This window comes from Elephas maximus, chromosome 27, assembly GCF_024166365.1.
Source record: "Elephas maximus indicus isolate mEleMax1 chromosome 27, mEleMax1 primary haplotype, whole genome shotgun sequence".
In the NCBI taxonomy this organism is placed as follows: Eukaryota; Metazoa; Chordata; class Mammalia; order Proboscidea; family Elephantidae; genus Elephas; species Elephas maximus.
Window position 1 is genome coordinate 32,343,606 of NC_064845.1, and position 480,126 is coordinate 32,823,731.

Sequence of the window (480,126 nt, forward strand, 5' to 3'; positions counted from 1 at the left end):
GGGTGTGCAACCATTAATCTAGCCAATGCTTTTTTCTCTATCCATGTTTTAAAAGACCACCAGAAGCAGTCTTCCTTCAGCTGGTAAGGCCAGCAATACTCCTTCACTATTTTATCTCAGGGATACATCAACTCTCAAGTTCCACAGGGAACCTGATCGCTTTTCCCTTCCAAAAGACGTCACACTGGTCCATTACATTAATGGCATTATGCTGACTGAACCTAGTTAAGAAAGAAGTATCAATACTCTAGACTTGTTGGTAAGATCTTTGCGGGTGGAAAATCATTCTGACAAAAATCTAGGTGCTTACATCTCAGTGAAGTTTTCTAGAGCTTCAGTGGTGTGGGGCTTGTTGAGATATTCCTTCTAAAGTTAAGGATAAGTTGATGTATCTGGCCCTTCCTACAACTAAAAAGGAGCCACAACACTTGTTGGACCCCTTTGGATTTTGGAGGTATCATATCCCTCATTTGGGTATGCTACTCCAGCCTATTTATTAAATGACTTGAAAAGCTACTAGTATTGAGCAGTGCCCACAAGAGAAAGCTTTGCAACAGGTTCAGGCTCGTATCCAAGCTGCTCTGCCAATTGGGCCATATGATCTGGCAGAGCCAATGGTTCTGGAAGTGTCCGTGGCAGATAGAGATGCTGTTTGGAGTCTTTGGCAGGCTGCTATTGGTGAATCACAGGGCAGATCATTAGGATTTTAGAGCAAAGCCCTGCCATCCTCTGCATTTAACTACTCTTAGACAAACAGCTTTTGGCTTGTTACGGGGCCTTAGTTGAGACTGAACACTTAACCATGGGACATCAAGTCACCATGTGCCTGAGCTGCCCATCATGAACTCGGTGTTGTCTTATTACAAAATCATAAAGCCGGATGTGCTCAGCAGCACTCCGTCATTAAACGGAAGTAGTATACAGGATATCGGGCCTGAGCAGGACCTGAAGGCCCAAGTAAGTCGCATGAGGAAATGGCCCAAATGCCCACGGTCTCCACTCCTGTTACATTACCTGCCCTTTCCTAGTCTTCATCTATGGCCTCATGATCAGTTGACTGAGGAGGAGAAAATTGGTGTCTGGTTTGCAGATGTTTCTCTGCATGATATACAGGCACCATTTGAAAGAGATGACGTCCTGTCTGTCTGCCACACCACCCTGCCCAGTAAAAGCATTAGCCCCTCCACTTCCATCTCATGAGATTAGCCCTAGCCCAGCTGTCTCTAAAGAGCCCTTGCCTGAGTCATTGTCCGGGGCATCATCTGAGGCAGATGCTTTACAACACAATGCTGAATGTTCTCAAAACAATTCCACACTACTGATTCTGGCTTCTAGACCTATAACTAGATTTAAGTCCCAGTGAGCCCCAAAAGGTGAAGTACAAAGTGTGACCCAGGAGGAGGTACGCTACACTCCAACAGAACTGCTTGACTTTCTAATATGTACAAACACGAACCTGGGGAATAGGTGTGGGAATGGTTATTAAGGGTGTAGGATAATGCTGCAAGGAACATAAAGATGGATCAGTCTGAGTTTATTGGTATGGGTCCACTAAGCACACATTCTTCATTCAATGTTTTAGCTCGAGAAGTTAGGGAAAGATCTAATAGTTCCTTTGGTTGGGTTGCCAAAGCAAGCATTACCCAGTGGCCTACACTAAATCAAGTTGAAGTCCCAGACCTGCCTTGGTATACTGTAGAAGAAGGTATTCAAAGACTTAGGAAAACTGGCATGCTAAGGTGGATTTATCAGGTTAAACCCACAGACCCACACATGGAATGCCCAGAGAACACACTTTTACCACAACTGTGAAGAACAAGTTTATGAAGGGAAATCCAGCATCCTTGAAGACTGCTGTGATTCCTATTTTATGGAAATCAGATTTGACAGTGGGAACTGCCCTAACTGAATTAAGACAGCTAAATTCAATGGGGCTGATCGGACCCTGTGATAGCACAGGCCAAGTGGTGGCACTCAATCGAGAAGGACAAGGTGGGCATGGTAACAGTAATGGACAGCAGAGTCACAGCAGTAATCAGAATAGTCTGACTCATATGGACTTATGACTCCTTAGTCATGGTGTTCCTAGGAGTGAAATAGATAGGAAATCTACTATTTACTTGATCTGTACAAGCAGATGAATTCTAGGTCAGGTGAAGAGCAGTCTAACTCGAATCGCCCTCAGTCAACTCCCATACCTGAGAGAATTTAAAGACCCACAACCCCTTGAATGAAGGGAAGGCCAGGTCCCCATGACGAAGGGCTCAAATACACTGCCAAAAATTTATATTGTTATTCTCTCTCCTAGCCTTCCTCAAAGGGATGTATGACCTTTTATGAGAGTGACTTTTCATTGGAGAAAAGAAAATAATCAGACTTTTTGGGGATTACTGGATACTAGCTCTGAACTGACACTAATTCCAGGAGACCCAAAATGGAACTGTAGCCCACCACTCAGGGTGGGGACATATATAGGTTGAGTTATGAATAGAGTCTTGGCTCATGTTTGTTTCACAGTAGGTCCAGTGGGTCCCGGAATCCCCCTGTAGTGATTTTCCCAGTTCCAGAATGCATTATTGGAATAGACATACTCAACAACCTGCAGAAGCCCCACACTGAATCCCCAACAAATGGAGAAAGGGCTATTTTGGTAAGAAAAGCCAAGCGGAAGCCATTACATCTCCCCTCAACAAGGAAAATAGTAAACCAAAAGCAATAATGCATTCCCCGAGGAATTGTAGACATTACTGCCACCATCAAGGACTTGAAGGATGGAGGGGTGGTGATTCTCACCACATCCCCCGTTCAACTTGCCTATTTGGCCCGTGCAAAAAACGGATCTTGGAGGATGACAGTAGATTATCAAAAACCTAACCAGGTTGTGACTCCAATTGCAGATGCTGTTCCAGATGTGCTTTCACAGCTTGAGCAAATTAATACATGTCCTGGTAACTCGTGTGCAGCTATTGAGTGGGCTAATGCCTTTTTCTCCATGCCTGTTTGGAAAGACCATCAGAAGTTTGCCTTCAGCTGGCAAGGCCAGCAATACCCCTTCACTTGCCTGCCTTAGGGCTCCATGAGCTCTCCAGCCCTATGTCACAATTTGGTCAGCAGGGGCCCTTGATTGCCTTTCCCTTCGATAAGATGTCACACTGGTCCATTACCTTGATAACATTACTCTGGTTGGACGTAGTAAGGAAGAAGTATCAGTGACTCTGGACTTACTGGTAAAACATTTGCCTGCTAGAGTGTGGTAAATTAATCCCACAAAAATTCAAGCTTCTACCACCTCAGTGAAAATTTTAGGGATTCAGTGGTAAGGGGCATGTGGAGATATTCCTTCTAAAGTGAAGGATAAGTTATTGCATCTGGCTGTTCACACAACTAAAAAGAAGGCACAATGGCTAAGGGCCTCTTTGGATTTGGGAGGCAACATATTTCTCATACTCCAGCTGATTTACCAAGTGACTGGAAAAGCTGCTACTTTTGAACGCGGCCCAGAAAAAGAGAAGGCTCTGCAACAGGTTCAGGCTGCTGTGCAAGCTGCTCTGCCACTTGGACCGTATGATCCAGCTGATTCAATGGTGCTTGAAGTGTCGGTGGCAGATGGAGATTCTGTATGGAGTCTCTGGCAGGCCCCTATTGGTGAACCACCCCACAGACCCTTAGGATTTTGGAGCAAAGCCCTGGCATCCTCTGAAGATAACTACTCTCCTTTTGAGAAATAGCTTGGCTTGTTACTGGACCTTAGTAGAGACTGAACGCTACAAAGACAGCTCATTTTTTTCATTACACATTCTGCTTCTGCAGTTTTTCTGCTCCTTTAACATCCTTTTCCTTCCTGTCCTCCTATTTAATGTCAGCTGCTTGTGCCCAGGCACTGCCACCTCAATCTGCACCATTTTGTCATAGAAATATCAACAAGCTACTCCAGTGTCAGCTTCCAAGAGACCTTGAGGAAGTCCCTCTGCCCATATGTACCTCAGCCTCCTCTATGTGTCAGAAGGATGGTGATCACAACCCTGATTGCTCAAACGTGAAAAGAACTCAGAACTGCAAAACAACAGACACATTTACGTAAGGGATTGTTATTACTATTAGCACCTTCTCCTGCCTTTACAGGAAAGTTCTATTTCCTTTTAACCCTTATGGCTCTATGAATGCCTCGATTGAGCCGTCTTCTGCCACCTAGCCACAGGAATTATTTTCATCCTTTCACTGATTTATTATCTGTTCTCCATCTTAACCTTTCACTCTGGCCTCTTAGTTTAGCTGTTAAATGACTACCTGAGTTTTCTAGACTCAAGGACCAGGAACCCCAGGGAGGAAAGGTGCAGAGTAAGGGAAACTCAGGGATGCTAGCCAAGACCAGAGCTGCAGGCTTTCAGGGCCTTACACCCTGTTCCTCAACAGCATTTCCCCTCGGCTCCTCAGGTCTGCCATGGCTGAGCTCAAAGACCATGTGGGGGCAGTTCAGTAAGCAACTGTCTGCAGAGGGCCCTGCCTGCAAGATAAAATGGACCAGGCCTCTTTAAAATGTGCTTATTGTAGTGAGGGCAAAATAAGTGAGGGATAGGCACTGATATGACAATGGCAATGTCTGAAATGGCAAGTGGACAACCACTGCTCTGAGCTGTTTCTCTCTTCAATTGCTTTCTTATTAATCATCTTTTACCTATTCACCCATTCTTCTGGAGAAGCGGGTAGAATAAAAGTTGAAAGCTATGGAATTAGTCACACAACTCTAGCACATGTTTTAAAAGTGTTGTCATTAGCCTCTTCCAACTCACATCTTCCAAAGAAAGTAAGAGCCCTGCTTTGTTGTTGCTGTTGTTAGGTGCCGTTGAGTTGGTTCCGACTCATAGCAACCCAACACACAATAGAATGAAACACTGCCTGGTCCTGAGCCATCCTCACAATCGCCACTATGCTTGAGCTCATTGTTGCAGCCACAGTGTCAATCCACCTCGTTAAGTGAGGGTCTTCCTCTTTTCCGCTGACCCTGTACTCTGCCAAGCATGATGTCCTTCTCCAGGGACTCATCCCTCCTGACAACATGTCCAAAAAGCCCTGCTAATAGACTGTAAATCCTCTGGGAATCGACACTATGACTTTCAGCTTAATTTTGTAGAATACATTTTTTAGAACACATGTATTTTTCACCCACTGGGATCACAATAGAGGGTCCAGGACACAGTGGGAGAAAAATGGAGAACAAAATTCAAATTCACAAAAAAGACCAGACTTACTGGTCTGACAGGGACTAGAAAAACCCCTGAGACAAGGGTCCCAGAACACTCAGAACTGAAGCTACTCCTGAAGGTCACCTTTCAGCCAGATTAGACAAGCCTATAAAACAAACAGTAACACACGTGAAAAATGTGCTCCTTACATCAATCAAGTATATGAGAGCAAATGGACAACACCTGCCCAAAAGCAAAGACGAGAAGACAGGAAGGGACAGAAAAACTGGATGAAAAGGGAATGGGAAACCCAGGGTGGAAAGGCAGAGAGAGCTGACACATTGCAGGAATTGCAACCAGTGTCACAAAACAATTTATGTAGACATTTTTGAATGAAAAACTAATTTCCTTTGTAAACTTTCACCTTAAGCACAATAAAATAATAAAGTATTTTATTACATGTATTTTATTTTATTAAAAAATACATACATTTAAAAATTTAGAGCCTTAAATTCTCCTCTTGCCTTCCTCCCTCTCCAAATCTCAAGGAGTCTTCCTCTTTCTCTAGACCCCACATCACCCAGAGCTAAATTCCTTTCTGGATCATCTCCTTCCTTGGACCTTGAGGTCTCCAGATATCCCCTGACCCCATTCCTAGCAACCCATCTCACATCTCACACTTTTTTCAGCCTTCTTCACTTGCTTTCCCTTGAATGCTGATTTTCAAAGGGACATCACTTGCATGGGACTTCATGCCTTTGTTCTCACCTTTCAAGCCATCTGTTACTTCCTCTGGAACTCACTGCTGGTACAAAGCAGTAGAAATCTTATTTCCCACAGGAACTAAATGGTCTCCCCTCTTTCCTATCACCTTACAAAAATGAGGTGCAAGGGAGGGAATATTATGACCAAGGAGGAAGGAAAACCCTTGGGCTGTGCTAGATCTGAGAAGTGATGATGACAGGAGGGATGACATCAGAAACACTCCATGAGGACTAGGATTACTATTCAGTAAAACTCCATCAATTTGCTGGTAATCACAGCAAAATTGCAAAAAATCACTGGTGATGAAAGACATGCAAAAAAATAACAATGAGATTTCACATCACGCATCTTAACCTAGCAAAAATTAGCGAACTGGAGAATGCCAATTGTGAGTGAGGATTTAGGGAAACGGGCCCTCCAAGAACTACTGGTAGAGGGCAGACTTTCTGGAGGGCAATTCAATACCACCTAGTCAGATTAAGTACAGACAGTCCCCAGGGTATGAACATCCAATTTATGGACAACTCACAATTAAGAAAGGACTGCCATAAAGCCTATTATGATAAAAAATTGAGTTAAGTACAACGGTTCATAATAATGAATGTAAGCGCTACCTTGTGATGCTCATGAAAACACTGTGCGGTTTGGGAGTGTTTCTTAATTGTTTTATGCGCATGTTGTTGTTGTTGTGTGCCGTGGAATGGGTTCCGACTCACAGTGACCCTACAGGACACAGCAAAACTGCCCCATAGCAGCTGGGAAGGAAAAATGGGGACACTATGGGCCTTAATATATGGTATAAACAGAATACAAACTATAAAAATGCACAAACACCAGAAGATAAATTAGATAACTGGAGGCTCCTAAAAATTAAACACTTATGCTCATCAACAGACTTCACCAAAAGTGTAAAACAAGAACCTACAGATCAGGAAAAAATTTTGGCCTATGACATATCCCACAAGGGTCTAATCTATAAAATCTATAAAATACTTCAACACCTCAGCAACAAAAAGACAAATAACCCAATAAAAAACCAGCAAAGGATATGAACAGATACTTCACCAAAGAAAACATTCAGGCAGGTAACAGACACATGAGGAAATGCTGGCAGTTATTGGCTATTAGAGAAATGCAAATCAAAACTACAATGAAATACCATCTCCCCCAGCATTACTGGCACCAATCAAAAAAACAGAAAATAACAAATGTTGGAGAGATTGCGAGGAGGTTGGAACTCTTATGCACTACTGGTATAGGAATGTAAAATGGTACAACAACTATAGAAAACGATATGATACCTCCTTAAAAAGCTAGGAATACAAATACCATATGATTCAGCAATCCCACTCTTGGGAATATATCCTAGAGAATAAGAGCCATCACATGGATAGACATAGGCACACCCATGTTCACTGAAGCATTATTCACAATAGCAAAAAGATGGTAACAATCTAAGTGCCACAACAGAAAAATGGATAAACAAGTTATGTGACATATACACAATGGAATTCTATGCAATAAGAAAGAACAATGAGGAATCCACAAAACACCTAATAACATGGATGAATCTGGACAGCATTATGCTGAGTGAAATAAGTCAATCACAAAAGGACAAATAATGTACAAGACTACTATTACAAAAACTCAAGAAAAGGTTTACACACAGAAAAAACAATCTTACAAGAAGGGGAGGGGTGGGGAAGGGATATCATTAACTAGATAGTAGACAAGTGTTAACTTTGGTTAAGGGAAAGACACACAACACAGGGACCTCAGAACACCTCGACAAAGGCAGAGTCATAAAAGTTTCCTAGACACATCCAAACACTTGAGGGACCATGTTACTGGGGCTGAGAGCTGGGTACCATGGTCTCAGGGAATATCATGGTTGATTAGCATAACACAGCTCAAAAAGAAAATGTTCTACGTGATACTTTTGTGAGTAGCATCTGGGATCTTAAAAGCTTATGAATGGCGACCTAAGATGTATCTATTGGTCCCATCCCATTCAGAGCAAAGGAAAAAAAAAAAAAAAGACAAAAGGAAAATATTGGTCCAAAGGGCTAAAAGACCACATGAACCACAGCCTCCACCAGCCTAAGCCCTGAAGAACTAGATAGTGCCTGGCTACCACCACTGACCACTCTGACAGGGATCACAATAGAGGGTACTGGACAGGGTGGGAAAAAAATGTAAAACAGAATACAAATTCACACAAAAAGACTAGATTTACTGGTCTGACAGAGACTGAAGGAACCCCTGAGACTATAGCCCCCAGACACCCTGCTAACTCAGAATTGAAGCCACTCCCAAAGTCTACCTCTCAGCCAAAGATTAGACAGGTGTATAAAACACATAACAACACATGTGAGGAATGTGCTTCTTAGTTCAATCAAGTCTATGACACCAATGGGCAACACATGACTAAACAGCAAAGAGGAGAAGGCAGGATGGGACAGGAAAAATGGACAAATGGATGCAGGGAACCTGGGGTGGAGAAGGGGAGAGTGCTGACACATTGTGGGGATTACAATCACTGTCACAAAAAAATTTGTGTATAAATTTTTGAATGAGGAACTAATTTGTGCTGCAAACTTTCACCTAAAGCAAAATAAATTTTTTTTTAATTAAAATATAAATTATCATGCAACTCTGCAATTCTACTCTTAAGTATCTATCCAAGAGAAATTAAAAGTATATACACATCATCTGGGGTCTTAAATGCTAACGAGCAGCCATCTATGAAGCATCAATTGGTCTCAACCTGACTGGATCAAAGGAGAATGAAAAACACCAAGGTCACACGATAACTAAGAGCCCAAGAGACAGAAAGGGCCACATGAACCAGAGACTTACATCATCCTGAGACCAGAAGAACTAGCTGGTGCCCGGCTACAACCGATGACTGCCCTGATGGGGAGCACAACAGAGAACCCCTGAGGGAGCAGGAGATCAGTGGGATGCAGACCCCAAATTCTCATAAAAAGAGCAGACTTAATGGTCTGACTGTGACTAGAGGAAGCCCGGTGGTCATGGTCCCCAAACCTTCTATTGGTCGAGGACAGGAACCATTCCTGAAGACAACTAATCAGACATGGAAGGGACTGGACAGTGGGTAGGAGAAAGATGCTGATGAAGAGCGAGCTACCTGTATCAGGTGGACACTTGAGACTGTGTTGGCATCTCCTGTCTGGAGGGGGGATGGGAGGATAGAGAGAGTTGGAAGCTGGCAAAACTGTCACGAAAGGAGAGACTGGAAGGGCTGACTCAATACGGGGAGAGCAAGTGGGAGTATGAAGTAAGGTGTATATAAGCTTATATGTGACAGACTGACTTGATTTGTAAACGTTTACTTGAAGCTCAATAAAAGTTAAAAAAAAAAAAGTATATACACACAAGGACTTGTTTATGATAATGTCACATCTCAGCTAACTCACCTGCCTGAGAAGCCTTCCAGGACCCCACAACCTGGAGCAGATCTCCCACATTACTATCCATCTCAGCCCCTGAGCTTTCTTCTTCACACTCAGTTTACTTTAACGTTTATTTCTCTTTTGTCCTTACCCTCACACGACATGTAAGCTCTCTGGAAGCATAACACATATTTTAGCACAGGCTAGATGTATTTTTTTTTTTTTAGATGTAGTATCAAGTAATTCCTTGATTTATGTACTAAACTAGTTAACTGAGAAAACTGTAACTGAAAACATTTGAAAATCTGTTGTAAATTCTTCAGCTAAACAGGTGGTAGCAAACTGTGAGACACGAGCAAGCTTTGGGTGGACAGCATGAAGGAAAATTCAGGACAAGAGAGAAACTGTCAAGAAAGGTCCCGTGGGCCAGACGGGCAGGAAATCCACCCCTGGTGCCAGGCTTCTGGCCTGCTAGTACTCTTATACAGAATGCATCAATCACTCACCAGATGGGCAAATATTAAAAAGTCAGACAATATCAAGTATTATGAGAGCATGGGGCACAAAAGCTCTCATTACACTAATGGGAGCAGAAGGTGTTATAAGCATTTTGGGAAACAACTTGGCATTATCTAGCAAAGGTAAATACACACAATCAACATGGGACAACAATGTGATACTTAACTATATAACTCAGAGAAAGTCTCACAGGCATGTACTTATGTAAGATGTACACACGGAAGACATGTACCAGGAGACATCAATAGAGTACTGATGTTCCCAAGGGAATGGATAAATACTGCACATTCATGCAAGTGAACATGAGGGAACTAGAGGTACACACTTCAACATGGATGAAGCTCCCACACAACAAAGCAGAAGCAAAGGTCACACAAAAAAACACACACTATTCCGGTGTGATTAACTACTTTTGTGTGTGGCCTTTCTAGCCATGATCTTCTAACTCCCACCCAGGTAACTATGTGATAGGGTAATTGTGGCCTACCAAAGGATTGGTCATTTTTGCCTCAAAAGAGAACCAATTCCAGGGCAGAGAGGAGGAGCCCACCACCACCAAGGAAGGAGAGACCAGCAGCTGAGACCTGGCAGCAGAAGACAGTGAGGTGGGCTTCCAACAGCCCATGGACAAAGAAACTTGAGTACCTTTGGGCAGACACTGAGGGCCAAGGAGAGGCGTGCCTGTGAGCACTGCTGGGAAGAGGCTATCCTCAGGGAAGAACTGGATCCTGAGTGTTCCTGAACCTGAATTGTAACTGTTACTTCTGTAACAAACCCCAGAGTCGGGAGTATGGTCTGTGAGTTCTGTGTGGTCCTTGCAATGAATTATCGAACCCAGCAGAGAAGTACAGAGTGCTGTGCGAGGGACAGCTGGTGTCAGAATTACTAAAGACGGCAGGGAGAGGAGGCCTGTCTGACGCCCACCTCAGAGGAATCAGCCTTGGGCTGTTGATCTTCATTCCCCTTTCCCTCATGAAGTGAGAGGAGGTCAGACACCGTCCCCATGCCGTTTTTACAACTGTGGTTTCATTTTTACTTAAGGATATGTAGGTAGATGGTAAAAGTTAAAACTGCAATAAACAGACTTCAAAATTTAGGATACTACTTACATCTAAGGAGCCCTGGTGGTGCAACAGTTATGCACTCGGCTGCTAACTGAAAGGTTGGAGGTTTGAACCCACCCAGAGCTCTGAGGGAGAAAAGACCTGCTCGTCTGCTTCCATAAAGATTACAGCCTAGAAAACCCTATGGGGCCATTCTACTCTGTCAGAGGTGGGGTCACTAGGAGTGGAAATCAACTACAGAGCACCTAACAACAGCAGTTACATCTAATAAGGGGAATGACATAGGATGCAAACAGAGAAGGGTACACTGAGGGCTTCAAAAGAAGTGGCAATGTTCTATGTTTTAGGCTAGGCAGAGGGTACACATTTTATTCTTCATACCTTACATATACATGATTACCATTCTATTATGATAATTAATTTTTTAAAAGAATTTACAAACACTGATCACTTCCTTGGAGTGATCAGTTCTAGTAGTACAGTGGTTAAGAGCTATGGCTGTTAACCAAAAGTTCAGCCGTTCGAATCCACCAGCCGCTCCTTGGTAACTTTATGGGGACAGATCTACTCTGTCCTATATGGTCACTATGAGTCAGCAATGGATTTTGGATCACTTCTTTAGAGGGGGGAAGGTAAATGGCTTGTTTGTATATTAAGAATACTGTGTAATGGAGCAGAGATGCCTTCAAAATGGCAGCTATGATGCCCAAACCCATTTATGCGCCCATAGGAGTACACTATATAAAAAAAAAATTATCAGGTACTAATTCTTAGCCTTTTCCCACGTTCTATTTTTATTAGTCTACCTTTTTTTCTTTCTTCCTTCACTCTTACATTTTAGTTTGTTATATTTTACACATCTTTATTAGAGAGCTGCCATCCAGTCGATTGCTACTCATAGTGACTTTCTGTACAACAGAATGAAACATTGCCTGGTGCTGCATCTTCAGAGTCGCAGGCATGTTCAAGTCCATCGCTGTGGCTACAGTGCTAGTTCCTCTCACCGAGGGTCTCCTTCACCCTCGCTGGCCTTCTGCTTCACCAAACACGATGTCCTCATGTAGTGATTGATCCCTCCTGACGACATGTCCAAAGCAAGTGAGTCAGATGATGTTCTGTTGTGATCCACAAGGTTTTCATTGGGTAATTTTTGCAGGTAGATTGCCAGGCCTTTCTTCCTAGTCTGTCTTAGCTTGGAAGTTCTGCTGAAACTTGTTCACCATGAGTGACCCTGCCAGTATTTGAAATACTGATGGCATAGCTTCCAGCAACATGCAAGCCACCACAGTATGACAAATGGACAGGTGGTGAATGCATCTTTGTAAATCACCCTAAATACTTTCTAGAACAAGATACCAAAAAAAAAAAAAAAAAAAAACCAAACCCATTGCTAGCAAGTTGATTCTGATTCATAGTGGCCCTACAGTGACTGTACAGGACAGAGTACAGCCGCCCCCATAGAGTTTCCAAGGAGCACCTGGTGGATTCGACCTACCGACCTTTTGGTTAGCAGTCATCATTATTAACCACTATGCTGCCAGGGTTTCTGAAAAAGTTACAGTACAAAATAAATAAGATACACATTAGAAATAATAATATGCTGATGCAGACAGGTCGAAGGGATCATTTTATAACCAGGCACTCAAAATACTAAAAGGGCTTGTACCGAATTGTGATGGAAATGAACTTGGTGGTTATCCCAGTATATCACCACTTAAATTTCAAGCTCCGGGAAATTCCTTTCTTCACAGAAAAGACGAGCCTAAGTAAATCAACGGGAATCCAGTAAGAAATGTCACACATGAGCCAACAAACATAGTGAAATAACTGGGGTATAAGTACATGTGAAGAATCGTGATCGCAGTGAAAACTCACAGAAGCCACACTAGAGAAGTAAAGATGAGAAGCGTCACATGGCTAATATGGTGGCTTTGAATCCTTACACTTAGAAAATGTATTTACACATCACGGAAGAATCTACAGAGCAGTCTATTTCCTTGTTTACAGAACCAGAACTGCCACGCATTAATAACCCTACAATCGTATTGAAAACTTCAGATGTACAACGCCACCCACTTTAAGCCTTGAAATCAGCTGAACTATGTAGAAACAGGCACATGCTAGCACTGCAATTTTCATTTTAAAATGATATTTTTATTCTTAGAATGCTGTGTATAAATGAATGCCATATGGGCATAATGCAATCTCCCATTTAAAAAGAATTAGCCCAGTTATGGACAAAACAACTTGTTAGAAATAAAGCCAAGGAATAATCAATTAAATGCATCATAAGAGTTCTTAATTAAGAAATATATACTCTAGGTTGAAGTTGTTTCTTTCTTTCAGAAAAGAAAAAAAAAAAAACCTGTTTCTGGAACATGAAAGAAATTGGGTTTCTTTCATACTAACTAGTAATGCCAATACCAGGCCAGAAGTAGAGAGATTAGGCTTAAATCACCAGAAGACAAGATGCCACATTCTCCCTTCCTGAGCACTGTGATTTTATGATTTCCTAAGACAAATTTGGTTGCCTCCTCTATAAGGCAACAGGTGAAAAGAAAAACCTTGCAAAATACAACTACATTCACAGTAAATCTTATCTACCACAGCTGGGAAATAGAACATTCCGGCTAATTAAAAATTATGTTAGCCAGGAGTCAGGGTGTCCGTCTGTGAGGATCTCTGTGCATCAATGTGTGTGTCTTTATGTATATTCATGTATATTCATACATGTCCTCATAGACATCCCACACATTTCTGTTGCCAGTGTCCACAGAAATAGAGAAGAATATACAGTAGTAAAAATATACGGAACATAATTTAATTCACTCAACAAATATATATTGAATACATCTACATTCAAGGATCACCATATTATGGTTTGGCATCTATAACACTTCAGAGTGAGATCATTTCCCCAAAGTGACCCTGTAAGGCATGTAAGTTCCTGACGTCTAAAATTTGCCGTCTAGCAGGGATCTGATTTCACTCTGATATCTCAGGACCTTCAGGATCTCCCAGGGCAGGCGTGATGATGACACTGCAGACGTGAGGAAGCAGACTGATGATTTTTACATGTTTCTGCTTGCAGTGAAACTCATGCCAGTCTGTGGCTTGTTGTTTCTAGGTGCTGTCCAGTCAGTTCTGACTCAGAGAGACCCTACAGAACAGAGCAGAACTACCCCATAGGGTCTAACCAACCTTTATATTCACATTTGTTCTTTTCATTTGTTTTGAAAATTACCATTCATATCCAAGAAATCTCCTTACACACAAAGGGGACCTTTAAAAGTATAGTGTTAAAACAACACAAGCGTTTCATTAACTGTCATTCCTGTGTCATATTCTTATAAAGGAAGCAGACTCCAGAAAGACGAATTAAAATCAAGTCCTGTCAAATGTATCTCGCATCTGCCCACAGGCAGAGAATAAGGCTTTATCAAGGAATCATTCTTATCAAGGAATCATTTTGAATTGAAAGTCAAGTACTTGCAAAGAGTTAAACACAAATGAGATGTCCCAAAATAGATCACTTAACAGGCACTTCATACTTTGTTTTGGCTTGTACTCTAGAAACACCTCTGGACTGACCCGAAGACAGAACTGAATGCTTCTTGGGTCAGTAGAGGTGATCCCTGGCTTTAGACCAAACACGTTCCTGCAGGCTGCATCTTCACTGAGTAGAGCCCTACCGCGCACATGGCAGACACTCTGCCCTTGGACTGGCACGCACTGCGGCTTTCATCTGCTCAGGTGGGGAAATGGGAAGGAAACTGGCAAGGTGTGAAGGAGGACTCTTCATCAGGCACAAAGTAACTCGCAGAAATACGATGCAAAGGAGACACTATGCTGTGAAATACGTAAAATGATCCACAAAACTGAATAAAGCAGGAGAGCCCTCCATGACCCTCTGCTGTTCTTTAGCCCTCCTGAGGCAGGGACAAGGATGACCTCTGAGTGCATGGAATTAGGACAGCCCCTCCTCTGGCTGGGATTAAATGGAGCCTTTTGTGCTCTGTATAAAACCACCCCTCAAGAAGACTCTGGTGGGAGACCTTAACCAGGTCCCCCAATATCCACACTGCTCTCCCCACATCCCATTCCCTATACTCATAGCCTTGGGATATCACGTTTACAACAGTCACCATGAGAAGCCCAGGACTTCCAGGTTACTGATCATCCCTGCAACTTTTATTGTCATATGGCCTCTTCATCCCTTTCCTGACCCTGTCTCCCATCCTTCCCCAGTGCCTGAAACCCTTCCCCTGTACTTTCTGGAACTCAAAGCAGTCATCAGCAAGATGCTCCATATCCTTGGCCTCATCTCTGAATGCTCCCCTCATCTTCCTGACATCTGGTTCCTCCCTAGCTCTCTTAATTGCTGGCGATTTTCTCCCCATATTCCTTGAACCACACGGTTTAGAGAAAGGATGGGTGTCCATATTGCTTCTCTTTACTACATCCGGACTATTCTCCCTCCAGTCCTCTTCCATAAAAACCCTCAGCTTTGAATAGCACAAAATCAGATGTAGCACCAGGTCCCCCTCACTCTGGGAAGATCTGGGTTCCTGGCTCCTGGACCTTCCCCATCACTGCTGTAACCATGACGCTCGGGAGTATCAATACCCACACAGATGATCCCTCCAATACTCTGGCTCTCGGTCTTGTCCTGCACCCTAGCTTCAAGGACATACACCAGTTCTTAACTGAAATTCCTTCCACGTTACTCTCCAACACCACCATCTCCTCTCTTTCAAGTTCCCACCCTTTGGTACCCCAATTCCTGCAAACCTCTGACTCCACTCAGACCTGCAACCCACTGATCCTACCACTTAACACTGTCTCTCGCCCTCCTAATATCCACTTCAATTTCTTAACCAGTTTAAATTCCAAGATCAATTGTCATAACCACATTCTTTCATATATCCTAAACTCTTTTCCTCACTGTCATGTGGACCTGCTCCTCGGCAAAACCAACATGATTAATTTCAACACTCCACTTACTTGTATCTCGGCCCACAGAGAGAAAAAACACCAATCCCAAAGAATGGCCTCATTCTAAATTCACGACCCGGAACCTAACATGGACACCCTTACCACTGCTGCACAATCGGCAAACTCCTCAAAAGTGTCGTCTCCAACTTTTCTCCTCCCTTTTCTCTTGAATCCACAGGAACTTGATGAAATGAACGGACACTGAATAATGCCACCAGATTTTAGACTAAAACAAATTTAGTTCTGTGAAAGAAAATTTTATATGAGATTGACTGCAAGTTTCTAAGGAGGTATATATGTCCCAAGTTAGAATATGTACCCAAAGATTCCCCTTAGCACACATTCTTAGGATAAAACTAAAAGACAGTGGATGGCAGAGTACACTAAAGATTTAAGCTCACTAACGAACTTCCTTTAAACCTACTCTGATTCTTTAGACCATGGGCTCATACCCTAATAACCCAGAAGAATGCCCATTAACTACAAATGTTTTTATTCTCTGAGCCTAGAGAAAATAAAAACAATTCGAAATAATGGGATGTAAATGGAAAATTAGTAAAATTATCAAAAACTCTAAAAAGCATTGCAGGCTATTGCTTGTGTACCAGGTCAACAGGCTATGATTTTCCAGTGTCAAAAATAATTAGTCTGATGCTGCTAGAGGAAAACATTCACGTCAGGAAAGCAAAAACTGGATTAAGGGATGACTAAAATCGAATTTTATTTGCAAACCTAAACCTCCAGCACTGCCATACAGGAATACCATTTTACATTTTAGACTCACTGGCCATGTTATCAGATTTCAATTGCAAGTTTTTAGAATATCTAATGCATTGCCAATAAATGAAAGTACCAGCTCCTTTTTAAAATAAAGTGCCAAAACTGGTAGCAACACTCAGTTAAATGATGTTGGCGGTCCATAAAATTATGCCAAATCTCTCCTTCAGTGGAAAACATTTGCCATTTTTCCTTTCCTATTTGGGTAAACACTCAAGGTAAGTATTACATTTGAATACATGTGTCAATAAAATCTCCCCTAGGCAGGTACTTAATGTATTCCACACCACACAACTGTATACCTACTTGATAAGAAATTGCCTTGAAATTATTGTAGACTTTAAGCTTCTAGAGAACAAGGATGCTCCTCTGTATGACATCTAGTGCCACAGTGTGTATGTAGCTGAACTTAATAGATGATGTTGCAAACACTCCATCAGAAGGGCCAAGCACATTTTAAATACTGTGAGGACTTTTGAGAATGAGGCACGCTCTCTGTACAAACATTCAGGCTACACGGCAAAATGCCAAAGCAAAAATAAAAATCATCCGGGAAAAAATATTAAGATTTTATAGAATACTCCTTCTGTATCCACATACATACATATGTACATGATTTTTGCATAAATGAATTTATACTTTTCATGTTGTCCTGTGATATGAATTGTTGTTTTAACTTGCTAACATACCATAGATATCTTCCCATAAAAACAAAGAACATATCATTTTAAACGGTTATATAGTATTCTGTGGTACATATGCATCATATTTAATAACAAATCTCCTCCTAATGGATATTTAGGTTATTTCTAGTTTTTTTCTTACCAACAAGGCTATGATGAGTATTTTTGTGCATGTATCTCTTCACAGCTGTGTCTTCTTAGGATAAATTCTAGAAGGCGAATTGCTGGGCCAAAAGGTAGGCAGAGTTTACATCTGTACATATGCTGTCAAACACCCCTCCATAAAAGTTATAACAACGTACACCCAACTAACCACACTGCTCAAGAGCTCCCCTCTCTCGCCAACACTACTATCAAACTTTACCATCACTGCCTATAGAATTCCATATTAGGGCTATTAACATAAATATTTCAGTTAGACATTATCTTCTCAATCTTGTATATAGTGATTTTTATCATATACAAGCTTTTAAATAGTATGTAAACTTAGCAATTTTCCTTTGACATTTTCTAAGTTTCATGGCATTTAGGTAGAAAGATTCCATCACTCTAAAACTTTTTAATCATCAGTATTTTCTGCTAATACCATTTTTCTTAGCCTTTCTGAAACCAGACACTCCTTTGAGAATCTGATGAAACTAAAAAGTATCCAGAAAAATGCCCAAAAATATAAAAATTTTGCAGACCATTTCAGAGGGCTCAACCAGTTATTAACCAGCTATGTCATCTTGGGCAAATCGCATGTTTTCTATTTGTATGTTTCTCTGCCAACTAATGTAGAATAAAATATTTATCATAGGACTATTAGTACACATGTGACACACATAACCACTCTATCCATAGGTTAAGCTGGTTGCCTTCTAGCGGCTTCTCTCGTGTGTACTCCATCCCCACTGCCTTGCTCCTCTGCCCACCCATTATACACGAATAATTTGTGAGTAAACTTGTAAAGAGTTCCCTTTTATTTCTGCCAGTTGGAATCTCTGGCCCAGCCCACACATATAAAGAGATGTGGAAGAATTAGGAAAGAATGGAAGAAGTATCCCTCTCTATTTTCTATCCTCTGGGCTCATCTCAGAGAGCTCTTAAGTTTATTTTTTAATTTTTTAATTTTTTATTAAAGTTCTTACTTGCACCACAAAGACCTGAAAAAACAACGGAAATGAGTATATTTGTGACAAGCTGGGAGCCCTGATCATCAAAGGCAAGCTTAGACAATGAACTGAGGGGCAAGGGGAGGAAGAGACCATTCAGAACTGGAGAGGAGTTGCCGGACCTAAATTGCGGGGAGCTCTCAGGCGCCATTCTCGGAGCAGCAACAACGGCGGCAGCGGGCTGGTACTAGCATTCGGCCACAGTTCCCTCAGGGAGAAGCAGCCAGCCACATAGCCTACTCACCTCCGGAACCTAAGGAGAACGGCACTCTCAGCAAAAGCTAAGTATTTGCGTATATTTTACTGCGTCTCCCCTCCCGACACCCCAAACCAGCATCAGTGGCTGAATCCCTGGTCATGAGATAGACCCTGGTGAGCACCTAGAGCCATCCTCCCAGCCTTGGGGAAGGAAAAAAATTGGAATTGGGGGAAAAGATAATTTGCTAGCTCCATTAACTGGGGGGAGCTCAGGGCAGAAGCAGCTCCGGTCCAGGCATAAACCGTCCATAGACTTTGAGCACCCTTCCCTTCTGCACAGACCTGTGAGGGCCTATTTTGGGAGAATAGGCCCTTGTTGGCAAACTCCAACCATTTCAGCTGTGCGGTGGAGAGGTGGGTGTTTGACATTTAAAATTGCTTTGCCTATTACCCACATAAGGGACCTAAGGACTGGTAGCTCCACTCAGGTCACCCAGCCACCCACGACACAGGTCTAAAGATAACTGGTACCTCCCAGTCCTTACAACCAAAAACTTTAGGTGCTCATGGTCCCTCTGCAGAACCCACACACCAGGACCCTCTAGGGAACAGAGACATGTTTTCCTCAGAGACACTTGGGGGTCAGTTCTCAGACCCCTGCCTTGTTCAGAGCGTGGCCCCCTGCTGCAATCACATACTGGTATATGCGCCAATCACCCCTGCCCCTCTAAGGCTGTAGGACAGAGCCTGTACCACACACTTAATTATCACCTACCTGGAAACCTGAGCTGAATTCATATAAGAAAACTGAATGGACTCCTAGACTGATATACCTGATGACAGCTTTAGCCAGCTGGGGACAGGACACCAGAGCTCCAAAGGTGAAAATAACCAAGCTAGCTCACTCAAGCAACCCATAGGGGTATAACGAAACAAAGCCAGCAGCTACGACACAGTAAGCAACCATAAACTAATACAATAACTCATAGATGGCTCGGAGACAACAGTCAATATCAAGTCACATTAAAAAAAAAAAAAAACCATGATCACCTCAACAGGCTCTCAAAACAAAGAATCCAGGGATCTTCAAGATGAAAGTGCATTCCTGGAATTACCAGATGCAGAATACAAAAGTTTAATATACAAAACCCTTCAAGTTGGGGGGCCAAGATGGCGGACTAGGTGGACGCTACCGCGGATCCCTCTTGCAACAAAGACTCGGAAAAACATGGGAATCGATCACATACATAACAATCTACGAACTCTGAACAACAAGCACAGACTTAGAGACGGAAAACGAACAAATACGGGCAGACAGCGACTGTTTTCAGAACTAGGAGCCAGCGCACCAGCTGACTACTTGGAAAATCTAGTTTCCCAGTGATGGCTCGGAGACAGCAGTCCATATCAAACCACATAAAGAAACAGACCATGACAGCTTCTCCAACCCCCCAAACAAAAGAATCAAAATCTTTCCCAAATGAAGATACAATCCTGGAATTATCAGATACAGAATATAAAAAACTAATTTACAGAATGCTTAAAGATATCACAAATGAAATTAGGATAAATGCAGAAAAAGCCAAGGAACACACTGATAAAACTGTTGAAGAACTCAAAAAGATAATTCAAGAACATAGTGCAAAAATTAACAAGTTGCAAGAATCCATAGACAGACAGCATGTAGAAATCCAAAAGATTAACAATAAAATTACAGAATTTGACAACGCAATAGAAAGTCAGAGGAGCAGACTCGAGCAATTAGAATGTAGACTGGGACTTCTGGAGGACCAGGGAAACAACACCAACATAGCTGAAAAAAAATCAGATAAAAGAATTAAAAAAAATGAAGAAACCCTAAGAATCATGTGGGACTCTATCAAGAAGGATAACTTACGAGTAATTGGAGTCCCAGAACGGGGAGGGGGGACAGAAAACACAGAGAAAATAGTTGAAGAACTCCTGACACAAAACTTCCCTGACATCATGAAAGAAGAAAGGATATCTATCCAAGATGCTCATCGAACCCCATTTAAGATTGATCCAAAAAGAAAAACACCAAGACATATCATCATCAAACTTGCCAAAACCAAAGACAAACAGAAAATTTTAAAAGCAGCCAGGGAGAAAAGAAAGGTTTCCTTCAAGGGAGAATCAATAAGAATAAGTTCAGACTACTCAGCAGAAACCATGCAGGCAAGAAGGGAATGGGACGACATATACAGAGCACTAAACGAGAAAAACTGCCAAACAAGGATCATATATCCAGCAAAACTCTGTCTGAAATATGAAGGAGAAATTAAGATATTTACAGATAAACACAAGTTTAGAGAATTTGCAAAAACTAAACCAAGACTGCAAGAAATGCTAAAGGAGATTGTTTGGCTGGATGACCAATAATATCAGGTACCAGCACAATACAAGGTCACAAAACAGAACGTCCTGATATCAACGCAACTCAAACAGGGAAAGCACAAAAACAAACAAATTAAGACTAATTCTAAAAAATAAATAAATAAACAAAGTAATACACACAACAGGAAATCATGGAAATCAATAGATAAACGATGAAAATAATCAAAAAGAGGGACTAAATATAGGAGGCATTGAACTGCCAGATGGAGAGTGATACAAGGCGAAATAGAAGGATACAAGTTAGGTTTTTACTTAGAAAAATAGGGGTAAATAAAACGGTAACCACAAAAAGGAATATCAATTCCATAACTCAAGAAAAAGCCAAGAAAAACGTAACGACTCAATAAACACAAAGTTAAACATTATGAAAATGAGGATCTCACAAGCTACTAAGAAAAACGTCTCAGCACAAAAAAGCATGTGGAAAAATGAAATGACCAACAACACACATGAAAAGGCATCAAAATGACAGCACTAAAAACTTACTTATCTATAATTACGCTGAATGTAAATGGACTAAATGCACCAATAAAGAGACAGAGAGTCACGGACTGGATAAAAAAACACGATCCATCTATATGCTGCCTACAAGAGACACACCTTAGACTTAGAGACATAAACTAAAACTCAAAGGATGGAAAAAAATATATCAAGCAAACAATAAGCAAAAAAGAAGAGGAGTAGCAATATTAATTTCTGACAAAATAGACTTTAGACTTAAATCCGCCACAAAGGATAAAGAAGGACACTATATAATGATAAAAGGGACAATTGATCAGGAAGACATAACCATATTAAATATTTACGCACCTAATGACAGGGCTGCAAGATACATAAATCAAATTTTAACAGAATTGAAAAGTGAGATAGACAGCTCCACATATATAGTAGGAGACTTCAACACACCACTTTCGGAGAAGGACAGGACATCCAGTAAGAAGCTCAATAGAGACACGGAAGACCTACTTACAACAATCAACCAACTTGACCTCATTGACTTATACAGAACTCTCCACCCAACTGCTGCAAAATATACTTTTTTTTCTAGCGCACATGGAACATTCTCTAGAATAGACCACATATTAGGGCATAAAACAAATCTTTGCAGAATCCAAAACATCGAAATATTACAAAGCATCTTCTCAGACCACAAGGCAATGAAGCTAGAAATCAATAACAGAAAAACTAGGGAAAAGAAATCAAATACTTGGAAAATGAACAATACCCTCCTGAAAAAAGACTGGGTTATAGAAGACATCAAGGAGGGAATAAGGAAATTCTTAGAAAGCAACGAGAATGAAAATACTTCCTATCAAAACCTCTGGGACACAGCAAAAGCAGTGCTCAGAGGCCAATTTATATCGATAAATGCACACATACAAAAAGAAGAAAGAGCCAAAATCAGAGAACTGTCCCGACAACTTGAGCAAACAGAAAGTGAGCAACAAAAGAATCCATCAAGCACCCGAAGAAAACAAATAATAAAAATTAGAGCTGAACTAAATGAATTAGAGAACAGAAAAACAATTGAAAGAATTAACAAAGCCAAAAGCTGGTTCTTTGAAAAAATTAACAAAATTGATAAACCATTGGCTAGACTGACTAAAGAAAAACAGGAAAGGAAACAAATAACCCGAATAAGAAACGAGAAGGACCACATCACAACAGAACCAAATGAAATCAAAAGAATCATATCAGATTACTATATAAAATTGTACTCTAACAAATTTGAAAACCTAGAAGAAATGGATAAATTCTTGGAACAATACTACTTACCTAAACTAACACATTCAGAAGTAGAACAACTAAATAGACCCATAACAAAAAAAGAGATTGAAACGGTAATCAAAAAACTCCCAACAAAAAAAAAGTCCTGGCCCAGATGGCTTCACTGCAGAGTTCTACCAAACCTTCAGAGAAGACTTAACACCATTACTATTGAAGGTATTTCAAAGTATAGAAAAAGACGGAATACCACCCAACTCATTCTATGAAGCTACCATCTCCCTGATACCAAAACCAGGTAAAGACATTACAAAAAAAGAAAATTTTAGACCTATATCCCTCATGAACATAGATGCAAAAATCCTTAATAAAATTCTAGCCAACAGAATCCAACAACACATCAAAAAAATAATTCACCCTGATCAAGTGGGATTTATACCAGGTATGCAAGGCTGGTTTAATATCAGAAAAACCATTAATGTAATCCATCACATAAATAAAACAAAAGACAAAAACCACATGATCTTGTCAATTGATGCAGAAAAGGCATTTGACAAAGTCCAACACCCATTTATGATAAAAACTCTCACCAAAATAGGAATTGAAGGAAAATTCCTCAACATAATAAAGGGCATATATGCAAAGCCAACGGCCAATATCACTGTAAACGGAGAGAACCTGAAAGCATTTCCCTTGAGAATGGGAACCAGACAAGGATGCCCTTTATCACCACTCTTATTCAACATCGTACTTGAAGTCCTAGCCAGGGCAATTAGGCTAGACAAAGAAATAAAGGGTATCCAGATTGGTAAGGAGGAAGTAAAGCTATCACTATTTGCAGATGACATGATCGTATACATGGAAAACCCTAAGAAATCCTCCAGAAAACTACTGAAACTAATAGAAGAGTTTGGAAGAGTCTCAGGATATAAAATAAACATACAAAAATCACTTGGATTCCTCTACATCAACAAAAAGAACACCGAAGAGGAAATCACCAAATCAATACCATTCACAGTAGCCCCCAAGAAGATAAAATACTTAGGAATAAATCTTACCAAGGATGTAAAAGACCTATACAAAGAAAACTATAAAACTCTGCTACAAGAAATTCAAAGGACACACTTAAATGGAAAAACATACCCTGCTCATGGATAGGAAGACTTAACATAGTAAAAATGTCTATTCTACCAAAAGCCATTTATACATACAACGCACTTCCAATCCAAATACCAATATCATACTTTAAGGGAATAGAGAAACAAATCACTAATTTCATATGGAAAGGAAAGAACCCCCGGATAAGCAAAACATTACTGAAAAAGAAGAAGAAAGTGGGAGGCCTCACCCTACCTGATTTCAGAACCTATTATATAGCTACAGTATTCAAAACAGCCTGGTACTGGTACAACAACAGGCACATAGACCAATGGAACAGAATTGAGAACCCAGACATAGATCCATCCACGTATGAGCAGCTGATATTTGACAAAGGACCAGTGTCAGTCAACTGGGGAAATAATAGTCTTTTTAACAAATGGTGCTGGCATACCTGGATATCCATTTGCAAAAGAATGAAACAGGACCCATACCTCACACTATGCACAAAAACTAACTCCAAGTGGATCAAAGACCTAAACATAAAGACTAAAACGATAAAAATCATGGAAGAAAAAATAGGATCTACCCTAGGAGCCCTAATACAGGGCATAAACAGAATACAAAACATTACCAAAAATGATGAAGAGAAACCCGATAACTGGGAGCTCCTAAAAATCAAACACCTATGCTCATCTAAAGACTTCACCAAAAGAGTAAAAAGACCACCTACAGACTGGGAAAGAATATTCAGCTATGACATCTCAGACCAGCGCCTGATCTCTAAAATCTACATGATTCTGTCAAAACTCAACCACAAAAAGACAAACAACCCAATCAAGAAGTGGGCAAAGGATATGAACACACATTTCACTAAGGAAGATATTCAGGCAGCCAACAGATACATGAGAAAATGCTCTCGATCGTTAGTCATTAGAGAAATGCAAATTAAAACTACTATGAGATTCCATCTGACACCAACTAGACTGGCATTAATTCAAAAAACACAAAATAATAAATGTTGGAGAGGCTGCGGAGAGACTGGAACTCTCATACACTGCTGGTGGGATTGTAAAATGGTACAACCACTTTGGAAATCCATCTGGCGTTATCTTAAAGTTAGAAATAGAACTACCATACAACCCAGAAATCCCACTCCTCGGAATATACCCTAAAAATACAAGACCCTTCACACAAACAGATATATGCACACCCATGTTTATTGCAGCTCTGTTTACAATAGCAAAAAGCTGGAAGCAACCAAGATGTCCATCAACGGACGAATGGGTAAATAAATTGTGGTATATTCACACAATGGAATACTACGCATCGATAAAGAACAGTGACGAATCTGTGAAACATTTCATAACATGGAGGAATCTGGAAGGCATTATGCTGAGCGAAATGAGTCAGTTGCAAAAGGACAAATATTGTATAAGACCACTATTATAAGATCTTGAGAAATAGAAAAAACGGAAAAGAACACATACTTTTGTGGTTACAAAGGGGGGAGGGAGGGAGGGAGGGAGGGAGAGGGCTTTTTATTGATCAATCTGTAGATGGGAACTGCTTTGGGTGAAGGGAAAGACAACACTCAAAACAACGAAGGTCAGCCTAATTGGACAGGATTAAAAGTAAAGAGGTTTCCGAGATAAAATGAAAGCTTCAAAGGATAGCGAAGCAGGGGCTGGGGTCTGGGGAACTTGGTTTGAGAGGACTTCTAAATCAATGGGCAAAACAATTCTATTATGAAAACACTCTGCATCCCACTTTGAATTGTGGCACCTGGGGTCCTAAATGCCAACAAGCAGCCATCTAAAATACATTAATTGGTCTCAACCCACCTGGAGCAAAGGCAAAGGAAGAACACCAAGGTCACACAACAACTAAGAACCCAAGAGACAGAAAGGGCCACTTGAACCAGAGACCTACAATATCCTGAGACCAGAAGAACTAGTTGGTGCCCGGCCACAATCGATGTCTGCCCTGTCAGGGAACACAACAGACAACTCCTGAGGGAGCAGGAGACCAATGGAATGCAGACCCCAAATTCTCATTAAAAGACCACACCTAATAGTATGATTGCAACTAGAGGAATCCCAGAGACAATGCTCCCCAGAACTTCTGATGGCACAGGACAGGAACCATCCCTGAAGACAAATCATCAGGCATGAAAAGGACTGGTCAGTGGGGGGGAGAGAGATGCTGATGAAGAGTGAGCTAATTAAATCAGGTGGACACGGGAGAGTGTGTTGGCAACTCTTGACTGGAGGGGGGATGGGAAGATAGAGAGAGAGGGAAGAAGGTAAAATTGGCACGAAACGAGAGACTGTAAGGGCTGACTCAATAGGGGGAGAGCAAGTGGGAGAAGGGAGTAAGATGTATGTAAACCTACATGTGACAGACTGATTGGAATGGTAAATGTTCACTTGAAGCTTAATAAAAATTTAAAAAAAAAACCCTTCAAGACATCAGGAAGGAAATAAGGCAACACGCAGAACAAGCCAAGGAACACACAGATAAAGCAACTGAAGAAATAAGAAAGGTTATTCAGGAACATAATGAGAAGTTTAATAAGCTGCAAAAATCCACAAACAGCAATCAGAAATTCAGAAGATTAACAATAAAATTACAGAATTGGACAACTCAATAAAAAGTCAAAGCAGCAGAAATGAGGAAGTAGAAGTTAGAATTTCTGAACTCGAGGATAAATCACTGGGCACTAATATACGAAGAAAAATCAGATAAAAGAATTAAAAAAAAATGAAGAAACCGTAAGAATCATGTGGGACTCTAACAAGAGAAACAACCGACGAGTGATTGGAGTACCAGAACAGGGAGGCATAACAGAAATACAGAAAGAATTGTTGAACATTTGTTGGCAGAAAACCTCCCTGATATCGTTGAAGAGGAAAAGATATCTATCCAAGATGCTCATCAAACTCCACATAAGGTAGACGTTAAAAGAAAGTCACCAAGACATATTATAATCAAGTTTGCCAAAACCAAACATAAAGAGACAATTATAAGAGCAGCGAGGGATAAACGAAAAGTCACCTACAAAGGAGAGCCAATAACAGTAAGCTCAGACTACTCGGCAGAAACCATGCAGGCAAGAAGGCAATGGGATGACATATTTAAAACACTGAGGGAAAAAAAACTGGCTGCCAAGAATCATATATACAGCAAAACTGTCTCTTAAATATGCAGGTGAAATTAAGGCTTTCCAGATAAACACAAATTTAGGGAATTCGTAAAAATGAACCCGAAACTACAAGAAATGCTAAAGGGAGTTCTTTGGTTAGAAAATCCATAATATCAGTTATCAGCCCAAGACTAGAACACTGGGCAGAGCAACCAGAAGTCAAACCAGACAGGGAAATCCAAAAAAAAAAAAAAAAGCAAGATTATTAAAAAAAAAAAAACAGGGTAACAGCGATGTTATTATATAAAAGAAGACAACATTAAAATAATAAAGAGGGACTAAGAAATGTAATCATACACCTTCCATATGGGGAGGAAGATATGGCGATACAAAGAAATAAAAGTTAGTTTTAAATTTAGAAAAATAGGGGTAGATAATAAGGTAACCACAAAAGAGACAAACTATCCTACTCATCAAAATAATATAAAAGGGAAAAATACAGACTCAGCAGAAACAAAACCAACAACAACAAATATGAGGAAAAGATAATATATAAAGAAAATCTGCTCAGCACATAAAATCAAGTGGGAAAAAGAAACTGTCAACACACAAAAAAAGACATCAAAATGATAGCACTAAATTCAAACCTGTCCATAAGTACCCCGAATGCACATGGACTAAATGCACCAATAAAGAGACAGAGAGTGGCAGAATGGATTGAAAAACAAGATCCGCCTATATGCTGCTTACAAGGGATACACCTTAGACTTAGAGACACAAACAAACAAAAACTCAAAGGAGGGAAAAAAATATATCAAACAAACAATAATCAAAAAAGAGCAGGAGTGGTAATATTATTTCTGACAAAATAGACTTCAAACTAAAATCCATCAGAAGGGATAAGGAAGGACAGTATATAATGATTAAAGGGACAATACACCAAGAAGATATAACCATATTAAATGTTTCTGCACCCAATGACAGGGCTGCAAGATACATAAAACAAACTCTATCAGCATTGAAAAGTGAGATAGACAGTGCCACAATAATAGTAGGAGACTTCAACTCACCACTTTTGGTGAAGGACAGGACATCCAGAAAGAAGCTCAATAAAGACACAGAAGATCTAAATGCCACAATCAACCAACTGGACCTCGTAAACATATACAGAACACTCCACCCAACAGCAACCAAGTATACTTTCTTTTCTAGTGCACATGAAACATTCTCTAGAATAGACCACGTATTAGGTCATAAAGCAGAATCTAAAACACTGAAATATTACAAAGCATCTTCTCTGATCATAAGGCCATAAAAGTGGAAATTAATACCAGGAAAAGCAGGGAAAAGAAATCAAACACTTGGAAACTAAACAATACCCTGCTCAAAAAAGACTGGATTATACAAGACATTAAGGATGGAATAAAGAAATTCAGAGAATCCAGTGAGAATGAAAACACTTCCTATCAGAGCCTTTGGTACACAGCAAAAGTGGTGCTCACAGTCCAATTTATAACAATAAATGCACACATCCAAAAAGAAGAAAGGGCCAAAATCAAAGAATTATTCCTACAACTTGAACAAATAGAAAGAGAGCAACAAAAGAAACTCACAGGCACCAGAAGAAAACAAATAATAAAAATGAGAGCTGAACTAAATGAAAAACAATTGAAAGAATTAACAAGACCAAAAGCTGGTTTTTTGGAAAAAAATCAACAAAATCGATAAATCACTGGCCAAAATGACAAAAGAAAAACAGGAGAGGAAGCAAATAACCCCAATAAGAAATGAGAGGGGTGATATTACAACTGATCCAACTGAAATTAAAAGAATCATATCAGATTACTATGAAAAACTATACTCAAACAAATTTTGACAACCTAGAAGAAATGGATGAATTCCTAGAAACACAATACCTACCTAAACTAACACAAACGGAGGTAGAACACCTAAATAGACCGTAACAAAAGAAGAGATTGAAAAGGTAACCAAAAAACTCCCAACAAAAAAAAGCCCTGGTTCCAGTGGCTTCACTACAGAGTTCTACCAAACTTTCAGAGAAGAGTTAACACCACTACTACTAAAGGTATTTCAGAGCATAGAAAAGGACGGAATACTACCAAACTCATCCTACGAAGCCACCATATCCCTGATACCAAAACCAGGGAAAGAGACCACAAGAAAATTATAGACCTATATCCTCATGAATGTAAATGCAAAAATCCTCAACAAAATTCTAGCCAATAGAATTCAACAACATATCAAAAAAATAATCCACCATGACCAAGTGGGATTCATACCAGGTATGCAGGGATGGTTCAACATTAGAAAAACAATTAATGGAATCCACCACATAAATAAAACAAAAGACAAGAATCACACGATTTTATCAATTGATGCACAAAAGGCATTTGACAAAGCTCAACACTCATTCATGATAAAAACTCTCAGCAAAATAGGAATAGAAGGAAAATTCCTCAGCATAATAAAGTGTATTTTTACAAAGCCAACAGTCAACATCACCCTAAACGGAGAGAGCCTGAAAACATTCCCATTGAGATCAGGAACCAGACAAGGATGCCCTTCATCACCACTCTTATTCAGCATTGTGCTGGAAGTCCTAGCCAGAGCAATTAGGCTAGATAAAGAAATAAAGGGCATCCAGATTGGCAAGGAAGAAGTCAAAGTATCTCTATTTGCAGATAACATGAACTGATACACAGAAAACCCTAAGGAAGCCTCCAGAAAACTACTGAAACTAATAGAAGAGTTCAGCAGAGTATCAGGATACAAGAAAAACATACAAAAATCAGTTGGATTCCTCTACACCAACAAAAAAAAATCCAAGAGGAAATCACCAAATCAATGCCATTTACAGTAGCCCCCAAGAAGATAAAATGCTTAGGAATAAATCTTACCAGAGACATAAAAGGCTTTTACAAAGAAAACTACAGTACACTTCTGCAAGAAACCAAAAAGACTTACATAAGTGGAAGAACATACCTTGCTCATGGATAGGAAGACTTAACATTATAAAAATGTCTATTCTACCAAAAGCAATCTATACATTTAATGCAATTCCAATCCAAATCCCAACGACATTCTTTAAGGAGATGGAGAAATAAATCACCAATTTCATATGGAAGGGAAAGAGCCCCGGATAGATAAGGCATTACTGAAAAAGAAGAACAAAGTGGGAGGCCTTAGTTTACCTGATTTTAGAACCAATTATACCACCACAGTAGTCAAAACAGCCTAGTACTGGTACAACAACAGATACATGGACCAATGGAACAGAATTGAGAATCCAGACATAAATTCAGCCACATATGAGCAGTTGATATTTGACAAAGTCCCCAAAACAGTTAAATGGGGAAAAGACAGTCTTTTTAACAAATGGTGCTGGCATAACTAGATATCCATCTGCAAAAAAAGGAAACAAGACCCATACCTCACTCCATGCACAAAAACTAACTCAAAATGGATCAAAGACCTAAATATAAAACCTAAAACGATAAAGATCACGGAAGAAAAAATAGGGACAACGTTAGGAGCCCTAATACATGGCATAATCAGTATACAAAACAGTATAAAGAATGTAGAAGAAAAACTAGATAACTGGGAGCTCCTAAAAATCAAACACCTATGCTCATCTAAAGACTTCACCAAAAGGGTAAAACGACTACCTATAGACTGGGAAAAAGTTTTTTAGCTATGACATTTCTGATCAGAGCCTGATCTCTAAAATCTACATGATACTGTAAAAACTGAACTGCAAAAGGACAAATAACCCAACTAAAAACTGGGCAAAGATATGAATAGACACTTCACTAAAGAAGACATTCAGGTAACAGATACATGAGGAAATGTTCACAATCATTAGCCATTAAAGAAATGCAGATCAAAACTACAATAAGATTTCATCTCTCTCCAACAAGGCTGGCATTAATCCAAAAAACACAAAATAGTAAGTGTTGGAGAGGCTGTGGAGAGGTTGGAACACTTCCACACTGCTGGTGGGAATGTCAAATGGTACAACCACTTTGGAAATCCATTTGGCGCTTCCTTAAACAGCTACAAACAGAACTACCTTATGATCCAGCAATCCCACTCCTTGGAATATAGCCTAGAGAAATAAGAGCCTTTACACGAACAGATATATGCACACCCAGGTTTATTGCAGCACCGTTTGCAATAGCGAAAAGATGGAAGCAATCAAGGTGCCCATCAACAGATGAATGGATAAATAAACTATGGTATATTTACACAATGGAATACTACACATCGATAAAGAACAGTGAGGAATCTGTGAAACATTTCATGCCATGGAGGAACCTGGGAGGCATTATGCTGAGTGAAATTCATCAGTTGCAAAAGGACAAATATTGTATAAGACCACTATTATAAGAACTTGAGAAATAGTTTAAACTGAGAAGAAAACATTCTTTTGTGGTTACGAGACGGGGGAGGGAGGGAGGGTGGGAGAGGGGTATTCACTAATTAGATAGTAGATAAGAACTACTTTATGGGAAGAGAAAGACAGCACACAGCACAGGGGAGGTCAGCACAATTGGACTAAATCAAAAGCAAAGAAGCTTCCTGAATAAACTGAATGCTTCGAAGGCCAGCGTAGCAAGGGCAGGGCTCTGGGGACCATGGTTTCAGGGGACATCTAAGTCAATTGGCATAATAAAATCTATTAAGAAAACATTCTGCATCCCACTTTGAAGAGTGGTGTCTGGGGTCTTAAACGCTAGCAAGCAGCCATCTAAGATGCGTCAACTGGTCTCAACCAACCTGGATCAAACGAGAATGAAGAACACCAAGGACACAAGGCGATCACGAGCCCAAGAGACAGAAAGGGCCACACGAACCAGAGACTACATCATCCTGAGACCAGAAGAACTAGATGGTGCCCGGCTACAACCGATGACTGGCCTGACAGGGGACGAAACAGACAACCCCTGAGGGAGCAGGAGAGCAGTGGGATGCAGACCCCAAATCCTCATAAGACCAGACCTAATGGTCTGAGACTAAAAGGACCCCGGTGGTCATGGCCCTCAGACCTGTTGGCCCAGGACAGGAACCATTCCTGAAGCCAACTCTTCAGACATGGATTGGACTGGACAATGGGTTGGAGAGGGATGCTGGTGAGGCGTGAGCTTCTTCGATCAGGTGGACAGTTGAGACTATGTTGGCATCTTCTGCCTGGAGGGGAGATAGGAGGGTGGAGGGGGTTAGAAGCTGGTGAGAAAAGAGAGAGTGGAGGGAGAGAGTGGGCTGTCTCATTAGGGGGAGAGTAATTGGGAGTGTATAGCAAGGGGTATATGGGTTTTTGTGTGAGAGACTGACTTGATTTGTAAACTTTCACTTAAAGCACAATAAAAATTATGAAAGAAAAAAAGTTCTTACTTGCTCATCACTTATCTTTTGGCCATTCTCAGTTTCTACAAATCCTGGGTTTTTAATGTTTACCATGCTATAGGACATTATAGGACAAGTTTTAAAATAAAACCCTAAAGGGTTACCGGGAATTGGAAAACCTTAAAACTTATGCAGGACATAAACTACTGCTTTGTTGAAAGATGACAGAAGTGAAACTAATGAGTACACCAGAAGGAGGTAAGGGACGCTGTATATTGCTTCATAAGTAGCAAGGAAGGAAGACTATGACACATGTAAGGAGTAAGGGTTTCATGGAAAAGCTAATTTGTCTGATCCAACGAAAGTCAAGAAAATTACAGTACTTTAATGATGAGTGTTTTTACAGCATCTCCTTGAAATTCAAAGGAATGACCCCAAAATCTGGGTCACAGCCCAAGGTTTGCTACACAAAAGCTACTGACTGGTCGTGGGCAAGTCACTGTCCTCGCCTACATTGCTCATCCTCAGCTGAAACATCACATTTTTACTAAAGTCCTCCTGGACCCTAAGCCAGCTTCCCGCATGGACTTCTGAAGCTATGCCGTTGTAGTGTGCCACTGAGTCAATTCCGACTCATAGCAACCCTATATGACACAGCAGAACCACCCCAAGGATTTCCTAAGCTGTAATCTTCACGGGAACAGATCATCAGGTCTTCTCTCCTGCAAAGTGGGTGGTGGGTTTGAATCTCCAACTTTTCAGTTAGCAGCCCAGCACTTGACCATTGCGCCAACAGGGCTCCTTTCTGTAGCTCTACATACTTCAATTTCTCATCAGACATTTATTTCTTTGGTGTCTGTCCTCTGCATGTCATGGTATGCTCCATGCAGATGTTCACCTCATATCTCCTGCTCCTTGCACAGCACGTAGCACAAAAAGGTGAATGAATGAATGAGCAAATGGATGAAGGGATAACTGAATCAATAAACTGATGGACCAAACAATGAGGTCGTATACCAGATGATCTCCAGAGTCTGTTAAAATGTTAATGTATCAAGGCCATTTTTTTTTTCTTCTTCTTTTTCAACTCTATAAATGCCTGGGTCTAATTAGGTTAAAATGTTTATGGGTCACCTATTTTGAACAGAGTCTTGTACTTGGTCTACAGGGAGAAAAAGGGTGAGTAAGGATACATGAGAATTATGTCTCATCCCTGCCCGTCAAAGAAATGGATCTGGCTGGAAAGGGAAAAATTGCACAGAACAACTAGGATGAAGGAACAGTACAACTTTAATGAAAACAGTGACTTCACGAGTATGACCGAGAACCCAAGGAACAGAGTAACTGATCTGAGTATAAGGAGTTTGGAAGACTCTCCCAATTATTTGGGTGAGAGTACACTACACAGAGAGGTGACCACACAGCCAATTTAAGTGAGACCTGGTGGGAAAAACCTAGACCCCTTCCATCTCCTCACAGTGAAGGAGAAAAGAAGCCCCTGAAGTCAAAACTGGGGCTCCTGAGATTACAAGCTTTTCATGGGGATACAAGACAAGGAAAAGTAAGATTCACCTCAACAGATAAAGTCAGGTATGGCCAAACTGATACTAACACAGAATGCCTTCCTGAAAAAAAAAAACCAAAACCAATTGCCACTGAGTGTTTTCCGACTCACAGCGACCCTAGAGGACAGAGTGGAACTACCGCATAGAGTTTTGAAAGTGTGTCTGGTGGATTTGACCTCCCCACCTTTTTCCTTTTGGTTAACAGCCTCAGCACTTAACCACTACATCACCAGGGTTTCCCAGGCTGCCTTGGAGGCATGAAAATTTGAAACCTTCCAGAAAAATAAATGTCACTCTGGGGACAGCCAGGCAAGCTGAAGAAAAAATGTAAGAATTATAGATAAGTTAGGGGGAAGGGACCAAGATAGACTATAAACAGAAACTACTAATATAACGAAGCTCCCATATTCTGAGCTCCTGCTATGTGCATCACACAGAGCAGGGGACACAAAGAATGCCAGAGAAGGGCATGGCATGGCCCCTGCCTTGTAGAGACCTCATTGCCTTAATGTGGAGACAAACTCTGTAATGGAGAAAAAAACACCCTATTAAGTAACAAAGGCCTCTGCTCCCAACCAAGATGTGACCCCAAAGAAGCAAAAGGAGGTAAACAGAGAGGCCTGGAACAGAACTGTCAATCAGAGCTTTGTCCTTGGCACCTCTTGGTCTCCTCCTTCAGTCTCTCCTCCCTCTGGAGCACTCCTCACCCACTACTCCTGCCCCAGAGAACAGGGCTTGTAGGTGCCAAAGTGGCCTGCCCTCCTAGTCAAACAACAGAAGCCAGGAAGGGAACTCCAGACAGGAAAGTGTGGCAGGGAGAGTGCCAGGCAGCAGTGATTCCTGTGGTTGAGCTGGGGGTGAGCTCCAGCGCTAGACTAAAGGAGAGCTGCAAGCCACTTCTCATCTCCCCTCAGGAGCAAATCCTCAGAGAACCAGGCAGTCCTGCTCTGTCCCGCCAGATCTTCTTCCTAAATTAGGAGAGAACAGGAGAGTCCTCCCAGGAGCGGGAGAGGGATTCTGAGTAGCTCACACTGCGGGAAATAGAGGTTTATTAAAAAATTAAGGCGGATTAGGCTACCTAACCCCTAACACAAGTCAGCGAAGCAGTAACAGTTGAGCTCCTGTACATCTCTCTTTCCATTTACTCTTTTTTTTTTTACTTCTCTTATTCTTTCTTATACTTTGGAAACCCTGATGGCGTAGTGGTTAAGTGCTATGACTGCTAACCAAAAGGTCAGCAGTTCAAACCTGCCAGGCGCTCCTTGGAAACTCCATGGGGCCCCTCTACTCTGTCCTATAGGGTCGCTATGAGTCGGAATCGACTCAACAGCAGTGGTGTTTCTCATACTTTATAGCTTTTTTTTTTTAATTGTATATTAGGTGAAAAGTTAACAGAGCAAATTAGATGCGGATTCAACAGTTTGCACATAAAGTGTTTCATGGCCTTGTGTGTCAGCACTCTCCCCATTTTCACCCTGGGTTCCCCGTTTTCTTTTATTCCGGTTTTCTACCCCTTCCCGCCTTCTCATCTTTGCTTTTGGGCAAATACTGCCCTTTTGATCTCATATAATTGATTGTTCTAAGGAGCACATTCCTTTTAGGTGTTATTGTTTATTTTATGGGCTTGTCTATTGTTTGGATGAAGGTGGTCTCTGGGAATGGTTTCAGCTCCAGGCCAGAAGGGGGTCTTAGGGTCACAATCTCAGAGGTTCTTCCAGTCCCTGTCAGAACAGTTCTGGTCTTTTTTTGTGAACTGTATGTTTTGTTCTATATTTTTCTCCTGATCTGTCTGGGATCCTCCACTGGGACCCCAGTCGGTCACTATATTAATAACTTTTTAAAAATTCAAAATCAATAGTTTAAAAAAATTCATCTTGCTCAAAGGCTGCATTTATTGCTCCCTCTAACTATGAATATTTCTAGTGTGGAAGGATACAGGGGTCAGGCCCTGATGCCTTTTCTTCAGAAAGAATAACAAGTAATTTAGGGCAACTCAGGCCCATAGTTTATTGTTACAACTCTTCCTTTTCTTTAACCCTAAACTCACTCAAACACTGGCAATCTCCCCTCTGTCAGTGCTTATACAGTGAAAAGATCAGGGTTCCTGTTGCCAGCCCATAAGACCTCTCCATTCAAAGAAGTTACACTGGATAATATTTGTCATTATGAGTCTAAAAAATAATCTATCTTAACTCTTCTCCAAAAGAGGGATCTGGGAAGAGTAATGTATTCTGCTGGATCTTTTTACACCACGGTTATTCCTATGGTCTTTTATATATTTCCCTCAGAGCCTGAGGTAAAAACAGAGGAAATTACAATATTTTGACAACTGGTAAGGATCCTATTAGCAATACACATGAATGACCAAGGAAGGGAGAAGAGTCCAAGAAGCTGTGTTCAGTGTCTCTCAGCAATAAACTCAGGAGGAAAACAGAGAGATGAAGTTAATTCAATGAGAACACGCATATATATAAGCTAACCAGGCCAAGCTAATAACTGAAAGCCAACAGATCAAACTAGAGAAGCAATACAAGCAAAACTCCGAAGTTATGGTTACTTGAATGGAAAAGAATTTAAAAGTTTTATTTTGGTACAGAAACAAGGAAAAGAGAAAAAGGAGGAGTAAGAAAGAAGGAAAAGGGGCAGAATAAGGTAGGCTTTGAGAAACCAAAATTTACAGGTGTAACATACAGCTTCAATCATTTGAGCAAGAGGTAGAAAATGATGTTTTAAATAGAAGGATGAAAAGAAACACTGATGTGCTCTCAGCGCCAGCCCGAGGAGGGCAGAGCTGCCAGGAGAGCATCACTGTCTGGTAACACTGGCAGGCTTGTTCAGGCTAAGCGTGTTATCGCTGAGAATCAATATGGGGCAGTCTGCTCAAATGAACTTCCTGGGCTTGTCCAAGCTATCCTGTGAATGTCACGTTGCATTTTGTTAAGTGATGTTTGGAATAAAAAGCTTATTGGTTGGGCCTTAGAAACCTTTTGTTTTAAAGAAGTATTCCTTGTCATGACAGCTATAACCTTAGCATTTTACACTCACGGTAAATCTCACTACACCTGAGAGGAAACAAATGCTGAGCAAACGAATCCGTGCTCGAGGATGCAGAGTGGCTGTGAAATTGCTGTCAGTTGCTGATACGGGTAGATATGCCATGCAGGACACCATGTGTGTACACGAACATAATTCCCATAATCATTGGGGGTGGGGTGGGCAATGACCTTTAGGTGCATACTGATAGGGTAGGGGTGCTAGGATCCTGTCACAGAAAGATGTGGTTAGAGAAGATGTGAAAGTGGCAGGTAGAAGACAACTAATCAAGAACTGAGATGTCGACCAGCCCTGAAATTCCGATCATCAATAAGTTAATCAGCAAGCACGTGTGATGAGTTTATATTCAGAGCTCTGTGCTAGACAGGCAGAAAGAGGACATGGGTCGGAGAGTATCCCCAAGGCCACACTAAGTGCTTCACCTCACTTTATGTTCACAAGCAACCTATCAAGTAGGTATTATGATTCTCATCCTGCAAATAAGAAAATAATATTTACAAAAACAAAAAAGAGTAGCTGCTGAGGCTGCTCATGTGTAGCCAAAAACCTCATGGGATTTGCTTCTCTGCTTTGGAGGTTTAGGGTCATGGATATCCCAATTAATTGGCCAATAACAGTGTCTCTCTTCTGCCCCCTGGTTTGTTGAGCAGTGTCTGGGGTCTTTCAAGTGGCCATCCAAAGCACAACAGATGGTCTCTATTCGCCTGGAGCGACAGACAAAGAAGGACAAACAGGAATAGGAGGAGGATATGGAATGTGTGGCTAATTGGCTCCATGAACAACTGCCTCCTTTGCCATGAGACCAGAAGAACCGGATGGTGCCCAGCTACCATTGCTGAATATTTTGATTAAAGATTTTATAACAGAATCCTGATCAAAAGGGGGAAAATGAAAAGTAGATTTTCAAATTTTCATGGAATCCAGACTTTCTGGAGCCATAGAAGCTGGATGAACCCCTCAAACTATTGCCCTGAGATAATCTTTAAAACTTAAACCAAAGCTATCCCCTGAAGTCTTGTGAAAACCAAACAATAGTTTAGCTTAACTAGTAAAAAAAGGTCTGCCTAAGCATTATGCTCTTTGAAGATCTATCTATACGGAATCACATTGACAAGAGCAACTCAAAAGAACAGATAGGAACCTTAGAGGGTAGTGAGTTTACATCAATGCGGGAGGAACAACTCAGAAAACGAGGGTGACAATGGGTGCACAACTCAAAGAATGTAATCTGTGCCACTGAATTGTACATGTAGTAACGGTTAAATTGGTGTATGTTTTGCTGTGTATATTCTTAACAACTACAACAAAATAAATTTTATAAAAAAGAAAACTAAGGCTGAGTGAAATTAAATACTTCGCTCAAAATCACATTTCTAAAAACTGATAGAGACAGGATGGGAATACAGATTCATGCAGCTACTAAGCCCAAGGTTTATCAAGGCCATCAAATATTCACACACAAAAAGGAGGGGGGCATCTATGCAGGAAGGAGAGAGTGGGGCACAGGCCAGTTTGGATAAATGGACATGTTGTGCATACAAAGAGCAGAAAGAAAGGGAGGCTGCAGTCAGCCTGGGGACAGCCTTTATACCCAGTTAAGAAGCACTTTGGTTTACAGCCCACTGCGAACCACAAAACTCTGGAAATAATGGACTGACATAAGAGAAAATGCAAAAGATTAAAGGACCTAAACAAGGTAACAGCATTCATGGAAGAAGAGAAAAGATAAAGGGGTATTTGGAGATACCCTAGAAGGGAGAAAAAGTTAAAATCCAGGACTGTAAAAATAGGATTTGGGCCTCTTTTCTAAATTGGGGCCTCTAAATATTTCCTGGAAACCCTGATGGTGTAGTGTTTAAGGCTATGGATACTAACCAAAAGTTCAGCAGTTTGAATCTACTAGGTGCTCCTTGGAACCCCTATAGGGCAGTTCTACTCTGTCCTATAGGGTTGCCATGAGTTGGAACTAACTTGGCAACAGGTTTTAAATAATGTCCTGACCTTTAATATTTGGCAAATATTTTATTACTGTCCAAAATTAAAAGTTCAAAAGTGATCAATAATGGTGCACTGCAGCCACCAATGACGGCCCTGACGGAACAAAATGGAGAGTCCCTGAAGGAGGAGAAAAGTGGGGTGTAGATCTGAAATTCTCATAAAAAGGCCATACTTAATGGTCTGACTGAGACTAGAGAAACCCCAGAAGACATGGCCCTCAGATTCTCTGTTAACCTAGAACTAAAACCATTCCCAAAGCCAACTCTTCAGACAAAGAACAGGCTGGACTATAAGACATAAAATGATACTCGTGAAGACTGTGCTTCTTAGTTCAAGCAGATATACGAGACTAAATGGGAAATTCCTTTCTCCAGGTGGGATGAGAAGGCAGAAAGGGACAGAACTGGTAGAATGGACACATGAAATCTGGGGTGGAAAAGAGGAATGTATGATCACATTTTAGGGATAGCACCTAGGGTCACATAACAATATGTGTATAATTTTGGTATGAGAAACTACCGTCAGCTGAAAAATTTCACCTAAACCACAAAAAAAAAAAAATGAGAAGGGAAAAATAAAAGTGATCAATAAATGTTCTTTCTCGTGGAACAGGGAAAGCTATTGATAGCTAGGAGAATCATCCTCCCCCTTGCCTGCTTTCTTCCTTGTTTCTGATGCCCCCTCGAAGGAGGTGGGTGCTAGGAATGGGTCACATTTAAAAACATTAAATCAGCCACAGCTTTACTTGTCTGGAAGTCCAAGGCAACAGCCAATGATGGGCTCAGGAGAGAGAGCACCAAGAGGCACTGGACCTTCCTGGGCCTCATAGGAAGGGTGAGGCGGCTCAACAGGTGGGGGGCTCTCAGTCACAGGTCCTCAATCAAGCATCTGCACCCACAGTCCTTCCCCTGGTGCACATTTATCCCTCAGGGGTCTCACAGGGAGTGGCCTGTGGCAGGACAGGATTCATGGATCCAGGATTTTAGGCTCTCAGCCATCTTGCAGAATCTCTCAGGATCTCTTTATATCCTGCAGGGAGCAGATGTCTTTACCGTTCCTACAGGATCTTCATTGAGGGTTACTGCAGGTTAATTCCTGATCCTATGGGAACAATTATATTTTTGGAAGAAAATAAGTTATGTATGTGCAGATTTGAGTTGCTTTATCTTTATCTAGTTTAGCCTGCAAGACTAATGCTCATTTAAAATTAAAATTGAAGGTTTTAATCTTCTGGCAATATCTGGTTATCTATGTATAAATCTTCTCATTCAAAAGAAATAAAAGTAAAATTAACTACATATAATTCTGTACTTCTTTCTCTTCTCATTTTTTTAATTTCATACAGGGTGTAGGAATCTTCAAGAAGAGAAAGACGAGCAACTGGAGCAAATGATTCCTCTCTGTTCTTTTCACTTTGGTAGTCAGCAGCTGGGTGAGAAAGCTGACCCAGGCCACCCCTGGGTAACAAACCACACTTTCTCCTCACCCACCAGCTGGAGAAGCCCTGCTGCACCCCTTCTCTGCTGACTCCCCATCGACAAAGCTCCATCCCTCTAAGGAAGTGCCGACTGATTCTCTGTATGCAGTGCCACTGGTATCCAGCTACTCGGTGAGAAGAATTCAGTGTTAGAGCCTTAAATGAATTCATCGACATCATGAGCTCTTTGTGCTGCCACAGATCACCCCGCTCACAGCTGCGCCGGTCCCAATGGAACCTGGACCGTCATTCTTACCCTGACACAGAATCAGGAATAAGGACAGAGCCTTCTGTGATATTATAATGCATTCCCTTGTAAAGTCACACTCAATCGTTGGTTCACATGAACAAAACCCACTATAACAACATATTCACTATGCTTTCTAAGACAGTAATCCCTGAAATGACACAATTTACACAGAATTTATTTTTAGACTAATACGCCAAGTTATTTTTTTTGTCCTGGAATCTTACAAACCGAGCTGTTGAACAGCAATTGTCACAGATGTCAAAACGTCTTTCAACATTTAAACAGTCACCTAGCCATTATTCTCGTGGGATACATGAGTGCCTGAGAGAATCACACTTGACGGATGCAAAAAATAGGATAGCCATATGGTAAATACAACTCCCCATGTCCCAATCATCTAATCTAGTAATTTCCCTACTATTCTATACTGAGAGGAAGCCCATCGTCTCAATTAAAAGAACGGGTTCATGCTTTTCCCCAAATGCTCCCGAACATGAGAACATGTAAGTTTTGTGAATGATCTTCCAATTCTCTATGCTACATGTAACCCACAAATGCTATTTATACTGATTCCTGAAGTTAACAACTCAGGGTCCCTATGTCAGAGAGAGAAGTCCCTGAGTGGCGCAAACACTGACGCACTCGATTACTAGCTGAAAGGTTGGAAGTTTGAACCCATCCAGAGGCACCTTGGAAGACAGGCCTGGTGATCTACTTCTAAAAGGTCACAGCGTTGAAAACCCTATGGAGCAGCTCTACTCTGCACGCATGCTCTTGCTATGAGTCAGAATCAACTCGGTGGCAACCAACAACAGCAACATACTGGAGACGGAGTCCCTGGATGGTGCAAACGGTTAAGTACTTGACTACTAACCAAAAGGGTGGTAGTTCGAAGCCACCCTGAGGCTCCCTGGAAGAAAGGCCTGCTGACCTGTTTCTGAAAGCTCACGGCATTGAAAACCCTATGGAACAGGTCTACTCAGCACATATGGGGTCACCTTGAGTCAGAAATGATGCAAGGGCAACTGGTTTTTTTGGTTTACACTGGAGGGGGTCTCATGTTCTATCAGTCTATTCTATCACTGCTCTCTTCTACGGAAACTGCCAGGACCACAGTCCTAACTGAAGCAAGTAGCCCTAGGCCACAAATGTTTGGACCATGTCGTGGATTGAATTATGTCCTGGCAAAAAATGTGTGTATCAATTTGGCTGGGCCATGATTTCCAATTGTGCGGTTTCCTCCATTTTATGATTGTAATTTTATGTTAAAGAGGATAAGGTAGGATCGTAACACCCTTACTGAGGTCACACCACTGATTCATTGTGAAGGGGGTTTTCCTGGGTGTGGCCTGCACCACATTTATCTTACAAGACATAAAAGGAAAAGGAAGCTAGCAGAGAGGGGGACCTCATACCACCAAGAAAGAAGCACTAGGAGCAGAGCACGTCCTTTGGACCCAGGGTCCCTGCACCTGAGAAGCTCCTCGACCAGGGGAAGATTGAGGACAAGGGCCTTCCTCCAAAGCCGACAAAGAGAAAAAGCCTTCCCCTGGAACTGATGCCCTGAATTTGGACTTGTAGCTTACCAGATTGTGAGAAAATAAATTTCTCTTTGTTAAAGCCATCCACTTGTGGTATTTCTGTTATAGCAGCACTAGATGACTAAGACAGACCAGCAGAAGGTATCAGCATCCATCGGATTGCCTGGTATGAGAGCTTACGCCAATAGGGATGATAGCTACTACAGAACCTATCACAGTCCAATCTTTTCCTGGAGTTTGGTGCATACACAGACCATCGGCTAGGTTGTGGGAGCAAGAAGGGAGAGCAGGAGCAGAAAGACACCAGAAGAGAAGCCAAAATGGAAATGCTGAGTCATGTTAATGGCCAAGAAGTAGAATACGAATGAGCAGCCAATGTTAGTGCAGACACACCCTGGAGTGGCATCAGACCAGGAACTATCTTCCTGCTCGTGAGTTAGGTCCCTCCCTGGCAGTAACAGAGGCCTCTGTTGACTTTCAGCCTCCGGGGCCAAGTCTTATAGTAGCAGAATGCAATTCTTCTAGTCTAATAGAATAAAATTAGTTCCCAACATCAGTTCCAGCACTGCAAGAAGTGGCTGTTTGGGGCCAGCTGTGTCAGAAATTAATGAGCCAGCCCCTCGGAGCACCTGCACCTTCACCAACTCTAATCACTTCTCCCTCCCAAGAAAGACACCAAGCTCATCTCTTTAGCTACCAGTGATTCTCAAACACAGGTATGTGGAAATGTGTATTGTGGGTGGGGTGGATATCTTTGCTTGACATGATGACTTGGTTAAGTTGGAGTAACACGGGCATCGAGTGACCAGGGATGCTAAATGTTCCTAAATGGGCAAGGACAGTTCCATACAATGATAAGTCACACCAAAACACCCTCCTTGAGAAACACTGGGCCCCCTGCAACATTCTGGGCAGAGAGAAGAGGGTAAGAAAGGCAAATTAAAGAGAGGACGGCAGTAAGAGAATAAGCAACATCCTCCGTAAGAAGTGAACCAGTCAAGTTAAGACTGTCCAAAGATCAATGTGAGCCCCTATGCACCTCCTTCCCTCAGGTCCAGCAATAATGCTAAAGACAAAAGAAGTTCTTACTCTCATACCCCCTCCCATGGGCCCAGTTAGCTTTCAGTTTTATCTTTTAAAAACTGTGCATTTCCACATCTTTTTTCATTTGTTCTAATTAGAATAATTTCTTAGCAACTAAGAATAATTATTGCTGTTGTTGATAACAGTGACGCCAAAACCAAACTCTACCATCAAGTGAATTCCAACTCAGAACAGCCTGACAGGACAGAGTAGACTGCCCCACAGGGTTTCCAAAGCTGTAATCTTTAGACAAGCAGACTGCCACATCTTTCTCCCACAGAGCAACTGCTGGGTTCGAACCACGACCTTTCGGTTAGCAGCTGAGCACTTAACCACTGCATCATCAGAGCTCTTTGATAATAGCAATAAAGTAACAACTGAAATTTTTTCCACGTTACTAAAGGGACTAATTACTAAATCTGTGCTGTAATATGTCGTTGAAATTTTACCTTAGAGATTAATTCTTCAGAGGATAACTCTTCACAGATTAAGTTTGTGAATTAATATCCTCTTAGGAAACAGTTTTTTGAGCCACGCTGGGGAAACAGAAGGGGTGAAATTCTCTTGCCGTCTCTTCCAGACTCTTTATAAAGCTCTAGGCAGTGTTGATAGAGATCTGCACAAACAAGCTTTACCACCAATGGTCAGGGCATGGGGAGACCAAATGGAAAGAGACAGCTTAGCAGATCAAAGAGCAAATATTTTAGAGGCAGTGTGCTCAATTATGTGGGAGACAGACCCACGGCACTTTCTATACCAGGCAGATGCCACCACAAGGTAGAAAGTTCACCAGGATACAACTACAGTCTGAAAGTCTCCCCAGAGTACAGAAGTCCAAAACTCAATTCTGTTTTCAACGACTTGACGTATTCACTTAACTAGAACACACCATCACTACAACTGGGGGTTTCCAGCCTGTATGAGTCAAACAGGGGTCATTACAGGCTGAAACAGTGCTGGCCAATAGAACTTTCTGTGATGATGAACGTGCTCTACATCTGTGCTCTCCAATAAGGCAGCACTAAGCACATGTGGCTACTAAGCACTTGAAAGGTGGCTAGTTCAACTGAATAACTAAGTTTTTTTTTAGTTGTAATTAATTTAAGTATAAATAGCCACCTGTGGCCTGTGCCTATTGTACTGGACAGCATAGTTAAAGGCTTAGACCATGCCCTGGGAAAATGATCCCAAAGTATATCACAAGACAGTCTTACTCATCCTCCGACTACCTCATAAAGCACTTCCTTAACCCTTGCCCTCCATACACATGTAGACACTACGCATAAAATTTCAGCATATCACGCATGACTAGACCAGCACTCTCAAATTTTAGCACACGTAAGAATCATGGAGGGCTTGTTAAAACACAGATTATTGAGCTCCAACCCCAAGTGTCTGATTCAGGAGGTCTGGGTTGAGCCCCTATCATTTACATCTCTAACAAGTTCCCAGGTAATGCTGATACTGCTAGGACCACACTCTGAGTAGTACTAAAATAAAAACTTCAACCATTCAAACACCAACTGTCATAGATTGAATTGTGTCCCCCCCAAAATGTAAGTCAACATGGCTAGGCCAGGATTCCCAGTATTGTATGACTGTCCACCACTTGGTCATCTGATGTAATTTCCTATGCATTGTAAATCCTACCTCTAGAATGTTAATGAGGTGGGCTTGATGGCAGTTATGTTAAAGCGGCAGGAGTCAATCTACAAAATTAGTTTTTATTTTAAATCAATCTCTTTGAAGATGTAAAAGAGAGAAGTGAGGACAGACACATGGGGACCTCCTAACACCAAGAACACAGACCCAGGAGGGGAGCGCTTCCTTTGGACCCAAGGCCCCTGCACTTAGAAGCTTCTAGGATGGGAAGACTGATGACAAGGACCTCCCCCCAGAGCTCACACAGAGAAAGAGCCTTCCCCTGGAGCTAGCATCATGAATTTGGACTTCTAGCCTCCTAAACTGTGAGAGAACAAATTTCTCTTTGTTAAAGCCATCCATTTGTGGCATTTCTGTTACAGCAGCATTAGACGACTAAGACACCAACCTATCTACAAGAACAGCTTCTCTCACTGTCCCCTTTCTGCTACACAGAAGTGTCCCTTTCTTCTAGTAAACACTTAACACCTCGGGACCAAGATGGCTGACTAGGTAGAAGCTACCTCAGATCCCTCTTGCAACAAAGACTCAGAAAAACAAGTGAATCGATCACATACGTGACAATCTACAAACCCTGACCATCAAACACAAATCTAAAGAGTTGACCTGAGTGACAGAGACTCAGCCAGTGGAAGCAGGCTGCACATGGATGCAGCTAACCAGAGAATGAGCAATCACAGGGAAGCAGCAACTGTTTTCGGAGCCTAGAGCCAGCATCCCAGTCAGAAAACCTTGGCGCCAGGCTTTGGACTAGGCACAGGGAAGCTGGGCATGGCATCCTGAGACGGAACAAACACAGGAAACAGCACTAGCCCCCAGAAGTCACCTCGGGGGAAGCCCAGCTATTGCACGCAGGCAGAGCAGCACTGCGGCTGACAGGATGAGAAGTCACCAGTAGGCAGTGACTGGTTTTGGAGCCTGAAGTGCAGCATCCCAGCTGGGGAAGCTTGGAGCTGGGCTTTGGACTGGGAGCGGAGGAACTGACCATGGCTTCTGAGACGGCACTAGCACGGGACACGGGCCTGACCCTCGGGGGCAATCTCGACCCAGCCAGAGCACACAGGCTATACACTCCTCGGGAATCTCAGAAAAAACAGTCATCTCCAAGCAAGGTAAGTAACGTTGTCTATATTCCTGGGTGCTACTCTCTCCTATCTATCTGATCACCCCCCCCCCCACTTCCCAGGCGTTTCATTAATATTGGAATTTTCTGCGCCAGACAGTGAAGTACTCTGCGGTTTTTCTTTGTTTGTTTGTTTTTTGTCTTTTCCTAACCCATTCTCCTGGCCTGAAAGAAGCAGCTACAAAAAACCCAGGGACCAAAAATCCTTCCCTGACTTCCCGAAATTGGACTGAAAATACAGAACCAGCTCCAGCCAAGCATATGAGATCCACAGTCTTGGGCTTTCATCCCTACAGGCCACAAGGTGGCTATTATAATGCAAAGGCAATTCTGATAGGGATCTGACTGTAATTGTTTTAGCGGATTACTGGAAAGACAGATTGCCCAGGTCTGATATCTCTACCTATTAAACAGAGGCCTCACTGACCCACAACTGAAAACTGAGGGCTGAAGCTTCACCCAAACCACCTAGCCTCCTGCCATAGGAGTCTGAGGATAGTGACACCTACCAATCTGTAGAGGTACATGCATTGGGTGCCTAAGGTACATCTGCAGAGCCCACCCACCAAAGTGCTTTAGGAATAGAGCACACCTACCTCAGTGGCACCTGGGGGAACCCTGTCAGCATCCTGCCCCCACTGGAGTGTGACCCCCTGCTGCTATTAGAATCTGGTGCACACAACTATCACCACTACTCCTCCATTGAATAGGTGACAGTCTACACCACACACTTGGTGACCGAAAATCAGATTCGACCCAAGAATAGTGAATGGACTCTTAGGCTTATATACCTGGTAACAGCCCAAGCCAGCTGGTAATAGGACATAAGTGATTCAAAGGCTACAACAATCAAGACAGCACAATCTAGTAGCCCATCTACGTATATTGAAAGAAAACAAAACAAGATAAGACTCAGTGAGCAAATATAAAATAAATCATTACAATATCTTATAGATGGCTTGGAGACAGCAGTCAATATCAAATCACATGATTACCTCTACAACTCCCCAAATTAAAGAATCAAAATCTTGCCCAAATGAAGATACAATCCTGGAATTGCCAGATACAGAATATAAAAAACTAATTTACACAATGCTTCAAGACATCACAGGTGACCTCAAAAATGAAATAAGGCAATCTACACAAAAAGCCAAGGAACACACTGATAAAGCAGTTGAAGAACTCAAAAAGATTATTCAAGAACATAGTGGAATCATTAATAAGCTGCAAGAATCCATAGAGAGACAGCATTCAGAAATCCAAAAGACTAACAGTAGAATTTCAGAATTAGACAACTCAATAGGAAGTTAGAGGAGCGGAATCGAGCAATTGGAATGCAGAGTGGGGGAGCTGGAGAATAAGGCAATGGACACCAATATAAAGAAAAATCACATAAAAGAATTAAAAAAAAAATGAAGGAACCCTAAGAATCATGTGGGACTCTATCAAGAAGAATAACTTGCGTGTGACTGGAGTCCCAGAACAGGGAGGGATAACAGAAAATACAGAGGGAATAGTTGAAGATCTGTTGGCAGAAAACTTCCCTGACATCATGAAAAACAAAAGGCTATGTATCCAAGATGCTCATCGAACCCCATTTAAGAATGATCCAAAAAGAAAATCACCAAGACATATTATCATCAAACTTGCCAAAACCAAAGATAAAGGGAAAATTTTAAAAGCAGCCAGGGATAAAAGAAAGGTCTCCTACAAAGGAGAATCAATAAGAATAAGTTCAGACTACTCAGCAGAAACCATACAGTCAAGAAGGCATTGGGATGACATATATAGAGCACTGAAGGAGAAAAACTGCCAGCCAAGGATCATATATCCAGCAAAACTCTCTCTCAAATATGAAGGTGAAATTAAAACATTTACAGATAAACACAAGCTTAGAGAATTTGCAAAAACCAAGTATTAAAGGAAATTGGTCACAAAATCAATAATATCAGATACCAACACAACACAAGGTCACAGAACAGAACATCCTGATATCAACTCAAATAGGGAAATCACAAAAACAAATTAAGATTAATTTTAAAAAGAAAAAAATGCTCAAAACAGGGAATCATTGAAGTCATTATGTAAAAGATCACAATAATCAAGAAGAGGGACTAAATACAGGAGGCATAGAACTGCCATATGGAGAGGAAAACAAGGCGATATAGGACGATTCAAGTTAGGTTTTTACTTAGAAAAATATGGGTAAATGTTAAGGTAACCACAAAGAGGTATAACAATTCCATAACTCAAAATATAAACCAAGAAAAACATAACGACTCAAGCAACATAAATTCAACTACTATGATAACGAGGAACACAGACGTTTTACAAAGAAAAACGTCTCAGCCCAAAAAGTAAGTGGAAAAGTGAAATTGTCAACAACACACACAAAGAGGCATCAAAATGACTGCAATAAACACATACTTATCTATAATTATGCTGAATGTAAATGGACTAAACGCACCAATGAAGAGACCGAGAGTCTCAGACTGGATAAAGAAACACGATCCATCCGTATGCTGCCTACAAGAAACATGCCTTAGACTTAGAGACACAAACAAACTAAAACTCAAAGGATGGAAAAAAAATATATCAAGCAAACAACAAGCAAAAAAGAGCAGGAGTAGCAATATTAATTTCTGAAAAAATAGACTTTAAAGTTAAATCTACTACAAAGGATAAAGGACACGACATAATGATTAAAGGGACAATTGACCAGGAAGATAGAACCATATTAAACATTTATGCACCCAATGACAGAGCTGCAAGATACATAAAACAAACTTTAACAGAACTGAAAAGTCAGAGAGACACCTCCACAATTATAGTAGGAGATTTCAACACACCACTTTCTGAGAAGGATAGGACTACCCTTCAGTAAGAAGCTCAATAGACACACGGAAGACCTAATTGCTACAATCAACCAACTTGACCTCATAGACTTATACAGAACACTCCATCCAACAGCTGCAAAGTATACTTTCTTTTCTAGTGCACATGGAACACTCTCTAGAATAGATGACATATTAGGTCATAAAACAAACCTTTGCAGAATCCAAAACATCAAAATATTACAAAGCATCTTCTCAGACTACAAGGTCATAAAAGTGGAAATCAATAACAGAAAAATCAGGGAAAAGAAATCAAATACTTGGAAACTGGACAATACTCTGCTCAAAAAAGACTGGCTTATAGAAAACATTAAGGAGGGAATAAAGAAATTCATAGAATGAAAACACTTCCTATCAAAACCTCTGGGATACAGCAAAAGCAGGGCTCAGAGGTCAATTTATATCGATAAATGCACACATACATAAAGAAAAAAGAGCCAAAATCAGAGAACTGTCCCTACAACTTGAACAAATAGAAAGTGAGCAACAAAAGAATCCATCACGCACAAGAAGAAAACAAATAATAAAAATTAGAGCTGAACTAAATGAAATAGAGAACAGAAGAACAATTGAAAGAATTAACAAAGCCAAAAGCTGGTTCTTTGAAAAAATTAACAAAATTGATAAACCACTGGCCAGACTGACTAAGGAAATACAGGAAAGGACACAAATAATCCAAATAAGAAACGAGATGGGCCACATCACAACACACCCAACTGAAATTAAAAGAATCATATCAGATTATTACGAAAAATTGTACTTTAACAAATTTGCAAACCTAGAAGAAATGGATGAATTCCTGGAAAAACACTACTTACCTAAACTAACACATTCAGAAGTAGAACAACTAAATAGACCTATAATAAAAAAAGAGTTTGAAACGGTAATCAAAAAACTCCCAATAAAAAAAAGCCCTGGCCCGGATGGCTTTACTGCAGAGTTCTACCAAACTTTCAGAGAAGAGTTAACACCACTACTACTAAAGGTATTTCAAAGCATAGAAAATGATGGAATACTACCTAACTCATTCTATGAAGCCACAATATCCCAGATACCAAAACCAAGTAAAGACATCACAAAAAAGGAAAATTACAAACCTATATCCCTAATGAACACAGATGCAAAAATCCTCAACAAAATTCTAGCCAATAGAATCCAACAACATATTAAAAAAATAATCCACCACGACCAAGTGGGATTTATATCAGGTATGCAAGGCTGGTTTAATATTAGAATAACCATTAATGTAATCCACCATATAAATAAAACAAAAGACAAAAACCACATGATCTTATCAATTCATGCAGAAAAGGCATTTCACAAAGTCCAACACCCATTCGTGATAAAAACTCACAGCAAAACAGGAATTGAAGGAAAATTCCTCAACATAATAAAGGGCATCTACACAAAGTCAACAGCCAACAACACTCTAAATGGAGAGAGCCTGAAAGCATTTCCGTTGAGAACGAGAACCAGACAAGGATGCCCTTTATCACCGCTCTTATTCAACACTGTGCTAGATAGAGGTCCTACCCAGAGCTATTAGGCTAGACAAAGAAATAAAGGGCATGCGGATTGGCAAGGAGGAAGTAAAATTACCTCTATTTGCAGATGACATGATCTTATACACAGAAAACCCTAAGGAATCCTCCAGAAAACTACTGAAACTAATACAAAAGTTTGGCAGAGTCTCAGGTTATAACATAAACATACAAAAATCACTTGGATTCCTCTACATCAACAAAAACAACAACGAAGAGGAAATCACCAAATCAATACCATTCACAGTAGCCCACAAGAAGATAAAATACTTAGGAATAAATCTTACCAAAGATGGAAAAGATCTATACAAACAAAACTACAAAGTACTAGTGCAAGAAACAAAAAAGGACCTACGTAAGTGGAAAAACAAACCTTGCTCCTGGATAGGAAGACTTAACATAGTAAAAATGCCTCTTCTACCAAAAGCCATCTATACATACAATGCACTTCCGATCCAAATTCCAATGACATTTTTTAATGTGATGGAGAAACAAATCACCAACTTCATATGGAAGGGAAAGAAGCCTCGGATAAGTAAAGCATTACTGAAAAAGAAGAAGAAAGTGGGAGGCCTCAATCTATCAGATTTTAGAACCTATTATACAGCCACACTAGTCAAAACAGCCTGGTACTGGTACAACAACAGGCACATAGACCAATGGAACAGAATTGAGAACCCAGATATAAATCCGGATATAAATCCATCCACATATGAGCAGCTGATATTTGACAAAGGCCCAGTATCAGTTAATTGGGGAAAAGACAGTCTTTTTAACAAACGGTGCTGGCATAACTGGATATCCATTTGCAAAAAAATGAAACAGGACCCACACCTCACACCATGCACAAAAACTAACTCCAAGTGGATCAAAGACCTAAACATAAAGACTAAAACGATAAAGATCATGGAAGAAAAAATAGGGACAACCTTAGGAGCCCTAATGCAAGGCATAAACAGAATACAAAACATTACCAAAAACGACGAAGAGAAACCAGATAACTGGGAGCTCCTAAAAATCAAACACCTATGTTCATCTAAAGACTTCACCGAAAGAGTAAAAAGACTACCTACAGATTAGGAAAGAATTTAAAGCTGTGACATCTCCGACCAGCGCCTGATCTCTAAAATCTGTATGATTCTGTTAAAACTCAACCACAAAAAGAAAAACAACCCAATGAAAAAGTGGGCAAAGGATATGAACACGCACTTCACTAAAGAAGGTATTCAGGCAGCTAACAGATACATGAGAAAAATGCTCTCGATCATTAGCCATTAGAAAAATGCAAATTAAAACTATAACGAGATTCCATCTTACTCCAACAAGTCTGGCATTAATCCAAAAAACACAAAATGATAAATGTTGGAGGGGCTGCAGGGAGATTGGAACTCTTATACAGTGCTGGTGGGAATGTAAATTGGTACAACCACTTTGGAAATCTATCTGGCATTTTCTTAAAAAGTTAGAAATAGAACTACCATACAACCCAGAAATCCCACTCCTCAGAAGAGGGAAATAAGAGCCTTTACACGAACAGATACATGCACACCCATGTTTATTGCAGCTCCGTTTACAACAGCAAAAAGCTGGAAGCAACCAAGGTGTCCATCAACAGATGAATGGTAAAATAAATTATGGTATATTCACACAATGGAATACTACGCATCGATAAAGAACAGTGACGAATCTGTGAAACATTTCATAACATGGAGGAATCTGGAAGGCATTATGCTGAGTGAAATTAGTCAGATGCAAAAGAACAAATATTGTATAAGACCACTATTATAAGATCTTGAGAAACAGTATAAACTGAGAAGAACACATTCTTTCCTGGTTACAAGAGGGGGGAGGGAGGGAGTGTGGGACAGGGTTATTTACTGATTAGTTAGTAGATAAGAACTACTTTAGGTGAACGGAAGGACAATACTCAATACAGGGAAGGTCAGCTCTACTGGACTGGACCAAAAGCAAAGAAGTTTCCAGGATAAACTGAATGCTTCGAAGGTCACTGGAGCAAAGGCGGGGGTTTGCGGACTATGGCTTAAAGGGACTTCTAAGTCAATTGGCAAAATAAATTCTATTATGAAAACATTCTGCATCCCACTTTGAAGTGTGGCGTCTGGGGTCTTAAACGCTAACAAGCGGTCGTCTAAGATGCATCAATTGGTCTCAACCCACGTGGATCAAAGGAGAACGAAAAACACCAAGGTCACACGATAACTATGAGCCCAAGAGACAGAAAAGGCCACATGAACTAGAGACTTAGATCATCCTGAGACCAGAAGAAATGGATGGTGCCTGGCCAACCAATGACTGCCCTGACAGGGAGCACAACAGGGAACCCATGTGGGAGCAGGAGAACAGTGGGATGCAGACCCCAAATTCTCATAAAAAGACCAGACTTAATGGTCTGACTGAGACTAAAAGAATCTCGGCAGTCATGGTCCCCAAACCTTCTATTGGCTCAGGGCACGAACCATTCCCGAAGACAACTGATCAGACATGGAAGGGACTGGACAATGGATTGGTGAGAGATGCTGATGAAGAGTGAGCTACTTGTATCAGTTGGAAACTTGAGACTGTGTTGGCATGTCCTCTCTGGAGGGGAGATGGGAGGGTAGAGAGGGTTAGAAACTGGCAAAAAAAGTCACGAAAGGCAAGACTGGAGGGAGGGAGCGGGCTGACTCATTAGGGGGAGAGTAAATGGGAGTATGTAGTAAGGTGTATATAGGTTTATGTGTGACAGACTGACTCGATTTGTAAACTTTCACTTAAAGCACAATAAAAATTATTAAAAAAAAAAAAAAAAAACTTAACACCCAGTACTATAAATGCAGGGCAGACAGAAGATGAAAAAACAAGGCTACCTGTCTAAGACGGCTTCTCCACGTATTAGATCCAAGATTTGTCCACGTTTGTCATAAACTTTGCAAGTGTGTCTAACACTACAGAGACCAAAAACACAGCAAGGGTGAATGCCAGCCTTCCAGGATGGTTCACATCTAATTCCTGCACTGCCCGTCTTACACTCAAGTTGGTGCTTTCTATCAAAATAACGTAGATCACTCAGGTCTAGGTTAGGATTACAGCCTTTTTCACCTTTGCAACACACAGTTCTGAAGAGTAATAAAAGAACACATGGATCATAGTAAAGCATTTATGAAAAGCCTATGTGAAGACAACGTTTTTCCATATTCCAAAAGAGAGGAGACAGAAACCTAAAGGCTCTAGAAGAAAGAGACTTTTCCAAAAAGTCTCTGGTCTTCATTAATCACCTGCAACAACTCTTCTGGATCAGCAGTCATTTCAAAAGACACTTTGATTTTGGAGGTTACTTCTCTGTGTCCTCTGGTCCAATTATACATGAGTCACTTTCACATTAGGAGATCGCCCCACCAAGTGCACTTTCCTGACTGGTCTCAACAGCCTTCTTCCTGCCTCCTCCACCCTCACCTTTCTTTCCTCTCCAAAAGAAAGCCTTCATCCAGAATACACTGTCACAATAAACTAGGACAGGATGCCTTCAAATAAACTCAGATGCCACTACTGTTCACCATTTCCCACACCACTAAGCCTTTACCCTTCTCCAAATTCCCACTGCCCCTCACTTACTGCCATCACAAAGATTAAGAGTGATCTTTGGGTCTTGGAAATGTGGGGAGATAGGTATTGTTTCTGAGCACTTACACAACCCCCTAGTTGCCACGCAGTTCTATGCACATTACTTCCTTACACTGTGTCTACAGGTAGTGAAACTGAGGCACGATGAGGTTAAATCATTAAAATACAATCCCAGAGAAACTCAGAGTAAGATTAAATTCCTGTATCTCCCACTGGAGTCACTCTCACCTGGGGCTCTTTGGGTGCCCCTCCCCCCTCAGGCAGACATCTGCCATGTCTGGAGACATTTTTAATTGTCACAATTCGGGAGGGGGGCAGTGCTACTGGCATCCAGTGAGCAGAGGCCAGTGATGCTGCTAAACATCCTACAACAACTCCCCCTTCCCCCCGCCCCCGCAACAAACAACAACTGTCTGGATCAAAATGTCAACTGCATTGACCTAATCTCTAGGACTACGTTCTTTGGCCCCTAATTGATAGTTAAAGAATGGCTTACTCTACAATTTTATCATTGTACAGCATTTACACATGCCCCCCTTTTTTAGTCAAGTGCTATTTCTGACACGTTATACTTAAAAAAAAATACTTTTTAGTTACTCTAAAAAAAAATTTTTTTTTTTTTTTTAAAACAGAGGATATAGGGAGCCATAGAGGAACATGAGTAGAGCTCACAAAGCCCAACTCTCTTCCTTTGTTGAGAAAACCTGGCAAAGAAGACCAGCTCCTTTCTTTAGCAACCTCCATCCCCTGAGCTGTGGTCTGCCTGTGCCTGGCTGCTCACCTGGAGTCTTCAGTTGCTGACATGCTCTCTCAGCTGCCTTTTCTCTGCTTTGCTCATCCCCACACACATGCTTCACTCCACAGCAGTAATGATGCACGTTGATGGGAATCTCCAGAGATCTACAGCGCCTAGTTGTCTGTTTCGCTCAGTAAATTACATTCATTACCAAGCCATGTGAGGCACCTAAGGACATCAACTTTTCTTGCTGCCCTCTGTCTGAGGCTGGGCAAAGGGACATTATCTAGTAAGGGCTCCAAATTACTATCCTAAGCTGAAAACAACACTCCAAACAGTTTTAAAGCTGAATACAATTTTTCGTTCTTAATTTTTCACTCCCTGTCCCTCTTTCCTAACCATCCTTGGCTCTGCCTAGATTTCTATTAGTTGTAATTTTCTCTTCAAGGAGTCTGCTTTGAGTTCAAGCTGGAGAAGCTGGAGAGCTCAACAAGATGTGGTATCTTTTCTACTCCTTCTTCCAAGGCTTCCGCTTGGACTCTCAGAAGGGTACACCAAACAGTGACTTTGTCCTTCTGGCCTCAAACATCGTCAGCACAAATGAGAGCTCAAAGCCAGCCTTGGTCATAATGTTCCCAATGCCAATGCCTGATTCACTGTTGTTAGGTGCCATCAGATTCCCAGGTCTTTCTTCCAGCCACTGGGTGGGTTTGAACTGCCAACCTTATGGTTAGCAGCCAAGTGCTTAATCTTTGCGCCACCAGGGCTCCTTGCCTGATTCACTAGGAACTGTAAATAGTTGAGTAAATGGACATGTGACTGCCAGTGATGAAGGATAAAGTGGAACTGGCAGAACCATGTGCTTTGCTAATGCTATTATCCACCAAACCTGGAATCCTCAACTCTCTGGCAAGCTGTTTCCTTTCTAGAAAAAGTAATTAACAAAAGAACAGCTAAGGAAAGTGATCCACGGAGAAGGAGGATGGTGGTTGAGGGAATGTGAGCTGGCAGAGCTAACAACCTGATATGGTACAGAAAAAGGGCAATCAGACCTGGTTCCATTCTCGACAACACACCTCAGGAAGGCCCAACAACCCTTCCCTGGTTCTAGGAAAATCATGTCTCATGTCAATAAATCCCTAATGATGCCTGAGATATTTCCACCCACATAATGAATTCCATCCTATCACCCAAAACCTAATGGTTTTCTCTTCACAATTATTCACTGGCATGGTGTCTATGAGTTGAATCAACAGAGGCTTTGGGAACCTTTCACAGGCAGGGTATCCCATTGCACTAACTCCAAGAGGCTGGAGAGACAAGAGTCCCTATCACATGGCAAAGTCAGAGTAACAGTGGCAGCCACTGCCTTTGCCTTACCCTGAAGTAGACAGTGTGACAGCCTTCAAACACATCTTCTCAATCCATCAGCTCTGCTGCTTTTCACCACTCACTCACTTCTGCATGCTGGACCACAATCAATCAATCACCAACTGCCAGAGACAAAAAACGGAATGAATGCATTAGGCCAACAAACCCACGACTTCAATTACTAAGTCACTGCTCAAGTGTATTTGTTAAAGTTGGCTAAGTGCTTAAGAAATAGACCCAAACACACATAATGGCTCAAGCTCAAAATAAAAGTTTACTTCTAGCTCCTGTACTGTCTGTCACTGAGGTGGGCCTCCTCCTCTAGGTCTGTCACTGAGGTGGGCCTCCTCAGTGCAGTGATCCAGGAACCCAGGCTGACAAGTCTTGCCATCTCTGAAACAATTTCTAAGGTTGCTCTGGGGTGAGGCGGGGCCAAGATGGTGGAATAGTCAGATGCTTCCAGGATCCCTCTTACAACAAAGACCTGAAAAAAAACTAGTGAAATGGTTATATATATGACAAGGGAGGATCCCTGAACACCAAAGGCAAAGTTCAGAAGTCAGACTGAGTGGCAGGGGGACGGAGAGATGGGTCAGAAGCTGCAAGGAGTTGCTGGACCTGACTCGGCAGGAACCAGTGCCCCTCAGGCACAATCCCCCAGAGCAACTGCAGCAGGGCTGGTGGTGGCATTCAGGACGTGGTTTCCTCAGGGAGAGACAGCCAGCCGCACAGTCTACTCACACCTCCCAAACCACAGAACAACAGCTCTCTTGGCAAAAGCTAAGTACTTGCGTTTATTTTACCGTGCCCCCAAGCCACCAAGCCAGCTTCAGTGGCCATTGATCTCCCTGGGCCTGAGATAGGTCCTGATGCACACCCTGAGCCATTCTCCCGGCCTTGGGGGAAAAGATAATCTGCCAGCTCCACTAAGCTGGGGAGCTCAGGACAGAAGCGGCTCCTGTCCAGGCACAAATGGTCCGTGAACTTTGAATACCTTTAACCCCTGCATGGAGCTGTGTGGGCCCATTTCAGATTACGCCCGTGTTGGTAGACCGCAACGGTGCATCTGCTTGAGATCTGACTTTAACAGTCTCAGCTGTGTGGTGGAGAGGTGGGTTTCTGATGTTTGACAACTCTTTGCCTCTTAAACAGGGTCTTCACCCACCTACATCAGGGGCCTGAGGACTGGTGGCTCCACCCATGTCACCTAGCCACCCACGACAGGGGTCCAAGGGTAAGTCATTCCTACCAGTCCTTACAACCAAAAGCATTGGGTGCCCGTGGTCCAGCTGCAGAACCCACCGAACTCTGCGTTCTAGGGAACAGGGACACACTTTCCTCACAGACACTCGGGGGACGGCTGGCAGCCCCCTACCTTGTTCAGAGTGTGACCCCCTTCTGCAACCAGATACCTGTGCCTACACCAATCTCCCCTTCCCCTCAAAGACCAAGGTTGTTCTGGGGACTTCACTCCTTTCAAGCCAGCTAGGAGTGGAAAACACAATGGAGGAGCTGCATGGGAGTTATCTTGTTGAGTTTGTCTCTTTTCCCTAGAAATGGATCTCAGTACCTCCCACTTCCACTCACATTATGCGGGCTAGAGCTATCCACACGGACTGCTCCGCAGCCAGGAATCTCTGTTGTACAAGGCTGACTCCAGCCCAACCAGGAACACAGCATTACGTTTGTTGTTGTTGTTGTTGTTGTTAGGTGCCGTCAATTCTGATTCACAGAGACCCTGTGTACAACAGAATGAAACACTGCCTGGTCCTGTGCCATCCTCACAATCATTGCTGTGTTTGAGCCCACTGTTTCAGTCACTGTGTCAATCCATCTCATTGAGGGCTTTCCTCTTTTTTGGTGACCTTCTATTTTCCCAAGCATGATGTTCTTCAGGGGCTCGACCCTCCTGATCATATGTCCAAAGCATGCGAGATGAAGTTTTGCTATCCTCACTTCTAATGAGCATTCTGGCTGCGTTAGGTTTAGAGCAAGAAATTTGGGATAAGACACAAGCACAGTAACCTTGCCTTAGTTACTTAACAACTCTGAGTCTTGATTTCCCCATCTGTAAAATACCCTGCCTTCCTCTGAGGGTCATTGCTGTTATTGTTGTTAGGTACTGTTTGCAACCCTGCTTTCAATTCTTTGAGCCATATGCTTAGGATTCGAACTGCTGGCTCATATGATAGCTCTGCACTGAACTTTTTTGAGGAACCACCAAACTGTTTTCCACAGCGACTATGGCATTTTGCATTCCCACCAGTAATGAATGAGGTTCCAAATTCTCCACATCCTTGCAAACACCTGTATTTTCCTTTTTTTTTTTTTTTTTTGTTATAGCCATTCTAGTGAGGGTGAGGTGGTATGTCTTTGTGGTTTTGATTTGCATCTCCCTAAATTTTTTTTTTTTTAATGACTAACAATGTTGAGGTAGCACCAACAGAATTTTAGGATTCGTCATCGGTAGTAAAACAAGCTCATCAGTTCATTTGAAGAGAGACAGAGATAAACCTTCAATAAGCTGAACATAGAATACGAACTGAAAGAGGAAGCAGGTGACTGGCGTACTGGCATCAAAGGAAGTGTACTCTACCTGGGTCAGGGTCAAAGCTGAGGTCCTCATTATACACTGTAACCTCCCCTTCACTGGAAACAGCACCCATCTCCCTCAAACATCATGTCTACAAAATTCACCTCAAAGAACAGCCATCTAGTTATTTCAGAAAAGAGAATGGATGAATGAACCCTGGCTCGTGAGGTCAAAAAAACCAATGTTCAAGTTTTGGGTTGTGAATACAATCTCAAAGGGACAGAATTTAAGAAAATCTATACTTATTAGAAACTTCCAAGTTCTAGAAAAACCTGATTTCAGAATAACTTTGACCTGCCTTCTGTGCCAGCCCTGAAGTATACTGACTAATTAACCAACATTATTTTTACTAGTACTCTCACGCCTACCTTCAAGGTTTATAATTACTGGATATTGATCAGGTTTAAAAGTCACATGTATGTTTCCAGAATCCCACCCATGTGTGTAGGCTAGGTTTACATGCAACGAATTAGAAACTATGAAGTTATGGGGAATTTTAATTGAATCATGATTTCAACTTCAGGTTCAATTACCCAATTTATGCAACCCAAAATTCAAAACCTGTATTATGATGCTTAATTGTTAGGTTACATCCCACCTTCTCCCCCACTACACACGCAAAAACACACACACACACACACCCCTAGCAAAGTAACCGCAACCATCCCTCAGTCTCCACAAAACCCATTATTTCAACCTTACGTAAACAATTTGCCTTTCACAACTATTTTCTTTGAGCATCTCTTTGACTGAGATCTCACAAAGCCTCTCAAGATCCTGTAGACTAGAGGCTACACACTGCTGGTTTGCCAGCTCCATTATTTCACCTCCTCCAGGAACTCCCAGAGACAGCAGTGCCACCTGCTGGTAGGGAGGGCACAATCTGCTTTCTGGAAGCCTATGGGTGACAGGAATGGCAGCCTAGATTTCTGTCTTTGCGAGCCTTTCTTTTCTAGAGCACATCATAAGCATAAGCTACCATCTGAGATGTGTAACCTCCACAGGAGCCTCCACTGTGACTTGCAGGTCGTCTGGAAGCCATGTAAAGCAAAGCCAGGCTGGCCAACGATGAGGCACTTCTGCCTGGAAATGCCTCCTCAATCTTGCAAATGCAAGAGCCTCACTGAATTCAACATTTCCTGGCTCTCCTTTTCCCCCACTGCTTCAGTATCAGATAACAGCACTCCCAGCCCCCACCTGTAGCTATGCTATCTAGCTCTACCTTACATCCTAAGGAAGGTGCTCAGACCCCTCCCAATGTGAAGGCTCTTACATGTACACAATATGACACAGATCCTTCTCAAAGGACACTACTGCTTAGGCATGCAAGTCAGACTCTAATTTTTCATTCACTCTCCATCCTCCCCGTGCCTAACCCAAGGGACAGAAAGGACAGGAAGGAAATGATTTTGTTATTGTTTTGAAAGTAACACTAGTGAGCTTTCATTGATTCAGAGAGTAAACTCTTGTGCTATATAGGTCACTAATACATGCTGCGTCCCTCAAGATGCACTCAGCCTGCCAATCTTCCTGGTTTCCCTTGCTTAACCTGATGAGTGTTTTTCAACCTTTTCACAACCCCTTCCACAGGTGAACCTACGAACTGCACGCCCTTTGTGTAGTTTTCACAGGCAGTCCCCAGTTACAAAGGTCCCACTAACATGCAACCTGTAGTTACAAACCAATCCCCATAAAGCCTATTTATATTAAAAATTTGAGGTATATACAATGGCTCGTAATAATAAACAGGTGCTACTTTGCAAAGAGCATTAAAACACTCTTATTATCACCATATTATGTTAAAGATATTCGAGTGTATCTGGAAATGATTCTATAATGCTTTTTATGTCTACAAAAGGAACACTACATGCTAAGACAAACATCTGGTTAACTAACATTAGATACAAACTGTACCTAACTGTTCCGGCTTATGTACAAATTCAACTTAAAGACAGATTTAGGAACGGAGCTCCTTCTTAATCCGGGGACTCCCTGCATGACAAAAATGACTTTTTTTTTTTTTTAGATCTAAAAGCATATACTTTTTCAAGTTATACCACCTCTCTCAAACTTCAGAATTCCTTCCCTCACCATCACCAACTTAAAAATTTTAGACAAAATTTTAAGTTATTACCAATAATTTGCTTTGTGTTCCAAACTATTAGCCGACAACCTATATTTCACTTTACTAGGGACAGTTGTTCCCAGCGAGCTTGAGCTTCGCAGCAACTTCTTTTACTTCCATTCACCTCAGAGTTCTCATCTCTCTAACAGATCCAAGTGCTCCCTCTTCAATTTTTTTTTTTAACTTGCCAAGCTAATTGATTGCCTATCAAGTATAGACATTTTGCCAGTATGCAAGGGTGGATTAGCCAGGAAGCAAGGTGTACAACAGGGTTAATTGTGTTTACTCACGAATCAGTAGTGAACAATTTCACGGGGGTTTCATCACACCTTTGATGTGGTGAAAAACAGGGAAAATTTTGACTACAGATTAGTAGGTAGGCACAAGTAAACCCGTGTGTACCTTGCTTATTGGATAAACCATCTCTGGAGTATGTCTTACATGTTTGAAAATCACAGTGTTTCCTAAAGAAACAAATTTGTAGGGAGAAGAGGAATAAAACGGCTTTGAAAAGGTATCAGGGTGTCTCCAAGGAATCAGGTAAATATAAATCTTTGTCAATCTCATGCCAGAATAAATTCTAAGTGAATTACATTCAAACGCCAGAATACAGTAAAATTAACACTAGTTAACCACTGGAAAACTGAAGGGACTTTTTATGTTTCACTATAAGGATATACACTATGCCCTTCGTATTGCAGGTCTGCGGAAATGGAGGAGAGAGGTAGGGGATACCCTGCAGTTTTAATCTGCTCTTAAACTCCTGCAGGCACCTCCCCTTTTCAAAGCGTGGTTTACAGGAGATATTCCCTCCCCACACATCCCTCTTCTGCCAGCCAAATGGTCTTCTTCAAACACACACTTTTCAAAGAACTGAGGAAGTCTGAAGAGGCTTAATTTAGACCTTGCCTTCACCCTACAGCCCAGTAACATGCAGAAAATAACTAATTTCCCTCTTGAACAGCCCCAGAAAAGCCTCAGTTCACAGCGACCCCCCCACCCCCCCCCCCCCGCCACACACACACAAAATCCTGTTTTCTTGAACAAGAATCTCAGTGTGCTGACCTAGTCCGCAGTTCACTGCAGGCATTTCCTTCCTTACAATTTACCAGTCACCAGTTAAGTGTCTCATTTAGATCTGCTCCACCAGCGCCCAGCTGCTTAGAACATTTTTACCTTTGTAACGAATCTCTGGGTCCCTTCAGCCCACTCAGAGCGCCCACCTGCGGGGAACCTGGGCCCTTCAGCCCACTCAGAGCGCCCAACTGCGGGGAACCTGGGCCCTTCAGCCCACTCAGAGCGCCCAACTGCGGGGAACCTGGGCCCTTCAGCCCACTCAGAGCGCCCACGTGCGGGGAACCTGGGTCCTGCAGCCCACTCAGAGCGCCCACCTGCGGGGAACCTGGGCCCTTCAGCCCACTGAAAGCGCCCAACTGCGGGGAACATGGGCCCTTCAGCCCACACAGAGCGCCCAACTGCGGGAAACCTGGGCCCTGCAGCCCACTCAGAGCGCCCAACTGAGGGGAACCTGGGCCCTGCAGCCCACTCAGAGCACCCAACTGCGGGGAACCTGGGCCCTTCAGCCCACTCAGAGCGCCCAACTGTGGGGAACCGGGGCCCTTCAGCCCACTCAGAGCACCCAGCTGCGGGGAACGTGGGCCCTGCAGCCCACTCAGAGCACCCAGCTGCGGGGAACGTGGGCCCTTCAGCCCACTCAGAGCGCCCAACTGAGGGGAACCTGGGCCCTGCAGCCCACTCAGAGCGCCCAACTGAGGGGAACCTGGGCCCTGCAGCCCACTCAGAGCGCCCAACTGCGGGGAACCTGGGCCCTTCAGCCCACTCAGAGCGCCCAACTGAGGGGAACCTGGGCCCTGCAGCCCACTCAGAGCGCCCAACTGAGGGGAACCTGGGCCCTTCAGCCCACTCAGAGCGCCCAACTGCGGGGAACCTGGGCCCTGCAGCCCACTCAGAGCGCCCAACTGAGGGGAACCTGGGCCCTTCAGCCCACTCAGAGCGCCCAACTGCGGGGAACCTGGGCCCTTCAGCCCACTCAGAGCGCCCAACTGCGGGGAACCTGGGCCCTTCAGCCCACTCAGAGCGCCCAACTGAGGGGAACCTGGGCCCTGCAGCCCACTCAGAGCGCCCAACTGAGGGGAACCTGGGCCCTGCAGCCCACTCAGAGCGCCCAACTGAGGGGAACCTGGGCCGAGGGCTCGCCTGCAGGTCGAGCGGCCAGAGAAGCTTCTCCGGGCGGCACTCTCCGGGTCACGCCGCCCCCACCCCGCCCGCACCAGGGAAGAGGGTCTGCGTCCACCTCAGAATCGGGGGTCTCGGGGTGGTGGAGGGGCGTGTGAACCCCGGCCCGCCCCGCCAGGCCCATCCCGCTCACCCCGCCCCGCCCCGCCCATCCCGCTCGCCCCCACCTGGCGAACGTGCGATGCGACTGGCAGCCCCGCGGCGTTGCTCACCTCGGAAGAAACGCTCCGGCTTCCTCCGACAGCTCTGGGGAAAAAAAAAAAAAAAAAAAAAAACCTGCCGTTCTCGCAGGCGCACTAGGCTCTCGCGCCTTCGCCCCTCCGGTCCACGCGCCAGACCCTCCGACCAGGCTCTGGCCCGCCCCGGCCCTGTCGGTCAGCTGCCGCGAGAGCAAATCCGCTCGCACGGGAGGCCCAGCGGCAGTCACATGGCCACAGCAGCCAATCACAAAATAGCCCTCGGCCGCCTGCTCCCAAGTCCCTGGGGGCTCAGCTGCTACAGTACAGAGAGGGTGTGAGACGTGCGCAAAAGACTGAGGATCCGTGTTCCGGGACTGATTGATTGATCATTTGCTACATCTTTTAGTTTCTAAAATCCTAATAATAGTCATCACCTGGGTACCTTGTTAAAATGCGGATTCCGATGCAGTAAGTTTGGGGTAGGGACCTGAGAGTCCCCCTTTCTAACTAGCTCCCAGGTCGTGGTGATGATGCGCCTGGTCCGAGGACCACCCTCGAGGAGCAACATTTTAAGGAAATCTGTCAGAAAGCGTCAGTTTTACACCTGCCCCATGTTATTTTCAAGTTTTGAGACCTCTTCCTCCAGTGATGCAGAGCATTCCAGTGACTGACTAAGCAGGGGGTGTCCTGGTGACGCTCATGGTTTGGGCACCTGCTGAGGGAAAAAACCCGCTAACCAAACCAACTGCTGTGGTCTCGATTTGGACTCATAGGACCCTACAGGACAGAGTAGAACTGCCCCATAGGGTTTCCAAGGTTGTAAATCTTGAGGGAAGCAGACTGCTTTGTCCCAGGAGCAGCTGGTGGACTGGAACCCCTGACCTTTCACCGCTGTGCTCTGTTTAATTCCCACACCACCCACCCTTAGACTAAGGGACAACAACCTATGCCAACTTGGGGTTGGGGTATGGAAAGCAGAAATGGAGACTGTATGATCCTTGGAAATAACAGGACTGTGTTCTGAAATATTGGGCATGTGTTTCTGAGTGGCAGCTGGGCCAGACTCTGGCATAAAGTCCCCCCTACTTTATGTAATTTACAGTCTGTCATACAACTACAAGGGCAAGTTCAGGAAGGGCACTTGGAGTATAGGAAAAACATGCGGGGACCTGATGCTTGCAGTGTAAGCTAGAGTGGTTGTACACTAACCTGCCTTAAAACCCACTGCCGTCGAGTCGATTCCGATTCATAGCGACCCTATAGGACAGGGTAGGACTGCCCTGTGGAGTTTCCAAGGAGCACCTGGTGGATTCGAACTGCTGGCCTTTTGGTTAGCAGCCATAGCAAACCTGCCTTAGAAGTCGTAAAAATTTTCCCAGATGCTCTTCTGTAATTCCAGAGTCAGGACGTCAAGAAGCCCATTGCCTCTAACATCTCTCAAACTTGACCTGAACTTAGTGTACAGACTAGCCATCTAGAAGCTTTGTGGTTCAGCATAGCCAAGCTCTTATTACCCAGTGTTGTACTGATGTGGCTCAAGAGTCTAAGTGCTAAATTCTCTAAAGCCTTCAGACCAGGTGGTGTGATATTCAACCACATTGCTTCAAGCAGTTCTCTCTCACTATTCATCAAGGGGACTAAACTGCCACTTAGAGAGAACTTCATCCTTGTCAGTGTGTCTTAGTGCTAGAAGTGAAGCCCAGTGAGTAACCTTGGACATTGTTCATCACATTGCTCACTATCAGGGCATGCATACCACAAAATTCAGAGTTTCTGGGAGCACATTAAATCAAGTATAGCACCGGTTCTGGTTATAGCAGGAATAAACAGATGTCCAAGCAAGAAAAACACATTTGAAGTCTCAAAGAAAATCTTCTTTGCTGTCTTCTAAGGTCGCTATGAGTCGGAATCAACTTGATGGCAATGCGTTTGGTTTGGGTTGGTTTTAGCATTAAACTGGAGGAGTCCTGGTGGCTCAGTGGTAAAGTGGTCAGCTGTTAACCAAAAGGTTAGTGGTTTATATCCACCAGCCGTTTCATGGGAGAAAGATGTGGTGACCTGCTTCTGTGAAGGTTACAACCTTGGGAACCCTATGGGGCAGTTCTACTCTGTCGTATAGGATCGCTATGAGTCACAATCAACTCAATGGCAATCGGTTTGATTTGGGGTTTATCATTACATCAGTGGTTCTCAAGCGTGGCTGTACAGTAAAGGTTTTTAAGGGTATAGATTTTGGGCCCCTGTGCCCAGAGATTCCGATTGGGGTGAGGCGTGGAACCTGTGTACCTATAGGTTTAAAAAGCTCCGCAGGTGATTTGCTATCCAGCATGTGTGAGAACACCTGCATAAGTTCCTAGATCAATGGAGTCATTCTTTCACAAGGAAAAGTCAGCTCTGCAACACAGAACACTAATGACATTAAGACTGTGAAAACAGGGCATTTTGCACACAATATGTGAGAATAGATAAGAAAGGCCAAAAATAACTCATAGGAAATAAATACACCAAGGACAATTCAGCGGTACAAATTGAAAAGCCAGGTCCATAACTCAGTTTCATTCCAGTTGATTAGCTAAATATTTCAAAAAGAACCTGTTATCTTTGTTAACCATGCCAAGCTGACCAGCTCTCTAGTGATATCTTCACTTCTTCTATGCCCCTCTTACCAAAAGCAAATTCCTGGTTGAATATCAGTAACAGTTATTCTCTGAGGCTTTTCCCAAAGTGTGTAACAGAGTCACCAGGGATGCTTGTTAAAATGCAGATGCCCAGGACCCACCCCAGAGCCTCTTATTACCTCTCTCATGTAACGATCCTGAAGTCAGTATTGGTTAAATGGGAGTCCAAACTGGACCTCCTGATAGAAAGCATCCACACATAGGCAAGCCCTCAAGTAAAAGACCTATGCTATTAGTTTGCCATGCTGGCTAAATAAAGGAGGGCCATTCCATTTTATAAAACTCCAGGAGATTCTCAGTTCTCTTTACTGGGATTGTATGAAGTTCTGTCATTATTATTATTATTATTTTTAATCAGGCATCGGGATGCTGTTGTTGCACAGAGTTTTTCTACGGAATGATGTGTAATGCAGTGGAGCTTGACTCGGTATTTAACTCAATTAGTGAGGTCCCCTCAGAACGCTCTGCTAACAACAGCCATCTTTTTCTAAAGTGACTTTATTTGTGACACCAAAAATAAGGAGGCCCGATGCGTGAGCCTTCAAACTAGCTTCTTTCTAGCTCTGACGCTTTAAAAAATATATTTCACACCATCCAAATGGGGGAAGAATGTTTTTTGCCTTGTAAACTTGTAGCTCTATCTACTGGGTAAAATAAGGACAGGTTTCACTGATATTTAACTAGCATGAAGAATGTGAACTTTTAACTAGGAAAAAAAATTTGTTTTTCTCTTTATCAGTGTCAACATTATAAAGAGAGGGAACAGGAAGCAAAGAGATGCTTACCTGAGGATATGAATTTGTAAAAAGACATCCAGGCCCTCATTCATTTTCTGTTTCTCGGTCTACTTGCCTCAGGTACATAACTCGACTATTCTGTCTCAGGAAATGGCTATGTTAGGATGTGATATAAACCCCGAGTGATCGCAAGCACTTTTCTTCCCCCCAGAAATTGCTGAACAAGAGATTGGGGTATATCTGAAAAGAAAAGAAAGAGATAAGATATAAACACCCCACCAATTTGCCAAGCCCCAGAAATCCGCCCATTGGTCTGTTGTGAGCAAAACCTCTGTAGACTCCTTTATAATTGCTAATTACACTTTTATCTCTCTAGCAATAAACAGCTTCTCTAAATGCAATTGATTTCATTCACAAAGACTCACAGGTTATCCCAAAATTTACCCTCTGTAACATTTTATACCTATGTGTCTGTCTTTTGGAAATGCTGGTGGCATAGAGGTTAAGTGCTATGACCGCTGACCAAAAGGTCTGCAGTTCAAATCCACCAGGAGCTCCTTGGAAACTCTATAGGGCAGTTCTGCTCTATCCTGTAGGGTTTCTATGAGTCAGAATCAACTTGACACCAAAGAGTTTTAGTTGTGTTTTAATAACTGTTGCTTTTTTTTCTTTTTTTTGTCATCCAGTGTAATCCTGTACAGATTTAGATTTAACCTAACACACAAGGCACAGCTTAGATAAAATGATTTTCTTCATGGTCTCTATAGGTTGTTACTTTTTTAAAAAATATTTCAGACTTAAGGAATGTGTAGGTAATATACGATATAGCCTTCTATAGCCCCCCCCTTCAACTCATGAAAGAAAACGTTATAAATACAGTCAAAACTCCTTGAACCACTCCCAAGAAGTTTATTTTTTAGAAGGAGAGTTCACAATAAGCAAGCTTAGCCACAAAGGAAAGAGAATGGCTTATGTAAGGAAACATCATGTTGTATACATGTAATAAACAAAATATAAATGGACAAAGTTCTTACTGAACAAAATGTTTGGAAATTCCAAACTGGTATAAGAGCATGATAACAGAGCTGGAGTTTCCACGTGGTCCAACCAACCCTTGCGTTTTACAGTTACAGATTTGGAGCTGGAAAGCAGGTCACCTTTGGAGGGCAGCACAGGTAATTAGGAGCAGACATAAGGTGAGGGATCAGATCTCATTCATTCAATAAACACACTCCATGAGCCCTGTCTTTCAGCTCATTTTGGAAGAGAAGTAAGCCATCACAATTCAAGATTAAAAAGTGTTGTATTGCAAGTGAGGCACACAGCATGGCAAGAAAGCAAATAGGACCACCACTTCTGATTGATGGAATCAGGGAAGAATTTTTACAAGAAGTAATGCCTTAACTGAATTCCAAAGAACTAGTAAGAATTTGCCAGCCAAGGGTATTCCAGGCCTGGGGAACAGGCCATATAAAAAGCACGAAAGCATGGAACACTGCGGAAGAGAAAATAGTTTAAATAGGTATGAGAGGGGAAGAGGGTGAAATGATGATTAAAAGGTGGTGGTGTTTTGGTTAGGTGCTATCAAGTCAATTATGACTCATAGTGACCCTAGGTACAACAGAAAGAACATTGCTCAGTCCTGTGTCACCCTCACAATCGTTGTTATGCTTGAGCCCACTGTTGCAGCCACTGTGTCAATCCATCTCATTGAGGGGCTTCCTCTTTCTCCCTGATATTCTACTTTACCAAGCATGATGTCCTTCAGGGACTGGTCCCTCCTGATAACATGTCCAAAATAAGCGAGACAAAGTCTCGCCATCCTTGCTTCTACGGAGCGTTCTGGCAGATTTATTCCTTCTTCTGGCAGCCTGTGGTATATTCAATATTCCTCGCCAACACCATAATTCAAAGGCATCAATTCTCCTTCGGTCTTTCTTATTCATTGTCCAGCTTTCACATATGAAGCGATTGGAAACACCATGGCTTGGGTCAGGCATACCCTAGTCCTTAAGGACTTTAAAGTGACATCTTTGCTTTTTAACACTTTAAAGAGATCTCTTGCAGCAGATTTTCCCAGTGCAATGCATCTTTTGATTTTTTGACTGCTGCTTCGGTAGACGTTGATTCTGGATCCAAGTAAAATGAAATCCTTGACAACATCAGTCTTCTCTTCCTTTATCGTGATGTTGCTTATTGGTCTACTTGTGAGGATTTTTGTTTTCTTCCTGTTGAGGTATAAATCATACTAAAGGCTGTGGTCTTCATCAGTAAGTGCTTCAAGTCCTCTCACTTTCAGCAAGCAAGGTTGTGTCATCTGTATATGACAGGATGTTAATGAGTCTTCCTCCAGTACTGATTCCCTGTTCTTCTTCGTATAGTCCAGCTTCTCAGATTATTTACTTAGCATACAGATTAAATAAATATGGTGAAAGGATACAACCCTGACACACACCTTTCTTGATTTTTAATCATGCAGTATCCACTTGTACTGTTCTAAAGACTGCCTCTTGCTTTATGTACAGGTTTCTCATGAGCACGATTAAGTGTTCTGGAATGCCCACTCTTGCCAATGTTACCCATAAATTGTTGTGATCCACACAGTCTAATGCCTTTGCATAGTCAATAAAATACAGGTAAATGTTGTTCTAGTATTTTCTGCTTTCAGCCAAGATCCATCTGACATCATTCCACATCCCCTTCTGAATCCAGTTTGAATTTCTGGCAGCTCCCTGGCAATGTAGAGCTGCAACCATTTTTGAGGTATCTTCAGGAAAATTTTACTTATTACACTATTGATGATATTGTTCAATAATTTCTGCATTCTCTTGGATCACCTTTCTTTGGAATGGGCATGAATATGGATCTCTTCCAGTCGGTTGGCCAGGTAGCTGTTGCCAAATTTCTTGGTATAAATGAGTGGGTGCTTCCAGCATTGTATCTGCTTGTTGAAACATTTCTATTGATTTCCCCACAACTCCTGGAGCCTTGTTTTTCACCAGTGCCTTCAGTGCAGCTTGGACATCTTCCTTCTCATATGCTACCTCCTGAAATGGTTGAATTTTGACAGTTATTTTTGGCACAGCGACTCTGTGTATTCCTTTCATCATCTTTCGATGCTACCTGCTTGTTCAGTTTTTTACCTGTAGAATGCTTCAATATTGCACCTTGAGGCTTCAATTTTTTCTTCAATTCTTTCACCTTGAGAAGTGCCGAGCTTATTCTTCCCTTTTGGTTTTCTAACTCCAGGTCTTGCACATTTCATTATAAACTTTATGTCTCCTTGGATGCCATTTGAAATCTTCTGTTCAGCTCTTTTACTCATCATTTCTTCCATTTGCTTTAGCTACACTATGTTCATGAGTAAGTTTCAGAGTCTCTTCTGACATCCATTTTGGTCTTTTTTTTTTTTTTTTTTTTTTGTCTTTTTAAGGACCTTTTGCTGTCTTCATGTATGATGTGCTTTATGCTTGATCCTACAACTTATCGGCTCTTCATTCATTAGTGTTCAGTGCATCAAATCTGTTCTGGAGATGGTCTCTAAATTCAGTTTGGATATACTCAAGGTTGTACTTTGGCTCTTGTGGACTTGTTTTAATTTTCTTCACCTTCAGCTTGAACTTGCATATGAGTAATTGATGGCCTGCTCTGCAGTCAGCCCCAACCTTGTTCTGACTGACGATACTGAATGTCTCAGCTGTCTCCACATATGTAGATTGCAGATATGTCGATTTTATTCCTTTGTATTCTATCTGACAAGGTCTACGTGTGTAGTCATCATTTATGTTGCTGAGAAAAGGTATTTGCAATGAATAGTTTACTGGTCTTGCAAAATTCTACCATGCAATCTCCCACATAGTTTCTATCAGCAAAGCCATATTTTTCAACTACTAATCCAAAATTTTTTTTTTTAATCCTTCATGTGTGTTTCCAACTTTCTCCTTCCAATCACCAGTAATTACCAATGCATCTTGATTGCATATTTGATCAATTTCAGGGTGCAGAATTGGTAAAAATCTTCAATTTCTTCATCTCTGTCATTAGTGGTTGGTGTGTAAATTTGAATAATAGTTCCATTAACTGATCTTCCTTGTTGCAGTTGTTGTACTTAGGCACTGTCGAGTCAGTTCCAACTCATACCAACCCTATGCACAACAGAACGAAACACTGCCTGGTCCTAAGCATCCTTAACAATCATTGTTATGCTTGAGCTCATTGTTGCAGCCACTGTGTCAATCCACCTTGCTGAGGGTCTTCCTCTTTTCTGCTGACACTGTACTCTGCCAAGCATGAGGCCCTTCTCCAGGGACTGATCCCTCCTGACAACATGTCCAAAGTATGTAAGATGCAGTCTCGCCATCCTTGCTTCTAAGGAGCATTCTGGCTGTACGTCTTCCAAGACAGATTTGTTCATTCTTTTGGCAGTCTGCGGTATATTCAATATTCTTCACCAACGCCACAATTCGAAGGCATCAATTCTACTTCGGTCTTCCTTATTCTTTGTCCAGCTTTCACATGCATATGATGCGATTGAAAATACCATGGCTTGGGTCAGGCGCATCTTAGTCTTCAAGGTGACACCTTTGCTTTTGAACAACTGAAAGACATCCCTTGCAGCACATTTACCCAATTCAATGCGTCTTTTGATTTCCTGACCGCTGCTTCCATGGCTTTTGATTGTGGATTCAAGTAAAATGAAATCCTTGACAACTTCAATCTTTTCTCTGTTTATCATGATATTGCTCATTGGACCAGTTCTGAGGATTGTTTTTCTTTATGTTGAGGTGCAATCCATACTGAAGGCTGTGGTCTTTGATCTTTATTAGTAAGTGCTTCAAGTCCTCTTCACTTTCAGCAAACCAGGTTGTGTCATCTGCATTACGCAGGTTGTTAATGAGCCTTCCTCCAATCCTGATGCCCTGTTCATCTTCATATAGTCCACGTTCTAGTATTATTTGCGCAGTGTACAGATTGAATAGGCATGATGAAAGAATACAACCCTGACACACACCTTTCCTGACTTTAAACCAATCAGTATCCACTTGTTCTGTCTGAACAACTGCCTCTTGATCTATGTAAAGATTCCTCATGAGCACAATTAAGTGCTCGGGAATTCCCATTCTTCGCAATGTTATCCATAATTTGTTATGATCCACACAGTCGAATGCCTTTGCATAGTCAATAAAACACAGGTAAACATCCTTCTTGTATTCTCTGCTTTCAGCCAGGATCCATCTGCCATCAGCAATGATATTCCTGGTTCTACGTCCTTTTCTGAAACCGGCCGGAATTTCTGGCAGTTCCCTGTTGATGTACTGCTACAGCTGTTTTTGAATGATCTTCAGCAAAATTATGCTTGTGTGTGATATTAATGATATTGTTCTATAATTTCCACATTCGGTTCGATCACCTTTCTTGGGAATAGGCATAAATATGGATCTCTTCCAATCCGTTGGCCAGGAAGCTGTCTTCCATATTTCTTGGCATAGATGAGTGAGCACCTCCACCGCTACATCTGTTTGTTGAAACATCTCAATTGATATTCCATCAATTCCTGGAGCCTTGTTTTTCGCCAATGACTTCAGAGCAGCTTGGACTTCTTCCTTCAGTACCATCGGTTCCTGATATATGCCACCTCTTGAAATAGTTGAATATCGCCTAATTCTTTTTGGTATAATGACTCTGTGTGTTCCTTCCATCTTCTTTTGATGTTTCCTGCGTCGTTTAATATTTTCCCCATGGAATCCTTCACTGTTGCAACTCGAGGCTTGAATTTTTTCTTCAGTTCTTTCAGCTTGAGAAACACCGAGCGTGTTCTTCCCTTTTGGTTTTCCATCTCCAGCTCTTTGCACATGTTCTTATAATACTTTACTTTGTCTTCTCAAGAGCCCCTTTGAAATCTTCTGTTCAGTTCTTTTACTTCATCAATTCTTCCTTTTGCTTTAGCTGCTCGACGCTCAAGAGTGAGTTTCAGAGTCTCCTCTGACATCCACCTTGGCCTTTTCTTTCTTTTCTGTTTTCTCAGTGACCTCTTGCTTTCTCCATGGTTGATGTCCTTGATGTCATTCCACAACTCGTCTGGTCTTTGGTCACTAGTGTTCAATGCATCAAATCTATTCTTGAGATGGTCTCTCATTTCAGGTGGGATATACTCAAGGTTATATTTTAGCTCTCGTGGACTTGCTCTGATTTTCTTCAGTTTTAGCTTGAACTTACATATCAGCAATCGATGGTCTGTTTCACAGTCGTCCCCCGGCCTTGTTCTGACTGAAGGTATTGAGCTTTTCCATCTTCTCTTTCCGCAGATGTAGTCAATTTGATTTCTGTGTGTTTCATCTGGTGAGGTCCATGTGTATAGTCACCGTTTATGTTGGTGAAAGAAGGTATTTGGAATGAAGAGGCCGTTGGTCTTGCAAAATTCTATCATTTGATCTCTGGCATTGTTTCTATCACCAAGGCCATATTTTCCAAAAACTGATCCTTCTTCCTTGTTTCCAACTTTCGCATTCCAATCGCCAGTAATAATGCATCTTGATTTCATGTTCGATCAATTTCAGACTGCAGCAGCTGATAAAAATCTTCTATTTCTTCATCTTTGGCCCTAGTGGTTGGTGCATAAATTTGAATAATAGTCGTATTAACTGGTCTTCCTTGTAGGCATATGGATATTATCCTATCACTGACAGCATTGTACTTCAGGATAGATCTTGAAATGTTCTTTTTGACGAAGAATGCAACACTATTCCTCTTCGAGTTATCATTCCCAGCATAGACTATATGATTGTCTGATTCAAAATGGCCAATACCAGTCCATTTCAGCTCACTAATGCCTAGTATATTGATGTTTGTGCATTCCATTTCATTTTTGACGATTTCCAATTTTCCTAGATTCGTACTTCATACATTCCAGGTTCCAATTATTAATGGATGTTTTCCCCACATGTGTTTCAATTTGTCGTACTATGGGGGCTTGTGTGTTGCTGTGATGCTGGAAACTATGCTACCAGTATTCAGATACCAGCAAGGTCACCCACGGAGGACAGGTTTCAGCTGAGCTTCCAGACTAAGACAGAGTAGGAAGAAGGATCCGGCAGTCTTCTTCTGAAAAGCATTAGCCAGTGAAAACCTTATGAATAGCAGCAGAACATTGATACAGTGCTGGAAAATGAGCCCCCCCTTATGAATAGCAGCAGAACATTGTCTGATATAGTGCTGGAAAATGAGCCCCCCCACCCCCAGTCAAAAGATGACTGGGGAAGATCTGACTCCTCAAAGTAGATTTGACCTTAGTGATGTGGATGGAGTAAAGCTTTCGCGGCCTTCATTTGCTGATGTGGCACGACTCAAAATGAGAGGAAACAGCTGCAAACATCCATCAATAGGCTGGAGTACCACACCCAAATGAGGGGTACATTGCTTCCAAAATACAAAGACGTACAGCAGGGGTTGTGCCTCCTTTTCAGTTGTAGAAGGGGCCAGATACATCAACTTATCCTTGACTTTACAAGGAACATCTTGACATGACCACACCACTGGAGCCCTAGAAAGTTTACTGAGGTGGAAGACATCTGAATTTTTTTGGAATAATTCCCACCCTGTAGCAATATTCTACCAATAACTGTAGAGTCATTGATATGTCTTTCTTACTAAGTCCATTCAGCAGAATGTCATCAATGTGATGGGCCAGCGTGACATATTGTGGAAGGAAAGGGCGATTAAGGTCACTGTGAATTAAATTATGACACCGGGCTAGAGAGTTGACATACCTCTGAGATAAGACAGTGAAGGTGTACTGCTGACCTTGCCAGCTGAAGGTAAACTGCTTCTGGTGGTCCCTCAAAACAGGGATGGAGAAAAACACATTGGCCAGATTAATGGCTGCATACCCCAGGAAATGTATTAATTTGCAGGCCACATTCCCAAGGAAACGCCTCTTCCAACTGATTGCTCATATCAGATCATAAAATGGAGTATGCTTACATAATGTCTGCCAAAACCCTGAGAATCATGGCCTACCCAAGTTGACACATAACATTAATCAACACAGTGGTGATGAAAATGTTCTGAAGTAGATGCTGGTGACGGTGAATAGGATTGTGAAAGTACATAAAGCCACTGTATTACACACTCACAGGCTATTAAAACAAAACTTTATTTAATGAGAAATCTACCAGTTAAAATACTATAAACTATACAGAATAAATTCAGCTGGAAAAATACTAAAACAAAACTAAATAGTACCTACTGAGGTGAGGAGAAGTAAGGGTCTGCTTCTGGAGTGGATGTTCCCTGGCTGTCAATAAGGAGCTGCTGTGGAGGAGGTGTGGCAACTAGCTCAGCCTCTGGTGCCCCAGACTGAGCTGGAGATGGGGCTCCAGTGTTGGAACAGAAGCTGGATCAATATTAGATGTTCATCTGGGAGGCAGCTGGAAGTGGCCCAGGATGGAAATCCACCCCTCCAGCTGGCCCTTCATCTGCTGTTGGTGATGAAGCTGGAGAAGGAAGACCTGTGGCTCCAACAAGTTCCAGTGTTGGTGCAGGATCAGAATGGACATCAGCCGGTGGTATGGAAGCTGGTTCTGCAGGTGGCCAAGGATACGAATCCAATGCTCCAGCTGGCTCTTTGTCTAGTACCACTGCTGGAGCTCTGAGGAGCTCCAGTGTTGGTGCAGGAACGGGATCAACATCAGCAGGTGATAGAGGAATCATTTCTGGAGGTTGTGCAGGGTTGGAATCCAGCTCATCCAGCCAGCTGTTCTCCTGGTACCCAGGCCAGACCTGAAGATGAAGGGTGGTGGGCTACAGCGAGCTCTGTTGTTGTTGTAGCAGCAGGAGTAGGGATGACATCAGCCGGTGGTCCAGGAGGCAGTTCTGGATGTAGCCCAGGATAAGAATCAGAACTTCCAGCCAGCTGTCCATCTGGTACCAGTGATGCAGCTGGTGATGGTGCTCTATGGAGGTCCAGTGTTAGTCCAGGAGCATGATCAACTCCACCAGGTGGTCCAGGAGCCCATTATGGTGTTGGCCGAGGAAGAGAATCCGATCTTCCAGCAAGCTCTCTGCCTGCTCAACTTGGTGATGGAGGACCTGTTGTTGTACCCGGCTCCAACGTTGCTGCAAGGACAGAATATAACGCAGGAATTGGTCCTGGATTCTGTTCTGGAAGTCGCCCAGCGTAAAAATCCAGCTCTCCATCTCTTGGCAGTGCTGGAGCTGCTGATGCTCTATTGAGCTTCGGTGTCGATTCAGGACCAGGATCTCCATCACCAGGTTGTCCAGTGTCTCACTCTCTAGGTGGTCCAGGTTAAGAATCCGAACGTCCATCGGGCTATTCCTCTGCTGCCACAGCTGAAGCTGGTCATGGAACAGCTGTTGCTCTACAGAGCTCCTGTGTTGGAGGAGGAGCAGAATCGACATGAGTTGGTGGTCCAGGTTCCGGTTCTGGAAGAACCCCAGGATGGGAATCCACCTCTCCATCCAGTTGTCCATCGGATGCTGGTGATGGAGCTGGAGGAGGGCCTGGGCTACATCGAGCTCTGGTATTGGAGCAGGAGCAGGATTGACAGTAGCCAGTGGTCCAGGAGCCAGCTCTGAAGGTGTCCCAGGATAAGACTCTGACCCTCCAGCTGGCCCTCCATCTGGTGCCAGTGCAGGCGCTGGTGATGAAATACCTGGTGTGGTATGGAGCTCCGCTGTTGCATCAGAAGCAGGACTGACATCAGCCAGTGATCCAGGAGCCAGTTCTGGAGGTGACCCTGGCTGGGAATCCACCCCTCCAGCTGGCTCTCTATCTGGTGCCGGTGCTGGAGCTGACGATATAATAGGTGGTGTGCTGTGGAGCTCCGGTGCCAATACAGGAGCAGAATATACCCCAGAACATGGTGCAGGAGCCAGTTCCTGGGGCAAAGATGGATCTTGAGCTACTTTTACAACTGGCCCTGGCCTTGGCTCTGGAGCTGCAAGAAGAGAAATGTTCACCAATATGACTGCTTTTCCTCATGCCTTTCCGATGATGAAAAACATCTCACGGCCATCAAGAGAAGCCCATTCCCAAGATTTCCACCCCAGAAAGACTTCCCAGACCATGGTCCACCAGAGGAGGGTCTGAGGTTACTCTGCGCTATAGGCCAACCCCAGCCTCTGGGGGTCTTCCCGTGTCCCCCTCACAAGCTCACATGCAAGCATGCCCAGTCCTCCTCACCCTCTGGCTGTGGCTTAGTGACCTCCATTTGATCCAGCTGGGCCAAGAGAAGCTGGGCATGGCGCTCCAGATGTGAGCCTGGCATGTTCACCTGCACATACTCCACCACGAGCTTTAGGCAGGGGAAGTATGGGGGCTGATCGAAATCCTCCAAGTATTCCTTCAGCCATGTGTCCAGGATAAAAGAGATGGCGCTGGGGGTGGGTGGTGAAGAGCAGGGTCAGAAGCATTGCTTTCCTGCCACACTTCCCTCCCAGGGCTCCCCTGCAAAGAGCCCTGTGTCTGCCCGTCGTTCCAAAGGTCAGCACCACCCTGCATCACACCCTCTGGCTATCCTGGCAGTAGCAGGCCTGGTCACTGAGCAGAGGGCTAGCACACAGCCTCCATCCCAGGGAGCTCCCCATCAATGGTCTGAACAACTCTCCCTCCTCGGAAAGCCTGAATTACATCCCTTTCTCTCCTCTGGCCCTCTCCCCACTGGACAGTAACCCTCTAAGGGCACAGAGATGTGTGTCTGCATGTTCATCTCACAGCCTGGCACACAGTAGTGCTCTAGGATTATCTGATGCTGGGCAACATATGGAGGCTGTCCCCTGCCCCAGCTGCCCAGGCCATAGGGCCCCTCCTCTGGAGATTGTGCACCAGCATGCTGCCTGATTCTCTGCATGCATGTGATGGTCTTTTCTCCCATGGACGCTATTCTCCCCTGGGACAGGGGCCCCACATGCAGCTGAGCACCCACGACTGGGGAGTGAGATTCAGGAGCAGATTTCTCTCCCTCCCACCCCACACCTCCTATTTTGGGCCCCCAATAGGGGAGGGGGCAAGTGGAAATGTGAGGGGACTGTGGGGGGATGGGTTCTCTCAGAGGCCTCTCTGAGCCCCCAGCCTCCCCTCTGCTCCCCAGGACGCCCAGGTTCCACCCTCAGCTCTGTATGACTGCTTATGTCTTGCAGGGGGCGCTCCTAAACTCATTCCTCTAGTGGAATCTAGATGTATGGGGTGCAGTGTCTGCCCAGCCCCAATCCAGACACAGGCCCCGTACAGCCTCCACCCTTCTGTATAGACAGGAGCCCCTCTTTCTCCACCCAAAGTCCACTCACCCATTCAGCTGCTCCTGGGGTTCACCGTCCTGGGCAGAAGAGGGGTGATTACATCCATACCTAGAGGTGGCGTGAGGGTGTCACATCTAATGCACTGTGGACACTATCTGCTTAAGGTATCTGGTGTTCCTGTCTGACTGCCCGACTAGAATGGAGGCTGAGGAGGGCAGGGCTTTCTATGTGCTTCATCTACTGAACGATGCTAAGTGCCTAGAACAGTGTCTGCAACAGTAGGGGCTTCATGGCTAACTGGTGAAGGAGTGAACCCAATCAGCACCTTCCCAGGTATCTGAGAGTCTTAGTACCCCTCTACTAGCCTCCAGGGATCCTTATTCTGGCTATACCAAGGTCAAGGACCCACTAAAAAGAATCTCAACCCCCCTTTACGAATGGGAAATAGGTTTGCTCAAGGGCACACGGTCACTGAGGGCTGAGCCAGACAGCTTCTTCATGGGTGAGAAGAAAATAATGAATGTGAACATCCCAGCCCTTCCAACACCCTTTACCAAAGAGCTGGCCTCTGATACACACTTCCCATGGCTTGTCCCACAGGGTCCTGATAGTAATTCTAGCTGATTTGTCCTTTACCACCCCATTTGTCAGTGGAGCAAACAGGCTCTGAGTGGTGAAGTGACATTCTCCAGACTCACAGCTGGTAGGGGGCAGAGTCTCCACTGGCCTGTGGAAGGCAGGCGCTCACCTTTGGAGCAGCTGCTCTAGGACTTGCTCGGTGGTGGCATAGGTTCTGTAGGTTCCAAGGAAGATTTCGATGTAGGAGAAGTCACCCTTTAGGAAGGCGGGCACCAAGTTCTCCACCAGCTTCTCCAGTGAGCCTGCCTTGAAAGTTTTCATCACCCAGGCCTCATCCAGGTCCTCTTCAGAACCACAGACACACTGGGGGGGGGGGACAGAGGAGGGACATAGTGTCAGAGGCAGCCCCATGAACCACCAGGAGGGTTGGGGCCTGGAGCTCAGCCCAGGCACTCCCTCTCCTTCAGTGACCTGTGGCAGGAGGTGGGACACGAGTGCCTTCAGCAGCAAACAGGCCTCGGCTTTCCAAGTAGGATTGGAGGTGGGGGATGATTACAGACATTAGGAACCTGAAGGGATTTTGTTAACTAAGTAACAATGGCATCTCCCTGGAGGAAGAGCAGTATCCCAGTGAGTCCTCACAGAACACCCCATTCCACAGATGAGAAAACAGAGGCTTGGTGACGTCTAGTGTCTGCTCGAAGTCACCTAGTCAGTGCCCTGAACCGTCCGATGCTAGGGCTCTGTGATGTTCGCTTTGTGCTACATGAGGCCTGTTCTGCTCCTGACTTAGAGGGGAATGTCTGGTGCAAGATAACCCTTTCCCAGCTGGAGACAGTGCACAGAGCAGACACGCCCATGAGATAAGCAAGACATGGATTTTTCTTTCTGTACATTAAAGGGGGCTTTGAGAACCTGAAGCTGTGGAGCACCCAGATCCAGCCATGGGTGAGAGCTTGGAGATCCTGGGGTGGGAGAAAGACCTCCACAGAACTGAGGGTCTGAACAAATGACTCAGGAAGAGTGAATCCGAATGGCCAGTAAAGGAGTGAGGGGGGCTCCGCTTCCCAGGGCCAACAAACACCTCAAAGCCACCCTGCAGTTCCATTGGCCACCCTGACAGCAGATTGGCAAAATGGAAAAGAACTCTAATACCCAGAACTGGCTCGATGCAGGGACATGGCCACTGCCATAGACTACTGGGCCACAGGACTGGGAACGCTGTCTTGGGAAGGAGCCTGGCTCTAGTGATCCTAACTTGAAATGTGCACATCCTTCCCCTAGCATGCCACTCCTAGGAGTCTGTCCTTGGTGGGTCACTGTGTGAGGACACACATAAGCATTCCTGCAGCCCTGCTGAAAGGGCGGCAGAAGGAAATCAGTCCAGGGCCAGCAGCAGTGAGAGGCTCAGTCACTGTGGGGACAGGCCCCCCTTCTGGAACATTCCGCAGTGAGGACACAGTTCGTGAACTGGAGGGGTCACGTGATGTGTTCCTCGAGCTTGCAGGTGGCAGAAAAAGATGTTTCATAGCCTGAGCCCTGCGCTTCAGGGTAAAAGAAGCCTGCTAAGCGTGACGATGTGTGAGGCTGGGAGAAGGTGTGGAAGGACAGTCCAGCCGACTGCTGCCCAGGGCCCTGGGATTGGAAGGTAAACACTAAAACAGCAGCAACACGCAAAAAGACGCATGGGCTGATGTGAAGCGACAGCACTATGAAAAACCCCTTTCTGATATTCCTACAAATATGGGAAAAGAGGCTTTGTAGCTGGCCAGGGCAGGGAGGGCAGTGGCAGGGGCCTGGGGGGACAGGAAAGGTTGGTGGTCAATTTCATTGAGAGGGGACCGGGGGCCCTCGAGAGGGAAAGTCCTGGGAGGGAACTGGTGGTCTCCAGGACGGTGTCTGGGCCCCGGGCGCCCCCTGGTCATCTAGGGTCCCACCCGGGGACCTACTCCCCTCACCTGCACTTACCCTGAGCCTACACCAGCCCTTCCTGGACCCCGAGTGGATGATGCCATTCTCCTTTTCCTTGGGGATCTTCTTCGCCGGGCTCTGGAGAAACAGTGCTGGCAGTGGCCCGGGAGGCATCAAGGGCCCCTCTGTGCCACCTCCTTCACGTTCTGCCCCTTTGGGTCCTCGTGACCCTGGGCCTCAGAGGAGCTCCCAGTTTCCCATCTGTCACCATGTGATGAGCGGGTCGGCCTGCGGGCTGCACCACCCAGCCCCAGCCAAGCCCACGGATAGAAAAATCAAGCTCTGAGTATTGCAGCAGGATCTGGGAGAAGCTGGGCTGGCGCAGGGTCAGCACTGGCCCAGGCAATGCCAGTAGTTAGGACTGCGATTTGATTGCCCCACTCAAGGCGAGCCGTATCTCAGAGAAGGCCCAGGTGAGAGTGCTGACTCAGACTGTGACCCCGACAGTCCCTCCCTAAAGCCCTGGTCTGAACTGGGACCTCTGGGCAGACTTAGGTTGCAGAGTTCTATGTGATCAGCGGGGTTGGGGCAGGGACGTAAAGGAGGTCTCTGCCTTGGTGCTCCAGCTCCCAGTCTCCAAGGCACCCAACCTGATGGACTAGGCCCGGCCACCACCCCATTCCATGTCAGACCCAGCCCCATGAACCCAGTGACGGTGAGGGGCTGTGGGCCTGGAGCTTGGGGTTGCCCTCAAGCAACAGCACCATTTTCATCATCCTCATCCTCACCTCTCCCCTCCCAAATCTCCCCAGATCACATGGCCCTCCTTCTCTGACTCCCACCCACCTTTCTCCCAAATGGACCCTGCCTCAGCCAACAACTTTCTGTCTCAGCGGTTCTGTCCTCATTTCCTCCCTGCCCCTGTTACCAGGGACCCCATGAGGACAAGGGTCGACATGGCCTGGGGGCTGGTATAACCTGGGGTGGGATGTGAGGCCACCCAGGTGGGATCACAGTGGTGGACTGGCTTGGATTGGCAGCTCTGGCCACCCTGTGTTACCTTCGATTTCCTTTTGGAAAGTGGCCGGAGCTGTCGGGGGTGGGATATGAGACCTTGTCTCAGCCTTTGGGACAGGGTCGAACTCCTGGATTTCTCAAGCTTCGGTACAAAAGAGGATGAGAAACAACAAGAAAACATGTTCTCAGCTCGAGTGTCTCCACTCAAGTGAGCTGGGTAGGGGGCCTTGTTTTGCATGCGGGTGCCTAGTTACCAGGGTTCCAAGTTCTATGTACTCTGTTGACAAGGAAGTGAAGCCATGTCCTGGGTCCCCTTACCTGGGCCCGACCTCAGATGAGACCTCCCAAAAGTCTCCGCTGGGCTGCCTAATGCTCACCTCTCCCCATGCCATCTCCATAACTGTACACAGTGACACCAACACAGCCCTCTCTCCTCAGCCCACGGAACCCGGGGAAGGCTTGGGTGCAGCAAACAGCTGGGTTCAGACACAGCTCATCCCTCTTAACCAGTCTGCAACCCTATACAAGTCTTTGTGCTTCCCAGAGCCTCCCTGGTCCCCCACCCTTACAGTGAGGATCATTCTAGCATCTTCTTCTTAGGGACGTCAGCAAGTGTATGTGAGATAAGAACCTGTTGGCTGACGTTGCATGTAGCTAATTAGGGGCAGATTATCCAGTAGGCAAGGTAAGCACAGGGCTTACCTGCTTACCAGGCCATCTATAGTGAACATTTTCATATTTTGTCACCACATCAAAGTCTCTGCTTCTAGGTATGGCTGGCATCTGTTTCTCTCAACCCCACAGCACCTTCCTACAGAATCAAAGCCTCTTTTCAAATTGACAATCCCTGATGGGGGCAGATAACCCAGTAAGCAAGGTAAGCACAAGTTTACTTGTGCTTAATTACTAATCTGTAGTGAACAATTTCACATGGGTTTCACCACATCAAAATGTGGTGTTGACAATGCTTACCTTGCCTTTTGGAATATCTGCCCCTGTAGCTAATGCACAAACTCAGAGGCTCAAGAATTTCAAGCAGGAGTGGGAAGCAGCACGCATGGTGGACACCTTCAAGCAGGGCTGGGTTCTGGTGGTGTGATCTTGGGAAAGTCAGTTCCCCTCTTGGCCTAACTGCACTAGTACCACTTACATCTTCTATTTTTTAAGTGAAGAAAACAAAAATATTTGATGCACACATACAGGGAAGAAATACTCATAACAATTATAGTCCTCATCTCTTCAGCTGATCACGTGGTCATAACCGGTATTTAAAACTACCTTCTTCTACCACCACTTCTGCATTCCCTTTACTCTCCGCAAGCACCTCAACTGGCATGGTTCTTTGCCTGGTGGGGCGACCCATACCTTCTGGGCCATTAGCAATCATGTCAGAATTGAGTTCCTGTAGTTTTCCATTGCCTTTAATCACAGGGCATGGTAGTACTACGAGACGTCCTCAGGGATCTTCTGTGTCCCAGAAATCCTCTTCTTTACTTTTATCATGCAATATCACTCTGATTTCCCCTTGGTAATCAGGATCAATCACATGAGCCAATATGGTAACCCCTTTCTTTGCCTGTTGATCCAGAGGCACGAGGAGCCCAAAGTGGCTAGTGGCATTCTTTTTTTTTTTTTTAATTAATTTTTATTAAGCTTCAAGTGAACATTTACCATTCCAATCAGTCTGTCCCATGTAGGTTTACATACATCTTACTCCCTTCTCCCACTTGCTCTCCCCCTATTAAGTCAACCCTTTCAGTCTCTCGTTTCGTGCCAATTTTGCCATCTTCCCTCTCTCTCTATCTTCCCATCCCCCCTCCAGTCAAGAGTTGCCAACACACTCTCCAGTGTCCACCTGATTTAATTAGCTCACTCTTCATCAGCATCTCTCTCCCCCCCACTGACCAGTCCTTTTCATGCCTGATGATTTGTCTTCGGGGATGGTTCCTGTCCTGTGCCATCAGAAGTTCTGGCGAGCATTGTCTCTGGGATTCCTCTAGTCGCAGTCATACCATTAGGTATGGTCTTTTCATGAGAATTTGGGGTCTGTATCCCATTGGTCTCCTGCTCCCTCAGGAGTTGTTTGTTGTGCTCCCTGACAGGGCAGACATCGACTGTGGCCGGGCACCAACTAGTTCTTCTGGTCTCAGGATAATGTAGGTCTCTGGTTCATGTGGCCCTTTCTGTCTCTTGGGTTCTTAGTTGTCGTGTGACCTTGGTGTTCTTCCTTTGCCTTTGCTCCAGGTGGGTTGAGACCAATTGATGTATCTTAGATGGCCGCTTGTTGGTATTTAGGACCCCAGGCACCACAATTCAAAGTGGGATGTAGAATGTTTTCATAATAGAATTATTTTGCCAATTGACTTAGAAGTCCCCTCAAACCAAGTTCCCCAGACCCCAGCCCCTGCTCCGCTGACCTTTGAAGCTTTCATTTTATCCTGGAAACCTCTTTGCTTTTAGTCCAGTCCAATTAGGCTGACCTTCCTTATATTGAGTGTTGTCTTTCCCTTCACCCAAAGCAGATTGATCAATAAAAAGCCCTCTCCCTCCCTCCCTCCCTCCTCCCTTTGTAACCACAAAAGTATGTGTTCTTCTCCGTTTTTTCTATTTCTCAAGATCTTATGAGTGGTCTTATACAATATTTGTCCTTTTGCAACTGACTCATTTCGCTCAGCATAATGCCTTCCAGATTCCTCCACGTTATGAAATGTTTCAGAGATTCGTCACTGTTCTTTATCGATGGGTAGTATTTCATTGTGTGAATATACCACAATTTATTTACCCATTCATCCGTTGACGGACATCTTGGTTGCTTCCAGCTTTTTGCTATTGTAAACAGAGCTGCAATAAACATGGGTGTGCATATATCTGTTTGTGTGAAGGCTCTTGTATCTCTAGGGTATATTCCGAGGAGTGGGATTTCTGGGTTGTATGGTAGTTCTATTCTAACTGTTTAAGATAACGCCAGATGGATTTCCAAAGTGGTTGTACCATTTTACAATCCCACCAGCAGTGTATGAGCTTCCAATCTCTCCACAGCCTCTCCAACATTTATTATTTTGTGTTTTTTGGATTAATGCCAGTCTAGTTGGTGTGAGATGGAATCTCATCATAGTTTTAATTTGCATTTCTCTAATGGCTAATGAGCGGGAGCATTTTCTCATGTATCTGTTGGCTGCCTGAATATCTTCTTTAGTGAAATGTGTGTTCATATCCTTTGCCCACTTCTTGATTGGGTTGTTTGTCTTTTTGTGGTTGAGTTTTGACAGAATCATGTAGATTTTAGAGATCAGGCGCTGGTCGGAGATGTCATAGCTGAATATTCTTTCCCAGTCTGTAGGTGGTCTTTTTACTCTTTTGGTGAAGTCTTTAGATGAGCATAGGTGTTTGATTTTTAGGAGCTCCCAGTTATCTCGTTTCTCTTCATCATTTTTGGTAATGTTTTGTATTCTGTTTATGCCCTGTATTAGGGCTCCTAGGGTTGATCCTATTTTTTCTTCCATGATCTTTATCGTTTTAGTCTTTATGTTTAGGTCTTTGATCCACTTGGAGTTAGTTTTTGTGCATGGTGTGAGGTATGGGTCCTGTTTCATTCTTTTGCAAATGGATATCCAGTTATGCCAGCAGCATTTGTTAAAAAGACTATCATTTCCCCAGTTGACTGACACTGGTCCTTTGTCAAATATCAGCTGCTCATACGTGGATGGATTTATATCTGGGTTCTCAATTCTGTTCCATTGGTCTATGTGCCTGTTGTTGTACCAGTACCAGGCTGTTCTGACTACTGTATCTGTATAATAGGTTCTAAAATAAGGTAGAGTGAGGCCTCCCACTTTCTTCTTCTTTTTCAGTACTGCTTTGCTTATCCGGGGGTTCTTTCCCTTCCATATGAAATTAGTGATTTGTTTCTCTATCCCCTTAAAATATGACATTGGTATTTGGATTGGAAGTGCGTTATATGTACAGATGGCTTTTGGTAGAATAGACATTTTTACTATGTTAAGTCTTCCTATCCATGAGCAGGTTATGTTTTTCCACTTAAGTATGTCCTTTTGAATTTCTTGTAGCAGAGTTTTATAGTTTTCTTTGTATAGGTCTTTTACATCCTTGGTAAGATTTATTCCTAAGTATTTTATCTTCTTGGGGGCTACTGTGAATGGTATTGATTTGGTGATTTCCTCTTCGGTGTTCTTTTTGTTGATGTAGAGGAATCCAAGTGATTCTTGTATGTTTATTTTATAACTTGAGACTCTTCCAAACTCTTCTATTAGTTTCAGTAGTTTTCTGGAGGATTCCTTAGGGTTTTCCATGTATACGATCATGTCATCTGCAAATAGTGATAGCTTTACTTTCTCCTTACCAATCTAAATACCCTTTATTTCTTTGTCTAGCCTAATTGCCCTGGCTAGGACTTCAAGTACGATGTTGAATAAGAGCGGTGATAAAGGGCATCCTTGTCTGGTTCCCGTTCTCAAGGGAAATGCTTTCAGGTTCTCTCCGTTTACAGTGATATTGGCTGTTGGCTTTGCATAGATGCCCTTTATTATGTTGAGGAATTTTCCTTCAATTCCTATTTTGGTAAGAGTTTTTATCATAAATGGGTGTTGAACTTTGTCAAATGCCTTTTCTGCATCTATTGATAAGATCATGTGGTTTTTGTCTTTTGTTTTATTTATGTGATGGATTACATTAATGGTTTTTCTGATATTAAACCAGCCTTGCATACCTGGTATAAATCCCACTTGATCAGGGTGAATTATTTTTTTGATGTGTTGTTGGATTCTATTGGCTAGAATTTTGTTGAGGATTTTTGCATCTATGTTCATGAGGGATGTAGGTCTAAAATTTTCTTTTTTTGTAATGTCTTTACCTGGTTTTGGTATCAGGGAGATGGTAGCTTCATAGAATGAGTTGGGTAGTATTCCGTCTCCTTCTATGCTTTGAAATAGCTTCAACAGTAATGGTGTTAAGTCTTCTCTGAAGGTTTGGTAGAACTCTGCAGTGAAGCCGTCTGGGCCAGGACTTTTTTTTGTTGGAAGTTTTTTGATTACCGTTTCAATCTCTTTTTTTGTTATGGGTCTATTTAGTTGTTCTACTTCTGAATGTGTTAGTTTAGGTAGGTAGTATTGTTTCAAGAATTTATCCATTTCTTCTAGGTTTTCAAATTTGTTAGAGTACAATTTTACGTAGTAATCTGAAATGATTCTTTTAATTTCATTTGGCTCTGTTGTGATGTGGTCCTTCTCGTTTCTTATTCGGGTTATTTGTTTCCTTTCCTGTTTTTCTTTAGTCAGTCTAGCCAATGGTTTATCAATTTTGTTAATTTTTTCAAAGAACCAACTTTTGGCTTTGTCAATTCTTTCAATTGTTTTTCTGTTCTCTAATTCATTTAGTTCAGCCCTAATTTTTATTATTTGTTTTCTTTTGGTGCCTGATGGGTTCTTTCGTTGCTCGCTTTCTATTTGTTCAAGTTCTCGGGACAGTTCTCTGATTTTGGCTCTTTCTTCTTTTTGTATGTGTGCATTTATCCATATAAATTGGCCTCTGAGCACTGCTTTTGCTGTGTCCCAGAGGTTTTGATAGGAAGTATTTTCATTCTCGTTGCTTTCTAAGAATTTCCTTATTCCGTCCTTGATGTCTTCTATAACCCAGTCTTTTTTCAGGAGGGTATTATTCATTTTCCAAGTATTTGATTTCTTTTCCCTAGTTTTTCTGTTATTGATTTCCAGCTTCATTGCCTTGTGGTCTGAGAAGATGCTTTGTAATATTTCGATGTTTTGGATTTTGCAAAGATTTGTGTTATGACCTAATATGTGGTCTATTCTAGAGAATGTTCCATGTGCACTAGAAAAAAAAGTATATTTTGCAGCAGTTGGGTGGAGAGTTCTGTATAAGTCAATGAGATCAAGTTGGTTCATTGTTGTAAGTAGGTCTTCCGTGTCTCTATTGAGCTTCTTACTGGAAGTCCTGTCCTTCTCCAAAATTGGTGTGTTGAAGTCTCCTACTGTAAATGTGGAGGTGTCTATCTCACTTTTCAATTCTGTTAAAATTTGATTTATGTATCTTGCAGCCCTGTCGTTGGGTGCGTAAATATTTAATATGGTTATGTCTTCCTGATCAATTGTCCCTTTTATCATTATATAGTGTCCTTCTTTATCCTTTGTGGCGGATTTAAGTCTAAAGTCTATTTTGTCAGAAATTAATATTGCTACTCCTCTTCTTTTTTGCTTATTGTTTGCTTATTTTTTTCCATCCTTTGAGTTTTAGTTTGTTTGTGTCTCTAAGTCTAAAGTGTGTCTCTTGTAGGCAGCATATAGATGGATCGTGTTTCTTTATCCAGTGCGTGACTCTGTCTCTTTATTGGTGCATTTAGTCCATTTACATTCAGCGTAATTATAGATAAGTTTTTAGTGCTGTCATTTTGATGCCTTTTCATGTGTGTTGTTGGCCATTTCATTTTTCCACATGCTTTTTTGTGCTGAGACGTTTTTCTTAGTAGCTTGTGAGATCCTCATTTTCATAATGTTTAACTTTGTGTTTGTTGAGTCGTTACCTTTTTTCTTGGCTTTTTTCTTGAGTTAGGGAATTGATATTCCTTTTCGTGGTTACCTTATTATATACCCCTGTTTTTCTAAGTAAAAACCTAACTTGTATCCTTCTGTATCGCCTTGTATCACCCTCCATCTGGCAGTTCAATGCCTCCTATATTTAGTCCCTCTTTTTGATTATTGTGATTGTTTATCTATTGATTTCCATGATTTCCTGTTATGTGTATTATTTTGTTTATTTATTTATTTTTTAGAATTAGTCTTTACTTCTTTGTTTTTGTGCTTTCCCTATTTGAGTTGCGTTGATATCAGGAGGTTCTGTTTTGTGACCTTGTATTGTGTTGGTACCTGATATTATTGGTCATCAGGCCAAACAATCTCCTTTAGCATTTCTTGCAGTCTTGGTTTAGTTTTTGCAAATTCTCTAAACTTGTGTTTATCTGTAAATATCTTAATTTCTCCTTCATATTTCAGACAGAGTTTTGCTGGATATACGATCCTTGGTTGGCAGTTTTTCTCCTTCAGTGCTCTGTATACGTCATCCCATTCCCTTCTTGCTTGCATGGTTTCTTCCGAGTAGTCTGAACTTATTCTTATTGATTCTCCCTTGAAGGAAACCTTTCTTTTCTCCCTGGCTGCTTTTAAAATTTTCTGTTTGTCTTTGGTTTTGGCAAGTTTGATGATAATATGTCTTGGTGTTTTTCTTTTTGGATCAATCTTAAATGGGGTTCGATGAGCATCTTGGATAGATATCCTTTCGTCTTTCATGATGTCAGGGAAGTTTTCTGTCAGGAGTTCTTCAACTATTTTCTCTGTGTTTTCTGTCCCCCCTCCCTGTTCTGGGACTCCAATCACTCGCAAGTTATCCTTCTTGATAGAGTCCCACATGATTCTTAGGGTTTCTTCATTTTTTTTAATTCTTTAATCTGATTTTTTTTCAGCTATGTTGGTGTTGATTCCCTGGTCCTCCAGAAGTCCCAGTCTACATTCTAATTGCTCGAGTCTGCTCCTCTGACTTTCTATTGCGTTGTCAAATTCTGTAATTTTATTGTTAATCTTTTGGATTTCTACATGCTGTCTCTCTATGGATTCTTGCAACTTATTAATTTTTCCACTATGTTCTTGAATCATCTTTTTGAGTTCTTCAACAGTTTTATCAGTGTGTTCCTTGGCTTTTTCTGCAGTTATCCTAATTTCATTTGTGATATCTTTAAGCATTCTGTAAATTAGTTTTTTATATTCTGTATCTGATAATTCCAGGATTGTATCTTCATTTGGGAAAGATTTTGATTCTTTTGTTTGGGGGGTTGGAGAAGCTGTCCTGGTCTGTTTCTTTATGTGGTTTGATATGGACTGCTGTCTCCGAGCCATCACTGGGAAACTAGATTTTCCAGGTAATCAGCTAAAAGAAAATGCAGTCAGATCCCTATCTGAATTCTCCCTCTGGCTCCGGGTATTCAGATGTTAATGGAACTGCCTGGGGAGGGTGGGGGAGGGATCAGAGAGCTAGGAGTGTAGCACCACAAAATATAGAGCTGAACACCGCGTTCACGCTCCGCCCCCGTCCGCCAAAATCTGGGCGGGACGGGTCCCCGGCTGGGACGCTGCCTTCCCCGCTCCGAGACCAGTCACTTCCTCCCGGGGACTTCTCCCTCCAATGCTCAGCACTGCTAGCGCGAACTGGGTGGGCGTCCCCCCACACAAACGTGCGGGCCCCGCCCCGGGGTTGCTTTAGGGAAATATAGCTGACCCCCCGCCCTGCTCGTGCCCCGCCCGCTTCCCGCCAAACTCCTGGCAGGACGGCTCCCCAGCTAGGACACTGCTCTCCCCGCTCCAAGATTAGTCACTGCCTCCCGGGTGCTTCTCCCTCCACCTGTGCCGCTACGCCGCCCGCGCCAACCAGCTAGACTCCCTCCCGGGATGGGTTCGGGGGGGGTACGGCTGGGCCCTTTGTCTGTGCCGTCTGCGCCCCTGGGCTCTGCCCCAGATCGGGCTCCGAAGGTCACCTGCCTGGTACGCTGGCTCCTAGTTCTGAAAACGGTCGCTGTCTGCCCGTATTTGTTCGTTTTCCATCTCTAAGTCTGTGCTTGTTGTTCAGAGTTCGTACATTGTTATGTATGTGATCGATTCACTTGTTTTTCCGAGTCTTTGTTGCAAGAGGGATCCGCGGTAGCGTCCATCTAGTCCGCCATCTTGGCCCCCGGCTAGTGGCATTCTTAACTTCCAGTTCAATCAGTGTTTTGTCTCCTGCTTAGATCATCCCTCACTTTGAAACTAAGCCTCTAGGCCTGCAGAGCATAAAGTCTTGAGGATAGGAAGCAAAAATTTTGCAAGTGAATCTCTAGGGGTAATAGTGAATGGTGCCACTTCCATTTCCATCCCTTGATTCCTGGACCCATGAATCCTAGCTATGGGATGGCAGGGCTTTCTTCCAAAATCCTAAGGATCTGCACTGTGATTCACTAATAGGAGACTCCACACAGCATCTCTATCTGCCATGGACACTTCCAGAAGCATCGGACCTGCCAGATCACATGACCCAAGCGGCAGAGCAGCCTGCACCATCAGCCTGCACCTACTGCAAGGCCTTCTCTTGTTCTGGGCCCCACTCAAAACTAGCAGCTTTCTGAGTCACTTGATAAATAGGCACAGTAGCACACCAAAATGAGGGATAAGTTACCTCCACAATCCAAAGTGGCCCAACAGGTGTTGTGCCTCCTTTTTAGTTGTGGGAGGGGCCAGATAAATTGACTTTTCCTTCACTTTCCAAGGAATATCTTGACATGCCCCATACCACTGGAGCCCTAGAAATTTCACTGAGGTGTAGGGAAACTGAATTATGGTTGGAATAATTTCCCACCATCTAGCATACAAATGTCTTACCAATAAGTCTAGAGTCATTGATACTTCTTTCTTACTAAGTTCAATCAGCATGATGTCATGAATGTAATGGACCAGTGTGAGGTCTCGTGGAAGGGAAAGAAGATCAAGATCTGTGATGGTTAAGATTGTGTGTTAACTTGGCTGGGCCATGATTCTCAGCGTTTTGGCAGTCCTGTAAAGTTGTGATCACTTCCCTGTTGAGATTTGATACGGGATCACCCCATGATGGGATCTGCTGTGAGTAGCCAAGCAGTTGAAGGGAGCTTCCTTGGGCATGTAGCCTGCATTGAGTGTGGGCAGACATTCGGGCAGGGCTTGGGGGTTTTCACTCATTCGGAGTCCTGCAGGTGGCTTCTGTTTTTCTGACCTCTACTTCTTGGGACTTGAGCTAGCACCTTAGCTGTGGTCTTCCTGCCAATCTTGGGATTTGCCCATTTTCACAGACTGTGAGCAACAGCCCTGGTCTCCGGCCTGCCGATCTTGAGTTTATAGCTCCTGTAGCTATGTGAATCAGAAGCCTCTTTCCTGACCCATGGACTTGGGACATTCCTGTCTCTCCAGCTTCATGAGCAATACACTTTCGGTTGCCTATCTCATGGCTACATCAACTCTCCAGCCATAGGTCGTAACTTACGCTGCTGGGAACTTTATCACCTTCCCCCTCCACAAGACATCACATGGGTCCATAACTGATTGGACCTAGTAAGGAAGAAGTGTCAGTGACTCTGGACTTATTGGTAAAACAGCTGCATGCTAGAGGGTGGGAAATTATCCCACAAAAATTCAGGCACCTTCCACCTCAGTGAAGTTTCTAGGGGTCCTGTGGTGTGGGGCATGTCGAGATATTCCTTCTATTTTCCTTCTTCACTGTCCACCTTTGGCATGCATATGAGGCTACTAAAAATATCATGGCGTGGGTTAGGTACACCTTAGTCCTCAAAGTGATACCTTTACTTTTTAATGCTTTAAAGAGGTCTTTTGCAGAAGATTTTGGGTACAGACGACAATATTTAAAGACTAAAAAACAACAGGCTATCTCCAGCTTGTCAGGGAACACGAAACGTTAGATGCTAGTCATCAGGTCTAACCTAGAGATGAAAAAAGTGGCCAACACAGGAGCCTCCTGGACTCTGCCCTAACCCCTGGCTGGGTTGCTCTAGCTTCCTGATCACCACTGAGTTATTCCTCCGAGGTTCCCTTACACAGTGGCCTTTGGGTGCTGAAAGATCAGCTCTGTTTCATGTTTCAGTTAAGCCAAGAAAGAAAATTCCTTAGTCTCTGTCCCTTCATCTGCCTCCAATACTGCTTTAGTTTTCTTTTCCACATTATCTTTCTCCCCTCCTTCTTCTCTCTTTTAGCTCAGCACACACACAGACACACTTACTCTTTCAGCCCCTCTTCACATAGAATGATCCCAACCAGAGGACTTATGACTACAGCCGAGCCCATGTTCACAGGCGACAAGTGATAACCACTACTACTCCTCTAGGTGGATAGGTGACACTCTGCACCACACACTTGGTGACCCAAAATCAGATTCTACTCAAGAATAGTGAATGGACTCTTAGGCTTCTATATCTGGTAACAGCCCAAACCAGCTGTTAATAGGACATAAGTGATTCAAGGGCTACAATAATCACAACAGCGCAATCTGGTAGCCCATCTACGTATATTGAAAGAAAACAAAACAAGACTCAGTGAGCAAATATAAAATAAATCATTACAATTTCTTCTAGATGGCTCAGAGACAGCAGTCGACATCAAACCACATTAAGAAGCAGACGATGATTGCTTCTACAACTCCCCAAACTAAAGAATCAAAACCTTTCCCAAATGCAGATACAATCCTCGAATTGCCAGATGCACAGTATAAAAAACTAATTTACAAAATGCTTCAAGACATCAGGGGTGACCTCATAAATGAAATAAGGCAATCCACAGAAAAAGCCAAGGAAGACACTGATAAAACAGTTGAAGAAATCAAAAAGGTTATTCAAGAACATAGTGGAAACATTAATAAGCTGCAAGAATCCATAGAGAGACAGCATTCAGAAATCCAAAAGATTAACAATAAAATTACAGATTTAGACAACGCAACAGGAAGTCAAAGGAGCAGACTCGAGCAATTGGAATGCAGAGTGGGAGATCTGGAGGACCAGGGAATTGACACCAATATATCTGAAAAAAAATCAGATAAAAGAATTAAAAAAAATGAAGAATCTCTAAGAATCATGTGGGACTCTACCAGGATGAAAAACTTGCGTGTGCTTGGAGTTCCAGAACAGGGAGGAATAACAGAAAACACAGAGAGAATAGTTGCAGATCTGTTGGCAGAAAACTTCTCTGACATCAAGAAAGATGAAAGAATAGCTATCCAAGATGCTCATTGAACCCCATTTAAGATTGATCCAAAAAGAAAATCACCAAGACATATCATCATCAAACTTGCCAAAACCAAAGATAAAGAGAAAATTTTAAAAGCAGCCAGGGATAAAGGAAAGGTCTCCTACAAAGGAGAATCAATAAGAATAAGTTCAGACTACTCAGCAGAAATCATACAGGCAAGAAGGCAATGGGATGACATATATAGAGCACTGAAGGAGAAAAACTGCCAGCCAAGGATCATATATCCAGCAAAACTCTCTCTCAAATATGAAGGCGAAATTAAGACATTTACAGATAAACACAAGCTTAGAGAATTTGCAAAATCCAAACCACAGCTACAAGAAATATTAAAGGAAATTGGTCACAAAATCAGTAATATCAGATACCAACACACCACAAGGTCACAGAACAGAACATCCTGATATCAACTCAAATAGGGAAATCACAAAAACAAATTAAGATTAATTTTAAAAAGAAAAAAATGCTCAAAACAGGGAATCATTGAAGTCATTATGTAAAAGATCACAATAATCAAAAAGAGGGACTAAATACAGGAGGCATAGAACTGCCATATGGAGAGGAAAACAAGGCGATATAGGACGATACAAGTTAGGTTTTTACTTAGAAAAATAGGAGTGGATATTAAGGTAACCACAAAGAGGTCTAACAATTCCATAACTGAAAATAAAAACCAAGAAAAACATAACAACTCAACCAACATAAATTCAACTACTATGAAAATGAGGAACACACAATTTACAATGAAAAACGTCTCAGCACAAAAAAGTAAGTGGAAGAATGAAATTGTCAACAACACACACAAAAAGGCATCAAAAGGACAGCACTAATCTATAATTACGCTGAATGTAAGTGGACTAAATGCAGCAATAAAGAGACAGAGAGTCTCAGACTGGATAAAGAAACACAATCCGTCTATATGCTGCCTACAAAAGACACACTTTATACTTAGAGACACAAACAAACTAAAACTCAAAGGATGGAAAAAAATAAATCAAACAAACAACAAGCAAAAAAGAGCAGGAGTAGCAATATTAATTTCTGACAAAATAGACTTTAAAGTTAAATCCACCACAAAGGATAAAGAAGGACACTACATAATGATTAAAGGGACAATTGACCAGGAAGATATAACCATGTTAAATATTTATGCACCCAATGACAGGGCTGCAAGATACATAAAACAAACATTAACAGGACTGAAAAGTGAGATGGACACATCCACAATTATAGTAGGAGACTTCAACACACCACTTTCGGAGAAGGACAGGACTTCCAGTAAGAAGCTCAATAGAGACACGGAAAACCTAATCGCTACAATCAACCAACTTGACCTCATAGACTTATACAGAACACGCCACCCAGCTAGCTGCAAAGTATACTTTTTTTTCTAGGGCACATGGAACTTTCTCTAGAATAGATCACATATTAGGTCATAAAACAAACCTTTGCAGAATCCAAAACATTGAAATATTACAAAGCATCTTTTCAGACCACAAGGCCATAAAAGTGGAAATCAATAACAGAAAAATCAGGGAAAAGAAATCAAATACTTGGAAACTGAACAATACCCTGCTCAACAAAGACTGGCTTATAGAAGACATTAAGCAGGGAAGAAAGAAATTCATAGAATGCAACGAGAATGAAAACACTTCCTATCAAAACCTCTGGGACACAGCAAAAGCAGGGCTCAGAGGTCAGTTTATATCGATAAATGCACACATACATAAAGAAGAAAGAGCCAAAATCAGAGAACTGTCCCTACAACTTGAACAAATAGAAAGCGAGCAACAAAAGAATCCATCAGGCACCAGAAGAAAACAAATAATAAAAACTAGGGCTGAACTAAATGAAATAGAGAACAGAAGAACAATTGAAAGGATTAACAAAGTCAAAAGCTCGTTCTTTGAAAAAATTAACAAAATTGATAAACCATTAGCCAGACGGACTAAAGAAATACAGGAAAGGAAACAAATAAGCCAAATAAGAAACAAGATGGGCCATATCACAACAGACCCAACTGAAATTAAAAGAGTCATATGAGATTATTACGAAAAATTGTACTCTAACAAATTTGCAAACCTAGAAGAAATGGATGAATTCCTAGAAAAACACTACCTACCTAAACTAACACAATCAGAAGTAGAACAACTAAATAGACCCATAACAAAAACAGAGATTGAAAAGGTAATCAAAGAACTCCCAACAAAAAAAGCCCTGGCCCGCACGGCTTCACTGAAGAGTTCTACCAAACATTCAGAGAACACTTAACACCACTACTACTAAAGGTATTTCAAAGCATAGAAAATGATGGAATACTACCTAACTCATTCTATGAAGCCACCATATCCCAGATACCAAAACCAGGTAAAGACACCACAAAAAAAGAAAATTACAGACCTCTATCCCTCATGAACATAGATGCAAAAATCCTCAACAAAATTCTAGCCAAGAGAATTCAACAACATATCAAAAAAATAATCCACCATGACCAAGTGGGATTTATACCAGGTATGCAAGGTTGGTTTAATATTTGAAAAACCATTAATGTAATCCACCATATAAATAAAACAAAAACCAAAAACCACACGATCTTATCAAATGATGCAGAAAAGGAATTTGACAAAGTCCAACACCCATTCATGATAAAAACTTTCAGCAAAATAGGAATTGAAGGAAAATTCCTCAACATAACAAAGGGCATCTACACAAAAAAAAAAAAAAAAAATTTTTTTTTTTTTTTATACAAAGCCAACAGCCAATATCACTCTAAATGGAGAGAGCCTGAAAGCATTTCCCTTGAGAAAGGGAACCAGACAAGGATGCCCTTTATCACCGCTCTTATTCAACACTGTGCTAGAGGTCCGAGCTAGAGCAATTAGGCTACACAAAGAAATAATGGGCTTCCAGATGGGCAAGGAAGAAGTAAAATTATCTCTATTTGCAGATGACATGATCTTATACACAGAAAACCCTTAGGAATCCTCCAGAAAACTACTGAAACTAATAGAAGAGTTTGGCAGAGTCTCAGGTTATGAGATAATCATACAAAAATCACTTGGATTCCTCTACATCAACAAAAAGAACAACGAAGAGGAAATCACCAAATCAATACCATTCACAGTAGCCCCCAAGAAGATAAAATACTTAGGAATAAATCTTACCAAAGATGTAAAAGACCTATACAAACAAAACTACAAAGTACTTGTGCAAGAAACGAAAAGGCACCTACATAAGTGGAAAAACATACCTTGCTCCTGGATAGGAAGACTTAACATAGTAAAAATGCCTCTTCTACCAAAAGCCATCTATACATACAATGCACTTCCGATCCAAATTCCAATGACCTTTTTTAACGTGATGGAGAAACAAATCACCAGCTTCATTTGGAAGGGAAAGAAGCCCCGGATAAGTAAAGCATTACTGAAAAAGAAGAAGAAAGTGGGAGGCCTCACTCTACATGATTTCAGAATATATTATAAAGCCACAGTAGTCAAAACAGTCTGGTACTGGTACAAGAACAGGCACATAGACTAATGGAACAGTATTGAGAACCCAGATATAAATCCATCCACATATGAGCAGCTGATATTTGACAAAGGCCCAGTGTCAGTTAATTGGGGAAAAGACAGTCTTTTTAACAAATGCTGCTGGCATAACTGGATATCCATTTGCAAAAAAAATGAAACAGGACCCATACCTCACACCATGCACAAAAACTGAATCCAAGTGGATCAAAGACTTAACATAAAGACTAAAATGATAAAGATCATGGAAGAAAAAATAGGGACAACGTTAGGAGCCCTAATTAAAGGCATAAATGGAATACAAAACATTACTAAAAATGACAAAGAGAAACCAGGTAACTTGGAGCTCCTAAAAATCAAACACCTATGCTCATCTAAAGACTTCATGAAAAGAGTAAAAAGACCACCTACGGATTGGGAAAAAATTTTCAGCTGTGACATCTCCGACCAGCACCTGATCTCTAAAATCTATATGATTCTGTTAAAACTCAACCACAAAAAGACAAACAACCCAATCAAAAACTGGGCAAAGGATATGAACACGCTCTTCACAAAAGAAGATATTTAGGCAGCTAACAGATACATGAGAAAAATGCTCTCGATCATTAGCCATTAGAGAATGCAAAGTAGAACTACGATGAGGTTCCATGTCACTCCAACAAGGCTGGCATTCATCCAAAAAACACAAAATAATAAATGTTGGAGAGGCTGTGGAGAGATTGGAACTCTTATACACTACTGCTGGGAATGTAAAACGGTACAATCACTTTGGAAATCTATCTGGCGTTTTCTTAAAAGGTTAGAAATAGAACTACCATACAACCCAGAAATCCCGCTCCTCAGAATATAACCTAGAGAAATAAGAGCCTTTACACGAACAGATATATGCACACCCATTTTTATTCCAGCACTGTTTACAACAGCCAAAAGCTGGAAGCAACCAAGGTGTCCATCAACGGATGAATGGTTAAATAAATTACGGTATATTCACAAAATGGAATACTACGCATCGATAAAGAACAGCGACGAATCCGTGAAACATTTCATAACATGGAGGAACCTGGAAGGCATTATACTGAGTGAAATTAGTCAGAGGCAAAAGGACAAATATTGTAATAAGACCACTATTGTAAGATCTTGAGAAATAGTACAAACTGAGAAGAACACATACTTTTGTGGTTACGAGAGGGGGGAGGGAGCGAGGGTGGGAGAGGGTTATTTGCTGATTAGTTAGTAGATAAGAACTACTTTAGGTGAAGGGAAGGACAATACTCAATACAGGGAAGGTCAGTTCAACTGGACTGGACCAAAAGCAAAGAAGTTTCCGGGATAAACTGAATGCTTTGAAGGTCAGCGGAGCAAGGGTGAGGGTTTGGGGACTATGGCTTAAGGGGACTTCTAAGTCAACTGGCAAAATAATTCTATTATGAAAACATTCTGCATCCCACTTTGAAGCGTGGCGTCTGGGGTCTTAAATGCTAACAAGCGGCCATCTAAGATGCATCAGTCGTTCTCAACCCATCTCGATGAAAGGTGAATGAAGAACACCAAGGTCACACAATAGCTATGAGCCCAAGAGACAGAAAGGGCCACATGAAGCAGAGACTTACATCATCCTGAGACTAGAAGAACTAGTTGGTGCCCGGCCACAACCCATGACTGCCCTGACAGGGAGCACAACAGAGAACCTCTGAGGGAGCAGGAGATCAGTGGGATGCAGACCCCAAATTCTCATAAAAAGACCAGACTTAATGGTCTGACTGAGACTAGAAGAATCTCGGCGGTCATGGTCCCCAAACCTTCTGTTGGCCCACGGCAGGAACCATTCCCGAAGACAACTCATCAGACATGGAAGGGACTGAACAATGGGTTGGAGAGAGATGCTGATGAAGAGTGAGCTACTTGTATCAGGTGGACACTTGAGACTGTGTTGGCGTCTCCTGTCTGGAGGGGAGATGGGAGGGTAGAGAGGGTTAGAAACTGGCAAAATTGTCACGAAAGGAGAGACTGGAAGGAGGGCGCGGGCTGACTCATTGGGGGAGAGTTAGTGGGAGTATCGAGTAAGGTGTATATAAGCTTATATGTGACAGACTGACTTGATTTGGAAACTTTCACTTAAAGCACCACAAAAATTATTTAAAAAAAAAAAAGGAAAGTAGTTATCTGCAGAGGATGGCAGGGCTTTGCTCCAAAATCCTGCAGATCTGCGCAGTGATTCACCAAGAAGGGCCTGTCCTTCAAAAGAAGGATGAAGAAAAAGGCATTGGCCACGTCAACGGCTGCATACCAGGTACCAGGAGATGTGTTAATTTGCAGTTCACTCCTCCAAGGAAACTCCTCTTCCAACGGATTGGCTGCTCACATCAGATCACAAAATGGAGGCTAATTACATAACGTCTGCCAAACCCTGGGAATCATCACCTAACCAAACTGAAACATAACATTAACCATCACAGTGGTGATGAAAATGTTCTGAAGTAGGTACTGATGATGGTTGAATAAGATTGTAAAAGTACATAAAGCCAGTATACTACACACTTAAAAATTATTAAAACAAATTTTATGAGAAATCTACCAGTTAAAATAGCATAAACTATGAAGTATAAACTGATCTGGAAAAATATTACCACATAACCAAAGAAATTCCCGCTCAGGTGAGTTGAAGAAAGGGTGTGTTTCTGGAGCTGACGTTCCCTAGCTGTGAATGAGGGGTGGCTGTGGAGGACTTGCAGCAAATGGCTCAACCTCTGGTGACTGAGGCAGAGCTGGAGATGGAGGACCTGGTGTTCTATAGAGCTCTTATGTTGAGCAGGAGCCGGATCAACATCAGCAGGTGGTCTGGGAGCCATTCAGGACGTGGCTACGATTGAACTCTACGCCTCCAGCTGACTGTCCATCTGACGCTGGTGATGGAGCTGGTGACGGAAGAGTTGGTGCACTATGGAGCTCCAGTGTTAGTGCAGGAGCAGGATCAACATCAGCAGGTTGTCCAGGAGCTGGTTCTGAAAATGACCCATGTGGTCCCTGTCCGCTGGAACTCACAATCTGTAGGGGAGACATGAAGATGGATAAAAGCATGAAAACAAACACATGCAAAGAAAAAAGCATATTTTATAGAGAAAATAAAGCAGGGTGCTGTGAGATAAAGTTGGGGTGTGGTCCAGGAGGTCTCAGTAAGGTGACATTTATGTCTGACCAGAAAGACAGGAGGCACCAGCCCTGCGCGAGTCTGGGGACAGCGTGCCAGGGAGAACACAGAGCTGTTGTGGAGACTGGGACACAGACGTGAGTTTGTCCAGAGAAGTGGTTGAAATGCAGCCAGTAGAGCTAGAGGAAGCTGAGGAGGAGAGGAGGCAGGGAGGAGGAGAACAGGCCCAGGACCCATGACCTGGTGGGCTGGTGGAGTTCTCTCTTGCTCTGTGATAACAACACCCCCAAAACTAATGACTCACAACACACAACAGCACACAGTCTCTCTGGGCCAGGAACCCAGGCATGGCTTACCTGGTGACTTCTCCAAGTTCTCAGGAGCCTCTGGTTGTGGTCTCAACTGAGTCTTGACTGGGGAGGATCTGTTCCCTACTCACTTCCGTGTTATCAGCAGGACTCCATGAGCTTTTGGACTGGGGGGCCTCACTCCTGTCTGTCTGTTGATCAGGACCCTCCCTCAGGTCTTTGTCACATGAGTCTCTCCATGGGCAGGTCATACATCACAGCTGCTGCCTGGAGGGAGAGAGAAAAATAAATGACAAAAACGGGATGACTGAGAGAGAAACAGAGAGAGAGGATAAAAGAGAGCCACCACGGTGACCCCACTTGGGTGGCCCCACACCCCTCCCCAAGGTCATACCACCCCCCAGGCCATGCCAGCCTTTGTCCTCATGGGGTCCCTGGTAATGGGGGCTGGGAGGAAATGTGGACAGAACTGATGAGGCAGAAAGTTGTTGGATGAGGCAGGGTCCATTTGGGAGAGAGGTGGTGGGGGTCAGGGAAGGAGGAGCCATGTGACCTGGGGAGATCTGGGAGGCGAGGAGTAAGGATAATGAAAATTGGGCTGCTGCTTCAGGAATAGCACACATTGAGGGCAACCCCAAGCTCCATCCCCACAGCCTCTCACCACACTGGGTTCATGGGGCTGAGTCTGACCGTGGCTGGGCCTAGTCCATCAGGTTGGGTGCCTTGGGGAGGCTGGGGGCTGGGGTGGCAAATGGGGAGGCCTCTTTCACTTCCCTGCCCTGACCCCGCTGATCACACAGAACGCAGGGATGTAAGTCTACCCAGGGGTTTCAGTTCATACGAACCCTGGGGGAGGGACTGTCGGGGTCACTGGCTAAGTCAGCACTCTCACCTGGACATTCTCTGAGATCCAGCTCACCCGGAGTGTGGCAGTCAATGTGCAGCTCTGGCTGCTGGCATTGCCTGGGCCACTGCTGACCCTGTGCCAGCCCAGCTTCTGCCAGATCCTGCTGCAGTAATTAGAGGTTGATTCCTCTATCCGTGGACATGGTCAAGGCTAGATGGTACAGCCCACAGGCCAACCCATCCAGCATGGGAGAACTGGGAGCTCCTCGGAGGCACAAGGGCTTCAGGGGCAGAAAGAGAAGGAGGCAGCTCAGAGGGGCTCTTGACGCCTCCCTGGCCGCTGCTGGCACTGTCTCTGCAGAACTCTCCGCAGGAGATCCCCAAGGAAAATGAGAATGGCATTGTCTCCTCGGTTTACCCCAAGAAACGGGCGATGAAGGGCTGCCGCAGGTTCTGGGTGAGTGCAGGGGGAGGGGAGTGACGTCCCTACCCAGGGACCCAAGGTGACCAAGACACCACCCTGTGGACCTCAGGTCACTCCCAGGGCTTTCCCTTTCGAGGGTCCCCAGTCCCCTCACAAGAAAATGATATCCCCACCTCCGCACTGTCCTCCCTGCCCTGGCCAGCTACAAAGTCACTCTTCCCATATTTGTAGGAATATCAGAAATGAGGTTTTTATACTGTCTTCACTTCACATAAGCCCATGCATATTTTGCCTGTTGCTGCTGTTTGTGTTTAACTTTCAACACCAGGGTCTCAGGCAGCAGTCGGCTGGGTCCTCGCACAACTTCTCCCAGCTTCACACATCATCACACTTGGCAGGCTTCTTTTATCCTAAAACGAGGGGCTTAGGCTATGACACATCTTTTTCTACAACCTGTAATCTCAGGGAACACATCACGTGACCCCTTCAGGTCAGGGACTCTAGCCTGACTCGCTGCAGAATGTTCCAGAAGGGAGGCCTGTCCCCACAGTGACTGAGGCTCTCTCTGCTGCTGGCCCTGGACTGATGCCTTCTGCAGGGCTGCAGGAACGCTTACGTGTGTCCTCACACACTCACCCACCCAGGACAGACTCCCAGGAGTGGCATGCTTGGGGGGAGGATGTACACATTTCAAGTTAGGATCACTAGAGCCAGACTCCTTCCCAAAACAGCGGTCACAGTGCTGTGGCCCAGCAGTTTGTGATGCTGGCCACATCTCTGCATTGAGCCTGTTCCAGGTATTATGGTTCCTTTCTGTTTTGCCAGTCTGCTGTCAGGGTGGCCAACAGAACTGCAGGGTGGCTCTGAGGCACCTGTTGGCCCTAAGAAGCTGAACCACCTCTCAGTCTTTTACCGATCATTCACATTTGCACTCCCTGGGCCACCTCTTCAGATCCTCAGTTTTGCGGGGGTCTTTCTCCCACCCCAGGGTCTCTAGGTTTTCAACTTTGTATGCGTCTGGGTGCTCCATAGCTTCATATTCTCAAAACCCCCTTTAATGCACAGAAAGAAAAATCCATGTCTTGCCTATCTCATGGGTGTGTCTGCTGTGTGCACTGTCTTCACCTGGGAGGGAGTGAGCTTGCACCAGACCTTCCCCTCCGAGTCAGGAGCAGAGCAGGCTTCATGTTGCACAGAGGGAACATCATGGAACACTAATGTCAGACAGTTCTGGGCTCTGACCAGGTGAACTCGGGAAGACACTGGATATCACCAAGTCTCTGTTTTCTCAATGGGGTGTTTTGTGAAGACTCACTGGGATACTGCTCTTCCTTCAGGGAGATAACAATGGTTACTTAGTCAACGAAATCCCTTCAGGTTCCTAATGTTTGTAATCAGCCCCCACCTCCAATTCTGCTTGGAAATCCAAGTCCTGTTTGCTGCTGAAGGCACTCATGTCCCACCTCCTGCCACAGGTCACTGAGGGACAGGGAGTGCCTGGTCTAAGCTCTGGGCCCCCAACCCTCCTGGTGGTTTATGGGGTTGCCTCTGACAATATGTTCCTCCTCTGTCCCACCTCAGTGTGTCTGTGGTTCAAACGAGGACCTGGATGAGGCCTGGGTGATGAAAACCTTCAAGGCAGGCTCACTGGAGAAGCTGGTGGAGCTCCTGGTGCCCACTTTCCTAAAGGGTGACTTCTCCTACATCGACATCTTTCTGCGAACCTATAGAACCTACGCCACCACCCAGCAAGTCCTAGACCAGCTGCTCCAAAGGTGACTGCCCTGCCCTCCAAAGCCCAATGGGGACTCTACTCCCTACCAGCTGTGAGTCTGGAGAATGCCACTTCACCACTCAGAGCCTCAGTTTTCTCCCCTGAGAAGTGGGCTGATAAAGGTCCAATCAGCTAGAATTACTGTCAGGACCACATGGGATAAGCCACAGAAAGTGTATACCCGGAGCCCAGCTCTATGGTAAAGGGTGCTGGAGGGGCTGGGATCTTCACATGTTCTCCATCACGAAGAAGCTGTCTGCCTCACTCCTCACTGACTACGAGCCCTTGAGCAAACATACCTCCCATTTGTAAAGGGGATGTTGAGATTCCATTTAGTGTGTCCTTGTCCTTGGTATCAACGGCACTGGATTTGGTTTTTGGTTTTGGCTTGTCCTTGGTATAGCCAGAAAAGAGATCCCTGGAGGCTGGAAGAGAGGCTACAGGACTCTCAGATACCTGGGAAGGTACTGGGTGGGTTCACTCATTCACCAATGATCCGTGAAGCCCCTACTGTCGCAGACACTGTTCTGGGTATTTAGCATTGTTCAGTGAACAAAGCAGATAGGAATCCCTGCCCTCCTGGGCCTCCGTTCCAGTCCGAGAGTCAGACAGGAACACTAGACATCTTAAGCAAGTAGTGTCCACAGTGCATTAGATGTGACACCCTCACACCACCTCTAGGTATGGATGTAATCACCCCTATTCTGCTGAGTACGGTGAACCCCAGGAGCAGCTGAAAGGGTGAGTGGACTTTGTGTGGAGAAGGAGGGGCTCTATCTCTACAGAAGGACAGAGGTTTCAGGGGACTTGTGTCTGGATTGGGGTTGGCAGACCGTGGGCCACATTCATCTAGATTCCACTAGAGGGATGAGTTTAGGGGCGGCCCCTGCAGGACGTAAGCAATCGTAGAGAGATGGGAGTAGAACCTAGGTGTCCTGGGGAGCAGAGGGGAGGCTGGGGGCTCAGAGAGGCTCCTGAGACAATTCATCCTCCCCAAATTCCTTCACATCACAGGTTGCCCCCTTCTGAATTTTGGGCCCAAAACAGGAAGTGGGGGGGGGTGGGGAGTGGAGAAAATTGCTCCCAAATCCCCGTCCCCAGTCATGGGTGCTCAGCTGCAAGTGGGGCCCCTGTCTGAGGGGAGAACAGTGTCCATGGGACAAGGGACCCTCACACACGTGCAGACAACCAGGGAGCATGCTGGTGCACACGCTCCAGAGGAGGGGCATCATGGCCTGGACATCTGAGTCACGGGACGGACCCTGTGTGTCACCCAGCATCAGATAATCCTGAAGCACTACTGTGTGCTGGGTTGCGAGATAAACATGCAGACACATATTTCTGTGCCCTTAGAGGGTTACTGTCCAGTGAGGAGAGGGCCAGGGGACAGAAATGGATGTAATTCAGGCTCCCCAAGGAGGGAGAGTTGGTCAGACCATGGATGGGGAGCTCCCTGGGATAGGGCTCTGTGCTAGCCCCCTGTCAGTAACCAGGCCTGCCACTGCCAGGATAACCAGAGGGTGTGATGCAGGGTGGTCCTGACCTTTGGAAGGGCAGGGGCAGGCAGAGGGACTGGCCCATTGCAAGGGTGCCCTGGGAGGGCAGTGTGGTGGGAAAAGACAGGCCTCTGAGCCTGCTCTTCACCACCCATCCCTAGCGTCATCTCTTTTATCCTGGGCACATGGCTGAAGGAATACTCGGAGGATTTCAATCAGCCCCCAGACTTCCCCTGCCTAAAGCTCGTGCTGGAGTACGTGCAGGTGAACATGCCAGGCTCACATCTGGAGCGCTGTGCCCAACTTCTCTTGGCACAGCTGGATCAAATGGAGGTCACTGAGGCACAGCCAGAGAGTGAGGAAGACTGGGCATGACTGCATGTGAGCTTGGGAGGGGCAAGACGGAAGAACCCCAGGGGTTGGGGTTGAGCCAGAGCTCAGAGTAACTTCACACCCTCCTCTGGTGGACCACAGTCTGGGAAGACTTTCTGGGGTGGAAAATCTTGGGAATGGGCTTCTCTTTGTGGCAGTGGGGGTTTTCCATTATTGGCAAGGCATGAGGAGAGGCAGTCATGTTGGTGAACCTGTCTCCTTTTGCAGCTCCAGAGCCGGGGCCAGCGCCAATGGTAAAAGGAGCTCGAGAGCTATCTTCGCCCCAAGAACCGGCGCCTGGACAATCTCCTGGGGTACATTCGGTTCCTGTAGCAGCACCAAATTGCCATAGTGCACCACCTATTATGTCATTGGCTGCAGCACTGGCACCAGATGGAGAGCTGGCAGGAGGGGCGGACCCGTCTCCTGGGCCACCTCCAGATATGGCTCCCGGACCACAAGCTGATGTTAATCCTGCTCCTTCTGCTGCTCCAACACCAGAGCTGCAGACAGCACCAGCTATTCCATCACCAGCTCCATTGCTGCCACCAGACCCAGAGCTGCCGGAAGGGTGGGATTCTTATCCTGGGCCACCTCCTGAACCGGCCCCTGTACCAGCTGGTGAGGTTGATCCTGCTCCTGCACCAAAACCAGAGCTCCACAGAGCACCACTGCTTCCATCACCAGCTCCTGCAGTGGAACCTGACGAAGACCCAGCTGGAGGCTCAGATTCGTATCCTGGGCCACCTCTAGAACCAGTTCCCGGACCACTGGCTGATGTCAATCCTGCTTCTGCTCCTGTTTCAACACTGGAGCTTGACGTAGCCTAGGTCTTCCCCCAGGTCCATCAGCAGCATCAGATGGAGAGTCTGATGGAGAGGTGGATTCCCATCGTGAGCCACCTCCAGAACCGGATCCTGGACCATGAGCTGACATCGATCCAGCTCCTGCTCCAACACAGGACGTCGACAGAGCAACAGCTATTCTGTCCCAAGCTTCAGCTCTGGCAGCGGATGGGTAGCCCGCTGGAGGTTCACGTTCTTAACCAGGGCCACCGCCTGACCCAGGCCATGGACCGCCAAGTGATGTCGATCCTGATCCTGTACAGACACCGACGCTCAATACAGCACCGCCTATCCCATCACCAGATGGAGAGCCCGCAGAAGAGCTGGATTTTTACCCTGGGCAACTTCCAGAACACACTCAAGGACCGTCTCCTGAGTCAGATCCCGCTCTTGTAGGAACACTGGAGCTGGGTACAACAACAGGTCCTCCATCACCAAGTCGAGCACTGCCACCTGACACACAGCCTGCTGAAAGATCAGATTCTTTCCCTGGGCCAAGACCATAACAAGCTCCTGGACCGCCTGGTGAGGTCCATCATGCGCCTGGACTAACACTGGGACTCCACAGAGCAGCATCACCAGCTCCAGCACTGGCACCAAATGGGGAGAAAGGAGGAAAATGAGATTCTTATTCTGGGCAACATTCAGAGCTGGCTCCTGGGCCACTGGCTGATGTCAACCCTGCTCCTGTACCTCTACCAACACTAGGGCTCAATATAGCCCACAGCCGTCCATCTCCATCTCTGGCCCCGGCACCAGGGGAAGAGCCTGCTGGAGGGCCCGATTCCCATCCTGGGCCACCTACAGAAATGGTTCCTCAACCACCTGCTCCTGCACCAACACCAGAAGTCCTTAGGGCACCAGCTATTTCATCAACAGGTCCGGCAATGGCGCTAGACAAAGAGTCAGCTGGAGGGGCAGATTTCCATCCTGGGCCACCTCCAACTGGCTCCCGACAAACAGCTGATATCAATCCTGCTCCTGCTCCAACACTGGAGCCCCACAGGCTATTAAGTCCTCCATCGCTAGCTCTTCCCCGGGCACCAGAGGCAGAGCCACTTGCAATGCCTCCTCCACAGCAGCTCCTCATTCACAGCCTGGGAACATCAGCCTCAGAACCAGACATTTTCTTCTTCTCACCTCAGTGGGTGTTTTTTCACTTTTGTTGTAGTATTTTTCCAGCTCAATTTATACTTTATACCTTATACTCTATTAACTGGTAAATTTCTTATTAAAGAAAGTTTTGTTTTAATAGCTTTAAAGTGTGTCATATAGTGGCTTTACCTTTCACAATCCTATTCAACCATCACCAGTATCTACGTCAGAACACTTTCGTCACCACTGTGATGGCTCATGTTACATGTTAACTTAGTTAGGCCATGATTCTCAGGGATTTGGCCGAAATTATGTAATCATCTTCCATTTTGTGATCTGATGTGATCAGCCAATCAGTTGGAAGAGAAGCTTCCTTGGGGAGGTGGCCTGAAAATTAATATATCTTCTGGGGTATGCAGCCATTAGTCTCACTGATGCCTTTTTCTCTATCCCTGTTTTAAAGGACCACCAGAAGCAGTTTGCTGTCACTTGGTCAGGCCAGCAATACACCTGCACTAATTTATCTCGGGGGTATATCAATTCTCAAGCTGTATGTCATAATTCAGTCCTCAGGGAGCTTGATTGCTTTTCCTTTCCAGAAGACGTCACATTGGTCCATTATATTAATGGCATTATTCTGACTGAACCTAGTAAGAAAGAACTATCAATACTCTAGACTTATCGGTAAGATACTTGCATGCTAACCCAAAAACCAAACACACTGCCATCGAGTCGATTCCGACTCGTAGTGACCCTATACGACTGATTAGATCTGCCCGATAGAGTTTCAAAGGAGCACCTGGCGGATTCGAACTGCGGACCTCTTGGTTAGCAGCTGAAGCACGTAACCACTGTATGCCACCAGAGTTTCCATTGCATGCTAGAGGGTGGAAAATTATTCTGACAAAAATCCATATGCCTACATTTCAGTGAAATTTCTAGGGCTCCGGTGGTGTGGGGGATGTTGAAATATTCCTTGTAAAGTGAAGAATTAGTTGATGTATCTGGCCCTTCCTACAGTAAAGAGGAGGCACAACACTTGTTGGGCCTCTTTGGGTTTCGGAGGCATCATATCCCTCATTTGGGTGTGCTGCTCCAGCCTATTGATCACGTGGTTTGAAAGCTGCACCTTCTGAGTAGGGCTCACAACGAGAGAAAGCTCTGCAACAGGTTCAGTCTGACGTCCAAGCTGCTCTGCCACTTGGGCCGTATGATCTGGCAGAGCCAGTGGTTTGGGAAGCGACAGTGGCAGACAGAGATGGTCTTTGGAGTCCTGTTTAGAGTCTCTGGCAGGCCCCTATTGGTGAATCACAGTGCAGATCCTTAGGATTTGGGAGCACAGCCCTGCCATCCTCTGCATTTAACTACTCTCTCCTTTTGAGAAACAGCTTTTGGCTTGTTACAGGGCCTTAGTAGAGACTGAATACTTAACCGTAGGACACCAAGTCACAATGCATCCAGAGCTGCCCATCATGAACTGGGTGTTGTCTGACTTACGGAGCCATAAAGCCAGATGTGCACAGCAGCACTCCATCATTACATGCAAGTGGTATACATGATATCACGCCTGAGCAGGACCTGAAGGCTTAAGTAAGTCGCACAAGGAAATGGCCCAAATGCCCATGGCCTCCACCCCTATTACATTACTTTCCCTTTTCTAGTCTTCATCTATGACCTCATCATCAGTTGACTGAGGAAGAGAAAACTGATGTCTGGTTTACAGGTGTTTCTCTGCATGATATGCAGGCACCATCTCAACATGGACAGTGGCAGCAAAGCACTACAGCCCCTTTCTGGGACCTCCCTGAGGGACAGTGCTGAGGGAATAGCCTCTCAATGGGCAGAATTTCAATCAGTGAACATGAGTTTTCACTTTACTTGCAAGGATAAATGGCCAGATATGCAGTGGTACACTGATTCATGGGTTGTGGCCAACAGTTTGACTGGATAGCCAGGGACTTGGAAGGAACATGATTGGAATTTGGAGCCAAGGAAGTATGAAGAAGTGGCATGTGACAGACCTCCCTGAACAGGCCGAAGAAGCAAACATATTTGTATCTCATGTGAATGCTCTGACTTAGGCAGCATTCTCTAAAGAAGCAAAACCACTAAAGTGTATAAATACCTAGAGAGAGAGAGATTTATATCAAGAAAATGGCTCACACGGTTTTAGAGGCCATAACATCCCAAGTCTGTGGGTCAGGATAGAGGCCTCTCCTGATTCATGTACCCTCAGGTGCTGGTGCACCCAACATCGGCAGGCTGGAGAGCAGGGCTTTTGCTCACAGGCTATGAAGATCAACAAATCCACAGAGTGGCAGGCAAGACCGCAGGTAAACTGTTAGCTCATGTCCCAAAAACTGGAGGTGAGACGAACAGAAGCCAGCTGCAGATTCCACGATGACAAAAGCCCCCGAGCCCTGCCAGAATGTCTGCACAAAATAGATGCAGGACACACACCCAAGGAAACTCCCCTTCAACCAATTGCCTACTAACATCATATGGCACCATGGGGGTAATCACATATTAAATCTCAACAGGGAAGTGACCACAACATAACATGACTGCCAAAACTCTGAGAATCACGGCACAGCCAAGTTAACACATACTCTTAACTATCACAGTTCACCCCTTTCCAACTCTACACATCTCCTTAAACCATACATAATCTCTCAATAAAGACAATTATAAAGGCATTCTTGTGCTAACATGATACAATGAACGCACATACAACCAAAAATGCACTAGCCCTGTTTACATCTTATATTTTATAAGTTGAGAAAACAAAAATATTTGATGCACACATAAAAGCAGAAACACTCGTAACAGTGACACTCCTGGTTTCTGCAGTTGGTCACATGGCCATAACTGGTATTTAGAACTACCTTCTTCCACCACCTATTCCATGTTCCCTTTGCTCTAAGCAAGCACCTTAGCTCGTCATGGCTCTTTCCTGGTCGGGTGACCAAACTGTCATTCGTAAAGGGTCTGGGCCATTAGTAGTCCTGTCGTAACTGAATTGCTGTAATTTTACACTGACATTAATCACAAGGCATGTGTGATTGTTAAGATTGTGTGTGTCAACTTGGCTGGGCCACGATTCTCTGTGTCTTGGCTGTTGTACGATGTTATGATCACTTCCCTGTTGAAAGCTGATATGTGGATTTCAGATATGGAACCCCCATAATGGAACCTTCTGAGTGCTATCAGTGCAGGTAGGGCCTGTGGTGGCTCACTCCCCACTCAGCCTTTCTCTCTTCACCCTCTGCCACGTACTTCCTTCCTGCTCATCTTGCCAAGGCTCTTGGCTTGCTCTGGATCCTGCAGCTGTCTCTGTTCATCCGACCTCCAGTTCTTGGGACTTATCTGCCGATCCTGGGATTCATCAACCTTCACAGCCTGTGCGTTTAAGAGCCCTGCTCTCTAGCCTGCCAATCTGGGGTTTGCCAGCCCCTATTGCAAAAAAAAAAAAAATTTTTTTTTTTTATTGCTACATGAATCAGAAGAAGCCTCTATCCTGATGCATGGACTTGCAAATCTACAATCACATGAGCTGCTTCCTTGATGTAAATCTCTCTTTCTATACATATTTATACCCTTGACTAGCTTTGCTTCTCTAGAGAACCCAGCCTAAGACAGTTGGTACCGAGAGTGGTTCTAGACAAACGAAATTTTAAGGATGAGTTTTCTAAATTAATTTTCAAGTCTGGTTAGTTTTGAAGATGTTGATGACTCTGCTCTCAGTAGTAAAGAAGGCACTGCTAATCCATGGCATGAGGCAATTCAAATATGCAAATTATCACCACCAAAAGATCAGATATTGGTGAAAGGCGAGCTCTGGGTGATCGCATATATGATACATTTCAACAATTTTCTCATAATGAGAAGTATACAGAAGCTGGTTGGTTGGTCCTACTTTCACCAGACGAACTGGTGAAAGAAAGAGATGCACTCAGGGCTTCAGTGTCAAAGCTCACATGCCACATAAACGACCTCAAAGTTTCCACTTGTGCTTTGAAAGAAAGCCTTATTTCTTGTAGCAATAACGCTGATATTGCCAAAAACCAAACCAGAGTCTTATTGTAAGAGCGGCTGAATTACAATCCTACTTCAATTGCCAACCTCGAGAGGTGTCTGAAGTTAAAATGAGGGCACTGATTGGGAAGAAATAAGATCCTGAAACTTGGGATGGGGACATATGGGAAGATAATCAGAAAGCTGGAGACACTGAGCCCCTAAATTCCATTTAATCACTCCTGTTGGTTGGGTTGCCAATAGAACCACTTCTATCAGAAGAGATTACTTGACGTTTGTCTGCTACACCACCCTGCCCAGTAAAAGCATTAGCCCCTCCACTTCCATTTAATGAAATTAGCCCTTCCTCAGCTGCCTCTAAAGAGCCCTTGCCTGAGCCATTGCCTGGGGCATCGTCTGCTACACCACCCTGCCCAGTAAAAGCATCAGCCCCTCCACTTCCATTTCATGAAATTAGCCCTTCCTCAGCTGCCTCTAAAGAGCCCTTGCCTGAGCCATTGCCTGGGGCATCATCTGAGGCAGATGCTTTACAAGACAATGCTGAACGTTCTCAAAACAATCCCACACTACAGATTCTGGCTTCTAGACATATAACTAGACTTAAGTTCCAGCGAACCACAAAAGGTAAAGTACAAAGTGTGACCCAGGAGGAAGTATGCTACACTCCAAGAGAAGTGCTTGAGTTTTCTAATATGTACAAACAGGAACCTGGGGAATAGGTGTGGGAATGGTTATTAAGGGTGCAGGGTAATGCTCCAAGGAACGTAAACATGAATCGGACTGAGTTTATTGCTATGGGTCCACTAAGCACAGATTCTTCATTCAGTGTTTCACCTCAAGAAGTTAGGAAAAGATCTAATAGTTCCTTTGGTTAGGTTGCTGAAGCATGGGTCACGCAGTTGCCTACAGTAAATCAAGTTGACGTACCACACATGCCTTGGTATACTGTAGAAGACGGTATTCAAAGGCGTAGAGATACTGGCATGCTAAAATGGATTTCTCAGGTTAAACCCACAGACCCACACATGGAATGCCCAGAGAACACACCTTTTACCACAACTGTGAGGAACAATTTTCTGAAGGGAAATTCAGCATCCTTGAAGACTGCTGTGACTGCTATTTTATGTAAATCAGATTTGACAGTGGAACTGCCCTAACTGAATCAAGACACCTAAATACAATAGGGTTGATTGGACCCTGTGATAGTAGGGGCCAAGTGGCAACACTCAATCAACAAAGACAAGTGGACGTGGTTACAGTAATGGATGGCAGAATCAAAGCAGTAATCAGAATAGTGTGACTCGTACAGACTTAAGACTACTTAGTCATGGTGTCCCTAGGAGTGAATTAGATAGGAAATCTACTAAATATTTACTTGATCTGTACAAACTGAAGAACTCTAGTTCAGGTGAACAGCAGTCTAACGCGAATCGCTCTCAGTCAACTCCCATACTTGAGCAAATTTACGGACCCACAACCCCTTCAATGAAGGGGAGGCCAGGTCCCCATGAGGAAGGACTCCAATACACTGTCAAAAATTTATACGCTCAATTCTCTCCTAGCCTTCCCCAAAGGTGTCTACAACCTTTTATGAGAGTGACTTTTCACTGATGAAAAGAAAATACTCAGACTTTTTGGGGATTACCGGACAGTAGCTCTGAACTGACACTAATTCCAGGAGACACAAAACGGTACTGTAGCCCACCAGTCACAGTGGGGGTATATAGAGGTCAGGTTCTTAATGGAGTCTTGGCTCATGTTTGTTTCACAGCAGGTCCAGTGGGTCCCTGAATCCCCCCATAGTGATTTTCCCAGTGCCAGAATGCATTATTGCAATAGATACGCTCAACAACCGGCAGAAACCCCACGCTGAATCCCTCACAAATGAAGAAAGAGCTATTTTGGTAGGAAAAGCCAAGTGGAAGCCATTAGAACTGCCCCTACCTAGGAAAACAGTAAACCAAAAGCTATACTGCATTCCTGGAGGAATTGCAGACATTACTGCCACCATCAAGGACCTGAAGGATGCAGGGGTGGTGATTCTCACCACATCCCCCATTCAACGCGCCTATTTGGCCTGTGCAAAAAACAGATGGACCTAGGAGAACAACAGTAGATTATCAAAAACTTAACCAGGTTGTGACTCCAACTGCAGATGCTGTTCCAGATGTAGTTTCATTGCTTGAGCAAATTAATACATGTCCTGATACCTGGTGTATAGCTGCTGAACTGGCTAATGCCTTTTTCTCCATAACTGTTTTGAAGGACCATCAGGAGAAGTTCACTTTCAGCTGGCAAGGCAAGCAATACACCTTCATTGGCCTACCTCAGCGCTCCATGAGCTCTCCAGCCCTATGTCATAATTTAGTCAGCAGGAACCATGATTGCCTTTCCCTTCCATAAGATGTCACAGCTGGTCCACTACATTGACGGCATTATGCTGATTGGACCTAGTAAGAAAGAAGTATCAATGACTCTGGACTTATTGGTAAAACATTTCCCTGCCAGAGAGTGGTAAATTATTCCCACAAAAATTCAGGCACCTACCACCTCAGTCAAATTTTTAGGGGTCCAGTGGTACGGGGCATGTTGAGATATTCCCTCTAAACTGAAGGATAAGTTATTGCATCTGGCTGCTCCCACAACTAAAACAGAGGCACAATGCCTACTGAGCCTCTTTGGAATTTGGAGGCAATACGTTTCTCATTTCAGTGTGCTACTCCAGCCTATTTATCAATTGACTTGAAAAGTTGCTAGTTTTGAGTGGGGCCCAGAACAAGAGAAGGTTCTGCAACAGGTTCAGGCTGCTGTGTAAGCCACTCTGCCACTTGGGCCACATGATCCAGCTGATCCAACGGTGCTTGAACTGTCCGTGGCAGATGAAGATTCTGTCTGGAGACTTTGGCAGGCCCCTACTGGTGAACCACTGCACAGACCCTTAGGATTTTGGAGCGAAGTCCTGCCATCCTCTGCATTTAACTACTCTTCTTTTGAGAAACAGCTTTTGGCTTGTTACTGGGCCTTAGTAGAGACTGAACACTTAACCATGGGACACCAAGTCACCATGTGGGCTGAGCTGCCCATCATGAACTGGGTATTGTATGACCCACAGAGAAATAAAGTTGGATGTGCACAGCAGCACTCCATCATTAAATGGAAGCAGTATATACAAGATCGGGCCCAAGCAGGACTTCAAAGCCTGAGTAAGTTGCATGAGGAAACAGCCCAAATGCCCATGGTCTCTATTCCATTACCTTCCTTCTCCCAGTCTGCACCTATGGCCTCATGGGGAGTTCCTTCTGATCAGTTGACTGAAAAAGAGAAACTTGTACCTGGTTTACAGATGATTCTCTGCAATATGCAGGCACCACTCAAAAAGGAACAGTGGCAGCACTTCAGCCCTTTCTGGGACCTCCCTGAAGAAAAGTGCTGACAGGAACTCCTCCCAACAGGCAGAACTTTGAGCAGTGCACCTGGTTGTTCACTTTGCTTGGAAGGAGAAATGGCCAGATGTGAGCTTCTATTCTGATACATGGGCTGTGTCCAAAGGTTTGGCTGGATGGTCAGGGACTTAGAAGGAATATGATTCAAAAATTGGAGACAAGAATTTATGGGGAAGAGGTATGTGGATAGTCCTCTATGAATGGGCCAAAGAAGTGAAGATATGTGTGCCATGTGAATGCTCACCAAAGGGTGACCTCACCAGAGGATTATTTTAACAATTAAGTGGATAGGGTGATGTGTTCTATGGAAACCAGTCATCCTCTTTCCCCAGCTACTCCCGTCATTGTTCAAGTGACTCATGAACAAAGTGGCCCTGGTGGCAGGGATGAAGGTTATGCATGGAACCAACATGGCCTTCCACTCACCAAGGCCGACTTGGCTACAGCCACTGCTGAGCACCCAATCTGCCAGCAGCAGAGACCAATACTGACTCTCCAATATGGCACCATCCCTTGACGTGATCAGTCAAGAACCTGGTGGCAACTTGATTACACTGGACAACTTCCATCACGGAAAAGGCAGCGTTTTGTTCTTAGTGGAATAGACACTTACTCTGGATAAGGATTTGCCTTTCCAGTATGCAACACTTCTGCCAAAACTACCATCCGTGAACTTACAGAATGTCTTATCCCAGTCATGGTATCTCAAACAGCATTGCCTCTGATCAATGGACTCACTTTACAGCAAATGAAGTGCAGCCGTGGGCCCCATGCTCATGGAATTCACTAATCTTACCATGTTCCCCATCATTCTGAAGCAGCTGGTTTGACAGAATGATGGAATGGCCCCCTGAAGTCACAATTATGGTGCTAGGTAGGTGGCAATACCTTGCAGGTTTGGGGCTGTGTTCTCCAAAGGCTCTATATGCTCTAAACCAGCGCCCAGTATATGGTACTGTTTCTCCCATAATCAGGATTCATGGGTCCAGGAATCAAGGGGTAGAAATGGAAGCGGCACCATGCACTATTACTCCTAGTCATCCACTCATAAGATTCTTCTTCCTGTCCCTGCAACCTTACGCTTTGTATGTCTGGAGGTCTTAGTTCCAAAGGGAAGAATGCTACCACCTGGAGACGCATCACTGATTCCACTAAACTGGAAGCTACGAATGCCACTTGGCCACTTTGGGTTCCTTATGTCTCTGGATCAACAAGCAAAGAAGGGAGTTACCATACTGGCTGGTGTGATTGATTCTTATTACCAAGAGGAAATCAGATTGATAGTACATAATGGAAGTAAAAAAGAGTATGTCTGGAATGCAGCAGATCTCTTAAGCCGTCCCCTAGTACTACCATGCCTTGTGATTAAGGTCAACGGAAAACTACAGCAACCCAATTCCGACATGACTACTAATGGTCCAGGCCCTTCAGGAATGAAGGTTTGGGTCATCCCACCAGGCAAAGAACCATGACCTGCTGAGGTGCTTCCTGAGGGCAAAGGGAATACGGAATGGGTGGGGGTAAAGGTAGTTCTAAATACCCGTTGCGGCCACGTGACCACTTGCAGAAACGAGGACTGTAATTGTTACGAGTATTTCTGCTTTGTATGTATGCATCAAGTATTTTTGTTTTCCCCACTTATAAAATGTAAGATGTCAACAGGGCTAGTGTGTTTTCAGCTGGATGTGTGTCAGTTGTATCATGTTAGCTGCAAGTATGACTCTGTAATTGTCTTTCTTCATAGATTTTGTATGGTTTGGGGAGATGTGTACAGGTGCCAGGCTGACAAGGTGTGCACTGTGATGGTTAAGACTGCATGTCAGCTTGGGCTGGGCCATGATTATCAATGTTTTGGCAGTTGTATAGTATTGTGATCACTTCCTGTTGAAATGTGATGTGTAATCACCCCCAAGATGGAATCTGCTGAGTGGCATCAGCAGAGGCAGGGCATGTTCACCACCCCTCAGGTTCATCTCTCCTCCCTCTGCTGCCTACTTCCTCCCTGCTTGCCTCGCCAAGGCGTTTTGCTGATTCTGGACCCTACAGGTTCCTCGAGTTCACCTGACCTCTGGTTCTTGGGACTGGAGCTAACAACCTACCTGCCAATCTTGGGATTCATCAGCCTTCACAGCCTGTGAGCAACAGCCCTCCTCTTTGACCTGCCCATCTTGGGTTCGCCAGCCCCTGGGGCTACATGAATCAGGAGAAACCTCTATTCTGATCCACGGACTTGGGTTGTTCCAGCCTCTACAATCATGTGATTGATACACACACACACACATATATATACATACACGTATGCATATGTATATACGCTTTACTGTTTTGCTTCTGCAAAGAACCTAGCTTAAGACAGCACATATGCCCAGTTACCAGGTGCTCTGTCTCATGTTGCCTTCTCATACTCCCTGTCTGTATTCCTTGGTAGCTATAGTCCAAGATGGCGAATCCATGCCTCATTAGCTGGTAGGGAACCTCCAGTCCATAGCTATTTTCTCTGTTCTCTATCAGTTTCTTATTCCATTTGATGCTTGATCGAGTTCTTTATTCCTCCATTTGATGCTTAACGTTCCAGAACTGACACATTTGTTTTGTTTTTTGGGTCTTTGCTGCAGAGAGATGGCATGCTGCTTCTGTGTATAGTGCCATGTTGGAAATGTCTTGTTTTCATTATGTTCAGTCACAATCCATACTAAAACTTGTCATCTTTGATCTTCATCGGTATGTTTTTTAAGTCGGCAAGCAAGGTTGTGACATCTGCATTTCTCAGGCTGTTAATGAGTCTTCTTCCAATCCTGATGCCCCATCCTTCTTCACGTAGTCGGATTATTTGTTCAGCATACAGATTGAAAAAGTATGGTGAAAGGATACAACCCTGACGCACACCTTCCTTAACTTTAAACCACTCAGTATCCCCTTGTTCTGTTCAAATGACTGCCTCTTGGTCATTGTACAGGTTCCTCATGAGCAAAATTAAGTGTTCTGGAATTCCCATTCTTTAAATGTTACCCATAATTTGTTATGATCTACACAGTTGAATGTCTTTGCAGAGTCAATAAAACAGGTAAACATCTTTCTGGTATTCCCTGCTTTCAGCCAAGGGCCATCTCACATCAGCAATGGTGCACCTTGTTCCACGTCCTTTTCTGAATCTGGCTTGAACTTCTGGCAGTTCCCCATTGATGTATAGCTACAACCACCTTTGAATGATCTTCACCAAAATTTTACCTGTGTGTGATATTGATGATGTCGTTCAATAATTTCTGTTTCATCACCTTCATTTGGAGTGGGCACAAATATGGATCTTGTCCAGTGGCTTGGCCAAGTACACGGCTTCCAAATTTCTTGACACAGATAAGTGGGCACCTCCAGCACTGCATTCATTTGTTGAAACATCTCAATTGGTATTCTGCCAATTCTTACAGCCTTGCTTTTCTCCAATGCCTTCAGTACAGGTTGGAATTCTTTTTTCAGTAGCATTGCTTCTTGATCATATACTACCTCCTGGAAGAGCTGAACATCGACCAATTCTTTTTGCTACAGTGACTTTGTGTATTCCTTCCATCTACTTTTGGTGCTTCCTGGGTTAGTCAATATTTTCCTGTAGAATCCTTCAGTACTGCAACTCATGGCTTGAATTTTTTCTTCAGTTCTTTCAGCTTCAGAAATGCTTAGTGTGTTCTTCCCCTTTGGTTTTCTAATTCCATGTCTTTGCACATTTCATTATACTACTTTACTTTGTCTTCTCGAACAGACCTTTGAAATCTTCTGTTCAGCTCTTTTACTTCATCCTTTCTTCTGTTTGTTTTAGTTTCTCTATGTTCAAGAGCAATATTCAGAGTCTTTTCTGACATTCGTTTTGGTCCTTTCTTTCTTTCTTCTCTTTTTTAATGACCGTTTGCTTTCTTCATGTGTGATGTCCTTGATGGCATCCCACAACATTTCTGGTCTTTGGTCATTAGTATTCAATGCATGAAATCTATTCTTAAGATGGCGTCTAAATTCAGGTGGTATACACTCAAGGTCAAAGCCCTGGTGGTGTAGTGGTTAAGTGCTACAGCTGCTAACCAACAGATCAGCAAATTGAATCCACTAGGCACACCTTGGAAACTCTGTGGGGGCGGTTCTACTCTGTCCTATAGGGTTGCTTTGAGTCAGGATACACTTGATGGCAACAGGGTTGGGTTGCTTGGTTGGTATACTCAACGTTGTATTTTAGCCCTCACGGATGTGCGAACGAAAACCATAAATGCAGAGGCAGTGCTTTGAGGTCCAGCTTTTAACAATGGCTTATTTAATAATAAAAGCACAAAAGGCAAAATAAATAAATAGAACTTCATAAAAAGTAAAAACACTTTATCAAAAAAGTGAAAACACAAGCTACCAAATTGGAGAATATCTTCAGGAAGTCTATGTCGTATAAGAATCTAACAATCCAACTATATACAAAACTTCAACAAAAAACCAAACCAAACACGTTGCCAATGAGTCAATTCTGACTCTTAGTGACAAAAAGACAAAAAAATCATAAAATGGGCAAAGGGCTTGAACAGACATTTCACCAAAGAGGGCATTCAAATGGCCACCAGACACATGAAAAGATGCTCAGTGTCATTAGCCATCAGAGGGATGCAAATCAAAAACACAATGAGATACCATGTCACTTCCACCAGGATGTCTAATAATAAAAATAACAGACATTGGTTGGGATGTGGGGAAATTGGAGCCCTTATCCATTACTGGTGGGAATACAAAACGGTACAGCAGTTGTGGAAAACTGTGGCAGTTCCTCAAAAAACTAAAATAGGACAGGCACTGCCAAGATGGGGGAGTACTCACATGCTTCCGGTGGTCCCTTTTACAAAGAAGACCCCCAAAAAACACTGAACTGACTATATATATGAAAAGTGAGGACCCATGAACATCAAAGCAAAGTTAAGAAACTGGACTGAGCAGCAGCGGGGAGGGACAGATGGTTCAGAATCATGAGGAGTTGCTGGACCTGTCTCAATGGGAACCAGCGCCCCTAAGCCCCAATCCCTGGCTTCACCACAGCAGCCCTGGCTATACCATACTGAATGCGGTTTTCTCAGCCAAAGAGAGTGAGCAGCAGAATCTACTCATGCCTCAGGAATCAGCGAAGAACAGCCTTCTTGGCAAAAGTTAAGTGCTTGCATCTAATTTACTGTGCAGATTTATCTGATCCCTCCTCCCTCTGCCCCAGGTCCTAAGTCAGCTTCAGTAACAGTCAGTTTTCCTGGGCCTGAGCTAGGTCCTGCTGCGCACCTTAAGCCACTCAGGCCTTACAGAAGGAGCAAATTAACAAACAGGGAGAAGAATAATCTGCTGGCTCCCCTAAACTGGGAACTTAGGGAAGAAGTGGCTCCTGTTCAGGCACAAACAGTCCATGACTTTGAATGCCTTTGACCCCTGCATGGACCTGTGTCCCATTTCAGTAGCTAAGCCCTTGCTGTTACACTGCAAGGGTTTATGTGCCTGAAGTCTGACTTTAACTATTTCAGCTGTGGGGTGAAGAGCCAAGTTTTTAATATTTGACACTGCTCTGCCTGTTAAGCAGGGTCCTCACCTACCCACATCAGGGGCTTGAGGACTGGTGTTTCCACCCATACCACCTAGCCACCCACAACACCGGTCCAAGGATAAGTGGTGCCTCCCAGTCCTTACAGTTAAAAGCACTGGGTGGCTATGGCACGGCTTCACAGCCCACCCACCTGTACACTCTAGAGAACAGGGACTCACCTTCCTCACAGACACCTAGGGGGTGTCTTGCAGCCCCGACTTGCTCACAGTATGACCTCCTGCTGCAACAAGAAACTTGTGCATATACCAATCACTACTCTCCTCTCAGACCATAGGTGACAGCATGCACCACACACTTGGTGACCTGTTCACTGGACACCTGCCCTGAATCCACACAAGAAAAGTGAATGGACTCCTATGCTCGTATACTTGGTAACAGTTCTAGCCATCTCGTGAAAAGACATTACAGCTTAAAAGCCTCCAATAATCAAGTTAGCTCATTCCAGCAGCCTATTTGGGTATATCAAAACAAAACAAAGTAAGAAGCTAAGACAGGAAGCAAACAAAATAAATAAATACAAAATAAATTATTACAGTGCAGAATTAAATGAAATAGAGAACAACAAAACAATTGAAACAGTTAACAAGACCAAAAGCTCTTTCTTTGAAAAGATTAACAATCGATAAACCACTTACAAAAGAAAAACAGGAGACGAAGCAAATAACTGAAATAAGAAATGAGATGGGTGATATCACAACGGACCTAACTGAAATTAAAAGAATCATTTCAGATTACTATGAAAAATTGTACTCTAACAAATTTGAAAGCCTAGAAAAAAATGGACAAATTTTAGAAACACACTACCTACGTAAACGAACACAAATAGAGGTAGAACAACTAAAATTCATATCAAAAAAAGAGACTGAAAAGGTAATTAAAGAACTCCCAACAAAAAAAGCTCTGACCCCGATGGCGTCACCGGAGAATTCTACCAAACATTCAGAGACGAGTTAACCCCACTACTACTAAAGGTATTTCACAGCATAGAAAAGGATGGGATACTCCAAAACTCATTCTATGAAGCCAGCATCTCCCTGATACAAAAACCAGCTAAAGACACCACAGAAAAAGAAAATTACAGACGTATATTCCTCATGAACCTAGATGCAAAAACCCTCAATAACCTTCTAGGTGAAAGATTTCAAAAACGTATCAAAAAAAAATAATTCACCATGACCAAGTGGGATTCTTATCAGGTATGCAGGGAGGGCTCAACATTAGAAATACAATCAATGTAATCCACCATATAAATAAAACAAAAGACAAGAACCACATAATCTTATCAACTGATGCAGAAAAGAAATTTGACAAAGTCCAACACCTATTCATGATAAAAACTCTCAGCAAAATAAAAATATAAGGGAAATTCATCAACATAATACAGGGCATTTATACAAAGCCAACAGCCAACATCATCCTAAATGCAGAGAGTCTGAAAGCATTCCCCTTGAGAAAGGGAACCAGAGAAAGATGCCCTCTATCATCACTCTTATTCAACATTGTACTGGATGTCCTAGCCAGAGCGATTAGGCTAGATACAGAAATAAAGGGCACCCAAATTAGTGAAGAAGAAGTAAAAGAATCTCTGCAGATGACATTATCTTATACACAGAAAACCCTAAGCAATCCTCAAGAAAACTACTGAAACTAATAGAACATTTCAGCAGAGTACCAGGATACAAGAAAAATATACAAAAATCATTTGGATCCCTCTACACCAACAAAGAGGAAATCACCAAATCAATACCATTTACAATTACCCCCAAGAAGATAAAATACTTAGGAATAAATCTAACCAGAGATGTAAAAGATCTATACAAAGAAAACAAGACATTAAAGCAAGAAACCAAAAGAGACCAACTTAAGTGGAAAAACATACCTTGCTCATGGATTGGGAGATTCAACATTGGAAAAATGTCTGTTCTACCCAAAGTGATCCATAGATACAATGCAATCCCAATCCAAATACCAATGACGTATTTCAATGAGATGGAGAAACAAATCACCAACGTCATATGGAAAGGAAAGAGGTCTCCGATAAGTTAAGCATTACTGAAGAAAAGAACAAAGCGGGAGGCCTTGCACTACCTGATCTTAGAACATATTACACTGCCAAGTTGTCGAAACAGAATGGTACTGGTACAACAGACACAGAGACCAATGGAACAGAATTGAGAATCCACACATAAATCCATCCACATATGGGCAGCTGATATTTGACAAAGGCCCAAAGTCTGTTAAATAAGGAAAAGACAGTCTCTTTAACAAATGGCACTGGCATAAGAGGATACCCATCTGCAAAAAAAGGAAACGTGACCCATACCTCACACCATGCACAAAAACTAACTCAATATGGATCAAAGACCTAAATAGAAAATCTAAAACAATAAAGATCATGGAAGAAAAAATACGGACAGTGCTAGGAGCCCTAATACATGGCATAAACAGTATGCAAAACGTTAGTAACACTGCACAAACACCAGAAGAGGAACTCGATATCTGGGAGCTCCTAAAAATCAAACACCTATACTCATCCAAAGACTTCACCTACAGACTGGGAAAAAGTTTTGGGCTACCACAATTCTCATCAGCATCTGATCTCTAAAACCTACATGATACTGTAAAAATTCAACTACAAAAAGACAAATAATGGAATTAAAAAATGGGCAAAGGATATGAACAGGCACTTCACCAAAGAAGACGTTAAGGCAGCTAACAGATACATGAGGAAATGCTCACAGTCATTAGCCATTAGAGAAATCCAAATCAAAACTACAATGAGATACCATCTCACCCAAACAATGCTGGCATTAATCCAAAAACTACAAAATGATAAATGTATGAGAGCTTGTGGAGAGACTGGAACACTTATACACTGCTGATGGGAATGTAAAATGGTACCACCACTTTGGAAATTGAGTTGGCGCTTGCTTAAAAAGCTAGAAATAGAACTACCATACAATCCAGCAATCCCACATCTTGGAATCTATCTTAGAGAAATAAAAGCCCTCATATGAACAGATACATGCACACCCATGTTCACTGCAGCACTGTTTATAACAGCAAAAAATGGAAGCAACCAAGGTGCCCATCGATGGATGAATAGATAAATGATGGTATATTCACAAAATGGAATACTACTCAATGGTTAATAACAATGATGAATCCGTGAAACATCTATAGTACGAAGGAATCCGGAAGGCATTATGCTGAGTGAAATTAGTCAGCTGCAAAAGGACGAATATTGTACAAGACCACTATTATAAGAATTCAAGAAAAAATTTAAACACAGAAGAAAATATTCTTTCATGGTTACATACGTGAGGAGGGAGGGAATGGGTATTCACTAATTAGATAGCAGACAAGAACTATTTTAGGTGAAGGGAAAGACAGTACACAATACAGGACAGCTCAGCACAACTGGACTAAACTAAAAGAAAGGAAGTTTCCTGAATACAACCGAACACTTTGAAGGCCAGAGTAGCAGGGGTGGAGGTTTGAGGACCATGGTTTCAGGGGACATCCAGGTCATTTGCATAACAAAATATTCTGCATCCCACATTGGTGAGTGGCATCTGGGGTCTTAGATGCTAGCAGGCAGCCATCTAAGATGCATCAATTGCTCTCAACCCACCTGGAGCAAGGGAAAATGAAGAAGAACAAAGACATAAGGTAAAGAGGAGCCCAAGAGACAGAAAGGGCCACATAAACCAGAGACTACATCAGTCTGAGACCAGAAGAGCTAGACGGTGCCCAGCGACAACCGATGACCACCCTGACAGGGAACACAATAGAGAATCCCTGATGGAGCAGGAGAACAGTGGCATGCAGACCTCAAATTCTTATAAAAAGACTAGGCTTAATGATCTGACTGAGACTAGAGGTAACCTGCAAGTCATGATCCCCCGACCCTTTGTTACCCCAAGACTGGTACCATTCCCAAAGCCAATTCTTCAGACAGGGATTGGACTACACAATAAGACAGAAAATGATACTAGTGAGGACTGAGACTTTTGGCTCAAGCAGACACATGAGACTATATGCGCAACTGCTGTTTAGAGGTGAGATAAGAAAGCAGAGGGGTATAAGAGCTGGTTGAATGGACACCAGGAATGCAGGTTGGAGATGAGGAGTGTGCTCTCATTAGGGGGAGAGCAGCTAGAAGTACAGAGCAAGGTGTTCATAAGTTTTTGTATGAGAAACTGACTTGATTTGTAGCTTTTCACTTACACCACAATAAATAATAAGAAATATTTTTTTACCCAGAAATGGAGCTACCATATGACCGAGCAATTCCACTGCTAGGTATATACCTGAAAGGCTTGAAAGCAAAGACTCAGATAGGGATTTGTACAAGAATGTTCATTGCAGCCTATTCACAACAGTCAAAAGGTGGAAACAACCTAAATGCCCATCTACAAATGAATGCGTAAACAAAATGTGGTACGTACATACAATGGAATACTATCATCCAGTAGGAGAAATAAAGTCTTGATACATGTGATAGTATGCTGAGTGAAATAAACCAATCATAAAAGGAAAAATATTATATGACCTCCATTATATAAAAAGACAAGAAAAGGCAAATGTACAGAGCCCAAAGTTTATTAGTGGTTACCTGAGGCAGGGAAGGAGGAGGAATGGGGTGTTGACGGTGTTGGAAAAATCACATTGATTAAACAAGGGTTGCACAGCTAAGTATTGTAATTGCTGTCAATTATACACCTGTAAAAAGCTGAATTGGCAAAAGTTGTGTGATAGATATATTTATAACTACAAAAAAAAAAAAAAGAGGAGCTGTTGAGGCTGCTTATGTATAACCAAACACCTCATGGGATTTGGTTCCTTGGCTTGGAGGTTTACAGTTATGACTTCATGGACCATCCCAGTTAACTGACCTAATAATGTATTTAGTGCTTAGTTTGTTTTGTAGTGACTGAGGTCTTAAAACGCTTGCAGGCAGCTGTCCAAGGCACAATTGGTCTCTATTCACCTGGAGCAACACGGGAAAAAAGAGGGTCAGGAATAAGAGGAGGATATGGAATGTGTAGCTAATTGCCTCCATGAACAACCGCCTCCTTTGCCATAAGACCAGAAAAACTGGATGGTGTCTGTCTACCATTACTAAACATTTTGATCAAAAAGTCCATAGAAGAATCCTGATTGCAGAACTTCGAATTCTCATGGAATCCATACTTTCTGGACCATACAGACTAGATTAACCACTGAAACTATTGCCCTGAAATGATTTTTAAACATTAAACCAAAAATATTCCCTGAAGTCATCTTAAAATCAGCCAAGAGTGTAGCAATACACTCTTTTAAGAACCGTCTATATACAGTGAGTCTATGTTAATGAGGAAGGAACAACTCAGAAAAGGAGGGTGAGAATGGTTGCACAACATGAAGAATGCAATCAGTGTCACTAAATTGTACATGCAGAAAATGTTGAATTGGTGTATGTTTTGTTCTGTATGTTCTCAATAACAAAAAAACTAATAAAATTCAGAAAAAAAAATCTGTTGACCATAAAAAAAAAAAAAAGACAAATGACCAAGAAGGCTCTCCATGATTGTCCCCTATTACTCCTCTCTTATCATCTTCCCTTGGCTCACTCTGCTCCGGACTCACTGGTTTCCTTGCTGTTTCTAGAAAACCCCACACACCCTGCTGCATTAGTGCTTTTCAACTTGCTGTTCATTCATCTTGGAGCACTACCCTTCTCCCCATATCTGTGTCTCATTTCCCAATTCCTTCACCTTAACAAGGTCATCTCTCATCACCTATCGAAAACAACAAACCTCATGCCCTGAAACTCCAGGTTCCTCTTACTGGTTTTATTTCTCTCCAGAGTACTTATTGTCCCCAAAATTAAATGAATAAGTAAATGAACATGTTTGTTCATTTATCTATTACCATATTCTCCATTGAGAATTTAAGCTCTATTAGAGCACAGACTTTTTTTTTTTTTAATCTATTTTGCTTATTGCTGAATTCTCAGTGGGCAGAATGGTTTCTGAACTATAGTAGTCACATATATGACCAAAATAACACACCTGTTGAGTGAAAGAATGCACAAAGGAACCATTGGGCCATAGTCAATTCATAGCCAAGCACCATTTAAGTAGGGGAAGGGAGACAAGTGGATAGCTTAGGGGACTGAATACACTCATCTTCCCTGCCTACTCCTGGGTCCACAAGTTGTGTCTGGAAACTCTCCTGGGTACAGATTGACTGACAGCAAGACTTGAGAGTCTTGGGTCACCATCTATTTCCATTTCAGGGGATACAATCTTGCCGTATGAAAAGTACAAGTTGTGGTTCCAGAAGGTCTAGTTTTAAAATCCATTAATTATTTGGAAGGTTTGAGAAAGTAACTTAACTACATCGAGTCTCAGTTTCCTCATCTGTAAAACAAGAGAACAAAGGCTATTTTCCATATGGGATGCAATGAAGATTAAATGAGGTAACATGAAAACGACGTTCTGTAAACTGTTAAAAAAAAAAAAAAGGAATAAATACAGATTGTGATGGTAGAAGAGAACAATACTGATTTGGACGTACTTAGCAACTTAGGGTTGGAGGAAGACTCATTAACAACCTAAGACATGCAGATGACACAACCTTGCTTGCTGAAAGAGGACTTGAAGCACTTACTGATAAAGATCAAAGACTGCAGCCTTTAGTACGGATTACACTTCAACATGAAGAAAACAAAAATCCTGACAACTGGACCAATAAACAACATCACGATAAACGGAGAAAAGATTGAAGTTGTCAAGGACGTCATTCTACTTGGATCCACAATCAACATCCATGGAAACGGCAGTCAAGAAATCAGATGACACATTGCATTTGGGCAAATGTGCTGCAGGTATCTCTTTGAAGTGTTAGAAAGCAAAGACGTCACTTTAATAACTAAGGTGCGCCTGACTCAAGCCATGATGTTTTCAATTGTCTCATATGCCCATGAAAGTTGGACAATAATTAAGGAAGACTGAAGAAGAATTGGTACATTTGAATTATACTGTTAGTGAAGAATATTGAAAATACCATGAATTGCGGAAGCACAAACAAATCTGTCTTACAAGGAGTACCGACAGAATGCTCAATAGAAGCAAGGTTGGTGAGACTTTGTCTCACATAATTTGGACATGTTATCAGGAGGGACCTGTCCGTGGAGAAGGGCAACATAAAGTAAAGGGTCAGCGAAAAAGAGGAAAACCCTCGGCAAGATGGATTGACACAGTGGCTGCAACAATGGGCTTAAGCATAACACCGACTGTGAGGATGGCGCAGGACCTGCCAGTGTTTCGTTCTGTTGTACACAGGGTTGCTATGAGTCAGGATCAACTCAGTGGCACCTAAAAACAACAGCAACCAACAAGGTCATTGTAATTACAATTACATTGTAATTCACGGATACCTGATTAGTCATACAAACACACAAAATATTTGTTGGTTGCTGCTTCCTATTAGCCTTGTTGGCCTAAAAGGAGAATGATGATTTTTTAGTACTCACAAGTGGTGAGTACTTTTTATGCATTATTTCATTTTATTCTAATAAAAAACTCTTGTAAGGTACATATTACAACAACTATTTTAAAAGCGATAAGTGGCTTACAGAGGAGGCGGGGGCCAAGACGGCTGACTAGGTAGAAGCTACCTCAGATCCCTCTTGTAACAAAGCCTCGGAAAAACAAGTGAATCGATCACATACATGACAATCTACGAACCCTGACCATCAAACACAGATCTAAAGAGTTGACCTCAGTGACAGAGACTGAGAACGAACAACCACAGGGAAGCAACAACTCCTTTCAGAGCCTGCAGCCAGCGTCCCAGTCAGGAAACCTTGGCACCGGGCTTCGGACTGGGCACAGGGGACCTGAGCACGGCATCCTGAGGCAGCGCAAACACGGGACGCGGCACTAGCCCCCAGAAGTGACCTCGGGGGAAGCCCAGCCAGTGCACACAGGCAGCGCAGCCACGTGGCTGACAGGAGGAGAAGCCACCAGTAGGCATCGACTGGTTTTGGAGCCTGGAGTGCAGCGTCCCAGCCGGGGAACATTGGCGCTGGGCTTTGGACTGGGAGCGGAGGAACTGCCCACTGCTTCTGAGACAGTGCAAGCACAGGACACGGGCCTGACCCTCGGGGGCAATCTCTACCCACCCAGCACACACAGTCAACACGCCCCTTGGGAATTTCAGAGAAAACAGTAATCCCAAGCAAAATAAGTAACTTTGTCTATATTCCGGGGTGCTACTCTCTCCTATTTATCTGAACCCTCCCCTCCCCTCCCCTTCCCAGGCGGCTTCATTAACATTGAAATTTCCTGAGCCAGAGAGTGAAGTGTGCTGCGGTTTTTGTTTCTTTCTTTCTTTTGTTTCTGGTCTTTTCCTAACCCATTCTCCTGGCCTGAGAGAAGCAGCTACAAAAAAACACAGGGACAAAAAATCCTTCCCTAATTGGACTAAAGACACATAACCAGCTCCAGCCAAACATATGTGATCCACAGTCTTGGGCTTTCATCCCTACAGGGAACAAGGTGGCTATTATAATGCAAAGGCAATTCTGATAGGGATCTGACTGTAATTGTTTTAGTCCATTACTGGAAAGACAAGTTTCCCAGGTCTGATATCTTTGCCAATTGAACAGAGCCCTCACTTACCCACAACAGGGAACTGAGGGCTGAAGCTCCCCCCAGACCACCTAGCCTCCTGCCTTAGGGGTCTAAGGAGGGTGATACCTACCAATCTGTAGAGGTGCATGCATTGGGGGCCTAAGGTATAGCTGCAGAGCCCACCCACTAAAGTGCATTAGGAATAGAGACACACCTACCTCACTGGCACTTGGGGGAAGACTGTCAGTATCCTTCCCCCACTGGAGTGTGAAACCCTGCTGCTACTAGAATCTGGTGCACACAAATATCACCACTACTTCTCTAGGTGGATAGGTGACAGTCTGCACCAAACACTTGATGAACCAAAATCAGATTCTACTCAAGCATAGTGAAGGGACTCTTAGGCTTATATATCTGGTAACAGCCCAAACCAGCTGGAACTAGGACATAAGTGATTCAAGGGCGACAAGAATCAAAACAGAACAATCTAGTAGCCCATCTACGTATATTGAAAGAAAACAAAAGAGACTGGAACGAGAGAGCGGGCTGACTCATTAGGGGGACAGTAAGGGGGAGTATGGAGTAAGGTGTATACAAGCTTATATGTGACAGACTGACTAGATTTGTAAACTTTCACTTAAAGCACAATAAAAATTATTAAAAAAAAAAAAGTGATGAGTGATGTTCAGAGAGCTTAACTGCCAAAACTCATATGGTCATGTAACTAGGAAGTACTAAACCCATTTCCAAAATTCCAAGCCATTCTCTGACTTTTAAAGTTAGGCCTCTCTTTACCCATGATATTTAAACATGTTCAAGACAGGTTGCTCCACATGAAATGTACAGGGAAGGGTAGCACCACAGAAAGTGAAAAGTTTAATTTAAATTCATAGAAGGTAGTAAATGCCTGACATAAAAGACGACATGCTGCGTGATTCCATTCCTATGAAATTCTACAGCAGACAAAAATAAGCTATGGTAATTATCTTGTGGGGAGGGGGAGTAGAATTAACTCGAAAGGGGCAAATTGAAATTACTGATGTGACAGAAATAGCCTTATTTGCATAGTGGGTTCCATGCTGTTTACATTTTTCAAAGCTCATCAGACTGTATACTGATGATCTGTGCATTTTACTGTACCTAAGTCATAATTCCATTTGAAAAGTTTAAGCTCATAGAAATAGAGATGAATTGTAGACTTGGGAACAAAATGAAACATAGTAACGCTAGAATGATATCACCACCATGGTAAAGGAAAAAGCTCCAAGCTCCTGACTACCAAGTAAACACAAAAAGCAAGTAGAATTTGTCAGAATTAACCTTGTCAGAACTCTGGTACACAGTCAGAGGCGCATGGCAATCAAACGAACACTGAATCAAGAAGGGGGTAACGTCAAGAAAATGGTAGGAAAATTGTGTGGCTTTCTGTTACTGGCCTATGCCTCTCCCCTGCCCTGGCTCAGTAGCCAGCTTGAAGGGGCAACCCATATTTTCAGCTTGGGACTCTGGTCCTGGATTCTGAAAGGAGTAAACCAAACCTCATGCACAAAGTACTATGTTTGTCTGTTTGAACCTGTCAGTGGCTACCTAAAGGGCTGAAGCAAAACGCATGTCTCTGTATCATCTATCTTAGAGGTAGTACAGGTGGAGGAGTAGCGGGCTCACTGAAAGTCCTGGGCTGAGAGAGGAAGATTCAGACACACATTCGAAAGCTGTGGGGTAAGGTCAGGGGCCAAAAAGAGAGCTTCTTTGGGAAGCTGGGGCATTCAGAAGCACCCAGGTATACTGAGGAATTTAAAAAGACATACGAACGCCTAGGTTAAGATGCTCACCCAGAAAAGACCTGAGAATACCTTTAACGTTCACTTGGGGTTGATCTCTAGGTCAGCGTAAACCTTCCTAAGTATTGAAGGAGTGTTGCAGGACAGACCCAATCTGCAAAGACCACAGAGGACTTTTCCTCTCATTGCTTACCTTTTCTTTGCTTCTTTTTCCTGTTTTCTTTCATTTTTTTTCTTTTTCTTTTCAACTCCTAGTGTTCATGGAAGTCTCAGTCAGAACAATAGCTGAGGATAACCTAAAGAAACAGAGACTTCAGTGAACACACACATCAGGTAATTCAGACTTTGCAAAAATTATTTGTGAAAGTCACTAAACCAATGGACTTCAACAACAAAACAAAGAGAGAGACAGAGAGGAATGGAGGAAGAAAGGAAAGTCTGGTAGAAGGGGGAGAATCTCATTTCAAGAGTTAAAATATTACTCAAATATCTGATTCTCAATTAAAAAAATCACAACGTATACAGAGAAACAAGGGAGAATGGTCCATTCAAAGGAACAAAGTGACAGAAATCATCCCCAAGAAAGCCAAGATACTGGACTTACTAGATAAAGACTTTTAAACAACTGTTTTAAATATGCTCAAAGAGCTAAAAGAAAACACAAAGAACTAAAGGAAATCAGAAAAACAATCTATAAACAAAGCGAGAATATCACTAGAGATATAAATTATATATATACACAAAAAAGAAGCAAACAGAAAAGTACAATAACTGAAATGAAAAATTCACTAGAGGGGCTCAACAGCAGATTTGAGCTGTCAGAAGGAAGAATCAGTGAACCTGAAGATAGGACAACTGAAATAATTCGATCTGAGAAACCAATAGAAAAAAAGAATTTCAAAACAATGTACACAGTCTAACAGACCTGTAGGACACCATCATGCACAAAATATACACATTATGGAAATCCCAGAATGAGGAGAAAGTAAGAAAGGGACAGAAAGAATATTTGAAGAAATAATGGCTGAAAACTTACCAAATTTGATGAAAGTCATGAATCTATGCATGCAAGAAGCTCAATGAACTCCAAGGATAAACCTAAAGAGATCCACAGTGAGACACATTATAATCAAGCTCATGAACACCAAAGATAAAGAGTTTTGAAAGCAGCAAGAGAGAAGCAAATCATCCCATGCAAAGAATCCTCAAAAACATTAAGTATCAATTTCTCCTCAGAAACCATGAAGGCCAGAAAGCAGTGGGGTGACATACTTGTAATGATGAAAGAAAAAAAAAAACTGCCAACTAATGATTCTGTATCTGACAAAACTGTCCTTCAAAACTGAGGGCAAAACATAGAATATTCCCAGAGAAACAAAACCTAAGGAAGTAGGAAATGACCCAAGATGGCAGCTTAGTCACACACACCATGCTGTCCCCCTACAGCAGAGAACCAAGAAACCAAGTGAAACAGATAAAGATGATGTCATGGATAGAACTGTGTCCCCCCAAAATATCTCTGACCTTGGCTAGGCCATGATTTCCAGTATAGTGTGATTGTCTACCATTTTGTCATTTCATGATATTTTTCTATGTGTTGTAAATCCTATCACTATGATGTAATGAGATGGAGTAGTGGCAGTTATACTGATGAGATCTGCAAGATTAGATAGAGTCTTAAGCCAATCTATTTTGAGATATGAGAGAGAGGAGTGAGCAGAGACACATGGGAACCTCACACCACCATGAATGCAGTGCTGGGAACAGGGTGTGTCCTTTGGATCTGACATTTCTGCACTGAGATGCTCCCAGACCAAGGGAAGACTGATGACAAGGACCTTCCTCCAGAGCTGACAAAGACAGAAAGCCTTCCCCTGGACCTGGCGCAATGAATTCAGACTTCTGACCTACTGGACTTGGACAGAATAAACTTCTCTTTGTTAAAGCCATCCACTAGTGGTATTTCTATTATAGTAGCACTAGATGACTAAGACAGATGACAATCTGGGAACCCAGAACAGCAAATGAGTCAAACACCGAAGGGAAGGAGAACTGAATGAAAACAGCAAACAAGACTTACAGACTGTAGACGTCCTGCCAGACAGCCCAGCACCATGTGGCCATCTTAAGATAAAGTGAGTTACATTCCTGGGTGAGGAGCTCAGGAAGGCAACTTCACAGAACCCCCATTAAGAGATAGAGATACTGTGTAGACAAACGTGGAACAAAACGAGGTGAGCAAAACATGAACCATATCTAAGGAAGCAAAGTGCAGGAAGGCAGGCTAGAGCCCTAGGGTTCCAGGCAAACACAGAGTAGAGACTCACCTAGAAAACAGGGCAGAAGTACTCACAAGCAGCAGTTTCTGGTCATTAGGGCAGCTGGCACTGCCAGAGTGGAGGATCCTTGAAGTGGCAACTAGAGATCCCTCACATGACCAGACTCTGAACAGCCCACTCCCCGCGTCTGGTTAGAGCTGGTCCTGATCACTGGTTGCACCCTGTGGGGAGTGCCTCAGCTCCCTCTCTATGCTCCCCGCTTCCCTCCCAGTTCCCAGGAGTGTGCCTCTCTTCCCTTCGCCACTTGGCAATCCACATAACACAACCCCGTGCTCTCAGACTTGCAACCCGAGGCTTTCATCTGCCCCATCCATTCTCATGCCAACTTGCACACCTGGCAATACACAGCGCACAGTCGTACACTGTCGGACCTGCAACCAGAGGCACATGCACGCTCCATTCACCCCTGCGCTACCCAGCCCACCACTCCCACCACCAGACTGGCAATCGGAGGACTAAAATTCCCCTCTCCGGCCCACCATTCCACCCACCTGGCGCAAGTTCCTGTGCTACCTACCCAGTGACACGTGACCCATGCACTCTCAACCCAACCACTGGGAAACCAGCAGTGCACACACATAGTGCCCAACCCAGAGATCAGTAAGAATGCTCCCTACACCCATGCTCCAGTAACCAGCTGGAAAGACACATCACCTCATCAGCAATGGCAATATATCCTGACAGGTGCCAACTAAACCTCTGCCAAATGATGATCAGGAGATCCTAGTGCCCTCAGCCTACATCTCACCATCTGCAATGCCACACATCCCACATCCAAAGAGTTCTTGCAGGCTGTCTACACTTGTGCTGAAACCCCTTGATACCCTAACACCTAATGAGATACCAATTTGTGCATGTACAGTGGGCCTACCCCATCTATTTGGGTAGCACTCTCTCATGGTGGATATGGAAACATCCTGCCCTGACCTCCAGAAAACACACTAACTCTATCACTAACCCAGAAGGATCCCATGGTCCCATAAGTGTTATGGAAGGATCCTGAACACCCAACACTTGTCACCAAATATCAGGAGAAGAACCAGCTCTCCCACCGCCACTCAATCCAGTAAGGGAAGACAAACGAGCCTACCCAAAGAAGATTCACACATGAGTGTGACCCACCATACCCCATAGTGAGAAGAAATCATGCTCAGCCAAAATATACCACCAAAGTAACAATAAGCCAGAACCACAAAATAAATAATACAAAGGAATAAAGGCATTCTAAAGAGAAAGAAAAGAAACAAGGCTCTGGATACATCAAAACAAAACAAATTAGCACGCATCAGGAGCAAGGTAGAATGAAGAAAACTAAAGACACAAAGGGAGAGATTAATCCAAAGGACTAATGGACCAAAACTACCACAGCCTCCACAAGATTGAGTCCAGTGTAACTAGATGGTGCCTGTCTACCACCACTGACTGCTCTGACAGGGATCACAGTAGAGGGCCCTGGACAGAGATGGAGAAAACTGTAGAACAAAATTCTAACTCACAAAAAAAGACCAGACTTATTGGCTTGACAGACTACAGAAACCCCAAGAGTATGGCCCCCGACCACACTTTTAGCTCAGTAATGAAGTCACTCCTGAGGCTCACCCTTCAGCCAAAGATTCAACAAGCCCATAAAACAAAACAAGACTAAAGGGGCACACTAGCCCAGGGGCAAGGATGAGAAGGCAGGTGGGGACAGGAAAGCTGGTAATAGGGAACCCAAGGTCAAGGAAGGAAGAGTGTTGACATGTTTTGGGGTTGATATCCAATGTCACAAAACAGTATGTATACCAACTATTTAGTGAGAAGCTAGTTTGTACTGTAAACCCTCATCTAAAGTATAATAAAAAAATATCAGCACAAAACATACAATCAAGAAAGAAATATATAAATAAATTAACACCTTAATACCTCAGAGACAGTAGACAATAACAAATCATAGGAAGAAACAGGATAAGACAGCTCAAACAAGTGAGCAAAATAAAGGAGCAGAAAACCTTACTGAGGAAGAAACAGTAATAGAACCACCTGATGAGGGATTCAAAAGACATATATAGGACCATCAAAGAGATCAAGGAAAACACAGACAAAACCCTAGAAGAATTCAGGAAAACAATACAAGAACAAAATCACAAGATAGACAATTAGAAACCATACAAAAACAACAACTAGAAATTCAGAAGACTAACAATAAAATATCAGAAGTAAATAATGCAATGGAGCACACAGAAGTAGAATTTAATCAATGAGAGAAGGAACCAGCAAAATAGAGAACAAATTCCTTGTTACTAAGTTGTTTGCGGAACAATCACAAAAAAGAATGACAAAAAATGAAGAAAGCTTAAAAGTTATATGGGACACTATCAAGAATAATAATTTACACATAATAGAAATTCCAGAAGAGGAAGAGAAAAAAAAAAGTATACAGAGAATTTTCAAAGATTTATTGCCAGAAAATTTCCCTAATGTCATCAAAGACAAGAAGGTTTCCATCCAAGAAGCTCAACAAACCCCATAGGGGATAAACCAAACAAACCAAACTCAGCGCCGTTGAGTCAATGCCAGACCCCCAAAAAGTCACTAAGACATATCATAATCAAACTTTCCAAAATCAAAGAAAGAATTCTAAGAGCAGCTCGACAAAAACAAAATATCACCTACAAGGGGGCACCAATAAGACTAAGCACTGATTTCTCAGCAGAAAACATGCAGCAATAAGGTAATGGAATGACATATATAAAGCACTCAAAGAAAAGAACTGCCAACCAAGAATCTTATATTCAGCAAAACTGTCTTTCAAATAGAATGACAAAACTAGAACATTTTCAGATAAAAGAAAAATAAGGGAATTTGTAAAAATCAGACCAACCTTTCAAAAAAACATTAAAGGGAGTCCTTCAGACAGAGAACCAACAATATCAGAGAACAATCTGAAACTAAGACACATAACAACATCACACAGATACCAACACAGATAAAGAATTCTCAAAAGTAAAATAAAGTGCAAAACTGAAAACAGGGTACCAGAGCTGTCAGTCTGTAAACAATCACAACTTCTAAACAAAAAGGGGGAATAAATGGAGAGGAAGTCAAGGTGGTATCAAGCTGTAACAGACTGTTTTAAACTTAGGAAGATACAGGTAAATTTCAGAGTAACCACAGGCAAAATTAATAAATCTACTCACCAAACAAAAAGAAAATCAAAAAGAATCAGTAAGCACAAAGTCAACAACAATTGAGGTTATGGAAAGAAAATCCATAAACAGAAAGAACTTAGCAAAAAAATTTAAGTGGAACAAAGAAATCATTACCAACACCAAAAAAAAAAAAAAAAAGGCATAACAAAATAACAGTAAATTCATACCTATCAATAATCACACAGAAAAGAGACAGAGAGTAGCAGAATGGATTAAAAAAAATCCATGATCCATCAATATGTTGCCTACAACAGACACACTTCAGACGTGAGGACATAAATGGTTAAAAATCAAAGGATGGAAAAAAAATCAAACAAATAGTAACCAAAAGAGAGAAGGAGTGGCAATAATAATCTCTGATAAAACAGACTTAAAGTCAACATCCATTATAAGAGACAGAAGGGCATCATTAACTATTAAAGGGTTCATCCACCAAAAGGACATAATCATAATAAATATTTATGTACCTAATAACAGAGCTCCAAAATACATAAAGCAAACTCCAACAGAATTGGAGTTCTACAATAGTAAAACAGAAAGTTGTACAACAGTAGTAGAAAACTTTAACACATCACTTTCGATGAAGGACAGAACAACTTGAAAGAAACTCAACAAAGATACAGCAGGTCTAACCAACAGACTGGGAAAAAGTTTTTGGCTACGAAAAATCCAATCAGCACCTGATCTCTAAAATCTACACGATACAGCAAAAACTCAACAACGAAAAGACAAATAACCCAATTAAAAAATGGGCAAAGGACATGAACAGGCTCTTCACCAAAGACATTCAGGGGCTAAAAATACATGAGGAAATGCTCACGATCATTAGCTATTAGAGAAATGTAAATCAAAACTACAATGAGGTACCATCTCACCCCAACAAGGCTACTGTTAATCCAAAAAACACAAAATAATAAATGTTCAAGAAAATGTAGAGAGACTGGAACACTTATACACTGCTAGTGGGAACGTAAAATGGTACTACTTTGGAAATCAATTTGGCGCTTCCTTAGAAAGCTAGACATAGAACTACCAAATGATCCAGCAATCCCACTCCTTGGAATATATACTTGAGAAATAAGAGCCTTCACATAAACAGTATATACACATCCATGTTCACTGCGGCACCGTTTACAGCAGCAAAAAAGATGGAAGCAACCCAGGTGCCCATTAACGGATGAATGGATAAATAATGGTATATTCCCATAATGGAGTACCACCTAACAATGAAGAACAATGAAGAATCCATGAAGTATCTCATAACATGGAGGAATCTGGAAGGCATAATGCTGAGTGAAATCAGTCAGTTACCAAAGGACAAACATTATATGAGACCACTATTGTAAGAACTCAGGAAAAAGCTTAAACATGGAAGAAAATATTATTTTTATGGTTATGAGGGTGGGGAGGAACTGAGAGCGGTATTCACTAATTACATAGTAGACAAGAACCATTTTAGGCGAAGGGAAAGATAACACACAATACAGGGGAGCTCAGCACAACTGGACTAAACAAAAAGCTAAGAACTTTCCTGAATACAACCAAACACTTCAAAGGCCAGAGTAGCAGGACTGGGGTCTGGGAACCATGATTTCAGGGAACATCTAGGTCAATTGGCATAACAAAGTATATTAAGAAAAAGTTCTGCATTTCACTTTGGTGGGTGGCATCTGGGGTCATAAATGCTAGCAAGCAGCCACCTAAGAGCATCAGTTGGTCTCAGAAAGGGCCACATAAACCAGACACTACATCAGCCTGAGACCAGAAGAACCAGATGATGCCCAGCTACCACCGACGACTGCCCTGGCAGGGGGCACAAAAGAAAATCCCTGATGGAGCAGGAAGACAGTGGGATGCAGACCTCAAATTCTCCTCAAAAGACGACTTAATGCTCTGACTGAGACTAGAGGGACCCAGGAGGTCATGGTCCCTGGAATCTCTGTCAGCCCAAGACTGGATCTATTCCAAAAGCCAACTCTTCAGACATGGATTGGACTGGACTATAAGACAGAAAGTCATACTGGTGAGAAGTGACCTTCTTGACTCAAGTAGACACATGAGACTATGTGGGCAGCTCCTGTCTAGAGATGAGATGAGAAAGCAGAAGGGGATAGGAGCTGGTTGAATGGACACAGGGAATACAGGGTGGAGAGGAGGAGTGCGCTGTCTCATTAGGGGGAGAGCAGCTAGGAGTACATAGCAAGATATGCAGAGTTTTTGTATGAGAGACTGACTTGATTTGTAAACTTTCATTTCAACCACAATAAACTTTAAAAAAAAAAAGATACAGAAGATCTAAATTAACACAATCAATCAACTCGACCTTCTAGATATACACAGAACACACCACCCAACAGCAGCACAGTACACATTCTTCTCCAACGCGCATGTATCATTCTCCAGAATAGGCCACATTTTAGGCCACAAACCAAGCCTCAATAAATTAAAAAACATCAAAGTACAGGTATGCACCACTTAATGTCCACAATACATTCTGTGAAATATGACATTACGTGATTAGGACGTTGTGTGAACACCACAGTATATACAGGAGAGAGGTACACAAGATGGTCACCAGCCACACCAAGGGACTGTGCAAAAATTTGACTCTGCCATAGTCAGTCCTGCATGGCTACTAGCCCGTCTCCAGGAGCCGCACCTGGCCCCCAACCTGCTGTGGCACGCACTTGCTGTCCAGCCAGCTGCCACCTCCATTCCCTTCATTCCTCCCTGCCTTCCCCATCCCCCATAATGGCTTTAAACTCTTCCAGTCCTGCCCACCCTCCTTTACATCATATCTCCACATGCCTTTCCTATTCTTTCTCCTACCACCCCCTCGAGCCAAATAATTAGGTGACCAACCACAACGGGAGGAGCTGCAGCCTCAGGCCTGAGCTTCAAGTGTAGGGCGCCCAGGCTGACTGCAGCTGTGGCCTCAGCAGGGCATACCCCTCAGCAGCTCTGGCAGCATCACCCTGCCTGAGGTGAATATAGCAGGACAGGCAGCCACAGATGGGCACCGAGACCCTCACCCCTCTGCCCCCGGGGCCAGGGCAGATGTGGGACCCAGACAGCTAGTGAGAGATGGATCAGATTCCCAGCAAAGTACATCTACTACATCCTGTTCTGTGATTGGGATTTCTAAACTCTATTATAACTCTATGGAACCACAGACATGTATGCAGTTGGATATTACCCGAAAGAATGTTAAGTGATGTGTACCTGTAATGCAGAACATCTTCTTTGATCATAACGCTATAAAACTAGAAATCAATAATAGAAAGAACAGTAAAAAAAAAAATACATGGAAACTGAATAACAACTTACTTAAAAACTGTTGGGTAATAGAAGAAATTAAAAATAAAATTGAAAAAGTCTTAAAATCCAATGAGAAAGAGGTGGAGCCAACATGAAGCTATAGACAGAAGCGCCATGCCATCCTTCTGCAGCAAAGACCAGAAAAACTAAGTAAAACAGATACGAATGTCAATCCTGGAAGCCGAAGCATCAAATGAAAGAATAAAGAACTCAATCAAGCACCAAATGGAATAAGAAACTGACAGAGAACAAAGAGAACTACAGAGTGGAGGTCCCCTACCAGCTAATGCAGCACGCATTTGCCATCTTGGACCACAGCCACAAAGGAACACAAATGAGGAGTACAAGAAGGGAACTTCACAGAGCTCCCAACAGGAGACAGAGCACCCAGTAACCAGGGATACATGCTTTCCCACCCTCACCCTTTTCCCCTGTATGTGGCCTCCACTGCTTTCCAATGGGCCATGGTTACTCAGCTGGAGAGACACCAGCTCACTGCTGGCTGATTTGCCATCTTAGAACTTAGCCACCAAGGACTGCAGATAAGGAGGACGGGAAGGCAAACTTCATGGTGCTCCCAACAGGAAACAGAGTACCCAATAACTGGGGGTACACATTTTCCCAACTCCCACCCTTGTTCCCTCAACACAGCCTCCAATAAAAAAAGAATAATATAAAATAAGAAGAGAGAAAAAAAAAAGTGACCAATAAAAGTTCTTTCTAGTGGAACAGGGAAAGCTATTGATAGCTAGGAGAATCATGCTCCCCTTCGCCTGCTTTCTTCTTTCTGATGCTCCCTCTAAGGAGTAAAGAGCAAATATTTTAGAGGCAGTACGCTCAATTATGTGGGAGACAGACCCACGGCACTTTATATACCAGGCAGATGCCAACACAAGGTAGAAAGCTCACCAGGATACAACCACAGACTGAAACTCTCCCCAGAGTACAGAAGTCCAAAACTCAATTCTGTTTTCAATGACTTGACGTATTCACTTAACTAGAACATACCATCACTACAAGTGGGGGTTTCCAGCCTGTATGAGTCAAACAGGGGTCATTACAGGCTGAAACAGTGCTGGCCAATAGAACTTTCTGTGATGATGAACACGCTCTACATCTGTGCTCTCCAATAAGGTAGCACTAAGCACATGTGGCTACTAAGCACTTGAAAGGTGGCTAGTTCAACTGAATAACTAAGTTTTTTTTTAATTGTAATTAATTTAAGTATAAATAGCCACCTGTGGCCTGTGGCTATTGTACTGGACAGCATAGTTAAAGGCTTAGACAATGCCCTGGGAAAATGATACCAAAGTATATCACAAGACAGTCTTACTCATCATCCGACTACCTCATAAAGCACTTCCTTAACCCTTGCCCTCCATACACATGCAGACACTACGCATAAAATTTCAGCATCTCACGCATGACTAGACCAGCACTCTCAAATTTTAGCACACTTAAGAATCATGGAGGGCTTGTTAAAACAAAGATTATTGAGCTCCAACGCCAAGTGTCTGATTCAGGAGGTCTGGGTTCAGCCCCCATCATTTACATCTCTAACAAGTTCCCAGGTAATGCTGATACTGCTAGGATCACACTCTGAGTAGTACTAAAATAAAAACTTCAACCATTCAAACACCAACTGTCATAGATTGAATTGTGTCCCCCTCAAAATGTAAGTCAACATGGCTAGGCCAGGATTCCCAGTATTGTATGAGGGTCCACCACTTGGTCATCTGATGTAATTTCCTATGCATTGTAAATCCTACCTCTAGAATGTTAATGAGGTGGGATTGGTGGCAGTTATGTTAATGAGGCAGGAGTCAATCTACAAAATTAGTTTTTATTTTAAATCAATCTCTTTGAAGATATAAAAGAGAGAAGTGAGGACAGACACATGGGGACCTCCTAACACCAAGAACACAGAACCAGGAGGGGAGCGCTTCCTTTGGACCCAAGGCCCCTGCACGTAGAAGCTTCTAGGATGGGAAGATTGCTGACAAGGACCTCCCCCCAGAGCTCACACAGAGAAAGAACCTTCCCCTGGAGCTAGCATCATGAATTTGGACTTCTAGCCTCCTAAACTGTGAAAGAACAAATTTCTCTTTGTTAAAGCCATCCATTTGTGGCATTTCTGCTACAACAGCATTAGACGACTAAGACACCAACCTATCTACAAGAACAGCTTCTCTCACTGTCCCCTTTCTGCTACACAGAAGTCTCCCTTTCTTCTAGTAAACACTTAACACCTCGGGACCAAGACGGCTGACTAGGTAGAAGCTACCTCGGATCCCTCTTGCAACAAAGACTCAGAAAAACAAGTGAATCGATCACATACGTGACAATCTACGAACCCTGACCATCAAACACAAATCTAAAGAGTTGACCTGAGTGACAGAGACTCAGCCAGTGGAAGCAGGCTGCACACGGATGCAGCTAACCAGAGAACGAGCAATCACAGGGAAGCAGCAACTGTTTTCGGAGCCTGGAGCCACCATCCCAGTCAGAAAACCTTGGCGCCAGGCTTTGGACTGGGCGCAGGGGAGCTGAGCACGCCATCCTGAGACGGAACAAACACAGGAAACAGCACTAGCCCCCAGAAGTGACCTCGGGGGAAGCCCAGCCAGTGCACGCAGGCAGCGCAGCGACACGGCTGACAGGAGGAGAAGTCACCAGTAGGCAGCGACTGGTTTTGGAGCCTGAAGTGCGGCGTCCAGCTGGGGAACCTTGGCGCCGGGCTTTGTACTGGGAGCGGAGGAACTGACCACGGCTTCTCAGATGGCACACATCACGGGACACAGCCCTAGCCCCAGGAAGTGACCTCAGGGGATGCCCAGCTAGTGCACACAGGCAGCGCAGCAGTGCGGCTGACAGGAGGAGAAGTCACCAGTAGGCAGTGACTGGTTTTGGAGCCTGAAGTGCGGCGTCCCAGCTGGGGAACCTTGGAGCTGGGCTTTGGACTGGGAGCGGAGGAACTGACCATGGCTTCTGAGATGGCACTAGCACGGGACACGGGCCTGACCCTCGGGGGCAATCTCGACCCAGCCAGAGCACACAGGCTACACGCCCCTCGGGAATCTCAGAAAAAACAGTCATCACCAAGCAAGGTAAGTAACTTTGTCTATATTCCTGGGTGCTACTCTCTCCTATCTATCTGATCCCTCCCCTCCCCTTCCCAGGCGGCTTCATTAATATGGGAATTTTCTGCGCCAGAGAGTGAAGTACTCTGCGGTTTTTCTTTGTTTGTTTGTTTTTTGTCTTTTCCTAACCCATTCTCCTGGCCTGAAAGAAGCAGCTACAAAAAACCCAGGGACCAAAAATCCTTCCCTGACTTCCCGAAATTGGACTGAAAATACAGAACCAGCTCCAGCCAAGCATATGAGATCCACAGTCTTGGGCTTTCATCCCTACAGGCCACAAGGTGGCTATTATAATGCAAAGGCAATTCTGATAGGGATCTGACTGTAATTGTTTTAGCGGATTACTGGAAAGACAGATTGCCCAGGTCTGATATCTCTACCTATTAAACAGAGGCCTCACTGACCCACAACTGAAAACTGAGGGCTGAAGCTTCACCCAAACCACCTAGCCTCCTGCCATAGGAGTCTGAGGATAGTGACACCTACCAATCTGTAGAGGTACATGCATTGGGTGCCTAAGGTACATCTGCAGAGCCCACCCACCAAAGTGCTTTAGGAATAGAGCACACCTACCTCAGTGGCACCTGGGGGAACCCTGTCAGCATCCTGCCCCCACTGGAGTGTGACCCCCTGCTGCTATTAGAATCTGGTGCACACAACTATCACCACTACTCCTCCATTGAATAGGTGACAGTCTACACCACACACTTGGTGACCGAAAATCAGATTCGACCCAAGAATAGTGAATGGACTCTTAGGCTTATATACCTGGTAACAGCCCAAGCCAGCTGGTAACAGGACATAAGTGATTCAAAGGCTACAACAATCAAGACAGCACAATCTAGTAGCCCATCTACGTATATTGAAAGAAAACGAAACAAGATAAGACCCAGTGAGCGAACACAAAATAAATCATTACAATATCTTATAGATGTCTCAGAGACAGCAGTCAATATCAAATCACATGATTACCTCTACAACTCCCCAAATTAAAGAATCAAAATCTTGCCCAAATGAAGATACAATCCTGGAATTGCCAGATACAGAATATAAAAAACTAATTTACACAATGCTTCAAGACATCAGGGGTGACCTCAAAAATGAAATAAGGCAATCTACACAAAAAGTCAAGGAACACACTGATAAAGCAGTTGAAGAAATCAAAAAGATTATTCAAGAACATAGTGGAAACATTAATAAGCTGCAAGAATCCATAGAGAGAGAGCATTCAGAAATCCAAAAGACTAACAGTAGAATTACAGAATTAGACAACTCAATAGGAAGTTAGAGGAGCGGAATCGAGCAATTGGAATGCAGAGTGGGGGAGCTGGAGAATAAGGCAATGGACACCAATATAAAGAAAAATCACATAAAAGAATTTAAAAAAAATGAAGGAACCCTAAGAATCATGTGGGACTCTATCAAGAAGAATAACTTGCGTGTGATTGGAGTTCCAGAACAGGGAGGGATAACAGAAAATACAGAGAGAATAGTTGAAGATCTGTTGGCAGAAAACTTCCCTGACATCATGAAAAACGAAAGGATATCTATCCAAGATGCTCATCGAACCCCATTTAAGATTGATCCAAAAAGAAAATCACCAAGACGTATTATCATCAAACTTGCCAAAACCAAAGATAAAGGGAAAATTTTAAAAGCAGCCAGGGATAAAAGAAAGGTCTCCTACAAAGGAGAATCAATAAGAATAAGTTCAGACTACTCAGCAGAAACCATACAGGCAAGAAGGCATTGGGATGACATATAGAGAACACTGAAGGAGAAAAACTGCCAGCCAAGGATCATATATTCAGCAAAACTCTCTCTCAAATATGAAGGTGAAATTAAAACATTTACAGATAAACACAAGCTTAGAGAATTTGCAAAACCCAAACCACAGCTACAAGAAATATTAAAGAAAATTGTTTGGTCACAAAATCAATAATATCAGATACCAACACAACACAAGGTCACAGAACAGAACATCCTGATATCAACTCAAATAGGGAAATCACAAAAACAAATTAAGATTAATTTTAAAAGAAAAAAATGCTCAAAACAGGGAATCATTGAAGTCATTATGTAAAAGATCACAATAATCAAGAAGAGGGACTAAATACAGGAGGCATAGAACTGCCATATGGAGAGGAAAACAAGGCGATATAGGATGATACAAGTTAGGTTTTTACTTAGAAAAATACGGGTAAATGTTAAGGTAACCACAAAGAGGTATAACAATTCCATAACTCAAAATAAAAAGCAAGAAAAACATAATGACTCAACCAACATAAATTCAACTACTATGATAACGAGGAACACACATTTTACAAAGAAAAACGTCTCAGCACAAAAAAGTAAGTGGAAAAGTCAAATTGTCAACAACACACACAAAGAGGCATCAAAATGACTGCAATAAACACATACTTATCTATAATTATGCTGAATGTAAATGGACTAAATGCACCAATGAAGAGACAGAGAGTCTCAGACTGGATAAAGAAACACGATCCATCTATATGCTGCCTACAAGAAACACACCTTAGACTTAGAGACAAAAACAAGCTAAAACTCAAAGGATGGAAAAAAATATATCAAGCAAACAACAAGCAAAAAAGAGCAGGAATAGCAACATTAATTTCTGACAAAATACACTTTAAAGTTAAATCCACCACAAAGGATAAAGGACACTACATAATGATTAAAGGGACAACTGACCAGGAAGATAGAACCATATTAAATCTTTATGCACCCAATGACAGAGCTGCAAGATACATAAAACAAACTTTAACAGAACTGAAAAGTGAGATAGACACCTCCACAATTATAGCAGGAGATTTCAACACACCACTTTCCGAGAAGGACAGGACTTCCCTCCAGTAGGAACCTCAATAGAGACACGGAAGACCTAATTGCTACAATCAACCAACTTGACCTCATAGACTTATACAGAACACTCCATCCAACAGCTGCAAAGTATACTTTTTTTCTAGTGCACATGGAACACTCTCTAGAATAGATGACATATTAGGTCATAAAACAAACCTTTGCAGAGTCCAAAACATCGAAATATTACAAAGCATCTTCTCAGACTACAAGGTCATAAAAGTGGAAATCAGTAACAGAAAAATCAGGGAAAAGAAATCAAATACTTGGAAATTGAACAATACCCTACTCAAAAAAGACTGGCTTATAGAAAACATTAAGGAGGGAATAAAGAAATTCATAGAATGCAACGAGAATGAAAACACTTCCTATCAAAACCTCTGGGACACAGCAAAAGCAGGGCTCAGAGGTCAATTTATATCGATAAATGCACACATACATAAAGAAGAAACAGCCAAAATCAGAGAACTGTCCCTACAACTTGAACAAATAGAAAGTGAGCAACAAAAGAATCCATCAGGCACCAGAAGAGAACAAATAATAAAAATTAGAGCTGAACTAAATGAAATAGAGAACAGAAAAACAATTGAAAGAATTAACAAAGCCAAAAGCTGGTTCTTTGAAAAAATTAACAAAATTCATAAACCATTGGCCAGACTGACTAAGGAAATACAGCAAAGGACACAAATAATCCAAATAAGAAACGAGATGGGCCACATCACAACACACCCAACTGAAATTAAAAGAATCATATCAGATTATTACGAAAAATGGTACTTTAACAAATTTGCAAACCTAGAAGAAATGGATGAATTCCTAGAAAAACACTACCTACTTAAACTAAAACAATCAGAAGTAGAACAACTAAATAGACACATAATAAAAAAAGAGTTTGAAACGGTAATCAAAAAACTCCCAATAAAAAAAAGCCCTGGCCCGGAGGGCTTTACTGCAGAGTTCTACCAAACTTTCAGAGAAGAGTTAACACCACTACTACTAAAGGTATTTCAAAGCATAGAAAATGATGGAATACTACCTAACTCATTCTATGAAGCCACCATATCCCTGATACCAAAACCAGGTAAAGACATCACAAAAAAGAAAATTACAAACCTATATCCCTAATGAACATAGATGCAAAAATCCTCAACAAAATTCTAGCCAATGGAATTCAACAGCATATTAAAAAAATAATCAACCACGACCAAGTGGGATTTATACCAGGTATGCAAGGTTCGTTTAATATTAGAAAAACCATTAACGTAATCCACCATATAAAAAAAACAAAAGACAAAAACCACATGATCTTATCAACTGATGCAGAAAAGGCATTTGACAAAGTACAACACCCATTCGTGATAAAAATTCACAGCAAAACAGGAATTGAAGGAAAATTCCTCAACATAATAAAGGGCATCTACACAAAGTCAACAGCCAACATCATTCTAAATGGTGAGAGCCTGAAAGCATTTCCCTCGAGAACAGGAACCAGACAAGGATGCCCTTCATCACCGCTCTCATTCAACATTGTGCTAGAGGTCCTACCCAGAGCTATTAGGCTAGACAAAGAAATAAAGGGCATCAGGATTGGCAAGGAGGAAGTAAAATTACCTCTATTTGCAGACGACATGATCTTATACACAGAAAGCCCTAAGGAATCCTCCAGAAAACTACTGAAACTAATAGAAGAGTTTGGCAGAGTCTCAGGTTATAACATAAACATACAAAAATCACTTGGATTCCTCTACATCAACAAAAAGAACATCGAAGAGGAAATCACCAAATCAATACCATTCACAGTAGCCCCCAAGAAGATAAAAGACTTAGGAATAAATCTTACCAAAGATGTAAAAGACCTATACAAACAAAACTACAAAGTACTAGTGCAAGAAACTAAAAAGGACCTGCTTAAGTGGAAAAACATACCTTGCTCATGGATAGGAAGACTTAACATAGTAAAAATGTCTTTTCTACCAAAAACCATCTATACTTCCGATCCAAATTTCAATGACCTTTTTTAATGTAATGGAGAAACAAATCACCAACTTCATATGGAAGGGAAAGAAGCCTCAGATAAGTAAAGCATTACTGAAGAAGAAGAAGAAAGTGGGAGGCCTCACACGATCTGATTTTAGAACCTATTATACAGCCACAGTAGTCAAAACAGCCTGGTACTGGTACAACAGGCACATAGACCAATGGAACAGAATTGAGAACCCAGATATAAATCCAGATATAAATCCATCCACATATGAGCAGCTGATATTTGACAAAGGCCCAGTGTCAGTTAATTGGGGAAAAGACAGTCTTTTTAACAAACGGTGCTGGCATAACTGGATATCCATTTGCAAAAAAATGAAACAGGACCCATACCTCACACCATGCACAAAAACTAACTCCAAGTGGATCAAAGACCTAAACATAAAGACTAAAACGATAAAGATCATGGAAAAAAAACTAGGGACAACCTTAGGGGCCCTAATTCAAGGCATAAACAGAATACAAAACATTACCAAAAATGACGAAGAGAAACCAGATAACTGGGAGCTCCTAAAAATCAAACACCTATGCTCATCTAAAGACTTCACCAAAAGAGTAAAAAGACCACCTACAGATTAGGAAAGAATTTAAAGCTATGACATCTCCGACCAGTGCCTGATCTCTAAAATCTATATGATTCTGTCAAAACTCAACCCCAAAAAGAAAAACAACCCAATCAAAAAGTGGGCAAAGGATATGAACACGCACTTCACTAAAGAAGGTATTCAGGCAGCTAACAGATACATGAGAAAAATGCTCTTGATCATTAGCCATTAGAAAAATGCAAATTAAAACTATAATGAGATTCCATCTTACTCCAACAAGTCTGGCATTGATCCAAAAAACACAAAATGATAAATGTTGGAGGGGCTGCAGGGAGATTGGAACTCTTATACAGTGCTGGTGGGAATGTAAATTGGTACAACCACTTTGGAAATCTATCTGGCATTTTCTTAAAAAGTTAGAAATAGAACTACCATACAACCCAGAAATCCCACTCCTCAGAAGAGGGAAATAAGAGCCTTTACACGAACAGATATATGCACACCCATGTTTATTGCAGCTCTGTTTACAATAGCAAAAAACTGGAAGCAACCAAGGTGTCCATCAACGGATGAATGGTTAAATAAATTATGGTATATTCACACAATGGAATACTACGCATCGATAAAGAACAGTGACCAATCTGTGAAACATTTCATAACATGGAGGAATCTGGAAGGCATTATGCTGAGTGAAATTAGTCAGATGCAAAAGGACAAATATTGTATAAGACCACTATTCTAAGATCTTGAGAAACAGTATAAACTGAGAAGAACACATTCTTTTCTGGTTACAAGAGGGGGGAGGGAGGGAGTGTGGGACAGGGTTATTTACTGATTAGTTAGTAGATAAAAACTACTTTAGGTGAACGGAAGGACAATACTCAATACAGGGAAGGTCAGCTCAACTGGACTGGACCAAAAGCAAAGAAGCTTCCGGGATAAACTGAATGCTTCGAAGGTTAGTGGAGGAAAGGCGGGGGTTTGGGGACTATGGCTTAAGGGGACTTCTAAGTCAATTGGCAAAATAAATTCTATTATGAAAACATTCTGCATCCCACTTTGAAATGTGGCATCTGGGGTCTTAAATGCTAACAAGCGGCCATCTAAGATGCATCAATTGGTCTCAACCCACGTGGATCAAAGGAGAACGAAAAACGCCAAGGTCACACAATAACTATGAGCCCAAGAGACAGAAAAGGCCACATGAACTAGAGACTTTGATCATCCTGAAACCAGAAGAACTGGATGGTGCCTGGCCAACCAATGACTGCCCTGACAGGGAGCACAACAGAGAACCCATGTGGGAGCAGGAGAACAGTGGGATGCAGACCCCAAATTCTCATAAAAAGACCACACTTAATGGTCTGACCGAGACTAGAAGAATCTCGGCAGTCATGGTCCCCAAACCGTCTATTGGCCCAGGGCAGGAACCATTCCCGAAGACAACTCATCAGACATGGAAGGGACTGGACAATGGATTGGAGAGAGATGCTGATGAGGAGTGAGCTACTTGTATCAGGTAAAAAAACTTGAGACTGTGTTGGCATGTCCTCTCTGGAGGGGAGATGGGAGGGTAGAGAGGGTTAGAAACTGGCAAAAAAGTCACAAAAGGCAAGACTGGAGGGAGGGAGCGGGCTGACTCATTAGGGGGAGAGTAAATGGGAGTATGTAGTAAGGTGTATATATGTTTATGTGTGACAGACTGACTTGATTTGTAAACTTTCGCTTAAAGCACAATAAAAATTATTTTTAAAAAAAAACTTAACAGAATATGAAAAAACAAGGCTACCTGTCTAAGAAGGCTTCTCCACGTATTAGATCCAATACCTGTCCACGTCTGTCATAAACTTTGCAAGTGTGTCTAACACTACAGAGACCAAAAACACAGCAAGGGTGAATGCTAGCCTGCCAGGATGGTTTACATCTAATTCCTGCACTGCCCGTCTTACACTCAAGTTGGTGCTTTCTATCAAAATAACGTAGATCACTCAGGTCTAGATCAGGATTACAGCCTTTTTCACCTTTTCAACACACAGTTCTGAAGAGTAATAAAAGAACACATGGATCATAGTAAAGCATTCATGAAAAGCCTATGTGAAGACAACGTTTTTCCATATTCCAAAAGAGAGGAGACAGAAACCTAAAGGCTCTAGAAGAAAGAGACTTTTCCAAAAAGTCTCTGGTCTTCATTAATCACCTGCAACAACTCTTCTGGATCAGCAGTCATTTCAAAAGACACTTTGATTTTGGAGGTTACTTCTCTGTGTCCTCTGGTCCAATTATACATGAGTCACTTTCACATTAGGAGATCGCCCCACCAAGTGCACTTTCCTGACTGCTCTTCTCAACAGCCTCCTTCCTGCCTCCTCCACCCTCCCCTTTCTTTCCTCTCCAAAAGAAAGCCTTCATCCAGAATACACTGTCACAATAAACTAGGACAGGATGCCTTCAAATAAACTCAGATGCCACTACTGTTCACCATTTCCCACACCACTAAGCCTTTAAAAAAAAAAGCCTTTACCCTTCTCCAAATTCCCACTGCCCCTCACCTACTGCCATCACAAAGATTAAGAGTGATCTTTGGGTCTTGGAAATGTGGGGAGATAGGTATTGTTTCTGAGCACTTACACAACCCCCTAGTTGCCACGCAGTACTATGCACATTACTTCCTTACACTGTGTCTACAGGTAGTGAAACTGAGGCACGATGAGGTTAAATCATTAAAATACAATCCCAGAGAAACTCAAAGCAAGATTAAATTCCTATCTCCCACTGTAGTCACTCTCACCTGGGGCTCTTTGGGTGCCCCTCCCCCCTCATGCAGACATCTGCCATGTCTGGAGACATTTTTGATTGTCACAATTCGGGAGGGGGGCAGTGCTACTGGCATCCAGTGAGCAGAGGCCAGTGATGCTGCTAAACATCCTACAACAACTCCCCCTTCCCCCGCCCCCACAACAAACAAGAACTGTCTGGATCAAAATGTCAACTACATTGACCTAATCTCTAGGACTACGTTCTTTGGCCCCTAATTGATAGTTAAAGAATGGCTTACTGTACAATTTTATCATTCTACAGCATTTACACATGGCAGTCAAGTGCTATATCTGACATGTTATACTTTAAAAAAAAAAAATGCTTTTTAGTTACTCTTAAAAAAAAAAAATTTTTTTTTTTTAAACAGACGATACAGGGAGCCATAGAGGAACATGAGTAGAGCTCACAAAGCCCAACTCTTTTCCTTTATTGAGAAAACCTGGCAAAGACCAGCTCCTTTCCTTAGCAACCTCCATCCCCTGAGCTGTGGTCTGCCTGTGCCTGGCTGCTCACCTGGAGTCTTCAGTTGCTGACATGCTCTCTCAGCTGCCTTTTCTCTGCTTTGCTCATCCCCACACACATGCATCACTCCACAGCAGTAATGATGCACATTGATGGGAATCTCCAGAGATCTACAGCCCCTAGTTGTCTCTTTTGCTCAGTAAATTACATTCATTACCAAGCCATGTGAGGCATCTAAGGACATCAGCCTTTCTGGCTGCCCTCTGTCTGAGGCTGGGCAATGGGACATTATCTAGTAAGGGCTCCAAATTACTATCGTAAGCTGAAAACAACACTCCAACCAGTTTTTAACCTGAATACAATTTTTCTTTTTTAATTTTTCACTCCCAGTCCCTCTTTCCTAACCATCCTTGGCTCTGCCTAGATTTCTATTAGTTGTAATTTTCTCTTCAAGGAGTCTACTTTCAGTTCAAGCTGCAGAAGCTGGAGAGCTCAAAAAGAGATGTGGTATCTTTTCTACTCCTTCTTCCAAGACTTCCACCTGGACTCTCAGAAGGGTACGCCAAACACTGACTTTGTCCTTCTGGCCTCAAAACTCTTCAGCACAAATGAGAGCTCAAAGGCAGCCTTGGTCATAATGCTCCCAATGCCAATGCCTGAATCACTGTTGTTAGGTGCCATCAGATTCCCAGGTCTTTCTCCCAGCTGGTGTGTGGGTTTGAACTGCCAACCTTATGGTTAGCAGCCAAGTGCTTAATCTCTGCGCCACCAGGGCTCCTTGCCTGATTCACATAGATGAGTAAATGGACGTGTGACTGCCACTGATGAAGGATAAAGTGGAACTGGCAGAACCATGTGCTTTGCTGATGCTATTATCCACCAAACCTGGAATCCTCAACTCTCTGGCACGCTGTTTCCTTTACAGAAAAAGTAATCAACAAAAGAACGGCTAAGGAAAGTGATCCACGGAGAAGGAGGATGGTGGTTGAGGGAATGTGAGCTGGCAGAGCTAACAACCTGATATGGTACAAGAAAAGGGCAATCAGACCTGGTTCCATTCTCGACAACACGCCTCAGGAAGGCCCAACAACCCTTCCCTGGTTCTAGGAAAATCATGTCTCATGTCAATAAATCCCTAATGATGCCTGAGATATTTCCACCCACATAACGAATTCCATCCTATCACCCAAAACCTAATGGTTTTCTCTTCACAATTATTCATAAGCATGGTGTCTATGAGTTGAATCAACAGAGGCTTTGGGAACCTTTCACAGGCAGGGTATCCCATTGCACTAACTCCAAGAGGCTGGAAAGACAAGAGTCCCTATGACCTGGCAAAGTCAGAGTAACAGTGACAGCCACTGCCTTTGCCTTACCCTGAAGTAGACAGTGTGACAGCCTTCAAACACATCTTCACAATCCATCAGCTCTGCTGCTTTTCACCACTCACTCGCTTCTGCATGCTGGACCACGATCAATCAATCACCAACTGCCAGAGACAAAAAAAGGAATGAATGCATTAGGCCAACAGACCCACAACTTCAATTACTAAGGCACTCCTCGAGTGTATTTGTTAAAGTTGGCTAAGTGCTTAAGAAATAGACCCAAACACAGATAATGGTTCAAGCTCAAAATAAAAGTTTACTCCTAGCTCCTGTACACATACTGGACAGGTGAAAGGTCTGTCACTGAGGTGGGCCCCCTCAATGCAGTGATCCAGGGACCCAGGCTGACACCTGTCTTGCCATCTCTGAAACAATTTCTAAGGTTGCTCTGGGGTTAGGCGGGGCCAAGATGGTGGACTAGTCTGATGCTTCCGGGATCCCTCTTACAACAAAGACCTGAAAAAAACAAGTGAAACGGTTATATATATCACAAGGTAGGATCCCTGAACACCAAAGGCAAAGTTCAGAAGTTAGACTGAGTGGCAGGGGGACGGAGAGATGGGTCAGAAGCTGCAAGGAGTTGCTGGACCTGACTCGGCAGGAACCAGTGCCCCTCAGGCACAATCCCCCAGAGCAACTGCAGCAGGGCTGGTGGTGGCATTCAGGACGTGGTTTCCTCAGGGAGAGACAGCCAGCCGCACAGTCTACTCACATCTCCCAAACCACAGAACAACAGCTCTCTCAGCAAAAGCTAAGTACTTGCGTTTATTTTACCGTGCCCCCAAGCCACCAAGCCAGCTTCAGTGGCCATTGATCTCCCTGGGCCTGAGATAGGTCCTGATGCACACCCTGAGCCATTCTCCCGGCCTTGGGGGAAAAGATAATCTGCCAGCTCCACTAAGCTGGGGAGCTCAGGACAGAAGCGGCTCCTGTCCAGGCACAAATGGTCCGTGAACTTTGAATACCTTTAACCCCTGCATGGAGCTGTGTGGGCCCATTTCAGATTAGGCCCTTGTTGGTAGACCGCAACGGTGCATCTGCTTGAGATCTGACTTTAACAGTCTCAGCTGTGTGGTGGAGAGGTGGGTTTCTGATGTTTGACAACTCTTTGCCTATTAAACAGGGTCTTCACCTACCTACATCAGGGGCCTGAGGACTGGTGGCTCCACCCTTGTCACCTAGCCACCCACGACAGGGGTCCAAGGGTAAGTGATGCCTACCAGTCCTTACAACCAAAAGCATTGGGTGCCCGTGGTCCAGCTGCAGAACCCACCGAACTCTGCGTTCTAGGGAACAGGGACACACTTTCCTCACAGACACTCGGGGGACGGCTGGCAGCCCCCTGCCTTGTTCAGAGCATGACCCCTTCTGCAACCAGATACCTGTGCCTACACCAATCTCCCCTTCCCCTCAAAGACCAAGGTTGTTCTGGGGACTTCACTCCTTTCAAGCCAGCTAGGAGTGGAAAACACAATGGAGGAGCTGCATGGGAGTTATCTTGTTGAGTTTGTCTCTTTTCCCTAGAAATGGATCTCAGTACCTCCCACTTCCACTCACATTATGCGGGCTAGAGCTATCCACACAGACTGCTGGGCAGCCAGGAATCTCTGTTGTACAAGGCTGACTCCAGCCCAACCAGGAAGACGGCATTACGTTTGTTGTTGTTGTTGTTAGGTGCCGTCAATTCTGACTCACAGAGACCCTGTGTACAACAGAATGAAACACTGCCTGGTCCTGTGCCATCCTCACAATCATTGCTGTGTTTGAGCTCACTGTTTCAGTCACTGTGTCAATCCATCTCATTGAGGGCTTTCCTCTTTTTTGGTGACCTTCTATTTTTCCAAGCATGATGTTCTTCAGGGGCTCAACCCTCCTGATCATATGTCCAAAGCATGTGAGATGAAGTTTTGCTATCCTCACTTCTAATGAGCATTCTGCCTGCATTAGGTTTAGAGCAAGACATTTGGGATAAGACACAAGCACAGTAACCTTGCCTTAGTTACTTAACAACTCTGAGTCTTGATTTCCTCACCTGTAAAATACCCTGCCTTCCTCTGAGGGTCATTGCTGTTATTGTTGTTAGGTGCTGTTTGCATCCCTGCTTTCAATTCTTTGGGCCATATGCTTAGGATTGGAACTGCTGGCTCATATGATAGTTCTGCATTGAACTTTTTTGAGGAACCACCAAACTGTTTTCCACAGCGACTATGGCATTTTGCATTCCCACCAGTAATGAATGAGGGTTCCAATTTCAACACATCCTTGCAAACACCTGTTATTTTCCTCTTTTTTTTTTTTTTATCATAGCCATTCTAGTGGGGGTGAGGTGGTATGTCTTTGTGGTTTTGATTTGCATCTTTTTTTAATGACTAACAATGTTGAGCTAGCACCAGCAGAATTTTAGGATTCGTCATCGGTAGTAAAAACAAGTTCATCAGTTCATTTGAAGAGAGACAGAAATAAACCTCCAATAAGCTGAGCATAGAATACGAACTGAAAGAGGAAGCAGGTGACTGGCATACTGGCACCAAAGGCAGTGTACTCTACCTGGGTCAGGGTCAAAGCTGAGGGCCTCATTATACACTGTAACCTCCCCTTCACTGGAAACAGCACCCATCTCCCTCAAACATCATGTCTACAAAATTCACCTCAAAGAACAGCCATCTAGTTATTTCAGAAAAGAGAATGGATGAATGACCCCTGGCTCGTGAGGTCAATAAAACCAATGTTCAAGTTTTGGGTTGTGAATACAATCTCAAAGGGACAGAATTTAAGAAAATCCATACTTATTAGAAAGTTCCAAGTTTTAGAAGAAACTGATTTCAGAATAACTTTGACATGCCTTCTGTGCCAGCCCTGAAGTATACTGACTAATTAACCAACATTATTTTTACTAATACTCTCATCCCTACCTTCAAGGTTTATAATTACTGGATATTGATCAGGTTTAAAAGTCACATGTATGTTTCCAGAATCCCACCCATGTGTGCAGACTAGGTTTACATGCAACGAATTAGAAACTATGAAGTTATGGGGAATTTTAATTGAATCATGATTTCAACTTCAGGTTCAATTAACCGACTTATGCAACCCAAAATTCAAAACCTGTATTATGATGCTTAATTGTTAGGTTACATCCCACCTTCTCCCCCACTACACACGCAAAAACACACACACACACACCCCTAGCAAAGTAACCACAACCATCCCTCAGTCTCCACAAAACCCATTATTTCAACCTTACGTAAACAATTTGGCTTTCACAATTATTTTCTTTGAGCTTCTCTTTGACTGAGATCTCACAAAGCCTCTCAAGATCCTGTAGACTAGAGGCTACACACTGCTAGTTTGCCAGCTCCATTATTTCATCTCCTCCAGGAATTCCCAGAGACAGCAGTGCCACCTGCTGGTAGGGAGGGCACAATCTGCTTTCTGGAAGCCCATGGGTGACAGGAATGGCAGCCTAGACTTCTGCCTTTAGGAGCCTTTCTTTTCTAGAGCACATCATAAGTATAAGCTACCATCTGAGATGTGTAACCTACACGGGAGCCTCCACTGTGACTTGCAGGTCATCTGGAAGCCATGTAAAGCAAAGCCAGGCTGGCCAACGATGAGGCACTTCTGCCTGGAAATGCCTCCTCAATCTTGCAAATGCAAGAGCCTCACTGAATTCAACATTTCCTGGCTCTCCTTTTCCCCCACTGCTTCAGTATCAGATAACAGCACTCCCAGCCCCCACCTGTAGCTATGCTATCTAGCTCTACCTTACATCCTAAGGAAGGTGCTCAGACCCCTCCCAATGTGAAGGCTCTTACATGTACACAATATGACACAGATCCTTCTCAAAGGACACTACTGCTTAGGCATGCAGGTCGGACTCTAATCTTTCATTCTCTCTCCATCCTCCCCGTACCTAACCCAGGGGACAGAAAGGACAGGAAGGAAATGATTTTGTTATTGTTTTGAAAGTAACACTAGTGAGCTTTCATTGATTCAGAGAGTAAACCCTTGTGCTATAGGTCACTGATACATGCTGCGTCCCTCAAGATGCACTCAGCCTGCCAATCTTCCTGGTTTCCCTTCCTTAACCTGATGAGTGTTTTTCAACCTTTTCACAGCCCCTTCCATAGGTGAACGTAAGAACTGCACGCCTTTTGTGTAGTTTTCACAGGCAATCCCCAGTTACAAACGTCTCACTAACATGCAATCTGTAGTTACAATCTAGTCCCCATAAAGCCTATTTATATTAAAAATTTGAGGTATATACAATGGCTCGTAATAATAAACAGGTGCTACTTTGCAAAGAGCATTAAAACACTCTTATTATCACCATATTATCATGTTAAAGATATTTTAGTGTACCTGGGAATGATTCTTTAATGTTTTTTATGTCTACAAAAGGAACACTACGTGCTAAGACAAACATTTGGTTAACTAACATTAGATACAAACCATACCTAACTGTTCCGGCTTATGTACAAATTCAACTTAAAGACAGATTTAGGAACGGAGCTCCTTCTTCATCCGGGGACTGCCTGCATGACAAAAATGACATTTTTTTTTTTAGATCTCAAAGCATATACTTTTTCAAGTTATACCACCTCTCTCAACCTTCAGAATTCCTTGCCTCACCATCACCAATACCAACTTAAAAATTTTAGACAAAATTTGAAGTTATTACCAATAATTTGCTTTGTGTTCCAAACTATTAGCCGACAACCTATATTTCACTTTACTAGGGACAGTTGTTCCCAGCGAGCTTGAGCTTCGCTGCAACTTCTTTTACTTCCATTCACCTCAGAGTTCTCATCTCTCTAACAGATCCAAATGCTCCCTCTTCAATTTTTTTTTTAACTTGCCAAGCTAACTGATTGCCTATCAAGTATAGACATTTTGCCAGTATGCAAGGGTGGGTTACCCAGTAAGCAAGGTGTACAACAGGGTTAATTGTGTTTACTCACGAATCAGTAGTGAACAATTTCATGGGGGTTTCATCACATCTTTGATGTGGTGAAAAACAGGGAAAATTTTGACTACAGATTAGTAGGTAGGCACAAGTAAACCCGTGTGTACCTTGCTTATTGGATAAACCATCTCTGGAGTATGTCTTACATGTTTGAAAATCACAGTGTTTCCTGAAGAAACAAATTTGTACGGAGAAGAGGAATAAAAGGGCTTGGAAAAGGTATCAGTGTGTCTCCAAGGAATCAGGTAAATATAGATCTTTGTCAATCTCATGCCAGAATAAATTCTAAGTGGATTACATTCAAACTCCAGAATACAGTAAAATTAACACTAGTGAACCACTGGAAAACTGAAGGGACCTTTTATGTTTCACTGTAAGGATGTACAGTATGCCCTTCCTATTGCAGGTCTGCGGAAATGGAGGAGAGAGGTAGGGGATACCCTGCAGTTTTAATCTGCTCTGAAACTCCTGCAGGCACCTCCCCTTTTCAAAGCGTGGTTTACAGGAGATATTCCCTCCCCGCACATCCCTCTTCTGCCAGCCAAATGGTCTTCTTCAAACACACACTTTTCAAAGACCTGAAGAAGTCTGAAGAGGCTTAATTTAGACCCTGCCTTCCTCTCACAACAGCCCAGTAACATGCAGAAAATAACTAATTTCCCTCTTCAACAGCCCCTAAAAAACCTCAGTTTACAGCGACCCCCCACCGCCCCCCCCCCCAATCCTGTCTTCTTGAACAAGAATCTCAGTGTGCTGATCTGGTCTGCAGTTCACTGCAGGCATTTCCTTCCTCACAATTTACCAGTCAGCAGTTAAGCGTCTCATTTAGACCTGCTCCGCCAGCGCCCAGCTGCTTAGAACATTTTTACCCCTGTAACGAATCTCTGGGTTCCTTCAGGCCCCTCAGAGCGCCCAACTGCGGGGAACCTGGGCCCTTCAGCCCACTCAGAGCGCCCAACTGCGGGGAACCTGGGCCCTTCAGCCCACTCAGAGCGCCCAGCTGCGGGGAACCTGGGCCCTTCAGCCCACTCAGAGCGCCCAGCTGCGGGGAACCTGGGCCCTTCAGCCCACTCAGAGCGCCCAGCTGCGGGGAACCTGGGCCCTTCAGCCCACTCAGAGCGCCGAACTGAGGGGAACCTGGGCCCTTCAGCCCACTCAGAGCGCCCAACTGAGGGGAACCTGGGCTCTGCAGCCCACTCAGAGCGCCCAACTGCGGGGAACCTGGGCCCTTCAGCCCACTCAGAGCGCCCACCTGCGGGGAACCTGGGCCCTTCAGGCCCCTCAGAGCGCCCAACTGCGGGGAACCTGGGCCCTTCAGCCCACTCACAGCGCCCAACTGCGGGGAACCTGAGCCCTTCAGCCCACTCAGAGCGCCCAACTGCGGGGAACCTGGGCCCTTCAGCCCACTCAGAGCGCCCAACTGCGGGGAACCTGGGCCCTTCAGCCCACTCAGAGCGCCCAACTGCGGGGAACCTGGGCCCTTCAGCCCACTCAGAGCGCCCAACTGCGGGGAACCTGGGCCCTTCAGCCCACTCAGAGCGCCCAGCTGCGGGGAACCTGGGCCCTTCAGCCCACTCAGAGCGCCCAGCTGCGGGGAACCTGGGCCCTTCAGCCCACTCAGAGCGCCCAGCTGCGGGGAACCTGGGCCCTTCAGCCCACTCAGAGCGCCGAACTGAGGGGAACCTGGGCCCTTCAGCCCACTCAGAGCGCCCAACTGAGGGGAACCTGGGCTCTGCAGCCCACTCAGAGCGCCCAACTGCGGGGAACCTGGGCCCTTCAGCCCACTCAGAGCGCCCACCTGCGGGGAACCTGGGCCCTTCAGGCCCCTCAGAGCGCCCAACTGCGGGGAACCTGGGCCCTTCAGCCCACTCACAGCGCCCAACTGCGGGGAACCTGAGCCCTTCAGCCCACTCAGAGCGCCCAACTGCGGGGAACCTGGGCCCTTCAGCCCACTCAGAGCGCCCAACTGCGGGGAACCTGGGCCCTTCAGCCCACTCAGAGCGCCCAACTGCGGGGAACCTGGGCCCTTCAGCCCACTCAGAGCGCCCAACTGCGGGGAACCTGGGCCCAGGCCTCACCTGCAGGTCCAGCGGGCAAAGAAGCTTCTCCGGGCCGCACTCGGGCTCGGTCCCCGCGTCACGCCGCCCCCACCCCGCCCGCACCAGGGAAGAGGGTCTGCGTCCACCTCAGAATCGGGGATCCCGGGGTGGGGGAGTGGCGTGTGAATCCGCGCCCAGCCCCGCCCATCCCGCTCACCCCGCCACGCCCATCCCGCTCGCCCAACCAGGCGAACGTGCGATGGGACCCGCAGCCCCGCGGCGTCGCTCACCTCGGAAGAAAAGCTCCGGCTTCCGCCGACGGCTGGGGAATAAAAAAAAAGCAAAAAACAACCCTGCCACTCGCGCACGCGCACTAGGCTCTCGCGCCTTCGCCCCTCAGGTCCAGGCGCCAGACCCACCGACCAGGCTCTGGCCCGCCCCGGCCCTGTCCGTCCAGGGCCGCGAGAGCCAATCCGCTCGCACGGGAGGCCCAGCGCCAGTCACGTGGCCACAGCAGCCAATCACCAAATGGCCCTCGGCTGCCCGCTCCGAAGTCCCTTGGGTTCTGCTGCTACAGCGTGGAGAGGGTGCGCCACACGCGCAGAAGACTGAGTCTTCAAGTTTGGGGACTGATTGATCATTTGCTACATCTTTTAGTTTCTAAAATCCTAATATGAATAGTCATCTCCTGAGTATCTTGTTAAACTCCGGATTCCGATGCAGTAAGTTTGGGGTAGGGACCTGAGAGTCCACCTTTCTAACTAGCTCCCAGGTGGTGGTGATGATGCCCCTGGTCCCAGGACGACCCTCGAGGAGAAAGATTTTAAGGAAATCTGTCAGAAAGCGTCGGTTTTACACCTGCCCCATGTTATTTTCAAGTTTTGAGACCTCTTCCTCCAGTGATGCAGAGCATTCCAGTGACTGACTAAGCAGGGGGTGTCCTGGTGACGCTCATGGTTTGGGCACCTGCTGAGGGAAAAAACCCGCTAATCAAACCCACTGCTGTGGTGTCGATTTGGACTCACAGGACCCTACAGGACAGAGAAGAACTGTCCCATAGGGTTTCCAAGGCTGTAAATCTTTAGGGAAGCAGACTGCTTTCTCCCAGGAGCAGCTGGTGGATTGGAACCCCTGACCTTTCACCGCTGTGCTCTGTTTAATTCCCACACCAACCACCCACCCTCAGGCTAGGGGACAACAACCTATGCCAACTTGGGGTTGGGGTATGGAAAGTAGAAATGGAGACTGTATGACCCTTGGAAATAACAGGACTGTGTTCTGAAATATTGGGCATGTGTTTCTGAGTGGCAGCTGGACCAGACTCTGGCATAAAGTCCCCCCTACTTTATGTAATTTACAGTCTGTCATACAACTACAAGGGCAAGTTCAGGAAGGGCACTTGGAGTATAGGAAAAACATGCAGGGACCTGATGCTTGCAGTGTAAGCTAGAGCGGTTGTAGACTAACCCGCCTAAAAACCCACTGCCGTCGAGTCGATTCTGATTCATAGCGACCCTATAGGACAAGGTAGGACTGCCCTGTGGAGTTTCCAAGGAGCACCTGGTGGACTCGAACTGCTGGCCTTTTGGTTAGCAGCCATAGCAAACCTGCCTTAGAAGTCTTAAAAATTTTCCCAGATGCTCTTCTGTAATTCCAGAGTCAGGACGTCAAGAAGTCCATTGCCTCTAACATCTCTCAAACTTGACCTGAACTTAGTGTACAGAGTGGCCGTCTAGAAGCTTTGTGGTTCAGCATAGCCAAGCTCTTATTACCCAGTGTTGTACTGATGTGGCTCAAGAGTCTAAGTGCTAAATTCTCTAAAGCCTTCAGACCAGGTGGTGTGATATTCCACCACATTGCTTCAAGCAGTTCTCTCTCACTATTCATCAAGGGGACTAAACTGCCACTTAGAGAGAACTTCATCCTTGTCAGTGTGTCTCAGTGCTGGAAGTGAAGCCCAGTGAGTAACCTTGGACATTGTTCATCACATTGCTCAGTATCAGGCCAGACATAGCACAAAATTCAGAGTTTCTGGGAGCACATTAAGTAAAGTATAGCACCGGTTCTGGTTACAGCAGGAATAAACAGATGTCCAAGCAAGAAAAACACATTTGAAGTCTCAACGAAAATCTCCTTTGCTGTCTTCTAAGGTCGCTATGAGTCGGAATCAACTTGATGGCAATGAGTTTGGTTTGGGTTGGTTTTAGCATTAAACTGGAGGAGTCCTGGCGGCTCAGTGGTAAAGTGGTCAACTGTTAACCAAAAGGTTAGTGGTTTAAATCCACCAGCCGTTTCATGGGAGAAAGATGTGGTGACCTGCTTCTGTGAAGATTACATCTTGGGAACCCTATGGGGCAGTTCTACTCTGTCGTATAGGGTTGCTATGAGTCACAATCAACTCAGTGGCGATCGGTTTGATTTTGGGTTTATCATTACATCAGTGGTTCTCAAGCGTGGCTGTACAGTAAAGGTTTTTAAGGGTATAGATTTTGGGCCCCTGTGCCCAGAGATTCTGATTGCGGTGAGGCGTGGAACCTGCGTAGCTATAGGTTTAAAAAGCTCCGCAGGTGATTTGCGATCCAGCATGTGTGAGAACACCTGCATAAGTTCCTACATCAATGGAGTCATTCCTTCACAAGGAACAGTCAGCTCTGCAACACAGAACACTAATGACATGAAGACTGTGAAAACAGAGGGCGTTTTGCACACAATATGTGAGAAGAGATAAGAAAGGCCAAAAATAACTCATAGGAAATAAATACACCAAGGACAGTTCAGCGGTACAAACTGAAAAGCCAGGTCCATAACTCAGTTTCATTGCAGTTGATTAGCTAAATATTTCAAAAAGAACCTATTATCTTTGTTAACCATGCCAAGCTGACCAGCTCTCTAGTGATATCTTCACTTGTTCTATGCCCCTCTTTCCAAAAGCAAATTCCTGGTTGAATATCATTAACAGTTATTCTCTGAGGCTCTTCCCAAAGTGTGTAACAGAGTCACTAGGGGTACTTGTTAAAATGCAGATTCCCAGGACCCACCCCAGAGCCTCCTGTTACCTCTCTCATGTAACAATCCTGAAGTCAGTATTGGTTAAATGGGAGTCCAAACTGGACCTCCTGATAGAAAGCATCCACACATAGGCAAGCCCTCAAGTAAAAGACCTATGCTATTAGTTTGCCATGCTGGCTAAATAAAGAAGGGCCATTCCATTTTATAAAACTCCAGGAGATTCTCAGTTCTCTTTACTGGGATTGTATGAAGTTCTGTCATTATTATTATTATTTTTTTCATAAGACATCGGGATGCTGTTGTTGCACAGTTTTTCTACGGAATGATGTGTAATGCAGTGGAGCTTGACTCAGTTTTTAACTCAATTAGTGAGGTCCCCTCAGAACGCTCTGCTAACAACAGCCATCTTTTTCTAAAGTGACTTTATTTGTGACACCAAAAATACGGAAGCCCAATGCATGAGCCTTCAAACTAGCTTCTTTCTAGCTCTGACGCTTTAAAAAATATATTTCACAGCATCTAAATGGGGAAAGAATGTTTTTTGCCTTGTAAACTTGTAGCTCTATCTATTGGGTAAAATAAGGACAGATTTCACTGATATTTAACTAGCATGAATAATGTGAACTTTTAACTAGGAAAAAAACATTTGTTTTTCTCTTTACACGTGTCATCATTATAAAGAGAGGGAACAGGAAGCAAAGAGATGCTTACCTGAGGATATGAATTTGTAAAAAGGACATCCAGGCCCTCATTCATTTTCTGTTTCTCGGTCTACTTGCCTCACGTACATAACTTGACTATTCTGTCTCAGGAAATGGCTATGTTAGGATGTGATATAAACCCCGAGTGATCGCAAGCACTTTTCTTCCCCCCCAGAAATTGCTGAACAAGAGATTTGGGTATATTTGAAAAGAAAAGAGATAAGATAAAACACCCCACCAATTTGCCAAGTCCCCAGAAATCCGCCCATTGGTCTGTTGTGAGCAAAACCTCTGTAGACTCCTTTATAATTGCTAATTACATTTTTATCTCTCTAGCAATAAACAGCTTCTCTAAATGCAATTGATTTCATTCACAAAGACTCACAGGTTATCCAAAAATTTACTCTCTAACATTTTATACCTATGTGTCTGTCTTTTGGAAATGCTGGTGGCGTAGAGGTTAAGTGCTATGACCGCTGACCAAAAGGTCTGCAGTTCGAATCCACCAGAGGCTCTTTGGAAACTCTATAGGGCAGCGTTTCTATGAGTCAGAATCAACTTGACACCAAAGAGTTTTAGTTGTGTTTTAATAACTGTTGCTTTTTTTGTTTTGTTTTGTCATCCAGTGTAATCCTGTACAGATTTAGATTTAACCTAACACACAAGGCATAGCTTAAAGTGATTTTCTTCATGGTCTCTATAGGTTGTTACTTTTTAAAAAAATATTTCAGACTTAAGGAATGTGTAGGTAATATGCGATATAGCCTTCTATAGCGCCCCTTCAACTCATGAGAGAAACGTTATAAATACAGTCAAAACTCCGTAAACCACTCCCAACAAGTTTATTTTTTAGAAGGAGAGTTCACAATAAGCAAGCTTAGCCACAAAGGAAAGAGAATGGCTTATGTAAGGAAACATCATGTTGTATACATGTAATAAACAACATAAATATAAATGGACAAAGTTCTTACTGAACAAAATATTTGGAAATTCCAAACTGGTATAAGAGCATGATAACAGAGCTGGAGATTCCACGTGGTCCACCCAACCCTTGTGTTTTACAGTTACAGATTTGGAGCTGGAAAGCAAGTAACCTTTGGAGGGCAGCACAGGAAATTAGGAGCACGCCTAAGGTGAGGGATCAGATCTCATTCATTCAACAAACACACTCCATGAGCCCTGTCTTTCAGTTCATTTTAGAAGAGAAGTAAGCCATCACAGTTCAAGATTAAAAAGTGTTGTATTGCAAGTGAGGCACACATCATGGCAAGAAAGCAAATAGGACCACCACTTCTGATTGATGGAAACAGGGAAGAATTTTTGCAAGAAGTAATGCCTTAACTGAATTCCAAAGAACTAGTAAGAGCTTCCAGCCAAGGGTATTCCAGGCCTGGGGAACAGGCCATATAAAAAGCACGGAAGCATGAAACACTGGGGAAGAGAAAATAGTTTAACTAGGTCTGAGAGGAGAACACGGTGAAATGATGATTCAAAGGTGGTGGTGTTGTAGTTAGGTGCTGTCAAGTCAATTATGACTCATAGCGACCCTAGGTACAAAAGAAAGAATATTGCCCAGTCCTGTGTCACCCTCACAATCATTGTTGTGCTTGAGCTCACTGTTGCAGCCACTGTGTCAATCCATCTCATTGAGGGGCTTCCTCTTTCTCCCTGATATTCTACTTTACCAAGCGTGATATCCTCCAGGGACTGGTCCCTCCTGATAACATGTCCAAAATAAGTGAGACAAAGTCTCGCCATCCTTGCTTCTACGGAGCATTCTGGCTGTATTTCTTTCAAGGCACATTTATTCCTTCTTCTGGCAGCCTGTGGTATATTCAATATTCCTCGCCAACACCATAATTCAAACGCATCAGTTCTCCTTCGGTCTTTCTTACTCATTGTCCAGCTTTCACATATGAAGCGATTGGAAACACCATGGCTTGGGTCAGGCATACCCTAGTCCTTAAGGACTTTAAAGTGACATCTTTGCTTTTTGACACTTTAAAGAGATCTCTTGCAGCAGATTTTCCCAGTGTCGTGCATCTTTTGATTTTTTGACTGCTGCTTCGGTAGACGTTGATTGTGGATCCAAATAAAATGAAATCTTTGACAACTTCAGTCTTCTCTTCCTTTATCGTGATGTTGCTTATTGGTCCAGTTGTGAGGATTTTTGTTTTCTTCCTGTTGAGGTATAAATCATACTAAAGGCTGTGGTCTTCATCAGTAAGTACTTCAGGTCCTCTCACTTTCAGCAAGCAAGGTTGCGTCATCTGTACATGGCAGGATGTTAATGAGTCTTTCTCCAATACTGATTCCCTGTTCTTCTTCGTATAGTCCAGCTTCTCAGATTATTTACTTAGCATACAGATTAAATATGGTGAAAGGATACAACCCTGACACACACCTTTCTTGATTTTAAATCATGCAGTATCCACTTGTACTGTTCTAAAGACAGCCTCTTGCTTTATGTACAGGTTTCTCATGAGCACGATTAAGTGTTCTGGAATGCCCACTCTTGGCAATGTTACCCATAAATTGTTGTGATCCACACAGTCTAATGCCTTTGCATAGTCAATAAACTACAGGTAAACGTTGTTGTAGTATTTTCTGCTTTCGGCCAAGGTCCATCTGACATCATTCCACATCCCCTTCTGAATCCAGTTTGAATTTCTGGCAGCTCCCTGGCAATGTACTGCTACAACCATTTTTGAGTTATCTTCAGCAAAATTTTACTTATTACAATATTAATGATATTGTTCAATAATTTCTGCATTCTGTTGGATCACCTTTCTTTGGAATGGGCATGAATATGGATCTCTTCCAGTCGGCTGGCCAGGTAGCTGTTGCCAAATTTCTTGGTAGAAATGAGTGGGTGCTTCCAGCATTGTATCTGCTTGTTGAAACATTTCTATTGATTTTCCCTCAACTCCTGGAGTCTTGTTTTTCACCAATGCCTTCAGTGCAGCTTGGACATCTTCCTTCAGTACCATTGGTTCTCGATCATATGCTACCTCCTGAAATAGTTGAATTTTGACCAGTTATTTTTGGCACAGCGACTCTGTGTATTCCTTTCATCATCTTTTGATGCTTCCTGCTTGTTCAGTTTTTTACCTGTAGAATGCTTCAATATTGCACCTTGAGGCTTGAATTTTTTCTTCAATTCTTTCACCTTGAGAAGTGCCGAGCTTATTCTTCCCTTTTGGTTTTCTAACTCCAGGTCTTGCACATTTCATTATAAACTTTACTTTGTCGTCTTGGATGCCATTTGAAATCTTCTGTTCAGCTCTTTTACTCATCACTTCTTCCATTTGCTTTAGCTACAGGATGTTCATGAGTAAGTTTCAGAGTCTCTTCTGACATCCATTTTGGTCTTTTTGTTTTTTGTCTTTTTAAGGATCTTTTGCTGTCTTCATGTATGATGTCCTTTATGCATGATCCTACAACTTATCTGCTCTTCATTCATTAGTGTTCAATGCATCAAATCTGTTCTGGAGATGGTCTCTAAATTCAGGTTGGCTAAAAAAAAAAAAAATTTTTTTTTTTTTTTGTACTCAAGGGTGTACTTTGGCTCTTGTGGACTTATTTTAATTTTCTTCACCTTCAACTTGAACTTGCATATGAGTAATTGATGGCCTGCTCTGCAGTCAGCCCCAGGCTTGTGCTGACTGATGATACTGAATGTCTCAGTTGTCTCCACATACGTAGATTCCACATGTCGATTTTATTCCTTTGTATTCCATCTGGCAAGGTCTACGTGTGTAGTCATCATTTATGTTGCTGAGAAAAGGTATTTGCAATGAATAGTTTACTGGTCTTGCAAAATTCTATCATGCAATCTCCCACATAGTTTCTATCACCAAGGCCATATTTTTCAACTACTAATCCTTCATCTGTGTTTCCAACTTTCTCCTTCCAATCACCAGTAATTACCAATGCATCTTGATTGCATATTTGATCAATTTCAGGCTGCAGAATTGGTAAAAATCTTCAATTTCTTCATCTCTGTCATTAGTGGTTGGTGTGTAAATTTGAATAATAGTTGCATTAATTGATGTTCCTTGTTGTTGTTGTTGTTGTTGTTGTTGTTAGGCGCTGTCGAGTCAGTTCCAACTCATAGCAACCCTATGCACAACAGAATGAAACACTGCCTGGTCCTAAGCATCCTTAACAATCATTCTTATGCTTGAGCTCATTGTTGCAGCCACTCCATCAATCCACCTTGTTGAGGGTCTTCCTCTTTTCCAATGACCCTGTACTCTGCCAAGTATGATGCCCTTCTCCAGGGACTGATCCCTCCTGACAACATGTCCAAAGTATGTAAGATGCAGTCTCGCCATCCTTGCTTCTAAGGAGCATTCTGGCTGTACTTCTTCCAAGACAGATTTCTTCATTCTTTTGGCAGTCCGCGGTATAATCAATATTCTTCGCCAACACCACAATTCGAAGGCATCAATTCTTCTTCAGTCTTCCTTATTCATTGTCCAGCTTTCACATGCATATGATGCGATTGAAAATACCAACCATGGCTTGGGTCAGGCGCACCTTAGTCTTCAAGGTAACACCTTTGCTTTTCAACAATTGAAAGAGGTCCCTTGCAGCAGATTCACCCAATTCAATGCGTCTTTTCATTTCTTGACTGCTGCTTCCACGGCTATTGATGGTGGATACAAGTAAAATGAAATCCTTGGCAACTTCAATCTTTTCTCTATTTATCATGATATTGCTCATTGGACCAGTTCTGAGGATTGTTTTTCTTTATGTTGAGGTGCAATCCATACTGAAGGCTGTGGTCTTTGATTTTCATTAGTAAGTGCTTCAAGTCCTCTTCACTTTCAGCAAGCCAGGTTGTGTCATCTGCATAATGCAGGTTGTTAATGAGCCTTCCTCCAATCCTGATGCCTGTTCATCTTCATATAGTCCACCTTCTCGTATTATTTGCTCAGTGTACAGATTGAATAGGCATGATGAAAGAATACAACCCTGACGCACACCTTTCCTGACTTTAAACCGATCAGTATCCTCTTGTTCTGTCTGAACAACTGCCTCTTGGTCTACGTAAAGATTCCTCATGAGCACAATTAAGTGCTCTGGAATTCTCATTCTTCGCAGTGTTATCCATAATTTGTTATGATCCACACAGTCGAATGCCTTTGCATAGTCAATAAAACACAGGTAAACATCCTTCTGGTATTCTCTGCTTTCAGCCAGGATCCATCTGCCATCAGCAATGATATTCCTGGTTCTACGTCCTCTTCTGAAACCGGTCTGAATTTCTGGCAGTTCCCTGTTGATGTACTGTTGCAGCTGTTTTTGAATGATCTTCAGCAAAATTTTGCTTGTGTGTGATATTAATGATATTGTTCTATAATTTCCACATTCGGTTGGATCACCTTTCTTGGGAATAGGCATAAATATGGATCTCTTCCAGTCAGTTGGCCAGGAAGCTGTCTTCCATATTTCTTGGCATAGATGAGTGAGCACCTCCAGTGCTGCGTCTGTTTGTTGAAACATCTCAATTGATATTCCATCAATTCCTGGAGCCTTGTTTTTCGCCAATGACTTCAGAGCAGCTTGGACTTCTTCCTTCAGTACCGTCGGTTCCTGACATATGCCACCTCTTGAAATAGTTGAATATCGCCTAATTCTTTTTGGTATAATGACTCTGTGTGTTCCTTCCATCTTCTTTTGATGCTTCCTGCGTCGTTTAATATTTTCCCCATGGAATCTTTCACTGTTGCAACTCGAGGCTTGAATTTTTTCTTCAGTTCTTTCAGCTTGAGAAAGGCCGAGCGTGTTCTTCCCTTTTGGTTTTCCATCTCCAGCTCTTTGCACATGTTCTTATAATACTTTACTTTGTCTTCTCGAGAGCCCCTTTGAAATCTTCTGTTCAGTTCTTTTACTTCATCAATTCTTCCTTTTGCTTTAGCTGCTCGACGCTCAAGAGTGAGTTTCAGAGTCTCCTCTGATATCCACCTTGGTCTTTTCTTTCCTTCTTGTTTTCTCAGTGACCTCTTGCTTTCTCCATGGTTGATGTCCTTGATGTCATTCCACAACTCACCTGGTCTTTGGTCACTAGTGTTCAATGCGTCAAATCTATTCTTGAGATGGTCTCTAAATCCAGGTGGGATATACTCAAGGTCATATTTTGGTTCTCGTGGGCTTGCTCTGATTTTCTTCACTTTCAGCTTGAACTTGCATATGAGCAATTGATGGCCTGTTCCACAGTCAGCCCCTGGCCTTGTTCTGACTGATGATATTGACCTTTTCCATCGTCTCTTCCACAAAAAAAAAAAAAAAGTTTTTTTTTTCTTTATGTAGTCAATTTGATTTCTGTGTCTTCCATCTGGAAAGGTCCATGTGTATAGTCACCATTTATGTTGGTGAAGGAAAATGTTTGCAATGAAGAAGTCGCTGGTCTTGCAAAATTCTATCATTTGATCTCCTACATTTTTCACACATTGTTCATCACAAAGGCCATATTTTCCAACTACTGATCCTTCTTCTTTGTTTCCATCTTTCGCATTCCAATCACCAGTAATTATCAAAGCATCTTGATTGCATGTTCAATCAATTTCAGACTGCAGCAGCTGATAAAAATCTTCTATTTCTTCATCTTTGGCCCTAGTGGTTGGTACGTACATTTGAATAATAGTCGCATTAACCAGTCTTCCTTGTAAGCATATGGATATTATCCTATCACTGACAGCGTTGTACTTCAGGATAGATCTTGAAACATTCTTTCTGACAGTGAATGCAATACCATTCCTCTTCAAGTTGTCATTGCCAGCACAGTAGACTATATGATTGTCCAATTCAAAATGGCCAATACCAGTCCATTTCAGTTCACTAATGCCTAGGGTATCGATGTTTATGCATTCCATTTCATTTTTGACAATTTCCGATTTTCCTAGATTCGTACTTCATACATTCCAGGTTCCGATTATTAACGGATGTTTGCAGCTGTTTCTTCTCATTTTGATTCATGCCACATCAGCGAATGAAGGCCCCGAAAGCTTTACTCCATCCACATCATTAAGGTCCACTCTACTTTGAGGAGGCAGCTCTTCCCCAGTCATCTTCTGAGTGCCTTCCAACCTGGGGGGCTCATCTTCCAGCACTATATCAGACAATGTTCCACTGCTATTCATAAGGTTTTCACTGGCTAATTCTTTTCACAAGTAGACTGCAGGGTCCTTCTTCCTAGTCTGTCTTAGTCTGAAGCTCAGCTGAAACCTGTCCTCCATGGGTTACCCTACTGGTGTCTGAATACCAGCGGCTAGCTTCCAGCATCACAGCAACACAGACATGTGGGGGCTACCTCATTTAGTGCCTCTTTATTGATTATTGTCATCTTTCACATAGTGACATCACTGATTCCCTGTTTTCAGCTTTTTTTCTTCTTAATTTTTGTGCTTTCCCTATCTGAGTTGATGTCTGAATGCTCTGTTCTGTGTCCTAGTGCTCTGTTGATATCTAACATTATTGATTTTCTAACTAGAGAATTCCCTTTATTATTTCTTGTACTTTTGGTTTGGTTTTTGCACATTCCCTAAGCTTGTGTTTATCTGGAAATGATTTCATTTCACCTTCATATTTGAGAGACAGTTTTGCTGGATATATGATTCTTGGCTGGCAATTTTTCTCCTTCGATGCTCCACATATGTCCTCCCACTGCATTCTTGCCTACATTGTGTCTGCCGAGTAGTCCGAACTTATTCTTATTCATTCTCCTTTCTAGATGATGATGTTGCTTATCCCTGGCTGCTCTTAAAATTTTCTCATTATCTTTGGTTTTGGCAAGAATGATGATAATATGTCTTGGTGACTTTCTTTTGGGACCTACAGTGTATGGGGTTCTAGGATAGATATCCTTTCATCTTTCACTCTGTCAGGGAAGTTTTCTGCCAACACACCTTCAACAATTCCCTCTGTATTTTCTCTTATCCCTCCCTGTTCTTGTATGCAAATCACTCACAAGTTATTCTTCTTGATAGAGTCTGACGTGATTCTGCATTCCACCTCCTCAATGCTGTTACTCTGACTTCCTATTGTGTTGTCTAATTCTATAATTTTATTGTTAATCTTGTCAATTTCTGAATGCTGTCTCTATGGATTCTTGCAGCTTATTAATTTTTCATAACGTTCTTGAATAATCTTAATTTCTAAACTGCTTTATCTGTGTGTTCCTTGGCTTTTCTGTATATTGCCTGATGTCATCCCTGATGTCTTCATGTGTTCTGTATATTAACCTTTTGTATTCTACATCTGGCAATTCCAGGAATACATCTTCCTCTGGGAGAGTCCTTGATTCTCTGTTTTTGGGATTTTGCTGAAGCCATCACAGTCTGCTTCTTTATGTGATTTGATATCAACTGCTGTCTCCGAGCCATCTGTAAGTTCTTGTAATAATTTATTTTATGTTTTCTCACTGTGTCCTAGCTTCTTGCTTTGTTTTGTTTCAAATGTACCCAAATAGGCTACTAGAGTGTGCTAACTTGATTATTGGAGCCTTTTTATTTTTGAAGCACTAATGTCCTGTTACCAGATGGTTAGAGCTGTTACCGGGTATATAAGCCTAAGAGTCCATTCACTATTCTTGTGTGGATTCAGCTCAGGTGTCCTGACAGTCGGTCACCTAGTGTGTGGTGTAGGCTCTCACCTACTATCTTAGAGGGGTAGTGATAATGGTTGTATGCACTGGTTTCTGGTAGCAGCAGGGGGTCACACTCTGAGGATGGCAGGGTGCTGACAGTCTTCCCCCAAGTGGCAGTGAGGAAGGAGAGTCTCTGTTCTCTAGAGTGCTCTGGTGGGTGGGCTCTTTAGCTGTACCTTAGTCACCCAGTGCTTAACCCTGTAAAGAGTGGTAGGTACCACTATCCTCAGACCCCTTTCATGACTGGCTAGGTGGCATGGGTGGAGCCTCAGCCCTCAGGTCTCTGCTGTGGGTAGGTGAGGGCTCTGTTTAATAGGCAGAGTGGTTTCACACCTCCAAAACCTGCCTCTCCAGCACACAGCTGAAACCATTACAGTCAGATCTCTAACAGATTTGCCCATGCATTATAATAGCCACCTGGATCCACGTAGGGGTGAAAGCCAAAGTCTGTGGATCACTTATGCCTGGACTGGAGCCACTTCTGCTCTGAGCTTTCAGTTTAGGGAAGTTGGGAAAGTATTTTCCCCATGTTTGTTAATTGGCTCCATCTCCCAGGCCTGGAAAGTGGCTCAGAGAGGGAGCGACAGGTTCTATCTCAGGCCCAGGGAATTCACCAGCTAATGAAGCCTGCAAGGGCAGAGGCGGGAGGGATGAGACAGATAGGACAGAGTACTTTCAGAAGAAAGAGCTATTAGATCCATGTGGTAAATTAGACAGAATCATCTATCTTGTACCGAGAGTGCTCTTTTATCACAGATTCCAGGATGCGTGTACCTGTGTGCACTGGCTGGTACCCACCAAGATTGCCCCAGGGGGTTAGGGCTGCATTCCGTGCTTGCCTTCTTCCGCTAAAGCAGCTGTGTCCTAAACTCCACAGCCAGATCAGCAGCTGTCACACCAGGGGATCGGGGTGCTGGCACTTCATTTGCCTTTTTTCACTGAAGCAGCTACTTCTAAAATGCTGTGGCCAGCCCTGCTGTAGACACACCACAGAGTCAGGGGTGTGCCACTTAGCTTGCACTCTTTTGCTGAATCTGCCGTGTCTCAGGAAACCACCATCAGCCCTACGACACTTGCACTGGAGAACGGTGCCGAGGAATCGGAGCTGAGGTGCTGTGTGGGCTCGGCAATTCGTCACTGCTTCTGCACTGTCTCTTGCTCCTCTGTCACTCAGATCGATTCCTTAGTTCTGTGCTTGATCCTCAGGGTTTGTACATTGTCATATATATAATCGATTCACTTGTTTTCTCGGGTCTTTTTTGCAAGAGGGTTCAGGAGAAGCTTCTGACTAGTTAGCCATCCTGGCCCCGCCTCCTGAATCTGAATTTGAGACAGCACAAACAGGGGAAGCAGCCCTAGCCCCCAGAATTGACCTCCAGGGAAGCCCAGCCAGTGCACGCAGGCAGCGCAGCAACGCAGCTGACAGAAGTCACCAGGAGGCAGTGACTGGTTTGGGAGCCTGGAGTGCGGCATCCCAGCCTGGGAACCTTGGCACTGGGCTTTGGACTGGGAGCGGAGGAACTGTCCATGGCTTCTGAGACAGCACAAACACAGGACGCAGGCCTGACCCTCGGGGGCAATCTCGACCCAGCCAATGCACACAGGCTACACACCCCTCGGGAATCTCAGATAAAACAGTCATCCCCAAGCAAGATAAGTAACTTTATCTATATTCCAGGGTGCTACGCTCTCCTATTTTTCTGATCCCTCCCCTCCTCTTCCCAAGCAGCTTCATTAGCATTGGAATTTTCTGAGCCAGAGAGTGAAGTGCTCTGCCGTTTTTTTATCTTTTGGTCTTTTCCTAACCCATCCTCCTGGCCAGACAGAAGCAGCAACAAAAAACCGAGGGACCAAAAGTCCTTCCCTGACTTCCCGAAATTGGACTAAAAATACAGAACCAGCTCCAGCCAAGCATATGAGATCCACAGTCTTGGGCTTTCATCCCTACAGGGAACAAGGTGGCTATTATAATGCAAAGGCAAATCTGATAGTGATCTGACTGTAATTGTTTTAGTGGATTACTGGAAAAACAAGTTTCCCAGGTCTGATATCTCTGCATATTAAACAGAGCCCTCACTGACCCACATCGGGGACCTGAGGGCTGAAGCTCCCCCCAGACCACCTAGCCTCCTGCCTTAGGGGTCTGAGGATGGTGACACCTACCAATCTGTAGAGGTGCATGCATTGGGGGCCTAAGGTACAGCTGCAGAGCCCACCCACCAAAGTGCTTTAGGAAGAGAGACACACCTACCTCACTGGCACTGGGGGGAAGCCTGTCAGCATCCTGCCCCCCATGGAGTGTGACCCCATCCTGCCACTAGAATCTGGTGCACGCAACTATCACCACTACTCCTCTAGGTGGATAGGTGACAATCTGTACCACACACTTGGTGACCCAAAATCAGATTCTACTCAAGAATAGTGAATGGACTCTTAGGCTTCTATATCTGGTAACAGCCCAAACCAGCTGGTAACACGACATAAGTGATTCAAGGGCTACAATAATCAAGACAGTGCAATCTAGTAGCCCATCTACGTATATTGAAAGAAAACAAAACAAGATAAGACTCAGAGAACAGATATAAAATAAATCATTACAATTTCTTATAAATGGCTCGGAGATAGCAGTCGACATCAAACCACATAAAGAAGCAGACCATGATTGTTTCCACAACTCCCCAAACTAAAGAATCAAAATCTTTCCCAAATGCAGATACAATCCTGGAATTGCCAGATGCAGAATATAAAAAACTAATTTACAAAATGCTTCAAGACATCAGGGGTGACCTCATAAATGAAATAACGAAATCTATAGAAAAAGACAAGGAAGACACTGATAAAGCAGTTGAAGAAATCAAAAAGATTATTCAAGAACATAGTGGAAACATTAATAAGCTGCAAGAATCCATAGAGAGACAGCATTCAGAAATCCAAAAGATTAACAATAAAATTACAGAACTAGACAACGCAATAGGAAGTCAGAGGAGCAGACTCGAGCAATTGGAATGCAGAGTGGGAGATCTGGAGGACCAGGGAATTGACACCAATATAGCTGAAAAAAAATCAGGTAAAAGAATATAAAAAAATAAAGAATCCCTAAGAATTATGTGGGACTCTACCAGGAAGAATAACTTGCGTGTGACTGGAGTTCCAGAACAGGGAGGAATAACAGAAAACACAGAGAGAATAGTTGAAGATCTGTTGGCAGAAAACTTCCCTGACATCAAGAAAGACGAAAGAATGCCTATCCAAGATGCTCATCGAACCCCATTTAAGATTGATCCAAAAAGAAAATCACCAAGACGTATTATCATCAAACTTGCCAAAACCAAAGATAAAGAGAAAATTTTAAAAGCAGCCAGGGATAAAAGAAAGGTCTCCTACAAAGGAGAATCAATAAAAATAAGTTCAGACAATTCAGCAGAAACCATACAAGCAAGAAGGCAATGGGATGACTTATATAGAGAACTGAAGGAGAAAAACTGCCAGCCAAGGATCATATATCTAGCAAAACTCTCTCTCAAATATGAAGGTGAAATTAAGACATTTACAGATAAACACAAGCTTAGAGAATTTGCAAAAACCAAACCACAGCTACAAGAAATACTAAAGGAAATTGTTTGGTCACAAAATCAATAATAGCAGATACCAACACAACACAAGGTCACAGAATAGAACATCCTGATATCAACTCAAATAGGGAAATCACAAAAACAAATTAAATTAATTTTAAAAAGAAAAAAATGCTCAAAACAGGGAATCATTGAAGTCATTATGTAAAAGATCACAATAATCAAAAAGAGGGACTAAATACAGGAGGCATAGAACTGCCATATGGAGAGGAAAACAAGGCGATATAGGACGATACAAGTTAGGTTTTTACTTAGAAAAATAGGGGTAGATATTAAGGTAACCACAAAGAGGTCTAACAATTCCATAACTCAAAATAAAAAGCAAGAAAAACATAACAACTCAACCAACATAAATTCAACTACCATGAAAATGAGAAACACACAATTTACAAAGAAAAACGTCTCAGCACAAAGAAGCAAATGGAAAAAGGAAATTGTCAACAACACACAAAAAAAGGGATCAAAATGACAGCACTAAACACATAGAAACACATACTTATCTAAAATTACGCTGAATGTAAATGGACTAAATGCACCAATAAAGAGACAGAGAGTCTCAGACTGGATAAAGAAACACAATCCGTCTATATGCTGCCTACAAAAGACACACTTTACACAGAGACACAAACAAACTAAAACTCAAAGGATGGAAAAAAATATATCAAGCAAACAACAAGCAAAAAAGAGCAGGAATAGCAATATTAATTTCTGACAAAATACACTTTAAAGTTAAATCCACCACAAAGGATAAAGAAGGACTCTACATAATGATTAAAGGGACAATTGACCAGGAAGATATAACCATATTAAATATTTATGCACCCAATGACAGGGCGGCAAGATACATAAAGAAAACTTTAACAGAACTGAAAAGTGAGATAAACACCTCCACAATTACAGCAGGAGACTTCAACACACCACTTTCCAAGAAGGATAGGACTTCCAGTAAGAAGCTAGAGACACGGAAGACCTAATTGATACAATCAACCAAATTGACCTCACAGACTTATACACAACACTCCATTCAACAGCTGCAAAGTATACTTTTTTTTCTAGTGCACATGGTACATTCTCTACAATAGACCACATATGAGGTCATAAAACAAACCTTTGCAGAATCCAAAACATCGAAATATTACAAAGCATCTACTCAGGCTACAAGGCCATAAAAGTGGAAATCAATGACAGAAAAATCAGGGAAAAGAAATCAAATACGTGGAAACTGAACAATACCCTGCTCAAAAACAACTGGCTTATAGAAGACATTAAGGAGGGAATAAAGAAATTCATAGAATGCAATGAGAATGAAAACACTTCCTATCCAAACCTCTGGGACACAGCAAAAGCAGTGCTCAGAGGTCAGTTTATATCGATAAATGCACACATACATAAAGAAGAAAGAGCCAAAATCAGAGAACTGTCCCTACAACTTGAACAAATAGAAAGCGAGCAACAAAAGAATCCATCCGGCACCAGAAGAAAACAAATAATAAAAATTAGAGCTGACCTAACTGAAATAGAGAACAGAAAAACAATTGAAAGGATTAACAAAGTCAAAAGCTCGTTCTTTGAAAAAATTAACAAAATTGATAAACCATTTGGCAGACTGACTAAAGAAATACAGGAAAGGAAACACATAACCCGAATAAGAAATGAGATGGGCCATGTCACAACAGACCCAACTGAAATTAAAAGAATCATGTCAGATTATTACAAAAATTGTACTCTAACAAATTTACAAACCTAGAAGAAATGGATGAATTCCTAGAAAAACACTACCTACCTAAACTAACACAATCAGAAGTAGAACAACTAAATAGACCCATAACAAAAAAAGAGATTGAAAAGGTAATCAAAAAACTCCCTCCAAAAAAAGCCCTGGCCCAGACGGCTTCACTGCAGAGTTCTACCAAACATTCTGAGAATAGCTAACACCACTACTACTAAAGGTATTTCAAAACATAGAAAATGATGGAATACTACCTAACTCATTCTATGAAGCCACCATATCCCAGATACCAAAACCAGGTAAAGACACCACAAAAAAAGAAAATTACAGACCTATGTCCTTCATGAACATAGATGCAAAAATCCTCAACAAAATTCTAGCCAAGAGAATTCAACAACGTATCAAAAAAAATAATCCACCATGGCCAAGTGGGATTTATACCAGGTATGCAAGGTTGGTTTAGTATTAGGAAAAGCATTAATGTAATCCACCATATAAATAAAACAAAAGACAAAAACCACATGATCTTATCAATTGATGCAGAAAAGGCATTTGACAAAGTCCAACACCCATTCATGATAAAAACTCTCAGCAAAATAGGAATTGAAGGAAAATTCCTCAACATAATAAAGGGCATCAATACAAAGCCAACAGCCAATATCACTCTAAATGGAGAGAGCCTGAAAGCATTTCCCTTGAGAACGGGAACCAGACAAGGACGCCCTTTATCACCGCTCTTATTCAACATTGTGCTAGAGGTCCTAGCCAGAGCAATTAGGCCAGACAAAGAAATAAAGGGCATCCGGATTGGCAAGAAAGAAGTAAAATTATCTCTATTTGCAGATGACATGATCTTATATACAGAAAACCCTAAGGAATCCTCCAGAAAACTACTGGAACTAATAGAAGAGTTTAGCAGAGTCTCATGTTATAAGATAATCATACAAAAATCACTTGGATTCCTCTACATCAACAAAAAGAACAACGAAGAGGGAATCACCAAATCAATACCATTCACAGTAGCCCCCAAGAAGATAAAAGACTTAGGAATAAATCTTACCAAAGATGTAAAAGACCTATACAAACAAAACTACAAATACTAGTGCAAGAAACTAAACGGGACCTACATAAGTGGAAAAACATACCTTGCTCCTGGATAGGAAGACTTAACATAGTAAAAATGCCTATTCTACCAAAAGCCATCTATACATACAATGCACTTCCGATCCAAATTCCAATGACATTTTTTAATGTGATGGAGAAACAAATCACCAACTTATATGGAAGGGAAAGAAGTCCCGGATAAGTAAAGCATTACTGAAAAAGAAGAAGAAAGTGGGAGGCCTCACTCTACCTGATTTCAGAACATAATATACACCCACAGTAGTCAAAACAACCTGGTACTGGTACAAGAACAGGCACATAGACCAATAGAACAGAATGGAGAACCCAGATATAAATCCATCCACATATGAGCAGCTGATATTTGACAAAGGCCCAGTGTCAGTTAATTGGGGAAAAGACAGTCTTTTTAACAAATGCTGCTGGCATAACTGGATATCCATTTGCAAAAAAATGAAACAGGACCCATACCTAACACCATGCACAAAAACTGACTCCAAGTGGATCAAAGACCTAAACATAAAGACTAAAACGATAAAGATCATGGAAGAAAAAATAGGGACAACGTTAGGAGCCCTAATACAAGGCATAAATGGAATACAAAACATTACTAAAAATGACAAAGAGAAACCGGATAACTGGGAGCTCCTAAAAATCAAACACCTATGCTCATCTAAAGACTTCACCAAAAGAGTAAAAAGACCACCTACGGATTGGGAAAAAATTTTCAGCTGTGACATCTCCGACCAGCACCTGATCTCTAAAATCTATATGATTCTGTTAAAACTCAACCACAAAAAGACAAACAACCCAATCAAAAAGTGGGCAAGGGATATGAACACGCACTTCACAAAAGAAGATATTCAGGCAGCTAACAGATACATGAGAAAAATGCTCTCGATCATTAGCCATTAGAGAAATGCAAATTAAAACTACGATGAGGTTCCATGTCACTCCAGCAAGGCTGGCATTCATCCAAAAACCACAAAATAATAAATGTTGGAGAGGCTGCGGAGAGATTGGAAGTCTTATACACTACTGCTGGGAATGTAAAATGGTACAATCACTTTGGAAATCTATCTGGTGTTTTCTTCAAAAGTTAGAAATAGAACTACCATACAACCCAGAAATCCCACTCCTCAGAAAATAACCTAGAGAAATAAGAGCCTTTACACGAACAGATATATGCACACCCATGTTTATTGCAGCACTGTTCACAATAGCAAAAAGCTGGAAGCAACCAAGGTGTCCATCAACGGATGACTGGGTAAATAAATTAGGGTATATTCACAAAATGGAATACTACGCATCGATAAAGAACAGTGACTAATCTGTGAAACATTTCATAACATGGAGGAACCTGGAAGGCATTATACTGAGTGAATTTAGTCAGATGCAAAAGGACAAATATTGTATAAGACCACTATTATAAGATCTTGAGAAATAGTACAAACTGAGAAGAACATATACATTTGTGGTTACGAGAGGGGGAGGGAGGGAGGGTGGGAGAGGGTTATTTGCTGATTAGTTAGTAGATAAGAACTGCTTTAGGTGAAGGGAAGGACAATACTCAACACAGGGAAGGTCAGCTCAACTGGACTGGACCAAAAGCAAACAAGTTTCCAGGATAAACCGAATGCTTCGAAGGTCAACGGAGCAAGGGTGGGGGTTTGGGGCCTATGGCTTAAAGAGACTTCTAAGTCAACTGGCAAAAAAATTCTATTATGAAGACATTCTGCATCCCACTTTGAAGCGTGGCATCTGGGTTCTTAAATGCTAACAAGTGGCCGTCTCAGGTGCATCAGTCAGTCTCAACCCATCTCGATGAAAGGAGAATGAAGAACACCAAGGTCACATGATAACTACGAGCCCAAGAGACAGAAAGGGCCACATGAACCAGAGACTTACATCATCCTGAGACCAGAAGAACTAGTTGGTGCCCGGCCACAACCGATGACTGCACTGACAGGGAGCACAACAGAGAACCCCTGAGGGAGCAGGAGGACAGTGGGATGCAGACCCCAAATTCTCATAAAAGGACCAGACTTAATGGTCTGACTGAGACTAGGAGAATCCCGGCAGTCATGGTCCCCAAACCTTCTGTTGGCCCAGGGCAGGAACCATTCCCGAAGACAACTCATCAGACATGGAAGGGACTGAACAAAGGGTTGGAGAGAGATGCTGATGAAGAGTGAGCTACTTGTATCAGGTGGACACTTGAGACTGTGTTGGCGTCTCCTGTCTGGAGGGGAGATGGGAGGGTAGAGAGGGTTAGAAACTGGCAAAATTGTCACGAAAGGAGAGACTGGAAGGAGGGAGCGGGCTGACTCATTGGGGGAGAGCTAGTGGGAGTATGGAGTAAGCTTGTGTGTGTCAGACTGACTTGATTTGTAAACTTTCACTTAAAGCACAATAAAAATTATTAAAAAAGGAAAGTAGTTACCTGCAGAGAATGGTACGGCTTTGCTCCAAAATCCTGCAGATCTGTGCAGTGATTCACCAAAAGGGCCTGTCCTTCAAAAGAAGGATGCAGAAAAAGGCATTGGCCAGATCAACGGCTGCATACCAGGTACCAGGAGATGTGTTAATTTGCAGTTCACTCCTCCAAGGAAACTCCTCTTCCAACAGATTGGTTGCTCACATCAGATCACAAAATGGAGGCTGATTACATAACGTCTGCCAAATCCTGGGAATCATGGCCTAACCAAACTGACACATAACATTAACTATCACAGTGGTGATGAAAATGTTATGAAGTAGGTACTGATGATGGTTGAATAAGACTGTAAAAGTATATAAAGCCAGTATACTACACACTTAAAAATTATTAAAACAAATTTTATGAGAAATCTACCAGTTAAAATAGCATAAACTATGAAGTATAAACTGATCTGGGAAAATATTACCACAAAACCAAAGAAATTCCCGCTCAGGTGAGTTGAAGAAAGGGTGTGTTTCTGGAGCTGACGTCCCCTAGCTGTGAATGAGGGATGGCCGTGGAGGACTTGCAGCAAATGGCTCAAGCTCTGGAGACTGAGGCAGAGCTGGAGATGGAGGACCTGGTGTTCTATAGAGCTCTTATGTTGAGCAGGAGCCGGATCGACATCAGCAGGTGGTCTGGGAGCCATTCAGGAGGTGGCTAAGATTGAACTCTACGCCTCCAGCTGACTGCCATCTGACGCTGGTGATTGAGCTGGTGACGGTATAGTTGGTGCGCTGTGGAGCTCCAGTGTTAGTGCAGGAGCAGGATCAACATCAGCAGGTCATCCAGGAGCTGGTTCTGAAAATGACCCATGTGATCCCTGTCCACTGGAGCTCACAATCTGTAGGGGAGACATGAAGATGGATAAAAGCATGAAAACAAACACATGCAAAGAAAAAAGCATATTTTATAGAGAAAATAAAGCAGGGTGCTGTGAGATAAAGTTGGGGTGTGGTCCAGGAGGCCTCACTAAGGTGACATTTATGTCTGACCAGAATGACAGGAGGCACCAGCCCTGCGCTAGTCTGGGGACAGCGTGCCAGGGAGAAGACAGAGCTGTTGCAGAGACTGGGACACAGAGGTGAGTTTGTCCAGAGAAGTGGTTGAAATGCAGCCAGTAGAGCTAGAGGGAGCTGAGGAGGAGAGGAGGCAGGGAGGAGGAGAACAGGTCCAGGACCCATGACCTGGTGGGCTGGTGGAGTTCTTTCTTGCTCTGTGATAACAGAACCCCCAAAACTAATGACTCACAACACACAACAGCACACAGTCTCTGTGGGCCAGGAATCCAGGCATGGCTTACCTGGTGACTGCTCCAAGTTCTCAGGAGCCTGTGGTTGTGGTCTCAGCTGAGTCTTGACTGCGGACGATCTGCTCCCTACTCACTTCCGTGTTATCAGGAGGACTCCATGAGCTTTTGGACTGGGGGGCCTCACTCCTGTCTGTCTGTTGATCAGGACCCTCCCTCAGGTCTTTGTCACATGAGTCTCTCCATGGGCAGGTCATACATCACAGCTGCTGCCTGGAGGGAGAGAGAAAAATAAATGACAGACAGAGATGACTGAGAGAGAAACAGAGAGAGAGGATAAAAGAGAGCCAAGAAACATTGCCCCAAATGGGGTCATTATGAATTGAAATCGACTCAATGGCACTTAACAACAACAACACTCTTGAGAAGTGAGTCCCTGAGTCCAATCCACACTGAGGGGAGGGGGTCACACAGGATGTGGAGACCAGGAGGTAGGATTGCTGGGAGCCATTGTGCAGGCTGCGTATCCGCTAGTCTGAGATGAGGCACTGGGTCAGATTCTAAATATAATGGAAGTTATCGGAGGGTTTTATGCAGAGGGTGACACCATCTGATGTTCATTTAATTCCAAACCCCTCCTGGTGCAGACTGGGAAATGAGGCCAAGAGGGGAAGTGACTTTCCCAAGCTCACACCACCAGAACCCAGCCCTGTTTGGAGATATACTCCATGCTGCTTCACACACCTGCTTGAAATTCTTCCATGTCTGAGTTTGTGCATTAGCTACAGGGGCAGGTTATCCAATAGGCAAGGTAAGCACGGTGAACACCACATCTTTGATGTGGCAAAACCCATGTGAAATTGTTCACTACAGGTTAGTAAGTAAGCACAAGGAGACCTGTGTTTACCTTGCTTACAGGGTCATCTGCCCGCGTCAGGGATTGTAAATTTGAAAAGAGGCTTTGATTCTGTAGGAAGGTGCTGTGGGGTTGGGAGAAACAGATGCCAGCCATACCCAGAAGCAGAGTATTGTGCTGAAAAAATGTGAAAAGGTGAAACTGTTCATTACACATAATCTGACAAGCAGGTAAGCCCTGTGCTTACCTTGCCTATTAGATAATCCACCCCTGATTAGTCAGCCCACAGGTTCTACAGGTGTTATCTCACATATACCTGACGAGTTCCCTGGGAAGAAGATGACAGAATGATTCCTATTGTGTGGGTAAGGGGACTGAGGAGGCTCTGAGAAACACAAAGACTTGTTCACGGTCACAAACTGGTTGACAGGGATGACCTTTGTCTGAACCCAACTCTGTCAGCTCAAAGCTGGGGCCCTGGCTACACCCAGGCCTTCCTCGGGTTCTGGGGGTGGGGGTGGGGAGGGCTGTGTTGGTGTCACTGTGTACAGTTATAGAGATGGCATGGGGAGAGGTGAGCACTCAGCAGCCCAGAGGAGACTTTGGGGAGGTTTTATCTGCCATCAGTCCTAAGTCAGGAGATCCAGGACATGACCTCACTTCCTTGACGACAGAGTACATAGAACTTGGAACCCTGGTAACCAGGGACCCACATTCAAAACACAGCCCCCTACCCAGCTCACTTGAGTGGAGACATTCAAACTAGAAACATGTTTTCTTCTTGTCTCCCATCTTCCCTTGTATCAAATCTTGAGAGACCCAGGAGTTCGACACTTCCACGAAGGCTGAGACATGGTCTCATCCCCCACCCACGAAAGCTCAGGCCATTTACCAAAAAGAATCCAAAGGTAACACAGGGTGGCCCAGGGCTGCCAATCCAGGCCAGGCCGACACTGTGACCCCACCTGGGAAGCCCCACACCCCTCCCCAAGGTCATACCACCCCCCAGGCCATGCCAGCCCTTGTCCTCATGGGGTCCCTGGTAATAGGGGCTGGGAGGAAATGTGGACAGAACTGATGAGGCAGAAAGTTGTTGGATGAGGCAGGGTACATTTGGGAGAGAGGTGGTGGGGGGTAGGGAAGGAGGAGCCATGTGACCGGGGGAGATCTGGGAGGGGAGGAATAATAATGAGGATGATAAAAATTGGGCTGCTGCTTCAGGACTAGCAGCACACATTGAGGGCAACCCCAAGCTCCATCCCCACGACCTCTCACCACACTGGGTTCATGGGGCTGAGTCTGACCGTGGCTGGGCCTAGTCCATTAGGTTGGGTGCCTTGGGGAGGCTGGGGGCTGGGGTAGCAAATGGGGAGGCCTCTTTCACTTCCCTGCCCTGACCCCGCTGATCGCACAGAACAGTGGGATGTAAGTCTACGCAGGGGTTCCAGTTCAGACGAGGCCGTAGGGAGGGACTGTCGGAGTCACAGGCTAAGTCAGCACTCTCACCTGGACCTTCTCTGAGATCCAGCTCACCCTGAGTGTGGCAGTCAAAGTGCAGCCCTACCTGCTGGCATTGCCTGGGCCACTGCTGACCCTGTGCCAGCCCAGCTTCTGCCAGATCCTGCTGCAGTAATTAGAGGTTGATTCCTCTATCTGGGGACATGGTCACGGCTGGATGGTACAACTCCCAGGCCGACCCATCCAGCATGGGAGAACTGGGAGCTCCTCACAGGCACAAGGGCTTGAGGGGCAGAAAGAGAAGGAGGCGGCTCAGAGGGGCTCTTGACGCCTCCCTGGCCGCTGCCGGCACTGTCTCTGCAGAACTCCCCACAGGAGATCCCCAAGGAAAAGGAGAATGGCATCATCTCGGTTTACCCCAAAAAACGGGCGATGAAGGGCTGCCACAGGTTGTGGGTGAGTGCAGGGGGAGGGGAGTGACGTCCCTACCCAGGGACCCAAGATGCCCAAGACACCACCCTGTGGACCTCAGGTCACTCCCAGGGCTTTCCCTCTTGAAGGTCCCCAGTCCCCTCGCAAGAAAATGATCTTCCCCCCCTCCCCCACTGTCCTCCCTGCCCTGGCCAGCCACAAAGTCACTCTTCCCATATTTGTAGGAATATCAGAAATGAGGTTTTTATACTGTCTTCACTTCACATAAGCACATGCATATTTTGCCTGTTGCTGCTGTTTTAGTGTTTAACTTTCAACCCCAGGGTCTCAGGCAGCAGTCGGCTGGGCTCTCCTTGCACAGCTTCTCCCACCTTCACACATCATCACACTTGGCAGGCTTCTTTTATCCTAAAACGAGGGCTTAGGCTATGACACATCTTTTTCCACAAGCTGCAATCTCAGGGAACACATCACGTGACCCCTTCAGGTCAGGGGCTCTAGCCTGACTCGCTGCAGAATGTTACAGAAGGGAGGCCTGTCCCCACAGTGACTGAGCCTCTCTCTGCTGCTGGCCCTGGACTGATGCCTTCTGCAGGGCTGCAGGAACGCTTATGTGTGTCCTCACACACTCACCCACCCAGGACAGACTCCCAGGAGTGGCATGCTGGAGGGGAGGACGCACACATTTCAAGTTAGGATCACAAGAGCCAGACTCCTTCCCAAAACAGCGGTCGCAGTCCCGTGGCCCAGCAGTTTGTGATGCTGGCCACGTCTCTGCATTGAGCCTATTCAAGGTATTATGGTTCTTTTCTGTTTTGCCAGTCTGCTGTCAGGGTGGCCAACAGAACTGCAGGGTGGCTCCGAGGCACCCGTTGGCCCTAAGAAGCTGAACCGCCTCTCAGTCCTTTACCGATCATTCACATTTGCGCTCCCTGGGCCATCTGTTCAGATCCTCAGTTTTACGGGGGTCTTTCTCCCATCCCAGGGTCTCTAGGTTCTCAACCTTGTATGTGTCTGGGTGCTCCAAAGCTTCATGTTCTTAAAACCCCCTTTAATGCACAGAAAGAAAAATCCATGTCTTGCCTATCTCATGGGTGTGTCCGCTGTGTGCACTGTCTCCAGCTGGGAGGGAGTGAGCTTGCACCAGACCTTCCCCTCTGAGTCAGGAGCAGAGCAGGCTTCATGTAGCACAGAGGGAACATCATGGAACACTAATGTCAGACAGTTCTGGGCTCTGACCAGGTGACCTCGAGAAGACACTGGATATCACCAAGCCTCTGTTTTCTCATCTCTGGAATGGGGTGTTTTGTGAAGACTCACTGGGATACTGCTCTTCCTTCAGGGAGATAACAATGGTTACTTAGTCAACGAAATCCCTTCAGGTACCTAATGTTTCTAATCAGCCCCCATCTCCAATTCTGCTTGGAATTCCGAGTCCTGTTTGCTGCTGAAGGCACTCATGTCCCACCTCCTGCCACAGGTCACTGAGGGACAGGGAGTGCCTGGTCTAAGCTCTGGGCCCCCAACCCTCCTGGTGGTTTATGGGGTTGCCTCTGACAATATGTCCCTCCTCTGTCCCACCTCAGTGTGTCTGTGGTTCAAACGAGGACCTGGATGAGGCCTGGGTGATGAAAACCTTCAAGGCAGTCTCAATGGAGAAGCTGGTGGAGCTCCTGGTGCCCGCTTTCCTAAAGGGTGACTACATCAACATCTTTCTGCGAACCTATAGAACCTACGCCACCACCCAGCAGGTCCTAGACCAGCTGCTCCAAAGGTGAGCACACTGCCCTCCACAGCCCAATGGGGACTCTACTCCCTACCAGCTGTGAGTCTGGAGAATGCCACTTCACCACTCAGAGCCTCAGTTTTCTCCCCTGAGAAGCGGGCTGATAAACGTCCAATCAGGTAGAATTACTGTCAGGACCACATGGGATAATCCACGGAGAGTGTGTACCCGGAGCCCATCTCTATGGTCAAGGGTGCTGGACGGGCTGGGATCTTCACATGTTCTCCATCACGAAGAAGCTGTCTGCTTCACTCCTCACTGACTACGTGCCCTTCAGCAAACCTACCTCCTATTTCTAAAGGGGATGTTGAGATTCCATTTAGTGTGTCCTTGTCCTTGGTATCAACAGAACTGGATTTGATTTTTGGTTTTGGGTTGTCCTTGGTATAGCCAGAAAAGAGATCCCTGCAGGCTGGAAGAGAGGCTACAGGACTCTCAGATAGCTGGGAAGGTGCTGGGTGGGTTCACTCATTCACCAATGATCCGTGAAACCCCTACTGTTGCAGACAATGTTCTGGGTATTTAGCATTGTTCAGTGAACAAAGCAGATAGAAAGCCCTGCCCTCCTGGGCCTCCATTCCAGTCCGAGAGTCAGACAGGAACACTAGACATCTTAAGCAAGTAGTGTCCATAGTGCATTAGATGTGACACCCTCACACCACCTCTAGGTATGGATGTAACCACCCCTATTCTGCTGAGTACGGTGAACCCCAGGAGCAGCTGAAAGGGTGAGTGGACTTTGTGTGGAGAAGGAGGGGCTCTGATCTTTACAAAAGGTCGGAGGCTACAGGGGACCTGTGTCTGGATTGGGGTTGGCAGACCCTGGGCCCCATTCATCTAGATTCCACTAGAGGGATGAGTTTAGGGGTGCCCCCTGCAGGACGTATGCAATCATAGAGAGATGGGAGTGGAACCTGGGTGTCCTGGGGAGCAGAGGGGAGGCTGGGGGCTCAGAGAGGCTCCTGAGACAATTCATCCTCCCAAAATTGCTTCACATCACAGGTTGCCCCCTTCTGTATTTGGGGCCCAAAACAGGAAGTGGGGGGGGGTTGGGGAGTGGAGAAAATTGCTCCCAAATCCCCGTCCCCAGTCATGGGTGCTCAGCCGCATGTGGGGCCCCTGTTCCAGGGGAGAACAGTGTCCACGGGAGAAGAGACCCTCACACATGTGCAGACAACCAGGCAGCATGCTGGTGCACACGCTCCAGAGGAGGGGCATTATGGCTTGGACATCTGGGTCAGGGGATGGACCCTGTGTGTCACCCAGCATCAGATACTCCTGAAGCACTACTGTGTGCCGGGCTGTGAGATAAACATGCAGACACACGTTTCTGTGCCCTTAGCGGGTTACTGTCCAGTGGGGAGAGGGCCAGGGGACAGAAATGGATGTAATTCAGGCTCCCCAAGGAGGGAGAGTTGGTCAAACCATGGATGGGGAGCTCCCTGGGACAGCACTCTGTGCTAGCCCCCTGTCAGTAACCAGGCCTGCCACTGCCAGGATAACCAGAGGGTGTGATGCAGGGTGGTCCTGACCTTTGGAAGGGCAGGGGCAGGCAGAGGGACTGGCCCATTGCAAGGGTGCCCTGGGAGGGCAGTGTGGTGGGAAAAGACAGGCCTCTGACCCTGCTCTTCACCACCCATCCCTAGCGTCATCTCTTTTATCCTGGGCACATGGCTGAAGGAATACTCGGAGGATTTCAATCAGCCCCCAGACTTCCCCTGCCTAAAGCTCGTGGTGGAGTATGTGCAGGTGAACATGCCAGGCTCACATCTGGAGCGCTGTGCCCAACTTCTCTTGGCACAGCTGGATCAAATGGAGGTCACTGAGGCAGAGCCAGAGGGTGAGGAAGACTGGGCATGACTGCATGTGAGCTTGGGAGGGGCACGACGGAAGAACCCCAGGGGTTGGGGTTGAGCCAGAGCTCAGAGTAACTTCACACCCTCCTCTGGTGGACCACAGTCTGGGAAGACTTTCCGGGGTGGAAAATCTTGGGAATGGGCTTCTCTTTGTGGCAGTGGGTGTTTTCCATCATTGGCAAGGCATGAGGAGAGGCAGTCACGTTGGTGAACCTGTCTCCTTTTGCAGCTCCAGAGCCGGGGCCAGCGCCAATGGTAAAAGGAGCTCGAGAGCTATCTTCGCCCCAAGAACCGGCTCCTGGCCAATCTCCTGGGGTACCTTCGGTTCCTATAGCAGCACCAAAGTGCCATAGTGCACCACCTATTATGTCATCGGCTGCAGCACTGGCACCAGATGGAGAGCTGGCAGGAGGGGCGGACCCCTCTCCTGGGCCACCTCCAGATATGGCTCCCGGACCACAAGCTGATGTCAATCCTGCTCCTTCTGCTGCGCCAACACCAGAGCTGCAGAGAGCACCAGCTATTCCATCGCCAGCTCCATTGCTGCCACCAGACCCAGAGCTGCCGGAAGGGTGGGATTCTCATCCTGGGCCACCTCCAGATCCGGCCCCTGTACCACCTGGTGAGGTTGATCCTGCTCCTGCACCAAAACCAGAGCTCCACAGAGCACCACTGCTTCCATCACCAGCTCCTACAGTGGAACCTGATGAAGAGCCAGATGGAGGCTCAGATTTGTATCCTGAGCCACCTCCAGAACCAGTTCCCGGACCACTCCCTGATGTCAATCCTGCTTCTGCTCCTGTTTCAACACTGGACCTTGACGTAGCCCAGGTCTTCCCCCAGGTCCATCAGCAGCATCAGATGGAGAGTCCGATGGAGAGGTGGATTCCCATCGTGAGCCACCTCCAGAACCAGATCCTGGACCACCAGCTGACGTCGATTCAGCTCCTGCTCCAACACAGGACGTCGACAGAGCAACAGCTATTCTGTCACGAGCTTCAGCTCTGGCAGCAGATGGATAGCCCGCTGGAGGTTCACGTTCTTAATCACGGCCACCGCCTGAGCCAGGCCCTGGACCACCTGGTGATGACGATCCTGATCCTGTACAGACACCGATGCTCAATACAGCACCGCCTATCCCATCACCAGATGGAGAGCCCGCAGAAGAGCTGGATTTTTACCCTGGGCAACTTCCAGAACACACTCAAGGACCGTCTCCTGAGTCAGATCCCGCTCTTGCAGGAACATTGGACCTGGGTACAACAACAGGTCCTCCATCAGCAAGTCGAGCACTGCCACCTGACACACAGCCTGCTGAAAGATCAGATTCTCTCCCTGGGCCAAGACCATAACGAGCTCCTGGACCGCCTGGTGAGGTCCATCATGCGCCTGGACTAACACTGGGACTCCACAGAGCAGCATCACCAGCTCCAGCACTGGCACCAAATGGGGAGAAAGCTGGAAAATGAGATTCTTATTCTGGGCTACATTCAGAGCTGGCTCCTGGGCCACCGGCTGATGTCAACCCTGCTCCTGTACCTCTACCAACACCAGGGCTCAATATAGCCCACAGCCATCCATCTCCATCTCTGGCCCCGGCACCAGGGGAAGAGCCTGCTGGAGGGCCCGATTCCCATCCTGGGCCACCTACAGAAATGGTTCCTCAACCACCTGCTCCTGCACCAACACCGGAAGTCCTTAGGGCACCAGCTATTTCATCACCAGGTCCGGCGATGACGCTAGACAAAGAGTCAGCTGGAGGGGCAGATTTCCATCCTGGGCCACCTCCAACTGGCTCCCGACAAACAGCTGATATCGATCCTGCTCCTACTCCAACACTGGAGCCCCACAGGCTATTAAGTCCTCCACCGCTAGCTCTGCCTTGGGCACCAGAGGCAGAGCCACTTGCCATGCCTCCTCCACAGCAGCTCCTCATTCACAGCCTGGGAACATCAGCCTCAGAACCAGACATTTTCTTCTTCTCACCTCAGTGGGTGTTTTTTCGCTTTTGTTTTTTTTCCAGCTCAATTTATACTTTATAGCTTAGACTGTATTAACTGGTAGATTTCTTATTAAATAAAGTTTTGTTTTAATAGCTTTAAAGTGTGTCATGTAGTGGCTTTACCTACTTTCACAATCCTATTCAACCATCACCAGTATCTATGTCAGAACACTTTCGTCACCACTGTGATGGCTCATGTTACGTGTTAACTTAGTTAGGCCATGATTCTCAGGGATTTGGCCGAAATTATGTAATCATCTTCCATTTTGTGATCTGATGTGATCAGCCAATCAGTTGGAAGAGAAGCTTCCTTGGGGAGGTGGCCTGAAAATTAATATATCTTCTGGAGTATGCAGCCATTAGTCTCACTGATGCCTTTTTCTCTATCCCTGTTTTAAAGGACCACCAGAAGCAGTTTGCCGTCACTTGGTCAGGCCAGCAATACACCTGCACTAATTTATCTCGGGGGTATATCAATTCTCAAGCTGTATGTCATAATTCAGTCCTCAGGGAGCTTGATTGCTTTTCCTTTCCAGAAGGCGTCACATTGGTCCATTACATTAATGGCATTATGCTGACTGAACCTAGTAAGAAAGAAGGATCAATACTCTAGACTTATTGGTAGGATGCTTGCATGCTAACCCAAAAACCAAACACACTGCCATCGAGTCCATTCCGCTTCGTAGTGACCCTATAGGACTGATTAGATCTGCCCGATAGAGTTTCAAAGGAGCACCTGGCGGATTCGAACTGCGGACCTCTTGGTTAGCAGCTGAAGCACGTAACCACTGTATGCCACCAGAGTTTCCATTGCATGCTAGAGGGTGGAAAATTATTCTGACAAAAATCCATGTGCCTACATCTCAGTGAAATTTCTAGGGCTCCGGTGGTGTGGGGGATGTTGAAATATTCCTTGAAAAGTGAAGGATAAGTTGATGTATCTGGCCCTTTCTACAGCTAAAGAGGAGGCACAACACTTGTTGGGCCTCTCTGCGTTTCGGAGGCATCATATCCCTCATTTGGGTGTGCTGCTCCAGCCTATTGATCACGTGGTTTGAAAGCTGCACCTTCTGAGTAGGGCTCACAACGAGAGAAAGCTCTGCAACAGGTTCAGTCTGACGTCCAAGCTGCTCTGCCACTTGGGCCGTATGATCTGGCAGAGCCAGTGGTTTTGGAAGCGACAGTGGCAGACAGAGATGGTCTTTGGAGTCCTGTTTAGAGTCTCTGGCAGGCCCCTATTGGTGAATCACAGTGCAGATCCTTAGGATTTGGGAGCACAGCCCTGCCATCCTCTGCATTTAACTACTCTCTCCTTTTGAGAAACAGCTTTTGGCTTGTTACAGGGCCTTAGTAGAGACTGAACACTTAACCGTAGGACACCAAGTCACAATGCATCCAGAACTGCCCATCATGAACTGGGTGTTGTCTGACTTATGGAGCCATAAAGCCAGATGTGCACAGCAGCACTCCATCGTTAAATGGAAGTGGTACACACAATATCAGGCCTGAGCAGGACCTGACGGCTCAAGTAAGTCGCACGAGGAAATGGCCCAAATGCCCATGGCCTCCACCCCTATTACATTACTTGCCCTTTCCTAGTCTTCATCTATGACCTCATGATCAGTTGACTGAGGAAGAGAAACTGATATCTGGTTTACAGGTGTTTCTCTGCATGATATGCAGGCACCATCTGAACATGGACAGTGGCAGCAAAGCACTACAGCCCCTTTCCGGGACCTCCCTGAGGGACAGTGGTGAGGGAATAGCCTCTCAATGGGCAGAACTTCAATCAGTGAACATGAGTTTTCACTTTACTTGCAAGGATAAATGGCCAGATATGCAGTGGTACACTGATTCATGGGTTGTGGCCAATAGTTTGACTGGATAGCCAGGGACTTGGAAGGAACATGATTGGAATTTGGAGCCAAGGAAGTATGAAGAAGTGGCATGTGACAGACCTCTATGAACAAGCCAAAGAAGCAAACATATTTGTATCTCATGTGAATGTTCTGACTTAGGCAGCGTTCTCTAAAGAAGCAAAACCAGTAAAGTGTATAAATACCTATACAGAGAGAGAGATTTATATCAAGAAAATGGCTCACATGGTTTTAGAAGCCATAACATCCCAAGTCTGTGGGTCAGAATAGAGGCCTCTCCTGATCCATGTACCCTCAGGTGCTGGTGTACCCAAGATCGGTAGGCTGGAGAGCAGAGCTTTTGCTCACAGGCTGTGAAGATCAACAAATCCAAAGAGTGGCAGGCAAGACCACAGGTGAACTGTTAGCTCACGTCCCAAAAACTGGAGGTGAAACGAACAGAAGCCAGCTGCAGATTCCAGAATGAAAAAACCCCCCCGAGCCCTGACAGAATGTCTGCACAAACTAGATGCAGAACACACGCCTAAGGAAACTCCCCTTCAACCAACTGGCTACTCACAGTGTATTGCACCGTGGGGGTAATCACATACCAAATCTCAACAGGGAAGTGACCACAACATAACATGACTGCCAAAACTCTGAGAATCATGGCACAGCCAAGTTAACTCACAGTCTTAATTATCACAGTTCACCCCTTTCCAACTTTTCACCTCTACACATCTCCTTAAACAATACATAATTTCTGAATAAAGACAATTATAAAGGCATTCTTGTGCTAACATGATACAATGAACACACATACAACCAAAAATGCACTAGCCCTGTTTACATCTAATATTTTATAAGTTGAGAAAACAAAAATATTTGATGCACACATACAAAGCAGAAACACTCATAACAATGACATTCCTTATTTCTGCAATTGGTCGCATGGCCAAAACTGGTATTTAGAACTACCTTCTTCCACCACCTATTCCATGTTTCCTTTGCTCTAAGCAAGCACCTCAGCTCGTCGTGGCTCTTTCCTGGTGGGGTGACCCAAACTGTCATTCCTAAAGGGTGTGGGCCATTAGTAGTCCTGTCGTAACTGAATTGCTGTAATTTTCCACTGACATTAATCACAAGGCATGTGTGATAGTTAAGACTGTGTGTGTCAACTTGGCTGGGCCACGATTCTCCGTGTCTTGGCTGTTGTACGATGTTATGATCACTTCCCCGTTGAAATCTGACATGCAGATTTCAGATATGGAACCCCCATAATGGAACCTTCTGAGTGGTATCAGTGCAGGTAGGGCCTGTGGTGGCTCACTCCCCACTCAGCCTTTCTCTCTTCACCCTCTGCCATGCACTTCCTTCCTGCTCATCTTGCCAAGGCTCTTGGCTTGCTCTGGATCTTGCAGCTGTCTCTTGTTCATCCGACCTCCAGTTCTTGGGACTTATCTGCTGATCCTGGGATTCATCAGCCTTCAAAGACTGGGAGTTTAAGAGCCCTGCTCTCTAGCCTGCCAATCTGGGCTTTGCCAGCCCCTACGGCTACATCAATCACAAGAAGCCTCTCTCCTGATTCATGGACTTGCAAATCTACAATCACATGAGCTGCTTCCTTGATGTAAATCTCTCTTTCTATATATATTCATACCCTTGACTAGTTTTGCTTCTCTAGAGAACCCAGCCTAAGACAATTGGTACCAAGAGTGGTTCTAGACAAACAAAACTGTATGGATGAGTTTTCTAAATTAATTTTCAACTATGGTTAGTTTCAAAGATGTTGATGACTCTGTTCTCAGTAGTAAAGAAGGCACTGCTAATCCATGCCATGAGGCAATTCAAATATGCAAATTACCACCACCAATAGATTAGGTATTGGTGAAAGGCGAGGCTCTGGGTGATCGCATACATGATACCTTTCAAAAATTTTCTCATAATGAGAAGTATACAGAAGCTGGTTGGTTGGTCCTACTTTCACTAGACAAACTGGTGAAAGAGATGCGCTCCGGGCTTCAGTGTCAAAGCTCAAGTGCAGCATAAACAATCTCAAAGTGGAAACACTTGTGCTTTGAAAGCAAGCCTTATTTCTTGTAGCAATAACACTGATATTGCCAAAAACCAAACCAGAGTCTTATTGTAAGAGTGGCTGAATTACAATCCTACTTCAATTTCCAACCTCAAGAGGTGTCTGAAGTTAAAATGAGGGCACCGATTGGGAAGAAATAAGATCCTGAAACTTGGGATGGGGACATAAGGGAACGTAATTAGAAAGCTGGAGACACTGAGCCCCTAGATTCCATTTAATCACTCCTGTTGGTCGGGTTGCCAATAGAACCACTTCCATCTGAAGAGATTACTTGACGTTTGTCTGCTACACCACCCTGACAAATAAAAGCATCAGCACCTCCACTTCCATTTAATGAAATTAGCCCTTGCCCAGCTGCCTCTGAAGAGCCCTTGCCTGAGCCATTCCCTGGGGCATCATCTGAGGCAGATGCTTTACAACACAATGCTGAATGTTCTCAAAACAATTCCACACTACAGATTCTGGCTTCTAGACCTATAACTAGACTTAAGTCCCAGCGAACCACAAAAGGTGAAGTACAAAGTGTGACCCAGGAGGAGGTATGCTACACTCCAAGAGAAGAGAAGTGCTTGAGTTTTCTAATATGTACAAACAGGAACCTGGGGAATAGGTATGGGAATGATTATTAAGGCTGCAGGATAATGCTCCAAGGAACGTAAAGATGGATCGGTCTGAGTTTATTGATATGGGTCCACTAAGCACAGATTCTTCATTCAGTGTTTCACCTCGAGAAGTTAGGAAAAGATCTAACAGTTCATTTGGTTAGGTTGCTGAAGCATGGGTTATGCAGTGGCCTACACTAAATCAAGTTGAAGTACCAGACCTGCTTTGGTACACTGTAGAAGAAGGTACTCAAAGGCTTAGAGATACTGCCATGCTAAAATGCATTTCTCAGGTTAAACCCACAGACCCACACATGGAGTGCCCAGAGAACACACCTTTTACCACAACTGTGAGGAACAAATTTCTGAAGGGAAATTCAGCATCCTTGAAGACTGCTGTGACTGCTATTTTATGTAAATCAGATTTGACACTGGGAACTGCCCTAACTGAATCAAGACACCTAAATACAATAAGGTTGATTGGACCCTGTGATAATAGGGGCCAAGTGGCAACACTCAATCAACAAAGACAAGTGGACGTGGTTACAGTAATGGATGGCAGAATCAAAGCAGTAATCAGAAGAGTGTGACTCATATGGACTTATGACTACTTAGTCATGGTGTCCCTGGGAGTGAATTAGATAGGAAATCTCCTAAATATTTACTTGATCTGTAGGAACAGAAGAATTCTAGTTCAGGTGAACAGCAGTCTAACTCGAATTGCCCACAGTCAACAACCATACTTGAGCAAATTTAAAGACCCACAACACCTTCAATGAAGGGGAGGCCAGGTCCCCATGAGGAAGGACTCCAATACACTGCTAAAAATTTCTATGCTCAATTCTCTCCTAGCCTTCCCCAAAGGTGTCTACAACCTTTTATGAGAGTGACTTTTCATTGAAGAAAAGAGAATAATCAGACTTTTTGGGGATTACCAGACAGTAGCTCTGAACTGACACTAATTCCAGGAGACACAAAATGGCACTGTAGCCCGCCAGTCAGAGTGGGGATATACAGAGGTCAGGTTATTAATGGAGTCTTGGCTCATGTTTGTTTTACAGTAGGTCCATTGGGTCCCTGAATCCCCCCACAGTGATTTTCCCAGTTCCAGAATGCATTATTGCAATAGATACACTCAACAACCAGCAGAAACCCCACGCTGAATCCCTCACAAATGAAGAAAGAGGTATTTTGGTAGGAAAAGCCAAGTGGAAGCCATTAGAACTGCCCCTACCTAGGAAAACAGTAAACCAAAAGCTATACTGCATTCCTGGAGGAATTGCAGACATTACTGCCACCATCAAGGACTTGAAGGATGCAGGGGTGGTGATTCCCACCACATCCCCCATTCAACTCGCCTATTTGGCCTGTGCAAAAAACAGATGGATCTTGGAGGATGACAGTAGGTTATCAAAAATTTAACCAGGTTGTGACTCCAATTGCAGATGCTGTTCCAGATGTAGTTTCATTGCTTGAGCAAATTAATACATGTCCTGGTACCTGGTGTGCAGCTATTGAACTGGCTAATGCCTTTTTCTCCATAGCTGTTTCCAAGGACCATAAGAAGAAGTTTGGCTTCAGCTGGCAAGGTCAGCAATACACCTTCACTGGCCTACCTCAGCGCTCCATGAGCTCTCCAGCCCTATGTCATAATTTAGTCAACAGGGTCCATGATTGCCTTTCCCTCCCATAAGATGTCACACTGGTCCACTACATTGATGGCATTATGCTGACTGGATCTAGTAAGGAAGAAGTATCAATGACTCTGGACTTATTGGTAAAATATTTGCCTGCCAGAGAGTGGTAAATTAATCCCACAAAAATTCAGGCACCTACCACCTCAGTCAGATTTTTAGGGGTCCAATGGTATGGGGCATGTCGAGATATTCCTTCTCAACTGAAGGATAAGTTATTGCATCTGGCTGCTCCCACAACTAAAACAGAGGCACAGTGCCTACTGAGCCTCTTTGGAATTTGGAGGCAATATGTTTCTCGTTTCGGTGTGCTACTCCAGCCTATTTATCAACTGACTTGAAAAGTTGCTAGTTTTGAGTGGGGCCCAGAACAAGAGAAGGTTCTGCAACAGGTTCAGGCTGCTGTGTAAGCCACTCTGCCACTTGGGCCATATGATCCTGCTGATCCAATGGTGCTTGAAGTGTCCGTGGCAGATGAAGATTCTGTCTGGAGACTTTGGCAGGCCCCTACTGGTGAACCACTGCACAGACCCTTAAGATTTTGGAGTGAAGCCCTGCCATCCTCTGCATTTAACTACTCTCCTTTTGAGAAACTGCTTTTGCCTTGTTACTGGGCCTTAGTAGAGACTGAACGCTTAACCATGGGACACCAAGTCACCATGTGGGCTGAGCTGCCCATTTTAAACTGGGTGTTGTATGACCCACAGAGACATAAAGTTGGATGTGCACAGCAGCACTCCATCATTAAATGGAAGCAGTATATACAAGATCGGGCCCGAGCAGGACTTGAAAGCCTGAGTAAGTTGCATGAGGAAACAGCCCAAATGCCCACGGTCTCTATTCCTATCATATTACCGTCCATCTCCCAGTCTGCACCTATGGCCTCATGGGGAGTTCCTTCGGATCAGTTGACTGAAAAAGAGAAACTTGTACCTGGTTTACAGATGATTCTCTGCAATATGCAGGCACCACTCAAAAGTGAACAGTAGCAGCACTTCAGCCCTTTCTGGGACCTCCCTGAAGGACAGTGCTGACGGGAACTCCCCCGAATTGGCAGAACTTTGAGCAGTGCACCTGGTTGTTCACTTTGCTTGGAAGGAGAAATGGCCAGAGGTGAGCTTGTATACTGATACATGGGCTGTGTCCAAAGGTTTGGCTCGATGCTCAGGGACTTGGAAGGAATATGATTCAAAAATTGGAGACAAGAATTTATGGGGAAGAGGTATGTGGATAGTGTTCTCTGAATGGGCCAAAGAAGTGAAGATATGTGTCCCATGTGAATGCTCACCAAAGGGTGACCTCGGCAGAGGCTTAGTTTAATAATTAAGTGGATAGGGTGATGTGTTCTATGGAAACCAGTCATCCTCTTTCCCCAGCTACTCCCGTCATTGTTCAATGAACTCATGAACAAAGTGGCCCTGGTGGCAGGGATGAAGGTTATGCATGGACACAACAACATGGACTTCCACTCACCAAGGCTGACTTGGCTACAGCTACTGCTCAGTATCCAATCTGCCAGCAGCAGAAACCAATACTGACTCTCCAATATGGCACCATCCCTTGATGTGATCAGTCAACAACCTGGTGGCAAGTTGATTATACTGGGCCACTTCCATCACGGAAAAGGCAGCGTTTTGTTCTTAGTGGAATACACACTTACTCTGGATAAGGATTTCCCTTCCCAGCATGCAATGCTTCTGCCAAAACTACTATCTGTGAACTTACAGAATGTCTTATCCACCGTCATGGTATCTCACACAGCATTGCCTCTGATCAAGGAACTCACTTTACAGCAAATGAAGTGCAGCAGTGGGCCCATGCTCATGGAATTCACTAATCTTACCATGTTCCCCATCATTCTGAAGCAGCTGGTTTGACAGAATGATGGAATGGCCCCCTGAAGTCACAATTATGGTGCTAGGTAGGTGGCAATACCTTGCAGGTTTGGGGCTGTGTTCTCCAGAGGCTCTATATGCTCTAAACCAGCGCCTAGTATATGGTACTGTTTCTCCCATAATCAGGATTCATGGGTCCAGGAATCAAGGGGTAGAAATGGAAACGGCACCATGCACTATTACCCCTAGTCATCCACTCATAAGATTCTTCTTCCTGTCCCTGCAACCTTATGCTTTGCATGTCTAGAGGTCTTAGTCTCAAAGGGAAGAATGCTACCACCTGGAGATGCATCACTGATTCCATTGAACTGGAAGCTACGAATGCCACCTGGTCACTCTGGGTTCCTTGTCTCTGGATCAACAAGCAAAGAAGGGAGTTACCACACTGGCTGGTGTGATTGATCCTTATTACCAAGAGGAAATCAGATTGATAGTACATAATGGAAGTAAAAAAGAGTATGTTTGGAATGCAGGCGATCTCTTAAGGTGTCCCCTAGTACTACCATACCTTGTGATTAAAGTCGACGGAAAACTACAGCAACCCAATTCCGACATGACTACTAATGGCCCAGGCCCTTCAGGAATGAAGGTTTGGGTCATCCCGCCAGGCAAAGAACCATGACCTGCTGAGGTGCTTGCTGAGGACAAAGGGAATACGGAATGGGTGGTGGTAGAAGGTAGTTCTAAATACCAGTTGCGGCCACGTGACCACTTGCAGAAACGAGGACTGTAATTGTTACGAGTATTTCTGTTTTGTATGTGTGCATCAAATATTTTTGTTTTCTTCACTTATAAAATGTAAGATGTCAATAGGGCTAGAGTGTTTTCGGCTGGATGTGTGTTAGCTGTATCATGTTAGCTGCAAGTGTGACTTTGTAATTGTCTTTCTTCAGAGGTTTTGTATAGTTTGGGGAGATGTATACAGGTGCCAAGCTGACAAGGCGTGGACTGTGATGGTTAAGATTGTATGTCAGCTTGGGCTGGGCCATGATTATCAATGTTTTGGCAGTTGTAGAGTATTGTGATCACTTCCTGTTGAAATCTGATATGTAATCACCCCCAAGATGGAATCTCCTGAGTGGCAATAGCAGAGGCAGGGCATGGGGCAGTTCACCGCCCCTCAGCCTTCATCCCTCCTCCCTCTGCTGCCTACTTCCTCCCTGCTTGCCTCGCCAAGGCTTTTGGCTGATTCTGTACCCTGCAGGTACCTCGAGTTCATCTGACCTCTGGTTCTTGGGACTTGAGCTAGCAACCTACCTGCCAATCTCGGGATTCATCAGCCTTCACAGCCTGTGAGCAAGAGCGCTCCTCTTTGACTTGCCCATCTTGCGTTCGCCAGCCCCTGGGGCTACATGAATCAGGAGAAACCTCTATCCTGATCCATGGACGTGGGTTGTTCCAGCCGCTACAATCATGTGATTGATACACAAACACACACACACACATATATATACACGTATGTACATGTACATACGCTTTACTGGTTTTGCTTCTTCAAAGAACCTAGCTTAAGACCGCACATATGCCCGGTTAGCAGGTGCTCTGTCTCCTGTTGGGAGCTCCATGAAGTTGCCTTCTCATACTCCCTGTCTGTATTCCTTGGTGGCTGTAGTCCAAGATGGCGAATCCATGCCGCATTAGCTGGTAGGGGACCTTCACTCCATAGCTCTCTGTTTTCTCTGTTCTCTATCAGTTTCTTATTCAATTTGATGCTTGATCGATTTCTTTATTCCTTCAGTTGATGCTTAAGGTTCCAGAATTAATGTATATATTTGTTTTGTTTTTTGGGTCTTTGCTGCAGAGGGATAGCATGGTGCTTCTGTGTATAATGCCATGTTGGAAATTTCTTGGTTTCTTTACATTGAGTTGCAATCCACACTGAAGGTTATCATCTTTGATCTTCATCAGTATGTTTTTTAAGTCGGCAAGCAAGGTTGTGACATCTGCATATCTCAGGTTCTTAATGAGTCTTCTTCCAATCCTGATGCCCCATCCTTCTTCATGTAGTTCGATTATTTGTTCAGAATACAGATTGAAAAAGTATGGTGAAAAGATACAACCCTGACGCACACCTTTCTTAACTTTAAACCACTCAGTATCCCCTTGTTCTGTTCAAATGACTGCCTCTTGGTCTATGTACAGGTTCCTCATGAGCAAAATTAAGTGTTCTGGAATTCCCATTCTTCAAAATGTTACCCATAATTTGTTATGATCTACACAGTTGAATGTCTTTGCATAGTCAATAAAACAGGTAAACATCTTTCTGGTATTCCCTGCTTTTAGCCAAGGGTCATCTCACATCAGCAATGATGCACCTTGTTCCATGTCCTCTTCTGACTCTGGCTTGAACTTCTGGCAGTTCCCCATTGATGTATTGCTACAACCACCTTCAGCAAAATTTTACCTGTGTGTGATATTGATGATGTTGTTCGATAATTTCTGTATTCTGTTGGATCACCTTCATTTGGAATGGGCACAAATATGGATCTTGTCCAGTGGCTGGGCCAAGTACACGGCTTCCAAATTTCTTGACAAAGATAAGCGGGCACCTCCAGCACTGCATTCATTTGTTGAAACATCTCAATTGGTATTCTGCCAATTCTTAGAGCCTTGCTTTTCGCCAATGCCTTCAGTACAGCTTGGACTTCTTTTTTCAGTAGCATTGCTTCTTGATTATATACTACCTCCTGAAAGAGTTGAACATCGACCAATTGTTTTTGGTACGGTGACTTCGTGTATTCCTTCCATCTACTTTTGGTGCTTCCTGTGTTATTCAATATTTTCCTGTAGAATCCTTCAATACTGCAACTCATGGCTTGAATTTTTTCTTCAGTTCTTTCAGCTTCAGAAATGCTTAGTGTGTTCTTCCCCTTTGGTTTTCTAATTCCATGTCTTTGCACATTTCATTACACTAGTTTACTTTGTCTTCTCGAACGGACCTTGGAAATCTTCTGTTCAGCTCTTTTACTTCATCATTTCTTCTATTCGTTTTAGTTTCTCTATGTTCAAGAGCAATATTCAGAGTCTCTTCTGACATTCATTTTGGTCTTTTCTTTCTTTCTTCTCTTTTTTAATGACCTTTTGCTTTCTTCATGTGTGATGTCCTTGATGCCACCCCACAGCATTTCTGGTCTTTGGTCATTAGTATTCAATGCATGAAATCTATTCTAAAGATGGCATCTAAATTCAGGTGGTATACACTCAAGGTCAAAGCCCTGGTGGTGTAGTGGTTAAGTGCTACAGCTGCTAACCAAAAGGTCAGCAATTTGAATCCACCAGGCACACCTTAGAAACTCTATGGGGGCAGTTCTACTCTGTTCTATAGGGTTGCTATGAGTCAGGATAGACTTGACGGCAACAGGGTTGGGTTGGTCGGTTGGTATGCTCAAAGTTGTATTTTCGCGCTCACAGATGTGCAAACTAAAACCATAAATTTCTTAGAAGAAAATGCAGGGGCAGTGCTTTGAGGTCCAGCTTTGAACAATGGCTTATTTAATATAATAATAAAAGAACAAAAGGCAAAATAAATAAATGGATCTTCATAAAAAGAAAAAACACTTTATCAAAAAAGTGAAAACACAAGCTACCAAATTGGAGAATATCTTCAGGAACTCTATGTGGCATAAGAATCTAACAATCAAACTATATACCAAACTTCAACAAAAACCAAAACCAAACACGTTGCCAATGAGCCAATTCTGACTCTTAGTGACAAAAAGACAAATACAAAAATCATAAAATGGGCAAAGGGCTTGAACAGACATTTCACCAAAGAGGGCATTCAAATGGCCGCCAGACACATGAAAAGATGCTCAGTGTCATTAGCCATCAGAGGGATGCAAATCAAAAACACAATGAGATACCATGTCACTTCCACCAGGACGTCTAATCATAAAAAAAAAAAAAAAACAGATGTTGGTTAGGATGTGGGAAAATTGGAGCCCTTATCCATTACTGGTGGGAATATAAAACGGTACAGCAGTTGTGGTAAACTGTGGCACTTCCTCAAAAAACTAAAATAGGAGAGGCAGGCCCAAGATGGGGGAGTACGCAGATGCTTCCGGTGGTCCCTTTTACAAAGAAGACCCAAAAAAAATAGTGAATTGATTATATATATGAAAAGCAAGGACCCGTGAACATCAAAGCAAAGTTAAGAAACTGGACTGAGCAGCAGGGGGAGGGAGAGATGGTTCAGAAGCATGAGGAGTTGCTGGACCTGTCTCAGTGGGAACCGGCACCCCTAAGCCCCAATCCCCTGCCTTGACCACAGCAGGGCTCGCTGTAGCATACTGAATGCGGTTTTCTCAGCCACAGAGAGTGAGTAGCAGAATCTACTCATGCCTCAGGAATCAGCAAAGAACAGCCTTCTTGGCAAAAGTTAAGTGCTTGCATCTAATTTACCATGCAGATTTATCTGATCCCTCCTCCCTCTGCACCAGGTCCTAAGTCACCTTCAGTGACAGTCACTTTTCCTGGGCCTGAGCCAGGTCCTGCTGCACACCTTAAGCCATTCTCCTGCCCTTACAGAAGGAACAAATTAACAAACGGGGAGAAGAATAATCTCCTGGCTCCCCTAAACTGGGAACTTAGGGAAGAAGTGGCTCCTGTTCAGGCATAAACAGTCCATGACTTGAATGCCTTTGACCCCTGCATGGACCTGTGTCCCATTTCAGTAGCTAAGCCTTTGCTGTTACACTGCAAGGGTTTATGTGCCTGAAGTCTGACTTTAACTGTTTCAGCTGTGGGGTGGAGAGCCAAGTTTTTGATATTTGACACTGCTCTGCCTGTTAAGCAGGGTCCTCACCCACCCACATCAGGGGCTTGAAGACTGGTGTTTCCACCCGTACCACCTAGCCATCCACAACAGGGGTCCAAGGATAAGTGGTGCCTCCCAGTCCTTACAGTTAAAAGCACTGGGTAGCTATGGCACGGCTTCACAGCCCACCCACCTGTACACTCTAGAGAACAGGGACTCACCTTGCTCACAGACACCTGGGGGTTGGTTGTCACCCCCGACTTGTTCAGAGTGTGACCTCCTGCTGCAACAAGAAACTTGTGCATATACCAATCACTACTCTCCTCTCAGACCACAGGTGACAGCATGCACCACACACTTGGTGACCCGTTCACTGGACACCTGCGCTGAATCCATACAAGAAAAGTGAATGGACTCCTATGCTCGTATACTTGGTAACAACTCTAGCCATCTCATGAAAAGACGTTACAGCTTAAAGGCTCCAATAATCACGTTAGCTCATTCCAGCAGCCTATTTGGGTATATCAAAACAAAACAAAGTAAGAAGCTAAGACAGTAAGCAAACAAAATAAATTAATACAGTAACTTATAGATGGCTTGGAGACAACGGTCAATATCAAATCATATAAAGAAGCAGACACTGATCATTTCAACAAGCTCCCAAAACAAAGAATAAAAGAAGCTTCTGAATGAAGAGGCCTTCCTGGAATTACCAGACGTAGAATCCAAAATATTAATATACAGAGCTCTTCAAGAGATCAGGAAGGAGATCAGGCAAAATGCAGAACAAACTAAAGAGTACACAGATAAAGCATTTGAGGAAATTAAGACAGTTATTCAAGAACATAACGAAAAATTTAAAAGGCTGAAAGAATCCATAGAGACACGGCAATCAGAAATTCAGAACTTCAACAATAATACTTCAGAATCAGAAAACTCAAGAGAAAGTCAGATGAGCAGAACTGAAGCAATGAAAGTCAGAATTAACAAGATTGAAGATAAAACACTTGACGCCAATGTATTTGAAGAAAAACCGATAAAAGAATATTAAAAACTGAATAAACCCTAAGAAACATGTGGAACTCTATCAAGAGAAATAACCTTTGTGTGATTGAAGTACTAGAACAGGGAGGGAAAACAGAAAATACAGACAGAATTGCTGAAGATTTACTGGCAGAAACCTTCCCTGATACCATGAAAGATGACAAGATATCTATCCAAGATGCTCACCTAACTGCATACAAGATAGATCCCAAAAGAAAGTCACCAAGACATACTATAACCAAACTTGCCAAAACCAAAGATAAAGAGAATTTAGGTGCAGCTAGAGATAAAGAAAAACTCACCTACAAAGGAGAGTCAGTAAGAATAAACTCAAACTACCCAACAGAAACAATGAAGGCAAGAAGGCAATGGAATAACATACAAAAAGCCTTGAAGGAAAAAAACTGCCAGCCAAGAACCATATATCCAGCAAAACTGTCTCTCAATATATGAAGGTAAAATTAAGACATTTCCAGATAAACAGAAGTTTTGGGAATTTGCAAAAACTAAAACAAAATTACGAAATACTAAAGGGAGTTTTCTGGTTAAAAAAGTCAATAGCATCAGACAAAAACCCAAGATTAAAACATACGACAGAGAAATCAGATATCAACCAAGGTAGGGAAATCACAAAAATAACTCAATAAAAAATTGCGCAAAACAGGGAAATAGAGACGTCATTACGTAAAAGAAGACGTTAAATCAATCAAGAGGGACAAGAAAATGTACTCATAGATCTTTCATATGAAGAAGTCAAGGCAATACAGAGATAAAAGCTTAGTTTAAACTTAGAAAACTAGGGGTAAATAATACCATAACCACAAAGAAGATTAACACTCCTACACATCAAAATAAAATACAAGAAAAACCTAAAGACTCAGCAAAAACAAAATCAACACTGAAAAAAAGGAAAAGACAATTTATAAAGAAAAACTACTCAACACAAAAAATTCAGTGGAAAAAAGAAACGGTCAACAACACACACAAAAAGACATCAAAATGAGAGCACTAAACTCATACTTATCCATAATTTCCCTGAATGGAAATGGACTTAATGTGCCAATAAGAAGACAGAGAGAGCCAGAATGGTTAAAAAAAAAATACACGATCCGTTTATATGCTGCCTACAAGAGACACATCTTAGACTTAAAGACACAAACAAACTAAAGCTCAGAAGATGGAAAAAACATACATATCAAGCAAACGACAATCAAAAAAGAGAGGGAGTGTCAACATTAATTTCTGACAAAATAGACTTTAAAGTTAAATCCACCACAAAGGATGAGGAAGGACACTATATAATGATTAAAGAGACAATATACCAGGAGGATATTACCATATTAAATATTTATGCACCCAACGACAGGGCTGCAAGATACATAAAGCAAACTCTAACAGCACTGAAAAGTGAGATACACATCTATACAATAACTTCAACACACCACTTTTGATGAAGGACAGAACATCCAGAAAGATGATCAACAAAGACACGGAAGATCTAAATGCCACAGTCAACCAACTTGACCTTGTAGACAAACACAGAACACTCCACCCAACAGCAGACAAGTATGCTTTCTTTTCTAACGTTCATGGAACATTCTCAAGAAGACACCACATATTAGGTCATAAAGCGAGCCTTAACAGACTCCAAAACATAGAAATATTACAAAGCATCTTCTCTGATCATAAAGCCATAGAAGTAGAAATCAATAACAGAAAAAGCAGAGAAAAGAAATCAAACACATGGAAATGGAACAACACCTTGCTCAAAAATGACTGGGTTATAGAAGAAATTATGGACAGAATAAAGAAATTCATAGAATCCAATGAGAATGAAAACACTTCCTATCAGAATCTTTGGGACTCAACTAAAGCAGTGCTCAGACGTTAATTTATAGCCATAAATGCACAAGTCCAAAAAGAAAAAAGGGCCAAAGTCAAAGAACTACCCCTACAACTTGAACAAATAAGACAGCAGCAAAAGAAACCCTCAGGAACCAGAAGTAAGCAAATAATAAAATTTAGTGCAGAATTAAATGAAATAGAGAACAAAACAATTGAAAGAGTTAACAAGACCAAAAGCTCTTTCTTTGAAAAGATTAACAATCAATAAACCACGGGCCAGACTTACAAAAGAAAAACAGGAGACGAAGCAAATAACTGAAATAAGAAATGAGATGGGTGATATCACAACAGACCCAACTGAAATTAAAACAATCATTTCAGATTACTATGAAAAACTGTACTCTGAAAATTTGAAAACCTAGAAAAAATGGACAAATTTTAGAAACACACTACCTACGTAAACAAACACAAATAGAGGTAGAACAACTAAAATTCATATCAAAAGAAGAGATTGAAAAGGTAATTAAAGAACTCCCAACAAAAAAAAGCTCTGACCCTGATGGCTTCACTGGAGAATTCTACCAAACTTTCAGAGACGAGTTAACCCCCCCACTATTCAAGGTATTTCACAGCACAGAAAAGGATCGGATACTCCCAAACTCATTCTATGAAGCCAGCATTTCCCTGATACAAAAATCAGGTAAAGACACCACAGAAAAAGAAAATGACAGACCTATATCCCTCATGAACCTAGATGTAAAAACCCTCAACAAACTTCTAGCCAAAAGATTTCAAAAACATATCAAAAAAAAAAAATAATTCACCATGACCAAGTGGGATTCATATCCGGTATGCGGGGAGGGCTCAACATTAGAAATGCAATCAATGTAATCCACCATATAAATAAAACAAAAGACAAGAACCACATACTCTTATCAACTGATGCAGAAAAGGCATTTGACAAAGTCCAACACCTATTCATGATAAAAACTCTCATCAAAATAAAAATATAAGGGAAATTCCTCAACATAATACAGGGCATTTATACAAAGCCAGCAGCCAACATCACCCTAAATGCAGACAGTCTGAAAGCATTCCCCTCGAGAAAGGGAACCAGAGAAGGACGCCCTCTATCATCACTCTTATTCAACATTGTACTGGATGTCCTAGCCAGCGCAATTAGGCTAGATACAGAAATAAAGGGCACCCAAATTAGCGAAGAAGACGTAAAAGAATCTCTGCAGATGACATGCAGAAAACCCTAAGCAATCCTTAAGAAAACTACTGAAACTAACAGAACGTTTCAGCAGAGTACCAGAATACAAGAAAAATATACAAAAATCATTTGGATCCCTCCACACCAACAAAGAGAATATCAAAGAGGGAAATCCCCAAATCAATAACATTTACAATTGCCCCCAAGAAGAGAAAATACTTAGGAATAAATCTAACCAGAGATGTAAAAGATCTGTACAAAGAAAACTACAAGACATTAATGCAAGAAACCAAAAGAGACCAACATAAGTGGAAAAACATACCTTGCTCATGGATAGGGAAACTCAACATTGTAAAAATGTCTGTTCTACCCAAAGTGATCCATAGATACAATGCAATCCCAATCCAAATACCAATGACAGATTTTAATGAGAGGTAGAAGCAAATCAGCAACGTCATATGAAAAGGAAAGAGGTCCCCAATAAGTTAAGCATTATTAAGGAAACGAACAAAGCGGGAGGCCTTGCACTACCTGATTTTAGAACCTATTATACTGCCACAGTAGTCAAAACAGCCTGGTACTGGTACAACAACAGATACATAGACCAATGGTACAGAACTCAGAATCCAGACATAAATCCACCCATATATGAGCAGCTGATATTTGACAAAGGCCCAAAGTCTGTTAAATAAGGAAAAGACAGTCTCTTTAACAAATGGTGCTGGCATAAGAGGATATCCATCTGCAAAAAAATGAAAAAAGACCCATACCTCACACCACGCACAAAAACTAACTCAAAATGGATCAATGACCTAAATAGAAAATCTAAAACAATAAAGATCATGGAAGAAAAAATACGGACAGTGCTAGGAGCCCTAATACATAGAATAAACAGTATGCAAAACATTAGTAACAATGCACAAACACCAGAAGAAAAACTCAATATCTGGAAAAAAAAAACATCAAACACCTATGCTTATCCAAAGACTTCATCAAAAGAGGAAAAAGATAACGGACAGACTGGGAAAAAGTTTTGGGCTACCACAATTCTGATGAGCATCTGATCTCTAAAACCTACATGATACTGTAAAAATTCAACTACAAAAAGACAAATAATACAATTAAAAAATGGGCAAAGGATATGAACAGGCACTTCACCAAAGAAGACATTAAGGCAGCTAACAGATACATGAGGAAATGCTCACAGTCATTAGCCATTAGAGAAATCTAAATCAAAACTACAATGAGACACCATCTCACCCAAACAATGCTGGCATTAATCCAAAAACTACAAAATGATAAATGTACAAGAGCTTGTGGAGAGACTGGAACACTTATACACTGCTGATGGGAATGTAAAATGGTACAACCACTTTGGAAATTGAGTTGGCGCTTGCTTAGAAAGCTAGAAATAGAACTACCGTACAATCCAGCAATCCCACTTCTTGGAATCTATCTTAGAGAAATAAGAGCCCTCACATAAACAGATACATGCACACCCATGATCACTGCAGCACTGTTTATAATAGCAAAAAATGGAAGCAACCAAGGTGCCCATCGATCGATGAATAGATAAATGATGGTATATTCACAAAATGGAATACTACACAATGGTTAAGAACAATGATGAATGTGTGAAACATCTATACTGTGGAGGAATCTGGAAGGCATTATGCTGAGTGAAATTAGGCAGCTGCAAAAGGACGAATATTGTACGTGACCACTATTACAAGAATTCAAGAAAAAGTTTAAACACAGAAGAAAATATTCTTTCATGGTTACGAGGGTGGGGAGGGAGGGAAGGGGTATTCACTACTTAGATAGCAGACAAGAACTATTTTAGGTGAAGGGAAAGACAGCACACAATACAGGAGAGCTCAGCACAACTGGACTAAACTAAAAGAAAGGAAGTTTCCTGAATACAACTGAACACTTTGAAGGCCAGAGTAGCAGGGCTGGAGGTTTGAGGACCATGTTTTCAGGGGACATCTAGGTCATTTGCATAACAAAATACACAAAGAAAACATTCTGCACCTCACATTTGTGAGTGGAATCTGGGGTCTTAAATGCTAGCAGGCAGCCATCTAAGATGCATCAATTGGTCTCAACCCACCTGGAGCAGAGAAAACTGAAGAATAACAAAGACACAAGGTAAAGATGAGCCCAAGAGGCAGAAAGGGCCACATAAACCAGAGACTACATCAGTCTGAGACCAGAAGAACTAGATGGTGCCCATCGACAACCGATGACTACCCTGACAGGGAACACAACAGAGAATTCCTGATGGAGCAGGAGAACAGTGGGATGCAGACCTCAAATTCTTATAAAAAGACTAGGCTTAATGATCTGACTGAGACTAGAGGTAACCTGCAAGTCATGGTCCCCGGACCGTTTGTTACTCCAGCACTGGTACCATTCCCAAAGCCAGTTCTTCAGACAGGGTTTGGACTGCACAATAAGACAGAAAATGATCTTAGTGAGGAGTGAGATTTTTGGCTCAAGCAGACACAGGAGACTATGTGGGCAAGTGCTGTTTAGAGGTGAGATGAGAAAGCAGAGGGTATAAGAGCTGGCTGAATGGACACCGGGAATACAGGTTGGAGATGAGGAGTGTGCTGTCTCATTAGGGGGAGAGCAGCTAGAAGTACATAGCAAGGTGTTCGTAAGTTTTTGTATGAGAAACTGACTTGATTTGTAGCCTTTCACTTAGACCACAATAAATAAAAAGAAAAAATTTTTTAACCCAAAAATGGAGCTACCATGTGACCAAGCAATTCCACTCCTACGTATATACCCGAAAGGCTTGAAAGCAAAGGCTCAAATAGGGACTTGTACAAGAATGTTCACTGCAGCACTATTCACAATAGTCAAAAGGTGGAAACAACCTAAATGCCCATCTACAAATGAATGCATAAACAAAATGTGGTACATACATACAAGGAAATACTATCATCCAGTAGGAGAAATAGTCTTCATACATGTGAGAGTATGCTGAGTGAAATAAGCCAATCCCATAAAAGGAAAAATATTACATGACCTCCATTGTATAAAAAGACAAGAAAAGGCAAATGTACAGAGCCCAAAGTTTATTAGTGGTTACCTGAGGCAGGGAAGGAGGAGGAAACGGGAGTTGACGGTGTTGGAAAAATCACATTGATTAAACAAGGGTTGCATAGCTAAGTATTGTAATTGCTGTCAACTATATACCTGTAAAAAGCTGAACTGGCAAAAGGTGCATGAGAGATATATTTATAATGACAAAAAAAAAAAAAAAAGAGCTGTTGAGGCTGCTTATGTATAACCAAACACCTCATGGGATTTGGTTCCTTGGCTTGGAGGTTTACACTTATGATTTCATGGACCATCCCAGTTAACTGACCTAATAATGTATTTAGTGCTTCTGGTTTACCTCCTAGTTTGTTTTGTAGTAACTGAGGTCTTAAAACGCTTGCAGGCAGCTGTCCAAGGCACAATTGATCTCTATTCACCTGGAGCAATGCGGGGAAAAAAGAGGGTCAGGAATAAGAGGAGGATATGGAATGCGTAGCTAATTGCCTCCATGAACAACCGCCTCCTTTGCCATAAGACCAGAAGAACTGGATGGTGTCTGTCTACCATTACTAAGCATTTTGATCAAAAAGTCCATAGAAGAATCCTGATTGCAGAACTTCAAATTCTCATGGAATCCATACTTTCTGGACCATACAGACTAGATTAACCACTGAAACTATTGCCCTGAAATGATTTTTAAACATTAAACCAAAAATATTCCCTGAAGTCATCTCAAAATTGGTCAAGAGTTTAGCAAAATGCTCTTTTAAGAACCATCTATATAGGGTGAGTCTATGTTAATGAGGAAGGAACAACTCAGAAAAGGAGGGTGAGAATGGTTGCACAACATGAAGAATGCAATCAGTGTCACTAAATTGTACATGCAGAAAATGTTGAATTGGTGTATGCTTTGTTCTGTATGTTCTCAATAACAAAAAAACTAATAAAATTCAGAAAAAAAAATCTGTTGACCATAAAAAAAAAAAAAAGACAAATGACCAAGAAGGCTCTCCATGATTGTCCCCTATTACTCCTCTCTTATCATCTTCCCCTGGCTCACTCTACTCCAGACTCACTGGTTTCCTTGCTGTTTCTAGAAAACCCCACACACCCTGCTGCATTAGTGCTTTTCAACTTGCTGTTCATTCATCTTGGAGCACGGCTCACTCTGCTCCGGACTCACTGGTTTCCTTGCTGTTTCTAGAAAACCCCACACACCCTGCTGCATTAGTGCTTTTCAACTTGCTGTTCATTCATCCTGGACTAGTACCCTTCTCCCTATATCTGTGTCTCATTTCCCAATTCCTTCACCTTAACAAGGTCATCCCTCATCACCTATCTAAAACAACAAACCTCATGCCCTGGAACTCCAGGTTCCTCTTACTGGTTTTATTTCTCTCCAAAGTACTTATTGTCCCCAAAATTAAATGAATAAGTAAATGAACATGTTTCTTCATTTACCTGTTATCACATTCTCCATTGAGAATTTAAGCTCTATTAGAGCACAGACTTTTTTTTTTTTACTCTATTTTGCTTATTGCTGAATTCTCAGTGGGCAGAATGGTTTCTGAACTATAGTAGTCACATATATGGCCAAAATAACACACACCTGTTGAGTGAAAGAATGCACAAAGGAACCATTGGGCCATAGTCAATTCATAGCCAAGCACCATTTAAGTAGGGGAAGGGAGACAAGTGGATAGCTTAGGGGACTGAATACACTCATCTTCCCTGCCTACTCCTGGGTCCACAAGTTGTGTCTGGAAACTCTCCTGGGCACAGACTGACTGACAGCAACACCTGAGAGTCTTGGGTCACCATCTATTTCCATTCCAGGGGATACAATATTGCCGTATGAAAAGTACAAGTTGTGGTTCCAGAAGGTCTAGTTTTAAAATCCATTAATTATTTGGAAGGTTTGAGAAAGTAACTTAACTACATCGAGTCTCAGTTTCCTCATCTGTAAAACAAGAGAACAAAGGCTATTTTCCATATGGGATGCAATGAAGATTAAATGAGGTAACATGAAAACGACGTTCTGTAAACTGTTAAAAAAAAAAAAAGGAATAAATACAGATTGTGATGGTAGAAGAGAACAATACTGATTTGGACCTACTTAGCAACTTAGGATTGGAGGAAGACTCATTAACAACCTAAGACATGCAGATGACACAACCTTGCTTGCTGAAAGTGAAGAGGACTTGAAGCACTTACTGATGAAGATCAGAGACCACAACCTTCAGTATGGATTACACTTCAACATGAAGAAAACAAAAATCCTGAGAACTGGACCAATAAACAACATCACAACAAACGGAGAAAAGATTGAAGTTGTCAAGGATTTCATTCTACTTGGATCCACAATCAACATCCACGGAAGCGGCAGTCAAGAAAACAGATGACACATTGCATTTGGGCAAATGTGCTGCAAGTATCTCTTCGAAGTGTTAGAAAGCAAAGATGTCACTTTAACAACTAAGGTGCGCCTGACTCAAGCCATGATGTTTTCAATTGCCTCATATGCCCGTGAAAGTTGGACAATAGTTAAGGAAGACCAAAAAAGAATTGGTACATTTGAATCACAGTGTTGGTGAAGAATATTGAAAATACCATGCATCGCCAGAAGAACAAACAAACCTGTCTTGCAAGAAGTACAGACAGAATGCTCATTAGAAACAGGGTTGGTGAGACTTTGTCTCACATAATTTGCACATGTTATCAGGACGGACCTGCCCATGGAGAAGGACATCATAAAGTAAAGGGTCAGCGAAAAAGAGGAAGACCCTCAGCAAGATGGATTGACACAGGGGCTGCAACAATGGGCTTAAGCATAACACCAACTGTGAGGGTGGCGCAGGACCTGCCAGTGTTTCGTTCTGTTGCACACAGGGTTGCTATGAGTCAAAATTGACTGAGTGGCACCTAAAAACAACAGAAACCAACACAGAGTCATTGTAATTATAATTGTAATTGACGGATACCTGATTAGTCACACAAACAGTCAAAATGTTTGTTGGTTACTGCTATTAGCCTTGTTGGCCTAAAAGGAGGTAGTACAGATGGAGGAGTAGCGGGCTAACGGAAAGTCCTGGGTTAAGAGGAGAAGATTCAGACACATGTTAGAAAGCTGTGGGGTAAGGTCAAGGGGCCAGAACGAGAGCTTCTTTGGGAAACTGGGGCATGCAGAAGCATCTGGGGATACTGAGGAATTTAAAAAGACATACAAACGCCTAGGTTAAGATGCTCACCCAGAAAAGACCTGAGAACACCTTTAACATTCACTTTGCGTTGATCTCGGGGTCAGCGTAAACCTTGCTGAGTATTGAAGGAGTGTTGCAGGACAGACCCCATCTGCAAGGACCACAGAGGATTTTTTCTCTCATTGCTTACCTTTGCTTCTTTTTCCTGTTTTCTTTCATTTTTTTTCTTTTTCTTTTCAACTCCTAGTGTTCATGGAAGTCTCTGACAGAACAATAGCTGAGCACAACCTAAAGAAACAGAGACTTCAGTGAACACACACACCAAGTAATTCAGACTTTGCAAAACTAATTTGTGAAAGTCACTAAACCAATGGACTTCAACAACAAAACAAAGAGATAGACAGAGAGGAATGGAGGAAGAAAGGAAAGAAGGAAGAAAAGAAAGTCCAGTAGAAGGGGGAGAATCTCATTTCAAGAGTCCTCATATCACTCAAATATCTGATTTTCAATTAAAAAAATCACCAGGTATACAGAGAAACAGGGGAGAATGGCCCATTCAAAGGAACAAAGTGACAGAAATCATCCCCAAGAAAGCCAAGTTACTGGACTTACTAGATAAAGACTTTTAAACAACTGTTTTAAATATGCTCAAAGAGCTAAAAGAAAACACAAAGAACTAAAGGAAATCAGAAAAACAATCTATAAACAAAGTGAGAATATCCGTAGAGATATAAATTATATACATATAAAAAAAAAAGAACCAAACAGAAAAGTACAATGACTGAAATGAAAAATTCACTAGAGGGGCTCAGCAGCAGATTTGAGCTGGCAGAAGGAAGAATCAGTGAACTTGAAGATAGGACAACGGAAATAATCCAATCTGAGAAACCGAAAGAAAAAAGAACTTTAAAACAATGTACAGAGTCTAACACACCTGTAGGATGCCATCATGCAGAAAATATACACATTATGGATATCCCAGAATGAGGAGAAAGTAAGAAAGGGACAGAAAGAATATTTCAAGAAATAATGGCTGAAAACTTTCCAAATTTGATCAAAGTCATGAATCTATGCATGCAAGAAGTTCAATGAACACCAAGGATAAACCCAAAGAGATCCACAGTGAGACACATTATAATCAACCTGATGAACACCAAAGATAAAGAGTTTTGAAAGCAGCAAGAGAGAAGCAAATCATCACATGCAAAGAATCCTCAAAAAGATTAAACATCAATTTCTCCTCAGAAACCATGAAGGCCAGAAAGCAGTGGGGTCACATACTTATGACAATGACAGAAAAAAAAAGAAACTGCCAAATAATAATTCTGTATCTGACAAAATAGTCCTTCAAAATTGAGGGCAAAAAATAGAACATTCCCAGATAAACAGAAGCTAAGGAAGGAGGAAATGACCCAAGATGGCAGCTTAGTCACACACACCATGCTGTCCCCCTACAGCAAAGAACCAAGACACCAAGTGAAACAGATAAAGATGATGTCATGGATTGAACTGTGTCCCCCCAAAATATTTGTTAACTTGGCTAGGCCATGATTTCTAGTATAGTGTGATTGTCTACCATTTTGTCATTTCATGATATTTTTCTACGTGTTGTAAATCCTATCACTATGATGTAATGAGATGGATTAGTGGCAGTTATACTGATGAGATCTGCAAAATTAGATAGTGTCTTAAGCCAATCTATTTTGAGATACGAGAGAGAGGAGCGAGCAGAGACACATGGGAACCTCACACCACCATGAATGCAGTGCTGGGAACAGGGTGTGTCCCTTTGGACCTGATGTTTCTGCATGGAGATGCTCCCAGACCAAGGGAAGACTGATGATAAGGACCTTCCTCCAGAGATGACAAAGAAAAAAAGCCTTCCCCTGGACCTGGCGCCCTGAATTCAGACTTCTGGCCTACTGGACTTTGACAGAATAAACTTCTCTTTCTTAAAGCCATCCACTAGTGGTATTTCTATTACAGTAGCACTAGATGACTAAGACAGATGACAATCTGGGAACCCAGAACAGCAAATGAGTCAAACACCGAAGGAAAGCAGAACTGAATGAAGACAGCAAACAAGACTTACAGACTGTAGGCATCCTCCCAGCCAGCCCAGCACCATGTGGCCATCTTAAAACAAAGTGAGCTACATTCCTGGGTGAGGAGCTCAGGAAGGCAACTTCACAGAACCCCCATTAAGAGACAGAGATACTGTGTAGACAAACGTGCAGCAAAACAAGGTGAGCAAAACACGAACCATACCTAAGGAAGCAAAGTGCAGGAAGGCAGGCGAGAGCCCTAGGGATCCAGGCAACCATAGACTAGGGAGTGAGCTAGAAAATAGGGCAGAACTACTCACCAGCAGCAGTTTCTGATCATTAGGGCAGCTGGCACTGCCAGAGTGGAGGATCCTTGAAGTGGCAGCTAGAGATCCCTCACTTGACCAGACTCTGAACAGCCCACTCCCAGCATCTGGTCAGAGCTGGTCCTGATCACTGGGTGCACTCTGTGAGGAGAGCCTCAGCTCCCTCTCTATGCTCCCCGCTTCCCTCCCAGTTCCCAGGAGTGTGCCTCTCTTCCCTTCGCCACTTGGCAATCCACATCACACAGCCCCGTGCTGTCACACTTCCAACCCGAGGTTTGCATCTGCCCCGTCCATTCTCATGCCAACTTGCACACCTGGCAATCCACAGCACACAGTCGTACACTGTCGGACCTGCAACCAGAGGCTCATGCACGCTCCATCCACCCCTGCGCTACCCAGCCCACCCCTCCCGCCACCAGACTGGCAATCGGAGGACTGAAACTCCCCTCTCCGGCCCACCATTCCACCCACCTGGCGATCAGCAGTGAAAGCTCCTGTGCTACCTACCCAGTGACAAGTGACCCACGCACTCTCACCCCAACCACTGGGAAACCCGCAAGGCACACACACAATGCCCAACCCAGAGATCAGTAAGAATGCTCCCTGCACCCATGCTCCAGTAACCAGCTGGAAAGACACATCACCTCAGCAGCAATGGCAATACATCCTGACAGGTGCCAAATGAACCTCTGCCAAATAATGATCAGGAGATCCTAGTGCCCTCAGCCTACATCTCACCATCTGCAATGCCACACATTCCATATCCAAAGAGTTCTTGCAGGCTGTCTACACTTGTGCTGAAACCCCTTGATACCCTAACACCTAATGAGATACCAATTTGTGCATGTACAGTGGGCCTACCCCATCTATTTGGGTAGCACTCTCTCATGGTGGATATGGAAACATCCTGCCCTGACCTCCAGAAAACACACTAACTCTATCACTAACCCAGAAGGATCCCATGGTCCCACAAGTGCTGTGGAAGGAAGCTGAACACCCAACACTTGTCACCCAATGTCAGGAGAAGAGCCAGCTCCCCCACCTCCACTCAATCCATTAAGGGAAGACAAATGAGCCTACCCAAAGAAGATTCACACATGAGTGTGACAAACCATACCCCATAGTGAGAGGAAATCATCCTCAGCCAAAATATACCACCAAAGTTACAAATAAGCCAGAACCACAAAATAAGTAATGCAAAGGAATAAAGTCATTCTAAAGAGAAAGAAAAGAAACAAGGCTCTGGATACATCAAAACAAAATAAAATAAATTAGCACACATCAGGAGCAAGGTAGAATGAAGAAAACTAAAGACACAAGGGAGAGATTAATCCAAAGGACTAATGGACCAAAACTACCACAGCCTCCACCAGACTGAGTCCAGTGCAACTAGATGGTGCCTGGCTACCACCACTGACTGCTCTGACAGGGATCACAATAGAGGGCCCTGGACAGAGATGGAGAAAAATGTAGAAGAAAATTCTAACTCACAAAAAAAGACCAGACTTATTGGCTTGACAGACTACAGAAACCCCAAGAGTATGGCCCCCATCACACTTTTAGCTCAGTAATGAAGTCACTCCTGAGGCTCACCCTTCAGCCAAAGATTCAACAAGCCCATAAAACAAAACAAGACTAAAGGGGCACACTAGCCCAGGGGCAAGGATGAGAAGGCAGGTGGGGACAGGAAAGCTGGTAACAGGGAACTCAAGGTCAAGGAGGGGAGAGTGTTGACATGTCGGAGGGTTGATATCCAATGTCACAAAAGAATATGCGTACCAACTATTTAATGAGAAGCTAGTTTGTACTGTAAACCCTCATCTAAAGTATAATAAAAAAAATCAGCAAAAAACATACAATCAAGAAAGAAATATATAAATAAATTAACACCTTAATACCTCAGAGACAGTAGACAATAACAAATCATAGGAAGAAACAGGATAAGACAGCTCAAACAAGTGAGCAAAATAAAGGAGCAGAAAACCTTACTGAGGAAGAAACAGTAATAGAACCACCTGATGAGGGATTCAAAAGACATATATAGGACCATCAAAGAGATCAAGGAAAACACAGACAAAACCCTAGAAGAATTCAGGAAAACAATACAAGAACAAAATCACAAGATAGACAATTAGAAACCATACAAAAACAACAACTAGAAATTGAGAAGATTAACAATAAAAAATCAGAAGTAAATAATGCAATGGAGTACACAGAAGTAGAATTTAGTCAATGAGAGAAAGAACCAGCAAAATAGAGAATAAATTCCTTGTTACTAACTTGTTTGAGGAACAATCACAAAAAGAATGACAAAAAATGAAGAAAGCTTAAAAGGCATATGGGACACTATCAAGAATAATAATTTACACATAACAGAAGTTCCAGAAGAGGAAGAGGAAAAAAAAAAAAAGTATAGAGAGAATTTTCAAAGATTTATTGCCAGAAAATTTCCCTAATGTCATCAAAGACGAGAAGGTTTCCATCCAAGAAGCTCAACAAACCCCATACAGGATAAACCAAACAAACCAAAACCAGCGCCATTGAATCAATGCCAGAACCCCCAAAAAGTCACTAAGACATATTATAATTAAACTTTCCAAGAACAAAGAAAGAATTCTAAGAGCAGCTCGACAAAAACAAAATATCACCTACAAGGGGGCACCAATAAGACTAAGCACTGATTTCTCAGCAGAAAACACGCAGCAAGAAGGTAATGGGATGACATATATAAAGCACTCAAAGAAAAGAACTGCCAACCAAGAATCTTATATTCAGCAAAACTGTCTTTCAAATAGAATGACAAAACTAGAACATTTTCAGATAAAAGAAAAATAAGGGAATTTGTAAAAATCAGACCAACCTTTCAAAAAAACATTAAAGGGAGTCCTTCAGACAGAGAACCAACAATATCAGAGAACAATCTGAAACTAAGACATATAACAACATCACACAGATACCAACACAGATAAAGAATTCTCAAAAGTAAAATAAAGTGCAAAACTGAAAACAGGATACCAGAGATGTCAATCTGTAAACAATGACAGCTTCTAAACAAAAAGGGGGAATAAATGGAGAGGAAGTCAAGGCGATATCAAGATATAACACTGTTTTAAACTTACGAAGATAAAGGTGAATTTCAGAGTAACCACAGGCAAAATTAATAAATCTGCTTACCAAACAAAAACAAAATCAAAAAGAATCAGTAAGCACAAAGTCAACAACAATTGCGGATATGGGAAGAAAATCCATAAACAAAAACAACTTAGCAAAAAAATTTAAGTGGAACAAAGAAATCATTAACACCACACAAAAAAAAGGCATAACAAAATGACAACGGTAAATACATACCTATCAATAATCACACAGAAAAGAGACAGAGAGTGCAGAATGGATAAAAGAAATCCATGATTCATCAATATGTTGCCTACAACACACACTTCGGACATGAGGACATAAATGGCTAAAAATCAAAGGATGGAAAACAAAAATCAAACAAATAGTAACCAAAAGAGAGTAGGAATGGCAATAATAATCTCTGATAAAACAGACTTAAAGTCAACATCCATTATAAGAGACAGAAGGGCATCATTAACTATTAAAGGGTTAATCCACCAAAAGGACATAACCCTAATAAATATTTATGTACCTAATGACAGAGCTCCAAAATACATAAAGCAAACTCCAACAGAATTGGAGTTCTACAATAGTAAAACAGACAGTTCTACAACAGTAGTAGGAAACTTTAACACATCACTTTCGATGAAGGACAGAACAACTTGAAACAAACTCAACAAAGATACTGAAGATCTAACCAACAGACTGGAAAAGTTTTTGGCTACGAAAAATCGAATCAGCATCTGATCTCTAAAATCTACATGATACAGCAAAAACTCAACAACAAAAAGACAAATAACCCAATTAAAAAACTGGCAAGGACATGAACAGGCTCTTCACCAAAGACATTCAGGAGCTAACAGATACATGAGGAAATACTCACGATTATTAGCTATTAAAATAAAAATGGAAATCAAAACTACAATCAGATACCATTTCACCCCAACAAGGCTAGTGTTAATCAAAAAAACACAAAATAATAAATGTTGAAGAGGTTGTAGAGAGACTGGAACACTTACACACTGCTAGTGGGAATGTAAAATGGTACTACTTTGGAAATCAATTTGGCGCTTCCTTAGAAAGCTAGAAATGATCCAGCAATCCCACTCCTTGGAATATATACTTGAGAAATAAGACCCCTCACATAAACAGTATATGCACACCCATGTTCACTGCGGCACCATGTACAGCAGGAAAAAAGATGGAAGCAACCGAGGTGCTCATCAACGGATGAATGGATAAATAATGGTATATTCCCATAATGGAGTACTACCTAAAAATTAAGAACAATGAAGAATCCATGAAACATCTCATAACATGGAGGAATCTGGAAGGCATAATGCTGAGTGAAATCAGTCAGTTGCCAAAGGACAAACACTGTATGAGACCACTATTATAAGAACTCAAGAAAAAGTTCAAACACGGAGGAAAATATTATTTGATGGTTATAAGGGTGGGGAGGAAGTGAGAGGGGTATTCACTAATTAGATAGTAGACAAGAACCATTTTAAGTGAAGGGAAAGATAACACACAATACAGGGGAGGTCAGTACAACTGGGCTAAACAAAAAGCTAAGAAGTTTCCTGAATACAACCAAACACTTCGAAGGCCAGAGTAGCAGGACTGGAGTCTGGGAACCATGATTTCAGGGAACATCTAGGTCAATTGGCATAACAAAGTATATTAAGAAAACGTTCTGCATTTCACTTTGGTGAGCGGCGTATTGGGTCATAAATGCTAGCTAGCAGCCATCTAAGAGCATCAGTTGGTCTCAGAAAGGGTCACATAAACCAGAGACTACATCAGCCTGAGACCAGAAGAACTAGATGATGCCCGGCTACCACCGACGACTGCCCTGGCAGGGGGCACAAAAGAAAATCCCTGATGGAGCAGGAGGACAGTGGGATGCAGACCTCAAATTCTCCTCAAAAGATGACTTTATGGTCTGACTGAGACTAGAGGGACCCTGGAGGTCATGGTGCCTGGAACCTCTGTTAGCCCAAGACTGGAACTATTCCCGAAGCCAACTCTTCACACAGGGATTGGACTGGACTATAAGACAGAAAGTGATACTGGTGAGGAGTGAGCTTCTTGGCTCAAGTAGACACATCAGACTAGGTGGGCAGCTCCTGTCTAGAGGCAAGATGAGAAAGCAGAAAGGGATAGAAGCTGGTTAAATGGACACAAGGAATATAGAGTGGAGAGGAGGAGTCTGCTGTCTCATTAGGGGGAGAGCAGCTAGGAGTACCTAGCAAGATATGCAGAGTTTTTGTATGAGAGACTGACTTGATTTGTAAACTTTCATTTCAACCACAATAAATTAAAAAAAAAAAAAAGATTCAGAAAATCTAAATTAACACAATCAATCAACTCAACCTTGTAGATATATACAGAACACACCACCCAAAAGCAGCACAGTACACATTCTTCTCCAATGCGCATGTACCATTCTCCAGAAGAGGCCACATTTTAGGCCACAAATCAAACCTCAATAAATTAAAAAACATCAAAGTACAGGTATGTACCACTTAATGTCCACAATACATTCTGTAAATATGACATTACGTGATTAGGACATTGCGTGAACACCACAGTATATACAGGAGAGAGGTACACAGGATGGTCACCAGCCACACCAAGGGACTGTGCAAAAATTTCGCTCTGCCGTAGTCAGTCCTGCATGGCTACTAGCCCGTCTCCAGGAGACACACCTGGCCCCCAACCTGCTGTGGCACGCACTTGCTGTCCAGCCAGCTGCCAGCTCCATCCCCTTCATTCCTCCCTGCCTTCCCCATCCCCAATAATGGCTTTCAATTCTTCCAGTCCTGCCCGCCCCTCCTTTACATCACATCTCCACATGCCTTTCCTATTCTTTCTCCTACCACCCCCTTGAGCCCAATAATTAGGTGACCAACCACAATGGGAGGAGCTGCAGCCTCAGGCCTGAGCTTCAAGTGTAGGGCGCCCAGGCTGACTGCAGCTGTGGCCTCAGCAGGGCATACCCCTCAGCAGCTCTGGCAGCATCACCCTGCCTGAGGTGAATATAGCAGGACAGGCAGCCACAGATGGGCACCGAGACCCTCACCCCTCTGCCCCCGGGGCCAGGGCAGATGTGGGACCCAGACAGCTAGTGAGAGACGGATCAGATTTCCAGCAAAGTACATCTGCGACATCCTGTTCTGTGATTGGGATTGCTAAACTCTATTATAACTTTACGGAACCACAGACATGTATGCAGTTGGATATTACCCGAAAGAATGTTAAGTGATGTATACCTGTAATGCAGAACATCTTCTTTGATCATAACGCTATAAAGCTAGAAATCAATAATAGAAAGAACAGTAAAGAAAAAAAAAAACATGGAAACTGAATAACAACTTACTTAAAAACTATTGGGTAATCGAAGAAATTAAAAATGAAATTGAAAAATTCTTAAAATCCAATGAGAAAGAGGTGGAGCCAACATGAAGCTATAGACAGAAGCGCCATGCCATCCTTCTGCAGCAAAGACCAGAAAAACTAAGTAAAACAGATACGAATGTCAATCCTGGAAGCCGAAGCATCAAATGAAAGAATAAAGAACTCAATCAAGCACCAAATGGAATAAGAAACTGACAGAGAACAAGGAGAACTACAGAGTGGAGGTCCCCTACCAGCTAAGGCAGCACGCATTTGCCATCTTGGACCACAGCCACAAAGGAACACAAATGAGGAGTACAAGAAGGCAACTTCACAGAGCTCCCAACAGGAGACAGAGCACCCAGTAACCAGGGATACATGCTTTCCCACCCTCACCCTTTTTCCCTGTATGTGGCCTCCACTGCTTTCCAAAGGGCCATGGTTACTCAGCTGGAGAGACACCAGCTCACTGCTGGCTGATTTGCCATCTTGGAACTCAGCCACCAAGGACTGCAGATAAGGAGGATGGGAAGGCAAACTTCATGGTGCTCCCAACAGGACACAGAGTACCCAGTAACTAGGGGTACACACTTTCCCACCTCCCAGCCTTGTTCCCTCGACACAGCCTCCAATAAAAAAAGAATAAAATAAAATAAGAAGAGGGAAAAAAAAAGTGACCAATAAAAGTTCTTTCTGCTGGAACAGGGAAAGCTATTGATAGCTAGGAGAATCATGCCCCCCCTTGCCTGCTTTCTTCCTTCTTTCTGATGCCCCCTCGAAGGAGGTGGGTGCTAGGAATGGGTCACATTTAAAAACATTAAGTCAGCCACAGGTTTACTTGTTTGGAAGTCCAAGGCAACAGCCAATGATGGGCTCAGGAGAGACAGCACCAAGAAGCATAGCCCCTTCCCGCACCTAATGGGAAGGGCGGGGCTGCTCACTAGATGGGGGGTGCTCAGTCACAGGTCCTCAGTCAAGCATCTGCACCCACAGTCCTTCCCCTGGTGCACATTTATCCCTCAGGGGACTCACAGGGAGTGGCCTGCAGCAGGACATGACTCAAGGATCCAGGATTTTAATTTTAGGCTCTCAGCCATCTTTCAGAATCTCTCAGGATCTCTTTACATCGTGGAGGGAGTAGATGTCTTTACCATTGCTACAGAATCTTCATCGAGGGTTGCTGCAAGTTAATTCCTGATCCTGTGGGAACAATGATAATTTTGTTTTATTTTTGCAAAAAAAAATTATATATGCACAGATTTGAGCTGCTTTACCTTTATCTAGTTTAGCCTGCAAGATTAATGCTCATTTAAAAATAAAATGAAAGGTTTTAATCTTCTGGCAACACATGGTTATCTTTGTATAAATCTTCCTATTCAAAAGAAATACATATATATGAACTCTATATAATTCTGTACTTTTTTCTCTTCTCATTTGTTTTTTTTTTTTTAATTCCATAGAGGGTGTAGGAATCTTCAAGAAGAGAAAGAAGAGCAACTGGAGCAAATGATTCCCCTCTGTTCTTTTCACTTTAGTAGTCAGCAGCTGGGTGAGAAAGCTGACCCAGGCCACCCATGGGTAACAAACCACACTTTCTCCTCACCCACCAGCTGGAGAAGCTCTGCTGCACCCCTTCTCTGCTGACTCCCCATCGACAAAGCTCCATCCCTCTAAGGAAGTGCTGACTGATTCTCTGTGTGCAGTGCCACCGGGATCCAGCTACTCGGTGAGAAAATTCAGTGTTAGAGCCTTAAATGACTTCATCGACATCGTGAGCTCTTTGTGCTGCCACAGATCACCCCGCTCACAGCTGTGCTGGTCCCAGTGGAACCTGGACCGTCGTTCTTATCCTGACACAGAATCAGGAATCAGGACAGAGCTCTCTGTGATATTATAATGCATTCCCTTGTAAAGTCACACTCAATCGTTGGTTCACATGAACAAAACCCACTATAACAACATATTAACTATGCTTTCTAAGACAGTAATCCCCGAAATGACACGATTTACACGGAATTTATTTTTAGACTAATAAGCCAAGTTTTTTTTTTTTTTCTCAGAACTGGAATCTTACAAACCCAGCTGTCCAACAGCAATTGTCACAGATGTCAAAATGTCTTTCAACATTTAGACAGTCACCTAGCCATTATTCTCGTGGGATACTTGAGTGCCTGAGAGAATCACACTTGACGGATGCAAAAAATAGGATAGCCATATGGTAAATACAACTCCCCATGTCCCAATCATCTAATCTAGTAATTTCCCTACTATTCTATACTGAGAGGAAGCCCATTGTCCCAATTAAAAGAATGGGTTCATGCTTTTCCCCAAATGCTCCCGAACATGAGAACATGTAATTTTTGTGAATGACCTTCCAATTCTCTATGCTACACGTAACCCACAAATGCTATGTATACTGATTCCCAAAGTTAACAACTCAGGGTCCCTATGTCAGAGAAAGAAGTCCCTGAGTGGCGCAAACAGTGACGCACTCGATTACTAGCTGAAAGGTTGGAAGTTTGAACCCATCCAGAGGCACCTTGGAAGACAGGCCTGGTGATCTACTTCTAAAAGGTCACAGCGTTGAAAACTTGATGGGGAGACCCAAGGCCCCTGCACTGAGAAGCTCCTAGGATGGGAAGACTGATGACAAGGACCTCCCCACAGAGCTCACACAGAGAAAAGGCCTTCCCCTGGACCTAGCATCATGAATTTGGACTTCTAGCCTCCTAAACTGTGAGAGAACAAATTTCTCTTTGTTAGAGCCATCCACTTGTGGCATTTCTGTTACAGCAGCACTAGATGACTAAGACACCAACCTATCTACCAAAACAGCTTCTCTCACTGTCCCCTTTCTGCTACACAGAAGTGCCCCTTTCTTCTAGTAAAAACTTAACACCTAGTACTATAAATGCAGGGCAGACAGAATATAAATAACAAGGCTACCTGTCTAAGACGGCTTCTCCACCTATTAGATCCAATATCTGTCCACATTTGTCATAAGCTTTGCAAGTGTATCTAACACTACAGAGACCAGAAAACACCGCAAGGGCGAACGCAAGCCTGCCAGGATGGTTTACATCTAATACCTGCACTGACCCTGCCTTAGAGTCAAGTTGGTGCTTTCTATTAAAATATCTTACATCACTCGGGTCTAGATCAGGATTACAGCCTTTTTCACTTTTTCAACACACAGTTCTAAAGAGTAACAAAACAACACACGTATCATACTAAAGCATTTATCAAAGGTATATGTGAAGGCAACGTTTTTCCATATTCCAAAAGACAGGAGACAGAAAAGTAAAGGCTCTAGAACAAAGAGACTTCTCCAAACAGTCTCTGGTCTTCATTAATCACCTCAACAGCTCTTCTGGATCAGCAGTCATTTCCAAAGACACTTCGATTTGGGGGGTTACTTCTCTATGTCCTCTGGTCTACTTATGTATGTGTCACTTTCACATTACAAGGTCACTCCATGAAGAGCACTTCCTTGACTGCTCTTCTCAACAGCCTCCTTCCTGCCTCCTCCACCCTCCTCTTTCTTTCCTCTCCAAAAGAAAGCCTTCATCCAGAATACACTGTCACAATAAACTAGGACAGGATGTCTTCAAATAAACTCAGATGCCAGTACTGCTCACCATTTCCCACACCACTAAGCCTTTAAAAAAAAAAGCCTTTACCCTTCTCCAAATTCCCACTGCCCCTCACTTACTGCCATCACAAAGATTAAGAGTGATCTTTGGATCTTGGAAATGTGGGGAGACAGGTATTGTTTCTGAGCACTTACAGAACCCCCTAGTTACCACGCAGTACTATGCACATTACTTCCTTACACTGTGTCTACAGGTAGTGAAACTGAGGCATCATGAGGTTAAATCATTAAAATACAATCCCAGAGAAACTCAGAGCAAGATTAAATTCCTATCTCCCACTGTAGTCACTCTCACCTGGGGCTCTTTGGGTGCCCCTCCCCCCATCAGGCAGACATCTGCCACCTCTGGAGACATTTTTGATTGTCACAATTCGGGAGGGGGGCAGTGCTACTGGCATCCAGTGAGCAGAGGCCAGTGATGCTGCTAAACATCCTACAACAACTCCCCCTTCCCCCCGCCCCCGCAACAAACAAGAACTCTCTGGATCAAAACGTCAACTGCATTGACCTAATCTCTAGGACTACGTTCTTTGGCCCCTAATTGATAGTTAAAGAATGGCTTACTCTACAATTTTATCATTTTACAGCATTTACACATGCCAGTCAAGTGCTATTTCTGACATGCTATACTTTTTTTTTATATACTTTTTAGTTCTCTTAAAACAGAGGATATAAGGAGCCATAGAGGAACATGAGTAGAGCTCACAAAGCCCAACTCTTTTCCTTTATTGAGAAAACCTGGCAAAGACCAGCTCCTTTCCTTAGCAACCTCCATCCCCTGAGCTGTGGTCTGCCTGTGCCTGGCTGCTCACCTGGAGTCTTCAGTTGCTGACATGCTCTTGCAGCTGCCTTTTCTCTGCTTTGCTCATCCCCACACACATGCATCACTCCACAGCAGTAATGATGCACATTGATGGGAATCTCCAGAGATCTACAGCCCCTACTTGTCTGTTTTGCTCAGTAAATTACATTCATTACCGAGCCATGTGAGGCATCTAAGGACATCAGCCTTTCTGGCTGCCCTCTGTCTGAGGCTGGGCAATGGGACATTATCTAGTAAGGGCTCCAAATTACTAACGTAAGCTGAAAACAACACTCCAACCAGTTTTTAAGCTGAATACAATTTTAATTTTTCACTTCCTGTCCATCTTTCCTAACCATCCTTGGCTCTGCCTAGATTTCTATTAATTATAATTTTCTCTTCAAGGAGTCTGCTTAGAGTTCAAGCTGGAGATGCTGGAGAGCTCAAAAAAGAGATGTGGTATCTTTTCTACCCCTTCTTCCCAGACTTCCACCTGGACTCTCAGAAGGGAACACCAAACAGTGACTTTCTCCTTCCGGCCTCAAAACTCTTCAGCACAAATGAGAGCTCAAAGGCAGCCTTGGTCATAATGCTCCTAATGCCAATGCCCGGTTCACTGTTGTTAGGTGCCATCAGATTCCCAGGTCTTTCTCCCGTGGAGCAGCTGCGTGGGTTTGAACTGCCAACCTTATGGTTAGCAGCCGAGTGCTTAAACTTTGTGCCACCAGGGCTCCTTACCTGATTCACTAGGAACTGTAAATAGATGAGTAAATGGACATGTGACTGCCAGTGACAAAGGATAAAGTGGAACTGGCAGAACCATGTGCTTTGCTAATGCTATTTTCCACCAAACCTGGAATCCTCAACTCTCTGGCAAGCTGTTTCCTTTCTAGAAAAAGTAATTAACAAAAGAACAGCTAAGGAAAGTGATCCACGGAGAAGGAGGATGGTGGTTGAGGGAATGTGAGCTGGCAGAGCTAACAACCTGATATGGTACAGGAAAAGGGCAATCAGACCTGGTTCCATTCTCGACAACATGCCCCAGGAAGTCCCAACAACCCTTCCCTGGTTCTAGGAAAATCATGTCTCATGTCAATAAATCCCTAACGATGCCTGAGATATTTCCACCCACATAATGAATTCTATCCTATCACCCAAAACCTAATGGTTTTTTCTTCACAATTATTATTGGCATGGTGTCTATTGACTTGAATCAACACAGGCTTTGGGAGCCTTTCACAAGCAGGGTATCCCACTGCACTAACTCCAAGAGGCTGGAGAGACAAGAGTCCCTATCACTTGGCAAAGGCAGAGTTAACAGTGGCAGCCACTGCCTTTGCCTTACCCTGGAGTAGAGAGTGTGGTACCCTTCAAACATGTCTTCACAATCCATCAGCTCTGCTGCTTTTCACCACTCACTCACTTCTGCATGCTGGACCACGATCAATCAATCACCAACTGCCAGAGACAAAAAAAGGAATGAATGCATTAGGACAACAGACCCACGACTTCAATTACTAAGTCACTGCTCAAGTGTATTTGTTAAAGTTGGCTAAGTGCTGAAGAAATAGACCCAAACACAGATAATGGCTCAAGCTCAAAATAAAAGTTTACTTCTAGCTCCTGTACACATACTGGACAGGTGAAAGGTCTGTCACTGAGGTGGGCCTCCTCAATGCAGTGATCCAGGGACCCAGGCTGACAAGTCTTGCCATCTCTGAAACAATTTCTAAGGTTGCTCTGGGGTGAGGCGGGGCCAAGATGGTGGACTAGTCTGATGCTTCCGGGATCCCTCTTACAACAAAGACCTGAAAAAACAAGTGAAATGGTTATATATATGACAAGGGAGGATCCCTGAACACCAAAGGCAAAGCTCAGAAGTCAGACTGAGTGGCAGGGGGACGGAGAGATGGGTCAGAAGCTGCAAGGAGTTGCTGGACCTGACTCGGCAGGAACCAGTGCCCCTCAGGCACAATCCCCCAGAGCAACTGCAGCAGGGCTGGTGGTGGCATTCAGGACGTGGTTTCCTCAGGGAGAGACAGCCAGCCGCACAGTCTACTCACACCTCCCAAACCACAGAACAGCTCTCTCGGCAAAAGCTAAGTACTTGCGTTTATTTTACCGTGCCCCCAAGCCACCAAGCCAGCTTCAGTGGCCATTGATTTCCCTGGGCCTGAGATAGGTCCTGATGCACACCCTGAGCCATTCTCCCGGCCTTGGGGGAAAAGATAATCTGCCAGCTCCACTAAGCTGGGGAGCTCAGGACAGAAGCGGCTCCTGTCCAGGCACAAATGGTCCGTGAACTTTGAATACCTTTAACCCCTGCATGGAGCTGTGTGGGCCCATTTCAGATTAGGCCCTTGTTGGTAGACCGCAACGGTGCATCTGCTTGAGATCTGACTTTAACAGTCTCAGCTGTGTGGTGGAGAGGTGGGTTTCTGATGTTTGACAACTCTTTGCCTATTAAACAGGGTCTTCACCTACCTACATCAGGGGCCTGAGGACTGGTGGCTCCACCCATGTCACCTAGCCACCCACGACAGGGGTCCAAGGATAAGTGATGCCTACCAGTCCTTACAACCAAAAGCATTGGGTGCCCATGGTCCAGCTACAGAACCCACCCAACTCTGCGTTCTAGGGAACAGGGACATGCTTTCCTCACAGACACTCGGGGGATGGCTGGCAGCCCCCTACCTTGTTCACAGCGTGACCCCCTTCTGCAACCAGATACCTGTGCCTACACCAATCTCCCCTTCCCCTCAAAGACCAAGGTTGCTCTGGGGAGTTCACTCCTTTCAAGCCAGCTAGGAGTGGAAAACACAATGGAGGAGCTGCATGGGAGTTATCTTGTTGAGTTTGTCTCTTTTCCCTAGAAATGGATCTCAGTACCTCCCACTTCCACTCACATTATGCGGGCTAGAGCTATCCACACGGACTGCTCCGCAGCCAGGAATCTCTGTTGTACAAGGCTGACTCCAGCCCAACCAGGAACACAGCATTACGTTTGTTGTTGTTGTTGTTAGGTGCCGTCAATTTTGACTCACAGAGACCCTGTGTACAACAGAATGAAACAATGCCCGGTCCTGTGCCATCCTCACAATCGTTGCTGTGTTTGAGCTCACTGTTTCAGTCACTGTGTCAATCCATCTCATTGAGGGCTTTCCTCTTTTTTGGTGACCTTCTATTTTTCCAAGCATGATGTTCTTCAGGGGCTCAACCCTCCTGATCATATGTCCAAAGCATGTGAGATGAAGTTTTGCTATCCTCACTTCTAATGAGCATTCCGGCTACATTAGGTTTAGAGCAAGAAATATGGGATAAGACACAAGCACAGTAACCTTACCTTAGTTACTTAACAACTCTGAGTCTTCATTTCCTCATCTGTAAAATACCCTGCCTTCCTCTGAGGGTCATTGCTGTTATTGTTGTTAGGTGCTATTTGCATCCCTGCTTTCAATTCTTTGGGCCATATGTTTAGGATTGGAACTGCTGGCTCATATGATAGTTCTACGTTGAACTTTTTTGAGGAACCACCAAACTGTTTTGCACAGCGACTATGGCATTTTGCATTCCCACCAGTAATGAATGAGGGTTCCAATTTCAACACATCCTTGCAAACACCTGTTATTTTCCTCTTTTTTTAGTATAGCCATTCTAGTGCGGGTGAGGTGGTATGTCTTTGTGGTTTTGATTTGCATCTCCCTAATGACTAATAATGTTGAGCCAGCACCAGCAGAATTTTAGGATTCGTCATTGGTAGTAAAAGCAAGCTCATCAGTTCATTCGAAGAGAGACAGAAATAAACCTCCAATAAGCTGAGCACAGAATATGAACTGCAAGAGGAAGCAGGTGACTGGGGTACTGGCACCAAAGGCAGTGTACTCCACCTGGGTCAGGGTCAAAGCTGAGGGCCTCATTATACACGGTAACCTCCCCATCACGGGCAACAGCACCCATCTCCCTCAAATATCATGTATACGAAATTCAACTCAACAGACAGCCATCTAGTTATTTCAAAAAAGACAATGGATGAATGAACCCTGGCTCGTAAGGTCAATAAAACAAATGCTCAAGTTTTGGATTGTGGATACAATCTCAACAGGACAGAATTTAAGAAAATCCATACTTATTAGGAAGTTCCAAGTTTTAGAAGAAACTGATTTGAGAATAACTTTGACCTGCCTTCTGTGCCAGCCCTGAAGTATACTGACTAATTAACCAACATTATTTTTACTAATATTCTCATCCCTACCTTCAAGGTATGTGATTACTAGATACTGATCAAGTTTAAAAGTCACACGTATATTTCCAGAATCCCACCCATGTGTATACCCTAGCTTTACAAGCAAAGAATTAGAAACTATGAAGTTATTGGGAATTTGAATCGAATCATGATTTCAACTTCAGGTTCGATTAACCAGTTTATGCAAAGTGCTTTCAAACCCTGTATTATGGTGCTTGTCAGGTTACATCCAGCCTTCTCCCACACTACACACACACACACACACCCAGCAAAGTAACCACAACCATCCCTCAGTCCCCACAAAACCCATTATTCCAACCTTATAGAAACAGTTTGGCTTTCGCAGCTATTTTCTTTGAGCTTCTCTTTGACTGAGATCTCACAAAGCCTCTCAAGATCTTGCAGACTAGAGGCTACACACTGCTGGTTTGCCAGCTCCATTATTTCACCTCCTCCAGGAATTCCCAGAGACAGCAGTGCCACCTGCTGGTAGGGAGGGCACAATCTGCTTTCTGGAAGCCCATGGGTGACAGGAATGGCAGCCTAGATTTCTGTCTTTAGGAGCCTTTCTTTTCTAGAGCACATTATAAGCATAAGCTACCATCTGAGATGTGTAACCTCCACAGGAGCCTCCACTGTGACTGGCAGGTCGTCTGGAAGCCATGTAAAGCAAAGCCAGGCTGGCCAACAATGAGGCACTTCTGTCTGGAAATGCCTCCTCAATGTTCCAAATGCAAGAGCGGCACTGAATTCAGCATTTCCTGGCTCTCCTTTTCCCCCACTGCTTCAGTATCAGATAATAGCACTCCCAGTCCCTACCTGTGGCTATGCTATCTAGCTCTATCTCACATCCTAAGGAAGGTGCTCAGACCCCTCTCAATGTGAAGGCTCTTACATGTACACAATGTGACACAGATCCTTCTCAAAGGACACTACTGCTTAGGCATGCAGGTCGGACTCGAATCTCTTTCATTCGCTCTCCATCCTCCCAGCGCCTAACCCAAGGGACAGAAACAACGGAAAGGAAATGATTTTGTTGTTGCTTTGAAAGTAACACTAGTGAGCTTTCATTGATTCAGAGAGTAAACCCTTGTGCTATAGGTCACTGATGCATGTCGTGTCCCTCAAGATGCACTCAGCCTGCCCATCTTCCTGGTTTCCCTTCCTTAACCTGATTGGTGTTTTTCAACCTTTTCACAGCCCCTTCCATAGGTGAAGGTAAGAACTGCACGCCCTTTGTGTAGTTTTCACAGGCAGTACTCAGTTAGCAATGTCTAACATGCAACCTGTAGTTACAAACCACTCCCCGTAAAGCCTATTCATATTAAAAATTTGAGGTATATACAATGGTTCATAAAAATAAACTGGCGCTACTTCGGGAAGCGCATTAAAACACTCTTATTATCACCATATTATCGTGTTAAAGATATTTTAGTGTATCTGGAAATGATTCTTTAATGTTTTTTATGTCTACAAAAGGAACACTACGTGCTAAGACAAACATTTGGTTAACTAACATTAGATACAAACCGTACCTAACTGTTCCGGCTTATGTACAAATTCAACTTAAAGACAGATTTAGGAACGGAGCTCCTTCTTAATCCGGGGACTGCCTGCATGACAAAAATGACATTTTTTTTTTCAGATCTCAAAGCATATACTTTTTCAAGTTATACCACCTCTCTCAAACTTCAGAATTCCTTCCCCCACCATCACCAATACCAACTTAAAAATTTTAGACAAAATTTTAAGTTATTCCTAATAATTTGCTTTGTGTTCCAAACTATTAGCCAACAACCTATATTCACTTTACTAGGGACAGTTGTTCCCAGCGAGTTTGAGCTTCATAGCAACTTCTTTTACTTCCATTCACCTCAGAGTTCTCATCTCTCTAACAGATCCAAGTGCTCCCTCTTCAATTTTTTTTTTTTAACTTGCCAAGCTAACTGACTGCCTATCAAGTATAGACATTTTGCCAGTATGCAAGGGTGGATTAGCCAGGAAGCAAGGTGTACAACAGGGTTAATTGTCTTTACTCACTAATCAGTAGTGAACAATTTCACGGGGGTTTCATCACACCTTTGATGTGGTGAAAAACAGGGAAAATTTTGACTACAGATTAGTAGGTAGGCACAAGTAAACCCGTGTGTACCTTGCTTATTGGATAAACCATCTCTGGAGTATGTCTTACATGTTTGAAAATCACAGTGTTTCCTAAAGAAACAAACTTGTAGGGAGAAGAGTAATAAAAGGGCTTTGAAAAGGTATCAGGGTGTCTCCAAAGAATCAGGTAAATAAAGATCTCTGTCAATCTCATGCCAGAATAAGTTCTAAGTGGATTACATTCAAACTCCAGAATACAGTAAAATTAACACTAGTTAACCACTGGAAAACTGAAGGGACTTTTTATGTTTCACTATAAGGATGTACAATATATCCTTCCTATTGCAGGTCTGCGGAAATGGAGGAGAGAGGTAGGGGATACCCGGCAGTTTTAATCTGCTCTGAAACTCGTGCACGCACCTCCCCTTTTCAAAGCGTGGTTTACAGGAGATATTCCCTCCCCGCACATCCCTCTTCTGCCAGCCAAATGGTCGTCTTCAAACACACCCTTTTCAAAGAACTGAGGAGGTCGAAGAGGCTTAATTTAGACCCTGCCTTCCTCTCACAACAGCCCAGTAACATGCAGAACATAACTAATTTCCCTCTTGAACAGCCCCAGAAAAGCCTCAGTTTACAGCGACCCCCCGCCCCCCCCCCCCCCCCCACACACACAAAATCCTGTCTTCTTGAACAAGAATCTCAGTGTGCTGATCTGGTCTGCCCTTCACTGCAGGCATTTCCTTCCTCACAATTTACCAGTCACCAGTTAAGCCTCTCATTTACACCTACTCCGCCAGCGCCCAGCTGCTTAGAGCATTTGTGCCTTTGTAACGAATCTCTGGGTCCCTTCAGCCCACTCAGAGCGCCCGACTGCGGGGAACCTGGGCCCTTCAGCCCACTCAGAACACCCACCTGCGGGGAATCTAGGCCCTGCAGCCCCTTCAGAGGGCCCACCTGTGGGGAACCTGGGCCCTGCAGCCCACTCAGAGCGCCCAACTGCGGGGAACATGGGCCCTTCAGCCTACTCAGAGCGCCCACCTGCGGGGAACCTGGGCCCTTCAGCCCACTCAGAGCGCCCAACTGCGGGGAACATGGGCCCTTCAGCCTACTCAGAGCGCCCACCTGCGGGGAACCTGGGCCCTTCAGCCCACGCAGAGCGCCCAACTGCGGGGAACCTGAGCCCTTCAGCCCACTCAGAGCGCCCAACTGCGGGGAACATGGGCCCTTCAGCCTACTCAGAGCGCCCACCTGCGGGGAACCTGGGCCCTTCAGCCCACGCAGAGCGCCCAACTGCGGGGAACCTGGGCCCTTCAGCACACTCAGAGCGCCCAACTGCGGGGAACCTGGGCCCTTCAGCCCACTCAGAGCGCCCAACTGCGGGGAACCTGGGCCCTTCAGCCCACTCAGAGCGCCCAACTGCGGGGAACCTGGGCCCTTCAGCCCACGCAGAGCGCCCAACTGCGGGGAACCTGGGCCCTTCAGCCCGCTCAGAGCGCCCACCTGCGGGGAACCTGGGCCCTTCAGCCCCCTCAGAGCGCCCACCTGCGGGGAACCTGGGCCCTTCAGCCCCCTCAGAGCGCCCACCTGCGGGGAACCTGGGCCCTTCAGCCAGCTCAGAGCGCCCAACTGCGGGGAACCTGGGCCCTTCAGCCCGCTCAGAGCGCCCACCTGCGGGGAACCTGGGCCGAGGGTTCGCCTGCAGGTCCAGCGGGCAGAGAAGCTTCTCCGGGCGGCACTCGGGCTCGGTCCCCGCGTCACGCCGCCCCCACCCCGCCCGCACCAGGGAAGAGGGTCTGCGTCCACTTCAGAACCGGGGATCCCGGCGTGGGGGAGGGGCGTGCGAACCCCCGCACCGCCCCGCCCCGCCCATCCCGCTCGCCCCGACCCGACGAATGTGCGGTCGGACCGGCAGCCCCCGCGGCGTCGCTCACCTCGGAAGAAACGCTCCGGCTTCCTCCAATGGCTCGGGAATAAAAAAAAAAAAACCTGCCAATCGGGCACGTGCATTAGGCGCTCGCGCCTTCGCCCCTCGGGTCCACGCTCGAGACCCTCCGACCAGGCTCTGGCCCGCCCCGGCCCTGTCCGTCCAGGGCCGCGAGAGCCAATAAGCTCGCACGGGAAGCCCAGCGCCAGTGACGTGGCCACAGCAGCCAATCACCAAATGGCCCTAGGCCGCCCGCTCCGAAGTCCCTTGGGTTCTGCTGCTACACCACGGAGAGGGTGCCAGAGGCGCGCAGAAGACTGAGTCTCCGTGTTTGGGGACTGATTGATCATTTGCTACATCTTTTAGTTTCTAAAATCCTAATATGAATAGTCATCTCCTGCGTATCTTGTTAAACTCCGGATTCCGATGCAGTAAGTTTGGGGTAGGGACCTGAGAGTCCACCTTTCTAACTAGCACCCAGGTGGTGGTGATGATGCGCCTGGTCCGAGGACCACCCTCGAGGAGCAAGATTTTAAGGAAATCTGTCAGAAAGCGTCGGTTTTACACCTGCCCCATGTTATTTTCAAGTTTTGAGACCTCTTCCTCCAGTGATGCAGAGCATTCCAGTGACTGACTAAGCAGGGGGTGTCCTGGTGACGCTCATGGTTTGGGCACCTGCTGAGGGAAAAAACCCGCTAACCAAACCCACTGCTGTGGTGTCGATTTGGACTCATAGGACCCTACAGGACAGAGTAGAACTGCCCCATAGGGTTTCCAAGGCTGTAAATCTTTAGGGAAGCAGACTGCTTTGTCCCAGGAGCAGCTGGTGGATTGGAACCCCTGACCTTTCACCACTGTGCTGTGTTTAATTCCCACACCAACCACCCACCCTTAGGCTAAGGCACAACAACCTATGCCAACTTGGGGTTGGGGTATGGAAAGTAGAAATGGAGAATGTGTGATCCTTGGAAATAACAGGACTGTGTTCTGAAATATTGGGCATGTGTTTCTGAGTGGCAGCTGGGCCAGACTCTGGCATAAAGTCCCCCCTACTTTATGTAATTTACAGTGTGTCCTACAACTACAAGGGCAAGTTCAGGAAGAGCACTTGGAGTATAGGAAAAACATGCGGGGACCTGATGCTTGCAGTGTAAGCTAGAGTGGTTGTACACTAACCTGCCTTAAAACCCACTGCCGTCGAGTCGATTCCAATTCATAGCGACCATATAGGACAAGGTAGGACTGCCCTGTGGAGTTTCCAAGGAGCACCTGGTGGATTCAAACTGCTGGCCTTTTGGTTAGCAGCCGTAGCAAACCTGCCTTAGAAGTCTTAAAAATTTTTCCAGATGCTCTTCTGTAATTCCAGAGTCAGGACGTCAAGAAGCCCATTGCCTCTAACATCTCTCAAACTTGACCTGAACTTAGTGTACAGACTGGCCATCTAGAAGCTTTGTGGTTCAGCATAGCCAAGCTCTTATTACCCAGTGTTGTACTGATGTGGCTCAAGAGTCTAAGTGCTAAATTCTCTAAAGCCTTCAGACCAGGTGGTGTGATATTCCACCACATTGCTTCAAGCAGTTCTCTCTCACTATTCATTAAGGGGACTAAACTGCCACTTAGAGAGAACTTCATCCTTGTCAGTGTGTCTTAGTGCTAGAAGTGAAGCCCAGTGAGTAACCTTGGACATTGTTCATCACACTGCTCACTATCAGGCCAGGCATAGCACAAAATTCAGAGTTTCTGGGAGCACCTTAAATCAAGTATAGCACCGGTTCTGGTTACAGCAGGAATAAACAGATGTCCAGGCAAGAAGAACACGTTTGAAGTCTCAAAGAAAATCTCCTTTGCAGTCTTCTAAGGTCGCTGAGTCGGAATCAACTTGATGGCAATGAGTTTGGTTTGGGTTGGTTTTAGCATTAAACTGGAGGAGTCCTGGTGGCTCAGTGGTAAAGTGGTCGGCTGTTAACCAAAAGGTTAGTGGTTTAAATCCACCAGCCGTTTCATGGGAGAAAGATGTGGTGACCTGCTTCTGTGAAGGTTACAACCTTGGGAACCCTGTGGGGCAGTTTTACTCTGTTGTATAGGATCGGATCGCTATCAGTCAGAATCAACTCAATGGCAATGGGTTTGATTTTGGGTTTATCATTACATCAGTGGTTCTCAAGCGTGGCTGTACAGTAAAGGTTTTTAAGGGTATAGATTTTGGGCCCCTGTGCCCAGAGATTCTGATTGGGGTGAGGCGTGGAACCTGTGTAGCTATAGGTTTAAAAAGCTCCGCAGGTGGTTTGCTATCCAGCACGTGTGAGAACACCTGCATAAGTTCCTAGATCAATGGAGTCATTCCTTCACAAGGAACAGTCAGCTCTGCAACACAGAACACTAATGACGTGAAGACTGTGAAAACAGAGGGCGATTTGCACACAATATGTGAGAAGAGATAAGAAAGGCCAAAAATAACTCATAGGAAATAAATACACCAAGGACAGTTCAGCGGTACAAACTGAAAAGCCAGGTCCATAACTCAGTTTCATTCCAGTTGATTAGCTAAATATTTCAGAAAGAACCTATTATCTTTGTCAACCATGCCAAGCTGACCAGCTCTCTAGTGATGTCTTCACTTATTCTCTGCCCCTCTTACCAAAAGCAAATTCCTGGTTGAATATCATCAACAGCTATTCTCTGAGGCTTTTCCCAAAGTGTGTAACAGAGTCACCAGGGGTACTTGTTAAAATGCAGATTCCCAGGACCCACCCCAGAGCCTCATGTTACCTTTTCTCAGGTAACAATCCTGAAGTCAGTATTGGTTAAATGGGAGTCCAAACTGGACCTCCTGATGGAGAGCACCTACACACAGGCAAGGCCTCAAGTAGAAGACCTATGCTATTAGTTTGCCATGCTGGGTAAATAAAGGAGGGCCATTCCATTTTATAAAACTCCAGGAGATTCTCAGTTCTCTTTACTGGGATTGTATGAAGTTCTGTCATTATTATTATTTTTCATAAGGCATCGGGATGCTGTTGTTGCACAGAGTTTTTCTATGGACTGAGGTGTAATGCAGTGGAGCTTGACTCAGTTTTTAACTCAATTAGTGAGGTCCCCTCAGAATGCTCTGCTAACAACAGCCATCTTTTTCTAAAGTGACTTTATTTCTGACACCAAAAATACAGAAGCCCAATGCGTGAACCTTCAAACTAGCTTCTTTCTAGCTCTGACGCTTTAAAAAATATATTTCACAGCATCCAAATGGGGGAAGAATGTTTTTTGCCTTGTAAACTTGTAGCTCTATCTACTGGGTAAAATAAGGACAGGTTTCACTGATATTTAACTAGCATGAAGAATGTGAACTTTTAACTAGGAAAAAAAACATTTGTTTTTCTCTTTATGGGTGTCATCATTATAAAGAGAGGCAACAGGAAGCAAAGAGATGCTTACCTGAGGATATGAATTTGTAAAAAGGACATCCAGGCCCTCATTCATTTTCTGTTTCTCGGTCTACTTGCCTCACATACATAACTCGACTATTCTAGCTCAGGAAATGACTATGTTAGGATGTGATATAAACCCCGAGTGATCGCAAGCACTTTTCTTCCCCCCAGAAATTGCTGAACAAGAGATTTGGGTATATTTGAAAAGAAAAGAAAGAGATAAGATATAAACACCCCACCAATTTGCCAAGTCCCCAGAAATCCGCCCATTGGTCTGTTGTGAGCAAAACCTCTGTAGACTCCTTTATAATTGCTAATTACACTTTTATCTCTCTAGCAATAAACAGCTTCTCTAAATGCAATTGATTTCATTCACAAAGACTCACAGGTTATCCAAAAATTTACTCTCTCTAACATTTTATACCTATGTGTCCGTCTTTTGGAAATGCTGGTGGCGTAGAGGTTAAGTGCTATGACTGCTGACCAAAAGGTCTGCAGTTCGAATCCACCAGGAGCTCCTTGAAAACTCTATAGGGCAGTTCTGCTCTATCCTGTAGGGTTTCTATGAGTCAGAATCAACTTGACACCAAAGAGTTTTAGTAACTGTTGTTTTTTTTTTTTTTGGTCATCCAGTGTAATCCTGTACAGATTTAGATTTAATCTAACACACAAGGCATAGCTTAGATAAAATGATTTTCTTTATAGTCTCTATAGGTTGTTACTCTTTAAAAAAATATTTCAGACTTAAGAAATGTGTAGGTAATAATACGATATAGCCTTCTACAGCCCCCCTTCAACTCATGAAAGAAAACATTATAAATGCAGTCAAAACTCCGTGAACACTCCCAAGAATTTTATTTTTTAGGAGGAGAGTTCACACTAAGCAAGCTTAGCCACAAAGGAAAGAGAATGGCTTATGTAAGGAAACATCATGTTGTATACATGTAATAAACAACATAAATATAAATGGACAAAGTTCTTACTGAACCAAATGTTTGGAAATTTCAAACTGGTGTAAGAACATGATAACAGAGCTGGAGACTGCATGTGGTCCAACCAACCCTTGTGTTTTACAGTTACAGATTTGGACCTGGAAAGCGGGTAACCTTTGGAGGGCAGCACAGGTAATTAGGAGCAGGCATAAGGTGAGGGATCAGATCTCATTCATCCAACAAACACACTCCATGAGCCCTGTCTTTCAGCTCATTTTAGAAGAGAAGCCACCACAATTCAAGATTAAAAAGTGTTGTGTTGCAAGTGAAGCACACAGCACAGCAAGAAAGCAAATAGGACCACCACTTCCAATTGATGGAAGCAGGAAAGAATTTTTGCAAGAAGTAATGCCTTAACTGAATTCCAAAGAACTAGTAAGAGCTTCCAGCCAAGGGTATTCCAGGCCTGGGGAACAGGCCATATAAAAAGCACGAAACCATGGAACACTGGGGAAGAAAAAATAGTTTAAATAGGTGTAAGAGGGGAAGAGAGTGAAATGATGATTGAAAGGTGTTGTTGTTGTGCTTAGGTGCTGTCAAGTCAATTATGACTCATAGTGACCCTAGGTACAACAGAAAGAATATTGCCCAGTCCTGTGTCACCCTCACAATCATTGTTATGCTTGAGCCCACTGTTGCAGCCACTGTGTCAATCGATCTCATTGAGGGTCTTCCTCTTTCTCCCTGATATTCTACTTTACCAAGCATGATGTCCTCCAGGGACTGGTCCCTCCTGATAACATGTCCAAAATAAGCGAGACAAAGTCTCGCCATCCTTCTACGGAGCGTTCTGGCTGTATTTCTTCCAAGACAGATTTATTCCTTCTTCTGGCAGCCTGTATTCCTCGCCAACACCATAATTCAAAGGCATCAATTCTCCTTCGGTCTTTCTTATTCATTGTCCCGCTCTCACATATGAGGCGATTGGAAACACCATGGCTTGGGTCAGGCATACCCTAGTCCTTAAGGACTTTAAAGTGACATCTTTGCTTTTTGACACTTTAAAGAGATCTCTTGCAGCAGATTTTCCCAGTGCAATGCATCTTTTGATTTTTTGACTGCTGCTTCGGTAGACGTTGATTGTGGATCCAAATAAAATGAAATCCTTGACAACTTCAGTCTCCTCTTCCTTTATCGTGATGTTGCTTATTGGTCCAGTTGTGAGGATTTTTGTTTTCTTCCTGTTGAGGTATAAATCATACTAAAGGCTGTGGTCTTCATCAGTAAGTGGTCTTCAAGTCCTCTCACTTTCAGCAAGCAACGTTGTGTCATCTGTATATGGCAGGATGTTAATGAGTCTTCCTCCAATACTGATTCCCTGTTCTTCTTCGTATAGTCCAGCTTCTCAGATTATTTACTTAGCATACAGATTAAATAAATATGGTGAAAGGATACAACCCTGACACACACCTTTCTTGATTTTAAATCATGCAGTACCCACTTGTTCTGTTCTAATGACTGCCTCTTGCTTTATGTACAGATTTCTCATGAGCACAATTAAGTGTTCTGGAATGCCCACTCTTGGCAATGTTACCCATAAATTGTTATGATCCACACAGTCTAATGCCTTTGCATAGTTAATAAAATACAGGTAAACATTGTTCTAGTATTTTCTGCTTTCAGCCAAGATCCATCTGACATCATTCCACATCCCCTTCTGAATCTAGTTTGAATTTCTGGCAGCTCCCTGGCAATGTACTGCTGCAACCATTTTTGAGTTACCTTCAGCAAAATTTTACTTATTACAATATTGATGATATTGTTCAATAATTTCTGCATTCTGTTGGATCACCTTTCTTTGGAATGGGCATGAATATGGATCTCTTCCAGTCGGTTGGCCAGGTAGCTGTTGCCAAATTTCTTGGTAGAAATGAATGGGTGCTTCCAGCATTGTATCTGCTTGTTGAAACATTTCTATTGATTTCCCCACAACTCCTGGAGCCTTGTTTTTCACCAATGCCTTCAGTGCAGCTTGGACATCTTCCTTCAGTACCATTGGTTCTCGATCATATGCTACCTCCTGAAATAGTTGAATTTTGACCAGTTATTTTTGGTACACTGATTCTGTGTATTCCTTCCATCATCTTTTGATGCTTCCTGCTTGTTCAGTTTTTTACCTGTAGAATGTTTCAATATTGCACCTTGAGGCTTCAATTTTTTCTTCAATTCTTTCACCGTGAGAAGTGCCGAGCTTATTCTTCCCTTTTGGTTTTCTAACTCCAGGTCTTGCACATTTCATTATAAACTTTACTTTGTCTTCTTGGATGCCATTTGAAATCTTCTGTTCAGCTCTTTTACTCATCATTTCTTCCATTTGCTTTAGCTACACGATGTTCATGAGTAAGTTTCAGAGACTCTTCTGACATCCATTTTGGTCTTTTTTTTTTTTTGTCTTTTTAAGGACCTTTTGCTGTCTTCATGTATGATGTCCTTTATGCATGATCCTACAACTTATCTGCTCTTCATTCATTAGTGTTCAATGCATCAAATCTGTTCTGGAGATGGTCTCTAAATTCAGTTTGGATATACTCAAGGTTGTACTTTGGCTCTTGTGGACTTGTTTTAATTTTCTTCACCTTCAGCTTGAACTTGCATATGAGTAATTGATGGCCTGCTCTGCAGTCAGCCCCAACCTTGTTCTGACTGACGATACTGAATGTCTCAGTTGTCTCCACATATGTAGATTCCAGATATGTCGATTTTATTCCTTTGTATTCTATCTGGCAAGGTCTACGTGTGTAGTCATCTTTTATGTTGCTGAGAAAAGGTATTTGCAATGAATAGTTTACTGGTCTTGCAAAATTCTACCATGCAATCTCCCACATAGTTTCTATCACCAAGGCCATATTTTTCAACTACTAATCCAAAATTTTTTTTTTTTAATCCTTCATCTGTGTTTCCAACTTTCACCTTCCAATCACCAGTAATTACCAATGCATCTTGATTGCCTATTTGATCAATTTCAGGGTACAGAATTGGTAAAAATCTTCAATTTCTTCATCTCTGTCATTAGTGGTTGGTGTATAAATTTGAATAATAGTTGCATTAACTGATCTTCCTTGTTGTTGTTGTAGTTAGGCGCTGTCGAGTCAGTTCCAACTCATAGCAACCCTATGCACAACAGAACGAAACACTGCCTGGTCCTAAGCATCCTTAGCAATCATTGTTATGCTTGAGCTCATTGTTGCAGCCACTGTGTCAATCCACCTTGTTGAGGGTCTTCCTCTTTTCTGCTGACCCTGTATGCTGCCAAGCATGATGCCCTTCTCCAGGGACTGATCCCTCCTGACAACATGTCCAAAGTATGTAAGATGCAGTCTCGCCATCCTTGCTTCTAAGGAGCATTCTGGCTGTACTTCTTCCAAGACAGATTTGTTCATTCTTTTGGCAGTCCATGGTATATTCAATATTCTTCGCCAACGCCACAATTCCATGGCTGTTGATTGTGGATCCAAGTAAAATGAAATCCTTGACAACTTGATCTTTTCTCCGTTTATTATGATGTTGCTCGCTGGACCAGTGGTGAGGATTGTTTTTCTTTATGTTCAGGTGCAATCCATACTGAAGGCTGTGGTCTTTGATCTTCATTAGTGTTTCAAGTCCTCGTCACTTTCAGCAAGCCAGGTTGTGTCATCTGCATAATGCAGTTTGTTAATGAGTCTTCCTCCAACCCTGATGCCCCGTTCTTCTTCATATAGTCCAGCTTCTCATATTATTTACTCAGAGTACAGATTGAATAGGTATGATGAAAGAATAAAACCCTGATGCACACCTTGCCTGACTTTAAACCAATCAGTGTCCTCTTGCTCTGTCTGAAAAACTGCCTCTTGATCTCTGTAAAGATTCCTCATGAGCACAACTAAGTATTCTGGAATTCCCATTCTTCACAGTGTTATCCATAGTTTGTTATGATCCACACAGTCAAATGCCTTTGAATAATCAATAAAACACAGGTAAACATCCTTCTGGTATTCTCTGCTTTCAGCCAGGATCCATCTGCCATCAGCAATGATATTCCTGGTTCCACGTCCTCTTCTGAAACCGGCCGGAATTTCTGGCAGTTCCCTGTTGATGTACTGCTGCAGCTGTTTTTGAATGATCTTCAGCAAAATTATGCTTGTGTGTGATATTAATGATATTGTTCTATAATTTCCACATTCGGTTGGATCACCTTTCTTGGGAATAGGCATAAATATGGATCTCTTCCAGTCAGTTGGCCAGGAAGCTGTCTTCCATATTTCTTGGCATAGACGAGTGAGCACCTCCACCGCTACATCTGTTTGTTGAAACATCTCAATTGATATTCCATCAATTCCTGAAGCCTTGTTTTTCGCCAATGACTTCAGAGCAGCTTGGACTTCTTCCTTCAGTACCATCGGTTCCTGATATATGCCACCTCTTGAAATAGTTGAATATCGCCTAATTCTTTTTGGTATAATGACTCTGTGTGTTCCTTCCATCTTCTTTTGATGCTTCCTGCGTCGTTTAATATTTTCCCCATGGAATCCTTCACTGTTGCAACTCGAGGCTTGAATTTTTTCTTCAGTTCTTTCAGCTTGAGAAACACCGACCGTGTTCTTCCCTTTTGGTTTTCCATCTCCAGCTCTTTGCACATGTTCTTACAATACTTTACTTTGTCTTCTCAAGAGCCCCTTTGAAATCTTCTGTTCAGTTCTTTTACTTCATCAATTCTTCCTTTTGCTTTAGCTGCTTGACACTCAAGAGTGAGTTTCAGAGTCTCCTCTGACATCCACCTTGGCCTTTTCTTTCTTTTCTGTTTTCTCAGTGACCTCTTGCTTTCTCCATGGTTGATGTCCTTGATGTCATTCCACAACTCGTCTGGTCTTTGGTCACTAGTGTTCAATGCATCAGATCTATTCTTGAGATGGTCTCTCACTTCAGGTGGGATATACTCAAGGTTATATTTTAGCTCTCGTGGACTTGCTCTGATTTTCTTCAGTTTTAGCTTGAACTTGCATATGAGCAATCGATGGTCTGTTTCACAGTCGGCCCCTGGCCTTGTTCTGACTGAAGGTATTGAGCTTTTCCATGGTCTCTTTCCACAGATGTAGTCAAGTTGATTTCTGTGTGTTCCATCTGGTGAGGTCCATGTGTATAGTCACCGTTTATGTTGGTGAAAGAAGGTATTTGGAATGAAGAGGCCGTTGGTCTTGCAAAATTCTATCATTTGATCTCCGGCATTGTTTCTATCACCAAGGCCATATTTTCCAAAAACTGATCCTTCTTCCTTGTTTCCAACTTTTGCATTCCAATCGCCAGTAATAATGCATCTTGATTTCATGTTCGATCAATTTCAGACTGCAGCAGCTGATAAAAATCTTCTATTTCTTCGTCTTTGGCCCTAGTGGTTGGTGCGTAAATTTGAATAATAGTCGTATTAACTGGTCTTCCTTGTAGGCATATGGATATTATCCTATCACTGACAGCGTTGTACTTCAGGATAGATCTTGAAATGTTCTTTTTGACGATGAATGCAACACCATTCCTCTTCGAGTTGTCATTCCCAGCATAGTAGACTATATGATTGTCTGATTCAAAATGGCCAATACCAGTCCATTTCAGCTCATTAATGCCTAGTATATTGATGTTTGTGCGTTCCATTTCATTTTTGACAATTTCCAATTTTCCTAGATTCGTACTTCGTACATTCCAGGTTCCAATGATTAATGGATGTTTCCCCCACATGTCTTTCAATTTGTCGTACTGTGGGGGCTTGTGTGTTGCTGTGATGCTGGAAACTATGCTACCAGTATTCAGATACCAGCAAGGTCACCCACGGAGGACAGGTTTCAGCTGAGCTTCCAGACTAAGACAGAGTAGGAAGAAGGATCCGGCAGTCTACTTCTGAAAAGCATTAGCCAGTGAAAACCTTATGAATAGCAGCAGAACATTGCCTGATATAGTGCTGGAAAATGAGCCCCCCAGGTTGGAAGGCACTCAAAAGATGACTGGGGAAGATCTGACTCCTCAAAGTAGAGTTGACCTTAATGATGTGGATGGAGTAAAGCTTTCGCGGCCTTCATTTGCTGATGTGGCACGACTCAAAATGAGAAGAAACAGCTGCAAACATCCATCAATAGGCTGGAGTACCACACCCAAATGAGGGGTACGTTGCTTCCAAAATACAAAGACGTACAGCAGGGGTTGTGCCTCCTTTTCAGTTGTAGAAGGGGCCAGATACATCAACTTATCCTTGACTTTACAAGGAACATCTTGACATGACCACACCACTGGAGCCCTAGAAAGTTTACTGAGGTGGAAGACATCTGAATTTTTTTGGAATAATTCCCACCCTGTAGCAATATTCTACCAATAACTGTAGAGTCATTGATATGTCTTTCTTACTAAGTCCATTCAGCAGAATGTCATCAATGTGATGGGCCAGCGTGACATATTGTGGAAGGAAAGGGTGATTAAGGTCCCTGTGAATTAAATTATGACACAGGGCTAGAGAGTTGACATACCTCTGAGATAAGACACTGAAGGTATATTGCTGACCTTGCCAGCTGAAGGCAAACTGCTTCTGGTGGTCCTTCAACACAGGGATGGAGAAAAACACATTGGCCAGATTAATGGCTGCATACCCCAGGAAATGTATTAATTTGCAGACCACATTCCCAAAGAAACGCCTCTTCCAACTGATTGCTCATATCAGATCATAAAATGGAGTATGATTACATAATGTCTGCCAAAACCCTGAGAATCATGGCCTACCCAAGTTGACACATAACATTAATCAACACAGTGGTGATGAAAATGTTCTGAAGTAGACGCTGGTGACGGTGAATAGGATTGTGAAAGTACATAAAGCCACTGTATTACACACTCACAGGCTATTAAAACAAAACTTTATTTAATGAGAAATCTACCAGTTAAAATACTATAAACTATACAGAACAAATTCAGCTGGAAAAGTACTAAAACGAAACCAAATAGTACCTACTGAGGTGAGGAGAAGTAAGGGTCTGCTTCTGGAGTGGATGTTCCCTGGCTGTCAATAAGGAGCTGCTGTGGAGGAGGTGTGGCAACTAGCTCAGCCTCTGGTGCCCCAGACTGAGCTGGAGATGGGGCTCCAGTGTTGGAACAGAAGCTGGATCAATATTAGCTGTTCATCTGGGAGGCAGTTGGAAGTGGCCCAGGATGGAAATCCACCCCTCCAGCTGGCCCTTCATCTGCTGTTGGTGATGAAGCTGGAGAAGGAAGACCTGTGGCTTCAACAAGTTCCAGTGTTGGTGCAGGATCAGAATGGACATCAGCCGGTGGTATGGAAGCTGGTTCTGCAGGTGGCCAAGGATAGGAATCCAATGCTCCAGCTGGCTCTTTGTCTTGTGCCACTGCTGGAGCTCTGAGGAGCTCCAGTGTTGGTGCAGGAACGGGATCAACATCAGCAGGTGATAGAGGAATCATTTCTGGAGGTTGTGCAGGGTTGGAATCCAGCTCATCCAGCCAGCTGTTCTCCTGGTGCCCAGGCCAGACCTGGAGATGAAGGGTGGTGGGCTACAGTGAGCTCTGGTGTTGTTGTAGCAGCAGGAGTAGGGATGACATCAGCCGGTGGTCCAGGAGGCAGTTCTGGATGTATCCCAGGATAAGAATCAGACCTTCCAGCCAGCTGTCCATCTGGTACCAGTGATGCAGCTGGTGATGGTGCTCTATGGAGGTCCAGTGTTAGTCCAGGAGCATGATCAACTCCACCAGGTGGTCCAGGAGCCCGTTATGGTGTTGGCCGAGGAAGAGAATCCGATCTTCCAGCAAGCTCTCTGCCTGCTCAACTTGGTGATGGAGGACCTGTTGTTGTACCCGGCTCCAACGTTGCTGCAAGGACAGAATATAACGCAGGAATTGGTCCTGGATTCTGTTCTGGAAGTCGCCCAGCGTAAAAATCCAGCTCTCCATCTCTTGGCAGTGCTGGAGCTGCTGATGCTCTATTGAGCTTCGGTGTCGGTTCAGGACCAGGATCTCCATCACCAGGTTGTCCAGTGTCTCACTCTCTAGGTGGTCCAGGTTAAGAATCCGAACGTCCATCGGGCTATTCCTCTGCTGCCACAGCTGAAGCTGGTCATGGAACAGCTGTTGCTGTACGGAGCTCCTGTGTTGGAGGAGGAGCAGGATCGACATGAGTTGGTGGTCCAGGTTCCGGTTCTGGAAGAAGCCCAGGATGGGAATCCACCTCTCCATCCAGTTGTCCATCGGATGCTGGTGATGGAGCTGGAGGAGGGCCTGGGCTACATCGAGCTCTGGTATTGGAGCAGGAGCAGGATTGACAGTAGCCAGTGGTCCAGGAGCCAGCTCTGAAGGTGGCCCAGGGTAAGACTCTGACCCTCCAGCTGGCCCTCCATCTGGTGCCAGTGCAGGCGCTGGTGATGAAATACCTGGTGTGGTATGGAGCTCCGCTGTTGCATCAGAAGCAGGACTGACATCAGCCAGTGATCCAGGAGCCAGTTCTGGAGGTGACCCTGGGTGGGAATCCACCCCTCCAGCTGCCTCTCTATCTGGTGCCGGTGCTGGAGCTGGCGATATAATAGGTGGTGTGTTGTGGAGCTCCGGAGCCAATACAGGAGCAGAATATACCCCAGAACATGGTGCAGGAGCCAGTTCCTGGGGCAAAGATGGATCTTGAGCTACTTTTACAACTGGCCCTGGCCTTGGCTCTGGAGCTGCAAGAAGAGAAATGTTCACCAATATGACTGCTTTTCCTCATGCCTTTCCGATGATGAAAAACATCTCACGGCCATCAAGAGAAGCCCATTCCCAAGATTTCCACCCCAGAAAGTTTTCCCAGACCATGGTCCACCAGAGGAGGGTCTGAGGTTACTCTGCGCTATAGGCCAACCCCAGCCTCTGGGGATCTTCCCGTGTCCCCCTCACAAGCTCACATGCAAGCATGCCCAGTCCTCCTCACCCTCTGGCTGTGGCTCAGTGACCTCCATTTCATCCAGCTGGGCCAAGAGAAGCTGGGCATGGCGCTCCAGATGTGAGCCTGGCATGTTCACCTGCACATACTCCACCACGAGCTTTAGGCAGGGGAAGTATGGGGGCTGATCGAAATCCTCCAAGTATTCCTTCAGCCATGTGTCCAGGATAAAAGAGATGGCGCTGGGGGTGGGTGGTGAAAAGCAGGGTCAGAAGCATTGCTTTCCTGCCACACTTCCCTCCCAGGGCTCCCCTGCAAAGAACCCTGTGTCTGCCCGTCCTTCCAAAGGTCAGCACCACCCTGCATCACACCCTCTGGCTATCCTGGCAGTAGCAGGCCTGGTCACTGAGCAGAGGGCTAGCACACAGCCTCCATCCCAGGGAGCTCCCCATCAATGGTCTGAACAACTCTCCCTCCTTGGCAAGCCTGAATTACATCGCTTTCTCTCCTCTGGCCCTCTCCCCACTGGACAGTAACCCTCTAAGGGCACGGAGATGTGTGTCTGCATGTTCATCTCACAGCCTGGCACACAGTAGTGCTCTAGGATTATCTGATGCTGGGCAACATATGGAGGCTGTCCCCTGCCCCAGCTGCCCCGGCCATAGGGCCCCTCCTCTGGAGATTGTGCACCAGCATGCTGCCTGATTCTCTGCATGCATGTGATGGTCTTTTCTCCCATGGACACTGTTCTCCCCTGGGACAGGGGCCCCACATGCAGCTGAGCACCCACGACTGGGGAGTGAGATTTAGGAGCAGATTTCTCTCCCTCCCACCCCACACCTCCTATTTTGGGCCCCCAATAGAGGAGGGGGCAAGTGGAAATGTGAGGGGACTGTGGGGGGATGGGTTCTCTCAGAGGCCTCTCTGAGCCCCCAGCCTCCCCTCTGCTCCCCAGGACGCCCAGGTTCCACCCTCAGCTCTGTATGACTGCTTATGTCTTGCAGGGGGCGCTCCTAAACTCATTCCTCTAGTGGAATCTAGATGTATGGGGTGCAGTGTCTGCCCAGCCCCAATCCAGACACAGGCCCCGTACAGCCTCCACCCTTCTGTATAGACAGGAGCCCCTCTTTCTCCACCCAAAGTCCACTCACCCTTTCAGCTGCTCCTGGGGTTCACCGTCCTGGGCAGACGAGGGGTGATTACATCCATACCTAGAGGTGGCGTGAGGGTGTCACATCTAATGCATTGTGGACACTACCTGCTTAAGGTATCTGGTGTTCCTGTCTGACTGCCCGACTAGAATGGAGGCCCAGGAGGGCAGGGCTTCCTATGTGCTCCATCTACTGAACGATGCTAAGTGCCTAGAACAGTGTCTGCAACAGTAGGGGCTTCATGGCTAACTGGTGAAGGAGTGAACCCAATCAGCACCTTCCCAGGTATCTGAGAGTCTTAGGACCCCTCTACTAGCCTCCAGGGATCCCTATTCTGGCTATACCAAGGTCAAGGACCCACTAAAAAGAATCTCAACCCCCCTTTACAAATGGGAAATAGGTTTGCTCAAGGGCACACGGTCACTGAGGGCTGAGCCAGACAGCTTCTTCATGGGTGAGAAGAAAATAGTGAATGTGAACATCCCAGCCCTTCCAACACCCTTTACCAAAGAGCTGGCCTCTGATACACACTTCCCATGGCTTGTCCCACAGGGTCCTGACAGTAATTCTAGCTGATTTCTCCTTTACCACCCCATTTCTCAGTGGAGCAAACAGGCTCTGGGTGTTGAAGTGACATTCTCCAGACTCACAGCTGGTAGGGGGCAGAGTCTCCACTAGCCTGTGGAAGGCAGGCGCTCACCTTTGGAGCAGCTGGTCTAGGACCTGCTGGGTAGTGGCATAGGTTCTGTAGGTTCCAAGGAAGATTTCGATGTAGGAGAAGTCACCCTTTAGGAAGGCGGGCACCAAGTTCTCCACCAGCTTCTGCAGTGAGCCTGCCTTGAAGGTTTTCGTCATCCAGGCCTCATCCAAGTCCTCGTCAGAACCACAGACACACTGGGGTGGAACAGAGGAGGGACACATTGTCAGAGGCAGCCCCATGAACCACCAGGAGGGTTGGGGCCCGGAGCTCAGCCCAGGCACTCCCTCTCCTTCAGTGACCTGTGGCAGGAGGTGGGACAGGAGTGCCTTCAGCAGCAAACAGGCCTCGGCTTTCCAAGCAGGATTGGAGGTGGGGGATGATTACAAACATTAGGAACCTGAAGGGATTTTGTTAACTAAGTAACAATGGCATCTCCCTGGAGGAAGAGCAGTATCCCAGTGAGTCCTCACAAAACACCCCATTCCACAGATGAGAAAACAGAGGCTTGGTGACGTCTAGTGTCTGCTCGAAGTCACCTAGTCAGTGCCCTGAACCACCTGACGCTAGGGCTCTGTGATGTTCGCTTTGTGCTACATGAGGCCTGTTCTGCTCCTGACTTAGAGGGGAATGTCTGGTGCAAGCTCACCCTTTCCCAGCTGGAGACAGTGCACAGAGCAGACACGCCCATGAGATAAGCAAGACATGGATTTTTCTTTCTGTACATTAAAGGGGGCTTTGAGAACCTGAAGCTGTGGAGCACCCAGATCCAGCCACGGGTGAGAGCTTGGAGATCCTGGGGTGGGAGAAAGACCCCTACAGAACTGAGGGTCTGAACAAATGACTCAGAAAGAGTGAATCCAAATGGCCAGTAAAGGAGTGAGGGGGGCTCCGCTTCCCAGGGCCAACAAGCACCTCAAAGCCACCCTGCAGTTCCATTGGCCACCCTGACAGCAGATTGGCAAAATGGAAAAGAACTCTAATACCCAGAACTGGCTCAATGCAGGGACACGGCCATTGCCATAGACTACTGAGCCAGGGGACTGCGACTGTTGTCTTGGGAAGGAGCCTGGCTCTAGTGATCCTAACTTGAAATGTGCACATCCTTCCCCTAGCATGCCACTCCTAGGAGTCTGTCCTTGGTGGGTCACTGTGTGAGGACACACATAAGCATTCCTGCAGCCCTGCTGAAAGGGCGGCAGAAGGAAATCAGTCCAGGGCCAGCAGCAGTGAGAGGCTCAGTCACTGTGGGGACAGGCCCCCCTTCTGGAACATTCTGCAGTGAGTGAGGACACAGTTCGTGAACTGGAGGGGTCACGTGATGTGTCCCTCGAGCTTGCAGGTGGCAGAAAAAGATGTTTCATAGCCTGAGCCCTGCGCTTCAGGGTAAAAGAAGCCTGCTAAGCGTGACGATGTGTGAGGCTGGGAGAAGGTGTGGAAGGACAGTCCAGCCGACTGCTGCCCAGGGCCCTGGGATTGGAAGGTAAACACTAAAACAGCAGCAACACGCAAAAAGACGCATGGGCTGATGTGAAGCGACAACACTATGAAAAAGCCCTTTCTGATATTCCTACAAATATGGGAAAGAGGCTTTGTAGCTGGCCAGGGCAGGGAGGGCAGTGGCAGGGGCTTGGGGGGACAGGAAAGGTTGGTGGTCTATTTCATTGAGAGGGGACCGGGGGCCCTCGAGAGGGAAAGTCCTGGGAGGGAACTGGTGGTCTCCAGGACGGTGTCTGGGCCCCGGGCGCCCCCTGGTCATCTAGGGTCCCACCCGGGGACCTACTCCCCTCACCTGCACTTACCCTGAGCCTACACCAGCCCTTCCTGGACCCCGAGTGGATGATGCCATTCTCCTTTTCCTTGGGGATCTTCTTCGCCGGGCTCTGGAGAAACAGTGCTGGCAGTGGCCCGGGAGGCATCAAGGGCCCCTCTGTGCCACCTCCTTCACGTTCTGCCCCTTTGGGTCCTCGTGACCCTGGGCCTCAGAGGAGCTCCCAGTTTCCCATCTGTCACCATGTGATGAGCGGGTCGGCCTGCGGGCTGCACCACCCAGCCCCAGCCAAGCCCACGGATAGAAAAATCAAGCTCTGAGTATTGCAGCAGGATCTGGGAGAAGCTGGGCTGGCACAGGGTCAGCACTGGCCCAGGCAATGCCAGTAGTTAGGACTGCGATTTGATTGCCCCACTCAAGGCGAGCCGTATCTCAGAGAAGGCCCAGGTGAGAGTGCTGACTCAGACTGTGACCCCGACAGTCCCTCCCTAAAGCCCTGGTCTGAACTGGGACCTCTGGGCAGACTTAGGTTGCAGAGTTCTATGTGATCAGCGGGGTTGGGGCAGGGACGTAAAGGAGGTCTCCGCCTTGGTGCTCCAGCTCCCAGTCTCCAAGGCACCCAACCTGATGGACTAGGCCCGGCCACCACCCCATTCCAGGTCAGACCCAGCCCCATGAACCCAGTGACGGTGAGGGGCTGTGGGCCTGGAGCTTGGGGTTGCCCTCAAGCAACAGCACCATTTTCATCATCCTCATCCTCACCTCTCCCCTCCCAAATCTCCCCAGATCACATGGCCCTCCTTCTCTGACTCCCACCCACCTTTCTCCCAAATGGACCCTGCCTCAGCCAACAACTTTCTGTCTCAGAGGTTCTGTCCTCATTTCCTCCCTGCCCCTGTTACCAGGGACCCCATGAGGACAAGGGTCGACATGGCCTGGGGGCTGGTATAACCTGGGGTGGGATGTGAGGCCACCCAGGTGGGATCACAGTGGTGGACTGGCTTGGATTGGCAGCTCTGGCCACCCTGTGTTACCTTCGGTTTCCTTTTGGAAAGTGGCCGGAGCTGTCGGGGGTGGGATATGAGACCTTGTCTCAGCCTTTGGGACAGGGTCGAACTCCTGGATTTCTCAAGCTTCGGTACAAAAGAGGATGAGAAACAACAAGAAAACATGTTCTCAGCTCGAGTGTCTCCACTCAAGTGAGCTGGGTAGGGGGCCTTGTTTTGCATGCGGGTGCCTGGTTACCAGGGTTCCAAGTTCTATGTACTCTGTTGTCAAGGAAGTGAAGCCATGTCCTGGGTCCCCTTACCTGGGCCTGACCTCAGACGAGACCTCCCAAAAGTCTCCTCTGGGCTGCTCAATGCTCACCTGTCCCCATGCCATCTCCATAACTGTACACAGTGACACCAACACAGCCCTCTCCCCTCAGCCCACGGAACCTGGGGAAGGCTTGGGTGCAGCAAACAGAGCTGGGTTCAGACACAGCTCATCCCTCTTAACCAGTCTGCAACCCTATACAAGTCTTTGTGCTTCCCAGAGCCTCCCTGGTCCCCCACCCTTACAGTGAGGATCATTCTAGCATCTTCTTCTTAGGGACGTCAGCAAGTGTATGTGAGATAAGAACCTGTTGGCTGACGTTGCATGTAGCTAATTAGGGGCAGATTATCTAATAGGCAAGGTAAGCACAGGGCTTACCTGCTTACCAGGCCATCTATAGTGAACATTTTCATATTTTGTCACCACATCAAAGTCTCTGCTTCTAGGTATGGCTGGCATCTGTTTCTCTCAACCCCACAGCACCTTCCTACAGAATCAAAGCCTCTTTTCAAATTGACAATCCCTGATGGGGGCAGATAACCCAGTAAGCAAGGTAAGCACAAGTTTACTTGTGCTTAATTACTAATCTGTAGTGAACAATTTCGCATGGGTTTCACCACATCAAAATGTGGTGTTGACAATGCTTACCTTGCCTTTTGGAATATCTGCCCCTGTAGCTAATGCACAAACTCAGAGGCTCAAGAATTTCAAGCAGGAGTGGGAAGCAGCACGCATGGTGGACACCTTCAAGCAGGGCTGGGTTCTGGTGGTGTGATCTTGGGAAAGTCAGTTCCCCTCTTGGCCTAACTGCACTAGTACCATTTACATCTTCTATTTTTTAAGTGAAGAAAACAAAAATATTTGATGCACACATACAGGGAAGAAATACTCATAACAATTATAGTCCTCATCTCTTCAGCTGATCACGTGGTCATAACTGGTATTTAAAACTACCTTCTTCTACCACCACTTCTGCATTCCCTTTACTCTCCGCAAGCACCTCAACTGGCATGGTTCTTTGCCTGGTGGGGCGACCCATACCTTCTGGGCCATTAGCAATCATGTCAGAATTGAGTTCCTGTAGTTTTCCATTGCCTTTAATCACAGGGCATGGTAGTACTACGAGACGTCCTCAGGGATCTTCTGTGTCCCAGAAATCCTCTTCTTTACTTTTATCATGCAATATCACTCTGATTTCCCCTTGGTAATCAGGATCAATCACATGAGCCAGTATGGTAACCCCTTTCTTTGCCTGTTGATCCAGAGGCACGAGGAGCCCAAAGTGGCTAGTGGCATTCTTTTTTTTTTTTTAATTAATTTTTATTAAGCTTCAAGTGAACATTTACCATTCCAATCAGTCTGTCACATGTAGGTTTACATACATCTTACTCCCTTCTCCCACTTGCTCTCCCCCATTGAGTCAGCCCTTTCAGTCTCTCGTTTCGTGCCAATTTTGCCATCTTCCCTCTCTCTCTATCTTCCCATTCCCCCTCCAGTCAAGAGTTGCCAACACACTCTCCAGTGTCCACCTGATTTAATTAGCTCACTCTTCATCAGCATCTCTCTCCCCCCCACTGACCCGTCCTTTTCATGCCTGATAAGTTGTCTTCGGGGATGGTTCCTGTCCTGTGCCATCAGAAGTTCTGGGGAGCATTGTCTCTGGGATTCCTCTAGTCGCAGTCATACCATTAGGTATGGTCTTTTCATGAGAATTTGGGGTCTGTATCCCATTGGTCTCCTGCTCCCTCAGGAGTTGTCTGTTGTGCTCCCTGACAGGGCAGACATCGATTGTGGCCGGGCACCAACTAGTTCTTCTGGTCTCAGGATAATGTAGGTCTCTGGTTCATGTGGCCCTTTCTGTCTCTTGGGTTCTTAGTTGTCGTGTGACCTTGGTGTTCTTCCTTTGCCTTTGCTCCAGGTGGGTTGAGACCAATTGATGTATCTTAGATGGCCGCTTGTTGGCATTTAGGGCGCCACAATTCAAAGTGGGATGCAGAATGTTTTCATAATAGAATTATTTTGCCCATTGACTTAGAAGTCCCCTCAAACCAAGTTCCCCAGACCCCAGTCCCTGCTCCGCTGGCCTTTGAAGCTTTCATTTTATCCCGGAAACCTCTTTGCTTTTAGTCCAGTCCAATTAGGCTGACCTTCCTTATATTGAGTGTTGTCTTTCCCTTCACCCAAAGCAGTTCTTATCTACAGATTGATCAATAAAAAGCCCTCTCCCTCCCTCCCTCCCTCCCCTCTTTGTAACCACAAAAGTATGTGTTCTTCTCCGTTTTTTCTATTTCTCAAGATCTTACAATAGTGGTCTTATACAATATTTGTCCATTTGCAACTGACTCATTTCGCTCAGCATAATGCCTTCCAGATTCCTCCATGTTATGAAATGTTTCAGAGATTCGTCACTGTTCTTTATCGATGCGTAGTATTCCACTGTGTGAATATACCACAATTTATTTACCCATTCATCCGTTGACGGACATGTTGGTTGCTTCCAGCTTTTTGCTATTGTAAACAGAGCTGCAATAAAAATGGGTGTGCATATATCTGTTTGTGTGAAGGCTGGGAGTGGGATTTCTGGGTTGTATGGTAGTTCTATTTCTAACTGTTTAAGATAACGCCAGATGGATTTCCAAAGTGGTTGTACCATTTTACAATCCCACCAGCAGTGTATGAGAGTTCCAATCTCTCCACAGCCTCTCCAATATTTATTATTTTGTGTTTTTTGGATTAATGCCAGTCTAGTTGGTGTGAGATGGAATCTCATCGTAGTTTTAATTTGCATTTCTCTAATGGCTAATGATCGGGAGCATTTTCTCATGTATCTGTTGGCTGCCTGAATATCTTCTTTAGTGAAATGTGTGTTCATATCCTTTGCCCACTTCTTGATTGGGTTGTTTGTCTTTTTGTGGTTGAGTTTTGACAGAATCATGTAGATTTTAGAGATCAGGCGCTGGTCAGAGATGTCATAGCTGAATATTCTTTCCCAGTCTGTAGGTGGTCTTTTTACTCTTTTGGTGAAGTCTTTAGATGAGCATAGGTGTTTGATTTTTAGGAGCTCCCAGTTATCGGGTTTCTCTTCATCATTTTTGGTAATGTTTTGTATTCTATTTATGCCCTGTATTAGGGCTCCTAGGGTTGATCCTATTTTTTCTTCCATGATCTTTATCGTTTTAGTCTTTATGTTTAGGTCTTTGATCCACTTGGAGTTAGTTTTTGTGCATGGTGTGAGGTATGGGTCCTGTTTCATTCTTTTGCAAATGGATATCCAGTTATGCCAGCACCATTTGTTAAAAAGACTATCATTTCCCCAATTGACTGACACTGGTCCTTTGTCAAATATCAGCTGCTCATACGTGGATGGATTTATATCTGGGTTCTCAATTCTATTCCATTGGTCTATGTGCCTGTTCTTGTACCAGTACCAGGCTGTTTTGACTACTGTAGCTATATAATAGGTTCTGAAATCAGGTAGAGTGAGGCCTCCCACTTTCTTCTTCTTTTTCAGTAATGCTTTGCTTATCCGGGGGTTCTTTCCCTTCCATATGAAATTAGTGATTTGTTTCTCTATCCCCTTAAAATATGACATTGGTATTTGGATTGGAAGTGAGTTATATGTATAGATGGCTTTTGGTAGAATAGACATTTTTACTATGTTAAGTCTTCCTATCCATGAGCAGGGTATGTTTTTCCACTTAAGTATGTCCTTTTGAATTTCTTGTAGCAGAGTTTTATAGTTTTCTTTGTATAGGTCTTTTACATCCTTGGTAAGATTTATTCCTAAGTATTTTATCTTCTTGGGGGCTACTGTGAATGGTATTGATTTGGTTATTTCCTCTTCGGTGTTCTTTTTGTTGATGTAGAGGAATCCAAGTGATTTTTGTATGTTTATTTTATAACCTGAGACTCTTCCAAACTCTTCTATTAGTTTCAGTAGTTTTCTGGAGGATTCCTTAGGGTTTTCCATGTATACAATCATGTCATCTGCAAATAGTGATAGCTTTACTTTCTCCTTACCAATCTGGATACCCTTTATTTCTTTGTCTAGCCTAATTGCCCTGGCTAGGACTTCAAGTACGATGTTGAATAAGAGCGGTGATAAAGGGCATCCTTGTCTGGTTCCCTTTCTCAAGGGAAATGCTTTCAGGTTCTCTCCATTTAGAGTGATATTGGCTGTTGGCTTTGCATAAAAAAAAAAGATGCCCTTTATTATGTTGAGGAATTTTCCTTCAATTCCTATTTTGGTAAGAGTTTTTATCATAAATGGGTGTTGGACTTTGTCAAATGCCTTTTCTGCATCTATTGATAAGATCATGTGGTTTTTGTCTTTTGTTTTATTTATGTGATGGATTACATTAATGGTTTTTCTGATATTAAACCAGCCTTGCATATCTGGTATAAATCCCACTTGATCAGGGTGAATTATTTTTTTGATGTGTTGTTGGATTCTATTGGCTAGAATTTTGTTGAGGATTTTTGCATCTATGTTCATGAGGGATATAGGTCTAAAATTTTCTTTTTTTGTAATGTCTTTACCTGGTTTTGGTATCAGGGAGATGGTAGTTTCATAGAATGAGTTGGGTAGTATTCCATCTCTTTCTATGCTTTGAAATACCTTCAATAGTAATGGTGTTAAGTCTTCTCTGAAGGTTTGGTAGAACTCTGCAGTGAAGCCGTCTGGGCCAGGACTTTTTTTTGTTGGAAGTTTTTTGATTACCGTTTCAATCTCTTTTTTTGTTATGGGTCTATTTAGTTGTTCTACTTCTGAATGTGTTAGTTTAGGTAGGTAGTATTGTTTCAAGAATTTATCCATTTCTTCTAGGTTTTCAAATTTGTTAGAGTACAGTTTTACGTAGTAATCTGAAATGATTCTTTTAATTTCATTTGGTTCTGTTGTGATGTGGTCCTTCTCGTTTCTTATTCGGGTTATTTGTTTCCTTTCCTGTTTTTCTTTAGTCAGTCTAGCCAACGGTTTATCAATTTTGTTAATTTTTTCAAAGAACCAACTTTTGGCTTTGTTAATTCTTTCAATTGTTTTTCTGTTCTCTAATTCATTTAGTTCAGCTCTAATTTTTATTACTTGTTTTCTGCTGGTGCCTCATGGGTTCTTTTGTTGCTCACTTTCTATTTGTTCAAGTTGTCGCGACAGTTCTCTGATTTTGGCTGTTTCTTCTTTTTGTATGTGTGCATTTATCGATATAAATTGGCCTCTGAGCACTGCTTTTGCTGTGTCCCAGAGGTTTTGTAGGAAGTATTTTCATTCTCGTTGCTTTCTAAGAATTTCCTTATTCCCTCCTTGATGTCTTCTATAACCCAGTCTTTTTTCAGGAGGGTATTGTTCATTTTCCAAGTATTTGATTTCTTTTCCCTAGTTTTTCTCTTATTGATTTCTAGCTTCATTGCCTTGTGGTCTGAGAAGATGCTTTGTAATATTTCGATGTTTTGGATTCTGCAAAGATTTGTTTTATGACCTAATATGTGGTCTATTCTAGAGAATGTTCCATGTGCACTAGAAAAAAAAGTATATTTTGCAGCAGTTGGGTGGAGAGTTCTGTATAAGTCAATGAGGTCAAGTTGGTTCATTGTTGTAAGTAGGTTTTCCGTGTCTCTATTGAGCTTCTTACTGGATGTCCTGCCCTTCTCCGAAAGTGGTGTGTTGAAGTCTCCTACTATAAATGTGGAGATGTCTATCTCACTTTTCAATTGTGTTAAAATTTGATTTATGTATCTTGCAGCCCTGTCATTGGGTGTGTAAATATTTAATATGGTTATGTCTTGTCCCTTTTATCATTATATAGTGTCCTTCTTTATCCTCTGTGGCGGATTTAAGTCTAAAGTCTATTTTGTCAGAAATTAATATTGCTACTCCTCTTCTTTTTTGCTTATTGTTTGCTTGATATATTTTTTTCCATCCTTTGAGTTTTAGTTTGTTTGTGTCTCTAAGTCTAAAGTGTGTCTCTTGTAGGCAGCATATAGATGGATCGTGTTTCTTTATCCAGTGCGTGACTCTGTCTCTTTATTGGTGCATTTAGTCCATTTACACTCAGCGTAATTATAGATAAATAAGTTTTTAGTGCTGTCATTTTGATGCCTTTTCATGTGTGTTGTTGGCCATTTCATTTTTCCACATGCTTTTTTGTGCTGAGACGTTTTTCTTAGTAGCTTGTGAGATCCTCATTTTCATAATGTTTAACTTTGTGTTTGTTGAGTCGTTACCTTTTTTCTTGGCTTTTTTCTTGAGTTATGGAACTGATATTCCTTTTCGTGGTTACCTTATTATATACCCCTATTTTTCTAAGGAAAAACCTAACTTGTATCCTTCTATATCGCCTTGTATCACTCTCCATCTGGCAGTTCAATGCCTCCTATATTTAGTCCCTCTTTTTGATTATTGTGATCGTTTATCTATTGATTTCCATGATTTCCTGTTATGTGTATTATTTCGTTTATGTATTTATTTTTTAGAATTAGTCTTTGTTTGTTTTTGTGCTTTCCCTATTTGAGTTGCGTTGATATCAGGAGGTTCTGTTTTGTGACCTTGTATTGTGTTGGTACCTGATATTATTGGTCATCAGGCCAAACAATCTCCTTTAGCATTTCTTGCAGTCTTGGTTTAGTTTTTGCAAATTCTCTAAACTTGTGTTTATCTGTAAATATCTTAATTTCTCCTTCATATTTCAGAGAGAGTTTTGCTGGATATACGATCCTTGGTTGGCAGTTTTTCTCCTTCAGTGCTCTGTATACGTCATCCCATTCCCTTCTTGCTTGCATGGTTTCTTCCGAGTAGTCTGAACTTATTCTTATTGATTCTCCCTTGAAGGAAACCTTTCTTTTCTCCCTGGCTGCTTTTAAAATTTTCTGTTTGTCTTTGGTTTTGGCAAGTTTGATGATAATACGGCTTGGTGTTTTTCTTTTTGGATCAATCTTAAATGGGGTTCGATGAGCATCTTGCATAGATATCCTTTTGCCTTTCATGATGTCAGGGAAGTTTTCTGTCAGGAGTTCTTCAACTATTTTCTCTGTGTTTTCTGTCCCCCTTCCCTGTTCTGGGACTCCAATCACTCGCAAGTTATCCTTCTTCATAGAGTCCCACATGATTCTTAGGGTTTCTTCATTTTTTTTAATTCTTTTATCTGATTTTTTTTCAGCTATGTTGGTGTTGATTCCCTGGTCCTCCAGAAGTCCCAGTCTACATTCTAATTGCTCGAGTCTGCTCCTCTGACTTTCTATTGCATTGTCAAATTCTGTAATTTTATTGTTAATCTTTTGGATTTCTACATGCTGTCTCTCTATGGATTCTTGCAACTTATTAATTTTTCCACTATGTTCTTGAATCATCTTTTTGAGTTCTTCAACAGTTTTATCAGTGTGTTCCTTGGCTTTTTCTGCAGTTATCCTAATTTCATTTGTGATATCTTTAAGCATTCTGTAAATTAGTTTTTTATATTCTGTATCTGATAATTCCAGGATTGTATCTTCATTTGGGAAAGATTTTGATTCTTTTGTTTGGGGGGTTGGAGAAGCTGTCCTGGTCTGTTTCTTTATGTGGTTTGATATGGACTGCTGTCTCCGAGCCATCACTGGGAAACTAGATTTTCCAGGTAATCAGCTAAAAAAAATGCAGTCAGCTCCCTATCTGAATTCTCCCTCTGGCTCTGGGTATTCGGATGTTAATGGAGCCGCCTGGGGAGGGTGGGGGAGGGATCAGAGAGCTAGGAGTGTAGCACCACAGAATATAGAGCTGATCACCGCCTTCACGCTCCGCCCCCGTCCACCAAAATCCGGGCAGGACGGCTCCCTGGTTGGGACACTACTCTCCCCGCTCTGAGACCTGTCACTTCCTCCCGGGGACTTCTCCCTCCGGTGCGCGGCACCGCTCGCGCGAGCTGGGTGGGCATCTCCCGCACGAACGGATGGGCCCGCCCCCAGGGTCTATTCAGGAGAATACAATTGGACCCCGCGCTCACGCCCCGCCCGCTTTCGCCAAAGTCCCAGCGGAACAGCTCCCCGGCTGGGACGCTGCTCTCTCCGCTCCAAGACCAGTCACTTCCTCCCGGGGACTTCTCCCTCCGGTGCGCCGCGCCACACACGTGAACTAGGTGGGCGTCCCCCCGCACGAACGTGTGGGCCCCGCCCCGGGGTCGCTTTAGGGAAATATAGCTGACCCCTCCCCCGCTCACGCCCCGCCCGCTTCCCGCCAAACTCCCGGTGGGACGGCTCCCCGTCTGGGATGCTGCTCTCCCCGCTCCAAGATTTGTCACTGCCTCCTGGGTGCTTCTCCCTCCAGCTGTGCCGCTACGCCGCCCGCGCCAACCAGCTAGACTCCCTCCCGGGATGGGTTCGGGGGGGGTAGGGATGGGCCCCTTGTCTGTGCCGTCTGCCCCCCTGGGCTCTGCCCCAGATCGGGCTCCGAAGGTCACCTGCCTGGTACGCTGGCTCCTAGTTCTGAAAACGGTCGCTGTCTGCCCGTATTTGTTCGTTTTCCATCTCTAAGTCTGTGCTTGTTGTTCAGAGTTCGTAGATTGTTATGTATGTGATTGATTCACTTGTTTTTCCGAGTCTTTGTTGCAAGAGGGATCCGCGGTAGCGTCCATCTAGTCCGCCATCTTGGCCCCCGGCTAGTGGCATTCTTAACTTCCAGTTCAATCAGTGTTTTGTCTCCTGCTTAGATCATCCCTCACTTTGAAACTAAGCCTCTAGGCCTGCAGAGCATAAAGTCTTGAGGATAGGAAGCAAAAATTTTGCAAGTGAATCTCTAGGTGTAATAGTGAATGGTGCCACTTCCATTTCCATCCCTCGATTCCTGGACCCATGAATCCTAGCTATGGGATGGCAGGGCTTTCTTCCAAAATCCTAAGGATCTGCACTGTGATTCACTAATAGGAGACTCCACACAGCATCTCTATCTGCCATGGACACTTCCAGAAGCATCGGATCTGCCAGATCACATGACCCAAGCGGCAGAGCAGCCTGCACCATCAGCCTGCACCTACTGCAAGGCCTTCTCTTGTTCTGGGCCCCACTCAAAACTAGCAGCTTTCCGAGTCACTTGATAAATAGGCACAGTAGCACACCCAAATGAGGGATAAGTTACCTCCACAATCCAAAGTGGCCCAACAGGTGTTGTGCCTCCTTTTTAGTTGTGGGAGGGGCCAGATACATCAACTTTTCCTTCACGTTACAAGGAATATCTTGACATGCCCCATACCACTGGAGCCCTAGAAATTTCACTGAGGTGTAGGGAAACTGAATTATGGATGGAATAATTTCCCACCATCTACCATACAAATGTCTTACCAATACATCTAGAGTCATTGATACTTCTTTCTTACTAAGTCCAATCAGCATGATGTCATGAATGTAATGGACCAGTGTGAGGTCTTGTGGAAGGGCAAGAAGATCAAGATCTGTGATGGTTAAGATTGTGTGTTAACTTGGCTGGGCCATGATTCTCAGCGTTTTGGCAGTCCTGTAAGGTTGTGATCACTTCCCTGTGGAGATTTCATACGTGATCACCACATGATGGTATCTGCTGTGAGTAGCCAATCAGTTGAAGGGAGCTTCCTTGGGCATGTAGCCTGCATTGAGTGTGGGCAGACATTCGGGCAGGGCTCGGGGGTTTTCACTTATTCGGGGTCCTGCAGCTGGCTTCTGTTTTTCTGACCTCTACTTCTTGGGACTTGATCTAGCAGCTTAGCTGTGGTCTTCCTGCCAATCTTGGGATTTGCCCATTTTCACAGACTGTGAGCAACAGCCCTGGTCTCCAGCCTGCCGATCTTGAGTTTATAGCTCCTGTGGCTATGTGAATCAGAAGCCTCTTTCCTGACCCATGGACTTGGGACATTCCTGTCTCTCCAGCTTCCTGAGCAATACACTTTCAGTTGCCTATCTCATGGCTACATCAACTCTCCAGCCATAGGTCGTAATTTACACTGCTGGGAACTTTATCACCTTCCCCTTCCACAAGACATCACATGGGTCCATTACTGACTGGACCTAGTAAGGAAGAAGTGTCAGTGACTCTGGACTTACTGGTAAAACAGTTGCATGCTAGAGGGTGGGAAATTAATCCCACAAAAATTGAGGCACCTTCCCCCTCAGTGAAGTTTCTAGGGGTCCTGTGGTGTGGGGCATGTCAAGATATTCCTTCTATTTTGCTTCTTCACTGTCCACCTTTGGCATGCATATGAGGCTACTAAAAATATCATGGTGTGGGTTAGGTACACCTTAGTCCTCAAAGTGATACCTTTGCTTTTTAATGCTTTAAAGAGGTCTTTTGCAGAAGATTTGGGTACAGATGACAATATTTAAAGACTAAAAAACAACAGGCTATCTCCAGCTTGTCAGGGAACACGAGACATTAGATGCTAGTCATCAGGTCTAATGTAGAGATGAAAAAAGTGGCCAACACAGGAGCCTCCTGGACTCTGCCCTATCCCCTGGCTGGGTTGCTCTAGCTTCCTGATCACCATTGAGTTATTCCTCTGAGGTTCCCTTACACAGTGGCCTTTGGGTGCTGAAAGCTCAGCTCTGTTTCATTGTTTCAGTTAAGCCAAGAAAGAAAATTCCTTAGTCTCTGTCCCTTCATCTGCCTCCAATACTGCTTTAGTTTTCTTTTCCACATTATCTTTCTCCCCTCCTTCTTCTCTCTTTTAGCTCAGCACACACACAGACACACTCACTCTTTCAGCCCCTCTTCACACAGAATGATCCCAACCAGAGGCCTTATGACTACAGCCGAACCCATGTTCACAGACGACAAGTGATGACCACTACTACTCCTCTAGGTGGATAGGTGACACTCCGCACCACACACTTGGTGACCCAAAATCAGATTCTACTCAAGAATAGTGAATGGACTCTTAGGCTTCTATATCTGGTAAGAGCCCAAACCAGCTGGTAATAGGACAGAAGTGATTCAAGGGCTACAATAATCAAGATAGTGCAATCTAGTAGCCCATCTACGTATATTGAAAGAAAACAAAACAAGACTCAGTGAGCAAATATAAAATGAATCATTACAATTTCTTATAGATGGCCCAGAGACAGCAGTCGATATCAAACCACATAAAGAAGCAGACAGTGATTGCTTCTACAACTCCCCAAACTAAAGAATCAAAATCTTTCCCAAATGCAGATACAATCCTGGAATTGCCAGATGCAGAATATAAAAAACTAATTTACAGAATGCTTCAATACATCAGGGGTGACGTCATAAATGAAATAAGGCAATCTACAGAAAAAGCCAAGGAAGACACTAATAAAACAGTTGAAGAAATCAAAAAGGTTATTCAAGAACATAGTGGGAACATTAATAAGCTGCAAGAATCCATAGAGAGACAGCATTCAGAAATCCAAAAGATTAACAGCAAAATTACAGAATTAGACAACGCAACAGGAAGTCAAAGGAGCAGACTCGAGCAATTGGAATGCAGAGTGGGAGATCTGGAGGACCAGGGAATTGACACCAATATACCTGAAAAAAAATCAGAAAAAAGAATTAAAAAAAATGAAGAATCCCTAAGAATCATGTGGGACTCTACCAGGCAGAATAACTTGCATGTGATTGGAGTTCCAGAACAGGGAGGAATAACAGAAAACACAGAGAGAATAGTTGAAGATCTGTTGGCAGAAAACTTCTCTGACATCAAGAAAGATGAAAGAATAGCTATCCAAGATGCTCACTGAACCCCATTTAAGATTGATCCAAAAAGAAAATCACCAAGACATATCATCATCAAACTTGCCAAAACCAAAGATAAAGAGAAAATTTGAAAAGCAGCCAGGGATAAAGGAAAGGTCTCCTACAAAGGAGAATCAATAAGAATAAGTTCAGACTACTCAGCAGAAACCATACAGGCAAGAAGGCAATGGGATGACATATATAGAGCACTGAAGGAGAAAAACTGCCAGCCAAGGATCATATATCCAGCAAAACTCTCTCTCAAATATGAAGGTGAAATTAAGACATTTACAGGTAAACACAAGCTTAGAGAATTTGCAAAATCCAAACCACAGCTAGAAGAAATACTAAAGGAATTTGGTCACAAAATCAATAATATCAGATACCAACACAACACAAGGTCACAGAACAGAACATCCTGATATCAACTCAAATAGGGAAATCACAAAAACAAATTAAGATTAATTTTAAAAAGAAAAAAAATGCTCAAAACAGGGAATCATTGAAGTCATTATGTAAAAGATCACAATAATCAAAAAGAGGGACTAAATACAGGAGGCACAGAACTGCCATATGGAGAGGAAAACAAGGTGATATAGGACGATACAAGTTAGGTTTTTACTTAGAAAAATAGGGGTAGATATTAAGGTAACCACAAAGAAGTCTAACGATTCCGTAACTCAAAATAAAAACCAAGAAAAACATAACAACTCAACCAACATAAATTCAACTACTATGAAGATGAGGAACACACAATTTACAATGAAAAACGTCTCAGCACAAAAAAGTAAATGGAAAAATGAAATTGTCAACAACATACACAAAAAGGCATCAAAAGGACAGCACTAATCTATAATTACGCTGAATGTAAATGGACTAAATGCAGCAATAAAGAGACAGAGAGTCTCAGACTGGATAAAGAAACACAATCCGTCTATATGCTGCCTACAAAAGACACACTTTATACTTAGAGACACAAACAAACTAAAACTCAAAGGATGGAAAAAAATAAATCGAACAAACAACAAGCAGAAAAGAGCAGGAGTAGCAATATTAATTTCTGAAAAAATAGACTTTAAAGTCAAATCCGCCACAAAGGATAAAGAAGGACACTACATAATGATTAAAGGGACAATTGACCAGGAAGATATAACCATATTAAATATTTATGCACCCAATCACAGGGCTGCAAGATACATAAAACAAACATTAACAGGACTGAAAAGTGAGAAGGACACATCCACAATTATAGTAGGAGACATCAACACACCACTTTCGGAGAAGGACAGGACTTCCAGTAAGAAGCTCAATAGAGACACGGAAAACCTAATCGCTACAATCAACCAACTTGACCTCATAGACTTATATAGAACACGCCACCCAGCAGCTGCAAAGTATACTTTTTTTTCTAGTGCACATGGAACTTTCTCTAGAATAGATCACATATTAGGTCATAAAACAAACCTTTGCAGAATCCAAAACATAGAAATATTACAAAGCATCTTCTCAGACCATAAGGCCATAAAAGTGTAAATCAATAACAGAAAAATCAGGGAAAAGAAATCAAATACTTGGAAACTGAACAATACCCTCCTCAAAAAAGACTGGCTTATAGAAGACATTAAGGAGGGAAGAAAGAAATTCATAGAATGCAACGAGAATGAAAACACTTCCTATCAAAACCTCTGGGACACAGCAAAAGCAGGACTCAGAGGTCAGTTTATATCGATAAACGCACACATACATAAAGAAGAAAAAGCCAAAATCAGAGAACTGTCCCTACAACTTGAACAAATAGAAAGCGAGCAAAAAAAGAATCGATCAGGCACCAGAAGAAAACAAATAATAAAAACTAGAGCTGAACTAAATGAAATAGAGAACAGAAGAACAATTGAAAGGATTAACAAAGTCAAAAGCTCGTTCTTTGAAAAAATTAACAAAATTGATAAACCATTAGCCAGACAGACTAAAGAAATACAGGAAAGGAAACAAATAAGCCAAATAAGAAACAAGATGGGCCATATCACAACAGACCCAACTGAAATTAAAAGAGTCATATGAGATTATTACGAAAAATTGTACTCTAACAAATTTGCAAACCTAGAAGAAATGGATGAATTCCTAGAAAAACACTACCTACCTAAACTAACACAATCAGAAGTAGAACAACTAAATAGACCCATAACAAAAACAGAGATTGAAAAGGTAATCAAAGAACTCCCAACAAAAAAAGCCCTGGCCCGGAGGGCTTCACTGCAGAGTTCTACCAAACATTCAGAGAAGAGTTAACACCACTACTACTAAAGGTATTTCAAAGCACAGAAAATGATGGAATACTACCTAACTCATTCTATGAAGCCACTATATCCCTGATACCAAAACCAGGTAAAGACACCACAAAAAAAGAAAATTACAGACTTATATCCCTCATGAACATAGATGTAAAAATCCTCAATAAAATTATAGCCAAGAGAATTCAACAACATATCAAAAAAATAATCCACCATGACCAAGTGGGATTTATACCAGGTATGCAAGGTTGGTTTAATATTTGAAAAACCATTAATGTAATCCACCATATAAATAAAACAAAAAACAAAAACCACATGATCTTATCAATTGATGCAGAAAAGGCATTTGACAAAGTCCAACACCCATTCATGATAAAAACTTTCAGCAAAATAGGAATTGAAGGAAAATTCCTCAACATAATAAAAGGCATCTATACAAAAAAAAAAAAAAATTTTTTTTTTTTTATACAAAGCCAACAGCCAATATCACTCTAAATGGAGAGCCTGAAAGCATTTCCCTTGAGAATGGGAACCAGACAAGGATGCCCTTTATCACCGCTCTTATTCAACATTGTGCTAGAGGTCCTAGCCAGAGCAATTAGGCTAGACAAAGAAATAAAGGGCTTCAAGATTGGCAAGGAAGAAGTAAAATTATCTCTATTTGCAGATGACATAATCTTATACACAGAAAACCCTTAGGAATCCTCCAGAAAACTACTGAAACTAATAGAAGAGTTTGGCAGAGTCTCAGGATATGAGATAATCATACAAAAATCACTTGGATTCCTCTACATCAACAAAAAGAACAACGAAGAGGGAATCACCAAATCAATACCATTCACAGTAGCCCCCAGGAAGATAAAATACTTAGGAATAAATCTTACCAAAGATGTAAAAGACCTATACAAACAAAACTACAAAGTACTAGTGCAAGAAACGAAAAGGGACCTACATAAGTGGAAAAACATACCTTGCTCATGGATAGGAAGACTTAACATACTAAAAATGTCTATTCTACCAAAAGCCATCTATACATACAATGCACTTCCGATCCAAATTCCAATGACCTTCTTTAATGTGATGGAGAAACAAATCACCAGCTTCATTTGGAAGGGAAAGAAGCCCCGGCTAAGTAAAGCATTACTGAAAAAGAAGAAGAAAGTGGGAGGCCTCACTCTACATGATTTCAGAATATATTATAAAGCCACAGTAGTCAAAACAGTCTGGTACTGGTACAAGAACAGGCACATAGACCAATAGAACAGAATGGAGAACCCAGATATAAATCCATCCACATATGAGCAGCTGATATTTGACAAAGTCCCAGTGTCAGTTAATTGGGGAAAAGAGAGTCATTTTAACAAATGGTGCTGGCATAACTGGATATCCGTTTGCAAAAAAATGAAACAGGACCCATACCTCACACCATGCACAAAAACTGAATCCAAGTGGATCAAAGACCTAAACATAAAGACTAAAACGATAAAGATCATGGAAGAAAAAATAGGGACAACCTTAAGAGCCCTAATTAAAGGCATAAATGGAATACAAAACATTACTAAAAGTGACGAAGAGAAACCAGAGAACTGGGAGCTCCTAAAAATCAAACACCTATGCTCATCTAAAGACTTCATGAAAAGAGTAAAAAGACCACCTACAGATTGGGAAAAAATTTTCAGCTGTGACATCTCCGACCAGCACCTGATCTCTAAAATCTATATGATTCTGTTAAAACTCAACCACAAAAAGACAAACAACCCAATCAAAAACTGGGCAAAGGATATGAACACGCTGTTCACAAAAGAAGATATTCAGGCAGCTAACAGATACATGAGAAAAATGCTCTCGATCATTAGCCATTAGAGAATGCAAAGTAGAACTACGATGAGGTTCCATGTCACTCCAACAAGGCTGGCATTCATCCAAAAAACACAAAATAATAAATGTTGGAGAGGCTGCGGAGAGATTGGAACTCTTACACACTACTGGTGGGAATGTCAAATGGTACAATCACTTTGGAAATCTATCTGGCGTTTTCTTAAAAAGTTAGGAATAGAACTACCATACAACCCAGAAATCCCACTCCTCAGAATATAACCTAGAGAAATAAGAGCCTTTACACGAACAGATATATGCACACCCATTTTTATTGCAGCTCTGTTTACAACAGCAAAAAGCTGGAAGCAACCAAGGTGTCCATCAACGGATGACTGGGTAAATAAATTAGGGTATATTCACAAAATGGAATACTACGCATCGATAAAGAACAGTGACGAATCCGTGAAATGTTTCATAACATGGAGGAACCTGGAAGGCATTATACTGAGTGAAATTAGTCAGAGGCAAAAGGACAAATATTGTATAAGACCACTATTATAAGATCTTGAGAAATAGTACAAACTGAGAAGAACACATACTTTTGTGGTTACGAGAGGGGGGAGGGAGGGAGGGTGGGAGAGGGTTATTTGCTGATTAGTTAGTAGATAAGAACTACTTTAGGTGAAGGGAAGGACAATACTCAATACAGGGAAGGTCAGTTCAACTGGACTGGACCAAAAGCAAAGAAGTTTCTGGGATAAACTGAATGCTTTGAAGGTCAGCGGAGCAAGGGTGGCGGTTTGGGGACTATGGCTTAAGGGGACTTCTAAGTCAACTGGCAAAATAATTCTATTATGAAAACATTCTGCATCCCACTTTGAAGCGTGGCGTCTGGGGTCTTAAATGCTAACAAGCGACCATCTAAGATGCATCAGTCGTTCTCAACCCATCTCGATGAAAGGTGAATGAAGAACACCAAGGTCACATGATAACTATGAGCACAAGAGACAGAAAGGGCCACATGAACCAGAGACTTACATCATCCTGAGACCAGAAGAACTAGTTGGTGCCTGGCCACAATAGATGACTGCCCTGACAGGGAGCACAACAGAGAACCCCTGAGGGAGCAGGAGAACAGTGGGATGCAGACCCCAAATTCTCATAAAAAGGCCAGACTTAATGGTCTGACTAAGACTAGAAGAATCTCGGCAGTCATGGTCCCCAAACCTTCTGTTGGCCCAGGGCAGGAACCATTCCCGAAGACAACTCATCAGACATGGAAGGGACTGAACAATGGGTTGGAGAGAGATGCTGATGAAGAGTGAGCTACTTGTATCAGGTGGACACTTGAGACTGTGTTGGCGTCTCCTGTCTGGAGGGGAGATGGGAGGGTAGAGAGGGTTAGAAACTGGCAAAATTGTCACGAAAGGAGAGACTGGAAGGAGGGCGCGGGCTGACTCATTGGGGGAGAGTTAGTGGGAGTATCGAGTAAGGTGTATATAAGCTTATATGTGACAGACTGACTTGATTTGTAAACTTTCACTTAAAGCACCATAAAAATTATTTAAAAAAAAAAAGGAAAGTAGTTATCTGCAGAGGATGGCAGGGCTTTGCTCCAAAATCCTGCAGATCTGTGCAGTGATTCACCAAGAAGGGCCTGTCCTTCAAAAGAAGGATGAAGAAAAAGGCATTGGCCACATCAACGGCTGCATACCAGGTACCAGGAGATGTGTTAATTTGCAGTTCACTCCTCCAAGGAAACTCCTCTTCCAATGGATTGGCTGCTCACATCAGATCATAAAATGGAGGCTAATTACATAACGTCTGCCAAACCCTGGGAATCACCACCTAACCAAACTGACACATAACATTAACTATCACAGTGGTGATGAAAATGTTCTGAAGTAGGTACTGATGATGGTTGAATAAGATTGTAAAAGTACATAAAGCCAGTATACTACACACTTAAAAATTATTAAAACAAATTTTATGAGAAATCAACCAGTTAAAATAGCATAAACTATGAAGTATAAAGTGATCTGGAAAAATATTACCACAAAACCAAAGAAATTCCCGCTCAGGTGAGTTGAAGAAAGGGTATGTTTCTGGAGCTGACGTCCCCTAGCTGTGAACGAGGGGTGGCTGTGGAGGACTTGCAGCAAATGGCTCAACCTCTGGTGACCGAGGCAGAGCTGGAGATGGAGGACCTGGTGCTCTATAGAGCTCTTATGTTGAGCAGGAGCCGGATCGACATCAGCAGGTGGTCTGGGAGCCATTCAGGAGGTGGCTAAGATTGAACTCTACGCCTCCAGCTGACTGTCCATCTGACGCTGGTGATGGAGCTGGTGACGGAAGAGTTGGTGCACTGTGGAGCTCCAGTGTTAGTGCAGGAGCAGGATCAACATCAGCAGGTCCTCCAGGAGCTGGTTCTGAAAATGACCCATGTGGTCCCTGTCCGCTGGAGCTCACAATCTGTAGGGGAGACATGAAGATGGATAAAAGCATGAAAACAAACACATGCAAACAAAAAAGCATATTTTATAGAGAAAATAAAGCAGGGTGCTGTGAGATAAAGTTGGGGTGTGGTCCAGGAGGTCTCACTAAGGTGACATTTATGTCTGACCAGAATGACAGGAGGCACCAGCCCTGCGCGAGTCTGGGGACAGCGTGCCAGGGAGAAGACAGAGCTGTTGCAGAGACTGGGACACAGACGTGAGTTTGTCCAGAGAAGTGGTTGAAATGCAGCCAGTAGAGCTAGAGGGAGCTGAGGAGGAGAGGAGGCAGGGAGGAGGAGAACAGGTCCAGGACCCATGACCTGGTGGGCTGGTGGAGTTCTCTCTTGCTCTGTGATAACAACACCCACAAAACTAATGACTCACAACACACAACAGCACACAGTCTCTCTGGGCCAGGAACCCAGGCACGGCTTACCTGGTGACTTCTCCAAGTTCTCAGGAGCCTGTGGTTGTGGTCTCAACTGAGTCTTGACTGGGGACGATCTGTTCCCTACTCACTTCCGTGTTATCAGCAGGACTCCATGAGCTTTTGGACTGGGGGGCCTCACTCCTGTCTGTCGGTTGATCAGGACCCTCCCCAGGTCTTTGTCACATGAGTCTCTCCATGGGCAGGTCATACATCACAGCTGCTGCCTGGAGGGAGAGAGAAAAATAAATGACAGACACGGGATGACTGAGAGAGAAACAGAGAGAGTGGATAAAAGAGAGCCACAACGGTGACCCCACCTGGGTGGCCCCACAGAACTCCCCAATGTCATTCCACCCCCGAGGCCATGCCAGCCCTTGTCCTCATGGGGTCCCTGGTAAATGGGGCTGGGAGGAAATGTGGACAGAACTGATGAGGCAGAAAGTTGTTGGATGAGGCAGGGTCCATTTGGGAGAGAGGTGGTGGGGGTCAGGGAAGGAGGAGCCATGTGACCTGGGGAGATCTGGGAGGCGAGGAGTAATAATGAGGATAATGAAAATTGGGCTGCTGCTTCAGGAATAGCACACATTGAGGGCAACCCCAAGCTCCATCCCCACGGCCTCTCACCACACTGGGTTCATGGGGCTGAGTCTGACCGTGGCTGGGCCTAGTCCATCAGGTTGGGTGCCCTGGGGAGGCTGGGGGCTGGGGTGGCAAATGGGGAGGCCTCTTTCACTTCCCTGCCCTGACCCCGCTGATCACACAGAACGCAGGGATGTAAGTCTACCCAGGGGTTTCAGTTCAGACGAGGCCTTAGGGAGGGACTGTTGGGGTCACTGGCTAAGTCAGCACTCTCACCTGGACATTCTCTGAGATCCAGCTCACCCGGAGTGTGGCAGTCAATGTGCAGCTCTGGCTGCTGGCATTGCCTGGGCCACTGCTGACCCTGTGCCAGCCCAGCTTCTGCCAGATCCTGCTGCAGTAATTAGAGGTTGATTCCTCTATCTGGGGACATGGTCAGGGCTAGATGGTACAGCCCACAGGCCAACCCATCCAGCATGGGAGAACTGGGAGCTCCTCGGAGGCACAAGGGCTTCAGGGGCAGAAAGAGAAGGAGGCAGCTCAGAGGGGCTCTTGACGCCTCCCTGGCCACTGCTGGCACTGTCTCTGCAGAACTCTCCGCAGGAGATCCCCAAGGAAAAGGAGAATGGCATCGTCTCCTCGGTTTACCCCAAGAAACGGGCGATGAAGGGCTGCCGCAGGTTCTGGGTGAGTGCAGGGGGAGGGGAGTGACGTCCCTACCCAGGGACCCAAGGTGACCAAGACACCACCCTGTGGACCTCAGGTAACTCCCAGGGCTTTCCCTCTCGAGGGTCCCCAGTCCCCTCACAAGAAAATGATCTCCCCCACTCCGCACTGTCCTCCCTGCCCTGGCCAGCTACAAAGTCACTCTTCCCATATTTGTAGGAATATCAGAAATGAGGTTTTTATACTGTCTTCACTTCACATAAGCCCATGCATATTTTGCCTGTTGCTGCTGTTTTAGTGTTTAACTTTCAACACCAGGGTCTCAGGCAGCAGTCGGCTGGGTCCTTGCACAACTTCTCCCAGCTTCACACATCATCACACTTGGCAGGCTTCTTTTATCCTAAAACGAGGGGCTTAGGCTATGACACATCATTTTCTACAACCTGTAATCTCAGGGAACACATCACGTGACCCCTTCAGGTCAGGGGCTGTAGCCTGACTCGCTGCAGAATGTTCCAGAAGGGAGGCCTGTCCCCACAGTGACTGAGCCTCTCTCTGCTGCTGGCCCTGGACTGATGCCTTCTGCAGGGCTGCAGGAACGCTTACGTGTGTCCTCACACACTCACCCACCCAAGACAGACTCCCAGGAGTGGCATGCTCGGGGGGGAGCATGTACACATTTCAAGTTAGGATCACTAGAGCCAGACTCCTTACGAAAACAGCGGTCGCAGTGCTGTGGCCCTGCAGTTTGTGATGCTGGCCACGTCTCTGCATTGAGCCTGTTCCAGGTATTATGGTTCCTTTCTGTTTTGCCAGTCTGCTGTCAGGGTGGCCAACAGAACTGCAGGGTGGCTCCGAGGCACCTGTTGGCCCTAAGAAGCTGAACCGCCTCTCAGTCCTTTACCGATCATTCACATTTGCGCTCCCTGGGCCATCTGTTCAGATCCTCAGTTTTACGGGGGTCTTTCTCCCACCCCAGAGTCTCTAGGTTCTCAACCTTGTATGCATCTAGGTACTCCATAGCTTCATGTTCTCAAAACCCCCTTTAATGCACAGAAAGAAAAATCCATGTCTTGGCTATCTCATGGGTGTGCCTGCTCTGTGCACTGTCTCCAGCTGGGAGGGAGTGAGCTTGGACCAGACCTTCCCCTCTGAGTCAGGAGCAGAGCAGGCTTCACGTAGCACAGAGGGAACATCATGGAACACTAATGTCGGACAGTTCTGGGCTCTGACCAGGTGACCTCGAGAAGACACTGGATATCACCAAGCCTCTGTTTTCTCATCTCTGGAATGGGGTGTTTCGTGAAGACTCACTGGGATACTGCTCTTCCTTCAGGGAGATAACAATGGTTACTTAGTCAACGAAATCCCTTCAGGTTCCTAATGTTTCTAATCAGCCCCCACCTCCAATTCTGCTTGGAAATCCGAGTCCTGTTTGCTGCTGAAGGCACTCATGTCCCACCTCCTGCCACAGGTCACTGAGGGACAGGGAGTGCCTGGTCTAAGCTCTGGGCCCCCAACCCTCCTGGTGGTTTATGGGGTTGCCTCTGACAATATGTCCCTCCTCTGTCCCACCTCAGTGTGTCTGTGGTTCAAACGAGGACCTGGATGAGGCCTGGGTGATGAAAACCTTCAAGGCAGGCGCACTAGAGAAGCTGGTGGAGCTCCTGGTGCCCACTTTCCTAAAGGGTGACTTCTCCTACATCAACATCTTTCTGCGAACCTACAGAACCTACGCCACCACCCAGCAGGTCCTAGACCGGCTGCTCCAAAGGTGAGCACTCTGCCCTCCACAGCCCAATGGGGACTCTACTCCCTACCAGCTGTGAGTCTAGAGAATGCCACTTTACCACTCAGAGCCTCAGTTTTCTCCCCTGAGAAGTGGGCTGATAAAGGTCCAATCAGCTAGAATTACTGTCAGGACCACATGCGATAATCCACAGAAAGTGTGTACCCGGAGCCCATCTCTATGGTAAAGGGTGCTGGAGGGGCTGGGATCTTCACATGTTCTCCATCACGAAAAAGCTGTCTGCCTCACTCCTCACTGACTACGTGCCCTTCAGCAAACCTACCTCCCATCTGTAAAGGGGATGTTGAGATTCCATTTAGTGTGTCCTTGTCCTTGGTATCAAAAGAACTGGTTTTGGTTTTTGGTTTTGGGTTGTCCTTGGTATAGCCAGAAAAGAGATCCCTGGAGGCTGGAAGAGAGGCTACAGGACTCTCCGATACCTGGGAAGGTGCTGGGTGGGTTCACTCATTCACCAATGATCCGTGAAACCCCTACTGTTACAGACAGTGTTCTGGGTATTCAGCATTGTTCAGTGAACAAAGCAGATGGAAAGCCCTGCCCTCCTGGGCCTCCATTCCAGTCCGAGAGTCAGAAAGGAACACTAGACATCTTAAGCAAGTAGTGTCCACAGTGCATTAGATGTGACACCCTCACACCACCTCTAGATATGGATGTAACCACCCCTATTCTGCTGAGTACGGTGAACCCCAGGAGCAGCTGAAAGGGTGAGTGGACTTTGTGTGGAGAAGGAGGGGCTCTGATCTTTACAAAAGGTCGGAGGCTACAGGGGACCTGTGTCTGGATTGGGGTTGGCAGACCCTGGGCCCCATTCATCTAGATTCCACTAGAGGGATGAGTTTAGGGGCGCACCCTGCAGGACGTAAGCAATCATAGAGAGATGCGAGTGGAACCTGGGTGTCCTGGGGAGCAGAGGGGAGGCTGGGGGCTCAGAGAGGCTCCTGAGACAATTCATCCTCCCAAAATTGCTTCACATCACAGGTTGCCCCCTTCTGTATTTGGGGCCCAAAACAGGAAGTGGAGGGGGTTGGGGAGTGGAGACAATTGCTCCGAAATCCCCGTCCCCAGTCATGGGTGCTCAGCTGCATGAGGGGCCCCTGTTCCAGGGGAGAACAGTGTCCACGGGACAAGAGACCCTCACACATGTGCAGACAACCAGGCAGCATGCTGGTGCACACGCTCCAGAGGAGGGGCATTATGGCTTGGACATCTGGGTCAGGGGCGGACCCTGTGTGTCACCCAGCATCAGATAATCCTGAAGCACTACTGTGTGCCGGGCTGTGAGATGAACATGCAGACACACGTTTCTGTGCCCTTAGCGGGTTACTGTCCAGTGGGGAGAGGGCCAGGGGACAGAAATGGATGTAATTCAGGCTCCCCAATGAGGGAGAGTTGGTCAGACCATGGATGGGGAGCTCCCTGGGACAGCACTCTGTGCTAGCCCCCTGTCAGTAACCAGGCCTGCCACTGCCAGGATAACCAGAGGGTGTGATGCAGGGTGGTCCTGACCTTTGGAAGGGCAGGGGCAGGCAGAGGGACTGGCCCATTGCAAGGGTGCCCTGGGAGGGCAGCGTGGTGGGAAAAGACAGGCCTCTGACCCTGCTCTTCACCACCCATCCCTAGCGCCATCTCTTTTATCCTGGGCACGTGGCTGAAGGAATATTCCGAGGATTTCAATCAGCCCCCAGACTTCCCCTGCCTAAAGCTCGTGCTGGAGTATGTGCAGGTGAACATGCCAGGCTCACATCTGGAGTGCTGTGCCCAACTTCTCTTGGCACAGCTGGATCAAATGGAGGTCACTGAGGCAGAGCCAGAGGGTGAGGAAGACTGGGCATGACTGCATGTGAGCTTGGGAGGGGCACGACGGAAGAACCCCAGGGGTTGGGGTTGAGCCAGAGCTCAGAGTAACTTCAGACTCTCTTCTGGTGGACCACAGTCTGGGAAGACTTTCCGGGGTGGAAAATCTTGGGAACGGGCTTCTCTTTGTGGCAGTGGGTGTTTTCCATCATTGGCAAGGCATGAGGAGAGGCAGTCATGTTGGTGAACCTGTCTCCTCTTGCAGCTCCAGAGCCGGGGCCAGCGCCAATGGTAAAAGGAGCTCGAGAGCTATCTTCGCCCCAAGAACCGGCGCCTGGACAATCTCCTGGGGTACATTCGGTTCCTGTAGCAGCACCAAATTGCCATAGTGCACCACCTATTATGTCATCGGCTGCAGCACTGGCACCAGATGGAGAGCTGGCTGGAGGGGTGGACCCCTCTCCTGGGCCACCTCCAGATATGGCTCCCGGACCACAAGCTGATGTCAATCCTGCTCCTTCTACTGCTCCAACACCAGAGCTGCAGAGAGCATCAGCTATTCCATCGCCAGCTCCATTGCTGCCACCAGACCCAGAGCAGCCTGAAGGGTGGGATTCTTATCCTGGGCCACCTCCTGAAGCGGCCCCTATACCAGCTGGTGAGGTTGATCCTGCTCCTACACCAAAACCAGAGCTCCACAGAGCACCACTGCTTCCATCACCAGCTCCTGCAGTGGAACCTGACGAACAGCCAGCTGGAGGCTCAGATTCGTATACTAGGCCACCTCCAGAACCAGTTCCCGGACCATTGGCTGATGTCAATCCTGCTTCTGCTCCTGTTTCAACACTGGAGCTTGACGTAGCCTAGGTCTTCCCCCAGGTCCATCAGCAGCATCAGATGGAGAGTCCGATGGAGGGGTGGATTCCAATCTTGAGCCACCTCCAGAACCAGATCCTGGACCACCAGCTGACGTCGATCCAGCTCCTGCTCCAACACAAGACGTCGACAGAGCAACAGCTATTCTGTCACAAGCTTCAGCTCTGGCAGCGGATGGATAGCCCGCTGGAGGTTCACGTTCTTAACCAGGGCCACCGCCTGAGCCAGGCCATGGACCACCTGGTGATGTCGATTCTGATCCTGTACAGACACCGATGCTCAATACAGCACCGCCTATCCCATCACCAGATGGAGAGCCCGCAGAAGAGCTGGATTTTTACCCTGGGCAACTTCCAGAACACACTCAAGGACCGTCTCCTGAGTCAGATCCCGCTCTTGTAGGAACACTGGAGCTGGGTACAACAACAGGTCCTCCATCACCAAGTCGAGCACTGCCACCTGACAGACAGCCTGCTGAAAGATCAGATTCTTTCCCTGGGCCAAGACCATAACCAGCTCCTGGACCGCATGGTGAGGTCCATCACACGCCTGGACTAACACTGGGACTCCATAGAGCAGCATCACCAGCTCCAGCACTGGCAGCAAATCGGGAGAAAGGGGGAAAATGAGATTCTTATTCTGGGCTACATTCAGAGCTGGCTCCTGGGCCACCGGCTGATGTCAACCCTGCTCCTGTACCTCTACCAACACCAGGGCTCAATATAGCCCACAGCCGTCCATCTCCATCTCTGGCCCCGGCACCAGGGGAAGAGCCTGCTGGAGGGCCCGATTCCCATCCTGGGCCACCTACAGAAATGGTTCCTCAACCACCTGCTCCTGCACCAACACCGGAAGTCCTTAGGGCACCAGCTATTTCATCACCAGGTCCGGCAATGGCGCTAGACAAAGAGTCAGCTGGAGGGGCAGATTTCCATCCTGGGCCACCTCCAACTGGCTCCCGACAAACAGCTGATATCGATCCTGCTCCTACTCCAACACTGGAGCCCCACAGGCTATTAAGTCCTCCATCGCTAGCTCTGCCTCGGGCACCAGAGGCAGAGCCACTTGCCATGCCTCCTCCACAGCAGCTCCTCATTCACAGCCTGGGAACATCAGCCTCAGAACCAGACATTTTCTTCTTCTCACCTCAGTGGGTGTTTTTTCACTTTTGTTGTAGTATTTTTCCAGCTCAATCTACACTTTATAGCTTAGACTGTATTAACTGGTAGATTTCTTATTAAAGAAAGGTTTGTTTTAATAGCTTTAAAGTGTGTCATATAGTGGCTTTACCTACTTTCACAATCCTATTCAACCATCACCAGTATCTACGTCAGAACACTTTTATCACCACTGTCATGGTTCATGTTACGTGTTAACTTAGGTAGGCCATGATTCTCAGGGATTTGGCCGAAATTATGTAATCATCTCCCATTTTGTGATCTGATGTGATCATCCAATCAGCTGGAAGAAAAGCTTCCTTGGGGAGGTGGCCTGAAAATTAATATATCTTCTGGGGTATGCAGCCATTAATCTCCCTGATGCCTTTTTCTCTATCCCTGTTTTAAAGGACCACCAGAAGCAGTTTGCCGTCACTTGGTCAGGCCAGCAATACTCCTGCACTAATTTATCTCGGGGGTATATCAATTCTCAAGGTGTATGTCATAATTCAGTCCTCAGGGAGCTTGATTGCTTTTCCTTTCCAGAAGGCATCACATTGGTCCATTACATTAATGGCATTATGCTGACTGAACCTAGTAAGAAAGAACTATCAATACTCTAGACTTATTGGTAAGATACTTGCATGCTAACCCAAAAACCAAACACACTGCCATCGAGTCCATTCCGCTTCGTAGTGACCCTATAGGACTGATTAGATATGCCCGATAGAGTTTCAAAGGAGCACCTGGCAGATTCGAACTGCGGACCTCTTGGTTAGCAGCTGAAGCACGTAACCACTGTATGCCACCAGAGTTTCCATTGCATGCTAGAGGGTGGAAAATTATTCTGACAAAGTCCATATGCCTACATTTCAGTGAAATTTCTAGGGCTCCGGTGGTGTGGGGGATGTTGAAATATTCCTTGTAAAGTGAAGAATTAGTTGATGTATCTGGCCCTTCCTACAGCTAAAGAGGAGGCACAACATTTGTTGGGCCTCTTTGGGTTTCAGAGGCATCATATCCCTCATTTGGGTGTGCTGCTCCAGCCTATTGATCACATGGTTTGAAAGCTGCACCACAACAAGAGAAAGCTCTGCAACAGGTTCAGTCTGACGTCCAAGCTGCTCTGCCACTTGGGCCATATGATCTGGCAGAGCCAGTGGTTTTGGAAGCAACAGTGGCAGACAGAGATGGTCTTTGGAGTCCTGTTTAGAGTCTCTGGCAGGCCCCTATTGGTGAATCACAGTGCAGATCCTTAGGATTTGGGAGCACAGCCCTGCCATCCTCCGCATTTAACTACTCTCCTTTTGAGAAACAGCTTTTGGCTTGTTACAGGGCCTTAGTAGAGACAAACACTTAACCGTAGGACACCAAGTCACAATGCATCCAGAGCTGCCCATCATGAACTGACTGTTGTCTGACTTACGGAGCCATAAAGCCAGATGTGCACAGCAGCACTCCATCATTACATGGAAGTGGTATACACGATATCAGGCCTGAGCAGGACCTGAAGGTTCAAGTAAGTCGCACAAGGAAATGGCCCAAATGCCCATGGCCTCCACCCCTATTACATTACTTGCCCTTTCCTAGTCTTCATCTATGACCTCATCATCAGTTGACTGAGGAAGAGAAAACTGATGTCTGGTTTACAGGTGTTTCTCTGCATGATATGCAGGCACCATCTCAACATGGACAGTGGCAGCAAAGCACTACAGCCCCTTTCTGGGAACTCCCTCAGGGACAGTGGTGAGGGAATAGCCTCTCAATGGGCAGAACTTCAATCAGTGAACATGAGTTTTCACTTTACTTGCAAGGATAAATGGCCAGATATGCAGTGGTACACTGATTCATGGGTTGTGGCCAATAGTTGGACTGGATAGCCAGGGACTTGGAAGGAACATGATTGGAATTTGGAGACAAGGAAGTATAAAGAAGTGGCATGTGACAGACCTCCCTGAACAGGCCAAAGAAGCAAACATATTTGTGTCTCATGTGAATGCTCTGACTTACGCAGCTTTCTCTAAAGAAGCAAAACCAGTAAAGTGTATAAATACCTATACAGAGAGAGAGATTTATATCAAGAAAATGGCTCACACGGTTTTAGAGGCCATAACATCCCAAGTCTGTGGGTCAGGATACAGGCCTCTCCTGATTCATGTACCCTCAGGTGCTGGTGTACCCAAGATCGGCAAACTGGAGAGCAGGGCTTTTACTCACAGGCTGTGAAGGTCAACAAATCCAAAGAGTGGCAGGCAAGACCGCAGGTAAACTGTTAGCTCACGTCCCGAAAACTGGAGGTGAGACGAACAGAAGTCAGCTGCAGATTCCAGAATGACAAAAGCCCCCGAGCCCTGCCAGAATGTCTGCGCAAACTAGATGCAGGACACACACCCAAGGAAACTCCCCTTCAACCAATTGCCTACTAACATCATATGGCACCATGGGGGTAATCACATATTAAATCTCAACAGGGAAGTGACGACAACATAACATGACTGCCAAAACTCTGAGAATCACGGCACAGCCAAGTCAACACATACTCTTAACTATCACAGTTCACCCCTTTCCAACTCTACACATCTCCTTAAACCATACATAATCTCTGAATAAAGACAATTATAAAGGCATTCTTGTGCTAACATGATACAATGAACACACATACAACCAAAAATGCACTAGCCCTGTTTACATCTTATAAGTTGAGAAAACAAAAATATTTGATGCACACATACAAAGCAGAAACACTCATAACAGTTACAGTCCTCGTTTCTGCAGTTGGTCACATGGCCATAACTGGTATTTAGAACTACCTTCTTCCACCACCTATTCCATGTTCCCTTTGCTCTAAGCAAGCACCTCAGCTCGTCGTGGCTCTTTCCTGGGCGGGTGACCAAACTGTCATTTGTAAAGGGTCTGGGCCATTAGTAGTCCTGTCGTAACTGAATTGCTGTAATTTTACACTGACATTAATCACAAGGCATGTGTGATTGTTAAGATTGTGTGTGTCAACTTGGCTGGGCCACGATTCTCCGTGTCTTGGCTGTTGTACGATGTTGTGATCACTTCCCTGTTGAAATCTGATATGTGGATTTCAGATCTGGAACCCCCATAATGGAACCTTCTGAGTGGTATCAGTGCAGGTAGGGCCTGTGGTGGCTCACTCCCCACTCAGCCTTTCTCTCTTCACCCTCTGCCATGCACTTCCTTCCTGCTCATCTTGCCAAGGCTCTTGGCTTGCTCTGGATCCTGCAGCTGTCTCTTGTTCATCCGACCTCCAGTTCTTGGGACTTATCTGCCGATCCTGGGATTCATCAACCTTCACAGCCTGTGCGTTTAAAAGCCCTGCTCTCTAGCCTCCCAATCTGGGCTTTGCCAGCCCCTATGGCTACATGAATCAGAAGAAGCCTCTATCCTGATGCATGGACTTGCAAATCTACAATCACATGAGCTGCTTCCTTGATGTAAATCTCTCTTTCTATACATATTTATACCCTTGACTAGCTTTGCTTCTCTAGAGAACCCAGCCTAAGACAGTTGGTACCGAGAGTGGTTCTAGACAAACGAAATTTTAAGGATGAGTTTTCTAAATTAATTTTCAAGTGTGGTTAGTTTCGAAGATGTTGATGACTCTGCTCTCAGTAGTAAAGAAGGCACTGCCATGAGGCAATTCAAATATGCAAATTATCACCACCAACAGATCAGGTATTGGTGAAAGGCGAGGCTCTGGGTGATCGCATATATGATACATTTCAACAATTTTCTCATAATGAGAAGTATACAGAAGCTGGTTGGTTGGTCCTACTTTCACTAGACAAACTGGTGAAAGAAAGAGATGCACTCAGGGCTTCAGTGTCTAAGCTCAAGTGCAGCATAAAATACCTCAAAGTTTCCACTTGTGCTTTGAAAGAAAGCCTTATTTCTTGTAGCAATAACACTGATATTGCCAAAAACCAAACCAGAGTCTTACTGTAAGAGTGGCTGAATTACAATCCTACTTCAATTGCCAAACTCAAGAGGTGTCTGAAGTTAAAATGAGGGCACTGATTGGGAAGAAATGAGATCCTGAAACTTGGGATGGGGACATATGGGAATTAGAAAGCTGGAGACAATGAGCCCCTAAATTCCATTTAATCACTCCTGTTGGTTGGGTTGCCAATAGAACCACTTCCATCGGAAGAGATTACTTGACGTTTGTCTGCTACACCACCCTGCCCAGTAAAAGCATTAGCCCCTCCACTTCCATTTCATGAAATTAGCCCTTCCTCAGCTGCCTCTAAAGAGCCCTTGCCTGAGCCATTGCCTGGGGCATCATCGGAGGCAGATGCTTTACAACACAATGCTGAATGTTCTCAAAACAATCCCACACTACAGATTCTGGCTTCTAGACATATAACTAGACTTAAGTCCCAGCGAACCACAAAAGGTGAAGTACAAAGTGTGACCCAGGAGGAAGTACGCTACACTCCAAGAGAAGTGCTTGAGTTTTCTAATATGTACAAACAGGAACCTGGGGAATAGGTGTGGGAATGGTTATTAAGGCTGCAGGATAATGCTCCAAGCAACGTAAACATGGATCGGACTGAGTTTATTGATATGGGTCCACTAAGCACAGATTCTTCATTCAGTGTTTCACCTCAAGAAGTTAGGAAAAGATCTAATAGTTCCTTTGGTTAGGTTGCTGAAGCATGGGTCACGCAGTTGCCTACAGTAAATCAAGTTGAAGTACCAGACATGCCTTGGTATACTGTAGAAGACGGTATTCAAAGGCTTAGAGATACTGGCATGCTAAAATGGATTTCTCAGGTTAAACCCACAGACCCACACATGGAATGCCCAGAGAACACACCTTTTACCACAACTGTGAGGAACAAATTTCTGAAGGGAAATTCAGCATCCTTGAAGACTGCTGTGACTGCTATTTTATGTAAATCAGATTTGACAGTGGGAACTGCCCTAACTGAATCAAGACACCTAAATACAATAGGGTTGATTGGACCCTGTGATAGTAGGGGCCAAGTGGCAACACTCAATCAACAAAGACAAGTGGACGTGGTTACAGTAATGGATGGCAGAATCAAAGCAGTAATCAGAGTAGTGTGACTCATATGGACTTAAGACTACTTAGTCATGGTGTCCCTAGGAGTGAATTAGATAGGAAATCTACTAAATATTTACTTGATCTGTACAAACAGAAGAACTTTAGTTCAGGTGAACAGCAGTCTAACGCGAATCGCTCTCAGTCAACTCCCATACTTGAGCAAATTTAAGGACCCACAACCCCTTCAATGAAGGGGAGGCCAGGTCCCCATGAGGAAGGACTCCAATACACTGTCAAAAATTCATACGCTCAATTTTCTCCTAGCCTTCCCCAAAGGTGTCTACAACCTTTTATGAGAGTGACTTTTCATTGATGAAAAGAAAATAATCAGAGTTTTTGGGGGATTACCGGACAGTAGCTCTGAACTGACACTAATTCCAGGAGACACAAAACGGTACTGTAGCTCACCAGTCACAGTGGGGGTATACAGAGGTCAGGTTATTAATGGAGTCTTAGCTCATGTTTGTTTCACAGTAGGTCCAGTGTGTCCCTGAATCCTCCCACAGTAATTTTCCCAGTTCCAGAATGCATTATTGCAATAGATACGCTCAACAACCGGCAGAAACCCCACGCTGAATCCCTCACAAATGAAGAAAGAGCTATTTTGGTAGGAAAAGCCAAGGGGAAGCCATTAGAACTGCCCCTACCTAGGAAAACAATAAACCAAAATCTATACTGCATTCCTGGAGGAATTGCAGACATTACTGCCACCATCAAGGACTTGAAGGATGCAGGGGTGGTGATTCTCACCACATCCCCCATTCAACTCACCTATTTGGCCTGTGCAAAAAACAGATGGACCTAGGAGAACAACAGTAGATTATCAAAAACTTAACCATGTTGTGACTCCAACTGCAGATGCTGTTCCAGATGTAGTTTCATTGCTTGAGCAAATTAATACATGTCCTGATACCTGGTGTATAGCTGCTGAACTGGCTAATGCCTTTTTCTCCATAACTGTTTTGAAGGACCATCAGGAGAAGTTCACTTTCAGCTGGCAAGGCAATCAATACACCTTCACTGGCCTACCTCAGTGCTCCATGAGCTCTCCAGCCCTATGTCATAATTTAGTCAGCAGGGACCATGATTGCCTTTCCCTTCCATAAGATGTCACAGCTGGTCCACTACATTGACAGCATTATGCTGATTGGACCTAGTAAGGAAGAAGTATCAATGACTCTGGACTTATTGGTAAAACATTTGCCTGCCAGAGAGTGGTAAATTATTCCCACAAAAATTCAGGCACCTACCACCTCAATCAAATTTTTAGGGGTCCAGTGGTACGGGGCATGTTGAGATATTCCCTCTAAACTGAAGGATAAGTTATTGCATCTGGCTGCTCCCACAACTAAAACAGAGGCACAATGCCTACTGAGCCTCTTTGGAATTTGGAGGCAATACGTTTCTCATTTCGGTGTGCTACTCCAGCCTATTCATCATCAACTGACTTGAAAAGTTGCTAGTTTTGAGTGGGGCCCAGAACAAGAGAAGGTTCTGTAACAGGTTCAGGCTGCTGTGTAAGCCACTCTGCCACTTGGGCCATATGATCCGGCTGATCCAACGGTGTTTGAAGTGTCCGTGGCAGATGAAGATTCTGTCTGGAGACTTTGGCAGGCCCCTACTGGTGAACCACTGCACAGACCCTTAGGATTTTGGAGCGAAGTCCTGCCATCCTCTGCATTTAACTACTCTTCTTTTGAGAAACAGCTTTTGGCTTGTTACTGGGCCTTAGTAGAGACTGAACACTTAACCATGGGACACCAAGTCACCATGTGGCCTGAGCTGCCCATCATGAACTGGGTGTTGTATGACCCACAGAGACAAAGTCAGATGTGCACAGCAGCACTCCATCATTAAATGGAAGCAGTATATACAAGATCGGGCCCAAGCAGGACTTCAAAGCCTGAGTAAGTTGCATGAGGAAATAGCCCAAATGCCCACAGTCTCTATTCCTAGCACATTACCTTCCTTCTCCCAGTCTGCACCTATGGCCTCATGGGGAGTTCCTTCTGATCAGTTGACTGAAAAAGAGAAACTTGTACCTGGTTTACAGATGATTCTCTGCAATATGCAGGCACCACTCAAAAGGGAACAGTGGCAGCACTTCAGCCCTTTCTGGGACCTCCCTGAAGAACAGTGCTGACAGGAACTCCTCCCAACAGGCAGAACTTTGAGCAGTGCACCTGGTTGTTCACTTTGCTTGGAAGGAGAAATGGCCAGATGTGAGCTTCTATTCTGATACATGGGCTGTGTCCAAAGGTTTGGCTGGATGGTCAGGGACTTAGAAGGAATATGATTCAAAAACTGGAGACAAGAATTTATGGGGAAGAGGTATGTGGATAGTCCTCTAGGAATGGGCCAAAGAAGTGAAGATATGTGTGCCATGTGAATGCTCACCAAAGGGTGACCTCACCAGAGGATTATTTTAACAATTAAGTGGATAGGGTGATGTGTTCTTTGCAAACCAGTCATCCTCTTTCCCCAGCTACTCCCATCATTGTTCAAGGGACTCATGAAGAAAGTGGCCCTGGTGGCAGGGATGAAGGTTATGCATGGAACCAACATGGACTTCCACTCACCAAGGCTGACTTGGCTACAGCCACTGCTGAGCACCCAATCTGCCAGCAGCAGAGACCAATACTGACTCTCCAATATGGCACCATCCCTTGATGTGATCAGTCAACAACCTGGTGGCAACTTGATTACACTGGACCACTTCCATCACGGAAAAGGCAGCCTTTTGTTCTTAGTGGAATAGACACTTACTCTGGATAAGGATTTGCCTTTCCAGTATGCAACGCTTCTGCCAAAACTACCATCCATGAACTTACAGAATGTCTTATCCCAGTCATGGTATCTCAAACAGCATTGCCTCTGATCAAGGGACTCACTTTACAGCAAATGAAGTGCAGCAGTGGGCCCATGCTCATGGAATTCACTAATCTTACCATGTTCCCCATCATTCTGAAGCAGCGGGTTTGACAGAATGATGGAATGGCCCCCTGAAGTCACAATTATGGTGCTAGGTAGGTGGCAATACCTTGCAGGTTTGGGGCTGTGTTCTCCAAAGGCTCTATATGCTCTAAACCAGCGCCCAGTATATGGTACTGTTTCTCCCATAATCAGGATTCATGGGTCCAGGAATCAAGGGGTAGAAATGGAAGCGGCACCATGCACTATTACTCCTAGTCATCCACTCATAAGATTCTTCTTCCTGTCCCTGCAACCTTACGCTTTGTATGTCTGGAGGTCTTAGTTCCAAAGGGAAGAATGCTACCACCTGGAGACGCATCACTGATTCCACTAAACTGGAAGCTACGAATGCCACTTGGCCACTTTGGGTTCCTTATGTCTCTGGATCAACAAGCAAAGAAGGGAGTTACCATACTGGCTGGTGTGATTGATTCTTATTACCAAGAGGAAATCAGATTGATAGTACATAATGGAAGTAAAAAAGAGTATGTCTGGAATGCAGGAGATCTCTTAAGCCGCCCCCTAGTACTACCATGCCTTGTGATTAAGGTCAACGGAAAACTACAGCAACCCAATTCCGACATGACTACTAATGGCCCAGGCCCTTCAGGAATGAAGGTTTGGGTCATCCTACCACTCAAAGAACCATGACCTGCTGAGGTCCTTGCTGAGGGCAAAGGGAATACGGAACGGGTGGTGGTAAAGGTAGTTCTAAATACCCGTTGCGGCCACGTGACCACTTGCAGAAATGAGGACTGTAATTGTTATGAGTATTTCTGCTTTGTATGTATGCATCAAGTATTTTTGTTTTCTCCACTTATAAAATGTAAGATGTCAACAGGGCTAGTGTGTTTTCGGCTGGATGTGTGTTAGTTGTATCATGTTAGCTGCAAGTGTGACTTTGTAATTGTCTTTCTTCAGAGATTTTGTATGGTTTGGGGAGATGTGTACAGGTGCCAGGCTGACAAGGTGTGGACTGCATGTCAGCTTGGGCTGGGCCATGATTATCAATGTTTTGGCAGTTGTATAGTATTGTGATCACTTCCTGTTGAAATGTGATGTGTAATCACCCCCAAGATGGAATCTGCTGAGTGGCATCAGCAGAGGCAGGGCACGTGGCAGGTCACCGCCCCTCAGCCTTCATCTCTCCTCCCTCTGCTGCCTACTTCCTCCCTGCTTGCCTCGCCAAGGCGTTTGGCTGATTCTGGACCCTACAGGTTCCTCGAGTTCACCTGACCTCTGGTTCTTGGGACTGGAGCTAACCACCTACCTGCCAATCTTGGAATTCATCAGCCTTCACAGCCTGTGAGCAACAGCCCTCCTCTTTGACCTGCCCATCTTGGGTTCGCCAGCCCCTGGGGCTACATGAATCAGGAGAAACCTCTATTCTGATCCACGGACTTGGGTTGTTCCAGCCTCTACAATCATGTGATTGATACACAAACACACACACACACATATATATACATACACGTATGCATATGTATATACGCTTTACTGTTTTGCTTCTGCAAAGAACCTAGCTTAAGACAGCACATATGCCCAGTTACCAGGTGCTCTGTCTCGTGTTGCCTTCTCATACTCCCTGTCTGTATTCCTTCGTAGCTGTAGTCCAAGATGGCGAATCCATGCCGCATTAGCTGGTAGGGAACCTCCAGTCCATAGCTATTTTCTCTGTTCTCTATCAGTTTCTTATTCCATTTGATGCTTGATCGAGTTCTTTATTCCTTCATTTGATGCTTAACGTTCCAGAACTGATGTATATATTTGTTTTGTTTTTTGGGTCTTTGCTGCAGAGGGATGGCATGCTGCTTCTGTGTATAGTGCCATGTTGGAAATGTCTTGTTTTCTTTATGTTGAGTCGCAATCCATACTAAAGGTTGTCATCTTTGATCTTCATCGGTATGTTTTTTAAGTCGGCAAGCAAGGTTGTGACATCTGCATTTCTCAGGCTGTTAATGAGTCTTCTTCCAATCCTGATGCCCCATCCTTCTTCACGTAGTTGGATTATTTGTTCAGCATACAGATTGAAAAAGTATGGTGAAAGGATACAACCCTTACGCACACCTTTCTTAACTTTGAACCACTTAGTATCCCCTTGTTCTGTTCAAATGACTGCCTCTTGGTCATTGTACAGGTTCCTCATGAGCAAAATTAAGTGTTCTGGAATTCCCATTCTTTAAATGTTACCCATAATTTGTTATGATCTACACAGTTGAATGTCTTTGCAGAGTCAATAAAACAGGTAAACATCTTTCTGGTATTCCCTGCTTTCAGCCAAGGGCCATCTCACATCAGCAATGATGCACCTTGTTCCACGTCCTTTTCTGAATCTGGCTTGAGCTTCTGGCAGTTCCCCATTGATGTATAGCTACAACCACCTTTGAATGATCTTCAGCAAAATTTTACCTGTGTGTGATATTGATGATGTCGTTCAATAATTTCTGTTGCATCACCTTCATTTGGAGTGGGCACAAATATGGATCTTGTCCAGTGGCTTGGCCAAGTACACGGCTTCCAAATTTCTTGACACAGATAAGTGGGCACCTCCAGCACTGCATTCATCTGTTGAAACATCTCAATTGGTATTCTGCCAATTCTTACAGCCTTGCTTTTCTCCAATGCCTTCAGTACAGGTTGGACTTCTTTTTTCAGTAGCATTGGTTCTTAATCATATACTACCTCCTGAAAGAGCTGAACATCGACCAATTTTTTTTGCTACAGTGACTTTGTGTATTCCTTCCATCTACTTTTGGTGCTTCCTGGGTTAGTCAATATTTTCCTGTAGAATCCTTCAGTACTGCAACTCATGGCTTGAATTTTTTCTTCAGTTCTTTCAGCTTCAGAAATGCTTAGTGTGTTCTTCCCCTTTGGTTTTCTAATTCCATGTCTTTGCACATTTCATTATACTACTTTACTTTGTCTTCTCGAGCAGACCTTTGAAATCTTCTGTTCAGCTCCTTTACTTCATCCTTTCTTCTGTTCGTTTTAGTTTCTCTATGTTCAAGAGCAATATTCAGAGTCTTTTCTGACATTCGTTTTGGTCCTTTCTTTCTTTCCTCTCTTTTTTAATGACCTTTTGCTTTCTTCATGTGTGATGTCCTTGATGCCATCCCACAACTTTTCTGGTCTTTGGTCATTAGTATTCAATGCATGAAATCTATTCTTAAGATGGCTTCTAAATTCAGGTGGTATACACTCAAGGTCAAAGCCCTGGTGGTGTAGTGGTTAAGTGCTACAGCTGCTAACCAACAGATCAGCAATTTGAATCCACCAGGCACACCTTGGAAACTCTGTGGGGGCGGTTCTACTCTGTCCTATAGGGTTGCTTTGAGTCAGGATACACTTGATGGCAATAGGGTTGGGTTGGTTGGTCGGTATACTCAAGGTTGTATTTTAGCCCTCACGGATGTACGAACGAAAACCATAAATGCAGGGGCAGTGCTTTGAGGTCCAGCTCTTAACAATGGCTTATTTAATAATAAAAGCACAAAAGGCAAAATAAATAAATAGAACTTCATAAAAAGTAAAAACACTTTATCAAAAAAGTGAAAACACAAGCTACCAAATTGGAGAATATCTTCAGGAACTCTATGTCGTATAAGAATCTAACAATCAAACTATATACAAAACTTCAACAAAAAACCAAACCAAACACATTGCCAATGAGTGAATTCTGACTCTTAGTGACAAAAAGACAAAAAAAATCATAAAATGGGCAAAGGGCTTGAACAGACATTTCACCAAAGAGGGCATTCAAATGGCCACCAGACACATGAATAGATGCTCAGTGTCATTAGCCATCAGAGGGATGCAAATCAAAAACACAATGAGATACCATGTCACTTCCACCAGGATGTCTAATAATAAAAACAAAAGACGTTGGTTGCGATGTAGGCAAATTGGAGCCCTTATCCATTACTGGTGGGAATACAAAATGGTACAGCAGTTGTGGAAAACTGTGGCAGTTCCTCAAAAAACTAAAATAGGAGAGGCAGTGCCAAGATGGGGGAGTACTCACATGCTTCCGGTGGTCCCTTTTACAAAGAAGACCCCCAAAAAACAGTGAACTGACTATATATATGAAAAGTGAGGACCCATGAACATCAAAGCAAAGTTAAGAAACTGGACTGAGCAGCAGGGGGGAGGGACATATGGTTCAGAATCATGAGGAGTTGCTGGACCTGTCTCAGTGGGAACCAGCGCCCCTAAGACCCAATCCCTGGCTTCACCACAGCAGCCCTGGCTATACCATACTGAATGCGGTTTTCTCAGCCAAAGAGAGTGAGCAGCAGAATCTACTCATGCCTCAGGAATCAGCGAAGAACAGCCTTCTTGGCAAAAGTTAAGTGCTTGCATCTAATTTACTGTGCAGATTTATCTGATCCCTCCTCCCTCTGCCCCAGGTCCTAAGTCAGCTTCAGTAACAGTCAGTTTTCCTGGACCTGAGCTAGGTCCTGCTGCGCACCTTAAGCCACTCTCCTGGCCTTACAGAAGGAGCAAATTAACAAACAGGGAGAAGAATAATCTGCTGGCTCCCCTAAACTGGGAACTTAGGGAAGAAGTGGCTCCTGTTCAGGCACAAATAGTCCATGACTTTGAATGCCTTTGACCCCTGCATGGACCTGTGTCCCATTTCAGTAGCTAAGCCCTTGCTGTTACACTGCAAGGGTTTATGTGCCTGAAGCCTGACTTTAACTATTTCAGCTGTGGGGTGGAGAGCCAAGTTTTTAATATTTGACACTGCTCTGCCTGTTAAGCAGGGTCCTCACCCACCCACATCAGGGGCTTGAGGACTGGTGTTTCCACCCATACCACCTAGCCACCCACAACAGGGGTCCAAGGATAAGTGGTGCCTCCCAGTCCTTACAGTTAAAAGCACTGGGTGGCTATGGCACGGTTTCAGAGCCCACCCACCTGTACACTCTAGAGAACAGGGACTCACCTTCCTCACAGACACCTAGGGGGTGTCTTGCAGCCCCGACTTGCTCACAGTATGACCTCCTGCTGCAACAAGAAACTTGTGCATATACCAATCACTACTCTCCTCTCAGACCATAGGTGACAGCATGCACCACACACTTGGTGACCTGTTCACTGGACACCTGCCCTGAATCCATACAAGAAAAGTGAATGGACTCCTATGCTCGTATACTTGGTAACAGTTCTAGCCATCTCGTGAAAAGACATTACAGCTTAAAAGCCTCCAATAATCAAGTTAGCTCATTCCAGCTGCCTATTTGGGTATATCAAAACAAAACAAAGTAAGAAGCTAAGACAGGAAGCAAACAAAATAAATAAATACAAAATAAATTATTACAGTGCAGAATTAAATGAAATAGAGAACAACAAAACAATTGAAAGAGTTAACAAGACCAAAAGCTCTTTCTTTGAAAAGATTAACAATTGATAAACCACTTACAAAAGAAAAACAGGAGACAAAGCAAAGAACCGAAATAAGAAATGAGACGGGTGATATCACAACGGACCCAACTGAAATTAAAAGAATCATTTCAGATTACTATGAAAAACTGTACTCTAACAAATTTGAAAACCTAGAAAAAATGGACAAATTTTAGAAACACACTACCTACGTAAACAAACACAAATAGAGGTAGAACAACTAAAATTCATATCAAAAAAAGAGACTGAAAAGGTAATTAAAGAACTCCCAACAAAAAAAGCTCTGACCCTGATGGCTTCACTGGAGAATTCTACCAAACATTCAGAGACGAGTTAACCTCACTACTACTAAAGGTATTTCACAGCATAGAAAAGGATGGGATACTCCAAAACTCATTCTATGAAGCCAGCATCTCCCTGATACAAAAACCAGGTAAAGACACCACAGAAAAAGAAAATTACAGACGTATATTCCTCATGAACCTAGATGCAAAAACCCTCAATAACTTTCTAGGCGAAAGATTTCAAAACTGTATCAAAAAAAAAAAAATTCACCATGACCAAGTGGGATTCATATCAGGTATGCAGGGAGGGCTCAACATTAGAATCACAATCAATGTAATCCACCATATAAATAAAACAAAAGACAAGAACCACGTAATCTTATCAACTGATGCAGAAAAGAAATTTGACAAAGTCCAACACCTATTCATGATAAAAACTCTCAGCAAAATAAAAATATAAGGGAAATACATCAACATAATACAGGGCATTTATACAAAGGCAACAGTCAACATCATCCTAAATGCAGAGAGTCTGAAAGCATTCCCCTTGAGAAAGGGAACCAGAGAAGGATGCCCTCTATCATCACTCTTCTTCAACAACGTACTGGATGTCCTAGCCAGAGCAATTAGGCTAGATACAGATATAAAGGGCACCCAAATTAGTGAAGAAGAAGTAAAAGGATCTCTGCAGATGACATTATCTTATACACAGAAAACCCTAAGCAATGCTCAAGAAAACTACTGAAACTAATACAACATTTCAGCAGAGTACCAGGATACAAGAAAAATATACAAAAATCATTTGGATCCCTCTACACCAACAAAGAGGAAATCACCAAATCAATACCATTTACAATTACCTCCAAGAAGATAAAATACTTAGGAATAAATCTAACCAGAGATGTAAAAGATCTATACAAAGAAAACAAGACATTAAAGCAAGAAACCAAAAGAGACCAACATAAGTGGAAAAACATACCTTGCTCATGGATAGGGAGACTCAACATTGTAAAAATGTCTGTTCTACCCAAAGTGATCCATAGATACAATGCAATCCCAATCCCAATACCAATGACGTATTTCAATGAGATGGAGAAACAAATCACCAACGTCATATGGAAAGGAAAGAGGTCTCCGATAAGTTAAGCATTACTGAAGAAAAGAACAAAGCGGGAGGCCTTGCACTGCCTGATCTTAGAACATATTATACTGCCAAGTTGTCAAAACAGGCTGGTACTGGTACAACAGACACAGAGACCAATGGAACAGAATTGAGAATCCACACATAAATCCATCCACATATGAGCACCTGATATTTGACAAAGGCCCAAAGTCTGTTAAATAAGGAAAAGACAGTCTCTTTAACAAATGGCACTGGCATAAGAGGATATCCATCTGCAAAAAAAGGAAACATGACCCATACCTCACACCATGCACAAAAACTAACTCAATATGGATCAAAGACCTAAACAGAAAATCTAAAACAATAAAGATCATGGAAGAAAAAATATGGACAGTGCTAGGAGCCCTAATACATGGCATAAACAGTATGCAAAACGTTAGTAACACTGCACAAACACCAGAAGAGGAACTCGATATCTGGGAGCTCCTAAAAATCAAACACCTATACTCATCCAAAGACTTCACCAAAAGAGTAAAAAGATAACCTACAGACTGGGAAAAAGTTTTGGGCTACCACAATTCTCATCAGCATCTGATCTCTAAAACCTACATGATACTGTAAAAATTCAACTACAAAAAGACAAATAATGCAATTAAAAAATGGGCAAAGGATATGAACAGGCACTTCACCAAAGAAGACATTAAGGCAGCTAACAGATACATGAGGAAATGCTCACAGTCATTAGCCATTAGAGAAATCCAAATCAAAACTATAATGAGATACCATCTCACCCAAACAATGCTGGCATTAATCCAAAAACTACAAAATGATAAATGTACGAGAGCTTGTGGAGAGACTGGAACACTTATACACTGCTGATGGGAATGTAAAATGGTACCACCACTTTGCAAATTGAGTTGGCGCTTGCTTAAAAAGCTAGAAATAGAACTACCATACAATCCAGCAATCCCACATCTTGCAATCTATCTTAGAGAAATAAAAGCCCTCATATGAATAGATACATGCACACCCATGTTCACTGCAGCACTGTTTATAACAGCAAAAAATGGAAGCAACCAAGGTGCCCATCGATGGACGAATAGATAAATGATGGTATATTCACAAAATGGAATACTACACAATGCTTAATAACAATGATGAATCCGTGAAACATCTATAGTACGAAGGAATCTGGAAGGCATTATGCTGAGTGAAATTAGTCAGCTGCAAAAGGACGAATATTGTACAAGACCACTATTATAAGAATTCAAGAAAAAGTTTAAACACAGAAGAAAATATTCTTTCATGGTTACGCGCGTGAGGAGGGAGGGAATGGGTATTCACTAATTAGATAGCAGACAAGAACTATTTTAGGTGAAGGGAAAGACAGTACACAATACAGGACAGGTCAGCACAACTGGACTAAACTAAAAGAAAGGAAGTTTCCTGAACACAACTGAACACTTTGAAGGCCAGAGTAGCAGGGGTGGAGGTTTGAGGACCATGGTTTCAGGGGACATCTAGGTCATTTGCATAACAAAATATTCTGCATCCCACATTGGTGAGTGGCATCTGGGGTCTTAGATGCTAGCAGGCAGCCATCTAAGATGCATCAATTGGTCTCAACCCACCTGGAGCAAGGGAAAATGAAGAAGAACAAAGACATAAGGTAAAGAGGAGCCCAAGAGACAGAAAGGGCCACATAAACCAGAGACTACATCAGTCTGAGACCAGAAGAGCTAGATGGTGCCCAGCAACAACCGATGACTACCCTGACAGGGAACACAATAGAGAATCCCTGATGGAGCAGGAGAACAGTGGGATGCAGACCTCAAATTCTTATAAAAAGACTAGGCTTAATGATCTGACTGAGACTAGAGGTAACCTGCAGGTCATGATCCCCCGGCCCTTTGTTACCCCAAGACTGGTACCATTCCCAAAGCCAATTCTTCAGACAGGGATTGGACTGCACAATTAGACAGAAAATGATACTAGTGAGGACTGAGACTTTTGGCTCAAGCAGACACATGAGACTATATGCGCAACTGCTGTTTAGAGGTGAGATGAGAAAGCAGAGGGGTGTAAGAGCTGGTTGAATGGACAACGGGAATACAGGTTGGAGATGAGGAGTGTGCTGTCTCATTAGGGGGAGAGCAGCTAGAAGTACATAGCAAGGTGTTCGTAAGTTTTTGTATGAGAAACTGACTTGATTTGTAGCCTTTCACTTAGACCACAATAAATAAAAACAAAAAATTTTTTTTACCCAGAAATGGAGCTACCATATGACCGAGCAATTCCACTGCTAGGTATATACCTGAAAGGCTTGAAAGCAAAGACTCAGATAGGGATTTGTACAAGAATGTTCATTGCAGCCTATTCACAACAGTCAAAAGGTGGAAACAACCTAAATGCCCATCTACAAATGAATGCGTAAACAAAATGTGGTACGTACATACAATGGAATACTATCATCCAGTAGGAGAAATAAAGTCTTGATACATGTGATAGTACGCTGAGTGAAATAAACCAATCATAAAAGGAAAAATATTATATGACCTCCATTATAAAAAAGACAAGAAAAGGCAAATGTACAGGGCCCAAAGTTTATTAGTGGTTACCTGAGGCAGGGAAGGAGGAGGAATGGGGTGTTGACGGTGTTGGAAAAATCACATTGATTAAACAAGGGTTGCACAGCTAAGTATTGTAATTGCTGTCAATTATACACCTGTAAAAAGCTGAATTGGCAAAAGTTGTGTGATAGATATATTTATAACTACAAAAAAAAAAAAAAAAGAGGAGCTGTTGAGGCTGCTTATGTATAACCAAACACCTCATGGGATTTGGTTCCTTGGCTTGGAGGTTTACACTTATGATTTCATGGACCATCCCAGTTAACTGACCTAATAATGTATTTAGTGCTTAGTTTGTTTTGTAGTGACTGAGGTCTTAAAACGCTTGCAGGCAGCTGTCCAAGGCACAACTGGTCTCTATTCACCTGGAGCAACACGGGAAAAAAGAGGGTCAGGAATAAGAGGAGGATATGGAATGCATAGCTAATTGCCTCCATGAACAACCGCCTCCTTTGCCATAAGACCAGAAGAACTGGATGGTGTCTGTCTACCATTACTAAGTATTTTGATCAAAAAGTCCATAGAAGAATCCTGATTGCAGAACTTCAAATTCTCATGGAATCCATACTTTCTGGACCATACAGACTAGATTAACCACTGAAACTATTGCCCTGAAATGATTTTTAAACATTAAACCAAAAATATTCCCTGAAGTCATCTTAAAATCAGCCAAGAGTGTAGCAATACGCTCTTTTAAGAACCATCTATATACGGTGAGTCTATGTTAATGAGGAAGGAACAACTCAGAAAAGGAGGGTGAGAATGGTTGCACAACATGAAGAATGCAATCAGTGTCACTAAATTGTACACACAGAAAATGTTGAATTGGTGTATGTTTTGTTCTGTATATTCTCAACAACAAAAAAACTATTAAAATTCAGAAAAATAAATCTGTTGACCACAAAAAAAAAAAAGGCAATGACCAATAAGGCTCTCTATGATTGTCCCCTATTACTCCTCTCTTATCATCTTCCCCTGGCTCACTCTGCTCCGGACTCACTGGTTTCCTTGCTGTTTCTAGAAAACCCCACACACCCTGCTGCATTAGTGCTTTTCAACTTGCTGTTCATTCATCTTGGAGCACGGCTCACTCTACTCCGGACTCACTGGTTTCCTTACTGTTTCTAGAAAACCCCACACACCCTGCTGCATTAGTGCTTTTCAACTTGCTGTTCATTCATCTTGGAGCACTACCCTTCTCCCCATATCTGTGTCTCATTTCCCAATTCCTTCACCTTAACAAGGTCATCTCTCATCACCTATCGAAAACAACAAACCTCATGCCCTGGAACTCCAGGTTCCTCTTACTGGTTTTATTTCTCTCCAGAGTACTTATTGTCCCCAAAATTAAATGAATAAGTAAATGAACATGTTTGTTCATTTATCTGTTACCATATTCTCCATTGAGAATTTAAGCTCTATTAGAGCACAGACTTTTTTTTTTTTAATCTATTTTGCTTATTGCTGAATTCTCAGTGGGCAGAATGGTTTCTGAACTATAGTAGTCACATATATGGCCAAAATAACACACACCTGTTGAGTGAAAGAATGCACAAAGGAACCATTGGGCCATAGTCAATTCATACCAAGCACCATTTAAGTAGGGGAAGGGAGACAAGTGGATAGCTTAGGGGACTGAATACACTCATCCTCCCTGCCTACTCCTGGGTCCACAAGTTGTGTCTGGAAACTCTCCTGGGTACAGATTGACTGACGGCAAGACTTGAGAGTCTTGGGTCCCCACCTATTTCCATTCCAGGGGATACAATATTGCCGTATGAAAAGTACAAGTTGTGGTTCCAGAAGGTCTAGTTTTAAAATCCATTAATTATTTGGAAGGTTTGAGAAAGTAACTTAACTACATCGAGTCTCAGTTTCCTCATCTGTAAAACAAGAGAACATATCAGCTATTTTCCATATGGGATGCAATGAAGATTAAAAGAGGTAACATGAAAACAACGTTCTGTAAACTGTTAAAAAAAAAAAGCAATAAATATACATTGTGATGGTAGAAGAGAACAATACTGATTTGGACCTACTTAGCAACTTAGGATTGGAGGAAGATTCATTAACAACCTGAGACATGCAGATGACACAACCTTGCTTGCTGAAAGAGGACTTGAAGCACTTACTGATAAAGATCAAAGACCGCAGCCTTTAGTACGGATTACACTTCAACATGAAGAAAACAAAAATCCTGACAACTGGACCAATAAACAACATCACGATAAACAGAGAAAAGACTGAAGTTGTCAAGGACGTCGTTCTACTTGGATCCACAATCAACATCCATGGAAGCGGCAGTCAAGAAATCAGACGACACATTGCATTTGGGCAAATGTGCTCCAAGTATCTCTTTGAAGTGTTAGAAAACAAAGATGTCACTTTAACAACTAAGGTGCGCCTGACTCAAGCCATGATGTTTTCAATTGCCTCATATGCCCATGAAAGTTGGACAATAATTAAGGAAGACTGAAGAAGAATTGGTACATTTGAATTATACTGCTAGTGAAGAATATTGAAAATACCATGAATTGCCGGAAGAACAAACAAATGTGTCTTACAAGAAGTACAGATAGAATGCTCAATAGAAGCAAGGTTGGTGAGACTTTGTCTCACATAATTTGGACATGTTATCAGGAGGGACCTGTCCGTGGAGAAGGGCAACATAAAGTAAAGGGTCAGCGAAAAAGAGGAAAACCCTCGGCAAGATGGATTGACACAGTGGCTGCAACAATGGGCTTAAGCATAACACCGACTGTGAGGATGGCGCAGGACCTGCCAGTGTTTCGTTCTGTTGTACACAGGGTTGCTACGAGTCAGGATCAACTCAGTGGCACCTAAAAACAACAGCAACCAACAGGGTCATTGTAATTACAATTACAATTACATTGTAATTGACAGATACCTGATTAGTCATACAAACACACAAAATATTTGTTGGTTGCTGCTATTAACCTTGTTGGCCTAAAAGGAGAATGATGATTTTTTAGTACTCACAAGTGGTGAGTACTTTTTATGCGTTATTTCATTTTATTCTAATAAAAAACTCTTGTGAGGTAAATATTACAACAACTATTTTAAAAGCGATAAGTGGCTTACAGAGGAGGCGGGGGCCAAGACAGCTGACTAGGTAGAAGCTACCTCGGATCCCTCTTGTAACAAAGCCTCAGAAAAACAAGTGAATGGATCATATACATGACAATCTACGAACCCTGACCATCAAACACAGATCTAAAGAGTTGACCTGAGTGACAGAGACTGACAATGAACAACCACAGGGAAGCAACAACTCCTTTCGGAGCCTGCAGCCAGCGTCCCAGTCAGGAAACCTTGGCGCCGGGCTTTGGACTGGGCACAGGGGACCTGAGCACGGCATCCTGAGACAGCGCAAACACGGGACGCAGCACTAGCCCCCAGAAGTGACCTCGGGGGAAGACCAGCCAGTGCACACAGGCAGCGCAGCCACGTGGCTGACAGGAGGAGAAGCCACCAGTAGGCATCGACTGGTTTTGGAGCCTGGAGTGCGGCATCCCAGCCAGGGAACATTGGCGCTGGGCTTTGGACTGGGAGCGGAGGAACTGCCCACTGCTTCTGAGACAGTGCAAGCACAGGACATGGGCCTGACCCTTGGGGGCAATCGCTACCCACCCAGCACACACAGTCGACACGCCCCTTGGGAATCTCAGATAAAACAGTAATCCCAAGCAAGATAAGGAACTTTGTCTATATTCCGGGGTGCTACTCTCTCCTATTTATCTGAACCCTCCCCTCCCCTCCCCTTCCCAGGCGGCTTCATTAACATTGAAATTTCCAGAGCCAGAGAGCGAAGTGTGCTGCGGTTTCTGTTTGTTTCTTTCTTTTTTTTTCTGGTCTTTTCCTAACCCATTCTCCTGGCCTTAGAGAAGAAGCTACAAAAAAACCCAGGGACGAAAACTCCTTCCCTAATTGGACTAAAGACACATAACCAGCTCCAGCCAAACATATGTGATCCACAGTCTTGGGCTTTCATCCCTACAGAGAACAAGGTGGCTAGTATAATGCAAAGGCCATTCTGATAGGGATCTGACTGTAATTGTTTTAGCCCATTACTGGAAAGACAAGTTTCCCAGGTCTGATATCTTTACGTATTGAACAGAGCCCTCACTTACCCACAACAGGGAACTGAGGGCTGAAGCTCCCCCCAGACCACCTAGCCTCCTGCCTTAGGGGTCTAAGGAGGGTGAAACCTACCAATCTGTAGAGGTGCATGCATTGGGGGCCTAAGGTACAGCTGCAGAGCCCACCCACTAAAGTGCATTAGGAATAGAGACACACCTACCTCACTGGCACTTGGGGGAAGACTGTCAGTATCCTTCCCCCACTGGAGTGTGAAACCCTGCTGCTACTAGAATCTGGTGCACACAACTATCACCACTACTTCTCTAGGTGGATAGGTGACAGTCTGCACCAAACACCTGATGAACCAAAATCAGATTCTACTCAAGCATAGTGAATGGACTCTTAGGCTTATATATCTGGTAACAGCCCAAACCAGCTGGAACTAGGACATAAGTGATTCAAGGGCTACAAGAATCAAGACAGCGCAATCTAGTAGCCCATCTACATATATTGAAAGAAAATAAGATAAGACTCAGTTGGCAAACATAGAACAAATTACTACACTATCTTAGAGATGGCTCAGAGACAGCAGTCGATATCAAACCACATAAAGCAGCAGACAATGACTGTGTCTACAATTCCCCAAACTAAAGAATCAAAATCTTTCCCAAATGAAGATGCAATCCTGGAATTGCCAGATGTAGAATGTAAAAAACTAATTTACAGAATGCTTCAACACATCAGGGATGACCTTAGAAATGAAATAAGGCAATCTACAGAAAAAGCCAAGGAACACACTGATAAAGCAGTTGAAGAACTCAAAAAGATTATTCAAGTACAAAGTGGAAAAATAAATAAGCTGCAAGAATCCATACAGAGACAGCATTCAGAATCCAAAAGATTAACAGCAAAATTACAGAATTAGACAACTCAATAGGAAGTCAGAGGAGCAGACTCGAGCAATTGGAATGCAGGGTGGGGGATCTGGAGGACAAGGGAATTGACACCAATATAGCTGAGAAAAATCAGATAAAAGAATTTAAAAAAATGAAGAAACTCTAAGAATCATGTGGGACTCTATCAAGAAGAATAACTTGCGTGTGATTGGAGTCCCAGGACAGGGAGGGATAACAGATAATACAGAGAGAACAGCTGAATATCTGTTGGCAGAAAATTTCCCTGATATCATGAAAGACGAAAGGGTATCTATCCAAGATGCTCATTGAACCCCATTTAAGATTGATCCAAAAAGAAAATCACCAAGACATATTACCATCAAACTTGCCAAAACCAAAGTAAAGAGAAAATTTTAAAAGCAGCCAGGGAGAAAAGAAAGGTCTCCTACAAAGGAGAATCAATTAGAATAAGTTCAGACTAATCAGCAGAAACCATGCAGTCAAGAAGGCAATGGGATGACATATACAGAGCACTGAAGGAGAAAAACTGCCAGCCAAGGATCGTATATCCAGCAAAACTCTCTCTCAAATATGAAGACAAAATGAAAACATTTACAGATAAACACAAGCTTAGAGAATCTGCAAAAACCAAACCAAAGCTGCAAGAAATACAAAAGGAAATTGTTTGGTCAGAAAACCAATAATATCAGATACCAGCACAACACAAGGTCACAAAACAGAACATTCTGATATCAACTCAAATAGGGAAATCACAAAAACAAACTAAGATTAATTTTAAAAAGAAAAAAAACACTCAAAACAGGGAATCATTGAAGTCAATATGTAAAAGATCACAATAATCACAAAGAGGGACTAAATACAGGTGGTAGAGAACTGCCATATGGAGAGGGATACAAGGCGATATAGGACAATACAAGTTAGGTTTTTACTTAGAAAAATACGGGTAAATATTAAGGTAACCACAAAGAGGTATAACAACTCCATAACTCAAAACAAAGACCAAGAAAAACATAATGACTCAGCAAACATAAAGTCAAATACTATGAAAAGGAGGAACACAATTTACAAAGAAAAACGTCTCAGCACAAATAATTGAAAAATGAAACTGTCAACAACGCACATAAAAAGGCATCAAAATCACAGTACTAAACACATAAAAAAAAAAAAACACATACATATCTATAATTACGCTGAATGTAAATGGACTAAATGCACCAATAAAGAGACAGAGAGTCTCAGACTGGATAAAGAAACACGCTCCGTCTATATGCTGCCTACAAGAGACACACCTTAGACTTAGAGACACAAACAAACTAAAACTCAAAGGATGGAAAAAAATATATCAAGCAAACAATAAGCAAAAAAGAGCAGGAGTAGCAATATTAATTTCTGAAAAAATAGACTTTGAAGTTAAATCCGCCACAAAGGATAAAGAAGGACACTACATAATGATTAAAGGGACAATTGACCAGGAAGATAGAACCATATTAAATATTTATGCACCCAATCACAGGGCTGCAAGATACATAAAACAAACTTTAACAGAACTGAAAAGTGAGATAGACACCTCCACAATTACAGTAGGAGACTTCAACACACCACTTTCGGAGAAAGACAGGACTTCCAGTAAGAAGCTCAACAGAGACATGGAAGACCTAATTGCTACAATCAACCAATTTGACCTCATAGACTTATACGGAACACTCCATCCAACTGCTGCAAAGTATACTTTTTTTTCTAGCACACATGGAACATTCTCCAGAAGAGAGCACATATTAGGTCATAAAACAAACCTTTGCAGGATCCAAAACATCGAAATATTACAAAGCATCTTCTCAGACCATAAGGCCATAAAAGTGGAAATGAGTAACAGAAAAACCAGGGAAAAGAAATCAAATACTTGGAAACTGAACAATACCCTCCTCAAAAAAAACTGGCGTATAGAAGACATTAAGGAGGGAATAAAGAAATTCATAGAATGCAATGAGAATGAAAACACTTCCTATCAAAACCTCTGGGACAGAGCAAAAGCAGGGCTCAGAGGTCAATTTATATCGATAAATGCACACATACATAAAGAAAAAAGAGCCAAAATCAGAGAACTGTTCCTACAACTTTAACAAATAGAAAGTGAGCAACAAAAGAATCCATCAGGCACCAGAAGAAAACAAATAATAAAAATTAGAGCTAAAATAAATGAATTAGAGAACAGAAAAGCAACTGAAAGAATACATAAAACCAAAAGCTGGTTCTTTGAAAAAAATTAACAAAATTGATAAACCATTGGCCCGACTGACTACAGAAATACAGGAAACAAATAACCCGAATAAGAAATGAGATGGGCCGCATCACAACAGACTCAACTGAAATTAAAAGAATCATATCAGATTATTACAAAAATTGTACTCTAACAAATTTGCAAACCTAGAAGAAATGGATGAATTCCTAGAAAAACACTACCTGCCTAAACTAACACAATCAGAAGTAGAACAACTAAATAGACCCATAACAAAAAAAAGAGATTGAAACGGTAATCAAAAAACTCCCAACACAAAAAAGCCCTGGCCTGGAGGGCTTCACTGCAGAGTTCTATCAAACATTCAGAGAAGAGTTAATGCCACTACTACTAAAGGTATTTCAAAGCATAGAAAAAGATGGAATACTACCTAACTCATTGTATGAAGCCACCATATCCCTGATACCAAAACCAGGTAAAGACATCACAAAAAAAGAAAATAGATGCAAAAATCCTCAACAAAATTCGAGCCAATAGAATTCAACAACATATCAAAAAAATAATCCACCATGACCAAGTGGGATTTATACCAGGTATGCAAGGCTGGTTTAATATTAGAAAAACCATTAATGTAATCCACCATATATGTAAAACAACAGACAAAAACCACATGATCTTAGCAATTGATGCAGAAAAGACATTTGACAAAGTCCAACACCCATTTATGATAAAAACGCTCAGCAAAATAGGAATTGAAGGAAAATCCCTCAACATAATAAAGGGCATCTATACAAAGCCAACAGCCAACATCATTCTAAATGGAGAGAGCCTGAAAGCACTTCCCTTGAGAACGGGAACCAGACAAGGATGCCCTTTATCACCGCTCTTATTCAACATTGTGCTAGAGGTCCTAACCAGAGCAATTAGGCTAGACAGAGAAATAAAGGGCATCTGGATCGGCAAGGAGGAAGTAAAATTATCTCTATTTGCAGACGACATGATCTTATACACAGAAAACCCTAAGGAATCCTCCAGAAAACTACTGAAACTAATAGAAGAGTTTGGCAGAGTTATAACATACACATACAAAAATCACCTGGATTCCTCTACATCAACAAAAAGAACATCAAAGAGGAAATCACCAAATCAATACCATTCACATTAGCCCCCAAGAAGATAAAAGACTTAGGAATAAATCTTACCAAAGATGTAAAAGACCTATACAAACAAAACTACAAAGTACTAGTGCAAGAAACGAAAAGGGACCTACATAAGTGGAAAAACATACCTTGCTCCTGGATAGGAAGACTTAACATAGTAAAAATGCCTATTCTACCAAAAGCCATCTATACATACAATGCACTTCCGATCCAAATTCCAATGACATTTTTTAATGTGATGGAGAAACAAATCACCAACTTATATGGAAGGGAAAGAAGTCCCGGATAATTAAAGCATTACTGAAAAAGAAGAAGAAAGTGGGAGGCCTCATTCTATCCAATTTTAGAACATATTATATAGCCACAGTAGTCAAAACAGCCTGGTACTGGTACAACAAAAGGCACATAGACCAATGGAACAGAATTGAGAACCCAGACATAAATCCATCTATATATGAGCAGCTGATATTTGACAAAGGCCCAGTGTCAGTTAATTGGGGAAAAGGTACTCTTTCTAACAAATGGCGCTGGCATAACTGGATATCCACTTGCAAAAAAATGAAACAGGACCCACACCTCACACCATGCACAAAAACTAACTCCAAGTGGATCAAAGACCTAAACATAAAGACTAAAAAGATAAAGATCATGGAAGAAAAAACAGGGACAACCTTAGGAGCCCTAATACAAGGCATAAACAGAATACAAAACATTACCAAAAATGATGAAGAGAAACCAGATAACTGGGAGCTCCTAAACATCAAGCACCTATGCTCATCTAAAGACTTCATCGAAAGAGTAAAAAGACCATCTACAGATTGGGAAAATTTTTTCAGCTGTGACATCTCCGACCAGCACCTGATCTCTAAAATCTATATGATTCTGTTAAAACTCAACCACAAAAAGACAAACAACCCAATCAAAAAGTGGGCAAAGGATATGAACACGCACTTCACTAAAGAAGATATTCAGGCAGCTAACAGATACATGAGAAAATGCTCTCGATCATTAGCCATTAGAGAAACGCAAATTAAAACTATGATGAGATTCATTCTCACACCAACAAGGCTGGCATTAATCCAAAAAACACAAAATAATAAATACTGGAGAGGCTACGGAGAGATTGGAACACTTACACACTGCTGGTGGGAATGTAAAATGGTACAACCACTTTGGAAATCTATCTGGAATTTTCTTAAAAGTTAGAAAAAGAACTACCATACAACCCAGAAATCCCACTCCTCAGAATATACCCTAGAGAAATAAGAGCCTTCACACAAACACATATATGCACACCCATGTTTATTGCAGCACTGTTTACAATAGCAAAAAGCTGCAAGCAACCAAGGTGTCCATCAATGGATGAATGGTTAAATACATTGTGGTATATTCACACAACGGAATACTACGCATCGATAAAGAACAGCGACGAATCTGCGAAAGATTTCATAACATGGAGGAACCTGGAAGGCATTATGCTGAGTCAAATTACTCAGAGGCAAAAGGACAAATATTGTATAAGACCACTATTAAAAGATCTTGAGAAATAGTATAAACTGAAAAGAACACATACTTTTGTGGTTATAGGGGGGAGGGAGGGAGGGTGGGAGAGGGTTATTTACTGATTAGTTAGTAGGTAAGAACTACTTTAGGTGAAGGGAAGGACAATACTCAACATACGAAAGGTCAGCTCACCTGGACTAGACCAAAAGCAAAGAAGTTTCTGGGATAAACTGAATGCCTTAAAGGTCAGTGGAGCAAGGGTGTGGGTTTGGGGACCATGGCTTAAGGGGACTTCTAAGTCAATTGGCAAGATAATTCTATTATGAAAACATTCTGCATCCCACTTTGAAATGTGGTGTCTGGGGTCTTAAATGCTAACAAGCGGCCATCTAAGATGCATCAATTGGTCTCAACCCACCTGGATCAAAGGAGAATGAAGAACACCAAGGACACAAGGCGATTAAGAGCCGAAGAGACAGAAAGGGCCACATGAACCAGAGACTACATCAGCCTGAGACCAGAAGAACTAGATGGTGCCTGGCTACAACCAATGACTGCCCTGACAGGGAACACAACAGAGAACCCCTGAGGGAGCAGGAGAGCTACTCTGTCCTATACGGTCTCTATGAGTTGGAATTGACTTGATGGAAATAGTTTTGTTTTGTTTGGTTTGTTCTCTTTTTTTTAATAGCTGATTGCTCTTAGTAAATGTTGCATGGCCTTAGAATAGAGAATATATTCTCTACTGTGAACAAAGTGTGACACATATATGTGGTTGGAAAATATTTTGATATAACTTGGTTCAAGTAAGTCATCTGAGGTGCTGAATGAAATTTTTAACTTAGGAGACATGAATTGTTTTTTAATTGCAAATGAAGGAAGGAAGGGAGGGAGGGAGGGAGGACAGAAGGAAGAAAGTTTGCTTAGAATTCTAGAAACTAGGGTTTAAGTATCAGGAATCAATCATAGAGGATTAGCTATAGAGATTTATTCTATGAACTACAGACTTGAGAGGACAGAAGAAATTATGTAAAAGGAATTTTCATACCCAAGAAATAAATGCAGAAAGGAGAAAGGCTGGAGAGAGGGTAAGAAAGTTAGACGCAGGTGAGTGTTTCTGAGTGGCAGTTCTGGCCCTGTCCCCTCCTAATGTCAAAACCCTGAAAAGAGGAAGGAGGGACCCAGGTTCTGGGGTCTGAAGGAAACTCTGCTTCTTACCAGGAGTTCTGAGAGGAAGAAAACTTTTCAAGTCTTCCGTGCCAATATGGAATGACCACCTGGGATAGAAATGGTGGCAGGGGAGGTCAAGAAGAGAGAGGGCCCTGGTGGGTTTGCAGATGACAGCTGAAAGGGTTGACTGAAGAGCTCACCTGGGCAGTTCTGGAGGTAAGGAATGCAGGGGCCTGCATTACAGGGCCAAAGCCACAGACAGACACCCAAGGGATCTGCCAGTGCTGGGATGAGAGCCACGACTCCCAGGGACCCCTAGGCACAGGTCAGGCCAAGAGACAGACCATGGATTTCACTAGGTGTAATCTTAGGCCACTGAGGATGGAGGCCATCTCCAAAGACCAAGCAGGACAAAGCACAGTAAAGGCCAGCACAGAGTCACACAAACAATAGATAAGATGCCCCATCTCAGAGGCCATGAGATTATCTGAGCTTCTTACGGTCAGAAGAAACCCAGGGGAATGGTAAGGTCAACCCTGAAAGATGCAAGATTGTTTCACGTTTTAATCTCTCTGAAATGGGCGTGTGAGTTACAAGCGATGGCCTCTTACAGTTTGTTATCTGTTGTCCAGTTTGTACTTGTGACAAAAAGGCATTGCCTATCCATACGTGAAAATTAAAAGTACCAGCTTCAAAACTTGCAGAACGGCAGTATCAGTAGATTGGAGAAAAAACTCATGGTAAAAGGGAAACAGCCATATATATTCCTCCCTGTCCCAACTGTGTAACATAGCCTTACCTTCTCCTTTTGATTAAGGTTAATTACCCCTGCCAAGATAGTGACTCCTTTTCTGTTGGTCTGGTAGACACAAAACCCATTGCCCTCTGGTCAATTCCGTCTTGTGGTGACCCTACAGGACAGAGTAGAACCGCCCCATAGGGTTTCCAAGGAGCGGCTGGTGGATTTGAACTGCCTACCTTTTGGTTATCAGCCAAGCTCTTAACCACTACGCCAGCGGGGTCCCTTCTAGACACAAGGAATTCAAAATTGCTCAGACAGCTGCCATACTGTAGTTTGTGGTTCAGTTTTCCCTTGTTGTGTCCCCTGCCAAGAGTGCATTGCTTTTGGGGGCTAGAATCACCAACATTGTAGAGCCCAAAGTCACGGGATAGGGTACCACAAAGCTACCCAGTAGATCATTGTTAATGACCACTAAGTGGGGCCATTTCTGCTTCTGCCCCTTGATTATTCATGTATTCTTCTTGTTTGGGACACAGAGCCATAAAGAGTTCCCTGATTCAGTGTGTAAGCTATGTCCTAGAGGAAGTACCCACACCCCATCCTTGCAGAATATTGCCTCAAGCTGCACCCTCAGCGTATCATTCCAATGCTCTATCAGGCTGGCAGCTTCTGAAAGCTTCAGTAAATAATATGACCAGTGGATCCCTTGATCACGGGCCCACTCCAGCAGGTCTTTCACTATGAAGTGGCTATCTTGATCAGATATTCTATCGTGTAGGATCTCATGCCTGTGGACAACTTCTCCATAAGCCACTGAATAATGGTACTGCATGAGGCTCTGCCGGCGTGAAAGGCAAACTCAAATCCAGAATTGGTTGTCTCTTGCTGTGAGAACAAATTGCCATCAGGTGATCAGTTGATCTCATCAAGGATCAGTGCCATATCAGGGGCTCAGTATTGGTCTCTGCTGCTGGCAGAATGGACATTCAGAGGGGACAATAGTTATATCAGGCTTGATAAATGGAAGTTCATGCAACTGGGTCTATGTGTAACATCTGTCTCTGTCACCAGGGCCACTCTGTTCACGGGTCCTTTCAATAATACATCATACCAGTTTTGGAGGGTTAATGTTGGAGGCTGGTTAACGTCAACTAGGCAGGAATTTGGTCTACTTGGTTGTTCAATGCCTCTTCTGTGATGGATGCTTTCTGGTGGGCATTAAAATGTGATACAAATATTTGTATCACACTTTATGCCTCCTTCCATAGGTCCACCTACCTGCCTCTACCCCACACCTCCTTGTCTCCAATCTTCCAGTCGTTTTCCTTCTAGGCCCATAGCCAGTCTGCCAAGTTATTAGCCACTGCCCATGAGTACATACATTTTGTCATTTTGGACCACTTCTCTTTCCACACAAAGTGAAAGACCAGGTGCACTACTTGCTGCTCTGCCCATTGGGAAGATTTCCCCTCTCCACTTTCTATCAAGGCCAACCCTGAGTCTGGTTGTAATGTAGCAGCTGTTCATTTTAGGCTTGAACCCACACACTGAGCCAACACAAATGTAAACCAAGCTAAGGCTTCTTCCTCTTTCTTCAGCTGCTCTTATGAAATCCCACATATGGCCACAGTTGTGAGCTGAGGGAGGGGTGCTGGTACAACCACATGGGCGACATGGGGGACTGAGCTACCTGCTTATGCAGTTTACTTGTGCCCTCTGTTCCTGCATGGGCTCAGTCCCAGATAGACCATTTCCATCTTAAAATTAACTGCTGCTGGGCTCACCCAAATTTCTGACTTGGCAGACCCAACAATTTTCTATGGGAAAATTAATTCCAATGTCAAAATCAGAACTTCAGCTAGTGAGAAGTAGATTTTCTCCTTGTATCTGGCAATAATTAAAGCATTTAGAAGGCTATCCCAGGGCCACAAGGTCCCCAAAAAGCAGAAACAATAGATATGTGGGATGGTTTGGCTGTGAGGTAGGGTTTTATGGTGATGGGGATCTGGGATTTGGGGAGTAACTTCTGTGGCAAGACAGAGTGGTTCCAAGCAGGAACAGAGTTGGAAGCATAGAAATTCCTGAAGTGTATGCTTGACTGAGGTGGGAGCATTCATAAATAACAGAGAGGCATATTTTAGGTGCTCATGGGCTCAAGGTTCCTTGAATACATCTTTTATTTATCAGAAAAGTGAGATGAAGCACAGGTGAAAGTGGGAACGAATCACCTATACTTGGCTATTTGATGAATTAAATAGGGTTATAAATGAGAAATATCTCTTCCCCTTGAATACAGGCTGGCTCTGTGTCTTATTTTGACCAAAAGAATACAGTGGAAATACCACTGTTCTGCAGCTTTCCAGGCTAAACCTTAAGACCACCATACTGAGTGGGAGCTCAAGTGCCTGAAGAGAGAGAGGCCATGCTGAGGAGCACTGAGACGTCAGAGATGTGCATAAAGCCAACCTTCCAGCCAAGCCAGCCACCAGGTTAATGAAGTCAAGTGAATGATCCCAGCTGACATCACCTGGAACAAAAGACCACCCCACCAGACCCTGACTGAACTCCTGACCTACAGAACTGTGAGCAAATAAACGGTGGTTGTTTCAACCCACTAAGTTTTAGGGTAGTTTGTTATACAGCAATAAATAACTGGAACAGGTTAATGCAGTGTTTAGAGATAGACGGCCTTAACGCAACTGCAGTCTCAACGATGACTCATAAACCCCTTTGATTAATTGGAAATGAAATCATCATCAGTCCGAGTGAGAAGCAGGAGAGAGGGAATTCAGAGAGGGACAATGACTCAGCAAAACTGTCTCTTAAAAGGAAAGTCATCTTCTATTCAGTTTCCCAAGGCCCTCTGTCAGAAAGGAGCTACCTGCTTTATTATCAGAGCAGTTCACATGATTCAGCTAATGTTTCTGTATTCCTCCTCAGCCACACCTCTCTCTCCTCCTCCACCACCAGCAACAAAAATTCCTTGCTGTAAGTTTATTTTGCAAGTATTAACATATGTACATAAAATTATCCAAATAAAAGGACAATTTCCAAAAAAAAAAAAAAAAACTTAACTGCAAAAAGCCACATTTTAGAGCTTTTAAATGGCTTTCTTGGTCTTGACGAACAAGTAAATCCAGCAAAGCCCAAGGGCAGCTCTCTCTAGAGAGAACTCCTTAGAACTTTCCCCAAAAAATCCAGTTGTCAATGATAGAGAAGCCAGGATTAGAAAGTGGGTATGGGTTCTGACGTGGGGGAAACCGATTTCTATTCCAAGTTGTCTCACTAATGTTTGTAACTTTGAGCAGGCCATTTAGCCTCTCTGAGACTCAGATTCTTCATCTTTAAAATGGGATGTAATGTGCTAAACAAATGTTTATTGGGCTCTGACTCTGCCGTGCACAGTTCTAAACACTTGAGATACATCAGTGAACAAAAGACAAAAAAAAAACCCAGAAATTCTGCCCTCTTGGAGTTTATATTCTACTGAAAAAAGATAAACAATAAACATAATAAATATGTAAATGATATGGTATGATAGAAAGTGATAAATTCTATGGTAAAAATAGAACAGGGTGAGAAGGGACAATAACACAGGGCAAGAAAGCAGACTGCAGTTTTAACTAGTGCCACACATGTTATTGAGAAGGTGCCATTTGCAAAAAGACTTGAAGGAGATGAGGGAGTGAGCCGTGAGGATATCTGCGGGAAGAGTTCCAGAGAGAGGGACCAATAAGGGCAAAGTCCCCAGGTGGGTGTATGCCTGGTGAGTTTCAGGAACAGCAAGAAGATGATTGTGGCGGGGACAGAGTAAGGGAGAGACTAGTAAGAAATCAGCTACATAACCATTACTGAATATGTTGATCGAAGACACTATAGAAGAGTCCTGATTAAAAGGGAGAAAATGCAGAACATAATTTCAAATTCTCACAGAATCCAAATTTCTGGATCCATGGAGCCTGGATGAACCCCCAAATCTACTGCCCTGAGATAACCTTTAAACCTTAAACCAAAAATATCCCCTGAAATCTTCTTAAAACCAAACAATAATTTAGCTTATCTAGTAAAGAATGTCTACCTTGAGCGTTATGCTCTTTTAAGATCGACCTACGTGGGGTCAAACTGATAATACCCAAAAAACCCCATTGCCGTCGAGGCAATTCTGACTCATAGCAACCCTAAAGGACAGAGTAGAACTGCCCCACAGGGTTTCCAAGGAGCGCCTCGCAGATTCGAACTGCCGACTTTTTGGTTAGCAGCCATAGCACTTAACCACTACGCCACCAGGGTTTCCAAACTGATAATAGCAAGTCAAAAGATTAGATAGGAATATTAGAGAACCATGAGTTGATGTTAATGCAAGAGGAACAACTCAATAAAGGAGGGTGAGAATGGTTGCACAACTTGAAGAACGTAATCAATGACACTGAATTGTACATGTAGAAACTTGAATTGGTTTATGTTTTTGCTGTATATATTCTCAATTTTTTAATTTTTTTATTCTCAAAACAACAAAAAATAAAACAAATTATTTTTTTAAAAAGGTTATATACACAAAAATATCAACCATTATATGAAGCCTACAGGTAATGAGCAACCCTAGGTAACTGTAGTCTACAAAACATACCTCAACCAAAACCACTGACATGAAAACAAAAGAAATCAGCTACGTGCGGGATTGGGGTACTACGGGGTCCATCATGCAGAGCCTTTAGCCATCTTAAGTCTTTGGCTTTACCTCTGATTGAAGTGGGGTCATTGCATGGTTCGGAGCAGAGGAGTGGCATGTTCTAATGTGCCATGTAACAAGACCCCTCTGGTCTCGGAGTTGAGAACAGATTTGCAAGGGGCAAGGACAGAAGCAGGGAGTCCACTGCGGTAATCCAGGGGAGAAATGATGACCCACACCCTGACATTTTAATTTGCCTATTGTGGGGCTCTGTTGAGTGAATGGCATGTAATACATGGAGGAAAGGATGGGGGGGGTGTAAATGATTGTTCTGCTGTCTTTGACACACCTACCCTGCACTGGGGTCTGCTGGAGACTGGACAGCTTCCGGCTGACCTCTTCTGGGGTTATGACTAACTGTGATGGAGGGAGTGGAAGGCAGAGAAAGATCTTTGTGTTTCTTTCCAAGTTTGTTGGGAACTGCTCATCTCAGAGGAATGGCTGGCTAGCCTCAGGGAAATCTGATCCTGCTTGGGTATGTATTTTGGGGAAATAAATCACTGTACACTCTTTGAACAGGAAACTTAGACAGCCTGTCAACAATGGTTGGATTTTAAAGACTGGAAATACCTCTTGACTAGGAAAGCTAGCATCCAGGTCCCACCAAGAGGGTTGGAGAGGAGCTTGCAGCCAGGATATGCAGCAGGACATACAGGCTGGGGTAAGACTAAGTCCTCCTGAGCTTTTAATGTTCCATTGGTTCTTCCCTTACACACATGATGCATGGAAAACCCAGTGCCTGCCACGTTCAAGAAAATGTTCAATGAGTGTTATAAAGGAAACCATCGGGACGGATTTGGCATTGAGCTGAGTTGTGCTGGTTACCTTGTGACTTGTCTCATGCTTCTCTACACCTGATCACCTCCAAACAATTCCACTTCATCAAGGGTTTTCATTCATCGGGCTTTTGTCAACCAAAGCTTGGCTGTATTTTACACAGGTTGTCACCTTTAGGAATCCTAAGGAAATTTATATTTAAGAAAAAAAAAAGGGGGGTCTAAATTCAACACCCATTTATAATTAAAAAAAAAAATCTCAGCAAGGTAGGAATAGAGAAGACTTTTCCTCAACCCGATAAAGAACACCTACAAAAACCTACAGCTCACATCACACTCAATGGTGAGAAGCTAGATGATGTTCCCCTAAAATCAGAAACAAGGCAAGGATGTTCCTGTTCTCCACTGCTATTCAACATCATATGGGAGGTCCTACCTAATACAAAAAGACAAGGAAAGGAAATAAAATGTATGCAGATTAGGAAGGAAAGAATAAAACTGTGTTTGTTCACAGATGACATGATCGTCTATGTAGAAAATCCCAAAGAATCAACAAAATCTTAGCGGTAATAAGTGACTATAGCAAGACTGCAGGACACCACTACACGTCTATTAGAATGGCTAAAAGCTAGAACACTGACAACACCAAGTGCTGGGGAGGATACAGGGCAACAGGAGTTCTCCTTTCTTGCTAGTGGGGAAGCAAAATGGTGCAGCCACGTTGGACAACCGTTTGGCAGTTTCTTACAAAGCTAAACAGCCTTAACATGTTGTAGTCATTGTTAGTACCATCTAATGGCAACCTCATATGTTACAGAATAGAACTGCTCCATAGGGTTTTCTTGCCGGTAACCTTTATGGAAGCAGATTGCCAGGCCTTTTCTTCTACAGTTCAAACCACCAATATTTAAGTTAGCAGTCGAGTTCAAACCGTTTGTGCCACCAGGGACCAACAATCGTCCTGTTTTGTATTTTCCCAAAACTGTTAAAAACTTATGTGCACAAAAAGTTGGAAGCAACCAAGGTGTCCATCAACGGATGAATGGGTAAATAAATTGTGGTATATTCACACAATGGAATACTACGCATCGATAAAGAACAGTGACGAATCTCTGAAACATTTCATAACATGGAGGAACCTGGAAGGCATTATGCTGAGCAAAATTAGTCAGAGGCAAAAGGACAAATATTGTATAAGACCACTATTATAAGATCTTGAGAAATAGTAAACCTGAGAAGAACACATACTTTTGTGGTTACGAGGGGGGGAGGGAGGGAGGGTGGGAGAGGGTTTTTTATTGATTAATCAGTAGATAAGAACTGCTTTAGGTGAAGGGAAAGACAACACTCAATACATGGAAGGTCAGCTCAATTGGACTGGACCAAAAGCAAAGAAGTTTCCGGGATAAAATGAATGCTTCAAAGGTCAGCGGAGCAAGCGCGGGGGTCTGGGGAACATGGTTTGCGGGGACTTCTAAGTCAATTGGCAAAATAATTCTATTATGAAATCATTCTGCATCCCACTTCGAAATGTGGCGTCTGGGGTCTTAAATGCTAACAAGCAGCCATCTAAGATGCAGCAATTGGCCTCAACCCACCTGGAGCAAAGGAAAATGAAGAACACCAAGCCCACATGACAACTAAGAGCCCAAGAGACAGAAAGGGCCACATGAACCAGAGACCTACATCATCCTGAGACCAGAAGAACTAGTTGGTGCCCGGCCACAATCGATGACTGCCCTGACAGGGAGCTCAGCAGAGGACCCCTGAGGGAGCAGGAGATCAGTGGGATGCAGACCCCAAATTCTCATAACAAGACCAAACTTAATGGTCTGACTGAGACTGGAGGAATCCCGGCGGCCATGCTCCCCAGACCTTCAGCTGACACAGGACAGGAACCATCCCCGAAGACAACTCATCAGAAATGAAAGGGACTGGTCAACGGGTGGGAGAGAGATGCTGATGAAGAGTGAGCTAATTATATCAGGTGGACACTTGAGATTGTGTTGGCAACTCTTGCCTGGAGGGGGGATGGGAGGATAGAGAGAGAGGGAAGTCGGCAAAATTGTCAAGAAAGGAGAGACTGAAAGGGCTGACTCAAGACGGGGAGAGTAAGTGGGAGTAGGGAGTGAGATGTATGTAAACTTATATGTGACAGACTGATTGGATTTGTAAACGTTCACTTGAAGCTTAATAAAAGTTATTATAAAAAAAAAAAAAAAAACTTATGTGCACACAAAAACCTGCACACAAATGTTTACAGCAGCTTTATTCATAATTGCCAGAAGTTCGAAGCAGCTAAGATGTCTTTCAACGGGCGAATGGATAAATAAGCTGCAGTATACCTATACAATGGAATATCATTCAGCAATAAGAAGAAACACGCTAACAAGCCGGGGAAAAACATGGAGGAACCTTAAACTCATATCACTAAGTGAAAGAAACCAGTCTGAAAATTCCACATATCGTATCATTGAGACTATATGACATTCTGGAAAAGGCAAAACTACAGAGACGGTGAAGAGATCAGTGGTTGACGGGATGGGTGGGGGTGCTGAATATGTGGAACGCAGGGCATTTTTAGGGCAGTTACACCATTCTGTATGATACTGTAATGGTGGATACATGACATTATGCATTTGTCAAAACCCTCAGGACTGAACAACACTAATATAAGCTATATAAAAAAAATAGACTGTAATTAATAGCAATGTATCAATATTCATCAGTTATAACACATGTAACATACTAATGCAAGATGTTAACAATTATTAAGTAGTGGGGGAAACGGAGTGTATAGGATCTTTGTACTTCGCACAATTTTTCTATAAAGTCTCAGAAATAGTCTATTAATTAAAGAAAAAAAGATGGTCTACAGTTTTCTTGATTGTCCCTTTTCTATATATATGATCTCCTACTCTTCTCTTTATCTGCATCTCAGCCCACAAGGCTCTGGCTATTTTTTTCAAGCAATACTTTTTGGGTACCTCTTACAGAGCCCTGGTGGCTCCGTGGTTAAGGTTCGGCTGCTAACCAAAAGATGGGCAGTCCAATTCTACTAGCTGCTCCTTGGAAACCCTATGGGGCAGTTCTGCTCTGTGCTACAGGGTCGCTATAAGTCAGAATCAACTCAATGGCAATGGGTTTATGTACCAAACCCTCAGCTCAGCTCTAGAGTTTCAGTGCTGAATAATTCAAGGTCCCTGCCCTTCAGCTGTGTTTGTTCTAGGAAATCTCTATTTTCTGCACAGGACCTGCATATTGCCTAATGCACCTGAGAAAGGGCTGTGACCAATCTAGAGGACCCCAAAGAAGGAATAAATTTGTCTCTGAACTGGGTCTTGGAGAGTGAGATAAGGAGGGAAATACACTCACGGCAGAGTAACTAATAGCTAAGAAAGCTAAAAATTAAAACTGGCTCTCCAAAAACTGTGCATGTATATGTGTTATACATTATAACTATTATAAATGTTATCAATAGAAAGGATGTGTAGCACAGAATTCACTACTAATAAAATACATGATATTCATCATTAATTATTTCTTCATGAAATGCTTTCATTGATTTTTGCCATTGTATCCATAGCCAAAGTAGGGCTGCAACTGACAAATAAATGTAGCTATGACATGGGTAGGAGCCTTGGTGGCACAATGGTGAAGTGCTCAGCTGCTAACTGAAGGGCAGTGGTTTGAACCCACCCAGAAGCTCCATGGGAGAAAGACCTGGCAATTTGCTCCCGTAAAGATTAACAGCCTAAAAAATCCTATGGGGCAGTTCTACCCCGTCACATGGGGTCGCTAAGAGTAGGAGTAGGAGAGAAATCCATGACACCGACCAACAACAACATCATGACACAGATATGCTGGTTGACATTTTTTTTTTTTTAATGAGTAAGACAAAAGTGAAACAACAAAAATGTATGGGAGAATTTCACTCCTTGGTCAATGACATGAGCAACTTCTTTGCTGAATCCAGTAATACTTTTGAATACTGGAAAAATAGATCCATAATTTTTTGTGCTATTCCTAACGTAACGGCTACAGACATGACACGTTTTTAAGTTTAATCATGTTATTAACATTTTTCCATCACTTTGTAAGGCCAGGCAATCAACAAAGCAATAAATCGAGCCCGGATTTGTAGGGTTTGTTGATTTCTGTGGTATAAATACTGACTAGAGAAACCTTGTTGCCATCCAGTCAATTCTGGCTCACGATGACTCCATGTGTTACAGAGTACAACTGCTCCCTATGATTTTCTTGGCTGTAATCTTTATGGAAGCAGATTGCCAGGCCTTTCTTCTGTGCCTCTGCTGGGTGGGTTTGAACCACCAAACCTTTAGGTTAGTAGATGATCGCAAACTATTTGTACCACTTAAATACCGCCACCATAGCCAATTCCAAGCCACCAATATGACAGAGTTGCGCAGTAGCAAGCTATTATACAATATTCCCAACATACAGATACCATAGACATAAATAACTGCTACAGCATAAGTAACAGTAAAATGTAGTCTAATAATTAAAAAGTGATGAGTTTTGAGTATTTCTTCTGCTTTAATATAGTTTATTTAATTTTTAATTATGTCATCATATTTTAATTTTTGATTAAGGCCACATTTAACAGTTTCTTGCAAACTTCCTGGAAAGCAAACAACTGGCTTTCGTGAGCCTGTACAAACCATCTCCGGCACACACCCCGCCTCTTGTAGCACACAGTAGGAATTCATTAAGTAAGAGTTGCCTTTCTTCCCTTTATTAAAGAACAAAAAATTGAAGCTGATTAGATAAGGTGGGTAAAATAATACTGATACGAATCCACAAAGAAAGGGCTGTCCAGAAAGCAGTGGTAACACTGTCCCTCCTTTTTCTGAGCACGGTCCCTGTCATTTTCTTCCGGAAGTGTCAGGACTGCTCTGCTCTGTGAAGGGGAAAAGGCCCCGTGGAATGACCCACATGTGTCAGTCTCCCTCCTGGGCAGGCTCCAGGGCGATGGGCCTCCTGCAGGGCACATAATGCTCTGGCTTTGTGTCCAGACAAGCAGCTCAGCCAGGCCCAACCTCACACACTGTGTCAGGTGACACTCAGAGATTCTCTCCAGCAGCTCAGACTTCGCAGCAGCCAGCAAGATCTGGGAATATTTGTGATTGTGCCACAAAGAATGATTCTAAGGTGTCAGTCAGAATAACACTCCATCCTTCCGAAATTCATGTGACAAAGTCCACAGAGAGGAAGCTGCTAATACAGAAAGAACAAAATCTGTATGTTCCCTGATAGCAGGTTAGGCTCTAAAACACACCACCTCACCACCTCTGTGAGCTGGTGCTTAACACCTCTTCAAGACACCTCCACCGAGCACCAAGGTGCTTGCTCTCAGGATGCAAAGGACCAAAGTGTTCCAAGTGATGGTCCTAAGGGCTTTGTAAAATGTGACAGCACCTTTCACTTGGAGCACTCGGCAAGCCTTCCTTTGCCCACAGGCTGGAGAGTGGGCACAGGTAGAGAAAAACAGAGGGAACTCAGAGGAAGGTATGCCTACAAGCTAAGGGGAATAATGACCAAGTCTAGTAATCAATTCCCACTCCCCGGATGAGTGTTTGGGCTCCTGCATAAACTGCTTTCTCAACGACCACAGGAAGACAGCAGGGAGGAGGGACTGTAACGGACATCTATTACCTATTACTTTATCTGACTTTAGTCCTTACTTTTCTGGATTTTGCCTTTCCATTTTCTGAGAACCAAGCCACATGGTTATCATGGCAGCAGGCTATGCAACATTGTAGCTCCTTTAGCTACAAGTGATTGATTCTGGGATAGGTACCCATCCCAGTGTAGGCTAATCAATCATAGATAGATAAATAGCTGCTGTCAAGTCAACTCTGACTCAGGGCAACCTTACATACAACAGAGCAAAATGATGCCTGGTACCAGCAGGTTTGAGTCTGTCATGGCAGCTATTCTGCCCATCCATCTCACCTGAGGGTCTCCCTCACCCTTGCTGGCCCCCTACTTTACCAAACATGATGTCCTCCTCCAGCAATCGATCCCTTCTGATGATGTGTCGGGAGCCCAGGTGGCACAGAGGTGTCCAAACCAAGCAAGTTGGACGATATTCTGTTGTGATCCATAAGGTTTTCACTAATTTTTTGGAAGCAGATCAGGCCTTTCTTCCTAGTCTGTCTTAGTCTGGAAGCTCTGTTAAAACGTGCCCACAGGTGACCCTCCTGGCATTTGAAACACTGGTGGCATAGCTTCCCCCATCACGGCAACACACAAGTCACCAAGTACCACAAAGTGACAGACGGTGGTCATCAACCTGACCACTAGGAATTTGGGCTTTAGACCTTGACTTGGTCCCAGGGTTGGGTTTCCCTCCAGGCTGCTGAACCTGCTACATGGAAAACCTTGGTCCAATGGTGGCCATGTTCCTCTGTGTAGACTAAGTAGGAGGAGAAACCAGTCATTACAAAAGAGAAAAGATACGAAGACCCCAGAGAGAAGGAGAGGCAAGCCACGGTGAGAAATCGTGAAGGCTTTCAAGTCCCTGGTTCCACTGGGATCCTGAGGCCCAAATCATTGCTGCCACTAGATTCCAGGGGAAATTTCCATCTCAATGTTATAATCTCCTTTTTACTTGTATTAGTCTGACCTGAGTTTTTGTTACCTCAAACCAAAAGAGTTATAATTTGTGAAAGCCCTGAAGAAGGGTTAAAATCAAGAGCTGGCTTCTCCAGAAAATGCTGTGGTGGCCAGCAGGGTCATCTGGTCACTTAAGTAGGTGGTCGCATTACTTCCCGTTTGCCACTGGTTACTTTTGAATGGCCATCAATGATACTACTAATAATAACACTTAGGGAGCACTTATGAGGAGCCAAACACTGTATTAATTGGTATACATAATTATTTCATTTAGTCCTCCTAACTGTTCTATGGAAACCCTGGTGGCATAGTGGTTAAGTGCTACGGCGGCTAACCAAGGGGTTGGCAGTTCGAATTCCCCAGGCGCTCCTTGGAAACTCTATGGGGCAGTTTTACTCTGTCCTATAGGGTCGCTATGAGTCAAAATCAACTCGACGACACTGGGTTTTCTAGGTTTAACTGTTGTATAAAACCAAAACTGTTCTATAAAGAAGGTATTATTATCATCCCTGTATTACAAATAGGGAGCCTTGAGTGTTTAAGTGTTCCGTGACTAAGTTTCTGTAACTCCTAGATCCATTAGACTATCTGGGCAATTTCATCCCTGTGAACTCCTATTTGTCACAATGAGCATCCTGATTTTTGTTTTACAAATATGGGCATTCTGCATTTATTTGTTTATTTGTATTTTATCTTGTTCCAGGAAGGATTTGAGAGCGCCTCATTAAAAATGCACATAATGTAAAGTTTCCTGAATAAACTGAATGCTTCAAAGGCCAGCATAGCAGGTGCACGGGTCTGGCGACCATGGTTTCAGGGGACATCTAAGTCAATTGGCATAATAAAATCTATTAAGAAAACATTCTGCATCCCACTTTGAAATGTGGTGTCTGGGGTCTTAAACACTAGCAAGCAGCCATCTAAGATGCATCAATTGGTCTCAACCCACCTGGATCAAAGGAGAATGAAGAACACCAAGGACACAAGGCAATTACGAGCCCAAGAGACAGAAAGGGCCACATGAACCAGAGACTACATCAGCCTGAGACCAGAAGAACTAGATGGTGCCCAGCTACAACCAGTGACTGCCCTGACAGGGAACACAACAGAGAACCCCTGAGGGAACAGGAGAGCAGTGGGGATACAGACCCCAAATTCTCATAAAACCAGACTTAATGGTCTGACTGAGACTAGAAGGACCCCGGTGGTCATGGCCCCCAGGCCTTCTGTTGCCCCAGGACGGGGACCATTCCCAAAGCCAACTCTTCAGACATGGATTGGACTGGACAATGGGTTGGAGAGAGATGCTGGTGAGGAGTGAGCTTCTTGGATCAGGTGGACACTTGGGACTATGTTGGCATCGCCTGCCTGGAGGGGAGATGGGAGGGTGGAGGGGGCTAGAAGCTGGCAAAATGGACATGAAAAGAGAGAGTGGAGGGAGAGAGCCGACTGTCTCATTAGGGGGAGAGTAATTGGGAGTGTGTAGCAAGGCGTATATGGGTTTTTGTGTGAGAGACTGACTTGATTTGTAAACTTTGACTTAAAGCACAACAAAAAATTATTTAAAAAATGCATATAATGTAATATAAAGTAATTTAACTGAATGCTCAAATGGGATAAAGATAAAACGAGAACAAAAAGATACTATAAATACAGGAGAAATGACAGTGCCGCAAAAGCCTGACAGACAGGGTTTAATGTGAAAATTATTTATCACAGCATCATTTATAATAATAAAAAATTGGAAATTATATGTCCCACATAAGGAGGCATAATAAATTATAACACATCCAGTTGATGAAATATATCATAAATCAGATTAAGGACATTGGAAAATGCCCACAACCTTTTTTTTTCACAAATAAATGTGTGGTGTAACACCAATTTTGCAAACATTTAAGGGAGATAGGCACAAATCTCAGGCTACAAGTTCAATACTGCAAGAAACTACTTCTTCAATTTACTTTTTTATAATTTTCAAGTGGTAGAACACTAATCTCCCCATTCCCCAGAGTTATCTCTGGGTTCCATAGGTGCCAAGGCATCAGGGTTGATATAAGTGTGGAGAAGAATTCTTCTCTGGGTATTGTCTCCTATCCATGTTGGTGTTGGCTGAGACATTCTCATTCCCACACAGTCTTTACATTTGATCTGTGCAGGGCACTGCTGGACCATCCCAACAAGTCTCCCTTTCGCCTACACAAGACTAAGGTGAGTTTCTGTCTGCTTCTACAGTGAGAATCTTAAATAATACAGTTTCACTCACCTTTCTTATTCTCCAGGGTGCAGTGCTTGGCTCATTATAGGAGCTACACAAGAAATGATTGTTTGACTGTTTGACTTATTTAAGCAACTAAGTGTGAACACCAAAGTATTTTTGACATCATGTATACCCTGTGTCCTAAAAGGAAACAGTCACTTGAGGGGCTCCACAGCAGGTGTAAACTGGCAGAAAAAAGAATCAGCAAACCTGAAGATAAGACTATTAAGATTATCTAATTTGAAAAACCCAAAAAACCCAGTGCCATCATTGAGGAACAGGAAAAAAAAAAAAAAAAAGAATGAAGAAAAATGACTAGAGTCTCAGAGTCTTGTGGGACACCATCAAGCTAACCAACATACACATCATGGGAGTCACAGAGGAGAGGAGAGAGGAAAAGGGACAAAAAGAATATTTAAAGAAAATCACTGAAAACTTTCAACTTTGATGAAAACCATTAGACAATGAAAACCCTATGGATCACAAAAGCATATTGCCCAGTACAGTGCTGGAAGATGGAAGGTTGGAAGGCACTCAAAATACACAGTGACCACAACCGTGCACTTGAGCACACCAGCAATTGTGCAGATGGCACAGGACCAGGCAACGTTATTCTGTTGCATATGATGTGGCCGTGAGTTGGAGTTGACCCTATAGCAACTAACAACTACAACAATAATTAGTAAGAAAAACTACGCCATAAAATAAGATCAGACATGCATGCTCAGCAAAGGAGAAGTATTCCTCGCACAGTGCTTTGAAGATCAAAATAATTAAGTATTTATAGGTGAGACCCTGTTCTAAAGTGTGTGCAATTCATGTCGAACTGAGACAACAGATGAGGAGGGCTGTGTGGCTGGGGGCCCAGAACATGTGCGGCTGCTCATGTGAGCTGCATGTGGCCAACAGACGTAGAGCCCAGGACGTGCTGCGGGAATGGTCCCAGGAGAGAAGTGTCCCAGCGCACTCAGCCACACGTAGTTACCATGGAAAAACCAAGAACATCTTTTTCCGGATGTCTCTGACTCTCTCAAATTTTCTTTCCTTTTTTTCAATAACGGGACTAGTCATAAGTTTTTGAATAGTGTCAATTTTGTCAACTGGTGGCTACCAAAAGGATAAGTCAGAATTTGCCAACAAATATTGGTATATCCACCAATTTTTTCCCACCCCTCCCTCCCTGAGAATTAGTCAAAGGACTTATCAGTTGTAAGTGAATTTTCTAATTGATGTTTTTTCAGCATCTTAGCTGATGGTTTCTATTGTTTCCCTTAAAAACACTGCTTAGTCAAAGTTAAAAAGAACTTTTTTGCGCATCAGGTGCTCCTTTAATATGCCTTTAAGCGTTGGTCTGTCTTTCGGAATTTGAAGGGCTTTCTTTTCGGAAGTTAATGAATGAACTTTAAAGCAGTTTTACAACTTTCCTGTCCTTCTTTGCATTTCTTTCTCATATGAATAAACACAAACAGGAACACACCTGCATGGAGCTGTAGATATTCAGTGTCCTGAGAGTGCAAATGTGCCATGCTCACTCTCACTTCTTCCTTCTCCCCACTTCCTCTGTTCCCAGTGACACAGACACTTATTTTGGCTACTTGAAAAAGCCCAAATGGGAACAAAGTTTTATTTATAGAGACACATGTCAACATTACCACAGGTTACCTGATACACTGATTCATTAGTCCGTATTTGTCATCCTCTTGCAGTAAAATCATTCACAATCTAGCAACCGCTGGACACGTGATGTGAACAGAAGCCTGAAAGGTACTTGCGTGGCTGGGTTGCTCCCTTGTGCTCTGGTGATCCACCATGAAAAGAACATACTCTAGGTAGCTGCTGACCCTTTGGCCTGGGCTCCAGAACAAGACATGTGGAGCAGACTCGAACCCAATCTGCAGCCTGGGGTCTGGGACAGAATGCCTAGCCCAGTTAATCTGCAGCAGACCCACAGAACAGTGAGCGGCTCAATATTTGAAATAGAAGCAGGAAGGGTAGGTGCTTATCACTCAGCAGGACTCCAGGCTTGCAGCTGAAAAAGGGGCTAGTTACGCCGAATAGCTACGTCCAAAATGGGTCAGTAAAAGGGGCAGGGGGGAGGCGGAGCCAAGATGGCAGAATAGACAAACGCTTCCGGCAAGCCCTCCTTACAACAAAGACCCAGAAAAACAAGTGAAACGAGTATATTTGTGACAAGCCGGGAGCCCTGAGCTTCAAAGGCAAGCTTAGAAAACGAACTGAGGGGCAGGGGGAGAAAGAGACCATTCAGAAGCAGAGAGGAGTTAGTGGACCTGAATCGCAGGGAGCCCTCAGGCACCATTCCTGGAGCGGCAGCGGCAGGCTGGTACTAGGGTTTGGCCACAGTTTCCTCAGGGGGAAGCAGCCAGCCACACAGCCTACTCACACCTCTGGAACCAGAGAAGAACGGCGCTCTCGGCAAAAGCTAAGTACTCGCATATATTTTACCGCGCCCACTCACCCCCAAGCCAGCTTCAGCAGCTGAATTCCCTGGGCCTGAGATAGGCACTGTTGAGCACCTAGAGCCATGCTCCCGGCCTTGGGGTAAGGAAAAAATTTGCAATTGTGGGAAAAGATAATTTGCCAGCTCCACTAACCAGGGGAGCTCAGGACAGAAGCAGTCCCTGTCCAGGCATAAACCGTCTGTGGACTTTGAGCACCTTTACCTTCTGCATGGACCTGTGTGGGCCTATTTCGGGAGAATGAGCCCTTGTTGGCAGACTCCAGCCGTTTCAGCTGTGCAGTGGAGGCGTGGGTGTTTGATGATTGACGTTGCTTTGCCTATTAAACAAGGTCCTCACCTACCCACATCAGGAACCTAAGAACTGGTAGCTCCACTCAGGTCACCCAGCCACCCACAATAGGGGTCCAAAAGTAACTGGTGCCTCCCAGTCCTTACAACCAAAAGCTTTGGGTGCCCATGGTCCGCCTGCAGAACCCACCCACCTGCATGCTCTAGGAAACAGGGACGTGCTTTCCTCAGAGTCACTCAGGGGTCAGTTCTCAGCCTCCTGCCTTGTTCAGAGCGTGGCCCTCTCCTGCAGTCAGATACCAGCATATACGCCAATCACCCCTGCCCCTCTAAGACTGTAGGACAGAGCCTGTACCACACACTTGATCAGCTACCCAGAAACCTGAGCTGAATTCATACAACAAAACTGAATGGACTCCTAGACTGATACACCAGGTAACAGATTTAGCCATCTGGGGACAGGACGTCAGAGCTCCAAAGGCGAAAATAATCAAGCTAGCTTGCTCAAGCAACCCATAGGGGTATGCCAAAACAAAACAAAGCAAGAAGATATGACACAATAAGCAAGCATAAACTAATACGATAACTTATAGATGGCTCAGAGACAACAGTCAATGTCAAGTACATGAAGAAATAGACCATGATCACCTCACCAGGCTCTCAAAACAAAGAATCCAGGGATCTTCTAGATGAAAGTGCATTCCTGGAATTACCTGAGCCGGAATACAAAAGTTTAATATACAGAACCCTTCAAAACATCAGGAAGGAAATGAGGCAATACGCAGAACAAGCCAAGGAACACACAAATAAAGCAACTGAAGAAATTAAAAAGATTATTCAGGAATATAATGAAAATTTTAATAAGCTGGAAAAATCCATAGACAGGCACCAATCAGAAATTCAGAAGGTTAACAATAAAACTACAGAAGTAGACAACTCAATAGAAAGTCAGAGGAGCAGAATTGAGCAAGTAGAAGCTAGAATTTCTGAACTTGAAGATAAATCACTTGGCACTAATATATTTGAAGAAAAATCAGAAAAAAGAATTTAAAGAAATGAAGAAACCTTAAGAATCATGTGGGACTCTATCAAGAGAAATAACCTACGAGTGATTGGCATACCAGAACAGGGAGGGATAATAGAAAATACAGAGAGAATTGTTTAAGATTTGTTGGCAGAAAACTTCCCTGGTACCGTGAAAGATGAGAAGATATCTATCCAAGATGCTCATCGAACTCCACATAACGCAGATCTTAAAAGAAAGTCACCAAGACATATTATAATCAAACTTGCCAAAACCAAAGATAAAGAGACAATTTTAAGAGCAGCGAGGGATAAATGAAAAGTCACCTACAAAGGAGAGCCGGTAAGAATAAGCTTGGACTACTCAGCAGAAACCATGTAGGCAAGAGGCAACGGTATGACATATTTTAAAAATTGAAGGAAAAAAACTGCCTGCCAAGAATCATATATCCACCAAAACTGTCTCTTAAATATGAAGGTGAAATTAAGACATTTCCAGATAAACACAAGTTTGGGGAATTCGTAAAAACCAAACCAAAACTACAAGAAATACTAAAGGGAGTTCTTTGGTTAGAAAATCAATAATATCAGGTATCAACCCAAGACTAGAACACTGGGCAGAGCAACCAGAAGTCATCCCAGGCAGGGAAATCCAAAAAAACCAAAGCAAGAATAAAAAAAAAAAGGGAGGGGGGCAGGGGTAAGAGCCCCTTTATAGAAGCTGGAAGTCGGAGACAAATAGGGGCCCAAGCATCTAATACAGGAGCAAGGAACTGTGGATCATCTTGGGTGAATGGGAGATGGTCAGCAAAATTTCCAGAAAAGAGGGGGAAATCCCCTGGATGGGACTTTCCATGGTCCACAAGAAATACGAATAGCTCCCTCTCATGGATTGAATTGTGTCCCCCCAAAATACGTGTATCAATTTGGCTAAACCATGATTCCAAGTATTACGTGATTGTCCACTATTTTGTTATCTGATGTGATTTTCCTACATGATGTAAATCCTACCGCTATGATGTTAATGAGATGGGATAGGTGACAGTTATGTTAATGGGGCAGGACTCAATCTACAAGGTTGGATTGTATCTTGAGACAATCTCTCTTGAGATTTAAAAAAGAGAAGAAAGCAGAGATACAGGAGGACCTCATCCCACCAAGAAAGTAGCTAACAGAGCAGAGCGCGTTCTTTGGACCCAGGGTTCCTGCAAGAGAAGCTCCTAGTCCAAGGGAAGGTTGATGACAAGGACCTTCCTCCAGAGTCGACAGAGAGAGAAAGCCTTCTCCTGGAACTGATGCTCTGAATTTGGACTTCTAGCCTACTAAACCAAACCCACTGCCGGCAAGTCAATTCCAACTCATAGCAACCCTATAGGACAGAATAGAACCGTCCCACAGAGTTTCCAAGGAGCGCCTGGCAGATTTGAATTGCTGACCTTTTGGCTAGCAGCCGTAGCACTTAATCACTACACCACCAGGGTTTCCTCTGGCCTACTAGGCTGAGAAAATCAATTTCTCTTTATTAAAGCCATCCACTTGTAGTATTTCTGTTATAGCACCCCCAGATAACTAAGACACTCCCCTGAGAGGTATGCAATCTCTTCCCTAGAAGATGAGGGAGAGGACATACACTGGCAAAACTGATTCAAAAAAAAAACACTAAGTGCCCATCTCAGAATAGATGTTTAGTGCATGTTTCCTTTTGTTTCTTTTTTCAAACCTTCCTTTTACATGACTTTTCCAAGTGCTTAGGAATCTCTTTTTGATTCCCTAATGTTCAAGGGACATTCTGTCTCTTTGACTCTCTGAGTGGACTAACCAACAATATTGCCCAAGCCTAGGCAGCCAGCTTCTCTCTTCTGTACACACTGGGTTTTACTAAAAGGCTATCTATGAAAAAAGGGGGAGTTCACCTATGTTAATGAAAAATTCCCAAAAAAAAAAAAAAAAGAATTTATAATGTTTTGAGATTGTTTTGAGGTTAAAGCTGACCAAAGAGTGGCGCCAAAATTTAGGAACTGGTTTCTTTTTTCCAACAAGGATGTACTGGGGAAAATTCAGGAGCTTAGGTAACATGTTGAGTTCTTCTCTCCTATCTGCCTTGCACTGGTTCCCCTAAGCAGGCTCGCACATGAAGTGAGGAATGTTATCAATTATCTCTGGAAAAGAAAAAGCCCTGGCAACCCCAGGAAGACCAAGGGGAAGAAGCATTGCTATCTCCAGATTTCATTAATGATAGAAAGAGGAGTCCAGCCCAGGAAGCTGCCCAGAGAGATTCTACAAGAGATGAAGTGCCAAAGGTCTGGTAGGCAACAAGCCATGGGCATATGCCTCACATGCTCACACATGTGGGGTAACACACACGTCAGGGTTATCCTACCACAGGGGTGGAGGAGCTATGTATATTCGTCAAATCCCATCAGTCCTTGGTTGATAGCTACACTGAAGGGAGGGTGGTATGAGTCTCAGGCACTCTGGCCTGCAGTGTGGGCAGAGAGAGGCTTTCTACAGTTTCAGAGAAAGCCCTCAGGTAGAGAGATTGGAGACTGGCAGTTGGAAGTAGGCGTGAGACACAAGGAAGTGGTAAGGCCCTAAGGATATGGGAAAGGTGCTACTGTAGATTTTTATGCTTGTTCAAAGCAGCATCCCAGTAGGTTGTTGAACCCTGTTAGTGAGAAAAATAAAGCTGAGCTTGAATGACAAATGATCCAGGGACCAATATCACAAGAGCCACCAAATTAAAATAAAAACTAGAAATACTCGTTCCAAATACTTAATACTCATTCCTCAGGAGCACTGCTGCCATAGAAGGTAAATTTATCATCTCAGTGGTCAAGGCAACTCCATAGGAGACTGGGATCATTCATGTCAATAAATCTCACTTCAAAAGGCAATTGCCAGTAATTCCAGGGTGAGGGCCCCTTACTCTCTGGAGGCAAATTTAGAGCTTGTATGACGTCTGGGTGACTAAGGAGACTTGGATTAATTACAGGCAGGTGGCCATCCTTATTATTTCTGGCATCCAGGGAAATGCTCTACTCACAAAACTAACTTCTGGAGTTGTGTTCAGGACCCTTTCCTCGGTCCCTGTAGTACCTTCTCATCCGCCCAGGGCCAAGCCAGGTTCACCACTTGCTGCCCATCAATCCTGCCAAGGGCACTTCATCTGGACGCTCGCTCAGAACACTGGTTTGCTCCAGCAGGTGCTGCTAGCATGGCACCATGGGCAAGCAAGAGGCTACCCACAGAGTTCAACTGAGATGCATGGTCCTTCACACCAGCCCTCCTGAAAACCCCTACAGTTCCCATTGCCTCTAAAACGTCTGCTCTGTAACTTATATTATTGTCTTATAGCTTTTCTTAACTCCGGTATTATTATTCAAGTGTACATGCTGTTTTGTTTCTACAAAGCCATTATCAGGTCTTTGAGAATAACGACCATGACTTCTATGTTTTAGGGTACCCTATTTTTTTTTTTTTATAGCTATCCTCCTCTCTTCCATGCCAACAGAATCCTAATTTTGTTCAGGTGGCAATGTGCCCAGTTTTGGACAATGAGACCTACAGGTAAGTTGTGAAGACTTCTGGGAAAGTTTTTGCCTTTCTGATAAAAAGAACCAGTTGGCATTGCTGTTCCCCTTTTCTACTTTTTTTTTTTTTTTTTTTTTCTGCCTAGAATACAGATGTGATGGCTGAAGCTGCAGCAATGGCCTTGCAACCATGAGGGAACATCCAAAAGAATTGCACAGATGCTGACCCTGACACTGTTGAACTCATGAACCAACACCAGTATCTGCCTACCTCCAAACTTCTTGTTAGGTAAAAAAATAAGTTCCTATTTGTTGAAAGTGGATTTTTCTATTATCTGTAGCCTCACAAAAATGCTTGACAAAAGAAACAGTAGAAATAGTAGGAGCATGACCTCATTATGTTCATCTCTGCTGTCTAAATCACACACAAGTGCACCCTTGGAACAACCTATATCTCATGTGAAACCTGAACTATAAATGGGTATCTGGGAAATGAGGAAATATCTTTGACTTCCTCCCATTTAGCTTTCCCACTACAGAAGGGTTGGGATGGAATTGAGTGAGCCAGTCTGCAATACCTGCCATACCATCTGTGATAGGTAGGGAAATAGAGCCCCCATGTGAAATCCCTAATTGATGCCTCTTCTGTGGCCGCTGTAGCAGACAAACCCCAAAATCTCAATAGTTTAGCACAATAGAAGTTTATCATTCAACCCTGTGATGTCCGAAATGGGTCTTGAAAATTGTGGAAGGGGACTGGGGGTCACTTTGTTCCGTGAGTCATTCCAGGACCCAGGCTGACTTCTTCAATATCAACTGGCAGACAGAAGAAAAGAGGGTGAGGAAGGCATGTGGTCTTCTTCAAAGCCCTGGCCTGGAAGAGGCATCCATCACTTATGCTCACATTCCCCTGCTGAGAGTTCATCTTATCACCTCCACCTAAACGCAAGGGGTGGGACACACAGTCCTTGGCTTGGCAGCAACTTCCCAGGAACAACTCTAGTCTGTGGAAGGAGAGAACAAATCTTTGGGGGACAGCTAGGTGTCTGCCACCAGCTAAACTTGTTATAATCACTGTGGCAGGTTTTGTCCCTAATTGCTGTGTTAAAAAAACAAAACAAAACAAAACCATTGCCATTGAGTCGATTTCGACTCAGAAAATTCTTAATAGATAAATAGAAGAATGACGGAAAGGATAAATATCTCTTTGTATCTCAACTCAACTATTGTAAAGAGCCACTAAAATACTTTAATGCCAGTGTCCTTAAGAATAATTTTTCATAAGAATCATTTTTAATTATTGTCTTTTGAAGCAAGGGGAATGTTTATTAATAACCTTGGATGTATATTTTTAAAAACAGTTTAAGCCATCGGTAAGTGATACCAAACAAGGGTTTCTTCATGTCGTTGTGTGCCATCGAGTTAATTATGACTCATAACAACCCTACAGGACAGAGAACTGCCCCATAGGGTTTCCAAGGCTGCAATCTTTAAGGGAGCAGATCGCCAGGTCTCCTCTCCCACGGAGCTGCTGGTGAATTCGAACTGAGCCTCAGTCAGCAGCCAAGAGTTTAACCATTACGCCACCAGGGCTGCTTAAGGGGTTCTTAATCTAGGGAATCTGTGGGTAGAATTCAAGAGGTTTGTCAACTTGGAAGAGAAAAATCACATTTGCACTAACCTTTATCTGAAATTTAGCATTACCTTCCGTAATGAATGTAGGTAACACACCACAGGAGTGTAAGCAGTAATTGTAACTGTCACCAACAGAAATCACAAATACTCTTATACAAGATTACAGTTATTGGAGATATCTGGAAGTATTGCTTATGTTCATCATTATTTCAAAATTACTGCAATCATCAATCTGTTACCAGATCTTGATATTTCAACTACACTTACTATCATAATATTTTAAATATTTTTGAAAGCTGTATTTTAATATAATATTATACATTATGTCTTATGTATTTAAAATTTTTATTTTAGAAAGGGGTCCATGGGCTCCACTAGACTGCCCAAGGGATCCACAGATCAAGTAAGATTAAATGTCCCCCCCCACCCCCACTCTAGGGAGTGGAGCCCTGGTGGCAAAGTAGTTAAGAAATCAGCTGTTAATTAAAAGGTCGACAGTTCGAATCCACCAGTCGGTCCTTGGGAACACTATGAGGCAGTTCTACTCTGTGCTATAGGGTCATTATGAGTTGGAACTGACTCAACAGCAATGGGTTGGGTTACAGCTTGGGTTGGGTTATAGCTCCAGGGAGTAAGCAAGGCTATTAATGCAATCAACTTTTCACCATCAGTCGTCCCTTCGGAGCCCAGCCTCTGACAGTTTTTTCAGGCCTTAGGTTGCCTGTCTCTTCTCAGAGGCTGGTGGGAGGACGGTGGTTTTGTGCTGAGAACTCAGTAGCGCCCAGGCCAGGCAGGGCCCCAAGGGCCGGGGAGGCAGGGAAATGCGTTCCTGTTCCATTTCTCCACCTCACAGCAAATCACCCCTCAAACCTGAACCATGTTGACACTGTTCCAGATGACCTGGGGGCACCGAAGCAGCCTTTCAGTTTCAGATCTTTCTTTCCTCCCAGCAAGCCCAGGAGTTTTCACCTGAGCAGACAAGCTTTTGCAGTGAGACCCAAAAGTGTGGCTTTCCTCCCTGGCAAACATTCGCAGCTTCTCCTGGCAGGTTCCAGGACATGTTAATAAGTGCTATTAATTGGAGCCTGATTTGCAGAACTTATGGATTATTTGCAGTTTGTAGCTCATGGGGATCAAAGCTTGCACATACAACAGCCTCCCTCCAGAAGCTTAGATCACCCCAGTCTGCCCATCCCTGCTTTGTAAGAGCAAGAAAATAGCAGGTTTATCACAGACGGGCCCCCAACAATGGAAATGAATTGACCCCTTCCCTTCCAGCTCCTGCAGGACACAAAGAAAGCCCTTCCTCAGTGTAGGACTGGGAGGATGGCTGTGTGAAGCAAGGCTTGGCGTGATTTAGTCAGTGGCAGGAGATTTTCCCTGGCACCCCTGCCTGCCAGCCATGCAATCACTAGCACCCTTAAGAGTTTTTTCTTTTTTTTTTAAATCATAGCCTTTAAGTGCTCTCTGTGTTTACAATTAGTCAGAAGCCCTGGGATGGCTCAATTCACATCATTGTGCAGGGCCCACCCCCTTGCTTGCCCAAGTGTTGTAATGAGCCCTGCAAAAGCTCAGCAAGCCTGCCTGGCAGTGGTGTTTGCAAAAGGCTCCCAGCCCTCTCCTCAACAAAGAAAAACATCTTGGCATCTGGGCTTTCTAGCTGTCATTCAGATTCTCTGCCTTTCCAGTCTGCCACTGCTGAGGATGGATTTCATGGAAGCATTTACTTATTTTGAAATGTTAGCACTGAAGTTTTGGTAGAAATTTGTAAATCTTGCATGTGAGAAGTAACGTCATGTTTGAGAATGCTCACAACTCAAGGAAGGGATAGGATGGGGGTTTCTTGCTCTTGTGTGCCATCGGGTCAATTGTGACTCATAGCAACCCTATATGACAAAGTACAGCTGCCCCATAGGGCTTCCAAGGAGCAGCTGGTGGATCTGAACCGTGGACATTTTGGTTAGCAGCCTGAGTTCTTAACCACCAAGCCAACAGGGCTCCAGAACGGGGTGGGGCATTCAATGTTAGGTTAAGAATGGGCCTACTGTTTTGGAAAACTGTTTGGCAGTATCTACTAAAGCTAAACATAGACACACACTAAGCCATCCAAACCCATTGCCCTGGAGTCGATTCCAACTCATAGGACAGAGTAGAACTGCCCCATAGGGTTTCCAAGGAGCAGGTGGTGGATTTAAACTGCTGCTCTTTTGGTTAGCAGCCAAGTTCTTAACCATTGTGCGACCTGGGCTCCCAGACATGCACTATGTGACCCAGCAATTCTACTCCTAGGTTATTTCCACATAAATGGGACCTGAACCCCCCCAAATGTACTGAGATGTTCCTACTCGCATTATTTATAATAGCTCCAAATTAGAAACTGCCCGAATGCCCATCAACAACATAATGAATAAAAAAATTGAGTTGAATTCACAAAATGGAACACTATACAGCAACGACAATACAAACTACAATTACATGCAACAATATGGATGAATCTCACATATGAAAAGTTGAGCGAAAGAGGCTGGACATAAAAGAGAATATGCTGTATCACTCTATTATATGAAGAATAAAAATTGGTAAAACTAATGCACGTTATTAGTCAGAATGGTTATCCTTGGAGAAAGTAGTGACTAGAAGGATCTTCGGGGTGCTAGTAATATTCTGTGCCTTCACCTGGGGACTATCTACAACGGAGAAACTAGTATATGAAAATGTACTGAGTTGTAAATTTATGTGTTCATATTTCTGTATATATATTAACCAAAAACCAAACCTGTTGCCATGGAGTCAATTCCGACTCACAGCGACCCTTTAGGGCAGAGGAGAACTGCCCCAGAGGGTTTCCAAGGAGCACCTGGTAAATTCGAACTGCTGACCACTACGCCACCAGGGCTTCTGTATGTATATCATACTTCAATAAATAGTAAATAATAACAACAATCATAGAGCTAAAGTTGAGGTTACCTTCTCCAAGAGGAAGTTTTAAGGCTGGCCTGATCATTGGATAGTTGGAGCCAAAGTGGTTGATTTTGCCTCCCTGGCCAGCTGGACCTCGTATCCCAGAGACCTGGGTCTGCTCTGAGGGCTGAGGTCACTCAGCCATGGGCTGTTGTTCTGAAAGCTCAGCAGTGTCCCGGCAGCTTCATTTCAGGGACGAGCTCATGTAAAAATGACTGCGGCAGATGACGGGGAGAGCTGTAACTGTGGAGGGGAGAGTCAGGATTAGAACCAAAGGGATGTGACTACATGCAAACTTTACAAATTCCATCCCCTGGGCACTCTAGGCATGCTGCCTAGGACCTGGGAGCTTCTTAAAAGTCTGTGAAATTTTACAAGGGTTAAAAAAAAGTATAAAAAAAAATTGCTGTTGATTCCAACTTATAGCGACCCTATAGGATAGAGTATAAATGCCCCATAGGGTTTCCAAGGAGTGGCTGGTATATTCAAGCTGCTAACCTTTCTGTTAGCAGCCAAGCACTTAACTACTGCACCACCAGGGATCCAAAAAAAAAAAAGTATAATGACTTCAAAACGCAAAACAGAAAATTACATAATCAAAATCAATAAATGTTTCATTAAATTTCTACAAAACAGCATTATGACAACTAACTCAGTGTTTCTCAGTCAAGCTCCATCTGCTTCTAAACGTCCAGATGTCCAGGCATCTCAGACATTCCAGTCTCAGCTGAGCGCCTGGTCGAGCCTCCAGATGATTGTAACCAGCCCCTGTCCCAGCCAACACTACCTGGAGCAGAAGGACCACACAGTCAACCCACAGAATTGTGGCTTTGCAGGGGTAGATTATCCAACAGGCAAGGCGCTTACCTTGCTTACCAGATCATCTGTAGTGAACATTTTTTCACCACATCAAAGATTTTTCTTCTAGGTCTGGCTGGAATCTGTCTCTCTCCCAACCCCATAGCACCTTCCTACAGAATCAAAGCCTCTTTTTAAACTTATAATCTCTGACAGAGGCAGATGACCCAGTAGGCAAGGTAAGCACAGGGTTACTTGTGCTTACTTACTAATCTGTAGTGAACAGTTTCACATGAATTTCACCACATCTTTGTTCACTACTGATGATCTGGTAAGCACCATGCTTACCTTGCTTATTGGATAATTTGCCCCAGGTTTTAAGCCACCATCTTTTGAGGTAATTTGTTAAACAGCATTAGCTAAGTGAAACAAAACCCTTTCAAACAGCAAAATTCTGTATGCCTACCTCTACAACAAAAAGACAAATAATCCAATTCAAAAAATGGACAAAGGATATGAATAGACACTTCACCAAAGAAGACATTCGAGTGGTCAACAGACACATGAGGAAATGCTCGCGATCTCTAGCCATCAGAGAAACGCAAATCAAAACCACAGTGAGACACCATCTCACCCCGGCATTACTGGCATGAATCAATAGAACAGAAAACAACAAATGTTTGAGAGGCTGTGGGGAGATCAGAACTCTTATGCACTGCTGATGGGAATGCAAAATGATACAATCATTTTGGAAAATGATACGGCGCTTCCTTAGAAACAAAAATACTATATGATCCAGTAATCCCACTCCTAGGAATATATTCTAGAGAAATAAGAGTCGTCACACAGACAGACATATGCACACCCATGTCCACTGCAGCATTGTTCACAATAGCAAAAAGATGGAAACAACCTAGTTGTCCATCAACAAATAAATGGATAAACTGTGGTACATACACACAATGGAGTATTACGGAATGCTAAAAAACAATGAAACTGTGAAGCATCATATAACGTAGATGCATCTAGAGGACACTATGCTGAGTGAAAGAAGTCAATCACAAAAGGACAAATATTGTATGAGACCACTACTGTAAAAACGCATGAAAAGGTTTACATACAAAAAGAAACAATCTTTGTTGGTTCTGAGGGTGGGGAGGGGTGGGGATGGAAAAACACTTAATAGACAATAGATAAGCAGTAACTTTGGTGAAGGGTAAGAGTGCACAATACTAGGGAAGCCAGTACAACCTACAAAAGGCAGGGCCATGGTGGGTCCATAGACACTTCCAAACTCCCTGAGGGACCGAATTGCTGGGCTCAGGGCTGTGCGGACCACGGTCTCAGAGAACATCTAGCTCAATTGGCGTAACACAGTTTATAAAGAAAATGTGCTACATTCCACTTTGGTGAGTAGCATCTGGGGTCTTAAAAGGCTGTGAGCAACCATCTAGGACACTTCACTGGTCTCATGCCCTCGGGAGCAAGGAAGAATGAAGAAAACTAAAGACATAAGGAACAGATTAGTCCAAAAGACTAATGGACCACATCTACCACGGCCTCCACCAGACTGAGTCCAGTACAATAAGATGGTGCCCAGCTACCACCACTGACTGCTCTGACAGGGATCACAGTAGAGGGTCCCGGACAGAGCTGGAGGAAAATGTAGAACAACACTCTAACTCTAAAAGAAAGACCAGACTTGCTGGTCTGACAGAGACTGGAGAAACCCTGAGAGTACAGACCCTGGACACCCTTTTGGCTCAGTAATGAGGCCACTCCTGAGGTTCACCCTTCAGCCAAAGATTGAACAGGCCCATGGAACAAAACAAGACTAAAGGGGCACACCAGCCCTGGGGCAGGAACTAGAAGGCAGGAGGGAATAGGAAGGCTGGTAACAGGGAACCCGGGGTTGAGAAGGGAGAGTGTTGACATGTTGTGGGGTTGTTAACCAATGTCATACAACAATGTGTGTACTAACTGCTTGATGAGAAACTAGTTTGTTATATAAACCTTCATCTAAAGTTCAGTAAAAAAGAAAAATTCCGTATGCCTACTTTGGGACATGGGTGGAATTGAAGACATTTGATAGAGTGTGAAGTAGGTCCGAGGACCTAACAAGAGAGAAGATGCCAAGCAGCTGGTAGAAGATGGGCCCTCAAATAACCCCAGTCCCCAGAACGTGCAGCTACAGCGGGTTGTTTTAATAGTCATTTTGTTGTTGCTGTGTTTGAGTTAAAGGCCCCAACTGTACCGGAGCAGCATGCCAGGTGCCTGTTATCATCCTTACACCGGGAAGACAACTGGGGATTTTTCCATGTATGTGGCTTGGTAGGAGCCCTGGTGGTACGCTGTTAGGAGCTACGGCTACTAACCAAAGGTCAGCTGTTTGAATCTACCAGCCGCTCCGTGGAAACCCTATGGGGCAGCTATACTCTGTCCTATAGGGTCTCTATGAGTCAGGATTGACTCCATAGCAACGGGTTTGGGTTTTTGGTTTTTGGTGGCTTCTATGAGATTCCAACTCCTAATTAGAAGCTTCCTTTTCAAGAAATTATTGTGTAGCTGAGTGATAAGAATGAATTCAGCCCAGTCTGTTCTCAGATTCCCATACTCACAGAAAATAAGTAGTCTGAACATAAAGTCCTGGGAGGGGGCGATGAAGAGCAATACTCGCTCACCCAACCCCTGCATCCCTGGGCCCTCTGGCTGGCAGACCGCCAGGACACAGCTTCCGCCTCCTCCCTCCTTCCCAGGTGACGCTGTGGTACACAAGGCAGGGACTGCCCTAACTTGGGCAAAATGAGTGGTTCATTCATTGCTCAGTAATACATATTGAGCACCTTCTATGTCACAAACAGATGCTATGTTGGGCACTGAGATATGTTGGTAAATAAAACAGACATGGTCCCTCCTGTCCTGGAGATTGCAGCCTAGTGGAAGAGACAGATGATAAACAAGTAAATAAACACACGCAATGAAAATGCCTCATTTGGTCCTGCCCCGGGGGCCCTTTGCATGATTCCCTCTTCTTCAAGTGCTCTTTCTTCTAATATTTTTTGTCACTTAGGTCCCAGCTTAAATGTCACCTTCTCATAGAGGCCTTCCCTGCCACCCAGTCACCCTTTAGAACATCCCTCAATTTTCATTCTCTGAGTACAACCAGCGGCCATTGAGTCGATGCCGATCCACAGCAACCCCGTGTCTGTCAGAGTAGAACTGTGCTCCACGGGGTTTTCAGTGGCTGATGTTTCGGAAGTGGATCACCAGGCCTTGAACTCGAACCACCAACCTTTCAGTTAGCAGCTAAGCACCTTAACCATTTGCACCACCCAGAGACTCCATTCTATGGGGAGCGTTACCTATTATCAGATAGTTCCTTATATGTTTATTGGTTTATTTGTTTACGATGTCTTTCTCCCCATAGAAGGTAAACTCCAGGAGGAGAGGATCTTGTCTGTCTTGTTCACTACTGTATCTCAAGCTCCTAAAACAGTGCCTGGCATGTAAGTGGTGCTCAATAAATATTTGAATAAATGATGACATAAATTTGGCTCTCAACCTTTTCACTACTAAGGAAAACATTTTATTTTTTATCCTGTGCAGTTTACTGGTGATTTGACGTTACCTTTCTATCTCCAAAAACTGCACTTATGTGATAATTTGCACACTTCTTTAAAAGGATATACATATATTAACAGCCAATTACAATTTCTGTTACTCATGAAAAAACTGGGGTAATCTGAGAGGGCTTATAGAATTTCAGCCAGAAACAACGCAGATGGACATTTTCATCAGGGAGTTTTCTTACCCTGGATAAATGTGTGATATTTAAGGGGCATTTAGAAATCTTGGAAACACCACATGGACATTTTGGCCGCTGTCCTTCATTTTTTTAAGAAGGATTTTTTGCCTGACTGACTCCATTTCCTTGTACAATAAAACAAAGGTGTCCTGTTCTCCTACCTCGGTCTCTCGTTTATTCGCCAGCATGAGTCATGCCGAGTAAGAACCTGGGGTTTCCACCTGTTAACAGGAGTATGAGAGATTGATCTTGTAGTAGCATTGCCATACTTAACTAAAAATACAAGAGTCCCAGTCTGTGTGTTCCCTGACCTGTTCTGCATTTTGCCTGATTTTCTTCCTGATCTATTGGAGAGTTCTGTATATTAGCCTTTTGAATTCTACCTCTGGTAAGTCCAAGACATTATTTTCCTCAGGAAGGTTTCTTGAGTCTTTGTTTTGGTGGCTTGATGAAGCCATCATGGTCTCTGCCTCTTTATGTGATTTGATATTGACTGTTGCCTCTGAGCCATCAATAATTTATTTTATTTATTCATTTATTGTTTGCTTAGAAAAAAAAAATACTGTGTCCCTGCTTCTTGTTTTGTTTTTATATGCCCAAATAGGGTGGTGGCGTGAACTAATTTGGTTATTCGTGCCTTTGAAACTCTCACATTCTGTCTCCAGGCTGCTAGAACTGTTACTAGGTATGTGAGTCCAGGAGTCCATTTCCTTTTCTTGTGAGGATTCTGATCAGGTGTCCAGGTCATTGGTCACCAAGTGTGAGGTGTAGGCTCTCACTTACAGTCCTAGATGGGAGGGATGATTGGAGTAGGCACAGGTATTTGGCTGCAGTAGAGGGTCATGCACTGATCAAGGCAAGGGGCTGACTGCTGTCCCTGAATGTCTATCTGGAAGGCATGTCCCTGCTCCCGAGAGCACATAGGTAGGTGGATTTTGCAGCCAGATTACGGGCACCCAATGCTGTTGGGTGTAATGGCTGGGAGTCACCACTTATTCTTGGACCCCTGTTGCAGGTCACTCAGTGGAATGGGTGGAGCTACCAGTCCGCAGGCCCCTGATGTGGGTAGGTGAGGACCCTGCTAAATGGGCAGGGTGGAGTCAACTGTCACAAATCTACCACTCCACCTTATAGCAGATACACATGAAAATAGGCTTCAGGTATAAACCCTATTATACTGTGCTAATGAGGGCCTATGCTGTTGAAATGGGCTAACACAGGTCTGTGCAGGGGTGAAAGGCATACAAAGTCCATGGACCCCTAATGCCTGTGCCTAGGCAGGGAGCCTCTGCCTGCCCTGTATTCCCAGAGTAGAGGAACTGGCAGATTATTTTTTTCCCATTTATTAATTTGTTCCCTCTCCAAAGTGAGAAGAATGGCTCAGGACACATGATGGGTCCTACTTCCTGCCCAGGGAGCACAGCACTTTCTAAAGCCTGACCAGGACCCAGAGCAGAGCAAGGAAAAAACAGATAAAAAGGGTTTTGTTTTTGTTTCTATTTTGATCCATATGGTGGGTTAGATGCTTGTACTTATCTTTCGCTGACTGAGCAGCATTTCTCACTGGTTCTGGAGACTTGAGCAGACTCTCCACCAATTGGTCTCTCCCAAGGTGGGGAATTGGTCCCAAAACCACCACTTTCCTTACCACATGCGCCAGCCAATCTAGCCTGCAGGGTGCCAGTGCTGGCCAGGTCAGGCCTGGCAACTTCTCACTGCTTCTGAACTGTCTCTCCCTCCCTCCACCACTCGGTCCAATTCCTCGACTTTGTCTTTGACGTTCAGGGCTCCTACATTGCCATATGTAATCGATTTGCTTGTTTTTGCAGGTCTTTTTTGTAAGAGGGACCACGAGAAGCATCTGACTACTCTGCCATCTTGGCCCTGCCTCTATTCCATTGACTTGAATCACAAGGCATGGTAGTACCAAGAGATGCCCTAAGGGATCTTCTGAATTCCAGATGTACTCTTCTTTACCTCCATTATGTAATATCAATCCGATTTCCTCCTGATAATCAGGATCAATCACACTAGCCAGTACAGTAACTCCCTTCGTTGCCTGTTGATCCAGTGGCATAAGGAGCCCAAAGTGGAAGGTAGCATTCTTAGCTTCCAGTTCAATGGAATCAGTGATGCATCTCCAGGTGGCAGCACTTCTCCCTTTGGAACTAAGACCTCCAGATCTGCAGAGCATAAGGCTGTGGGGACACGAAGCAAAAAATCTTGTGAGGAGGTCACTAGGGGTAATAGTGAGTAGTGCCACTCCTATTCCCACCCATTCATTCCTGGACCCATGAATCCTGGCTATGGGAGATACAATACCATATATTGGACACTGGTTTAGAGCATATACAGCCTCTAGGTGAATACTGCACCAACCTTGCAAGGCATTGCCACCTAGCTGGCACCGTAATTGTGTCTTTAGGAGTCCATTCCATCATTCTAACAAACCAGCTGCTTCAGGATGATGGGGAACACGGTAAAACCAGTGAATTTCATGAGCATGGGCCCACTGCTGCATTTCATTTGCTGTGAAGTGAGTCCCTTGATTCAAGGAAATGCATGTAGGATACCATGATGGTGGATAAGGCATTCTGTAAGTGCATGGGTGGTAGTTTTGGCAGAAGCATTGCATGCAGGGAAGGCAAATCCATATTCAGAGTAAGTGTTTATTCCTCTAAGAACCAAACGCTGCCCTTTCCATGATGGAAGTGGTCCAACGTCATCAACTTGCAACCAGGTTGCTGGATGATCACTTTGAGGGGTAGGGCCATATCAGGGACTCAATTTCGGTTTCTACTGCTGGCATACTGGGCACTTAGCAGTGGTTGTCAACAAGTCGGCCTTGATGGGTAGAAGTCCATGTTGCTGGGCCCAGGCATAACCTCCATCCCTGCCATCATGGCCACTTTGTTCATCAGTAATGATGGGAGTACCTGGGAAAGGAGGATGAGCGGTTTCCAAAGAACACGTCATCCTATTCACTTGATTGTTAAAATCTTCATCTGCTTAGGTCACTCTTTAGTGAGCATTCACATAAGATACAAATATCTTCACTTCTTTGGCCCATTCAAAGAGGTATATTCACATATCTCTTCCCCATAAACCCGTGTCTCCAGCTTCCCGATCATGTTCCTTACAAGTCCTTGACAATCCAGCTAAACCACTGGCCACAGCCCATGAATCAGTATACATACAATCGTACTTCTGGCCATTTCTTCTTCCAGGTAAAGTGAACACCCAGGTGCAATACTTGAAGTTCTGCCCATTGGGTGGATTTCCCTTCACCACTGTCCTTCAGGGAGGTCCCAGCAAGGGGCTGTAGTGCTGCCGCTCTCCATTTTCAAGTGGTGCCTGCATATTGCATACAGCCATCTGTAAACAAGGCACGAGTTTTCTCATCTTCAGTCACCTGATCATAAAGAGCTCCCCATGAGGCCACAGGTGCAGCCTGGGAGGTGAAAGGTATGTGACAGGAGTGGAGACCATGGGCATTGGGGCATTTCCCCATGCAACTTACTTGGACCCTCACATCCTGCTCAGGCCCGATCTTGTATATACTGCTTCAATTAATGATGGAGTGCTGCTGGGCAGGTCCAACTTTATGATTCTGTGGGTCAAACAACATCCAGTTCATAATGGGAAGCTCAGGCCACATGCTGACTCGGTGGCCCATGGTTAAGCGTTCAGTCTCTACGAAGGCCCAGTATCAAGCCAAAAGCTGTTTCTCAAAAGGAGAGTAGTTATCTGCAGAGGATGGCAGGGTTTTGCTCCAAAATCCTACAGATCAGCGCTGTGATTCACCGAGAGGGGCCTGTTCTTCAAAACGAGGATGAAGAAAAAGGCATTGGCCAGATTAATGGCTGGATACCAGGTACCAGGAGATGTGTGAATTTGCAGTTCACTCCTCCAAGGAAACTCCTCTTCCAACTGACTGGCTGCTCACATCAGATCACAAAATGGAGGCTGATTACATAATTTCTGCCAAACCCCTGAGAATCGTGGCCTAACCAAACTGACATGTAACATTAACCATCACAGTGGTGATGAAAATGTTCTGAAGTAGATACTGATGATGATTGAGTAAGACTGTAAAAGTACCTGAAGCCACTATACTACACATGTTAAAATTATTAAAACAATTTTGATTTTATGAGAAATCTACCTGTTAAAATAGCATATAGTGATTTGGAAAAATACTACCACAAAACCAAAAAAAAATCCCACTCAGGTGAATTGAAGAAAGGGTGTGGTTCTGGAGCTGACGTTCCCTACCCATGAACGAGGAGTGGCTGTAGAGGAGGTGTAGCAAATGGCTCAACCTGTAGTGACTGAGGCAGAGCTGGAGATGGAAGACTTGGTGCTCTCTAGAGCTTTGGTGTTGAGCAGGAGCAAGACCAACATCAGCAGATGGTGTGGGAGCCATTTCTGGAGGTGGCTACGATTGAACTCTACGCCTCCAGCTACCTGTCCATCTGATGCTGGTGATGGAGCCGGTGACGGAATAGTTGGTGCACTATGGAGCTCCAGTGTTAGTGCAGGAGCACGTCAACTTCAGCAGGTGGTACGGGAGCTGGTTCTGAAATGACCCATGTGGTCCCTGTCCCCAGGAGCTCACAATCTGTAAGGGAGACACGAAGATGGATAAAAAAATGAAAACAAATACATACGAAGAGCATGTTTTATAGAGAAAATGAAGCAGGGTGCTGTAAGATAAGGCTGGGGTGTGGTCCAAAAGGCCTCACTAAGGTGACATTTATGTCTGACCAGAATGATAGGAGGGACCAGCCCTGCACAAGTCTGGGAACAGCGCACAAGGGAGAAGACACAGCTGGTGGAGAAATTGGGAGGCAGACGTGAGTTTGTCCAGAGAGAGGGTTGAAATGCAGGCAGTATGGCCAGAGGGAGCTGAGGAGGAGAGGAGGCAGGGAGGAGGAGAACAGGTCCAGGACCCATGACCTGGTGGGCTGGAGGAGTTATCTCCTGTTCTGTGATAACAACAGCCCCAAAACTAATGACTCACAACACACAACAGCACACAGCATACACTCTCTGTGGGCCAGGAATCCAGACATGGCTTACATGGTGACTGTCCCAAGTTCTCAGAAGCCTGTGGTTGGGGTCTCAACTGAGTCTTGACTGGGGAGGATCTGTTCTCTACCAACTACCACGCTATGAGCAGGACTCTGTGAGCTGTTGGACTGGGGGGCATCACTTCCTCTCCGTCTGTTGATTAGGACCCTCCCTCAGGTCTATGTCACATGAATCTCTCCATGGGCAAGTCATACATCACAGCTGCTTCCCAGGGGAAGAGAGAGAAATAAACTGCAGACAGAGAGAGATGACATAGAGAGAGACAAAGAGAGAGAGAGAATAAGAGAGCGCCAAGAAACATTGCCCCGAATGGGGTCATTATAAGTCGAAATCGACTCAGTGGTAAATAACAACATTCTTCAGAAGCAAGTCCTTGAGTCAATCCACACTGAGGGGAGGGTGTCACACAGGATGTGGAAACCAGGAGGTAGGATTGTTGGGAGCCATACTGCAGGCTGCCCACCCCCTAGTCTGAGATTAGGCACTGGGTCAGATTCTATATAATGGAAGTTATTGCAGGGTTTTATGCAGAGGGTGACAATATCTGATGTTCATTTAATTCCAACCCCTTCCTGGTACAGACTGGGAAATGAGGCCAAGAGGGGAAGTGACTTTCCCAAGCTCGCACCACCAGAACCCAGCCCTGTTTGGAGATGTACTCCATGCTGCTTCCCACACCTGCCTGAAACTCTTCCATCTCTGAGCGTCTGCATTTGCCACAGGAGCAGATTATCCAACAGGCAAGGTAAACACAGTGAATACCACATCTTTGATGCGGCAAAACCCATGTGAAATTGTTCACTACAGAGTAGGAAGTACAAGGAGACCTGTGTTTACCTTGCTTACACGGTCATCTGCCCCCATCAGGGATTGTAAATTTGAAGAGGCTTTGATTCTGTAGGAAGGTGCTGTGGGATTAGGAGAGACAGATGCCAGACATACCCAGAAGCAGAGTATTAGATGTGAAAAAAATATGAAAAGGTGAAAATGTTCATTACAGATGATCTGGTAAGCAGGTAAACCCTGTGCTTACCTTGCCTATTAGATAATCTGCCCCAGATTAGCTACAGGTAATGCCAGCCCACAGGTTCTATAGGTGTTATCTCACATATACCTGCTGAGGTCCCTGGGAAGAAGATGCTAGAATGATCCCTTGTGTGGGTAAGGGGACGGGGAGGCTCTGAGAAACACAGACACTTGTTCATGGTCACAAACTGGCTGACAGGGATGACCTTTGTCTAAATCCAGCTCTGTCTGCTCAAAGCTGGGGCCCTGGCTACACCCAGGCCTTCCCCGGGTTCTGGGGGCAGGGGGAGGGCTGTGTTGGTGTCACTCTGTACAATTATGGAGATGGCATGGGGGAAAGGTGAGCACTCAGCAGCCCAGAGGGGAATTTGGGGAGGTCTTATAAAAAAAAAAAAAGAAAAAAAATTTTTTTTTTTTTTTATCTGCCATCTGGCCCAAGCCAGGAGACCCAGGACATGACCTCACTTCCTTGATGACGGAGTACATAGAACTTGGAACCCTGGTAACCAGGCACCCACATTCAACACGCACCACCCTACCCAGCTCACTTGAGTGGAGACACTCAAACTAGAAACATGTTTTCTTCTTGTCTCCCATCTTCCCTTGTATCAAATCTTGACAGACCCAGGAGTTCGACACTTTCACGAAGGCTGAGACATGTTCTCATCCCCCACCCACGAAAGCTCAGGCAATTTACCAAAAAGAATCTAAAGGTAACACAGGGTGGCCCAGGGTTGCCAATTCAGGCCAGGCCACCACTGTGACCCCACCCGGGAAGCCCCACACCCCTCCCCAAGGTCATACCATCCACCAGGCCATGCCAGCCCTTGTCCTCATGGGGTCCCTGGGAATGGGGGCTGGGAGGAAATGTGGACAGAACTGATAGGAGGCAGAAAGTTGTTGGATGAGGCAGGGTCCATTTGGGAGAGAGGTGGTAGGGGTCAGGGAAGGAGGAGCCATGTGACCGGGGGAGATCTGGGAGGGGAGGAGTGATAATGAGGATGATGAAAATGGGGCTGCTGCTTCAGGACTAACACACATTGAGGGCAACCCCAAGCTCCATCCCCACGGCCTCTCACCACACTGGGTTCATGGGGCTGAGTCTGACCGTGGCTGGGCGTGGCAGGTTGGGTGCCTTGGGGGGCTGGGGGCTGGGGTGACAAATGGGGAGGACTCTATCACTTCCCTGCCCTGATCCCCCTGATCAGATAGAACAGTAGGATGTAAGTCTACGCAGGGGTTCCAGTTCAGACCAGGCCTTAGGGAGGAACCGTTGGGGTCACAGGCTGAGTCAGCACTCTCACCTGGACCTTCTCGGAGATCCAGCTCACCCTGAGTGTGGCAGTCAATGTGCAGCCCTGGCTGCTGGCATTGCCTGGGCCACTGCTGACCCTGTGCCAGCCAACTTCTGCCAGATCCTGCTGCAACAGTCAGAGGCTGATTCTTCTACTCGTGGACGTGGTCAGGGCTGGATGGTACAGCCCACAGGCCTACCCGCCCAGCATGGGGGAACTGGGAGCTCCTCACAGGCACAAGGGCTTGAGGGGCAGAAAGGGAAGTGGGTGGCTTGGAGGGGCTCTTGATAACTCCCTGGCCGCTGCCGGCACTGCCTCTGCAGAACTCCCCGCAGGAGATCCCCAGGGAAAAGGAGAATGGCATCATCTCCTCGGTTTACCCCAAGAAAGGGGCGATGAAGGGCTGCCGCAGGTTCTGGGTGAGTGCAGGGGGAGGGGAGTGACGTCCCTACCCAGGGACCCAAGGTGACCAAGACACCACCCTGTGGACCTCAGGTCACTCCCAGGACTTTCCCTCTCGAGGGTCCGCAGCCTCCTCACAACAGAATGAACATTTTCCCCTCCTTCCCACTGTCCTCCCTGCCCTGGCCAGCTACAAAGTCACTCTTCCCATATTCGTAGGAATGTCAGAAGAGAGTTTTTTATACTGTCTTCACAAAAGCCCATGTGTCTTTTGCGTGTTGCTGCTGTTTTAGTGTTTAACTTCAAACCCCAGGGCCTCAGGCAACACTCGGCTGGACTGTCCTTCCACAACTTCTCCCAGCTTCACACATCATCAGTTAGCAGGCTTCTTTTACCCCGAAGTACAGGGTCCAGGCTATGACACACCTTTTTCTACAACCTACAATCTCGGGGAGCACATCACATGACCCCTTCAGGTCAGGGCCTGTATCCTCACTTGATGTAGAATGTTCCAGAAGGTAGGCCTGTCCCCACAGCGACTGAGCTTCTCACTGCTGCTGGCCCTGGACTGATTCCTTCTGCTGCCCTTTCAGCAGGGCTGCAGGAACGCTTACACTAACCCACCCAGGACAGACTCCCAGGAGTGGCCTGCTAGGGGAAGGATGTGCACATTTCAAGTTATGATCTCACTAAAGCCAGAATCCTTCTCTAAATAGCTGTCCCAGTCCCACGGCCCAGTAGTTTCTGATGCTGGCTGCATCTCTGCATTGAGCCTGTTCTGGGTGTTATGGTTCTTTTCCATTTTCCGAATCTGCTGGCCAACAGAACTGCAGGGTGGCTTTGAGGCACTTGTTGGCTCTGAGAAGCTGAGCCCCCCTCACTCCTTTACCGAGCATTCACATTTGCCCTCCCTGAACCATCTGTTCAAATCCTCAGTTCTGTGGGGGACTTTCTCCCACCCCAGGATCTCCAGGCTCTCACCCTTGGCTGGATCTGGGTGCTCGCTAGCTTCAGGTTCTCAAAACCCCCTTTAATGTACAGAAAGAAAAATCTGTGTCTGGCTTATCTCATGGGCGTGTCTGCTCTGTGCACTGTCTCCAGCTGGGAAAGGGTGAGCTTGCACCAGACATTCCCCTCTAAGTCAGGAGCAGAGCAGGCCTCATGTAGCACAGAGGGAACATCACAGAGCCCTAGTGTCGGATGGCTCTGGGTGCTGACTAGGTGACTTCGAGCAGACACTAGACATCACCAAGCCTGTCTTCTGATCTGTGGAACGGGGTGTTTTGTGAGGACTCACTGGGATACTGCTCTTCCTTCAGGGAGATACCATGGTTACTTAGTTCACGAAATCACTTCAGGTTCCTAATGTTTGTAATCATCCCCACCTCCAATTCTGCTTGGAAAGCCAAGTCCTGTTTGCTACTGAAAGCACTCGTGTCCCACCTCCTGCCACAGGTCACTGAAGGAGAGGGAGTACCTGGTCTGAGCTCCAGGCCCCCAACCCTTCTGGTGGTTCATGGGGTTGCTTCTGACAATATGTCCCTCCTCTGTCCCACCCCAGTGTTTCTGTGGTTCTTACGAGGACCTGGATGAGGCCTGGGTGATGAAAACCTTCAAGGCAGGCTCACTGGAGAAGCTGGTGGAGTACCTCGTGCCCGCCTACCTAAAAGGTGACTTCTCCTACATCAAAATCTTTCTGGGAGCCTACAGGACCTATGCCACCACCCAGCAGGTCCTAGACCAGCTGCTCCAAAGGTGAGCACTCTGCCCTCCACAGCCCAGTGGGGACTCTACCCCCTACCACTTGTGAGTCTGGAGAATGTCACTTCACCACTCGGAGCCTCAGTTTTCTCCCCTGAAAAGTGGGGTGGTAAAGGTCCAATCAGCTAGAATTACTGTCAGGGCCACAGGGGATAAGCCACAGGAAGTGTGTAGCCAGAGCCCAGCTCTATGGTAAAGGGTGTTGGAGGGGCTGGGATGTTCACATTTATTATTTTCCTCTCCCCCATGAAGGAGCTCTCTGCCCTTGAGCAAATCTACCTCCCATTTGTAAAGGGGAGGTTGAGATTGTCCTTGATATAGCTAGAACAGGGATCCCTGGAGGCTGGTAGAGGGGCCCCTCGACTCTCAGATACCTGGGAAGGTAGTGGGTGAGTTCACTCATTCACCAGTTATCCATGAAGCCCCTACTGTTGCAGACACTGTTCTAGGTATTTAGCATTGCTCAATGAACAAAGCAGATAGGAAGCCCTGCCCTCCTGGGCCTCCATTCCAGTCCGAGAGTCAGACAGGAACACGAGACATCTTAAGCAAGTAGTGTTCACAGTGCAATAGATGTGACACCCTCACACCGCCTCTAGGTATGGATGTAACCACCCCTCTTCTGCCCAGGACAGTGAGCCCCAGGAGCAGCTGAAAGGGTGAGTGGACTTTGGGTGGAGAAGGAGGGGCTCCTATCTCTACAGAAGGGTGGAGGCTGTACGGGGCCTGTGTCTGGATTGGGGTAAATCCTGGTGGTGCAGTGGTTAAGTGCCATGGCTGCTAATGAAAAGGTCAGCAGTTGGAATTCGCTAGACACTCCTCGGAAACTCTACGGGGCAGTTCTGCTCTGTCCTATAGGGTCGCTATGAGTCGGAATCAACTCAACGGCAGTGAGTTCGGTGTCTGGATTGGGGTTGGCAGACCCTGGGCCCCATACATCAAGATTCCACTAGAGGGATGAGTTTAGGGGTGTCCCCTGCAGGACATAAGAAGTCATAGAGAGCTGGGAGTGGAACCTGGGTGTCCTGGGGAGCAGAGGAGAGGCTGGGTGCTCACAGAGGCCCCTGAGAAAATTCATCCTGCCACAATTTCCTCACATCACCGCTTGCCCCCTCTCCTATTTGGGACGCAAAACAGGAGGTGTGGGGTGGGGGTGGAGAAAATTGCTCCCAAATCCCAATCCCCAGTCAGGGATGCTCAGCTGCATATGCGCCCCTGTCCCAGGGCAGAACAGTGTCCATGGGAGAAGAGACCCTCACACATGGGCAGACAACCAGGCAGCACGCTGGTGCACACGCTCTAGAGGAGCCCTATGGCTTGGACATCTGGGGCAGGGGATGGACTCTGTGTGTCCCCCAGCATCAGATAATCCTGGAGCACTAATGTGTGCCAGGCTCTGGGGTGAACATGCAGACACGCATCTCCGTGCCCTAAGAGGGTTACTGTCCAGTGGGGAGAGGGCCAGGGGACAGAAATGGATGTAATTCAGGCTCCCCAAGGAGGAAGAGTTGGTCAGACCATCGACGGTTAGCTCCCTGGGACAAGGCTCTGTGCTAGTCCCGTCGGTGACCAGGCCTGCTACTGCCAGGGCAGACAGAGGGTGTGATACGGGGTGGTGCTGACCTTTGGAAGGTCAGGGGGAGACAGAGGGAATGGCTCTTTGCAAGGGTGCCCTGGGAGGGCAGTATAGCAGGGAAGCAAGGCTTCTGACCCTGCTCTTCCCCACCCACCCCCAGCGCCATCTCTTTTATCTTGGGCACGTGGCTCAAGGAATACTTGGAGGATTTCAATCAGCCCCCGGACTTCCCCTGCCTAAAGCTCGTGCTAGAGTATGTGCAGGTGAACATGCCAGGCTCACATCTGGAGCGCTGTGCCCAACTTCTCTTGGCACAGTTGGATCAAATGGAGGTCACTGAGGCAGAGCCAGAGGGTAAGGAAGACTGGGCATGACTGCATGTGAGCTTGGGAGGGGCACGGGGGAAGACCCCCAGAGGATGGGGTTGAGTAACTTCAGAACGTCCTCTGGTGGACGACAGTCTGGGAAGACTTCCTGGGGTGGAAATCTTGGGAATGGGCTTCTCTTCATGGCAGCGGGTGTTTTCCATCACTGGCAAGGCATGAGGAGAGGCAGTCATGTTGGTTAACCTTTCTCCTCTTGCAGCTCCAGAGCCGGAGCCAGCACCAGTGGTAAAAGGAGCTCGAGAGCTATCCTTGTCCCAGGAACCAGCTCCTGGACAATCTCCTGGGTTACGTTCGGTTCCTGTAGCAGCACCAAAGTGCCATAGTGCACTGCCTACTATGTCATCGGCTGCAGCACTGGCACCAGATGGAGGGCTGGAGGGGTGGATCCCTCTCCTGGGTCTCCTCCAGAAATGGCTCTCGGACCACAAGCTGATGTCACTCCTGCTCCTGCTGCTGCTCCAACACCGGAGCTGCAGAGATCACCAGCTGTTCCATCACCAGCACAATCGCTGCCACCAGACCCAGAGCTGCCTGAAGGGTGGGATTCTTATCCTGGGCCACCTCCAGAACCGGCCTCTGTACCACCTGGTGAGGTTGATCCTGCTCCTGCACCAAAACCAGAGCTCCACAGAGCACCACTGATTCCATCACCAGCTCCTACAGTGGAACCTGATGAAGAGCCAGCTGGAGGCTCAGATTCGTATCCTGGGCCACCTTCAGAACCGGTTCCCGGACCACCAGCTGATGTCAATCCTGCTCCTGCTCCTGCTCCTGTTTCAACACTGGAGCTTGATGTAGCCCAGGTCTTTCCCGAGGTCCACCACGAGCATCAGGTGGAGAGTCAGATGGAGAGGTGGATTTCCATCCTGAGCCACCTCCAGAACCAGATCCTGGACCACCAGCTGACATCAATCCTGCTCCTGCTCCAACACAGGAGGTCAACAGAGCACCAGTTATTCCGTCACGAGCTTCAGCTCTGGCAGCAGATGGGTAGCCCGCTGGAGGATCACATTCTTAACCAGGGCCAAGACCTGAGCCGGGCCCTGGACCACCTCGTGATGTCGATCCTGACCCTGTACAGACACCGACGCTCAATACAGCACCGCCTATCCCACCACCAGATGGAGAGCCTGCAGAAGAGCTGGATTTTTTCCCTGGGCAATTTTGAGAACACACTCAAGGACCACTTCCTGAGTCAGATCCTGCTTTTGCAGCAACACTGGAGCAGGATACGACAGCAGGTCCTCCATTACCAAGTCGAGCACAGTCACCTGTCAGAGGGCGTGCTGAAACATCGGGTTCTCTCGCTGGTTCGAGACCATAACGAGCTCCTGGACCGCCTGGTGAGGTCCATCATGTGCCTGGACTAACACTGGAGCTCCACAGAACACCATCACCAGCTCCAGCACTGGCACCAAACGGAGAGCCAGCTGGAAGATCAGATTCTTATTCTGGGCTACATCCAGAACTGACTCCTGGACCACTGGCTGATGTCAGTCCTGCTCCTATTCCTCTACTAACAGCAGGGCTCAATGTAGCCAACAACCCTCCATCTCGATCTTTGGCCCAGGCACCAGGAGAAGAGCCTGCTGGAGGGCCTGATTCCCGTCCTGGGCCACCTACAGAAATGGTTCCTCAACCACCTGCTCCTGCACCAACACCGGAAGTCCTTAGACCACCAGCTATTTCATCACCAGGTCCGGCGATGGCGCTAGACAAAGAGTCAGCTGGAGGGGTGGATTTCCATCCTGGGCCACCTCCAACTGGCTCCCCACAAACAACTGATATTGATCCTGCTCCTACTCCAACACTGGAGCCCCATAGGCTATTAAGTCCTCCACCGCTAGCTCTGCCTCAGGCACCAGAGGCGGAGCCAGTTGCCCTACCTCCTCCACAGCAGCTCCTCATTCACAGCCAGGGAACATCAGCCTCAGAACCAGACATTTTCTTCTTCTCACCTCAGTGGGTGTTTTTTCGCTTTTGTTGTAGTATTTTTCCAGCTCAATTTATACTTTACAGCTTATACTGTGTTAACTGGTAGATTTCTTATTAATAAAGTTTTGTTTTAATAGCTTTAAAGTATGTAATAGAGTGGCTTTACCTACTTTCACAATCCTATTCAACCACCACCAGTATCTGCTCTAGAACACTTTCACGACCACCGTGATGATTCATGTTATGTGTCAACTTGGGTAGGCCATGATTCTCAGGGATTTGGCAGAAATTATGTAATCATCTTTCATTTTGTGATCTGATATGAGCAGCCAATTAGTTGGAAGAGAAGCTTCCTTGGGGACATGGCCTGAAAATTAATATATCTTCTGGGGTATGCAGTCATTACTCTGGCCAATGCCTTTTTCTCTATCCCTGTTTTAAAGGACCACCAGAAGCACTTTGCCTTCAGCTGGTAAGGCCGGCAATACACCTTCGCTAATTCATCTCGGGGGTATATCAACTCTCAAGCCCTGTGGCATAATTTAGTCCACAGGGAACTTAATTTCTTTTCCCTTCCACAAGACATCACACTGGTCCATTATCTTAACGGTATTATGCTGACTGAACGTGTAAGAAAGAACTGTCAATACCCTAGACTTATTGGTAAGACATTTGCATGCTGGAGAGTGGAAAATTATTCTGACAAAAATCCAGGTGCCTACATCTCAGTGAAATTTCTAGGGCTCCAGCAATGTGAGGCATGTCGAGATATTCCTTGTAAAGTGAAGGATAAGTTTATGTATCTGGCCCTTCCTACAACTAAAAAAGAGGCACAATATTTGTTGGGCCTCTTTGGATTTTGGAGGGATCATATCCCTCATTTGGGGGTGATGCTCCAGCCTATTTATCAAATGGCTTGAAAAGCTTCTCGTTTTGACTACGGAACACAACAAGAGAAAGCTTCGCGACAGGTTCAGGCTGATGTCCAAGCTGCTCTGCCACTTGGGCCATATGAACTGGCAGATCCAATGGTTCTGGAAGTGTCAGACAGACATGCTGTTTGGAGTCCTGTTTGGAGTCTCTGACAGGCCCCTATTGGTAAATCACAGTGCAAATCCTTAGGATTTGGGAGCAAAGCCCTGCCATCCTCTGCATTTAACTACTCTCCTTTTGAGAAACAGCTTTTGGCTTGTTACTAAACACTCAAACATGGGACACCAAGTCACCATGCTCCCTAGCTGCCCATCATGAACTGGGTATTGTCTGATTACAGAGCCATAAAGCCGGATGTGCACAGCAGCACTCCATCATTAAATGGAAGTGGTATATACAAGATCAGGCCTCAGCAGGACCTGAAGGCACAAGTAAGTTGCATGGGAAAATGCCCCAATGCCCATGGTCTCCACCCCTGTTACATTACCTGCCCTTTCCTAGTCTTCATCTATGGCCTCATGATCAGTTGACTGAGGAAGAGAAACTGATGTCTGGTTTACAGGTGTTTCTCTGCATGATATGCAGGCACCACCTGAACATGGACAGTGGCAGCAAAGCAATACAGCCCCTTTCTGGGACCTCCCTGAAGGACAGTGGTAAGGGGATAGCCTCTCAATGGGCAGGACTTCAATCAGTGAACATGAATTTTCACTTTACTTGGAAGGATAAACGGCCAGATATGCAGTTGTACACTGATTGATGGGTTGTGGCCAATTGTTTGACTGGATAGCCAGGAACTTGGAAGGAACATGATTGGAATTTGGAGCCAAGGAAGTATGAAGAAGTGGCATGTGACAGACCTCTCTGAATAGGCCAAAGAAGCAAACATATTTGTATCTCATGTGAATGCTCTGACTTAGGCAGCGTTCTCTAAAGAAGCAAAACCAGTAAAGTGTATAAATACCTATACAGAGAGAGAGATTTATATCAAGAAAATGGCTCACACGGTTTTAAAGGCCATAACATCCCAAGTCTGTGGGTCAGGATACAGGCCTCTCCTGATTCTGGTGTACCCAACATCGGTAGGCTGAAGAGCAGGGCTTTTGCTCACAGGCTATGAAGATCAACAAATCCAAAGAGTGGCAGGCAAGACCACAGGTAAACTGTTAGCTCACATCCCAAAAACTGGAGGTGAGACGAACAGAAGCCAGCTGCAGATTCCAGAATGACAAAAACCCCCGAGCCCTGACAGAATGTCTGCGCAAACTAGATGCAGGACACACGCCTAAGGAAACTCCCCTTCAACCAATTGGCTACTCACAGTGTATCGCACCATGGGGGCAATCACATATTAAATCTCAACAGGGAAGTGACCACAACATAACAGGACTGCCAAAACTCTGAGAATCATGGCACAGCCAAGTTAACACACAATCTTAATCATCACAGTTCACCCCTTTCCAACTTTTCACCTCTACACATCTCCTTAAACCATACATGATCTCTGAATAAAGACAAATATAAAGGCATTCTTGTGCTAACATGATACAATGAACACACATACAACCAAAAATGCACTAGCCCTGTTTACATCTTATAAGTTGTGAAAACAAAAATATTTGATGCACACATACAAAGCAGAAACACTCATAACAGTTACAGTCCTCGTTTCTGCAGTTGGTCACATGGCCATAACTGGTATTTAGAACTACCTTCTTCCACCACCTATTCCATGTTCCCTTTGGTCTAAGCAAGCACCTCAGCTCGTCGTGGCTCTTTCCTGGTCGGGTGACCAAACTGTCATTCGTAAAGGGTCTGGGCCATTAGTAGTCCTGTCGTAACTGAATTGCTGTAATTTTACACTGACATTAATCACAAGGCATGTGTGATTGTTAAGATTGTGTGTGTCAACTTGGCTGGGCCACGATTCTCCATGTCTTGGCTGTTGTACGATGTTGTGATCACTTCCCTGTTGAAATCTGATATGTGGATTTCAGATATGGAACCCCCATAATGGAACCTTCTGAGTGGTATCAGTGCAGGTAGGGCCTGTGGTGGCTCACTCCCCACTCAGCCTTTCTCTCTTCACCCTCTGCCATGCACTTCCTTCCTGCTCATCTTGCCAAGGCTCTTGGCTTGCTCTGGATCCTGCAGCTGTCTCTTGTTCATCCGACCTCCAGTTCTTGGGACTTATCTGCTGATTCCGGGATTCATCAACCTTCAAAGACTGGGAGTTTAAGAGCCCTGCTCTCTAGCCTGCCAATCTGGGATTTGCCAGCCCCTACAGCTACATGAATCACAAGAAGCCTCTCTCCTGATTCATGGACTTGCAAATCTACAATCACATGAGCTGCTTCCTTGATGTAAATCTCTCTTTCTATATATATTTATACCCTTGACTAGTTTTGCTTCTCTAGAGAACCCAGCCTAAGACAGTTGGTACCGAGAGTGGTTCTAGACACACAAAATTTTAAGGATGAGTTTTCTAAATTAACTTTCAAGTCTGGTTAGTTTCAAAGATGTTGATGACTCTGCTCTCAGTAGTAAAGAAGGCACTGCTAATCCATGGCATGAGGCAATTCAAATACGCAAATTATCACCACCAACAGATCAGGTATTGGTGAAAGGCAAGGCTCTGGGTGATCGCATATATGGTACATTTCAACAATTTTCTCATAATGAGAAGTATACAGAAGCTGGTTGGTTGGTCCTACTTTCACTAGACAAACTGGTGAAAGAAAGAGATGCACTCAGGGCTTCAGTGTCTAAGCTCAAGTGCAGCATAAACAACCTCAAAGTTTCCACTTGTGCTTTGAAAGAAAGCCTTATTTCTTGTAGCAATAACACTGATATTGCCAAAAACCAAACCAGAGTCTTACTGTAAGAGTGGCTGAATTACAATCCTACTTCAATTGCCAACCTCAAGAGGTGTCTGAAGTTAAAATGAGGGCACTGATTGGGAAGAAATAAGATCCTGAAACTTGGGATGGGGACATATGGGAAGATAATTAGAAAGCTGGAGACACTGAGCCCCTAAATTCCATTTAATCACTCCTGTTGGTTGGGTTGCCAATAGAACCACTTCCATCGGAAGAGATTACTTGACGTTTGTCTGCTACACCACCCTGCCCAGTAAAAGCATTAGCCCCTCCACTTCCATTTCATGAAATTAGCCCTTCCTCAGCTGCCTCTAAAGAGCCCTTGCCTGAGCCATTGCCTGGGGCATCATCGGAGGCAGATGCTTTACAACACAATGCTGAATGTTCTCAAAACAATCCCACACTACAGATTCTGGCTTCTAGACATATAACTAGACTTAAGTCCCAGAGAACCACAAAAGGTGAAGTACAAAGTGTGACCCAGGAGGAAGTATGCTACACTCCAAGAGAAGTACTTGAGTTTTCTAATATGTACAAACAGGAGCCTGGGGAATAGGTGTGGGAATGGTTATTAAGGCTGCAGGATAATGCTCCAAGAAACGTAAACATGGATCGGACTGAGTTTATTGATATGGGTCCACTAAGCACAGATTCTTCATTCAGTGTTTCACCTCAAGAAGTTAGGAAAAGATCTAATAGTTCTTTTGGTTAGGTTGCTGAAGCATGGGTCACGCAGTTGCCTACAGTAAATCAAGTTGAAGTACCAGACATGCCTTGGTATACTGTAGAAGACGGTATTCAAAGGCTTAGAGATACTGGCATGCTAAAATGCATTTCTCAGGTTAAACCCACAGACCCACACATGGAATGCCCAGAGAACACACCTTTTACCACAACTGTGAGGAAAAAAATTCTGAAGGGAAATTCAGCATCCTTGAAGACTGCTGTGACTGCTATTTTATGTAAATCAGCTTTGACAGTGGGAACTGCCCTAACTGAATCAAGACACCTAAATACAATAGGGTTGATTGGACCCTGTGATAGCAGGGGCCAAGTGGCAGCACTCAATCAACAAAGACAAGTGGACGTGGTAAAAGTAATGGACGCAGAATCAAAGCAGTAATCAGAATAGTGTGACTCATATGGACTTAAGACTACTTAGTCATGGTGTCCCTAGGAGTGAATTAGATAGGAAATCTACTAAATATTTACTTGATCTGTACAAACAGAAGAATTCTACTTCAGGTGAAGAGCAGTCCAACTCGAATCGCTCTCAGTCAACTCCCATACTTGAGCAAATTTGAAGACCCACAACCCCTTCAATGAAGGGGAGGCCAGGTCCCCATGAGGAAGGACTCCAATACAGTGTCAAAAATTTATACGCTCAATTCTCTCCTAGCCTTCCCCAAAGGTGTCTACAACCTTTTATGAGAGTGACTTTTCACTGATGAAAAGAAAATAATCAGACTTTTTGGGGATTACCAGACAGTAGCTCTGAACTGACACTAATTCCAGGAGACACAAAACGGCACTATACCCTACCAGTCAGAGTGGGGGTATACAGAGGTCAAGTTATTAATGGAGTCTTGGCTCATGTTTGTTTCACAGTAGGTCCAGTGGGTCCCTGAATCCCCCCATACTGATTTTCCCAGTTCCAGAATGCATTATTGCAATAGATATGCTCAACAACCGGCAGAAACCCCACATTGAATCTCTAACAAATGAAGAAAGAGCTATTTTGGTAGGAAAAGCCAAGTGGAAGCCATTAGAACTGCCCCTACCTAGGAAAACAGTAAACCAAAAGCTATACTGCATTCCTGGAGGAATTGCAGACATTACTGCCACCATCAAGGACTTGAAGGATGCAGGGGTGGTGATTCTCACCACATCCCCCATTCAACTCACCTATTTGGCCTGTGCAAAAAACAGATAGATCTTGGAGGATGACAGTAGGTTATCAAAAATTTAACCAGGTTGTGACTCCAACTGCAGATGCCGTTCCAGATGTAGTTTCATTGCTTGAGCAAATTAATACATGTCCTGGTACCTGGTGTGCAGTTATTGAACTGGCTAATGCCTGTTTCTCCATAGCTGTTTCCAAGGACCATCAGAAGAAGTTTGGCTTCAGCTGGCAAGGCCAGCAATACACTTTCACTTGCCTACCTCAGTGCTCCATGAGCTCTCCAGCCCTATGTCATAATTTAGTCAGCAGGGACCATGATTGCCTTTCCCTTCCAGAAGATGTCACAGCTGGTCCACTACATTGATGGCATTATGCTGATTGGACCTAGTAAGGAAGAAGTATCAATGACTCTGGACTTATTGGTAAAACATTTGCCTGCCAGAGAGTGGTAAATTATTCCCACAAAAATTCAGGCACCTACCACCTCAGTCAGATTTTTAGGGGTCCAGTGGTACGGGGCATGTTGAGATATTCCTTCTCAACTGAAGGATAAGTTATTGCATCTGGCTGCTCCCACAACTAAAACAGAGGCACAATGCCTACTGAGCCTCTTTGGAATTTGGAGGCAATACGTTTCTCGTTTCGGTGTGCTACTCCAGCCTATTTATCAACTGACTTGAAAAGTTGCTAGTTTTGAGTGGGGCCCAGAACAAGAGAAGGTTCTGTAACAGGTTCAGGCTGCTGTGTAAGCCACTCTGCCACTTGGGCCGTATGATTCGGCTGATTCAATGGTGCTTGAAGTGTCCGTGGCAGATGAAGATTCTGCCTGGAGGCTTTGGCAGGCCCCTACTGGTGAACCACTGCACAGACCCTTAGGATTTTGGAGCGAAGCCCTGCCATCCTCTGCATTTAACTGCTCTCCTTTTGAGAAACAGCTTTTGGCTTGTTACTGGGCCTTAGTAGAGACTGAACACTTAACCATGGGACACCAAGTCACCATGTGGGCTGAGCTGCCCATCATGAACTGGGTGTTGTATGACCCATAGAGACATAAAGTTGGATGTGCACAGCAGAACTCCATCATTAAATGGAAGCAGTATATACAAGATCGGGCCCAAGCAGGACTTCAAAGCCTGAGTAAGTTGCATGAGGAAATAGCCCAAATGCCCATGGTCTCTATTTCTATCACGTTATCTTCCTTCTCCCAGTCTGCACCTATGGCCTCATGGGGAGTTCCTTCTGATCAGCTGACTAAAAAAGAGAAACTTGTACCTGGTTTACAGATGATTCTCTGCAATATGCAGGCACCACTCAAAAGGGAACAGTGGCAGGACTTCAGCCCTTTCTGGGACCTCCCTGAAGAACAGTGCTGACAGGAACTCCTCCCAGCAGGCAGAACTTTGAGCAGTGCACCTGGTTGTTCACTTTGCTTGGAAGGAGAAATGGCCAGATGTGAGCTTGTATACTGATACATGGGCTGTGTCCAAAGGATTGGCTGGATGGTCAGGGACTTGGAAGGAATATGATTCAAAAATTGGAGACAAGAATTTATGGGGAATAGCTATGTGGATAGTCCTCTCTGAATGGGCCGAAGAAGGGAAGATATGTGTGTCATGTGAATGCTCGCCAAAGGGTGACCTCACCAGAGGATTATTTTAACAATTAAGTGGATACGGTGATGTGTTCTTTGGAAACCAGTCATCCTCTTTCCCCAGCTACTCCCGTCATTGTTCAATGAACTCATGAACAAAGTGGCCCTGGTGGCAGGGATGAAGGTTATGCATGGACCCAACAACATGGACTTCCACTCACCAAGGCTGACTTGGCTACAGCCACTGCTGAGCATCCAATCTGCCAGCAGCAGAAACCAATACTGACTCTCCAATATGGCACCATCCCTTGATGTGATCAGTCAACAACCTGGTGGCAACTTGATTATACTGGAACACTTCCATCATGGAAAAGGCAGCATTTTGTTCTTAGTGGAATAGACACTTACTCTGGATAAGGATTTGCCTTTCCAGTATGCAACGCTTCTGCCAAAACTACCATCCGTGAACTTACAGAATGTCTTATCCACAGTCATGGTATCTCACACAGCATTGCCTCTGATCAAGGGACTCACTTCACAGCAAATGAAGTGCAGCAGTGGGCCCACGCTCATGGAATTCACTAATCTTACCATGTTCCCCATCATTTTGAAGCAGCTGGTTTGACAGAATGATGGAATGGCCCCCTGAAGTCACAATTATGGTGCTAGGTAGGTGGCAATACCTTGCAGGTTTGGGGCTGTGTTCTCCAAAGGCTCTATATGCTCTAAACCAGCGACCAGTATATGGTACTGTTTCTCCCATAATCAGGATTCATGGTCCAGGAATCAAGGGGTAGAAATGGCAGTGGCACCATGCACTATTACCCCTAGTCATCCACTCATAAGATTTTTTTTCCTGTCCCTGCAACCTTATGCTTTGCATGTCTAGAGGTCTTAGTTCCAAAGGGAAGAATGCTACCACCTGGAGACGCATCACTGATTCCATTGAACTGGAAGCTACAAATGTCACCTGGCCACTTTGGGTTCCTTATGTCTCTGGATCAACAAGCAAAGAAGGGAGTTACCATACTTGCTGGTGTGATTGATTCTTATTACCAAGAGGAAATCAGATTGATATTACATAATGGAAGTAAAAAAGAGTATGTCTGGAATGCAGGAGATCTCTTAAGGCGCCCCCTAGTACTACCATGTCTTGTCATTGAAGTCAACGGAAAACTATAGCAACCCAATTCCGACATGACTACTAATGGCCCAGGCCCTTCGGGAATGAAGGTTTGGGTCATCCCACCAGGCAAAGAACCATGACCTGCTGAGGTGCTTGCTGAGGGCAAAGGGAATATGGAATGGGTGGTGGTAGAATGTAGTTCTAAATACCAGTTGCGGCCACGTGACCACTTGCAGAAACGAGGACTGTAATTGTTATAAGTATTTCTGCTTTGTATGTGTGCATCAAATATTTTTGTTTTCTTCACTTATAAAATATAAGATGTCAACAGGACTAGTGTGTTTTTGGCTGGATGTGTGTTAGTTGTATCATGTTAGCTGCATGTGTGACTTTGTAATTGTCTTTCTTCAGAGATTTTGTATGGTTTGGGGAGATGTGTACAGGTGCCAAGCTGACAAGGCGTGGACTGTGATGGTTAAGATTGCATGTCAGCTTGGGCTGGGCCATGATTATCAATGTTTTGGCAGTTGTATAGTATTGTGATCACTTCCTGTTGAAATCTGATATGTAATCACCCCAGTGATGGAATCTGCTGAGTGGCATCAACAGAGGCAGGGCACATGGCAGGTCACCGCCCCTCAGCCTTCATCTCTCCTCCCTCTGCTGCCTACTTCCTCCCTGCTTGTCTCGCCAAGGCTTTTGGCTGATTCTGGACCCTGGAGGCACCTCGAGTTCATCTGACCTCTGGTTCTTGGGACTTGAGCTAACAACCTACCTGCCAATCTTGGGATTCATCAGCCTTCACAGCCTGTGAGCAAGAGCCCTCCTCTTTGACCTGCCCATCTTGGGTTCGCCAGCCCCTGGGGCTACATGAATCAGGAGAAACCTCTATCCTGATCCATGGACTTGGGTTGTTCCAGCCTCTACAATCATGTGATTGATACACAAACACACACACACACATATATATTTATACACGTATGTATATGTATATACACTTTACTGTTTTGCTTCTCCAAAGAACCTAGCTTAAGACAGCACATATGCCCGGTTACCAGGTGGTCTGTCTCCTGTTGCCTTCTCATACTCCCTGTCTGTATTCCTTGGTAGCTGTAGTCCAAGACGGCGAATCCACGCCGCATTAGCTGGTAGGGGACCTCCACTCCGTAGCTGTTTTCTCTGTTCTCTATCAGTTTCTTATTCCATTTGATGCTTGATCGAGTTCTTTATTCCTTCATTTGATGCTTAACGTTCCAGAACTGATGTATATATTTGCTTTGTTTTTTGGGTCTTTGCTGCAGAGGGATGGCATGCTGCTTCTGTGTATAGTGCCATGTTGGAAATGTCTTGGTTTCTTTATGTTGAGTTGCAATCCATACTGAAAGCTGTCATCTTTGATCTTCATCGGTATGTGCATTAAGTCGGCAAGCAAGGTTGTGAGGTCTGCATATCTCAGGTTGTTAATGAGTCTTCTTTCAATCCTGATGCCCCATCCTTCTTCATGTAGTTGGATTATTTCTTCGGCATACAGATTGAAAAAGTATGCTGAAAGGATACAACCCTGACGCACACCTTTCTTAACTTTAAACCACTCAGTATCCCCTTGTTCTGTTCAAATGACTGCCTCTTGGTCTATGTACAGGTTCCTCATGAGTAAAATTAAGTGTTCTGGAATTCCCATTCTTTAAATGTTACTCATAATTTGTTATGATCTACACAGTTGAATGTCTTTGCAGAGTCAATAAAACAGGTAAACATCTTTCTGGTATTCCCTGCTTTCAGCCAAGGGCCATCTCACATCAGCAATGATAAACCTTGTTCCATGTCCTCTTCGGAATCTGGCTTGAACTTCTGGCAGTTCCCCATTGATGTATTGCTACAACCACCTTTGAATGATCTTCAGCAAAATTTTACCTGTGTGTGATATTGATGATGTCGTTCAATAATTTCTGTTGCATCACCTTCATTTGGAATGGGCACAAATATGGATCTTGTCCAGTGGCTTGGCCAAGTACACGGCTTCCAAATTTCTTGACACAGATAAGTGGGCACCTCCAGCACTGCATTCATTTGTTGAAACATCTCAACTGGTATTCTGCCAATTCCTAGAGCCTTGCTTTTCGCCAATGCCTTCAGTACAGCTTGGACTTCTTTTTTCAGTAGCATTGCTTCTTGATCATATACTACCTCCTGAAAGAGTTGAACATCGACCAATTCTTTTTGGTACAGTGACTTCGTGTACTTCTTCCATCTACTTTCGATGCTTCCTGGGTTATTCAATATTTTCCTGTAGAATCCTTCAGTACTGCAACTCATGGCTTGAATTTTTTCTTCAGTTCTTTCAGCTTCAGAAATGCTTAGTGTGTTCTTCCCCTTTTGGTTTTCTAATTCCATGTCTTTGCACATTTCAGTATAATACTTTGTCTTCTCCAACGGACCTTTGAAATCTTCTGTTCAGCTCCTTTACTTCATCCTTTCTTCTATTCGTTTTAGTTTCTCTATGTTCAAGAGCAATATTCAGAGTCTCTTCTGACATTCATTTTGGTCTTTTCTTTCTGTCTTCTCTTTTTTAATGACCTTTTGCTTTCTTCATGTGTGATGTCCTTGATGCCATCCCACAACATTTCTGGTCTTTGGTCATTAGTATTCAATGCATGAAATCTATTCTTAAGATGGCGTCTAAATTCAGGTGGTATACACTCAAGGTCAAAGTCCTGGTGGTGTAGTGGTTAAGTGCTACAGCTGCTAACCAAAAGGTCAGCAATTTGAAATCACCAGGCACACCTTGGAAACTCTGTGGGGGCGGTTCTACTCTGTCCTATAGGGTTGCTTTGAGTCAGGATACACTTAATGGCAACAGGGTTGGGTTGGTTGGTTGGTATACTCAAGGTTGTATTTTAGACCTCACGGATGTGCGAACGAAAACCATAAATGCAGGGGCAGTGCTTTGAGGTCCAGCTTTGAACAATGGCTTATTTAATATAATAATAAAAGCACAAAAGGCAAAATAAATAAATAGAACTTCATAAAAAGTAAAAACACTTTATCAAAAAAGTGAAAACACAAGCTACCAAATTGGAGAATATCTTCAGGAACTCTATGTCGTATAAGAATCTAACAATCAAACGATATACAAAACTTCAACAAAAAACCAAACCAAACACGTTGCCAATGAGTCAATTCTGACTCTTAGTGACAAAAAGACAAAAAAATCATAAAATGGGCAAAGGGCTTGAACAGACATTTCACCAAAGAGGGCGTTCAAATGGCCACCAGACACATGAAAAGATGCTCAGTGTCATTAGCCATCAGAGGGATGCAAATCAAAAACACAATGAGATACCATGTCACTTCCACCAGGATGTCTAATAATAAAAATAACAGATGTTGGTTGGGATGTGGGGAAATTGGAGCCCTTATCCATTACTGGTGGGAGTACAAAATGGTACAGCAGTTGTGGAAAACTGTGGCAGTTCCTCAAAAAACTAAAATAGGAGAGGCAGTGCCAAGATGGGGGAGTACTCACATGCTTCCGGTGGTCCCTTTTACAAAGAAGACCCCCAAAAAACAGTGAACTGACTATATATATGAAAAGTGAGGACCCATGAACATCAAAGCAAAGTTAAGAAACTGGACTGAGCAGCAGGGGGGAGGGACAGATGGTTCAGAATCATGAGGAGTTGCTGGACCTGTCTCAGTGGGAACCAGTGCCCCTAAGCCCCAATTCCTGGCTTGACCACAGCAGCCCTAGCTGTACCATACTGAATGCGGTTTTCTCAGCCAAAGAGAGTGAGCAGCAGAATCTACTCATGCCTCCGGAATCAGCGAACAACAGCCTTCTTGGCAAAAGTTCAGTGCTTGCATCTAATTTACTGTGCAGATTTATCTGATCCCTCCTCCCTCTGCACCAGGTTCTAAGTCAGCTTCAGTAACAGTCAGTTTTCCTGGGCCTGAGCTAGGTCCTGCTGCGCACCTTAAGCCACTCTCCTGGCCTTACAGAAGGAGCAAATTAACAAACAGGGAGAAGAATAATCTGCCGGCTCCCCTAAACTGGGAACTTAGGCAAGAAGTGGCTCCTGTTCAGGCACAAACAGTCCACGACTTTGAATACCTTTTACCCTGCATGGACCTGTGTCCCATTTCAGTAGCTAAGCCTTTGCTGTTACACTGCAAGGGTTTATGTGCCTGAAGTCTGACTTTAACTATTTCAGCTGTGGGGTGGAGAGCCAAGTTTTTAATATTTGACACTGCTCTGCCTGTTAAGCAGGGTCCTCACCTACCCACATCAGGGGCTTGAGGACTGGTGTTTCCACCCATACCACCTAGCCACCCACAACACCGGTCCAAGGATAAGTGGTGCCTCCCAGTCCTTACAGTTAAAAGCACTGGGTGGCTATGGCATGGTTTCAGAGCCCACCCACCTGTACATTCTAGATAACAGGGACTCACCTTCCTCACAGACACCTAGGGGGTGGTTTTCAGCCCCGACTTGCTCACAGTATGACCTCCTGCTGCAACAAGAAACTTGTGCATATACCAATCACTACTCTCCTCTCAGACCATAGGTGACAGCATGCACCACACACTTGGTGACCTGTTCACTGGACACCTGCCCTGAATCCATACAAGAAAAGTGAATGGACTCCTATGCTCGTATACTTGGTAACAGTTCTAGCCATCTCGTGAAAAGACATTACAGCTTAAAAGGCTCCGATAATCAAGTTAGCTCATTCCAGCAGCCTATTTGGGTATATCAAAACAAAACAAAGTAAGAAGCTAAGACAGGAAGCAAACAAAATAAATAAATACAAAATAAATTATTACAGTGCAGAATTAAATGAAATAGAGAACAACAAAACAATTGAAAGAGTTAACAAGACCAAAAGCTCTTTCTTTGAAAAGATTAACAATTGATAAACCACTTACAAAAGAAAAACAGGAGACAAAGCAAAGAACTGAAATAAGAAATGAGATGGGTGATATCACAAAGGACCCAACTGAAATTAAAACAATCATTTCAGATTACTATGAAAAACTGTACTCTAACAAATTTGAAAACCTAGAAAAAATGGACGAATTTTAGAAACACACTACCTACGTAAACAAACACAAATAGAGGTAGAACAACTAAAATTCATATCAAAAAAAGAGACTGAAAAGGTAATTAAAGAACTCCCAACAAAAAAAGCTCTGACCCTGATGGCTTCACTGGAGAATTCTACCAAACATTCAGAGACGAGTTAACCCCACTACTACTAAAAGTATTTCACAGCATAGAAAATGATGGGATACTCCAAAATTCATTCTATGAAGCCAGCATCTTCCTGATAAAAAACCAGGTAAAGACACCACAGAAAAAGAAAATTACACACCTATATCCCTCATGAACCTAGATGCAAAAACCCTCAATAACCTTGTAGGTGAAAGATTTCAAAAACGTATCAAAAAAAAAATAATTCACCATGACCAAGTGGGATTCATATCAGGTATGCAGGGAGGGCTCAACATTAAAAATACAATCAATGTAATCCACCATATAAATGAAACAAAAGACAAGAACCACATAATCTTATCGACTGATGCAAAAAAGAAATTTGACAAAGTCCAAAACTTATTCATGATAAAAACTCTCAGCAAAATAAAAATATGAGGGAAATTCATCAACATAATACAGGGCATTTATACAAAGCCAGCAGCCAACATCACCCTAAATGCAGACAGTCTGAAAGCATTCCCCTTGAGAAAGGGAACCAGAGAAGGATGCCCTCTATCATCACTCTTCTTCAACAACGTACTGGATGTCCTAGCCAGAGCGATTAGGCTAGATACAGAACTAAAGAGCACTCAAATTAGCGAAGAAGAAGTAAAAGAATCTCTGCAGATGACATCATCTTATACACAGAAAACCCTAAGTAATCCTCAAGAAAACTACTGAAACTAATAGAACATTTCAGCAGAGTACCAGGATACAAGAAAAATATACAAAAATCATTTGGATCCCTCTACACCAACAAAGAGGAAATCACCAAATCAATACCATTTACAATTACCTCCAAGAAGATAAAATACTTAGGAATAAATCTAACCAGAGATGTAAAAGATCTACACAAAGAAAAAAAGACATTAATGCAAGAAACCAAAAGAGACCAACATAAGTGGAAAAACATACCTTGCTCATGGATAGGGAGACTCAACATTGTAAAAATGTCTGTTCTACCCAAAGTGATCCATAGATACAATGCAATCTCAATCCAAATACCAATGACGTATTTCAATGAGATGGAGAAACAAATCACCAACGTCATATGGAAAGGAAAGAGGTCTCCGATAAGTTAAGCATTACTGAAGAAAAGAACAAAGCGGGAGGCCTTGCACTACCTGATCTTAGAACATATTGTACTGCCAAGTTGTCAAAACAGGCTGGTACTGGTACAACAGACACAGAGACCAATGGAACAGAATTGAGAATCCACACATAAATCCATCCACATATGAGCAGCTGATATTTGACAAAGGCCCAAAGTCTGTTAAATAAGGAAAAGACAGTCTCTTTAACAAATGGCACTGGCCTAAGAGGATACCCATCTGCAAAAAAAGGAAACAAGACCCATACCTCACACCATGCACAAAAACTAACTCAATATGGATCAAAGACCTAAATAGAAAATCTAAAACAATAAAGATCATGGAAGAAAAAATACGGACAGTGGTAGGAGCCCTAATACATTGCATAAACAGTATGCAAAATGTTAGTAACATTCCACAAACACCAGAAGAAAAACTCGATATCTGGGAGCTCCTAAAAATCAAACACCTATGCTCATCCAAAGACTTCACCAAAAGAGTAAAAAAATAACCTACAGACTGGGAAAAAGTTTTGGGCTACCACAATTCTCATCAGCATCTGATCTCTAAAACCTACATGATACTGTAAAAATTCAACTACAAAATGACAAATAATACAATTAAAAAATGGGCAAAGGATATGAACAGGCACTTCACCAAAGAAGGCATTAAGGCAGCTAACAGATACATGAGGAAATGCTCACAGTCATTAGCCATTAGAGAAATCCAAATCAAAACTACAATGAGATACCATCTCACCCAAACAATGCTGGCATTAATCCAAAAGATACAAAATGATAAATGTACGAGAGCTTGTGGAGAGACTGGAACACTTATACACTGCTGATGGGAATGTAAAATGGTACCACCACTTTGGAAATTGAGTTGGCGCTTGCTTAAAAAGCTGGAAATAGAATTACCATACAATCCAGCAATCCCACATCTTGCAATCTATTTTAGAGAAATAAAAGCCCTCACATGAACAGATACATGCACACCCATGTTCACTGCAGCACTGTTTATAACAGCAAAAAATGGAAGCAACCAAGGTGCCCATCGATGGATGAATAGATAAATGATGGTATATTCACAAAATGGAATACTACACAATGGTTAAGAACAATGATGAATTCGTGAAACATCTATAGTACGAAGGAATCTGGAAGGCATTATGCTGAGTGAAATTAGTCATCTGCAAAAGGACGAATATTGTACGAGACCACTATTATAAGAATTCAAGAAAAAGTTTAAACACAGAAGAAAATATTCTTTCATGTTTATGCGCGTGAGGAGGGAGGGAATGGGTATTCACTAATTAGATAGCAGACAAGAACTATTTTAGGTGAAGGGAAAGACAGTACACAATACAGGACAGCTCAGCACAACTGGACTAAACTAAAAGAAAGGAAGTTTCCTGAATACAACTGAACACTTTGAAGGCCAGAGTAGCAGGGCTGGAGGTTTGAGGACCATGGTTTCAGGGGACATCTAGGTCATTTGCATAACAAAATGTTCTGCATCCCACATTGGTGAGTGGCATCTGGGGTCTTAGATGCTAGCAGGCAGCCATCTAAGATGCATCAATTGGTCTCAACCCACCTGGAGCAAGGGAAAATGAAGAAGAACAAAGACAGAAGGTAAAGAGGAGCCCAAGAGACAGAAAGGGCCACATAAACCAGAGACTACATCAGTCTGAGACCAGAAGAGCTAGACGGTGCCCAGCGACAACCGATGACTACCCTGACAGGGAACACAATAGAGAATCCCTGATGGAGCAGGAGAACAGTGGGATGCAGACCTCAAATTCTTATAAAAAGACTAGGCTTAATGATCTGACTGAGACTAGAGGTAACCTGCAAGTCATGATCCCCGGACCCTTTGTTACCCCAAGACTGGTACCATTCCCAAAGCCAATTCTTCAGACAGGGATTGGACTGCACAATAAGACAGAAAATGATACTAGTGAGGACTGAGACTTATGGCTCAAGCAGACACATGAGACTATATGCGCAACTGCTGTTTAGAGGTGAGATGAGAAAGCAGAGGGGTGTAAGAGCTGGTTGAATGGACAACGGGAATACAGGTTGGAGATGAGGAGTGTGCTGTCTCATTAGGGGGAGAGCAGCTAGAAGTACAGAGCAAGGTGTTCATAAGTTTTTGTATGAGAAACTGACTTGATTTGTAGCCTTTCACTTAAAGCACAATAAATAAATAGAAAAATTTTTTTACCCAAAAATGGAGCTACCATATGACCAAGCAATTCCACTGCTAGGTATATACCTGAAAGGCTTGAAAGCAAAGACTCAAATAGGGATTTGTACAAGAATGTTCATTGCAGCCTATTCACAATAGTCAAAAGGTGGAAACAACCTAAATGCCCATCTACAAATGAATGCGTAAACAAAATGTGGTACATACATACAATGGAATACTATCATCCAGTAGGAGAAATAAAGTCTTCATACATGTGACAGTATGCTGAGTGAAATAAACCAATCATAAAAGGAAAAATGTTATATGACCTCCATTATATAAAAAGACAAGAAAAGGCAAATGTACAGAGCCCAAAGTTTATTAGTGGTTACCTGAGGCAGGGAAGGAGGAGGAAACGGGGATTGACGGTGTTGGAAAAATCACATTGATTAAACGACGGTTGCACAGCTAAGTATTGTAACTGCTGTCAATTATACACCTGTAAAAAGCTGAATTGGCAAAAGTTGTGTGACAGATTTATAACTACAAAAAAAAAAAAAGGGAGCTTTTGAGGCTGCTTATGTATAACCAAACACCTCATGGGATTTGGTTCCTTGGCTTGGAGGTTTACGGTCATGATTTCATGGACCATCCCAGTTAACTGACCTCATAATGTATTTAGTGCTTCTGTTTTACCTCCTAGTTTGCTTTGTAGTGACTGAGGTCTTAAAACGCTTGCAGGCAGCTGTCCAAGGCACAATTGATCTCTATTCACCTGGAGCAACACGGGAAAAAAGAGGGTCAGGAATAAGAGGAGGATATGGAATGTGTAGCTAATTGCCTCCATGAACAACTGCCTCCTTTGCCATAAGACCAGAAAAACTGGATGGTGTCTGTCTACCATTACTAAACATTTTGATCAAAAAGTCCATAGAAGAATCCTGATTGCAGAACTTCAAATTCTCATGGAATCCATACTTTCTGGACCATACAGACTAGATTAACCACTGAAACTATTGCCCTGAAATGATTTTTAAACATTAAACCAAAAATATTCCCTGAAGTCATCTTAAAATCAGCCAAGAGTGTAGCAATACGCTCTTTTAAGAACCATCTATATACGGTGAGTCTATGTTAATGAGGAAGGAACAACTCAGAAAAGGAGGGTGAGAATGGTTGCACAACATGAAGAATGCAATCAGTGTCACTAAATTGTACACGCAGAAAATGTTGAATTGGTGTATGTTTTGTTCTGTATATTCTCAACAACAAAAAAACTATTAAAATTCAGAAAAATAAATCTGTTGACCACAAAAAAAAAAAAAGGCAAATGACCAATAAGGCTCTCTATGATTGTCCCCTATTACTCCTCTCTTATCATCTTCCCCTGGCTCACTCTGCTCCGGACTCACTGGTTTCCTTGCTGTTTCTAGAAAACCCCACACACCCTGCTGCATTAGTGCTTTTCAACTTGCTGTTCATTCATCTTGGAGCACTACCCTTCTCCCCGTATCTGTGTCTCATTTCCCAATTCCTTCACCTTAACAAGGTCATCTCTCATCACCTATCGAAAACAACAAACCTCATGCCCTGGAACTCCAGGTTCCTCTTACTGGTTTTATTTCTCTCCAAAGTACTTATTGTCCCCAAAATTAAATGAATAAGTAAATGAATGTTTGTTCCTTTATCTATTACCACATTCTCCTTTGAGAATTTCAGCTCTATTAGAGCACAGACTTTTTTTTTTTAATCTATTTTGCTTATTGCTGAATTCTCAGTGGGCAGAATGGTTTCTGAACTATAGTAGTCACATATATGGCCAAAATAACACACACCTGTTGAGTAAAAGAATGCACAAAGGAACCACTGGGCCATCGTCAATTCATAGCCAAGCACCATTTAAGTAGGGGAAGGGAGACAAGTGGATAGCTTAGGGGACTGAATACACTCATCTTCCCTGCCTACTCCTGGGTCCACAAGTTGTGTCTGGAAACTCTCCTGGGTACAGATTGACTGACGGCAAGACTTGAGAGTCTTGGGTCACCATCTATTTCCATTCCAGGGGATAGAATATTGCCATATGAAAAGTACAAGTTGTGGTTCCAGAAGGTCTAGTTTTAAAATCCATTAATTATTTGGAAGGTTTGAGAAAGTAACTTAACTACATCGAGTCTCAGTTTCCTCATTTGTAAAACAAGAGAACATATCAGCTATTTTCCATATGGGATGCAATGAAGATTAAAAGAGGTAACACGAAAGCAACGTTCTGTAAACTGTTAAAAAAAAAAACAAAGCAATAAATATAGATTGTGATGGTAGAAGAGAACAATACTGATTTGGACCTACTTAGCAACTTAGCATTGGAGGAAGATTCATTAACAACCTAAGACATGCAGAAGACACAACCTTGCTTGCTGAAAGTGAAGAGGACTTGAAGCACTTACTGATAAAGATCAAAGACCGCAGCCTTTAGTACGGATTACACTTCAACATGAAGAAAACAAAAATCCTGACAACTGGACCAATAAACAACATCACAATAAACGGAGAAAAGATTGAAGTTGTCAAGGACGTCATTCTACTTGGATCCACAATCAACATCCATGGAAGCGGCCGTCAAGAAATCAGACGACACATTGCATTTGGGCAAATGTGCTGCAGGTATCTCTTTGAAGTGTTAGAAAACAAAGATGTCACTTTAACAACTCAGGTGCGCCTGACTCAAGCCATGATGTTTTCAATTGCCTCATATGCCCATGAAAGTTGGACAATAATTAAGGAAGACTGAAGAAGAATTGGTACATTTGAATTATAGTGTTAGTGAAGAATATTGAAAATACCATAAACTGCCAGAAGAACAAACAAATCTGTCTTACAAGAAGTACAGACAGAATGCTCAATAGAAGCAAGGTTGGTGAGACTTTGTCTCACATAATTTGGACATGTTATCAGTAGGGACCTGTCCGTGGAGAAGGGCAACATAAAGTAAAAAAAAAAAAAAAAAAGGGTCAGCGAAAAAGAGGAAAACCCTCGGCAAGATGGATTGACACAGTGGCTGCAACAATGGGCTTAAGCATAACACCGACTGTGAGGATGGCGCAGGACCTGCCAGTGTTTCATTCTGTTGTACACAGGGTTGCTATGAGTCAGGATCAACTCAGTGGCACCTAAAAACAACAGCAACCAACAGAGTCATTGCAATTACAATTACAATTACATTGTAATTGACAGATACCTGATTAGTCATACAAACACGCAAAATATTTGTTGGTTGCTGCTATTAGCCTTGTTGGCCTAAAAGGAGAATGATGATTTTTTAGTACTCACAAGTGGTGAGTACTTTATATGCATTATTTCATTTTATTCTAATAAAAAACTCTTGTGAGGTAAATATTACAACAACTATTTTAAAAGCGATAAGTGGTTTACGGAGGAGGCGGGGGCCAAGACGGCTGACTAGGTAGAAGCTACCTCGGATCCCTCTTGTAACAAAGCCTCGGAAAAACAAGTGAATCGATCACAAACGTGACAATCTACGAACCCTGACCATCAAACACAGATCTAAAGAGTTGACCTGAGTGACAGAGACTGACAACGAACAACCACAGGGAAGCAACAACTCCTTTTGGAGCCGGCAGCCAGCGTCCCAGTCAGGAACCCTTGGCGCCGGGCTTTGGACTGGGCACAGGGGACCTGAGCACGGCATCCTGAGGCAGCGCAAAAAAAGGACGCGGCCCTAGTCCCCAGAAGTGACCTCGGGGGAAGACCAGCCAGTGAACACAGGCAGCGCAGCCACGTGGCTGACAGGAGGAGAAGCCACCAGTAGGCATCGACTGGTTTTGGAGCCTGGAGTGTGGCGTCCCAGCCAGGGAACATTGGCACTGGGCTTTGGACTGGGAGCGGAGGAACTGCCCACTGCTTCTGAGACAGTGCAAGCACAGGACACGGGCCTGACCCTCGGGGGCAATCTCTACCCACCCAGCACACACAGTCAGCACGCCCCTTGGGAATCTCAGATAAAACAGTAATCCCAAGCAAGATAAGGAACTTTGTCTGTATTCCGGGGTGCTACTCTCTCCTATTTATCTGAACCCTCCCCTCCCCTCCCCTTCCCAGGCGGCTTCATTAACATTGAAATTCCTGAGCCAGAGAGTGAAGTGTGCTGCGGTTTTTGTTTCTTTCTTTTTTTTTTTTTTTCCTGGTCTTTTCCTAACCCATTCTCCTAGCCTGAGAGAAGCAGCTACAAAAAAACCCAGGGACCAAAAATCCTTCCCTAATTGGACTAAAAACACATAACCAGCTCCAGCCAAACATATGTGATCCACAGTCTTGAGCTTTCATCCCTACAGGGAACAAGGTGGCTAGTATAATGCAAAGGCAATTCTGATAGGGATCTGACTGTAATTGTTTTAGCCCACTACTGGAAAGACAAGTTTCCCAGGTCTGATATCTTTGCATATTGAACAGAGCCCTCACTTACCCACAACAGGGAACTGAGGGCTGAAGCTCCCCCCAGACCACCTAGCCTCCTGCCTTAGGGGTGTAAGGGGGGTGATACCTGCCAATCTGTAGAGGTGCATGCACTGGGGGCCTAAGGTACAGCTGCAGAGCCCACCCACTAAAGTGCATTAGGAATAGAGACACACCTACCTCACTGGCACTTGGGGGAAGACTGTCAGTATCCTTCCCCCACTGGAGTGTGAAACCCTGCTGCTACTAGAATCTGGTGCACACAACTATCACCACTACTTCTCTAGGTGGATAGGTGACAGTCTGCACGAAACACTTGATGAACCCAAATCAGATTCTACTCAAGCATAGTGAATGGACTCTTAGGCTTATATATCTGGTAAGAGCCCAAACCAGCTGGAACTAGGACATAAGTAATTCAAGGGCTACAAGAATCAAGACAGCGCAATCTAGTAGCCCATCTACATATATTGAAAGAAAACAAAAGAAGATAAGACTCAGTTGGCAAATATAGAACAATTTACTACACTATCTTAGAGATGGCTCAGAGACAGCAGTCGATATCAAACCACATAAAGAAGCAGACAATGACTGCGTCTACAATTCCCCAAAATAAAGAATCAAAATCTTTCCCAAATGAAGATACAATCCTGGAATTGCCAGATGTAGAATGCAAAAAACTAATTTACAGAAGGCTTCAACACATCAGTGATGACCTTAGAAATAAAATAAGGCAATCTACAGAAAAAGCCAAGGAACACACTGATAAAGCAGTTGAAGAACTCAAAAAGATTATTCAAAAACAAAGTGGAAAAATTAATAAGCTGCAAGAATTCATAGAGAGACAGCATTCAGAAATCCAAAAGATTAACAGCAAAATTACAGAATTAGACAACTCAATAGGAAGTCAGAGGAACAGACTCGAGCAATTGGAATGCAGGGTGGGGGATCTGGAGGACAAGGGAATTGACACCAAAATAGCTGAGAAAAATCAGATAAAAGAATTTAAAAAAATGAAGAAACTCTAAGAATCATGTGGGACTCTATCAAGAAGAATAACTTGCATGTGATTGGAGTCCCAGGACAGGGAGGGATAACAGAAAACACAGAGAGAACAGCTGAATATCTGTTGGCAGAAAATTTCCCTGATATCATGAAAGACGAAAGGATATCTATCCAAGATGCTCATCGAACCCCATTTAAGATTGATCCAAAAAGAAAATCACCAAGACATATTACCATCAAACTTGCCAAAACCAAAGTAAAGAGAAAATTTTAAAAACAGCCAGGGATAAAAGAAAGGTCTCCTACAAAGGAGAATCAATAAGAATAAGTTCAGACTACTCAGCAGAAACCATGCAGTCAAGAAGGCAATGGGATGACATACACAGAGCACTGAAGGAGAAAAACTGCCAGCCAAGGATCATATATCCAGCAAAACTCTCTCTCAAATATGAAGATGAAATGAAACATTTACAGATAAACACAAGCTTAGAGAATTTGCAAAAACCAAACCAAAGCTGCAAGAAATACAAAAGGAAATTGTTTGGTCAGAAAACCAATAATATCACATACGAGCACAACACGAAGTCACAAAACAGAATATTCTGATATCAACTCAAATAGGGAAATCACAAAAACAAACTAAGATTAATTTTAAAAAGAAAAAAAACACTCAAAACAGGGAATCATTGAAGTCAATATGTAAAAGATCACAATAATCACAAAGAGGGACTAAATACAGGTGGTAGAGAACTGCCATATGGAGAGGGAAACAAGGCGATATAGAACAATACAAGTTAGGTTTTTACTTAGAAAAATACGGGTAAATATTAAGGTAACCACAAAGAGGTATAACAACTCCATAACTCAAAACAAAGACCAAGAAAAACATAATGACTCAGCAAACATAAAGTCAAATACTATGAAAAGGAGGAACACAATTTACAAAGAAAAACGTCTCAGCACAAATAATTGAAAAATGAAATTGTCAACAACGCACATAAAAAGGCATCAAAATCACAGTATTAAACACATACATATCTATAATTACGCTGAATGTAAATGGACTAAATGCACCAATAAAGAGACAGAGAGTCTCAAGGTGGATAAAGGAACACGACCCATCTATATGTTGCCTACAAGAGACACACCTTAGACTTAGAGACACAAACAAAGTAAAACTCAAAGGATGGAAAAAAATATATCAAGCAAACAACAAGCAAAAAAAAGCAGGAGTAGCAATATTAATTTCTGAAAAAATAGACTTTAAAGTTAAATCCACCACAAAGGATAAAGAAGGACACTACATAATGATTAAAGGGACAATTGACCAGGAAGATATAACCATATTAAATATTTATGCACCCAATCACAGGGCTGCAAGATACATAAAACAAACTTTAACAGAACTGAAAAGTGAGATAGACACCTCCACAATTACAGCAGGAGACTTCAACACACCACTTTCGGAGAAAGACAGGACTTCCAGTAAGAAGCTCAATAGAGATGTGGAAGACCTAATTGCTACAATCAACGAATTTGACCTCATAGACTTATACGGAACACTCCACCCAACTGCTGCAAAGTTTACTTTTTTTTCTAGCACACATGGAACATTCTCCAGAATAGAGCATATATTAGGTCATAAAACAAACCTTTGCAGAATACAAAACATCGAAATATTACAAAGCATCTTCTCAGACAATAAGGCCATAAAAGTGGAAATGAATAACAGAAAAACCAGGGAAAAGAAATCAAATACTTGGAAACTGAACAATACCCTGCTCAGAAAAGACTGGCTTATAGAAGACATTAAAGAGGGAATAAAGAAATTCATAGAATGCAACGAGAATGAAAATACTTCCCATCAAAACCTCTGGGATACAGCAAAAGCAGGGCTCAGAGGTCAATTTATATCGATAAATGCACACATACATAAAGAAAAAACAGCCAAAATCAGAGAACTGTCCCTACAACTTGAACAAATAGAAAGTGAGCAACAAAAGAATCCATCAAGCACCAGAAGAAAACAAATAATAAAAATTAGAGCTAAACTAAATGAATTAGAGAACAGAAAAACAATTGAAAGAATACACAAAGCCAAAAGCTGGTTCTTTGAAAAAAATTAACAAAATTGATAAACCATTGGCCAGACGGACTAAAGAAATACAGGAAACAAATAACCCGAATAAGAAACGAGATGGGCCGCATCACAACAGACTCAACTGAAATTAAAAGAATCATATCCGATTATTACAAAAATTGTACTCTAACAAATTTGCAAACCTAGAAGAAATGGATGAATTCCTAGAAAAACACTACCTGCCTAAACTAACACAATCAGAAGTAGAACAACTAAATAGACCCATAACAAAAAAAGAGATTGAAACGGTAATCAGAAAACTCCCAACAAAAAAAAACCCTGGCCCGGACAGCTTCACTGCAGGGTTCTACCAAACATCCAGAGAAGAGTTAACGCCACTACTACTAAAGGTATTTCAAAGCATAGAAAAAGATGGAATACTACCTAACTCATTCTATGAAGCCACCATATCCCTGATACCAAAACCAGGTAAAGACATCACAAAAAAAGAAAATAGATGCAAAAATCCTCAACAAAATTCAAGCCAATAGAATTCAACAACATATAAAAAAAATAATCCACCATGACCAAGTGGGATTTACACCAGGTATGCAAGGCTGGTTTAATATTAGAAAAACCATTAATGTAATCCACCATATATATAAAACAAAAGACAAAAACCACATGATCTTAGCAATTGATGCAGAAAAGACATTTGACAAAGTCCAACACCCATTTATGATAAAAACGCTCAGCAAAATAGGAATTGAAGGAAAATCCCTCAACATATTAAGGGCATCTATACAAAGCCAACAGCCAACATCACTGTAAATGGAGAGAGCCTGAAAGCACTTACCTTGAGAACGGGAACCAGACAAGGATGCCCTTTATCACTGCTCTTATTCAACATTGTGCTAGAGGTCCTAGCCATAGCAATTAGGCTAGACAAAGAAATAAAAGGCATGCGGATTGGAAAGGAGGAAGTAAAATTATCTCTATTTGCAGATGACATGATCTTATACACAGAAAACCCTAAGGAATCCTCCAGAAAACTACTGAAACTAATAGAAGAGTTTGGCAGAGTCTCAGGTTATAAAATAAACATACAAAAATCACTTGGATTCCTCTACATCAACAAAAAGAACATCAAAGAGGAAATCACCAAATCAATACCATTCACAATAGCCCCCAAGAAGATAAAATACTTAGGAATAAATCTTACCAAAGATGTAAAAGACCTATATAAACAAAACTACAAAGTACTAGTGCAAGAAACAAAAAAGGACCTACGTAAGTGGAAAAACATACCTTGCTCCTGGATAGGAAGACTTAACATAGTAAAAATGCCAATTCTACCAAAAGCCATCTATACATACAATGCACTTCCGATCCAAATTCCAATGACATTTTTTAATGTGATGGAGAAACAAATCACCAACTTCATATGGAAGGGAAAGAAGTCCCGGATAATTAAAGCATTACTGAAAAAGAAGAAGAAAGTGGGAGGCCTCATTCTATCCGATTTTAGAAGATATTATACAGCCACAGTAGTCAAAACAGCCTGGTACTGGTACAACAAAAGGCACATAGACCAATGGAACAGAATGGACAACCCAGACATAAATCCATCCAGATATGAGCAGCTGATATTTGACAAAGGCCCAGTGTCAGTTAATTGGGGAAAAGGTACTCTTTTTAACAAATGGCGCTGGCGTAACTGGATATCCATTTGCAAAAAAATGAAACAGGACCCATACCTCATACCGTGCACAAAAACTAACTCCAAGCGGATCAAAGACCTAAACATAAAGACTAAAAAGATAAAGATCATGGAAGAAAAAATAGGGACAACCTTAGGAGCCCTAATACAAGGCATAAACAGAATACAAAACATTACCAAAAATGACGAAGAGAAACCAGATAACTGCGAGCTCCTAAAAATCAAGCACCTATGCTCATCTAAAGACTTCATCGAAAGAGTAAAAAGACCATGTACAGACTGGGAAAATTTTTTCAGCTATGACATCTCCGACCAGCGCCTGATCTCTAAAATCTATGTAATTCTGTTAAAACTCAACCACAAAAAGACAAACAGCCCAATCAAAAAGTGGGCAAAGGATATGAACACGCACTTCACTGAAGAAGATATTCAGGCAGCTAACAGACACATGAGAAAATGTTCTCGATCATTAGCCATTATAGAAATGCAAATTAAAACTGTGATGAGATTCCATCTCACACCAACAAGGCTGGCATTAATCCAAAAACAAAAAATAATAAATGTTGGAGAGGCTATGGAGAGATTGGAACACTTATACACTGCTGGTGGGAATGTAAAATGGTACAACCACTTTGGAAATCTATCTGGCGTTTTCTTAAAAAGTTAGAAATAGAACTACCATACAACCCAGAAATCCCACTCCTCAGAATATGCTCTAGAGAAATAACAGCCTTCACACGAACAGACATACGCACACCCCTGTTTATTGCAGCTCTGTTTACAATAGCAAAAAGCTGCAAGCAACCAAGGTGTCCATCAACGGATGAATGGTTAAATAAATTGTGGTATATTCACACAATGGAATACTACGCATCGATAACGAACACTGACGAATCTGCGAAAGATTTCATAACATGGAGGAACCTGGAAGGCATTATGCTGAGTGAAATTACTCAGAGGCAAAAAGACAAATATTGTATAAAAAAAATTTTTTTATATATTTTTTTTTATAAGACCACTATTAACAGATCTTGAGAAATAGTATAAACTGAAAAGAACACATACTTTTGTGCTTATGGGGGGGCGGGAGGGAGGGTGGGAGAGGGTTATTTACTGATTAGTTAGTAGATAAGAACTACTTTAGGTGAAGGGAAGGACAATACTCAATATACGAAAGGTCAGCTCAGCTGGACTAGACCAAAAGCAAAGAAGTTTCTGGGATAAACTGAATGCTTTAAAGGTCAGTGGAGCAAGGGTGTGGGTTTGGGGACTATGGCTTAAGGGGACTTCTAAGTCAATTGGCAAAATAATTCTATTATGAAAACATTCTGCATCCCACTCTGAAATGTGGCATCTGGGGTCTTAAATGCTAACAAGCGGCCATCTAAGATGCATCAATTGGTATCAACCCACCTGGATCAAAGGAAAATGAAGAACACCAAGGTCATACAATGACTATGAGCCCAAGGGACAGAAAGGACCACATGAACTAGAGACTTACATCATCCTGAGACCAGAAGAACTAGATGGTGTCCGCCCACAACCCATGACTGCCCTGACAGGGAGCACAACAGAGAACCCCTGAGGGAGCAGGAGAACAGTGGGATAATGCAGACCCCAAATTCTCATAAAAAGACCAGACTTAATGGTCTCACTGAGACTAGAGGTATCCCGGCTGTCATGGTTCCCAAACCTTCCGTTGGCCCAAGACAGGAACCATTCCCGAAGACAACTCATCAGACATGAAAGGGACTGGACAATGGGTTGCAGAGAGATGCTGACGAAGAGTGAGCTATTTGTATCAGGAGGACACTTGAGACTGTGTTGGCATCTCCTGTCTGGAGGGGAGATGGGAGGGTAGAGAGGGTTAGAAACTAGCAAAATTGTCACAAAAGGAGAGACTGGAACGAGGGAGCGGGCTGACTCATTAGGTGGAGAGCAAGTGGGAGTATGGAGTAAGATGTATGTAAACTTATATGTCACAGACTGACTAGATTTGAAAACTTTCACTTAAAGCACAATAAAAATTATTAAAAAAAAAAAGCGATGAGTGATGTTCAGAGAGCTTAACTCCCAAAACTCATATGGTCATGTAACTAGGAAGTACTAAACCCCTTTCCAAAATACCAAGCCATTCTCTAACTTTTAAAGTTAGGCCTCTCTTTACCCATGATATTTAAACATGTTCCAGACAGGATGCTCCACATGAAATGTGCAGGGAAGGGTAGCACCATAGAAAGTGAAAAGTTTAATTTAAATTCATAGAAGGTAGGAAATGTCTGGTATAAAAGACGACATGCTGCGTGATTCCATTCATATGAAATTTTAGAGCAGACAAAAATAAGCTATGGTAATTATCTTGTGGGGAGGGGGAGTAGAATTAACTTGAAAGGGGCAAACTGAAATTACTCATGTGACAGAAATAGCCTGTATTTTGATAGTGGGTTACGTGCTGTTTGCATTTTTCAAAGCTCATCAGACTGTATACTGATGATCTGTGCATTTTACTGTACCTAAGTCATAATTCCATTTGAAAAGTTTAAGCTCATAGAAATAGAGATGAATTGTAGACTTGGGAACCAAATGAAACATAGTAACGCTAGAATGATATCACCACGATGCTAAAGGAAAAAGCTCCAAGCTCCTGACTACCAAGTAAACACGAAAAGCAAGTAGAATCTGTCAGAATTAACCTTGTCAGAACTCTGGTACACAGTCATAGGCTCATGGCAATCAAACGAACACTGAATCAAGAAGGGGGTAACGTCAAGAAAATGGTAGGAAAACTGTGTGGCTTTCAGTTACTGGCCTATGCCTCTCCCCTGCCCGGGCTCAGTAGCCAGCTTGAAGGGGCAACCCATATTTTCAGCCTGGGACTCTGGTCCTGGATTCTGAAAGGAGCAAACCAAACCTTATGCACAAAGTACTATGTTTGTCTGTTTGAACCTGTCAGTGGCTACCTAAAGGGCTGAAGCAAAATGCATGTCTCTGTATCATAAATCTTAGAGGTAGTATGGGTGGAGGAGTAGCGGGCACACTGAAAGTCCTGGGCTAAGAGAGGAAGATAAAAACACATGTTAGAAAGCTGTGGGGTAAGGTCAGGGGCCAGAAAGAGAGCTGCTTTGGGAAGCTCGGGCATTCAGAAGCACCCGGGGATACTGAGGAATTTAAAAAGACATACGAATGCCTAGGTTAAGATGCTCACCCAGAAAAGACCTGAGAACACCTTTAACATTCACTTGGGGTTGATCTCTAGGTCAGTGTAAACCTTCCTAAGTATTGAAGGAGTGTTGCAGGACAGACCCTATCTGCAAGGACCACAAAGGACTTTTTCTCTCATTGCTTACCTTTTCTTTGCTTCTTTTTCCTGTATTCTTTCATTTTTTTTATTTTTCTTTTCAACTCCTAGTGTTCACGGAAGTCTCTGTCAGAACAATAGCTGAGCACAACCTAAAGAAACAGAGACTTCAGTGAACACACACACCAAGTAATTCAGACTTTGCAAAACTAATTTGTGAAACTCACTAAACCAATGGACTTCAACAACAAAACAAAGAGAGAGACAGAGAGGAATGGAGGAAGAAAGGGAAGTCTGGTAGAAGGGGGAGAATCTCATTTCAAGAGTTACCATATTACTCAAATATCTGATTTTCGATTAAAAAAATCACAACGTATACAGAGGAACAAGGGAGAATGGCCCATTCAAAGGAACAAAGTGACAGAAATCATCCCCAAGAAAGCCAAGATACTGGAATTACTTGATAAAGACTTTTAAACAACTCTTTTAAATATGCTCAAAGAACTAAAAGAAAACACAAAGAACTAAAGGAAATCAGAAAAACAATCTATAAACAAAGCGAGAATATCAGTAAAAATATAAATTATATATATATACAAAAAAGAACCAAACAGAAAAGTACAATAACTGAAATGAAAAATTCACCAGAGGGGCTCAACAGCAGATTTGAGCTGGCAGAAGGAAGAATCAGTGAACCTGAAGATAGGACAATTGAAATAATCCAATCTGAGAAACTGATAGAAAAAAGAATTTTAAAACAATGCACAGAGTCTAACAGTCCTGTAGGACACCATCATGCACAAAATATACACATTACGGAAATCCCAGAATGAGGAGAAAGAAAGAAAGGGACAGAAAGAATATTTGAAGAAATAATGGCTGAAAACTTACCAAATTTGATGAAAGTAATGAATCTATGCATGCAAGAAGCTCAATGAACTCCAAGGATAAACCTAAAGAGATCCATAGTGAGACACATTATAATCAAGCTCATGAACACCAAAGATAAAGAGTTTTGAAAGCAGCAAGAGAGAAGCAAATCATCCCATGCAAAGAATCCTCAAAAACATTAAGTATCAATTTCTCCTCAGAAACCATGAAGGCCAGAAAGCAGTGGGGTCACATACTTATAACAATGAAAGAAAAAAAAACCTGCCAACTAATAATTCTGTATCTGACAAAACTGTCCTTCAAAACTGAGGGCAAAAAATAGAATATTCCCAGATAAACAAAACCTAAGGAAGTAGGAAATGACCCAAGATGGCAGCTTAGTCACACACACCATGCTGTCCCCCTACAGCAGAGAACCAAGAACCAAAGGGAAACAGATAAAGATGATGTCGTGGAGTGAACTGTGTCCCCCAAAAATATTTGTGAACTTGGCTAGGCCATGATTTCCAGTATAGTGTGATTGTCTACCATTTTGTCATTTCATGATAGCTTTCTATGTGTTGTAAATCCTATCCCTATGATGCAATGAGATGGATTAGTGGCAGTTATACTGATGAGATCTGCAAGATTAGATAGTGTCTTAAGCCAATCTATTTTGAGATATGAGACGGAGGAGCGAGCAGAGACACATGGGAACCTCACACCACCATGAATGCAGTGCTGGGAACAGGGTGCGTCCTTTGGATCTGACATTTCTGCACTGAGATGCTCCCAGACCAAGGGAAGACTGATGACAAGGACCTTCCTCCAGAGCTGACAAAGACAGAAAGCCTTCCCCTGGACCTGGCGCCCTGAATTCAGACTTCTGGCCTACTGGACTTTGAGAGAATAAACTTCTCTTTCTTAAAGCCATCCACCAGTGGTATTTCTATTACAGTAGCATTAGATGACTAAGACAAATGACAATCTGGGAACCCAGAACAGCAAATGAGTCAAACACCGAAGGGAAGGAGAACTGAATGAAAACAGCAAACAAGACTTACAGACTGTAGATGTCCTGCTAGCCAGCCCAGTACCATGTGGCCATCGTAAGACAAAGTGAGTTACATTCCTGGGTGAGGAGCTCAGGAAGGCAACTTCACAGAACCCCCATTAAGAGATAGAGATACTGTGTAGACAAACGTGGAGCAAAACGAGGTGAGCAAAACATGAAACATATCTAAGGAAGCAAAGTGCAGGAAGGCAGGCGAGAGCCCTAGGGATCCAGGCAAACACAGAGTAGAGACTCAGCTAGAAAATAGAGCAGAACTACTCACCAGCAGCAGTTTCTGATCATTAGGGCAGCTGGCACTGCCAGAGTGGAGGATCCTTGAAGTGGCAACTAGAGATCCCTCACATGACCAGACTCTGAAAAGCGCACTCCCAGCATCTGGTCAGAGCTGGTCCTAATCACTGGTTGCACTCTGTGGGGAGTGCCTCAGCTCCCTCTCTATGCTCCCCGCTTCCCTCCCAGTTCCCAGGAGTGTGCCTCTCTTCCCTTCGCCACTTGACAATCCACATCACACAGACCCGTGCTGTCAGACTTGCAACCCGAGGTTTGCATCTGCCCCATCGATTCTCATGCCAACTTGCACACCTAGCAATCCACAGCACACAGTTGTACACTGTCGGACCTGCAACCAGAGGCTCATGCATGCTCCATCCACCCCTGCGCTACCCAGCCCACCACTCCCACCACCAGACTGGCAATCAGAGGACTGAAACTCCCCTCTCCCGCCCACCATTCCACCCACCTGGCGATCAGCAGTGAAAGCTCCTGTGCTACCTACCCAGTGACACGTGACCCATGCACTCTCACCCCAACCACTGGGAAACCAGCAGTGCACACACACAACGCCCAACCCAGAGATCAGTAAGAATGCTCCCTGCACCCATGCTCCAGTAACCAGCTGGAAAGACACATCACCTCATCAGCAATGGCAATAGATCCTGACAGGTGCCAAATGAACCTCCGTCAAATGATGATCAGGAGATCCTAGTGCCCTCAGCCTACATCTCACCATCTGCAATGTCACACATCCCACATCCAAAGAGTTCTTCCAGGCTGTCTACACTTGTGCTGAAACCCCTTGATATCCTACCACCTAATGAGATAACAATTTGTGCACGTACAGTGGGCCTACCCCATCTATTTGGGTAGCACTCTCTCATGGTGGATATGGAAACATCCTGCCCTGACCTCCAGAAAACACACTAACTCTATCACTAACCCAGAAGGATCCCATGGTCCCACAAGTGCTATGGAAGGAACCTGAACACCCAACACTTGTCACCCAATATCAGGAGAAGAACCAGCTCTCCCACCTCCACTCAATCCAGTAAGGGAAGACAAACGAGCCTATCCAAAGAAGATTCACACATGAGTATGACCCACCATACCCCATAGTGAGAGGAAATCATGCTCAGTCAAAATATACCACCAAAGTAACAAATAAGCCAGAACCACAAAATAAATAATACAAAGGAATAAAGGCATTCTAAAGAGAAAGAAAAGAAACAAGGCTCTAGATACATCAAAACAAAACAAATTAGCACGCATCAGGAGCAAGGCAAAATGAAGAAAACTAAAGACACAAGGGAGAGATTAATCCAAAGGACTAATGGACCAAAACTACCACAGCCTCCACAAGATTGAGTCCAGTGCAACTAGATGGTGCCTGGCTACCACCACTGACTGCTCTGACAGGGATCACAGTAGAGGGCCCTGGACAGAGATGGAGAAAAATGTAGAACACAATTCTAACTCACAAAAAAAGACCAGACTTACTGGCTTGACAGACTACAGAACCCCAAAGAATATGGCCCCTGGTCACACTTTTAGCTCAGTAATGAAGTCACTCCTGAGGCTCACCCTTCAGCCAAAGATTCAATAAGCCCATAAAACAAAACAAGACTAAAGGGGCACACTAGCCCAGGGGCAAGGATGAGAAGGCAGGTGGGGACAGGAAAGCTGGTAACAAGGAACCCAAAGTCAAGGAGGGGAGAGTACTGACATATTGTGGGGTTCATATCCAATGTCACAAAACAATATGTGTACCAACTATTTAATGAGAAGCTAGTTTGTACTGTAAACCCTCATCTAAAGTATAATGAAAAAAAAAACCAGCACAAAACATACAATCAAGAAAGAAATACATAAATAAATTAACATCTTAATACCTCAGAGACAGTAGACAATAACAAATCATAGGAAGAAACAGGATAAGACAGCTCAAAAAAGTGAGCAAAATAAAGGAGCAGAAAACCTTACTGAGGAAGAAACAGGAATAGAACCACCTGATGAGGGATTCAAAAGACATATATAGGACCATCAAAGAGATCAAGGAAAACACAGACAAAACCCTAGAAGAATTCAGGAAAACAATACAAGAACAAAATCACAAGATAGACAATTAGAAACCATACAAAAACAACAACTAGAAATTCAGAAGATTAACAATAAAATAAGAGAAGTAAATAATGCAATGGAGGACACAGAAGTAGAATTTAATCAATGAGACAAAGAACCCGCAAAATAGAGAACAAATTCCTTGTTACTAAGTTGTTTGAGGAACAGTCACAAAAAAGAATGACAAAAAATGAAGAAAGCTTAAAAGTTATATGGGACACTATCAAGAATAATAATTTACACATAATAGAAATTCCAGAAGAGAAAAAAAAAAAGTATAGAGAGAATTTTCAAAGATTTATTGCCAGAAAATTTCCCTAATGTCATGAAAGACGAGAAGGTTTCCATCCAAGAAGCTCAACAAACCCCATATGGGATAAACCAAACAAACCAAACCCAGCGCCGTTGAGTCAATGCCAGAACACCCAAAAAGTCACTAAGACATATCATAATCAAACTTTCAAAAACCAAAGAAAGAATTCTAAGAGCAGCTTAAGAAAAACAAAATATCACCTACAAGGGGGCACCAATAAGCACTGATTTCTCAGCAGAAAACACGCAGCAAGAAGGTAACAGGATGACATATATAAAGCACTCAAAGAAAAGAACTGCCAACCAAGAATCTTATATTCAGCAAAACTGTCTTTCAAATAGAATGACAAAACTAGAACATTTTCAGATAAAAAAAAAAAAAAGATAAGGGAATTTGTAAAAATGAGACCAACCTTTCAAAAAACATTAAAGGGAGTCCTTCAGACAGAGAAACAACAATATCGGAGAACAATCTGAAAATGAGACACGTAACAACATCACACAGATACCAACCCAGATAAAGAATTCTCAAAAGTAAAATAAAGCACAAAACTGAAAACAGGGTACCAGAGATGTCAATCTGTAAACAATGACAACTTCTAAACAAAAAGGGGGAATAAATGGAGAGGAAGTCAAGGTGATATCAAGCTATAACAGACTGTTTTAAACTTAGGAAGATAAAGGTAAATTTCAGAGTAACCACAGGCAAAATTAATAAATCTACTCATCAAACAAAAAGAAAATCAAAAAGAATCAGTAAGCACAAAGTCAACAACAATTGAGGTTATGGAAAGAAAATCCATAAACAGAAAGAACTTAGCAAAAAAATTTAAGTGGAACAAAGAAACCATTAATACCACCAAAAAAAAAAAAGGCATAACAAAATAACAGTAAATCCACACCTATCAATAATCACACAGAAAAGAGAAAGAGAGTAGCAGAATGGATTAAAAAAAATCCATGATCCATCAATATGTTGCCTACAACAGACACACTTCAGACATGAGGACATAAATGGTTAAAAATCAAAGGATGGAAAACAAAAATCAAACAAATAGTAACCAAAACAGAGTAGGAATGGCAATAATAATCTCTGATAAAACAGACTTAAAGTCAACATCCATTATAAGAGACAGAAGGGCATCATTAACTATTAAAGGGTTCATCCACCAAAAGGACATAATCATAATAAATATTTATGTACCTAATGACATAGCTCCAAAATACATAAAGCAAACTCCAACAGAACTGGAGTTCTACAATAGTAAAACAGAAAGTTCTACAACAGTAGTAGGAAACTTTAACACATCACTTTCGATGAAGGACAGAACAACTTGAAAGAAACTCAACAAAGATACAGCGGGTCTAACCAACACACTGGGAAAAAGTTTTTGGCTACGAAAAATCCGATCAGCACCTGATCTCTAAAATCTACACAATACAGCAAAAACTCAACAACGAAAAGACAAATAACCCAATTAAAAAATGGGCAAAGGACATGAACAGACTCTTCACCAAAGACATTCAGGGGCTAACAGATACATGAGGAAATGCTCACGATCATTAGCTATTAGAGAAATGTAAATCAAAACTACAATGAGATACCATCTCACCCCAACAAGGCTACTGTTAATCCAAAAAACACAAAATAATAAATGTTAAAGAAAATGTAGAGAGACTGGAACACTTATACACTGCTAGTGGGAACGTAAAATGGTACTACTTTAGAAATCAATTTGGCGTTTTCTCCAGCAATCCCACTCCTTGGAATATATACTTGAGAAATAAGAGCCTTCACATAAACAGTATATGCACATCCATGTTCACTGCAGCACCGTTTAGAGCAGCAAAAAAGATGGAAGAAACCAAGGTGCCCATTAACGGATGAATGGATAAATAATGGTATATTCTCATAATGGAGTACTACCTAACAATTAAGAACAATGAAATATCTCATAACATGGAGGAATCTGGAAGGCATAATGCTGAGTGAAATCAGTCAGTTGCCAAAGGACAAACATTGTATGAGACCACTATTATAAGAACTCAAGAAAAAGTTTAAACACAGAGGAAAATATTATTTGATGGTTATAAGGGTGGGGAGGAAGTGAGGGGGTATTCACTAGATAGTAGAGAAGAACCATTTTAAGTGAAGGGAAAGATAACACACAATACAGGGGAGGTCAGTACAACTGGACTAAACAAAAAGCTAAGAAGTTTCCTGAATACAACCAAACACTTCGAAGGCCAGAGTAGCAGGACTGGGGTCTGGGAACCATGATTTCAGGGAACACCTAGGTCAATTGGCGTAACAAAGTATATTAAGAAAACGTTCTGCATTTCACTTTGGTGAGTGGCGTATTGGGTCCTAAATGCTAGCAAGGAGCCATCTAAGAGCATCTGTTGGTCTCAGAAAGGGCCACATAAACCAGAGACTACATCAGCCTGAGACCAGAAGAACTAGATGATACCCGGCTACCACCGACGACTGCCCTGGCAGGGGGCGCAAAAGAAAACCCGTGATGGAGCAGGAGGACAGTGGGATGCAGACCTCAAATTCTCCTCAAAAGACGACTTAATGCTCTGACTGAGACTAGAGGGACCCTGGAGGTCATGGTGCCTGGAACCTCTCTTAGCCCAAGACTGGAACTATTCCCAAAGCCAACTCTTCAGACAGGGATTGGACTGGACTATAAGACAGAAAGTGATACTGGTGAGGAGTGAGCTTCTTGGCTCAAGTAAACACATCAGACTAGGTGGGCAGCTCCTGTCTAGAGGCGAGATGAGAAAGCAGAAAGGGATAGGAGCTGGCTGAATGGACACAGGCAATATAGGGTGGAGAGGAGGAGTGTGCTGTCTCATTGCGGGGAGAGCAGCTAGGAGTACATAGCAAGATATGCAGAGTTTTTGTATGAGAGACTGACTTGATTTGTAAACTTTCATTTCAACCACAATAAACTTTAAAAAAAAAAAAAGATTCAGAAGATCTAAATTAACACAATCAATCAACTCGACCTTGTAAATATATACAGAACACACGACCCAACAGCAGCACAGTACACATTCTTCTCCAATGCGCATGTACCATTCTCCAGAATAGGCCACATTTTAGGCCACAAACCAAGCCTCAATAAATTAAAAAACATCAAAGTACAGGTATGCACCACTTAATGTCCACAACACATTCTGTGAAATATGACATTACGTGATCAGGACGTTGTGTGAACACCACAGTATATACAGGAGAGAGGTACACAGGATGGTCACCAGCCACACCAAGGGAATGTGCAAAAATTTCGCTCTGCCGTAGTCAGTCCTGCATGGCTACTAGCCCGTCTCCAGGAGCCACACCTGGCCCCCAACCTGCTGTGGCACGCACTTGCTGTCCAGCCAGCTGCCAGCTCCATTCCCTTCATTCCTCCCTGCCTTCCCCATCCCCAATAATGGCTTTCAATTCTTCCAGTCCTGCCCGCCCCTCCTTTACATCACATCTCCACGCCTTTCCTATTCTTTCTCCTACCACCCCCATGAGCCAAATAATTAGGTGACCAACCACAATGGGAGGAGCTGCAGCCTCAGGCCTGAGCTTCAAGTGTAGGGCGCCCAGGCTGATTGGAGCTGTGGCCTCAGCAGGGCATACCTGGCAGCATCACCCTGCCTGAGGTGAATATAGCAGGACAGGCAGCCACAGATGGGCACCGAGACCCTCATCCCCTCTGCCCCCGGGGCCAGGGCAGATGTGGGACCCAGACAGGTGGTGAGAGACGGATCAGATTTCCAACAAAGTACACCTGCTACATCCTGTTCTGTGATTGGGATTGCTAAACTCTATTATAACTTTACGGAACCACAGACATGTATGTAGTTGGATATTACCTGAAAGAATGTTAAGTGTTGTATACCTGTAATGCAGAACATCTTCTTCGATCGTAACGGTATAAAACTAGAAATCAATAATAGAAAGAACAGTAAAAAAAAATACATGGAAACTGAATAACAACTTACTTAAAAATTATTGGGTATAAGAAGAAATTAAAAATGAAATTGAAAAATTCTTAAAATCCAATGAGAAAGAGGTGGAGCCAACATGAAGCTATAGACAGAAGCGCCATGCCATCCTTCTGCAGCAAAGACCAGAAAAACTAAGTAAAACAGAGACAAATGCCAATCCTGGAAGCCGAAGCATCAAATGAAAGAATAAAGAACTCAATCAAGCACCAAATGGAATAAGAAACTGACAGAGAACAAGGAGAACTACAGAGTGGAGGTCCCCTACCAGCTAAGGCAGCACGCATTTGCCATCTTGGACCACAGCCACAAAGGAACGCAAACAAGGAGTACAAGAAGGCAACTTCACAGAGCTCCCAACAGGAGACAGAGCACCCAGTAACCAGGGATACATGCTTTCCCACCCTCACCCTTTTTCCCTGTATGTGGCCTCCACTGCTTTCCAATGGGCCATGGTTACTCAGCTGGAGAGGCACCCGCTCACTGCTGGCTGATTTGCCATCTTGGAACTTAGCCACCAAGGACTGCAGATAAGGAGGACGGGAAGGCAAACTTCATGGTGCTCCCAACAGGACACAGAGTACCCAGTAACTGGGGGTACACACTTTCCCACCTCCCAGCCTTGTTCCCTTGACACAGCCTCCAAATAAGAAGAGGGAAAAAAAAAAAGTGACCAATAAAAGCTCTTTCCAGTGGAACAGGGAAAGCTATTGATAGCTAGGAGAATCATGCCCCCCCTTGCCTGCTTTCTTCCTTGTTTCTAATGCCCCCTCGAAGGAGGTGGGCTGCTAGGAACGGGTCACATTTAAAAACATTAAGTCAGCCACAGCTTTACTTGTTTGGAAGTCCAAGGCAACAGCCAAAGATGGGCTCAGGAGAGACAGCACCAAGAAGCATAGCCCCTTCCCGCACCTAAGGGGAAGGGCAGGGCGGCTCACTAGATGGGGGGTGCTCAGTCACAGGTCCTCAATCAAGCATCTGCACCCCCAGTCCTTCCCCTGGTGCACATTTATCCCTCAGGGGACTCACAGGGAGTGGCCTGCAGCAGGACAGGATTCAAGGATCCAGGATTTCAATTTTAGGCTCTCAGCCATCTTTCAGAATCTCTCAGGATCTCTTTACATCCTGGGGGGAGCAGATGTTTTACCATTGCTACAGAATCTTCATCGAGGGTTGCTGCAAGTTAATTCCTGACCCTATGGGAACAATGATAATTCTGTTTTATTTCTGTAAAAAAAAATTATATATGCACAGATTTGAGCTGCTTTACCTTTATCTAGTTTAGCCTGCAAGATTAATGCTCATTCAAAATTAAAATTGAAGGTTTTAATCTTCTGGCAACACATGGTTATCTTTGTATAAATCTTCCTATTCAAAAGAAATACATATATATATACATACATATGTTAAAATGAACTATATATAATTCTGTACTTTTTTCTCTTCTCATTTGTGTTTTTTTTTTAATTCCATAGAGGGTATAGGAATCTTCAAGAAGAGAAAGAAGAGCAACTGGAGCAAATGATTCCCCTCTGTTCTTTTCACTTCAGTAGTCAGCAGCTGGGTGAGAAAGCTGACCCAGGCCACCCCTGGGTAAAAAACTACACTTTCTCCTCACCCACCAGCTGGAGAAGCTCTGCTGCACCCCTTCTCTGCTGACTCCCAATCAACAAAGCTCCATCCCTCTAAGGAAATGCTGACTGATTCTCTGTATGCAGTACCACTGGGATCCAGCTACTCGGTGAGAAAAATTCAGTGTTAGAGCCTTAAATGAATTCATCGACATCATGAGCTCTTTGTGCTGCCACAGATCACCCCGCTCACAGCTGTGCCGGTCCCAGTAGAACCTGGACCGTCGTTCTTATCCTGACACAAAACCAGGAATAAGGACAGAGCCTTCTGTGATATTATAATGCATTCCCTTGTAAAGTCACACTCAATCGTTGGTTCACATGAACAAAACCCACTATAACAACATATTAACTATGCTTTCTAAGACAGTAATCCCTGAAATGACACAATTTACACAGAATTTATTTTTAGACTAATAAGCCAAGTTATTTTTTTTTGTCCGACCTGGAATCTTACAAACCCAGCTGTTGAACAGCAATTGTCACAGATGTCAAAACGTCTTTCAACATTTAGACAGTCACCTAGCCATTATTCTCGTGGGATACATGAGTGCCTGAGAGAATCACACTTGACGGATGCAAAAAATAGGATAGCCATATGGTAAATACAACTCCCCATGTCCCAATCATCTAATCTAGTAATTTCCCTACTATTCTATACTGAGAGGAAGCCCATCGTCTCAATTAAAAGAACGGGTTCCTGCTTTTCCCCAAATGCTCCCGAACATGAGAACATGTAAGTTTTGTGAATGATCTTCCAATTCTCTATGCTACACGTAACCCACAAATGCTATTTATACTGATTCCCGAAGTTAACAACTCAGGGTCCCTATGTCAGAGAGAGAAGTCCCTGAGTGGCGCAAACACTGACGCACTCGATTACTAGCTGAAAGGTTGGAAGTTTGAACCCATCCAGAGGCGCCTTGGAAGACAGGCCTGGTGATCTACTTCTAAAAGGTCACAGCGTTGAAAACCCTATGGAGCAGCTCTACTCTGCACGCATGCTCTTGCTATGAGTCAGAATAAACTCGATGGCAACCAACAACAGCAACAGACTGGAGACGGAGTCCCTGGATGGTGCAAACGGTTAAGTACTTGACTACTAACCAAAAGGGTGGTAGTTTGAAGCCACCCTGAGGCTCCCTGGAAGAAAGGCCTGCTGACCTGTTTCTGAAAGCTCACGGCATTGAAAACCCGACGGAACAGGTCTACTCGGCACATATGGGGACACCTTGAATCAGAAATGATGCAAGGGCAACTGGTTTTTTTGGTTTACACTGGAGAGGGGTCTCATGTTCTATCAGTCTATTCTACCACTGCTCTCTTCTAGGGAAACTGCCAGGACCACAGTCCTAACTGAAGCAAGTAGCCCTAGGCCACAAATGTTTGGACCATGTCGTGGATTGAATTATGTCCTGGCAAAAAATGTGTGTATCAATTTGGCTGGGCCATGATTTCCAATTGTGCGGTTTCCTCCATTTTATGATTGTAATTTTATGTTAAAGAGGATAAGGTAGGATCGTAACACCCTTACTGAGGTCACACCACTGATTCATTGTGAAGGGGGTTTTCCTGGGTGTGGCCTGAACCACATTTATCTTACAAGATATAAAAGGAAAAGGAAGCTAGCAGAGAGGGGGACCTCATACCACTAAGAAAGAAGCACTAGGAGCAGAGCGCGTCCTTTGGACCCAGAGTCCCTGTGCCTGAGAAGCTCCTCGACCAGGGGAAGATTGAGGACAAGGGCCTTCCTCCAAAGCCGACAAAGAGAAAAAGCCTTCCCCTGGAACTGATGCCCTGAATTTGGACTTGTAGCTTACCAGATTGTGAGAAAATAAATTTCTCTTTGTTAAAGCCATCCACTTGTGGTATTTCTGTTATAGCAGCACTAGATGACTAAGACAGACCAGCAGAAGGTATCAGCATCCATCGGATTGCCTGGTATACGACCTTACGCCAATAGGGATGATAGCTACTACAGAACCTATCACAGTCCATTCTTTTCCTGGAGTTTGGTGCATACACAGACCATCAGCTAGGTTGTGGGAGCAATAAGGGAGAGCAGGAGCAGAAAGACACCAGAAGAGAAGCCAAAATGGAAATGCTGAGTCATGTTAATGGCCAAGAAGTAGAATACGAATGAGCAGCCAATGTTAGTGCAGACACACCCTGGAGTGGCACCAGACCAGGAACTATCTTCCTGCTCATGAGTTAGGTCCCTCCCTGGCAGTAACAGAGGCCTCTGTTGACTTTCAGCCTCCGGGGCCAAGTCTTGCAATAGCAGAATGCAATTCTTCTAGTCTAATAGAATAAAATTAGTTCCCAACATCAGTTCCAGCACTGCAAGAAGTGCCTGTTTGGGGCCAGCTGTGTCAGAAATTAATGAGCCAGGCCCTCGGAGCACCTGCACCTTCACCAACTCTAATCACTTCTCCCTCCCAAGAAAGACACCAAGCTCATCTCTTTAGCAGCCAGTGATTCTCAATCACAGGCATTTGGAAACGTGTATTGTGGGTGGGGTGGACATCCTTGCTTGACACGATGACTTGGTTAGGTTGGAGTAACACCGGCAACGAGTGACCAGGGATGCTAAATGTTCCTAAATGGGCAAGGACAGTTCCATACAATGATAAATCACACCAAAGCACCCTCCTTGAGAAACACTGGGCCCCCTCCAACATTCTGGGCAGAGAGAAGAGGGTAGGAAAGGCAAGTTAAAGAGAGGACGGCAGTAAGAGAATAAGCAACATCCTCCGTAAGAAGTGAACCAGTCAAGTTAAGACTGTCCGAAGATCAATGTAAGCCCCTATGCACTTCCTTCCCTCACGTCCAGCAATAATGCTAAAGACAAACAAAGTTCTTACTCTCATACCCCCTCCCATGGGCCCAGTTAGCTTTCAGTTTTATCTTTTAAAAACTGTGCATTTCCACATCTTTTTTCATTTGTTCTAATTAGAATAATTTCTTAGCAACTAAGAATAATTATTGCTGTTGTTGATAACAGTGACGCCAAAACCAAACTCATTACCATCAAGTCAATTCCAACTCAGAACGGCCTGACAGGACAGAGTAGACTGCACCACAGGGTTTCCAAAGCTGTAATCTTTAGACAAGCAGACTGCCACATCTTTCTCCCAAACAGCAACTGCTGGGTTTGAACCACGACCTTTCGGTTAACAGCTGAGCACTTAACCACTGCATCACCAGAGCTCCTTGATAATAGCAATAAAGTAACAACTGAAAATTTTTCCATGTTACTAAAGGGACTAATGACTAAATCTGTGCTGTAATATGTCTGTTGAAATTTCACCTTAGAGATTAATTCTTCAGAAGATAACTCTTCACAGATTAAGTTTGTCAATTAATATCCTCTTAGGAAACAGTTTTTTGAGCCACGCTGGGGAAACAAAAGAGGAGAAATTCTCTTCCCACCTCTTCCAGACTCTTTATAAAGCTCTAGGCAGTATTGAAAGAGACATCCTATACAAACAAGTTTTATCACCAATGGTCAGGGCATGGGGAGACCAAATGGAAAGAGACAGCTTAGCAGATCAAAGAGCAAATATTTTAGAGGCAGTGTGCTCAATTATGTGGGAGACAGACCCACGGCACTTTCTATACCAGGCAGATGGCACCACAAGGTAAAAAGTTCACCAGGATACAACTACAGTCTGAAAGTCTCCCCAGGGTAGAGAAGTTCAAAACTTAATTCTGTTTTCAGTGAGTTGAGGTCTTGACTTAAATAGAACACATCATCATTACAAGTGGGGGTTTCCAGCCTGTATGAGTCAAACAGGGGTCATTACAGGCTGAAACATTGTTGTCCAATAGAACTTTCTGTGATGATGAACGTGCTCTACATCTGTGCTCTCCAATAAGGCAGCACTAAGCACATGTGGCTACTAAGCACTTGAAAGGTGGCTAGTTCAAGGGACTAAGTTTTTTTTCATTGTAATTAATTTAAGTATAAATAGCCACCTGTGGCTTGTGGCTATTGTACTGGACAGCATAGTTAAAGGCTTAGACCAAGGACTGGGAAAATGATCCCAAAGTGTTTCACAAGACAATCTTACTCATCCTCTGACTACCTGATAAAACACTTCCTTAACCCTTGCCCCTCCACACACACACACAGACACTATGCGTAACGTTTCACCACATCACGCATCACTAGACCAGCACTCGCAAATTTTAACATACGTCAGAATCACGGAGGGCTTGTTAAAACACAGATTATTGAGCTCCAACCCCAAGTTTCTGATTCAGCAGGTCTGGGTTGAGCCCCTATCATTTACATCTCTAACAAGTTCCCAGGTAATGCTGATGCTGCTAGGACCACACTCTGAGTAGTACTAAAATAAAAACTTCAACTATTCAAACACCAACTGTCATAGATTGAATTGTGTCCCCCTCAAAATGTACATCAACATGGCTAGGCCAGGATTCCCAGTATTGTATGAGGGTCCACCACTTGGTCATCTGATGTAATTTCCTATGCATTGTAAATCCTACCTCTAGGATGTTAATGAGGTGGGATTAGGGGCAGTTATGTTAATGAGGCAGGAGTCAATCTACAAAATTAGTTTTTATTTTAAATCAATCTCTTTGAAGATATAAAAGAGAGAAGTGAGGACAGACCCATGGGGACCTCCTAACACCAAGAACACAGAACCAGGAGGGGAGCGCTTCCTTTGGACCCAAGGCCCCTGCACTGAGAAGCTCCTAGGATGGGAAGATTACTGACAAGGACCTCCCCCAAGAGCTCACACAGAGAAAAAGCCTTCCCCTGGAGCTGGCATCATGAATTTGGACTTCTAGCCTTCTAAACTGTGAGAGAACAAATTTCTCTTTGTTAAAGCCATCCACTTGTGGCATTTCTGTTACAGCAGCACTACATGACTAAGACACGAACCGATCGACCAAAACATCTTCTCTCACTGTCACCTTTCTGCTACACAGAAGTGCCCCTTTCTTCTAGTAAAAAATAACACCTAGTACTACAAATGCAGGGCAGACAGAATATAAATAACAAGGCTACCTGTCTAAGACGGCTTCTCCACCTATTAGATCCAAGATCTGTCCACATTTGTCATAAGCTTTGCAAGTGTATCTAACACTACAGAGACCAGAAAACACAGCAAGGGCGAACGCAAGCCTGCCAGGATGGTTTACATCTAATACCTGCACTGACCCTGCCTTAGAGTCAAGTTGGTGCTTTCTATTCAAATATCGTACATCACTCAGGTCTAGATCAGGATTACAACCTTTTTCACCTTTGCAACACACAGTTCTGAAGAGTAACAAAAGAACACACGTATCATACTAAAGCATTTATCAAAGGTATATGTGAAGGCAACATTTTTCCATATTCCAAAAGAGAGGAGACAGAAACCTAAAGGCTCTAAAACAAAGAGACTTCTCCAAACAGTCTTTGGTCTTCATTAATCACCTCAACAACTCTTCTGGATCAGCAGTCATTTCAAAAGACACTTTGATTTGGGGGGTTACTTCTCTATGTCCTCTGGTCTACTTATGTATGCGTCACTTTCACATTACAAGGTCACTCCATGAAGAGCACTTTCCTGACTGCTCTTCTCAACAGCCTCCTTCTTGCCTCCTCCACTCTCCCCTTTCTTTCCTCTCCAAAAGAAAGCCTTCATCCAGAATACACTGTCACAATAAACTAGGACAGGATGCCTTCAAATAAACTCAGATGCCACTACTGTTCACCATTTCCCACACCACTAAGCTTTTCCCCTTCTCCAAATTCCCACTGCCCCTCACTTACTGCCATCACAAAGATTAAGAGTGATCTTTGGGTCTTGGAAATGTGGGGAGACAGGTATTCTTTCGGAGCACATACAGAACCCCCTAGTTACCACGCAGTACTATGCACATTACTTCCTTACACTGTGTCTACAGGTAGTGAAACTGAGGCACGATGAGGTTAAATCATTAAAATACAATCCCAGAGAAACTCAGAGCAAGATTAAATTCCTGTATCCCCCACTGGAGTCACTCTCAACTGGGGCTCTTTGGGTGCCCCTCCCCCCTCAGGCAGACATCTGCCATGTCTGGAGACATTTTTGATTGTCACAATTCGGGAGGGGGGCAGTGCTACCGGCACCCAGTGAGCAGAGGCCAGGGATGCTGCTAAACATCCTACAACAACTCCCCCACCCCCTGCCAACAAACAAGAACTGTCTGGACCAAAATGTCAACTGCATTGTCCTAATCTTTAGGATTACGTTCTTTGGCCCCTAACTGATAGTTAAAGAATGGCTTACTGTACAATTTTATCATTGTACAGCATTTACACATGGCAGTCAAGTGCTATTTCTGACATATGCTGTGTGTGTGCATACTTTTTAGTTACTCTCAAAACAGAGGATATAAGGAGCCATAGAGGAAAATGAGTAGAGCTCACAAAGCCCAACTCTTTTCCTTTATTGAGAAAACCTGGCAAAGACCGGCTCCTTTCCTTAGCAACCTCCATCCCCTGAGCTGTGGTCTGCCTGTGCCTGGCTGCTCACCTGGAGTCTTCAGTTGCTGACATGCTCTTGCAGCTGCCTTTTCTCTGCTTTGCTCATCCCCACACACATGCGTCACTCCACAGCAGTACTGATGCACATTGATGGGAATCTCCAAAGATCTACAGCCCCTACTTGTCCGTTTTGCTCAGTAAATTACATTCATTACCGAGCCATGTGAGGCATCTAAGGACATCAGCCTTTCTGGCTGCCCTCTGTCTGAGGCTGGGCAATGGGACATTATCTAGTAAGGGCTCCAAATTACTAACTCAAGCTTAAAACAACACTCCAACCAGTTTTTAAGCTGAATACAATTTTAATTTTTCACTTCCTGTCCATCTTTCCTAACCATCCTTGGCTCTGCCTAGATTTCTATTAATTATAATTTTCTCTTCAAGGAGTCTGCTTAGAGTTCAAGCTGGAGATGCTGGAGAGCTCACAAAAGAGATGTGGTATCTTTTCTACCCCTTCTTCCCAGACTTCCACCCGGACTCTCAGAAGGGAACACCAAACAGTGACTTTCTCCTTCCGGCCTCAAAACTCTTCAGCACAAATGAGAGCTCAAAGGCAGCCTTGGTCATAATGCTCCCAATGCCAATACCCGGTTCACTGTTGTTAGGTGCCATCAGATTCCCAGGTCTTTCTCCCGTGGAGCAGCTGCGTGGGTTTGAACTGCCAACCTTATGGTTAGCAGCCGAGTGCTTAAACTTTGTGCCACCAGGGCTCCTTACCTGATTCACTAGGAACTGTAAATAGATGAGTAAATGGACATGTGACTGCCAGTGACAAAGGATAAAGTGGAACTGGCAGAACCATGTGCTTTGCTAATGCTATTTTCCACCAAACCTGGAATCCTCAACTCTCTGGCAAGCTGTTTCCTTTCTAGAAAAAGTAATTAACAAAAGAACAGCTAAGGAAAGTGATCCACGGAGAAGGAGGATGGTGGTTGAGGGAATGTGAGCTGGCAGAGCTAACAACCTGATATGGTACAGGAAAAGGGCAATCAGACCTGGTTCCATTCTCGACAACATGCCCCAGGAAGTCCCAACAACCCTTCCCTGGTTCTAGGAAAATCATGTCTCATGTCAATAAATCCCTAACGATGCCTGAGATATTTCCACCCACATAATGAATTCCATCCTATCACCCAAAACCTAATGGTTTTTTCTTCACAATTATTATTGGCATGGTGTCTATTGACTTGAATAAACACAGGCTTTGGGAGCCTTTCACAAGCAGGGTATCCCACTGCACTAACTCCAAGAGGCTGGAGAGACAAGAGTCCCTATCACTTGGCAAAGGCAGAGTTAACAGTGGCAGCCACTGCCTTTGCCTTACCCTGGAGTAGAGAGTGTGGTACCCTTCAAACATGTCTTCACAACCCATCAGCTCTGCTGCTTTTCACCACTCACTCACTTCTGCATGCGGAACCACGATCAATCGATCACCAACTGCCAGAGACAAAAAAAAGAATGAATGCATTAGGACAACAGACCCACGACTCCAACTACTAAGCCATTGCTCGAGTGTATTTGTTAAAGTTGGCTAAGTGCTGAAGAAATAGACCCAAACACAGATAATGGTTCAAGCTCACAATAAAAGTTTACTTCTACATCCTGTACACATACTGGACAGGTGAAAGGTCTGTCACTGAGGTGGGCATCCTCAATGCAGTGATCCAGGGACCCAGGCTGACAAGTCTTGCCATCTCTGAAACAATTTCTAAGGTTGCTCTGGGGTGAGGCGGGGCCAAGATGGTGGAATAGTCAGATGCTTCCAGGATCCCTCTTACAACAAAGACTTGAAAAAACAAGTGAAATGGTTATATATATGACAAGGGAGGATCCCTGAACATCAAAGGCAAAGTTCAGAAGTCAGACTGAGTGGCAGGGGGACGGAGACATGGGTCAGAAGCTGCAAGGAGTTGCTGGACCTGACTCGGCAGGAACCAGTGCCCCTCAGGCACAATCCCCCAGAGCAACTGCAGCAGGGCTGGTGGTGGCATTCAGGACGTGGTTTCCTCAGGGAGAGACAGCCAGCCGCACAGTCTACTCACACCTCCCAAACCACAGAACAGCTCTCTCGGCAAAAGCTAAGTACTTGGGGCATCAGGCGGAGCCAAGATGGCGGACTAGGCAGACGCTACCTCGGATCCCTCTTACAACAAAGACACGGAAAAACAAGTGAATCGATCACATACATAACAATCTACGAACCCTGAACAACAAACACAGATTTAGAGACGGAGAACGAACTAATACGGGGAAGCAGCGATTGTTTCCAGAGCCTGGAGCCAGCATACCAGTCAGGTACGGCACAAGCACAGAGACCTGCTCCACCCCCCTGAACTAACCCCGGGAGGGGGACTAGCCGGTTCCACGGGCGGCGTGGGACGCAGCCGTTAGGAGAAGTCCCCGGGAGGCAGTGACTGATCTTGGAGCAGAAAGAGCAGCACCCGAGCCGGGGAACCGTCCCACAGGGATTTGGACTGCACGCAGGTACGCCATAAACACGGAGAGTTGCTCCACCCCCTGAACTAACCCCGGGAAGGTGGCCATCCGGGTCGCGCGGGCGGCGTGGGACGCAGCCGGTAGGAGAAGTCCCCGGGAGGCAGCGACTGGTATTGGAGCGGGGAGAATAGCGTTCCAGCCGGGACACTCGCTCGCGGCACAAGCACGGGGAGCTACTCCACCCATCTGAACTAACCCCGGGAGGGGGCCCACCTGGTTCACGGGGGCAGCACGGCCACGCGGCTGGAGGGACGAGAAGTCCCCGGGAGGCAGCGACTGATTTTGGAGTCGAGAGTGCACCGTCCCAGCAGGGGAGCCTTGACGCTGGGCGTGGGGCTGGAAGCGGAGGATCTGACCGTGACTCCAGCGGGCCAGACCCCCCGGGGGCAATCTCCACACAGACAGCACACATAGGCGACGCGCCCGCGGGAATCTCAGATATAATAGTCTTTCCAAGCAAGACAAGCAACTCTGGCTATATTCTGAGGTGCTACTCTCCTATCTCTCTGTTCCCTCCCCCACCCTCCCCAGGCGGCTTCATTAACATCTGAATAGCCTGAGCCAGAGGGAGAACTCTGATAGGGATCTGACTGCAGTTTTTTTTTAGCGGATTTTCTGGAAAAACTAGTTTCCCAGTGATGGCTCGGAGACAACAATCCATATCAAACCACTTAAAGAAGCAGACCGGGACAGCTTCTCCAACTCCCCAAACAAAAGAATCAAAATCTTTCCCAAATGAAGATACAATTTTGGAATTATCAGATACAGAATATAAAAAACTAATTTACAGAATGCTTAATGATATCACAAATGAAATTAGGATATCTGCAGAAAAAGCCAAGGAACACACTGATAAAACTGTTGAAGAACTCAAAAAGATTATTCAAGAACATACTGGAAAAATTAATAAGTTGCAAGAATCCATAGAGAGACAACATGTAGAAATCCAAAAGATTAACAATAAAATAACAGAATTAGACAACACACTAGGAAGTCAGAGGAGCAGACTCGAGCAATTAGAATGCAGACTGGGACATCTGGAGGACCAGGGAATCAACACCAACATAGCTGAAAAAAAATCAGATAAAAGAATTAAAAAAAATGAAGAAACCCTAAGAATTATGTGGGACTCTATCAAGAAGGATAACCTGCGGGTGATTGGAGTCCCAGAACAGGGAGGGGGGACAGAAAACACAGAGAAAATAGTTGAAGAACTTCTGACAGAAAACTTCCCTGACATCATGAAAGACGAAAGGATATCTATCCAAGATGCTCATCGAACCCCATTTAAGATTGATCCAAAAAGAAAAACACCAAGACATATTATCATCAAACTCACCAAAACCAAAGATAAACAGAAAATTCTAAAAGCAGCCAGGGAGAAAAGAAAGGTTTCCTTCAAGGGAGAATTAATAAGAATATGTTCTGACTACTCAGCAGAAACCATGCAGGCAAGAAGGGAATGGGACGACATATACAGAACACTGAAGGAGAAGAACTGCCAACCAAGGATCATATATCCAGCAAAACTCTCTCTGAAATATGAAGGCGAAATTAAGATATTTACAGACAAACACAAGTTTAGAGAATTTGCAAAAACCAAACCAAAGCTACAAGAAATACTAAAGGATATTGTTTGGTCAGAGAACCAATAATATCAGATATCAGCACAACACAAGGTCACAAAACAGAACGTCCTGATATCAACTCAAATAGGGAAATCACAAAAACAAACAAATTAAGATTAATTAAAAAAAAATACACATAACAGGGAATCATGGAAGTCAATAGGTAAAAGATCACAATAATCAAAAAGAGGGACTAAATACAGGAGGCATTGAACTGCCATATGGAGAGTGATACAAGGCGATATAGAACAATACAAGTTAGGTTTTTACTTAGAAAAATAGGGGTATATAATGAGGTAACCACAAAAAGGTATAACAACTCTATAACTCAAGACAAAAACCAAGAAAAACGTAACGACTCAACTAACATAAAGTCAAACACTATGAAAGTGAGGATCTCACAATTTACTAAGAAAAACGCCTCAGCACAAAAAAGTATGTGGAAAAATGAAATTGTCAACAACACACATAAAAAGGCATCAAAATGACAGCACTAAAAACTTATTTATCTATAATTACCCTGAATGTAAATGGACTAAATGCACCAATAAAGAGACAGAGAGTCACAGACTGGATAAAGAAACACGATCCATCTATATGCTGCCTACAAGAGACACACCTTAGACTTAGAGACACAAACAAACTAAAACTCAAAGGATGGAAAAAAGTATATCAAGCAAACAATAAGCAAAAAAGAAGAGGAGTAGCAATATTAATTTCTGACAAAATAGACTTTAGACTTAAATCCACCACAAAGGATAAAGAAGGACACTATATAATGATAAAAGGGACAATTGATCAGGAAGACATAACCATATTAAATATTTACGCACCCAATGACAGGGCTGCAAGATATATAAATCAAATTTTAACAGAACTGAAAAGCGAGATAGATACCTCCACAATTATAGTAGGAGACTTCAACACACCCCTTTCGGAGAAGGACAGGACATCCAGTAAGAAGCTCAACAGAGACACGGAAGATCTAATTACAACAATCAACCAACTTGACCTCATTGACTTATACAGAACTCTCCACCCAACTGCTGCAAAATATACTTTTTTTTCTAGCGCACATGGAACATTCTCTAGAATAGACCACATATTAGGTCATAAAACAAACCTTTGCAGAGTCCAAAACATCGAAATATTACAAAGCATCTTCTCAGACCACAAGGCAATAAAACTAGAGATCAATAACAGAAGAACGAGGGAAAAGAAATCAAATGCTTGGAAAATGAACAATACCCTCCTGAAAAAAGACTGGGTTATAGAAGACATCAAGGAGGGAATAAGGAAATTCATAGAAAGCAACGAGAATGAAAATACTTCCTATCAAAACCTCTGGGACACAGCAAAAGCAGTGCTCAGAGGTCAATTTATATCAATAAATGCACACATACAAAAAGAAGAAAGAGCCAAAATCAGAGAACTGTCCCTACAACTTGAACAAATAGAAAGTGAGCAACAAAAGAATCCATCAGGCACCAGAAGAAAACAAATAATAAAAATTAGAGCTGAACTAAATGAATTAGAGAACAGAAAAACAATTGAAAGAATTAACAAAGCCAAAAGCTGGTTCTTTGAAAAAATTAACAAAATTGATAAACCATTGGCTAGACTGACTAAAGAAATACAGGAAAGGAAACAAATAACCCGAATAAGAAATGAGAAGGACCACATCACAACAGAACCAAATGAAATTAAAAGAATCATTTCAGATTATTATGAAAAATTGTACTCTAACAAATTTGAAAACCTAGAAGAAATGGATGAATTCCTTGAAAAACACTACCTACCTAAACTAACACATTCAGAAGCAGAACAACTAAATAGACCCATAACAAAAAAAGAGATTGAAACGGTAATCAAAAAACTCCCAACAAAAAAAAGTCCTGGCCCGGACGGCTTCACTGCAGAGTTCTACCAAATTTTCAGAGAAGAGTTAACACCACTACTACTAAAGGTATTCCAAAGCATAGAAAATGACGGAATACTACCCAACTCATTCTATGAAGCCACCATCTCCCTGATACCAAAACCAGGTAAAGACATTACAAAAAAAGAAAATTATAGACCTATATCCCTCATGAACATTGATGCAAAAATCCTCAACAAAATTCTAGCCAATAGAATCCAACAACACATCAAAAAAATAATTCACCCTGATCAAGTGGGATTTATACCAGGTATGCAAGGCTGGTTTAATATCAGAAAAACCATTAATGTAATCCATCACATAAATAAAACAAAAGACAAAAACCACATGATCTTATCAATTGATGCAGAAAAGGCATTTGACAAAGTCCAACACCCATTTATGATAAAAACTCTTACCAAAATAGGAATTGAAGGAAAATTCCTCAACATAATAAAGGGCATCTATGCAAAGCCAACAGCCAATATCACTCTAAATGGAGAGAACCTGAAAGCATTTCCCTTGAGAACGGGAACCAGACAAGGATGCCCTTTATCACCGCTCTTATTCAACATCGTGTTGGAAGTCTTAGCCAGGGCAATCAGGCTAGACAAAGAAATAAAAGGTATCCGGATTGGCAAGGAAGAAGTAAAGTTATCACTATTTGCAGATGACATGATTATATACACAGAAAACCCTAAGGAATCCTCCAGAAAACTACTGAAACTAATAGAAGAGTTTGGCAGAGTCTCAGGTTATAAAATAAACATACAAAAATCACTTGGATTCCTCTACATCAACAAAAAGAACACCGAAGAGGAAATAACCAAATCAATACCATTCACGGTAGCCCCCAAGAAGATAAGATACTTAGGAATAAATCTTACCAAGGATGTAAAAGACCTATACAAAGAAAACTACAAAGCTCTACTACAAGAAATTCAAAAGGACATACTTAAGTGGAAAAACATACCTTGCTCATGGATAGGAAGACTTAACATAGTAAAAATGTCTATTCTACCAAAAGCCATCTATACATTTAACGCACTTCCGATCCAAATTCCAATGTCATATTTTAAGGGGATAGAGAAACAAATCACCAATTTCATATGGAAGGGAAAAAAGCCCCGGATAAGCAAAGCACTACTGAAAAAGAAGAAGAAAGTGGGAGGCCTCACCTTACCTGACTTCAGAACCTATTATACAGCCACAGTAGTCAAAACAGCCTGGTATTGGTACAACAACAGACACATAGACCAATGGAACAGAATTGAGAACCCAGACATAGATCCATCCACGTATGAGCAGCTGATATTTGACAAAGGACCAGTGTCAATTAACTGGGGAAAAGACAGCCTTTTTAACAAATGGTGCTGGCATAACTGGATATCCATTTGCAAAAAAATGAAACAGGACCCATACCTCACACCATGCACAAAAACTAACTCCAAGTGGATCAAAGACCTAAACATAAAGACTAAAACGATAAAGATCATGGAAGAAAAAATTGGGACAACCCTAGGAGCCCTAATACAAGGTATAAACAGAATACAAAACATTACCAAAAATGATGAAGAGAAACCCGATAACTGGGAGCTCCTAAAAATCAAACACCTATGCTCATCTAAAGACTTCACCAAAAGAGTAAAAAGACCACCTACAGATTGGGAAAGAATTTTCAGCTATGACATCTCCGACCAGCGCCTGATCTCTAAAATCTACATGATTCTGTCAAAACTCAACCACAAAAAGACAAACAACCCAATGAAGAAGTGGGCAAAGGATATGAACACACATTTCTCTAAAGAAGATATTCAGGCAGCCAACAGATACATGAGAAAATGCTCTCGATCATTAGCCATTAGAGAAATGCAAATTAAAACTACGATGAGATTCCATCTCACACCAGCAAGGCTGGCATTAATCCAAAAAACACAAAATAATAAATGTTGGAGAGGCTGCGGAGAGATTGGAACTCTCATACACTGCTGGTGGGAATGTAAAATGGTACAACCACTTTGGAAATCTATCTGGCGTTATCTTAAACAGTTAGAAATAGAACTACCATACAACCCAGAAATCCCACTCCTCGGAATATACCCTAGAGATACAAGAGCCTTCATACAAACAGATATATGCACACCCATGTTTATTGCAGCTCTGTTTACAATAGCAAAAAGTTGGAAGCAACCAAGGTGTCCATCAACGGATGAATGGGTAAATAAATTGTGGTATATTCACACAATGGAATACTACACATCGATAAAGAACAGTGACGAATCTCTGAAACATTTCATAACATGGAGGAACCTGGAAGGCATTATGCTGAGCGAAATGAGTCAGAGGCAAAAGGACAAATACTGTATAAGACCACTATTATAAGATCTTGAGAAATAGTAAACCTGAGAAGAACACATACTTTTGTGGTTACGAGGGGGGGAGGGAGGGAGGGTGGGAGAGGGTTTTTTTATTGATTAATCAGTAGATAAGAACTGCTTTAGGTGAAGGGAAAGACAACACTCAATACATGGAAGGTCAGCTCAATTGGACTGGACCAAAAGCAAAGAAGTTTCCGGGATAAAATGAATGCTTCAAAGCTCAGCGGAGCAAGCGCGGGGGTCTGGGGAACATGGTTTGCGGGGACTTCTAAGTCAATTGGCAAAATAATTCTATTATGAAATCATTCTGCATCCCACTTTGAAATGTGGCGTCTGGGGTCTTAAATGCTAACAAGCAGCCATCTAAGATGCAGCAATTGGTCTCAACCCACCTGGAGCAAAGGAAAATGAAGAACACCAAGCCCACATGACAACTAAGAGCCCAAGAGACAGAAAGGGCCACATGAACCAGAGACCTACATCATCCTGAGACCAGAAGAACTAGTTGGTGCCCGGCCACAATCGATGACTGCCCTGACAGGGAGCTCAGCAGAGGACCCCTGAGGGAGCAGGAGAGCAGTGGGATGCAGACCCCAAATTCTCATAAGAAGACCAAACTTAATGGTCTGACTGAGACTGGAGGAATCCCGGCGGTCATGCTCTCCAGACCTTCTGTTGACACAGGACAGGAACCATCCCTGAAGACAACTCATCAGACATGAAAGGGACTGGTCAGCGGGTGGGAGAGAGACGCTGATGAAGAGTGAGCTAATTATATCAGGTGTACACTTGAGATTGTGTTGGCAACTCTTGTCTGGAGGGGGGATGGGAGGATAGAGAGAGAGGGAAGTCGGCAAAATTGTCAAGAAAGGAGAGACTGAAAGGGCTGACTCAAGACGGGGAGAGTAAGTGGGAGTAGGGAGTGAGATGTATGTAAACTTATATGTGACAGACTGATTGGATTTGTAAACGTTCACTTGAAGCTTAATAAAAGTTATTATAAAAAAAAAAAAAAAAGCTAAGTACTTGCGTTTATTTTACCGTGCCCCCAAGCCACCAAGCCAGCTTCAGTGGCCATTGATTTCCCTGGGCCTGAGATAGGTCCTGATGCACACCCTGAGCCATTCTCCCGGCCTTGGGGGAAAAGATAATCTGCCAGCTCCACTAAGCTGGGGAGCTCAGGACAGAAGCGGCTCCTGTCCAGGCACAAATGGCCCATGAACTTTGAATACCTTTAACCCCTGCATGGAGCTGTGTGGGCCCATTTCAGATTAGGCCCTTGTTGGTAAACCACAATGGTGCATCTGCTTGAGATCTGACTTTAACAGTCTCAGCTGTGTGGTGGAGAGGTGGGTTTTTGATGTTTGACAACTCTTTGCCTCTTAAACAGGGTCTTCACCTACTTACATCAGGAGCCTGAGGACTGGTGGCTCCACACATGTCACCTAGACACCCACGACAGGGGTCCAAGGATAAGTGATGCCTACCAGTCCTTACAACCAAAAGCATTGGGTGCCCATAGTCCAGCTACAGAACCCACCCAACTGTGCGTTCTAGGGAACAGGGACATGCTTTCCTCACAGACACTCGGGGGATGGCTGGCAGCCCCCTGCGTTGTTCAGAGCGTGACCCCCTGCTGCAACCACATACCTGTGCCTACACCAATCTCCCCTTCCCCTCAAAGACCAAGGTTGTTCTGGGGAGTTCACTCCTTTCAAGCCAGCTAGGAGTGGAAAACACAATGGAGGAGCTGCATGGGAGTTATCTTGTTGAGTTTGTCTCTTTTCCCTAGAAATGGATCTCAGTACCTCCCACTTCCACTCACATTGTGCGGGCTAGAGCTATCCACACGGACTGCTCCGCAGCCAGGAATCTCTGTTGTACAAGGCTGACTCCAGCCCAACCAGGAACACAGCATTACGTTTGTGGTTGTTGTTGTTAGGTGCTGTCAATTTTGACTCACAGAGACCCTGTGTACAACAGAATGAAACAATGCCCGGTCCTGTGCCATCCTCACAATCGTTGCTGTGTTTGAGCCCACTGTTTCAGTCACTGTGTCAATCCATCTCATTGAGGGCTTTCCTCTTTTTTGGTGACCTTCTATTTTTCCAAGCATGATGTTCTTCAGGGGCTCAACCCTCCTGATCATATGTCCAAAGCATGTGAGATGAAGTTTTGCTATCCTCACTTCTAATGAGCATTCCGGCTACATTAGGTTTAGAGCAAGAAATATGGGATAAGACACAAGCACAGTAACCTTACCTTAGTTACTTAACAACTCTGAGTCTTCATTTCCTCATCTGTAAAATACCCTGCCTTCCTCTGAGGGTCATTGCTGTTATTGTTGTTAGGTGCTATTTGCATCCCTGCTTTCAATTCTTTGGGCCATATGTTTAGGATTGGAACTCCTGGCTCATATGATAGTTCTACGTTGAACTTTTTTGAGGAACCACCAAACTGTTTTGCACAGCGACTATGGCATTTTGCATTCCCACCAGTAATGAATGAGGGTTCCAATTTCAACACATCCTTGCAAACACCTGTTATTTTCCTCTTTTTTTAGTATAGCCATTCTAGTGCGGGTGAGGTGGTATGTCTTTGTGGTTTTGATTTGCATCTCCCTAATGACTAATAATGTTGAGCCAGCACCAGCAGAATTTTAGGATTCGTCATTGGTAGTAAAAGCAAGCTCATCAGTTCATTCGAAGAGAGACAGAAATAAACCTCCAATAAGCTGAGCACAGAATATGAACTGCAAGAGGAAGCAGGTGACTGGGGTACTGGCACCAAAGGCAGTGTACTCCACCTGGGTCAGGGTCAAAGCTGAGGGCCTCATTATACACGGTAACCTCCCCATCACAGGCAACAGCACCCATCTCCCTCAAATATCATGTATACAAAATTCAACTCAACAGACAGCCATCTAGTTATTTCAAAAAAGACAATGGATGAATGAACCCTGGCTCGTAAGGTCAATAAAACAAATGCTCAAGTTTTGGATTGTGGATACAATCTCAACAGGACAGAATTTAAGAAAATCCATACTTATTAGGAAGTTCCAAGTTTTAGAAGGAACTGATTTGAGAATAACTTTGACCTGCCTTCTGTGCCAGCCCTGAAGTATACTGACTAATTAACCAACATTATTTTTACTAATATTCTCATCCCTACCTTCAAGGTATGTGATTACTGGATACTGATCAAGTTTAAAAGTCACACGTATATTTCCAGAATCCCACCCATGTGTATACCCTAGCTTTACAAGCAAAGAATTAGAAACTATGAAGTTATTGGGAATTTGAATCGAATCATGATTTCAACTTCAGGTTCGATTAACCAGTTTATGCAAAGTGCTTTCAAACCCTGTATTATGGTGCTTGTCAGGTTACATCCAGCCTTCTCCCACACTACACACACACACACACACCCAGCAAAGTAACCACAACCATCCCTCAGTCCCCACAAAACCCATTATTCCAACCTTATAGAAACAGTTTGGCTTTCACAGCTATTTTCTCTGAGCTTCTCTTTGACTGAGATATCACAGAGCCTCTCGAGATCTTCTAGACTAGAGGCTACACACTGCTGGTTTGCTAGCTCCATTATTTCATTTCCTCCAGGAATTCCCAGAGACAGCAGTGCCACCTGCTGGTAGGGAGGGGACAATTTGCTTTCTGGAACCTATGGGTGACAGGAATGGCAGCCTAGATTTCTGTCTTTAGGAGCCTTTCTTTTCTAGAGCACATCATAAGCATAAGCTACCACCTGAGATGTGTAACCTCCACAGGAGCCTCCACTGTGACTGGCAGGTCGTCTGGAAGCCATGTAAAGCAAAGCCAGGCTGGCCAACAATGAGGCACTTCTGCCTGGAAATGCCTCCTCAATGCTGCAAATGCAAGAGCCTCACTGAATTCAACATTTCCTGGCTCTCCTTTTCCCCCACTGCTTCAGTATCAGATAATAGCACTCCCAGCCCTGACCTGTGGCTATGCTATCTAGCTCTATCTCACATCCTAAGGAAGGTGCTCAGACCCCTCTCAATGTGAAGGCTCTTACATGTACACAATGTGACACAGATCCTTCTCAAAGGACACTACTGCTTAGGCATGCAGGTTGGACTTGAATCTCTTTCACTCGCTCTCCATCCTCCAGGTGCCTAAACCAAGGGGCAGAAACGACAGAAAGGAAACGATTTTGTTGTTGCTTTGAAAGTAACACTAGTGAGCTTTCATTGATTCAGAGAGTAAACCCTTGTGCTATAGGTCACTGATGCATGTCGTGTCCCTCAAGATGAACTCAGCCTGCCGATCTTCCTGGTTTCCCTTCCTTAACCTGATTGGTGTTTTTCAACCTTTTCACAGCCCCTTCCATAGGTCAAGGTAAGAACTGCACGCCCTTTGTGTAGTTTTCACAGGCAGTCCCCAGTTAGCAATGTCTAACGTGCAACCTGTAGTTACAAACCACTCCCCGTAAAGCCTATTCATATGAAAAATTTGAGGTATATACAATGGTTCATAATAATAAACTGGCGCTACTTCGGGAAGCACGTTAAAACAGTTATTATTATCATATCATCATGTTAAAGATATTTTAGTGTATCTGGAAATGATTCTTTAATGTTTTTTATGTCTAGAAAAGGAACACTACATGCTAAGACAAACATTTGGTTAACTAACATTGGATACAAACCGTACCTAACTGTTCCGGCTTATGTACAAATTCAACGTAAAGACAGATTTAGGAACGCAGCTCCTTCTTAATCCGGGGACTGCCTGCATGACAAAAATGACATTTTTTTTTTTAGATCTAAAAGCATATACTTTTTCAAGTTATACCACCTCTCTCAACCTTCAGAATTCCTTCCCCCACCATCACCAATACCAACTTAAAAATTTTAGACAAAATTTTAAGTTATTGCTAATAATTTGCTTTGTGTTCCAAACTATTAGCCGATAACCTATAATTCACTTTACTAGGGACAGTTGTTCCCAGCGAGCTTGAGCTTCACAGCAACTTCTTTTGCTTCCATTCACCTCAGAGTTCTCATCTCTCTAACAATCCAAGAGCTCCCTCTTCAATTTTTTTTTAAACTTGCCAAGCTAACTGATTGCCTATCAAGTATAGACATTTTGCCAGTATGCAAGGGTGGGTTAGCCAGTAAGCAAGGTGTACAACAGGGTTAATTGTGTTTACTCACGAATCAGTAGTGAACAATTTCATGGGGGTTTCATCACATCTTTGATGTGGTGAAAAACAGGCACAAGTAAACCCGTGTGTACCTTGCTTATTGGATAAACCATCTCTGGAGTATGTCTTCCATGTTTGAAAATCACAGTGTTTCCTAAAGGAACAAATTTGTAGGGAGAAGAGCAATAAAAGGGCTTTGAAAAGGTATCAGGGTGTCTCCAAAGAATCAGGTAAATGAAGATCTTTGTCAATCTCATGCCAGAATAAGTTCTAAGTGGATTACATTCAAACTCCAGAATACAGTAAAATTAACACTAGTTAACCACTGGAAAACTGAAGGGACTTTTTATGTTTCACTATAAGGATGTACAATATATCCTTCCTATTGCAGGTCTGCGGAAATGGAGGAGAGAGGTAGGGGATACCCGGCAGTTTTAATCTGCTCTGAAACTCGTGCACGCACCTCCCCTTTTCAAAGCGTGGTTTACAGGAGATATTCCCTCCCCGCACATCCCTCTTCTGCCAGCCAAATGGTCTTCTTCAAACACACCCTTTTCAAAGAATTGAGGAAATCTGAAGAGGCTTAATTTAGACCCTGCCTTCCTCTCACAACAGCCCAGTAACATGCAGAAGATAACTAATTTCCCTCTTGAACACCCCAAAAAAGCCTCAGTTTACAGCAACCGCCCCCCCAAAACACACACACATACACACAAAATCCTGTCTTCTTGAACAAGAATCTCAGTATGCTGATCTGGTCTGCCCTTCACTGCAGGCATTTCCTTCCTCACAATTTACCAGTCACCAGTTAAGCCTCTCATTTAGACCTGCTCCACCAGCGCCCAGCTGCTTAGAGCGTTTGTGCCTTTGTAACGAACTTCTGGGTTCCTTCAGCCCACTCAGAGCGCCCACCTGCGGGGAACCTGGACCCTTCAGCCCACTCAGAGCGCCCACCTGCGGGGAACCTGGACCCTTCAGCCCACTCAGAGCGCCCACCTGCGGGGAACCTGGACCCTTCAGCCCACTCAGAGCGCCCAACTGCGGGGAACCTGGGCCCTTCAGCCCGCTCAGAGCGCCCACCTGCGGGGAACCTGGGCCCTTCAGCCCGCTCAGAGCGCCCACCTGCGGGGAACCTGGGCCCTTCAGCCCGCTCAGAGCGCCCACCTGCTGGGAACCTGGGCCCTTCACCCCGCTCAGAGCGCCCACCTGCTGGGAACCTGGGCCCTTCACCCCGCTCAGAGCGCCCAACTGCGGGGAACCTGGGCCCTTCAGCCCACTCAGAGCGCCCAACTGCGGGGAACCTGCGCCCTTCAGCCCACTCAGAGCGCCCAACTGCGGGGAACCTGGGCCCTGCAGCCCACTCAGAGCGCCCAGCTGCGGGGAACCTGGGCCCTTCAGCCCACTCACAGCGCCCAACTGCGGGGAACCTCGGCCCTTCAACCCACTCAGAGCGCCCACCTGCGGGGAACCTGGACCCTTCAGCCCACTCAGAGCGCCCAACTGCGCGGAACCTGGGCCCTTCAGCCCACTCAGAGCGCCCAACTGCGGGGAACCTGCGCCCTTCAGCCCACTCAGAGCGCCCAACTGCGGGGAACCTGGGCCCTTCAGCACACTCAGAGCGCCCAACTGCGGGGAACCTGGGCCCTTCAGCCCACTCAGAGCGCCCAACTGCGGGGAACCTGGGCCCTTCAGCCCACTCACAGCGCCCAACTGCGGGGAACCTCGGCCCTTCAACCCACTCAGAGCGCCCACCTGCGGGGAACCTGGGCCCTTCAGCCCGCTCAGAGCGCCCACCTGCGGGGAACCTGGACCCTTCAGCCCACTCAGAGCGCCCAACTGCGGGGAACCTGGGCCCTTCAGCCCACTCAGAGCGCCCAACTGCGGGGAACCTGGGCCCTTCAGCCCGCTCACAGCGCCCACCTGCGGGGAACCTGGACCCTTCAGCCCACTCAGAGCGCCCAACTGCGGGGAACCTGGGCCCTTCAGCCCGCTCAGAGCGCCCACCTGCGGGGAACCTGGGCCCTTCAGCCCGCTCAGAGCGCCCACCTGCTGGGAACCTGGGCCCTTCACCCCGCTCAGAGCGCCCACCTGCTGGGAACCTGGGCCCTTCACCCCGCTCAGAGCGCCCAACTGCGGGGAACCTGGGCCCTTCAGCCCACTCAGAGCGCCCAACTGCGGGGAACCTGCGCCCTTCAGCCCACTCAGAGCGCCCAACTGCGGGGAACCTGGGCCCTGCAGCCCACTCAGAGCGCCCAGCTGCGGGGAACCTGGGCCCTTCAGCCCACTCACAGCGCCCAACTGCGGGGAACCTCGGCCCTTCAACCCACTCAGAGCGCCCACCTGCGGGGAACCTGGGCCCTTCAGCCCACTCAGAGCGCGCAACTGCGGGGAACATGGGCCCTTCAGCCCGCTCAGAGCGCCCAACGGCGGGGAACCTCGGCCCTGCAGCCCACTCAGAGCGCCCACCTGCGGGGAACCTGGGCCGAGGGCTCGCCTGCAGGTCGAGCGGCCAGAGAAGCTTCTCTGGGCGGCACTCGGGCTCCGTCCCCGCGTCACGCCGCTACCACCCCGCCCGCACCAGGGAAGAGGGTCTGCGTCCACCTCAGAATCGGGGATCCCGGCGTGGGGGAGGGGCGTGTGAACCCCCGCCCGCCCCGCCCCGCCCATCCCGCTCGCCCGACCGGGCGAACGTGCGATGGGACCGGCTGCCCCGCGGCGTCGCTCACCTGGGAAGAAACGCTGCGGCTTCCGCCGACGGCTGGCGCGGGGGGGCGGGGGGGAACCCTGCCTCTCCCGCAGGCGCACTAGGCTCTCCCGCCTTCGCCCCTCGGGTCCACGCGCGAGACCCTCCGACCAGGCTCTGGCCCGCCCGGGCCCTGTCCCTCCAGGGCTGCGAGAGCCAGTCCGCTCGCACGGGAGGCCGAGCGGCAGTCACGTGGCCACAGCAGCCAATCACGAAATAGCCCTCGGCCGCCGGCTCCGAAGTCCCTGGGGGCTCAGCTGCTACAGCGCGGAGAGGGTGCGAAACGTGTGCAAAAGACTAAGTCTGTGTGTTCGGGGACTGATTGATTGATCATTTGCTACATCTATAGTTCCTAACATCCTAATAATAGTCATCACCTGGGTACCTTGTTAAAATGCGGATTCAGATCCAGTAAGTTTGGGGTAGGGACCTGAGAGTCCACCTTTCTAACTAGCTCCCAGGTGGTGGTGATGATGCGCCTGGTCCGAGGACCACCCTCGAGGAGCAAGATTTTAAGGAAATCTGTCAGAAAGCGTCGGTTTTACACCTGCCCCATGTTATTTTCAAGTTTTGAGACCTCTTCCTCCAGTGAGGCAGAGCATTCCAGTGACTGACTAAGCAGGGAGTGTCCTGGTGAAGCTCATAGTTTGGGCACCTGCTGAGGGAAAAAACCCGCGAACCAAACCCACTGCTGTGGTGTCGATTTGGACTCATAGGACCCTACAGGACAGAGTAGAACTGTCCCATAGGGTTTCCAAGGCTGTAAATCTTTAGGGAAGCAGACTGCTTTGTCCCAGGAGCAGCTGGTGGATTGGAACCCCTGACCTTTCACCACTGTGCTCTGTTTAATTCCCACACCACCCACCCTTAGGCTAAGGCACAACAACCTATGCCAACTTGGGGTTGGGGTATGGAAAGTAGAAATGGACACTGTATGATCCTTGGAAATAACACGACTGTGTTCTGAAATATTGGGCATGTGTTTCTGAGTGGCACCTGGGCCAGACTCTGGCATAAAGTCCCCCCTACTTTATGTAATTTACAGTCTGTCATACAACTACAAGGGTAGGTTCAGGAAGGGCACTTGGAGTATAGGAAAAACATGCAGGGACCTGATGCTTGCAGTGTAAGCTAGAGTGGTTGTACACTAACCTGCCTTAAAACCCACTGCCATCGAGTCCATTCCGATTCATAGCGACCCTACAAGACAGAGTAGGACTGCCCTGTGGAGTTTCCAAGGAGCACCTGGTGGATTCAAACTGCTGGCCTTTTGGTTAGCAGCCATAGCAAACCTGCCTTAGAAGTCTTAAAAATTTTCCCAGATGCTCTTCTGTAATTCCAGAGTCAGGACGTCAAGAAGCCCATTGCCTCTAAAATCTCTCAAACTTGACCTGAACTTAGTGTACAGACTGGCCATCTAGAAGCTTTGTGGTTCAGCATAGCCAAGCTCTTATTACCCAGTTTGTTGTACTGATGTGGCTCAAGAGTCTAAGTGCTAAATTGTCTAAAACCTTCAGACCAGGTGGTGTGATATTCCACCACATTGCTTCAAGCAGTTCTCTCTCACTATTCATCAAGGGGACTAAACTGCCACTTAGAGAGAACTTCATCCTTGTCAATGTGTCTTAGTGCTAGAAGTGAAGCCCAGTGAGTAACCTTGGACATTGTTCATCACATTGCTCAGTATCAGGCCAGGCAGAGCACAAAATCAGAGTTTCTGGGAGCACATTAAATCAAGTATAGCACCGGTTCTGGTTACAGCAGGAATAAACAGATGTCCAAGCAAGAAAAACACATTTGAAGTCTCAAAGAAAGTCTCCTTTGCTGTCTTCTAAGGTCGCTATGAGTCAGAATCAACTTGATGGCAATGAGTTTGGTTTGCGTTGGTTTTACCATTAAACTGGCGAGTTCTGGTGGCTCACTGGTAAAGTGGTCGGCTGTTAACCAAAAGGTTAGTGGTTTAAATCCACCAGCTGTTTCATGGGAGAAAGATGTGGTGACCTGCTTCTGTGAAGGTTACAACCTTGGGAACCCTGTGGGGCAGTTCTATTCTGTCGTATAGGATCGCTATGAGTCACAATCAACTCAATGGCAATCGGTTTGATTTGGGGTTTATCATTAAATCAGTGGTTCTCACGCGTGGCTGTACAGTAAAGGTTTTTAAGGGTATAGATTTTGGGCCCCTGTGCCCAGAGATTCTGATTGGGGTGAGGCATGGAACCTGCGTAGCTATAGGTTTAAAAAGCTCCGCAGGTGATTTGCTATCCAGCTTGTGTGAGAACACCTGCATAGCTTCCTAGATCAATGGAGTCATTCCTTCACAAGGAAAAGTCAGCTCTGCAACACAGAACACTAATGACGTGAAAACAGGGCATTTTGCACACAATATGTGAGAATAGATAAGAAAACCCAAAAATAACTCATAGGAAATAAATACACCAAGGACAATTCAGTGGTACAAACTGAAAAGCCAGGTCCATAACTCAGTTTCATTCCAGTTGATTAGCTAAATATTTCAAAAAGAACCTATTTGTTAACCCTGCCAAGCTGACCAGCTCTCTAGTGATATCTTCACTTCTTCTATGCCCCTCTTACCAAAAGCAAATTCCTGGTTGAATATCATTAACAGTTATTCTCTGAGGCTTTTCCCAAAGTGTGTAACAGAGTCACCAGGGGTACTTGTTAAAATGCAGATTCCCAGGACCCACCCCAGGGCCTCCTGTTACCTCTCTCATATAACAATCCTGAAGTTAGTGTTGGTTAAATGGGAGTCCAAACTGGACCTCCTGATAGAAAGCATCCACACATAGGCAAGCCCTCAAGTAAAAGACCTATGCTATTAATTTGCCATGCTGGCTAAATAAAGGAGGGCCATTCCATTTTATAAAACTCCAGGAGATTCTCAGTTCTCTTTACTGGGATTGTATGAAGTTCTGTCATTATTATTATTATTATTTTTAATAAGGCATCCGGATGCTGTTGTCACACAGAGTTTTTCTACAGAATGATGTGTAATGCAGTGGAGCTTGACTCAGTTTTTAACTCAATTAGTGAGGTCCCCTCAGAACGCTCTGCTAACAACAGCCATCTTTTTCTAAAGTGACTTTATTTGTGACACCAAAAATACAGAAGCCCAATGCGTGAGCCTTCAGACTAGCTTCTTTCTAGCTCTGACGCTTTAAAAAATATATTTCACAGCATCCAAATGGGGGAAGAATGTTTTTTGCCTTGTAAACTTGTAGCTCTATCTATTGGGTAAAATAAGGACAGATTTCACTGGTATTTAACTAGCATGAAGAATGTGAACTTTTAACTAGGAAAAAAACATTTGTTTTTCTCTTTACGGGTGTCATCATTATAAAGAGAGGGAACAGGAAGCAACGAGATGCTTACCTGAGGATACGAATTTGTAAAAAGGACATCCAGGCCCTCATTCATTTTCTGTTTCTCGGTCTACTTGCCTCACATACATAACTCGACTATTCTGTCTCAGGAAATGGCTATGTTAGGATGTGATATAAATCCCGAGTGATCGCAAGCACTTTTCTTCCAAAATACCAAGCCATTCTCTGACTTTTAAAGTTAGGCCTCTCTTTACCCATGATATTTAAACATGTTCAAGACAGGTTGCTCCACATGAAATGTACAGGGAAGGGTAGCACCATAGAAAGTGAAAAGTTTAATTTAAATTCATAGAAGGTCGGAAATGTCTGGTATAAAAGACGACATGCTGCGTGATTCCATTCATATGAAATTCTAGAGCAGACAAAAATAAGCTACGGTAATTATCTTGTGGGGAGGGGGAGTAGAATTAACTTGAAAGGGGCAAATTGAAATTACTGATGTGACAGAAAGGGCCTGTATTTTGATAGTGGGTTACACGCCGTTCTCATTTTTCAAAGCTCATCAGGCTGTATACTGATGATCTGTGCATTTTACTGTACCTAAGTCATAATTCCATTTGAAAAGTTTAAGCTCATAGAAATAGAGATGAATTTTAGACTCGGGAAGTAAATGAAACATAGAAACACTACAATGATATCACCAAGATGATAAAGTAAAAAGCTCCAAGCTCCTGACTACCAAGTAAACATGAAAAGCAAGTAGAATCTGTCAGAATTAACCTTGTCAGAACTCTGGTACACAGTCAGAGGCTCATGGCAATCAAACGAACACTGAATCAAGAAGGGGGTAACATCAAGAAAATGGTGGGAAAACTGTGTGGCTTTCTGTTACTGGCCAATGCCTCTCCCCTGCCCTGGCTCAGTAGCCAGCTTGAAGGGGCAACCCATTCTGAAAGAAGCAAACCAAACCTTATGCACGAAGTACTATGTTCGTCCGTTTGAACCTGTCAGTGGCTACCTAAAGGGCTGAAGCAAAATGTACGTCTCTATATCATCTATCTTAGAGGTAGCACAGGTGGAGGAGTAGTGGGCTCACTGAAAGTCCTGGGCTAAGAGAGGAAGATTCAGACACACATTAGAAAGCTCTGGGGTAAGGTCAAGGGGCCAGAAAGAGGGCTTCTTTGGGAAGCTGGGGCATTCAGAAGCACCCGGGGATACTGAGGAATTTAAAAAGACATACGAATGCCTAGGTTAAGATGCTCACCCAGAAAAGACCTGAGAACACCTTTAACATTCACGTGGGGTTGATCTCTAGGTCAGCGTAAACCTTGCTAAGTATTGAAGGAGTGTTGCAGGACAGACCCTATCTGCAAGGACCACAGAGGACTTTTTCTCTCACTGCTTACCTTTTCTTTGCTTCTTTTTCCTGTTTTCTTTCATTTTTTTTTATTTTTCTTTTCAACTCCTAGTGTTCATGGAAGTCTCTGTCAAAACAATAGCTGAGCACAACCTAAAGAAACAGAGACTTCAGTGAACACACACACTAAGTAATTCAGACTTTGCAAAATTATTTGTGAAAGTCACTAAACCAATGAACGTCAACAACAAAACAAAGACAGAGACAGAGAGGAATGGAGGAAGAAAGGAAAGTCCGGTAGAAGGGGGAGAATCTCATTTCAAGAGATACCAAATTACTCAAATATCTGATTTTCAATAAAAAAATCACAACGTATACAGAGAAACAAGGCAGAATGGCCCATTCAAAGGAACAAAGTGACAGAAATCATCCCCAAGAAAGCCAAGATACTGGACTTACTAGATAAAGACTTTTAAACAACTCTTTTAAATATGCTCAAAGAGCTAAAAGAGAACAAAAACAACTAAAGGAAATCAGAAAAACAATCTATAAACAAAGCGAGAATATCAGTAAAAATATAGATTATATATATAAAAAAAAGAACCAAACAGAAAAGTATAATAACTGAAATGAAAAATTCATTAGAGGGGCTCAACAGCAGATCTGAGCTGGCAGAAGGAAGAATCAGTGAACCTAAAGATAGGACAACTGAAATAATCCAATCTGAGAAACCGAAAGAAAAAAGAATTTTAAAACAATGTACAGAGTCTAACAGACCTGTAGGACACCATCATACAGAAAATATACACATTATGGAGATCCCAGAATGAGGAGAAAGTAAGAAAGGGACAGAAAGAATATTTGAAGAAATAATGGCTGAAAACTTTCCAAATTTGATCAAAGTCATGAATCTATGCATGCAAGAAGCTCAATGAACTCCAAGGATAAACCCAAAGAGATCCACAGTGAGACACATTATAATCAAGCTCATGAACACCAAAGATAAAGAGTTTTGAAAGCAGCAAGAGAGAAGCAAATCATCTCATGCAAAGAATCCCCAAGAACATTAAGTATCAATTTCTCCTCAGAAACCATGAGGGCCAAGAAGCAGTGGGGTGACATACTTATAACAATGAAAGAAAAAAAACGAAACTGCCAACTAATAATTCTCTATCTGACAAAACTGTCCTTCAAAACTGAGGGCAAAAAATAGAATATTCCTAGATAAACAAAAGCTAAGGAATTAGGAAATGACCCAAGATGGCAGCTTAGTCACACACACCATGCTGTCCCCCTACAGCAGAGAACCAAGAAACAAAGGGAAACAGATAAAGATGACGTCATGGAGTGAACTGTGTCCCCCCAAAATATCTGTGAACTTGGCTAGGCCATGATTTCCAGTATAGTGTGATTGTCCACCATTTTGTCATTTCATGATAGCTTTCTATGTGTTGTAAATCCTATCACTACGATGTAATGAGATGGATTAGTGGCAGTTATACTGATCAGATCTGCAAGATTAGATAGTGTCTTAAGCCAATCTATTTTGAGATATGAGACAGAGGAGCGAGCAGAGACACATGGGAACCTCACACCACCATGAATGCAGTGCTGGGAACAGGGTGTGTCCTTTGGATCTGACATTTCTGCACTGAGATGCTCCCAGACCAAGGGAAGACTGATGACAAGGACCTTCCTCCAGAGCTAACAAAGACAGAAAGCCTTCCTCTGGATCTGGCGCCCTGAATTCAGACTTCTGGCCTACTAGACTTTGAGAGAATAAACTTCTCTTTGTTAAAGCCATCCACTAATGGTATTTCTATTATAGCAGCACTAGATGGCTAAGACAGATGGCAATTTGGGAACCCAGAACAGCAAATGAGTCAAACACCGAAGGGAAGGAGAACTGAATGAAAACAGCAAACAAGACTTACAGACTGTAGGCGTCCTGCCAGGCAGCCCAGCACCATGTTGCCATCTTAAGACAAAGTGAGTTACATTCCTGGGTGAGGAGCTCAGGAAGGCAACTTCACAGAACCCCCATTAAGAGATAGAGATACTGTGTAGACAAACGTGGAGCAAAACGAGGTGAGCAAAACATAAACCATATCTAAGGAAGCAAACCGCAGGAAGGCAGGCGAGAGCCCTAGGGATGCAGGCAACCATAGAGTAGGCAGTGAGCTAGAAAATAGGGCAGAACTACTCACCAGCAGCAGTTTCTGATCATTAGGGCAGCTGGCACTGCCAGAGTGGAGGATCCTTGAAGTGGCAGCTAGAGATCCCCCACTTGACCAGACTCTGAACAGCCCACTCCCAGCATCTGGTCAGAACTGGTCCTGATCACTGGTTGCACTCTGTGGGGAGTGCCTCAGCTCCCTGTCTATGCTCCCCCCTACCCTCCCAGTTCCCAGGAGTGTGCCTCTCTTCCCTTCGCCACTTGACAATCCACATCACACAGACCCGTGCTGTCAGACTTGCAACCCAAGGTTTGCATCTGCCCCATCCATTCTCATGCCAACTTGCACACCTGGCAATCCACAGCACACAGTCGTACACTGTCGGACCTGCAACCAGAGGCTCATGCACGCTCCATCCACCCCTGCGCTACCCAGCCCACCACTCCCACCACCAGCCTGGCAATCGGAGGACTGAAACTCCCCTCTCCTGCCCACCATTCCACCCACCTGGCGATCAGCAGTGAAAGCTCCTGTGCTACCTACCCAGTGACACGTGACCCATGCACTCTCACCCCAACCACTGGGAAACCAGCGGTGCACACACACAACGCCCAACCCAGAGATCAGTAAGAATGCTCCCTACACCCATGCTCCAGTAACCAGCTGGAAAGACACATCACCTCATCAGCAATGGCAATAGATCCTGACAGGTGCCAGCTGAACCTCCGCCAAATGATGATCAGGAGATCCTAGTGCCCTCAGCCAACATCTGCCCATCTGCAATGCCACACATCCCACATCCAAAGAGTTCTTGCAGGCTGTCTACACTTGTGCTGAAACCCCTTGATACCCTACCACCTAATGAGATACCAATTTGTGCATGTACAGTGGGCCTACCCCATCTATTTGGGTAGCACTCTCTCATGGTGGATATGGAAACATCCTGCCCTGACCTCCAGAAAACACACTAACTCTATCACTAACCCAGAAGGATCCCATGGTCCCACAAGTGCTGTGGAAGGAACCCGAACACCCACCACTTTTCACCCAGTATCAAGAGAAAAGCCAGTTCTCCCACCTCCACTCAATCCAGTAGGGGAGACAAACAAGCCTACCCAAAGAAGATTCACACATGAGTGTGACCCACCATACCCCATAGTGAGAGGAAATCATGCTCAGTCAAAATATACCACCAAAGTAACAAATAAGCCAAAACCACAATATAAATAATACAAAGGAATAAAGGCATTCTAAAGAGAAAGAAAAGAAACAAGGCTCTGGATACATCAAAACAAAACAAATTAGCACGCATCAGGAGCAAGGCAGAATGAAGAAAACTAAAGACACAAGGGAGAGATTAATCCAAAGGACTAATGGACCAAAACTACCACAGCCTCCACAAGATTGAGTCCAGTGCAACTAGATGGTGCCTGGCTACCACCACTGACTGCTCTGACAGGGATCACAGTAGAGGGCCCTGGACAGAGATGGAGAAAAATGTAGAACACAATTCTAACTCACAAAAAAAGACCAGACTTATTGGCTTGACAGACTACAGAAACCCCAAGAGTATGGCCCCTGGTCACACTTTTAGCTCAGTAATGAAGTCACTCCTGAGGCTCACCCTTCAGCCAAAGATTCAACAAGCCCATAAAACAAAACAAGACTAAAGGGGCACACTAGCCCAGGGGCAAGGATGAGAAGGCAGGTGGGGACAGGAAAGCTGGTAACAGGGAACCCAAGGTCAAGGAGGGGAGAGTGTTGACATGTCGTGGGGTTAATATCCAATGTCACAAAACAATATGTGTACCAACTATTTAATGAGAAGCTAGTTTGTACTGTAAACCCTCATCTAAAGTACAATAAAAAAGCATCAGCACAAAACGTACAATCAAAAAAGAAATATATAAATAAATTAACACCATAATACCTCAGAGACAGTAGAAAATAACAAATCATAAGAAGAAAACAGGATAAGACAGCTCAAACCAGTGAGCAAAATAAAGGAGCAGAAAACCTTACTGAGGAAGAAACAGTAATAGAACGACCTGATGAGGGATTCAAAAGACATATACAGGACCATCAAAGAGATCAAGAAAAACACAGACAAAACCCTAGAAGAATTCAGGAAAACAATACAAGAACAAAATGACAAGATAGAGAATTAGAAACCATACAAAACAACAACTAGAAATTCAGAAGATTAACAACAAATATCAGAAGTAAATAATTCAATGGAGCACACAGAAGTAGAATTTAATCAATGAGAGAAAGAACCAGCAAAATAGAGAACAAATTCCTTGTTACTAAGTTGTTTGAAGAACAATCAGAAAAAAGAATGACAAAAAATGACGAAAGCTTAAAAGTTATATGGGACACTATGAAGAGTAATAATTTACACATAATAGAAATTCCAGAAGAGGAAGAGAGAAAAAAAAAAGTACAGAGAGAATTTTCAAAGATTTATTTCCAGAAAATTTCCCTAATGTCATGAAAGACAAGAAGGTTTCCATCCAAGAAGCTCAACAAACCCCATACAGGATAAACCAAACAAACCAAACCCAGCGCCGTTGAGTCGATTCCAGACCCCCCAAAAAGTCACTAAGACATATCATGATCAAACTTTCAAAAACCAAAGAAAGAATTCTAAGAGCAGCTCAAGAAAAACAAAATATCACCTACAAGGGTGCACCAATAAGACTAAGCACTGTTTCTCAGCAGACAACATGCAGCAAGAAGGTAGTGGGATGACATACATAAAGCACTCAAAGAAAAGAACTGCCAGCCAAGAATCATATATTCAGCAAACCTGTCTTTCAAATATAATGCCAAACTAGAACATTTTCAGATAAAAAAAAAAAAAGATAAGGGAATTTGTAAAAATGAGACCAACTTTTCAAAAAACATTAAAGGGAGTCCTTCAGACAGAGAAACAACAATATCAGAGAACAATCTGAAAATGAGACACGTAACAACATCACACAGATACCAACCCAGATAAAGAATTCTCAAAAGTAAAATAAAGCACAAAACTGAAAACAGGGTACCAGAGCTGTCAGTCTGTAAACAACGACAACTTCTAAACAAAAAGGGGGAATAAATGGAGAGGAAGTCAAGGTGGTATCAAGCTATAACAGACTGTTTTAAACTTAGGAAGTTAAAGGTAAATTTCAGAGTAACCACAGGCAAAATTAATAAATCTACTCACCAAACAAAAAGAAAATCAAAAGGAATCAGTAAGCACAAAGTCAACAACAATTGAGGTTATGGAAAGAAAACTCATAAACAGAAAGAACTTAGCAAAAAAATTTAAGTGGAACAAAGAAATCATTAACACCACCAAAAAAAAAAAAAAAGGCATAACAAAATAACAACAGTAAATTCATACCTATCAATAATCACACAGAAAAGAGACAGAGAGTAGCAGAATGGATTAAAAAAAATCCACGATCCATCAATATGTTGCCTACAACAGACACACTTCAGACATGAGGACATAAATGGTTAAAAATCAAAGGATGGAAAAAAAATCAAACAAATAGTAACCAAAAGAGAGTAGGAGTGGCAATAATAATCTCTGATAAAACAGACTTAAAGTCAACATCCATTATAAGAGACAGAAGGGCATCATTAACTATTAAAGGGTTAATCCACCAAAAGGACATAATCATAATAAATAATTATGTACCGAATGACAGACCTCCAAAATACATAAAGCAAACTCCAACAGATTTGGAACAGACAGTTCTACAACAGTAGTAGGAAACTTTAACACATCACTTTCGATGAAGGACAGAACAACTTAAAAGAAACTCAACAAAGATACAGCAGGTCTAACCAACAGACTGGGAAAAAGTTTTTGGCTACGAAAAATCCAATCGGCACCTGATCTCTAAAATCTACACAATACAGCAAAAACTCAACAACAAAAAGACAAGTAACCCAATTAAAAAATGGGCAAAGGACATGAACAGGCTCTTCACCAAAGACATTCAGGGGCTAACAGATACATGAGGAAATACTCACGATCATTAGCTATTAGAGAAATGTAAGTCAAAACTACAATGAGATACCATCTCACCCCAACAAGGCTAGTGTTAATCCAAAAAACACAAAATAAAAAATGTTGAAGAAAATACAGGGAGACTGTAACACTTATACACTGCTAGTGGGAACGTAAAATGGTACTACTTTGGAAATCAATTTGGCGCTTGCTTAGAAAGCTAGAAATAGAACTACCAAAGGATCCAGCAATCCCACTCCTTGGAATATATACTTGAGAAATAAGAGCCTTCACATAAACAGTATATGCACATCCATGTTCACTGCGGCACCGTTTACAGCAGCAAAAAAGATGGAAGCAACCGAGGTGCCCATTAACGGATGAATGGATAAATAACAGTATATTCCCATAATGGAGTACTACCTAACAATGAAGAATCCATGAAATATCTCATAACATGGAGGAATCTGGAAGGCATAATGCTGAGTGAAATCAGTCAGTTGCCAAAGGACAAACATTGTATGAGACCACTATTGTAAGAACTCAGGAAAAAGTTTAAACATGGAAGAAAATATTATTTGATGGTTATGAGGATGGGGAGGAAGTGAGAAGGGTATTCACTAATTAGATAGTAGACAAGAACCATTCTAGGTGAAGGGAAAGATAACACACAATACAGCGGAGGTCAGCACAACTGGACTAAACAAAAAGCTAAGAAGTTTCCTGAATACAACCAAACACTTCGAAGGCCAGAGTAGCAGGACTGGGGTCTGGGAACCATGATTTCAGGGAACATCTAGGTCAATTGGCATAACAAAGTATATTAAGAAAACGTTCTGCATTTCACTTTGGTGAGTGGCATATTGGGTCATAAATGCTAGCAAGCAGCCATCTAAGAGCATCAGTTGGTCTCAGAAAGGGCCACATAAACCAGAGACTACATCAGCCTGAGACCAGAAGAACCAGACGATGCCCGGCTACCACCGACGACTGCCCCGGCAGGGGCGCAAAAGAAAATTCCTGATGGAGCAGGAGGACAGTGGGATGCAAACCTCAAATTCTCCTCAAAAGACGACTTAATGCTCTGACTGAGACTAGAGGGACCCTGGATGTCATGGTCCCTGGAACCTCTGTCAGCCCAAGACTGGAACAATTCCCAAAGCCAACTCTTCAGACAGGGTTTGGACCGGACTATAAGACAGAAAGTGATACTGGTGAGGAGTGAGCTTCTTGACTCAAGTAGACATATGAGACTACGTGGGCAGCTCCTGTCTAGAGGCGAGATGAGAAAGCAGAAAGGGATAGGAGCTGGTTGAATGGACACAAGGAATACAGGGTGGAGAGGAGGAGTGAGCTATCTCATTAGGAGGAGAGCAGCTTGGAGTACATAGCAAGATATGCAGAGTTTTTGTATGAGAGACTGGATTGATTTGTAAACTTTCATTTAAACTACAATCAACTTTAAAAGAAAAACATACAGAAGATCTAAATTAACACAATCAATCAACTCGACCTTCTAGATATATACAGAACACACCACCCAACGGCAGCACAGTACACATTCTTCTCCAACGTGCATGTATCATTCTCCAGAATAGGCCACATTTTAGACCACAAACCAAGCCTCAATAAATTAAAAAACATCAAAGTACAGGTGTGCACCACTTAATGTCCACAACACATTCTGTGAAATATGACATTACGTGATTAGGACGTTGTGTGAACACCACAGTATATACAGGAGAGAGGTACACAAGATGGTCACCAGCCACACCAAGGGACTGTGCAAAAATTTGACTCTGCCATAGTCAGTCCTGCATGGCTACTAGCCCGTCTCCAGGAGCCCCACCTGGCCCCCAACCTGCTGTGGCACGCACTTGCTGTCCAGCCAGCTGCCAGCTCCATTCCCTTCATTCCTCCCTGCCTTCACCATCCCCTATAATGGCTTTAAACTCTTCCAGTCCTCCCCGCCCCTCCTTTACATCACATCTCCACATGCCTTTCCTATTCTTTCTCCTACCACCCCCATGAGCCAAATAATTAGGTGACCAACCACAACGGGAGGAGCTGCAGCCTCAGGCCTGAGCTTCAAGTGTAGGGCGCCCAGGCTGAGTGGAGCTGTGGCCTCAGCAGGGCATACCCCTCAACAGCTCTGGCAGCATCACCCTGCCTGAGGTGAATATAGCAGGACAGGCAGCCACAGATGGGCCAGGGCAGATGTGGGACCCAGACAGGTAGTGAGAGATGGATCAGATTTCCAGCAAAGTATATCTGCTACATCCTGTCTGTGATTGGGATTGCTAAACTCTATTATAACTTTATGGAACCACAGACATGTATGCAGTTGGATATTACCCAAAAGAATGTTAAGTGTTGTATACCTGTAATGCAGAACATCTTCTTCGATCGTAACGGTATAAAACTAGAAATCAATAATAGAAAGAACAGTAAAAAAAAATACATGGAAACTGAATAACAACTTACTTAAAAATTATCGGGTATAAGAAGAAATTAAAAATGAAATTGAAAAATTCTTAAAATCCAATGAGAAAGAGGTGGAGCCAACATGAAGCTATAGACAGAAGCGCCATGCCATCCTTCTGCAGCAAAGACCAGAAAAACTAAGTAAAACAGAGACAAATGCCAATCCTGGAAGCCGAAGCATCAAATGAAAGAATAAAGAACTCAATCAAGCACCAAATGGAATAAGAAACTGACAGAGAACAAGGAGAACTACAGAGTGGAGGTCCCCTACCAGCTAAGGCAGCACGCATTTGCCATCTTGGACCACAGCCACAAAGGAACGCAAACAAGGAGTACAAGAAGGCAACTTCACAGAGCTCCCAACAGGAGACAGAGCACCCAGTAACCAGGGATACATGCTTTCCCACCCTCACCCTTTTTCCCTGTATGTGGCCTCCACTGCTTTCCAACGGGCCATCATTACTCAGCTGGAGAGGCACCTGCTCATTGCTGGCTGATTTGCCATCTTGGAACTTAGCCACCAAGGACTGCAGATAAGGAGGACAGGAAGGCAAACTTCATGGTGCTCCCAACAGGACACAGAGTACCCAGTAACTGGGGGTACACATTTTCCCACCTCCCACCCTTGTTCCCTCGACACAGCCTCCAATAAAAAAAGAATAAAATAAAATAAGAAAAGGGAAAAAAAAAGTGACCAATAAAAGTTCTTTCTAGTGGAACAGGGAAAGCTATTGATAGCTAGGAGAATCATGCTCCCCCTTGCCTGCTTTCTTCCTTCTTTCTGATGCTCCCTCCAAGGAGGTGGGCTGCTAGGAATGGGTCACATTTAAAAACATTAAGTCAGCCATGGCTTTAGTTGTTTGAAAGTCCAAGGCAACAGCCAATGATGGGCTCAGGAGAGAGAGCACCAAGAAGCATAGCCCCTTCCCGCACCTAACGGGAAGGGCGGGGCGGCTCACTAGGTCGGGGGATCCTCACTCACAGGTCCTCAGTCAAGCATCTGCGCCCACAGTCCTTCCCCTGGTGCACATTTATCCTTCAGGGGTCTCACAGGGAGTGGCCTACGGCACGACAGGATTCAAGTATCCAAGATTTTAGGCTCCCAGCTACCTTTCAGGATCTCTCAGGATCTCTTTACATCCTGGAGGGAGCAGATGTTTTACCATTGCTACAGAATCTTCATCGAGGGTTGTTGCAAGGCAATTCCCGATCCTATGGGAACAATGATAATTTTGTTTTATTTTTGTAAAAAAAAATTATGTATGCACAGATTTGAGCTGCTTTATCTTTATCTAGTTTAGCCTGCAAGAGTAATGCTCATTTAAAACTAAAAGTGAAGGTTTTAATCTTCTGGCAGCACATGGTTATCTTTGTATAAATCTTCCTATTCAAAAGAAATACATACATATACATATATATGTTAAAATGAACTATATATAATTCTGTACTTTTTTCTCTTCTCATTTGTTTTTTAATTCCGTAGAGGGTGTAGGAATCTTCAAGAAGAGAAAGAAGAGTAACTGCAGCAAACGATTCCTCTCTGTTCTTTTCACTTCAGTAGTCAGCAGCTGGGTGAGAAAGCTGACCCAGGCCACCCCTGGGTAAAAAACTACACTTTCTCCTCACCCACCAGCTGGAGAAGCTCTGCTGCACCCCTTCTCTGCTGACTCCCAATCAACAAAGCTCCATCCCTCTAAGGAAACAGAGACCAATTCTCTGTACGCAGTACCACTGGGATCCAGCTACTCGGTGAAAAATTCAGGATTAGAGCCTTAAATGAATTCATCGACATCATGAGCTCTTTGTGCTGCCACAGATCACCCCGCTCACAGCTGTGCCGGTCCCAATGGAACCTGGACTGTCGTTCTTAACCTGACACAAAATCAGGAATAAGGACAGAGCCTTCTGTGATATTATAATGCATTCCCTTGTAAAGTCACACTCAATCGTTGGTTCACATGAACAAAACCCACTATAAAAATATTTTAACTACACTCTGTAAGACAGTAATCCCCAAAATGACAACATTTATATGGAATTTATTTTTAGACTAGTAAGTCAAGTTATTTTCTTTGTCAGAACTGGAATCTCACAAGCCCAGCTGTTGAACAGCAATTGTCACAGATGTCAAAACGTCTTTCAACATTTAGACAGTCACCTAGCCGTTACTCTCGTGGGATACATGAGTGCCTGAGAGAATCACACTTGACGGATGCAAAAAATAGGATAGCCATATAGTAAATGCAACTCCCCATGTCGTAGTCATCTAGTCTAGCAACTTCCCTACTATTCTATACTGAGATGTAGCCCATCATCTCAATTAAAAGAACGGGTTCATGCTTTTCCCTAAATGCTACCGAACATGAGAACACGTAAGTTCTGTGAATGACCTTCCAATTGTCTATGCTACACATAATCCACAAATCCTATTTATACTGATTTCAGAAGTTAACAATTCAGGGTCCCTATGTCAGAGAAAGAAGTCCCCGAGTGGCGCAAACAGTGACGCACTCGATTACTAGCTCAAAGGTTGGAAGTTTGAACCCATCCAGAGGCGCCTTGGAAGACAGGCCTGGTGATCCACTTCTCACCAGGCCTGTCTTCCAAGGCGCCTCTGGATGGGTTCAAACTTCCAACCTTTGAGCTAGTAATCGAGTTGAAAACCCTATGGAGCAGCTCTACTCTGCACGCATGCTCTTCCTATGAGTTGGAATCAACTTGATGGCAACCAACAACAGCAACATCCTAGAGAAGGAGTCCCTGGGTGGTACAAATGGTTAAGCACTTGACTACTAACCAAAAGGGTGGTAGTTAGAAGGCACCCTGAGGCTCCCGGGAAGAAAGGCCTGCTGACCTGGTCCTATAATCTCACGACATTGAAAACCCGACGGAACAGGTCCACTCCACACATATGGGGGTCACGTTGAGTCAGAAATGATGCAAGAGCAACTGGTTTTTTTGGTTTACACTGGAGAGGGGTCTCATGTTCTATCAGTCTATTCTACCACTGCTCTCTTCTAGGAAAACTGCCGGGACCACAGTCCTTACTGAAGCAAGTAGCCCTAAGCTACAAATGTTTAGAACATGTCGTGGATTTAATTATGTCCCCCCCAAAAATGTGTGTATCAATTTGGCTGAGCCATGATTTTCAGTTGTGTGGTTTCCTCCATTTTATGATTGTAATTTTATGTTAAAGAGGTTAAGGTAGGATTGTAACACCCTTACTGAGGTCACACCACTGATTCATTGTAAAGGGGGTTTCCCTGGGGTGTGGCCTGCACCACATTTATCTTACAAGACATAAAAGGAGAGGGAAGCTAGCAGAGAGGGGGACCTCATACCACCAAGAAAGAAGCACTAGGAGCAGAGCGCGTCCTTTGGACCCAGGGTTCCTGTGCCTCAGAAGCTCCTCGACCAGGGGAAGATTGAGGACAAAGGCCTTCCTCCAAAGCCGACAAAGAGAAAAAGCCTTCCCCTGGAACTGACGCCCTGAATTTGGACTTGTAGCTTACTAGATTGTGAGAAAATAAATTTCCCTTTCTTAAAGCCATCCACTTGTGGTATTTCTGTTATAGCAGCACTAGATGACTAAGAGACCAGCAGAAGGTATCAGCATCCATCGGATTGCCTGGTATAAGAGCTTACGCCAATAGGGATGATAGCTACTACAGAACCTATCACAGTCCATTCTTTTCCTGGAGTTTGGTCCATACACAGACCATCAGCTAGGTTGTGGGAGCAAGAAGGGAGAGCAGAAGCAGAAAGACACCAGAAGAGAAGCCAAAATGGAAATGCTGAGTCATGTTAATGGCCAAGAGGTAGAGTAGGAAGGAGCAGCCAATGTTAGTACAGACACACCAAGGAGTGGCACCAGACCAGGAACTATCTTCCTGCTCATGAGTTAGGTCCCTCCCTGGCAGTAACAGAGGCCCCTGTTGAATTTCACCCTCCAGGGCCAAGTCTTGCAGTAGCAAAATGCAATTCTTCTAGTCTAATAGAATAAAATTAGTTCCCAACATCAGTTCTAGCACTGCAAGAAGTAGCTGTTTGGGGCCAGTTGTGTCAGAAATTAATGAGCCAGCCCCTCGGAGCACCTGCACCTTCACCAACTCTAATCACTTCTCCCTCCCAAAAAAGACACCAAGCTCATCTCTTTAGCAGCCAGTAATTCTCAATCACAGGCATTTGGAAACGTGTATTGTGGGTGGGGTGGATATCTTTGCTTGATACGATGACTTGGTTAGGTTGGAGTAACACAGGCATTGAGTGACCAGGGATGCTAAATGTTCCTAAATGGGCAAGGACAGTTCCATACAATGATAAATCACACCAAAGCACCCTCCTTGAGAAACACTGGGCCCCCTCCAACATTCTGGGCAGAAAGAAAAGGGTAAGAAAGGCAAATTAAAGAGAGGACGGCAGTAAGAGAATAAGCAACATCCTCCGTAAGAAGTGAACCAGTCAAGTTAAGACTGTCCAAAGATCAATGTGAGCCCCTATGCACCTCCTTCCCTCACCTCCAGCAATAATGCTAAAGACAAAAAAAGTTCTTACTGTCATACCCCCTCCCATGGGCCCAGTTACCGTTCAGTTTCATCTTTGAAAAACTGTGCATTTCCACATCTTCTCATTTGTTCTAATTAAGATAATTTCTTAGCAACTAAGAATAATTATTGCTGTTGTTGATAACAGCGATGCCAAAACCAAAGTCATTACCATCAAGTCAGTTCCAACTCACAACAACCTGACAGGACAGAGTAGACTGCCCCACAGGGTTTCCAAAGCTGTAATCTTTAGACAAGCACACTGCCACATCTTTCTCCCACAGAGCAACTGCTGGGTTCGAACCACGACCTTTCGGTTAGCAGCTGAGCACTTAACCACTGCATCATCAGAGCTCCTTGATAATAGCAATAAAGTAACAACTGAAAATTTTTCTCCGTTACTGAAGGGACTAATTACTAAATCTGTGCTGTACTATGTCTATTGAAATTTCACTTTAGAGATTAATTCTTCAGAGGATAACTCTTCACAGATTAAGTTTGTGAATTAATATCCTCCTTGGAAACAGTTTTTTGAGCCACGCTGGGGAAACAGAAGGGGTGAAATTCTCTTCCCACCTCTTCCAGACTCTTTATAAAGCTCTAGGCAGTGTTGAGAGAGACATCCTGCACAAACAAGCTTTACCACCGATGCTCAGAGTATGGGAAGACCAAATGGAAAGAGCTTAGCAGAGTAAAGAGCAAATATTTTAGAGGCAGTGTGCTCAATTATGTGGGAGACAGACCCACGGCACTTTCTATACCAGGCAGATGCCACCACAAGGTAAAAAGTTCACCAGGATACAACTACAGTCTGAAAGTCTCCCCAGAGTACAGAAGTCCAAAACTCAATTCTGTTTTCAACGACTTGACGTATTCACTTAACTAGAACACACCATCACTACAAGTGGGGGTTTCCAGCCTGTATGAGTCAAACAGGGGTCATTACAGGCTGAAACACTGCTCTCCAATAGAACTTTCTGTGATGATGAACACGCTCTACATCTGTGCTCTCCAATAAGGCAGCACTAAGCACATGTGGCTACTAAGCACTTGAAAGGTGGCTAGTTCAACTGAATAACTAAGTTTTTTTTAACTGTAATTAAAGTAAAAATAGCCACCTGTGGCCTGTGGCTATTGTACTGGACAGCATAGTTAAAGTCTTAGACCATGCACTGGGAAAATGATCCCAAAGTATATCACAAGATAGTCTTACTCATCCTCCGACTACCTGATAAAACACTTCCTTAACCCTTGCCCTCCAATCACATGCAGACACTATGCAAAAAATTTCACCATATCACGCATCACTAGACCAGCACTCGCAAATTTTAACACACATAAGCATCACGGAGGGCTTGTTAAAACACAACCCCAAGTTTCTGATTCAGCAGGTCTGGGTTGAGCCCCTATCATTTACATCTCTAACAAGTTCCCAGGTAATGCTGATGCTGCTAGGACCACACTCTGAGTAGTACTAAAATAAAAACTTCAACTATTCAAACACCAACTGTCATAGATTGAATTGTGTCCCCCCCAAAATGTACGTCAACATGGCTAGGCCAGGATTCCCAGTATTGTATGAGTGTCCACCACTTGGTCATCTGATGTAATTTCCTATGCATTGTAAATCCTACCTCTAGAATGTTAATGAGGTGGGATTGGTGGCAGTTATGTTAATGAGGCAGGAGTCAATCTACAAAATTAGTTTTTATTTTAAATCAATCTCTTTGAAGATATAAAAGAGAGAAGTGAGGACAGACTCATGGGGACCTCCTAACACCATGAACGCAGAACCAGGAGGGGAGCGCTTCCTTTGGACCCAAGGCCCCTGCACTGTGAAGCTCCTAGGATGGGAAGATTGCTGACAAGGACCTCCCCCCAGAGCTCACACAGAGAAAAAGCCTTCGCCTGGAGTTAGCATCATGAATTTGGACTTCTAGCCTCCTAAACTGTGAGAGAACAAATTTCTCTTTGTTAAAGCCACCCATTTGTGGCATTTCTGTTACAGCAGCATTAGATGACTAAGAAACCAACCTATCTACAAGAACAGCTTCTTTCACTGTCCCCTATCTGCTACACAGAAGTGTCCCTTTCTTCTTGTAAACACTTAACAGCTCGGGACCAAGATGGCTGACTAGGTAGAAGCTACCTCGGACCCCTCTTGCAACAAAGACTCAGAAAAACAAGTGAATCGATCACATACGTGACAATCTACGAACCCTGACAATCAAACACAAATCTAAAGAGTTGACCTGAGTGACAGAGACTCAGCCAGTGGAAGCAGGCTGCACACTGATGCAGCTAACGAGAGAATGAGCAACCACAGGGAAGCAGCGACTGTTTTCGGAGCCTGCAGCCAGCATCCCAGTCAGAATACCTTGACGCCAGGCTCTGGACTGGGCGCAGGGGAGCTGAGCATGGCATCCTGAGACGGAACAAACACAGGAAACAGCACTAGCCCCCAGAAGTGACCTCGGGGGAAGCCCAGCTAGTGCACGCAGGCAGCGCAGCGACGCGGCTGACAGGAGGAGAAGTCACCAGTAGGCAGCGACTGGTTTTGGAGCCTGAAGTGCGGCTTTCCACCCGGGGAACCTTGGCGCTGGGCTTTTTACTGGGAGCAGAGGAACTAACCACGGCTTCTGAGATGGCACAAATCACGGGACACAACCCTAGCCCCAAGAAGTGACCTCAGGGGAAGCCCAGCCAGTGCATGCAGGCAGAGCAGCGATGCGGCTGACAGGAGGAGAAGTCACCGGGAGGCAGTGACTGGTTTTGGAGTCTGGAGTGCAGCGTCCCAGCCGGGGAACCTTGCTGCTGGGCTTTGGACTTGGAGCGGAGGAACTGACCACGGTTTCTGAGATGGCACAAGCACGGGACACGGACCTGACCCTTGGGGGCAATCTCGACCCAGCCAGAGCACACAGGCTACACGCCCCTCGGGAATCTCAGAAAAAACAGTCATTACCAAGCAAGATAAGTAACTTTGTCTATATTCCTGGGTGCTACTCTCTCCTATGTATCTGATCCCCCCCACTTCCCAGGTGGCTTCATTAATATTGGAATTTTCTGGGCAAGAGAGTGAAGTGCTCTGCGGTTTTTCTTTGTTTGTTTTTTGTCATTTCCTAATCCATTCTCCTGGCCTGAGAGAAGTTGCTACAAAAAACCCAGGGACCAAAAATACTTCCCTGACTTCCCAAAATTGGACTGAAAATACAGAACCAGCTCCAGCCAAGAGTATGAGATCCACGGTCTTGGGCTTTCATCCCTACAGGAAACAAGGTGGCTAGTATAATGCAAAGGCAATTCTGATAGGGATCTGACTGTAATTGTTTTAGCCCATTACTGGAAAGACAAGTTTTCCAGGTCTGATATCTCTACCTATTAAACAGAGGCCTCACTGACCCACAATGAAAACTGAGGGCTGAAGCTTCACCCAAACCACCTAGCCTCCTGCCACAGGAGTCTGAGGATAGTGACACCTACCAGTCTGTAGAGGTACATGCATTGGGTGCCTAAGGTACAGCTGCAGAGCCCACCCACCAAAGTGCTTTAGGAATAGAGATACACCTACCTCACCGGCACTTGGGGGAAGCCTTTCAGCATCCTGCCCCCACTGGAGTGTGACCCCCTGCTGCTATTAGAATCTCGTACACACAACTATCACCACTACTCTTCTATTGAATAAGTGACAGTCTACACCACATACTTGGTGATCGAAAATCAGATTCTACCCAAGAATAGTGAATAGACTCTTAAGCTTATGTATCTGGTAACAGCCCAAGCCAGCTGGTAATAGGACATAAGGGATTCAAAGGCTACAACAATCAACTCAGCGCAATCTAGTAGCCCATCTATGCATACTGAAAGAACACGAAACAAGATACGACTCAGTGAGCAAATATAAAATAAATCATTACAATATCTTATACACGGCTTGGAGACAGCAGTCAATATGAAACCACATAAAGAATCAGACCGTGATTGCTTCTACAACTCCCGAAATTAAAGCATCAAAATCTTTCTCAAATGAAGATACAATCCTGGAATTGCCAGATACAGAATATAAAAAACTAAGTTACAGAATGCTTCAAGACATCAGGGATGACCTCAAAAATGAAATAAGGCAACCTACAGAAAAAGCCAAGGAAGAAACTGATAAAGCAGTTGAAGAAATCAAAAAGATTATTCAAGAACATAGTGGAAACATTAATAAGCTGCAAGAATCCATAGAGAGACAGCATTCAGAAATCCAAAAGATTAACACTAAAATACAGAATTAGACAATACAATAGGAAGTCAGAGGAGCAAAATCGAGCAATTGGAATGCAGACTGGGGGAGCTGGAGGATAAGGCAATGGACACCAATATGAAAAAAAAATTATACTTGAAGAAAAATCAGATAAAAGAATTTTAAAAAATGAAGGAACCCTAAGAATCATGTGGGACTCTATCAAGAAGAATAACTTGCGTGTGATTGGACTTCCAGAACAGGGAGGGATAACAGAAAATACAGAGAGAATAGTTGATGATCTGTTGGCAGAAAACTTCCCTGACATCAAGAAAGACGAAAGAATACCTATCCAAGATGCTCATTGAACCCCATTTAAGATTGATCCAAAAAGAAAATCACCAAGACGTATTATCATCAAACTTGCCAAAACCAAAGATAAAGAGAAAATTTTAAAAGCAGCCAAGGATAAAAGAAATGTCTCCTACAAAGGAGAATCAATAAAAATAAGTTCAGACTATTCAGCAGAAACCATACACACAAGAAGGCAATGGGATGTCTTATATAGAGAACTGAAGGAGAAAAACTGCCAGCCAAGGATCATATATCCAGCAAAACTCTCTCTCAAATATGAAGGTGAAATTAAGACATTTATAGATAAACACAAGCTTAGAGAATTTGCAAAAACCAAACCACAGCTACAAGAAATACTAAAGGAAATTGTTTGGTCACAAAATCAATAATATCAGATACCAACACAACACAAGGTCACAGAACAGAACATCCTGGTATCAACTCAAATAGGGAAATCACAAAAACAAATTAAGATTAATTTTAAAAAGAAAAAAATGCTCAAAACAAGGAATCATTGAAGTCATTATGTAAAAGATCACAATAATCAAGAAGAGGGACTAAATACAGGAGGCATAGAACTGCCATATGGAGAGGAAAACAAGGTGATATAGGACGATACAAGTTAGGTTTTTACTTAGAAAAATAGGGGTAGATATTAAGGTAACCACAAAGAGGTCTAACAATTCCATAACTCAAAATAAAAACCAAGAAAAACATAACAACTCAACCAACATAAATTCAACTACAATGAAAATGAGAAACACACAATTTACAAAGAAAAACGTCTCAGCACAAAAAAGCAAATGGAAAAAGGAAATTGTCAACAACACACACAAAAAGGGATCAAAATGACAGCACTAAACACATAGAAACACATACTTATCTAAAATTACGCTGACTGTAAATGGACTAAATGCACCAATAAAGAGACAGAGAGTCTCAGACTGGATAAAGAAACACGATCCGTCTATATGCTGCCGACAAAAGACACACTTTACACAGAGACACAAACAAACTAAAACTCAAAGGATGGAAAAAAATATATCAAGCAAACAACAAGCAAAAAAGAGCAGGAATAGCAATATTAATTTCTGACAAAATACACTTTAAAGTTAAATCCACCACAAAGGATAAAGAAGGACTCTACATAATGATTAAAGGGACAATTGACCAGGAAGATAGAACCATATTAACTATTTATGCACCCAATGACAGGGCGGCAAGATACATAAAGAAAACTTTAACAGAACTGAAAAGTGAGATAAACACCTCCACAATTACAGTAGGAGACTTCAACACACCACTTTCGGAGAAGGATAGGACTTCCAGTAAGAAGCTAAATAGAGACACGGAAGACCTAATTGCTACAATCAACCAAATTGACCTCACAGACTTATACAGAACACTCCATCCAACAGCTGCAAAGTATACTTTTTTTTCTAGTGCACATGGTACATTCTCTAGAATAGATCACATATGAGGTCATAAAACAAACCTTTGCAGAATCCAAAACACTGAAATATTACAAAGCATCTACTCAGGCTACAAGGCCATAAAAGTGGAAATCAATGACAGAAAAATCAGGGAAAAGAAATCAAATACTTGGAAACTGAACAATACCTGCTCAAAAAAAACTGGCTTATAGAAGACATTAAGGAGGGAATAAAGAAATTCAGAGAATGCAATGAGAATGAAAACACTCCCTATCCAAACCTCTGGGACAGAGCAAAAGCAGTGCTCAGAGGTCAGTTTATATCGATAAATGCACACATACATAAAGAAGAAACAGCCAAAATCAGAGAACTGTCCCTACAACTTGAACAAATAGAAAGCAAGCAACAAAAGAATCCATCAGGCACCAGAAGAAAACAAATAATAAAAATTAGAGCTGAACTAACTGAAATAGGGAACAGAAAAACAATTGAAAGGATTAACAAAGTCAAAAGCTCGTTCTTTGAAAAAATTAACAAAATTGATAAACCATTTGGCAGACTGACTAAAGAAATACAGCAAAGGAAACACATAACCCGAATAAGAAATGAGATGGGCCATGTCACAACAGACCCAACTGAAATTAAAAGAATCATGTCAGATTATTACAAAAATTATACTCTAACGAATTTGCAAAAGTAAAAGAAATGCATGAATTCCTAGAAAAACACTACCTACCTAAACTAACACAATCAGAAGTAGAACAACTAAATAGACCCATAACAAAAAAAGAGATTGAAAAGGTAATCAAAAAACTCCCCCCCAAAAAAGCCCTGGCCCAGACGGCTTCACTGCAGAGTTCTACCAAACATTCTGAGAATAGCTACCACCACTACTACTAAAGGTATTTCAAAACATAGAAAATGATGGAATACTACCTAACTCATTCTATGACGCCACCATATCCCAGATACCAAAACCAGGTAAAGACACCACAAAAAAAGAAAATTACAGACCTATGTCCTTCATGAACATAGATGCAAAAATCCTCAACAAAATTCTAGCCAAGAGAATTCAACAACGTATCAAAAAAATAATCCACCATGGCCAAGTGGGATTTATACCAGGTATGCAAGGTTGGTTTAATATTAGGAAAAGCATTAATGTAATCCACCATATAAATAAAACAAAAGACAAAAACCACATGATCTTATCAATTGATGCAGAAAAGGCATTTGACAAAGTCCAACACCCATTCATGATAAAAACTCTCAGCAAAATAGGAACTGAAGGAAAATTCCTCAACATAATAAAGGCCATCAATACAAAGCCAACAGCCAGTATCACTCTAAATGGAGAGAGCCTGAAAGCATTTCCCTTGAGAACGGGAACCAGACAAGGATGCCCTTTATCACCGCTCTTATTCAACATTGTGCTAGAGGTCCCAGCCAGAGCAATTAGGCCAGACAAAGAAATATAGGGCATCCGGATTGGCAAGAAAGAAGTAAAATTATCTCAATTTGCAGATGACATGATCTTATGCACAGAAAACCCTAAGGAATCCTCCAGAAAACTACTGGAACTAATAGAAGAGTTTAGCAGAGTCTCAGGTTATAAGATAATCATATAAAAATCACTTGGATTCCTCTACATCAACAAAACGAACAACGAAGAGGGAATCACCAAATCAATACCATTCACAGTAGCCCCCAAGAAGATAAAAGACTTAGGAATAAATCTTACCAAAGATGTGAAAGACCTATGCAAAGAAAACTACAAATACTAGTGCAAGAAACTAAACGGGACCTACATAAGTGGAAAAACATACCTTGCTCCTGGATAGGAAGACTTAACATAGTAAAAATGCCAATTCTACCAAAAGCCATCTATACATACAATGCACTTCCGATCCAAATTCCAATGACATTTTTTAATGTGATGGAGAAACAAATCACCAGCTTCATTTGGAAGGGAAAGAAGCCCTGGATGAGTAAAGCATTACTGAAAAAGAAGAAGAAAGTGGGAGGCCTCACTCTACCTGATTTCAGAATGTATTACACAGCCACAGTAGTCAAAACAGCCTGGTATGGTACAAGAACAGGCACATAGACCAATAGAACAGAATGGAGAACCCAGATATAAATCCAGATATAAATCCATCCACATATGAGCAGCTGATATTTGACAAAGGCCCAGTGTTAGTTAATTGGGGAAAAGAGAGTCTCTTTAACAAATGGTGCTGGCATAACTGGATATCCATTTGCAAAAAAATGAAACAGGACCCATACCTAACACCATGCACAAAAACTGACTCCAGGTGGATCAAAGACTTAACATAAACACTAAAACGATAAAGATCATGGAAGAAAAAATAGGGACAACCTTAGGAGCCCTAATACAAGGCATGAATGGAATACAAAACATTACTAAAAATGACAAAGAGAAACCAGATAACTGGGAGCTCCTAAAAATCAAACACCTATGCTCATCTAAAGACTTCACCAAAAGAGTAAAAAGACCACCTATGGATTGGGAAAAAATTTTCAGCTGTGATACCTCCAACCAGCACCTAATCTCTAAAATCTGTATGATTCTGTTAAAACTCAAGCACAAAAAGACAAACAACCCAGTCAAAAAGTGGGCAAAGGATATGAACACGCACTTCACTAAACAAGATATTCAGGCAGCTAACAGATACATGAGAAACATGCTCTCGATCATTAGCCATTAGAGAATGCAAAGTAGAACTACGATGAGGTTCCATGTCACTCCAACAAGGCTGGCATTCATCCAAAAAACACAAAATAATAAATGTTGGAGAGGCTGCGGAGAGATTGGAACTCTTATACACTACTGGTGGGAATGTAAAATGGTACAATCACTTTGGAAATCTATCTGGCGTTTTCTTCAAAAGTTAGAAATAGAACGACCATACACCCAGAAATCCCACTCCTCAGAATATAACCTAGAGAAATAAGAGCCTTTACATGAACAGATATATGCACACCCATGTTTATTGCAGCACTGTTTACAATAGCAAAAAGATGGAAGCAACCAAGGTGTCCATCAACGGATGAATGGGTAAATAAATTACGGTATATTCACAAAATGGAATACTACGCATTGATAAAGAACAGTGACGAATCTGTGAAACATTTCATAACATGGAGGAACCTGGAAGGCATTATGTTGAGTGAATTTAGTCAGAGGCAAAAGGACAAATATTGTATAAGACCACTATTATAAGATCTTGAGAAATAGTACAAACTGAGAAGAATATATACATTTGTGGTTATGAGAGGGGGGAGGGTGGGAGGGTGGGAGAGGGTTATTTGCTGATTAGTTAGTAGATAAGAACTACTTTAGGTGAAGGGAAGGACCATACTCAACACAGGGAAGGTCAGCTCAACTGGACTGGACCAAAAGCAAAGAAGTTTCCAGGATAAACTGAATGCTTCGAAGGTCAATGGAGCAAGGGTGGGGGTTTGGGGCCTATGGCTTAAAGAGACTTCTAAGTCAACTGGCAAAAAAATTCTATTATGAAAACATTCTGCATCCCACTTTGAAGCGTGGCATCTGGGTTCTTAAATGCTAACAAGCGGCCATCTAAGGTATATCAGTCGGTCTCAACTCATCTCGATGAAAGGAGAATGAACAACACCAAGGTCACGTGATAACTATGAGCCCAGGAGACACAAAGGGCCACATGAACCAGAGACTTACATCATCCTGAGACCAGAAGAACTAGATGGTGCCCGGCCACAACCGATGACTGCCCTGACAAAGAGCACAACAGAGAACCCCTGAGGGAGCACGAGATTGGTGGGATGCAGACCCCAAATTCTCATAAAAAGACCAGACTTAATGGTCTGACTGAGACTAGAGGAATCCCAGCAGTCATGGTCCCCAAACCTTCTGTTGGTCCAGGACAGGAACCATTCCCGAAGACAACTCATCAGACATGGAAGGGACTGAACAATGGGATGGAGAGAGAGATGCTGATGAAGAGTGAGCTACTTGTATCAGGTGGACACTTGAGACTGTGTTGGCGTTTCCTGTCTGGAGGGGAGATGGGAGGGTAGAGAGGGTTAGAAACTGGCAAAATTGTCACAAAAGGAGAGACTGGAAGGAGGGAGCGGGCTGACTCATTGGGGGAGAGTTAGTGGGAGTATGGAGTATGGAGTAAGCTTGTGTGTGACAGACTGACTTGATTTGTAAACTTTCACTTAAAGCACAATAAAAATTATTAAAAAAGGAAAGTAGTTATCTGCAGAGGATGGCAGGGCTTTGCTCCAAAATCCTGCAGATCTGTGCAGTGATTCACCAAAAGGGCCTGTCCTTCAAAAGAAGGATAAAGAAAAAGGCATTGGCCAGATCAACGGCTGCATACCAGGTACCAGGAGATGTGTTAATTTGCAGTTCACTCCTCCAAGGAAACTCCTCTTCCAACGGATTGGCTGCTCACATCAGATCACAAAATGGAGGCTGATTACATAATTTCTGCGAAACCCCTGAGAATCATGGCCTAACCAAACTGACACATAACATTAACTATCACAGTGGTGATGAAAATGTTCTGAAGTAGGTACTGATGATGGTTGAATAAGATTGTGTAAGTATATAAAGCCAGTATACTACACACTTAAAAATTATTAAAACAAATTTTATGAGAAATCTACCAGTTAAAATAGCATAAACTATGAAGTATAAAGTGATCTGGGAAAATATTACCACAAAACCAAAGAAATTCCCGCTCAGGTGAGTTGAAGAAACGGTGTGTTTCTGGAGCTGACGTTCCCTAGCTGTGAATGAGGGGTGGCCGTGGAGGACTTCCAGCAAATGGCTCAACCTCTGGAGACCAAGGCAGAGCTGGAGATGGAGGACCTGGTGCTCTATAGAGCTCTTATGTTGAGCAGGAGCCGAATCGACATCAGCAGGTGATCTGGGAGCCATTCAGGAGGTGGCTACGATTGAATTCTACGCCTCCAGCTGACTGTCCATCTGACGCTGGTGATGGAGCTGGTAACGGAATAGTTGGTGCACTGTGGAGCTCCAGTGTTAGTGCAGGAGCAGGATCAACATCAGCAGGTCCTCCAGGAGCTGGTTCTGAAAATGCCCCATGTGGTCCCTGTCCGCTGGAGCTCACAATCTGTAGGGGAGACATGAAGATGGATAAAAGCATGAAAACAAACACATGCAAAGAAAAAAGCATATTTTATAGAGAAAATAAAGCAGGGTGCTGTGAGACAAGACTGGGGTGCGTCCAGGAGGCCTCACTAAGGTGACATTTATGTCTGACCAGAATGACAGGAGGCACCAGCCCTCCGTGAGTCTGGGGACAGCGTGCCAGGGAGAAGACAGAGCTGTTGCAGAGACTGGGACACAGACGTGAGTTTGTCCAGAGAAGTGGTTGAAATGCAGCCAGTAGAGCTAGAGGGAGCTGAGGAGGAGAGGAGGCAGGGAGGAGGAGAACAGGTCCAGGACCCATGACCTGGTGGGCTGGTGGAGTTCTCTCTTGCTCTGTGATAACAACACCCACAAAACTAATGACTCACAACACACAACAGCACACAGTCTCTGTGGGCCAGCAATCCAGGCACGGCTTACCTGGTGACTGCTCCAAGTTCTCAGGAGCCTCTGGTTGTGGTCTCAACTGGGTCTTGACTGCAGACGATCTGCTCCCTACTCACTTCCATGTTATCAGCAGTACTCCATGAGCTTTTGGACTGGGGGGCCTCACTCCTGTCTGTCTGTTGATCAGGACCCTCTCTCAGGTCTTTGTCACATGAGTCTCTCCACGGGCAGGTCATACATCACAGCTGCTGCCTGGAGGGAGAGAGAAAAATAAATGACAGACAGAGATGACTGAGAGAGAAACAGAGAGAGAGGATAAAAGAGAGCCAAGAAAAATTGCCCCAAATGGGGTCATTATGAATTGAAATCGACTCAGTGGCACCTAACAACAACAACACTCTTGAGAAGTGAGTCCCTGAGTCCAATCCACACTGAGGGGAGGGGGTCACACAGGATGTGGAGACCAGGAGGTAGGATTGTTGGGAGCCATCGTGCAGGCTGCGTATCCGCTAGACTGAGATGAGGCACTGGGTCAGATTTTAAATAAATGGAAGTTATCGGAGGGTTTTATGCAGAGGGTGACAATATCTGATGTTCATTTAATTCCAAACCCCTCCTGGTGCTGACTGGGAAATGAGGCCAAGAGGGGAAGTGACTTTCCCAAGCTCACACCACCAGAATCCAGCCCTGTTTGGAGATGTACTCCATGCTGCTTCCCACACCTGCTTGAAATTCTTCCATCTCTGAGTTTGTGCATTAGCTACAGGGGCAGATTATCCAACAGGCAAGGTAAGCACGGTGAACACCACATCTTTGATGTGGCAAAACCCATGTGAAATTCTTCACTACAGGTTAGTAAGTAAGCACAAGGAGACCTGTGTTTACCTTGATTACAGGGTCATCTGCCCCCATCAGGGATTGTAAAATTGAAAACAGGCTTTGATTCTGTAGAAAGGTGCTGTGGGGTTGGGAGAAACAGATGCCAGCCATACCCAGAAGCAGAGTATTAGATGCGCTAAAAAAATGTGAAAAGGTGAAACTGTTCATTACACATAATCTGACAAGCAGGTAAACCGTGTGCTTACCTTGCCTATTAGATAATCCACCCCTGATTAGCCAGCCCACAGGTTTTACAGGTGTTATCTCACATATACCTGCTGAGGTCCCTGGGAAGAAAATGCCAGAATGATTCCTATTGTGTGGGTAAGGGGACTGAGGAGGCTCTGAGAAACACAAAGACTTGTTCACGGTCACAAACTGGTTGACAGGGATGACATTTGTCTGAACCCAGCTCTGTCAGCTCAAAGCTGGGGCCCTGGCTACATCCAGGCCTTCCTCAGGTTCTGGGGGTGGGGGTGGGGAGGGCTGCGTTGGTGTCACTGTGTACAGTTATGGAGATGGCATGGGGAGAGGTGAGCACTCAGCAGCCCAGAGGAGACTTTGGGGAGGTTTTATCTGCCATCAGGACTAAGTCAGGAGATCCAGGACATGACCTCACTTCCTTGACGACAGAGTACATAGAACTTGGAACCCTGGTAACCAGGCACCCACATTCAACACACAGCCCCCTACCCAGCTCACTTGAGTGGAGACACTCAAACCAGAAACATGTTTTCTTCTTGTCTCCAATCTTCCCTTGTATCAAATCTTGAGAGACCCAGGAGTTCGACACTTCCACGAAGGCTGAGACATGGTCTCATCCCCCACCCACGAAAGCTCAGGCCATTTACCAAAAAGAATCCAAAGGTAACACAGGGTGGCCCAGGGTTGCCAATCCAGGCCAGGCCACCACTGTGACCCCACCTGGGAAGCCCCACACCCCTCCCCAAGGTCATACCACCCCCCAGGACATGCCAGCCCTTGTCCTCATGGGGTCCCTGGTAATAGGGGCTGGGAGGAAATGTGGACAGAACTGATGAGGCAGAAAGTTGTTGGATGAGGCCGGGTCCATTTGGGAGAGAGGTGGTGGGGGTCAGGACAGGAGGAGCCATGTGACCGGGGGAGATCTGGGAGGGGAGGAGTAATAATGAGGATGATGAAAATTGGGCTGCTGCTTCAGGACTAGCACACATTGAGGGCAACCCCAAGCTCCATCCCCACGGCCTCTCACCACACTGGGTTCATGGGGCTGAGTCTGACCGTGGCTGGGCCTAGTCCATCAGGTTGGGCACCTTGGGGAGGCTGGGGGCTGGGGTGGCAAATGGGGAGGCCTCTTTCACTTCCCTGCCCTGACCCCGCTGATCGCACAGAACAGTGGGATGTAAGTCTACCCAGGGGTTTCAGTTCAGACGAGGCCGTAGCGAGGGACTGTCGGGGTCACAGGCTTAGTCAGCACTCTCACCTGGACCTTCTCTGAGATCCAGCTCACCCTGAGTGTGGCAGTCAAAGTGCAGCCCTACCTGCTGGCATTGCCTGGGCCACTGCTGACCCTGTGCCAGCCCGGCTTCTACCAGATCCTGCTGCAGTAATTAGAGGTTGATTCCTCTATCTGGGGACATGGTCACGGCTGGATGGTACAGCCCCCAGGCCGACCCATCCAGCATGGGACAACTGGGAGCTCCTCGGAGGCACAAGGGCTTGAGGGGCAGAGAGAGAAGGAGGCAGCTCAGAGGGGCTCTTGACGCCTCCCTGGCTGCTGCCGGCACTGTCTCTGCAGAACTCCCCGCAGGAGATCCCCAAGGAAAAGGAGAATGGCATCGTCCCCTCGGTTTACCCCAAGAAACGGGTGATGAAGGGCTGCCGCAGGTTCTGGGTGAGTGCCGGGGGAGGGGAGTGACGTCCCTACCCAGGGACCCGAGACGACCAGAGGGGGCCCGGGGCCCAGACACCACCCTGTGGACCTCAGGTCACTCCCAGGACTTTCCCTCTCAAGGGTCCCCAGTCCCCTCACAAGAAAATGATCTTCCCCCCCACCCTCCACTGTCCTCCCTGCCCTGGCCAGCCACAAAGTCACTCTTCCCATAGTTGTCGGAATATCAGAAATGAGGTTTTTATACTGTCTTCACTTCACATAAGCCCATGCATATTTTGCCTGTTGCTGCTGTTTTAGTGTTTAACTTTCAACCCCAGGGTCTCAGGCAGAAGTCGGCTGGGCTCTCCTTGCACAACTTCTCCCAGCTTCACACATCATCACACTTGGCAGGCTTCTTTTATCCTAAAACGAGGGCTTAGGTTATGACACATCTTTTTCTACAACCTGCTATCTCAGGGAACGTATCACGTGACCCCTTCAGGTCAGGGGCTGTAGCCTGACTCACTGCAGAATGTTCCAGAAGGGAGGCCTGTCCCCACAGTGACTGAGGCTCTCTCTGCTGCTGGCCCTGGACTGATGCCTTCTGCAGGGCTGCAGGAATGCTTACGTGTGTCCTCACACACTCACCCACCCAGGACAGACTCCCAGGAGTGGCATGCTGTGGGGGAGGATGCACACATTTCAAGTTAGGATCACTAGAGCCAGACTCCCCAAAACAGCGGTCGCAGTCCCGTGGCCCAGCAGTTTGTGATGCTGGCCACGTCTCTGCATTGAGCCTGTTCCAGGTATTATGGTTCCTTTCTGTTTTGCCAGTCTGCTGTCAGGGTGGCCAACAGAACTGCAGGGTGGCTCTGAGGCACCTGTTGGCCCTAAGAAGCTGAACTGCCTCTCAGTCCTTTACCGATCATTCACATTTGTGTTCCCTGGGCCATCTGTTCAGATCCTCAGTTTTGCGGGGGTCTTTCTCCCACCCCAGGATCTCTAGGTTCTCAACCTTGTATGCATCTGGGTGCTCCATAGCTTCATGTTCTCAAAACCCCCTTTAATGCACAGAAAGAAAAATCCATGTCTAGCCTACCTCTTGGGTGTGTCTGCTGTGTGCACTGTCTCCAGCTGGGAGGGAGTCAGCTTGCACCAGACCTTCCCCTCCGAGTCAGGAACAGAGCAGGCTTCACGTAGCACAGAGGGAACATCATGGAACACTAATGTCAGACAGTTCTGGGCTCTAACCAGGTGACCTCGAGAAGACACTGGATATCACCAAGCCTCTGTTTTCTCATCTCTGGAATGGGGTGTTTTGTGAAGACTCACTGGGATACTGCTCTTCCTTCAGGGAGATAACAATGGTTACTTAGTTAACGAAATCCCTTCAGGTTCCTAATGTTTGTAATCAGCCCCCACCTCCAATTCTGCTTGGAAATCCGAGTCCTGTTTGCTGCTGAAGGCACTCATGTCCCACCTCCTGCCACAGGTCACTGAGGGAGAGGGAGTGCCTGGTCTAAGCTCCAGGCCCCCAACCCTCCTGGTGGTTTATGGGGTTGCCTCTGACAATATGTCCCTCCTCTGTCCCACCTCAGTGTGTCTGTGGTTCAAACGAGGACCTGGATGAGGCCTGGGTGATGAAAACCTTCAAGGCAGGCTCAATGGAGAAGCTGGTGGAGCTCCTGGTGCCCGCTTTCCTAAAGGGTGACTTCTCCTACATCGACATCTTTCTGCGAACCTATAGAACCTACGCCACCACCCAGCAGGTCCTAGACCAGCTGCTCCAAAGGTGACTGCACTGCCCTCCACAGCCCAATGGGGACTCTACTCCCTACCAGCTGTGAGTCTGGAGAATGCCATTTCACCACGCAGAGCCTTAGTTTTCTCCCCTGAGAAGTGGGCTGATAAAGGTCCAATCAGCTAGAATTACTGTCAGGACCACATGCGATAATCCACAGAGAGTGTGTATCCGGAGCCCATCTCTATGGTAAAGGGTGCTGGAGGGGCTGGGATCTTCACATGTTCTCCATCACGAAGAAGCTGTCTGCCTCACTCCTCAATGACTACGTGCCCTTCAGCAAACCTACCTCCCATCTGTAAAGGGGATGTTGAGATTCCATTTAGTGTGTCCTTGTCCTTAGTATCAACGCAACTTGATTTGGTTTTTGGTTTTGGGTAGTCCTTGGTATAGCCAGAAAAGGGATCCCTGGAGGCTGGAAGAGAGGCTACAGGACTCTCAGATACCTGGGAAGGTGCTGGGTGGGTTCACTCATTCACCAATGATCCGTGAAACCCCTACTGTTGCAGACACTGTTCTGGGTATTTAGCATTGTTCAGTGAACAAAGCAGATAGGAAGCCCTGCCCTCCTGGGCCTCCATTCCAGTCCGAGAGTCAGACAGGAATACTAGACATCTTAAGCAAGTAGTGTCCACAGTGCTTTAGATGTGACACCCTCACACCACCTCTAGGTATGGATGTAACCACCCCTATTCTGCTGAGTACGGTGAACTCCAGGAGCAGCTGAAAGGGTGAGTGGACTTTGTGTGGAGAAGGAGGGGCTCCTATCTCTACAGAAGGGCCGAGGTTTCAGGGGACCTGTATCTGGATTGGGGTTGGCAGACCCTGGGCCCCATTCATCTAGATTCCACTAGAGGGATGAGTTTAGGGACGCCCCCTGCAGGACGTAAGCAATCATAGAGAGATGGGAGTGGAACCTGGGCATCCTGGGGAGCAGAGGGGAGGCTGGGGGCTCAAAGAGGCTCCTGAGACAACTCATCCTCCCAAAATTGCTTCACATCACAGGTTGCCCCCTTCTGTATTTGGGGCCCAAAACAGGAAGTGGAGGGGGCAGGGAGTGGAGAAAATTGCTCCCAAATCCCCGTCCCCAGTCATGGGTGCTCAGCTGCATGGGGGGCCCCTGTCCCAAGGGAGAACAGTGTCCATGGGAGAAGAGACCCTCACACAGGTGCAGACAACCAGGCAGCATGCTGGTGCACACGCTCCAGAGGAGGGGCATTATGGCTTGGACATCTGGGTCAGGAGACGGACCCTGTGTGTCACCCAGCATCAGATAATCCTGAAGCACTACTGTGTGCCGGGCTGTGAGATGAACATGCAGACACACGTTTCTGTGCCCTTAGAGGGTTACTGTCCAGTGAGGAGAGGGCCAGGGGACAGAAATCGATGTAATTCAGGCTACCCAAGAAGGGAGAGTTGGTCAGACCATGGATGGGGAGCTCCCTGGGACAGCGCTCTGTGCTAGCCCCCTGTCAGTAACCAGGCCTGCCACTGCCAGGATAACCAGAGTGTGTAATGCAGGGTGGTCCTGACCTTTGGAAGGGCAGGGGCAGGCAGAGGGACTGGCCCATTGCAAGGGTGCCCTGGGAGGGCAGTGTGGTGGGAAAAGCCAGGCCTCTGACCCTGCTCTTCACCAACCATCCCCAGAGCCATCTCTTTTATCCTGGGCACATGGCTGAAGGAATACTCGGAGGATTTCAACCAGCCCCCAGACTTCCCCTGCCTAAAGCTCGTGGTGGAGTATGTGCAGGTGAACATGCCAGGCTCACATCTGGAGTGCTGTGCCCAACTTCTCTTGACACAGCTGGATCAAATGGAGGTCACTGAGGCAGAGCCAGAGGGTGAGGAAGACTGGGCATGACTGCATGTGAGCTTGTGAGGGGCACGACGGAAGAACCCCAGGGGTTGGGGTTGAGCCAGAGCTCAGAGTAACTTCAGACCCTCCTCTGGTGGACCACAGTCTGGGAAGACTTTCCGGGGTGGAAAATCTTGGGAATGGGCTTCTCTTTGTGGCAGTGGGTGTTTTCCATCACTGGCAAGGCATGAGGAGAGGCAGTCATGTTGGTGAACCTTTCTCCTCTTGCAGCTCCAGAGCCGGGGCCAGCACCAATGGTAAAAGGAACTCGAGAGCTATCTTTGCCCCAAGAACTGGCTCCTGGACAATCTCCTGGGGTACATTCAGTTCCTGTAGCAGCGCCAAAGTGCCATAGTGCACCGCCTACTATGTCATCGGCTGCAGCACTGGCACCAGATGGAGAGCTGGCTGGAGGGGTGGACCCCTCTCCTGGGCCACCTCCAGATATGGCTCCCGGACCACAAGCTGATGTCAATCCTGCTCCTTCTGCTGCGCCAACACCAGAGCTGCAGACAGCACCAGCTATTCCATCACCAGCTCCATTGCTGCCACCAGACCCAGAGCTGCCGGAAGGGTGGGATTCTTATCCTGGGCCACCTCCAGATCCAGCCCCTGTACCAGCTGGTGAGGTTGATCCTGCTCCTGCACCAAAACCAGAGCTCCACAGAGCACCACTGCTTCCATCACCAGCTCCTGCAGTGGAACCTGACGAAGACCCAGCTGGAGGCTCAGATTCGTATCCTGGGCCACCTCCAGAACCGGTTCCCGGACCACTGGCTGATGTCAATCCTGCTTCTGCTCCTGTTTCAACACTGGAGCTTGACGTAGCCTAGGTCTTCCCCCAGGTCCATCAGCAGCATCAGATGGAGAGTCCGATGGAGAGGTGGATTCCATCGTGAGCCACCTCCAGAACCAGATCCTGGACCACCAGCTGACGTCGATTCAGCTCCTGCTCCAACACAGGACGTCGACAGAGCAACAGCTATTCTGTCACGAGCTTCAGCTCTGGCAGCAGATGGATAGCCTGCTGGAGGTTCACGTTCTTAACCAGGGCCACCGCCTGAGCCAGGCCATGGACCACCTGGTGATGTCGATCCTGATCCTGTACAGACACCGACGCTCAATACAGCACCGCCTATCCCATCACCAGATGGAGAGCCCGCAGAAGAGCTGGATTTTTACCCTGGGCAACTTCCAGAACACACTCAAGGACCGTCTCCTGAGTCAGATCCCGCTCTTGCAGGAACATTGGAGCTGGGTACAACAACAAGTCCTCCATCACCAAGTCGAGCACTGCCACCTGACACACAGCCTGCTGAAAGATCAGATTCTTTCCCTGGGCCAAGACCATAACGAGCTCCTGGACCGCATGGTGAGGTCCATCATGCGCCTGGACTAACACTGGGGCTCCACAGAACACCATCACCAGCTCCAGCACTGGCACCAAATGGGGAGAAAGCTGGAAAATGAGATTCTTATCCTGGGCTACATTCAGAGCTGGCTCCTGGGCCACCGGCTGATGTCAACCCTGCTCCTGTACCTCTACCAACACCAGGGCTCAATATAGCCCACAGCCGTCCATCTCCATCTCTGGCCCCGGCACCAGGGGAAGAGCCTGCTGGAGGGCTCGATTCCCATCCTGGGCCACCTACAGAAATGGTTCCTCAACCACCTGCTCCTGCACCAACACCGGAAGTCCCTAGAGCACTAGCTTTTTCATCACCAAGTCCAGTAGTGGCACTAGATATAGAGGCAGCTGGAGCGGTGGATTTCCATCCTGGGCCACCTCCAACTGGCTCCCGACAAACAGCTGATATCGATCCTGCTCCTACTCCAACACTGGAGCCCCACAGGCTATTAAGTCCTACACCGCTAGCTCTGCCTCGGGCACCAGAGGCAGAGCCACTTGCCATGCCTCCTCCGCAGCAGCTCCTCATTCACAGCCTGGGAACATCAGCCTCAGAACCAGACATTTTCTTCTTCTCACCTCAGTGGGTGTTTTTTTGCTTTTGTTGTAGTATTTTTCCAGCTCAATTTATACTTTATAGCTTATACTGTATTAACTGGTAGATTTTTTATTAAATAAAGTTTTGTTTTAATAGCTTTAAAGTGTGTCATATAGTGGCTTTACCTACTTTCACAATCCTATATAACCATCACCAGTATCTATGTCAGAACACTTTCGTCAGCGCCGTGATGGCTCATGTTATGTCTCAACTTCGGTAGGACATGATTGTCAGGGATTGGCTGAAATTATGTAATCATCTTCCATTTTGTGATCTGATGTGAGCAGCCAATCAGTTGGAAGAGAAGCTTCCTTGGGGACGTGGCCTGAAAATTAATATATTTCTGGGGTATGCAGCCATTAATCTGGCCAATGCCTTTTTCTCTATCCCTGTTTTAAAGGACCACCAGAAGCAGTTTGCCGTCACTTGGTTAGGCCAGGAATACACCTGCATTAATTTATCTCGGGAGTATATCAATTCTCAAGCTGTATGTCATAATTTAGTCCACAGGGAGCTTGATTGCTTTTCCTTTCCAGAAGACGTCACACTGGTCCATTGCATTAACGGCATTATGCTGACTGAACATAGTAAGAAAGAAGTATCAATACTCTAGACTTATTGGTAGGATGCTTGCATGCTAACCCAAAAACCAAACACACTGCCATCGAGTTGATTCCGACTCGTAGCGACCGTATAGGACAGATTAGATTTGCCCGACAGAGTTTCCAAGGAGCACCTGGTGGATTCGAACTGTGGACCTCTTGGTTAGCAGCTGAAGCGCTTAACCTCTGTGTGCCACCAGAGTTTCCTTTGCATGCTAGAGGGTGGAAAATTATTCTGACAAAAATCCATGTGCCTACATCTCAGTGAAATTCTAGGGCTCCAGTGGTGTGGGGGATGTTGAAATATTCCTTGTAAAGTGAAGAATAAGTTGATGTATTCTTCACTTTACAAGGAATATTTCAACATCCCCCACACCACTGGAGCCCTAGAATTTCACTGAGATGTAGGCACATGGATTTAAAAGGAGGCACAACATTTGTTGGGCCTCTTTGGGTTTCGGAGTCATCATATCCCTCATTTGGGTGTGCTGCTCCAGCCTATTGATCACGTGATTTGAAAGCTGCACCTTTTGAGTAGGGCTCACAACAAGAGAAAGCTCTGCAACAGGTTCAGTCTGACGTCCAAGCTGCTCTGCCACTTGGGCCATATGATCTGGCAGAGCCAGTGGTTTGGGAAGCGACAGTGGCAGACAGAGATGGTCTTTGGAGTCCTGTTTAGAGTCTCTGGCAGGCCGCTATTGGTGAATCACAGTGCAGATCCTTAGGATTTGGGAGCACAGCCCTGCCATCCTCTGCATTTAACTACTCTCCTTTTGAGAAACAGCTTTTGGCTTGTTACAGGGCCTTAGTAGAGACTGAACACTTAACCGTAGGACACCAAGTCACAATGCATCCAGAGCTGCCCATCATGAACTGGCTGTTGTCTGACTTACGGAGCCATAAAGCCAGATGTGCACAGCAGCACTCCATCATTAAATGGAAGTGGTACACATGATATCATGCCTGAGCAGGACCTGAAGGCTCAAGTAAGTTGCATGAGGAAATGGCCCAAATGCCCATGGCCTGCACCCCTATTACATTACTTGCCCTTTCCTAGTCTTCATCTATGACCTCATCATCAGTTGACTGAGGAAGAGAAAACTGATGTCTGGTTTACAGGTGTTTCTCTGCATGATATGCAGGCACCATCTGAACATGGACAGTGGCAGCAAAGCACTACAGCCCCTTTCTGGGACCTCCCTGAGGGACAGTGGTGAGGGAATAGCCTCTCAATGGGCAGAACTTCAATCAGTGAACAAGAGTTTTCACTTTACTTGCAAGGATAAATGGCCAGATACGGAATTGTACACTGATTGATGGGTTGTGCCCAATTGTTTGACTGCATAGCCAGGGAATTGGAAGGAACATGATTGGAATTTGGAGCCAAGGAAATATGAAGAAGTGGCATGTGATAGAGCTCTCTGAACAGGCCAAAGAAGTGAACATATTTGTATCTCATGTGAATGCTCTGACTTAGGCAGCGTTCTCTAAAGAAGCAAAACCAGTTAAGTGTATAAATATGTATATATATGTATATATAGTGAGAGAGATTTACATCAAGAAAATGGCTCACACGGTTTTAGAGGCCATAACATCCCAAGTCTGTGGGTCAGGATAGAGGCCTCTCCTGATTCATGTACCCTCAGGTGCTGGTGCACCCAACATCGGTAGGCTGAAGAGCAGGGCTTTTGCTCACAGGCTGTGAAGATCAACAAATCCAAAGAGTGGCAGGCAAGACCACAGGTAAACTGTTAGCTCAAGTCCCAAAAACTGGAGGTGAGATGAACAGGGGCCAGCTGCAGATTCCAGAATGAGCAAAAACCCCCGAGCCCTGCCTGTGTGTTTGCCCACATTGGATGTAGGACACACACCCAAGGAAACTCCCCTTCAACCAGTTGGCTACTCACATCATACGGCACCATAGGGGTAATCACATATCAAATCTCAACAGGGAGGTGACCGCAACATAACATGACTGCCAAAACTCTGAGAATCATGGCACAGCCAAGTTAACACACAGTCTTAACTATTACAGTTCACCTCTTTTCAACTTGGCACCTGTACACTTCTCCTTAAACCGTACATAATCTCTGAATAAAGACAGTTATAAAGGCATTCTTGTGCGTAACATGATACAACAAACACACATACAACCAAAAATACACTAGCTCTGTTTACATCTTATATTTTTAAGTTGAGAAAACAAAACTATTTGATGCACACATACAAAGCAGAAATACTCATAACAGTTACAGTCCTCGTTTCTGCAGTTGGTCACATGGCCATAACTGGTATTTAGAACTATCTTCTTCCACCACCTATTCCATATTACCTTTGCTCTAAGCAAGCACCTCAGCTGATCTTGGCTCTCTGCCTGGTGGGGTGACCCAAACCATCATTCCTAAAGGGTCTGGGGTATTTGTAGTCATGTCAGAACTGAGTTGCTATAATTTTCTACTGATTTTAATTACAAGGCATGTGTGATTGTTAAGATTGTGTGTGTCAGCTTGGCTGGGCCACAATTCTCCGTGTTTTGACTGTTGTATGATGTTGTGATCACTTCCCTGTTGAAATCTGATATGTGGATTTCAGATATGGAACCCCCATAATGGAACCTTCTGAGTGGTATCAGTGCAGGTAGGGCCTGTGGTGGCTCATTCCCCACTCAGCCTTTCTCTCTTCACCCTCTGCCATGTACTTCCTTCCTGCTCATCTTGCCAAGGCTCTTGGCTTGCTCTGGATCCTGCAGCTGTCTCCAGTTCTTGGGACTTGCCTGCCGATCTTGGGATTTATCAACTTTCACAGCCTGTAAGAGCCCTGCTCTCCAGCCTACCAATCTGGGCTTTGCCAGCCCCTGTGGCTACATGAATCAGAAGAAGCCTCTGTCCTGATCCATGGGCTTGCAAACCTACAATCACATAAGCTATTTCTTTGATGTAAATCTCTCTCTTTATATATTTATGCACTTTACTAGTTTTGCTTCTCTGGAGAACCCAGCCTAAGACAGTTGGTACCGAGAGTGGTTCTAGACAAATAAAATTGAAAGGATGAGTTTTCTAAATTAATTTTCGAGTCTGGTTAGTCTCAAAGATGTTGATGACTCTGCTTTCAGTAGTAAAGAAGGCACTACTAATCCATGGCATGAGGTGCCAATTCAAACACGCAAATTTTCACCACCAACAGATCAGGTATTGGTGAAAGGCGAGGCTCTGGGTGATCGCATATATGATATCTTTCAACAATTTTCTCATAATGAGAAGTATACAGAAGCTGGTTGGTTGGTCCTACTGTCACTAGACAAACTGGTGAAAGAAAGAGATGCACTCAGGGCTTCAGTGTCAAAGCTCACATGCCACATAAATGACCTCAAAGTTTCCACTTGTGCTTTGAAAGAAAGCCTTATTTCTTGTAGTAACAGCGCCGATATTTCCAAAAACCAAACCAGAGTCTTATTGTAAGAGTGGCTGAATTACAATCCCACTTCAATTGCCAACCTCAAGAAGTATCTGAAGTTAAAGTGAGCGCACTGATTGGGAAGAAATAAGATCCTGAAACTTGGGATGGGGACATATGGGCAGATAGTTAGAAAGCTGGAGACAGTGAGCCCCTAAATTCCATTTAATCACTCCTGCCAAGAGAACCACTTCCATCTGCAGAGATTACTTCATGTTTGTCTGCTACACCACCCTGCCCAGTAAAGGCATTAGCCCCTCCACTTCCATTTAATGAAATTAGCCCCTGCCCAGCTGCCTCTAAAGAGCCCTTGCCTGAGCCATTGCCTGGGGCATCATCTCAGGCAGATGCTTTACAAGACAATGCTGAATGTTCTCAAAACAATTCCACACTACAGATTCTGGCTTCTAGACCTATAACTAGACTTAAGTCCCAGCGAACCACAAAAGGTGAAGTACAAAGTGTGACCCAGGAGGAGGTACACTACACTCCAAGAGAAGTGCTTGAGTTTTCTAATATGTACAAACAGGAGCCTGGGGAATAGGTGTGGGAATGATTATTAAGGGTGCAGGATAATGCTCCAAGAAACGTAAAGATGGATCGGTCTGAGTTTATTGATATGGGTCCACTAAGCACAGATTCTTCATTCAGTGTTTCACCTCAAGAAGTTAGGAAAAGATCTAATAGTTCCTTTGGTTGGGTTGCTGAAGCATGGGTTATGCAGTGGCCTGCACTAAATCAAGTTGAAGTACTAGACCTGCCTTGGTATCCTGTAGAAGAAGGTATTCAAAGGCTTAGAGATACTGCCATGCTAAAATGCATTTCTCAGGTTAAACCCACAGACCCACACATGGATGCCCAGAGAACACATTACCACAACTGTGAGGAACAAAGTTGTGAAGGGAAATCCAACATCCTTGAAGACTGCTGTGATTGCTATTTTATGTAAGTCAGATTTGACAGTGGGAACTGCCTTAACTGAATTAAGACACCTCAATACAATAGGGTTGATTGGACCCTGTGATAGTACGGGCCAAGTGGCAGCACTCAATCAACAAAGACAAGGTGGGCATGGTCACAGTAATGGACAGCAGAGTCAAAGCAGTAATCAGAATAGTCTGACTCATATGGACTTATGACTACTTAGTCATGGTGCCCCTAGGAGTGAAATAGATAGGATATCTACTGAATATTTACTTGATCTGTACAAATGGAAGAATTCTAGTTCAGGTGAACAGCAGTTTACCTCGAATCACCCTCAGTCAACTCCCATACTTGAGCAAATTTAGAGACGCACAACCCCTTCAACGAAGGGGAGGCCAGGTCCCCATGAGGAAGGACTCCAATTCACTGCCAAAAACTTATACAGTCATCTCTCTCTCAGCCTTCCCAAAGGTGTCTACAACCTTTTATGAGAGTGACTATTCATTGAAGAAAATAAAATAATCAGACTTTTTGGGGATTACCGGACAGTAGCTCTGAACTGACACTAATTCCAGGAGACCCAAAACGGCACTGTAGCCCACCAGTCAGAGTGGGGGTATATAGAGGTCAGGTTATTAATGGAGTCTTGGCTCATGCTTGTTTCACAGCAGGTCCAGTGGGTCCCTGAATCCCCCCATACTGATTTTCCCAGTTCCAGAATGCATTATTGCAATAGATATGCTCAACAACCGGCAGAAACCCCACATTGAATCCCTAACAAATGAAGAAAGAGCTGTTTTGGTAGAGAAAGCCAAGTGGAAGCCATTAGAACTGCCCTTACCTAGGAAAATAGTAAACCAAAAGCTATACCGCATTCCTGGAGGAATCGCAGACATTACTGCCACCATTAAGGACTTGAAGGATGCAGGGGTGGTGATTCTCACCACATCCCCCATTCAACCTACCTATTTGGCCTGTGCAAAAAACAGATGGACCTAGGAGAACAACAGTAGATTATCAAAAACTTAACCAGGTTGTGACTCCAACTGCAGATGCTGTTCCAGATGTAGTTTCATTGCTTGAGCAAATTAATACATGTCCTGGTAACTCGTGTGCAGCTATTGAGCGGGCTAATGCCTTTTTCTCCATAGCTGTTTCAACGCACCATCAGAAGCAGTTTGCCTTCAGCTGGCAATGCCAGAAATACACTTTCGCTTGTCTACCTCAGCGCTCCATGAGCTCTCCAGCCTTATGTCAAAATTTAGGCAGCAGGGACTTTGGTCGCCTTTCCCTTCCATATGATGTCACACTGGTCCACTACATTCATGACATTATGCTGACTGAACCTAGTAAAGAAGAAGTATCAATGACTCTGGACTTATTAGTAAAACATTTGCCGGTAGAGAGTGGGAAATTAATCCCTCAAAAATTCAGGCACCTTCCAACTCAGCGAAATTTTTAGGGGTCCAGTGGTATGTGGCATGTCATGATATTCCTTCTAAAGTGAAGGACAAAGTTATTGCATCTGGCTGTTCCCACAACTAAAACGGGGGCACAATGCCTAGTGGGCCTCTTTGAATTTTGGAGGCAAGATATTCTTCATTTGGGTTTGCTACTCTAGCCTATTTATCAAGTGACTTGAAAAGCTACTAGTTTTGAGTGGGTCCTAGAACAAGAGAAACCACTCTGCCGCTTGGGCCATATGATCCAGCTGATTCAATGGTGCTTGAAATGTCTGTGGCAGATAGTGATGCTGTTTGGAGTCTTTGGCAGGCCCCTCTTGGTGAATCAGAACACAGACCCTTAGGGTTTTGGACTAAAGCCCTGCTGTCTTCTGCAGGTAACTACTCTCCTTCTGTGAAACAGCTTTGGCTTGTTACTGGGCCTTAGAAGAGACTGAATGGTTAACCATGGGCCACCAAGTCACCATGTGGCCTGAGCTGCCCATTATGAACTGGATGTCGTCGGACCCACAGAGTCATAAAGTTGGGTATGCACAGCAGCACTCCATCATTACATGGAAGTGGTATATACGAGAGTGGCCCTGAGTAGGACCTGAAGGCACAAGTAAGTTGCATGAGAAAATGGCCCAAATGCCCATGGTCTCCACTCCTGTCACACTACCTTCCATCTCCCAGTCTGCACCTATGGTCTCATGATTAGTTGACTGAAGAAGAGAAAACTTGTTTACAGACAGTTCTGTGCAATATGCAGGCACGACTCAGAAACGGACAGCGGCAGCACTACAGCCCCTTTCTGGGACCTCCCTGAAGGATGGTGGTGAAGGAAAGTCATACCAATGGGCAGAACTTCAAGCAGTGCACCTGGTTGTTTGCTTTGTCTGGAAGGAGAAGTGTCCAGATGTGCAATTGTATACTGATTCATGGGCTGTGATGAATGGTTTGGCTGGATGGTCAGGGACTTGGAAGGAACATGACTGGAAAATTGGAGACCAAGATTTATGGGGAAGAGGTATGTGGATAGACCTCTCTGAATGGGCCAAAGAAGTGAATATATACGTGTTCCTTGTGAATGCTCACCAATGCATGACCTCAGCAGAGGATGATTTTAGCAATCAAGTGGATAGGATGATGTGTTCTGTGAAAACCAGTCATCCTCTTTCCCCAGGCAGTCACATCATTGCTCAATGGGCTCATGGACAAAGTGGTCATGGTGGCAGGGATGGAGGTTATGCATGGGTCCAGCAACATGGACTTCCACTCACTAAGGCCAACTTGGTGACAGCCACTGCTGAGTGCCTAATCTGCCAGCAGCAGAGGCCAACACTGAGTCCTTAATATGGCACCATCCCTCAAGGTGATTGGCCAGCAACCTGGTGGCAAGCTGATTACACTGGACCACTTCCATTATGGAAAGGGGAGCATTTTGTTCTTACTGGAATAGATACGTACTCTGGGTATGGATTTGCCTTCCCTGAAAGCAATGCTGCCAAAACTACCATCTGTGGACTTACAGAATGCCTTATTCACCGTCATCATTGTCCCACACAGCAATGCCTCTGATCAACGGGCTCACTTCACAGAAAATAAAGTGCGGCAGTGGGCCCATGCTCATGGAATTCACTGGTCTTACCATGCTCCTCATCATCCTGAAGCAGCTGGCTTGATAGAACGATGGAATGGCCTCCTAAAGACACAATTATGGCACCAGCCAGGTGCCAATACCAGGTAATGTTCTCCAGGAGGGTGTATATGCTCTAAACCAGCATCCAACACATGGTTCTGTTTCTTCCATAGCCAGGATTCATGGGTCCAGAAATCAAGAGGTGGAAATGGGACTAGAGCCACTCACCATTACCCCTAGGGACCCGTTCACAAGATTTTCACTTCCTGTCCCCCTGGTCTTATGCTCTACAGTCTGGAGGTCTTAGTTTCAAAGTGAGCAATGCTCCCACCTGGAGACACACCACTGATTCCATTGAACTGGAAGCTAAGAATACCACCTGGCCTCCTTGGGCTCCTTATGCCTCTGGGTCAACAGGCAAAGAAGCGAGTTACCATGCTGGCTAGTGTGACTGATCCTGATTACCAAGAGGAAATCAGGTTGATATTACATAATGGAGACTAAGAGGAGTTTGTCTGGAATGCAGGAGATCCTTTGGGGCATCTCTTGGTACTACCATGCCCTGTGATTAAAGTCAATGGAAAACTATAGCAACTCAATTCTGTCATGGCTACTAATAGCCCAGAACCTTCAGGAATGAAGGTTTGGGTCATCCCACCATGCAAAGAACCATCACCTGCTGAGGTGCTTGCTGAGGGCAAAGGGAATATGGAATGGGTGGAGGAAGAAGGTAGTTCTAAATACCAGTTACATCTACGTGACCAGTTGCAGAAAAGAAGTTTGTAATTGTTAAGAGTATTTCTGCTTTGTATGTATGCATCAAATATTTTTGTTTTCTTCACTTATAAAATAGAAGATGTAAATGGGGCTAGTGTGTTTTCAGTTGATCCTGTGTTAGTTATATCATGTTAAGACTAAGTATGGCTTTGTAATTGTCTTTATTCAGAGATTATGTATGGTTTGGGGAGATGTGTACAGGTGCTAAGTTGACAAGGGGTGGACTCTGGTGGTTAATACTGTGTGTCAACACAATGGAGTATTACACAATGATAAAGAACAATGACATATCTGGGAAGCATCCCATAACATGGATGAATCTGGAGAGTATTATGCTGAGTGAAATAAATCAATCACAAAAGGACAAATACTGTATGAAACCACTACTGTAAAAACCCATAAAAAGGTTTATGTACGAAAAGAAACAATCTTTGAAGGTTACAAGGCGGCGGGGGTGGAAATGGAAAAACACTAAATAGACAATAGGTAAATGGTAACTTTGGTGAAGTGTAAGACAGTACACAATACTGGGAAGCCAGAACAGCTTGTACAAGGCAAGGTCATGGAAGCTTCATAGACACATCCAATCTCCCTGAGGGACCGAATTGCTGGGCTGAGGGCTGCAGGGACCATGGTCTCAGGGAACTCCTAACTCAATTGGTCTAACAGTGTATAAAGAAAAATTCTACATTCTACTTTGGTGAGTAGCATCTGGGATCTTAAAAACCTATGAGCAGCCATCTCAGATACTTCACTGGTCTCACCCCTTCAGGAGCAACGAAGAATGAAGAAAACTAAACATACAAGGGACAGATTAGTCCAAAGGACGAATGGAGCACAACTACCATGGCCTCCACCAGGCTCAGTCCAGTACTGGATGGTGGATGGTGCCTGGCTACCACCATTGACTGCTCTGACAGAGATCTCAATAGAAGGTCTCAGAGAGAGCTAAAGAAAAATGTAGAACAAAATTCTAACTCACAAAAAAAAGACCAGACTTACTGACTTAACAGAGACTGGAGAAACCCTGAGACTATGGTTACTGGACACCATTAAGCTCAGTATGATGTCACTCCTGAAGTTCATGCTTCAGCCAAAGATTAGACAGGCCCATAATACAAAAGAAGACTAAAGGGGCACGACAGCCCAGGGGCAAGGACTAGAAGGCAGGAGGGGAGAGGAAAGCTGGTAATAGGGAGCCCAAGGTATAGAAGGGAGAGTGTTGACATTTCGTGGGACTGTTAACCAATGTCATAAAACTATATGTGTACTAACTGTTTAATGAGAAACTAATTTGTTCTGCAAACCTTCATCTAAAGTACAGTATAAAAATTAAAAGAAGAAAAAAATATTGTGTGTCACCTTGGCTGGGCCATGATTCTCCGTGTTTATACGTGATCATCCCCATGCTGGGATCTGCTGTGAGTAGGCAATCAGTTGAAACAGAGTTTCCTTGGGCATGTGGCCTGCATGCGAGTATAAATGGGTGATCCGGCTTTGCCTGCACTGGATCCTGCAGCTGCTTCCTGTTCATCTGACCTCCGGTTCTTGGCACTTGAGGTAGCGGCTTACCTGCTGATTTTGGGATTCTTCGATCTTCATAGCCTGTGAGCAAGAGCCCTACTGTTCGACCTACCCATCTTGGGTTCGCCAGCCCCTGTGGCTACGTGAATCAGGAGAAGCCTTTATTCTGATCCACGGTCTTGCGACATTCCAGCTTCTACAGTTGTGTGATATGAATCTCTATATATATTTATACACTTTACTGGTTTTGCTTTCCAGAGAACCCAGCCTAAGACAGTTAGCATTTTTTAGCAATAAAGTATTTTTTAGTTAATGTATGTACATTGTTTTTTTAGCATAATGCTATTGCACATTTAATAGGCTACAGCGTAGTGTAAACATAACTTTGATATGCACTGGGAAACCCAAAACTTCGTGTGACTCGCTTTATTGCAATATTCACTTTATTGCAGTGGTCTAGAACCAAACCCTTAATATCTCCAAGGTATACCTGTAGTGACTATACCATGGACAGCCTGGAAAAAGGACAAGTCTGTCTTGGAAGCAGGGGAAGATTATCCAATAGGCAAGGTAAACACAGTGCTTACCTTGCTTACTAGATCATCTGTAGTGAAAATTTTCACATTTTTTTTTTACCACATCAAAGACTCTGCTTCTAGTTATGGCTGGCATCTCTCTCTCTCCTAATTCTACAGCACCTTCTTACAGGATCAAAGCCTCTTTTCAAATTTACAATCCCTACCAAGGGCAGATGACCCAGGAAGCAAGGAAAGCAGGGTTTACCTGTGCTAACTGACTAATCTATAACAAAAAGTTTCACATGGTTTTCACCATATTTTGATCTTTGATCAGTCAGCAGCCATTAACATTAAGTAAGCAAGGTAAGCACTGTGCTTACCTTGCCTATTGGATAATCTGCCCCTGCTTGGAAGAAGTACAGCCAGAATGCTCCTTAGAAGGGAGGATGTGAGACTTCATCTTATGTACTTTGGACGTGTTATCAGGAGGGAACAGTCCCTGAAGAAGGACATCACGCTTAGTAAAGCAGAGGGTCAGCAAAAACAAGGAAGACCTCAACAAGATGGATTGACACAGTGGCTGCTGCAACCGCAGGCTAAAACATAGCAATGACGGTGAGGATGGCGCAGGACCAGGCAGCGTTTCATCCTGTTGTACATAGGGTCGCTATGAATCAGAACCAACTCAAGAGCACCTAATGACAACAGCAACCCTACCTGAAAGAGACTAGCATAACTAAGTCTTTAACTAAAAGAGAATATATAGATGGTGAAGGAACACAGTGGTACAGTGATTAAGCACTCTCTGCTGCTAACTGAAAGGTCAGTGGTTTGAACCACCAGCCACTCCACAGGAGAAAGATGTGGCAGTCTGCTTCAGTAAAGATTTATAGCCTCGGAAGCCCTATGTGGCAGAACTACTCTGCCCTATATAGGGTTGCTTTAAGTCAGGATCCACTCAATGGTAAGGATTTGGTTTTGGTGTAGGTAGTGAGTAAACACAGCTTTCTTCCATAAGGATCACAATTAAGGTAATGGGAGGGTGAGACATCATCAGGTAGCCAGTAGAGGTAAGAAGGAATGTAACGGCAATCCCTCCAAAGACAATGAGCAGGAAATGGGTGGGGGCTGGGGGGCAGTGGAGAAAATTTGGACCTCATGAGGCAGCAGAAGATGATGGTACACCAGGAAGTCAAAGGCAGGCCTGCTGGGAGAGACATTATGTCCAGGGGAGAACCACCATTATTAAGGTGAGCAATGAAGACACTCTCAACGAATGAACTGACACAGTGGCTGTAATCACAATGGGCTCAAGCATACCAACAATTGTGAGGATGGCACAGGACTGGGCAGTGCTTCATTCTGCTGTACATGGGATCGCTATGACTTGGAGCTGACTCGACTGCACCTAACAACAACAACAACTATGAAGACACCTGCCAGGAGCAAACACAGACTTAGCAGCAGGTAGTGCTGATACTCTGGGGCCTACGCCTCTCCATCCTGTTTTCTTGCCCTCCTTCCATAAATTTTACAAAAAGGTCTCTATACCCTGTAAGATTATACATTTTGCAAGACCTTGATCTTAGTATGCCATCCTCAGCTTTCCAGTTTGCTATGCTTTTCTTAAAAGAAAAAAAATTTGAACTAAGAGCTCTTGCGATGCATAAGGAGTGAGAAATATTGAGTTTGTTTAATTTACTAGATATGTTCCTTTGTGTGCTCTAGATAAGTGGGGGGAGACAGCCAAAAAAAATTCCTAAAAATTCCAAAACAGTCAACTGGTGAGACCTAAGGGACACAGACACTATAGAATTTTGGGAGAGATGTGTCTTTTAGATAGGCAACTATACTGAGCACTCAGAGGTAAGATCCAGAGTGTCTGAAATAGTAGGTAAGAGGTGGGGCCTGAGAATTTGTATTTCTAACAATTTTCCAAGTGATGCTAATATCGCTGGTCCAGGGACCACACTTAGAGAGATAATGAGATTTCACAGGGATATAAATAACATCATTTTAAGAAGTTTTGCTCTGTTCTGTAGTTAGTTTTCCCAGATTAGAAATCCAGAGAACATATGCTGCATCCACAGTGGTCCTACATGGCCAGCAGCCTCTCTTGCTGCTGTTGATCATGCACCTGAGTGATGTGGGTTTTCACATCTTGAGTCAGATGGTTTATTAGAAGCTCTGGAGGCTGGAGGAAGAAGTGACTCAAAGCTGATCCTTTAACAACAGGGATCCCAAGCCAGTCTCTTCCCACTCCGTGGTCACCTTTGCCCTCTCCACCATATTCACCCACTGTGCTTCCTTCTTACTTAGTTTTGAAGTTTCCTAGTCTACCCCTCCGCCTCAGCATCTGGCTAACTCCAGCCTAGGTCACAAGAAGGTTAGTTTCCCAACCAAATCTCAAGACCACCCTCACCCAGAAATTTTGCTTCCAGGTGTAGGAAACCTTTCATGCTCTTGTCCTGATCAGCTCCGAGGTGGCAAAGAGACCCACTTGGTAGTTCCCTGGGCTGACTAGGTAGTTACTTTACTGTCCTGAAGGAGAGAGCATCAGACGTCTAGGTTCCAGTTAAACAAGAAAGATGGAACTCTACACCAGGGCAATAACAATAAAACTTAGTGATATTTTCAGCCCTTTTGTGGAATTCCTATTTTTTTAACCTCTTCTGGGTTAATATCTGTATCTCCAGGCACTCTTCATCAACCCATTCACTTCCTCCCCAGCAGACTTCTGGGATACCAGCCTGTTCTCCATTCCTTTCTGGCAATTTCATCCCCCTTGGAATTCTTTCCAAGGCTTTCTGTCTCCTCAGGTCCCCCTTGCTCATGCCATCCCTCCAATAGGGAACAAGCCCTATTCATTTAAAAACTTTATGACTAAGTTAAATGGAGTTTATTAGGATTGTCCAGGTTAAATATAAGGAAGTCCCAGAGGCTTAAAACACCTTACCACATTCTCCTAGTCTTTATGTCTGTTCTGTTCCAAGAAGCCCATATATGCTGTCTGCTCTCTTTTATTCCCAAGGATGTTGTTAGATGCCGTTGAGCCGGCTCTGACTCACAGCAACCCTACGCACAACAGAACGAAACACTGCCTAGTCCTAAGCCATCCTCACAATTGTTGTTAACCTTGAGCTCATTGTTGCAGCCACTGTGTCAATCCACCTCGTTGAGGGTCTTCCTCTTTTCCACTGACCCTGTACTCTGCCAAGCATGATGCCCTTCTCCAGGGACTGATCCCTCCTGACAACATGTCCAAAATATGTAAGACACAGTCTCGCCATCCTTGCCTCTAAGGAGCATTCTGGCCACACTTCTTCAAAGACAGATTTGTTCGTTCTTTTGGCAGTCCATGGTATATTCAATATTCTTCGCCAACACCACAATTCAAAGGTGTCAATTCTTCTTCGGTCTTCCTTATTCATTGTCCACCTTTTACATGCATATAATGCGATTGAAAATACCATGGCTTGGGTCAGGCGCACCTTAGTCTTCAAGGTGACATCTTTGTTCTTCAACACTTTAAAGAGGTCCTTTGCAGCAGATTTACCCAATGCAATAGGTCTTTTGACTTCTTGATTGCTGCTTCCAAGGCTGTTGATTGTGAATCCAGGTAAAATGAAATCCTTGACAACTTCAATCTTTTCTCTATTTATCACGATGTTGCTCATTGGTCCAGTTGTGAGTTCACTTGGTTCACTTGCTGAAAGTGAAGAGGACTTAAAGCACTTCCTAATGAAGATCAAAGACCAGATCCTTCAGTATGGATTGCACCTCAACATAAAGAAGACAAAAATCCTCACAACTGGACTGACGAGCAACATCATGATAAACGGAGAAAAGATAGACCACATATTAGGCCATAAAGCAAACCTTAACACAATCTAAAACATTGAAATATATTACAAAGCATCTTTTCTTACCATAAAGCCATAAAAGTAGAAATCAATAACAGAAAAAGCAAAGGAAAAAAAAATCAAACATGGAAACTGAACAACACCTTGCTCAAAACTATTGGGTTATAGAATAAATTAAGGATGGAAAAAGGAAAATCATCGCATCAAATGCGAATGAAAACACATCCTACCAGAATCTTTGGGACACAGCAAAAGCAGTGCTTAGAGGTCAGTTTATAGCAATAAATACACACATCCAAAAAGAAGTAAGGGCCAATATCAAAGAATTAAACCAAGAACTCAAACAGGTAGAAAGAGAACAGCAAAAGAAACCCTCAGGCGCCAGAAGAAAGCAGATAATAAAAACTGGAGCAGAATTAAATGAATTAGAGAAAAGAAAAACAATCGAAAGGGCCAACAAGATGAAAAGCTAGTTCTTTGAAAAGATCAGTAAAATAAACCATTGGCCAAACTGACAAAAGAAAAACAGACAGGAAGCAAATAACCCAAATAAGAAATGAGATGGGCGATATCACCACAGATCCAACTCATATTAAAGCAATCATAACAGGATCTATGAAAAATTATACTCTAACAAATTTGAAAACCTACAGGAAATGGTTGAATTCCTAGAAACACACTACCTACCTAAACTAACACAGAGGTAGGCCAAATAAATAAATGCGCAACAAAAGAAGAGATTGAAAAGGTAATTTAAAAACTCCTAACAACAACAATAAAAAAGCCCTGGCCCTGACAGCTTCACTGGAGAATTCCACCAAACTTTTAAAGAAGAGTTAACACCACTACTATTAAAGGTATTTCAAAGCATAGAAAAGGAGGGAATACTCCCAAACTCATTCTATGAAGCCAGCATAACCCTGACACCAAAACCAGGTAAACACACCACGAAAAAAGAAAATTACAGACCTATATATCCCTCATGAACTTAGATGCAAAAATTGTCAACAAACTTCTAGCCAATAGAATTCAACAACACATCAAAAAAATAATTCACCTTGACCAAGTGGGATTCATACCAGGTATGCAGGGAGGGTTCAACATTAGAAAAACAATTAATGTAATTTATTTTTATCATATAAATAAAATGAAAGACAAGAACCACATGATTTTATCAATTGATGCAGAAAAGGCATTTGACAAAATTCAACATCCATTCATGATAAAAAAACTCTCAGCAAAATAGGAATAGAAGGAAAATTCCTCAACATAATAAAGGGCATTTATACAAAGGCAACAGCCAACATCATTCTAAATGGAGAAAGCCTGAAAGCATTCCTGGAGAAGGGGAACCATACAAGTATGCCCTTCAACACCACTCTTATTCAACATTGTGCTGGAGGTCCTAGCCAGAGCAATCAGGCTAGAAAAAGAAATAAAGTGCATCCAAATTGGTAAGGAAGAAGTAAAAGTATCTCTATTTGCAGATCATATGATCTTATGCACAGAAAACCCTAAAGAATGTACAAGGAAACTACTGGAATTAATAGAAGAGTCCAGCAAAGCATCAGGATATAAGATAAACATACAAAAATCAGATGGATTCTTCCACATCAACAAAGGGAATGTTGAAGAAATCACCAAATCAATACCATTTACAATAGCCCCCAAGAAGATAAAATACTTAGGAATAAATCTAATCAGAGATGTAAAAGACCTATAAAAAGAAAACTACAACTCTACAAGAATCCAAGAGGGCCCTACATAAGTGGCAAAACATACCTTTCTCATTGATAGGAAGACTCAACATTGTGAAAATGTCTATTCCACCTAAAGCGATCTACGGATAAAATGCAGTCCCAATCCAAATTCCAATGGCAGTTTTTAATGAGATGGAGAAACAAATCGCCAACTTCATATGGAAGGGGAAGTGGCCCCAGATAAGTAAATCATTACTGAAAAACAAGAACAAAGTGTGAGGTCTCACTCTACCTGATTTTAGAACCTATTATACCGCCACAGTAGTCAAAACAGCCTGGTACTGGTACAACAACAGATACATAGACCAATGGAACAGAATTGAGAATCTAGACATAAATTCATCCACGTATGAGCAGTTGATATTTGGCAAAGGCCCAAAGTCTGTTAAATGGGGAAAAGACAGTTTCTTTAACAAATGATTCTGGCATAACTGGATATCCACCTGCAAAAAAATGAAACAAGACCCATACCTCACACCATACACAAAAACTGGCTCAAAGACCTAAATATAAAATCTAAAACAAAAATGATCATAGAAAAAAAAATAGGGACAATGCTAGGAGCCCTAATACATGGCATAAACAGTACACAAAACATTACTAACAATGCACAAACACCAGCAGAGAAACTAGATAACTGCAAGCTCCTAAAAATCAAACCCTTTCATCAAAAGACTTCACCAAAAGAGTAAAAAAGACAACCTACACACTGGGAAAAAAACTTTGACTATAACAAATCCCATCAGCATTTAATCTCTAAAATCTACAAGATACTGCAAAACCTTAGCAATGAAAAGACAAATAACCTAATTAAAAAATGGGCAAAGGATATGAACAGGCACTTCACCAAAGAAGACATTCAGGAGGCTAACAGATACATGAGCAAATGCTCATGATCATTAGCCATTAGAGAAATACAAATCAAAACTACAATGAGATACCATCTCACCCCTACAAGGCTGGCATTAATCCAAAAAACACAAAATAATAAATGTTGGAGAGGTTGTGGAGAGACTGGAACACTTACACACTGCTAGTGGGAATGTAAAATGGTACAACCACTTTGGAAATCGATTTGGTGCTTCCTTAGAAAGTTCGAAATATAAGTACCATACGATCCAGCAATCCCACTTCTTGGAATATATTCTAGAGAAATACGAGCCTTCACATGAATAGATACATGCACACTCATGTTCATTGCAGCACTGTTTACAATAGCAAAACGATAGAAACAACCAAGGTGCCCAGCAACTGATGAATGAATAAACAAATTATGATGTATTTACACATTGGAATACTACGCAACCATAAAGAACAACGATGAATCTGTGAAACATTTCATAACATGGAGGAATTTAGAAGGCTTTATGCTGAGTGAAATCAGTCAGTCGCAAAAGGACAAATATTGTATGAGACCTCTACTATAAGAACTCAAGGAAAGGTTTAAACATAAAAGAGAACATTTTTTGATGGTTAAAAGGGTGGGGAGGGAGGGAGGGAGAGGGGCATTCACTAATTGGATAGAAAAAACCCAGTGCCATCGAGTAGACAAGAATTATTTTAGGTGAAGGGAAGGACAACACAATACAGGGGAAGTCAGCACACCTGGACTAATCCAAAAGCTAAGAAGTTTCCTGAATAAACATTTGGAGGGATAAAGTAGCAGGGGCAGGTGTCTGGATACCACAGTTTCAGGGGACATCTAGGTCCATTGGCACAACAAATTGTATTAAGAAAATGTTCTGCATGCCAGTTTGGTGAGTGGCATCCGGCATAATAAAAGCTAACAAGCGGCCATCTAAGATGCATCAATTGGTCTCAACCAACCTGGAGCAAAGGAGAATGAAGGACACCAAAGACACAAGAAAAATATGAGATCGAGAGAAAGAAACGGCCACATAAACCAAAGACTCGAGCAGCCTGAGACCAGAAGAACTAGATGGTACCTGGCTACTACAAATGACTGCCCTGACAGGGAACACAACAGAAAATCCCTTATAGAGCAGGAAAAAATGGAATGCAGACCTCAAATTCTAGTAAAAACACCAGACTTAATGGTCTGACTGAGACTAGAGGGACTCCAGAGGTCGTATCCCCCAGGCTGTCTGTAAGCCCCAAACTAAAACCTTTCTCAAAGCCAACTCTTCCGACAAAGATTAGACTGGAGTTTAAGACATAATGTGATACTGGTGAGGAGTGTGCATCTTAGCTCAAGTAGACACATGAGACTATGTGGGCAGCTCCTGTTTGGAGGTGAGATGAGAAGGCAGAGGGGGACAGGAGTGGGTTGAATGGACACGGGAAATACAGGGTAGAGAGAAGGAGTGTGCTGTCACATTGTAGGGAGAGTAACTAGGATCACATAATAATGTGTGTATAAGTTTTTGTATGAGAAACTGACTTGAATTGTAAACTTCCACTTAAAACGCAATAAAAAAAAACCCTAATAATAATAAAATAAAAAAGAAAACCTTTTGCTACTAGAGGGAGTTCAACATTCCCGTCGTATCAATAAACATGGAGAGTGAATTGAACTTCCGAAACTAAAAAAGAAAAAGTTAAAAAAAAGAAAAGGCAGTTCCAATATTCTGGGCAACATTTGTCACAACTCTTAAAGCTGCACAGAGATGGAAAAGACGACAAAAAAAATGAAAATAATTTAAAGGAAAAGTGGACAATCCTAAGTAATAGAGAAGAAAGAGCAAGAACAGACTTTAAGTTAATCAGAAGTTTCCTTTTAGGTGGCATTCTGAAACCACCCTAAAGAGAAATTTGGGGAAATCACCAAGGATCAAAATTAACCTGCTTAGGATGTAAGGTAGGTCAAGGGCAATGGACTTTAAACTCTAGAAACTCCTCCTAGTGACGGAATCACGTAAATTTGCATAAATGGCATTATGGAGGTGGCGAGACCCTGTTGGTAAGTCACAAATATGACTTAATTCCCTGACTTGATGATTAAACGGTGCAAGGAGATAAGACTGGCTACTCTTCTACTTAGAAGCTGGACGGGTCTTCACCAGGTAATATTTGAGTTGTAAACGAGTGTCCAGTGGAAGAAGTGTAGATGATAGAGGGCAATGCAAAAATGGACAGAGTGGAGAAGTTCAAGGGTGGGAGGGTGATCCAAATATCACTTGTCCACAGATGGCAACTCACTTCATGGTTGAGGATGGAGTCACTCAAAACTCAGACACGTAGGGAGATAAGCAGAGGGCTTAGTTTTGCTAAGACTCCCTGATTCTAACAGGAATGGAGAAACCATTAGTTATAATAAAAAGTGATTAAGAAAACTGTTCCCAATTTACTAAGCCCTGTAATTTTGTGCTGCCAATTAATGCTTTGACAAGACTAAATTCTGGCTCAATTTTGGTTGTTTTCTTCACCATGAAAAATAATGCTTCCTTCAGTTTTCAGGATATTGCTTTTTGTGGATTGGGGTTCCATTTGGTTCAATTTGGTTTGTGAGTCTGCTGTCATCTGATAAGCTGATGTGTGGAAGACGTCTCAGATGCTGCTAAAAAAAGGTCTGGTTTTTCCTATTTCTTGACCTCAGAACTAAACAGACCGTCGCTATGGAATGATTTGACTCTGGTTCAAAATGGAATAGTTACAAAACCAGTCAAGAGACACCAATTTTTGTACTTAAGGATGCATGCCAGTCTTTTTCTATGTCACAGGGAGGGTGAGCCTTGTTGGACTGTCAATCAAAACAGCCCTCAGTCTTCAGAGAATGAAATACATGTCAGGCTTGTCAAAATTTTCTTGGGGCTGCCCACTAAGCTAGAGAAGAGAATTTAGCTAAATTGATAGTGTGTTTTCTGGATCCCCGAGGAACGAAATGTAATGAATTCCAAACCGTATAATTTACTCATTTGGCTATTTACAACCACTGTGAAGTGAACTAGTTTTTCTCCATTTCCAGATGAGGAAACCAAAGTGCAAGAAGTCAAGTAAGTTGCACTAGATCTTGGTTGAACCTAAACAATGGAAAATATATAACAACTTGTTCCCTGTCCCCTCCTCCGGGTCCCCTACCCCACTGTTGCATCTGTCTCAAACTAATGGAATACGCCCACCTACCTGTGGCTCTATGTGACCTGTTTACAATGCCTAGCAGGGAAGGGTAGGGGTGCTGGGCAAGAGTGAAGGAAGGTAGAGTGTCAGGGGTAATATCTAAGATTTCATAACTCAAGGATGGCGGTGTTCTGAGATCATCTGAGTTGATATGCAGAAAGCATTTTTTCCATCTAGTATATCACTACAATGGTGTTTGAGTTGTTTTTATTTTGCATTTGGTGTAAATGGTATTCTGTGAACTAAGCTGAACCAATAACTACCTTGTTTAACATTGTTTCCTGAGGAAATACGATTCAAGTACTAAAGATCAGATTCTTAAATTTATCTTTGGAACTCAACTCATTTATAAATTGGGCCTATAACACATATGTCAAAAACTCCCATCAGTATTGTTATAAATATTGGCAAAATTTTGTAGCCATGGATGAATCTTACCTGAAAGATAAATCTTATCTGAAAGCTCTTAAAGTTAAAACCTCCCGTTTTTATTCATATATTACTTGTGAATAGATTTTTTTTCTCCTTGTAATTACAAATGTCACCGGACACTCTCTCCTGTGGCTTACATGAGCCAAATAAAGTACATCCTTTCTCAGATTCATGCAGTAGGGAAGATTTTGTTTCTCCTCTGTACAAAAAAAAAAAACCTTAAAGCTGGTTCCTCACCTGCTTCCTGGCATGAGGGTTGTGAGTGTGGTAAGAACTGACAGTCACTATGAAAGCCTGAAATGGGTACCGGTTTCCAGATCTGGGGTGGGTGATTCCATAGAAGAAATTAAGGTTCTATTCAACTTCACAGCTGAATGTGAGGTGGAGGTGGAGGTGTAGGGATGAAGGGAACAGCCCTCAACTTGAGAAACAAGGGGACATTCCTCAGCAAGAAAGAAAGACACAGCTTCTTGCTTCTCAGAGGCTGTTTCTACTCTAGAAACATGGAACTGCCTCATTTGTTAAACAAGCATCCGAAATATGCAGTATGCATTACATAGGAGCACAGAAATACACGTTTATCATACTCTTAACAAGACCCATGGCAGCTCTCTTTTAAACGCAGGGCCTTCTGGGAGTCCATGAATTTACTTAGCCCAAGGTGAGACAGCCTGGAGCAACCGTATCTTTAGAGAACACACTTTATGAGAAAGACATGTCGTATCTAAAATATTCTTACTCAATTTTCCTGACCATTGTGTCTGTGGGGGTTGCCTTTGTTTTACCCTTATACCTACCATGGTACCAAACTCCTCCCCTTCACCAATTCCTGCAAAAAAATTCCAATCATAGCAAGCATTTGCAGGTCTGTAAATTTATTGAAGATTTAGAGCACTTTGAGGAGGTGTACTGTGCAACATTCTATGATCTCTCTAACTTCTTTCCCTTCTCCTTTTTCCGTTTTCCTCAGTCTCCTCTCCTTCCGTGTTCAGATTCAGTCTGCCCCTGTAGCAGTCAGGATAGGCTAGCTTGCTGCAGTGAAAAACAACCCCTAGGCCAATAGCTTAATACAAACGTTTACATGGCAATGAGGCCTTCCCTGATGCATTCTGAGAGCACCTATAACCTGAGTCTAAGTTTTACATATATATCTTTTACATCATGGATGGTTATTCAGACACTGAAAATACTGTAATATGCTAAGGCGAGCATATTATAGTTTCCTAAAAGGGGCAGCTAGCTTTGGTAGAACTCTCACCTCCCGCGTGGGAGACCGAGGCTTGATTCCTGGCCAAGGCACCTCATCGGAGCCACTACCCACCTGTCGGTGGAGGTTGTCGTGTTATTGTGATGCTTAACAGGTTTCATAAGAGCTTCCAGGCTAAGACAGAATGAAGAAAGGCCTGGTGATCTACTTCTGAAAATTAGCCAGCGAAAGCCTTACGGATCACAATGGTCCAATCCTGTTGTGCACGGGGTTACCGTGAGTTGGGGGCTGATGTGGTAGCAACTAACAACAACAGTGATTCCTAAATTAGCATTTGCAAAATTCAGATGCCTGGGCCTCACCCACAGATATTTTGATTCAGTAGATCTGATGTGGAGTCCAGGGCTCTAAATTTTTAACAAGCTCCCCAGGTAATTCTGAAAATCAGCCAGGCTTGAGTTTTTTTGTTTTTTGGTTTTTTTTTGAGAGCTATCTCCCTAGTTCAGGGGTCAGCAAACTACAGCCCCCAAACCAAATCTGACCCACTGCATATGTTTGTAAATTAAGTTTTATTGGAACACAATCATGCGCATTTGTTTATGTACTGTCTGTTTCATGCTATAATGGCTGAGTTGAATAGCTGCAACAAAGACCATCTGGCCTACAAAGACTAAAATATTTACTATCCAGTCCTTTATAGAAAAAGTTTGCCAACTTTTGCTTTTGTCTGTCCATGACTAATTCTCAGAGTCATGCTATTCCTGTGACAGGAACTAGGTAAAGCAATGTAGATTATCCCTACTAAAAACAGCCCCTGGACTGAATTCTCTACAGTCTCCATTTTCATATGAGAAAGATGCAACTTTGTTTTTACACAATTACCAGCCCCCTCAACCAACCAAATTAATTTTTTTCTTGAGTTATCCTGACCCCTAGTGGTGGACATGTTAAATCACAAATGCTTAATCAGATTGTGTTGGCCCTGATGGTTAATTATTTCCTGAAATTAAAGTCAGATTTATAGACTCTGTAGCAAGGGACTTTAGAAATCGGAGTTCATTTGGTAGAACTGAGCAAGACTAAATAGCCTGGGAGAAGGTTGGCAATTTTAATGAGAACTAGAATCCCTTCCTTCTTTGAAGAGTTCTCTTCTCTTCAGAGACAGTTATTGGGTGTAGCGTTTCCAATTAGGTAGGTCATTTATGTCAAGGTGATGAGTTTTCTCAGGGACATTATAACCATTTGTGATGCCATGTCTGTTTCTAAAACTGAAGCACCGGACTATAGATATGATCAAAATCACATGAGCACTCACTAAGCTGAACTGTGAAGAAAAGGGAGAAGGCTTATCAAGACATTGGCCGCGTGCATCATAGCACTGCAAACTGGTGCCAAGGTGGGTACCAAGGAGAACTGCACACATGTTGGCAAGAACGAAAAGGCAGAGGATTAAACCATTGGTTTCCAACCCTGACCACTGAATAGAACCCTCTGGGAAGCTTTGAAAAAAATAATGATGACCAGGCCCCCACCTCTAGAGATTCTGAATTAATTGGTCTGGGGTAAAGCCCAAAACTCTTCAGAGTTCTCCAGGTGAATCTAATGTGCAACAAAGGTTATGAACCACTGTCACTGAACAATTTGTGTAGAAATTGCTGAATGGGAACCTAAACCCTGGGTCAACCTACACCAAAAACACAATAAAGTATATATAATTATAATAAAAGGGAGTCCCTGGGTGGAGCAAACAGTTAAGTGCTCTGCTACAAACTGAAAGGTTAGCGGCTTGAGTCCACCCAGAGGCACCTTGGAAGAGAAGCCTGGGAATCTACTTCCGAAAGATCATAACCCAAAAACCCAGTGCCGTCGAGTCGATTCCAACTCATAGCAACCCTATATGACAGAGTAGAACTGCCCCATTGAGGTTCCGAAAGATCATAGCCATTGAAAACCCCATGGAGTGCAGTTCTTCTTCTGACACACACGAGTTGGAATCGACTCGACAGCAACTAGATATAAAAGGGAGGGAGTTCTTGAGGTACTGAGATGGTGAGAATGCTTCCCCTTTATCTCAGGAGAGTACCTGAAGAACTTAATATGTATTCTCTGGAGTTCGAAGAACAAAAAGGCCTGCTATCTGACTCCTTCCTGAGGGAAATCTAATGGGTCAGAGTAAGGATGACTAGCCACTTTGAAGCAGGCAGTGAAGGAGAGGTTGTCTCCATGCTAGAATTGGCCTGCATTCCCAGAATTCTTTGTGGGTTAAGAGTAGTATTCCCACCATAGCGGAAGCTGTGATGCACCACCCAGGTCTCCCTTCAGGTCTGAAGGATTTGTTCCCTCAGCAACTGGACGTGCTGCCAGCATACAGCCCTTAGCTATCACCCCTTACAGGGATTGTCTCTGCTGAAGAGGGGCAGTACTGGTCCATGTGGGGGTATAAAGGCCCAGTCCCACTCACCTCAACTCAGGACAATGCAGGGCCATCCCAGCCTCATAACTTCCTGTAGGGTTGGCTGAGGCTTCCCTTGAGGCTACATCACAGCCAACTAACTTCTCCCTCAGCCCAATCTTCCTTCGTTCCCTTCCTTTCCATAGGTATCGATCCCAAGGGCACCCCCTAATAAACATCTTGCGTGTTTAAAACCAAGCCCACTGCCGTCAAGTCCATTCTGACTCGTAGCGACCCTGTAGGACAGAGTAGAACTGCCCCATAGGGTTTCCAAGGCTATAAATCATACAGAAGCAGAGAGCCACATCTTTCTCCTGCGGAGCGACTGGTGGGTTTGAATGGCCAACCTTTCAGTTTGCAGCCAAGCGCTTTAACAACCACACCACCAAGGCTTCATATATTAGAGTCTATGTCCCAGGAAACCTGACCTTCAACAGTTGTGGATTAGATGCGGGCCCAACAGGCAAGTGAACCAGAATGGACTATTTTAGGTCTGTCCAAGGGACCCAGAGCCCTGGTGGCACAGTGGTTAAGAATTCAGCTGTTAACCAAAAGGTCAGCAGTATGAACCCAACAGCAGGTCCTTGGAAACCTATGGGGCAATTCTATTCTGTCCCATAAGGGTGCTACGAGTTGGAATTGACTTGACAGCAGCAGGGTTTGTTTTTCAGTTTTTTTTTTTTTTGGCCAAGGAATCCTGAAGGGCAGAACAAGCATTAACAGGGAGAATGCTTAAAGTATCACTGGATTCCTTACTGCTGAGGACAGAGTGAGCAACAGCTGGAATAAAGCAACATCAGGAGTCCCTTAGTCGAGGAGCCCCTGGGTGGTATGATGTGCTGGGCTACTAACCAAAAGGGTGGAGGTTTGAGTACAACCAGGCACAATGCAGAAGAAGGCCCTGGTGATTTAGCTCTCAAAAATCGACCATTGAAAATCCTACGTGATGGTTGCACAACACGAATAATGTAATCAGCGTCACTGGGTTATACATGTAGAAATTGTTGTATTGGCAAACGCTTTGTTGTGTGTATTTTCACTACAATAAAGAAGAAAGAAAGAAAACCTTATGGGGAACACAGTCCTACTGTAACACACATGAGGTTGCCATGAGTTGGAAACCACTTGACCACAACTGGTAGCACCAGTCGAAGGGACTGAAGAATAAAGATCACCAGTGATTGGGGGTGACAGGGTATTTCTGTGGAATTTACAAAAGTGTCTACGGAAGAAATGGACCACAAAGCACAATATCCAGCTCACAACAGCGTCAATCAAATAAAAACTTTCCTGTTTCCTTTTCTCTCCTCTACCCCAGGAATCCAAACTGGAGAAATTAGTACAAACCCCAGTTAACAGGCATACAACACAGGGTGAGAGAGAAGATGCCATCCTCCCCTATCCCTGACTTACTCTCTTAAG

General features: G+C 43.9%; 1 protein-coding gene and 2 long non-coding RNA genes across 3 annotated transcripts; all 3 read right to left on the reverse strand.

The window, feature by feature from the left end:
* Positions 1-61,816: 61,816 nt before the first annotated feature.
* On the reverse strand, positions 61,817-416,066 carry LOC126068263 (collagen alpha-2(IV) chain-like). The gene is made up of 7 exons (XM_049870704.1): positions 415,866-416,066; positions 415,689-415,739; positions 415,101-415,151; positions 414,480-414,857; positions 158,955-159,993; positions 62,312-62,495; positions 61,817-61,838 (listed from the first exon to the last, which is right to left on the reverse strand). The coding sequence occupies exons 1-7, from the start codon at positions 416,064-416,066 to the stop codon at positions 61,817-61,819; spliced, it is 1,926 nt and encodes a 641-aa protein (XP_049726661.1).
* On the reverse strand, positions 98,774-113,941 carry LOC126068366 (uncharacterized). Its single transcript, XR_007515649.1, has 3 exons — positions 113,779-113,941; positions 100,614-100,832; positions 98,774-100,154 (listed from the first exon to the last, which is right to left on the reverse strand). It is a non-coding gene; the product is annotated as an uncharacterized LOC126068366 (long non-coding RNA).
* Positions 383,888-392,802, reverse strand: LOC126068379 (uncharacterized). The gene is made up of 3 exons (XR_007515666.1): positions 392,647-392,802; positions 391,512-391,552; positions 383,888-383,911 (listed from the first exon to the last, which is right to left on the reverse strand). It is a non-coding gene; the product is annotated as an uncharacterized LOC126068379 (long non-coding RNA).
* Positions 416,067-480,126: the final 64,060 nt, after the last annotated feature.

Excerpts from the sequence above, each read along its gene's own strand:
- LOC126068263 (XM_049870704.1), bottom strand. The coding sequence starts at position 416,066 with ATGGGCGGGGCGGGGCGGGCGGGGGTTCACACGCCCCTCCCCCACGCC. Across the intron at positions 414,858-415,100 it reads GTTCCCCGCAGTTGGGCGCT|GTGGGCGCTCTGAGTGGGTT; the intron begins GTGAGTGGGCTG and ends GGTTCCCCGCAG. Across the intron at positions 159,994-414,479 it reads AGGGCCCAGGTTCCCCGCAG|TTGGGCGCTCTGAGTGGGCT; the intron begins GTGGGCGCTCTG and ends GGTTCCCCGCAG.